Source organism: Esox lucius, chromosome 11 (genome assembly GCF_011004845.1).
Source record: "Esox lucius isolate fEsoLuc1 chromosome 11, fEsoLuc1.pri, whole genome shotgun sequence".
NCBI lineage: Eukaryota > Metazoa > Chordata > Actinopteri > Esociformes > Esocidae > Esox > Esox lucius.
Window position 1 is genome coordinate 27,319,461 of NC_047579.1, and position 576,716 is coordinate 27,896,176.

At 42.7% G+C, this 576,716-nt stretch overlaps 27 protein-coding genes, 1 long non-coding RNA gene, 3 other non-coding genes and 1 pseudogene across 87 annotated transcripts in view; 11 read left to right on the forward strand and 21 right to left on the reverse strand.

The window, feature by feature from the left end:
• The first annotated feature begins 1,712 nt into the window (after positions 1 to 1,712).
• Positions 1,713 to 13,292, forward strand: LOC105012934. Of its 2 annotated transcripts, none has more exons than XM_010874100.4 (2): positions 1,713 to 2,381; positions 10,821 to 13,292. In XM_010874100.4, exon 2 carries the CDS (start codon positions 10,840 to 10,842, stop codon positions 12,142 to 12,144), a length of 1,305 nt encoding a protein of 434 aa, XP_010872402.1. In that variant the 5' UTR covers positions 1,713 to 2,381; positions 10,821 to 10,839; the 3' UTR covers positions 12,145 to 13,292. The 2 variants fall into 2 exon arrangements, with proteins under 2 accessions (XP_010872402.1, XP_010872403.1); XM_010874101.4 differs by lacking the exon at positions 1,713 to 2,381 and adding an exon at positions 8,520 to 9,304.
• A 279-nt stretch (positions 13,293 to 13,571) lies between these two features.
• Positions 13,572 to 51,119, reverse strand: ppfia3 (PTPRF interacting protein alpha 3). 4 transcript variants are annotated; one of them, XM_029123378.2, is made up of 32 exons: positions 50,633 to 51,119; positions 48,313 to 49,343; positions 44,234 to 44,335; positions 41,614 to 41,778; positions 41,418 to 41,492; positions 41,227 to 41,286; positions 40,693 to 40,824; positions 40,014 to 40,106; positions 35,486 to 35,538; positions 34,679 to 34,772; positions 34,428 to 34,562; positions 33,385 to 33,468; positions 31,168 to 31,299; positions 30,894 to 30,956; positions 30,656 to 30,738; positions 30,198 to 30,363; positions 28,350 to 28,546; positions 27,692 to 27,932; positions 27,416 to 27,549; positions 27,087 to 27,238; positions 26,888 to 26,984; positions 25,611 to 25,692; positions 24,569 to 24,769; positions 22,366 to 22,428; positions 20,683 to 20,709; positions 19,565 to 19,740; positions 19,007 to 19,104; positions 18,207 to 18,382; positions 16,866 to 16,934; positions 16,561 to 16,723; positions 15,252 to 15,315; positions 13,572 to 14,929 (listed from the first exon to the last, which is right to left on the reverse strand). In XM_029123378.2, the coding sequence occupies exons 2-31, from the start codon at positions 48,631 to 48,633 to the stop codon at positions 15,263 to 15,265; spliced, it is 3,687 nt and encodes a 1,228-aa protein (XP_028979211.1). In that variant the 5' UTR covers positions 48,634 to 49,343; positions 50,633 to 51,119; the 3' UTR covers positions 13,572 to 14,929; positions 15,252 to 15,262. The 4 variants fall into 4 exon arrangements, with proteins under 4 accessions (XP_028979211.1, XP_034151122.1, XP_028979215.1 ...); XM_034295231.1 differs by lacking the exon at positions 50,633 to 51,119 and having other exon boundaries at positions 15,249 to 15,315; positions 48,313 to 48,633; XM_029123382.2 differs by lacking the exons at positions 13,572 to 14,929; positions 15,252 to 15,315; positions 16,561 to 16,723; ... (2 more) ...; positions 19,007 to 19,104; positions 50,633 to 51,119 and adding an exon at positions 19,846 to 20,201 and having other exon boundaries at positions 19,599 to 19,740; positions 48,313 to 48,475.
• Positions 51,120 to 53,761: 2,642 nt separating this feature from the next.
• nucb1 (nucleobindin 1) lies at positions 53,762 to 60,879 on the reverse strand. 2 transcript variants are annotated; one of them, XM_013135875.3, is made up of 12 exons: positions 60,740 to 60,879; positions 60,090 to 60,219; positions 59,752 to 59,859; positions 58,951 to 59,187; positions 58,548 to 58,733; positions 58,301 to 58,391; positions 58,079 to 58,137; positions 57,049 to 57,141; positions 56,801 to 56,890; positions 56,430 to 56,603; positions 54,165 to 54,279; positions 53,762 to 54,079 (listed from the first exon to the last, which is right to left on the reverse strand). In XM_013135875.3, the coding sequence occupies exons 2-12, from the start codon at positions 60,213 to 60,215 to the stop codon at positions 53,991 to 53,993; spliced, it is 1,368 nt and encodes a 455-aa protein (XP_012991329.1). In that variant the 5' UTR covers positions 60,216 to 60,219; positions 60,740 to 60,879; the 3' UTR covers positions 53,762 to 53,990. The 2 variants fall into 2 exon arrangements, with proteins under 2 accessions (XP_012991329.1, XP_010872404.1); XM_010874102.3 differs by having other exon boundaries at positions 60,087 to 60,219.
• Positions 60,880 to 61,446: 567 nt separating this feature from the next.
• Positions 61,447 to 63,164, reverse strand: ccndx (cyclin Dx). The gene is made up of 4 exons (XM_010874216.3): positions 62,750 to 63,164; positions 62,437 to 62,652; positions 61,920 to 62,240; positions 61,447 to 61,702 (listed from the first exon to the last, which is right to left on the reverse strand). Exons 1-4 carry the CDS (start codon positions 62,984 to 62,986, stop codon positions 61,535 to 61,537), a joined length of 942 nt encoding a protein of 313 aa, XP_010872518.1. The 5' UTR covers positions 62,987 to 63,164; the 3' UTR covers positions 61,447 to 61,534.
• A 3,703-nt stretch (positions 63,165 to 66,867) lies between these two features.
• Positions 66,868 to 72,667, reverse strand: tbc1d17 (TBC1 domain family, member 17). The gene is made up of 17 exons (XM_010874103.3): positions 72,556 to 72,667; positions 71,541 to 71,636; positions 71,270 to 71,347; positions 71,052 to 71,169; positions 70,663 to 70,846; positions 70,412 to 70,523; positions 70,158 to 70,328; positions 69,783 to 69,908; positions 69,584 to 69,687; positions 69,376 to 69,470; positions 69,157 to 69,273; positions 68,954 to 69,054; positions 68,766 to 68,865; positions 68,460 to 68,557; positions 68,195 to 68,311; positions 67,985 to 68,071; positions 66,868 to 67,884 (listed from the first exon to the last, which is right to left on the reverse strand). The coding sequence occupies exons 1-17, from the start codon at positions 72,583 to 72,585 to the stop codon at positions 67,696 to 67,698; spliced, it is 1,923 nt and encodes a 640-aa protein (XP_010872405.2). The 5' UTR covers positions 72,586 to 72,667; the 3' UTR covers positions 66,868 to 67,695.
• A 1,064-nt stretch (positions 72,668 to 73,731) lies between these two features.
• akt1s1 (AKT1 substrate 1 (proline-rich)) lies at positions 73,732 to 80,877 on the forward strand. Of its 2 annotated transcripts, XM_010874104.5 has the most exons (6): positions 73,732 to 73,900; positions 74,696 to 75,488; positions 75,592 to 75,862; positions 79,473 to 79,556; positions 79,642 to 79,814; positions 79,898 to 80,035. In XM_010874104.5, exons 2-6 carry the CDS (start codon positions 75,102 to 75,104, stop codon positions 80,033 to 80,035), a joined length of 1,053 nt encoding a protein of 350 aa, XP_010872406.1. In that variant the 5' UTR covers positions 73,732 to 73,900; positions 74,696 to 75,101. The 2 variants fall into 2 exon arrangements, with proteins under 2 accessions (XP_010872406.1, XP_034151154.1); XM_034295263.1 differs by lacking the exon at positions 73,732 to 73,900 and having other exon boundaries at positions 75,102 to 75,488; positions 79,898 to 80,877.
• Positions 80,878 to 80,960: 83 nt separating this feature from the next.
• Positions 80,961 to 89,515, reverse strand: zgc:195001 (uncharacterized protein LOC567531 homolog). The gene is made up of 5 exons (XM_010874106.3): positions 89,431 to 89,515; positions 82,483 to 82,509; positions 82,255 to 82,317; positions 81,861 to 82,000; positions 80,961 to 81,747 (listed from the first exon to the last, which is right to left on the reverse strand). Exons 1-5 carry the CDS (start codon positions 89,489 to 89,491, stop codon positions 81,346 to 81,348), a joined length of 693 nt encoding a protein of 230 aa, XP_010872408.2. The 5' UTR covers positions 89,492 to 89,515; the 3' UTR covers positions 80,961 to 81,345.
• Positions 89,516 to 98,876: 9,361 nt separating this feature from the next.
• On the reverse strand, positions 98,877 to 104,364 carry emc10 (ER membrane protein complex subunit 10). Of its 2 annotated transcripts, XM_010874109.4 has the most exons (8): positions 104,222 to 104,363; positions 103,255 to 103,321; positions 102,859 to 102,971; positions 102,649 to 102,762; positions 102,369 to 102,553; positions 102,186 to 102,276; positions 100,499 to 100,599; positions 98,877 to 99,162 (listed from the first exon to the last, which is right to left on the reverse strand). In XM_010874109.4, exons 1-7 carry the CDS (start codon positions 104,315 to 104,317, stop codon positions 100,510 to 100,512), a joined length of 756 nt encoding a protein of 251 aa, XP_010872411.1. In that variant the 5' UTR covers positions 104,318 to 104,363; the 3' UTR covers positions 98,877 to 99,162; positions 100,499 to 100,509. The 2 variants fall into 2 exon arrangements, with proteins under 2 accessions (XP_010872411.1, XP_010872410.1); XM_010874108.4 differs by lacking the exon at positions 100,499 to 100,599 and having other exon boundaries at positions 104,222 to 104,364.
• Positions 104,365 to 114,200: 9,836 nt separating this feature from the next.
• Positions 114,201 to 154,709, forward strand: mybpc2a (myosin binding protein Ca). 8 transcript variants are annotated; one of them, XM_029123726.2, is made up of 34 exons: positions 114,201 to 114,380; positions 128,243 to 128,275; positions 129,192 to 129,197; positions 129,361 to 129,381; positions 130,576 to 130,596; positions 132,601 to 132,621; positions 133,006 to 133,020; positions 133,848 to 133,922; positions 134,049 to 134,197; positions 134,604 to 134,721; positions 134,909 to 134,957; positions 136,226 to 136,249; positions 138,462 to 138,518; positions 138,635 to 138,807; positions 138,995 to 139,127; positions 139,680 to 139,804; positions 140,412 to 140,517; positions 141,003 to 141,163; positions 141,359 to 141,524; positions 141,812 to 141,918; positions 142,001 to 142,030; positions 142,156 to 142,295; positions 142,587 to 142,746; positions 142,938 to 143,042; positions 143,239 to 143,427; positions 144,154 to 144,288; positions 144,433 to 144,600; positions 144,780 to 144,868; positions 145,373 to 145,568; positions 147,241 to 147,380; positions 148,999 to 149,158; positions 150,035 to 150,171; positions 150,546 to 150,732; positions 151,668 to 154,709. In XM_029123726.2, the coding sequence occupies exons 1-34, from the start codon at positions 114,359 to 114,361 to the stop codon at positions 151,703 to 151,705; spliced, it is 3,456 nt and encodes a 1,151-aa protein (XP_028979559.2). In that variant the 5' UTR covers positions 114,201 to 114,358; the 3' UTR covers positions 151,706 to 154,709. The 8 variants fall into 8 exon arrangements, with proteins under 8 accessions (XP_028979559.2, XP_028979560.2, XP_028979561.2 ...); XM_029123727.2 differs by lacking the exon at positions 132,601 to 132,621; XM_029123728.2 differs by lacking the exons at positions 132,601 to 132,621; positions 133,006 to 133,020.
• A 20,521-nt stretch (positions 154,710 to 175,230) lies between these two features.
• Positions 175,231 to 207,716, reverse strand: lrrc4ba (leucine rich repeat containing 4Ba). 9 transcript variants are annotated; one of them, XM_010874112.3, is made up of 5 exons: positions 202,342 to 202,469; positions 201,948 to 202,129; positions 192,402 to 192,583; positions 181,084 to 181,586; positions 175,231 to 179,530 (listed from the first exon to the last, which is right to left on the reverse strand). In XM_010874112.3, exons 4-5 carry the CDS (start codon positions 181,327 to 181,329, stop codon positions 177,575 to 177,577), a joined length of 2,202 nt encoding a protein of 733 aa, XP_010872414.2. In that variant the 5' UTR covers positions 181,330 to 181,586; positions 192,402 to 192,583; positions 201,948 to 202,129; positions 202,342 to 202,469; the 3' UTR covers positions 175,231 to 177,574. The 9 variants fall into 9 exon arrangements, with proteins under 9 accessions (XP_010872414.2, XP_034151444.1, XP_010872418.2 ...); XM_034295553.1 differs by lacking the exons at positions 201,948 to 202,129; positions 202,342 to 202,469 and adding an exon at positions 207,699 to 207,716; XM_010874116.3 differs by lacking the exons at positions 201,948 to 202,129; positions 202,342 to 202,469 and adding an exon at positions 205,115 to 205,138.
• Positions 207,717 to 210,315: 2,599 nt separating this feature from the next.
• On the reverse strand, positions 210,316 to 225,565 carry med25 (mediator complex subunit 25). 6 transcript variants are annotated; one of them, XM_013135897.3, is made up of 20 exons: positions 225,365 to 225,565; positions 223,704 to 223,853; positions 223,365 to 223,410; positions 223,106 to 223,230; positions 222,905 to 223,003; positions 222,078 to 222,198; positions 220,896 to 221,052; positions 220,663 to 220,784; positions 220,462 to 220,510; positions 220,055 to 220,326; positions 219,852 to 219,917; positions 219,117 to 219,202; positions 218,938 to 218,995; positions 218,748 to 218,855; positions 217,938 to 218,111; positions 216,757 to 216,870; positions 216,566 to 216,637; positions 215,937 to 216,107; positions 211,935 to 212,055; positions 210,316 to 210,873 (listed from the first exon to the last, which is right to left on the reverse strand). In XM_013135897.3, the coding sequence occupies exons 2-20, from the start codon at positions 223,826 to 223,828 to the stop codon at positions 210,767 to 210,769; spliced, it is 2,193 nt and encodes a 730-aa protein (XP_012991351.1). In that variant the 5' UTR covers positions 223,829 to 223,853; positions 225,365 to 225,565; the 3' UTR covers positions 210,316 to 210,766. The 6 variants fall into 6 exon arrangements, with proteins under 6 accessions (XP_012991351.1, XP_010872425.1, XP_010872424.1 ...); XM_010874123.4 differs by having other exon boundaries at positions 219,117 to 219,199; positions 220,462 to 220,537; XM_010874122.4 differs by having other exon boundaries at positions 211,935 to 212,052; positions 220,462 to 220,537.
• A 3,841-nt stretch (positions 225,566 to 229,406) lies between these two features.
• On the reverse strand, positions 229,407 to 287,178 carry syt3 (synaptotagmin III). 3 transcript variants are annotated; one of them, XM_020051296.2, is made up of 13 exons: positions 287,038 to 287,178; positions 273,866 to 274,141; positions 273,350 to 273,766; positions 259,685 to 260,071; positions 259,351 to 259,465; positions 254,060 to 254,242; positions 247,215 to 247,341; positions 246,432 to 246,650; positions 245,790 to 245,910; positions 244,368 to 244,539; positions 242,931 to 243,060; positions 233,036 to 233,126; positions 229,407 to 232,348 (listed from the first exon to the last, which is right to left on the reverse strand). In XM_020051296.2, exons 3-12 carry the CDS (start codon positions 273,495 to 273,497, stop codon positions 233,040 to 233,042), a joined length of 1,689 nt encoding a protein of 562 aa, XP_019906855.1. In that variant the 5' UTR covers positions 273,498 to 273,766; positions 273,866 to 274,141; positions 287,038 to 287,178; the 3' UTR covers positions 229,407 to 232,348; positions 233,036 to 233,039. The 3 variants fall into 3 exon arrangements, with proteins under 3 accessions (XP_019906855.1, XP_010872426.1, XP_010872427.1); XM_010874124.3 differs by having other exon boundaries at positions 286,981 to 287,178; XM_010874125.3 differs by having other exon boundaries at positions 286,848 to 287,178.
• Positions 287,179 to 310,380: 23,202 nt separating this feature from the next.
• On the reverse strand, positions 310,381 to 320,544 carry si:ch211-51c14.1 (protein kinase C and casein kinase substrate in neurons protein 3). Of its 2 annotated transcripts, none has more exons than XM_010874127.4 (10): positions 320,116 to 320,544; positions 318,446 to 318,513; positions 316,129 to 316,285; positions 315,633 to 315,868; positions 315,323 to 315,478; positions 315,072 to 315,247; positions 314,651 to 314,771; positions 314,358 to 314,437; positions 311,153 to 311,232; positions 310,381 to 311,064 (listed from the first exon to the last, which is right to left on the reverse strand). In XM_010874127.4, exons 2-10 carry the CDS (start codon positions 318,503 to 318,505, stop codon positions 310,955 to 310,957), a joined length of 1,176 nt encoding a protein of 391 aa, XP_010872429.1. In that variant the 5' UTR covers positions 318,506 to 318,513; positions 320,116 to 320,544; the 3' UTR covers positions 310,381 to 310,954. The 2 variants fall into 2 exon arrangements, with proteins under 2 accessions (XP_010872429.1, XP_010872428.1); XM_010874126.4 differs by having other exon boundaries at positions 318,446 to 318,510; positions 320,116 to 320,543.
• Positions 320,545 to 321,559: 1,015 nt separating this feature from the next.
• Positions 321,560 to 323,426, forward strand: LOC105012947. The gene is made up of 4 exons (XR_828209.3): positions 321,560 to 321,626; positions 322,104 to 322,138; positions 322,331 to 322,370; positions 323,254 to 323,426. It is a non-coding gene; the product is annotated as an uncharacterized LOC105012947 (long non-coding RNA).
• On the forward strand, positions 321,945 to 322,035 carry LOC114840455. Its single transcript, XR_003782649.1, has one exon. It is a non-coding gene; the product is annotated as a small nucleolar RNA SNORD88 (small nucleolar RNA).
• On the forward strand, positions 322,179 to 322,267 carry LOC114840456. The gene has a single exon (XR_003782650.1). It is a non-coding gene; the product is annotated as a small nucleolar RNA SNORD88 (small nucleolar RNA).
• On the forward strand, positions 323,076 to 323,164 carry LOC114840454. The gene has a single exon (XR_003782648.1). It is a non-coding gene; the product is annotated as a small nucleolar RNA SNORD88 (small nucleolar RNA).
• Positions 323,427 to 326,012: 2,586 nt separating the features above from the next.
• LOC117595260 lies at positions 326,013 to 335,895 on the reverse strand (annotated as a pseudogene).
• A 1,428-nt stretch (positions 335,896 to 337,323) lies between these two features.
• On the reverse strand, positions 337,324 to 411,156 carry LOC105012999 (SH3 and multiple ankyrin repeat domains protein 1). 4 transcript variants are annotated; one of them, XM_034295298.1, is made up of 26 exons: positions 410,806 to 411,156; positions 392,080 to 392,104; positions 388,979 to 389,503; positions 378,590 to 378,793; positions 377,712 to 377,783; positions 377,359 to 377,467; positions 375,974 to 376,128; positions 375,697 to 375,864; positions 374,773 to 374,889; positions 374,586 to 374,663; positions 367,815 to 367,881; positions 367,421 to 367,593; positions 361,818 to 361,954; positions 360,323 to 360,477; positions 359,745 to 359,858; positions 358,192 to 358,267; positions 349,097 to 349,179; positions 348,744 to 348,868; positions 348,518 to 348,653; positions 348,344 to 348,424; positions 344,354 to 344,362; positions 344,162 to 344,188; positions 343,707 to 343,763; positions 343,198 to 343,316; positions 340,935 to 341,019; positions 337,324 to 339,428 (listed from the first exon to the last, which is right to left on the reverse strand). In XM_034295298.1, the coding sequence occupies exons 3-26, from the start codon at positions 389,450 to 389,452 to the stop codon at positions 337,405 to 337,407; spliced, it is 4,845 nt and encodes a 1,614-aa protein (XP_034151189.1). In that variant the 5' UTR covers positions 389,453 to 389,503; positions 392,080 to 392,104; positions 410,806 to 411,156; the 3' UTR covers positions 337,324 to 337,404. The 4 variants fall into 4 exon arrangements, with proteins under 4 accessions (XP_034151189.1, XP_034151187.1, XP_034151188.1 ...); XM_034295296.1 differs by having other exon boundaries at positions 340,911 to 341,019; XM_034295297.1 differs by lacking the exon at positions 392,080 to 392,104 and having other exon boundaries at positions 340,911 to 341,019.
• Positions 411,157 to 415,734: 4,578 nt separating this feature from the next.
• On the reverse strand, positions 415,735 to 429,269 carry kmt5c (lysine methyltransferase 5C). Of its 7 annotated transcripts, none has more exons than XM_020051174.2 (10): positions 428,930 to 429,269; positions 428,703 to 428,727; positions 428,442 to 428,610; positions 428,070 to 428,235; positions 426,404 to 426,513; positions 424,875 to 425,038; positions 424,355 to 424,374; positions 424,003 to 424,139; positions 423,738 to 423,904; positions 415,735 to 423,535 (listed from the first exon to the last, which is right to left on the reverse strand). In XM_020051174.2, exons 3-10 carry the CDS (start codon positions 428,552 to 428,554, stop codon positions 417,594 to 417,596), a joined length of 6,819 nt encoding a protein of 2,272 aa, XP_019906733.2. In that variant the 5' UTR covers positions 428,555 to 428,610; positions 428,703 to 428,727; positions 428,930 to 429,269; the 3' UTR covers positions 415,735 to 417,593. The 7 variants fall into 7 exon arrangements, with proteins under 7 accessions (XP_019906733.2, XP_010872433.2, XP_019906734.2 ...); XM_010874131.3 differs by having other exon boundaries at positions 428,442 to 428,574; positions 428,669 to 428,727; XM_020051175.2 differs by having other exon boundaries at positions 415,735 to 417,790; positions 422,285 to 423,535; positions 428,442 to 428,727.
• A 13,425-nt stretch (positions 429,270 to 442,694) lies between these two features.
• ppp1caa (protein phosphatase 1, catalytic subunit, alpha isozyme a) lies at positions 442,695 to 456,266 on the reverse strand. 3 transcript variants are annotated; one of them, XM_010874136.5, is made up of 8 exons: positions 456,164 to 456,266; positions 455,743 to 455,857; positions 447,006 to 447,137; positions 446,535 to 446,765; positions 446,326 to 446,430; positions 445,917 to 446,140; positions 443,898 to 444,032; positions 442,695 to 443,490 (listed from the first exon to the last, which is right to left on the reverse strand). In XM_010874136.5, the coding sequence occupies exons 2-8, from the start codon at positions 455,795 to 455,797 to the stop codon at positions 443,374 to 443,376; spliced, it is 999 nt and encodes a 332-aa protein (XP_010872438.1). In that variant the 5' UTR covers positions 455,798 to 455,857; positions 456,164 to 456,266; the 3' UTR covers positions 442,695 to 443,373. The 3 variants fall into 3 exon arrangements, with proteins under 3 accessions (XP_010872438.1, XP_010872437.1, XP_010872436.1); XM_010874135.5 differs by having other exon boundaries at positions 456,118 to 456,258; XM_010874134.5 differs by having other exon boundaries at positions 455,950 to 456,258.
• A 2,933-nt stretch (positions 456,267 to 459,199) lies between these two features.
• Positions 459,200 to 463,891, forward strand: cldni (claudin i). The gene is made up of 4 exons (XM_010874137.4): positions 459,200 to 459,355; positions 459,619 to 459,674; positions 462,950 to 463,082; positions 463,279 to 463,891. Exons 3-4 carry the CDS (start codon positions 462,951 to 462,953, stop codon positions 463,765 to 463,767), a joined length of 621 nt encoding a protein of 206 aa, XP_010872439.1. The 5' UTR covers positions 459,200 to 459,355; positions 459,619 to 459,674; position 462,950; the 3' UTR covers positions 463,768 to 463,891.
• A 508-nt stretch (positions 463,892 to 464,399) lies between these two features.
• On the reverse strand, positions 464,400 to 470,242 carry coro1a (coronin, actin binding protein, 1A). Its single transcript, XM_010874138.4, has 11 exons — positions 470,117 to 470,242; positions 468,360 to 468,563; positions 466,923 to 467,045; positions 466,653 to 466,782; positions 466,345 to 466,526; positions 465,994 to 466,113; positions 465,801 to 465,905; positions 465,572 to 465,717; positions 465,379 to 465,436; positions 464,813 to 465,025; positions 464,400 to 464,599 (listed from the first exon to the last, which is right to left on the reverse strand). The coding sequence occupies exons 2-11, from the start codon at positions 468,555 to 468,557 to the stop codon at positions 464,507 to 464,509; spliced, it is 1,368 nt and encodes a 455-aa protein (XP_010872440.2). The 5' UTR covers positions 468,558 to 468,563; positions 470,117 to 470,242; the 3' UTR covers positions 464,400 to 464,506.
• A 6,186-nt stretch (positions 470,243 to 476,428) lies between these two features.
• Positions 476,429 to 487,076, reverse strand: paqr4a (progestin and adipoQ receptor family member IVa). The gene is made up of 3 exons (XM_010874139.3): positions 485,667 to 487,076; positions 482,340 to 482,558; positions 476,429 to 480,913 (listed from the first exon to the last, which is right to left on the reverse strand). Exons 1-3 carry the CDS (start codon positions 485,938 to 485,940, stop codon positions 480,480 to 480,482), a joined length of 927 nt encoding a protein of 308 aa, XP_010872441.2. The 5' UTR covers positions 485,941 to 487,076; the 3' UTR covers positions 476,429 to 480,479.
• Positions 487,077 to 496,107: 9,031 nt separating this feature from the next.
• Positions 496,108 to 504,664, forward strand: LOC105012955 (perforin-1-like). Of its 2 annotated transcripts, none has more exons than XM_010874140.3 (5): positions 496,108 to 496,263; positions 501,433 to 501,966; positions 502,134 to 502,272; positions 502,743 to 502,960; positions 503,131 to 504,664. In XM_010874140.3, the coding sequence occupies exons 2-5, from the start codon at positions 501,434 to 501,436 to the stop codon at positions 504,008 to 504,010; spliced, it is 1,770 nt and encodes a 589-aa protein (XP_010872442.1). In that variant the 5' UTR covers positions 496,108 to 496,263; position 501,433; the 3' UTR covers positions 504,011 to 504,664. The 2 variants fall into 2 exon arrangements, with proteins under 2 accessions (XP_010872442.1, XP_010872443.1); XM_010874141.4 differs by lacking the exon at positions 496,108 to 496,263 and adding an exon at positions 497,117 to 497,288.
• A 308-nt stretch (positions 504,665 to 504,972) lies between these two features.
• LOC105013000 (glycine-rich cell wall structural protein 1.8) lies at positions 504,973 to 539,572 on the reverse strand. 12 transcript variants are annotated; one of them, XM_020051275.2, is made up of 28 exons: positions 539,400 to 539,572; positions 537,665 to 537,709; positions 536,816 to 536,890; positions 536,644 to 536,682; positions 536,489 to 536,551; positions 536,215 to 536,289; positions 536,106 to 536,138; positions 535,791 to 535,826; positions 534,709 to 534,759; positions 534,365 to 534,421; positions 530,412 to 530,462; positions 527,833 to 527,889; positions 527,630 to 527,680; positions 526,405 to 526,608; positions 526,202 to 526,270; positions 521,080 to 521,142; positions 520,275 to 520,313; positions 520,092 to 520,124; positions 519,901 to 519,972; positions 519,370 to 519,411; positions 518,891 to 519,013; positions 517,882 to 517,941; positions 517,299 to 517,391; positions 516,127 to 516,210; positions 513,759 to 513,791; positions 513,461 to 513,511; positions 505,523 to 505,597; positions 504,973 to 505,354 (listed from the first exon to the last, which is right to left on the reverse strand). In XM_020051275.2, the coding sequence occupies exons 1-28, from the start codon at positions 539,464 to 539,466 to the stop codon at positions 505,350 to 505,352; spliced, it is 1,746 nt and encodes a 581-aa protein (XP_019906834.1). In that variant the 5' UTR covers positions 539,467 to 539,572; the 3' UTR covers positions 504,973 to 505,349. The 12 variants fall into 12 exon arrangements, with proteins under 12 accessions (XP_019906834.1, XP_019906836.1, XP_019906835.1 ...); XM_020051277.2 differs by having other exon boundaries at positions 516,127 to 516,219; positions 526,426 to 526,608; positions 539,400 to 539,570; XM_020051276.2 differs by having other exon boundaries at positions 516,127 to 516,219; positions 517,299 to 517,379; positions 539,400 to 539,570.
• An 11,064-nt stretch (positions 539,573 to 550,636) lies between these two features.
• LOC105012956 (cytochrome c oxidase subunit 6A, mitochondrial) lies at positions 550,637 to 555,531 on the forward strand. The gene is made up of 4 exons (XM_010874142.4): positions 550,637 to 550,742; positions 552,444 to 552,521; positions 553,040 to 553,182; positions 555,286 to 555,531. The coding sequence occupies exons 2-4, from the start codon at positions 552,446 to 552,448 to the stop codon at positions 555,373 to 555,375; spliced, it is 309 nt and encodes a 102-aa protein (XP_010872444.2). The 5' UTR covers positions 550,637 to 550,742; positions 552,444 to 552,445; the 3' UTR covers positions 555,376 to 555,531.
• A 328-nt stretch (positions 555,532 to 555,859) lies between these two features.
• armc5 (armadillo repeat containing 5) lies at positions 555,860 to 562,821 on the reverse strand. 2 transcript variants are annotated; one of them, XM_010874145.3, is made up of 8 exons: positions 562,528 to 562,821; positions 561,315 to 561,798; positions 561,171 to 561,201; positions 560,976 to 561,086; positions 559,973 to 560,867; positions 559,041 to 559,867; positions 558,814 to 558,946; positions 555,860 to 558,732 (listed from the first exon to the last, which is right to left on the reverse strand). In XM_010874145.3, exons 2-8 carry the CDS (start codon positions 561,714 to 561,716, stop codon positions 557,247 to 557,249), a joined length of 3,885 nt encoding a protein of 1,294 aa, XP_010872447.2. In that variant the 5' UTR covers positions 561,717 to 561,798; positions 562,528 to 562,821; the 3' UTR covers positions 555,860 to 557,246. The 2 variants fall into 2 exon arrangements, with proteins under 2 accessions (XP_010872447.2, XP_010872446.2); XM_010874144.3 differs by having other exon boundaries at positions 562,515 to 562,821.
• A 236-nt stretch (positions 562,822 to 563,057) lies between these two features.
• On the forward strand, positions 563,058 to 564,486 carry si:dkey-66i24.7. The gene is made up of 2 exons (XM_010874148.3): positions 563,058 to 563,316; positions 563,548 to 564,486. The coding sequence occupies exons 1-2, from the start codon at positions 563,229 to 563,231 to the stop codon at positions 564,147 to 564,149; spliced, it is 690 nt and encodes a 229-aa protein (XP_010872450.1). The 5' UTR covers positions 563,058 to 563,228; the 3' UTR covers positions 564,150 to 564,486.
• Positions 564,273 to 566,689, reverse strand: LOC105012958 (protein ALP1-like). 2 transcript variants are annotated; one of them, XM_010874147.4, is made up of 3 exons: positions 565,794 to 566,689; positions 565,448 to 565,688; positions 564,273 to 565,333 (listed from the first exon to the last, which is right to left on the reverse strand). In XM_010874147.4, the coding sequence occupies exons 1-3, from the start codon at positions 566,103 to 566,105 to the stop codon at positions 564,606 to 564,608; spliced, it is 1,281 nt and encodes a 426-aa protein (XP_010872449.2). In that variant the 5' UTR covers positions 566,106 to 566,689; the 3' UTR covers positions 564,273 to 564,605. The 2 variants fall into 2 exon arrangements, with proteins under 2 accessions (XP_010872449.2, XP_010872448.2); XM_010874146.4 differs by having other exon boundaries at positions 565,448 to 565,712.
• Positions 566,690 to 566,775: 86 nt separating this feature from the next.
• elob (elongin B) lies at positions 566,776 to 571,695 on the reverse strand. 2 transcript variants are annotated; one of them, XM_010874149.3, is made up of 4 exons: positions 571,578 to 571,695; positions 570,044 to 570,178; positions 569,419 to 569,527; positions 566,776 to 568,065 (listed from the first exon to the last, which is right to left on the reverse strand). In XM_010874149.3, exons 1-4 carry the CDS (start codon positions 571,578 to 571,580, stop codon positions 567,953 to 567,955), a joined length of 360 nt encoding a protein of 119 aa, XP_010872451.1. In that variant the 5' UTR covers positions 571,581 to 571,695; the 3' UTR covers positions 566,776 to 567,952. The 2 variants fall into 2 exon arrangements, with proteins under 2 accessions (XP_010872451.1, XP_019906643.1); XM_020051084.3 differs by lacking the exon at positions 571,578 to 571,695 and adding an exon at positions 570,702 to 570,783.
• A 297-nt stretch (positions 571,696 to 571,992) lies between these two features.
• The window catches only part of LOC105012961, a 6,910-nt gene continuing 2,186 nt past the window's right edge, over positions 571,993 to 576,716 (reverse strand). The window contains exons 8-13 of the mRNA XM_010874151.5: positions 576,457 to 576,690; positions 575,008 to 575,114; positions 574,749 to 574,914; positions 573,948 to 574,026; positions 572,757 to 573,128; positions 571,993 to 572,612 (exon numbers count right to left, since the gene is read on the reverse strand). Of these exons, the coding sequence (XP_010872453.2) occupies positions 572,446 to 572,612; positions 572,757 to 573,128; positions 573,948 to 574,026; positions 574,749 to 574,914; positions 575,008 to 575,114; positions 576,457 to 576,690 (1,125 nt within the window). The 3' untranslated portion in view covers positions 571,993 to 572,445. The remainder of the gene's footprint in view (positions 572,613 to 572,756; positions 573,129 to 573,947; positions 574,027 to 574,748; positions 574,915 to 575,007; positions 575,115 to 576,456; positions 576,691 to 576,716) is intronic.

The window sequence follows — 576,716 nt, forward strand, 5'->3', positions numbered from 1 at the left end:
AGCATACCATAGCTACAAGCGACAAATGAGAAAAATGGATCACGAGAGTTATCAACTTACGACATTTCAAGAGTCTCTGTGAGTTTAAACATCACATTCTGTAAGTGTATTAGCAGATAATGATCAGATGGTGTTAAAATTGCTTAATGGGATGGGGAATAAATGACCAATTCAGCTGTTGCAATGCCTTCTAACTTGGTTCTGGTGGACAGAAAGAGTGATGGAGAGACGGAAAGAGTGTGAGAGTGAGGGGACAAGGGAGGGGGAGGTAAAGAAATGGGGGGAGAAAATGACTTTTGTCCCTACATTTGCGTGTGTTGCTCTTCCTCTCAGGGTCTTTGTTAGTCTGTCATTTCTGATCAGCACCTTGCTAAGTTGTCTCTTTCTCCCACTCTCACTGATGTATGTACCCTAGGGCAGAAATATCTAAGAGCATACAGGGCAAGTTCAGACAAAAAGGCAGAGAGAGAATGGTGGGAGTGTCAATGACTGACATAAATGCACAGAGGGAGGAATGCATAGAAGGAGACACCAGAGGAAGAACAGCAGAAGGAGAAGATATGAGGTGCTAACACCAACATCTAATTTTAGTGCCGCTTCTGTGTGTGTGTGTCTGCTTGTAAATGTTTTGCGAGAGAGTGTATGTAAGAGAGAGTGTGTTTAGAGAGTGTGTGCGCATGTGTGTGAGTGTGTGAAACACTAGCAGTCAGTCACAGGGTGATAGATATCAACATCCTTTAGGGCCCAGTGTATTGACAGCGGTACACTGCATTTCAGCCAGTTCCACTATAAACAACTGACCCGTTTAGCCGTTGGAGTCCAAAAAACCCTTTTCACTCTCCTCCTCTTTCTGTGTCCTCTTCTGTCCCTATCTCTCCCATCCCAAAACTCTTTCATCAGCTCTCTCACATGGGGCAGGGTTGTAACACAAGCCTCCCCTCTTTTGTCTCCATTCTTTTCCTTATCCTTTCATCTTTTTAAACATTCAGGGGGAGAGGGTTTTTTTTTTGGGGAGGGGGGACACCACTACTTGTTAAAGGATAGAAAGAGTGTGTGAGAGACACAGTGGCAAGGGGAAAATACGGCCTTCCTTTGCTCATCCACCAATTTCTGGTTTTCTTTTCATCATGGGTATTTAATGTGAAACAATTCAGTGTACAGCTGTTATTCGAGGTGGAAGAAGTGCACATACTGTAGTAAATAATGTGAAAACCCATGTAAGTTAATTGTCGGTCCCAAATTCATTGTTTTTATTTTACATTAAATTATTTTCCTTTATCTGTTGTCTGACCACTGTAGGTCATACGTCTGTCTCTCACACGCTGGCAACTGCTAAATGATACCGGCTACTATATCTATCACAATTGCGGTGTTAGCATGAGTCAAACACAGAAGATTCCCCCATTTACTTCGGAAGAATAGATGTCAAATTGCCTTGAATTTAATTAGGTGGGTGTATTAACCTATAGTTTATGATGTGTTAATGAACTGGACTGTAGGCCTGGCTCTAGTTAAAAAAACGAACTGGATTTTACTGAAAAAAGAATTGAGTGGAGCAGACACTGGTTGTCTAAATCATCGTTGTCACCCACATTTTGTCCTATCAGGGCTTCTTGATTGATTAGTTTTCAATATTAGTTCAGCAATCTGTAAATAATAACATACGTTACTACCAATGAAATCAGCAGCTTGGCTCACGCTGTTTGGAGATGTACATTATTTCTTGAGAAACTTGGCATTCAATATCTCTCTCACAGATGTTCCTCGTCCTGTTTTTTCTTCTGTGCTCTCCCCCTCTGTCCTTTACCCCTTGGAAGAAAAAAAAAACGTATTCGCCCCGTCTTGTCTTCACTCTCCTCCGCTCCAACAGCTATTTGCATTTAGGCTACAGGCGAAGATTTTGAGAACTCAACAAGAATTTGACAAACTTTTTGATCCCAGCGTAGCTCACGGACCAGCACCGCTGTCAATATTTCGAGAGACTTCGATTAGTTTACTCCGTGTCGACTGCATTTTCGACCAAGTTCCTGCTTTCATGGAATACGAAGAACATCTCAGGATTAGAGATCTTGACAGGATCATGCATGGAATGGTTATTTTTCTTTTTTTACAAGTTTGAAGCGCGGTTTAGGACAGAGCGGTTAAACGCTACGTATGTTTTAATTCCAGTGGTTGTTTATTTGGTTAAATAAAATTTGCTATGGCTATTTGATAGAGCACACAGTTTTGAGACGTGTAAATTCAATGTGAATTGAATTATGAAAACGTAGCTTTCTCTTTTAAAGCAATTTTGTGTTTTACCACATTTGCAACTCTCTTGGACCATAATAATCAATGCGGTATCAACTGGAAGGACGTGTGGTCTGGATCTCAACAAAACGGTACGAATTTACAAACTCTAGTTCAAGTTTATGCCAATTTGGTTTATGTTGATTTACACGAGTAATGGCACTTCGTAGCCTAGAAAGACCGCAATTTACTGTCAGTCGCTGTTTTCTCTTTTCACAATATTATTTAAATACGAGCCCGCCCAATCATAATCTGCAGGTGTAGGCTAGATCCCACACGTTGTCAGGTCATCAGGCCAACTGAGCCATAATCTGCTGAAATAACAAAAATAACGACAGTCTAGAAATGGGCCTACACTATGTATACAATATATATGAATAAATATATATATATATAAAACAGCAACAACAAATGTGTATATATACAGTGGATATAAAAAATCTACACACCCCTGTTAGATGCCAGGTTCTTGTGGTGTAAAAGAATGGGACAAAGATAAATAATGTTAGAACTTTTTCCACCTTCAATGTGACCTATAATGTGAACAATTCAATTGAAAAAAAAACTGAAATCTTTAAGGGGGAAAAATGAAAGATAAAAACAACCTGGTTGCATAGTAATACTTTGTTGAAGCACCTTTTGATTTTATTACAGCACTCAGTCTTTTTGGGTAGGAGTCTATTAGCATGGCACATCTTGACGTGGCAATATTTGCCCACTTTTCTTTGCAAAAGCACTCCAAATCTGTCAGATGGCAAGGACATCTCCTGTCCACAGCCATCTTCATATTACCTCACAGATGTTCAATTGGATTCAGGTCTGGGCTCTGGCTGGGCTATTCCAAAACGTTAATGTTCTTCTGGTGAAGCCATGCTTTTGAGGATTTGGATGTGTCCTTTGGGTCGTTGTCGTGCTGAAAGGTGAACTTCATCTTCAGCTTTCTAACTGACGCCTGAAGGTTTTGTGACAAAATTGCCTGGTATTTGGAAGTGTTCATAATTTTCTCCACCCTGACTAAGGCCCTGGTTCCAGCTGAAGAAAAACAGCCCCAAAGCATGATGCTGCAACCACCATGCTTCACTGTGGGTATGGTGTTTTTTGGGTGATGTGCAGTGTTGTTTTTGCGCTAAACATACCTTTTGGAATTATGGACAAAAAGTTCAACTTTGGTTTCATCAGACCATAACACATTTTCCCACATGCTTTTGGTCGTGCAGTTCTTGGTAATGTCTCTGTTGTGCCATATTTTCTCCACTTGATGATGGCTGTTTTCACTATGTTCCATGGTATATCTAATGCTTTGGAAATTATTAGAAATTACTAGAAGATTTCAGTTTTTTTTTTCAATTGAATTGTTTACATTATAGGTCACATTAAAAGTGGAAACATTTCTGACATGATTTATCTTTGTCTCATTCTTTTATATCTCAAAAACCTGGCATTTTAACAGGGGTGTGTAGACTTTTTATATCCACTGTATATGTATTTATATATATTGGGTTTTTTTTGTTTAGTTTTTTGTTGAAACAATATACATTGTTTACAAAGTCTTGTATAATAACAAAAACATAAACGTTAAAGATCTGGGTCATTCTATGAAAATGGTGGATTTATGACCAGCCAATTTACAAAACGTATATATTGAAATCAGATTAATGTATTTTGATGTTTACTACATTAAAGACCCAAAACGTAATTTTCCTGTTTTCTTAGTGATATTTTGTGACTACTACATTGAAATTCCAATCAGAAAATGAAAGTAATGCTCTTTTTGTGTAATGGCTGGTGAATACTTTGTCTAATGGTTAGTTTCTAGTTAGACAAAATATAACTCAACCTTAGGAGCTGTTTATGAAAAAAAAAATATCCTGGAATATCCGCCTTTTCAGAAGGGATATAAGGTTTGGTCTGATATGTTACAACACAAATGTGATTTGATTGTAATAGACCAAGGGCTGTTCATCTGGAAGAATAACTTACAATTTCCTTCCCTCTACTGAATTTCTTGCCTTCTGCCAACAATAGCATTTTAAGAGGTAAAGGAGGCTCAGGGAAACAAATAAAACTGTTTTTAAATAAACACAGGGATATATTTGACATGCAGTGATGATATATTGTTGCAGGCAGAAGTTTAAATGGTCATTGTACCGTTCCAAGGCTGTGCAAATTGGCTCATTCCCATCTGAGGTGGATGGATAAGATGTTTGACAGGGTTGTCAAGTCTTGATGCGATTAAGCAACTCTTTGAATCAGGGTTGTTGGTTGAAGAATGAGCTCTCCTACAAACGCACAGGTACCAGTGAATACTTCCTGGTTAAGAGCAGTGTGATAAGAAGCAGAATAATTTGTGCAGCTGAGGACAATTCTCAATATTCAACTCTTCCAAACCTGGGTGTTCCTGCATTGAAACAGAGGGGAGGGGAAAAATGGGCTTCAGTTTGTCTTTTGTCACTGGTATTAAGCTGAAGATTGGGACCTGTCCTCTGAGGCACTTTCTTCCAAGCTGATCTAATTCTCAACACACTGCTCGCTCAACCAAGAATTCGCCGACATCATAAAACTTTCAGGAGAATGGTTCTCTGGGCATTGCTGAGCCGAACTGCACCGCCCATTTGTGGCAATCTTTGTTATTTTCAATATGTCAGAAAAGGTAAAGATATGGACAAAATTTTAGATCGCCACGAAATAACCACACAGCAACGCAAAACCTTACACAGCTGCAGTTCTCTGTAGCACTGGACTTACTATATTATTTTAGTAATTTTGGCTTTCCAGAATTGAATTGACCATCAGTATTACATTTGGAATTGTTTTATATCAAGGTAGACAAGGCTGATGTTAATATTAACATCCATGTTTTGTTTATGTTTATTCACAGATTACATTTTTCCTATTGTCAATTATTTAAAGTATTTAGTTATACTTGATATTTAATAACTAGGACACCTAAATACTATCCTTTATCATCATTAAAAAATATATACCCTTGACTAGTTATTCTGTATATTAATCAGCCAATACTATAAAACTGTGTTCTGAAATATGTTAATAAGAGTTTGATTGAAATATAACTGATTTGCCTCATATGTAAGATAACAATGACCGAGGGACGTTAAATGAACAAACCATACAACCCTGTGCAAAGTTATAGGTTTTTACAATTTCTTGTGAAGGTTTGAAGATTAATGTGAAAGGTTCCTATACATTGATTCTAGTTCTAGTGAATGAATGTATAGACTCAAAACTAAACCCCATTCTTCCATATTTTTCACCAGAAATTAACGACTTTAGTTCTTCACAAATGTAAGAATAGAAACTGGTTGAAAAACTTGTCAAACGTATAATTAAGCTTTCAGTTCAACATAGCTTTCATTTGTCACCTAATTCAGTGTGGTCTTAAGAGCCTTACACGCTGATGTCAACATGGTTATCTTTTATGGAATTTCAACAAGACAGCTGTTCTAAAGTCTTGAATAGCTTAATAATAATCATAGGCCTAGTCGTTTAGATTCTGGAAGAATGAATGGCCATATAATTCATTTAAATAACCATTGAACAGCAGGACATTTCCAGATTATGCCTTCAACATGCTGTTCAAGCGTGTCCTGTTGCAAGGACTGTGTGCGCCACCTTTTCAAATGGAAAAGGAAAACATTATGGGTTTTGCACTGATGATTAAGTGGAAACATAGTACCATATGTGGAATGTTGCCTTCATGGAGGCACCTTTCTGGCAGACAGCTTCATTGACACTGCTGCCTTCTCACTATCAGATGGCCGGTCACTTAACCTTAGGGTCAGTGCCTGATTACATTTGACAGGCCAATAGAAATATTATGTTTATATCCTATTGCTGTGTGTACGTTTGAGTGTAGATAGAGTAGAATGAGAGAAATCTGAGTGGAGACGTTTGTCCACACAAAATTCACTTTGTGAGGCTAGTGGTGAAAGTTATGCTTAGTTATTTAAGGTTAGGAGAATGGATTTTAGTTAAGGTTAGAGGTTAGGATTTCTTTTTCATATCACCCAATTAGTTGTCATGAAAAATATAGTAAAATCAAGATGTGTGTGTGTGTGCGCGCATGTGCGTTCACATGCTGTGTGTTTGGTGTTTGTGTGAAAAAGTGAACTGATTGAACTGTATGCAGCCTGAAGGCCAGAGCAGAGAGGGGCTAGATAGTCGGATAAACAATCATAGACCTGGTGTTAATGGTGTGTTTGAACAGTAGGACAGCTACAGTGTTATGTGTACAAGACATGTGACATGAGGCTTTTACCGAGTCTCAGAGCATACTTAAAGAGAGGAAAACAAAGACATTTACCTGCTCCAGGGTTGTCTCTATTGCACACACAACAGGTGTCACAGCAGGAAGTTGACCTCTGTCCCACAATGCACTGACTTATCTGGTCAATATGCACGGATGGTTTTACTGCACACGAACACACACATACAAAGGCCGCTCCACAAAATGAGAGCCTCTTGCATACCATTTTGTTTTAAGTAGAAATGATGCATGCAAAATCCTGTTTTATAAATAAATACTTGCGTAAGTGCTGAATGTCCCTCATTGCATCCTTGTGACTTATAGTAACATTTGAAACATTTCTTTCCAAGATTTCATCATTACCCTAAAGTTCAAGTTACTTCAGATTATTAAGATTTGTCAAATTAAATTGTCAGTTTTGTTACATTACAGTCCATTTCAGTCACCCCGGTTGGTCAGAACTGTTTCCGGTCATCCCTGTTACAGTAAGGTCTGTTAAAGTCAAACCTGTTACAAGTAGGTATGTTAAAGTCAAACCTGTTAATGTCAGGTCTGCTACAGTAAGGTTTGTCACAGTTAAACCTGTTACAGTCGTGTCTGTTAAAGTCAACTCTGTTACAGTCAGATATAATAAAGTCAACCCTGTTACAGTTCATTCTGTTAAAGTCTTTAGTGGCCTTTAGTTAGGTCTGTTACAGTCAGAAATGTTACAGTCAGGTACATTACAGTCAACTCTTTTACAGGCAGGTCTGTTACAGATAACTCTGATAAAGTACCTGATAAAGACATTTCTTTCTTTTAACCTCTTGAGAGGTTGTTTTTAGGTTAAACATATGCTCTTTATGACAAAATGGGAAATGTAGGCAATATCTTTCCTTTTTTTAAATGACAAAGTTACTAGTAAATAGTCACCCAGTTTGTGGAACGCCCCACATATTATGTACACAGGGTTTCATGTCTGTTGACTTCAGAGAGTTGTGATTATCCCAACTGGTCTGGGCCTTGACTGAATTTATTATATTACCTAACACAGACATATAGACATCAGGCCCATTATCCACACATGATGAGTATTAGGTGTTAACAGAATAATTACACAGCAGCCACCGCCAGGTGTGGAGACAGGTTTATATGGGCTTCGCAGGTTTAAATGTCCTTCACATGTAACTAGCTCAGACATATACAGAAGCAGCAATTTGTAATGATCAGCTTTTTCACAGTTAGGCCTGTTATTTTCTGTCTTTATTTCAAAATTAATTTGAAAATCACAATCAAGTTTTTTGGTTTTAGGGCTAACATTGTCTGTTTTGTTAGTGTTTTGGGGGGTTGCTTTGTTTGGTCAATGTTTGGGGATTAGATTGTTTGTTTGGAGGTTTGGATTATTTCTTATTTTAGATGTTTAAAGGTATCATACTTGTTTTCTTCTACTTTCTGAATCTTTGTAGATGGTGTGTGTTTGATTTGGGGTAGGGGGTGGCTGGGTTGTCTGTTATGTTTAGAGAGGGTTTGAAATGTGCCTTCTGGTTGGGAGGGTTTCATACAGAAGGCCAAACAGTTAGGATGATGCTTGTCTGGCCTTGCAGAGAGTGTAAACGGCGCGTGTGATTGCAGCAAATGGACCATGATTATGAAGAGCTCCTGTGCTATGTAGTATGCACCATTTGCTGATACTGTCTCCAATGCTTGTGTCTGCCTGCCTGCCTGTATGTCTGTGGTCGGTCTGCCTGTTTCAGATTGGATCACCAGAAGACCTTACAAGCAGCCCTTCCACTAAACACACATTCAATTTGTCAGAATAATCCATTTCACAAAAATACGGAGCATGATTGAATAGTTGATCATTGTTGACCTTACTCTTTGTCTCTCTGTCTGTCTTTTTCTCTTGCTTACTGTCTCTCTCTGTCCTCGTCTCTTTATTCTCTGTCTCTGTACCTGTCCCTGGCTTTCTCTCTCCCAGTCTCTCTCTCTGTCCCTGTCTTTTTCTTGCTCTCCCTGAACTGTAGTGTATTCTGACATTCTCCACATGGCACAGTATGTGTTAGTCCATAATTGACAGTTTGGTATGCTGTGGCCTGGAACAAACCAGAACCCAGATAGACACTTTAGAACATGAAAACCTTCATTTGCAAACAGCACACCTGTGTTTGCAAGCTTAAAGAGGGCCCCATACCAATAAGAGAAAACAGGAAATGAGTCCATTGATGTGTTTTATCTCTGGGTGAAGACAAATCCCATGCAAACATGAATGAATGGCTGATGTGTCATCTAATGCCCCTCCATCTTTCACAAATTACTACTGTATTGTGTACCAGGCGTGGCCAGATATAGTACATTTCCTGTCATTTCTCTCTCTCCCTCTCTCTCTCTCTCCTTTCTTTCTTTCTTGTTCTTTCTGTCTTCTGGCCCGAGGACAGCTGAAGGGAGCCTCCAGATAGTTTACTTGCATCCCTGACATTCTGAGCATTCCACCTTCTTTTTTACTCTTTCTAAATGTCCTTCTCTCAACATAACAACAGAGAGAGAGAGAGAACTAGGAGTGACACTCAGCATTGGGGAAGTCAGTTAATCTCTGTGTATGTGAACGGCTCAGCCCTTCCCTCCAGGCTATGCTCAAACCCTACATCCCTGCCTAAGCTCTTTGTTCTGCCACCTCTGGTCTCTTGGCTATTCTACCCCTCAGCTCCCCCTCAGCGTGGTCCAAGTTCTTCTCTGTCCTGGCACCCCAATGTTGGACCTGCGCTTCCCCTTGAAGTAACGACAACCCCTTTTTTTTATAAATAATAAACATAATACTTGTGCTTAATTATGTTATTTTCTAGTGACTTTGCTGATTACTATTCACTGAATGTGTTCTTATTATTGCTAGGTTGTGTGCAGGGCCAGCTCTAGGCGAAGAGTCGCTTAGGGCCCCAGACCGCTAGGGGAGAGGGGGCCCCAAATCAAATTCTGCTTAGGGCCCTCAAAAGGCAAGAGCCGGCACTGGTTGTGTGCTTCTCACTCCTAGCTATCTAATGATGAATGGACTGACTGTAAGGAGCTCAGCAAAGGAGTGTCTGATAAATGACTAAAATGTAAGGACACATGCCGTCCCTGAGGAATCCTCAGTCCAACAAACTATTCCAGCATAACGTTTGACACATGATATGCCACAGCTGTATGCAACAGGTGTTGTCAGGAAAGCGGCAACCCAGGGGAAGACATGTGTTGTGGCTGTGCTGATGGTGTGGGCCAGCATTTGCCATTGAGGTACTAGAAGCTAAATCTGTTATCCTTGCTGCTACACACGTAACATCAGACCAATGGGATAGTTGATATTCCAACAAGACACCGTAGCTCAGTCAATAGGTTATTATTCTAAATCCAGGTTGTCCTTAAATGTCATAATACGGTGGTCTGTTTTGCCCTCTGGTGGCAGGTGTGAATGAGAGGAGATTGGAATTTGTCCTCCGTCGTGTCGCTTATCTGTCATTGTCGTAGTGGAGGGAGGTTGTGATGTGAACATTCCCAGAATGTGGCCAAGTGCCTGGATTCACTGGAACCACTGTGACTTGGTCTACTAGTATTTCTGGTTTCACTTTGTTAAAGGTCCCCAGTCTTCATGATTAACCACCAGTCATAATAAACATTCAATGATTAATTCATTTATTACTATGCAATTCCTCATTTTCTGCCACATGGCAAAAAATGTAATGGACCAAAGCATGTATGTTTATTATTTTGCAACATGTGTGCTTTGACAAATTGATATGCACCAAACCAAGTCTGTTTACAGTCTGGACCAAACAGAATACTTATTTATGTAGCTTGCGCAGCGGAACGACTGAAACTACAACCATTAATTGTTTTATGTCCTTAAAAGTTTGACAAAGGTTTGAAACCGCAAGGCCACATCGCGTCTGTGAGTTTTAATTCTTTTCCTTTGGCTGTGGAATTTACAACCTGCTGTCTGCAGACATGAAGACTGTGGAGGCTCCGTCTGAAAGCCAACCAGCCAATAGGTTCCTTTTGCAGCCCGCCCATTGCTACACAGTCTCACATGGATAATTGACATTGTTGCAGTTTTCCAAATTTTCCATGAGTTCTGCCAAGAATATAAAGCTTTACCTCAAGGCAGATTTTTGCACCAGCGATGGGCCGCCTTTTTATGAGTCCGTTTACTGCATTGAACAGTGTTTTAACTGTTTATGTTTTTCTCTTTCTCTCTAATAACTCTCTCTCTTTCTGTCTCCTTCTGTCTCTCGTTCTGTCTCTGTAACTCCACCTCCAGTTGATACGTGTTGGGAGTGATGCACTGGCTTCCCCTGGTTGCCATGGTGATTGCCTCGGCCCTGCCCTTCCCTCACAGCCCTGTGGCCAGTACTGTTGCTGTGGTAACAGAGCCTGGCAGAAGCCTGGACAACCACACAGAGAACCTCGATGACTCCAACGCCACACTTCCTGCATCTCAGGCCCCCATGGACTACAACTCCCACAATAATGCCTCACATAAGGACTACAATATGACTATTCCTGGCAAAGCATACAATACAGAACACCTCAGCACAACAGGTGTGGATAAGAAATTAAATTACCCCTCTAAAATTAAGGAAAGGGCCCAAGCTTTGAAATGGAAGCAAAAACAACAACGGTATCAGTCAAAAAGCAATTTTCATAGAGAAAACATAAACAGTGTGGGACTAAACGTAGATTCTAACACGGAAGTAGAAAGACTCAGGAGCACCAACGGCAGTGAGCGTCAGTACTACTCCTCCCAGGATAATTACGTACTAGAGGACTATAAATCAGAGAGCAGCAGAGCTGGAGATGACATTAGCCCTCGTCACTCTCCAGACACCAGGACTGATAAAGATGATCTCAGACCTCCCAGGCTGTCAGAGAAAAGCCTGGGAGGTTTACAGGAAGAGGAGGAACTGCTGTTTTTAGATGCCCATCCGCGGGTCCTGTTCTCCCCCTCTAATTCTCCTCCAAAGCACCCGCCCCTCCTCCTGATGTTGGAGACGGGTATGCTGCCCGAGGAAGGAGAGGATGAGGAGGATGAGGTGGCAGATGCAGACGGACACACAGAGGGTCACGGGGACAGAGAGACGGAGAGGAGCGTGCCACAGAGCCGGGTAGACGCCCCCGGGGGTTCCCCCCACCCCGCCCCCAGGCTGAAGCGCTCGCACCTCTCTCACACCGAGAAGCCCGTGTGCGACGTGCAGAGTGACTGGGTGATGGACAAGAAGATGGCCATCGACAGTTACGGCCGCACGGTGAGCATCGTGCCCTTCATCAAGACGGCCACGGGCCCCCTCAAGCAGTACTTCTACGAAACCACCTGCCGCAGGCCGGAGCAAAAGACGAACGGGGCGCTGCCGCAAGGGGCCGGGGCGTCCGCGGGGGAGGCGACAAAGGACTTGGGCGTGAACGGGAACAGTTGCCTGGGCGTGGACAAGAAGCAGTGGGTGAGCGAGTGTAAGGCCAAACACACCTACGTCCGAGCCCTGACATCCGACGCCAACGGCCTGCAGGGCTGGAGGTGGATCCGCATCAACACGTCCTGCGTTTGTGTTCTACTGTCCCGAGTCAAAAGGCATCACAGGGGAGGATAGCGACGGGAGGCGCGGCGGACGTTAGCGAGCGTAATGCTCGGGACAGTGGATGCGCGCGTGCGCGCGTGCATGTGTTAGGTGTGTGTTACTCCGGCCCTGGCTCTGTCAGCTCTATGGCTGAGCCTTTCCTGATGGACCACAGTGGCCGTCAGTCTGTGTTTCTTCCCTCCATCCAGTCCTGTCCGCCTCTACCCAGGCCTCACTCGGAATTACAGACCTCTCCATTCATCAGGCATAGTGCAAGTGACTACACGAAAACAAGAAAACCTCAATGATAGAACCTAGGGAAAACTGTTATATGAAATAGGGATTTTGTAAAAGTACTGTTTGTTTCCCAATATTGTTTTTATATCACACGTTATTGCTGATTAATACTGTATGTAAGCATGAATGTTTGATATTAATATATTTCTTTATACATGTACAATATGTGAACAGTTTGCTTTTATCTATGTATGAAAGTATATTTCTATGTATATTTATAGAGAAAGGTACTTATAGATTTTGTTGTTACATGACTTGAGCGATGATTCCCGCCTCCGGCTTCTCTGAACAGGATAGAAAGGTGCCCCCTGGTGACATTTTATTCTAAGCCCTGACCATAACCAGTTCTCCTGTGTGAAGCCATCAAGAGAACATTCTTAGCCCTGACCATAACCAGTTCTCCTGTGTGAAGCCATCAAGAGAACATTCTTAGCCCTGACCATAACCAGTTCTCCTGTGTGAAGCCATCAAGAGAACATTCTTAGCCCTGACCATAACCAGTTCTCCTGTGTGAAGCCATCAAGAGAACATTCTTAGCCCTGACCATAACCAGTTCTGCTGTGTGAAGCCGTCAAGAGAAACATTCTTACGGAGTGCATTAATAGTGACGAGTACAAAACAAGATCCGAGCTCAGTGGCGACTTCGTGACATCCATACTGTTGTCACGACAATAACGCTTCTTCCACAGTGTAGCCAGTCATTATCAGAACAGCTGTGTGACAGGAAAGTATCCAACCTCACAAATGGTTCTCAAATAGTCTCCCTGTTGATCATTAGAACTGAAGAATTCCAATCACCTCTGATTGCAGTTTGAACTCTGCTCTCTAATCACAAAGAAGCTATTGTAAAGGCTTTGTGTTATGCAGTAAAACATATTTATACATCTGTTGTTTTTTTTTTTATAATACATATATGTATATTGTAAAGGACTGTTTCCTATTCCATAAGTAAAATAACTATTATAACTTATATGATTGTGCTTTCTGTGTAATCCGCTTATCTGGCAAGTGTTAATGGAGTGATCTTTCAGTGCACTGACTTCAATGCATCCTGTAGGATATAGATACTGATAAATGCGCAGACTAAGGCCTCTCACGTACTCTTCACTGTGTCTACACATTCTACATTCTCTGCCTCCAGAGACTGACACTGATGAATGAGGTGTTTTAACACAGGACACCACTTTATTTTGGATTTCATCATCACTGTTATTGTTTATTTTGCAGATTTTTTTTATTTTTTATTTCCAATTTGTATTACTGTCATCTTTGTCATTTTCTTCCTCAGTCATAACACAATTAGTTCTCAAAATGTACACATACAGTAGCATATCCTATTAATGTTTAACTTATGAACTAGATCAAATTAAATGAGTCAGAATTAAGTAACGAACATGTACATACAGTTATTCAATACGTAAATAACGAAAATAAATATAGTTATCATAAAAACGTAAAAAGTCAAAATGAAAATACACACAATTTTACAAATTGTTCCCGGGGCTTTCATCCTCGTAGGTTTTATTTATACAGATATATGTTTTTCTCTCCTTCAGCCCCACCATATTTGGCTCCACAGCCATCTTGTTTGACATGCATCATAACACAGAAGCTAAAGGTTTCTTCCTGGACCCGCTGCTCGTCTTCCGTACTTTCTTGATTGTTTACGGCTGGCCTGCGTTAAATGTTATCATCTCCATCCTCTTTTCATCCGCATCACATTTGACTGTCTTATCTCTCTTTCATCATCCCTCTATCGTTCCCTCTTGTTTTTTCAGGAGCGCTCCGATGAACACCCGAGCTGAAGATGAGACCCGAAAGGGGCCGGGCGCGTCTGCAGTGCCATTACCTTGGATGTAACCTAGCCTTAACCACACTCTAATTTAACCGGCTTTACTGGCTGACTACAAACTACTAAATAACATCAGTCATTTAACACAATGCCTCCGTGCGGCCCCACCATACCCCCGCTGCTCTAGCCGGCCCTTTGATCTCCATAATGGACGGCTCGGCTTTCAAGGTGCCAACAGATAAACCGTGAGGAGACGGGCGTCTGGCTGTCCCTCTGATGTGGCTGGGGCCAAGATGGAGGCCTGAATGGGGGGGGACATGGTTTTTACCGCACCACTTAACCAATTGGGGCACATATGGGAACCCTGACGGCACCAGAGAAGCTACCTGATAGAGATCCACAATGGCTGACACCGGACACCAGTCATCCCTCCTCACAGTCGCACACCGAGCCAGAACAAAGAGAGAGAGTGAGAGAGAACTTCAGCCTCCTACCCCATGTACCTATATAGCTCGTCAATATTTCATCCACTCATTCATTCTCCGTTTGCTGTTTCTCCCTCTCCGACCCGACTTTCTTCCTTCCCGTACTTCTGTTATTGCAGAACAGTCAGACCAGTAGGTTTTATAGTAAGTAAATGTATATATTCATTGCTTTTTGTCACCGATTTTTCCCTCCCGTGAAGGAATGAGGAGGGCAACCCCGGTCCTGATCCGGTTAGCGTTCGCCCTGAGGGGAGACACACGGCGTTACTCTCAAACCAGTGCCTTCCTGACCTGGACTCAACCCTCCTTAAACCCCCCCCCCAACCCGCCAGGCAACCACATCCTTAAGACCTCACCCACAAAAAAGAAAACCAACAAAAAAAAAACACATCTCCACAACAAACGCGACAAACAATGTGGTTGAGAACAAGTCCAACCGCTTCAATATGAACATGTGCAAGCTATCTGACGTGCCTGAAGGTTTTGTTCTAAAAACAAACCATGGGACAAAACATTTACTAGCTAACTACCTAGATAGGTAATGAACGTGTTGCTTTTCTCACCACCTTTTATTCTTTCAGCAAGAGTATGTTCTAATTGAAGCTGCCTCCCCCCGAGGGCCCGAGTTCACTGTGGCAGAAGAAGAAAGACAGACCATTATCATAATAACTACTAAATAACCTTGACCTTTTCCATGATGTACAATTAAGTTGTGGGAGGAAGATCATGTGGAATGTAGGGTGCTCTGGATAAGAGAATCTGCGAAATGACTAAAATGCAAATATATATGTTGTGTCCTGTTGGAGCAAGCCACAGCAGGTTTTGTGTGTGACTATCCAGGAAGGATGGCATCAGCAGGGGAACCTACTGCCAGGTGACGCTAGTCTTAAACATGTTTCTCTTATGTAACACGGCAACCGCCTTTAGACAATTTTTTTTCTCTCAATTCATTCATTCATAAATCAGACTGTAAGTGCCAGGTAAAATGTTTCTGTAATGTATCTTCATACTGTTTAACCCCCGCTAATGATAAGCCTTTTATTATGTATAATGGGTATTGCTATGGATACTTGGTCCTGGACTCAAAGTAAATATTTATCAGGGTAGATACTAGACCCAGTAGTAAGTAAATAGGTATCATTATAGATACTACCCCTGGAATCAAAGTAAATATCATTATAGATACTATCCCTGGAATCAAAGTAAATATCATTATAGATACAACCCCTGGAATCAAAGTAAATATTATAGATACTACCCCTGGAATCAAAGTAAATATTATAGATACTACCCCTGGAATCAAAGTAAATATTATAGATACTACCCCTGGAATCAAAGTAAATATTATAGATACTACCCCTGGAATCAAAGTAAATATCATTATAGATACTACCCCTGAAATCTAAGTAAATATCATTATAGATACAACCCCTGAAATCAAAGTAAATATCATTATAGATACTATCCCTGGAATCAAAGTAAATATCATTATAGATACTACCCCTGAAATCAAAGTAAAGATCATTATAGATACTATCCCTGGAATCAAAGTAAATATCATTAAAGATACTACCCCTGAAATCAAAGTAAATATTTATCATTATAGATACAAGCCCTTCACTCATAGTAAAGGATTATTGTTATAGTTGTTCCTGAACCCCCAAAAATGTAATGTAATTATGAATACTAGCCCTGGACTCAAAGCCAATATGTGAGATGTATATTAAGTATTCACAGGACACACACAGTCCACAGTGCCATTTCCTAAATGATTATGAGACCTGCCCTGGAGATCCAACCAATGGCCTAACAAATGGGAATCTGAGAGTGTGGCCAAAGGGGGGAGGGAGAGGTCACGGGGGTCGTCCTACTTACCGTCACTCTGAACCTTTCTCAGGGTCACGGAGGGCGTGGAAATGGCGGAGGCACGGAAGTTGGCAGGCAGGGTCTCAGATGAGTCCGATGTCACCCCCCTCAGGTCCTTCTCCCTGAACATCTTCCTCCAGGATGGGGAGCGTGTGAAGGTCTTATTCCCATCCTAATGATGTGGGGCGAAGGGAAGGGAGAGACTAAACAGTTATGCCTGTCAAAAATATCAAACTATCAAAATAAAAAATACGACAGGTATGAGGTCATTTTTATTCTTGACCTATTTTCTTCCAAGCCCATTGAACACTTACCTCATCAGGCCTTCTCTCCGTTCCCATAGAGATCAAGGAGTTGTATTCCTTTTCTAGAAGTTGTCTTGCCTAGATAAAGGATATTTCAGGTAATCAGCCTAGTCACTCTATTTGATATATTGTACTGTCAATTTTACTAGCATGCCAGGGATACTATTGTCGACCAACAGCCTGTTAGCCTACAAGTTTAGGTTCTTGGGAGGGCAAGCCCAGTTGGCAGAACCTAGGATAGGAGATTTGCTTATCTAAGCAAAAGTAAGCGACATCCTATTGGGCAACATTGTTGTGTTGTAGCATGTTTTAGTTAGGAACAGCTACTCTTTGAAGTGGGTGAACAGTAACTCAATTAGCAGTACAATCCATTACAGTGACATTCTTACAAACTTTGGCATGCTTAAAGACAAAAGAAAACAGAGTGAATTCTCTTTGTAAAATATTCTACTTTAAGGAATAGAAAACGGTATTGAAATAAGATGTTGTCCAGAATGCGGGCCCTGTTTCGTCTCACTCCACAGACATCCTCTCCCTGGCCACTGGGCATTCTCTCCCTGTGGGGAGTTGATACTACCATCTGATGCTTCAAATTCACTGGATAATTCCTCCTGATTACTTGGTTGGAGTTATGATCAGCTTAATCGATGAGTCGGCTGGAGTCGTGATCACATGACTGATGACTCAGCTGTAGTCGTGATCACATGACTGATGACTTGGCTGGAGTCGTGATCACATGATTGATGACTCGGCTGGAGTCGTGATCACATGACTGATGACTCGGCTGGAGTTGTGATCACATTACTGACGACTCCGCTAGGTCAAATCCGGAAGCCAAATCTTGGTTAGACCTGGTGTGTAAACTGACAAAAGGCTTTTTTCCTATGCCGTAATGGGATATATTGTATATATTGATGCTTCTTGACTGGCAATTCCAGACCTGTGTGTTCTGACAGATGTTATGACTTTCTTTGTCAAACTCCACATAAACCATAAAGACACCACTTATCCAAACATTTTTACAAAATGTTTCAACTGTTTTTGATCCATAAACTTTACTTACGAATTCCAAAATGTAGATGACTGCAATGATGTTCCAGTGGGGTTTTTGGTGAGACTGAATGAGTGAGGGCTTATCCTGACTATTTTGATTCATGCACCAACTGAATAGTGAAGTCATAAAGGTAATGAAACTAAATAACGTGCTAAAACGGTCAGAGAAGTACATTTGTGTTCTGATTGGTAAGATGGGTGTATCAGTGTGTTCTGATTGGTTAGATGGTTGTACCTGTGTGTTCTGATTGGTAAGATGATGGTACCTGTGTGCTCTGATTGGTAAGATGGGTGTACCTGTGTGTTCTGATTGGGTATCTGCAGCAGCAGGGCCAAGTCAGTGTAGTCAAAAGTGTCGTCCAGGGCCAGGAGGGCCCCGTGAACCCCACTCTCCACCAGGTTGTCAGCGTACTCCTTCAGCCCCATGGTCTGCACCCAGCATAGCACACGCTCGTTGGACCAGACCATCACATCTACACAGAGAGGGGGAGAGGGGAGGGCATGGGTCAGGGAACAGCACTTCCCCAATCAGAGAACCCTACTGTGTGACTGCATTATCCAGGGGTGGACGACTTCAGCCACTTGATTCTACTAACCGAAATCGTAATAAATGCTTATAGATGGGCAGAAGGATGGACTGTATATTTTGGTTTTTCTACAACACAAATTCTCCCCAACTTCATGATATCTAATTTCTGATGTGATGAGTCGATATCGAAAGTTGATGTCAAGATGTGTTCTCTGATGCCTTTCTGTCTCCTATCACACTGCTCCTCTTAACAATGACGTCTATACCGTAATCCTTCTGTGTCAGAAGAAAAACACTGTTTGGTCTTCTCCCTGATTGAGCTCATCGGTCCCCAGGTTGCCGCAAGGAGTTGCTAGGGCACATCCATATTCAGTTTCTAACCCCCCAAACCCAAACAGTGCTGACCAATTCCACCACCATGGCCAATTGTATACTTTACATTTTCTTTACTGTAATGTGTGTTGAGACTTGGCAAAATGTATTTTGAATAACTGCTTATTAGTGTTGATTTCTTGAGTGAATGATTAGTGAACTGGAGGAATTACTAGGTCAGAGAAGAGGAACTCACCTTTGTTTTGGTGCTGACTGTCTTCTCTTCTCCTCTCCAACTCTTTACGGTCGTAGTTCAAGCGCTTCAGACACATTATACCATAATGCAAACTAACCCTGAGCCAGGACAAAAGATGTCAAAAGGTCAGGGGTCAGTAGGTTAATAGTCAAAGTCAAGTGAAAGTTCAATACAAAAGTATCTCTGAAAAAACTTGAAGAAAACTGCTGAGTGAGTCTGTCACAACAGCAGAAGATCTCTCAACATACCCTTTATGTAATTTTCCCATGTCAAATACAAACACACAAGAGAGCGAAAGAAAGAAGAAATGATGGCCAAAAAAAAGAGGCAGTGAGTGAATCGTAGAAGTGGGAGACAGCTACAGAATAAGACTTCATTGTTCATTTGCAGAAACGGGAATTGGTCTATTTGCTTTGTGCAACCCCCTCAAAAAAGAAAAACCTAACCAGATGCCGATAGTAAGAACCGAAAAGACAAAGAGAGGCAGACATACGGACCGAGGAGACAGACAGATTTAAAGAGAGACCAGGAGCAGAAAATGGAGGGAGTCATACATACCTATGGAAGCTGTCCACCATTTTCAGCTGTCCTCTCAGCTCCTTCTTGGTGAGGTGGTCCAGCATGCGAGCATCTACCAGGGACTCCATGAAGTAGGAGCGGTACTGGGGCAGACCCAGGCTGGGCAGCCAGTCATTACCCACCCACTCATGGTTCATGTCCCCATAGGCCAGGATCTGACCGGCAGAAGAAATGTTTATTAGTGTGGTTCAAATCTAACTATTATTATAATCACAGCTAGATGTTTGTGTCCTTCCTGTTTTTTATCCAGTTTTTCTTACGCTGACATTTTTAAATGTCCAAATTCACAATTAGGGGTGTCTGAGACGATCGGGATAGTGCTGAGACGATCAGGACAGTGCTGAGACGATAGGGACAGTCCTGAGACCATCGGTACAGACCTGAGACCATCGGGACAGTCCTGAGACAATAAATAGGGACAGTCCTGAGGCCATCGGGACAGTCCTGAGACAATAAATAGGGACAGTCCTGAGACCATCGGTACAGACCTGAGACCATCGGGACAGTCCTGAGACAATAAATAGGGACAGTCCTGAGGCCATCGGGACAGTCCTGAGACAATAAATAGGGACAGTCCTGAGACCATCGGTACAGACCTGAGACCATCGGGACAGTCCTGAGACAATAAATAGGGACAGTCCTGAGGCCATCGGGACAGTCCTGAGACAATAAATAGGGACAGTCCTGAGACCATCGGGACAGACCTGAGACCATCGAGACAGACCTGAGGCCATCGGGACAGTCCTGAGACAATAAATAGGGACAGTCCTGAGGCCATCGGGACAGTCCTGAGACAATAAATAGGGACAGTCCTGAGGCCATCGGGACAGTCCAAAGACCATCGGGACAGACCTGAGGCCATCGGGACAGTCCAAAGACCATCGGGACAGACCTGAGGCCATCGGGACAATCCTGAGATGTCCTCCCCTGACCAGGGGGCCCTGCCAAATGCCGAGACCATCGTTTGAACTTCTGATCGAAATATCACAGCAAGGATGTAACTTCTGTAGTTGTTTTCTGCATTGATCATTGGTTTTCAATGGCAAAACCCATAGAGTGAGTGTATGTGCGCGTGTTATGTACATTCCATTCCTTACCTGATCCCAGCTAATCTCTTTCAGCTCCTTAGAGGAAGCAGACACAAAGTAGAAAAACAAGGGGGTGTGAACCAGGGCCAAGCAGGATAGCAGGAGCAGGAAGGACATGTATGGAGGAGAAGCAGAAGGAGGACAAAGAGTGAAGAGGATAAACAGGAAGGAGGAACACTGTGTTAGTGAATGGGTCATTAGTGTGAAGCAGTTTACACTGGATCAGACACAAACACCAGAAGAGAGAGAAGATGCTTAACACTAGTAGTTCAACAAACAGAGAGAGAGAAAAGATGCTTAACACTAGTAGTCCAACAAACAGAGAGAGACAGAGAGACAGAGAGACAGAGAGAAAGAGACAGATGCATCAACATAATGTACAAAAATAAGGCCCTCCAAAATGTAACCATTATATCTGCTGAACACCATATGCCAGCATCAAGAAGAAACCTTTACATACTGTACACACACAGAGACATTATGCCCACTATCCATACCTTTACATGTATACTAACACACTGATATTAGGCCCACTATCCATACCTTTACATGTATACTAACACACTGATATTAGGCCCACTATCCATACCTTTACATGTATACTAACACACCGATATTAGGCCCACTATCCATACCTTTACATGTATATTAACACACTGATATTAGGCCCACTATCCATACCTTTACATGTATATTAACACACTGATATTATGCCCACTGTCCATACCTTTACATGTATACTAACACACCGATATTAGGCCCACTATCCATACCTTTACATGTATACTAACACACCGATATTAGGCCCACTATCCATACCTTTACATGTATACTAACACACCGATATTAGGCCCACTATCCATACCTTTACATGTATACTAACACACCGATATTAGGCCCACTATCCATACCTTTACATGTATACTAACACACCGATATTAGGCCCACTATCCATACCTTTACATGTATACTAACACACTGACATTAGGCCCACTACCCATACCTTTACATGCACAATAACACACTAACATTAGGCCCACTATCCATACCTTTACATGCACAATAACACACTGACATTAGGCGCATTATCCACCCCTGTACATGCATACAAACACACTGACATTAGGCCCATTATCTGTTCATTTACATACACAGTAACACACTGACATTAGGCGCATTATCTGTACCTTTACATGCACAGTAACACACTGACATTATGCGCATTATCTGTACCTTTACATGCTCTAAGTATTGGGACAGTGAAAGATTTTCTCTATACTCTAAAAATAAAACAATTACTATGAGGTTAAAGTGTAGATTCTCAGGTTTAATCTTAATGGTATTTGTGTATTTGGTTTCTTAGTGGCATTTGGTTTCTTTCTACTTCCTTGGCCTACCAAGCCATTTGTGACTGATGTGAAATAGACGGACTAGCATAAACACTTTTGTCATTTTTTCACTGCCCCAATAATGACACATTTAAAGCTGATAGTGCACTAGGCAGAGTATATCATTATAAATGTTAACACCTCACTTTACTTATAGCAAGCTGAGTATAATCATAATTGAAATGTAAGCATGCATCGAATAAAACAGCTATAGTTCCATTGTGCATGTAAGCACTCTCCACTACATCAACATCAGTGTTATGTGTCCAGATGAGATATTATAGTAAAATCACAAAGAACACACCGGTTTGGTGGCTGCGTTCAACGACTCCATCTCAGCATGGGTCATCCACACATTACTGGTTGACTGTGGACAACCACAAAGAAGGAAACATGGTGTTCAGAAGAACAAAGAATCATGCTTAAGAACACAGAGTTATGTCTCAATATGAAGTAATTCTAGATACTATTCAGACACTTTTAACTTTCTCCACATTCTGTTGTGTTATGGATTTAATTTATAATGCTTAAATTATAACGGATTAAAAAGTCGGCATCAATGTACAATAACAAATAATGACAAAACAAAAACATGTTTTTAGAAATGTGAGCCAAGACCCCTGGTCATGACAGTCAATATTGAGCACAGATGCATCCTATGTCTTTTGATTATTCTTGAGATTAACTTGATTGGAGTCCACATGTGGCAAATTAAATTGATTGGACATGATTTTGAAAGGCAAAAGCTTGTTTATATAAGGTCCCACACTTCAAAAACCTAGCCATGAAGTCTCTGGTGATCTCAGAACTGTGTCAAGGCCTAGATCTGAGGAAGGTTATAAAAAACTGTTGAGACAAAGAAAGTTCCCAGGAGGCTCCATCATTGTGAAATGGAAGACGTTTAGAACCATCAAGACTATTCCTAGAACTGGCCATTTGGCCAAACTACGTAACTAGGAAAAAAGGGCCTTTGGTCAGGGAGGTGACTCCATGGCAACTAACAGAACTATCAGATCAGTTTCTTTGCAGATGTGTGTCCTTCTGGAAGGAAAAACCTTCCAGAAAGACAACCATCTTTGCAGAAACTCCATCAATCAGGGCTTTTTGGCACAGTGGTTAGATGGAAGCAACTCTGAGTAAAAGGTGAAAACATGGCACTGCTCAATACTTGGCTAATACCAAGGCCTATAGTGAACAGAGTACCATCCCCACTGTGAAGCATGGTGGTGGCTCACTTATGTTTTGGGTGTGTGTGAGCTCTAAATGCATGGGGAATCTTGTGAAAATGTATGGCAAGATGAATGCAGCATGTCATCAGAAAGTACTGGCAGACAATTTGCATTTTTCCGCACAAAAGCTGTGCATGGGACGCTCTTGGACTTTCCAGCACAACAATGACACAAAGCATAAGGCCAAGTTGACCCTCCAGTGGTTACACCAGAAAAAGGTGAAGGTTCAGGAGTGGCCATCACAGTCTCCTGACCTTAATATCATCAAGCCACTCTGGGGAGATCTCAAATGTGTGGTTTCTTTGTTCCCATTTATTGTCAATTAATTGGCACAAATTTAAAAAAATTGTTTTCACCTTTTCAGTTTGGTGTATTACTGTATGTAGATAGATAGAGAAAAAAAAGTCTATAACACAACAAAATGTGGATAAAGTGAATGGGCTGAATACTGATTGTCTTGTGAGTGTGTTAGATACATTTTGTGGGTTAGTGACATTGGCCCTCATTTATCATTCTTGCGTAGAAACGGGCGTATATGTTGGCGTAAGATTTTGCTTACACCGCCTGATTTTGTTTACACCGCCTGATTTATGAAGCTGTGCCTACCTTTAAAATCCAGGTGTACGCAATACCTGCCCTTGATAAATGCCGCGGCTGAAAACGATCGTCATTAGAATAACACGCCCCTATATATTCAAGTCTCCGCTTCCCCCACGCCCTCATTTTACGCCATGGACACACGGAAGACGGCAAAAAAGAGAAACTTCTCTGACGTGGAGATTGAGACGATCACCAGGGAGGTAGAAAGAAATAAAATTGTTTTATTTGGCAGTTTAAAAAGCGGAATAAAAGATGATGATGTGATGTGGAGTACCATTCATTCACATTAATAATTGCATGACAATTTGTAATACTCGTCTTATTATTTTATGATATTTATTATTAATGACGTTTATTGTTATTTAGAAGAAGGATGTCGTTATTATTATTATTTCTATTATTATTATTATTTAAAAGAAGAATGTCATTTTTATTATTTTGTGAGTCTGAATTATATTGAGAGTGCCGTACGCCAACGTCCATATTGATAAATCTCAAAGTCACCGTGGTTTTGGGTGTACGCAGGAAATTGGGTGTACGCACTTTTGATAAATGAGGGCCATTGTGCGGGTTAGCGTGTTTGTGTGTTAGAGCGTCCTGGGAGTGCGTCTGTGAGAGCATTTTTGCTTCAGTGTGTCAGAGACAGTGTGTGAGTGTGAGTGTGTGCTAGCTACTAACGGAGCGCGTGCTAGCCGGTGCTGAGGGGCTGGTGAGGGAAACCATCTCCTGGATGGCCAGTCTCAGTTTGAGCCGGTGCAGGGGGTTGCTGATACCAATCTCCCTCTGGATCTCTGTGTCCGACAGGTTGGCCATGATGGCACCACTCTTCACGTTGGCACGACAGGCTGCCACGTACCACGCCGGCATGCCCACCCACAGCTAGAACAGAGGAGGGCAGAAGGAAATGTCCTGATTGCTGAGGGAACACTACATTTGAGTTAGGACATAGGTCTTCAACCCTCTCCTGGAGACACCAGTTTAGTTTTAGCCTTGAACTAACTCACCTGATTCAACAGGTAAGGGGCTTCTTAATTAGTTAATAAGTTGATTCAGGTGTGCTAGGTCTGGGATACACCTAATAGATGGAATGGGTGGGGTTTCCCCAGGAGAGGGTTGAAGACCTATGAGTTAGAATCATTCTGGCTGGAATGTTCTGATGGTGAAGGTGTATCTGGATGAAAATGTTCCATCAGGGTGTATATGGGTGAAAATGTTCCATCAGGGTGTATATGGGTGAAAATGTTCCATCAGGGTGTATATGGATGAAAATGTTCCATCAGGGTGTATATGGATGAAAATGTTCCATTCAGGGTGTATATGGATGAAAATGTTCCATCAGGGTGTACATGGATGAACATGTTCCATCAGGGTGTATATGGATGAACATTTTCCATCAGGGTGTATATGGATGAAAATGTTCCGTCAGGGTGTATATGGATGAAAATGTTGCATCAGGGTGTATATGGATGAAAATGTTCCATCAGGGTGTATATGGATGAAAATGTTCCGTCAGGGTGTATATGGATGAAAATGTTCCGTCAGGGTGTATATGGATGAAAATGTTCCGTCAGGGTGTTTATGGATGAAAATGTTCCATCAAGGTGTATTTGGAAGAACATTTTGTGTCAAGGTATATATGAATGAACAGGTTTCCTCTCTATCTGTCCAACTTGGATGAGTACATGGATGAGTAACATGGGTGAGTAATATGGATGAGTACCTCAAGCCAGGACACCACAGTGGGTCCATCCCAGGATGCAAAGGGAAGACCTTGACGACACGCCTCCTCCAGCAGCTCATGTCTGGGAGAGGGAGGGACAGAGGTGAGAGAATGGAAAGATGGGCAGGGAGAGAGTGAGAGTTTGAGTTTTAAAATAAGTTTATTGGTTCCATGAACCCAAAATACTACACACACTAAAATAAGAAAAAAAAAACATTTTCTAATTCAACACCAAATCATCCTCCTTAGTAACTGGGCACAACAGTCCCTGAATGCCCTGTGTACTTACGAACTGACCAACAGTTTGTACCAGGTTATAGTAACCAAACTCAACCCTCAATCTCACTGCCAGCATCCCCTCAAGCATGCCCACCACATCCACAGATCCACAGAGAGGGAGGGATGGGGAGAGAAATGGAGAGAGAGAGGGAGAGAGAGAGGGAGAGAAAGGGAGAGAGAGTAAGGGAAAAAACAGGAGAGAGAGCGAGAGAGGGAGAGAAAGAGATAGAGAGCAGGAGAGAAAGACAGACAGAGAGCGAGAAATGACAATTTAGTTTGTATTCACTGAAAGTAAAACACCAGGTAAAAAACCTAGGAGTGACTTTAGAACCCCATGTTAGCAATGTAACCAAAACTGCATTTTCATCTCACTTACGTTGCTTAGGTGCGTCTTTTTCTCCCTCAAGATGATATGGTGAGGCTCATCCATGCTTTTATTATGAGCAGGCTTGACTGATGTAATACTCTCCTATATACTAACCAAGACCAGGCAGAGAGCTAACATTATGCCTGTTTTAAAATCTCTTCACTGGTGTGCTGGGAGTTTTAGAATTTTAAGATTCTCCTTTTAGTTAATAAGTCAGATTATGATTATTCACCCCTATACATGTGAGATGCTTTTAGATTATGTACCCAGAATGTCCCAAAGATCTTCTGTCACTGGTCTTTTAACTGTCCCAAAGCCAAGGACAAAAGATATGGAGAGGCAGGGTTTAGCTTTTCCTCACATTGGTAGACGTTGGCCCGAAACTGTGTACCTTTTTAAAAAGGATCTTTAAACACAACATTTTTATATAGCTTTTCCTTCTGTTCTTTTAGTATTTTGTGAGATTAATTCTTCTTTTGTTTTAAACCTCCAATATCATATGTTTTTAATTTGTACCGCTTTTATTTTTATTCATTCATAATTTCTTTTGTTATGTGAAGTACTTTGTGTTCCATCTATGTATGAAATATGCTACAAATAAAACTTGATTAATGGATTCTCCGAGACTCACTTCTTTTTGCTGCGACGGTTGTCTACAGTTCCTGTCATGCCTCCCTTGGTCAGTCCCATAGGATCTCCAGTGGCCAGATCCTCAGAGGGCGTAGAGGCTGAGAGCCACAGGGGGTTAAAGGTTACAGAGACAAGGGAGTCAAACTGAGGACGGATATTTTATCTACTAATTCACAGAAATTAGTTAAATTCTCTCTCACCCAGAGAGGCAGACTCTCGCCCAGCTGGGCCCATCCTTCCTTTTTCCTTCTTCCCAAAAAGCCGGCCAATGGAAGACTTGATGCTTTTCTTTTTACTGGCTTTGTGGAGAGAGTCCTGGCTGCTGTTGGAGCTGCTGCCGTCTGCCGACAGACTAAAAGATCAAGGACGGAAGGAATATGAGAAACAGGAACAGAAGTTCAGTTTATGCTAGAAATTCCTGTCTAGCTCAACTATTTGTCTGTGTTCAATAAAAAGGTTTTGAAACCGAAATATGCAACACAAGCAACCATATGAGCCACATAGCTTCCTCTGAGGATCCCGGTCACACCTGCGGAACTCCCTGGGGTCGTCCATCATGGCCCCTGGGTGGGTGAGTGTCATCCGGTCCAGCCGCAGAGCTCGAGGAGTGGGCGGAGGGGTGGAGTCGAGAAGCGCAAGGGACCTATCGTCCTCTTTGTTGTTCTGAAGAGGAGGGTTGAGAGAGGTTCAGCGGCCTTCCACACGGTGCATTGCCACACGCGTGTAAACACACTGACTCTCACGCATTTGCATTATACCCATCCACAGACAGACAGACAGACAGACAGACAGAGCAGCAGAGTACCTGTCTATCTGTCTCGCGGTGGGGGGAGTGAGGCAGGCGGGGGGTGGAGTGTCCAGAGCTGGGGGGAGAGGGGGATGCCAGTGTGGAGGAGGTGAGGGACGGAGGGATGAAGCCGCGTCCCAGACTGTCTCTCCCCAGGGAGGAGGGGGGGATGGGGGAGCCGTCCAGAGCCACGCTGCTGACCCTGGTTTCGATCTCCTCAGCTCGCAACTCTGTGCTCTCCTTCTCTTCCTGGATCAGCCTGACAGGGAAGTGGCAGGAGATGGTGAAACGGGGGGGGGGGGGGGGGGGGGGGGTCGGTGATGAAGGAAAGGGGACCGAGAGAGGAGAAGTGTCAGGGGTGGAAGAGATAAGAACAGAGGAGTCATGCATCTAATGAATACACTACAAAATAATGGAGGATTTATTTTAATGGAAGCCCTCTCCCCTCATCTCCAGTCCCTCACACCTCACCTCACCCCCCCCCTCCCTCTCCCCTCATCCCCCTTCGCTCTCACCTCCCTCACACCTCACCACCCCTCCCTCTAACCTCCCTCACACCCCACCAACCTCCCTCTCACCTCTCCTCCCTCTCCTCTCACCACCCCTCCCTCTCCTCTCACCTCCCCTCCCTCTCCTCTCACCTCTCCTCCCTCTCCTCTCTCCAGTCCTCTCTTACTTGATCTCCTTGTTGATGGCCTCTAACTGCTCCTGAAGCATGATGGCTAGTGTCTGAACGTCAGTCTGTCCACTCGGAGACAGCAGCTCTGAGCCAAACAGTGTCTCTCTGTCATCCTCGTCGTCAGAGCAACCGTGGTCCACGCCCCCCTCGAACCCTGCCCGCAGCAATGTTGATCCACCGTCCCAGTCCCCGTACTGCATCAGTACACACACAGACACACACACACACATAAAGGAAAGGATCTGTTAGCTGGGATGTGATGTTCGCAACATAAAAACGATGGGTTTAATTCCAGCAGGACAATAGTAATTATATTAACAATGCTAATAACAACACATGGAACTTATATAAAGCCTTTTGGTCACGTCTTGGATCAACCACGGCCATGGTCGAAGCACTGGAGGTTGGACTGGAATGGTAAACAAGTCTGCTGTGAAGGTAACGAGGAAGGGAGAGTGGAGGGTGCAGAATACAGCGACATGGAAGTGAGGACCTGACTACAGCAGGATTACGTACAGACAGTCTATCAGGATGAAGTTGTTGAAGGAGAGGGTGGAGGTCAGAATGTGATGGTTGAAGGAGAGGATGGAGTCCAGGATATGATAGCTGAAGTAGTGGATGGAGTCCAGGATGTGATAGCTGAAGTAGTGGATGGAGTCCAGGATGTGATGGTAAAAGTAGAAGATGTAGTCCAGGATGTGATGGTAAAAGTAGAAGATGGAGTCCAGGATGTGATGGTAAAAGTAGAAGATGGAGTCCAGGGTGTGATGGTAAAAGTAGAAGATGGAGTCCAGGGTGTGATGGTAAAAGTAGAAGATGGAGTCCAGGATGTGATGGTAAAAGTAGTGGATGGAGTCCAGGATGTGATGGTAAAAGTAGAAGATGGAGTCCAGGGTGTGATGGTAAAAGTAGAAGATGGAGTCCAGGGTGTGATGGTAAAAGTAGAAGATGGAGTCCAGGATGTGGTGGTAAAAGTAGAAGATGGAGTCCAGGATGTGATGGTAAAAGTAGAAGATGGAGTCCAGGGTGTGATGGTAAAAGTAGAAGATGGAGTCCAGGGTGTGATGGTAAAAGTAGAAGATGGAGTCCAGGATGTGATGGTAAAAGTAGAAGATGGAGTCCAGGGTGTGATGGTAAAAGTAGAAGATGGAGTCCAGGGTGTGATGGTTGAAGGAGAGGGATGAGTCCAGAATGTGTTGGTAAAAGTAGATGATGTGAAGAGAAAATTTTGAATGAGGTTGACCCTTTCACTGAGTTTGGTTTAGGTTCCTATGAGGGGTTTGGTTATGTCGCAGTCGAATATGAAGACAATTTCTTATCCATGTTTTGACTTCAGATAAACAAGAATAATGTGGGTCAACAGTGTGTATCTGGGTGTCGTCAGCAGAGAAGTCCAGGTTGAAGTGACGAAGGATCAAACCAATGGGGACCAATGTGCAGGATCACAGGCCTCAAGCCCAGTTGGGTTCTTCCTTTCAACTGGTGTCCAATTAAGAGCCAGACAATCAGGTGAGGGGAGCGCCAAACTAATAGGTGACCTTGATTAAGCAATCAACTACAAGTTAGGAGCGATAATCTGCAGACAATGGTCTCAAACTGGACACACTGAACGTAAACAGGGTCTAGTGGGAGGTACCAGTCCTTTCAAGGGCTCTGGAGAGCTTTACGAGATGGGTTGATAGTTCCATGAGCCAAGCAGGTTTTGGTGTGAACAGAGGTCTGTTAAGATGTTTGAGGGAGATAGTTGTATGTGTGGTTGTGGTTATAGGCACGTAAATTCTAGGTCAGTTTGACAGTTCTATTATCAGTGCTCAGGTGGGTCGAGGTGACCATGTGAACTCTGACCTTGCTGGGGTCCTCCCGGGCTGTGCTCCAGCGTCCGCGGTGAGTCCGCCTGACTACAGCGACGGTGTTGGCATTACCATAGTGATCCAGGTGAGCAGTGGAACCGGTGGGCAGGGAACTGCCCCCATGGGAGTACCTCAGCTCCAGGGCACTGCCTGGGAGAGACCTGGGAGGGACAGAGGTGAACACACACACAGTGGGACAAAGAGAGAGACCATCGAATGAAAAAAAGCCTCCGTGATCCTCGTGAAATGGCCAGACTCGGGGAGAGTGGCGACTGGAATTGTTTACCATAACGCCATACTTCAGACCACTTACTCCACTTAACATTGACTGCAACACTGCCGTTTATGGGCAGAAGCTGTGGATGTGGTAAACATTTGAAGGAGACAAAGCTCCAGGTGCAGGAGACAAGTCACTCTGGGTCTCAGTAAAGAGGTGTGTTGAGGGAGACGGACCTGGAATAACAGGAGACTCCTGGCCTCAGTCTAAGCTGGTCCAGCTCCAGCTGAATCCTCTCCAGCTCGGCAATCAGTTGGTCCTTCAAAACAGGGACGGAAACGCAGAATATGTATACATATATACATATATATATATATATATATATATATATATATATATATATATGCAAATAAAGAATGAGTAAAGAAAGTTGGTAAAAAAAAACTACATTCAAAAAGATATGAGTGACGATACCTTGTTCGCCAGAAGGTCATCCTGGATCTTCTTCATGTTAGAAAGTTCCTCAGACAGAGCATTCTGGAAGGATCACACCATAAGACCTGATTAGCAATAGGTGTCGCAACATTGTAATAACCTTTCAGCAACGCCACGAGGTCTGAGCTATATTTCAAGGTACATTTCGGGACGTGGAAGTGACAGAAGCATTGAATAAGAACTGAATGGATAGGACCGGCGCTGAATGGATTTAGTTGTGAAGCGGTGTGCGAGGGTTTCAGTGGACCAGTACCTTTTCCTCCAGGGCCGCCATCCTCTCTTTGAGGTGGAGCTGAAGCCTCTCGTTGGACTCAGACAGCAGCTTGTCCACTGTGTCAGACAGACGCTTGTTGTGTTCGTCATTCATCCTCTCCCTCTGCCTCGCCTGGAGGCAGAGAGATAGGTGGAGACAGAGACAGCAATGCATTAAGACACAGCCAAATTATGACATAACTAAAACAGAACTACCTATTTGGCACACAGAAAAAAAAAAATCAACAACAGAGCAAACTGGAATGCTACGTTGCACCAACCTGACCTCTGACCTCTGTGACTGAGATGAAACTGAGAAAAAAACTTGACTATGTACAGACTTAGTGAGCACGTCCTCGCTATTGAGAGGCAGCCATAGGCAGACCAGGCTTCAAACAGAAGACTGTCTATGTACACACTGCCAGATTGATGAGGAAGAACCGGCGCTGCGCTCATTAATCTCCAGCCAAAATTCTGACCACATTCCAGACACATATTTCCTACAGATCGTACAGACCCACAAAGGATTAGAACAAATCAAAACATTGATTAAATCACATATCTGTCTGACAAATTGCACGCGCAAACACACTTATCTAATTATGGTTTTCCCGTATTTATTTTATCAATCTGCCCCAAAATCCCTTTGAGTGTGGACTTTGCAGTTAAGTAGGAAAAAATGCATGACACTCTGAGAAATGCATAACACTCTGAGAAATGCATGACACTATGAGAAATGCATGACACTCTGAGAAATGCATGACACTCGGCAATACTAACAAGACAACCTGGAAAAGGTTCAAGGGTCAACTTTCCATAGGCACTGTATACTAAACAAATTATATTATATACAGGCAAAAAACTAAACTTCTATATTATCATCAGTTCCTCTAAAAATCATTGGAAACAGAAACTTTCATAAGTATTATAAAATATATTATTTGAAACAGCAATATATATTTTGCCACATTTTTATCAACAGGCACCGCCCAGAAAGTGAATATCAGTAAGTCAACATAGACCAAAGAGAATAATTGAACCAAGATGCAATTGCCCTAGAGTAAACAAAGAATTACACCAAACTCTGCCTAAACTATCAACAATACAAAGCCCATATGGTCATGTGGTTTAGGGTCTACTTACCAACCAGGAATTTACAAAATGGCACAAATACCCAATTTAATTTTTGTATTCACTTTATTATTAAGAATATATTCGAAATGTTCCACTTGCTTTGGAAATGTAAACAAATGTTTCCCATGCCAATGAAGACCTTTCAACTGAAATTAAGAGAGAGACAGAGCTGAAAGACAGTGACCCAGAGACAGAGCTGAAAGACAGTGACCCAGAGACAGAGCTGAAAGACAGTGACCCAGAGACAGAGCTGAAAGACAGCGACCCACAGACAGAGCTGAAAGACAGTGACCCAGAGACAGAGCTGAAAGACAGCGACCCACAGACAGAGCTGAAAGACAGTGACCCAGAGACAGAGCTGAAAGACAGCAACCCACAGACAGAGCTGAAAGACAGTGACCCAGAGACAGAGCTGAAAGACAGCGACCCACAGACAGAGCTGAAAGACAGCGACCCACAGACAGAGCTGAAAGACAGTGACCCAGAGACAGAGCTGAAAGACAGTGACCCAGAGACAGAGCTGAAAGACAGCGACCCACAGACAGAGCTGAAAGACAGTGACCCAGAGACAGAGCTGAAAGACAGCGACCCACAGACAGAGCTGAAAGACAGTGACCCAGAGACAGAGCTGAAAGACAGCGACCCACAGACAGAGCTGAAAGACAGTGACCCAGAGACAGAGCTGAAAGACAGCGACCCAGAGACAGAGCTGAAAGACAGCGACACAGAGACAGAAAGACATACAGAGAGTTTCTTAACGCTGGTTATTGTTCATGTGGTTGACCTTGCGGCCACCTTGGATTAGGTCTCTCCAGTTGGGAAAGTCTCCATACGTCCCGTGTCCAACAACATGGACAGAGTCACATGGAGACAAGGAGGGAGAGAGGGAGTGGGGAAGAGGGTGGGCGGGGAGCATTCTGCTTGACTGAGACTGAGAGAGGAGATTGAGATCTGAATGCCAACTGACAAATAGAGGGTTTAGAAAATTAGCATGCCTTTGTGGAGTGTAAAGAGTGATAAAGCAATGGTATGAAAGGGGGAGGAAGGCAGAAACAGACAAAAAGGGAGAGGGAGCATGACTCACCCTCTGTAACTCCTGATTCTTCTCCTCTAGTTGCGCTTCCATCTGTCGCAATCGTTCCTCAAAGTTACCATGACGCTCCTCGGCCTGTGAATGGGAGAAGGGACAAAAGAAGCATCTTGTCAGAATGTCGACAGAACATGAAGGGATTATGAGAAACCTTGGTTTTAGTAAGAGTCAGCCTTTACATCACGTTGAAGCCCTGTCTGTAAAGACAACGGTAAATCAAAGTGTGATGTAGCTGCAGCACACGCATTCATTTCTAAGATGTCAGGATTCTGAACTGAGAGTCCCATTTCAGACATCTTGCCTCAACAGGTACTACATAATTGATGCCTGGGAATTTACACTGATGACTGAAATGTTTACATCTTTTCACCAGTCTTGGCAGTGTCTATGTGTTTGTTATGTTGTTACAGTTGGATAGCACAATTATAAAATTATACAATTACATAATTATAGTGATCATTCTGCAGCTCTTGACTTGTGCTGGACCTGAGGCTAAACTACAATCTTACTTATAGTAAATTGTCTGTTTACCCTTTTATGCCCAGTGTAGTTAAATTACATTTAAAGAGTATGTACATGATCAATACATAAAATGACCACCTTCATGAAGGCATCCAAACAAACACTTCTGGCACCATCCAGTGGCCAATCTTTGAAATTACACCCTTTGATATTGGCAACGAAATGCAACGAAATAAACGTCAGAGTTGTTGTTTCGGTCTTGAAATCTTTTATGGTTTTAGCCATACATGTTGCGGAATTATAAACATTAATCATAAACAGCACACCCGATTATTTCAGAGGAAAACTGTGTCTGGGTATCTAAGGGTAAAATAATATCATGATAAAACTGCCATGCAGTGGTCAGAGCAGTTGTAGATATTGTATTTTTTTTAAATTTAATATTGAATTGAGCTTGCTGGTAATTGGACACCTCCCACCACAAACACACCCACAAACACCACCCTACGCACAAACACACCCACAAACACCACCCTACACACAAACACACCCACACGTGTAGTGGAGGTGTTCACCTTGTTGAGGGCAGCCACCCTCTGGGCGAGCTGGGCCTCTATCTCCGGCAGTGTCTCAGCCCTCTGTAGGGTCTGCTGCAGCTTCCGTTTGGCGTCGTCTAGACGCTCCTGGAGCTGCCTGTTCTTCTCCTCACTCTGCAGAGGACATGGGGGAGGAGGGGGAAGTACACGTTACGGTCGCTAACAAGAGGACCATCGACCATGACCGCCGAAGGGGCACGGGAACATGTAGGAGAAAGCAGAGCTCCCACCTGTCTGTAGAGAGAGTCTTTACTGGCCAGCTCATTCTCCAGCTTGTCTTTAATGTCGTGGAGAGACGTCGCCTCTCTCTGGGCACTCAGGTACCTTAGGACACACAGCATGGAAACGCATCAACACCACATTTTGCTCATTCAACGGATAAACTGATCCAGTGCGACTTAAAATGAGTTCCTTCATCTAAGATGGGTGGGACGGCCACATCATTTATTCAATGACGTAGCTGTCAGCAAAGTCATTCTTGAGGTCAGTGCTGTGTAACCTAACACAACAGACACATTTATGACCCGGTCCTTGAAGCTGGGTTTGAGACGGACCTCTGTACTTTTAAGGAGTGGCAATTTAATTTAATTTATTTGTTTTTATTAAAAATGCATTTCCTTGCATTGAGGCTTTTTGAATATCAGAACATCCATGTGCCTTAATAACAAATGTCTGCCAATCTATAAATATACAAATGTTAAATTACAAGCCGGTTTAAATTACAAAATACACTGAATGTTTTGGAATCCTTGCTAGCCATGACTGGCTGAGATAAGGAAAGCCTTGGACATGCCAAAAGATGAGATCTGATGGGTCTGTCTTACTCTGCTGCGTTGGTCAACACTGTATAGACACGAAACTACCGGAGGTGTTTTTGAAAGATCTATGGAAACTGAAAAACTGGTTCTGATTCAACAATATGGCACTTAGTTGTGATTGTGCCATGCCAAGTAAATGACAAACATGATGAAGAAACCCTGGCCTGAATTTGATAAAAACATTGCTGTCTTCTAATGACAGCAGATCGGGGAATATACCTGCGTTCTAAAGTCGTTATTCTCTCCTCCATGTCCTCTCTCTGACACAGAGCCTGTTAGAGTAGAGAAGGGACAGAGAGACAGAGAGAGAACGTGAAAGAGAAGTTGGGTAGAATTAAAGAGACGTGGTGCTGGCTAAAACGCTATTGGCTAAATAACGACTGATTACACAGAGTTCACAGAGGAGCCATGTCTCTCTGCTATTGCACAAGGCCTGGAGGGGAGGAAGATTGGAGAAGATGGGGAGAATGAGAAGTGAAGGAACAGGAGGGTGTGGAAGAATTCAATCATGGTCCACCAATCAACTGCCACTACTTTGAGTGAGAGACAACACCAGCTTCTTTACAAAGCCATGTAAATGGTTTGGCAAGGTTTTCAAACAGCCACCATGCTAGCGCTTTATCAACAACAAAAAATGGTGATACAATAAACGAGAGGCATGAATACTCCTTACGGAGGAGAAAGTTGCATTCTTGGTTGGCTCTGTATTTCAGGACTTTTCAGGATGTTTTTTTTATTTCAATGACAATGGGTGCAGACATTTCTCCTCCAGGGTTTTGCAGACTATTTATTCCATCCTGCTTTTCAGGCTAATACGTGTTTCTGCACCTTGCAGTCTAGTCTCTGTAGCTCAGCTGGTGAAGTCTCCTGGGAGTACTTACATTGTATAAGACAAAATTATGTAATAACGGTCAATGGAAACCAAAATCACCAAACGATTGAGGACAGGATTCAAACTCCGAAAATCAAAGTAAACTATTGAAATCACAGGCTGATCCAACTTGCCTACATTTCCTCACAGCAACTCATAATGTGACTCTTGTAGTGGGTATGGCCCCCACGTGCCTGTATGCACTCCCGACAACGTCTGGGCATGCTCCTGATGAGAAGATGGATGGTGTCCTGGGGGATCTCCTCCCAGACCTGGATCAGGGTATCAGTGAGCTCCTGGACAGTCTGCTGTGTTACTTGGTGGCGTTGGATGCAGCGATACATAACGTCCAGAGGTTCTCAGTTGGATTCAGGTGTGGGGAACATGTCAATGGCATCAATGCCTTCTTCATCCAGGAACAGCCTACTCACTCTGGCCACATGAGGCCAGGAATTGTCCTAGACCAGGTGGAACCCAGGGCGTTCACCACATTATGGCATCTCCAGACTCTTTCACATCTGTCACGTGCTCATTGTGAACCTGCTCCCATCTGTGAATAAGACGGGGTGCCAATAGTGGACCTGCCAATTCTGGTGTTCTCTGGAGAATGCCAATCGAGCTGCTCAAGCTGTGAGAACAGGTCCCATTAGAGGACATCGGGCCCTCATGCCACCCTCATGGAGTCTATATCTGACCAAACGGTCAGAAACATGCACACCAGCAGCCCGCTGGAGGTTGATTTGCAGAGATCTGGAAGTGCTCCTCCTGTTCCTCCTCACACAAAGGAGCAGATACCGGTCCTACTGCTGGGTTGATGCCCTTCTACGGCCCTGTCCAGCTTTCCTCATGTAACGACCCGTCACCTGGTACCTCCTCCATGCTCTTGGGACTGTACTGGGAGACACAGCAAACCTTCTTGTGATGGCACATATGGATGTGCTATCCTGGAGGAGATGGACTACCTGTGCAAACTGAATGGGCTGCAGGTACCGCCTCATGCTACCAGTAGTGACAAGTACACTAACAAAACTCAAAACTAGAAAATAATCAGTCCAGAAAGATAAGGAGAGAGCAGTTCTCTTTGTCCACCACCTGCAAAACCATTCCCTTTTTGGGGGTTGTCTTGCTGTTGCCTCTCCAGTGAACCTGTTGTCACTTTCATTTGCATCAAAACAGGTGACATTGATTGACAATCGCTTATGCCTCCTAACTGGACAGATTGATATCCCTGAAGTTTAACTGACTTGCTGTTATACTGTGATGATTACGTGTTCCCTTAATATGTTTGAGCAGGGTACATCAAAATGGGGTGCAATTTGCAAAACGTGCCATCATTTCCTGATGGCTCATCCTATATGAATGAAAATACCCTCAAATTCAAGCTGACAGTCTCCAATTTCCCCCAGTCATTTTAAATCTAAAGTGAAACCAAGCCAAAAGGGGAGAAAGAAATGTTCTATGTACATGCCTCTGCTTTTTTCCATGCACCTGCATGTTTACTAGTATAATACTGTCACCATGGCGACATGGCATTTCTCTCACAGATAGCGTAGAGAGGCAGTAAAGAGAAATGTGTGAGAACCTTTTGGAATGACCTGCATACCTGCATGATTGGCACCAAAATGTGTACTTTTCAATGTCTTGAGTAAACACATTGGTTAAACATAAACAGCATAGGCTATAAAAAGTGTGAACAGTGAATTTTACTAACTGGTGAGACCTCCTTTCACAGCAATAACCTCAAGCAAAGTAGCTGTAGTTGCTGATCAAACATTTTGGACCACTGCTCCTTAAAGAACTGTTTCAGTTTCATTGATATTCTTGGGATGCCTTGCATGAACAGCTTACTTCAGGTCATGCCACAGCATTTCAATAGGGTTGAGGTCAGGACTCTGACTCGGCCGTTCCAAGATGCACATTTTATGCTGCAATTCTGTTACTTTTGTGTTTAGGGTCATTGTCATGCTACATGACCCAATGTGTTTGAAGCTTCAGATTACTGACCATTCCCATGATATACTCCGAGAGAATATCCTGATACAGGTGTTTGAATTCATTCTTCCCTCAGTGATTGCAAGCAGCCTAGGCCCTAAGCCAGCCTTCCCAAGCAATGATGCTCCCTCCATCATGCTTGCACTATAGTTTTGCAGTTAGTGTGCAGTGTTTTTCCTTCACCAAACAGAGCTTGGTGCCTTTCTGCCAAAAAGTGTAATTATTGTCCCTTATGTCCAAAGAGCATTGTCCCAGTAGAACTGTGGAACATCCAGGTGTTTTCTGCAAACATGACACAGGCTGCAATGTTTTTCGGAGAGCAATGTGGTATCCTCCCATGAATCTCTTCCTTATTAAGTGCATTTCCGATTGTGGACTCATGGACACTGATGTTTCTCCTTAACTGCCACCTGTGTGCAGTTAAGGAGTTTCACATGATTTCAGGGCAAATACACCTGTCTCTGGGAGGTCCCACATTTTGGTAAGTACAATTTATAACACAAACTACTTCATGAAGACGAAGGAACATTAAAAGCAAATCCAGAAAAAACTGCGTATCAGGGCGAGAAGGATAGTAGTCCAGACCACCAAGAGGCCTACAGCTACTCTAAAAGTGTTACAGTGTTTGTCAGAAGGCACTATGGGAGATTTTGAGACCAAGTGGAAAAATATTATAAGGCCTAAATGCAAAGCGTTATGTTTGGCACAAGCCTAACACAGGACATTATCATATGAACATCATCCCTACAGTATGGTGACAGCATCATGCTACCGGGATACTTCTCAGCGACAGGGACAGATCAGGATTGAGGGAAGGATGAACAGAGCAAAATACAGAGATGTCCTTGAAAATGTTTTGATCCTGAGCGTAAAGGACTTCAGACTGGGGGTGAAGATTAATCTTCAAGCATGGCAATGATCCAAAACACACATCCAAAACAATGCTAAAGCGGCTTTGTGACAAGTCAGTGAATATCTTTTAGTAACCCAGCCAAAGCTGTAAATCTAAATGACAATATATGGAAAGAGTTGAAAATTACTGTTCACCAAAGGACCCATCCAGCAGGAGATTGAGCAATCTTACAAAGAACAATGGACAATAATCGCTGTGTCCAGATGTACAGTACTGTAACGAGGAAGACGCGTGGAAGACGCGTGCCATCTCTCCCGACGTGGTGTCCGGCGTGCGTCATCGCCGGCCTTCTAGTCACGCCGTTCCTCCTCCCACGGCACTGTCATGTCTTGTTATTGCACACACCAGGTGTCCATTCCCTCATTAGGTCGCATATATAAGTTCCTGTGTTTCTGGGCGTCTTTGTGAGGTATTGTTCTATGTCTGGTGTTGTACAAGAAACTTTGCACGCTTGTTGTTGCGCTTGAGTACACAGCTGGTAGAGACTTATCCAGACTCATTGTTGCAAATGTCTCATCTCATCTTCACCCACTTATCCGGTATCGGGTCGCGGGGGCAGCAGCTCCAGTAGGGGACCCCAAATGTCCCTTTCCCCAGCCACATTTGCTAGCTCTGACTAGGGGATCCCGAGGCGTTCCCAGGCCAGTGTCGAAATCTAATCTCTCCATCTAGTCCTGGGCCTACCCCGAGGTTTCCTCGCAAATGTGCTTCTACAAAATATCAACTAAAGGGGGTGAATAATTATGCAATTCATTTTTCATTTTGACGACATTATGGACATTTTTGTGTTAACTAGTGGCAAAAACTCCTAATGAATTCAATTTTGACAATAAAACGTAGAAAAAGCCAGAGAGGGGTGAATACCACAGCTTTTGGAAATTATTACATTTCTCTTAACAAATATCTTTACTCTAGCACAAAGAGATCCTGACATAATATATGCTCAACTAATTGGGGAACCAAGGCCTCACCTCCTTCACATCCCTCTGCAGTTTCTGATTGGCCTCTTCTGACTTGGTCACCTCCCTCCTGGCAGCAGTCAACTGTTCCTCAATGTCCCCAACCTGAAGGGTGACATAACAGATCAGAAGACAATTCCCATCATCTGTGATCCTAGGAAAACACATCTGGGCGACTAACCCATCTTAATTATACTCCAGTTCATTTGGCTTTAAACCGTGTGTGGTGGAGGCTTCAAAATGTCTGCATAAAAAAAAAGAAGAAATAACATTTGGCCTTATCCCTCATCATTTTCCAAGTAGGATTTCTGAAAAACCCAGAGCATTTTGGGAAAGTCACCATTCTTTTCCAACACTAAATGTCCTATAGTCAAGCAATCAGGCACAAGGTGGTTAAGGGCCATTGTTAGGCACAACACCACACAGAGTGCTTGGTGGTAACCCTTAGCCATGCTATACTGGCCATATTCCACAAACTGCCGAAGGGTCTTATTGCGATTATGAACTAGTTACAAACACAGTCACAGTAAAAAGTTATTATTTGTAATATCCATTATATAGTTTCACCACAGCCTTCAGCCAGTCAGCATTCAGGATTCAAACCACCCAGTACACAAAATCTATGTGGAATACAGTGGTATACAGGAAGTACATACTTTTCGATGTCTCTGTATATGCCGTTTTCACTCACCTGTCTGCACATGAGGGCCAGTCTCTCTTTCAGCTGGGCCAGCTCTGCTCTCTGCCGCTCCATCTCAGTTTCTCTCAGTCTCTCTCTGTCCATCTCTCCATCATCCAGGACGGAGGGCCCATTGGGCAGCCGCTGGAACAGAATGAAAGAGGACAAAAAAACAAACATTTTAAAGTTGAAAATATAATTTGAGACTCCTTAAAAATACATATACTTGAAGACTACTATTGGTATGCATAATATTACTTAGGGCCAGTTTCAGGTTTTAAAAGATCTATGGAAATAGAGACTACGCTGTGTCAGGCCCTAGAACACATGCTTAAAGGTAAAGCAGAACAGTTTTTAATCATACTAGTGTTTTTGAGACATAACTGAGTTGGCCATTCAAGAAGTTGGTCTGATGGGGGAACTCTGATGTCATCAGCCACACCCCTTGTTTGTGCTATGCCTTGTTTAGTGTAAATCATTTGAAAAACAAAGCCAAATCGCATCTTCAACAATTTCTTTTTGGCAATACAGCACAAAACCTATTACCTCTTTCCCACTGTCCAAGCCTTGTTGCCGTCTTTTGATTTGGTCCCTTAAAGAATGGCACTAGGTAGAGATGGAGAAAAGAAGGCTTTAGGATCTATGGAGGTGCAGAGTTAGAAAATAATTCAAGTTTAAGTTGGAGGTATAGAGTTTAGTTAGGGTTAGAGGTGGAAGAGTAAATGAAGTTGGCTCACCTCATTTGAGGAGGACTCAAGTTCTTCCTCTAAAACAGATACTCTTTCCAGGGCCACACGTAACCTCTCTCGCACCTAACAACGGCCAGACCATCAAACATAAACACAGAGAAAGTAACCAGCTCACTGACTCAAGTCAAGGGCATTGCAACACACACACACACGCAGACAGACACCCACAAACTCACAGACCAACCTTCTCATCCAGGGCTTTGTGGTGTTCAAATAGGGACTTGAGGGCCTTCAGGACCTCCACCTCGCTGGAGACGCCAGCTGGAGACTGGGCCTGCCTCTTCACCACCGTCATCCTCAAGCTGCGCTCGTGACGAGACACCAGGCACTCCAGGTGCTCCAGGAGGAGCTAGACAGACAGCAGATACATACTCAAAACAAACCCATCTCAACACACAGAGACATATACACAGACATATACACAAACAGACATATACTCAGACTGACATATACACAAACACACAAAGACATATACACAGACATACACAGACATACACAGACATACACAAACACACAGACATATACACAGACATACACAGATATACTCAAACACACAGACATATACACAGACATACGCACAAGCAAACACACAGACATATACACAAACACGCACAGACAAATACACAGACAGGCATATACACAAACACACACACAGACATGTAAACAGACATACACAAACACACAGACATGTACAGACATAAACACACACACACACACACACACACACACATACACACACACAGACATGTACACAAACACGCACAGACAAATACACAAACAGACATATACACACACACAGACATACACACACACACAGACATATACACAGACATATACACATACACACAAAAGTGAGTACACCGCTGACATTTCTGTAAATATTTGATTATATCTTTTCATGTGACAACACTGAAGACACTTTGCTACAATGTAAAGTAGTGAGTGTACAGCTTGATTAACAGTGTACATTTGCTGTCCCCTCAAAATAACACAACACACAGCCATTAATGTCTAAACCGCTGGCAACAAAAGTGAGTACACCCCTAAGTGAAAATGTCCAAATTGGGCCCAAAGTGTCAATATTTTGTGTGGCCACCATTATTTTCCAGCACTGCCTTAACCCTCTTGGGCATGGAGTTCATCAGAGCTTCACATGTTGCCACTGGAGTCCTCTTCCACTCCTCCATGACAACATCACAGAGCTGGTGGATGTTAGAGACCTTGCGCTCCTCCACCTTCCATTTAAGGATGCCCCACAGATGCTCAATTGGGTTTAGGTCTGGAGACATGCTTGTCCAGTCCATCACCTTCACCCTCAGCTTCTTTAGCAAAGCAGTGGTCGTCTTGGAGGTGTGTTTGGGGTCGTTATCATGTTTGAATACTGCCCTGCGTCCCAGTCTCCGAAGGAAGGGGATCATGCTCTGCTTCATGGTTCACTCAATTAACTGTAGCTCCCCAGTGCCGGCAGCACTCATGCAGCCCCAGACCATGACAAATACTGTTCACAAATCTGTGTAAATCTGTGTTAGTGAGCACTTCTCCTTTGCAGAGATATTCCATCCACCTCACAGGTGTGGCATATCAAGATGCTGATTAGACAGCATGATTATTGTACAGGTTTGCCTTAGGCTGGCCACAATAAAAAGCCACTCTAAAATGTCCAGTTTCACTGTATTGGGGGGGGGGGGGTCTGGAAGGGTCCGAAAACCAGTCAGTATCTGGTGTGACCACCATTTGCCTCATGCAGTGCAACACATCCCCTTCGCATAGAGTTGATCAGGTTGTTGATTGTGGCCTGTGGAATGTTGGTCCACTGCTCTTCAATGGCTGTGCGAAGTTGCTGGATATTGGCAGGACCTGGAACACGCTGTCGTATACGCCGATCCAGAGCATCCCAAACATGCTCAATGGGTGACATGTCTGGAGAGTATGCTGGCCATGAAAGAACTGGGATGTTTTCAGCTTCCAGGAATTGTGTACAGATCCTTGCAACATGGGGCCGTGCATTATCATCAAATGTCAGCATCTGCCCACTCAAGTCGGTTACGACGACGAACTGCAGTCAGGTCGAGACCCTGATGAGGACGACAAGCATGCAGTTGAGCTTCCCTGAAACGGTTTCTGCCAGTTTGTGCAGAAATTCTTTGGTTATGCAAACCGATTGTTGCAGCAGCTGTCCAGATGGCTGGTCTCAGACAATCTTGGAGATGAAGATGCTGGATGTGGAGGTCCTGGACTGGTGTGGTTACACGTGGTCTGCGGTTGTGATGCCGGAGATGGCTTATGGAGATGGCTCATGGTAGAGAAATGAACATTAAATTCACGGGCAACAGCTCTGGTGGAAATTCCTGCAGTAAGCATGCCAATTGCACGCTCCCTCAAAACTTGCAACATCTGTGGCATTGTGCTGTGTGATGGAACTGCACATTTTAGAGTGGCCTTTTATTGTGGCCAGCCTAAGGCACGCCAGTGCAATAATCATGCTGTCTAATTAGTATCTTGATATGCCACACCTGTGTGGTGGATGAATTATCTCAGCAAAGGAGAAGTTCTCACTAACACAGATTTAGACAGATTTTTTTAACAATATTTGAGAGAAATAGGCCTTTTGTGTACATAGAGAAAGTCTTAGATCTTTGAGTTTAGCTCATGATAAATGGGGGTAAAAACAAAAGTGTTGCATTTATAATTTTGTTCAGTGTATATACACATGTATATGCAAAGACCCACACACACACAGACACACACACACAGGCAAATACACATAGACACACAGTGATGCAGACTGAAACAGACTGACTAACCCGTGTGTTGTTTCTTTCTGCCTTGAGTTCTGCTATCTCCTCCTCTCTCTCCAGCAGCTGTTCCCGGCAGACGTTTAGCTCTTTGGTCAGCACTGCAAATTCCTACAGACACAAGACGGCCATGTAACTCACAACACAGCTTGAAGACATAATTATATACTGTAACTGAGACACTATTAAGAACCCAAACCTTTTTACAAAGCAAACATATAAATACAAAACAAGGCCATAATTACACATTTGTTACACACACAAACTCTCTCACACACACACACAGCCATGAACAGCTGATTGAAAAAGAGTAATAAACTGAACATCACCAAAATCATGACTTAGCTGACTAGAAAATGAATCAGTTATCATCAGCTGACTGGTAGGAATATTAGATGTGGGCAATCAGTAATCATCAGTGGACTGGTAGGAATATTTGACATAGCCATCGGTTATCATCGGTTCTCTAGTAGGAATATTAGACGTGGGCAATCAGTTAGTATCAGTGGACTGAAATAGTTGGTACTGGACTACCAGTCATCATCAGATTACTAGTAGGAATATTACAAAATGTGCTACCAGTTATCATTAGTTGACTGGTAGGAATATTAGACGTGGGCAATCAGTTAGCATCAGTGGACTGAATTATTTGGTACTGGACTACCAGTTATCATCAGATGACTAGTGGGAATATTACAAAATGTGCTACCAGTTACCATTAGTTGCCTGGTAGCAATAATAGAAACTGGGCTACCTGTTATCATTAATTGACTGGTAGGACTACTAAACCCTGGGCTACCTGTTATCATCAGTTAACTGGAAATAATATTTGACACTGGGTAATCATCAGGGGCCTGGATGGAATATTCAATGTTGAGTTTCAAGTTAACAGACTGACTGATAGACAGTAAGAAGAGACAAATTGAAAGATAGGCAGGCCATCGAGGGTTTCCTCAACTGATGCCCTCTCTCTCACCTCTTGACTCTCTGGCATCCTTCTTAAAAGGTGCAAAGTAATCGAGGAGAAGATTTCTATTAAATTACATTGTCCTTCTTTCCCTAGTCTTTCCCTAGTGTTTTTAAAACACGAGTGTACCGGTAGAGGTTTTTAACTTTTGACAAAACCAATGTGGATTCCGAAGGGCTATGGGATATTTTTAAACTCACACGTGTATTCTTGATCAAAGTTAGCTATCAGGGAGAGGAGAACACTATTCCACTAACGAAATGACATCTCCTCAACCTCTTGGCTACTGATAGGTCACCACCTTTCAGAGAGATGAGTTAAGATATACTTTTACAGAATTAGAAAAATATGGCAGATAGCAGATCCATAAGGCACTTGAAAAAGGTATTGATTCACACAGAAAATGGGTTGAGAAAGCATTCGGCAACAATACCCATGAAAACTCTCTTCAATAAGTTAATTCTGTCTTCCTCCAACTGCATAGTTCAATTGTGAAACTAGCGCTGGATGTCTATTCCACTGTCATCCTCTCTCATCATGTCACTGGGCTTTTTCCACAGTCATCCCCTCTCATCTGGTCACTCTGCCTGGTCCACTGTCATCCTCTCTCATCCTGTCACACAGCCTTTTCTACGGTCATCCTCTTATCCTTTCACTGTGCGTTTTTCACTGTCATCTTCACTTATCCTATCACTCAGCCTTTTCCGCTGTCATCCTCACTCATCCTGTCACTCTGCCTTTTCCACTGTCATCCTCTCTCATCTTGTCACTCTGTTTGGTCCACTGTCATCCTCTCTCATCAAGTCACTTTGCCTATTCCACAGTCATCCTCTCTCATGTTGTTACTCTGCCTTTTCTACTGTCATCCTCTCTCATCCTGTCACTCTTCCTGGTCCCCTATCATCCTCTCTCATCTAGTCACTTTGCCTATTCCACTGTCTTCCTCTCCCATCCTGTCACTCTGTTTGGTCCACTGTCATCCTTTCTCATCCAGTCACTTTGCCTATTCCACAGTCATCCTCTCTCATCCTGTTACTCTGCCTTTTCCACAGTCATCCTCTCTCATCCTGTTACTCTGCCTGGTCCACTATCATCCTCTCTCATCCTGTTACTCTGCCTTTTCTACTGTCATCCTCTCTCATCCTGTTACTCTGCCTTTTCTACTGTCATCCTCTCTCATCCTGTTACTCTGCCTTTTCCACAGTCATCCTCTCTCATCCTGTTACTCTGCCTTTTCTATTGTCATCCTCTCTCATCCTGTTACTCTGCCTTTTCTACTGTCATCCTCTCTCATCCTGTCACTCTGCCTGGTCCACTATCATCCTCTCTCATCTAGTCACTTTGCCTATTCCACAGTCATCCTCTCTCATCCTGTTACTCTGCCTTTTCCACAGTCATCCTCTCTCATCCTGTTACTCTGCCTTTTCTACTGTCATCCTCTCTCATCCTGTTACTCTGCCTTTTCTACTGTCATTCTCTCTCATCCTGTTACTCTGCCTTTTCCATTGTCATCCTCTCTCATCCTGTTACTCTGCCTTTTCTATTTTCATCCTCTCTCATCCTGTCACTCTGCCTGGTCCACTATCATCCTCTCTCATCCTGTCACTTTGCCTATTCCACAGTCATCCTCTCTCATCCTGTTACTCTGCCTTTTCCACAGTCATCCTCTCTCATCCTGTTACTCTGCCTTTTCTACTGTCATCCTCTCTCATCCTGTTACTCTGCCTTTTCTACTGTCATCCTCTCTCATCCTGTTACTCTGCCTTTTCTACTGTCATCCTCTCTCATCCTGTTACTCTGCCTTTTCTACTGTCATCCTCTCTCATCCTGTTACTCTGCCTTTTCTACTGTCATTCTCTCTCATCCTGTTACTCTGCCTTTTCTACTGTCACCCTCTCTTATCCTGTTACTGTGCCTTTTCCACTGTCATCCTCTCTTATCCTGTCACTCTGCCTGGTCCACTGTCAAGCTCACAATGCTTTTTTTTCTACCGATCTCTCTCATCCTTTATTTGACAATCGAAAATACCTAAGAATAGACGGGAGTAGCTCCCTCATTAGTATGCAGCAATATGCAAATTGGCCTAATTTGTTAGTATGTGTTCCATAACACCAGTTCTCTCTGTTCCCAGCTCTCAATCAAGCTGCCTCTCCCTCTCTCTAGCTTCTTCCTTCCCTCTCTCTCCCCCTCTCTCCCCCTCTCTGAGCAGACACACTGTAAGAACCCTGCTAGAGCTCGTGTTCAATCTATCACATCGCTCTGTGCTGCTCACGTCGTGTGGGGCAGAAGTGTGCACCCTATTGATCCCTCTCTCATTAATGTCCAGTCATTGTATGTGACAATACGTTGCCCTATCACATCTCAAATTCCATCCAATAGTTCTGGATTGACAACAAAGAAAATATAGGTCCTCACAAAAGGAAGACCATCACTCAGCTAGGCACTCAGGCAGACCACCGGTCAGAAACCAAAGATAGAGCCTTCCTTACATTTTCACTACAGTCAGTTCGTCTCCTACAGTCACGCCACGTGTCTACTGACATGGGCTAATATTGGCTTGGTTATCATAGGCTCTTGAGAAGTCCAACTAAATCCAATGGAACTGCCAATGTGTAACAGTCCGCCATCACTCCAAGTTATGATTCAGCCCCAAACCTGCTCGGGAGGCAGCACAACTACACACTAACCAGAACAGCTAAGAGCCAAATGAAACCACCAGGTATATAATTGAACAGCTAATTGTCTCACAGAACAGCTATCTGGCTGAGGCAGTCAGTGCCAGGTTAGCCCTGAGGTAACAGGAGCCACATAAAAGCAGAATGTCAGAGTCTGAGTATGAACGTCGATTTAACCACAACTAAACATGACTTGGGGCACACAGCTACTGAAGATGGAGTGAAGTTACACTACAGAGATACACAGACCGTCACCTTCCTCCTACTTTCATACAAAGTGTTTGTAGAGAGGCAACAAGGTGTCTCTACACACAAATCTCACATACACTGCTTCATGTACATGTACACACACACGGCTCACACACAAATAGACAGACACAGGTAGTCACCCAAGCAAGCGCCCACTCACATACCCACCAACACACACACACTCCCCCCATTTTTACCTGTGGCAGGGCGATGGACAGCTGCCTGGAGAGGGAGTCCTTCTCGTGGCTGAGGTCTCTGAGGCGAAGCTGGGCTGCACCCAGACTGTCCTGGGTCTCCCTGAGGCTGTCCAGCAGCCTCTCCCGCTCCGTCAGCATGTTGACCATGAGGGACTCTAGGTTCCCCGTGCTGCCCCCCTCATCCCCCCCGCCCCGGGGCTCCCCCCTGCCCCCGTAGCCACCCCCCATGCCGCCGCCCATTCCCCCGCCACCCCCCGCCGGCGAGGAAGGCCCACCGCCGCGCCCGTCCTCGGAGATGGTGGGCATCACCTCGCACATCATCTCGGGACCGGAGATAGTGTGGGAGTGCGTGAGAGAGAGGAGTGGAGGGGCGGGGTGTTAGCAGAGAGTGTCTGGGCGCCGGGATAATTTGCCTCGAGGGCCTACGGAACGTTTGAAAGTGTGGATGCTTGTGTGAGGTGCTGTGTGGGCAGCCAATAGTCTTCAGCCCCTAAGTTTCTCTGCCTTGCTTTGTCTCCTTTGGAGCTTGGTCTCTGTGTCTCGGTCCGTTTCACCGGTTTCTATGTACGAGAGGTTGGTAAACAAGCAGGCGGAATGCTAGCCCTCCTGCCTCCTCTCTATGAAGAACAGGTCATAGGCAGCGCTAACTGTGTCGGGACAGTTAAAGTCTTGCCTCTCTGTACTTAGCTACTACCTACACTCCACTTCCTGGCTTCACCTGATTGGCTGTTTGGGATGCAGTAATCTCATGGGAAAAGCTCTGCTATGTCTCACAAACACCCTATTGGCTCTCTGTGTGGGCTGAGGACCACTGATTGGTTATGTCAGTGAGTCTGGCTGAGTAGGAGGATTTGAGACAGCCCCGGGTAATAGATGTGTCTGTGTGAGGGGTGCAGTGGTGGGACCAGTTAGGAGGGGTCTGTGGGGGTGACTACGGGTCCCAGGGAGGGTCAGGAGGGGGGAGGGCAGGTGTAGTGGCGGGCCACGAACCCCCCAGGGTGGTCTTCAGATCAGATGGATAAAAGGAGCAGCTGGAAAACAGAGAATAAGATAGACACAGAAGGCAAAATTATGGTTTGTTTTTATTTTGTCTCTCAATTCCATCACAAGGCAAATGAGAGACCCTAGAGCACCTGGAGTAGTTGGCATCACAGATTAAATAAAAGCACCTCAGCCATGAATGTAATGATGTCAACTAACAGGTTATAGAGAATCATTTGTCAGTCATAAAGACAACCCAGGTTAAAAGATGACTTGGAAAGGACCTCTTCTGAGATCTGGATAGACCAGGTGAGATAATATTGGTAGCTGGATGATTGTGATGAAACAAAATCTGTCATAGCCAGTTGTAGGTAGCCGTTAAGGCCATACAGTAAGGACGACCACTGTAGCTTGTACGGCAAGCACACTCACACACACACACACTCGGACTTTCTTGGACTCTCTCATTTCTTACAAACATACACATACTTCACACAATTGGACAGTGCAAATACAAACATATAGATACACAACTATCATTGTTCTAGCGAATAATAAAGAGAATAAATCGTTGGAGCATATTTCAATAATTCTGTCCACAAAAACCACGGCCTTCTTTTCTGCCGCACACGTCTGAACATATGTATCCATCGGTCTGTGCTCTTATCTAGGCTAAATGCTAATAATGGATGCGCATGATACACGGAAACGAGAGTCATGGAGGGTTACACTGTCGCCTGGCCGTCTCTTTCAGTAGCCGGATCATGGGCAAAATAGGCCTGGGCGAGACAGATGTAGAAAACAGGGACTGACAGACATTTACGCCGGGCAGTCTCATTACGTAGCCTATGTGAATAGTCATCATTGTAATTACTGGCTGTGTAGCCTGTAGAAAGGAGTATCAACCTCTGTCTTACGCTGTCACGTTGCCTACAATTTAAAAATCAATTTAACGAGAAACGGTCTTTACGTTAGGACAAATAAATGAAAACCACAACGGAATAAAATAAAACAGAATATTTGATGCAATCAAGCAGGGTAGCCTATAGCCTCCTCCCATTTGCTTTCCATTGACATACGTGCATATTCTGCAATCAAAATAATGTTTCAACGCAACGATTAAATATTGTAAATTAGTGTATTATAAAACGTTCCAATATAACGGGGGATCACCCCGTCATAACCAATTTTAGCCGTTTATTCATTATCAACACCAGACCACCTCGCCCCCACTTCTCTCCACCCCCCTCCTCATAAACAGCTGGCAGATCATATGCACAGATCCATCCCAAAATATTAAATGTCGGATATCAATGCTGTATTTATTATCTTGTCTCACCCTTGACATCGAAAGCAAATAAGACATCATTCCTATTTACTCCATCGCAGCATCTCGCCGTTAGAAGCTGTGTCGCCGTGAAAACCCGTTAGCCAGCCAGCATCCCCCTTCCCTCCCTTCTCACACATGTAGCGACGGCACTGGGCGCGAGCGACGTGCACCTAACCACAACCCCCGTCTTTCTCCTTCTCCTGCTTCTGTCAACCCATCCCTCCCTCTCTCCGTCGAAAAGGTGCTGTCCTTAAAGAAACAATCTCATCGCTCTCACGCGCGAACTCGCGCTTTTGCGGTGATAAAATCAATTGACAGTGCATTGGGCCGAGTGCGGATACTAGAGACCATGGCCTTGATTTCACATCAGATTGACAAACATTAAAATGACACAGACATTTGGTCCAACTAACACCGGAGTAACAAGGAGTAATATCTTCGATAGTCTTATTGTAGGCTACAGCGAAACATTCGCTCCCTCTGCTGACTAGTAAAGTGCACTGCGTCCTTGACAGCTCAAAATTCAGTTAGGCTATTCACATTGGCTCTTTGAACATGTTATTTGAGTGATATTTAAGCTTTAAATTATTTTCACGATCAAAATCGGTGTTTTCACAGATTTCTAAAGTAAACCGGAGATATCCTACATTTAGACGGTAATTCTACAGACATTCAAGTCGTCTATAAATGTCAAAACCAAATTCCCCGCTAGTCATCTCCACCCCTATATTGTCTCTTCACGGTCCGACGCACAGACAAATGCACAGTTGACACCAATCACCACAAGGCCTCGATACCACTTTAACCAACCAAAGGCAAGAGAAGGCAGTCACTGGAACGGCTGAGCCAATAGAAATTATATTCCTCTCAATAGGTTTGGGTGGTAAAAAGGGTCCCTGAAGGGATGACGTAATTTTCTCTTAGAGGATGATGTCATTTTAGGCTAATACTCAGAGAGCGCATTTAAATAGGCAAAGGTGTTTCTTCGGAGTAGACACAGAAAGCTACGCACAAGGCAGATGTGATGTCAAATACAATAACTGACAGGCTACACAGGAGCGATGTCAATTGTGTGCTAGGCCACCCACTGATAGAAACTACGGCCAGGGTCAGACCAGGTGGCTGCAGTCTGATGTTGTCCCAACCCGTGACGCTTGTTCTCTTTCCTTTGGGTACGTTCTTGTCCACTATTCTTTGGCTCAGAATGTAATAAGGCATTAAGCCCATTACCAGCATATAAACCCGTAATCTCGCCCATGCATTTCTCCCAAAATTTCAAATACTGCTATCGTTCGAAATACATTTACGTATGGCTCAAATGGACAAAAAGGACATAGAGGTTTCTGCTACAGTCAGTTTCATGGCGGAGACTGATACTGACGGATCCCCCAGAGACACTTAATCATAAGGAAAGTTAACCAAAAGCTCACCTGCGGATTACAGTGAACAAATGCACAGAACGTACACATGATGCCCAGATATTGCGGAAATGACTGAATTTACAATTCATTTATAAACCTATATGGAAAGCAGCCTAAAGCTATTGATAGACCTGTGTTTTGCTACAACGCTATTTTTAAAGATACATTCTGCAAATTTTGTCAACTGGTCCCTACTGGTTGTAAAAGTGATGTTAAAAAGGGTCCTCGATAAATATTGCACATTCTCAGGTTTGCTGACAAATGCCTCATATTTAAAACCACTCGCATTCAAAATGTGAATTGAATGGCCGAGGATGACAGTTATTCTACTTAAAGATAATGCACATATTAACATTACAGGTCCAGATGAAAATGTAAGTTTTAGTCCCGCAATGCATCTTTAAGTATCTCTGGACAAAAACCAAAATTTCACCCGACTTCATTCAGTTGTGAACAACCATGGAACAGTCTTCCGCAGTTGTTCATGTATGAAACTGTGGGCCTTTTTCCTTTCATGTCTTCTACTCGGTCATCGTTGGGTCAATTTGTCCATCTAGCGGTCAACATGGGTATAGCGACATGGTCATATCACAGGCTGTGACAGTACTCGACTTGGCTAGAGATGTCACGAGTGCCGTATCAACTTGGACGAAACGAGTAGGCTACCTACCTGTCAATCACAGCCCTGACAGTGAGCAGCAGAAAAGGCTGATTAAAGTCAAATGGAGGCAGCAGGGCACGTTGCATACAGCTCAAGATTAGGACACCTAAACTGTGGGATGTTGGGGAAATCTTTCCTTGTATCCCCAGAGTCCAGGGACACAAGTCAGAGTCCGACCCCCCCATCCTACAACAATGCTTTAAGATAATAGGGGAGATGTTGTTGTTCTTCAGAATATAAACAACCACTTCACATGAATATCAGTGTGAACCAATGGTCAAATGTATAAAACAGGATCAGCCTGCGAGTTCTAATTGGCTTAATTCAGTAACACGTCACCACTGAAATCACAGTGATGTTATTTATGTCATAACAAAAGGTCACATCCAGCTCCCTCATTAAGACCTTTTCAGTCTTACAGTATTGTATGACTCAACTGCAACATTTTGAAGAACCATGAGTTTACGTACAGACTTTGCTGAACACAAAGACGTGTCCAATGCCAAGAAGTGACCTAACCCCCAGCCAAGTGATTGACAGCTGACAGCTGCACAGCCAACCGGAGGAGGGGCGGTGAAGTCATTGGTGAGGTCACCGGGGGTCAGGGGGGTGATCGGAATGCAGGGGGAGGAATGTGCTAAGTGCCAGGGGACTCATTCCATAGGACAAGAACAAGAATAAGCACATGCTCCCCAGAGCACTGAGGGCCTGACTACCACAGGATGAATTAGAGCACCAGAACGGTCGAAAAAGCATTCAAAACAACCAGGCATATGACAGGGGACACAACAATACACAGAGACATCCAAGATCCCAGTGACTGAGAGACAAATGACTTATTGGCAGGAGGTCAAAGGTAAACCATAGGAGAGTAAGAGTGCAACAGGGTCTGAGGAATGACAGAAGGGAGGAAGAACTAAATAACAATGTCCCACATCTGGGGAAAACTAGAGGTTACAAATTAGAAATGTGACATGAGAAACAGTGAAGGGGGAACCCAGACAGAATAGTGAGGACATCTGTATCGTCAACAGTGCATTTCATATGATGAACGGCCAGGAAGTCAACACTTTTATTAGGAGAAAATGTAAACCAGAGGAACATAAAAACCGGGACGGACCGTGCCCAGGTACAATACGATTTGGCTGATGACTGACTGACTGGAGTTGTGCGCTTCTGCTGTATGATGTAATCTGCTGAACCCATCTGGATATGTGTGTCACTGAAAAAGATGTATTCCCAGGAGAGGGTTTGTGTGTGTGTGTGTGTGTCTCAGAATGCAGTGTTAGTTGTGTATGGGCAAGTTCTGTGGTGGTTCTGCCGGCAGGTTGTTGTGGGCCTCTTGTACTTCCTGTTCAACAGGAGCTTTAGCACCTGAAGGAGAAACACAACAGACAATCAGACGAGACAACGCAAAAACATCAACCCAACTCACTCTACGCCCAAACAACTTTTGTACCTTGATCTTCCAGTTTCTGAATCTCTTGGTGGAACTGTAGTTCTCCATTAGGACCCGTAGGAGGCTGTCCCTGCACTGCCTGTTTCTCCTTCCTCTGAGACATCTCTAGGACCGCCTGGGAAGATCACAAAACAGTAAATCAGGTTATTCCTTTCCATATTTCTTTGAAGTTACTGTGTAATGCTATGAAGAAAGTGTAGCTCCTTTCACCGTAACTGTACGGCTATTCACAGAGATGTCACCAGAACCTCTGTGCTCAGCCTAACGATCATGGGCAGAACTATTTCCTTTAAACTGTAATTGAGACAATACCTGCTGCGCAAAACACTCCTTGCTGAGCAAAAAACCTATCGACCCAATAAGGTGTGAAAGGCTTGGTGACATCCCTGGCTATGCACAGAATATTGATGGACAAATGGCAATCCCCTATTTCAAAGGGTGGAGCAGCCTTTGGTGAACTGACATGTTAACGTGGTTCACAGTGTCTCACAGTAAATGTGTATTTATTTCATGAAAAACTGGAATTGACTTGGCCAAGTACAGGCAGTTGGCAGACTTCTGTATTTAAACTTGAAATCATAGATTTCTCCAATAACTGATTGTGGCTTTACCACATCCAGTAAGCTACAGAGCGATGTTATTTCAGATGTTTTATTTTGCATTAAGTATTTTCGAATCAGTCGGCAGAAGCCTAAATAGGCCAACATATAATGCCCATAATGATTGTGGAATACTAGCTGTGTAACTGGCTTGATTGGCATTTCAGGTTTTACACTGCTATATTATTGTGCCAGAAGAGGGTCAGTTCTCCCCCAGAAGCATAGAATACAATAACTTACAAACCATAATTAGGCTCTACCTCTAGGGGGGAGTATATACAATGCATGGTATTTCAACTGGGGCTTTTCCACTCAGATTTTTATCTACTCAAATTACTAAATGACAGGTGCACAGCTGTGCTTCCTGACTACACTTCCCATTAATTAGGCCTATGTTTTTAAGGACAAGACAATTATTCTACCTATCAACAACACAAATATAATTTTATTTTAGATTGCAAAAGTCTGAACTGCATGGTGTTTTGAAGGCAGTAGGTGCGTGAGTGAAATCAGTGCAGAATTAAATTCAATATTAAATAGTATTTTGGCCCTATAGCTCATTACAAATGCACAACGCGCTCTGTAAAACCCTAAAAATGTATACATCAAATTACATAATTCATGAACATCAAATATGCGCAAATAAAGTGAGAAATCTGAAGAAGCTGTGGATCATACAGGGAAAAGCATCAACTTGCTGGCCGGGGAGCTCAGAAGATGCTGATCCTCTAACACTGAGTTCCACAATAAAACATTTACAGACATGGTCTGCGGTGCCCATGGAGTCATGCCAAGCAGAGGGTTGAACATGGTTGAAGAACTGACTGGACAAAACCGCACTGAAACAGCACACCAACACCATGATATACGAAAGATATCATGGTGTCTATCTTCATTAATCTGAGGGAAAATCTAGAACAATAACTGAACTCCAGTTCAGAATAAAAACATGTATTTTATATTACCAGCAACCAGGGAGGTAACTGAAAAATGTCACTCCTATGTTTATTTATTATCTATTAAATTATTCTTCATTATTTAGAATATCCATTCATATGAATCACCTATGTACAATATGTAAGATATGAGAGGGTGTGGCTTCAACCAATCAGCATTCAGGATTAAAACCACCCTGTTTATAAGTAAATTGTATATAAACTACAACATGTTTGTGCCTTATACCATGTCATTTTAATAGTATTTGTTGCTGTTGTTCTATTTAAAAACATATCTCTCTGCTTCTGTGTCCTAGAACAAATGTAATGCACTAGTTGTTCAGGTTTGATGGATTATTTAAACAGCCACGACCAGGTAGCACAAAGAAGGCATAGATCAGAACATGTCCACTGATGAAGTAATGAGCTAAGGGGTCGTTAAAATCCCCCTGAATCATAAAACATCCCCTAGATCTTCATTTTGGGTTATAATAGAGAGTTTCTGAAACACTAATTTCTTGCTTTTTTCTTGGCTTCTCTGAATGCCTCTTTGCTCTCGCTCTCAACCTCAAATCTCCTGAGTACTGGTATCTTTGATACCTGTAATGTACTTTTAAACTCTCTTATCTGTTAGATTAATGCATTGACTCTGTGGAATCATCTATAAAACCAAGTCAAAACCCAGTCCCATATGGGAACGTCCACACTGTGGTTGCCTGGTTAATGATTACCTGTTGATACTCTTTTCTCTGAGCCTCCAGGGCCTTGCCCCTCTCCTTTAGCAGATCCTGCTCCTGACGAAGAGACTCCGCCCTCCTACCCAGCTCTTCCTCCTTGGTCCGCAGTTCTGCCTCAAACCGCTGGAGCTCCGCCTCGGTGAACACTGGTTTGGTGTCATCTAATGTCTGGAGGGGGAAGATCAATATGGGTGGAGTCTAACATCACAAACAGACTAACTGAAAAACAAGCCACAGCTCATCCATTTACATTCCATTCATCAGTTCCTCCTTTACATCTCATTACTTAGCTCCTCCCTTACTTAGATGCTTTCTTTAGCTCCACCCCTACAGAGATCCCATGCTTTAGCTCCTCCCTTACTTACATCCCATTCTTTAGGGTTTATGAACTCTTTCTTGTCTGTTGATTTAAGGAACTCTTCCAGGCTGACGAGTCGATCTTGATTGACATCCACCTGTCGAAACAGATAATCGAGCACAGAAAATAGGATAGAGTGGTGAACAAACAGAAAAGGCAAACAGGGAGAAGATGTGAGAGGGGAGGTGAAGAGTGTTAAGAGGTGGACAGATCTAGAGAGGGGAAAACAGAAGTATCAGAGACAACAATACTCACATTCTTCATGACATGCTCCCGCATCCTCAGCCTTTCCTCCTCCATCTCCATCATATCATCCTCCTCGTTCTTTGGATCATAGACCTTCTCCAGCTTGGTGTACAGGGATAAGAGAGACAGCAGTTACTATAACGCACAGACAGACAGACAGACAGACAGGCAGGCAGACTTCTCCTGCTTGGTGTACAGGGACAGGAGAGACAGCAGTTACTATAACGCACAGACAGCCAGACGGGTAAGCAGGCAGACAGACAGACAGACTTTTCCAGCTTGGTATACAGCGACAGCAGAGACAGCAGTTACTATAAAAGACAGACAGGCAGACAGACTTCTCCTGCTTGGTGTACAAGGACAGGAGAGACAGCAGTTACTATAAAAGACAGACAGGCAGACAGACTTCTCCTGCTTGGTGTACAAGGACAGGAGAGACAGCAGTTACTATAACGCGCAGACAGGTAGGCAGGCAGACAGACAGACTTTTCAAGCTTGGTATACAGGGACAGGAGAGACAGCAGTTACTATAACACAGACTTCTCCAGCTTGGTGTACAGGGACAGGAGAGACAGCAGTTACTATAACGCACAGACAGACAGACAGGTAGGCAGGCAGAAAGACAGACAGACTTCTCCTGCTTGGTGTACAGGGACAGGAGAGACAGGCAGACAGGTAGGCAGGCAGACAGACAGACAGACTTTTCCAGCTTGGTATACAGGGACAGCAGAGACAGCAGTTAATATAAAAGACAGACAGGCAGACAGACCTCTCCTGCTTGGTGTACAGGGACAGGAGAGACAGCAGTTACTATAATGAACAGACAGACAGACAGGTAGGCAGGCAGACAGACAGACTTCTCCAGCTTGGTGTACAGGGACAGGAGAGACAGCAGTTACTATAACGCACAGACAGACAGGCAGACAGACTTCTCCAGCTTGGTGTACAGGGACAGGAGAGACAGCAGTTACTAAAACACACAGACAGACACAGACAGGCAGGCAGGCAAACAGGCAGACGTGGGAGGAAGGTACGTTACTTCTTTGGCAAAGAGGGCCTCTAGTTCCTGCTCATCCAGGACACCGTCTCCATTTGTGTCTACAAAGAAGAATCGAAAGATTCATGAATGTGTGTCATCACTATGTGATTTTTTTTTTTCTTTGTAGAAAGTCAAGAAACCTCACAGTATCTTTTAAGGAATCCAATGTCCTGATAAAAGAAGGACGCTGCAAACAAGTTTAACACATGTAGCTTAACTGACCGTGCAGTTTGAAGAAGGTCTTCGGGTTGAACTCTGTTGGGTCCAGCCCGTCTGTCTCCTCCCACACTTCACGCAGCTGAGCCACACTGCCCTGAGGGAGGGAGGAGTAAGGAGGAGAAAGGAGGAGAGGGAAAAGAGAGGGGGATTGAACAGATGATGAAATGTTTCATTCTATTTGTGCCATGTACAGACAGGAACAGAGAATTCACCCCATGTTCATGGCTTTCTGTATTTGTCTGTCCTTTACCGGAGCGTTGACTTTTGGATGCTTCCGGTGTTTCTCCTTCAGCTCCTCCATCCTCCTCTCCTCCTTCTCTCTCTTCTCCTGGTCCAGCCCCTTCAGGTACTCCCGCCTCTCGTGCTCCTTCAGCATTTCGTAGCGTTTGAATTCCTCGTGCCGCTCTGCGTCGTAGTTCTCCAGGTCTTTGGTGGCCTGCCGGGAAGGGATGACCGATGAGGGCAGCTACAGCACAACAGCACCAGCGTTGCGACACAGGCCCCATATTCACCATGCAATCCACAGTAGGAATGCTAATCCACTGTCAATATACGCTGTACTTAATACTCATCATGATAACAAGCTAATGATCCTGGATCAGCACCTACACGAAGACCAACACATGCCCGGGACACCATGTTCAGTGCATTACCGTTGAGATGAGCAGTTCGAGATCTTTGGCCTCAAACGTGTTCTGATTGTGTGGATCCAAGTGTTCGAACTGCTTCAGCAGAGACGCATGGTCCATCTGTAAACTCTGCGTGTTGGTGCTGTCCAGTTTGGCTTTGAGCAACATCCGGAGGCGTGAGACCTCCTGTCTCTTCAGCTCATCCAGACGAGTTCTAACGTGGTGACCAACAAGGTCCAACTCCTTACTGAGACGACCATTCTGAAGGAGAGGGAGACACACAGTCGGGCCAAAAGATTTCTGAATAACCGTTATTCTCTAACAAGATGTGTACAAGGAATTTGAAACGGTGCCCCACAATAAATCAAATATCTATTGTACAGACCAAATAAGGACATTATATAACTTTCTTTTTATTGACATAACCAGTATGAATTGGTAAACTAGAAATGATGTATATGTATGTATGTATGATAAACTTGGAGGTACTTAATGAGTTAATACAACGACAAACGAAGAACTACTGAGGTCCAAAAATATAAGGTGAAAAGAAATGAGAAGAGTATTGGTTAGAAAGAATGTAAGAGAAAGACAGAGAAAAATAAAGACAGAGACACAGAGAGAGAGAGAGAGACACAGAGAGAGAGAGAGAGACACAGAGACACACAGAGAGAGAGACAGAGACACACAGAGAGAGAGACAGAGACACACAGAGAGAGAGACACAGAGACACACAGAGAGAGAGACACAGAGACACACAGAGAGAGAGACAGAGACACACAGAGAGAGAGACACAGAGAGAGAGAGAGAGAAAGCCAGACTGACCTTGATGTCCTCTGTGTTGGCAGTCTGGAGTTTCTCTCTGAAATGCGGATCTGTCTCCAGCACCTCAATCACCTCTCTCAGATACCTGTCATAGTACAGCCCTGTGTCCTACAACACACACATTATGTACAGGAAATTATAGACACACACACACACACACACACACAGTGTACAGTACATTATAGACATGTTATGTACAGCACATTATAGACACAGACGTCATACATACATTACAGACATTATCGACATAAACAAGACAAAGACACGCACGTACACACACACACACGCCACACACAGGAACACGCACAGACAGACACATAAAAAGGAAGGGGTACCACATTATCCTCCTGTTTGTCCTCCTGGGGAGCATGTGTTTCTTGGGGCGCTGCATTGCGGTCAATGGGAACTGCCCAAACCTCCAGACAGATGGACAGGAGCACCAGCCAGCAAGGACCCAGGTTCATCCTCCTGTAAGTGTTGTAGAATTAGATCTTCAGCTGTTCAGTACAGTGACATTTGTTACTGAACATCAACTGAATTATGTTTGATTGTTGACATCTGGCATATAGAAACTCTAACATCACAGGGATTGTATGCAAGTTGCTCTGGCTAAGAGACTCGGGTAAATTACTAAAATGGAAATAGAAAGTATATCAAGTTGCTTGGAGTTGAAATTGGAAATGTCAGACTGACAATCAGCTGACACACCAAGAGCTGAAAACTCGATAAAGGGTATATGGTGTGATATCCCTTTCGGGTGACAAAATGTTTTCCAAGTGCAAACGATTTGCTAGGTAGTTTAACAACAACCGCATCAACACTAGCTATCTACTGTATCTTTTTACCACCCTCTTCAACAACAACAGCAAGCTAAATGTAGCTAGCCAGCGAAGAGACACCTGCCTGGATGACAGGCGTTTACATCATCACAGATTATTTCAGCGTAATATATAATGTATACTCGGTGACATTACAGAGCCCCACTCACCGTTACCGACCGTTACTCGTTGATTTATGGATAAACCGTATCCGTTGTATTAGCAAACTAGCTAGCACACCAATGATTTAACCGAGAGCGTCCAGGAATTAAAAGACAAGTATTTGCGTCGCAGGCAAAAATGACGTCAACAAGAATGGACAGTGTGTGTTCTAGGGGCTCGTTCGAATACGATAGAAATGTATCTTTCCTTTTCCACTTCCTTCCTTTATGAAACTCATCATAGTTAATCGACGTTATTGTTTTAATTTTAAATCATGTCATCAAATAATAAGTGAACATTTATTTAACTTACATTGTTGATGTGTGTACATCACATACCTCATAATATTTTTGGGAATAAAAACATATAATATATATAATATTCACATAATCTCCAGTTCAAACATGTAAAATGTATTTATTTATTTAATTACTATGAAAATAGATATGTATATTATTTCATCAAATAGAATGTCACATCACATACATACTCAAACAATGGTAAATTAAAATAAATTAACATTATGTAATTGCACATAATAAATACATCAATAAATAATACATTAAGGACATACAACCAACAGCACAATAAAAAAGAATCACAGAGCTGAATGATAATAAATATGGCACAAGTAACACACAATGAATAAATAAACAATATTAAATGAACAACAATAAATTAAGTTAAAAATATGATAATACATTGTAGAGCATTTGAGGTCATATTTCATTTATATCAGTCACACTGATAAGCGATGCAGCACTGATTGATTTGCACTTTGAATGCCACACACAATGTTGTGTTTAGAAATCAATCTCTCTCATATCGGTAGGTGTGCTTGCTCTTTCATCCTCCATTTCTCCACCTTTCTCCATTTCTCCGCCCTTCTCCAAGGCGCTGTCTCGGAGTCCCCCTCTCAGCCGCTGTTTGAGGGCAGCTTCTATCAGGTCACTGTAGCACTGCAACACCCTCTGAGATCAAAGAGGGAAGACAAACAGAGACCTGAGCGCCCTTCCATTAACGCTCACCGTGACACAACCAAACGCTTAACGTGGGATCCAACCCCTTTTCACCGAGAACGTTTTCAACATTGGTGTTGAATAAGGTTCAATGCAAACCCCTGATCGTAACACAACAGATATTTTGAGAGATCCTACAGAGTGATCAGAGAAACATCTACACACTCACCAGGTCAGTCTGACACAGCTCTGCCAACGTTGCACTCATATGACCCAGATGACCTGGGCCCTTGTTGCCCAACCCTCGGAGGGCAGAGTTCAGTGCCGCCGCCGCGACCAAAGATGGAGGGGCTCCCAGGAAACGGTAGTCGCAGACGCACATAGCGACCAGAGTGTCACTGTGACGACGCAGTGTGGAGAAGTACTCCTCTGTGTTGGTCTCTCCGTCCTTCTGCTCTCCAACGCGGGGAAGAAAATGTGGTAGGAAGTCCTGAGGGGTTACTGCTGCCATGTCCCATCGAAGAGTGGCGAGGACGAGCCGTTCCATCTCCTTGTAATAAAAGGGAAGGCACATCAACACGCGTACGTATATAAAAACACCAACATTTATCTCACCGAATACAGTGCACGCACAACAACAGGGACTGTTTTTATTCACCTTCAAGTGAGAAACAATCACAGTTGGCCCGTCACATGATCGCACAGAGTTCTCACACACTCTCCTCTGTGTCACCGTGACGACTCACCCGTATGTTGGAGGGCAGGAAGCTGTACTCGGCGGCAGCACAGAGACTGTCAGCTGAGACCGTGTCACATTCGCTTAGTTTGGAAGAAATGAGGATGCAGGCCGCAGCCAGGCAGTATGGTGAGACAGGCAGGGAGAGGCAGGCAGACAGGAAGCGGTCCAGCAATGAGACGGACAGGGGAAACACGGTCTCGTCGCAGCCACACTCACAGCATACCTAGTAAAGAAACCGACAGGACAGAATCAATTAGCACCTCATCAGAATAAATCCATTTCAAGTAGCAAAGGAATCCGACAAATCCGACAGGACATACCTCCATAGCCCACTTGGCAAGCTCCTCTCTTCGCTCTGGCTCACTCTGGATGAGGGCGACATAGAGGGCGGAGGGCAGATATCGCTCCTCCACCTGAAGCAGCCTCTGGATGACCCGCTTCCCAGACACGCTGGGGTCCCAGGGGGCGCGGAGCTGTGGCTGGACCCTGACCTGGTCCCCCTCACCCTGCTGGCCTCGGACCTCCTCCTCACACCACAGAGACACTAACACAGACATCCCTCAGCTCAGCCCACTGTCCACTGCCAGGATGGTTTGGTGTTCGTCTCGCTCCAGAAAGAGAGAAAGAGACCAGTCGATGTTCCTATTTTCGTGTAAAGAAAAAGAGTGTGCGCTGAATAACGCCAACTTATCCAGTACAGTCCAGCTATCTTCAAGTGCTATGTTCGAGGCCTGCTTGTTTCCTGGTTCCTCTTTATCAGTGTGTCGCTTCGTGGTGCTGGTGTAAATCTCAGTCGCAGCCACCACCGGCTGGTTTTATATCCCACGAAGAGAAAGAGTGACAGAGAGGGTGTGGTAAAGAGGCCAAGAAAGAGAAAGAGGGTGAAATAAAAAACGACAACAATGCTGTCTGTTCAACAATGGCATCAACAGGTGGAGAGAAGGGGGGACAGTAGGGAAGGAGAAAGAGGGAGGGGAGGGACGGAGGGCACAGGCAAGAAAGGGAGCGGCCCGCAGGGACAGGGTAACAGCTTGCCCCCGACAGTAAAAAGGAGGAGAGGGAGAGAGAGAAACGAGGAGAGAGAAAAGGTCACCTCCAAACTCAAACACAATAGGAATGGATGACAAAAGGAGAAGGACGTTTGTTGACAATATGAGACAAAATAAGTTCAAAATTCACAATTCAGTATGAGACAGACACAATTAGACGCAGATTTTACATTAAGTATGAGAGAGACAAAATAAGATGCATATTTTACATTCAGTATGAGACTAAATAAGATGCATATTATACATTCAGTATGAGACTAAATAAGATGCATATTATACATTCAGTATGAGACTAAATAAGATGCAGATTTTACATTCAGTATGAGACTAAATAAGATGCATATTTTGCATTCAGTATGAGACAAAATAAGATGAATTTTTTACATATTTTACATTATGAGAGAGACAAAATAAGTTCTAAATTCTCACAAAAATTACAACTGTATAGGAAAATTACAAACTGGAATTGGGCTTACTTTGAACAGCTTTGTTCTTGTTCATCCTGTGTTATACGTTGCCACGGTTACATTTAAAATATTGTTCGAAAACTATTTTCATCATCCTACATGTAGTAAGCCAGTATTTAATGTATTAAAACTTAAATATTTATATTTCAACACATGCATTTATTCCTGCCTCTAAATGTCTTTTAAACTCTGTCTCCAATGCCCAGAACTCTCTGAGGAATCTCATTGTCAAAGCAACCTGTGTCCCGTCACCCTCCTCCCCCTCCTCACCCCTCCTCACCCCTCCCTAGCCTGCGGCAATCTGCTCACCCTGTTTAAAGACCAGTGAATCCACTGAAGAGGACAAGGCTAGGTATGTGCAACAGACAGTGGAGCAGGCAAGTCAATGAGCCGTATTGTCTCCCTTTACAAATCAGTGTCTGACACCAGCCTCTAGCCTTCTGCTGGCTCCACACACACACACACACACACACACACACATTCATTGGAGAGCAGACACACTCCTGCACACTCCTCTGGGACTCCACTGACGGTCACAATGGGGTCACACTTACCAGTGATAAATTAACATTGTATTTGACACAGTGAGTCACCACAGGTGGTTTCTCACACATTGGGGGAACAATAATGGATAATGTTTCACACGGACATTTGGGAAGCACTGCAAGTGGAATAATGACATACCTTTTGAACCATCCTTAAAATATTAGAAGACGAAGTCGTGAATTGTAAGCTCGGCTTGAATAAATCAATCACAGTGATTTAAAAGGTTGTGTTTCTTGGCAATAATTTAAAATGTATATTCTATTTTTCACAGACATTCACTGGTTAAAAAGACCAATACCAGATCTAAACTAGTCACAACCTTCATTCCAGAGCCATTATGTTACCTTAACTAAAAGACCAGAGATGTCATTAGAGATATCCTCCTAACCCCAACTATTGTGATCTAATCATTAGTATCCTGTGTGTGTGTGTGTGAGAGATTTATAGATAAACATTTGCTTGAAACCCTAAGAAAAATGTAAAAAGCATTACGTCTTGAGTAAGAGAACACTTATTTGGTACTAGAGATTTAAACAACACAGACTTCATCTTCTCTGAGGTTTTTCTAAGACCTCAGATGAAACCTTTCCAACCCAATCATAACAGGAGAGATTATCACCCCAACACACTGGGATCATTGTCGAATTAGAGGGGAGAAATGGGGCTTAAAGCCATTGAGAGAGCCATCATCCATAAACAGTGATTGGAGTAGCACTGAAAACAGATTGAGTTTGAATGAGAGCTGAAGTGAGTTGGGTTCTGGGTGTCAGGAAAGGTCAGGTCAGGGGAGAGGGGCAAAGTGGGGCGGGGCAAAGAGATACACAGTGACAGATCGCCCTCCTGTTTAAGTGCCCTGCTAAATTCATACATTGCAGCTGTATTCAAACCAAGACAGAGGAGAGCAACGGAGGGAGGGACAGAGGGAGATGGGGAGCCGCGTGAACAACCCAGGCGCTTGTGAGAGGGGGGCGTTGTTACCCGCCCCTCATTTTCCACCTCATTGGCCGGAACAGTGGAGAACAGAAATCCCTTTTCCCTTCATACAGACACCTGCTGACTGGGGGGGGGGGGGGGTTCCCCTCAGTTAACACACTGCATTAATCATACTACTGATAAACAGGACTGAGTCCAATGTCCTTTTGAAAATTACAGCTCAAAATCTACATTAGTTCACAAATACAATGTAAATAAACAGCATTTTTTTTTCTTTGTACTTCAGAAGTGGGGGTGGAGTAATACACCGATCAGCCATAACATTATGATCACCTGCTACCCATTCTGCCGCCAAAACAGCCCTGACCCATCGAGGCATGGATGCCACTAGACCTTTGAAGGTGTGCTGTGGTATCTGGCACCAAGACATTAGCAGCAGATCCTTTAAGTCCTGTAAGTTGAGTGGTGGGGCCTCCGTGGATCAGACTTGCTCCGACGACCTGCTATGTGCAGCCTCATACGCAACAACCTGCGATGCAGTGTGTGTTCTGACACCTTTCTATCAGAACCAGCATTCACTTTTTCAGCAATTTGAGCTACAGTAGCTTGTCTGTTGAATCGGCCCATACGAGCCAGCCTTCGCTCCCCAAGCGCATCAGTGAGCCTTGGTTACAGAATGCGTGTCTTGTGTGTGAGCGGTCCAGGGTGGTGCAGTTGCCATTCCATCCAGCCTTCGCTCCCCACGTGCATCAGTGAGCCTTGGCCAACCATGACCCTGTCACCGATTCACCACTTTTCCTTCCTCTGACCACTTTTGATAGGTACTGACCATTGCAGACCAGGAACACCCCACAAGGGCTGCAGTTTTGGAGATGCTCTGACGCAGTCGTCTAGCCATTAAAATGTGTCCCTTGTCAAAGTCGCTCAGATCCTTATGCTTGCCTATTTTTCTTGCTTCTAACACAACCCATTTCTTGCTTCTAATCAACTTTGAGGACAGAATGTTCACTTCCTGCCTAATATATACCAACCATTGACAGGTGCCATGATGATAATGAGATTGTCAGTGTTACTCACTTCACCTGCCAGTGGTCATAATGTTATGGCTGATCGGTGTATTTTCTATTAATAAATTCAAAAAAAAAAAAAAATACACAAAATACAGAATGCAATCACTAAACAGTAACACGACCAAACCAGTACCTACATCAACAGCATATGAATAATATTGCTCTGGCAAATGTTTTTGTTTGCTATTATTCCCCCTGCTATTATGTACAGTAATGGTATGTGCCGTTTTTAGATGTCACATTTCTAAATGTTGATATGGGACTAGATAAGGAAGACACATTAACATGACAGTGTTGGGTGGCAGGGGATAACAGGGGGGCAACTGGTCTGGGGTAAACATAAGACTAGTGAACGACACAAAGGAACGCCCAGTAACTTTTAAAACCTTTATTTCACAACATTTCAGGATAGTGAAAATATTGTTATGACATAATACTGATAATTAAAATGGTAAAACATTATAGTACTGCATGTTTCGCCCTCTAAATGGCATGCCATTTCTGCAATGAGCTGGAATATACCATGTTACAGTACATTACAATGTTCTGTCAGTATCAACACCTTTCATTCATTTCCAATCCCTTAGAGTGGGTGTTAAACTCCTTCCAAGGAGTGTCAGCTGGTTTTTGCTTTTTCCTTGCAGCTTGTTGTCAGATTATGACCTAGACAACCAGGTGAGCAGAGCTCATAATTAGTTACCTTTGAGTTTGACACCTGTGAGCAAGAGGGGCTGTGAGGACAGAATACTAACAAAACAATGTGCCTTGTGCAATTAAGAACACAACAATACACAACTAAAAAGGGTCAGACAGGCTGGAAAAGAAACACAGGCTTGAAAGGATTTGTCAGGAAATAGCAGCATTATACATAAAGTAGGATTTGGGATGAAAATAATAAAGACTGTAAGAATATCTCACAAGACAGATGGATGAGTAAAACATAACTGACAGGACTTCAATGGGACTGTTTAAACATTGTGGTTAAATACAGTCATGAAAACAGGCCTTCCATCTCCTTTTGGTCTGTAATGCCCCCTGGCTGTCAGAGATGGTAACAGAGTCCTGTTGGACAGTTCAGTAACATCACACCTGCACTGCTACTACCCATATATTCCCATGTTTCATCCAATATAAGTATAGCTTCCTAAATAAAACACCCCAGATGGGTTCATGCCTTCCTGTCCTCCTGCCAATCACCCGGTCACGGGTAGGTAGTGGGAGGGCGTGCCGCTGTCGCAGCGCCGCTACTCGATTGGCTTGTTGCCGTAGCTGCCGTCTGTGATTGGCTGAGAAGGTGCTGCGTCTCATGTGACTCGGATTCTGGGCTGGTCTCGTCAGAGCTCGGCGGGACGTACAGACCGATGACCTCCTGCACCTTCCCGGGGAGCTCCTGAGAGCAGGGCGAAGGGGGGGGGGCAGTTATATCATATAACATAGCTTTATTACCATCACGTCCATATTAATTCATTATCCTCTATGGTATTCCCTACTTTGCAGCAGGCCAGCTGTAGGTAGATGGCTTCTGCTCCTCGCAGGACAGTCTGCAGGTCCAGCTTCATGGTCAGTTCATTGATGTGCTGAATACAGAGACACAGTCCATACATAGGCAAGGGAGGTAATTACACAATTAGTCCAATTAGTGGAAGAAATACTGGCTGAAAGCAGCCTTACACGCAAACACAAAAACGTGTCTTGCAAACCTTTAGAATTGTGTTAAAGTCGTGGTCAGAGCCAATGAGCTCCCCTCTCTGGGATTCCAGAATTGAAGCGGCCATTAGCAAATGGAAGTTTTCACATGGCAGACGAGTCCAAAGAACCTAGAACAGAGAAAGTATACCATGGATATAAATGTTTCTTAAAAGCTGGATGAGTACTTGACTTGAACTGGTGTTTTCTCAACACTGAGTGTGTAGGTCAAATGGGACTGGATCAGAGGGCTGTGTGTGTTGTACTGCACCATCTCACCTCCCATAGGGACAGGATGTCCTCAAAGGAGAACTCCCTTTTAAACCAGATCAACAACCAACGGAAACAGAAGCACAGAGAGCCACTGTCCTGGGAGTCTGAAAGGGAGACACAAGACATAAGGACTAGAACAAAACGACGTGAAGAACGTATTACTTCAATGGACTGAGTGTCCGGATGACGACAAATCGCACCTCGGGTTCAGGTGAATTATTCTACAACAACTAAATAGAAACAATCATTTGAAGTGACTTCATGATGAACGTCTACACTTCTGGTGGGGGAGGAGCCTAGTGACTGGTTTACCCAGGTAGTCCAGGAGCTCCGGGTCCAGAGCCTTCAGCAGGAGAGTAAGCTGAAGGAGCTGTTGCTTCATGGCCTCCTGGGACTCCTCAAAGTTCTGGTGCTGAGAGACCAAGGGGAGGACATCAGAAAGTTCTCACGTCGCGTTTTGAACAAATGTCCGGAGCGTTACACGAGTGCATGAGGCTTACCACCATCTCCATGAAGCCTGTCAGACACCAGAAGGACTCCACCTCGTTCTGGGTCACAAACAGCAGAGGAGCCAGGAGGTCACTCATGCCTTGGACATAGCCTGCAGGCATAGGAAATGGAAGCAACAAGGCCAGGGGAGTCAGCTAACACGTCTAGAAATATACCATTGAGAACCACCCAAAGGCTAAGCAAAGCAGCATACCCAGGTCAAAGTTGAACATGCAGTATGTCATCAGCACATCATGGAGGAGAGTCAGGCCTGGGTTGTCATTGCCAGAGAAGAATGCGTTGTGTCTGTCCGTCCGACTCACATCTCGTTCTGTCAAGGCCAATCAAAACAACAAAACCAGTGAACAATCCATCCAGGAAATGTTTCAACTAATAAGATGCACAGAAAAGTTAAACAGACAGCCCCACTGACCAATCAGGCTGCGATATCCTCTGAGGAGGGAGTTCCTCATCTCTTGCTCTTCACTGACTGACTTCCACTGAACCTTCATTCTGAAATATTCATCTCTGAACAGGGAAACAGAGAGGGTTTCAGGGGATTAAATAATTACATTTAGACAGTAATCACTCTCTTATTATAATCACTGTCTTGTAATCACTGTATTGTAAGAGACACTAACGTTTTCTTCCTCAGAATATCCTCCCTCTCTTTCACAGTACTATTCCAGGGATAGAATCCCAGAAGAAACTTCCAAACATCTTTCCTTAGGGATGGTGTGATGCCCTATAAGCGGGAGAGGAGGGATGCTGTAAATGACTTTAGGTCCGATTTTTTTTAAGGATAGGGACAATACACTTTAGTGCAGAGGATGCCCCTACCCCTCTGAAGATCAGCTCTTTGATTCGCTGGGGGTCCTTCACACGTCCCTCTGGGTCCAAAAACTCCTCCCACTTGTCCAGAGGCTGTCCCCTCATTACATCTGGTCTAGGACCAAGCTCCGCCCCCTGGTGGCACATGAAACAACATTCTTGCACCTCTTTTTTCAAATATTCTATACATTTACATTAAGGTAAGGTATCACTACTGGGTACCGCAGATGCTCTCTGAAGTTAGTGGGTACATTTTTGAACTGGCCCAGTATGTCATAGCCACCATATGTATACTATAAAGTGAGATCCTCATGTCCATCTGCTCCACTACTGTAAATGTTTAGTATTAGCCCAACAATCACTGCCTACATTCCCCCAACGTACACAGTTAATGAGCTCAAAACCAGGTTCATCGTCAGCTGGCAGGGGCCCATGGTGGTCCTGGTGGCCACGGGGGTGGAGGGGGGACTCTGGGGGTCGTAGGGCCCCTCGGAAGAAATTGGTGACCTTAGAGAATCCCCCAAAGGTGGTGGCATAAGGGTCCTGGATAAACCTCTGCAAACCAAGAGACGGAGATGATTATCAACGAACATTCCCCCACTCACACACTCGCCATGCTGACGACACACACTCCTTACAGAGACAAGGTCAGAACTTCCATCGTCAAAGAGCTGCAGCTCATCGAAGGACTGAGAAAGGGCCCCGGAGTCATGAGGATATGCTAGGAAGAGACGCCCATCTACCGGTGACCTGAAAGCCAAAGACAAACACAGATAAGCAATAGGCGAGAAAGCAAGGTTTAGATAAAGACAAGGGTTTGTGTGCACTTCTAATCCCTCCACTGTTCAGAGTCCAGTTGAGAGCCATTGATCTGTTGGTTGGCACTCACGGGGCCAGGATGATGTAACGCTGCAGCGCTCTCAGCAGCTCCCTTGTGCCCCCCCGGTGAAAGTGCAGAGGCGGTAGGGGGTGACCCCCCCTGCTGGTTAGAACCAGGAAATTACGTCCCAGGGAGAAACGGGACCGTCGAAGAGAGTACAGCTCCGACAGAGGCAGAGAGAATGACCACTGACCTGGGAACAGAGGTAAAGGCGTGGAGACATTAACCCTGTTGGTGCAAACATACTACTATACTGACAGACAACAAACATACTACTATACTAACAGACAACAAACATACTACTATACTAACAGACAACAAATATACTATTATACTGACACATAAACATACTAATATACTAACACATAAAAAACAGCAAATTTTAAAAGTCCACCTACTGGTCTCTTTAACTGGGGGATGCTCTCCGACACGGTCTCTCTTCACTGTGCTAATGACGGCCCAGTCTGGCTCATAGCCAGGGTCAAAGTTAGTGTCTTCCACCCCTCCTTCTCCATCCTAACAAAACGACAGACCACTTATCAAGAATATGAAAAAAAACATAAAGCGGTCTTGTTTGTGTTTTACCATTATATTAAAGAGGATAAAACACCCTCACCTTTTTCGTGTAGAAAACAGCTGGCGCATTTCGACCTTCGTCTTCCAGTGCGCTCCACTCCAAAGCTGGCTCCCCGTTCTGTAAGCACAGACAAATGTCATCTTTCTGTAATCTAGAATCATAATTCTTAAAACAAAGAAAGATAGTGCACCATATAGTGGTATATATTGTAGTGTACATGAGTAAAGAAAGCTAAGCAAAGGAATTCCACCAGAGGGATTGGCACACATTGTGACTTGAGTACCAAACTGGTTGAAAAGGCCCAGCTTACCCGTTCCACTATACGGATGAACCCAGGAAGGGTTGTGTCTTGGTTACTCCTCTTAGCATTGGTGTGGAGGTACACTCCCTCCTTCTCAAACACCAGCTATGTGATAAAACAACAGAAGCCATTAATAGAACATATTGTAGCCATTAGAAACAATAATGCGGTCAGGTCATGGATTCCAGTGCTGTGATTCAGAAAAATGTGTAAGGTGGGGGCTGACAATCACATGACATTCAAAGACGAGCTGACATTACTATAGACTCCTAAGTCACATGAGTTCTGTTAGTCATTCCCTCAGGTACAATGTCTACACACACAATAAAGCATACTGGTATTTTAGATATGAGAAAACTGGAATGCATCGGGATAGCTCCACCTAGCTACTGTATTCATAGGTATGGCTGTTCTAGTATTACCGTAACAGAAATGATGTTGCCAACTGTAACAAAATAGAAAGGGGGGTTCCATCATTATTAGAGTACGGCCTCCTGCACCCACCAACGAATCCAAACGTCAGTTAAAAACAGCATTGCTGGTGGAAAAACGCTAAGCTACGTTTACATTTCGTACAGCTAAGTCAGTGAAAAAAATGAATCTGCCATTATGGAGATAATAACGAAGCCGAGTTATCTTATAGCGTGATCTAGCTTCTAACAGTAGCTATATTTATTTTAATCATTGAACTAGCCGTATTGTAGCTACCTAGCAAAACTGCGTACCCGTCCCAATATCACACGACTTTGTATTGAAGATCTAGCTATATGCTACCAATCAAAATATTTCAGTAATAACATACATTTCTTGAACTTCAATAACTCTTTTCACAGAATTTCAAGTGCTTAAGAGTGGAAAAACAATGAATATATAATCATCACCATCAAACATCATGAAATCTCAGTACAGTACTAGGCCAAGTCTTCGATTGCTGTTTGCCTGAACATGTGAGTCGCATGAGTTTAGTTGGCAATCGAACAGTAAATCTTAATGTATTTTTTTTCTAAAAATAAATTAATCTTACTTTATGAGTAGTATCCGTCTTCGTCTCCATTCTCTTACACTTGCCTATTTTCCAAAACAAATGTCGTCAGAAGACTTCCGCCTTCTTTGACAGAACCACCTACAATACACGTCAATCAGAAACATCAGCCAATCATTGGCGGTGAAACATCATCTACGTTCAAAACAACTGGTGATTTAAACATACTGGTGCAGCGTTCAAAACAGCTTGGAATTGGGAAGCAGGAAATGTCCAACCAATGATGTCAAATATTTCACCTCAAATGGAAACTCTGGAACAAAATAGCTGTGACTGAAAGAGATAATAACACTTGGCTGTCTCACTATGGCTAGTGTTTGTCTGTGCTTGGCAAAATGGGAGCAACTATTTCGTGCAAGGTTGGCCCTGTGGATATAAGGAAAAAGCGTCCAGGTACCAAGCAAATTAAACTTTTATGTATAATTCTTCAAGCAAGTTATCTTTTTAATGAATGGTTCACTCTTGAGATGTTCGTAGTTATTAAACAGGAACCCAAGTTGTCATTGTCCACAGACCACCTGTTTTGTTCTGAACTGGTTTGTGCCTGACATCTCCTGGCTGTTCGCAATCCACCTGAGTCGCTTTTTCTGTTTTGACCTGGAAAGCTAAATAACATTTACTCCTAAATAAATATTTCTGACCCATGTTGATCATGTCATATACTAAAATAATTTCCAACTGTCACAGCCAGAACAGGATTAACCACCACTCTAATCCTGGCTCCTTGATGTCTCTTCCTTGGTTGTTGCCTTTCTGTGTATTGTTTTCTAGCCAGTGTGATTATTACTCGTTAGTTATGCCTGGAACAGGCTACAGTGTCATATTGTTTTTGTAGTTCCACTGAAAAGCAGCATTACAGAAGCAGTTGCAGACGAAGCAGTTGCAAACAATGCGTTCTGGGAGAATTAGTTACAATTTTCACATTGCGCTTGACAGAAATGGTAAGTAACAAACGTTAAACATCGTTAGTTGCACATACATCCAGATGATGCACCAAGGTTGTGCAATTACACTGTTGTGATCGAGACGTTATGCTAGTTATCTATGCAAGAACTTTGTGACAACGGTTGATATAAACCCGGATTAATAAAATTGAAGATTGATGGTCCAAGGGCCCATTCAACGTATGACGAGTACAAATCGTAGGTATAAGCTCGTTTACTGCGCCCAGTCACGTGTGCTAAACGTGCGTCTGATCTAAGCGCCTGAAACAGCTACGTCGGAGTCTAGGGGAGAGAAGTCTTGAGAATAATCACACAAAGAGGGATAACAAAACAAAGTTAGAATCAGAAGAACTCGTGCAACAGACGAAGGAAGGAACTGAAGTGTAAGTCAACTTCTGGTTTTGCTGTTCATTTCTATTTTTATGTAACAATGTCTTTGTAAAGCTACGGTTGAAAATGGTGGTGAATGTGTTCATATTGGGAGCTGGGTGCACAGTACAGTTAGCATGCTAGTTGGCTAACAAGCAAGCAAGCAAGCAAACACGCACAATTTATTTGCAGTCATGCACATTTTCAATTCTGTGCATCTTTATTGAACTGCTTTTGTGTTAGTAATATTCACTGGGGTGACATTTGGGAACGAATGGGACAGGTCTGGAATAGGGGAGCCACCAGTCACCCTAGACGGTTTTGTCATAGCCAGTTGTTATGCTAACGAATGCACGAGATGGTGGGAGGGAGTCGGGTACGAAGCTGGACTGCGACAGTTCGTGAGAGGTGACGACGGGTGAACCACGTCGTCCGTTGTATTTTGGAACCTAATTGTACAGTCAAGCATGCAGAAACGAATTTCATGAAACAATCCAGATTGTCAGACATCAGGAAATAGAAGTAGGCTGGGACTTTATTTACAGTATTCAGATGATGTGATGTTTATAAATTCAGTTTTATATTTGAGTGAATGAAATGTAACTTTTAAGGAACATATAAAAAGTAATACAATTTCCATCATGCATTATTTTATTAAATTAATTATGGTTTATTGATCAGATAAATATAGCATAGCTAGTAGCGTCAGCTAGTATTGCTTATAACACTTACTAACCAATCAATATTTATTTAAAATGAAGTTAAACATTGTTGTATGTGTAAAGCAAACATATTTCTTTCCATTTCAGGTAACACCAGCAACATTTCATTGCTCATCTCTCCCCTAGTTTTCCCAGGCCTAGACACTGACATTTATCATATCAATTACCTTGTGCCTCTGAAACCTGGTTAATGACAACTAAGAATAATTGTATTTGTACATCTTACAAGCATACCAGCAATAGAAAAGCGTGAATATTTACTCTGATTTAGCGAATCAAATAACGGACATAGACACTGCCACCTACACTCCTGTTAGAAATAAGTACAACAGACCTATTGACTGTCAAACAGGTTTCCAACACTAGTCTATAACTTTTTGGCTATTGACTAAATAAAACGGGTTAGAGAGGATCTGAAAATTACCAAAAAGCTACCTACCCCTCGTATATAAAACAAATCTACCTTAGATATTGATTGTCCAGTTCACCCATCATGGCCTCCATTACCCAGTCATCTACCCCAGAGATTCCAGACAACCACAAAGAGAGCTGGCGGGCCCTTCTCGCAACCGCGGAGGCATATTGTCAGAAGTCCGGGTGCGACCTGGCCATTCTTACAGCCTGCAAGAAGTTCCGGCCACCTGGGGTGGAGGGTGACGGGAGGAAAAGGGAGAGTGGCAGCGTGTTGCCCACCTGTGGGCGGACATGGGATTTCGCCTATCACGTGTGGGGTCCGGGGGCATTGGCGGAGTCCTCGCGGCGCTACATGGATGACATCGCTGTGCTGCACTCCACGTCGATGCTGACCGCACACAGACACACACACCTGGGGGCGGGGGACGGAACCAAGCTGGTGGCGGACGTGCCCACTATCAGGGCGGTGAGTAGGCTGCGCTTGACAGTGAACGTTATGTGGCCGTTCCCATCTCTGTCCTCCGTCATGATCGCTATGCTAACGTTTGTGTGTCCCCCCCACCCCGCAGAGCCTAACCAATGAGGGCGGCGTGGGAAGCGTCAGCCCCAGTACCACAATCTACTCACAAAGCTACCCATCCATCTATCACTCGGGCCCTGCCATTGGCCAGGTCGCTGGGCATCATGGGAATGAGGAAAGGGAGCGAGAAACGGGTCTGATAATGGAGGAGCCTGAGCGAGGGAGAGACATGCCTGGAAATGGGGACTTGGAGGAGTGTGAGGATGAGGAAGATGAGGAGGACATGGAGGAGCGGAGCCGCAATCTGAACGAGACTGCAGGTGAATTATTATAAGAGGCTTCCGTTGTTTTTCTGGATAACGAGGTTAACATCCAGTTGGCTGTGGTCCAGCGGTCTAAGCCAAAGGTAGTAAACCCTCTCTTCGGGGATCCGAAAATGGTTCACAATATTGTTGTAGCCCTGAACAGTCACACCTGATTCACTAATCAAGGGCTTTTTGGTTAGCTGAAAAGTTTTGATCAAATATATGGAATGGTTGGTGGAATACATATGGTGTAAACCGCTACTTCCTGTACACATGTACTTCTGCAGCATGTGTTTAAAGCGTTTCTAACTTTCTCTACAAAAAAACTTCATAAAGTAAATGTGAAAATGTTCTCTCAAGTGGTGTGTTTCCACCAAACTGACATTGTGGATAAAATTTTTTAAAAAAGCAGTGTGTGACGTAGCTTAGCGTTGAGTGATTTAGCTTGTTGTTTGAAGGAGAGGTTCACTGTTTTATAACATTATACAATTGAAGTGGGTTATATGCCAGGAGACCTTGTAATCCATGATTTTGTTTCCTTTAAACAACTACTTGGATAACTTTAGCCACAACTAGATAAATCAATGGAAGCTGTGGGGCATTTGACATCCTGTGACCAAAATCACTTGTAATCAACTTTTTGGGGTTGGTGTCACTTGATTCCATGTGCCAGGTTGGTCACTGAGGCTCACGTGTGCCGATGATGTCCCATAGTCATTTTTGTGAAGGTCTTTGTCCATGCAGTTTATGGACAAAGATTTTAGTTTATTAAATAGACAGAATTTGAAGATTACAAATCTGCAGTTTGCAAATTATTGTACCATTTGTCCCCATCTCAATTGTGTGGTTTACAGTAAACAAATCACAGCAATTTACATATTTACAAATCAGATGTCCCTTATGTTTCATTAGTATTGGGAGTTACATCAAACAAAATACAAGAAAACCGCACTATTTTCTTGACCATCGATCGATCTACTGCTTCTCTACTCAAATCGCGTGCCACAATCTTTAAGGCATGCGTCTAATCCCCTCGATCCCTTAAATGACTACCATGTTAGTGTATGTCCCCCCACAATGGTGTTCAATGATGGGTTTTTCAGGTGGCCACCATAAAAGCATCTAAAGTGTTTGTTTATATTTCAATTAAACATAGGGATTCAGAATGGTATGAAAATTCATGCTGAGACACAGAAAGCTACTCAGGAGTATCCCCAACCAGTGCGGGTCTCTAAATAATTGATAAAAAGATAAAGCATGTCGACTTCAGTGAGTGAGCTACTTAAAATATGCCCCAGGTCTTCCGTGCTAGGGAAGAAAGGTGCGTGCCTCCGTCCTTCAGTCTGTCCGTCCGTCCATCCTTATGAAAATAATTTCCCCCCGTCACTCTGAATGGGTACAAATCAAAATGATTGGGTTCAGGTCCACAGCAATGCCTAAAGCATATTACAGCCACATGTTTGCAGTGACCTTTCTGATGCTCACCACAGGTCTGTTGTTTGGTTACTGTGTTTGTGTACTAGGCTCAAATGACTGCAGTGGATGCCAAATAGGCAGATTTATTATTTAAGTTAAACACAAACTACAACACAGGATATCTGAACTGTTGAGCAGATAATTCAATGTCAAGCAAAAATGGGAATACATTTCACTTTCAAAGCTATATCAATTGGTCTCCTCAGTTTCCAAAACGTTTACATTGTTGTTTAAAGAAGAGGTGATGCAACAGTGGTAAACATGCCCCTGTCCCAACTTTTTTGAAACGTGTAGCTGGCATCAAATTCAACATGGGCATGTCTTTTACCATAAACAATACAATTTCTCAGTTTCAACATTTGATATGTCTTTGCACTCTTTTCAATTCAATGTAGGGATAAATTATTTGCACATAGCATTCTGTTTTTATTTGTATTTTACATAGCATCCAAATGTTTTTGGAGATGGGATTGTGTAAAATAATGCATATTTTCTATCTTGTGTAAAAAAAACTGTCTTCATAGCATTTCCTTTCTCCAAACAATAGTAAAGAGTATATTACAAGTCATTTGTTAATGTTCACTTTTGAGGGTTTACAGTTTTAAGCTATTGTCCCTTAAATAAGATCAGCATGTGGACTGATGGGAACTTCTTTTGTCCAGGACACTGTGAATCATCACCTTCTGTAGCGTACTGCTCAGGGGCTCAAGTGTCCGCTGGTCAAGTGTTTGTTGATTCATTGTCTTGGCAGTTCTTTGCAGTTGTGGGACAACTAAGATTAGGAATAGTATGTATATTTATGGGGGATTCTGTCATTTGTTTCCATGAATTCATCACTTGCCGAAGTGAAGGCCAGCTTCACTTAAGTTTGTTTTTGTAATCAATCAGTCAAAAGTATTTTATAAAGCCCTCTTTGCATCAACAGTTCTCACAAAGTGCTTTTACAGATACCCAGCCTGCAATACCGAAGGGGAAGCAACAGCTGATGCAAAGTGGCTAGGAAATGCTCCCTAGTTGGGTTGAAATTTAGGAAGAAACCTAGAGAGGAACTAGACTTTGAGGGGTTGCCTATCCTCTTCTGGCTGTCCTGGGTGAAGATCATAAGGAATACATGTTTTTGTATGTTCAGAGGATGAACAGGTCAATGAATGCGTGTAGGCTATGTCTTTTAATAGAATCCTATTCAACTGCATGACCAGGTGAACAGGGGCAATCAGGTGGGGTTGTGGGCAGTGTAAGCAGTAATCATCAGACAGCAACTTGATCTGCAACACAATGAGGAAGACTTTGGACAAGGACGGCAACGAGTAATTCGGGCCTGGTAGTCCTGAGGAGTGATCCAACGGCTCATGTCCTCCTATAGTTAAACAGCACCAGGAAAGTTAGAGAGCATTCCTTTGTTTCAAAAGGATACCTGCGCATACTTTTCAGCCTGACCATAGTCCCCCAGCACAGTAATACAACAGTGTAATATTAGGGGAGGAGGGTGGGGCTCCAGTGACACTGTGGATGTTATCTGAAGGTGACCCCCAGACAGGGCCAACCAGGCAGGAAGTCAGTCCACCCTCTTTGCCAAGCATCAGACCAAAAGGGACACCAACCAACCGCAACCACACTTAAAGAGGGCTAAGTATCATCCACCGAGTTCGCTCCCATTGTACGAGCCTGCGATTCCACTCCTGAATGGCGTTGGAGAGCAATGATCCCAGTGGGGAAGAGAGTCCGGCAGGCAAAGACAGCAAGGGGTGTAAATCCCGTGCTTTCCGGTTCTTCACACCCTTGGGCCAGACTACATTTAATCATAGACCTTATTGAAAAGACGAGTCTTTCATTTACACTGAGGTTGAACTGATCTTTGTTTCAAGACAGCATTTCAAATGTTTGGATGCTTAAGCTGATTAGAGCCGCAGTTGTTTCAGTTTTCTGTGTGTGGAAATTTTGGTTCCAGTCTAAGTCTAATTTGGTGGAGCAACAACTCTGTTCACATTTCTGAAAGCCTGCTTGACATATTGACTTTAATTGTTAGAGTTTGTTTTAGGGCCGTGTCCACATCTAGGGTAGCAGTGGAGTTCTGGTGATTAGGCCAACTGGCCACCGTGCCGGCCGAGTCAAACTGACGTGTAAGTATGGATCTGTCTCTGTTTTCCAGGAGTGTTTTCTATGGATGAGGACTCGCTGTCTCGAGAATGTGAACCGTTCTGTGAGTCTGATGGCGAGGAGGAGAGCACTGACGGTGAGTGTGTCCCCCCTAATATTACTTTCTAACAATCTGTTGGTATTTTCCTGCCGGACTAAGATGAGGCTCCACTCTGCCCCAGGCTCACTGAGTGAGGATTGTCCTCCTCCAACGCGTAGCTTGGCCATGGTTCAGCCGTTCGCATCCCGCCACCCCAACTCCATGAACATGGCTCGCTCCCTCCCCGTTTCAGTCCCCGTGTGGGGCTTCAGGGGCAACCGACCCCCCCAGGGGGAAGGACACAGCGGGGAACGGGTGAGTAACACTCCGCTGACAAAACACTGCCCATCAGTTCGTCTGACTTGCTAACCTACTGCTCGTGTCTGTCTGGGTCTAAGGCCGGTGTCGCTGACCTGGATTACATTGCTGCCAGCATGAAGGCCCTGTTGGCCCCTGGAGCCAACGATGGAACAGAAATGTTTGGAGGACTACCTCGCCCTCGCCTCAACACGGGAGACTTCTCCCTGAAACACTGAGAGCCAGAGGAAGCGAGGCAGGGGAGGAGTCAGAGAGAGAGTGGATGAAAGTGAGCTGGTTAATTGGCTGGGAGACGGGAAGTATAAGTAACTAACCACAGAGAAGTACTCCAGTCAGTGTATTAGCTTAACACTAACCATAAATTACACAGACAGTGTTTGCAGAGAGGGATTATCTGACACAATGTATGCTGGTATACAGTGTGTACACACACACACACACACACACACACACACGGTCATATTCAGCACATTGCACCTACTCACACTTGAACACTACATACAAGACATTCTTTAAATGCTACTTGGCTTTCAATGTGCTCATAGGCTGCATTAAGAGACAGTCCTATTCAGATTTCAGAAAGATCTGATTGGTCAAATGACCCTTTTTGGGGGGGAAAATATAGAATTGGACTGCCTGTGTAGACCGTTACAACTCATTGTGCTGACTGAAATCAACACTAACATATTTGATACTATTCTGACTGGCACAAGAAATAACCTTGTGCAGGATAACCTTTCTGAACAGAAGGATTGGGTCACCCTTGCAGAAATGCTTTTCAAATTGAGTTGGAAGCACCACGCATTCATGATACAGGCCTATTTGTACTTCTGCTTTGCCAGTGTCTGTCTGTCTGACTGACTGATAGATAGAATGATTGTACATCGCTATTATCCAAGATCTTATGTTGACACTAATAATATGCTCCAAATATCTTGACTGAATGAGTGAGCAAGTGAGTTTGAGCGAGTGAGAGCAGAGGTGAACAGAGATGTATCATTTCATTTCAGAAGCCGATAAAAACCTGTATGTTTTTAAATAAAGGAGCAACATCAGTTTATGCAGTTTTGTGTATCTTGTCTGATCTGGAATGTTATTGGGTTACACTATAGACAATGTCCTACAGGGGGCGGTATCAGATTAAGTAGCTGAAGTCCCATCGTCGTTACAGTTGTTTATTCACTAGTCATACATTAACACGGTTTAATCTGATAGAAAACTATACAAGCTCTAAATTGAACTCTTAAGGCTAACAAATGCTGTAACAGACACCACTGATTGCACTAATAAAAGACATGCCCTTCAACATAATATCAAGTAATTGCACTGTAAATTGCCCTCATGCAACAGGGAGCACTGTAACACTGAACTCATTTTATCTTGTGAGAATTCCATTCGCTGCCGAAATTCTGCTTCCTCAAACCAGCGCTGTTCTGCAAATACGTGAAACGCATCTTCCGTTCAACCTGCCCCCCTAACCCACGTCTCTTCCTCCTTGCACGACCCGTTTCTCCAAACCACTGTCCCGTTACTGTCCCTCTAGTTTTCGGATCCAGCAGTAGGAATTCTGGCCCACCCAGAAACACGGCAGGAGCTTGTCTTTGAAGGTGGTCTTGAACTTGTGTATCAGTCGCACCTCTTTTTCTGCCTCCCCTTCCACGACAAAGAACTTGATGATGCCAGCGGGCTGGTCCAGGTAGATGCTCACGGTGGTGCAGTAGGGCAGCTCCACCTCTGTGTTCTCCCCTTTGTGCCAGACGTGGTAGCAGGAGCCGGCCCAGCCCGCTCCCCAGGACTGCTCGTTCTCCCCCAGCCCACAGGGTCCCTCCTTCCGGGGCATGCTCTCGTAGGCCGCCCCGATCACGACCCATCCCTCGAAGTCCACCTCCCAGTAGCCTCGCTGCCCCAGCAGGCCCTCCTTGCACAGCACCTACGCAGATGGAGGAGGACATGATGAGTGCCGACGGTTGAAGGGACGAGAGGTGGGAACGGTCGGGTTAACGGGGTTGATATGTGCCTGGTGCCTGCGCGTGATAAACCCACCTGTGGTGAATGCTCGTATCTCTCCGGCCTCATGGGGTACGGACACACCTCCTCTGACATGCGAGACACTTTATGGTTGCCCTCAGAGATCCACAGCAGCTTCTGTGCCGTTTTGTCATCCAGGGTGAGGGGGATGCAGTCTGACGGAGAAGAGAAACAAAGGGAGGGATGAGATGAAAGGGTTGGAGGTACCAGGCCCGTGAGTGAAGGGACGCCAGTGAAATACGTAGATGTGGAAGATTTATTTTAATCGTGTGTGAGCCATAAAACAAACCGGAGCCTGGTCACACGTTGCGCGTTTCGACCGTGTACTGTATGTATAGGTTGTGGGGCGGCATCAAATGCATTTGAGTGTGAGGGACCAGAGGTGACGGCGTGAAACACATTGCCGTACATTTCATTAAGTCAGCCCTGGTTGTGGGTTCTGGGATGTTCGGCTCATACACCGGCGCTGCCTCTGTAAACGGGAGAGAGACAGTGTGAAATGCGTTAACGGTATACTGGTGTGATAATCCAGATTGAATTACACCTGTCTAATATAATGACTGGTATGCCGTTGTTAGCCAGGATTTCCAAAGGCTTTTTAGTAGTGTTATGATGCAGCCCGAATCACGAACCATACCTTCAGGAGCCGCTTTGGATTTTCGTCCTGCAGAAAAGGGGTAGAAATGGGTTATATTTAAGACTGTGTAAAACACGTTTGACTTGTGATGGTTGGTTAAAAAATTATGGTGCATTTGCTATCGGATTCTGCAGAAGGGGGAGTTACCGTCCGGGATTCCTTCTCTTTGTCTCCTACCTTCTGTCACTGTCTTTGTCCCCCTACATCACACCACTGCTCCATATGCAGTAGACCACCATAAACTATTAGTGTGATTTATTTTCACTCATGTAGTTAACCCACAGTAGCCCAGTGTTTGGTTTAAATCCTAAAGGCATTCCAGTACTAAATGTATGTATGTTAGGGACACCCATCACAATCCCTGACATTGCGAGTCTGGGTCGTTCTAAGAATACACCTTGCCTTATTCCTGTTAGTTCACGTCACAGATGGCATGTTTGTCTCTGACTGCGGTACTTTGTCTGTTGTTGGGCCACTGGTTCTCCCTCGGGTTCATTGGTTCGTCAACCCGCATTCTCAGAAAACCTGCTGCTATTGCTGTCCTGTCTTCCCCGTGGACTGTCATCGTTCCGGCAGGCTCTCCTCAGTCTATGGGCAACGTTAGCTCAAATGACTGTGTCACTTTTCACAGAATCATCCATCTCCTCTTCATTCTCATCTCACCTGTCAGACTGTCATTTCTCGGCCTCCATTGGACTTATCTTGTTTCAATTGCCTCAAGAAGGTTCTGCTACTATATTTAGTGCAATCTCGAAATGCACCGTAGAACAAATTTTGTTTGGTGTGAATGCACAAAATGAAAACGGTACAAATGTCTAACAAAGCCCAATGTTAAGATTGTCATCTGTCATACAGTACATCCAGTGTCAAGTTGAGATTTCGAGATAATTTGAATAATGATGTGGTACATTTTAGAGGTTTGTTGACAGGGATATATTACTGGGTGGGCTGCCTTTTCTAAACCCAAAACTTTTGAATATATTACGCAACTTGTCATTTTGTTAATTACTGCCTTTTTTGTACATCAGTCTTTAGGCACATGGGGTTACTGTTTTGTTACACAACACCCACCCCCCATGTAGCTCACCCAATTCCCCTAATCATGTGCTGATGATTAGTTGACAAGTTCAATCAGGTGTTCTAGCTCTGGAATAGTTTAAAGGCATGCGATGGCTGGGGGTCCCTGTGGAGGGCTTTAAGAATCACTGACCTAGAATTCGTGCAAATAATGCATGTACGCTGGACTGTGTGTCAGACCTCAAACAATTCGATCTGTAATAATTCATAGTTTAAAGACTGTCTGGATAAAAATACACTGAAATTGTATCAGAGACACACACACACACACACATGCGCACACACCAGAAGTACAGTATTTAAGGTATAAGGTCAAAGTAGTAGCTTGATTTCACATTTGTATGTAGTAAGTACTGTGATTGGTTAAAATTACTAGCCTGCTTTTTGTAATGTGATCATCTTACTGTGACGGGAAACAAACGTGCACTGCACATGTAACTGTACTCAGTGGTCCACCGTGAGCACTGGATAATGTCTACAATCCAGTGTGGCCCAAATGCATGTCCTAGGATTTCACTGCATAGCAAGCTTCCTGTGGCTTTATGGTTCATCATAACCGCCTATACCATTTCAGTGAGACCGGGCCTTAGTTGACAACAGTGGATAGATTTGTAGAGGACAGGTGCTTAACTGGTCATTGATCACGGCGGTTCTGCCAAAACATGGCTGAAAGGATTGGCCTGTCTCTTTGCGCTGGACAGTCAGAGCTGGCACCTGTCTGGAGGAAACCCAACTCTACCAACTTGAGAACATGTCTCCCAGCAGTGAAGAGGGAGCTGACAGGGTGATGACCATGAAGCAAAACGAGAGCTAGTTACGAAATCAGAAGAGTTCCAAGCAGGCCAGAGAGGATGAGTAGACGGCTGAGAACTTCACTGCCTTCCTGGCTTGACTCAAATGTGTGAAAGAGCCAGCAACATTAGTTTCTGTATGGCCATTAACAAGCTGTGATGTCTCTCAACAACTTCCCATTAAAGAAGGCTTGATATCTGACCCACTGGTCGTTCCAGTCGACTTGAGGCACTTAAAAACATAATGGAAGCACAAATGCCATCCTGTGTTGTAGGTTGACATTAGACCAATGTCAAAGCCCATTACATTGCAAATACACTTACTTAACATGTAGTGGTTAAGTAAACAAATAATTCAATTAGATTTATGTGCAGAACAATTTACTGGAAAGTACCGCAGCTACTTTCCAGTGGAGGAGGTTCTACCGTCACAGGCTTGTCTACTTAAACCAGTGGATATGTTGCCCACTAAATCATACATAATGTGCACTGTCTTGAACAACAAAGATAAGTGATGGTCAACAGCAGGTTTGGCAAGAAAAAAAAAATCAGAAGGTCATGCTGGTCTTCTCTAGGCATGTGCAGCAGGGAGGATAGAGGTTGATGACAGGACACTTAATCCATCATCCCTCCACTCATACTCTCCCCAAATTCTCCCTTATAGGGACAGAGGGATGGGAGTAGGACACAGAAAGGACGGCCCCTGCACCAGGGATATTCAAATCTGGACCTCTGAGCTGGTTCCGCTCCATGTTTTAATTGCAACCCTCTAATCAGGGCTTATTTAGACCTAGGACACCAGGTGGTAATGAGGTAGAACAGAAAACCTTGCAGGCTCTGGACCTCATAGGGTCAGAGTTGAAAACTGCTGACCTACACCTTCAGCCCTTTTATGTTTTACACTCAGTGTGACATCTTTAGTGCACTTGCAAATGTACTTAATCTGGACTGATGAGGGAGGGAATTAGCTAGCTAACAAGCGACAGACCTCATAAGGAGGTTTGGATCTGAACAAGGAGGTTTGGATCTGACCCAAAAATATTATGGAGATTATTAAATGTGGTGTGGCCACCAGTGTTAGACACGTCACTACAATTTGCATTTAACAGTGTTCACTCTTGCCTCAAGCTAAATCAAGAGCCGGAGGGGGCCACTTTTGTAAATTGAACTGAGAATATAGATTGAAAGAAAATCTGCATCTGGTTTTGGTAGGTATTTCCCAGAGGAAACTGGTTAGGGGCTGTGAATTTAGCTTTTGGACTGCAGCATAAGAGTTGGGGAATGGGATACCCTGGTTAGTATGAAGTCTAGGGATTGAGGAGAATCATCAAATATGTTCGGAGATGCATTATAAAAAAAACAAACATTTGATAGGATATCTTTCTATTTGCGAGTGTGTGATTCTCATTTTTAGAGAGTAGGATTATTAACTCGGTCGAAACACACATGGTGAGTTTCCTTGAGATATTCACCCCATTGTTTTACCCAATAGGCTCACCTCTACCCGGCAGCAATTTTTTCACAGGACAATGGCTGTGTCAGTCATGACTGAACTTGACTGGGGCCAGGCACAGGCCACTGATTCAATTCATAACACGGGCTGACAGAACTTTGAGCACATTCCTACGAAACAACGGTCTTGTAGATTCTGCCCACCACAAGCCACACGCTCCAGATGCTAACCCGCTAACACTACAGCTTACGTGAGCATTAGATGGCGGTGACTCGCTGGTGAGGGTACACTGTAGGTGGGAAGTGCAGCAGCAGAGTCACCTTCACCCTGGCTAGCTGTTATGAGTGAGTCTGGTGTGGGGCCTGGCAGGGTGAGGGGGAGACAGGGGGGGGTACATGGGTATCTGGCTGAGCTTAACCTTAAGAGCGGAGCCAGAACCCCTGCTGCTCTCAGTGGGATCACTAGCAAAGCCCCAGACAGATTGACAGTTGGATAAACAGATACTCAGAGAGATTGATGAGTTAACACACACACTCACACATATGGCTCAGAGTGGCTCAGATTGTTGAGCATGGCTCTTGCAAACCTTGGGTTGTGAGTTTGATTCCCACAACCCTGTTAGTCGCTGGATAAGATATGGCCAAAACACACCTGGATGAGAAATATGCTAAATGATTGAAATGCTAATGTAATAATGCGAAGATTGGTGGATGTATGTTCAGGCACATTGTGGCAGTAAAAAGCGGAGTTTGCTACTTCAGGTTGAACATGTGTTTGAATGTGTTAGAATTAATTGAACCATTAATCAAAACTGTGAATTGGATTGAATTAGCAGGGGAAGGATTCTTCTGGTGGAGCAACAATATTGGTAACAGCATTTAAATAGATTTCCTCTGATCCTAAAGAAACAAGTAAGCTATCCATTTGCATCAACATTTGTCCATAAGTGTAAATGTTTTCGAAGATGAGCATGATGTTTATTCCCAGCAACAACAACATTCAGGACACATGATCGGTGTGTGCTGCAGTTGGATAGAAGCTAATAAGAGAATGAAATGAAGATCGTCATCTCCTCCCTGGTACTTGGCGGACGGCCAGCCGAGCATCGCTGAGGACATCTGTAGATGCCTTTCACAGGCCAGGACCATGACCCCTCTGATGCTGCAGAAAAGAAGCTGTTTGTGTTGGCCCGGCTTATCGGTGAACGATGCCACCCCCCAGATGAGACTGGGTTCTCTGCCCGGATCGGGTTCGGGGATAGTTTGATCAAAGGAGCCATTGATAGGGATGGCACGGAGGGTCGGAAAAACCCCTCGCTGTGATCCTAGCCGACGATGTGCGTGTCCAAAAAAAATAGAATTGGATGAAAAATACCAGCAAAGAAGGATAATTTACCACATTCTTGATTAAAGAAAGAGGAGAATGTTGAACAAGTTCAAAATGCGAACTACTATTTGAAAATTCGATGGGCTCCTTATTCCTGATCAATGTTGGTCTGTACGTTATCATATAACGCAATGCAAGTGTCTAAATCTGAATCTGTCAGTTTGATGGAATTGAAATTTGAACCAAAGCAAATTCATATCTTGTAGGCCTGAAATTGATTTGTCACAGAATCAAACCTTAAATACAGCTTTGTTTTTCACAGCCAGGGATTTGAATTGCTGTGTAATGCTTCACACTTCATTACCATAGGTGCCAGAGAGTGGCATCTTGATTCCTTACACCACTGTGGCTTGGATGTATGGAGCATATAGAACAGGCTATGGTGGACTGTGGGATTTATGAAGAAGCACGTGTGTAGACTGGAGAAAGCTAAGCAAAATGGTAACACATGTTGAATGGGATCTTCGGCAACATTAGGAGATGCTGTGTGAAAAGTGGCAGACAGAGAAGAGTTATACGATCTACCCTTGCCAAAGAGATTGTATTAGAGCCGACTGATATAAGAATAAATTTCATCCAGTACGAAACCGGTGGTCAGACAAGAGTGAAATCAGTTTGATAAAAGGGTTGATGAGATGAGGGAGAGATTTGGCAACAAGAAGGGAAGAGGTACTTGGCAATGTGAGCTTGTAAAAAAGTATGCGATCAGGATATAGCTTGCAACTAAAGGCCAGGCCAATGAACAACATTTTAGCCACTTCATAAATGTATTATAAAATTAACATATAATTTTCACTCCAACATAGCCCATTTAGCCTTACTGTGCTAAAATGTGCATTCCGTTATGACAATGACTGTTCATGTATTCTGGGAAGAAATATTTATTCTCCTTTTTTTACTGGCCACTGGTTGTAGAAGTGGTGCTGACGACCATCAAAACCTATTGCTTTTTAACTTAGAATCGAATGGCTTACAGGGGATATTATAGTGATTCTTCTGTATACAAAATATTACACTTCCAGCCCAAAATGGGAGGTTTAAAATAATGTTTTTTAATATGCAGTCCGGGACTATTGCAATGACCAAAAGTATTTTTTAAACCTCGCATTTTGGGCTGAATGCATGACATGTTTATGAATTGTTGTGTAATCATCAAGTAGAATCAATATCACAGTTCAAATTAGAAAGGGAGGGGATTTGATGTCAAACTGCTCAAATCAACATACAGACCAGTTTTGGCTGGACAACACCACTTTTTCAACCATTGGTCAGAAATTGTGCAATGCGTCTTTAATCCAGGTGGTTCAGGAGCGAATGGATGCTCTGGCCTTTTGCAACTATGTCATGGGAAGCAACACTGGCATCATTATGCAGCCTTGGACATGGTCCATATTTGGATGTTGTTTTAACTGAGAGGTTTCGAAATACAGTACACCAGCTGCAGTAATCATAGTTTCTCTACTCAACGTCATACAAAGTCACTACAAAAGGCATCCTGAGATATTCCCTATTGGCCATGTTATTTAAGTATATTCTATATATTACTCTCCACATTGATGAATCATTTAATTTTTCCTGTATGTATATTAAAGCAAAATCCTTTAATATAGACCAAACTGTCAAACATGGATGTCAATTTCAATTTAAAAACTTGAGATGACTGCTCACCTGGAATGTTGTCTATAGGCCAAGGAAAACTCTAATCCATGGTTCAGTTTTCTTTCAACAGTCATGATAAACTACCTTCATCCACTGCTAGCAAAAATTATTTGGAAGTAATTGGGGTGTGTCAGCATGATTATTTCATGTATTTTATAGCCAAAGGATGAAACCAAAAATGGACTTGATTTCAGATGATTATGAGACAGTTGTTTAAACATCAATATACTCATTACTTCCATTGATTTTTAAGTTTCCCGCGGTAGCTAAAGTTAGTTGAATTTTGTAGTGGCTTTTAAAAGAAAACTGGATTCGTTTCTCTTCGGCTGTAGATTACTTTCAAGGTGAAGATCCATCAGTGTTCAAATTGTGAAATTCAGTAAATTTTCAGTTAATTTTAAATGTTAATTAAAATAATTTCTTTAATTTTAAGCAAATAACTTAATTTGTATGTTATATGTGAAGACCGGTGATAACATTTACTTTAAAAAAATCTGACAAGGAGAGGGTTTTGGTCCTCTCTCAATGTAATGACATGCAAACTCAAAGGTAGACAGTCCAATGAAGGTTATCAAGTCTTACCTGCTTTCTTTGGCACAGACATGACTCCGTTACTGCCTGGATTGTATTTTGGCAATGGCATGGTAACCTATGGTCTTCAGCGGAGATAGTGGCTGATGTTCCCTACAAGATCACTCTTATTTCCTCAGGGTGAACGGGGGGGGGGAGGGGCCGGACAGGACAGGAGGGGCCCAGGTTGGGAAATAAGGGGTGTGTGGACGAAACTTGGTTGGATGTATAGGGTTAGCGAAGGGTTGGTCCTGTCATCTGAAACTTCTGCAAAAATGGACAAGCAAACATATACTGTACACACATAAAAAACACTTTCAGATGCATACTGTAGAAACAGGTATCAGAATACACAGCGACTCTCAGAATGGGCTGGAGCAGATTGTAGGCACCATATAAGATTCTACAATTCGAACTTGCAGTGGAAAGAAAGAGTTATACAAGTAAACAAGGGATGGGCGCATGAGAGAGGGGACCCCTCCCATTGGGTTGACACCCTAATGGGTGATCATGGTCACATGGCAGACGTGTTGCCAGAAACCTCCTTTCTACAACCCCATATCCTAAAACGTTTGGACGCTCTGTAAAATGTAAATAAATAAATAATTTAAACCCTTTAAATGATGCAAATAATGTAAACCCTTTATTCAATAGAAAATAGTACAAACACAACATATGAAATGTTGAAAAATATATGCGCACATTGAATTTGAATTCAAAAAAAGTTGGGATAGAAGCAACAAAACACTGGAACGGTTGTGTAGTGCTAAAAAAACTAAACCTGGTGGAATATCACACAACTAATTAGGTCAGTTGGCCACAGGTCAATAACATGATTGGGTATTAAAAGATCATGCTGGAGAGGATGGACCTGTCAAAAGGGAGGGTGGGGAGGGATTCACTACTCTGTAAAAGACTGCATGGGCAAATAGTGCAACAATTTAAGAATAATGTTTCTCAACATAAAATTGCAAAAAGTTGGGGGATCTCATCATCTGTTGTATATAATATAATTTAGAGAATCCAGAGAAATCTCTGTATGCAAGGGACTAGGCCGAAAAGCAATATTGGATGGCCATGATCTTTGGGCCCTCAGACGGCACTACGTTAAAAACAGACATGATTCTGTAGTGGACATCACTGCATGGGCTCAGGAACACTTCTGAAAACCATTTTCTGTGAACACAGTACACTGCTGCATCCGCATAGTAAAACTCTACCATGTAAAGAAGAAACCAGATATAAACAAATCCAGAACCGCCATCGCCTTCTCTGGGCCTGAGCTCATTCAAGATGGACTGAGGCAAAGTGGAAAACTTATTTTGTCTGATGAATCAAAATGTGAAATAATTTTTGGGAGTCATGGAAGCTGTGTCCTCCAGACTAAAGAGGAGATGGACCATCTGTCTTCTTATCAGTGCACAGTTCGTGATGGTATGGGGGTGAATTAGTGCACATGGCATGGGTGACTTGCACATTTGTGTTGTCCATAAATGCTGGACAATATATACAGGTTTTAGGGCAACATATGCTGCCAACCAGACAACGTCTATTTCAGGGAAGGCCTTGCTTATTTCAGCAAGTATTAGAATAGCATGGCTCCGTAGTAAAAGGGCTGGTCACCCATTGAAAACATTTGACCTGTACATAGCTTACTATACAGTATATATACCAATAACGTATGCAAAATCTGAATTGCAGATGCTATGTGTCAGTCATTGAGAGGCATTGAGTGGGCTAGCACCATCCTTAGTCTAGGGCTAGTTGGTCCTGCTCCGGAGCAGGGTTAGCACTGACATTTCAGGGATAGCCCCAGAAACATGACGTGACAAAATAACCAGTATGAAACGGGGTCAAGAACAAAACTATAGAATGTTTATTTTATTATTCTGTTTTGGTCCTTTCACTCTGCAAACCATCATTGTATACCGGCTTTATCTTAGTGAAGCAGTTACTGCTGCTTGCTTTTGATGTAAATCTAGAAAATATGTCGAAAGAATAAAGGTTGACTAGTTACATTCTCAGTCTTATGTAAATATTTCACAGCGCCATTTTTCTCTTTGCGTAGGTTCAATTAAGTTGTCAAAGCAAATGCCGACAGGGTGAGCATCTTGATTTACCAATGTCAAAAAGTTGTTTATTGCATCTTGGGAGAGTATCATAGATCGAATGTCAGTGATACTGTAACATCATTCCCATGCCAGAGAGAACGAAACATTTGTAGCTTGTCATAGAATGTAATCGTCTGGTGATGTGTTTGTCCATTAGCCCAGGGCTTCGGAAAACAAGTGTGAAATCTTAGCCCAGGGTTACACCTAGCCCAAACGCTTGTGTGAACACAGGCTAAGCTAACACAGGGCCAGTCTTAGCCTGGGGCTAACATAGCTTGGGGCTAAGAACCATGCAATGTGAAAAAGCCTATAGGGGGAAACAGACAAATATGTGTTCATGAGATTCATACCTTTAATTTCAGTTGTTATTATAGCTGATAACTCAAACCATTCAGTTACAGTCAAGTTTGTATGAGTGAAATGGATAGCACATAGTGAGCTTCAATGCAATCAATGGGACTATTTTATCACAGATAGGCCATAGATTGGGAGGTATTCTTTCACGAACCGACGACAGTCTGACGGCCAGGGATTTCAAAAACATTTGTGTAGAGCCTACCACTTTAACTGGCCTGGTTACCAGTCTTTAGTTTGCATTTCACTCCATATACTGTACTTGTTCAGTATGAAGATGTCCAAAAAGCTCATGAGCAGAAATATACCATTGGGTTGAAAGTTGTGTGACCAGTTTTTCACTTACCCCATTGACTTTCAAAACCCCAAACAATTTTTTTCTCTATTCAACCTTTATTCAAACAGGGAAATCAAGCTGAGACCAAGGTATTTTTTTACAGTTGAGCCCTGTGTTACAGAAATTACAAATATAAAAAACCTAAATAATGAAACACAGGAAAGGAAACACACACATTAAGAAAATCAATCACAGTTCACAGCAGTTAGGTTGAATATCAGACATTTTAACTGCCTTATAGGCACCAATGTTTCTAACTTATGTTCATTCTGGAAGGCTTTCCATAAATATGGGGCTTGATAGTCTTGTGAGCATATCTGATAACTGCTGTTTATCCAATACATTTTTGTGGTGACTTGAGAATTTTCTGCAAAACAGCCCAAAAATACAAACATCCACCAGTGTATGGCCCTTCTAGAAATCAGGAAGTCCCAGCCAAAGAAACTGGATTATAGAAAATCATGTGTTAGAAAGTTTGCACAAGTAATAAAGTGCAGAGCTTCATGATAGATTGAATCCAGATATTTCAGTACTGAAGCAGAAGCATGCATAATATTACATAACCATAATATAAACTGAAAAGTAGCATGCACACATTCATTTTATGTTGAGAAGACAGGAAGGATATGTCTTATTTCACTTCTTAACAAAAGAGTTAACTCTGGTTGAAGAAATCTCTTGCTCCCCACATGTTTAGGCTGATGCATTATTGTCAATTGAAGATGCATTCTGGGATGTTTGGCCACAGATGATGAAAGTAGCACCGCTGAGCCAAAATGGTGGACTATGTCATTCATGTGCTGAAATGTATCCAATTTCATCAAAACCACTCAGTCTCAAAATTTGAATTTCATGGCTAACTGAGGTATATTGAATCTACTCAGATTAATATATGTTAAAACCAATGAATTTCTGCCATATACTATTGACAAGTGAACCATGGTGATTCAGTGAATCAGCCTTTATTTGTACCCTCAAAAAGGCGCCAATGCTATTTTTCTCTGTGGCGGAGCACCACGATTGCTGTGCAGTGGCTTAAATAAAGTGTGCACTATAAGTAATTTAGTGCAGTGGTTTCAAAACCTTTTCTGTTAAAACATGCTGCTCTACCCGAAGTACTGCCCCTTGTATTTTACCAGTAAGCCTTTGGTCTCATGAGTCTTCTCAAAAAAACCCAGGGTACCTTGTACCCCTAGCTAGGAACCATGGATCTTGTGTGTTTAAATATAGCCTCTTTTGACTTTGACAGCTAACCAATAAAACACTTTGACCTGAGAAGCCACCGATGCCAAAATTACTTGGAGTTATTTCTTCTGACCTCATGCCAAAATCGTCAGCAGTGTGAGTTTGTTCATGTACTGTATAGCGTACGAATAGAGTAAGTGCGGAGATATTAATATGACCACTGCCTTGACTTTGCCCTTGCCGAAGCAGTATGATGATTGGGCTGGTCTGGGATTTTGTCCAGGATGCCATTCCGTTAACATCTTCAGAGACAACTGGGAATGTGCACCTGAGCTACCTTCGATATCCAGATCATTTCAAACAGGAGGATTTCCCTTTGCATCACATGACTCTTTTTGCATCATAATAGGAAATGGCTTCCGGGGACAACGCAACATTTTACTGGGCCACTGTGTTTGGGGACATCAAGCTATTAGAAAAGGCATTTTAATGTTTCTGCTTGGGGCAAGCCTCCAGGAGACCAGATATGTTCAGCGTGCGATGTGCTATCAAACATCATCACCCAGAGCTTAATGTTGTCATTGTGTGGTATTCAAGCACATTACACAGCAACACTTCAGCACTACCAGGGATAGTATGTCATGGTTATATGGCCTAATGCCAGATTGGTATTCTACATGCTAGGAAATGTCCATCGAATGAGTTATCTTATTGTGTGTGTCAGCATTCAGTGTTCTCATTCGAGTGTATGAAAATGACTAAGATAATGGCATACTATGCATACTATATCAAGTCGATTTTAAAACATAATTGCTCTTGCAGTTCCTTCCCTTAGTCAACTGTCACCATCTGATGGAAAAGCCAGGTGCCTTTCTCTTCTCACATTTCTCATGGTGGCTGTTTTTCTCTGTGTACTTTTGGGTTATCATTGAACTTGGAAGGTGACTCTGCTATCCCTGGCTACCTAGGAACATCAAATGAAGCTCTTATAACTATGGTACATAAATTATGAATTTAGGTCATAGCCTTATACTAGTTTGCTACACACTGTTTTAATAGATGTACTGTTTAAAACTAGAGTTTACTTTTTATTCCAGGAATAGGGTTGATTTGTATCTGGGGCAAACCTCCCCCATGGGCTCCGGGAATCCAATCACAAACAGTTTGCTAAGTAGGCTTTCAAAAGAATGGGACAACATTGTACTTCCAGAGGAGGGGTACAGGCAAGGTAATCATAACCAGCTTTAAAGGTATGCCACAATCATGGTTAATCCTCAAGGATAATTGTCTTCCAAATCTACATTCTGTTGGGAGTATACTGTGCGAAAACAACCCTCCTAAACCTGTTTGCCCTATAGCTGCCACAGAATAACACAAATCCTGTTCTACTACTAAATCACAGGACATCCCAAGCTAGGCGTCCCTGCCTACACATCGTGTCATTGTTGGTTTCTTAGCGACAGGGAGCTCAGAGATTTATGTGGCGGCCACTGGTATGTACTGTAGGCGGCAGCCGTTTGTTCTGTAGGATTTATTGTACCCTCTTCAGCCCCTTCACCCCTACCATCTACCTCAGCCACATATCGAAGGACTTCGGTGTAGTAATCCCATGTAGCTTAGTTGGTAGAGCATGGCGAGTGCAGCACCAGGGTTAGGGGTTTGATTTACAGTCTGAAGAAAGTAGTCAAATGTTTGCACTCGCTACTATTAGTTACTATTAGTTACTATTAGTAGCTACGAGAATAGCTACAACTTGTTTTACAGTTGTAATACATTCAAACCTGGTAGAGCTGACCAAAGATGATCAAATATGTCTTTAAGAACCCAGGGGTAACGTCAAGGGATCTAAAGGCCTCTATTTCCACAATCAAATTTTTGCAGGTTTTCCTACTTACAAAGCATGTAGAGGTCTGTAATTTTTATCATAGGTACACTTCAACTGTGAGAGACGGAATCTAAAACAAAAATCCAAAAAATCACATGACCTGAAGAGAGCTGTGAACACAGTCTCAAAGAAAACCATTAGTAACACACTAAGCCGTCATGGATTAAAATCCTGCAGTGCACGCAAGGTCCCCCTGCTCAAGCCAGCGCATGTCTAGGCCCGTCTGAAGTTTTCCAATGACCATCTGGATGATCCAGAGGAGGAATGGGAGAAGGTCATGTGGTCTGATTAAACAAAAATAGAGCTTTTTGGTCTAAACTCCACTCACCGTGTTTGGAGGAAGAAGGATGAGTACAACCCCAAGAACACCATCCCAACCGTGAAGCATGGAGGTGGAAACATCATTCTTTGGGGATGCTTTTCTGCAAAGGGGACAGGACGACTGCACCATATTGAGGGGAGGATGGATGGGGCCATGTATCGCAAGATCTTGGCCATCAACCCCCTTCCCTCAGTAAGAGCATTGAAGATGGGTCGTGGCTGGGTCTTCCAGCATGACAACGACCCGAAACACACAGCCAGGGCAACTAAGGAGTGGCTCCGTAAGAAGCATCTCAAGATCCTGGAGTGGCCTAGCCAGTCTCCAGACCTGAACCCAATAGAAAATCTTTGGAGGGAGCTGAAAGTCCATATTGCCCAGTGACATCCCCGAAACCTGAAGGATCTGGAGAAGGTCTGTATGGAGGAGTGGACCAAAAACCCTGCTGCAGTGTGTGCAAACCTGGTCAAGAACTACAGGAAACGTATGATCTCTGTAATTGCAAACAAAGGTTTCTGTACCAAATATTAAGTTCTGCTTTTCTGATGTATCAAATACTTATGACATGCAATAAAACACAAATTAATTACTTAAAAATCATAGAATGTGATTTTCTGGATATAAATTCAGGCACTCACAGCTGAAGTGTACCTATGATAAAAAGTACAGACTTCTACATGCTTTGTAAGTGGGAAAACCTGCAAAATCTGCAGTGTATCAAATACTTGTTCTCCCCACTGTATATGCTGTTGTTTGTCAGCAATGCCAGATACCATGTTTTGTGATAACGAAACACTGTCTTTGCACGGAAGAGCCTCATACAACTGATAAGAATATAGGTGAAGGCATTATGGTTTGGGGCTGCTTTGCTACCTCAGGGTCGGGGCCAACTTGCCATTATTGAGTCAACCATGAATTTCCTAAAATACCAAATAATTCTTGATGACAATATAAGGCATTGTATCAAAAAGCTGAAGCTGAACCCAAAATGGATGTTGCAACATAACAATGATTAAAAGCCAGAAGCAAAGCTAAACTAGAATGGTTCAATGAATGAAGGAATGGAGAGTTATGGAATGGTGGAGTCAAAGCCAAGCTCTAAATCTTTAATTATATGCTGTGGGGGGACTTTTAGTTGGCTGTGCATGGAAGAAAGCCCTCAAACATGACAGTTCAATCAGAAATGTAAAAAAGTGGGCAAAAAAATATTCTGAGTAGATGTCAGACATTTATAAACAGTTACAAGAAACAGCTACCTGGAGTTATGTCAGCCAAAGGGGGCAACATAAGCTATTGAAGCTAGGAATATAGAACATTTTCCAGGGGCGTATACATTTTCACATGACCATGTACTGTTTACTTTTATTGGTAAGAACATGGAAAACTTGATTACTTTGATCACATATCAAAAGACATTAATTAAGAAACTACCATATGAACTTTAGGAATTTGCCTACACACTTTCTAAATCCTCAGCAACAAATACGTACGTTTCCATTTCTGAAGCCCCCAACTGTCGTGTCTCTGAGTGTCATCTTCCCCAAGCTTCCTGGTAGATGGGCATTCATCAAGCCTGGCGTTGATTGACTCCTCTGGCTAATTGCTTTTTGTGGTGACAGTTAAAAGTTGCATAATGCTGATGAACTACAGTTTTGTGATAACAGTGTTTATGAATACGAAAGACGAGTGTCAGTGTTTAATTGAAGTTCGGCTGTAAATACTTGACTTTCCCCACAAGGCCAGAAGGTTTTCTGCATGTGGATATCATGAACAATGTACCTGTTCTGCTCAACTGACACACCGGCATATCTTTTTACTAACAAATGACTTTGTTACTCTCTCTCCCTCCTTGCATTTTTATCCCTCCTCTTTCCCTCAGCTGTCCATGCCGCCTCAACTTGTTTTTTCTCAAGTTAACAGTTAGAGATGGGAGGAACATAGAATACTGGGAAAATGAGCATAAGGATAGGGTAGTGTGGAAAGGCAGAGTCTGTCCGTATTTGTGGGACTGATGGGGTATTCTGGGAAAGCTGATAATGGAGAGGGGCAGAGCTCAACACTAAGCCTTCAAAAAGAAGGGGCTATTCCTCAGAGCTGGACACATAGACTAAAAACAGACAAATGGACATAGAGACTGAACGACTGACGAGGGGCGGACATGTTGACACAGGGTCCCAGAGAATTCAGTTTTGAAGTCATACAGCGGGGTTTCTGTAATCCCCTGGCCTGGTTCATATATGAGGGAGATAAGAAGCGTAGTTGGAAGGACAGTTGAGAGATGGAAGGCATAGAGGGAGAGGGCATGGCAGTAGATGGCAGCATCGGACAGAATTATTTCAATATCGAAGAGGGGGGACAGAGTGGCAGTTCCCAGAAAAAATGACAAGGATGGGAAAAATATACTCTGGTGTGACTAAAGACAGTCCTTGCAACACAAATGTCACTTTACAATAGGAATGTGTGGTGTGAATGCTTGGATGTGGCTGTCTGTGCTTGCTTGAATATGCTTGTCAGTTAAGCCATGTAATGAAATCTGGAGTGGCACGACAGGGCCTGTGGTCGAAATCACAGATCTTTTACTCTGTAACACCAGACAAATAACAAACGTTATTATATTGGACGGTTTTTAGGTATTTCAAAATGTCCTTTTGACAATTTCCATAGTGACATGTAAAATTGACAATTTCCCTTCTGCATCCCTTATCGAACTACATTGATGTTGACATCTTCAATGAGGTATCATTCTGGAGTTATTAAATGATGGGAATTTGAAGGAACAAAACCCAGTTCTTAGTCTGTATAATGTATTTAATGAACAAAGTTCATGCCACACCCACTGTGATGAAGTAAATATCATGCAATCTTAAACTGCAATAACCGCAACCAAAAGCTTCCTGTCACCTTTATCTGTCTCCCACAAAGCATTTTGGACAACTTTTCTATGCACAACTGGTTTAACTCAGCAACATGTTTTTTTTTTAACATGAAGTACTTGCTTCAGGTCCTGCCGAGTGAAGGCAGTTCTGCATGGAAGACTGATCCAAAACTCCACAACTACAGTGTGCTAAAGGTGTGACGCAGTGACTTTGGGTGTACATTTTGTTCAGTTAATAAATTATACTTTATACAAATGTTATGTTATTTGTCCACTTGATCAAGTTAAAATGCAAGCAAAACAAATATCAGAAAGTGGGCAAATTATATTCCCAACAATGAATCCTCTGGATTCATACTTGCTGTCACTACAATGGTCAGACAGAAACAGTGTCAGGTAGTAATAAATACTTTATTTCTCCCATCACATCAATATTAAAAACTGCAGCCCTGACAAACATTTGAAGTTAGATCACCTGTCCATAGTAGTCTGTGTTACAGTGTGCTGAGTGCATTTCTCTACATAACTATGTACAACTAAAGAAACTGCTCCACATAAATCATGTTGTCATGGCGATCATCGACCTCCATTGGCCCCTCCTCCACCGGCTCCGCCCCCGGACTGATCCTGTGCTCCTGACATCATCAAGAAGAGAACGAGGGGAACAATGTACATCCACTGGAGAGAAATAGAGAGGAAAACACGTTATCGTTACTAACGGATTATACACCTGAGGTCGTCTAACGAATGAATACGTTTCATTATCATCTCGCCAGATAACAAGCTGTGATTGGGGAGACTTTTCCTGTGCATCTGTCGCACAGTTTCATCTTCTCCTCCTGTTCAACGTCCACCTCACCCAAGTGAATGAAAGGAGGATGGAGAGTGAGGCAAACAGTGCAGTGAAACGTCTCAGGGTCAATGCCAAGAATTAGCCAGGAAAAAAGGAGACACCAAATGGCTTAGCTGGCAATTGTAAATCTTCAGCGAGTTGCACAAGTATTTACCCTTTTGGATTACTTTTTTCTAAATGTGTTGCATTTAAGTGTGGTTGAAGTGTAATTACTTTTGCTTTTTGGATTACTTTTTGCTTATTGTATTAGACAATATTCAACAAAGAGCCAGTCATCTTCTAGAACTGCTTCAGGATAGAAAGGAAACTGCTGAGGGATGTCCACCCAAGGCCACTGTTGATCTTAAAACTGATGGGAGAAATCTGCTGATGATTCAACCACTTTCTAGTGACTTAAATAATTACATAAACAAAGTGAAACATTTAAATATACAGAATATGGGTGTGCATAAAATCGGCAGATGTTCCCAATTGTTTTCCCTGGTTTTACACCACCAAACAGGTGGGTTTCTTAGCTAATGAGTTGGAAAGGTAGAAAACGCACAGTTAAGTTTTATATTCTTAATTAGCCATCTCTATTGTTAGCTAGCAAGCTTAACGCTCTTCTTGATTTGATGAAGTAACAACAACTACTAGCTATGTAGAACAAATAAAAAGCAAGTTCATTAGGCATATGCAACATACCTAGAAAAATTTAATGTCTGAGTAGCCAGATTTAAGGATTTGACTTTAAAATCTATGGTAAGGCTTAAAAGTTGCTGGTCTACGATGTGCAAATGGAGCCTTACCCAATACCGACAGATTTAGTAGCGATTGACTCAGGAGGGTAAATACTTATCTAATCAAAGTATATTAGCGTTACTTATTTTTTTAGGGATTGTTAAATCCCCAAATTATCGCTGGAGTTTAACATGAAGGGTTTATACGTTTTTTTTTTACAATAAATCCTTAGCATTGACCCTAAATGGCATATATAGGACAAGATGGACAAACAGGAAAAACTTGTGGTGAAAAACATGAAATAATCAATTCTGTGAGTAGTATTAACACAAATACATTAGGCTAGCTGGAAGCAGAATACAGACATGGAGCGTAGCACAGACATACAGTAGGCAGAAGGCCCAGAGTGAGTTGCTGAATGAGCCGAAGTGAGAACAGTACTTGAGTTGGAATCAGCTCTGCTGCTCTTCGGCTCCCCCTGCTGGGGCTTGTGCCGAACTGCTGGCCATGAGGAAGATTGCGCCTCCAAGAATCAAATACCACTGGAACACAGCACAGCACCAAGTCAACGCACAGCACGGCACAGACTCAACACACGGCACAGCACTGAGTCAACACTTAACACTGAGTCTGCAAATGATAATTACAATCATTACCAGCTACACAGACAACAGCATCCAATAAATAAAATACTGGAAAGAAATAGGACTGAACATAATGGAACCACACTGGCAAATATTAGCAAAAATGTGTTAAGAAGACTAATCCATCCATAATATCTACAACAACCAATAGCAGTCATTGCATGTGACACAATAGTGCATATTAAGTTCTCTAATCGGGTAACCTGTCAAACATAGCCCAACACTGAAAAATGCAGATGAGACAAATTACTTGGACAAATCCAGCATCTATAAATTACAAATGTTGAGGGTAGGTTACTTGGTTACTTCATTAACCAATTTCTCATCAAAGCTCATCAAAGCTTCCTCAACAGAAGCAATCAGTCAACAGGGACAGCTAGTGTCAGTTGACAAATGCAATTACAGATGAATTATATGATCGAATATGTCATTTTGGACTTTTGTGACTTCAGCATTTTCTGCCATTGTCATTAACATTCTAAAGATGCCACATCCGTAGAAAAAACAGAACTGTATAAATCAATTGAAAAATATAACTAATATACTTTGATTGGATTACATTTATCATGACCTATCGTCCAATTAAAACCGCAGTGTGCATTGTGATTTACACTTGTAAATGTTAACAATCCCATTTGAATTTAAACGCTTCAAAGGTTCATCTGGTTAATTCCTAGACTGTCTCCCCATCTCTAGGCCTTAAAACACCTAACTGTCACCTATACCTCCTCAGTGCTGTCTGTCACCATGTTGTTAGTAGCCATTTTAGGGAGGAATTGTCAGTATTGGCCCCCTACATTTATTACAGACCCACACAAGCAGAACAAAAGTAAACTGACAAATTATAACGTTTTTAATTATGCCAGGTTAAGTGGTAGGGCGGGACAATAATTCAATAAATATCATTATTTGGTTATTTAAATAATTCAGTTATGAAAATAATTGTTAATGTCAATATAAAATATTTTGCTAATAATCTATTCAGAATAAGAAATTATATTTCATTTGGGATGTATTTATAATGCTGCAAACATGTTTTCTTTTTTGAACTGTTGCATTCAACTTTAAGCTTAAATAGTATGTAAAAACAAAAGGATGTTTTTATAAATATATTTTCAGATTATAATGACGACATAGATATACGAATAAATACATTTTCATTAATATTGTATCAACGAAAAATCTTTTAGGCCAGCGCTATAACCATGTGGCCGCAGCATAGCATTGTGTCGTGAACTTATGTCTCAATGTGAATTTTCTGGGTTGATGAAGATTTTACGACAGATTAGACATCCTAACATTCAAGTTTTGCAAATATGGCCCCATTACGATTGGCAGACGAGAAACAAGCAGAAGAAAAACCAAAAAGGAGATAAAACAGCAGTGCAGAGAACGTAGGCTTGCTCTGGGAGCGAACATCAACAGCCACAATGACACGGCGACAGTGCATGACATAAACCGTACATAACTAACTATGCACTCACATATTTGGCAAAGAAGGATTTCTGCTCCTGTGGCTTCCCTCTCTTTTCGTTTTCCATGTCCATGCGCTCAATAAACAGAGCGGTCTCTGGCCTGAGGGACGATGGCAGACATGGTCAGACGGAGAAGCTAAAAGCAAAACATCTGGCAGAACAGAAGCAGAGAATCCACCACGAAAGACTCACTGGGGCGCATTCGTAGGAGCTATGACGTTCAGAGTGGTGTTAAAAGCCTCCAGGTCGACCTCGTCCTCAACCTCTGTCCCTCGACAAGCGCCTGGAATGGTCACAATGGAGACGCCGATGAGAAAGCCAGAGACATCGGTGTGGAGGGTGATGACGTCGCTGAGATGGGACTCAACCAGAGAGCACTGCGGGGGAAACAGGGCAGACAGTCATGGTTCACAAAGAGCCTGTGAAGTGCGTTGTCACTATCCTTTCAGCCGCAACTGCAAGTCTGACTTACTGCTCTGACAAAGGCTGTCAGGAAGCCGTCCATCGGCCGATCGCTCTGTCGATCTGCCGACAAAGACACTCTGGGCACTCGGATTCTGTAGAGACCATCTACCGCAGCCACTTCCTGTGTTAGAAGGACAGAAGGATATAGACTTATAACAAAGTCCTGATTGGAAAAATGGTTGTAAACCCTTCATCTTCCTCTACCATCAACACCCACCTTTAGTGTGCTCCTGTCCTCCTCTGATAGTTGATTCTGAGAGAGGGACACGCTTGTCTCCCTCCCCCCCCTCAACTGGAGGGCTCCACGCACACGGAACTGAGACACGTCATCTGAGTAGCACATGAGATCACAACACAGGTTGAGCACCAAGAGGAAGTAAAATAACTCGGTAGCCCCCTTCCACGGTACTACGCCTTCCATGTTTCTATGCGTAAACGAATGATGTTTCCTTCTTCTAGAACTGACTTCTGACAGTTACTTCATTTAATAATGTGTACTGCTGTGTTGTGTGGTCGTCACGACAAACTATTAAGTAATGGATGCACTAACCGTAATGCAATATAGATAAGAGTGTGATGAGTGTATCATGACATACAGCAATAAGATACATACCAACTTCAAAGGAATGTTCAAGAGGCACAGAGAATCCAGTGAAATCTGTGTCCAGCCCATCACTAGTCTGTGGAGGAAGAAAATAAAGTTGAATTTCCTACATACACAGTTACCAAAATAGGTGTGAGGTGCCACAATTTTGTCAACTTAAGTTCTGAAGCATGGAAATCCTTTGTGGTAATCTCGGAAGGTGTGCCAAAAAAACTTCCCAAAAAACTAAGTCTGGTGATGTGCCTGGAACACTTGTCAAGTACATGGTTGGCTACCAGAGAACAATGTAAGATATACATAGTTCGCTAATTATTTGGGCATTTAGTCAAACATCAACCATGCAACATCAACCATCTCCTCACCTTAAGTCAACAAATGAGGGAGCAGCTTTTGTGAATTTACCCAACTCTAAAAAGGACAATAAAAATGCATCCGGTTTCAACTGGGATTTCCCCAAGGTTAAGTGGCTAGGATGATGGCTTAGGAGGTAAATAGAAGGTAATCACTCTATGTTCACTGAAACCCATGGCACTTTCTGTAACAGGAAAGCCTGGAAATAAAATTTTCACAAACACAGTGGAATTGCTGAAACAAATTCCATAATGTATTAACCGCTCATTGTGCTGTATATGTAATATGAATGATTACAAATCAAATGACAGCCCCATGGGTTGACAGCCATCATCACCAACACCACCACCACCAGGCTGTCAATGGTGAAATCTGAGTTCTTATCAGTGTAGCTTATGCCCTGGTAAGTCACGTGTTTTACCAATGGTGAAAGTAACTATACTTTGCTGCATAAGATAACTGTGTAGGCATGCCATTCTTAAATATTTAATTAATGAAGCTAACTAGCTTGCTTAGGACGGTTAGCTGAAGCTAACACAGCAGGCACGAGTTAATTGTTTTCACACGGTCAGAGTTCACTGAAATAATTAGATGAAGAAAACAAAGAACAGTGGTTTTGACATACCCTTCTGCCAGTGTTGCAACACGCAAAATCAATACATAATAGCAATATTGTTGGAACCATTGACAGTAACAAAAACGACGGTCCTCCTGAAGCCATTTTGTCGGTCTGTGCGTCTTTAGCGTCGACGTGAACGTGGAACTACAATGTAGCGCAATGACGTGGTAGGCTCGTAACAGCGCTGTTCGTCCCTACCATAGACTGTATATAAAAGGTCCCTACCCGTCCCCGCTCGAATCTCAGTAGATTTCTCAACTGTAACCCCTGATGGCACCTTGTTTGTAATTTTGGAAATTAATTGTTTGATGGTATTCCTGGCTTTTTTGGTTTCTTTGTTTATTGTTATTTATTTTTTCCACATGATTTCTAAATTGAAATCCATGCCTCATTATCTCGGTCCCATATTTTCTATATTATGTATGTTCCATGTCTTTCTGAATAAGTATATATATTTTTTTAAATCTCAGTTCTTCGAAATATACGTCATAAATGTGTTAATCCGACTGGCAAACCCGTACTCAAATGTGTTAATCCGACCGGCAAACCCGTACTCAAGGAGGCGATAGAGTAGCGTGGAAGATGAACTTCAAACAAGACTGCCGAAATGTCTGGGAGATAGGCTAAATCACACACATCGAACCAGCTTGATCGACAAATCTAATGTTTTTTAATAATTTCATTCAGTTACCAGATGACATCTGGATGCATTTTTGTAAATATTTTTGGTTAGTATAAATATTTGACCTTATTGTGTGCTGATCAGCGTTGTAAAAAGTTTATTAAAAGTGCTCTGCGGGGTTTTGCTCTGTTCAAAATGTTTGTACATTCTTGGTAAATGGAGTATATAACTAATAAAATAATTTTATAAAATAAAAAAGGAATAAAAAGAGTGAAAATGTCTAATTTAAGTCATACTTAACCTGGTAACTTTAACTCGTAATTAGGAACTTAACAAAACTGGTGACTACAGCCGAGTATTTTTACTTTATATGCTACTTTTTTAAAGTTTTAAGCAAGTTGCACCAATTTCAGTTTGTCATCTATTGGGTTTGACACTTATGTGCATCCTTTGTGAAGCGGACTTATTTGATGTATTTTATTTTGCATTGAATTATGCACAAAAACGGAGACAGAACAATGACCACGAGGATTACCTCATTTTAATGTGTATCTCAATGGATGTTTTTTATTTATATCGGGATGGTTACAGAAGTTTCCATCACTGTCAGGGTAAAGGACTATTAATTTGCTTACACAAGTAAACGCAACATTTGCTCAAAAACGCTTCAGAAAATGACGTAAAGGGAACTTAAGAATACAATTGACCACTCGCCTTGGGCTGCTAGAAACAGTGATCTTGCAGATAACTGAGAATCTTATCAGAGGTAGTGTTCCTACCACATGTACAGTACAGCTCCGGAAAAAATTTCCTTTTCAAAAAAGTCGAAAAGGAAGGTTTTGAGTGAGGAACGGAAGGGTTAAAATTAAGACACCACTGCAAATTGAACAGCAGTGAAGCATTCTTGAACTTCGCCCGCATAACAAAGGTGCCCTGAAATACCCCTGGGAGGTACAGCTACCTCACAGATTGTTGCCTAAGCAACTCTGCCCATCACTTCAAGTATCAAACAGGTAAGCTCACTTAAAATAACCATAACCCTGAGCCTTAACCTTAACTCTACATAGGCAGCTAAAACGCAGATAGCTATTCAACATTGGCTAATTTGCTTATTTTACATTTAGCAGTCTGTCTCATCCATAGTGACTTCCAGTGGCGGACTCAGGCTGTCTGAGGGGCATGGGCGAAAACAATTAAACAGGCACCAACTGCATGTTCAAGTTTAAAAGGTTTCTTTGTCATTTGCAATAACAAGTTATGGTAATGAAATGCTTGGTTTTCCTAAAAGTAACAGTAATTATAATATATAAATAAGAAGATAACAAGATAAACACAAACCATCAATAATAACACTATACAAAAAAAAAACACGCATCAATAATAATAACTATACAACTGTACAACCGTAGTGCAATGTAAAAGTGACAAGTGTGCATGATATGATTGGCAGATGAGCATGATACAAAGTGACAGGTGTGCATGGGACTATGGATGGAAAGGAGGAGGGGTTCCTGAATTGAGCAGCCTTACGGCCTGAGGAAAGAAACTGTTCCCGTAGCCTGTTACTTTTGGACGGAATACTCCTGTACCTTCAGCCTGATTGCAGCTTGGTAAACAGTCCATGGCATGGGTTGCTGGGATCTGTAATGATTTGTTTGCTCCTCCTATACCTCTCTGTGTAGAGATCCTGCAGAGATGGCAGATCAGACCTAGTGATGCACTTTGCTGTTTTAATCACCCTCTGAAGTGCTTTACGTTCGAAGGTGGTGACACAGCCGGACAGGATACTCTCGATAGTGCATCTGTAGAAGTTGGAGAGTATCCTAGAATCCATGCCAAATCTCCTTAATCGGTGTAGGAAGAAGAGCCGTTTCCTGGCCTCCTTCACCAAGATGTTAGAGTGATGAGACCAGGTTAAGTCATCACAGATGTTGACAACAAGGAACTGCATATTGTGAACTCTACTGCAGACCCATTGATGTATATTGGGGCACCAACACGCAGAAATGTTTTATGCATTCATGGTGAAACAGTTCCAAACCTTTTTTAAGATTAATATTGTTTTATTATGTGACCCTGATTTTCACACACACACACGCACACACACACACACACACACACACATGATGTCACAGAGAATAAGCTGTACAGTTGAAGTTGGAAGTTCACATACACTTAGGTTTAAGTCATTCAAACTCTAGTTTTGGCAAATCTGTTAGAAAATCTACTTTGTGCATGACAGAGATTATTTCACTTGTAATTTACTATACAATTCCAGTGGGTCAGAAGTTTACATACAATATGTTGACTGTGTCGTAGGCAAATACCTTCGGATGTATTTCAAGGCCTACCTTCAAACTCAGTTCCTCTTTGCTTGAAAATCTAAAGAAATCAGCCAAGAAAAAATTCTATACCTCCGAGTCTTTTGGTTTATCCTTGGGAGCAATTTCCAAATGCCTAAAGATACCACGTTCATCTGTACAAACAATAGTATGCAAGTATAAACGCCATATGGGACCACACAGCCGTCATCCCGCTCGGGAAGGAGTGAAAAGTGCAAATCAATCCCAGAAGAACAGCAAAGGACCTTGTGAAGATGCTGGAGGAAACAGGTACAAAATTATCTATATCCACAGTAAAACGTGTCCTATATCGACATAACCTGAAAGGCCGCTCAGCAAGGATGAAGCCACTGCTACAAAACCACCATAAAAAAGTTGCAACTTTCGATCATACCTTTTCGAGAAATATCCTCTGGTCTGATGTAACACTAATTGAACTGTTTGGCCATAATGACCATTGGTATGTTTGTAGGAAAAAGGATGAGGCTTGCAAGCCTAAGATCACCATCCAAACCATGAAGCACAGGGATGGCAGCATCAAGTTGTGGGGGTGCTTTGTGGCAGGAGGTATTGGTTCACTTAAAAAAATAGATGGCATCCCGAGTAAGGAAAATTATGTTGATATTTTGAAGCAACATCTCAAGATCATTCAGGAAGTTGAAACTTGGTCACAAATGGGTCTTCCAAATGGACAATGACCCTAAGCATACTTCCAAAGTTGTGGCAAAATGGCTTAAGGACAACAAAGTCAAGGTATTGGAGTGACCATCACAAAGCCCTGACCTCAATCCTATAGAACATTTTTGGGCAGAACTGAAAAAGCGTGTGCGAGCTAGGAGGCCTAAAACCTGACTCGTTTACACCAATTCTGCCAAGAGGAATAAGCCAAATATTACCCAACTTATTGTGGGAAGCTTGTAAAAGGATACCTGAAAAGTATGACCCAAGTTAAACAATTTAAAGGCAATGCCACCAAATACTAATTGAGTGAATGTAGACTTGTGACCCACTGGGAATGGGATGAAATAAAATATAGGCTGAAATAAATCATTCTCTCTACTGTTATTCTGACATTTCACATTCTAAAAATGAAGTGGTAATCCTAATTGACCTAAGATCGGGACTTTTTACTATGATTAGATTTCAGGAATTGTGAACAACTGAGTTTGCAATGTATTTGGCTAAGGTTTATACACTGAACAAAATTATAAACGCAACACTTTAGTTTTTGCCCCCATTTATCATGAGCTGAACTCAAAGATCTAAGACTTTCTCTATGTACACAAAAGGCCTATTTCTCTCAAATATTGTTCACAAATCTGTCTAAATATGTGTTAGTGAGCACTTCTCCTTTGCCAAGATAATCTATCCACCTCACAGGTGTGGCATATCAAGATGCTGATTAGACAGCACGATTATTGCACAGGTGTGCCTTCGGCTGGCCACAATAAAAGGCTCTAAAATGTGCAGTTCCATCACACAGGTTTAACTTTATTAATTTTTTACTTGTTAAACTAAAAGTTTATTTCCCCAAAAAGAGGGTGTTGTAATGTATTTGTTTTGACAGCTGTGGGCATCCTTAATGTGTGACATCATTACTTCAAGAGTGATACACGATCTCAGACAAAAGACAAACTTTGCTCCTTGTGCTTCAGACTGAACGCTTGTCCATCCAGTAGTGGGAGGAGATTATATGATTAAGGATGTACAGCATCATTACATACATTTTGATGTCTACAGGCAACTAGGAATGGGGCTGCCCTTTTTTCAATTTTCCCTCTATTAGTGTATTACTTTTCTTAAACTAAATAATATATAATCTCAGGCCTAGTGTTATCCATGAGACTAATGAGGTGTATAATGGACTTGAAATATACTATTTATTATATGAGAGAGACGGAGATGAAAAAGAAAGAGAGCTTAAGCTACCGTAGCTGATATACTACAGATACTCTCACTGCCATACATAAACATTTGTTTGAAAGCAACAGTGTTTTCACGTACAATCCAGTCACTATAAACACTTGTATCTTTCACCTTCCCGGCTTTCCTGTGCTGTCAGAATGTATGAACATTCCTGTACAGGGTTTGACAGCCACCCTGTCGTTCCTTCAAATTCTTCATTTGAAATCCATCCATTCCCTCTCCCCGGGATGCCCATTACTCAGTGTCACCACTCGTAGACAATGGTAGTGCGTTAAAGTGCACCGCTCAATACTATTATTAGGACAATCAGACCCATAGGCTCACGGCAAGTCTCTTCATGTGAAACCGTGGGATAACCTTAATTCAGAACAAACTATCCATATCTAATGACCCACCACTAAGAGGGTGAGAAGTGTAACACCTGTTCCCCCGAAAGAGCGAATGAGGCATGATGGGTGCTGTGATTATGTCCCTCATCGCATCGCATGCTGAACACACACTGCAATACCGCTCCAGCCTGCCAGAAGCCCCGCCTCCCGAAAGACCCACCTCCCCAGGTGACATAATCCCTGCTCAGCTGCCCAACTAATCGCAGCACAAATACCTGCCAGTGTCGACCCTTTCAACAGTTGCCAAGGCGCCGCCTCAGGGGTCTAAGAATGCACTCTGTATAGGCCTCTGCTGCCCCATAGTGTCATATGCCAGGCAGCACCTTCAGTCCAGTGAGATAGCTGATGCTTACACAGAACTCTTTCCCGGAGCTAGTTTAGCAAAGCAGACAACGATCTTGTGGCATAACTGGGAAACCCTGAGTCACCTCCGTGTGTGTGTAATGCACGCACACACATGGGCAGGTGACATGTGAGTTGAGGCCTGAAGACACGTCCCTGGCTTTGTGGCGTCAAGAAATCAGGCTGAACTTACAAGCAGATGATAAGTGGAGAATTCAACGGGAACAGTTTCTTTGTTTTGCATTGTTAGGTTCCAAAGTCCAGAAATAGATAACACACTGAGTCCTGTTAAGTTACAAGGGAAGCATAATATAATATGTAAGTTGTCCCAAAGATTGCATCATGATAAGAGTGAAATAATTTCCCAATTATCCATGTATATGTTCTAGTCACATCCCACACACACCATCACAGTAATGTCCAATCATTAGACGTGTAAGTGTTGGCTTGGTTCTTTTATACCACCAGTCCCTTCTGTGTTTTGTAGAGTCCAAACCACTCAACTGGCCAGGCTTGGTATACATAGTGGATAAAAGGCATTCTCTGTCTTGCTTCTTATCAGACGCTATAGTCTCCATACCAGGGCCTTTGACCCAGAGAATACATATGATAATGTTTCACACTTGAACAATTACGACGACTTGCAGCATGCTTGATTTATAACAGATTACTTTACTTCTGCAAAAACAAAAATACAGGAGCACATGAGTTCGGCGCTCTCTCGCCTCATAGCTCATCATGGTCTAATTATTGGTCATGCGTATTGCGCACCTATAAAACTAGTTTTCTTGTAACACGAAATCGCTTCTTAACATATACACAATACACAATTCCACACAGTAAAAAAAGTCACCCATCGTATTCAATGTAATTATGGAAATAGCTAATGTGCTTACATATAGTCTCGGCCATTATCTCGCTTTATAGTTACAACGAATTAATTATACATATCGGATCACCGTTTTTATATAATTTATAAGCTACATTTCATTACATTGACACACAAACTCCTTGTTGCTCACCTGCAAATACAAAAATACAGGTGCACATGAGCTCGACGCTCTCCCGCCTCATAGCTAGCTCATCATGGTCTAATTACTGGTCATGAGTATTGCACACCTGACCTAAGACCCCAGGGCCACCTGTACATTGCCTGACCATATCCTTCTTAGTACACGTGAATACCTCTGCATTACAGTATGTGTCCCATATCTCTCTTAGTACACGTGAATACCTCTGCATTACAGTATGTGTCCCATATCTCTCTTAGTACACGTGAATACCTCTGCATTACAGTATGTGTCCCATATCCCTCTTAGTACACGTGAATACCTCTACATTACAGAATGTGTCCCATATCCCACTTATGCCGAAAAACATATTACACACTATTAATCATTAGAACTATAAAATAAAATAACAAATAATTCAAGGGGGGGATGGTCAAATTTCCAACAGGGTCTCACAATAACTTAGGCCACCTGAGGATACTGATACCACATACGTGATTAATCAGTATGTATATTATACATAGTTTATTAATCAGAATGTATATTATGCATAGTTTATTAATCAGAATGTATATTATGCATAGTTTATTAATCAGAATGTATATTATGCATAGTTTATTCTTGCCATGGTGATGTAAGGAGGTTCTGCAGGCGCGTTACTGTCCTTCATGTCATCCTGTCATCCTGTCATTCAGACCCCTCGAAGGTCTGGACACGAATCATTGCTGAAAATCCTAAATACATGTGTCGAATGCCTTCCACCTGCAAGTTGTAGGTGCAAACGTTGGCCATAGAGATAAAACACGTCCGCGACTCCACCTCTGTCCGCTCTTCATGCCCCACAGTACCAGCAACATGGGACCCGACAGGAGGGAGACCGCCATGGCAATGTGGGTGCAGATCGAGGCCACCAGCTTGTTTGCACTCACGAGGGTGACCAAACACGGCCAGCCTTAACCCAAGTCTTGAAAAGACCCCCCTCCCGGGTCTAACACAGGAGGCAGAAACCTGACCCAAGCTGTCACGCACCAAGGAAATGTCATGACAATAGGTGGAATCTTGAAACCAAAGTAGATGATATAGGACACAAAACTGCTTGGAAGAATTCTGCTCTTGCAGGCTTCCTACACTTAACCATTACGTTACGCTAAACAGGCCAAAGGGAATCGGAGACTATCACAAACCTTGAACTTGAACATGGCTAGGAAGACTCTTGATCTGTTCTTCCTGGGTTTATTGCCAGCTTTGCTCTGGTGATTCCTTGTGGTGGGTTGGGCACCAGCAAATTCAGTGTTCTATGTGGGTAAATGGTGTGTTTTCAATTACATGCATCAGTGAATACCTCAGCATTAGCAAGGGTTGTGAATTCCACAGGTATTTTGATAGTGGCAGTATGTTTTTGGGCTCTGTATTCCAGCACTTTGGATTTGAAATCAATGATATAACAATGCTGGGCATCTACCCTGGTAATGTTCTGTGAGGTCTGTTCTACAGTCAGTTCCTGCTTGTTTCTGGGCATTTTCCCCTTGTGTCTTGTCTTCAGCATTTGGTAGGCATGATCAGTTGGTTTTAGACCTTTTTGGTCCTTAATACCTTGGGACCTATGGCTGTGTGTTTGTTTTAGAGGCATGTGGTTCTATCTGAGCAGACAATTTGTTTCTATATACTTTAAAATGTATCCTGCTGCAGTCATGCATTCCCAAAACATAACACCAGTGCATTCTTTCTTCATCTTTATGCACTAAACAGTTGATTTTGGAAGGGCTATGTTGTTAATAAATGGTTTAGGCTAAGTTGCTAATAAATTGCCACCTCACGAAGCCAGCTTGACTTGTGGACACTTCTTTGGTTCTCATGCTGTCAGATAGAAGCAACATTCTCCGAAGCAGTCACAAAGCCGAGAATGAAAACTAGCCATTGACAGGTCTCTTGAGAATGCACTAACGATGCAAACAAACACCCCTGTTTATTAATGAGAAACAGCTGTGAAGCCAACCGTCCAAACTCTTTTGGCACCCTAAAATGTGGACATATGTACTGTGCTGTAATTTCAGGATGTTTCCTCTTCTACAGATGAAAATTCACCATAAATGAAGGCTGACAGTCTGGGCTCTAACACTGTAGTCCGTGTGTAATTTCAAATCCCCATTTTTCTCCGTTTGGAATTCACTATGAGTAGATATGCATCAGAAGACAGATGTCTCAAACTTCGACTTCTCCGACCTTCCTGTGGGGCCGTTTATTACAGTGGAACTTATTGTTGCTATGGTGCTAAGAAGAGTGAAGAAACATTGTGTGCTATCAGATGAAGAACTCATTAGAAACCAATACATAACCCAGATAAAGACCTTTTTTTTCCCTTCCTCTCTTTCTCACTCAACTCTATTCTCCATGGACATTGACATCTCAAGTTGCGCACACTAAAATAGCTAGTCATCAATCATGTCCAGCCTGACTTACGGTCAATTTCCCAAATTAAAGTTCTTAAGTGTGTTTATTTGTATTGCACGTTCATGGCCAGATGGGCGAGTTGGAGCGAGTGCAAATAGTTGATAGAAAACTGGCAAGCCACCATGCTGAGTATCTTAATATGGACGCATGGAATCACTATCCCCGCCCTATGGGTAGCTATAAGCTTCAGAATTCATTAAGTAGCAGGGCCTTGATACATTTTTTGTGACACATTTGTAGCTTTTTCTGGCCTCAATGAATAAGGGCACCTGGGCTGTTCCTGAGGGTTCTTGATAATAAAAAAAAGTTCATGTGTTTATGTGTGTGCATGGGCATGTGTGTGTGTGTACTTGAGTGTTTTTCTAGGTATGGAACTACGATTGCATGTGTGTGTGTGTGTGTGTGTTATTGGAGGTCATCTTCACGATCTTCTTTGACCTTGTCCCATTCACCCCAACACGAGCCAACCTCATAAACCCTAATGCGTTGACAGTCAAACTTGCAGTAGGGTGTAATGGCTTGTAATATCCTGAGAACAAAATGTGTTGACTCAAACTCAACCAAAAGTAAATGTTTGTTTAAGTGAATAAACTTTCCAGAAGATGCTCAGATTAGCAAGTTCCCAATGTGTCATCTGTTTGACAGTAATAAGTGACAAATACACAGGACAAATGCACAGGTCTCAATCAACCAGTCTAATCCTAATTGATATGTCAATCAGTTAGCTAACGGACTGGCTCCCGCACTTACGACTTAACCAATGAACCGTTTTCAACAGGGTTGTCCTCTTTGCAACCTCATAAAATCAATTTCACCTCTCTGGTGTATTCCCTCCCGCTCTTCACCTCACCCCTTCTTTCTTTCCTCAGGGCTCTTGTGTTCCCTCAAGGTCTCATGTGACAGCTCTTTTTCACCCTCCCTCCCTCGTTCTTGGGGAGGGGGACTGAAGTGGCGAAGGAGGGGGAATAAAAAGGGATGAAGAAGGAAAAGCAGACCGAGCCACAGACAAGGAGGGAGGGAGACGCAATCAGAGGAAGAGAAAGAAACTGACAATCGCAGTTATGCCCGAAGCCAAGAAGACAGGTAAGCAAGTGAAGCACATGGTACGCTTTGACATTGTACTGTCCGCAGTCAGATAATGTCCTCTTTGAACTTCTGTGTGTCCGTTTCTGGGAGTGTTCTTCCTCGTATTTACTGAGGCAGACCGTCTGCTTCGCTTATTCCCTACCTGTTATTGGATGTTGTTGGGACTGTTGACTTAATGTGGGAAAAAATACGGTAAGCATAACAAAGTGATTATGGTCTAGAAATTAAATTGTGTGGCATTCATAATGCAGAGTGTGATAAACAGAAAAATGAATGTCAGGTATAATTGTAGACTTTGGGTTTTGGTGAAGAAGAATGCAGGCAGGAGCCTATAAGAAGAGGCCTATCATCTGGGCCCAGTTTATCTAAATTGGATACCCATGATTTCCATTACCAAGTAAACCACGATCTGAATTTGTGTCAGATTTTTGGCCAGGATTTTCCTGATTGATACGATCTGGGATTGCATAGTGGGGTTTACATAATCCGGATCAGTGTTATCCAGTTTTGAAAAACTGGGCCCGGAATAGTTCCTTTTGAACTTTCGTTAACAATGTATGGATGTGTCTGGTAAGTGGGGAGAGGTCAGTATTCTTAGCAATTCACCACGGAGGGCAAGGTTAGAAATGAATGATCCCAATGACTTGACCCCTGCAGATGGGATGTTTGAAGAGTTAAGCTTGAATCCTAGGGTTTCACTAGCCAATTCAGTCTTGCTTTTATAGTTGATATATGTATATTTATAGTCGATATATGACATATTAGAGCAATTTTTCCGAAAGTCGATCAACTGAACATCTACAAACCATCTAAATGAGGTTAGCACAGATATGTACGTATTTCTATCTTTAGTTGCATAAATCTGTGCTCTTTTGCACCACTAAGTCTTACTATGAATGTAATACTCTAACTGTTGATGTGGAGGGCAAGTGTTTCTATGTGTGGACTAGCACATCGTAGGCCTGTACAATAGAATGTACTTTATGAACGTGTGGAATAAGATTTCTTCACCTTGACATTGCAACCTTAGCACCTGTTGACAAAACATTGCTATTAGTGTCAATGGTATTTATTCCCTGTATGTAGTAATGTTAGTCTGATCTGACTGAGGTCTAAAATATGTCCTGGTCTCTTTTCAACAGTAACCATAACGCACTGTAAATCACATGGCAACATGACATTTGAGAGATTGGAATGAAGGAGGGAACGGAGGGAGGGAAGCAGTAGATATTGTGAGGGGATAGCTATGCTACTGTAGTGTAGCAATAAGAGGAAGATGGACGAGCTGACGTGTTGGAGGGGGTTATGCCAAGTCAGGTGTGACCACCTCGCATCACCTGTCTGCACCTCACTGGCTCTATCTGTCTGACTCTGATTGCATGTCTGGCTGGTTCACATACAGCCCCTCTGCTAAAGACTTTCATGTGGCTAACCCATTGAAGTGGCTTGTTTAGATCCTTGCCATGGGCTATGATTTGTAAACACGCCCCTGGAGGAGAATGTCTTTGACAGTTTTTGCTATATTTAGGCCAAACCAACTTCAATTGTTCAACAGATTTCATGTTGGTATGAGATGAGCAACTAGAACAAAACACCTAAAGTGTTATAGCAGCCTTAATTCAACACCTAGTGTCCTTGCTAAGACCCTTAAGACCCCATTTGGTGTCAAAAGTGTCTTAGGATCTTTGAAAGTTTTTCCCGTCTGGGTCTGAGTTCTGTTTCCATAATCCAACAGGAAGTTATGTGTCTTGTCTTGTTGCTTGAAGACATACATTTCTTTAGCTTTTACAGTATTATTTTGTTTTATTTATTCATGGGAAGTGTGGCATCTGTTTAACAGTAAATACACTTTGTATGGCATTACCATTTTTGATAATGTACTGGGTCATCGTCCCCACCCTTACTCACCACCGTTATTTCGTTATTTTCTGCTTGGCTGGGATGCTCAGAGTATTACCGCCCAGATGTCTTTACGTCCCAGCCATGTGTGGTTAGCCCAGCATCATGACATCATGTAGATCACGTTCCTGTCACCATATTACTTACATCTTTAAGACTGCTATCCCTTACTTTTCACAAATCCTTGATCCCCCCCACACACCCCCCCCCTCTCCTTTTAACGTCAGCTTCGCTCTGGAGACTCCTTCCTTCAGTTGGTCACATAGCTCATATGACCCCCCCCCCCCCCCATTGTGAATTTCTCCCCATGATGTAAGACTGTCTGGGACCTAAGAAGGCCAAGGGGTATGTGGAGAAAGCAAGCCTCCCAATAAACAGCATTAAGAATAGTTCTCAGCCTTCTTACCTTCGCCTTGATATGGGGTGTTATTGTGCCAAGTGAGAGTGTTGGAGGAACACTCTCTAGCCTCTAACAGAACAGTGTATATTCCTTGTATATTTGAAATGTAAAATTACACTAGAAATTCAGATTTATTTTAAAACACTGATAATGCAGATACCTCTGCCTCTTTACTGTGGTACAAATCCAAAAGCTATATCTTAAAGGCAGTATTATATCATTCTTGACTGAGGGAAACAAAGCTGTAGAATCTGCGGAATTAGACATACCTATATACCAGGATGTTATAACTAGGAGGCTTTTGACCAACCCTAGTGGCTTCACCTACCTGCCTGCAGTGCTACAGAAATTGAAAATCAAAAACAAGTTCATAAAATGGATCACAAAGCCCTGCGCAAGAAGACACAACCGGTCAGCATCGCCTCAATTCAACCTCATTGTGTTGGGCCGAGTTAAGACGGTTTTCCTCCCCCCATTGGATTATCTGTCAGAGTGTATCCCCACATCCTTTTAGTAAAAAATTGAAACCTGTTGTTAGTACATTTATCTGGGACTATGCAACACAAATGATTGGTAAAAGCACCTTATTGAAAACTTATTGGAGGGAGGATGGGCTCTCCCAAACATTCATTACACTTTGACTTGATCACACCCTGGCGTTGCTAGCTGGCCTGGAATGGTGCATGAGGATTGCCACCTCTATTTTCTCAGCGCTGTGTTTTTGTGCCCTATTCAACCTGACTTTATACTCATAATTCCATCATACATAGCACAATCTGTGTCCTATTCACCCTGACTTTATACTCATAATTCCATCATACATAGCACAATCTGTGTCCTATTCACCCTGACTTTATACTCATAATTCCATCATACATAGCACAATCTGTGTCCTATTCACCCTGACTTTATACTCATAATTCCATCATACATAGCACAATCTGTGTCCTATTCACCCTGACTTTATACTCATAATTCCATCATACATAGCACAATCTGTGTCCTATTCACCCTGACTTTATACTCATAATTCCATCATACATAGCACAATCTGTGTCCTATTCACCCTGACTTTATACTCATAATTCCATCATACATAGCACAATCTGTGTCCTATTCACCCTGACTTTATACTCATAATTCCATCATACATAGCACAATCTGTGTCCTATTCACCCTGACTTTATACTCATAATTCCATCATACATAGCACAATCTGTGTCCTATTCACCCTGACTTTATACTCATAATTCCATCATACATAGCACGATCTGTGTCTGGATGGACATTTAGGAGCACGCTGACCTTAGACTACTGTCATCCGTGCTCCTGATTCCAAGGAATCCCCCCTCGCACCTTCCAAACCAGATAATGCTTTTGATTGTTGGAGATCTACACCATGTGGGCACTAATGTATACAAAGAAAGGGCTTTTGCCTTTCTTTGTATACACTGAGGGGAAAACTATGACCTACCTATAAATAATTGGGGGTGGTTGGGTCCTTTTGGTGCCTTGTCTGGACATTCAGACAAGGCACCAAAAGGAGCCTTCAGGAGGAGCTGTTAGAGGGAATTCCTTTCCTTTTCCCTTTCAGGCGTTTTCTCCCTTTTTAAGATTGTGTGTCTGTTTAAAGTTGTGTTGTCTTTAGTTTAATAAAAAATATATACATATTTTATGCAATTTTGTGATGAAACAGGAATTAAGAAGAGGAAGTACTTTCTTTCTGAAAGAGCAGTGGGTAGGGTTCAAGCCTCGGCAGCACTAATGCCCTGGAGGCAGCAGCTTAGACGGATGGACCACCCTAGACCACAGGGCAGATAGTTTTTATTATTAAAGCTTAATGTTTTTATTATGCACTGAAATAACTGTAACTGGAGCAGTGAAATGCTCCAATCAGAGTGTTCTGAGATCCTACCAACGTGCTTTTCAGTGCGTCCATTTGATTAGTGAAAGGTTAGGGTCTTATGACCGCTCTCCCAGACTGCTGCCTGGGCAAAGTGACACGGAAAGACTGGCGTCTTCTGCGCCTCCTCCTTCGTCTTGCCCACTCCGCCATCACACAACGGAGGCTGTGAGTGTAGCATTACCTCATACCACGCCCGTCATCATGCCTTCTCAGGTATGCAGCTCTGGCTTGATGGATTACCGACAGGTGCAGAGTCAACAGACAGAGCCTGGGGAGTTTACAATGGGAGTGTGAACTAAGCTCAAATATGTCATTAACTAATGCTGGGATTCATTCAAACCTGCCAATTGCACTGTTTACACAGTCTTTATTTACAATGGTCATGTCGCGGCCACACACGTCTGATACCTCTGAGGCAAAACGTATCTCTGAGGGACGGCGTCTTGGTAATTGTTGTAGGTTTTTATCCAGAACCCAAAACCAGTGGGTTTTGTTCAATTTCCATTTGACCAATGGATTTCTGGGAAGTGCACTAATAACATAGAGGGGTTTTGATTCAAATGAAGATTTAGGCTTTATTAAATACCCCATAAGCATTTAATACAGACAGGAGTACTTGGTAATGTCCTCTGAAGTTGAGGGCATTGGAGGTGAGATGACAAGGGGACATGAATGGAAACAACAAGACATACATTATCTTCTTTATTCCATTCTGCAGATTCCATTTCCCTAAGGTGATATCATTTTCCTCTCTGACGTAGGTTTTTGGGGTTGCTAAAAGCTATTTTTTACGAGACATACCGTGATGCCAAATTTACGACAATACCGTTAACACAGCCTCTCATGCACTCTTCCTTTACCTGTCCGCAAGGATTCTTACTATTCAGGTTGCTTTTCCTCTACTGTTTCAAAAATAAATATTCACCCCACACGTGTGTTACTGTAGAAGGGGCACAGGGTGGCGGAGAGAGACATCACTGTAGGAATGCATACAGACTATAATTCTTATCATCATTGCTGTCTAATAATATACATGAAATTATATACTGCCTTCCCTAGAGTTCCTCCCCTCCCTTCCTATGGTCAATGACAGTCTTACCTCAGTATTTTAGGGTACCCCAATCACCCAGGCCCCCCCCCCTTTGCCATTTTGGGAAATATGTGTTTTTTTTGGGTAGGTGATGATATAATTACCAGCAACTTCTATACCTCACACATGCTTAATTGAAAGACAGCTGCAGTGAATACACAGTTCAGCTGCCGCACAGTGGAAACAAACACACCTAGGATCCAATACAGCCTTGGGATTAATGTTTGGACTCCAGGACCCCGGGAGTAGCCGTCGCTTTGGCTGTGGCTAATGTGGATCTTAATAAAATATCAACACCAAAAGCTCTGCTAAGTTACAGCAACAAAACAAGTCAGCAGTACTATTAATATCACAGTACTATTAATAACACAGTACTATTAATTCTATTTGTAGGAAGACCGGATGCAATACACGCCCACTATAGATCTTCACTTGTACCTCCAACACAAATGCTGGAGCGACGTCCAGTTACAGATTCCACATCAGTAATATTAATGATATGGTATTCATAACACAATTTACTCTTACGACTCTTCCTCTCCCCGGCACACCGCCTTCACGGCTCCCCTGCTAATACACTACACGGTCAAATGAATAAGGGAAAGAGAGCGCAGGGGCTTAAGTGTCCTCCCGGGCTGCCAGAAGCATCCCTCCCCATCCTCATCATAAAACGGTGAAACTTCATCGGTCACACTCTGCCCCCCCCCCAGCGTGGATGGCTGCCAAAGGCCAGTGATACCACTGATTCTCCAGCACGCGCTTAGCGCTGCAAATAGACCCCCTGAATATTCATCGGCCCTTTGAGTCCTTCCAATAAATGCTTCGGCTTGGTTCCATAGTTGAACGTGTATGCGACGTTTATGATGTGAAAATAGGCAGAGTCGCGTTCTGATGAGTTCAGATAAAGCGGTATTGCTGCATATGCACTTTTGTATCGCACGCCATGTGTGATTTACGGTTAGTTGTGCACACAGATCACCACGTGTGATTTACGGTTAGTTGCGCACACAGATATTTAATTACACTTTTATTTGCTCTACGTTTACGTTTAAGTCACTTAACACACACTCGTATACAGAGCAACGTAGTCTGAAGTAAGGGCCCACATTTCTGTTTTGGATGCTCATCAAAATTGCTTTTAGCAAGTGGGCTGCACAGGTCCAATACTAGAAGATAAAATGACGAGTTTTTAGGGGCTGAAATTACTATTAAGACATGTATGTCATATAAATATAACAGCTGGTTTGGCCGTACAGCCAGCTCTAACAAGGTGGTTCCAAACTTTATCCATTTCTCAAAGATTAACACCCATGGTGCTTGTGGGGAATGTAGCATTTTTTCCTAACCTTCCCTACATCCAGGCCTTGACACAAATCTGTATCTGAGGTCTATGGAGAGTTTCTTGGACTTTGTGGTTTGTTTTCTGCTCTGATGTGGACTGTGACGTGTGGGACCTTATATAGACGTGAGCATTTCTAAATCACGTCCAATCAACATAATTTGCCAGAGGCTCACGACCCAAGTTCTAGAGACATTTCAAGGACGATCAAAGTATACATGGTGATTAAAGGGTCTGAATGCTTACACTACTGTTCAAAATGTTGGGATCACTTAGAAATGTCCTTGTTTTCCATGAAAAAATACATGACATTTGTTTGAATAGGAAATTATAGCAAAATGAGTAGGAAATATAGTCATTGACAAGGTTAGAAATAATGATTTTTAATCTAATCCTCCATTTACAGCAATTATAGCCTTGCAGACCTTTGGCATTCTAGTTGTCATTATACTGAGGTAATCTGAACAGATTTCACCCCATGCTTACTGAAGCACTTCCCACAAGTTGGATTGGCTTGATGGGCACTTACGTATTTTACGGTCAAACTGCTCCCACAACAGCTCAATAGGGTGACTCTGCTGGCCACTCCATTATAGACCGAATACCAGCTGACTGCTTCTTTCTTAAATAGTCCTTGCATGGAGCTGTGCTTTGGGTCATTGTCCTGTTGTAGGAAGAAATTGGCTCCAATCAAGTGCCGTCCACAGGGTATGGCATGGCATTGCAAAACGGAGTGAATGCCTTCCTTCTTCAAGGTCCCTTTTACCCTGCACCCCCAGACCATCACATTGCCTCCACCATGCTTGCCAACATGCTCATCTAGCATCTTTTCATTTGGTCTGTGAATGTTCTTCTTTGTGATCTGAACACCTCAAACTTAGATTTGTCTGTCAATTTTTTCCAATCTTCATCTCTTCAGTGTCTGTGTTCTTTTGCCCATCTTATTATTAAATTTGTATTGGCCAGTCAGATGTATAGCTTTTTATTTGCAACTCTGCCTACAAGGCCAACATCCCGAAGTCACCTCTTCACGGTTGACGTTGAGACTGGTATTTTGTGCAATTCTGTAATGTAACCCATAATTGCTGATGGTTCAAATACTCAACTAGTCTTATCAGCACAACAGTTTTCAGCTATTCTAACATAATAGGAAAAGGGTTTTCTAATGATCAATTTGCCTTTTAAAAATATAAACTTGGATTATCAAACACAATGTGTCATCGCAACACAGGACTGATAGTTGCTGATAATGGTCGTTAATGATGGTCGCTTCCAGCTACAATAGTCATTTACAACATTATCAATGTATACACTGCATTTCTGATCAATATGATGTTATTTTAATGAACATAAAATGTGCTTTTATTTAGAAAATATGGACATTTCTAAGTGACCTCAAACTTTTGAACAGTAGTGTATGTGTATGAGATATTTCAGTATTTGATTCACTTTAAAATGGCACAAATTTGTTAAAACAGTTTTCAGTCCTTCACAACAATTGAAAAAACAGTTTCCATTCTATCCTTTCAGCCAGCCGTCGTTTCAGGCTCAGTTCTGAAAGACGGCTGTTCTCTTTGATGTGGGTTGTTCAATACATCATCCACAGCATTATTTTTAACTACCAAACTCAGAGATACTACATTTTTGATTTGTTTCAGTAACACACTGTGATATTGTGTATTCAGGAACTCACTTGTCTTCAAGGTAGGGGCTCGGCAGGTAGAAGATCTATCCAAGTTCGGGCCTTGCACACAATTAAAATCCTCACTACTGCTCAGCTTAACAGTAATATGGGCAGGACTTTTTCAAGCGACTGTAGTTTTGTGCTGAAAGGAAATACCCCTTTGTATCAGAATTACCAAACCTCTTGCCTTAGTGGATAATGTTTTGTGTTATACATGTAAACCTAAGTCTACAGTGGTAATCACTAATCAGGTAGGTGTCTTTTTGATTTTAATCAAGTTATTCTCCACTGCCTATTTTGGATATTGATGCCTACAACCCGATTATAGGCTTGCCTCGTTTCGGCAACTTTACAGTAGGTGCGGGGTGGTCAAAGACCAAGATATGCGTACCGTAAGCATATCTCACCACACCAGTTTGATTCTAATCACACTGCTTGCCTTCCCCAACTATACGCCCATGGCTGTGCAGACACTCATCCTTAAGACAAGGTGTCCTCAAATATCCACCCGTCAATCCCTCGGCACCGCTGTGTGAATTTGACTCTCCCGATGCAGGACCCCTGGGCACGGGTGGTGTGCAGGAAACAGGATGTGAGCCCCCTGGCCACAGTGATGCAGTTGTACAGCAAAGCAGCAACTGAGACCATTCTGTCATGCAAGGGCCCAGGTATGTGTTTTGTGGGAAGACAATATCAAAGTAAACCTTCCTTCCAGATGGGCCATGAAGCCCCTCCAGCCACTTGTTTGCAGTCCTTAAGGTATATTTACATAACAGCCGTTTAGGTAATGGCTTCAACGACCGAGCAACATCCCCCAGCATCTGCCCAAACTGTCCTCCTACCCTTTCCCACCCCTCCCCAGCTCCATCCTATGTCATAACTGCTACATCCCACCCCTCCCCAGCTCCATCCCATGTCATAACTGCTACATCCCACCCCTCCCCAGCTCCATCCCATGTCATAACTGCTACATCCCACCCCTCCCCAGCTCCATCCCATGTCATAACTGCTACATCCCACCCCTCCCCAGCTCCATCCCATGTCATAACTGCTACATCCGACCCCTCCCCAGCTCCATCCCATGTCATAACTGCTACATTCCACCCCTCCCCAGCTCCATCCTATGTCATAACTGCTACATCCGACCCCTCCCCAGCTCCATCCCATGTCATAACTGCTACATCCGACCCCTCCCCAGCTCCATCCCATGTCATAACTGCTACATCCCACCCCTCCCCAGCTACATCCATTCCGAATTATTATAATTAAAGATAAATAATTTACGCACCAACAGATATACATGCTCTAAAATGTATTTATATTTAAATAAACATACAAATAGTATAAAAATAAATATATATATAGACATACACATACTATATGATACAAAAATTGTGTTCACACACATACATACAATATTTGCACAAACACACTGCACTTACAAAAGACTACGCATGCAGAGACAGCAATTTTAGACAAGCAACTATACGCATAAATGTCAATAAACATGTGTGCATACACTCACAGAAACTTGGTGCAGGCTGAGCTGCCAAAGCACATTGATATCTTCAAAATCATAACTAGCCTTTAAGATATATGTTAACTAATCCTATCAAAGGCTGGTTATGATTATAAAGATATATTCTATAGTCTTACCTGAAAAGTAGTCGCCAAAACATGTTAATGTGATAGTCAAATGATGAGAGGGCAGGTACAGTGCACAGCTCCACAGAGAGACAGTGTTTGTGGAAGAGGGAATCAACCCAGTGTGGATGAACTCACCATGTCAGAAAGCTAGCCATAGCAGGAATCAGCCACCACACCAATCATCCCTCCTGTCCCATCCCCAACTGTTCAGATGATGCTCGAGTACACCCGGTACAGTGAACTAGTCTCACGTTTAAGGGGTAGGATAGCCGAAATTAGCCCTGTAAAGTCACCTCCGCTGGGGTTTGACACATGAAGACCTTGGCCTTGTACTCCACCCTCAGATGAGCAGGACACAGCAGAGGAAATCTATAACATCCTACTCCCAGAAGAGGGACTTGACCTTTTGCAGTGGTAGTTTAAACAAATCACAGAACTATCACAGAACAAATCTAGCTTGTAGCAAAAGTATTCACCTCAAACACATTCGCTTAAAACACTGAAGAAAACCTGAAGTTATACAGTATATCTCAATGCAACGGTAGAATCAGCAAAATGATGTTGTCACAAACGACACCAGAAATTGTATTTAAAAATCCTGAAAAAAAACTAAAACAAGTCAAGCTTTGTTGGGAATGGTATTGGACATAGTAAAGCTTTGTGGGGGAAGGTAGTGGACACAGTAAAGCTTTGTGGGGAAAGGTAGTGGACATAGATCTTGTTCAAAGAGCAGTGATTCAAATTCAACCCATATTGCCTCAGTACATGTGCACTGGACCAACCTAGGCCACACATTGTTAAATCTCAAATTATATTAAATGAATATGATGAATTGTTCCCAAATATTGTAGTGTGTCTCTGAAGCACAGATCAGTCATTTTCAGAGCACTGTTGCTGAGATACGACTACAGAGTGAAGACTCTCCTCTATACTAAGTCTATAATTAGACATGAATATGAGGATGGAGCATTATATATATTTAGAGGAAGGCTTGACAGTGATGGGGCAGCAGGGTCAGAGAAATGGAGGAAATCAAACCCTGGTTCATCAACTATCTCACACTATCTTAAGCCCTCAACTGAAGACTTGTCAACATAGCTGACCTCTGATGGTCTATCTCTTTTACTTCTCCCTTTAACTCTCACTCTTTCTCCTCTCTCTCTCCCTCTCTCTCTCTCTCTCTCTCTCTGTCCCTTTCCTCTTTTCTTTTTCCTCTCTCACCAATACCTCAAGACAATGGACAAGTCCCGAATGAATATGGAGGTTTAAACAACATCTTACGGAAATGAAAAAAAATGCTAATTAATCAAACCACGCATTAATCAAAGAAAATTAAAATATTGGAGAAAAATAAAGAGAATTAGGGATGTTTGAAAAAAGGTGGGAGACAAAAGAAAAGAGGGAATTACAGAGAAAGTACAGTAAATAGGATTAGGGTTGATGCATTACATATGTAACTATACATTAGCATTGAGGTTCCAGCATCGGGGTTTCTCTTGCTCTGTCTTAACGCTGTACTTAGAGGTTATGCTATGGGGTTGAACAACCAGACAGACACTGATCCGACCGGCGATCGAGAGAGTGCTGACAGGTTGTAACCAGAGTGGATCCTTGGCCTGAAGGAGAGAGCAGTTGCAGTCTGACCATGGACAACCACTTGACAAATTCCGGATTGTTTTTATAGTATCCAAAATCTGTCTCATTTAGCAATGGAATCTAGAGACTGTTTCATCTCTTATTTCTTCTTCATACATCACCACAGGGATCCAGCTCCTGGAACAGAGCACGGGGAGAGGTTTCGAAATTGTGATTGCTGGCAAATTCACTGCTGTCAAAGAGAGGACTGGGCAGAAATAGCTAACCTGTGTTTCATGTTTCCCATGTGCTCTACAACAGCCACTCATCCTGGCTGTGTCCTATATCAATGTCACAATGGGTCGTCTATCTATCTTTGTGCCAGCTTTGGACAGAAGGCCAGGCCAGAAGTCTCATGTTACAGTGTTGCTCCCATCCCAGTCACCAACCGTGGACTAAATAGTGAGCCCCTGAAACTTCATCGACCAACTTACCTTTATTCCAGGATTGGGCCTGGTTCCAAGGGATAGAAACGGGCCTAAATAAGGCATTTACTGCCAAGTGCGTCACTTGCCCCTGCTACCTAAGACAGTGGAAGATGCTTATCAGAAATAGACGTGTCGGCCCATCAGTATGCCAGCCCGAGCACACAGCCTGGGTCATACAACACAACGAGTGTGCCAAGGCTGAAATGTTAGGATCCCAGCTGAGTATACTCATGGGACCATGGTTCTACACCGTCAGTGAACTGATGGGGATGGTTCCTGGTGGATGTTCTATATTATGGCGTTGGGTCATTTAATAGACTTTGCTGACTACAGATCCCAAGGCACTGAATAGGTGCTCTGAACGAGGACACTTCACCTGAATCCATCCTCGGCTGAAATGAAGTGCTTTAAAACAACCCAACTGTGCTGCCACCAGCAACAATGTACTCAACCATTAGTTATCCTATATTAGTACATATGTCAGTGGGTTTGGAAGTGTTCCTAATGCAACATGACATTCCCTATAGCAAGTAAACATTACTTAATATATAGGCTATTGTATTGGGCTGAATACTGCAACGAATTGCTAACTTTACCTAGGTTTTGATTTTGACCATTCAGGCATACTGCATAGAAAAGTAGGAAGTCCGAATTCAAGACAAAAGGTTTGCTACAGTAACTAAAAAATAAATCCTAAATGTTTAGCTTTTTTGAAGTGCCTTTTACACAAAATGTTGCTAGGCAACAAACAATGTGGGTCAATGAAGCTGACTTGCTAATTTTATCAGAACACAGCTAGACAACTAGCTGGATGCAAATATATTCTGTGTTTGAAAGACAATTGTTGGCAACATAGTTATGTTAGTAAATTGACACGTTCAAAATGATGTGCACAATAGTGACGCTGCAATCGCCTTTTGTGTGGTTTGGTAGAAAAACATTTTAGATCATAATAATGTTTTTCCAAAATGTTTGTATTTATTAACCCCATATGTAAGGTGGACATCCACCAAACATATTTTCAATTTGTGTAAAAGCAACATATATTAGTTTATGTTCATTACTTTTCATGGTTTCATCACACAATCATATTATTTGTCCTTTCTAATATCAGTGTGTCTTTCTAAAGGACGGAACCTTTGAGTCAGTATTGTAGATCGTGTGTATAGTTTGATTGTCTTAAACTTGATCAAAAGCATAGTCTAAAGGCTGTCTTTCTAATATCTTTTAGTCACATTATTCTTTAGAATTCTCTCTCTTTTGAACAATACATATTGATGAAATATAGGACTACTTATAGCAGTCACTGTTTCAACAGTATGTGTAGTATACATATTTGAATTGAATTCCAATACTCTTACTTTGCCAAAGGCAGAGCCTGAAGATATTGGTAAAAATTGCACAAAAGAAGTGAACGTGCAACTCCTCTGTGGTTACATCAAAATGTGTTTGTTTATTGTATGAACGTATGTGTGTTTAAACATAAGCACTAGTATAATATTTGATGTATAATTCATGCATTTATGAACATTCAGAACTTAAAGTGCAGTGTGCCAGAATGGATTATACATAATTGGACTTCTACATAATATATGTGCATTTGTAAATATTTGCGCAAATGTTTGTACAGTTCAAGTCACATATTTATTCACAGTGGTAATATAAAAACAAGCTGTATTAAGTATATTATGTGTTTAATGGTCCACGATGTTATTGAGATGGCATGTTTGAAATCTAACCCATGTAACAGATTGATACCGATGAGGAAAGCTTTGGTCGCTGAGGAGGTAACAGTTAATTAATCTGTTTGTTTGTCTTGTTCCTATAACAGCCAAGACAGAAAAGGCTGCAGCAGCACCTGCTGGTGAGTCGAGTCATGACAGACGGACAACACATGTTGACTTAGTGTGTTAGGGCTTAGCAGTCTAATGGATCAGACAGACAACACACGTTGACATAGTGTGTTAGGGCTAAGCAGTCTAATGGATCAGACAGACAACACACGTTGACATAGTGTGTTAGGGCTAAGCAGTCTAATGGATCAGACGGACAACACACGTTGACATAGTGTGTTAGGGCTAAGCAGTCTAATGGATCAGACGGACAACACACGTTGACATAGTGTGTTAGGGCTAAGCAGTCTAATGGATCAGACAGACAACACACGTTGACATAGTGTGTTAGGGCTAAGCAGTCTAATGGATCAGACAGACAACACACGTTGACATAGTGTGTTAGGGCTTAGCAGTCTAATGGATCAGACAGACAACACACGTTGACATAGTGTGTTAGGGCTAAGCAGTCTAATGGATCAGACAGACAACACACGTTGACATAGTGTGTTAGGGCTAAGCAGTCTAATGGATCAGACAGACAACACACGTTGACATAGTGTGTTAGGGCTAAGCAGTCTAATGGATCAGACGGACAACACACGTTGACATAGTGTGTTAGGGCTTAGCAGTCTAATGGATCAGACAGACAACACACGTTGACATAGTGTGTTAGGGCTTAGCAGTCTAATGGATCAGACAGACAACACACGTTGACATAGTGTGTTAGGGCTAAGCAGTCTAATGGATCAGACAGACAACACACGTTGACATAGTGTGTTAGGGCTAAGCAGTCTAATGGATCAGACAGACAACACACGTTGACATAGTGTGTTAGGGCTAAGCAGTCTAATGGATCAGACGGACAACACACGTTGACATAGTGTGTTATTGCTAAGCAGTCTAATGGATGAGTCTAATTTCCCTTTTCCTCTGTTTCCTTTCCAGATAAGGGTGGGTGAGAAGAGTGAAGCTTGCGGGTGCTTTCGCGTATGGGTTTGTTTGTTTGTGAGCTTTAATCGTTGTTCTTTTTTTGTGTTACCTGTGGTAGAGATGGTAGAGCATAATCGTCACTGGCCATTTCAATAACACATGTTAACTGTTTTTCATAATTCAGAACAACCAGTGGAGGAGCCGGGTAAGGCATCTTAAAGACCAATCACAGAAGTAGCTTTCTGTGGGGATGGGACTGAGAGTGGTCGTGCATGTTCCTCACCGCATACCACGACAGTTTAATAACGTCATAACATACCAATACACCAATTACAGCTCTCTACTGTTTTGTCCATGTACATTAGCCAAGATTTATATGATTCTTACAGTTCTATTTTATTTCCAGTGATAATTGTTGAATCAGTTGGTAAGGGGTACCTTACAGCTTTGGTTATATTTGTTGGCTTATTTTGTCGAACACTGCAGCGTGTGTGTATGTGTTTTGAGAGTGTGTGTGTTTTTCAATATCATGTGTGTATGTCTGTGTGAAAGGGTTTTTATTATGTTTTTCGCGTGTGTATGAATACAACATCAAGTGGAAGTTTGTGCGTTATCTGCTGTGTTTTAGGTAAGGATTGTGTTTGTGAGAGTGTGTATGCATGCCACACTGATGGTAGATTTGCTACAGACTTAAACATTTGCCACAGATTTTGTCCATTTTATACAGACTTAGTCCATTTGATACAGACTTAACCATTTGATGCAGACTTAACCATTTGATACAGACTTGCCCCATTTGATACAGACTTAGTCCATTTAATACAGACTTAGTCCATTTGACACAGACTTGCCCCATTTGATACAGACTTAGTCCTTTTGACACAGACTTAGTCCTTTTGGTACAGTCCACCTCATGGCATTGTATCTCAGTCATTATATCGATGGACCAGTTAAAGAGGGTTAGAGCTGTTCTGGCTTAATGTGGTACTTGTGTACTGTATGTTCATCTGTATGTATGTCTTTGTGTCTGAATGTGTGTCTGTCCTCCATGTATATAATGTAATATAGCTATAGCTAGTGTTCACACATGCAGTCCAGGACATTTTCAAATAAGAAACGTTTCTTTTAAACCTCCTATTTTTGGCTGGATTTGTAATATGTTGTTTATTAATGCGCATAACCTGTAAGAAGAATCCCTATCATACCTCAGTCATCACTTACATACATCTTTTTTTATGATAGAGTATTTGTCATATTCACATATGCCTCATCACATCAAGCCGGCTAAATATTTTGCCCAGTCACAGACTTCATACACCGACAGTATATTTGGTGGTTGTTTAACCCATCACTGTCTGCAGTACTAATGTCTCTATACTCATTGTTTCTTTTCATTCAGCGGAAAATGAGGGAGGAGACGGTAAGGAAAAGAAACAATAAACCCCCCCTGGGTTGTAGTGGGCTTGTGTCCCCCCCCCTGCTTCCCGCCAGTCACCTGTTGAACGTGCATGTCTGTCCAACTCTGTCTGTCAGTGTGTCGTGACCTGAATGTCTGTCACCTGACAAATGGAGACTCCTGGGATTGCTCTGGCGAAGGCCTCCATGGTCCGACTGTATACATCATTGTAAAAGTCAGAAAGTAATTAATAGGATGCTGTGCTATTTGATGCTGTCCCCGGAGGGTTGAAACACAGTTTTTATTATTTATTACTAATAAGAAACTGATTCAAACCTGGGGCATCAAGTGATTGCAATTACATACTAGGTAAAAGCAACCAAAAAAACAGCAGTGTTTTGGCCCCCCAGGACCAGAGTTGAATTGCCCTGCTGTACATCTACTTTGTGAATGAATGGATACTATTATTTATGTAGAGATCTTTAAGGAATCATCTCCTGAAGAATCAGACCTATAACATAAGTCTTACAGAGGGTCAAACCTCATCAACATTGCAGGAATACATGGAAGAGTAAAAAGAAGTGAAGTAGGAAAAATTATAAGTCAACAGTAGAATAAAAAGAACAATAGTACAATGGTGGAGCCCAGAAAACAGCAACCATCCTCTACAGTGCCCTCTGAAATAACATCTAAGATGTTAGCCGTTGAGATATCAGACCTATCGAATCAGTATGACAGATGTTAGCCGTTGAGATATCAGACCTATAGAATCAGTCTGACAGATGTTAGCCGTTGAGATATCAGACCTATAGAATCAGTATGACAGATGTTAGCCGTTGAGATATCAGACCTATTGAATCAGTATGACAGATGTTAGCCGTTGAGATATCAGACCTATAGAATCAGTCTGACAGATGTTAGCCGTTGAGATATCAGACCTATAGAATCAGTATTACAGATGTTAGCCGTTGAGATATCAGACCTATAGGATCAGTCTGACAGATGTTAGCCGTTGAGATATCAGACCTATAGAATCAGTCTGACAGATGTTAGCTGTTGAGATATCAGACCTATAGAATCAGTCTGACAGATGTTAGCCATTGAGATATCTGAGCAATACTAGTTAATTGACTTCAGGTGTTTCTCATATTCATAAAGTTCATATTTAATCTTAAGATAATTGTATTCCAGTTGCTCATGGTCTTAAAAAAATTAGTGCTGAAATGTTTCTCTGTTTTTTAGAAACTCAACTCTGTTGAGATTAGCCAAACATTACGTGATAATTGTGGTTTCGCCAAAGCATCCGAACGAAGGAATTACGGAATATTAAGCATTAAATGACCCTAACTTGAAATTGATGCATAATGAGAGTAAATGACAAACTGATATATACTGTACATTTTCCTCTGGGTATATATCGTTACCAGTGTGTATGAGTGCTCCTACTACGGTAATGGTTAAATTGAAGTATAAATGGATGACACACGTTGCGGTTTTGTTGGGTCAGTTCAAATATTGTTCCTTGTTCCTGAGGTGTTACAGTAATAATGAATGAAGTGATAAAACCTAATAATACACATTATTTTCACAATGTGAAAATTGACCTTTTGGATGGTTTTCAGTGGTTGTTGGTTCAGCCCTGGGCGTCCCAGCGTGTTAAGGGTTCACAGCACAGAGAGTGAAATAGGGAAAGTGTTCCTTGGGTGCTGGTCCAGGATTAGGTGGACCTACTTGCATTCTAACTGAAAAAATATATACTGTAGCTCACCATACCGGAACTGAACCTGGATCAGTGCACAGGGGTCACTTGATTCCAAAATATATTAACCGAGTCCATAAAGTCAGAGAGGAGGTGAGCGTGGGACTCTCTGAGTTTATGGAGGTGCATGACCTCACTTGACCCGGGTTCTATTCTCACAACATTTTCTCCCAATGGATCCTCCCCTGGGGTACTCACTCCACTCGACTGGTCAATCGATTTTGCTGTAAATCTGCTTCTCTATGCTTATGAACTTTCTTTTTCCATAGAGCTCTTGTCAGATTCAGAAGGTGAGAGAACAAATGGTTTTTCATTTGCATCGCTAATAATCCCCCCAAATTCTCAGTAAAAGTAACAATTATTACAATGTCACGGCAATCTGGTTTGAGGTTTGAATTTGACCACAAATAATAACTGATTAACATTTTCGTGTTTTACCTAAATTTTGAGAAGAAAGGAAATGTTCACCCAAGAAAGAATGGGAAGATAGAGATTTTTTGTGTGTGTGAAAGAGAGAGAGAGAGCAAGCGAATGTAAGAGTGAGTGGTCTTCATCTGCAGGCCAGGTTTTCATAGCCACTCGGTAAAGCCCTCATCTTTCAGTTTCCACTAAAGGTCCTCTATCTAATGTGTTCCCTTGCTGTGTTTCTCTCCCTCTATTTTTTCCTGATCCAGAATTGCCTGATGATGGTAAGACAAACAAATACTTTAGCTTGTATTTGTCTATCTGCTGACACATGCGAAGCAATCCTTTTATAAAAAGGAGGGAGCACGCTAAGGAACAGGAGTGAGAGGTCATGTTTTAATAAAATTCCATCATCAAAAAGCTAGATTTACTGTTGTCAAAAGTGGGAGATAAACACCTGTCTTCATATGGGTTTTTAGTTCCCCTTTCGTTCCCTGGTGGGCTTACATTACTGCTGTGATCGGCCCTCTTCTGGTGTCGTCTAGACGCTTAAATACTGACCCTCAGTTAAAAACAAGACGGATGATACTTGATACGGTTTCTTCTGATCATCCGTCATAATAGCAGAGACATTTCAAGGAGCGGAAACACATGATGCAGCACTCTTCTGCCTTTGAGAAAAGCTGTTGCTAAATATGGCCCATCTCAATAAGTCACTGACTGAACAAAAGCATCCTTTACCTCTGAAATTCACTTAACCAGTTGACAAAATATTCTAAAATAAACAGATAAAAGAACAACAAGATAGAGGTACTGTATTTATTTAAAAAAATACATTGCCCTGTGTATTGGGACTTCAGACGTTCTTTCTTTTGTGGGCTCTACACAGACGTTTGTATTTAAAATAAAATAACTATGAGGTTAAAGTACAGTGGACACGTTATCATGTCTAAATGGTGGAACAAACAAGATATTGAATAACCTTTTTCATCCCAACCCACCATGGAGTGTAGAGTCAACAAAAGATACAAGGCCTGACTGCTCCTGTCTGGTCAGTGAACAGTCTTCCTTTTTCTAACCCCTGACCTCTGTGACCTCTCACGGATTTTAGAGACACTACCAGGAGGGCAGTCTGAGCTGACCGGGCTATTCATAGAGAAGCCAGAGAGCACAACAGTTACCAAAGGTGAGATTGCGGCACTTTTCCCCGCTTTAGTACTCTGAGTTTTTATCCACCCTCACATAAGGATCTTGCATAAGAGCCACAATATTTAGAGGTTCACTGGTTATTGATTTCACTTGCATGTGGCAGGAAAGAACGTCACCTTTGTGGCTAAAGTGGACTCGTCTGACCTGCTGAGGAAGCCCAACATCAAATGGCTGAAAGGGAAGTGGCTGGACCTGGCCAGTAAAGCCGGCAAACATGTCCAGTTTAAAGAGGCCTATGACAGGAACACCAAGGTACGTGCGTGTGCACACCTGCGTGTGTGTGTTAACAACTGTTAAGTGTTGAAATCCATCTCACTTTCAACAAAATCTTTCTCGTCTTGTCTTCCCAAACCTTCCCTGTCAAGTAAAGCATTCATGTGTCAGACACAAAAATGTAAAGTTTAAAACAAGAATCTGCACATGTGAAAGTCTAATGCACATCTGTATGCTACTGTTTCGGTGCTTAAGTGCGTATTGTACGCCGTAAGGAAATGACGGATTAAAACAACTGTGCCGTCATGAGAACGACAACACTCCAACTGCACCGGCTAGTTTGGCAACTTCTACAACAACTAGCCCAGCCTCAAACATACTACCCTCTGGACTGCCAGGCTATCTTCATTCCCCTCCCTGGTTGTGTGGGTGTCTTCTCCACCAGGTTTACACCTACCAGATGAGCATCATCAAAGTGGTGGAAGCGGACGCCGGGGGCTACCGCTGTGAGGTCACCTCCAAAGACAAGTGTGACAGCTGTACATTTGAGGTCACTGTGGAAGGTGGGTCCGAGGTCCGGGCCTCCGTTGTGTCTGTTAACCTGCCCCGTGAGCCGCTCAGCGTTTGATACGGCGCGACGGCGCTGTGCCGGGTGTCAGTGATCAGTCTGTTGTTCTTCCCGAAGTTCACCCTTTCCGTTAAGCTGTCTGTCGGTTCACCCCTCTGTCCCCTCCCTCTGTCCTGTCCTAGCCGTACAAGAGGAGCAGCCCGCCAACATCTTGGAGGCCTTCAAGCGTTCGTAAGTGTCCCTGTCAGGGCAGTTCCTTTCAGCGTGTCATCTGTCACGAACACCCAGCTCACTAGTGGATGTTAGTTACTCTGTCCTCCTGTGCCTCAGGCTATCTGTCTCACTCTAAGAGGATGTGTCTTTCCCTGTCTGCATGTCTGTCTGTCTGTCTGCCTGCCTGTCTGTGGTACACGTGTGTCCGTCAGGTTGTAATGTGGTTTGCCTGCCATTGTACAATCCTTCTGCCTTTTTTTATGACTAGATCTGTGCGTTCACGTTTTTCTCTGTCTCTGTGACTAACCTGTAGGATGGCGTGTTTGTTTTTATGTCACTTGTACAGAATGTTCTCTAAGTATGTCAGTATCTCTGTATTTTCTGTCCCGTCTCCACAAACGTGTGTGTCGGTATTGGTACAGCAGCTCTGCCCCGCCCCCCCGGCTTTGTTGCCATGGTGCTGTAGCCTAGCCGTGCTGCCACCAGTTTACTGTAGTCACTCTATGAAAAATGATTTCCTCCTCTAATCACATAAAACCCCAAACGCCAGGGGAAGAAAGGAAACAAAGCCTGAAAAGGAACATTTCATATTGCGTTTGCATGTTTATGTTGGTATAAGAAATACATTTAAAAAAGAGTGTGAATTGATGTGAAAACCAAAGGTTGCTGAATGGATTAGTGTTGACTTTGACACAGTGTGGTTTTCTGTGATTTCCATCTTTCACTGTCAGTAAGCGTGGAGAATCCTGTTGTTGTGATTCATTCTGAATCCATGTCTAGTCCTGCTGCCTCTGTTTCAAAGCAGTCTTGTCGTAACCTTCTTCCAGAACCTGGATCCGTTGCGTGGGTTCAGAAACTCTTCTCCTCTCTTCCCCTATTCCCTCCTGAGGAACTCATTGTCTGTTACCTGGGTGTTCACATCGCAAATAGTCTGTTCTTCCCTCGTGTGTTCTTTGAAAAGCTCTTAAAACACTGTTTGTACCAGCAGTACCTGTTTGTTATGGGCATAAACACACAATTTGCTAAGCAGGGGATGTGTCAGTGTACAGTATTTACCATGTACATATGCATGTATGCACTCTATGTATGTGTCAGTGTACCGTATTTTTGTTGGTAGAGTATTGACATCAACATATATGTGTGAATGTATGTCCAGCCAGCTTGCAATATGCCTATGTACACTAGAATGCTCGTTTGTTGTTCAAGCGGGCGAAGTGTCACGTTTGCGCTTATTAATCCCACTGTGTGTATATGTTCTTCATTCCTGTCATGCTTTGTTTTATCAGAGGCAAAAAAGGCGACCAAAGCGGGTAAGGTGTGGCTACAGACACTGTGATTTCTTGGTGTACTATCTGTATGGGTGTGTGTAGTCATTGTTTCTTGGTTGTTCTAAAAGTTATGTAAGTACTGTATGTTTTGTTTTCGAATGTCTTTATGTCAGGTGGATTTGTGTGAGTGTGTATTCGTCTTAGAACAGTACAATGTAAAACTTGGACCATTCCTCCTCTTCCCTGTCATCTTACGTATCCTTTTGTGAATGGATGATTGTTCACCACTACAGCATTGAATAGAATAGATATTCATGAGATTTGAATCTTGAGTAAAACCATAAAAAATATACAACATGTATATTTTTTCATTCTTTTTCTATTATACATTTGGTCGTTAGAGCCCTGAATGCTAATGGGCTTTCAGCCATGATATATCGTGTCATATAACATGGTGTTCTGTCTCTGCCTTTATGGTTAATTAGAATTAATTAATGATGTCACATAAAATAAGACACAGCCGCATGAATGCATGAATGCCCACTGTTCACCTGGGTACACATTGTGCCTCTTTCCCATAGTCCTTCCATACCACCCTTCATTTTGTGAAACAGTCACTCATTATCGACGGCCACAAGTGTCAAACCCAAAGCCCAGAACATGATTATGACAATAAATAAATGTTACCGTTCATTTGGGAACCGGTGTATAATTGCAGTAAGGTGCTGGGTTTGTGGTACACTACATGGCCAAAAGTATCTGGACAAAGCTGTAAATGAGCGGATTTGGCTATTTCAGCCACACCCACTTGCTGACGTGTGTCACTCCGAGTTAGTTGAGTTAGTCTACACCGAATTTCAAACTGCCTCTGGGAGCACTGTCAGCACAGCAGTTGTTGGATAGGCCCCTTATTTCCAGTGAAGGGAAATCCTATGCTACAGCATACTGCACAAGGACATTGTCACACTGAAACTATCACAATCCTGTGCTTCCATCTTTCTGGCGATAGTTTGGGGAAGGCTAATTTCCATGTCAACATGACAATGTCCCTGTGCACAGAACAATGTTCATAATGGTTGGTCACTATCAGCGTAGAACTAGAAAGAAAACCTAGGCAAACCACGAGTTGAAGTCACCGCGCTGAACAAGGGAGTGGGTTTGAAGAGCAGCTATTCACGGGCCAATTCCATCTCTATTGTGTGAAGTGACCAGTCTCACAACAAACTATTCTCTGTTCCTGTGCTAATTCGAAACCTAATGTATGGAACTCCATTTACTTTACTTTAATTAGAACCCAATTTCTGTATATGGCTAGCTACAGTAGCCTACCTTTAATTATTTTCGTAATTATTTGGTTTCAGTATTCACTTGTTCTATTAAAACAGCTGAACTTAAAAACAGACAGAAGAGGAACAGAAATTAAAAGGAAAGTTCTCTTTAGAACATTGTTGGTGGGAAAATATCTATACTACTTTCACATAGTTAACTTATTTCTTCACAAAGTTCTATCAAGTGGGTAAGTTGAGAGAGAGAAATATGTTTCTTTGCCCTCACTCTATAATGCTCTTCCTGGGTGAGATAGCAGCGTTGTTTCAAGACAAAGAGACAACACTTCAAGTGATTTATGTTTGACGTGTGGCATCATAACCATAAACTGTTTTACTTTTGGCATACTATATGTAGCTACTGAAGCTTGTAACCAATAAAGTTTTAGTTTATCCTCAACAAATCTAGCTGGATTCAATACCCAGTGTCCTGTGTGGCAGACTGCATCTCTAGCCACTACGTTATGTAACAATGGGTAGTCAGTCAGTCAGTCAGAGACATTCAGTGTTCTTGGCTGGCTCCGCTTACGCGGTCCGGTAAAAACTTGCCCAACCTCCCTAATGCCCTTGTGGCTGAATGGAAGAAAATCCCTGCAGCAAAGTTCCAACATCTAGTGGAAAGTCTTCCCAGGGGAGTGGAGTGTTGTAGCAGCAAGGCGGAACCAACTCCCTATAGATCCACCTGATTTTGGAGGGTGATGTTTGATCAGGTGTCAATATACTTTCTGGCATGTAGTAATGTACTGCATTGTATCAGGTCTAAGAATAGCTCTAAGACATGATATGTTGGCCATATACCACACCCCCTGAAGCCTTACTGCTGGAGTAAATATCATGTTTTAAATGACTGACTCCTCTAACCTACGTTGATCAAACCCAGTAGGAAGCCTCATCCTCTCACTCTCACTCATCCTCTTCCTTGTCCCCAGGGGAGATGCTGGAGAGGATGCAGGTGACCTGGACTTCAGTGCCCTCCTCAAGAAAAGGTTGGACATGAGTTCAACTTCATCAAGTGCCATCTCCCGTCCTTACACACACACACTGACACGCACACACACACACTGACACGCACACACACACTGACACACTCTCACTCTTTTAGGGAGAAGAAGGCGAGGGATGAGCCTAAAGAAGACGTGGATGTGTGGGAAATCCTGAAGAATGCCAAGCCATGTGACTATGAGAAGATCGCCTTTGACTATGGCATCACAGACCTCAGGGGCCTGCTCAAAAGACTGAAGAAGATGAAGAAGGTGGAACCCAAGAAGAGTGACGGTAGGCAGGGAGGGTTTGGAGTCATAATTGTTGTGCCTGGTTGCTGCGTTTCATTGTCGTGTCTGGTTCTTGTCCAGTTGTCACCTTGTGAATGTCTGGTTGTTTTTTCTGGAGGTTGGTTGTGTTGTTGTTGTTGCGTCTGGTTCGCTAATGTTTGGAGACATAACAGTGGGTCTTCCTCCCTCAGCCTTTCTGAAGAAGCTGGAGGAGTGCTATTCTGTGGACAAGGGCAAGAGGGTCCAGATGCATGTGGAGCTCCATGACCCTGATGTTCATGTCAAATGGCTGAAGAACGGTGTGGAGATCAAACCCTCTGCCAAGTGAGAACATTTGCTTTGTGTGTGTGTGTGTGTGTGTGTGCATGCATGTAATTGTTCCTGTTTTACTATCTGAGTGAGGGTGGAAGGTCCTCACTATGATGGTAAAACAAGAAAGACATACAAAGTGAGGACAGTTGGACAGTGCTCACTTTAACAAGAAGCTTTATCTGACTTTGGGTTAGAATTAGGAGTTAGGGTTAGGAGTTAGGGTTAGGAGTTAGGGTTAGGAGTTAGGGTCAGGAGTTAGGGTTAGGAGTTAGGGTTAGGAGTTAGGGTTAGGAGTAAGGGTTAGGTTAAGGCATAAACGTTACGCTGAGTTAGTCTAAGTGTGTCTGGGTTAGGGTTAGGGTTAGGTTAGGGTTAGGGTTAGGGTTAGGTTAAGGCATAAACGTTACGCTGAGTTAGTCTAAGTGTGTCTGGGTGTGTGTGGGGGCATGCATACATGCGAGAGGGTTTCAGACATTCTCTTCTGTTTGTACTCTGCAAGTATCTTATTCTTTCTCACTCTGTTCTTCTCTGTCTGTCTATCTGTCTTCCCACCCGTCATGTCAGGTATGTGTTTGAAAGCGTGGGCAACAAACGGACACTTACCATCAACAAGTGCAACCTGTCTGACGATGCTGCCTATGAGTGTGTGGTGGGGGAGGAGAAATGCTTCACAGAAGTCTTTGTGAAAGGTAGAACACTCAACACCTGCAGTCACTTAGTGGGGAGGAAGCTGTTCCCTGCTTAATGTCTGAGTGTTTGGTGTGTCGACATTTACTGCAGTATGCCTATGCAGTATGTCAATGTACATGTCCACTAATGTCTATGCATTTTTGTAAATTACTGTATTTGTAGCTCAGTTTGTAGTGCGTCTCGTGTGTTAAGTGTGTGTCCCATTGACCTTGAGGAGCAGGTTCTTAATAATACCAGGCTTTTCAGTCATTACAGTGGTCCTGTCAGTCATTACAGTGGTCCTGTCAGTCATTACAGTGGTCCTGTCAGTCATTACAGTCATCCTGTCAGTCATTACAGTCATCCTGTCAGTCATTACAGTGGTCCTGTCAGTCATTACAGTGGTCCTGTCAGTCACTACACTGGTCCTGTCAGTCACTACACTGGTCCTGTCACTCATTACAGTGGCCCTGATAGTCATTACAGTCATGTTGTCAGTCATTACAGTCATCCTGTCAGTCATTTCAGTGGTCCTGTCAGTCATTACAGTCATCCTGTCAGTCATTACAGTCATCCTGTCTGTCAATCCAGTGGTCGTGTCAGTCATTAATGTCTGTCTCTCCACAGAGCCGCCGGTCACCATCACCAAGCTGCTGGACGATGTGCATGTGGTGGTGGGAGACAGGGTGGAGTTTGAGTGTGAGGTGTCAGAGGAAGGAGCCAATGTCAAATGGTGAGAGAATCCTACTATAACCCGATTATAGTCAAATGACTAATACATCAATGAATCTAAGCTGTTATTAGCTGTACGGTGTGTGTGTCTTACCACCAAGGTGTAACATTGCACCGTACTGATATTTCTCATGGCCAGTACCAGCCAATATCAACACTGGAAAAAGGAGAGGTTGAATTTATTTTCAACAGTCATCTTCCAATATTTTTTCTTTCAACCGTTTTGTTAGTCTACAAAATAACAATTATAAATGTACCGAGTGGATGCTTCTTTTTTCTTATTCTTTTTTTACATATAAATAAACTATAAAAAAAAAAAACTAGGAAATTGAAGATCTTAAATTCACACTTTTTTGACCACAGAACATAAACCACTATCTTCACATTTTAACATTGGTGCTAGAGATGATACATCTTAGATTTGAAAAGGTATGAAATGTCCTTTTAAATGTTATTTCCAACCATCTGTGTCTCACTCCTGCTCAGGATGAAAGACGGAGTTGAGCTGACTAAGGATGGAAGGTACAGGATGAAGAAGGACGGGAAGAAACACACTCTAATCATCAATGAAGCCGAAATTGAGGACATTGGAATGTATTACGTTTGCACCAATGGGGGGGAATCCAAAGGAGAACTGGAAGTAGAAGGTATTTCTACCACACAGAGTGTCATACTGTATGCAAGCAAAGCTTTGTGACATAATTATGCAAATTACGCAACATAAAATATATATGAAGGTTGTATTTTTATTATGCTCCTTTTCCGAGTGATCCAGAATTCAGTCTGTCTTTCCCTTTGTCTTTTCCTCTGTTCTTCCATCCATATCTGTGCCTGATGATCAGCCAAGGAGTTGGAGGTTCTGCAGAGCATAGCTGACCTCTCGGTGAAGGCATCTGAGCAGGCCGTGTTCAAGTGTGAGGTGTCTGATGAGAAGGTGGTGGGAAAGTGGTTCAAAGATGGTGTGGAGGTCCAAGCCAGCAAACGCATCAAGATGTCACACATTGGAAGGTGCGGAGCCGAATGGCTGGGGCCTTGTGGGGGGCAGGCGACCTCTTCTCCTTCCTCATGGGACCATGCCAGGACACTATAGAGATTTGTTTGGCTCCATCCACCCGGGGCTGGTGTTTCACTATGGCAACCGGTCATGTAGAGAGAACCTTCCAGTGGGTTCTGTTAACTTGATAATAACGCATTATAGAGCATGTTGCCAGGGTAACAGTGCTTTGCATAATTGTGGGTCGCAGACGAGTGTGTGTTGTCTCCTTGGTAATGTCGGGTTGCCGTTGCTTCATCAGGATCCACAAGCTGACAATTGACGATGTGAAGCCGCAGGATGAAGGGAACTACACCTTTGTTCCCGAGGGATACGCACTCAACCTTTCAGCTAAACTCAACTTCATTGGTGAGAGACTCCCCTCCTAAGTTGTACACAGTCCAATTAATTTGAACAGCGCCGATTCATGGCTTTCTTCTGTTTCCTTTAGAAATCAAGATTGACTACGTTCCGCGTCAAGGTGGGTAGAGCTGCTGTTTAACGTTGGTGTGTGCACGTGGCTATAATAACAGTGTAGGACAGTGCTAGTCATCTAGGACCAACCGGCCTTCTCTCACATACCCCTCCCCGTTCCGCCCCTGACAGACCCTCCCAAAATCCACCTGGACACCAGCGGTACAGGCAACAAGAACACCATTATTGTGGTGGCTGGCAACAAGCTCCGCCTTGATGTGGAAGTGACGGGAGAGCCCGCCCCGTCTGTGTGCTGGAAGAAAGGAGACACTGTGAGGACCGACTTTTTCTGTCCAACATGCTCGACACACACCCACACACACACCCACACACACACCACACACAAACCCCTACCCTGGCATGCCGCTTTGAGGAAGGGGAGACATCAAATGTGCGTCAAAGCTGTCGCTCAATAGCCATGCAAGACTCTCTGACAGAAAGCTGAGGTGCACACAGTGTCCTCCCTGCTCCCAACTCCCGGTGTACCTCCCTGGGTGTGGGCATGGGCCGAGGGTTGCAGCAGACACGTCCTGTGCGGGCTAATGAAGTGTATCTTCTGTCAGGTGATTTCAGAGGCAGAGGGCCGAGTCAGGGTGGAGACGAGGAACCTTTTGAGCAGCTTCGTGATTGAGGGGGCGGAGAGAGCTGACGAGGGCCGGTACACCATCACAGTGACCAACCCAGCGGGAGAGGACCGGGTGGAGCTCACCGTCCAGATTGTTGGTCAGCGGTGCTTTCCGTTCTGTCTCTCCTCTCTCCACCAGATAACCCTCCCCCTTCCCTTCCTTTAATCCTGGTTCTTTCCCTTAGTGAAATAAGCTTTCAACCCGATTCAGGAGTGAACCTTAACCGTCTTCTGACCTGGTGGTACTCCACCATCACGTCCTGACTGTTTCTTCTGACTGATCTTCCAGATGTACCCAACCCTCCGGAAAATGTCAAGTGCATGGGAGTTGGCGAGGACACAGCCACCATAATGTGGGATCCTCCCAATTTTGACGGGGGTTCACCTGTCAGAGGTATCCCTTGTTCTCTATCAATCCATTTATCTATTCACCATAATTACCTATCATCTATCCATATCTGTTGGTCTGTTTATTCAACTATCATGCTAACCATCTTTCTCTGAACTCGTCAACGCTGTCCTTGCGTAGGCAAGAGCTAGTGATGTCACTTATGATGTCACTTATGATGTCACTGCGACTTCACTGGCAGGTTACCTGATGGAGAGGAAGAAGAAGGGTTCCAGCCGATGGACCAAGCTGAACTTTGAGGTGTTTGAGTCGACCACGTACGAGGCGAAGAAGATGATTGAGGGGGTCCTGTATGAGATGAGGGTGTTCGCCGTCAACGGGATTGGCATGTCCCAGCCCAGCGCCATCTCCAAACCCTTCATGCCCATTGGTGGGTCGAGACACCTTTCCATGAGGACGGTGGAGGCAGGAGTCTTTCACTTCGTGATACCATGCATATTCATGAACCGTCTGTCCGTCTCTGTCCTGCTGCCTCTCTCTTAATCCTGTCTGTCTCTGTCCTGCTGCCTCTCTCTCTTAATCCTGTCTGTCTCTGTCCTGCTGCCTCTCTCTTAACCCTGTCTGTCTCTGTCCTGCTGCCTCTCTCTCTTAATCCTGTCTGTCTCTGTCCTGCTGCCTCTCTCTCTTAATCCTGTCTGTCTCTGTCCTGCTGCCTCTCTCTTAATCCTGTCTGTCTCTGTCCTGCTGCCTCTCTCTTAATCCTGTCTGTCTCTGTCCTGCTGCCTCTCTCTCTTAATCCTGTCTGTCTCTGTCCTGCTGCCTCTCTCTTAATCCTGTCTGTCTCTGTCCTGCTGCCTCTCTCTTAATCCTGTCTGTCTCTGTCCTGCTGCCTCTCTCTCTTAATCCTGTCTGTCTCTGTCCTGCTGCCTCTCTCTTAATCCTGTCTGTCTCTGTCCTGCTGCCTCTCTCTTAATCCTGTCTGTCTCTGTCCTGCTGCCTCTCTCTCTTAATCCTGTCTGTCTCTGTCCTGCTGCCTCTCTCTTAATCCTGTCTGTCTCTGTCCTGCTGCCTCTCTCTTAATCCTGTCTGTCTCTGTCCTGCTGCCTCTCTCTCTTAATCCTGTCTGTCTCTCCCTCTCTTTCTCCCTCCCTCCTAGCTCCGACCAGTGAGCCCATCCGTCTGACTGTGGAGGACGTGACAGACACCACCTGTGCCCTGAAGTGGCTCCCCCCTGAGAGGGTGGGGGCTGGGGGCATCGACGGGTACATCATTGAGTGGTGCAAAGAAGGAGGTGAAGGACATTTCTGGAGTAGCTCAATACGATTCCCATTCATGTGACTCACTGCTATGTCCTGTGGAATTCACACCAAACTCTCTGAAGCACGTTTCGAATGGATGAAAATGAATGCCCCTCTGCCACTGGTCTGTTCCTCAGAGGATAACTGGGTGGCGGCCAATGAGGAGCCAGTGGAGAGGAACCTGTACCGTGTGAAGGGCCTGCCAACAGGAGAGAAGGTCCTGTTCAGAGTGGTGGCTGTTAACATGGCTGGACGCAGCCCCCCCTGTGTCATGAACCAGTCCGTCAACATCAGAGAGATCATGGGTAAGACTGGCGCACACACACATGGGTACACAGACACACACACACAGGCATGTTACACACACGCACACAAACACATTTTCCATAGACCTCTGACACACGCAGTACACCCACTCCTATGTCTTCTCCGCTTCTCTTCTTCCATCTTTTCCTCAATGTTTCTCTCTGCCTCCGTATCTCAGAACACCCCAAGATCCGCCTACCTCGCCAGTTGAGAACCAAGTTCATAAGGAAAGTGGGCGAGAAGGTCAACCTGGTCATCCCCTTCCAGGTTTGAGAACAGTCTCCCCCTCCCAGCTGGGTCTTACTCTATAAGCAGAGAACAGTCTCCCCCTCCCAGCTGGGTCTTACTGTATAAACAGAGAACAGTCTCCCCCTCCCAGCTGGGTCTTACTCTATAAGCAGAGAACAGTCTCCCCCTCCCAGCTGGGTCTTACTGTATAAACAGAGAACAGTCTCCCCCTCCCAGCTGGGTCTTACTCTATAAGCAGAGAACAGTCTCCCCCTCCAAGCTGGGTCTTACTGTATAAACAGAGAACAGTCTCTCCGTCCCAGCTGGGTCTTACTCTATAAGCAGAGAACAGTCTCCCCCTCCCAGCTGGGTCTTACTGTATAAGCAGAGAACAGTCTCCCCCTCCCTGCTGGGTCTTCCTGTACAAACAAAGTAGCTAACATTGTACTGTAATACCAACACTAAAGAATCAGAGAATCCTCCTGTTGCAGTGTCTCCCCGTATAATTCATTCACTAACCTCCCCTCCCCCCTCTGTCGCCAGGGGAAGCCTCGTCCTGTGGTCACCTGGTTCAAGGATGGTGAGCCGCTGGAGAATAAGTCGGTTGGCATTCGCACCAGTGACTTCGACACCATCCTGTTCATCCGCACGGCAGAGAGAGACCACTCTGGAACATACACCCTGTCCGTCCAGATAGAGAACATGCAGGACAAGGCTGATATACACATCCAGATCGTAGGTCTGTCACTGCCACTGAGATCACAGAGCCCTGCTCAAAGTACTGCACTTACAAAGAATTTGGGGGACTTGAGATGTAGGCCATATTTAATCCATAAGTCATGAGGGAGTGTATCATATGTCCAATATACCACTGCTATTGGCAGTTATTGAGTGTATGGGCAGTTATTGAGTGTATGGGCAGTTATTGAGTGTATGGGCAGTTCTTGGGTGTATGGGCAGTTCTTGGGTGTATGGGCAGTTATTGGGTGTATGGGCAGTTCTTGAGTGTATGGGCAGTTATTGGGTGTATGGGCAGTTCTTGGGTGTATGGGCAGTTCTTGAGTGTATGGGCAGTTCTTGGGTGTATGGGCAGTTCTTGGGTGTATGGGCAGTTCTTGGGTGTATGGTCAGTTCTTGGGTGTATGGGCAGTTCTTGGGTGTATGGGCAGTTCTTGGGTATATGGGCAGTTCTTGAGTGTATGGGCAGTTATTGGGTATATGGGCAGTTCTTGGGTATATGGGCAGTTCTTGAGTGTATGGGCAGTTCTTGGGTGTATGGGCAGTTCTTGGGTGTGGGGGCAGTTCTTGAGTGTATGGGCAGTTCTTGAGTGTATAGGCATTTTTTGGGTGTATAGGCAGTTCTGAATACATTGCTTAGCCACAATATATTGGCCAAGTGCCCAGAGCCGCTGAGGTACGTCAGTGCCTATATCACGCCAATATGGACCATGATGCAATGACTTCCAACTAGAATGACGGTTCATTTGATGGTAATTCCGTATTTCATCCTCTGAGGGGATCCAAGACTCCAAAGTAGTGAGTGAATCATCAAAGAGCCTGCTTCCTCTCCTACATTTACATTTTAGTCCTTTGGTATATGACACAAACATGCATCCCTACCAGCAGTGAGTTGCGGTAGTCCGCATATGAGATGACAAGTGCCTGGATTGGATCCGGTGCCGGTTCTTGTGTGAGATGCGGTCGTACTGGACCCTCATCCTGATGGTTGTCAGTAACAACAGGGGTGTTATCCAGGGTTATGTTTTTCGTGCTCTAAAATGGGGAAACTGTGGAGTTGTCCGACATGATGGAAAGGCATTGGAGTGGACTACATTTCCCTTGGAGGATCTCCTCACTGTCCTCTCCCGTTCCTCTTGGTACCGTGGCAGGGTTGGTGTGTTGATGCCTGCCTCTGAGGATTATGTGGTGGGTCTCTGCTGGGATTATTGTTGTGTAAACTGGGATTAGTGTGTGATTAAGGGTCTTGGACTCTTTTTCCCTGCTTGGAGGTGATCTAATGAGAGGGCCCGGCCTCTTCTGATCAGCCCTTACACACGTTTAGTCACAGCAGCTGCACAGCACAGATCAGGATTCATCACAAAACATGCTGGACTGTACCAGAGACTCCACTTTCTCTGTCTCTATCTGTTTCATTCTGTCTCTCTCTGTTTGTCTGTCTCTGTCTTTTTCCCTGTGTCTGTCTCTCTGACCTTTTCTCTCTGTCTCTGTGCTTGTCTCTCTGTCTGTTTTCTTCTGTCTGTCTCTCTGACTTTTTCTCCCTGTCTGTTTCCCTCTCTCCGACACAAAGATATGCTTCTTTTCTCACCATATTCTCGTGTGTCTATATGCCATCATCTCTGAACTCGCTCCCGTTTGGTCTCACACCCTCTCCCTCCCTCTCTGCCACACAGACAAGCCTGGTCCTCCTGTAAATGTGATGGTGACAGATGTGTGGGGCTTCAATGCTGCTCTGGAGTGGAAGCCCCCCAAAGACACGGGCAACACTGACATCACTGGTTACACCATCCAGAAGGCTGACAAGAAGACACAGGTCCCCATCTGTCGCCTCTGACTGTCTGTCTATCCTCTCTCCATGGGTCTGTCTGTCTATCCTCTCTCTTTGTCGGTCTGTCTGTCTATCCTCTCTCTCTGTCAGTCTGTCTGTCTATCCTCTCTCTCTATCGGTCTGTCTATCCTCTCTCTCTATCGGTCTGTCTGTCTATCCTCTCTCTCTATCGGTCTGTCTGTCTATCCTCTCTATCGGTCAGTCTGTCTATCCTCTCTCTCTATCGGTCTGTCTGTCTATCCTCTCTATCGGTCTGTCTGTCTATCCTCTCTATCGGTCTGTCTGTCTATCCTCTCTCTCTATCGGTCTGTCTGTCTATCCTCTCTATCGGTCTGTCTGTCTATCCTCTCTCCATGGGTCTGTCTGTCTATCCTCTCTCTCTATTGGTCTGTCTGTCTATCCTCTCTCTCTATTGGTCTGTCTGTCTATCCTCTCTCTCTATTGGTCTGTCTGTCTATCCTCTCTCTCTATCGGTCAGTCTGTCTATCCTCTCTCTCTATCGGTCTGTCTGTCTATCCTCTCTCCATGGGTCTGTCTGTCTATCCTCTCTCTCTATCGGTCTGTCTGTCTATCCTCTCTCTCTATTGGTCTGTCTGTCTATCCTCTCTCTCTATCGGTCTGTCTGTCTATCCTCTCTATCGGTCTGTCTGTCTATCCTCTCTCCATGGGTCTGTCTGTCTATCCTCTCTCTCTATTGGTCTGTCTGTCTATCCTCTCTCTCTATGGGTCTGTCTGTCTATCCTCTCTCTCTATCGGTCAGTCTGTCTATCCTCTCTCTTTGTTGGTCTGTCTGTCTATCCTCTCTATGGGTCTGTCTGTCTATCCTCTCTCCATGGGTCTGTCTGTCTATCCTCTCTCTCTATTGGTCTGTCTGTCTATCCTCTCTCTCTATGGGTCTGTCTGTCTATCCTCTCTCTCTATCGGTCTGTCTGTCTATCCTCTCTATCGGTCTGTCTGTCTATCCTCTCTCCATGGGTCTGTCTGTCTATCCTCTCTCTCTATTGGTCTGTCTGTCTATCCTCTCTCTCTATGGGTCTGTCTGTCTATCCTCTCTCTCTATCGGTCAGTCTGTCTATCCTCTCTCTTTGTTGGTCTGTCTGTCTATCCTCTCTATGGGTCTGTCTGTCTATCCTCTCTCCATGGGTCTGTCTGTCTATCCTCTCTCCATGGGTCTGTCTGTCTATCCTCTCTCTCTATTGGTCTGTCTGTCTATCCTCTCTCTCTATGGGTCTGTCTGTCTATCCTCTCTCTCTATCGGTCAGTCTGTCTATCCTCTCTCTTTGTTGGTCTGTCTGTCTATCCTCTCTATGGGTCTGTCTGTCAATCCTCTCTCTCTATCGGCCTGTCTGTCAATCCTCTCTCTCTATCGGTCTGTCTGTCTATCCTCTCTCTCCATGGGTCTGTCTGTCTATCATCTCTCTCTATCGGTCTGTCTGTCTATCCTCTCTCTCTATTGGTCTTTCTGTCTTTCCTCCTCATCTGGTTGTTTATCTCCATCTCTCTTCCCTAATCTGTCTCTCTCTACCCCCCCCTCTCCCCCCCCCCCCTCTCTCTCTCTCTCTCTCTCTCTATGTCTCTCACTCTTACTCCTTTCTCTGGTCAGGAGTGGTTTACGGTTTATGAGCACAACCGCCGGCCCAGCTGCACAGTGTCTGACCTGGTCATGGGGAATGAGTACACCTTCCGTGTGTTCGCTGAGAATATCTGTGGGCTTAGTGACGAGGTGGCGATCAGCAAGAACACGGCTGTGATAGGAAAATCAGGTACTCAACCACACTCATCCCCATTAGCGCCAGCACCGGAAGTAGTACACTGCAACACTGCAACCAGTGTTGGGGTTAGTTTGGTTACATAAAACTTTACATTACATAAAACTCATTACCTACTCCAAATGTAACTAATTACTTTACATATGATTTCCTGGGAGATGTAATTTGTTGCTTTACTCTGATTTCCTGGGAGATGTAATTTGTTGCTTTACTCTGACATTACTTTTGAGTTACACCCCAAACCTCACATTCAATATGCTATACGTGGACCTAGTGTCTCACCACAGGGGGGCAATGTTTAAATAATATATGTTAAGTGTAATAGCTGGTATGATAAATGAATACACTTTTGAATGGTCTCAGTCATTATTAGGCATCCCCTTCACCCACCTGGATTAGCTTACTGCAGTCTTTACAGCACAAACAGCCTTGTCTCTTACACCCACATCTTTTTAATAGGACATTTCTTTAGGTATCATCATTAGGCTAAGACTGTTTAGACACAAAATAATGATAGCACCAGAGGAGATGCAAGGCTAAATATTACATTTGCATGCATTACTACTTTTAGATTTTCCATTGAGCTTACTGTGTCTGCAAAGACGGGCCTTAGATTTATCTGTGTCTGCAAAGACGGGCCTTAGAGTTAAATAGTTGTGTTAAATGTTGTGGTCAAGGAAGGTGGAAAGCTGGAAACACCCCAGACCTTCACTCCAATAGTCGCAATTTCTAATCAATGGAGAGTTGATTTTTTTTTTTTTTTTTTTTTCTAAACCAAACATTTGCAATCTTAACCTAGAGACGCTGTACCATATAATACAACCAGCACAACACCATCTTTATTTAGTCCCCATCTTTCCACCGTGCCAGAGCTGCAGTACAACAGACCGCCCTTTAAAGAGAAGGACATGAGCAGCTCCCCGAAGTTTACGGCTCCCTTAGTGGACAAGTGTGTCCCTGCAGGCTACAGTACTGCCATCAGCTGTGCTGTCCGGGCCTACCCTAAGGTCTGTGTGTGTGTGTGTACGAATTAGTCTGTGAATGTCAGAAACACGAGATCAGAGAATGATTTTCTGTGTTGACCTATTTGTGTGTGCAAATGAGTACATCATATCCGTGTGTGCCGAGAAAGGAAGAACAAAAAGCTGTTTGAATTTGCATTTGTGTGTCATTGAGAGGCTGATTACGTTTCAAGGAGAAATGTTGCCCCAATTAAACTCCATCCCCCTTTTCTAATCCCCTTCTCTCTCGCGCGCGCTTTCTCTCACTCTCTTCCTCTCCCGTTCTCTCACTCTCTTCCTCTCCCGTTCTCTCCCTCTCCACCTCCCTTTACTCCCGCCCCCCCCCCCCCCCCAACCCCCCACCCCAACCTGAACCTCAGGCTAAGATTGTGTGGATGAAGAATAAGATGATCATTGGGGAAGATCCTAAGTTCCTTATGCAGAACAACCAGGGTGTGTTGACCCTGAACATCCGGAAGCCCAGCCAGTTTGACGGGGGCAAGTATTCCTGCAAGGCCATCAACGCCCTGGGGGAGGACGAGGTGGAGTGCAGGCTGGAGGTCCGAGGTACTGGGGGGGGGGGACACACAGTCAAATCGTTTACCCAATATTCACGATGTGTTTAAATAAAATGTTCCTTCAGGTATAATGGTATACTTACAAGGTTTGTTAACGGGTGTTGAACTTTTTTCCCCTAAATCGTCTTATTTAATTAAATATTATTAAATAAATAAAACAGAATAAGGAAAAATAATAGGAATTAACACATGGAATAGCTAACATTCCCATTGGTAGCTTACAAAAACTGCCCATAGTGAACTGAAGTTCAAAAAGCTTGTTTGTGTAAAATCATAAATACATACTGGCTGGCTTAAAACCAATCTAAAGAACGATCATCATTTTCTTATTTGCCAAAGTGCTCTATTAATCGTTTTAATTGTTTGTTTTAATACTTGTAATTATTTATGTACATTGATTGGTTGATTATTCATGTTACCCAAACATACAGTACATTAGAACATATATTTTTCTTTACAAATTCCCTCTGTTAGTAGAAGGACTGCAAGCAGTCTTTACTGAGATGACATTCCAGTTCATATGATTTCGGTATTCTCAATAATGAATCTCCCTTTTCCCAGTAGTGATTCTCTATGCATCTTGCAGCAGGTGATTAAAAGTTTCAATTGTTGGATGCCCTCGCTCTGGCTGAAATTCAATAGGAATTACACATTGCTGCAATTTGGCATTGAGGTTAATTCAATGTACAATTTCATGCCAACCAGCTGTGATAATGATTGGGAGAAAACATTTGATCAACGAAAAACAGAGCAAATTCACAATCCTATTGCAGCTGTTTGCCTTATAATTGTATGTTATTCCAGTGAAAAGAATACCAGTGATAATTTAAGGTGTGTCAGTTAGGATTCCAGAAACACAGACAGTGATGTCTCTCTCTGAATTACATGGGACTCATGGCGAGTTTCTCTCTCTGCTCTAATCAGTCTTACAGGAGAAGAAAGGAGACGAGGAGAAGAAATGAGCGACCAAGGAAACAGCGGAGGACACAGTTCTTCCCAGTCATAACGGATTATGTAGAACAGGATAGACATGAATGAATATCATTAGAATAAAATACTGGTGAGGTTTTAAACATGCTATCTATCTACCTCTTCCTCTACAAACCTATTTCTATATTTCTCTAGCTTTCTCTCTGCCCTATATATCTATCCATCTATAATCTATCTACAGTAACTATTTCTCTCTCTCTCTACATCTTCTCCTCTCTCACATTCTCACCAGTGGCCTGAGAAATGGAGTACCATCTGCGTGTTAACTGAATGAATTAGAACAGACCGCTTGATTGAGAGTAGTAATAGAAGACCTTAATAATAGCTGAGTATTACAGCACAGAGATGGATTCCTCTTATCTGTGACGACGTGAATCTTGTCAGTGCAACACACATAAAACAGTCATTCACCAAAGCATTGTCAGTGTTGTGTGTGACATTCTAGACGGGTTTATCGCTCCTGCTGGGATTTATGACGGTAACGCTGCTAGTGAAAGCATTGCGGCGTGACTGACTACGTGTGTTTTGTGTGCGCACCATCTTATCACCGTGTTGGTCGCATTAAATATGTGGAGTAGGCTAGAGCGCTGGGCGTCCTGAGTTACCGGCACACCCATCAGCCACAGTTTGTTCCCGATGTGAAACAGCCAGAGCGCGTTGACCCTGGACACCAGGAGGCCCAGCCAGTTGGATGGAGGCAAGTGCCCCTTTCGAGTGAAGGGTAGGTGGTAGGTATGAGGTGCAACGAGTGAAGGGCGGACGCTGTCAGACCGTTGCCTCGGCACTGACCTGAACACAGCAGCAGGGCCAGTGGAGGAGATCACTGTTCAGCCGTGCACGTCCAGCATGTATCTTAAGGATTACTTCTTAGCTACGACCTTACTGTCACACACACACACACACACACCAGACAAGCACACGAATTAGGGCCTCATTAGCATAACACACTGGAGACTAATTAACGCACCCATCAACACTGCCCTAATTAGCTCTCCCACGTCATTACTGAGCAAACGAATTACGCTAATTTACACACCCGCAAAACAAACACAACACCCTCTCTGTTGGGAAAGAGCGCCACACGCGCCTCGCCTTGCAAACAAAATGAAAGCCCAAACAGACGAGTTGTAGCCCCAACCAGCCAGACCCATGGCAGAACCCGCTCCTCAACCCTGTTACGACAGATTTCAAAAAGATAAGAGCGTAGAGAATGTTGACAGAATTTTATTAAGCGGGCTGAGTTGAGATTACTTGGTCCATCTGTGTTTAATATGTTACTGCTGCTGATATTCTGTAATGGATTTAAATATATATCTGAGAATATGTGTTTAAATGTATATCTGACTATTCCAGAATAAAGCGTGGGTTACTTACGGACACTTTCAGGGCTGTTGGCTATTCAACTGACACTGATTACGGCCTGTAGTACTATGTTATACCACTAGAGGGAGTAAGAGTATAGTGACTGAACCCCTGATCAGCCCATTCATGATCCTTAACTGACATCTCATTAACTACTTTATTATCCATAGCATCAGGCTTTCATGGACTCCTTATAGCAATGATAGAAGATACAGTTAATTAGTCATGGCATAGTCTACGCTACTACTCCTTACTACTTTATTGACCACTGTAGGCTGTTGACCTACATAAGGCTCCGCAATTCAGTGCAAGAACTATAATGTTTTGCTGTTACTTTCATGTAGGAAGTAAAATTAAGTGAAAGTAATGAAGAAAACCCTGTGACATTTAGGGCATGGTTGTTTTGTTAGTTGTGTGGCTTACAGTACAGGAAATTGCATTTTACTTTAAAATGAATGCTCTGTAAAATCCATGTGTGATTTCAAGTAGGTGTCTTCATAGAAAATAAGGATTTCAATTGTAATACCCATTTTATAGCATCAGAGCAGCCATATAATTATATACACAGTTTAGTGAAACACAACTAAAATGTAATATAGAATTCTTTGTCATTCATACTTTCAGAAATTACTTTCAGTTGCTAAGCAATCAAATTATCCCTGCTTGGATGATATTCATATGCTTTCACCTACTGTATTTTCATATGTGTGTATATATATATATGTGTGTGTGTGTGTGTCCTCCAGAATTATTGGCACCCTAGGTAAACATTAACAAGCATAAGCTGTGAAAGAAAATCTATATTTATCTGCTTACCCTCAAAAAGTAAGATTAATGTAACCTATAATTGAGTGAAAATTGTTTTAAAGAAAAAATTATTGTCATTAAGAATATTTATTTTAATCAAAAAACATGCATGGCAAAATTATTGGCACACAGAAAATCTTATGAACAAAACAAATGTATATTCTGATGAAAATTGTACTTTTTAGAGTTCATCTGAGTCTCTGGAAACTCTTAAGTGGTCATCGATGACATCCTGCTAGACTGAGTTACAAACATGAGGTGAAACATGGGCTAAACTCCCACAGTCATCAGTCAACATGGGAAAGCCACAACCTGTCTTGAGGATGTTTGGAGGCTAAAACTGGGTCATCACCCAGTGGACAACCATCCAAAGCATACCTCCAAATCCACACAGAAATGGTTCCCTGACAGAATGAAGTCTGCTGACCAAAATTCCATTGAAAACCTGTGAGGTGAACAGATGACGAGTCCAAAGGCAAGCGCCAGAAAACGGAAGGATCTGGAGGGTTTCTGTGTGAAGGAATGGTTTAAAATCCCTTCCTGTGTGTTCCCTCACCTCATATAACATTACATGAGGGAACGCAGAGCTGTTATCTTGGCAAAAGGTACCGAATGCAAGGGTGCCAATATATGTCATGCATGTTTTTGAATAAAGTAATTATTTCTATGACACTTTTTCTTTGAACAGTTTTCACTCAGGTAAAGGTTTGAGTAATGTGATTCAAATGCAGAAATGTAACCTACACATACTTAACCTTTCTATTTTTGTCACACACACACACACACACACACACACAATGACACTGTGTTTTCAGGAACTTAAAAAATTGTCTCTGAAGAGAAATAAAGCATTTTGTTTTGCTTCTCCTAGCGACACACCTCAAGGCTTCTTAAGTTGGTGATTCCTTAATGAATAATTAAAGATGAATCTCATTCCCACACAGCTAGGGACAGACAGATTTACAGGCAGACAGAATGACGAGCAGACCATCCTGGGGAGAGATAGATGGAAGACAAGGAGATATAGGAGGGCAGGGTGATACTCAGGAGAGACACAGACAGAGCTTCTGAAACAGTGGGATGGAGAGAATTATAATTATGCAAGTAATTATACATGAAATCACAGAGTTGGAAAGAGTGAGAGAGACGGGGAGGAGGGGGGACATCTCATCCATGTAATTACTGTATAAGAACCAAATGAGACGCAGAGCAGGAGACACAGGAACATTATACAGTACAGATCCTCTACCTAGTCCACTCTCTAAAACCAACACACACAGCCTATATGTCTCGTTAGAGCATGGAGATTAACGCTACCTTATGTTTGCTAGCTAAAACACGCACGCGTGCACGTGTTCGTTTTTCCACGAGCGTACATTCATTTGTAACCGGCAGCTCTAAACAAGATGCGCAAAATAAAATAAATAAGAAAGATTAAATAAAATGTCAAACACTTATCCACCCACGCACAGTCCTGGGGTTTCTGTGTTTTGTAGCTCTGGTGTGCTCTATTGCGTATCAGTGTGACTTATTCCGTGTGTCATCGTGTTCATTGATTAAAGAATCCAAACTCCCTGAGCTCACGACCCGTGTAATGAGCTCAATGTATCGGGGGGGGGGGGGGGGGAGGCAGAGAGACAATGTATCTGTGAGTGCGAGAGAGAGTGGGAGAGAGACTATGTAAGGTTGCGAGATAGAGAGAGGTGGACTCTCTGGCCTGCTACAAGACAAGAAGCTGCCCTCCTTCTGCAGGTTCACGTGTGTGTGTGTACATCTGTCCGCGTCTGACCGTTGATCACGATATCCCCGTTCGCCTTCCCGAACAGCTTCTCCTCCTCAAGTCCCTGTCTGACTTCCAGATCCTTGGCTGTAAAACTGTCTTCTTACGACCATGGTTGCGCTCAGCCTTTATCAGTCATCTCTCTCATTACTGCGGCCCAGCCCACCCACTCCCTCCCCAGAGTCCAGGGAGCTACACTGACTCCTAATCTCTACACTTTGGGAGATAGGGTCTGTTCTCAAGGGCCACACAGCACTGGGAGAACCCTGCGCGCTCAATTCCATTTGCTTCTTCTCTGCCCATCTTCAAAGGCCTAGATAACTGAACATACCTTTTATTCATTCCACGGCTTTGGAATTGTTTTTTTTTCTCCCCTCTTGCTGTGTAAATCCTGCAGGGCTTCGGGGAATTGACTAGAGAATCCTGTGCTTTCATCTGCTGTATGTTTATTACTGTGCTGTGTTTTTATATGTGCTATTACTAATGATTCATATTCTCACTCTATTTGTATTTATGTTAATTGGTAAACAGCTAAAACGGTTTTGCTTTTTTATTCTGTATCGAATTGGGAGTTTTTTTCCTCTCTTCTAGTTTGGGGACACTTCGCATTTCGCGAAGGTGAGAGGCCTCGTCTGCTATCACAGACTGGCGGAAGGAAAATGCCCGGAGGCCTTTTCATTAAAACAATTACGCTAATTACCCTTTACTGGCTGCGGAAAAATACAAAATGCTTTTATTTTAAGACACAGACGGGGAGAGAAAAGTACAAACGTCAGAAAGATGAGCAATGAAAAGGTGGGCATGAAGGCATATCAAGCCTCTGGTCTCCCCCTCTCACATTTCTGAATCTGGATATTTACACTGTGAGTACAACCACAGCGGTGTTGTTGCCGGGGTGATTAGGTTATCTACGTGTGTGACCAGCCCGCTAATTCCACTTCAGTAGCACCATATACACGATCTGCAACGCACCTTAAGTACGACAGATTCCACTTGCACTTTTGACAACTCGTCTTTCAGGGATTATGAAGTCAAGTCACAGACCGCATTTTCTGTATTTGCGCATTTGCCTTCCCTGAGAGACATCGCTAGCCTCACCGTCACAATCGAAGCCATAGTAGGAAGAAAGAGAACTCTTCTTACGCTCACCTTCGGGAAGGAGCCCTTTGATGGTAGCAAGACGCTTTACGCCAATTCGACTGCAGTAGTATTCATTGTATCAGGTCAAGCATAGACTTACTCAGGATTGTTCCGGAAAGCCAGAACGTTCCCATTTTCAAAGCCTCCTAGAGGCAATTAGCCACCGGTATCCATTATCGGTAGCCTGGCTCTGACCATCCATCCATGCAACACTATCACACCTCCCATCTATTAGGCCCAATAAATGAGGCCCTAAATATATTTGACCGGATGGAGCCTCTGGTGAGAGTCGTTTGGCCTAAAATGTCTGTCTACTTTATGTGCTTGTTTATCTGACATTACTAAGTGAGCAGCACTCAGCTGTGACATAAACCATCAGGTCTCTAACAAAAACTGTTTGTAATGAATTACGGTGGTTATTTCTTTATCTCTCTCTCGCTCTGTCTTTCTGCCCTGTCCCGTTCTCTCTGCTATGTCTCTGTCCCTCTGCCCTGTCTCTCTGTGTGCGTGCGTGTCTCTCTCTGGTCACTGGTCCGTGGTCTGGTTGTGTCCTCTGTGACAGTCCCAGGTGTAGCCAGAAGAGGGCTGCTCAGTGACAGGTCTGGATGGACGTCAGTTGATCAGCACCTCACAGGGAGTTCAGCGGCGGCAGCTCACTGTTCACATCATCCATACTGAGACGATTTTCTGTAGGCCGGGGTCTCAGGCTGGAGCTCATCGAGGTGGAGTTAGACTTTGACAGGGGGTGGAGTCAGAGTTTGGCCAGGGGTGGACTTAGAATTTTGTCCGGCAGCTCGGTGTGTTTTTTGTAACATCAGAAGAATTGAGGAGGAATGCAGTGAGGCTGGACAGCACATGTAATCATGTTTAGCTCACAGGCAGATTGACAGTAGACTTTACCTGACCGGCTGGCAGGCTCATTCACACACTCTAAGAGACACATTCTCACAAACACAACTGTTGCTTGCCAGTGTACCATATGCTTACACACATATTGACTGAATTCAACAGCAACACAGTTCTGATTTGGATGGAGACAAGGAGGGAGGGATGGAGAGAGGGAGAAAAGAAGGTAAAGAGAGGGGGATGAATGCAGCAGTTTTGAAAGAGCGTTTGGCTCAGTAAAATAGTTGCCATGGTTTCAAGATGTTTCCATGGAAACGCAAGCTGCCAATAAAATGAATTTGAACTGAATCTTTGGAGAAGACAGGACAGTAAGAGAGACAGAGGAGAACAGTGAGGATGGGAGAGAGTGGTACATAGACTATGACCCCAGGAATACAACAGTCACTTTAAGGGTTGGGTAGAGGGCCAAGGCGGGAAGGGAAACGAGGGAATTTCGGGCAACGAGAAGAGGGAGAGTGAGAAAGAAATCTGAAACACAGCACATTATGGAAGCAAATGGGGTTAGAGTGGACTATTTTAGGCCGCAGGTTGTCATAGTAACACTGGCCTCACAGCACAGCTAAGGCGAGGTGGCGACAGACCAGGGGGGAGATAAACATATAGAAGCCAGGCTGGTGAACATGTGTCCACTATGTCATTCCACTAACTCAGCCTGCTTTCACAGAAGTAGAGCCTGGGGGAGAAGGAATACATTAGTGTGGCTGATGCTGACGCACACTGTTTCTAAGTGTGTGTGTGTGTGTAACAGGTGGCTGGTAGAACCTCAATACTGGAGAACAGGCTGAAAATAATGAGTGGAATGGAATAAACGGAGTGGTATCAAACATACACTTTCCATTCGAGCCATCATTATGAGTCGTCCTCTACTCGCCAGCTTCCTGTATATGTGTGTGTGTGTGCATGATCATGATGTTTCAGGCTTTAACTGCTCCTCTAAGTACAAAACAAGGGCTTTAATGTCTACTGAGTCAGTCAGCATGTCTGCTTTCGTTCCCAACGCTCCTTGCATCTTCCTGCCTCCCTCCCTCTCTCACCATCTCTCTCTCTCCCTCTATTTCTCCCTCTCTTCCTCTCTCTGAAGGACAGAGGTATTCCCACATTTCTCGGTCGCCATGGTAACGCTGCAGCAAGAAAGAAAGAGAGGCTGCACGAGGAAGGGGGAGGAACACGAGGCTAGGGTTGTGGGAACAAAGCTAATGCTACTTCACTGATCATCCATTGTGTATTTACCCTCTGCCTCTCTCTCCTTCTCTCCCTCTTTCCATCTCTTTCACCTCATCTCCCTGTGTCCTTCTCCCTGCAGTTTTGAATGCCAACCTTTAAATAGTTTTGTCATTATTATCATTGTTGTTATTGGGTCATTCTGCAGACGTCGGTATCCGGGGCAACGTGAAGAAGTGACATTGGTTTCTCTGTGAATACAAATATAGACAGATATACATCGATATCCCTAGAAGTGATTATCAGTCTTCCTGTCTCATCCCACTAATAATTGCATCTCATTAGACACCAACAGTCCAGAAAACAGGCGCGTGAGTGCACGTGCACACGTTTGCTCGTGTGGGTCCGCGCGGGACGTGGACTCCGCCGCTAATGCGCTAAACCTAGCAGGGCTAGCCTAACGTAATCGCATGCTATGGAGCAGCCGACGCACCTGGGCCTGGGGGAGAAGTCAGCCATTCATCCAGGCAGTCATCCAGCCAGCCAGGCAGGTATACAGGCAGGCAGCTGCAGCAGAGCCTGTCTAGAGGGCTGAGGCTGACTCAGTACACCAGCTAGTGGGGGTGTTAGTCCCATGGCTGCTTCACACAGGTGTCCCATAGTTAGCCAGTCTACCTGCTGTTCTCTCATACACACACACACACACACACACACACGTGAAAGCACATTAAGAATAATTGACACAAAAGACACAAACACGCGCACACGTGCAGCCGGCCAGGACCGCAGTGTCTACTGTCCGTCAATATACTTCTCCGCAGCTAAGCGATGAATTGGAAGTAGACTATTGATTACAAAGACAGTCACCTCTCGTCCTCACCTCGGCATCACAGCCCCATGTCACTCACTGCTCACACTACTTCCATCAGTCGAAAACTGCAGATCTGGAACGTTTTTTACCGCTGCGTGCGGCTTGCCTACTCACAGTACATAATGCAGTCTAGTCACAATGAATGGCGTATTTGCATGTCAATCACCACAGTAAACAGTTCTGTTTGCGTCATCCTCTCACTGTCAGTTTACCGTTTGTTGGTTTGCGTGTACGTGAGTGTGTGTGCATGTGTGTACTACATTGATCTAGCCAATAAATCGTTGCATCCATGTCAATCATTAGTAATGTATAGGAAATCTGTGCCTATCGCTTCTATCATTCCGCAGGGTGTGCGACAAGCCGCAGTTTGTTGATTGCCTGTCTAGCGTGGGCCAGATATTAATGTATTCATAGCCGGGTGTTTGTACAGATTGTGTCCCAGTTGTTCTCTGTTCTGGTCTGGAATGCTGAATGTGAGAGATAATTATCCTATCACAGAGATAGCAACAGTCTCCAGTCCCGGCTGCGGCGCTCATCCCTTGCCTGTCACGCAGCGTCAGGATTTGGGGAGCCATGGAAACAGACGTGCGGTTGAGTAGCTGTCAGTTTCACCGGGGCCTGTGCAGAAGCTGTCATACCGTACCGCGAGTCAACAAGCCAAACCACTGTTCCTACCAACATGTTTCAAGGGCTCTTCACCGGGTAGTCCCAGCCACGCAGAAATAGGCTGTTAGGCCAGCGTGGCGCGGTACGGTGATGGCTCCGACTCCGTGGTCTGCGTTCACATAAGATGCGTCCATGAAATATGGCCACTTGATGAATTTCCGTAGAATTTCGTGAGTTCCCTTTTATACCCGATGTTGCAACCGTTCTGTGCGGTCAAAAGATTTCTACAACGTAAGAACCTGCCGGTGTTGCATATGAGTAGTAATGTGTCTTGCACATGTATCTGTGTGTTTGGATTTTTTGTGTGTGTAATGTATAGACTGTATGGAAGGTCATCAGATATACAGTCCACTTACAGCATGTGTCATCTTGTCCTCCGTCCATCCATCCATCCCTCCCATCACTCATTCATTTAGTCACTCACTCACTCACTCTCCTCTCACATTCACTTCTTCTCCCTCCTTGCTAATCAATAACTCATCTCTAGATGTCGATTCCCCTCTTTCCCCACAGGAAAACAAACGTCCTTCCACAGGACAAACAAAGAAAAGAGAAAAGAGAGGAAGAGGAGGGATGGAGATAGATCATTTAGAAAAAAAGATACTGTAACCCTGATGAAATACCTAAACAGCTGTTAGTGCCACCCAAGAGGAGGAGAATCTCAGGAGGAGGACATGGGGGGGGGGGGGGGGGTTGTGAGAGAAAGGGGGAGATTGAAAGGGTAGCTATGGAATGGATGATTAGCCCCTTTCTCCAAGGTTACACTTTACAACTGTATCACCGCAGACCGAGAGGAGCAAGGGGGAGTGTAAGGATGAGGAGGAGGGAGAGGAGCTGACATAAACAGTCCATCACGGAGGACTGAATTAAAGATGACAGAGCCACCTTCCTCTGGCTTTGACCTTCACACTGAGGATTAATGCTGGTCATGACCTCCACAATAAAACACCATGATACCGCTCCACGCTCAGGACGCTAACTTAGACCAGGAGAGCATAAAGGAAGAAAGGGATGAGGAGAACAGAGAAATTACAAAAAAAATGAGTGTCATGTCACAGATCTCAATAAGAGCAAATGAGAGAAAACGCTTAGTTTCCAGCCAACTGCAAGAATTGACCTTTTCAGAAAAAGAAAAAAAAAGGAAACTTGTTTGCTTCTCCCCATCATTCTGAGTCCTCTCCTCCCTCCCAAATCACTAACCATCGTTGTCCACTCCATCTCTCTCCTTATCGCTTCATCAGTTACTGGTTTTGCAATCTGCTCTGTTACATCCCAAACCTGAGCATATTCTCACAACAGAAATAAAGATAATGTCTGGAAGAAGTCAGATATGTATTACAATGGTCAGAGTCAAAACCTGTTTTGTTACATATTGTTTTGTTACATATTGTCAGTTTATACTTGAAGTATTCGCTGTCATACCTTTGAGTCAAAAGGTATTCAAATTACTAAGAGTTATTGGGACAACATTTCAATTTAAATAACATTGAAATAATATGGAGACACAATTTTCTATTCACATTTATCAGAAGTTGTCTCAAACTTAAAAAAATAAATCACAGCAAGCGTGCTTTGAAAAGAAAGTAATATTGTACCATTTTCGCTTACTTTTGTGGACCAGTGTTCAGAATTTCTGAAGTTTGACAGACATGAAAATCAACATACCAGGGTGTGCCCAACATTAGGTAGCTAGCTAAAGTCAGCTTAATTCACTAGCCGAGCAAGCCAGTCAAACCTTATAGGAAACAAAAGATAATATAGGGTTATGGATGATGCTAACTGTGTACCACACACTGCTAAATAAATAAAGATATATTACAAAAAAATACACATTTAAAATGTACCTTGAATATATAGCACTAAAAGCTGGCTTTGAGTTGTGGTTGAAGGCCCATGCAGTAATTTTTCACAACAGTTATTCAACTCTGCCCAAGGCTGGAATTAGCATTATTAGCATTCATGAATTGAAACAGTGCGTCCCAAATTCATTAATTGAAATGGTACGTCCTGAGCAATAAAAGCTGCATTATAAGTGGATTCCTATTCCAAAACACTTCCAACTAAGACTAGTGTTGTTGTTTATATCAAAGTACCTGTCAATGTTGTATTCCTCTAAATAATGTTTTCATTTTCTCTACATAAATAGCATTTTGAACGTAGCTTTATTGACCACCCAGCTAACATCATTACCAAATAATAAAGTTTGTATAGTGCCAATTTGAAGTCACCAAATTTCTCCTGCTCTTTTGTCAGTATGCAGTCCAAAAAAGGCTATGCTGGAGTTTTTAGTTTAGTTTCTGCTTGCAATGCAGCTTTTGTTGCTTGGGATGAACAGTTACACTTACTGAATTTGGACAACGCTAATAATGCTAATTCTAGTCTGGGACGGAGTTGAATAATGGCTTGTTGTGAAAAAATGATTGAAGAACAACTCAGGGTAATTGTTATTTCACCCAAATGTGAATCTAGGTCGAACTACCACTTCTGTAACTAACTAGCCAACATGAGTTTTAACATGTAAGCTAGCTAGTAGTCAAGACAGCTGCCTGCCTTGACTCCAGCTTTCTGTGATCTAAAAGAGATATTGCTAGGAAAACATTCTGACAGGCAGTGTATTCCAGTACAACGACTCTTACTAGGCAGTATGCTTACAACTTTGTGAAACCTACCTACTTTTTCATAAATATGCAGGGAGCATCTCTTGACGTCCAAAAAACCTAAACCTCTTCAGTCACTGCAAATGTGACAACAACACCCATGGAATTCTCAGTGTATTCAGATTGCAGTGATTGGTGGGAAATATGTTTAGGTCAGAAGGTAGTGGTCAATTGAGATTTTCACATTTTGACACAAATCTTGAAAGTCTTATCAATCTCAGTCAAACTGTGGTAGTGTGAATAGATCCTAAGTTCCCACATCAGGGCTATACGGGAGTATTGTTAGGAATGTTTTTCATAATCTATTAGTGTGGACATGTACTGCACTACAGGGAAGGTGTATGCTACAGAGGGGTTTAAGGACACAAACATGGTAATCAGGCCATTGGTTTTCTGCAATATACTTCACACACACACACACACACACACACCACACACACATACATACCCTTGGGTTAGCCAATAATTGTAACCCTGAGTCAGTAGCATTCAGAAGCTGACCCCTTGGCTAACCCCTATCCAGCGCGAAAGCAGTGTATACTGCAGGCTGAAAGCTGTGGAACAAACACACACACACACAGAGGCTCATACACACACACACAGAGCCTGGCGGACGAGCTGGCGCAGGCGGAGGTCAGCCATCAGGGTCATAATCCACACCCCATAGCGAGCCAGCCAGTCCACAGCCATACTGTAGTGTCAAATCAGCTTTAACACCCTGGCAGAATGCCTCGCCTTCCGAACACACACATGCGCACTGACACACACACACACACACACAGGCACACACACGTTCTATTCTATAAACACTTCAACACAGAGTTTTACACACACAAAAACAACCATACAAACAATAGAAAAAAATACATTTAACATTTTCATTGAAGGACTCCTTAGTTCATACGAGAAGCCTACTCATACATTTCTACATACACCCTCAAAAGAATGACCAGCATCTCAATGGGGATTTTGTGAAAAAAAATGACATTTTTATTCCATACATTTCTCAATGTGGCACATGAACAGAGAATGAATGGTCTGAAAAAGACTTGTCAAGGAACCTTTAAGCAGAACAAATCTACACATGACATGTTCCCAGTGTTAACACACAGCCATGATTAGAATGGGTTATAACAGAGTCAGAAGAAACCATCACAAGAACAACCTTAGTCAGGACTGCAAAAGAAAAACTGAAGCAAACCAAAGGAGCAGATGGGGACTGTGTTTAATTAAACAGAGGGAAGGAAATATCTCAACTAGCTTGTTATAGTGTTTGTTTTCCCTTTTTTCCTGAGAGGGTTAGGGTTGATGCAACGTTGAGTGTGTGCGCGAGCACGTGCGTGTGTGTGTAATTTCGAGGTTAGTCGAGAGTCATGGCTCTCGTCATCTATCAAGAGGGGGTGGGAATGGTGGAAATGATGAAAAAAGAGCCAGAATGAGAATGAGAGGGGTGGAGGAAAACCAGAGATAAAAGAACGAAAAGAGGGAGACGGGGTGTGTGTGTGTGTGTCTCTCAGATGTAGCCTGTAACAGGCTATGGCTGATGTTTTATCTAAATGTCTGAGGGGAGAGGCTCAGAAAAGGAAGAGAAGGTGAAAAGTCAGCTCTGCTCCTCCGCTTCCCCTGGGTTAGGGGTGGTGAAGTCACTGGGCCTGCGCCTCCACTTCCCCTGGGTTAGGGGTGGTGAAGTCACTGGGCCTGCGCCTCCACTTCCCCTGGGTTAGGGGTGGTGAAATCACTGGGCCTGCGCCTCCACTTCCCCTGGGTTAGGGGGATTGAAGTCATCGGCCTGCGCCTCCAGCATGAGGTGACGTATTGGAGCATTCCTTTCTGTCTTCCCACCTCTTTGTCTCTTTCTTACACACACACATATACACACACACACACACTCTTACATATGTGCTTACCACACACACACATAAACAGTCACACACGGAAAAACACAAATATACTGTCTATACCAACAGATAGTGAAGCCTACCCAGCACGGTACCCAGACAGGATTGAGAGTGACAGGCGTCTCCCTGTGTCCTCTGACAGTCAAACTCATCGCTAATCTCTCCTGTCTTCTTCCTGCTCTCTCTCTCTCTCTCCCCTTGTCCTGATCTCTGATTCCTTGTCTTCCCTGGGGGCTGAGGTAGTGGACCTCTGACGGGAGCACGGTTGTTCTTGGGTCACTGGGATAGCATGTTAGATGTATGTTGTAAGTACAGTATATAAGGGTGATAAATGTCTGGTAAATGCTTGGTAAACATTTGGTTCATGTTGTAAGGGTTGCGGTAAAGGCAAGTCAAGTCACACCAGAGTCTGAAAGCATCAGAAGTACCACTCAGTTAGTTGCTGATGGTGGGGAGAGTGGTAAAAATGAAGTCCCGGTGGTGGTGGCGGTGGTGGTGGCGGGCGGGGGGGGGGGGGGGGGGGGGGGGGTCGCGGGGTGTAAGAGATGCACCGCAGGGAGAGAGCATAACAGACAATTTATGAGGAGGATGTAGGAGACCAGCCTGGATAGATCAATGGGCTCCAATGAGGAGCGCAGCACGCCTCCCAAACTAACAGAGGGGAGCTGAAGAGAAGGAGAAGAAAACTCCAAACGTAACTCTGAATCAATATATCCAGTTAAAGGGGCAATCTGCAGTTTCTGCATTCATGTTCGGAGTTAGGGAGTAATTATATTTACCCAGTGATTCTTGAGGAATATAAGTTTTAAATGACTCACAAACTTAGTACAGCAGTTGTGCCAATCAATAGCCAAAATATAAGCTTGTTTTACTACAGTGTATGTAAACAAAGTAAACGTAAAGAAACACTGTACAAACCCAAAACGAGGTCAAAACTATTATTAAGATGGGGGGTGGTCATTCCTTGTATCCATATGAAGGGTTATTCTCTCCAGCCTCAGCCCTCAGCATTTTTAAACTGGATTTTATATTGATGAACTTTTACTGCTACTCCTTTTCAAGTTGTTTTACTGCACTGAAGCTGGAGGTTTGATGTACTTACAGAAGTCTTGGATAACAATATGTTTGCCTTGTAAAACTTGAAGTACAAGACAGACAGGATGGACAAACAGAACATGACAGACAAGACATGACAGATAGGACAGACAGGACAGACACAAAAAGACAGACAGGACAGACACGATAAGACAGACAGGACAGACACGATAAGACAGACATGAGAGACGGGACAGACAGACAAGACATGACAGATGGGACATGACAGACAAACCAGGCTGGATATAGATTGTACAGAGGAGACAGATAGACAGACTGGGTATGTATTGTATTGAGGAGACAGACAGATAGACTGGGTATGTATTGTATTGAGGAGACAGACAGACAGACTGGGTATGTATTGTATTGAGGAGACAGACAGACAGACTGGGTATGTATTCTATTGAGGAGACAGACGGACAGACAGACTGGGTATGTATTGTATTGAGGAGACAGACAGACAAGCCAGACTGGGTATGTATTGTATTGAGGAGACAGACAGACAGACTGGGTATGTATTGTATAGAGGAGACAGACAGACTGGGTATGTATTGTATAGAGGAGACAGACAGACAGACAGACTGGGTATGTATTATATAGAGGAGACAGACAGGCAGACAGACAGACTGGGTATGTATTGTATAGAGGAGGCAGACACAGACAGAATGGGTATGTATTGTATAGAGGATACAGACAGACAGACAGAATGGGTATGTATTGTATTGAGGAGACAGACAGACAGACTGGGTATGTATTGTATATAGGAGACAGACAGACAGGGTATGTATTCTATTGAGGAGACAGACAGACAGACTGGGTATGTATTCTATTGAGGAGACAGACGGACAGACAGACTGGGTATGTATTGTATTGAGGAGACAGACAGACAAGCCAGACTGGGTATGTATTGTATTGAGGAGACAGACAGACAGACTGGGTATGTATTGTATAGAGGAGACAGACAGACTGGGTATGTATTGTATAGAGGAGACAGACAGACAGACAGACTGGGTATGTATTATATAGAGGAGACAGACAGGCAGACAGACAGACTGGGTATGTATTGTATAGAGGAGGCAGACACAGACAGAATGGGTATGTATTGTATAGAGGATACAGACAGACAGACAGAATGGGTATGTATTGTATTGAGGAGACAGACAGACAGACTGGGTATGTATTGTATATAGGAGACAGACAGACAGGGTATGTATTCTATTGAGGAGACAGACAGACAGGGTATGTATTCTATTGAGGAGACAGACAGACAGACAGACAGACTGGGTATGTATTGTATAGAGGAGACAGACAGACAGGGTATGTATTCTATTGAGGAGACAGACGGACAGACAGACTGGGTATGTATTGTATTGAGGAGACAGACGGACAGACAGACTGGGTATGTATTGTATTGAGGACGGAGACGCTCAGGTGCTGGTAGCATAGGGAGCTTAAACTGGGTCAGCCCTCAGAGCCCTGACTCCTCCCCCAGCTCTGCTGCACGGCCCACTGGGACGGATCTAACCCCCAGTGTGAACGCCTGGTTTGGTCTTGACCCCATGTCACCCCGTGTGACCCCGGGGTCAGGGCCAACGCTCTAAGAGACATGATCGGCATAGGACCCAGCAGAGCGGCCGGACGTTTGCCCTTCAAGGCTCAGTAACCTTACACCATGGCTGCTGCCTAGCCTCAAACAAGCGCCAGAAACAGCAGAGTGCTGTTATGATGCTGAGCTCCCGTAAACTGTCGATCCGTGCACCCGTGTTGCTGTGGAGGAGTGCAGAGGAAAGAGAAGGGCGGGGAGTGGCGGGTGTTTTTGGGGGGGGGGGGGGGGGGGCTTTACCACAAGCTCGTCCTCTGAGAGGAGAGAACAGCTGCTGGCTCAGTGCATCCTTTAATAGTCGCCCCATTGGTTCAGGACATTCCCATACAATTCAACAACTGCACGGCACATCCCTGAACAGGGAAGGTTCCACATTCCAGGGGACATCAGGGTGTTGTAGAACATCTGTCGAAGCCTTTCCAAATCTCTAGACTAGACCACTTTGGATTAGAGAAGTCAAGTGCTCTAATCTGAAATTTCCAATAATGGGGATTCTAATGTTCTAGAACATTCAGACCGAAGTGTTCCCGGATGCTCCGTCTGGGTGCGGAGTGTCCCTGCAGAGGAGCGCGGTTTACACTGTGATCGGGAGGACCCAGCCTCATGATGTGCTCCGTTATGCTGTACTCCGCCATTAGAGGCTTTAGAGCACGTCCCATTAGATTGTTGGAGTAACACTGATGGCTGCTTCTTGTTAACCCTCATCTGAGTCATCCACAGGAGGTGGAGTCATCCAGGATGAGACACCGCTCATCTCCCCCGCTTCACGGCCCGCTAACGCTCACATGTCCCCTCAGTTCTACATCTCCCTAGTCGACCAAAACAGTTATCTTGTGACAGAGGACATGGTTTCCAAGGAAACAATGAAACAAGCCAAGAGTTAATGTCTCTCCTTTCTCAGATGAAGGACATCTTCACAGAACATAAAGCCTCGACCTCTGAACAGCAGAGCTGCTGGAAGTTGCCGATAGGTTTGTGTTAAGCTCACAGCACACAGACACACATCATTAAGAAAACCCCTTTCAATCAGTCAATCAGCCAGTCAATCCACAACTGTGTGTGTGCGCGCGCGTGACAGAAAGGCATGTTTGATAAGTTGCTGTAAGCACATCTGATGCAGACTGAGGTCCATGAGAGTCTCATTTCAACCTCCATGAATCCTCTAAAGATGGACAGGAAGTACCCCCAGAGCTAGTCCCACAGAGCAGCCCAGACATCATCTTAAAACCACACCGCACAGAAGCTGAATAACTTAAAACCCATCAAAGACCCACCGGCATCACGGTAATAAAATTGTCCACAGGGTCAAAAATCCTTTTAGTCTGACAATGACCAGGGAGTGTCTGTAAATGTAAAGTTGGATGAGAGTTTAGAGGACATTCTAACAAAACCCACATAAAAACTGAAACGTAATCGACAGAATGAGACTTTGAAGGAAATATTGTTGACATACCCTCACCTAAAGGATTATTAGGAACACCTGTTCAATTTCTCATTAATGCAATTATCTAATCCACCAATCACATGGCAGTTGCTTCAATGCATTTAGGGGTGTGGTCCTGGTCAAGACAATCTCCTGAACTCCAAACTGAATGTCAGAATGGGAAAGAAAGGTGATTTAACCTTTTCACACGTGAGTTTCAAATATTCCCCAGCGTGAGTTTTTTTTGCACGTGACTTCAGTACTCTCCAGCATTTGAACTCACGCCAGCATTTGAACAGTCACCTTGCTAGGTAAGGAACACTACATGCATTGCATTGCAAGCTTCTCTCGTTGACTCGAATTCTAAGAGCTGCAAAAGTTGGTTGATTTATAACTGTAGCTAGCTAGAAAACGTCAGCTAACCGCTAGCAAACGTCAGCTGCCCGCTAGCTAACAAATCGTGACCAGTTATTCAGTGCAGTGAAAATGAATAAACTATATAAAATGCATACAACGGTAACGTAAATTCTAGAAAGTTTTTGCAATGGTTTACATCGGTAGTAGTCGCTAATATAATTCGTTTTTGTGTACTAGTGTTGGCTGTCTGTTGGTACATAAGTAACACTTCCTGTCCTGATTTGAATGCTTTCTACCTGGTTAATATCATAGTGTGGTCTTGAAACAATTACAATCAGGAAATAAAGTTATACACACTGTTTGAGCTAAATGTGAGTAAATAACAGCACGGTCTGACCAGCCATTGTTACGTTACTTGTAGCTAGGCATGCTAATGGTGCCTTCTAAACATCCATCCATCCATCTTCTTCCGCTTATCCGGGGCCGGGTCGCGGGGGCAGCAGTCTAAGCAGGGATGCCCAGACTTCCCTCTCCCCAGACACTTCCTCTAGCTCTTCCGGGGGGACACCGAGGCGTTTCCAGGCCAGCCGGGAGACATAGTGCCTCCAGCGTGTCCTAGGTCTTCCCCGGGGTCTCCTCCCGGTGGGACGGGACCGGAACACCTTCCCAGGAAGGCGTTCCGGAGGCATCCGAAAAAGATGCCCAAGCCACCTCAGCTGACCCCTCTCGATGTGGAGGAGCAGCGGCTCTACTCTGAGCTCCTCCCGGGTGACCGAGCTTCTCACCCTATCTCTAAGGGATCGCCCGGCCACCCTGCGGAGAAAGCTCATTTCGGACGCCTGTATCCGGGATCTTGTCCTTTTCAGTCATGACCCAAAGCTCATGACCATAGGTGAGAGTAGGAACGTAGATTGACTGGTAAATCAAGAGCTTCGCCTTGCGGCTCAGCTCTTTCTTCACCACGACAGACCGATACATCGACTGCATTACTGCAGAAGCTGCACCGATCCGTCTGTCAATCTCCCGTTCCATCCTTCCCTCACTCATGAACAAGACCCCTAGATACTTAAACTCCTCCACTTGAAGCAGGCACTCTCCACCAACCTGAAGTGGGCAAGCCACCCTTTTCCGACTGAGGACCATGGCCTCGGATTTGGGGGTACTGATTTTCATCCCCACCGCTTCACACTCGGCTGCAAACCGTCCCAGTGCATGCTGAAGGTCCTGGTTAGAAGGGGCCAACACAACAACATAATCTGCAAAGAGCAGAGACGAAATTGTGTGGTCCCCAAACCTGACACCCTCCGGCACCTGGCTGCACCTAGAAATTCTGTCCATAAAAATTACGAACAGAATCAGTGACAAAGGGCAGCCCTGCCGGAGTACAACATACACTGGGAACAAGTCTGACTTACTGCCGGCAATGCGGACCAAGCTCCTGCTTCGGTTGTACAGGGACCTGACAGCCCTTAGCAAAGGACCCAGGACCCCATATTCCCCAAGCACCCTCCACAAGATGCCGCGAGGGACACAGTTGAATGCCTTCTCCAAATCCACAAAACACATGTGGATTGGTTGGGCAAACTCCCATGAACCCTCCAACAACCCGTAGAGGGTATAGAGCTGGTCCAGTGTTCCACGGCCCGGACGAAAACCACACTGTTCCTCCTGAATCCGAGGTTCTACTATCGGCCGTAGAACCTCGGATTCAGCGTTCTAAACATGACGTTCTAATCACACCGGTGTGACCATACGCTTCAGGGACCACTCTAGACTGATCACACTGGTGTGATCGTATGCGTCAAACGGTTAAGCAATTTTGAGCGTGGTATGGTTGTTGGTGCCAGACAGGCCGGTCTGAGTATTTCACAATCTGCTCAGTTACTGGAATTTTCACGCACAACAATTTCTAGGGTTTACAAAGAATGGTGTGAAAAGGGAAAAACATCCAGTATGCGGCAGTCCTGTGGGCAAAAATGCCTTGTTGATGCTAGAGGTCAGAGGAGAATGGGCCGACTGATTCAAGCTGATAGAAGAGCAACTTTGACTGAAATAACCACTCGTTACAACCGAGGTATGCAGCAAAGCATTTGTGAAGCCACAACACGCACAACCTTGAGGCAGATGGGCTACAACAGCAGACCCCACCGGGTACCACTCATCTCCACTACACATAGGAAAAAGAGGCTACAATTTGCACGAGCTCACCAAAATTGGACAGTTGAAGACTGAAAGAATGTTGCCTGGTCTGATGAGTCTCGATTTCTGTTGAGACATTCAGATGGTAGAGTTAGAATTTGGTGTAAACAGAATGAGAACATGGATCCATCATGCCTTGTTACCACTGTGCAGGCTGGTGGTGGTGGTGTAATGGTGTGGGGGATGTTTTCTTGGCACACTTTAGGCCCCTTAGTGCCTATTGGGCATCGTTTAAATGCCACAGCCTACCTGAGCATTGTTTCTGACCATGTACATCCCTTTATGAACCCCATGTACCCATCCTCTGATGGCTACTTCCAGCAGGATAATGCACCATGTCACAAAGCTCGAATCATTTCAAATTGGTTTCTTGAACATGACAATGAGTTCACTGTACTGAAATGGCCCCCACAGTCACCAGATCTCAACCCAATAGAGCATCTTTTGGATGTGGTGGAACGGGAGCTTCGTGCCCTGGATGTGCATCCCACAAATCTCTATCAACTGCAAGATGCTATCCTATCAATATGGGCCAACATTTCTAAAGAATGCTTTCAGCACCTTGTTGAATCAATGCCACGTAGAATTAAGGCAGTTCTGAAGGCGAAAGGGGGTCAAACACAGTATTAGTATGGTGTTCCTAATTATCCTTTAGGTGAGTGTATGTTTTGATGTCTTCATCAAAAAGCATAATTGAGAAATCATCAAAGTTGTAATATTTATTGTTTTTTGTCTTTGCCAGGATTCCATAATGATTTATGTTTAGGTGATAGTTTGATGTCATTACAACATACAATATAGAAACATCTGGCAAATTACATTTTTTATATTTTCTATATTTGGTTTTATATTTTTCAATATTCCTGAATTTACATAAATAAAATATTATCGTTAGTTATAACAGAGAGGGTCTAAAGCTTCATATGACATCAAGTTTTGCTTTTTAGCTCCTACAAATATAGCTCCTCTATATTACAGAGCATGAAATGAAATCTGAGTAAGGCTAATACATATGATCTGTTAATGATCAATTATGCTTTTAGATTGAAACAACAAATTATTGTCAACAATTCTACCTCCTAAACATGAAATATGAATGGCATGTAATTCTTTCCTGTCTGGTTTTCATGATGACTCACTCAGTGAGTGAAACAGTCTCCAACTGAGCCACCACCTTAGTGGTCATCCTTCTCGTCACCATGATGTGAACAAACAGCTATCGGCCATGTTTCTCTGGGTCTATATTCACTGGCCATCTGATGGCCGTAAAAAAATATGATAGCAATAATAATGCTAATAAATTACAGAGGCTTGAAGCTTTTGGCCTTGACAACGGGGAGAGAAATTAGCATTGGCGCTGGAGCACATGAAACTGCTTTTCAATAACGTAGGGGCCATACTGTTGTTTCTTCTCTGTTGTTTTGCTGTAGGTTGAAATAATTAAATGTAACTGCAGGGGTGATGACAGCAATGACAGAAATACTCCGGCTTACATCCGGCTGGTCCTCTAAAAAACCTGGCTGGTTGTCTGGTGGTGTTGCCTCAACAAAGCTGTTTTCACCTCAAGATCAAATAAGACTGTGAACCACGACTACCTAAAAACGTAACATTTGTTTCACAACTTTTTAGCTGTGCTCATAACACAATTAAATCACATCCAAAATTCTGTATATCAAATCCTTGACTAATACAATTTCTCTAGACCAGAGTCTGAGCTAGAACAAGCACACGTGAAGACAACCGAGTACATCGACTGCTGTCCTGTACAGGAAACACTACAGTCTTAATTGGCTGGTTCAACAGTGAGGATAACTAGGGCACTGTGACAAGTGACTTGACCCAAAGCTTGTAACCTGAGACTGACTACAGGTTGAGAGAAGCAGAGGCTAGCGGAATGCTAAAGAGACTGGTCACGATTGAGCAGAACTTTGATCTCTTGGGCTTATCCAAATAGGCAAAAGGGAGAGGAAAAAAAATCCTGCTTAAGCAAAGAAAAATCCAGTTTTTACTTAAAGTGTCAGTGAGAGGATCATAGAACAGCCTGGAGCAGAAGGAAACAGACAGAAAGCTGCTTTAAACTGGGGATTTAAAATGGAGGTCTGACTGGCCCCCTCCCTCACTCCCGCTCTCTCTCTCCCGCTCTCTCTCTCTCTTTCTCTCTCTCTCTGCATCTTTCATACACAACCCACACAGTACATACTCACCTAGCAGGCACATGCTCACACACACACACACACACACACACACACACACACATAGACACTAGTGTTATTTACATATTCCATCAATTGCTTAGCGGGCTGGTCTGCTCCTGCACAGTAAACACAGCATATCCATTAGTGTTGAGTGTGTGTTTAGTGTGTGTTGAGTGTGTGTTGAGTGCTATATGACTCAGTCACTGCAGTGCTGTTACTGGGACCGGGACTGTATGGCTCTGGACAAACCGCCTGTTTCCGCCACTAAGCCTCTATACATGGCCTGCACTCTTTAACACGTCATAAGAGCTTAATAGGAACTTCATAAGGCTTCACATGACTTTATGAGGTGACGAGCCAGGGTGTCACATCCAGTGGAATATCACTTGTTAGAGCCCATGCTTAGACTTCACTTCTGAACATGAACACACACACACACACACATAATATGTAAATAACTACAGAGGGGAATAAAGATCTTTGGTGTTGAAAAATATAAATATGTTAATAACTGGTGCAGGGGATATGAGTGTTAATCAGAAGTGTAGGGTACATGAACACCTTCAACACTAGGGGATGTCCTACTGACATGTATAAGTGATATGTAAATCACTGCAGGAAAGCATAAATCAATAGTGTGCTGAGGATATACAGTGGATATGAAAGTCACGGGAATAAGCCAATGGAATACTATGTTAATGAAGTGCGTAAGCAACATGAATGTCTAAATCACTTGCAAAAGCACAGCGAAATGAAATGTACTGTATACTGTGAGGACCATGTTAATAGCCTTCTATAGTGTCTGTTCCCTCTTATTTACATCAGAATCCCTAATCAAGATGCTATGATAAGGACTATCGCAGCGGCAACAGTTGCCAGGGAAACGTGGCGGTAGGAGCCTTTAGGGTTATTGTGTTGCGATATGGGCACACTGTGAAAGGTGATTTGCTACTGTTGGAAGAACACTGGCCGGCTTGTAGAGATATGGTGTCTGAAAGGAACATGATTGACAGGGGGCATCGGGCACCATACGAAGTGCCAGCTGTGACACTGTTTGGCGCATTAGTCTGAGGGTAGGTAGTCAGGGAAATGAGGTGTTGACTTAGTGCAATCGCACTCGGAGCACTGATAGTGGTGATATTCTGTAAAGCACAAAGCAAGAGAGAGAGGAAGCAAGAGAGAGAGTGTGAGGAAGCTTGTAAATCAAAGCAGGGCCTCTCCTGTCCCCGTGTGCTGGAAAAGACTACACCCACATCTCATACTCTCCGTGTCTTATCTGAAGCACAGCTGTATTAGCCAAAGAGATACAGACAAACAGTGATTTTTTTTTTTCTTCTAGAAAATGGAAAAGAACACAAGAAATCAAATGCCAGCAAGTGTCACGAAGTTCAACCGCCATTTTGTGTGCCAGGTTTTTTAATTTTTCAAGTGACTTCTGCTAACAGAACATCTCTCATAATTATAACCAGTGTAATTAGCTAATTATAATAACAATAACAATATTACAATTAAGATAACACTTGATTTAAAAAGGAGAAGAAAATAATCAAACTAGATAAAAAATGGAAATGAAAAAACACATCATAATATTTTTTGTTTTTAAAAAGAGATCTATACGTTTCTATATTTTTCTTAGAATTGTCCGTTTTCTTAAAAAAAAACCTCACCCATCGTTATATAATTAATCTTGGCGTTTCTCTTACCTTCCAAATGATGTCCTCCTTCAGCTCCCTGCTGCCATGAATCCCATTCACACATGAGAACACTGAGTTTAAGATCTGATATAATCCTCTGCAAATGAGAAGTCTTCGTCAGGTTCATGTCCTGTCTTTAACGCAACAGAATAAAATGAGAGGTCCTGATCAGCTGAGACAAAAGAGAGGAGTTTCTGAAGAAGCATGGACTGTGAGGATGCCATGTGGACGCTGCCATTTTTAAGAGCTATTTATTTCCTGTTGCTGCAGGTTTGGTGGAACCAAGTTCATTATTTCCTGTTGCTGCAGGTTTGGTGGAACCCGTTGTTGAACTCATTGTGGTAGGTCTAGTGATCCTCATTGTTCCATGGGAAAGGAAGTTCATTTCCTGAAGAGAAAATTACCCTCCACAGATTCAACAATAAACAATAAATGTAATAGATGATTCTGCCACTAGTGTATGATGATGATAATAATCATAATTTGCGTTTTCAATATCATAATATTGTACATACATATATACTGGATGTATGATGTTGAAACCAATGGTCTTGCAATTTGAGAATACTTACTTGGAAATCAGGTAGCATTCTAAACGTATAGCTGCTTTTTAGAGATACATGTATCTACAGCATTTGTTGTTTACTATTATTATAATTCAAATTAATTATAATTATTATTATCGTCATAATTATTATCATCATTACAACACCCATATTGTTTGTATCAGAGGGCAAAGTTTTGTAATCATATGTTCTCATTTAATGGAGCATAAAGATCACCCAGATTCAATGACCCTGTTTATGGAAATGCGTCAGAAGAGGGAACATTTGTGAGGCAACAAAAAGCCAAAATAAATTCAATAAAACACCCTTTGCCAGGTTTCTCATTTTAGTTCTTGCTTATCCAAAGCTGTTCCACTACAGCATGTCCCTTTCCAGCACAGTAGTATGCAAGGGAAATGTCAGCCATCTTGTTTCTATCCAAACAAAGTTATCGTAGTGATGACCGCTCTATGACAGCAGTTCATATATTCTTCAGAAGCTCTGGCTATTCAGTCAGAAAGCTGTTTAAGATTCTTCATAATTTATTTCTTCGAATGAAAATATATTTATATATAATATGTACTTTCACAGTTTATTTGTATCTTTCATTGTCCTTTTTGCCATTATTTCTCTTCTCACACCGATTCACTCCATTTCTCTTCCAGTCCTTTAAAGAAAGTATCCAGTCAGGTGTGAAAGAGGGGAGAAAGTGAGAGTGAGCCCACTTAGTAAAACACAATGGCTGTTGTTGTTGTTGTTGTTTTGTCTTCCCACACAGCGCTTGGTGCCTGGCACTAAACTGCATTTTGCTCATTCTGTGGGCAGCCCTATACTGCTCTGACTGAGTCCCAAACACTAATCGGCATACTTCAACAAAGTGACTCAGATCTTATCTCTATATATACATGGTGACTAGAATTGTATCTGTTAATATACAAGGTGATCGGTATATAGATATAAACATAGTGATTCTCATCATCGTGTCTGAATATTGAAACCGGTCACCTGATTCAGTCGGTGAACGCTGCTGATGGATATATAGATTGCGGGGGCTTTGGCACATAGTTGTCAATCTCATAATGCACTGTGATATGTGTTAGCTGACTGAGTGTTCCTGTCGCTGTGTGTCAAGCCGTGTGTGTGTGTGTGTGTGCACGTGTGTCTTGAAGTGTCTCAGAAGATGTTAATGCTGGGACGGGTGTCGAGCAGACAAAGTAGAGGTGTGAGAACAATGCCTCCCCTTGACTCCCTTTTCTCCTTTTTCCTCTCTCTTTCTCTCTCTCTCACTGCTTCCCTCTCTTTCTCTCTCAATGCACTAACCATACAAAGCAGCATCTGTAACATTTCATATTCTGCCTGCCTCGTCCACAACCTACAACTTCTATCAAAGTCTGGCCATGGGGATAGTACAATCAGGCTCCGTTCTCTCTCTCCATCTCCCTGTCTTCTGTCTCTTTTCTTTCTCCATCTGTCTCTCTCTTTTCAGATCTGAGTCTCTTGCACATTTTCCTTAGAGCCATTCTTGAAGAGCAGTGGCTCTATCTGAGTGTTCTGGCCTTTTCCCATGAGCCCCTTCAGTGAGCCATGGATCCCCAGCTGGGGCAGGGTTACAGGGGAGGGCAGGGAGCTGACTGCAGCGGTGCCACTGCTGGTGGAGGTGGGACCCTGTGCACAGGACACGGGGGTGCTCTGGTTCTGGGGGCAGGAGGAAAGGGAGGGGTTGTTGTTGTTATTGAGGCCTGTGGTCAAGCCCATCATGTTGTTGTTGAAGTGGTGGGCCTTGTAGTAGTGGTTGAGGTGCTCCTGTCTGGCCAGGTTGGGCAGGTTAACCATCTCTGGGTGATGCATCCTCAGGCTCTGCCCACCTCCCACCCCACCCCCGCCACCTCCGCCATCACGAGGAACGGTGCCCCCGCCCGAGATGCCGCTCCCACGTCCCCCGGGCCCGGCTCCGATCTCGTCCTCCACGTTGATGATCTCGATGGCGCGGGCGGGGCCGTGGTGCTTGTGCAGCTGGTGCTGCTTCCTCAGCTTGTAGAAGACGACCAGCATCACGGCCGCCATGAAGGTAATGGCCACGAAGCAGCCGATGATGATCTTGGTGGTTTTCATCACGTCGTCCACGCCGGAGTAGCCTGTCTCGGCAGTGATGGGCACAGTAAAGGTGGGCCGGGTGGACCGGGGCGAGGACAAGGACCAGGACGAAAGAGACGAGGCGGTGGTGGCACCGTCTCCCCACGCCGGACCAGAAGAGGTAATGACGTACGACTCATTGTGGATGTTCATGGCGCCGGCGTAAACGGTCGGACCCTCGATGGGCTCCAACGTCTCCACGGTGACAGTGGTGAAGTAGCTGACGCTGGGGTCGGCGGCGGTGACGTTGAGGACCGCCGTCGCCGTGGTGTTGCCGGCCGAGTTGGTCACCATGCAGGTGTACTGGCCCGTGTCCCTCAGCGTGACATTGGTGAAGTTTAGCGTGCCGTCATGCAGGACCGAGATCCGAACCCTGTAGGAGCCGTGGGTCATCAGGGTGCCGTTGGGCGTGATCCAGTTGACCGAGGTCATGGTGGTGCCCGTGCGACACTTCAGCTCCGCCGCCATGCCCTCGGTGACGTTGAGGTCAGTCGGCGGCTCCACGATGACCGGGGCGTAGCAGGTGAAGTGGCTCTGGTCCAACTCCCCGATGTACCTGCCCTTCAGGCCGGGTGGCGCATGGCAGCGGGCGCAGCACGTGGTGTTGCTGGGCACAGTCTCCTTTAACCACCAACTGAGCCACAGGACATCGCAATTGCACACCCAGGGGTTGTGGTTGAGGTGGACCCTCTCCAGCTGGTGCAGCGGGGTGAAGAGGTCGTGTGGCAGCGAGTGCAAGGAGTTGTGGGACAGGTTGAGCTCCTCCAGGTTCTTCAGGTCATCAAAGGCGTTGCGCTCGATGACCTTGACCTGTGAGTGCATCAGCCAGAGCTTACGGAGGGACACCAGGCCCTGAAAGGAGCCGGGCCGGATGATCTCCAGGCGGTTTCCGGACAGCTCCAGCTCTTCCAGGCGCACCAGGGCTGTCAGGTTGGGGATGTCCTTCAGACCGCACATGCCCAGGTTCAGATAGCGTAGGTTGACCAAGCCGACGAAGGCTGCGTCCGAGATGTAGTCCAGCCTCTTGAGCTCGCCCAGGTCCAGGCGGCGCAGCGAGGGCACCCGGTGGAAGGCGTAGCCTGGCAGGGTCTCGATGGGGTTGTTTCGTAGCCACAGCTCCCGCAGCTTGCTGAGGTACTCGAAGGCTTGTGAGGGGACCAGGGTAAGTCGGTTGTCGAACAGCTCCAGCGTGTTGAGGTTGGGCAGGCCATTGAACGCTCCCACCTCAATCTGGCTGATTTTGTTCTTAGACAGCTGCAGGATCTCAAGGTGCCTCAAGTGTTTGAAGGTGTCCGACTTGATAACCTGATGGGGGAGAGAAAGACATGTATAACGTTCGTATCTATGAGGAGTGACTGGACTGGTAAAAAAGGGGGCAGCTGGACAGAGTTTGAAAGCTTAAGCACAGGTGTGAATTCTGCAATGCAGCCAAAGCCGGAACACTTTCAGGACATCACCATTATTTTTGAAGCAGTAACGAAACTAAAATCTTACTATCAGTACAATCTCTGCATACAACAAAAATACAAAATTGGTGATATATATATATATATATGTATATATACAGACCCAGACAGACAAGAACAAACAACCGACAGGGACAGACAGATGACAGACAAGAACAAACAACCGACAGGGACAGACAGACAGATGACAGACAAGAACAAACAACCGACAGGGACAGACGACAGACACACATATCAAGTGAGAGGGACTCAAATCCCTTGGAGTCTGTGTGTGTGATATCTGTGTCCAAAGCCTTCGGTGAGGGAGGAGGTAAGAGAAGCTCCTGGCAGCCAGGACACTGCATCCTGCATATGTAGAGCGGGGGTGGAGGGGGGCGGTGATAGAGAGGGTTGGGGGTGTCTCAGGGAGGGGTGGGAGCTGTCAAAGCTTTACTCTCAGGGTACTTTGGGGGTGGGGGGGGGGGGGTAGAAAAAAAATAAGCCTGAGAATCTAGGATGCCTCCAGGTGTTAAAACATTTTTAGATTTTTAATCATTTCAAGTGTGGCTTCAGGGTACAGCCAACCCAATCAGAATCCGTTAGCTGAGAGGGAGACATAATGAATAGTGTTATTATTTCAGCATTTTTATATTAACAAGCTGCATTACTTTAACTCAAAAATACCAAACTACAAAGAGGTTGATATCCCCCTTTCCTTCTTTTGAATTATGCAGTTCAATCAGTTGCTTCTCTGACAGATGGTGTCTATTTTTCTTTTCCGCAGTTTTCTCCAATTCCTCCAACTACCACTGCTTTGCCACACGCGTTTGCCAGATAAGCATTAGCCTTTCAAAACCCCTCTAAATCCAGCTATTGTGCGTTCACTGTCATTTACACTGGTAAGGCTGGACAAAGATCTACAGTGCAGCACATTTCCTTAACTTCAGAAGTGTATAACATGAAAATAGTGGGAATATGAGATGTGTTTTTTTTCTGTTACACGGTTGACATACTAAGAAGCTGAGGTTAAATGGAGAGTCCCAGTGCAGCTGTAAAGCCTCAATAACTACCTTGGGGCTCTGACATACAATCTGCTAACACATTGTGCTCTTGTTTTTTTGGGCTGTTTGCTGAGTAAGTGTTTGATTTCCATACTAATCTGACCTTCCATTTGAATTGCAAAATGGTTAGGGAACAACTTTTAGAGTTATAGGCATTTTTGCAGGGTAATCGCGGAATGACAGGTAATTGCATTGTAATTGCATTGAAACAAGTTTGTAAGAACAGGCATTTTGATAATGCCTACAAACTCACATGCAGAGGCACATGCTCATACATGGATGAACACACACACAAATAACCAAACAATACAAAGTACCATAGCGGATTATGCTTAGTAGAGTGAATTTTTACCTCAATTGAATTCTCTTGCAGGTTGAGGTATCTTGTGTTGACTGATATGCTCTCAGGAACTCCATCAAGACTCTGTCTTGTGCAGATGACTCGACTCGCTTGATTGGAGCAGCTGCAGTGGGTGGGGCAGGGAGAGGCGGCCCCTACAGATTCTGGCCCAGGGACGAGGAGCCGCAGAAGCAGCTGGGCCAATAGGAGGAGGAGGGGGGAGGGGCAGGGAAGGCAGGTCACCGTGGTGATGCGCATGGCAACTGGGACATGACCCTGCCCTTTCTCCAAAGATGTTGATAAATTGATCCTGATGTGATGGATTCCTCAGCACGGTTGACTTTGTTAAATCTCTCGGGTGGCGATTTGTTGTTTTTAAGGTTTCATTTTTAAAGGTGTTTTATGTTCTATCGCTGTATTTTTAGTATTCTTTTTATACAGAAGTATGTATGTTTTGACTGATGTAACTTTTGACATTGAGGTATTTGGGACCTTAGAGAGGAATCCTTGAGTTACTGTGAAAGAGAGAGAGACAAAGAGCGAGAGATAAAAAGAGAGAGAGACAGATATTAGAAATAGTAAAACAGTATATCATGCACCACCAACTGTTTCTAAACATTTACAATAAGCAACACTGATAAATAATGATAAATATATTCCTTGCATCAGCAATTTCGAAGTGACTGTGAATCCAGTTCATAATTTGAGAAGCTTTAAAAGGTATGTCATTGCTCACTGGTAAAGGTCAAGTCTCAAGGGAACAGCAGTTTCATCAAACAACAGAAATTGTTGCAATAAAGCAACCCTGGATCATGAATTTCAGATTACTGTCTGGAATGAATAGTAATGTGATATTAAAACACATGACATGTTCTCCATTCAGTTGCATGTTCAAGACATACATTCACTGGAACACAGTACTACAACAATAAGATTTGGGAAAAGTCAAAATTGAGTTGTGACTTCAACCCCAATCCTCACTTGACTAGCATTGCAATGATATTGGGTTGACAGTGCTAATTCAATTTCCATACTAGCTCTGAATTACATGCTCTAGGGGCCACAGAATGGTGGCGAATGGTGCAGTCTGCCCTAACACTGATAGATGGATAACTCTACCCAGGCTTCTAGAGCCAGCGAAGGAGAGTTGTTCTCCTTCAGCAGGTTATTCAGACCTGAATAACCTTAAATAAGGGCATCCAGCAATTCAGCCACTATTATTAATGATGATGGCTGTAATGATGGGACTCTGACACGCAAACTAATTTGATATACGCTGAGCATTCATACTCGGCTCAGGGCTAAAAGAAGAGGAGAGAGCGAGAGAAAGAGAAAGGAAGAGATAGGGATTATTAATCTGATAGATGACTGTACAGCTGCAGGAAGAGAAGGGAATTATCAACACTATAGTAATAGATGAATACTGAACAGCTGCAGAGGCAATGTGAAAAATAGAGGGAGAGAGAGGAAGGAGAGAGAGAAAGGAGAGAGAGAAGAAGAAGGAAGAGAAAGAGAGAGGAGATGAATGGATGGGAGTGAAAGTGGTAAAAAAGAAAGAAGGTGGGGGACAGTCAGGCAAGTGAAAGAGAACGGTCATAGACAGAAAGAAAAGAAAAAGTAGTAGAGGAAAATATGGAGGCAGGAGAAGAGACAGAGGCATTAATATTAATAGTTTCTCAGAAAAATAAAGAAAAAAGAGAGAGGTACAGAGAGAGGTACAGAGAAAGGAAAAGGGAAAAAGAAAGAGAGAGTGAAGGAGGGAGACAGAGAAAGGTATAGAGGAATGGGGAGAGACAGCCAGAGATAGATGGAGAGAGACAGAGGGGAAAGCCTCAGTAGAGAGATGAATATAAAGCTGACAAAAAGACAGAGGTAGATGGTCAACAACACAGAGGTGCATATAAAACAGAGCAATGGAGAGATGGATGAGAAAGACAAAACAGAGGAATGACTATAAAACAGATGGGGATGGGGGTACAGTAGACATGTATCCCATTGAACCATAGATGAGGAGTGAGAGAGAAACAGGGAGCAAAAGAGGGCTGAGATCAATAATTATATATATGTATGTATACAGTGGGGAGAACAAGTATTTGATACACTGGCGATTTTGAAGGTTTTCCCACTTACAAAGCATGCAGAAGTCCGTAATTTTTATCATAGGTACTCTTCAACTGTGAGTGACGGAATCTAAAATCCAGAAAATCACATTTTATGATTTTTAAGTGAATAATTTGCATTTTATTGCATGACATAAGTATTTGATAAATCAGAAAAGCATAACTTAATATTTGGTACAGAAACCTTTCAATTTGCAATTACAGAGATCATACGTTTCCTGTAGTTCTTGACCAGGTTTGCACACACTGCAGCAGGGTTTTGGCCCACTCCTCCATACAGACCTTCTCCAGATCCTTCAGGTTTCTGGGCTGTCGCAGGGCAATACGGACTTTCACCTCCCTCCAAAGATGGCTAGGCCACTCCAGGACCTTGAGATGCTTCTTACGGAGCCACTCCTTAGTTGCCCTAGCTGTGTTTTTTTTTCTTTCAGTAATAGCATCTTCAACGCTCTTACTGAGGGAAGGAGGTTGTCCTGTCCCCTATGCAGAAAAGAATCCCCAAAGAATGATGTTTCCACCTCCATGCTTCATGGTTGGGATGGTGTTCTTGGGGCTTTACTCATCCTTCTTCTTCCTCCAAACACAGCGAATGGAGTTTAGACCAAAAAGCTCTTTTTTTGTTTCATCAGACTGCATAACTTCTTCCATTTTCGAATAATTGCGCCAACAATTGTTGCCTTCTCACCAAGCTGCTTGCCTATTGTCCTGTAGCCCATCCCAGCCTTGTGCAGGTCTACAATTTTATCCCTGAGGTCCTTACACAGCTCTCTGGTCTTGGCCGTTGTGGAGAGGTAGGAGTCTGATGTGTGTGGACAGATGTCATTTATACAGGTAATGAGTTCAAACAGGTGCAGTTGATACAGGTAATGAGCGGTGAACAGGAGGGCTTCTTAAAGAAAAACTAGCAGGTCTTTGAGAGCCGGAATTCTTACTGGTTGGTAGGTGATCAAATACTTATGTCATGCAATAAAATGCAAATTAATTATTTAAAAATCATACAATGTGATTTTCTGGATTTTTGTCGACTCATAAAAAATGGGGGCAAAAACAAAAGTGTTGCGTTTATAATTTTGTTCAGTGTATATACATACACACACACACACACACAGACAAGGACAATGATTAATTTGAACCATGTAGTACAACTGGGACAGTCTAAGTACTTGACCAGATCCACACAGTACTACTGGGACAGCCTCAGTACTAGACCAGAACAACTGACACTGGACTTAACCCTGGGCCTATTTACAGAACAGTTACTCTCATAACACCTTCCTATTTGTGTTAAATGATGTGGTTGGTTGCGCTGACGTCCTTCTTGGATCTGAAGAACCTCTGTGTTTGTCTCCCCTATGACAACCCCACGCGTCTCAGCGTCTGTACCAATGGAAACATACTGCAGGCACCCGTGAAATGACTGCCATCTCTAGATTTAATTTTAGTCACCATTAGGACTGATGTGCAACTGCAGCAGTTATTTTGGGCAGATGACATCTGATCCAAATCAAAGCGAGCCAGGGGAGATGGGACGAGATGGGAGGCTGACAGGGAGAGGCGAGCATGGATGGGGCGGCCGGTTAGTGGAGTGGAGTCCATTGAGGGACTGAAAGTAGTTGGAGTTGGCGTCTCCTTCACTGTTGTCTGCACCGCTGTCACCATCCACATGTTTTAGTGGCTTCTGCCCTCTCTCTCTTCCTTGCTCTCTCATTTGATCTCTCTCGCTCTACCTCTGCTTTTCATCGTCTCCCTCCATCTCTCTCACGTTCACCACCACATCTCTCCCTCGCTCTCTCTCATCCCTACCTTTCTTTATCCAGTGTCTGGACCCCCTCCCGAGCCTTTCGTCCTCCCCTCCTAATCTCCTCTCCTCTGTCCCTCCCAGTGTTGCTGCAGTGTCCAGTGGTTGTGTAAATACTGCATTGACCTCTCAGTTTGATGAAAGATTAACCTGCTTCACTGACACATATTAACCCTTTACCCTCAGTTCTCTCTGTCTTGCAGGAGAACACTGCTGCTTCATTCCTCACCCGGTTTCCTCTCCCTCTCTTGCTTTCTTTCTCCTCGTCTCTCTCTCTCACTCTCTCTCTCTCTGTCTCTCCCAATTCACATCTTAGCCAAGGGAGTAACCATGGTTACCTATTCACCACACTCTTCCTCTTTCTCTCCAGCTGTATCCCACCCTCTCCACAAGCCCCTCCCCTCTGCCACTCATTAACACGCAAACACACACAAACAACAAGTACCACACAAACACACACTTCATAAAAATAGATGCCCCCACAAACACTTAGAAGGGAGCCCAATATTTACAGGGAACCGTCACATAGACACAGGGTGAAATCAATATGGGGATGAACAGCAGATTTTTACAGCATACACAGTCACATTAAATAATCAGTATTCTAAAGACACGAATCCGGCAACATTTTAAAAGAACAGAACGTATTTCATGATGGCTGGGTACTTGTTGCAGAATATATAATTCTTCAAGCACAAGCGTTTTCTTGCAATCTACAGCCATAGTCAGTCTACATATTTCTGTCAGAATATGTCCCTTTCTCACCATATCGACGCTTGTCTTTTTCACTGTCTGTTTCAATTTTTTTTCTTAAGTAACCAAGGGCTCAATTCAATCAAACCCTCAATGCAGTATTTATGCAGTAGTGCTTTTTCCCATGGCCCAGAGAACTCACAGACCAGTCTTGGATACTGTATTAAACCATACAATTACAGCCAGGCAGTTAGCTGAGACATTGCGAGACCCAGACATGGCCGCGGGAAGATGCTTTGATCAGGGGGTGCTGAGAGAGTGTGGTGGTATTGAACAGATATACAGATGGGCGATGCTTGCTGGTCAGGCGTAATGACGCGCAGCAATGTCACGCGCGGACAGAATATCCGTGTCTAGACAAACAGAATACATGTGTCTAGACAAATGCAATACGCATCCACATTGCTTTTACTCAGAAAAGTGAATTTCCAAATGTCGCCTGGGGGCTGCAGTGGCTATGCTCACGGAGGCTGGTGCAATTGGCCAGCACTGCCCAGGTTTGGGGGGGTTAGTAAGTGAATATGGTCGCTTTGCCTGGTCACGCTCTAGTGACTCTTTCTGGTGGCTTGGGCATCTGTGAGATCAACCGAGGTGGAACGCTTATTAGCGCCTTTCATCCTGCGCATAAGGATTCCATAGATAGACTTCAGGTTAAAGAGAGCAGCATTATAAGAATGGGGCATCGGATGAGCTTTGGAAGACACATACAGCTCCGGAAGAAATTGAGACTACTGCACATTTTTCTTTCCTTTCCAAAAGAGTCGAAAAGGGTTTTGAGTGAGGAACACAAGGGTTAAAATTAAGAGACCACTGCAAATTTAATGCTTCTGTTCCTCACTCAAAACTTTCTTTTTCAGCTTTTTTGGAAAGGAAAGAAAAAGGTGCAGTGGTCTCTAAATTTCTTCTGGAGCTGTATCTCAACATCAACTGTCCCCAGTTTGATGGGAGTTTCTACGATAAAGCAGGGCCTTTATCCCAATTTGGATATCATGAAATTGGGCGGGAAAAGTCAAACAAAATCCCTAACCCTCACAGGCATCCTTTGACTTTTCTGAATAACTGTGTGTGGGTACAAGAAGCAGTTGTGTAGGGCCAGACCGTTTAAGAGCACTGGGGCCCATCACCAGTGGGCACCTGCATGGACGCTAAGATATTTGCAAACGGTCCTGCAGTCCATTGCACACCAGTCTTGTCTACAACTGTTAACACAATAGCGTCTCTGCATTGTAAGCCCTTGGCTCTTCTGTCTGAATGTGGGGTCCAATGAACATTTTGGTTTGTTGTTCAGTGGCATAGGGTTCAATGACGCTGTAATTATGCCACTGACGGTATGAATAAAATGAATACAGAAAGACAAGTCATAAATTATACTGATGAATACTAGTACAAGCCCCCAGCCTAAAAATACATCTCTGTTAGTTTCTTCTGGGAGTATGAGTCTCATTGAGGACATTCTAGTAGCTGGTAGGAGTATGAGGCCTATTGAGGACATTCTAGTAACTGGTGGGAGTATGAGGACATTCTAGTAACTGGTGGGAGTATGAGGACATTCTAGTAACTGGTGGGGGTATGAGTCTTATTGAGGACATTCTAGTAACTGGTGGGAGTTTGAGGACATTCTAATAACTGGAGCCAGTATGAAGACATTCTAGGAACTGGTGGGAGTATGAGGACATTCTAGGAACTGGTGGGAGTATGAGGACATTCTAGTAACTGGTGGGAGTTTGAGGACATTCTAATAACTGGAGCCAGTATGAAGACATTCTAGGAACTGGTGGCAGTATGAGTCTCGTTGATGACATTCTAGTAACTGGTGGATTTTGTTGTCCAGCAACCTTGCCAGCATAAATGCTAGGTAAGATAGCAACTATCATTTTATAGCCTGATATGGCTTCTTGCTGGCCTGTTATGCGTTTGGAGGATTGGAAACCAATCTTGGTAAGAGACAAATTAATTAATAAATTAATGATAATTAATTAATAATGAATAAATGCGTAACATTACGAGCTCGATCAAATGCCTTTACAAACATATCCTCAGCAAGTCCTGTCCATCACCAACAGCTACAGTGTGTATGTCATTATATACCGGATGGAGTGGATACTCTGGGAAGATCCCACTCAGGCCGTTTATCATTGAAAAATATTGACCATGTAAAGCAGGGCTGCTCAGTCCTGTTCCTGGAGAGTTACCCTCCTGTAGGGTTTCTCTCCATCCCTAATTTTGCCCACCTGATTCTTTTAATGAGCTGGATAAAAAGCTAAGTCAGGTTAGCCACAACTGGGTTGGAGTGAAAACCTACCAGATGGCAGATCTTCAGGACCAGGATTGAGCAGCCCTGGTTTATAGGGAGTTGCTCTCCAATACACACCAAGGTTACTTAGTGGATTGACTACAAGTTTAACAGAAACAAACGAAGGGCCTTCCCCTTCCATCTCTCCTTCTCTGATTGGACGCTTGGAAGGAACAGGGGGTAGACCTGAGGGGGCATCTTCCACCTGGGTTCCTAAGAGCATGACACATCCGCTGACAATATGGCTCTCAAGACTGAGGCAAACAGACAGACAGATGAACAGACAGACAGATACCAAGACAGACAGACAGATGGCTAGACAAACAGGAGGAAAGACAGACAGACTGACAGGTAGACCGAGACAGATAAACAAAAAAGACGGACAGCCAGACAAACAGGTGGAAAGGCAGACAGACTGACAGGCATATGGAGACAGACAAACAAAAAGACAAACAGCCAGACAAACAGCGAGACAAACAGGTGGAAAGACAGACAGACTGACAGACTGACAGGCAGACGGAGACAGATAAACAAAAAGACAGACAGACAGCCAGACAGACAAACCAATAACCGGACAGACAAAAATCTCCCGTGGTGCCCGGCCAACCTAACAGTGTGGGACTGGGAGACGGCCATCAATAATGCCTGTACAGACACCAAGATGGCAGCTTAGTAGAGAGAGCTTGGGCACCCAGCAGAGAGACAGAGCTCCTGTCAGTATGCGGAGGGAGGAGAGACTGGACCTTCCTTATCAGAGTGACACACTGCCAGGGTTACAGCCCACAACACCCCAGTGAGACGAATCCCTAGCCTACTTCTCAACAGGCTTCCCCTTTAAGCTCATTCACATTCAAATCCTGTTTAATGACCTCTCCTGTTAACAACGCGTTGATAAATAATGTTTACAAATGGATATCATTGAACTCCGCAATTCACCTCACGGTGTAATCGTTTCGTAGCTGTAACATCTTGTCTGTTTGTGGTCGTTGTACTCGTACACCAGGAAGACGGTGTTACAAAGAATTTGTAACTGTTCGAAGTTACTGCAATGAGCTGTGTCATTTTCCCGTCCTCCTCTGTTATCTTATGGGGATCAGAACAGAAGAGGACTGTGAGATATGGTAAAAAGCATTGATATCATTACTGTGTGAGACTGCCAGTTAACATAAACTATCGTCTGTGTTTAAATCTCTACTGTACTGGAGCAATCCCCAGCCCACAGTCTCTCTCTGTTTATCCCTTCAAGTGGAAAAGCAGCTCATGCAGAATAATACCCAGAGGCCAACCCAATATTAAGCCGTGCCACCTAAGCAAAACAACATTTTATTTGAAACCACTGTGTACAGAACTTATTTCAAATAAGTCTTTCTGTTGTGGCTCTACAGTAATTCTCAGTCATAAAGGTGTTTAGTTCACATTACTCTAACTATTAAACCTCAGTGTAATCCAATATAATGACAACACACAATCTAGCCTAAAATGTTAGCCTATCCTACTTATTTTAGTCTCACAGACAACTCAAGCCCCTCTCACTTCCTGGTTAGTTGACTTTACCAGACTCCAAGCGTACGCTGATTGAATTTCTGCCTGTATAGGGCAGATCTGGCTTTGCAAATATTTTATCCCACAGTTAAAATGATTGTAAAAAATTGTTATAGACTGGTCATCTAGCTTAGGGGGGGGGGGGTCCTTGGTCATCTTATTGGAAAATAAGGTATGTATATGAAAATATATTTGAATGTGTTTCCTAACGCCCACATAATGATTTACGTTTCAGTCATTTAGCAGACACTCTTAAACAAACATTTCAACGGCCAATGAAGGCTCAGGTAAATAAATTATTACAAATACATGTTGGAGTTTTTCCCATATAAAATAAGCCCACAGTGATTAATTAGACACACAGTGATGATTTAAAAATAAAATGACAAAGACTGCACAGGGCTTTAAAGCATTTGAATAACAGCCAAGCGAAATTGACTCCAGGGTTTTTTACATAAATAAAAAGGAGAATTCCACATCATTACACAAAGCCCCCTGGTTTAATGGGACACAAAAAAAACTGTCACAGGCTAGTGGAGGGACACCAACAAGAAACACACCCACCCACTGTTTGTGTGACTGAACACCTTTCAGCGGACAACACTCAGCTACGTCACACCGCGTTCCCGCCCAAGGCAAGGGTCTGTGAGGAAGCCTCCACCACATCCACCATGGCTGGCACGAACAGACAGAGAGCCGGGCGAGCACTGGCCTTGTTGTTGAATGAGATCTGACGTCACACACACACACACACACACACACACAATAACATACACACACCGACGCAGACAAAGCAGGGTGCGCGTTAAGCAGTGTGACTAATAGCGTGCTAACTTCCTCCATTGTGTTGGCTCAGTAATACCTGATTTATGTGGATCTCAGAGGAGGGAGCCCCGAGGTTATTGAAATATTCTGTGTGGGGTTCGAGCAGGGATGTTGCTACAGGTAAATCAATGGTGTCAGTCAATACCCTCCCCACTCCAGGCACAGGAACACAGAGGAAGACTGGACCGGCAAGCTACCAGCTTCAGGTAAAAACGTTAAGATTGTGCCTTATTTGGTCCCTCATTCTGTCACATACAGGGTTAAATGAAACATTTTTGGAAGTCGGGGACGAGAGTAACAGTATGCAGCATAATAAATAAATCTGGATTCTATTAAATAATGAGACAAACGATAACGTCTTCATTAAAGTTGGGGTAAGTTGTTCAGCGAGACTCACTGAGACATAACTGTAGCGCTCGCACACACTCACACACACACACACACACACACTTTCTCACACGTACACACACCCTCACTCACACACACAGACGCAAACACACACTTAAACGTGCCCACATTTAGGCTATGCCCAGACACATCAAGCATTCTCTTTCTTTAATGCACGTTCCATTTCCTTTCACTTGTACACATGTGCCTGTACACACGCGCACAGACAGACACACACACACACACACAGACACACACACACACACACACAAACAGTCCGTGGGCTTCATTAGAATTCAGGATGCAGAGTGAAGGCCTGATCTATTCAGAATTGCTCATGCAGGATGAGAGAGAGAGATAAAGAGAGAGGGAGTGAGAGAGACCTCCTCCCCTTCAGAAAGGGCCAACAGCAGCAGATTAAAAGTCACTGTGTTCATCACCCTACTAAAGCACTCCCATTAACACACATTCCATTACCTTCCCCACATGCTCAAATCCCTCACTGCTAGCTTCATACCACTCCTCATTACATGCTGGGATGAAAGACCTTTCAACATGAACATCTTAATTGTAACATTCACCGTTCCTCTTCAAGTTATTACTGGTCGCTGCGTTCCACAGCCTTATTGGCAAGATGCTGATTTCGGGAACAATTAATCCGCATTTAAGTGTGTTAAACGTGTTGATACACTCAATTCCTGTGCGCTGAGGGGGAAGTCGAAGTCAGCAGTTAGGAGCCACAGAAACGGGCACCATTTCAGCGGCTCCCTCCGAAGCCCATCCGCGCAGATCAGCACCGCTTGTTGCTCCAAGCTATTGTTATGAGAAACTCGCTCGCATTGTTTCACTCAGACCTTGTGTTTCAGGTGGCTGTTTCCACTGCAGGCAGAGAGGCGAGCGAGTGTGCGTGTGGGATTGGTTTTGGAGGGGTCAAAACACGACGTCCGTTACAGAACACACAGGCCGTGCCTGTGTGCGTGTGTGATAAGTAACACTCTTGTCCCACATCCATCCAGGCCTTGTCCAAGCGGGCTCTGTTGACTGACAAACGGAGTAACACCCGAACAGTTAAACAGACTTACTGACAAACATGATAAGGATTCGCCTTGGAAACCCTGACACACACTGACGGATGGACATCTCCATGGAGACCGGTCACCAAGACCGTCTCAGAGTCGGGCTCTCTAGCAAATCATGGCGAGATGAAACATACATGGAAAGAGAGGGAGATGCATGACAGACATAGACATACATGGAGTGAGGACAGGTTTTGGATAAGAATATGGAGATATGAAGAGGAGAAAATACAAGCTTCTGTACCTGACAACAAGGCCCCTCTTTATCACAGGACCCCTCCCTGCTGTCCCTCCCTTCTGCTTCAACGTTCTCTCAAGCCTGTTTGGGCTCAGCTGGTTACATCTCTATCCCTGGTCTGACTCTATCCATCCCTCTGTGATCTGTCTATCCCCTCGTCTGTCCTCAGCCCTTTCAGTCTGACTGTTCTTTCCACACCTCTCCTCTCTGCGGTCTCTCTCCACCTCTCTCTCCCACGCTGAGCGAAATGGAACGCTCGGGCAGAGACCTGAGTTGCCATAGCAACCTGCTCACTCACCATCTTGCGTGTCTCCATCACATCAGCAGCAGGGGCTCGGGGCGTCCGTCGCCTGGCTCTGCAGCTCCCAAAACTGGGCAGCTCCATCACTCCACACTGGGGACTAGGGCCTGGCCTGGGGGCTGGGGCCTTGGACTGGGAATGGCCTCTCATTCAATGGAGATGCTGCATCCAGTCAAAAACTTGGAGAAGGAAAAAAAATGTGAGTCTGACATATAAAAAATGAACTACTACTGCCGAGTTCATACTCTCTGTAAAATCCCGGGCAGAAGATCTTGAGAAGAGTGAAATCAACAAAAACAAAAAGCCAAGGACACACTTTTTCTACATGACGGCATGTAGACTGATTGTACTAAACATGTGGCATTTATGGCAATACTAATGTGACCTCACTAACTGCTGTCTGCTCCTCTCTGGCCTCCAGGAAACACTGACTGCCACCATCCTCTTCATGTGACATCACCAGGCTGGACATAACCCATCTTTACCACCAGGACCCACAAAGACCTCAGACTGCAGGACCTTCTCAGTCCCAATCAGGGAATCCTCATCCCCAGGCTATTGTGCACATATGAGCCTGGCACAGCAACCATTCCAAGTTGACCTTAATGTGACCATAATATGAGTCGAGTAAAGTATTCTTCATTTTGTAAATTTTAGCGTGTGAATACTGCAAAGCATATGTTCAATATTATAATAATAAACTTAAGAATTATATTTCTTTAGAATAACTTTGATAATGTAAATGAACATTTACTTATATTATATACATATATTATTGCGTTAGACAGCCACTTCATATTACGACAGTGAAGCAAACCAGCTAATACAATACAAAACGAAATGAAACGTTATTTCAATAAGCTAGCTACCTACTGTAGCAATAAACATTCATCACAAGAAGGGCCTTGTTCTGCCAGTGTAGTATGAGACAGCTCTGCTACGCTGTACCCTCAGTTGTCCCACAACAACTTCACAAAGTAGTGATTGTAGCTTGCACAAGATATCTTGGGAGAAGGAGTTGTGGGAGATGATTGGTTGGCAGAGCTGATTGAACCAATGGCTATCGTGTCAAAAATGTCTCACAACTTTCTCATTGACCAATGATGGCCAGGTTTGACGCACTGTTGCCACCATAACAAATGATTGTCACCAGCTTCAGCGAACCGTCGAACAAAAACGCCACTTGATAATTGTTGTCATCAACAGCATCTGACGTAACACTGTAGTAAACATCGTCAGCAACAGGAGGCAGGATGGCAGGCATGCGCTAACTGCGGTGCCCTCAAAACACACACAGCCAGTGAAGCATTCAGAGGAAAAGGCCCCCCAGCTTCAGCCAGCCTGTCTCTGCGTGGCTATATTGAGTTCTTATGCTGCCACTGACCCGAGACAATCTCAAGACTGGATGTGGCCAAGGCTCCGTGGTTTCAAAGCAAAGAGAGGTCACTGCAGCTTGACCGCATTCGTTAACCCGCTGCATGTATCACCACATGATATAGCCAAAGTCACCCACCAGATCACCCCCCCCCCCCCCGCACCTCCACGCCACCCAGCTTAGCCAACATACCTCGGGAACCGCGTTAAAACAGTCCACCGTCATTAGCCAAGCGGTTTATTATTACATGGTCCAACCGTAACCTGACCACTCCGAGTCACCCGAGTGACTTGGCTGACACACCAGTGAGCAACAGCAGGGTCACGTTCCATTATGCCTGCGTGGCACGGCCGACCGTTGGTCCTCCTAGGCCGAATTTCCTTGACAAACCTACGACCTCCAGTCGGCTCCGACTCCCAGGTCGAGGACACATAGACCCCAGGAGCACATCTCTCCCTGGGGAAATTCCACACAGTTTCTAATGATGTCAATTCAATGGATTACGGGATTCATTTAATATGATTAACCATTGCCGTTCTCCCAAATATTATTCAATAATGAATGCCCAGACAGTCATCATGGCCCCCACAGGGCCAACACCCTGGACTGGGCTGGGGACTCAATCAAACCAATCACAGCTAATTTTAATCTACTCAGCCATCGCTAGCAGACGGCTTAGCAGCTCCTCTGAGGACGGGTCAGCGCCCATGCAATATCCAGCCCCTGGTTATTAAGACTGAAATAATTCCAGGATCTCCATCTCTCCCTTCCTGGTTTAGGATAATGTGTAGGCGCACATAGTGAGAAACATTGATATGTGTGTATGACATGATCACAGAGGCCGTGATGCAACTGCGTTTTATCACACTGCATTATGCAGGAACAGCCTCAGGTCGCTCCCGCAAATTCAGCATATGATAGCTGATCAGCACATCTCTCAAGCATGCAAGCAGTCAACTTCAACCTCCATTCTGATGACATCTGCAAGTTGGGTTGCTATCAATCAATGACATCCCCCAGCCTATATAAAGATCAGCTCAAATCTTGTCCTATTTAGAATAATGTCTCATCATCGTATATTCCTTCTCTTCATGTCTTTCTCTTTTCCTTTCGCTCCCCTTCTCTTCCTCTCCCCTTCTATATCCCTCTCTGGTGTTTTTGATAAATGAGGGTGTCTCATTAAAGTAAGACAAAAAAATGCTAAATTGTCTCACTCATGCACACACACATACATACATACGCGCACATGCTCTCGCGGGCGAGCGCGCGTTGTTATACAACAGAACAAATGTAGACAATTGGTTTTATTATGGGCTTTTGTAACTTACCTCTCCAAAATAGGGAACAGGTAAATGTGTAGATTTACAGTGCTCCAATCTGAAAGCACTTGATTCCAGTTCAGAGTGCCCTGAGATGGTCAGGCAGCCCCAGCCAGAGACAGCTGTGCTCATACCTACAGTAAGTGTACAGGAGAAATCTGCTCCGTTCACCTGTTCACTTGTTTTCTATCATCCTATTCAGTTATGCACAAGTGATGTGACTTTGAAATGAAAGTGCAGGTTGGTCTAATTCCTCAAATGACGGAAATTGTTCAACACATATATTTTTTTTTACATAAACAAAAGAATTGGCTTGGTTATGTAGGGTATATAGCCAAATGTGTTAAAATGAATGGTTTGACAGTTCAAACTGGGCAGTGTACCTGCCTGATCTTTTCTTTGTAATCAAACAAACAGCCAGTGGTCTGTTTGGATTCTGCTGTTTTGTACCACCACACTGTGTGATTAAATGCTAGCTAACTGAAACAGTGCAGAACGATAGTAAATTCTGTGCAGTTCTCCTTAATAACTGCTCAATTTGCCTGAATGGGGAAAAAAGTTCAGACTTATGTGATACGCTACAGCAGGCCAATAATGGCTTTAAGAAAAGATTCCCCTTGTATGCTATTAAGTAATTGGAGTTAACCTTTCCTGGAGAATCATGACTTTGTTTAATTTTTATAACATGCATATTAGGTCAAGAGGTGCTATGGCTGTGCAAAGTTAACACTGAAAAGGAGTCTGGGGTTGCGTGGACCATACTACACAACAGATCTCTAACACTTTCATACTACACAACAGATCTGTAACACTTTCATACTACACAACAGATCTCTAACACTTTCATACTACACAACAGATCTCTTACACTTTCATACTACACAACAGATCTCTTACACTTTCATACTACACAACAGATCTCTTACACTTTCATACTACACAACAGATCTCTAACAGTTTCATACTACACAACAGATGTCTAACTGTTTCATATTACACAACAGATCTCTTAGACGTTCATACTACACAACAGATCTCTTAGAATTTCATACTACACAACAGATCTCTAACACTTTCATACTACACAACAGATGTCTAACTGTTTCATATTACACAACAGATCTCTTAGAATTTCATACTACACAACAGATCTCTTAGACTTTCATACTACACAACAGATCTCTAACACTTTCATACTACTCAACAGATCTCTTACACTTTCATACTACACAACAGATCTCTTACACTTTCATCCTATACAACAGATCTAACGGTTTCATATTACACAACAGATCTCCAACAGTTTCATAGTACACAACAGATTTCTTACATTTTCATACTACACAACAGATCTCTAAAGCTTTCATACTACACAACAGATCTCTAATGCTTTCATACAAAACAACAGATCACTTACACATTCATATTACACAACAGATCTCTAACGCTTTCATAAAACACAACAGACCTCTTAAATTTTCAAACTACACTACAGATCTCTAACGCTTTCATTCAACACAACAGATCTCTAACACTTTCATACTACACAACAGATCTCTAACACTTTCATACTACACAACAGATCTCTAACACTTTCATACCACACAACAGATCTCTAACACTTTCATTCAACACAACAGATCTCTAACATTTTCATACTACACAACAGATCTCTTACACGTTCATACCACACAACAGATCTTTAACACTTTCATACTTCACAACAGATCTTTAACACATATACTACACAACAGATCTCTAACACTTTCATACTTCACAACAGATCTCTAACACTTTCATACTTCACAACAGATCTTTAACACATATACTACACAACAGATCTCTAACACTTTCATACTACAAAACAGATCTCTTACACTTTCATACCACACAACAGATCTTTAACACATATACTACACAACAGATCTCTAACACTTTCATAATACACAACAGATCTCTAACACTTTCATACTACACAACAGATCTCTAACACTTTCATACTTCACAACAGATCTTTAACACATATACTACACAACAGATCTCTAACACTTTCATAATACACAACAGATCTCTAACACTTTCCTGGTCTTTACTAATTCATTGTGTAGCAGGTTTCAGGATGTGCTATTAAGCTTCTTGCACAGATCACCAGATACACCTTGGAGTGTGAGGCAGAGGGAAATGACATCTCTCCGTCTCAGCTCCCTTAAGACAACGCTTAATAAATCATTTTCTTGTTTTCCTCTGACAGTTTTCCTCTTGCTATTGGTCACCCTTTGACCTGGTCTAGTTAAAAAATGTTTCAATTAATCTCAAGGACATTTTCAGGAAATATCTGGGTTGGGGGGAAGGCAGCCAACAGAAGAAGGAAGAGAAATAACCAATTGTGTGTATTTCAAGAGCAAGATGTATCCTTGTCTTTTCAGCTACGAGATGTCTTGATCTTTTTAAAACACTGCCCTTGGCTAAAAGGCCTCATCTCTAATGTGATACGATGTGACATTCTGGTTCTGCGTCTCTCTGGTTCTACGAGTGGAGAGTTGTGCTCTTTGATTACCCACTCACACAGTTCTACCTCACATGCACTAGCAGGCACAGTTTGACCTGCTCACTTTAAACAGACGCTTTAGGGGAATCATAAAGAACCTAGAGTCATCTTAAATGTTTACATCTGTAGGTCTAAGGGGAATGGTTAAGAATAAGCATAGGAGTTTTATAGTTATAAATGGACTTCGTCACATTTGTTTACTGACCAACCGAGAGTGAAGCAGTGGTGTACTGTAGTTCTTAACAAGCATTCCATCTGACATGTGGCCAAGGTTTAAAAAATACAACTTCTACTGCCTCCGCCATGTAACTGGAACTAGAAAGGACATTTACAAAAGTATAGATGTAAATGGCGTGCTTGCTAGCTTATATTTACAGTTTATAGTACTGTAGAGTAGGTATTACAGAATTAATTGTAGTGGCTGGAAATGGTTAAAAAGAAGGTAGATTGGAGAAGGGACCAAGACAAATGGTTTATTGACTTTAACATTATGTCTCCAGCTGTTAGTGGGTCATTTATGTAAAGATGTCGTTATCATTCATAATGTTTTAAAATTTTTAGAGTTATTTTAATGTTTGCTGATGAAATGGCTAAAAAGCAAAACCATTTCAAATGTCTATTACCGTAATCTCATGGTTGACACTGAATCCCATGTAGTGGAACAGAAAGGGTCTAAACATATTTAGCTAAGAGAGTTCAGAAGGTGAACCTGATGCATCAGCAGTGCTGGCACCAATCAAACGATGAAACAACTTCATATGGTGGTCTATGTAAGCGGACCGGATCTGCTCAGTCATCCTGCTACTGATTGCTGATACGGTTAGCATGCTCTTTCTGCTCCCACCACCACCACCCCATCCTCTGTTAGGTTCTGTTTGCTGCAGGGCATCTGATATAGCTTACTGTGCTCACTACCTCGAGGTCATTTTATATTGAATACTTGCTTGGGCAGTGAACTGCCCAGAAGTAGCATCTTGGCCAATCGCCAAGATTTACGTATTCATTTTCTCAATAAATGGTAAAAGTGTGGTGTTTCCTGAACTACGTGATTTAAAGGTTGAGTGATATCCTGTACATGTGGACGTTGGTTTGGTGTCTGTAACGTAAACGTTATTTTGACAATTATTTTACCATGAATGTATGACCACATTCTCATCATATCAAAGACCTCGGACGGATTAGGGATAACTGACTTGCTCAAGGACAGTACAATAGATTATTCACCTGGCGAGCTCAGGATTAGATCTAGCAACCTTTTGGTAACTGGTCAGATGCTCGAATCGTTTGGTTACCCTGTCACCCTGAGTTACTGTTGGTGAGTATATTAACAGGCAAAGCAATGCAACTGTATTTACTGTATTTAGTTATAGTTGATGAAATGCATTAAGAGTAGAAGAGATTGGAATAGTCTGAATGTGAAAGAAAGTTAGTTTGGTGTGTCTAGCTTGAATGGTTCAAGAGATATTTTTAGTGGGTTAATTTATGCAAATAATTTCAAAGATATAGTTGTAGTTGATTAAGCTATTCTAATGTATGCAAATTTATGTTTACAGTTTACAAAGACAAGTTAGGATAGCCTGTTAGTGTTCATTTATGCAAATGTTTATAAATGCATAGTTATACTTGATTAAGTTATGCTAAGTCATGCAAATTTATGTTTACAGTTCATAAAGGTATGTGTGAATGTTTCTTTAACAATTTTTTTGTCACTAGCTTATTTTCTCTAGCGTTTAACGTTACAAAAACATCATAGTTTTAGGTAAATGCAAAAAAAAATTTATAGTTAAAAAGGGTTTTAGAGAAGTTAGGATAAGTATTGATGTCAAAGGCTAAAATTGTATTCACTAAAAAAAATGTATTAGCGATGTTGATTAAACAGTATGAATTTGGCTCCCTTTTGGTTTCATGGGGAAAATATGTGAGGAATATAATAACAAGATTTCATCATAAAAAAGTAAATTCTCATAGAGTATTATAATAAATAGAGCAAGATAGACTTGCAGATGTTAAACAGAGTAAAACAGAATACATTTTTTATCCTGGAGTAAACAAATGTCCATTCCTAGCTACCTCTCCTCTCCTCACTAATAAACAGCATGAATCCAGTGAGTCAAAAGTGCAACATCAGTTCTGGTGTGAAAAAATGTACACTCCATCTGTGTTGATAATAGAAACATCTTGTTTATTTTGTAATTGTTTTTTCCACAGTGACCACCAATATCTAAAAAAGTCTGCTGGTATAAAGCATGTGCACATTGCCTTGAATTGCAATATTTTAGTGAGAAGTTCCATCGAAAATTATTTATCAAATGAAAGATATGGGTTTTTTTGCTTGTGACTTTCACTTGCCTTTTGAGATCAGATTTCCTCACAGGATGTCTGTGACTAACCTCCCAAATTTGTCAAGACATGTTTTTTTTTGCTTGTGACTTTCACTTGCCTTTTGAGATCAGATTTCCTCACAGGATGTCTGTGACTAACCTCCCAAATGTGTCTTCCTACAAAACCTACTGTCACAACTAAACTATTTGGGCTACAAACTAATACCCCAGTAACACTCTGTGGATACTTAGATACACAGAGGTATTGACATCTTTTCTGTGACACCCACAAGCTTCAGAGGAGTTGTTTGAAAGTAAACATGTTTGTTACTTTTGAAGGGTTCAATTAGTTATAAAACCAAAAATTGGAACATGGTCAAATTTGGTCTAGAAAAGTCATTTTAATGTATTTTATATAACTATAGGAAAGACACTTCAACACCTTCATAATTAATATAAATGCATTTATATATATGTTGCATGTAAAAATGCTTTATAACTTGTTTTTATAATGAAAAGCATTAAAGATCTCATTGATCCTACAAGGTCTTAAAACTCCCAATCAAATTGTTTATGCTCTGTCTAATGCAATTGTATAATTTAAACGAATTGATAATAGAGAGAAAATAGTCTTTATCCCTTATTTTAACATTTTATATGGGCCAGTTCTGCTGAGAAAGAGAACTGGACAGAAGGTGCTTGAGGGGGCTCTTTTAAAGGATTCTCCTTCCTCTCATTCTAGTGCAATTAGCCATCACACAACACACTTCACCCTCAATCTTGCCCCAGTGCCCTACTTCGCCCTCCAACACCCCATTAATAACTTAGTCTCTATCATAAACTCATGCAATCATCCGGTGCCCAAAGACAGCCCTGCCATGCAATCTCATTCTGCCAGTATTCCCAACCGAAATACACTGCTGCACATTAGCATTTCAATCCTCTCATAACCTTATCATTGTTTTGCAGATAGAGGCGGTAAATCTTCATTCATCAGCCCTAATCTATCTGCTACTTGTTCTCAGCCAGAGGGGCTCGTCTGTGGGCCACAGTTACAGCATCTTAACCCGCGTGCCTCAGTCATGGTTAGGCCGCTTCTGCATTATACAGACTTTTTAGGGACACTAATCGTTCTCCAGAGAGAACATCCAAAAGAAATAGACGACCACAAATAAGGTGTGTTGAAAGTGGGACCACAAATAAGGTGGTTTGAAAGTAGCCTAATAACTTTTTATCTGAACTACTAAATTGGAAGTATTTAATAAGCGATGTCTTTCTAACTGGGACTTAAAATACAAGCCATAATACAATGATTATATACGAGAATTATTAGTCATACTTTTATTCAGGCTTTTGCCGAATGTGTTAATTAATTTGTATCCTTGACATTTGCCAGACACGACACCAATGTTACAAATAGGCAACTAACGAGACGCGCACGTCCTCTCATGAATTAAGTATTAAGTACACGAATCACTTGACTTTCCTGTTTCATTCGCATGCCCTCAACAAATTAAATGTGGGGTATTGTCTCGCCATTCCTGGATATGGCGCTTAAAATCATCTGATTTCAAGACGACAGCCTATAGTATATAGATTCACAATTTACTTCCATGAACTGATATGCTTTCATATTAATTTCTAAACGCTGTCCGTATTAACCCAATAGCTTAAACATTTATCAGTTTCTAATGCACGTTGCTGCATGCACGCAAAAACGCACGCGCGGGCACACACACAAACAAACATACACACAGTCAACGCCGCATTAATTCGTTAAAGACAGCCAGAACCGACAACTGCACATTAAAGATCTAGTAAAAGCAAAAACTATGCAGTAGAGGTACGCTACATACCTCAAAGCTGCTTTATAAAAATCTAAGAATCCAAAGTCAAATATCTGGATTTGTTTAACATGCGCCACATGAATAATTTAGCATAATGTTATCGTATCCTTTGATACCATCTAATTTATCTTACCTTTTTCTTTAATATAGGCCCATTCCTTAAACTGCAGATACGTAGCCTATTCGGTGTCTTCTCACCCCTCACTATCTCTTCAACCCGCCCTCTCTCTCGTCTCTTGCGCTTTCTCTCTCTCTCCCTCTCAAATTGATTCACCCTTTTGCAGCGCCTGGACCATAATGCCGTGTTGTCCTAACCTAGCAAAGCCCGATCATGATTACCAGATTAGTAAAAAAAAACAAGGTGTGAGGGTAATGGCAAAAGCACAACGAAACATAGCCTGTTCCGTTTAAATAAGAATATTTTAGCATATAGAGTTAGAACTGGCATATATCCGCTCAACCCAATCTGATCATTACAACGCACGCACGCTGCAAAGGATGAGAATGAAACGGCAACAAGAATGCACCTTTTCCATTTGAATAGGAATACGTGTCCTTGTCCCAAATCCATGCTAAGCAACGCGAATACTAAACTAAATAACTTAATTCTAAACATAGACTACAGTCTGTCGTATTATATTATGTAGCCACATCACGATAGCCTACCTCCCTCCTATAGCTAGATATTTATTGTTTTTCTCTATCCCAAACGCAGTTCTTGACTGTTGTCCTACTGCTTTTCCATGATGCACGTCCTTAAATGTGTCCACTTCTCATAGCGACTGCACGAAGGTAGGCTAATCGATATTAGGCAACTAGATCCATTGGATCTACATATAGTAGCAAAAGCACAGTAAACACATTATACTATAGACTATACTTTGTTTCTAAAACTTGGCGCAACAACACCAATAATTGCAATTCAGGGTATCACAAACAAATTTTTGCAACGCATACAAAAATACTACAAAATGTGGACTAAATTATCCAAGCTGCGCAGGTCTGGGAAGTCAAGGTGAACAAAACACGCCACATGTCACAATTGCAGATAATACAAGAAAGCATGTCAATCGATTCTCTGTGCTTTACAGCGTATAATCCCACCTGACTTGATGTTGTTCGAAATAAAATCATTACAAGATAACCCTTTAGTTGTTATTCCCAACCAACTCTACACAATACATTTAGGCTAACTATTTGATCGGCTCCTAGCTCCCTCCCACCTCGCGGGCAAATTATTTTAGTCCTCACGGCAGTGGATACTATTTTTTGCAGTCTTTAAGTTTTAAACATATTGCCACCGGATGTAAAGAACGTGTTTAAGTTCAAAATGTTACCCTATTGTTTTCCAAATGTCACTGTATCCAATCGTTTATCATGCCTTTTACTTATCACTGGAACTCTCACAAATGCGAACACACCCAATAGCGTTGCTGACATCTCAAATGCCCGTTTTCCCTATCTGGTCTATTTCAATCAATTTGTGTCATATGGTCTCATTGCAAAAATGAAGCAGGCTCTGATATTTTGAAGTTCCCATGCATCCTGCCAAGTCCTGCCAGGCCATGCTGTTATTTGACACACGTCTTTGCTCAACCAAAACGTTATCCAGAGCTAACACACTTGGAGGAGACAGTGTTGCCAGATATCATTGACTGTAAACAGAAATATCACCTGCAGACTCCACAATAAAGCTGCCTGAACGCATTTTTTTCTATACAACCCTATCTGTGAATCGACCCGCCCAAGCCCATTTTAAAAATAGCCCAATTCTGCAGGAAACCTCTCCATCTGGCAACACAGGGAGGAGAACAATACCAGAATACCAGCACCTGGCCTGCAACAGGAGTCGCTAAAGCAAAAAGTGACAAGGCAGCCCTCATTTACCTTCCCTCCAACCCTGGAAGTTGCTGGGCCAATTGCACCTTCCTATCTAGGACTCCCAGCCATTGTACATTTGGATTGCACTGAATTGTGTTGCATTGGTTTAGAGAATTGCACCTCCTAAAACGCCCAGCAGTTTGCAGTTGTAAACCAAATGTTCTGCAATTTAAAAAATATTGCGATTAATTATCCCATATGTTCATATGATACAGTATCTGTGTAACCTCCTAAAAATGTAAATAATATATTTTTGTTACGTTTCAGTCAGAGGCCCCCTAACGGTTGTTGGTCCCTAAACGCATTATGCATGTATTGAAAGAGGCAGCTCTAATTCTACAGGTTTTTATACTGTATACCCAGCATTTCAAGAGGAGAGACGAGAGCAAATAGAGACAGTGTGTATATATATATACATGTGTGTGTGTGTGTGTGTTAGAAAGGAGGATAGGTGAAGTACTTTAAAGAGAGGTATCGAGAGTGAGAATAAGAGAGGAAGAGAATGGGGGGGAAATGAGGGTATGCTTTTATTGAGGAACATTCTCTGCTGTTTGGCCGAATGGTTCCCTTGGCAACACTCAAGCAGTATACAGTACAGACAGCCCCGCCCCCTGAGGATGCACACTCACTAATTGGTATGAATGTTTCCATGCAGGTTTCTGTCCTTTCCATTTAGTATGATGTCTCCCAAAGATGAGATCAATATTGTGATTTTCAGGGATGGGGTGGGAGGGGGTTTGTCACCAGGAAACAGCGATTGCGGGATTGGGAGGGAGAGGTCATTGCAATGGGTGACTGCTTCTGTGCAAGACAGGGAGTGAATGAGAGAAGTAAAAGGGGTGGTGGGGGTGGTGTAATCAGACAGGCAATTAGTGGTGAATTGATAACATTCTATATTCGGACTCGGTGAATCCGTCTTTCACAACCCAGTCTCTCCCAGTCTGTCACTCTCGATTTCTCTCTCTCTCTCTCTCTCTCACTCTCTCTCTCTCTCTCTCACACACACACACACACACACACACACGCCCTCAGTCAGAACATCTGTTTGTGAAAAGGCTGCCTGCATTGCTGGCATTCAGGTGTCCTGTCTAAGTCTCTAATATCCTTTTCCCCTCTCCCATCCATTACATTCCACATGGGTAATGTAATGTAAAAGTTCAGGATACTCCATAGCATGTTGCAGTGATCGGAGCTCCCTCTTAGGTCTGTGATTGGACCGGCGCCCACTCAATGCCTCCGTTATGTATGTGGCCGTAGCCCCCCCACCACCCCCCCTTCCCCCCCACCCTCCCCCCCGCGCGCCTCTCTCCCGTTTACCAGTCGCACTCGCTGCGGTACACAATAGAGCACTCACTCCACTGACATCACATCTATACGATTAGCCATCGTTCTCCCTCTTCCTCTCCGCTGGTCTCTCACCCCATCCATCTCTCTATGCAGCAGCGGTGTGCTGCTGTTCACAGCCCTGACAGCGGTCCCCTGGAGTTCCATACCAGTGGCTGTGCTAACTTCCAGTGCCTTAGCATGGCATAGAGCTCGCCAGTTCTCCTCTGCCTGTCTCGCTCTCTCTATTAAATTTCCAGTCACACAACAGTGCAGTGGATATCCCTCCCTCTCCCTAACTCTCTCACACACCACATCCCTCCCTCCTTCTCCTCCTCTCTCAAACATACATCTCAGTGCTGTTGTCTTTCTCCCTGGATCTCTTTCTATCGCTGCCTCTTGATATTGACTGCTCTCTCCACTTTGAACCTCTCAATCTCTCTCTCTCTCTCTCTCTCTCTCGATATGGACTGCTTTCTTTTCACCTCCAATCTCTTGATATAGACCACTCTCCTATCATCTCAATTCTCTTCATCGCTCCAGCATCATTATTTAAGTGCCACACGTCCGCCCCTCCCCTCCCCCCGCCCTCCCTCTCTCTCTCTCTCTCTCCCTGTCTCTCCCCAGTTTGTGTCCCTACCGCAGTGTCTGCTCAGGCTGTGTGATCTGGAGTGACCCCTCCCTGGGGGCCGGCTGCTGTACTGGCCGTCAGGGCAGCCTCTAAGTGACTGATGGAGTGGACACTGTAGGCAGTTAAATGAATAGAGATGGTGGCTGCTGGAAGGAATAATTCAGTTCGTATGAAGACATAGTACCAACAGTACTGTATCTGTGGCTCTGTGTTTTGCTGTGCTGCTACAGTGACTTCATGTTGCTCTGTGTCGTGCTGTTTGCACACTGGGATGCGCTAGGCTGCTTGATACCGGTGCCCTAGGTTAAGATTCAGATGTAGTGGCAGCTGTGGCGTGGATGTTGCTGTGTTTTTGAGTGAAGCCTCTGGATGGTGTTAGTGGTTAGCCCTGGGAGCTGTACTACCACAGCACTCCACTGGGTCAAAGCTGCATGGGAAACACAGATTACATCTCAAGACCATGTTGGATTTTTGATCTCTATCTAATAGCAGTGCAGATCCCAGCCCTAGTCAACCTATCACCTGTTATCAAAGGGAACATTCCGCTGTGGTGCCTAGCCTAACCAGAAGTGTCAGAGGTTCTAAAGCATAGCTTTACACTGACTACAGTGTTGACTGACTACACAGTGTTGACTGACCTCACAGTGTTGACTGACTACACACTGTTGACTGACCTCACAGTGCTGACTGACTACACACTGTTGACTGACCTCACAGTGCTGACTGACTAAACAGTGTTGACTGACCTCACAGTGTTGACTGACTACACACTGTTGACTGATGACAGTGTTGACTGACTACACAGTGTTGAGTGACTACACACTGTTGACTGATGACAGTGTTGAGTGACTACACAGTGTTGACTGATGACAGTGTTGAGTGACTACACAGTGTTGACTGATGACAGTGTTGAGTGACTAGACAGTGTTGAGTGACTACACAGTGTTGACTGATGACAATGTTGAGTGACTACACAGTGTTGAGTGACTACCCAGTGTTGACTGATGACAGTGTTGACTGATGACAGTGTTGAGTGACTACACAGTGTTGACTGATGACAGTGTTGAGTGACTACACAGTGTTGAGTGACTACACAGTGTTGACTGACTACACAGTGTTGCACATGGCAGAGAATGAAAAGCTGCACTCTGATATAGTGACAACACCTCCATCATAAACAGATCCATCTGGCACCACACATTCATTAGGCTGCATTTGCCCAGTGTAGCTCCACCAACAGCAACCCCAGCCCCATCAGGAAGATTGTAGCTTCACCCCCAGCACCACCAGGCCCAGTGTACTTTACCACCAGCACCACCAGGCCCAGTCTAGCTCCACCACCAGGCCCAATGTAGTTCCACCACCAGCCCCACCAGGCCCACTGTACTTTATCACCAGCACAACCAGGCCCAGTACAGCTCCACCATAAGGCCCATTGAACTAAGCCCAGAAGACAAATCCAATTTCAGGCATGATAGGCTTCTTCACCTCGTAGCTCAATGTAGCAGTACCAGCATGCTCCACAACACATCCACTCACGACTAGTCCTGATAATACTCCTCTTCTTGTCCAACAGCAGGCCTTGTCAACATCCCCTTCAGCAGGCCATAAAACAAACTCTTAGCCCCAGGGCCATAAACCCCATCAGGCCCAACAACACTACTGCCACCAGGCTAATAAACTCCCAAGGCTCATACAACGGCCCACTGTCCCCTTCACGCACAGGGGTTGGACCGAAAGACAGGAACCAGTGCAGACTTCACCAAACACAGACCATGGCTAAAGGAGTGTCAGCTGTCCCATTCAACAGCAGACACAAGAGGCACGTCACAACATCCACATTTCAATAGATTTCACGCCAAATCGACATTCTATAAACGACCAGCGTCATGCAAAATATTGCGCAACCTCCCAGCTCATGTGGTTAAGAGCATCAATCCAAAGACATGTCTTAGCTGTCAATGACGAAGTGAGGTTGATAGGGGGGGGGAACGGAAAAGACACAGAGGAAAAAGGGGAGGGAGGGAGAGAACGTGAATGTCAGCTCACAGAGTCGCCCGCCGATGGAAGAAGGGATCCGGGGGAGAGATGAGCACCGGCCACCGGGGGACCAACCAGTGTCTCTGTCTGTCTGAGCGTGAGGGAGAGGTGGGAGAAAAAAAGCTTCGAAACAAGAACCCAGTGTCATGGTAACTTAGCAACCATCTCTGTCTCCCTGGTGACAGGGACTGATATCACTTCCTGTCTCTATGTGTGCAAGAAAAACGCGCGTGTGTGTGTGTGTGTAACAATTACGTTTCCAGGGGAGGGATACAAATGTGTTGGTATGTGTGCTGGTAAGGGGCGAGTATACATCCTTATGTTTGTGTTGTAGCGTCTGTGTATGAAGCTCACTGGACTGTGCACAGGTGTCTGTGTATTAATGAACACTGCAGGGTTTGGTGCCAACAATATGTGTTGGTGTGTGTCTGCGCGTGGACGCACGGGTTTGCATGGCGTTTAGCAGTGTGAATCTCTGGGTATGTATGTGAGCACTGTGCCATGTGCGCATGCGGCCAGCCTGATTGTGCGTTATGCCAAGGAAAACATGGCCAAGCGCTGCCATCTGGTAGAACTACTTGGCCCAGGGGGCCTCTGTATGGTTCCACGACATATTGGAGTAGATAAAATTAACACTGTGACACCATTTGGCAGAAACATACTTTGAACAATCTTTTGGTCTATTTTAAAACCACACACACACCCACACACACACAGGACACTGTGTAAAGGGCAACCTGCTGGAAATTAAAATCTAGAGATACTACTGGTCAAGAGTTAAACCTCGATATACTACTGTTAGAAAGTTAACCTAGAGATATTACTATTGGAGAGTCAAACCCAGAGATACTATTGTAGAGTTAAACAGAGATACAGTTGTGCTCAAAAGTTTGCATACCCTTGGAGAATTGGTAATATATGTGCCATTTGTAAAGGAAATATGAGTGAGCAGGCAACACGTCTTTTATTTCTAATGGGATTCACAATCAACTGTAGGTTATAACAGAATGGCACAACAAAACATGGCAACAAAGAAAAACATTAACTGATCCCTGTTCAAAAGTCTGCATACCCTTAGTTCTTAATACTGTGTATTGCCCCCTTTAGCGTCAGTGACAGTATGCAGTCTTTTGTAATAGTTGTCTATGAGGCCCCGGATTCTGGCAGGTGGTATAGCTGCCCATTCGTCTTGGCAAAATGCCTCCAGGTCATGCAAAGTCTTCGGTCGTCTTGCATGAACCGCACATTTGAGATCTCCCCAGAGTGGCTCAATGATATTAAGGTCAGGAGACTGTGGTGGCCACTCCAGAACCTTCACCTTTTTCTGCTGTAATCACTAGAGGGTCAACTTGGCCTTGTGCTTAGGGTCATTGTCATGCTGGAAAGTCCAAGAGTGTCCCATGCTTTCATTGAAGAATGCAAATTGCCTGCCAGTATTTTCTGATAACATGCTGCATTCATTTTGCCATCAGTTTCCACAAGATTCCCTGTGCCTTTAGAGCTCACACACCCCCAAAACATCAGTGAGCCATCACCATGCTTTACAGTGGGGATGGTATTCTGTTCACTATAGGCCTTGTTGACCCCTCTCCAAACATCATGCTTATGGTTGTGACCATTAAGCTCTATTTTGGTCTTGTCGCTTTTTTGTTGCATCGGCGCAGTAAAGGCTTCTTTTTATGCAACTGGACCATGCAGCTCATTTTTGTTCAAGTATTGTTGTATTGTGCTCCTTGAAACAATCATACCGTCTTTTTCCAGAGCAGCCTGTATTTCTCCTGAAGTTACCTGTGGGTTTTTCTTTGTATCCCGAACAATTTTTCTGGCAGTGTTGGCTGAAATCTTTCTTGGTCTACCTGACCTTGACTTGGTATCGAGATCCCTGAATTTTCCACTTCTTAATAAGTGATTGAACAGTACTGACTGGCATTTACAAGGCTTTGGGTATCTTTTTATATCCTTTTCCATCTTTATAAAGTTCCATTACCTTGTTACGCAGGTCTTTTGACAGCTTTTTTTCTGCTCCCATGGCTCAGTATGGCGCAGAACTTCCACATGAGAGTTAAACTCATTGACTATAAACAATTGTGATGATAAATGGCTTCATATGATCACTATCCTTAAATTAAAGACCGTTTTTTTTACATGATCAGTCATATTTTCAAAATCAAAGCCAAAATGTCAATTTCTGCCAGGGTATGCAAACTTATGAGGACAACTGTACTAATGTTGGAGTTAAACCTACAGATACTACTATTGGTGAGTTAACCTAGAGATACTACTATTGGTGGGTTAACCTAGAGATACTACTATTGGTGAGTTAACCTAAAGATACTACTATTGGTGAGTTAACCTAGAGATACTACTATTGGTGAGTTAACCTAGAGATACTACTATTGGTGAGTTAACCTAGAGATACTACTATTGGTGAGTTAACCTAGAGATACTACTATTGGTGAGTTAACCAAGAGAACTTGACTGTTGGAATTAAACATATTACTGCTGGAGTGTTAAACCCAGAAATACCACTGTTGCTGTTGTAGAGTTGATCCTACAGATCTGTTGGAGATGGCTGGCTAACAGCCAGTCATGCTTACTTTATAAAGGACTACACATATCCGCTAGCTCCTTGACAAAATTAATCTTTATTTCAACCTCAATAAAACAATGTCATCCATCTATTGCAGAAAAACATCGGAAAAAGTAAAACCTCAATAAAAAATGACATTTCATATTAACAATTAAATGAATGTGAAGCAGGTTTGCAGACCAACATACAACAGTGTAGATAACATTATCCTCCCACTGGGTTGGCTTCGTTAGGCATGTGTGACGGTCTGTGTGTATATGAGAGCATGTGCTTGCATGGCTGCCCCTCATCCTATCCAATAGCTCTGCAGTACAAACTCCTTTACCCTGCTTTTATCTGCTCATTTGATATAAAACAAGGAAAAACACAGAAAACAAAGCCAGAGTAGAAACGAGGCAAAGAAAAAAAAACATCCCCCTGTCGAGCCAGCTGTGTTGAAGGTGAAAGCGCTTGTTGCTGGGGGATGTAGTGTCTTTTGGATCCAAAATCAAATAAGGTCCATGAGAATTTCATCTTCCATGACGGAGGATACCTGAGGCATCCCAGGGGGCTGTGCGCCAGGACCCCTCTGACCAGCAGCCATCAACATCTGACCTGAGACACAGAGATTATCATGGTATGTAGTATTTGTTTTTTCACCCAGTGTATTAATCAGTGTAATCAGTGAAACCACAAACATGTTAATTAGAGCAAAGAAACTTGCTTAGAGTTGTAAATGTGCTTAGACCATACAAAGCTGACTTACTGAAAAAAAAAAAATCCCTTAGGTGGAAAAGTAGTAAAAAATAATCAAACATGAAGTAAATAGACAACATCCTGTTGGATTATGTAAACAGAACTGTGCCCTAGACCTGGCAAGGACTAGCTTGTAATTATGCCTGCCACCCTTTGGCACCAATAGGGGCTTATTAGTGGTGAACTGAGGTTGCTAAGATTTTTTCAAGCCTATACACTTTCTCATATCATTCATTTGCTCACTACATTTACAAAAAAACGAAATCTTAAACAGTTTAAACTTTCTAAGGCTTCCAGTAAACTATCATTTGGTGGTTGATGAATTGCATCAGATTATTTGTATTGTTGGGTCATTTAGGTTTTCACAGGTATCTGTAATAATCTCCTGCCTTTGGTATAACCTCATTACATTTAAAATAACAGTATAAAACTTATATTCAAATAAGATGTTGGTTTTTTCCCTAAACAAACTGTCAACTTAATGAATACAACTGGTGTTTAAATGATATAAAAATATATATATATTTTTTTTTAAATATTTCTTTGTTTAGGAGGGAGACTGGAAGCAGTTTTACAATAAGCCAACAGTTTTATATATGCAACTAATTAAATTATGATTATGAGACACTTTTCAAATACATTTTCCCCTTAACCAATATGCTCCATCCACTAGATATCTCTGGAGCAGTCATTTCTCCCTCTCATTTGAATTTAGCCCCTAACACAAAAACAGTCCCATTTTTCTTTATTAAGGACTGGCCCCACTCTTTGAATATCAAAAACACTTCTTCATTTCACACAGATAGTGGAATCATTTGAAACCTCCCAAGGTAGAAGACTGACGCTAGCGTCGAAGGCCAGGTCAGAGCAGGTTTCCACAGGGTGTAATGTGAGTGAAAGGGTACACAGGGGACGCTAACCTGCCAGGGGCTGCCTCCACTGGCCCTGCATTTGGGCACCCCCTCCTGGGGTGGGATGGACGAGCTGCCCCCCCATTCCCGGATGAGGCATCATGCCCTGCATGTGACCAACACCGCCCTGCTGACAGACAGAAACACGTAGATGACGGTCAATCATAGAGTAGCTGGGACCTGCATTCCCCTAAACACTTCAAATGGCAGTCTGGAGATGTTATGTTTATAGAACTTAGAAATTCATCAGAATAATCCACTGATGCTTAAAAAAAACTGTCCTTGTAAATGCATCATTAGCGTAGACAAACTTACTTCAATGCAATGTTTATATATAGAAAATACTTGAGTGACAGATTACGTATTCTTATCATCGCCTTAAAAATCTGTACTTTGATAGCCACAATAATGACCACTATTATCATAAATGTGCAATTCCATTTTGATAAATGTTACTCCAAGCATTTACCTCCTTTTCAACATTGGGCATTTTCTATGCGGGATCAAAACAAGTACCTATCCACACAGATCGGCTTTGCTCACCAATTAAAATGTTTTGCTCATTAAATTCTCCCCCCAATGCATATTATCTCCTCGTGCATCTTGCCGCAAATTCAGTTGACATCCATCTTACCGGAGTTGTCTCCTTTGGCATAGAATCTATACCAATGCATCTTTATTCAGCTTTCCAGAAAACTAAGGTATCAGGCAAAAATGGATTCGGTTTACAGAGAGCCATGACAAGGGTGCAAGAAAACATCCCAGCGAGGAGCCAGGTGGCCAGCAACTATTTCTATCAAGACAGTTTTACACATTCCCATCAGATAGCCAATTGAGTCAAGCTGAAATGTAGCATTTCCGTCTAACTAAGCGGGGAACTGGATCCACCGGTCAGTAGAGCCAGTTAGTAAATGTAAGCAGGTTGTGCTAATCTCGAAGCTAGTTGCGTATGTTTATTTGTGTTTCAGCATAGCTGAATATCTAGTCAAGTGCACTGAAGCTGGTAAGTGCTAGCTAGTTAGTGCTATAACCAGTTACGGAAGCAGGTAACATTAGCTTGCATTAGATACAAAAGAAGCTACCTGTATAATCATGCACTACATTGGCATCATGAATATAAATTTGCTAGTACTTCTCTGATCTGGGCAAGAGGCTACTTTGTCATGGGTTCAGTGCATGTGGATTCACTGCTGTTGGTAATGTCTGTGACAATGTTTCTTGACAGTTGCCATGTGCGATTGTGTGTGTGACAAGGAAGTGTTAGACATATTAATGAGTATGAAGTTCACGCTTGTGGCATCAGCTGAACTGTCTGAAGAGGCAATAAAGTGAAAATAGAATTGCCATTTTCCTGTAGTTACAGTCAGATATTGGGATGTATCTCTTGGTGGGTAACTAGAAAACATTATGTAACCATGAAGACTTGATGTATAGTTTACAGGCACTCTCCCTAATCAAAACATGGTTCAAACTATAATGTTGATATGGTCAGTCTGTGCACCCATAGCTCCATGACTTTCAGAGTGGTTATATTTCTCCAGCTCAATCGCTCAGCTTTTTTACAGTTACGTGTCAGAATGTCTTGGGGGGGTGGGTTCTGATCATTCCCATTATAACTCCTTACATTGGGGAGAACAAGTATTTGATACACTGCCGATTTTGCAGATTTTCCCACTTACAAAGCACGTAGAAGTCTGTTATTTTATAATAGGTACCCTTCAACAATGAGTGACGGAATCCAAAACAAAAATCCAGAAAATCACATTGTATGATTTTTAAGTAATTAATTAGCATTTTATTGCATGACATAAGTATTTGATACATCAGAAAAGCAGAACTTAATATTTGGTTTGCAATTACAGAGATCATACGTTTCCTGTAGTTCTTGACCAGGTTTGCACACACTGCAGCAGGGATTTTGGTCCACTCCTCCAGACAGACCTTCTCCAGATCCTTCAGGTTACCGGGCTGTCACTGGGCAATATGGACTTTCAGCTCCCTCCAAAGATTTTCTATTGGGTTCAGGTCTGGAGACTGGCTAGGCCACTCCAGGACCTTGAGATGCTTCTTATGGAGCCACTCCTTAGTTGCCCTGGCTGTGTGTTTTGGGTCGTTGTCATGCTGGAAGACTCAGCCACAACCCATCTTCAATGCTCTTACTGAGGGAAGGAGGTTGTTGGCCAAGATCTTGCGATACATGGCCCCATCCATCCTCCCCTCAATACGGTGCAGTCGTCCTGTCCCCTTTGCTGAAAAGCCTCCCCAAAGAATGTTTCCAACTCCATGCTTCACGGTTGAGATGGTGTTCTTGGGGTTGTACTCATCCTTCTTCTTCCTCCAAACACGGCGAGTGTAGTTTAAACCAAAAAGCTCTATTTTTCGTCTCATCAGACCACATGACCTTCACCCATTCCTCCTCTGGATCACCCAGATGGTCATTGGAAAACTTTAGACGGGCCTGGACATGCGCTGGCTTGAGCAGGGGGGACCTTGCGTGAGCTGCAGGATTTTAATCTTCCATTTTCTAATAATTGCACCAACAGTTGTTGCCTTCTCACCAAGCTGATTGCCTATTGTCCTGTAGCCCATCCCAGCCTTGTGCAGGTCTACAATTTTACCTTACACAGCTCTCTGGTCTTGGCCATTGTGGAGAGGGTGGAGTCTGTTTGATTGAGTGTGTGGACAGGTGTCTTTTATACAGGTAATGAGTTCAAACAGGTGCAGTTAATACAGGTTATGAGTGGAGAACAGGAGAGCTTAAAGAAATACTAACAGGTCTGTGAGAGCTGGAATTCTTACTGGTTGGTAGGTAATCAAATACCTATGTCATGCAATAAAATGCAAATGAATTATTAAAAAAAACCTACAATGTGATTTTTCTGGATTTATGTTTTAGATTCTGTCTCTTACAGTTAGTGTACTTACGATAAAAATTACAGACTTCTACATGCTTTGTAAGTAGGAAAACCTGCAAAATCGGCAGTATATCAAATACTTGTTCTCCCCACTGTAAATCTTCTAGTGATTCTTAAATTGGAATTGCAGATGTATACTACTATACATGTCATCAGAACTCTGGCTCTGCTCTTCCCAATGCCGTGTGAGTTTTCAATGACAGTCCTTATGAAGTTGTGCATCGCGCACAGCAAGGTGTCTGCGATCCTTCAGACTAATTGGACAACTTTTGCCGAATGTTTTTTCTGAGTGAGGAATATGCTAAACATTAAATGGGAATAATGCCAAATACCTACAATTTCTCCACAAGTTCATAAATCCCTTGAAAAATGTGTTGGATTGGCTATCTATGCACAGAACTCTCTCACCTGGTTATATTGCCATCTCCTCTCTAATGTCATTCGATAGAACTTGGTGAAATAATCATCTACCTGAAAAACGAACATTCTGTCACAGTGAAAAAACACAACACTGTGCAACCTTAATCGATTGTGGTAGATGCCACATACGTTTTACGTGATAAATGTCACATCTCCTCCATAAACAGCTACGGGGTCTAACTGCTCTAGCCAAAGAGATGGTTATGGAAGAGGATTCATCAAAAGTCACACTTTAAAACCTGCGACTGACATTTACCCAACGATTACTTCAAGCGATTTATAAACTCTGACAAATTGTAGACAATCATCGTCATTCCCCTTTAAGAGTAATTCATTCATTTTTAAAGTGGAGATGTTGGGGTTTATAATAAACATTGGATGACAATTTCATGCCCTTTCCGATTTTTATATAACAGTAAGGTCATACACACCGTGTATACAGTGACATCCCTGATGACCACTATGTTGGATGTAAAGTTCCAACAGGACATGGGGTCTACAGCATTCACACCTGTGAATCGTTTTCACGCACACTAAAATGATCAGTCTCTCTGAATTGCTGTGAGAAAGCCTAACACTGTGAGATCCTATTTAATTGCTCCTTATAATAGGTGGTTTTTAGTATTGGGTAAACACCACCAAAAGTGTACGGGAAAGTCAACTGCCGTGTTCTTACTGGCTGCTGCTGGCTGAGGAGGAGACTGCGCAGCTGCGGATTGGCTCCTGGGTTTGGAAGGCGTAGCATGGCACCCTGGGGCGGGGCTTGTCCACCCTGAGCGACCTGGTTGGGTGGAGCGCCAGTGACCGGCGGCTGCTGATTGGCTGCGCCGGCGGCTCTCATTGTCATCTGCGTGACAAGCAGAGAGCAAAGGGTCAAGAAGAGGGCAGAACAGTAGAACACTCAGCAGTTAGAATGGGACCTTATAAAACTGCTCTACAATTCATGACATCATATGAAATGGAGGAAACATCCATCTGGATGACGTAGTGCAACGCAAAACAGAGACCCGTTTAGGCTCATCAGTTTCACCACTACTGGCTGAAATTGACCCAAAACCCCAGCGTGGACCTTTAAGTAAACTGGATTCATTGGAACAGTACACCAACTTCCATTTAAAGAGTTCTACATTTTACAAGGTAACCCGCTGAACCCAGAACATGCCGGTCAGGCGATAATGCGAGCGTTCAGAGACAACACGTGCACCGCGGTGAGGAGCGCTGAAACGAGGAGGCCGCCCAAAACAAGTGGCCGGAGAGTGGATTCAGCGCGGGGGTGGGGGGGGAGCTTGTGTATGCAAGTCTCACCAGGTTGGCCTGTCTCTGCTGCTCCTCCATCAGAGACACCTGGCTACCAGGAGGCATGCCCACCACCACAGACTGAACGGAGACAGAGGAGGTGCAGAAGGAGAGGAGGAGGGGTTAATAGGGCATGCGGTTGTGTCGGGGAGGACGGGCTCAGTGGGCGGGCCACTCCGCCACCGGGTCAGTCACAGTACCTGTTGCTGCACGTTGCCGTGGGAGACCGGGATGGGCCCCTGCGGCCGGTTGAGGAAGTTCTGATTGGGTTGAACCTGGCCGGGCTGCCCTGGCATCGGCCCTCCGGAACCCAACTGGAGAGGAGGATCAACGATGTTACTTCTCTAGTGTGATCCGACCACACTAAAGACCGACAGCAGGCTGCCTACAGTGTGCCGTCAGGCCCCCAACCCTCCTATCCCCTCCATGTCAACCCGCGTTAAATGTGGAGCCTGTTGGAAAACACCTAGAGCGCGCATTAATGTAGCCACCTTTACGCTTCAGGGAATGTATTCAATTGGGTCTTTTGTCAGCACAGTAGCACGTGCAAAAGAAATAGTCCAAACAACAATCTAATAATTGGCACGCATTCAGACTGCCATAGCAATTCTACTGTAGCGATGTCACTTTGAATATATGAAGGTAAGAAAACAAAAAAAAACACATCTTCATTATAATTTCATGTTTTCTGCCTCCTCTAAATAGCCGACATACACAAAATTTGCAGCATGAGTAGACACACAGCCTCATCTAGAAAAGTAGAAGAAAAGACTGAGGATATAATATAATTGATCTTATGTAATTCATGTAGACTACAGAGAGGTGGTGTCTGTAATGGAGGCATTTTGTTCCTTTGTCACTAAATCAGCATTCTAAGTGTTTACCTGAAGGGAAATAATGTTTCATTTCAAACAGACAGAGTCTGTCCTAAGGGTGCCTGTTCATAGTGAGTGAGAACCAATGAGACATGCACCTGATATTTCACTTCCAACTAATTGACTCATAGCCACCAGAACATGGTTGACCTGATTGACTCAGGACTGTTCCCGGCCTCCAGTCACTACTGTACATCCCATCCCTCTATCCAGGTTCCCTCAGTCTGTCTGTCTCAGTGAGCAGGGCTGTGGTCAGTGATGACCTGTGTGTCTGTCTGTCTCAGAGAGCAGGGCTGTGGTCAGTGATGACCTGTGTGTCTGTCTCAGTGAGCAGGGCTGTGGTCGGTGATGACCTGTCTGTCTGTTGTCTCAGTGAGCAGGGCTGTGGTCGGTGATGACCTGTCTGTCTGTTGTCTCAGTGAGCAGGGCTGTGGTCGGTGATGACCTGTCTGTCTGTTGTCTCAGTGAGCAGGACTGTGGTCGGTGATGACCTGGGTCTGACTCACCGAGCGGTGCTGCTGGACCTGCTTGTGGTTGGTGATGACCTGTCGGATGCCGTTGACGAAGCCACTCTGGTCATTGGGGATGAGCCCCATGAAAATCCTCTTCTTGGAAGAGTAGAGTAGCATGAGGACCCGCACCTCACAGGGGGCGCTGTGGGGAAAGTGGACACAGCCGGCCTGCAGGAGACAGGGGTGGGGCAGGGGTCAAACGTCAGCACTGCCCTCTTCCGCAACGCTCATTATAGTTTGGCAATATAGTTCATTCACGTGGTACAGTACCAGAAAACCAGGCGAGCTGACATGAATTCAATTGGACCACGGAAAAGCTCAAAGGCTGAAATAAGTGTTCCTGTGACGTCTGAGGCTGTTGACAGTCCCTGTGGGGCCTAAACGGGGATCAGCTGCCATGCTGCCATGCCCTCTACTGGCCGAAAGATTTTTACTGCAGCCTGGTTCTAACTGCCTTGTCCATCTAGTGGACAATGGAGGGAACTGTTGCTGTTTTCCCAAATCTATCGTTTAGACTAGTGTTTCTCAACCCTGCTCCGGGACGCCCCCCTGCCCTGCATGTTTTAGATCTCTCCCTGCCCTAACATACCTGATGTAGCTCATGAATGACTTGACAATGAGCTGATCATTTGAATCAGGCGTGACAGAGCAAGGAGAGAGCTAGAACATGCAGGGCAGGGGGGCACCCCAGAGCAGGGTTGAGGAACACTGGTTAAGACTCAATGTGATGGATAGTGACGTGGAACAGGACAAGGACAGAGAGCAGAAAAAGTATAGAATGTGAAGCAGAAGAGTGCTACTTACAAATCCATTGGCCATGATACGATAAAGACCCTTTAGAGACTCCAAATCCTTGTTGGTGAAGAGAAACTGAACCATTCGAGAGTTTCTGAAGAGTGGACCAAGTGTTGTCTGGACAGGGACAAATACCTCATTTAGATGACTTTATCCTCATTGTCATCTTAAAACGCATGCACACATGCACACCTCTCACCAGTAGCTGTTGTGGGATCAATTGCATGATGAGCTTCTGTGGCCACTGGTCAGCATTTCTATCACAAAGAACAGGGAATAAACCAATAGGAACTCTCCATACATACTGCAATACAACCAATGACCAATCAGTGCGGCCGACACTGGCAGGATAACAGACCGCTGTAGCAGGACACTCACAGGTTCTCCCCTTGGTTGACTTGCACCTGGCAGGGCAGGGAGCGCGTGAGTTTGGTATTGGAATCCATAGACGAGGCTTTGGGCTTCTGAAGTGATGGATGGAGAGGGTGGGGGAGGGAGGAGAGGATGGGGGGGATGTTGTGGAGAAACAGACGGAGAGGTTTGGAAGTTAGCATACAGAGTGGCGAGGCGGCGGGGGGGTTGGGGGTTCCACAGTTCACACCAGGGGCACACGCGAACCGTTTGACCCCCAAAACAATACAACCCCCAGGTTAGAAATGGCCTAACACGAGGAACGGTGCGGACCGTCGCCCCGGGGAACAGCTGTCTCACAGGGGACAAGAGCCGGCGCGTTCATCTTGAGGGGATCCATAGCTTATCAATAGTGAGTCAATCCCAGGTTGGTCAGTGCTGCTGGAGGCCCTGTTATGACCATAACTACTGCCCCGTTTTGGCTGTAAGACAAGACGCATGGGCTGTTTGTGGGTGTGCGGTAAAGCCTCTGGGACGGCCCCCGCTGGGTTAGGACACAGATATAGATCCAGACCTGATCACAACAAGGATGGATTTAAATCTGCTCCACACGCAGTCCAGGAAGAATACCTCCAAACAGCAGACGCATTCTTCATCAGGTGAGGGATTTTAAAAAGGCGTTCGTTTTCCCGTGACATAGAAACACATACGTATACCAAACCCCTCGGGAACATGTTCACACCAGATTCTAGTTTCCCTCACCTCTTGCCACTCCAGCACTCCACTCCACGCGATAATCTTATTGGCCTGTGCTGCGGACACGCCAGGCTATCCAGACGGAGAGAAACAGAGGGTCAGGCTAAACAAACATCGCCACACACCTGTAGGAAAAGCCACATAGGGTGCAACCAAAAGAAAGGAATATTTGGGGACGTCGACGCACGATCACGTGGACCCAGGCTCACCATGCTCGGCTGTGAGGGTGGAGGCGTCTGCTGATTGGCTGGGGGCGGCTGTTGAGGGGGCAACGGCTGCTGCTGATTGGGCGGCGGCGGTCCTTGCGGCTGCACTTGTTGCTGGTGCTGAGGAGGGGCTTGTTGCTGGGTCAACAGGGGCGTGGAAACCGTGGTGACGGTGGACAGGCTAGGCTGGCTGGAGGGAGCCAACTTCCCTCCCCCTACTGACGAGATTGTTGACTGGCCACCGAACTGAGGACCAGGATTGACCATCCCAGGGACTGGAAAGGGGGATTCAATGAATCACACAGAGAGACAACGCCCCAGACATAACAGGCTAACAGTCAAACGAGGCTGACGAGAGCCACCGTTTAGATGAGAGAGGGCGATGGGATAATGGCTAACCCGGTACTCACAACGACTCTTCTGGTTGTTTGCGGCATCTACGGCCATCTGTGCAGCTGCCTGTGCCGCGTTAAGGGAAGGTGGAGGCTGACGAGGCAGCAATGAAAGGGACAGAAAACACTGAATCAGCTAAGAGCCTGTCCATTCAATGGTACACATGGCGGAAAGAGGAGATAAGCTGCCAGGCCAAACATTCAGTATATCTTCACTACCTGATACGGATGGGCCGTGCTTATTGGCGGAGGAGCTTGCGAGACGGGACCAATGGGAGCCTGACTGACAGGCAGGGGTTGGGGTGCGGGTTTGAGAGGACCTGGTCCTCCTCCTGACGACACTGTACAAACATACATTTTAGGATGACACCATTACCGACGTGTGTCGAACTTTGCTCTGTCATTCCTGATGTAAATGAATCTGCGGAGAAGGTTTTCCTGCTGCTCCTCACCAGGAAGGGAGATGCCCCTGACCAGGACCATGTGGAAGGGGTCCTGGCTGTAGTCCGGGTGCGTGTCGACTGGTCCCCCGACCGGCGACGCCCTGTCGAACAGCGAGCGTAACGCCGGCAGTTTCCGTGGCGCCACCACTGAAAAATGAATCCCTCTCTGAAGAATAAGACAAGGAAAAGAGATGTTTTTCATTGGGTATCAGCTTTACACAATAAAAAGGTTACAAATGACCAACAAATTTGCTGGGAACATTTGATTATATTAAACTTTATTGTCATTGAACAGTCCAACAAAATGCAGTTTGTGTCTAACCAGAAGTGAAAATAGAGGAGTGCAGGAAAATGTACAAGTACTAGAATATGTATATACAAGTGGAATAAATAGGTGTGAAAATGTATGCAAATGTATTACATATGGCAATTCTAAATGTGCAGTGGAAAATTCACAAATTTACAGAAAATCTACAGGTATTAAGTATAATGTATGTACAAAAATGTATCTCGTAACAAGACATTAAATTCTAAAAAGAAAATGGGGCTTGTTCACTCTTCTAACAGCCAAAATGTCCTCACCACATAATTTTGCGACAGCTTTTTTCTTTGCAGTATAACACTGCAAGTCTAAAAGCACACCATCTGGTAGAGCTACTTGTCTAGAGTCTAAAAGCACACCCTCTGGTAGAGCTACTTGTCTAGAGTCTAAAAGCACACCCTCTGGTAGAGCTACTTGTCTAGAGTCTAAAAGCACACCCTCTGGTAGAGCTACTTGTCTAGCGTCTAAAAGCACACCCTCTGGTAGAGCTACTTGTCTAGCGTCTAAAAGCACACCATCTGGTAGAGCTACTTGTCTAGCGTCTAAAAGCACACCATCTGGTAGAGCTACTTGTCTAGCGTCTAAAAGCACACCATCTGGTAGAGCTACTTGTCTAGCGTCTAAAAGCACACCATCTGGTAGAGCTACTTGTCTAGAGTCTAAAAGCACACCATCTGGTAGAGCTACTTGTCTAGAGTCTAAAAGCACACCATCTGGTAGAGCTACTTGTCTAGCGTCTAAAAGCACACCATCTGGTAGAGCTACTTGTCTAGAGTCTAAAAGCACACCATCTGGTAGAGCTACTTGTCTAGAGTCTAAAAGCACACCATCTGGTAGAACTACTTGTCTAAATCTGCCTGGTTACTCACGTCTCTGATGATCTTGACCAGGCCATCTGCGGTGCAGCCTGTGTAGCTCACACTCTCAACGGCAGGGAGCAAGTATGGCGGAGAGTTACACAGCAATACACACACCTTGTGTGTCTGACCTCTGTCAGGGAATGAGAAGAGAGACACGTTATTGTATGTGTGCGGGCTATGGAATATTTTATTAGCACAATCGGATGTTAAGTAGACAGAACCTCTGTGTATAACTCATGCATTCACTTGTATAACCAACTGGGTGTTAATTGATAAAACATTTAACCAGGTTACTTGAGCCTAAGGGCTCATATCGTCTCTTAAGAAACTGTCATTGTCACACTTGTATATACAAATGTACTGCTCTTTTTTTTAACCTCATTTTTCAAAACAGTTTGTCTTTGATTCTTTCACATTTGGTTACTAATGGATTAAGAAGAGAGGCTCATAAACAACAATGTAGAAAGTTTGTATTTCTATGCGTGTGTGTGAAGGACAACAGGTGTGTCCTGTTATTCTCTTATCTGTACTCCTACTCCTATGGTCTGTATAGGGACTGAACGGTGTTGTCTCTTAGGAGGTAGGAAATTCCAGTAAGGTCGCATTACGCTACAAAGCGCAGATCTTTTTCTCTGAGCTCAGAAAACCAAGAATCATTTACTTCAAAAAGTGTATTGTGTAAGAATGGAACCGTATAAAGGGATATCTCTGAGTCTGAGACAGGCAGTTACTCCGCGGGCAAGCTCGGCTAGGTACTTTGTAATAAAGTCTATTTTGCACTCACAAGCTATCTTTGAGGGACATCAGCGCAAGCTTGTGTGCCAGTAAGAACTCACATTTGCTCTCTCATCTTCTTGAAGTCATCAAATAGCTGCAAAGCCACCGACAATCCCTCTGCAATGAGGCTACAGCTCTCCGCCCCTCCTCCCATGAACCTGACGGAGACAGACACACGACCGCGCCATGGGCAAGGCGGAACACTACCAGCAAGTCGAAGCGTTTGTATAAGACCTTAAAAAGCTCCCTGTCGTTCTTACTGGATGCCGTCGATCCATGAGACAAACTCAAAGGCAGAGCTGGTTGGGGCGTGACACTGTACATAAGACTCAGGAGCACAGTCCACCGTGTTGAAGACCACCAGACCATACTGGGTGCCTCCATACTGGAAGACCGGGGCAGGAACAGAGACAAAAGAGATTAACGGCAGGCATTGATGGCTTGTCAGGCTTTAGATGTAAGGTAAATAGGCACCTAAAAGCACACTAAAAGGAGAGAACAAAGTTGAAAAAGACTCACATCTCCTCCAAAGTCTGTCTCTGCCGGGGGACCTCCGTTGAAATACCTGTGAGGAGAGGACGGGGAACAATTCAGGACTGCAGAGAGTGGTACCAGTAAAAATGGACAGAATGCTGTTGTTTCCAATGGGAGGTTAGCGAGGTGGATCAGGCAGAACAAGCAAGAAGTTGAGCAGAGTCGAGCACAAGTAGAATCCTAGGAGGATCCTAATGATGCGTTCTATCATGTATTCGCATATTTCTGTTAAAGTGCCTGCTTTTTTTTTTTTAATTGTCGGTGCAGTAACAACATTCACCATTGAACTTAGTTTCTAAACAACAGCATTCTTGGTACACTTACTCTATTGCAGGCAGTATATAATTTTTCCTGAGGGATTCAAAATAGGGGCCGAGGTTCGCAGTTCCTTCGATGACAAACACCACGTCTGCCACTTGATTGGCTCCGGGTTTAGTGGGCGGGTCCATGAGGATAGAACCCGCAACCAAGGAGCTAGTGAGAAAGAAGTTGGTGGTGAGAGGTACGCACAATTATCAAAATATAAATACAAATAGAACAGGCTTCCCAATTCAAGGCATGACCGCATAACGAACTGACTGGTGGCATTGGTAGTGCACTCCTAGAGGTAAACCAAGAAGTAAAACCTAGCTTCAACATTTTAGACAAGAGGGTTACAATATCTCATAACACTTATGTTCCAGCTCCATGTTAAAATAGTCCATTTTGCTATAACTTGTTGGATGACTCCTCCTGAGGATCGAGTTGCAGATGCCTGATGACCTGGTTTGAGTTGTGAGGGCATGACAAACCGGGTCATCAGGACCGATCTTACAATTAGGTTGAAGAGTCTACATTTGAGGCTGATGCCTTCTTTGGTGATGTCCATTCTAGAATCCGTTTGAGCGTAACTATATCCCCCAACCACCTTTATGGGAACAGTAAAAGGAGAATGTTTATATCAACCTGTGTTGTTATTTATTGAGTCACCTGAACTCATATTACCAAAAATACATTCATTTGCACTACCCACATTAGTAAGCAATAACATTTACTAGAAGGAAGATTCGACTTTACAATGGAATTACCAATTCCATGCAGCTAGTTAGCCTCTATACAGCCAATAATATTGACGCTTTTTACGTAACTATATTTTAAAGGACAGATATACAGCCCCCAATAATGGCATTAATGGCTAGTGTGTACAAACACCAGTCTAAATATTGCCACGGAGATGCTTGGATTAGTTGCAGAAGCAGCCAACTTCTTCACTACAGATATACTCACTACAGATATGAAATAAATAAGAAACAAACAAAAAAAACAGCTAGACAACCTAAAATACATGACCTAAAATCCTTCATTGTTGAAGATGAATTCTAGAATCTTAAGCAAGCAAAACTTATGAGATGTCGGATTCGTAACATATATGAATTGAAAATGTACAGGTCGTAACATACCATACGAAATTGGTGATAACAGCTAGTAGTAGTACAGTACTCAGTTGGATGACAAGGAACAAAACGAGAATGGGTTTTGGCTCATGAGCAGTACTTTCACAACTGTACTGGCAGTAATAAATGCATCTTTAACTGGATAAAATACAAATAATCAAAAAGGCGTTCTAAAAAGTATGACCAGTTGATAGTTAGGTACAGTTGTGTTGTGCTTAGCTAATAGCAAGCTAGTTCTTACTGCTAACATTTGTACTTAACCAACTGGAAAGCATCCCCTTCCTACTACTGCACGTTTGAGAATAACAACTTACCGAACTACAGTAGTTAATTGAAAATATCACATATTGCAATAGAGAGTACTTGACAGCTAACATGACAGCTTTGGCGTTTGTAGAACGAATTTCCTTCGTAGGCATGTATAAATAAGCATTAGCTAGCTAATGTACCTAGCTAACATTAGCCACAAGCCAGGCATTTTAGCTACCTAATGATTTCCATTAGAAAATCATCAATTGCATTTAGCTAGCTGGCTAGATACTTGCTACTCACCAGGCGGTCGGCAGCCGTCAGCCAAAGAATTGTGTTTTTGGCTAACCCTAACACTTCGAAATTAAAGAAAATTATTCAGTAAATAAAACGAAACCATTCTCATTAGATACACACTGACGTAAGGCCGTGCCGAAAACAAATCATCGATCATACGTTCTGTTATCGACATATCAGACTTGGTCGGGAAGTGATGTTCAATCAACAACCGAGCAACTGAGGATGGGCTTATTGTCTTCTTGTGGTTTGCACAAGGAGATCTCAGACACCGGAGTTAACACTGATCTATGATCATATTGATCACATGAACACAGTGCTCTGATGACTTTCTATGCACATTCAATGTACATTAGCGTATTTTAATGTACCATTCATAGGCAATATTACGCGTATATTTATATTTATAATATTTAAAATGTCTTTCATATTGTCCATATACACTTTTTATACACTCTTTGGAATTGCTGCTATTTTACATTGTTGTTTTTTTCCTATTTTTTCCTTTTTATTTTACGTAGTGCTTTGGCGTAAATGTCGCGTGACATGTCAAAAGAATTTCATTGCTCAGAACAACACTGTTATTTTGTGGATTTGACAATAGCAAGAATTTGACTTCAAATAGACTTGATAACCAAATATCAAGCTGAGTTAGTCCGTGGAGTACCTGCCCGTCTCAGACTCAGAGATCTCTCTTTATACGGTTCTATTCTTACACAACATAGGCCGGCCTCTCTGAAGTCAATGATCCTAAATGAGTTTAGAAAAGAAAATCCCAGTTACACAGCATAATGCAACCTTACTGAGATTCCCAGAAACCGAATCCCAGAGAAGCAGTAACACAAATTGCTACCCAGTATATTGCTGTACATGAGAAGTTGTTCTCAGTCAACCTGGTAAAATAACTGTAAACATTTTATTATTTAGTTGCAATACCATCTCTTTACACCAGAGGTCGGCACAGTCTGCCAGTCTGAAAATAAATGGCCTAGGGTGTGTAGAATGATATAAATAATTTGAGAGCCAACAGGTAGGGAATGGATACATGGATAATTGATTATAGGACCCTTGTCCATGCATCCAGTACAACATCAAACTATAAGCCCCTTTCTATCGGTTGTTAAATAGGCCCAGATTTGCCTAACACCCTGTCACCGTAACCTTTATACAGCCGCCACGTAGCTCTCCCATTCGATCTACTACTGAAACGAGAACCTAATTACTGGGGCGGCCTTCAGCAAGCTTACCTGCTGTCAAATCAGCACACGTTGCCGCAAGCCAACCTGTGGTTTGAGCACAATGACATCCTGTGTTTCTCTGGGTCCAACAATAGAATATATTCCCCTGTGGCACTGGGAGCCAGTCAGCACAGCCCAGCAAACAGCAAATGGCTTCAGAGCTCATCAAACTCAAAACCTCCCACAGAAACAATGTTGAGAATCAATTTACCGGTAAGCCAATTAGATTTTACTTAGGCTAGGGGCCAGCAGGGCAGTGAGGGCCAGATAATGGGCGATGGCTCCTAGTGACCTTAGCAGGATTTATGTAGAGCCAGGAGCATGCTGAAGGCTCCCTTGCTCCCTTTCTCCCGAACACATTGAACCCCAGTAGACCGCATTTAATTCTGACAGTGGTAAAATGTATTTCAGAAAAAAGGGACTAGGTTTTCAAACCTTTCTAGCTGTGAGTTATGTGCAGTTTGCACGGTTTGAAGTTCAGTTGGCAGAAACCGGCAGTACTCTTAGGTTATTGCTTTAGGGTCTATGTTGTGGGGTTTCATCGCTTTTCACTATTTAGCTTTTGTGATCGTCCTATCTGGTTGATCCAGGTGGTGTGGACATTTACATGACATTTTTGTAATTTAGTAGACAAGCCCTCTGTTGACCGGCACTACCACCTGGAGAGGGGACCATCTGGTCCTCTCACATCAGGTAACCATCACAAACACACGGATACACTGACATACACAACTGGGTTACCACAAATAACACACTGATTCTGGAATAAAAAAACAAAAAACAAAACAGTCTTTCACACAAGCATGCTCAATCACCTCTTGGTATGTAAACTTTGCACAACCACTTTGAGTGATTTCTGCCAATAATCTTTGTCAGATTTTCTCCAGTTTTGTTAGACAATACTTGTTGACTGCAATTGTCAAATAGTGCCACAGATTCACCATTGGATTGAGGTGAGGACAAGACTTTGATCGGTGCACCATTATTCTACTCCCTGTGACTGAACTCTTTATCTCCTTCAATGGGATTGTCAGCCACTATGGCTTCTCTCAAAAGTGTCCTTGTTTGGGCACTGTGTTTTGAGGGAGAGCCTTTTCTTGGTAGTGTCTGGGTGGTGATACAGCTTCCACTGCCTGGTAATTCATCCAACAGTGCTCACTGGGATATCCAAACACTTGGATATCATTTTGTGCCCTTTTCTAAATCTCTGCTTTCAATTTATTTTATCTATAACTTCTGTAGCATGGTCTAAGGTCTTCATTTTCTTTCAGATGCACAGCTTAACCAGTGATCCTTCAACTGTGGGTTTTTTAACACGAAAATGTGACAGCAACTTTAACGGTTCATGGATGGAGGCCAATGGTTAATTTTGTCCTCATTAGGCCAGTTTTATTTATGTAAACTTAGAGCTTCCACTTCATCTGAGTAGAGTACTATTTAAAGCAAATGTCAAGTATTTCCCAACATAAAATCAATGTCACCATACAATAATTGATGTTCAGTGTTTTAAAACATAGATATAAACGGATATAAAAATGTAAATGTAAAATTGGTCAGTGGTTTGAATACTTTTGCAAGGTGCTGTAGGTTGTTTTCCATGCTGGGATGAACATTTATGGAGGCATAGAATCACAACATAGAAAATGAGAAACTTTCATTTTCAATGTATTATAGTCTTTCAGAGAATATACATTTTTTGCCAGACAGATATAGAATATTCATTTTCTGCCAGACAGATATAGAATATTTATTACTGTGCCACACGGATATTCCGTTTAAAATCATTTAATCTATATCGAGTAGTTTCTTTCTTGCCTTGCTAAATTCCAAAATGCCAAAGGCTCACCCACAGCAATGACATCTATTTAATGAGATTACAGAAAACATTACCAGTATGAATAGTAATCAGTAATATAACAGCAAAAACATTCAACTTAAACCCCTCCCCTGTGCTAGAAAAAGCTCTATATATTGCTCACACCTCCCCCAGTCTCTAACTCTTACCCCCCACTCCCTCTCTGCCTCTTTCAGCTCACTGAACTGACTGAAATGTCTTTCCAACTACATTTTTTTTTTTTGCATGGTGGGAACGTTGCCATGGAGACAGCAGTTCCCCGGCCCCTCCTCCGACCTCCCTTCCCTCTCAGCGGTCCGTGGCGTTGTAGCGGTGCTAACTGGCATGTCGGCACTTCTGTGTGTCTGTCTTGGTCTGAGCTGTTCTCACGCTGCTCGCGCTGTCAGTGTGCTGCAGGTGCCCCATTCGCCCCTCAGCGAGTGTGTCTATATACAGACCTGTCCTCCTCCACCTCTCCTTACACACACACACACACACATGCACTTTTTCATTCCTGTCTATTTAATACCTCCCCTCCCTGTCTCATCCACCCCCTGGCTTCCCCTCTCTGATATCCCCCTCACGCTCTTAATCCTGTCCTCCTCCTCGCTCTTTTTGACGCACACGCTTCCCTTTAGGTTGGTGTTCAGTAGACTAATGCTCAGTTTAAAAGGGGAAAATCACCACATGGCTATCCTCTCATTTATGTTACTGCTACAAGCAGAAGTAGGAGGCTGACCAGAGGAATACACACACAGGGCAGACTGCAGAAACACTTTTACATAACCTAGGTAAAGTGCGGCCACAATAAAGAATTCATGATAAAGTGATTAAATAATTACACATGACTTAATGCACAGCTAAAAAGGGAGACAGAGGTCCTACAGCTTCATGGAAGATTCTATTAAAGACCATTCTGGTATGTGTATTGTACACACACACACACACCACAGTAATTAAACAGACACACGCAGAATGAGGCTGGATGATGCATATCCTTTATTTCCATTATCATTGCTTCAGCCACACCATCTCCTACACATTTACCTACATAATCTTGTCCTTCACCCTCCTCCCAGTTCTCTGGCTAAAACAATCGTCCTAACTGAATGTCTCACTCTGATTCAAATTTCTCAGTTAAACCCATAAAAAAGTAAACTTCTAAAGAAATTATAAATAAAAAAGGGAAACCATAAACTAAAAACAGAAATACTGTACCAATTTAAGGAAGATATACAGCATAAACAATGTTATTTATCATCATTGTTTTGATCACAGAGATAACAATTGCTAGGTCTCCATTTTTCTCATTAGTAGTATTAGTATCAAGTTCATTGTTAGGTTTTGCTTTAAGCATCACTTGTTTAATTTTCATTGCATCAAGTTGACATCATTCATGTTAATATAAGCATGCAAACACGTTTCCCCATGTCCATCAGAACTGCACTAACATAGAAAGACAGACTTCCAGAGGAGTCATACACGGAGAGAGAGACAGGCAGAGAGTGAGAGAGAGACAGAGAGAGACACAAAGAGAGAGAGGGCAAGATGGAGGAAAGCTGGAGTACTAACAGAGTGGGTGAATAGCTGAGTGGAGCCAGAGAAAGCATGAGACATGGAGAAGGACGGGTTGTTTAAAGAAATGGAACGCCACAACCAACAATCAATGAGAGAGACAAAGGGTAAAGAAGAATAAAGTAGGGTATTTTTAGAGAGATTTAAAGAGAAGTAGAGGAGCACTCATACCACCACAATATTATGGGGCAGAGAATCAGATGGTCTATGAGGGATGGAGACAGAGCCTGGAGAATGGCCAATGGATAATAATATAGTATCTAATTATACAGGCAGATCAATGACCTCCCAGAACAACCTGAGCTGACATACATTACCAGATAAAATACTTCTGGCTATGATATGGGATATATACGGCTTCAGTCCGTGTACATACCAGTAAACCTCCCTGCACTTCCTTGGCCTAAAGTTGGACTATTAACTGAATCAACCTGAATGTGTTTAAGGAGAAATGGCAACCAGAGCAGTATTAGCGCTAACTTGTTTGAGGTCATAGTAGTGGTAGTGGTGGTATTGGTGATGGTTCTCTCATGGCAGTAGCCACATGGTGAAAAAAGAAAGTGCAGAAAGTAAACAGGGAATCATAGTATTTCACTTGAGATCAAGGACACGGTTAACCCCTCTCTGTCTCCCTGTTTGGAGGGACCGCTAAGGGACATGGACAAGTAGTCATTACTATTTTTTTTTTTACCTCAGCTGTTTTTGTATCTATTAAAGTAATCAAAACATATCCAACATTTGTATCTTTCAATCACTGTGCCAACTGGTTTCCCCTCAGACATACAGCACACATTTACTGAAAGAAGTACACAACCGACACAGATACTTACACCAGGCAAAAAGGGGCACTGATTTGGGAAACAACATAGACAATACACTAATGTCTATGACAGACAGACTGCTCATACGGGGTGATAACAACCCCACTCCCCACAGAGTGCAATGGGTCCTACACAAAAAGGGCTCCTCTAAGACACAAAGGACAAAAGACACAATTTGTTCCAAGACAAGGGTTTCAGTCTGTGGATGCTAGGAATGGTGTGGGGGCGCAAGGACAGGTAGGAGATAGGGACACACAAGGTCACAGTGACACACACACACACACACACACACACACACACACACACACACACACAGGCATACGCACACAGACGCACACAAATACAAAACACACACATACACACAAACACAGAAATACACACAACTCAAAGCAACACAAATGTGTGTCCTAATGTTGTCGTCCAATTGGAAACATGATGGACTGCAGACAATTTTTCTCTTTTGAAAATAAATAATGTCTTCTCAAAAAAAAAAAGAAAAAAAAAATCCTGGGATGATAGAAAAATAAAATATAATGGTGAAATCCTTCCCGGTAGGATGCCTTTCCAGTAAGTGCACTCCAAGCCGAGCAGGTCCGACCTAATCACAGTTCCCCTGTAGAGTCCTCTGGGGTAAAGTCTGCCAGTATATCCAAACAGGGGGACTCTATTCTCGTAACACCCCGGGGCCCTCATATAGTTCAGGTCTCCAAGTACTCACTGTCACATCCTTAGTGGGTCGTAAAAAACTGGTATGGATTAATTACCTTCCCGGATGATTATATATTACACAAACACCCGAAACAATATCAACAAAACAAAGATAATTGATATTAATGAGCACCATGAAGGAGGTGACAAAATAATGAGACAAAGGGACACATTTCAAGGTTGAGTAACATGCTTCCGATGGGTTCCGATGGGTTCCGATGGGTCTGCCCACATCTCTCCCTCTCCTGACATCAATAATAACGACCAGCAAAGGATCCTTCCCCCAGCAAAAAAATTAAAATAAAAGCAAGAAAAGTCCAGATCCAGAGGGAAGGCCCAAGCCAGGCGTTCAGAAGAGTCTAGAGTCTCCGCAACTGATGTTTGTCCTAGTGAAAACACTACATGAACCGTTCAGAAATACTACACTAATGGTCCAAAGTAAAGTGTTTATATGGTTGGTCTTTTCAAGTCTATACAAACAGTGCAGAAACCTTAGGACCGGATTTGGAGGGAGAAATGTGTATCACACTCCTGGATAAATTACTGAATTACTGGTACTAACAGATGTTCTCTACACTGTGTGTGTGTGTCTGTGTGTCTCATAGTTCTACAATATTTTTCTGTAAGTGTTGCTTGTGTAGAAGAATTTTTTTCCCTTGCTTTGCTGCGATAGGACAGGAGTTGGAAGATTCATTAGTAGCAGTAGAACAGCAGTAGCAGTTGATGTGTCTCCTTATCTCTCTTTCTTTGATGGAGAGAATTATTCACAGATGAGAGGAAAGAAAAAAACTGGAACTAGAAAGATGATAATGACCTGGGGAGAAAAGGAAGAAGGAAAAAAGAGAAAGAGATAAAGCAAGAGTGTGAGCGCTGGTGAGAAGCTATAAACAGAGCCACAGCAGTAGACTACAGTATGGGGAGGGGTATTTTACATACAGTGGATATAAAAAGTCTACAGACCCCTGTTAAAACGCCAGGTTGTTGTGATGTAAAAGACTGAGACAAAGATAAATCATGTCACATTATAGGTCACATTAAAGGTGGAAAAAGTTCTGACATGATTTATCTCTGTCTCATTCTTTTACATCACAACAACCTGGCATTTTAACAGGGGTGTGTAGACTTTTTATATCCACTGTAATCCATAACATCTCCATGGTACAGATGTTCTTGTATCACAGCTCTAAGAGCACTGAAGCGTCGGATGGATCCCATTCACTGAGGTCATAATCATAAAGCTGTGAATATGAGTCCCTCGACATAAACTATGGAATATTGGAAAATTGTGTTAGGCTGGGGTCCGTTACACTTCAATAAAGGCAATGTGAGAATTCAATACAATCCCTAAATGAGAAGTTCCACAGAATTCAATTCAATCCAATTCCTAAATGAGAAACTGCCCATTCTTTGTTCTGAATCATAAAATGTATTGGTCTGACTTCAAATGGAAAGGACTTCAACACAGTCTTGCATGAGAGAGCATTGAAACAATTTTACTCACAGTTCTACTCAGAGTGAGGACTGTCCACCACGATATGTGGCTTGGGGGAGGCTGCAGGACTCTTTGACACAAACGAGGCCACAAGTTTCTCCTGCAGACAGACATCAACACAAAGTTGGTAGCGTAACACAAAGACACCAGTGAACAGGCCAGGTAAAGAATTGCACTGATGAAAGAAGGCACTGCATTTAATCATTTAGTTTTTTCTTTTGTAAAACTATATGACTATGTCAGGAAGGATACATATTCAAATATATTGGCATCCTTTGGCTCTCAAAGGCATTCAAGTTGGCATTAAAAAAGGGGGGCACATTTAAGTTTGTTCCAGCTGAGCGAGCCTGACCACAACGACACACCAAATGTGTTTGCTGGATCCTTTTTCTAATGTCATCTTTCCTTGTATTATGAAAATACCTACTAAATGAATCTACCCAACTCTGTGGATGGATCTAGGAGAAACCAACATTAACTGGGTTCATGTGTGGTTACTAACATTGCGTTTGAAATGGATTTGCAGTATTTGATTGAATGTTTATGGGGTCGCCTTTAATACAAATGTTTATTTAATTATTGTCAACACATTTTATATATACCTTGCTATAGATTACCATTCTGAGAGATGTGAGGGGTTTACCACAGTCTATATACACTGTTAAGGGAACTTAAATGAAGGGAACACATAAATTACACATTGGGTTTCGATGAACAAAATATATTAAAGATCTAAATCTTTACTGTACATTGTGTAATTCATTGAGAACAAAATGACGTAACAACGCACCAACCGATTGAGGGCTGGATTCAAACTCACACCGATATTCTGTGTAAACAACTGAAATCACAGGCTGTTCCAACTTGTGCAAATTTCATCACGGCAACTCATAATGTGACTCTTGTTGTGTGTATGGCCCCCACATGCCTGTATGCAGTCCCGACAACGTCTGGGCATGCTCCTGATGAGACAGCGGATGGTGTCTTGGGGGATCTCCTCCCCGACCTGGATCAGGGAATCAGTGTGCTCCTGGACAGTCTCAGGTTCTCAGTTGGATTCAGGTCTGGGGAACGTGAGGGCCATTCAATGGCATCAATGCCTTCATCGTCCAGGAACTGCCTACACACTCTGGCCTCATGAGGCTGGCCGTTGTCCTGCACCAGGAGGAACCCAGGGCCCACTGCACCAGCGTAAGGTCTGATGATGGGTCTGAGGATTTCATCCTGGTATCGTTGGCTATCATGTGGAGGTCTGTGCAACCCTCCAAGGATATGCCTCCCCAGACCATCACTGACCCACCGCCTAACCGGTCATGCTAGATGGTGTTGCAGGCAGCATAACGTTTACCATGGCATCTCCAGACTCTTTCACATCGGTTAGATGTGCTCAGTGTGGACCTGCTCTCATCTGTGAAGAGAACGGGGTGAGAACGGATGCAGACCTGCCAATTCTGGTGTTCTCTGGCAAATGCCAATCAAGCTGCACGGTGCTGGGTTGTGAGAACAGGTCCCACTAGAGGACGTCGGCCCTCATGCCACTCTCATGGAATCTGCTACTGACAGGTCAGAAACATACACACCAGTAGCCCGCTGGAGGTCATTTTGTAGGACTCTGATAGGGCTCTTCCTGTTCCTTGCACAAAGGAGCAGATACCGGTCCTGCTGCTGGGTTGATGCCCTTCTACGGCCCTGTCCAGCTCTCCTCGTGTAACAGTCCGTCTCCTGGTATCTCCTCCATTCTCTTGAGTCTGTACTCGGAGACACAGCAAGCCCATTCAGGTTGCACGGGAGCTGGACTACCTGTGCAACCTGAATGGGCTGCAGGTGCCGCCTCATGCTACCAGTAGTGCTAAGGATACTAGCAAAATGTAAAACTAGAGAAGAATCAGGCAGGAAGGATTAGGACAGAGCAGTTGTCTGTGGCCACCACCTGCAAAACCATTCCCTTTTTGGGGGGTTGTCTTGCTGTTGCCTCTCCAGTGCCCCTGTTGTCACTTTCATTTGCGCCAAAACATGGGAAATTTATCCACAATCACTTATGCTTCCTATCGGGACAGATTCATATCCCTGAAGTTTAGCTGACTTGGTGTTATTCTGTGATGATTACATGTTCCCTTAATTTTTCGAACAGTGTATTTTATGTAACAAGTCATCTTGACTGCAATGTCCATTCATGCATGCATTATGAAAGAGCAGTGCAGCTCTTTTAGTGAGTTGACAATAAACTTTTGGAGCTTGTTTGCTAGCAATGCTTTTTGGAAGCAAGCATGGTGAATAATATATGATATTGTCATTGACTTAATTGCATGAGCAATCAGCTAACAGCAACAACCTCTCTCTTTCCGTAAGCCCCATTTTGGTTAAGCACTCCCCTCAACATTTACACATTCATGTACTCACACCTCATAGGTGATGTTTCTTTAGTTGTTGTATACTATGTTAGTTGTTTAATAAACTATTTTTTAACTCCTTAAACATCAATGTATGGACACCCTTGTTGGTCGGAGTCCATGAACACTGTTGTGACAAATTGGGGCTAGTCCGGGATATCACTGTAATCCCTGGTATGTATGTAACATGCTAATTGGTTAGCATTTTTTTGTAACTCATTGTTGACTCTGGTGGATTTTGTGGTATGCTTCGTTCTGATGGAGAAAAGACCACAAAGTCTCTTTGCCTGACCTGTCTACAGACACTTTGTTCTGCTCCCTGTTGGGTCATCGGATCATGGAGGTGAGTTGTTTTTGACAGTGAGAGATTGTGGGGCCAAACATAAGCTATTCCCCTGAGCTGTTGTTTTCTCACCTGTTAGGTATAGTGGCGTATTCCTATTTGGGGTCTGTTGGGTGTTGTTTATTATTTTTGTGTGGTGTTAGCGGTCAGAGGAGTTGTCTTGGGAGTTCATTTGTGGTTCGGATTTGGTTCCAGCAAGCTGGTTTCACCTTCGCGCCAGTGAGATTTAGTGCATCAACATCAAAGCCACTGTAGACTAGGTTTGAGTTTAGCTTTAGGATTTTGGGACTCTATTGTTTTGCACTATTTAGTCAGCTATGTTACAAGATTGCTTGAACCTGGTCCAACCGTATTGTTCCCACCAGTTGTCTAGTACTGGTTTGACATTTAAGCAGCAAAATTAATCTGACTGGGAAAGCAGGATACAGAATAAGCTAACCCGCGGTTACAACATCAGCGTTTAGAACTTGTCAGAGAAGGTAAGCTTTCAGGTGAATACTCTTTTGAGGATGACTATTCAGGCTCCCCAAAGGGACTGTTCCCACTTGGTCGTTCTCTGCCTTTTGATGTTGTTGGTAATCTCAGATTGTAGCCTAAATTAGGGTTTTACTGAAAGGATCCTGATTTATTGTTCATGCTGTTTGAACGTGTAGCAGACTCTCGGGCTCAGCCCAATGCAGACCGCACATTGATGCTACTGTGTGTTCTGACTGGTAAGGCTCAGGAGGCTTATTCATTTCTCTGCTACTGATAGCAAGGATTATTTAAAGGTTAAAATTGCTGTTTTACACGCTTATGAGTTTGTTACTGAAGCCTAGAACATGAAGAATAGGTGAAAAACAATCCCACATTGAATTTCTGAAGATTTGTGCCACTTGGTTGTGCTTGAACGATTCAAGGAATCTGTCATTGACTGTCTTGCAACCTATATACTGAACATAAAGTACAGACCGCATCTGAAGCGGCTGTTGGCAGCATAATCCTCTTGTTCTGTAAATAACTCATTTCCATTTAGATCTGAAAACGGTTCATGTGGACAAAGTGATGCAAGTAAAACTCTGTAATTTATGTCAAAGGAAAGGCCACAGAAAAAAAATGAATGTCATGTCCTTGGTAAAAAGGTCAGCAGATGTCCAGTACGAACTTAAAACTGATGCGCTAGCTGGCCTGTTCCTCATGTTAATCCTGTTGCACAAGCTCAAGTACTATCCAAACCCCTCATTGGTACTGATTATTTGCCATTTATCACAGAGTGTAATGTGTCACTTGTGGGAAATTATGTGAAAGTGCCAGTGAAAATTCAATGAGACTCTGGTGCCTCTGAATCATTTGCTTTGGAGTATGTGCTGCCTTTTTCTCTGGAGAGAAGTTTTCTGATTCACGGGATGGGTTTGAATACATTGTCTGTACCTCCGCACAAAGTTGAAGTACAAGGTGAGGTTTCCCTTGGGGTGCATCCCCTGCTGCCCATTGATGGCGTTTTGGGTAACAACTTAGCAGGTAGTTGCATCTGGCTTGACATATCTCTTGGTGGTTTCTACAGCCCTGGTGGTTTCTCATACTCCATCTTGTGTAGGGAATAACGCTGAAAACATACAGAGAATCCCTGAGGTATTATCTGCATGCGCTGTGACTCGTGCTAGCCCTGATGAATCTGCTGAATCTGTGGTCCAAGCTGAAGCTACACAACATACAGCTGAACAGTTTGATAAACAATTAAATTATCTACCTTTGGCTATATCCCTGTGATCTTGTGATGGAGCAATCTGCTTATCAAACATTCAAAGGTTTATTTAATCAGGTACTCTGCTTGAGGAGGGAAAGTTTACAACAATTTGTACTTTTAATATGTTCACCCGGCACAGCCAGAAGAGGACTGGTCACCACTCTGAGCCTGGTTCCTCTCTAGGTTTCTTCCTAAATTTCGGCCTTCTTAGGGAGTTTTTTCTAGCCACTGAAATTCAACAGTACTGTTGTTTGCTCCTTTGGGTTTAAGGCCGGATGTTCTGTAAAAGCACTTTGTGACAACTGCTGATGTAAAAAGGGCTTTATAAATAAATTTGATTGATTGATACCTGTATAATCAGTTGTAGGTGAGGAAATGGATGCCTCACAGAAATAGTTCTCTGGGTGATGCAATTGGTCAGATCATGGTTCCTTCTAAGCTTTGAGGTCTAGTTTTGAAAACCTTTCATGATGTTGCTGGACACTTAGGGGTTAGTAAAACGTAGGATCGTGTTTGGCAACATTTTTATTGGCTTCATTCAAATAAATATATTCCCGCTTAGATCAAAACGTGCCATGTTCAATAGCTGACTGTGGCGCCTATTCAGACTTCAAGGCTTGTCCCGGTATATCCGGCTCCAGCCATTTGAGCATTTGATTGTGATGGAACATAACCTCATTCTTAATCCGGTAGCACCTACGTGTTAACCATGATGTGTCAGGCTCCTAGATATACTGCAGCCTATTCACTTTGCAACATTACCACAAAGCCTGCTGTGAAGGCTTGTCACAATTCATCATCATTTTTGGAATACCTAAGGTGATTCAGAGCGATGAGGGTTCCAACTTCACTTTGCACATATATGCACAGTTCTTTCAACGACAGCACTGGGTTCAGTCCCATTGAACTTTTTACACATACTGTGTGTTGTCCGTTGCTGTATTACAGGAGGATAGGAGGTGGCTGAGCCTCCCTGAAACATTGGGTAATATGTTAGTGATTTCAGACACAGGTTGTATGCAGCTTGTGAAATGCATGAAGAAAAGCTATCACCATCTTAGGCGAGGACAAAAAGGTTGTGAATTCCAGGGGACCAGTTTATGGCCCTGTTGCCCATTGTTGGTTCTACTTTTCAGGCCAAATTCACTGTCCCATACCCTGGTTCATAAAGTGTTCCAATCTGACCTATCTAATTGCTACCGCTGGGCGCAGGAAAGGGCATCAACTCTGCCATGTAAATTTGTAAAAGCCTTACTATGCTTATTTGTCTTCTGAATCGGCTAAACCAGAACTACATGTTGAAATTGATGTGGTTAAATCTTTTCTTTTGGTGAAATCCGTAGATCAAAGGTCATCTCATCTACACGTTGTGTTTTTTTACTGTGAAACTTGGGAGCAACATCTGGATACAGGCTCTATTTAAGCGTTTGGCTGAGGCTTGTCTCTGTAAGTTTGGCCAAGTTTGGGTTTGCCCAAATGACAATAACTTAGCTTGGGCAGGGTTGTGTCCTCCCAGTGTGGGCTGAAGTGTCCTCTGTTGACTTGTTTTCACCTCCCACCTCCATGATGGAGCTGCAACGCTTCCTAGGTATGGTTGGGTTTAATTTCTTCACTGTAATAGCACCCCTAAGTGATCTGTTAAAGAAGAGGTCCGATATCATCTGAGCTTCCTGCTGTCAGAGTGCTTTTGAAAACTTCTTAGCCCTGACCTCGTGTTGGCTGCTTGTCTCTGTATGTCACCACAATGGATTTGAAATGAAACAGCCAAGATGCAATTGAAGTGCAGACTTTCAGCTTTAATTCGAAGGGGTTGAACAGAAATATCGTATGAAACGTTTAGGAATTGCAATCATTTTCATATGCAGTCCCCTTATTTCAGGGGCTCAAATGTAATTGGACAAATGAACACAATCATAAATAAAATGTTCATTTTTAATACTATGTTGAGAATCCTTTGCAATGACTGCTTGAAGTATGGAACGCATGGACATCACCAAATGCTGGGTTTCCCCCTTTGTGTTGCTTTGCCAGGCCTTTACTGCAGCTGTCTTCAGTTGTTGTTTGTTTGTGGGTCTTTCTGCCATATGTTTTGTCTTCAGGAAGTGAAATGCATGCTAAATTGGGTTGAGATCGGGTGATTGACTCAGCTATTGCAGAATATTCCACTTCTTGTCCTTAAAAAACTTCTGGATTGCTTTTGCAGTATGTTTTGGGGCACTGTCCTTCTATAAAGTGAAGCACGGTGCAATCAACCTAGCTGAATTTGGCTGAATCTGAGCAGACAATATATCCCTATACACTTCAGAATTAATCCGGCTGCTTCTGTCTTCTGTCACATCATCAATAATCACTAGTGACCCAGTGCCATTGGAAGCCATGCATGCCCATGCCATCACACTGCCTTCACCGTGTTTTACAGATGATGTGGTATGCTTTGAATCATGAGCAGTTCCAAGCCTTCTTCATACTTTTTTCTTCCCATCCTTCTAGTACAGGTTGATCTTAGTTTCATCTGTCCAAAGAATGCTGTTCCAGAACTGGGCTGGCTTTATTTGTGTTTTTTTTGGCAAAGTCTAATCTGGCCTTTCTATTCTTGAGGCTTTTGAGTGATTTTGAGTGAACCCTCTGTATTTGTTCTCGTGAAGTCTTCTCTTTATAGTAAACTAGGATAATGATATGCCAACCTCCTGGAGAGTGTTCTTCACTTGGCTGGATGTTGTGAAAGGGTTTTTCTTTAACAAAGTAAACATCCTCCATTCATCCACCACTGTTGTCTTCGATGAACGTCCAGGTCTTTTTGTGTTGCAGAGCTCACCAGTGCGTTCTTTTTTTCTCAGAATGTACCAAACTATTGATTTGGCCACTCCTAATGTTCCTGCTTTCTCTCTGTTGGATTTTATTACAGCCTAAGGATGGCCTGTTTCACTTGCATTGAGAGCTCCTTTGATCTCATATTGTGGGTTCACAGCAACAGCTTCCAAATGTGAATGCCACACCTGGAATCAACTACAGACATTTCACCTGCTTAACTGATGAAGAAATAAAAAAGGAACAGCACACACCTGTCCATGAAACCGCTTTTGAGTCAACTGTCCAATAACTTTTGGTTTCTTGAAAAGAGGGGGCTGCATATTAAAGAGCTGTAATTCCTAAACATGTCCTCCAATTTGGATGTGAACACCCTCATATTAAAACTGAGAGACTGCACTTTAAGCCCATATGCATTATTTAACTGTAACTTGAATATATTTAGGTAAAAAACTAAAATAACAAAACTTGTGTCAGTGTCCAATTATTTCTGGACCTAACTGTATGTGGATGCCAGTAACATAGGGGCAGGTGCCGTGTTGTTACAAGCAGATGATGGAGGTGGTGAACATCCTGTTGGCTACTTCTCTCAAAAGTTTAAAGGTTATCAGTAAAATTGTTCAGTTGGGGAGAAGGTGGCCCGGACACTAATCTAGGTGTTGTAGCATTTCGAGGTATATGTGGGGTCTGTTGAGGTCCCTATTGGGGTTTACATGGACGACAACCCTTTACTTCACTGCACACCATGTTTTGCCCAAATGGCAGTGTTATGCATTGGTTTTAGGTCCTACCGTGTCCCCCTGGATGTAAAAGGTCTGGATGATAGGGTGTGTGATGCATTGGTTTTAGGTCCTACCGTGTCCCCCTGGATGTAAAAGGTCTGGATGATAGGGTGTGTGATGCACTTTCCCTTTCGCAGATTTAGTTGCACTTTAGACGTCTTGCTGTTTTTAGTTTTTGTCTGTTACATTTCTTTTGTCCTTCCAATTGCTCTGGCATCCGCTCTCCTGTCGCTCAAGAACGGTTGCTGAGGTGGGATGAAGTCAGGCCATTTGGTTGCTGTGGACCTCAATTACCTTATGGTCTGTACAGTAATTTGTGTTGAAACACATTTTTCAGCTACAGCTTTTGATTAGCTGTATTCAGTTGTGTATTTGCATTGCTTGTGGGTTTTGTTTTGGGTGCTTATTGGTCCCCGATTTTCATGGGAGGTGTTAAGGCGCGCTTGTCCTGTCTGCCTATTTCTTTGTATTTGTCTTTGTTATGGCAGATGGAGCTGATTGGGTCGTCAAGGTGAAAAGTCACACCTGAGGTTGGGATTGACTAGAAGATAAAAGTTCCAGGAGCCCATTCCTGGCTCGCTCCAAGAGCACCACTGGGTTTTTGATCTGCTCAATTACGTTTTTTTGGTTAAGCACACTCCTCAACACAACATATTTTAGACTCATCCATGCACCTCTATCACACTCCTCAACACAAAATATTTTAGACTCATCCAGGCACCTCTATCACACTCCTCAACACAACATATTTTAGACTCATCCATGCACCTCTATCACACTCCTCTTATGCCTACTTTCACACCTCACTGTGCTTCTTAATTAGCTTGTTACTCCTTAAATGTTGACATGGGGACCTCGTTTGTCGCAGTCTAACAGCCGGTTTGTGACACTTGACATGGCAGTCCGGTGTGAATTTACACCAGTCCACCCCGAATGGCACTGATCCAAGTTGTGCGGTCCTCTACTGGCATCTTCGGTATGCCTAACCAGGAGTCAAACATCTGGCCACAGTGAAGCAGTTGCACTGCAAGGTAGTGTCGTGCTGTCTTTCAAAATCATTGAACTAGCTATGCGAGCATGAAGAAAATTGAGTAGTACCAGTGCAATCTGTCCATAGACATATCTTCTAATGTTCCCGTATGTTACAGCCTTGTTGGTTCGTAGGTTAAATAAAGACTCTAGATAGCTACTGGCTGACATTAGACGGCTAGCTAATGGGTGTGGTAGTTGTGGGCTTTTACATTACATTGTTTAGTGTTAAGTATTAACTAAACAAGCTTTTCGGAATCAACTATGAGGAAAATGTTGGCTAAATCTGAGCTCTGCTGCTGTACGATTCATAAAGCCAATGGTGCCATTAAGAAGCCAGATCTGTTTCGTTTCTGTGAAACCAAGTGATTGGATCACTGAGACAGTTGTACGTCAGAACCTAAAAGTGAAAGGACATAAGACCTTTTGAAGAGCTTTCAGATAGAACAAAAAACTAAAAACAGAATGGTCAAATTGGCAGGTTTCAGGCTTACTTTTGAAGGGGTTTAATAAGATTAACAGTTAGATATGAACTGATGTCTGTTTAACAGAACTAAAAGATAGACGCAAAGTGGTATATTGTTGCTAAAACTGAAAGGTAGACATTAACTGGTATGCGTTAACTAAGACCAAGTCATTAACTAGTATGTGGTTACCTAGACTAACAGATGAGATGAACTGGTATGTGTGGGGCCTCGGTTCCAATTGAACAGACTAGATGCAACAGGAGAATAGAAGGCCAAACAAGGACAATTTCACAGCTGAAAAAGTGAATGGGAGCACAGGAGACTAACACACACACACACACACACACACAAACAATTACCTCAACAAGCTGGTGCCAGTGGTCTATGGGCTTGCGGGGGTTGGCCAGCATGGCTGCCCAGTGCTCTCTCCCGGGACCTTCGGCATCACTGCCTACACGACACATCCCTATGACCTCATTATGACCAATGCTGACCGACACAGCCAGGGACAGACAGGAAAACAGAGAGAGAGGGAGAGGCTGTTAGGGACCGGGAGAATATGCCTCATTTATCAGGCCCGAGTGTACAGAGAAGAATGCAGCAGCCGAGGTTGGATATTCAATAGCAAGCGCTCAATAAACAGAGGCTATACAAAGGTTCTAATACTGATGGAGAGTTATAGCACACACACACACGCACACACACGCAGACACACGCACACGCACACACACAATGAGCGAGAGATTCTATAACCTGGGCTTTAAATGTATAACAGATAGAACTAACATACACACACACACACACACAAGCATAGAGATATCTACAGCCTACAAACACACACTCAAATACTAACACACACACACACACACACTGAACAGTAGAGAATCTATAACAGGGGCTTTAAAAGAATAATAGATAGAACACACACACACACACAGCTATAGAGAAGCTATAACCTACAACCTGAGTTTAATAATAGATAAAGAATGTACACGCATAAACAAACATATATATACACACACACACATTCATAGACAAACAGATACAGAAAACAGAAGATCCACAGCAGCCAGGAGATAGTGTGACTATCGAGGGTGTGTGTGCCAGACAGAGAAACACCTGCAGGGTTACACGGTGTCTAACCACCAGACGCTATTTCTATTAGTATTAGCATAAGCTATGTTTATTCATAGGGCCCCCATCAATATGTAAAACAGGATACATCCACCAGTGAGTGTGACTCACAGGGACACAAAGCAATATATTTAACAGAACATTGGTTTTTTATACCAACCAAAAAACAATGTCTATTAATTCACAGATCAACGTTGTATTAACTACCTACCAACCAATTCTAATAATGTTACAAACACAGTAACAAACTTCCAACCAAATAACATTTGTCAGAGTAAGAGATTACCACAATGCTAACTCCCGACCAACCAAGTAACAATGTTAAAGACTAACACAGTATAGACTGTATACCAATCCAATAATTATTTTTATCAATGTTACACCCACACTGTATTAACTACATACCAACCAAGTAGCAATATCTGTCAATGTTATAGACCAACGCAGTACAAACTACATACCAACGCATATCAAAGTCAGCGATCAACACAGAGCAGCCTAAATACTTGACTACATAACACACATCAACTGCACAGACAGGTCGCAAGCTATTACATGCCAACCAACAAATAACTACCAGCAAATAATGATCAGTTAACAACAGCAACCACCCAACCCACCAGACCCATGATCAGCAGTGTATTGTACAGGCCAGGTCTCACCAGTCGTAGTCCATGACAGCAATGACGATGGACACCCTGTCAATGTCTTCATGGGGGATGTCAAAGACCAGAGCCTCATTGTAGGTGGGGTTCAATGTATTCTTCTTAATGGACGTCTTCCTCTTCTTTAGCCTGCGGCCATCACATATCAGTGAAGCCTTCACGTACGGGTCTGAGACCGGGAGGGGAGACAAAAGGAAACGAGGGAGAGTGAAATAGAGAGTGAGAGACGGGGGGGGGGAAGAAAGGGATAAAGATAAGGGACAATGAGTGATGCTCCCAGGTATCTGTCTGTAACACGTAAAGGCCATGCAAATCAATGAGTGATGCTCCCAGGTATCTGTCTGTAACACGTAAAGGCCATGCAAATCAATGAGTGATGCTCCCAGGTATCTGTCTGTAACACGTAAAGGCCATGCAAATCAATGAGTGATGCTCCCAGGTATCTGTCTGTAACACGTAAAGGCCATGCAAATCAATGAGTGATGCTCCCAGGTATCTGTCTGTAACACGTAAAGGCCATGCAAATCAAGACACCTTGGACAAGGTGGATTAAGGCAAAAGTAAAACAGGTGGATTCACTTCAATTACCACATAATGCAAACTCCTGCAGAACATGGACAGCTACCTTTTGATTTTATGGTGGATTTCGAAGCAGCTTTGTTAGGCATTCTAATGATCTCATATTCATAAAAGCTACATTAACGTTGTGGCTTCGTTATAATTTAGCATGTAATTTCCTCAGTATGACAGCGTTGGTGTGATAATGCAGGATCGTCGCATCCTCACCGGCAAATATATATCTATAACTCAATCACTTTAGGTTAGGCGTCCGTTAATTAAATCGTCATCAGCTGCCTGAGTCCCAGCCATCAATCAGGCCAGGATATGATTGGGTTTTAGCATTGATTATGCAACTGACTAACAAGTTTGGATGTTTGTTTGCTGGAGGTTTTTAGCACTACGACATTTAGGATGTTTGGCATTTGCTTGCATTTACTGCATTGTCACAAAACGGGTTTAGGGACCCAGTTGTGTTAGAAACATGAATGCACATTTCCAATTGCGGTCACCGTTTTGTGTTCCTCGTGATGTGGTCTCCACAGTGTAGTCAGTATGAGATGGTCAGTATGATGAGGTCATTCTGCTGTGGTCAGTATGAGGTGGTCAATATGGTGTGGTCAGTATGATGCGGTCAATATGGTGTGGTCAGTATGATGAGGTAATTCTGCTGTGGTCAGTGTGCTATGGTCAGTATGATGAGGTCATTCTGTTGTGGTCAGGGTGCTGTGGTCAGTATGATGAGGTCAGTCTGTTGTGGTCAGTGTGCTGTGGACAGTACAGGGTGGTCAGTATGAGGAGGTCAGTATGATTTGGTCAGTGTGATGTGGTCAGTGTTCCTCAGTCATTCAGGTCGGTCACCTGAGAAGCCGGTGAGGTCCATGGCTTTGAGGTTGGTGGCCTTGATGATGGTGGCAGTGAGTCGGCCTGCCGTGGGCAGGTAACACAGTGAGAAGTTCAGCTCTCCCAGATCTGCCTTCTCCTGTACAACACACCAATTCAGGCACAAATGTCAGAGGTTGAACAAGACATAATGGTAAATAATACCCAAAGACCCACAGGCCAGTGTCTGGACCAGAGGAACCATCAAGTAGAACGGACATATTTGATAAGCGACACAGAAAGATGACAGGTGTCAATCTAAACAGGCAGCATATTCAAACTGAAGGCAACCGCCATCACATTAAATTAATTGCATGTCAATCTAACAATATGCCCAAGCGGTTTAACGGGTTATACAGCGATACATCTAAAGGCTATTCAAATGATCTCCCTCTTGGTTCCTCCAGTTCATCACTGCCAGTGACAATGGTAACACTGCGATGTTATAGCGGTTTAAACACAGTAACATAGCGTTGCTTTGGCAACGTAGAGGTGCTGTAGTAACTTAGAGGTTTTATCTATAGTGGTTAAAACATTTTGCTGTTATAGTGGTTACATCAGGTTAACGCAGTCGTGGCTTGGCGATAGCATTATGGTAACCAACAGGGCTCTCTCTCTCACCGCGGTGCCTTCCACAATGTCCCTCCAAACAGGCTTCTCCCCAGTACCCTCGCTGAAGTCCAGCAGGTTGTCCACCACCACCTGGCCAATCAGGTCGTGTCTGGAAAAACGGTCGAAATCGTAGACAGAGAAGTGCAGCTTCCTGGAGTGCAACTCAGCCAGGGGCACGCCGAACTGGAACGTCTCATTGAAAATCGGGTTCAGTGTCTTTCTGTGGACCTGGATAGAGGAGCGGAAACGAGGGACAGAGGGAGAGAGAGGGACATACAAAAAGCAAGGAAAGGAGAGAGCTAGTGAGAGACAGTAAACAAGAGAGTAGACGCTAGACAGCCTAACTGTGTTTGTTCAGATTAGGCAGAAAAAAATAACCGCTTATGTCAATGTGTAAAGGAGGAAACCATGCATTTACAAATGATAATAATATAAAGTCTGGTTTCACTGACAGTAATTGAGAATAAAATCCCAACTTGAGACCCGGCAATGAAACTCGAACATCCACACAAATCTCTTGTAGTAATGCTCACACAAATCTCCGGTTGACATGATTCACACAGAACTCGAAGGATGCACAAATCTCTCAACTGGCATCAGAGCAAAACAACAGTTTCTCAGGTTAGTATTTTACCCGGTCTTTGCACTTGGCTGAACCATCGCCTAATCTGTGTGAATAGCGCAATCAAGCACAGCTTTGTCACATATCTGTGGTCTCCCATTGTCGTTATGGTAATTGGCACAACATAAATTGATAAACAGAATAGGAATCAGGCTGGATGAATATGTTACCTTGGTCTGGAACTTCTTCTTCCTGTCTGGCAGTAGGTAGATCTTGACGTAGGGGTCAGAGAAACCGTTGGCATCCTTGGCTGCCAGGTCTACAGCCTTAAGTATCTTCACCACTAGCTGCTCCGTGCTACAGAGGGGGGAACATGTACGAGCTTTAGACTCATTTCCTGGGACACACCACATAAGCTATTTGACAAACTCACTCAGACATATAGGTCAGCTAACAAAACAGCGATGGGCAATAAAACCAACCAGTTTGGGTTCCTTTTTAAATCCGGCACAGGTTAAATAATGACAAAACACATTCTGTGTTATTTTGACCCAGCAAGTTAGGTTGCCTGAGTAAATCAACATCTTGTTTTTTGGGATTATAATATAAAAATTATTTAACCGTCAGTCCGGTATTTTTAACTGGGTTGACCTAACAATGTTTTTTTGAAGTAATCATTCAATATATTTACACAATAAATATATGACATTTGTAACACGTTTTATCGCCTGTCAGACAGCTGTTCAATTCTGTACTGTCCAATACCCATCTCACCCATCACCAGCACCCGCTGATCAAAACATCTGCTCGTCGCTATGGACCTCTCATGCACTCTGAAATGTATTTTAATGCGCCACAGACATTTATACATTTGGAACAAACTTTGAAATCACGTGTAGTTGACATTTTTGCCGGACCACTTAAGCAGAGCCGGCTAAGAAGAGCGAATGTCTCTCACTGAGTGAGTGAGTGACTGACATTTGCTGGCTTAACATAGAGTAGTTACGTTATAGTAAGCCTTAAAGGAAACTGTATATGGTTATATTGCGACTGTTTTGGTATGGAAAAGTTCATCTTCAGTCTCACTAGCTATTGCTCAATTCATATGATTATTCCCATGAAGTTAGTAGATACTAGTAAGCCTATTACTGGCTAATACGCTTTTAAAAGGGACAGTGGCAAAAGCAATATAGTTCATGGTCGCTATGGTGGAGGTAAACTTAATAAGAAACATAAGTCAGTTTAACACAATCCTTAATGGATTTTTGCGACTGCTGAAACGTGTAATGCCGTGGCGTAGTGGTTTAAGACAGTGCTTCTCAAGTGGAGACCTATGTTCGAATCTATTGAGAGCAAAATTATTTCTGGTAGATTCCACGATTCTCTTGTCTATTCACTTGATTAAAAAGTTTGTTATCGTCACCTTTATTGATAGTTACTATATAAATGTAATTCACAAATTAAAGAAAAAAGTTTGTTGTTTTGCCATGAAAGAAAAAAATATGTTCTTATGCCATGAAATGAAATAGCTTTGACAGACTCGCTAGCAATTTCTCAATTCATATGAATATTCCTTGTAAGTTAGTAGATACTGGTAAAGCTTATTACTGGCTAATACGCTGTTAAAACTGCCAGTGGTATACAGCATACATAGACGCTATTTGTGGTGAAGGTAAACTTAGTAAGAAACGTTAGTCAGTTTAACTGTATCAATGTCATTCAATGTCATGTTCAGAATAGAGACAAGAGACTATACTGACAGCCATTAGACGCACAGCTCTGTGGTGTGGTGGTTAACGACACAGCTTTTAACGTGGCGACCTGGGTTCGAATCTCGAGATGGCAACACTTTCTTATTGCGGGCAGGTGAACTAGGTTTGCCTGGTTTCTTGTTCACATATATTTGCTTCCGTACAGGAAGAAATGTGCCCTGCATTTCAGCAGTAATTCAAAGAAACCAACTGAGTCCAGAGGTACTAAGGAGTGGCTTTGTGAGCTTGTTGTATCCATGGAGGAGGCCCACCACGACCCATTGGGGAGATGCATGAAGCAGCCCCCCACACAGATAAAAAGTTTTTCCGTACTAATGGGCGATTTGGGGAATGTGAATGAAACCAACATCTATCAGTAGGCTACATAATCCATTGTTAAAAAACAACTGAATGGCAGCTTTATCAGCGTGCGATGTAAGCACCAGAAAGAAGCGACTAATGGCATAATCCTCATAGTAGACTGCTGTCGTGGTCCGTCACACACAGCCGGGATATCTCTCAGAGTTGCACACATACCATGGGCTTTGCGAGCAGCAGCAGCACATAACTCCAGACACCAACGTCAACTCGCTCGCTCCGCAGGGCGCGCACACACGCTGAAATCTACACCCACGTCTGCCCGCACTCGCACGCAGTTAAAACACGATCGCAGGCACGCGCGCGCGCGACACACGGGCACATCTGTCTATCTGATCCGCCAACGTCCAGCGATCTGTCTACAGAAATACTTATGAAGGATTTAATTAAGAGAGGGAAAATGGCTGGCAGGCCTTTAATCAGACTTCGTTAGATCCTGTCTCTGCGTAATGAGTGTGTCACCACTTTATTAGGGGCTTTAGGAGTAGGCGTAAGCCCTAGGGAAGGGAGCACCACCATGCCATAACCAATAGTGTCTTAGGCAAACACGCCATTTAATCATCTGGTCCAATCAGGATTGAGATAAACCCGTTGACCACAGAATCACATCCAATCTGGTTATGATGTTAATCCTGCAATCACAGGCAATTAAGGACATCAGATACGTGGAAATAAAGAGGTTACGTTTAAATTGGATGAAGACATTGATCAGGGAAACGCATCCAATTAGGATTGCCTGAGTCTGTTTTATTACTTCAAGTCCATAATCACATTTGTATGTTTTTATTAAATGTCAGTATTGTGGGAACTGTAGTTCTTATAAGCCCGTTTTCAAAGAAGTTGGGATGCTGCATAAAATGTAAATTAAAAACAGAATGCATTATGTGCAAATCATTTAAACAATATAATCAACAGAAACAAGTACAAAGGCAGCATATCAAATGTTGAAACTGAGACATTTTATTGTTTCTAGAAACATTTTATTGTTTCTAGAAAAATGCCCACTTTGAATTTGATGCCAGCTTAAAAAAAGTTGGGACAGAGGCAACAAAAGACTGAAAAAGTTGTGTAATGCTAAAAAACTAAATTTGGTGGAATATCACACAACTAATTAGGTCAGTTGGCAACAGGTCAGTTACATGATTGGGTATTAAAAGATAATTCCAGAGAGGATGGGTCTGTCAGAAGTGAGGATGGGGAGGGGTTCACCACTCTGTCAAAGACTATGCGGGCAAATAGTGCAACAATTTAAGAATAACGTTTCTCTATGTAAAATTGCGAAGAGGATCTCATCATCTACGGTAGATGATATCATTAAAATGATTCATAGAATCTGGAGAAATCTTTGTATGCAAGGGACAAGGCCAAAAACCTATACTGGATGGTGGTGATATTTGGGCCCTCAGGTGAGCACTACATTAAAAACAGACACAATTCTGTAGTGGAACCTCTGCCACCTTCTCTGGGCCCAAGCTCATTTAACATGGACTGAGGTGAAGTGGAAAACTGTCCTGCGGTCTGACAAATCAATATTTGAAATAATCTTTGGGAATCATGGAAGCTGCATCCTCTGGACTTAACAGGAGAGGGACCATCCAGCTCATTAAAAGCACACAGTTCAAAAGCCAGCATCTGTGATGGTATGGGGGTGCATTAATGCAAATGGCATGGGTGACTTGCACATCTGTGAAAGCACCATTAATGCTGAACAATATACACAGTTTTTGTAGCAACATATGGTGCCAATCCATTTTTCAAACCACATTCTGCACGTATCAACAACAGCATGGCTGATGCTATTAGACAGATACAAAACTGATCTGTCTGCAGTCCAGACCTGTCACCCATTCAAAACATTTTGTGCCTTTTGAAATGAAAAATACGACAAAGGAGACCCCGAACTGTTGAGCAGCTGAAATCCTATATCAAGCATGAATGGGAATACATTTCACTTTCAAAATTACAACGCTTGGTCTCCTCAGGTCCCAAATGCGTACAGTGTTGTTAAGAGAAGACATGATGCAACACAGTGGTGAAAATGCTCCTGTCCCAAATTTTTTTAAATGTGTTGCTGTCATCAGATTAAAATTGGGCGTGTATTTTTCCCAAAACAATAACATTTCTCAGTTTCAACATTTGATATGTTGTCTTTGTGCTATTTTCAATTAAATACGGAGATAAATGATTTGCACATCACCACATTCTTTTTTTATTAGCATTTTACACAGCATCCCAACTTCTTGGGGGTAATGGGGTTGGGCATGTGAGTAGTGTCCTAAAGCGGTACTGATTGTAGTTCTTAATATTTTGTGCAGTGTCAGTGCTGTGTGAACTGTAGTTCTAATGAGTAAGATCAGTTATAGTACTGTGGGAACTGTAGTTCTTATGCTTTCTAAAGCATTATTGAAAAAGACAGGTGAGTCATGTTTAAAAGGTGGCCTTGATCACGTGTCTAACAAATTTAACAACATTACCTCATTACAAGAATAAACAAGGTAGCTTTCCTACTCTCACATGTCCTTTAGAGAACAACAAAGAACAAGAAAACAAAGAGCAGGAATAAAAGACAAGCTTTTTAACAAGGTCCCCAAGCACTCTGCAGGAAATACACCCATTACGGATCGGGCAGACGGATATACACCTATTACTGATCTAGGAGAGAAACTTTCACAACACTATTCCTCAGACAAAAGGCTGCAAATACCGTCTGGTATTCCCACGTCAAAAATGTGTCACTTTTAAATGCAGTGTCAGTGAAAACTCTATTTCCCTTTGGACTGAGGAGAGATTGACACTGTTGTCAGTGACTTCTTTTCTGTAAATGTGCTGAGGTCTGGCACGTTAACACTGATGTACGGAGAATAAATGACAACAATCCCACACAGCGCTAACACTGTGAACAGAGGGTTACACAAATATTACCTCTCTTTTCCCTTTTCCCTCCCCCCTCTATCTCTACATCTTCTCTCTCTCTCCCTCTATCGCTCTTTCTCTAGCTCTCCTTACAAAGATTTACACGCCAGCGTGTCAGAAAGGAGTGCAGAACAAAGTGTATTGTGATGTGACAAACAGGTATTTGCAAGCAGTTACATCGACCTGAATCTTGCTTTCTCTCGCTCTTCTTTTCTCCCCCCCTAATTCTCTGTCTGTAATTGGTGCAGTAACAGTCCGGCAGTATAATGTGTTGACAGGGTCTGCTGTTTACAGTGGCTCAACATATATAATTCATGACTCCACCTGCTTCTCACTCCCTTGTATTCCAACCATCAGCATTTCTCTCTCCGTTGTAATGTTTCTCTGTGAGAAGCACAACGAAAAGGACCCCATTAGGCAGCCACAGAGACACAGCTAGCTCAGTGTACTACACTGCTGTCTCCCTCCTCTCCTCCCTCCTCCTCACTACACTGCTGTCTCCCTCCTCTCCTCCCTCCTTCTCACTACACTGCTGTCTCCCTCCTCTCCTCCCTCCCCCTCACTACACTGCTGTCTCCCTCCTCTCCTCCCTCCCCCTCACTACACTGCTGTCTCTCTCCTCTCCTCCCTCCCCCCTCCACCCTCACTACACTGCTGTCTCCCTCCTCTCCTCCCTCCCCCCTCACTACACTGCTGTCTCCCTCCTCTCCTCCCTCCCCCCTCCACCCTCACTACACTGCTGTCTCCATCCTCTCCCCCCTCCACCCTCACTACACTGCTGTCTCCCTCCTCTCCTCCCTCCCCCCTCCACCCTCACTACACTGCTGTCTCCCTCCTCTACTCCCTCCCCCCTCCCCCCTCACTACACTGCTGTCTCCCTCCCCTCCCCCCTCCCCCCTCCCCCCTCACTACACTGCTGTCTCCCTCCTCTCCTCCCTCCCCCCTCCACCCTCACTACACTGCTGTCTCCCTCCTATACTCCCTCCCCCCTCCACCCTCACTATACTGCTGTCTCCCTCCCCTCCCCCCTCCCCCCTCACTACACTGCTGTCTCCCTCCTCTCCTCCCTCCCCCCTCACTCCACTGCTGTCTCCCTCCTCTCCTCCCTCCTCCCTCCCCCCTCACTACACTGCTGTCTCCATCCTCTCCCCCCTCCACCCTCACTACACTGCTGTCTCCCTCCTCTCCTCCCTCCCCCCTCCACCCTCACTACACTGCTGTCTCCCTCCTCTCCTCCCTCCCCCCTCACTACACTGCTGTCTCCCTCCTCTCCTCCCTCCCCCCTCCACCCTCACTACACTGCTGTCTCCCTCCTCTACTCCCTCCCCCCTCCCCCCTCACTACACTGCTGTCTCCCTCCCCTCCCCCCTCCCCCCTCACTACACTGCTGTCTCCCTCCTATACTCCCTCCCCCCTCCACCCTCACTACACTGCTGTCTCCCTCCTCTCCTCCCTCCCCCCTCCCCCCTCACTACACTACTGTCTCCCTCCTCTCCTCCCTCCCCCCTCACTACACTGCTGTCTCCCTCCTCTACTCCCTCCCCCCTCCACCCTCACTACACTGCTGTCTCCCTCCTCTACTCCTCTCCCCCCTCCCCCCTCACTACACTGCTGTCTCCCTCCTCTACTCCCTCCCCCCTCCATCCTCACATCTTCACATGCCTGAAGCAGCCCCCCCCCCCCCATCTACATGAACAGAACCAGCGCTGTGAAAGACCGTTCCATTAACATTGACTATGTTGTGTGCCCTACACAGTCCATAATGTGAAGATAAGCTCGCTGTGTGATACTGAACACTGCTTCATAGAACATCTAGAGAACATCTAGGGCACAGCTGTGATGGCAGAGCAGCTGTCGAACCTTCTCATTATGTATATTTGATGTAGTGCCCTCAGATGGAGGTGTGAAGAGGACTATATAAAAGTTGCAATTCAGAGTTTCGGCAAAATTTCAACAAGTTGTTGTGAAAGTGGTGCAGTTCCTATGACATTGTGTGTTACGGAAGTCCTCTTTGAGTGGAACGTCTGACTCACTTGAAAGCGTAACGCAGGAGGAAGCTGATCTTGCCGCAGTTATCCCCCGTTTTCCCCTCTCCCTGGTCACCCCCGCGCAGTCTGTAGAGTTCCGGTTTGATCTGGCCGATGCTGGTCACCTGCTCACTTTTCTCCTCGCCGTGAAAATCAGGGCTGGACAGCTGGTGAGTCATGGGCTTGGGGCTGGGGAAACAGACAGGGTTAATAAACAGAATGACACATCTGGGGAAAGACAGGTTTAATAAACAGATTGACATTAAACGGAGACAGACGGTTATTATACATAATGACTCTAACTGATTACACAAACCGGGTTAATATACGGAATTACACTAAGTGGAGAGACAGAAAGGGTTAACATACAGAATGACATTACCTTTTAAACAGACAGGGTTAATAAACAGAATAACAGTACCTTTTAAACAGACAGGGTTAATAAAAAGAATAACAGTACCTTTTAAACAGACAGGGTTAATAAACAGAATAACAGTACCTTTTAAACAGACAGGGTTAATAAACAGAATAACAGTACCTTTTAAACAGACAGGGTTAATAAACAGAATAACAGTAACTTGTGAAACACACAGGGTTAATAAACAGAATAACAGTAACATGTGAAACAGGCAGGGTTAATATCCAGAATAACAGTAACATGTGAAACACACAGGGTTAATAAACAGAATAACAGTAACATGTGAAACAGGCAGGGTTAATAAACAGAATAACAGTAACATGTGAAACAGGCAGGGTTAATAAGCAGAATAACAGTAAATGTTGAGACAGACAGGGTTACTATACAAAATGACACTAACTACTGACAGGCAGGGTTACTATACAGAATGACACTTAACTACTGACAGGCAGGGTTACTATACAAAATGACACTAACTACTGACAGGCAGGGTTACTATACAAAATGACACTTAACTACTGACAGGCAGGGTTACTATACAAACTGACACTAACTACAGACAGGTAGGGTTACTATACAAAATACCAAAACTATACAGTAACTACAATCTACAATCCCGGTCCCCTGAGGTGGAGGGGGGCAAGGTAGGACAGGCAGGGAGCTGTGAAACCCTCAATTACCTCAACAGAGGTATGACGTTACGCCCGGCTTACCGCAACACAAACCTCCCAAACCATCCACCCTTTGAACAGTGCATAAGATGCTCCCACTCCTGTAGTGGGTGAGTACTCCACTAGTCAATACCTAGTCTTCTTAGGACTCACCTCCAAATCTCATCACGACTCCTCACAGGTCTGGAAACTTTCCAAAAAGGTCTGAATGGAAATCTGGCATCCACGTTTCTGTTCAACGTTCAGGGAACCACCCACTGACGGCATCCTTAAATGTGGTGTTCGCTGACTCTCCCTACGAGATTTCCATTTCTTTTATAGTCTATTTAAGTGGAAGACTGCAACAACAGCCATAGTGCTGTAGGAAACCAATTACCCAGGTTTACAGGTCTTGTTATGTTGTGTAAAGCAGTGTGTAATCCGGTCGCACTAATGACAATTTACCTTGCAAAAGGTTCTGTTTGTTCTTGACATAAGCGTGCGGTTCACCACAAACACGGCACACATCAATGTTTTCATGGGTTTTTAATCAGCGACATCCTGGCCATTCTCATGAAATGTGACAACTAATGATGCAGGTGAAGTTACGTCTCGCTTACTGGGAAAAAAGGTAACTAGTAGATAGGTGCAAGTGATATTCTCCCCTCATGCCCTCATGTATAGGACAACTTTCATCTTGTTTGGACCCGGTTCGTTTAAACAACAGCTTGTAGCAGGTTAGAACAAGTCTGTTATGGACATTTCACTGCCTTTTTCCTCCTCTCATTTTGTCTCGAGCAAAAACGGGACAGCAAGATGCAAAACGTGTCCTCTCTCCATCTTAGATTGACAGAGGTGTCTTTTATTCTTAAAACTACATTATTGTTGAATACTTGTTGCTGATTGGCTAGAATGAGCTGTAGAATGTTTATTTATTCATTTATTCCTGATATACGGGACAGTTGCATGTCGGCAGAGACTCATCCTGTTGCGTCATCCATTATTTCCGGGTAATGTACAGGACGTTGGTGAGTACTCCTTAAGTATGTTTAATCATCTAAAATGAACGCATTGATAATGAGTGTAAGAAAAGATCAGAGAAATCTGACCTTTAATTTAGGTGACATTTTCCAAAGAAAAAACAAATTCTAAATAAAGCATAAAAATAAAAACATAGAATACCGGTCAAAGGTTTGAACATACCCATTCACTTGAAAGTCTGGACATACTTGAATGGGTAATTGTGTCCATATTCAGTGTTTTTGTTCATCTGAGTCATTAGGAACTCTTACAAGGTCATCCATGACTTTCTGTTTCACTGGGGTATAAACATGAGGTAACATACATGCCAAACACATGCTTAAGACCTCTATTCACATGGAAAAGGTAACAGAATATTCAAATGAAATGAGCTAAATGGTTGATGTTCATTAATTATATAATGGCTATAGAACATTTACACATCTCCACAGTTAGAGCAATAGGCAAGAAGTTTATATCAAATGGAGCTCTGATCAGGGATGGTTTTAGGATGACAAGACACTTGGGGGTTAGTCCAGGCCGGCACGACCGCAGCACAACTGTGGATTTGCCGCAATGAAAGGGCGTATGACACGTGTGACTGTCGTCGTTAGATCCAAAACAGTGATAAAGAACTGTCTTTAGGAGTCACGGAATAACTCTTTCACAAGATTTCAGGTTAAATACCATCTGTTCTGGGAGGTCCCCCAGTTGGTTAGTAGCATTCCTAAAAAAAACTACACCATGAAGATGGAGGAACATTCAAAGCAAATCTGGAATAATGTTATTCAACTCAGCGGTAGGATATGAGAACATTTGCAAGACACTGATCCCCAGGAGCACAGCAAAGTCTATTTTTAAGAAATCGAGAGAATATGGGAAAACAGTGAATCTGTCTAGCACAGACTGTCCTCTAAAAGTGAGTATCCGGTCGAGAAGTGGCCCAGTCAGGAGGCCAACAAGAAGTAACTATAAAGGAGTTAGTCTTTCACGGCTGAACTGGGAGACACTGCATACTGAAACCATACCCTGGGTGCTGCACAAAAGGGGCTTTTACGGGAGAGTGGAAAACTCACATCAATTCTCATCTCGAAGTTGTCAGGAAGCATGTGGGAGACTCTGAGACCAAGTGGAAGAAGATGATATGGTCTGATGAGACTGAAAAATAGTTCGGTGCAAGCCTAATTACGTGCATCATCCTGAAAAAGACATCCCTACCGTGAAGCATGGCAGTTGTAGCATCATACTCTGGGGGTTCTTTTCTGGTCAGGGCCTGGAATGCTTATGCAGAAGGCAAAATGGGTGCAGCAAAATGTGCAGAGAAATCCTGGAATAAAATCTGCTAAAATCTTCAAGACACCTGGGAACTAATCTTCTAGCAAGACACTGACCCCAAACACTCCTTGAGTGGCCTCAAAACCCCGATCTCAATGCAACTGAGTATATGTGGAAAGAGTTGATCATTGCTGTTCAGCAAAGGTCACCATCTAACATAACGGAGCTTGAGCAATTTGCAATGAAGAAAGGTGTCCAAAATTGCTGTGTCCAAATATACAAAGCTGGTAGAGATCACAAATTGACTTAATATATACTGTATATATATGTAAGAGAACAAGTATTTGATACACGGCCGATTTTGCAGGTTTTCCTATTTACAAACAGAATCTAAAAAAAAAATCCAGAAAATCACATTGTATGATTTTGAAATTATTAATTTGCATTTTATTGCATGACATAAGTGTTTGATCACCTACCAACCAGTAAGAATTCCAGCTCTCACAGACCTGTTCGTTTTTCTTTAAGAAGCCTTCCTGTTCTCCAATCATTACCTGTATTAACTGCACATGGTTGAACTCGTTACCTGTATAAAAGACACCTGTCCACATATTCAATCAAACAGACTCCAACCTCTCCACAATGGCCAAGACCAGAGAGCTGTGTAAGGACATCAGGGATACAATTGTAGAACTGCACAAGGCTGGGATGGGCTACAGGACAACAGACAAGCAGCTTGGTGAGAAGGCAACAACTGTTGGCGCAATTATTAGAAAATGGAAGAAGTTCAAGATGACGGTCAATCTCCCTCGCTCTGGGGCTCCATGCAAGATCTCACCACGTGAGGCATCAATAATCATGAGGAAGGTGAGGGATCAGCCCAGAACTACACGGCAGGACCTGGTCAATGACCTGAAGAGAGCTGGGACCACAGTCTCAAAGAAAACCAATAGTAACACACTACGCCGTCATGGATTAAAATCCTGCAGCGCACGCAAGGTCCCCCTGCTCAAGCCAGTTCCGTCTAAAGTTTGCCAATGACCATCTGGATGATCTAGAGGAGGAATGGGAGAAGGTCGTGTGGTCTAATGAGACATAAATAGAGCTTTTTGGTCTAAACTCCACTCCCTGTGTTTGGAGGAAGAACAAGGATGAGTAAAACCCCAAGAACACCATCCCAACCGTGAAGCATGTTGGTGGAAACATCATTCTTTTGGGATGCTTTTCTGCAAAGGGGACAGGACGACTGAACCATATTGAGGGGAGGATGGATGGGGCCATGTATCGATAGATCTCAGTAAGAGCACTGAAGATGGGTCGTAGCTATGTCTTCGAGCATGACAATGACCTGAAACACACAGCCAAGGCAACTAAGGAGTGGCTCCGTAAGAAGCATCTCAAAGTCCTGGTGTGGCCTAGCCAGTCTCCAGACCTGAACCCAATAGAAAATCTTTGGAGGGAGCTGAAAGTCTGTAGAGGAGTCATTAAGAGTGGGCCAAAATCCCTGCTGCAGTGTGTGCAAACCTGGTCAAGAACTACAGGAAACCTATGATCTCTGTAATTGCAAACAAAGGTTTCTGTACCAAATATTAAGTTCTGCTTTTCTGATGTATCAAATACTTATGTCATGCAATATAATGAAAATTAATTACTTAAAAATCATACAATGTGACAGACTTGTACAGACTTCTACATGCTTTGTAAGTAGGAAAACCTTCAAAATCGGCAGTGTATCAAATACTTGTTCTCCCCACTGTATATATTCAGGCATTTTATGCTTTATTGGAGAGAAAATTGTGAAACACAGGAGAGAGACTTTTTGCTGAACATATATTAAAACACAAATTGTCATACCTGTTTGCAGTCACCATCAACAGCCTATAGAACACACACACACACACAGACAGAAACACCAATTCCAGTGCAGAACTGACCGTGCAGTGACCTGTTGCTGGGAGTGGGCGTTGGGCATGTCTTTGTGGGGCAGGGAGGCCCCCCCCTCACTGGCTGGGGGCAACTCTGGAGATGTCTGGCTCAACTTCAAAGTACCTATAAAAGAAAATGAATCTAGCAATGTCCTGCTATTATCAACTTCAATGTGAGGTCCAATTTAATAGTATAACATACAGGGCAAAGTAAATGTATACTTTTCTCTAAATACATGATGTTATGTACACTTCAAAACATCCACCAATGCTTTGATCTCACATATGCACATTGATAGAGGCCATTCATTCTCAGCGGGGTGAGATCAGAGTTCTGTCTCACCAGCGTTGTTTGGGTAGGAGTCCATGTCCAGGTAGGAGTGTTCCTGGGTCTGTTCGGGCCCTCCCACCACCCCTCCTACCCCCTGGCCACTCTCCACCCCCAGCAGGTCGGAGAAGTGGGGGTGATGCTGCTGAGGCTGGGCCAGGGAGGGGTACAGCGAGGAGTGGGACGCCTTCCGCTGCATGAGAGGCGGTAAGAGGGAGGCCCCACCACTGCTGCCCATCGAACCTACGCCCCCGGGCATCAGCCCCGAGGTCAAGCTCAGACCCCCGCCCTCCTTGTCTCGCCATGGCAACCAGCAGAGCTTCCAGGAGACGAAGAGAGAGACGGACAGAAGGACTATCCCACAAAACGTCACGATCACCGAAAGGAGACTGACAGAGATCTCTGGAGGGACAACAAAGATGGAGAGGGGAAGAAAAAGAGAGGGAAAGAAGGAGAACCACAGTGACCGAGGGTGAGTTTGAGCAAGGTATTGCAGGATGAGTACTCAATACAACCTAATCATCCACACAACCAAAAAGTCTCACGTCACATTAATCAGTATCTTTCACATGGTCCCCTCAACTAAGCCAGTCCTCATACCAAATAGCCTTTATCAGCACAAAAGCTCCAAAACCCACTTCATCAAAGCAGAGGGGACAACATGTAGCGTGTCCCAACGTTTCAAAAGCTAGCATCCATTTTTTAAAACCGCACATTAAAAAATGAACAAACTGGAAGCGCCACAATAAAATCACTAACACTCACACAAGGTTTTTTCCTGCAATATGAATAGACATGTGTTGGTGGTTATGAGCTTTTAATCACTGATGGCTGAGGGTTTGTGTGAGGGGGGCAGGGGGATGACTCATCCTGATGGGTAAACGGAGTCTGTGAAAAGAGCCATTTCAGCACCAGTCTGGTGGACTGCTCCTCCGGCTCTGACCAACAGAGACCAGACGTCTGCCAATCAGCCGTGCCCATGGTCTGTGCAGAGAGCCGTTGTTGTTTTCTGAAGTAAGTGTAGAATCTAGACAACGTATCTCTTTATCTACCTCTTCCTGGTTCACCATCTCTGTTATTTCCTTTTTCTTTCTATCAGTCTTGCTGTATCTCTTCGTATCGCTTTTAGTCTTCCTGTCTCTCACTGTCCTTCCACCACCACCCCCCCCCTTTCTCGCTTGATATTTGGCTCTCTTTTCTGAGTCTCTGTCTCTCTATCTTATCTTCCTCAATCCCTCACTGTCTCTCCCTCCCCCTGCCTCTGTCTTTTCTTGATTCCATCCAAATGTCTTTGTGGGCTCGACAAAGACGTAAACACCGTTAAATCATTCAAATGACAATGACATTGTATATGTAACACACTGGCAACGAGAACAGGAGCAAAGGAGTAAATGAGAAAAACAGCAGCCAGTGTGAAACAATCCTCTAGCCTTAGGGGGCATTGCATGAAATTCTCTACGCCTTCTCGCTTTCCCCTCTCCCCCTGTTTCTTTCTCCCCTTCTTCCCCTCTCTTCCCCCCTCTCCCTTGACTCTCTCCTCCCTCTCTCCTCCTTCCCCTCTGCCTCCACCCTCTGTCTCCTCTACATTCCTCCCTCCCCTCCTCCTGTTTCTCCTCCCTCTCTTGTAACGTTGTCTATTGCTCTCCTTTCCCAGGCTGTCGGTCTCTGCCGGTCTCTCCCGTCTTCTTTATTCACCTCCTCTCTTCTTTTTCTCCTCTCCCCTCTCTCCTCTATCCACCTCCCCTACCGTCTCTCCCCCCCTCTCCTCTCGCTGTCTGTTGTGAATTATTCATCAGTCTGTGTATGTCATTAATCAGCACTTGTTAAAAAGATATGATCAGAGACAGGGAGAGAGCGGTATGGGGGAGTGGAAAGAGAGGCATTGATCTGTCACTATAGAGAACAAGACAGATGGAGAGGAGAGCGTGGAGGAGGAGTAAGAGAAGGTGGAGAAGGAGAAGTAAGGGCAGGAATGAGTGTAAAGCACGATAAGAGACGAGAGGAGGAGAGAGGAGGAGAGAGGTGATCAGTGAAGAGGAGTGGAGAGGAGCCACAGGGGCCAGGCAGACAGAGCAGAGGAAACAGATTGGTGACCATGTTGAAACAGACATATGGGCTGACTGGTCACATTCAGCTTCTCCCTGTACACCTCCAGTCAACGTGGATACCCAGCCAGATTAATGGAGTCACCAACAACCACAAAAAGAGACAATGATGGAGAGACAAAGAACGACAGAGAAATGGAGAGATGGAGGGAAAGGAGAGACGAGGAGAGACGAGGATAAACAAGGCGACAATGATTTAGAGACAGAACTAAAGAGGAGGAGGGTTTAGATCGCAAAGGTTAATGTATTGATCTGCCCAAGACAAACAGAGAGTAACAAAGAGAGAATAACAGTGTGTGTTAAAGTGTGAGTATGTCAGCTCAGCAGCATATAGTAGAAAAGTCCTGTTTAATACAGTATAAGACAGGACTGTGCGTGTGTGTGTGTGTGTCTGTGTGTGTGTGTGTCTGTGTGTGTGTGTGGTGGGTGCGGGTCAATGTCAGCGCCAAACAGTGTTTATCCTTTAGTCTTTTAGAAGTTCAGGTGCTTTACGTTACTCAAACCTGAGCACTATAGATCTATGGTTCTAATCTGTGTCGGTGTGTGTGTGTGTGTGTGTGTGTGTGTGAGTGTGCGAAGAGAGGGGGGGATGGCGGAGAGGCGGAACTGAAACCGCCTGTCAATCAGTGAGTGATGTATCCCAGTGGGAGTTGTTTAGGCGGAACATCAAACAGATCACGCTGCTTACACAAGCCATTGATTGACAGGCAGGCCCTGGATGGCGGATCCCACATTGCCCTGAGGCCTGCCACAGTTTATCACACCATTACCGAGAGCAACGCTGCTAGAACCTCACCCCAAACCCGCTGCCTGATGACACTGTGCACGGTCCAAATCTCATGGGGCCCCATCCAGACGATCCTGGCTAATCTATACCATAGCATGCTGATCCGCACACATCCCGTCTAATCTCGACCACAGCACATTGCTTCCGCTCCTCCAAAACTGCTCCATGAGAGTCCGTGCAGAATGTTAGCTCAGAAATGCTCCCCGGGCTGCTTGCTAGCTCCAGCCCTCATCCACTCTGCTGTGTGGAATTTATTCGAGGGATCCAGGATGCAGCTCTGTAATAACAATTAGCTGGGTTTAGATTGCACTTGGACTCCTGGGGTTGCCCCATCAACAGAAGGCTGGACCTTCGTTCTCTATCCATTTGGAAATCCCACATGAATATTTCAGAGTGTTCTGGAGGTGTCCTGATTAGTTGTGGGAGTGGCTGCAAGCTCCTCATGGCTGTCATCTGGACCCTGGTAATAACTCATCTTAAGGACATTCAGCTCTGTCCAACTATAAATAGTACTAGGGCAGGGAGATTTTCCTGGGATTGTTTTCTGCTCAGGTCTCTGTTACTTTGTACTAACTGGGTTAGTTATCTAATGATTCCTGTTCTGTTTATTACTCCGTTGTTACCTAGTGATCTCCCCCCATGATAACATTTTAACCGCTGCTGCCCCAATCTTTAGGAAACTTGATCAAATGATGCATCTTGACAGAGAGAGGGAACATTTAAATAACATGACTCTGCTTGGGCAGTGGGTGGCGCTGTAACAACCAATTGAAAAATGTTAATGTTGCAAGGTCACGTCTCTACCCCGATTTGAATGAGTCATGAAATTCCGCCACCTTCCTCAAAAGGGACACAGTTACATCAATAACACATATCATTTTATAAATAGGACTAATCACTAAATGTTAATCGAACGACAGATCCGCTCGAAAAATGACTTGATATAAAATGCATATATCTATGAGCACATTAACAATATATCTATCAACACAATGTTTTTCAGATCAGACACCTAAAACAAGTAGCAATTGGCCAACAAATATTCATATGGGTGTGGCCTGGCAAAATGCATAGAAATCATGAGAGGATATTCATATTATAGGCCAATGTGGTGCACATTTGGTCAGACCCTTGAAAAATATCTACCCAAAATGTTGGGTGTTTATGCTGATTCTAAATTAATTATAAATGAATGAAAATATTAATCATATATGTCCTCTGTGTGCTTTCTCCTGTTCCATATTTTATGCATTTACTCTTTGGACAGCACTGCAAACATATCCTCTACCTATCAATTCATGATCTCAACTGCAAGGAGCTCTGTTTAAACAAAACGAGGTCCACATGTTGCAAACCGTGTTAAGACTCAACACACGCAACACACAGTGGTGCTGGAACATCCACATCATTATTTCACTGGATCTGTTTGATTCAGGAGAGATCAAATGTGGCACACATGCTCAGGGACGTGGTTTTGAAATCCCTGCAATGTCTCATACACCACTGGCACAATGTTGTCTAAGCTTGGTTGAATAATGTGTTTTGTCAAAGAGATGCAGCATGTTTTAAATGATCCCTTTGGGGGTGAAGTGCCTCATTCAACAACATATTTACTTTGGTGTTCCTACGTGTTAGTGTTCCTACGTGTTACTGTATCACGTCCTAATGACTCCTGTATCACGTCCTAATGACTCCTGTATGTTACAGTATCACGTCCTAATAACTCCGGTATGTTACTGTATCACGTCCTAATAACTCCTGTATGTTACTGTATCACGTCCTAATGACTCCTGTATGTTACTGTATCACGTCCTAATGACTCCTGTATGTTACTGTATCACGTCCTAATGACTCCTGTATGTTACAGTATCACGTCCTAATGACTCCTGTATGTTACTGTATCACGTCCTAATAACTCCTGTATGTTACTGTATCACGTCCTAATGACTCCTGTATGTTACTGTATCACGTCCTAATAACTCCTGTATGTTACTGTATCACGTCCTAATAACTCCTGTATGTTACTGTATCACGTCCTAATGACTCCTGTATGTTACTGTATCACGTCCTAATAACTCCTGTATGTTACAGTATCACATCCTAATGACTCCTGTATGTTACTGTATCACGTCCTAATAACTCCTGTATGTTACTGTATCACGTCCTAATGACTCCTGTATGTTACTGTATCACGTCCTAATAACTCCTGTATGTTACTGTATCACGTCCTAATAACTCCTGTATGTTACAGTATCACGTCCTAATAACTCCTGTATGTTACAGTATCACGTCCTAATAACTCTTGTATGTTACTGTATCACGTCCTAATGACTCCTGTATGTTACTGTATCACGTCCTAATGACTCCTGTATGTTACAGTATCACGTCCTAATAACTCCTGTATGTAACAGTATCACGTCCTAATAACTCCTGTATGTTACTGTATCACGTCCTAATGACTCCTGTATGTTACTGTATCACGTCCTAATAACTCCTGTATGTTACTGTATCACGTCCTAATGACTCCTGTATGTTACTGTATCACGTCCAAATATAAATTCTCGGACTACAAATAAATTCCTTGATATTCTTACAAGTTCGCTTATTAAGGACAGAGTAAATATATCTGTAAACGATCAAATCGAGGATCTAAACTCAATATTGGGAAATACATTAGACACAGTTGCACCACTAAAAACAAAAGAAATATGCAAGAAGAAACTTGCTCCCTGGTACACAGACAATACTAGAGCACTTAAGCAAGCCTCCAGAAAATTGGAGCGAAAGTGGCGCTCCACCAAGTTGGAAGTATTTAGACTAGCCTGGATAGACAGTACACTACAATACCGAAAATCACTCACGTCTGCTCGATTAGCTTATTTCTCCAACCTGATTGAGGTGAACAAAAACAATCCAAAATTTCTCTTTGATACAGTTGCAAAGTTAACAAAAAAGAAAAGCTTAGCAAGTGCAGTGGGTCTTCACTTTAGTTGTAATGAATACATGAGCAACTTTGATGAAAAGATCATCACCATTAGGAAACAAATAACTGACTCCTCCTTAAATAGTTATGGTGCTCAAAATCTCAGTTGTCCTAAAAATGTCCTGAACCTGCCTGACCAGGTGTCAATGGGGACACTTGAATCTTATTTATCTGAAAGATATGTTTGTAAGTGTGGATGGCATATCCTCTGACAAGTCAAAGGTATGCTTTGGTGTTCCTCAAGGCTTGGTTATGGGCCAATTATTGATCTCACTATATATGTTCCCTCTGGGTGATCCGAAGTAATCCGAAATCACAATGTAAACTTTCATTGTTATGCTGATGACGCACAGTTATATATTTCAATGAAGCATGGAGAAGCCCCTAAATTAGCTACTTTGGAAGCATGCATTTCAGATATTAGGAAGTGGTGACAGAGAATCTCTTGCTCTTAAACTCAAGGAAAACAGAAATGCTTGTTTTAGGACCCAAAAAACAAAGAGTGTTGCTAGCAGATCTCACTGTGAACCTCGATGGCTGCATGGTCGTATCCCAAAAAACTGTAAAAAACCTTGGCGTTACCCTTGACCCTTACCTCCTTTGAAGAACATATAAAATATGTCTCAAGAGTTGCTTATTATCATCCTCGAAACATTGCAAAAATTTGAAACTTTCTATCAAAAACTGATGCAAGAAAATTAATCCATGCTTTCGTTACTTCTAGACTAGATTACTGCAATGCTCTTCTCTCTGGTTATCCAGAAAAAGTAATAAATACACTTCAATTAGTGCTGCACACGGCTGCTAGAATCCTAACTAGAACAAATAAATTTGAACACATTACTCCTGTCCTGGCGTCCTTACACTGGCTGCCTGTTAGGGTTAGGGCTGATTTTAAGGTTTTACTCTTAACCTATAAATCAATACATGGACTTGCTCCTACTTACCTTGCTGAAATGATCCAGCCATACATACATTACACGTAACCTACGATTGCAAGATGCAGGCCTTTTAATTGTACCTAGAATTTCTAAACAAACAGATGGCAGCAGGGCCTTTTCTCATAGAGCTCCACTACTGTGGAATGATCTGCTAATTAAGGTTAGAAATGCAAACTCAGTGCAAACTTTCAAGTGTCTATTAAAAACTCATCTCTACAGCACGGTTTATAATTAGGTGTAGCCTGGCCCGGGGGCGTGAAGGTGACCAGAAGGCTTGATACTGTCCACCCTTGCTGTCTTGCCAGGTGGGCTCTCGTTGCCACTTGGATGCCCTCCCTCCAATTCCTTTCGGGGGAAGAGTCACTGGCTTGTTGTTGTCTCTCTGTTGCGCACTTGTGCAATTGGGCTGTACGCTGCTGGCAATACTCGGCCCTCATTCAGGGGGGTTGCGGTTGGTGGGTGTCCCTTTGGTTGATGCCTGGCAATGTGGGTGGATTGATTTCCTGCCTGTTGGGCCCTGTCCGGGTGCCTCCCCCGGGTAGGGCCAAAGTGTCGCCGGACCCCCCCCCCCCCCGTTTCAGTTCCAAGGTGTTACGCTGCTATATTATTGTGCTGGGGGATATGAGGAATGCACTTCAAACTTTTCTCAGTCTCCTCCGGTTTAAAATTTTAGGAGGAGATGAGGTCCTGGTCCACACCTGCGGATTACCTGTTCTGGGGGGCCTGTTGCTGTCCCTGTCCTTTTCCACCTGGTCATACTTCTGACCTATTCTAAAATCAAATAGCCTCTGGATTTAGCCCAGAGAAATGTATTGATTATTCCAATTGGACTCTTAATATCTCACCCGGCACAGCCAGAAGAGGACTGGTCACCCCTCTGAGCCTTCCTAAAATTCTGCCTTCTTTGGGAGTTTTTTCTAGCCACTGAAATTCAACACTACTGTTGTTTGCTCCTTGGGGTTTAATGCCGTGTGTCTCTGTAAAGCACTTTGTGACAACTGCTGTTGTAAAAAAGGCTTTATAAATACATTTGATTGACACTGTTGGGGATTTATTCAAAATTGAAGGCATACTGAACAAGCATGGCTACCACAGAATCCTGTAGCGACATGCCATCCCATCCGGTTTGCGTTTAGTTGGACCATCATTTATTTTTCAACAGGACAATGACCCCAAACACACCTCCAGGCTATGTAAGGGCTATTTGACCAAGAAGGAGAGTGATGGAGTGCTGCGCCAGATGACCTGGCCTCCACAGTCACCAGACCTGAACCCAATCGAGATGGTTTGGGGTGAGCTGGACCGCAGAGTGAAGGCAAAAGGGCCAACAAGTGCTAAGCATCTCTGGGAACTCCTTCAAGACTGTTGGAAAACCATTTCAGGTGACTACCTCTTGAAGCCCATCAAGAGAATGACAATAGTGTGCAAAGCAGTAATCAGAGCAAAGGGTGGCTACTTTGAAGAAACCTTCAGTAATTTCACACTTTCCATACGTGTTCATTCATAGTTTTGATGCCTTCAGTGAGAATCTACAATGTAAATAGTCATGAAAATAAAGGAAACGCATTGAATGAGAAGGTGTGTCCAAACTTTTGGCCTGTACTCTATGTTACAGTATCACATCCTAATGATTCCTTTATGTTACTGTGTCCTTTCCTAATGATTCCTGTATGTTACTGTATCCTTTCCAAATGATTCCTATATGTTACTGTATCCTTTCCTAATGATTCCTGAACATTACTTTGTAGTTGCCTAATTATTCCTGCATATTACTGTGTTGTTACATAATACTTTCAACATGTTACCACTACCTAGTAACTACAGAATGTTACTGTGTCCTTACTTACTAAATCTTTTACATTCACGTTTTGTTACCTAAAGATTCCTTTATAATGATGTGTTGTTTCCTAATGATTCCTTTATAATAATTTGTTGTTTCCTAATGATTCTTTTATAATAATGTGTTGTTACCTAATGATTCCTTTATAATAATGTGTTGTTACCCAATGATTCCTTTATAATAATGTGTTGTTACCTAATGATTCCAAACTGCCAAACTGATGATTCAAATGTACACCTGAGCAGCTATTATGTACTATACCATTTGGCCATAAGATTTGCCACCATTTCTTCTTAAAAAAAACCTATCAATGTACTCTACATTTCTTTACGACATCTTATATACAAGATGCAAAATCACTGGTTGGCGATCATCAACTAAACCCTCTTAGGCCTTACTCCCTGCTGTCTGAGACACTAACAACAATCCCCATCCTCCACAAAAAGCACCCATTCTGCCAGTCACATTCTGTACAAATTCCCCAATAACAAACATCCTTTTCAGTTAGCTGCAGGGAGCAACTGGAACGATCTCAGAAAGTCCCTTAAGCTGGAACGCTTTGTCTCTGTCACAACTTTTTGCCTTTGTCTTGGACATTTTCACTGACAGTTGAAGCTGCTACGTGAGCGAATAGCTTAACTGTTGCTTGTATTGTGGTCGGTAAAGCTTTTGCATGGTTGCCATGTGATGTCCCTTCTATTTGTGAGATCTTCCTACTTTTGCCTTGTGTAATTGCCCTTATTAATGCTGGTGCTATTTTGAGATGTCGTCATGTAGATGCGGAGTCTCTCATGTTTGTAAAAGCTTTGTTTCACTGTCTTTCCACGGTGGAATCTGCGTGTTGCCAAGTGTGTTCTGTCTGTTGTGTCTGCCTTGTCTTACACATACTCTTCATTTCTACCCCGCAGACGGCCTTCCAGACACATTGTAAATAAGAATGTTCTTAAATGACATGCCTGGTAAAATAAAGGGAAATAAACAGCGAGGCATGGAGTCAGCATTCATGGAAATCCATTGATTTCCCAGATGGTGATGCTATAACAAGCATTCCACCCTTGCAAGGTCATGAAATTCAGGTCACTGGTACCTCTCCTCACAAGGAATCATTAGGGCCAAGCCGCCATGATTGATTATTCTGGCATTCTGAATTTTGTGAAACACTTAAAAAGCTATTTGTCTGACATCGAATGATAAATCTCCACAAAATGTAATATGCCGCATCCATGGTAAAACGGCGCTCAATGCAATCGTATTTACATTAGTATCGTATCTAATGCAAGAACACTTCAACATTCATTTCAACCCCACAGTGGTGTAAAAATGAGCACATATTCATATGTACCTCTTGATTGTTTATTGATATTTGGTACACTCGCTTCGGATGTGTCTTGCTAAACCATGTGATACATCCAGTTCAGGCTCTATGGGTGAGGGGGAATTGGTTTTGGCCAGGAAAGAGAAAGGAATCAGGAACCTGTAATACGGTTCAACACAGGGTGAATGAGAAGGCTGCAGCTATTCAAGAAAAAAACTCCAACCTCTATACCGTTACTTATCTTCCTGACAGAGTTTTAAACTCCTTTGTTTTCCATCATGTACGAATGCCTACTGACTGTTTAGATGCATTCTTAGTTCCATCGCTTGCTTTTACAGATGAAAACGCTATTATCATATCAGGCCTCTCCAGGATTAAAAACACCTTAACCATCCAAGATACAACCTTCTTTGACCAATAATAATAAAAAAAAAAACATGTATTTTAATATATTATTTGGATATATTCAAATATATGTATGTTTCAAAGTGCATTGATCCCGTGGACCTAGGGTGGTCCCTAGGGTGGTCCCATGGCCTAGAGTGGTCCCATGGTCTATGGTGGTTCCTAGGGTGGTCCCATGGTCTAGGGTGGTCCCATGGCCTAGAGTGGTCCCTAGGGTGGTCCCATGATCTAGGGTGGTCCTATGGCCTAGAGTCGTCCCATGGTCTAGGGTGGTCCCTAGGGTGGTCCCATGGCCTAGAGTGGTCCCATGGCCTAGGGTGGTCCCGTGGTCTAGGATGGTCCCATGGCCTAGAGTGGTCCCTAGGGTGGTCCCATGGTCTAGGGTGATCCTGTAGAATAGGGTGATCCCATGGTCTAGGGTAGTCCCATGGTCGAGGGTGGTCCCATGGTCTAGGGTGGTCCCATGGTCTAGGGTGGTCCCATGGCCCAGGATGCTGCATCCAGTGCACATGTTTTGCAGCAGTGTGAGTTTGAATCCAGCCCACAGGGTTTTCAGTAAAGAATCTCTCCTCTATCTTTCCTGCTGTCTCTATCAATAAACCATGCATTCCAACAAAATATAAAACAAGATATCAAGACCCTTTCACAGACTCTGCGGGTTCGCTTCTCAAGTTACCATTCATGTCACAAACACACACGTAAACACACACACATACACACAAACAAACACAATCGCTCAAATGTAGCGTGTGATTAGGCTGCCATAAACTCTGAAATATTTTTAAGACCTGCATTTTCAACTGAAACTCAGTCACGTTATGCAGCCAATATTATTCAGGGACATCTTATCACTTCTCTGGAGTCCAGAAACAGAAGAATCTTACAGCCTTGATCTGTAAGCAGCAGTAGCTTTAGGATGGGATGGAAGCATTTCTACACTCTGGCAGGCCCCAGAAATCTAACAACCCATAGCCTAATATTGAAGACAATGTGTTTTTTCCATAGACACAGCGAGTATGAAAAGGATCCATAGCCTATTACTGTTCTGGAAAAGATAAGTCATTAATAGGTTGCTAAACTGTATATTATATCAAATGAACGTAAGTCTAATCTGTTTTTGCTAAGCCAATATGAGGAAAATGAATGAGCGTTCAGGTTACTAATATGCCTATGTGTTTGCAATGCCAATGAAGATAAAAAGTAAAGACGCGCATCTTTGATTATGAACAAGCATACAGACAATATATATGTTTATAGGTAAGCTATTAAATCTAGAGGTAGCCTATTAAATTATGTATTACATTATATAAAAAGCTTAATTCAGTGTGGTACTCATGAATGACTGCCAAAAACTGTATGCAACCCTCCATTTTGAGACCCACTGGCCTGGGGTGATAGACAATAAATAAATCTACTGATACAGGGGGGAATCACAAAGGTTTTTTGGAGGAAAATAAATAAGTTTGACTGCTTCACTATACAAATATCAGTTAACCAAGAGCCTATCCGTCTCAGACAAGTCCATGCGTGACAGGTTTATAGGTATGATCTCTCTAGTCTAACTACATAAGACCAACCAAGAGCTTCCTTACCAAACAACAGACTGGTGGACTAAATGAGGTCACCCCTAATGTTGCTATATAGCTTTATAGACAGCTACAGTGGGGAGAACAAGTATTTGATACACTGCTGATTTTACAGGTTTTCCTACTTACAAAGCATGTAGAGATCTGTACATTTTTATCATAGGTACACTTCAACTGTGAGAGACAGAATCTAAAACAAAAATCCAAACAAAAAAATAATGAATTTGCATTTTATTGCATGACATAAGTACCAACCAGTAAGAATTCCGTCTCTCACAGACCTGTTAGTTTTTCTTTAAGAAGCCCTCCTGTTCTCCACTCATTACCTGTATTAACTGCACCTGTTTGAACTCGTTACCTGTATAAAAGACACCTGTCCACACACTCAATCAAACAAACTCCAACCTCTCCACAATGGCCAAGACCAGAGAACTGTGTAAGGACATCAGGGATACAATTGTAGACCTGCAAAAGGCTGGGATGGGCTACAGGACAATAGGCAAGCAGCTTGGTGAGAAGGCAACAACTGTTGGCGCAATTATTAGAAAATGGAAGAAGTTCAAGATGACAGTCAATCTCCCTCGGTCTGGGGCTCCATGCAAGATCTCACCTCATGGGGCCTTCAAAGATCATGAGGAAGGTGAGGGATCAGCCCAGAACTACACGGCAGGACCTGTTCAATGAACTGAAGAGAGCTGGGACCACAGTCTCAAAGAACCATTAGTAACACTCTACGCCGTCATGGATTAAAATCCTGCAGTGCACGCAAGGTCCCCCTGCTCAAGCCAGCGCATGTCCAGGCCCGTCTGATGATCCAGAGGAGGAATGGGAGAAGGTCATGTGGTCTGATGAGACAAAAATTGAGCTTTTTGGTCTAAACTCCACTCGCTGTATTTGGAGGAAGAATAAGGATGAGTATCTCAAGAACACCATCTCAACCGTGAAGCATGGAGGTGGAAACATCATTCTTTGGGGATGCTTTTCTGCAAAGGGGACAGGACAACTGCACCGTATTGAGGGGAGGATGGATGGGGCCATGTATCGCAAGATCTTGTCCAACAACCTCCTTCACTCAGTAAGAGCATTGAAGATGGGTCGTGGCTGGGTCTTCCAGCATGACAACGACCCGAAACACACAGCCAGGGCAACTAAGGAGTGGCTCCGTAAGAAGCTTCTCAAAGTCCTGGAGTGGCCTAGCCACTCACAGCGTTTCCGCACCAGCAGGCTCAGGAACAGCTTCTTCCCATCTACTGTAACCCTGCTGAATTCTGTGACCCATCACTTACCACACCCCCCCCCCCCCCGCCTCTCAGGGACCTTGTTGCACTACTCCCTTTGTACTACTCTGACACTGCCTTGCAAAGTCTGATAAATGGAAGTTTTCATTTGTTACAGGTACATGTCTACCTCAGGAACCTCACCACTGCCATCCCTGCATTTCAATTGCACATGCATCTTGCACATTATATATTCCTCTTTGTACATTTAGAATTGCCATCGTACTGGGATTTTTACAATTGTTACATACGCATGTAATGATTCCTGTATGTTACTGTGTCATTACCTAATGATTTCTGTATGTTACTGTGTCGTTACATAATGATTTCTGTATGTTACTGTGTTGTTACATAATGATTCCTGTATGTTCCTAGTTTGTTACCTAATGGTTCCTGCATGTTACTTGTGTCTTTGGCTAACGGTTGCTGTTCTGTGGTTACCTGTTTCATGCTGCTGTCCCCTCATCATGTAGATAAAGTCTCGGCAGCTGTCTTCATGGCTGACCCTAGCTGCAGAGTGGAAGCACAACTCCTCCACCAGGGTGAGCGCCTTCTTACACAGGTGGTCTTCATCCCAGTCCCCCGACATCCTCCAATCCGCATCGCACTCCCACCCGCAGTCAACCTATCACAGCGCAGCCCTCGCCGCCCTCACCAATCGGACGGCCCCTGAGTAAGAAGAGGTTCGGTCCAGCCACCTTCCTTAGAGGGTCTGAAGAGAAGGGAGTGGCCGGTGGAGATTGGACCAATGATTGAAAGGGTTGTAGGGCACTGTCAACTTGAATAGGGTCTAGCACTGACCCTCCCTGAATGACAAGCCCATTAATGTATGATCCACAACTGCCCCTTTGTTTTAATCTGAAGTGAAAGAGAGGGAAAAATTAAGAAAAGAGAATGTGATATATAATGTCTGAATATTTAGGGTTTTCATTGTGAGTAATGTACATTGCTACATACCTTGTTTGTAAAGCCTAGGAGTTACAGTCATTTTCACCAAGCTACAGCCTAACAATACTTCGTTATCCTTCCAACAAATTCATAACTTTTTGCTTGCTGCTGTTTTTTTATTAATGTCATCCGAGATTTGAAGGAAACCGTCCTTTCACGACAAAAAGTCTTGAGCAAAGTTCAGCTTTGAGTTGTGTAGTTCCAAGCGGATTCAATGGAATGCAGTAGTTTTCCTGGATTTCTTCCTAGATTTATGGAATGTCTTATATATGCCTCCAACATCACCTGAAAGACAATGAGAATATGTCACAAAATACACATAAAAGGGACGGTATTACAATGGTTGCTCAAGGGTATTACGTAGAATATGCTTTGTGTTTATTCCGCTTAGTAGTATGAAATGCAAAAATCAAGTACTATTAGCATTTTAAGTGTTCATGCCGATAGACAGTGTCCTTGTTTTCCTTCTCTCCAGAAGTCTTTTACAGTCCCACTGTGTTTTAAACTCATTCTGTCTCCAGAAGCTATTGCCCCAACTCTATTTGTCTATGGTGCTCTCCTTCTCCAGGTCTTTGGGTCCACAGGGATTCAGTGTTCTGAAAAAGTATTTGCCCCCTTTCTGAAATTCAAGCTTTTTGCATATCTATCACACTGCTGTTGATAAAACTTAAACCAAAAACGAATTTTGTATAAAGGGAATCTGAATTAACAAATTATACAACAGAGAATCTACACTTGTTTCATTTAATTAACAAACAATATTATGCAACATCCAATACCCGTGAAAAATATAATTACTTCAACTGGTTGTGCCACCTTCAATGACTACTAAGACAAGCTTGTTGATTTGCCTGCCAAAAAACACCTGAAAGCGTGTAAATCGTAAATAACGTTTGTATCTGGTTTTGTATCTGTGTATACTGTAGTCCTCATTTTCAGTCAAGCAGACTCTCATGATGACCCGGAGTGCAGCTCCACCTTCGCTCCACCTGCTCTGCACCGGGCGCCAGCCTTCTGGTTACCAGCCTTCTGGTTACCAGCCTTCTGGTTACCAGCCTTCTGGTTACCAGCCTTCTGGTTACCATCGTTCCCCAACAGCACACCTTTTGAACGTACCCGGACTGTCTTTGGTTCATGTATTTAAGTCCCTCTGTTCCCCCCCGTCCTTGTTAATTGTGGCCGTCGCGCTGCCACCGAGCAACGGGTCTACGTAGTGATGGGCAGAATGGGGCTTTTGGAAACACACTAAAATCACATGTGTGATTTAAGCGTTCTCTTAATTTTTTTGACCAGTGTATTTTGCTGAAAACCTGGTAGCCAGAAGGCTAAAACTTGTCCACATAACAACATTTTGCCAGAGCCACCTGAGTCTCCTGACTTAGTGGTTTGAAATGCAAAAGAAGCGCTGTCTAAAGTGTCTTAGTGATCTGGAAAGATTCTCTGTGGTAGAACGGTGTAAGAACCCTTCCAGTGTGTTCTCCAATCTCCTAGGACATTCTAGGAGAAGGCTTAGTGCTGTTACCTGACACTCAGGGGAGGAGACTCAAGTACTGAAAACAAGGGTGCCAGTCATTTTACATAAAATGCTTTGGTGAATACATTTATCATGTGAGAAATGTGTTATCATTAATAAAGTACATTATATTCCACATGTTGGGCACTTACAGAAATGCTGATTACTATTTATGTTGTACATTTTTATACAGCATTTTTATCAAGGGTGCCAATATTTTTGAAGGTGACTGTATGTCTACCAACACATACATTAATGCATGACTAACTGAATGGTAATCATTCTGAAACTTCAACGAAATACAGTATCATCAGAAATCACAATAACAACATCCCACAAGTAAGTGAGGGGCCAGCTGCCAGAATGTCCAATAAGGTAGACTCATTTGTCAAAAGAGAAACCTGTTTAGCCGAAGGACTCTCTATTGATCATTTGATGTACTATGTGGTTCTGTGAAATGTCAGCATTAGTCTTTGTATGGTGACTGGCACCTTCCCTAGCAGTGCTACCTCAGTATGTCCATCCATCTCCCTGGTTGTCCATCCATCCACCAATCAATCAATCCCAGCTTTAAGGAGAGACATACTGTAATTCACTCAAGAAACGGCTCAGGACGGGACACACTGGGGATCTTAAACCTCCCTAGTCTCACACGCACACACAGACACACACACTCCTCATCAGCATATTAAGCCAGTCAATTAATCTGGAAAAAGAAAGGAAATTCAGACAAAGTTCCATTTATCTGTCAATTTCAGCTAACTCTATTGTAAAGGGGGAAAAAGTAAGTCTGTACACACACTCCCCTCACTCCAGACTGACATAGTAAATCTGTCTCAATGTGACTTTAAAACCATGCATATTTCCATCTGAGAAATGGAAATGGCTGTCTGGCACCAAGCTGGTCCTCTCAAATCCCAGTAAGAACACCAAGGGGGGTGGGGGGGGGGCAGTTGAGGGGGGCAGTATGTTGCCATGAGTGAGAAAGACAGCATGGCTGGGTGGGGTGGGGAGGAGGGGAAAAAAGTCTGTCTAGGGGAGGGATAGAAAGACAGTCTATTTGGGGGAGGGATAGAAAGACAGTCTGTCTGGCGGAGGGATCGAAAGACAGTGTGTCTGGGGGAGGGATAGAAAGACTGTCTGTCTGGGGGAGGGATAGAAAGACAGTCTATCTGGGGGAGGGATAGAAAGACAGTCTATTTGGGGGAGGGATAGAAAGACAGTCTGTCTGGCGGAGGGATCGAAAGACAGTGTGTCTGGGGGAGGGATAGAAAGACAGTCTGTCTGGGGGAGGGATAGAAAGACAGTCTATCTGGGGGAGGGATAGAAAGACAGTCTGTCTGGCGGAGGGATCGAAAAGACAGTGTGTCTGGGGGAGGGATAGAAAGACAGTGTGTCTGGGGGAGGGATAGAAAGACAGTATGTCTGGGGGAGGGATCGAGAGACAGTCTGTCTGGGGGAAGTATAGAGAGACAGTCTGTCTGGGGGAGGGATAGAGAGACAGTCTGTCTGGGGGAGGTATAGAAAGACAGTCTGTCTGGGGAAGGTATAGAGAGACACTCTGTCTGGGGGAGGTATTGAAAGACAGTCTGTCTGGGGGAGGGAGTGAAAGTCAGTCTGTCTGGGGGAGGGAGTAAAAGACAGTGTGAGAGGGGGGAGAACAAGGAGGTAGAGAAGAAAAAGGGTAAGAAAACAAGAGAGATATGGACATTAGAATGAAGGAGAGATGGAAAGAAAAGATAGAGGAGAGAGAAGGGAAGCCGTAAGTCAAAAAGAGCAGGAGGCAGTGGTGACATAGCAACAACAGTAATCAAGGCCTGGCTGTGCAATTTACCAGAAGCTAAATATTTACTAAGTCTCATTATTTACTGATGCCTAAAGAAACGTGCAGACTAATATCTCCCTCCACAAAACACTACTGAGACATACACAGCCACAAAGGAACACAAACCTCCCACAGATATTCCATTGACTGCTGCCCTGTTTAAATCAATGAGCTACGGCAACCAATACACCACAACAGAGACCAGTCAACCAGTAAGGTCACTGTCCCATCGCACTACAGCAAGTGCACAGCAGGGAGGGTCTTCGTCTAATCAGACCACAGAGAATGGCAAACAAAAGGCATGCCCTGTCCACTCCCATAAAAAGACAAAGCAACCAGGAAGGTCACTGTCCAACCAAATGGAAGCGAATGGGTGAGCAGTGTAAGATCACTGTTAAATCACAAAACGATGACTGCATTGTCCAAACACATGTTGCTGGGTCGCAAGCAAATGTTCGTGGGAATTGGAAAGAGAAAGACTGTGACGTGACTTCTGCTCAGGGACATTAACAAAATGACATAATTTACTCAATTGGAACGCCTCTTCCACAATTTCTGTATTAGTTGAACAGTGCAGAAGAGAATCTCTCAGTTATTTTCTTCCCCTCAAGACTAGTGTATGGGGATCTATTTTCAGACATTTCTTTGAACACTTGCTACGTTGTTTTACTGTCCAAAAACCCTAATGGGCAGAATTACAACTGTCTTCTTCACTCACTTTACAGACTGTAACATCCAATTGTACTTAGCGCCACTGTGTCGTCATAGCAACTCCCAACAGGCTTGGGAGAGTTGAAGATCCAGACAAGCCTTCATTTTGCATCTTCACCAAGCTTTAATCAACCCTTCAAACAGGAAGTCAGTCAGGAAAATTGGCCAACGTCCATACATGGAGCTTATTTTATATTATATATACAGTTATATACACTATATTTTTAAAATATGCTCTTATCCAGAGCAATTTACAGTAGTGATTGTATACATTTTCATATTTTCTCATACTGGCTCTGACAGGAATCAAACACACAGCCTTGGTGTTGCAAGCCGAATGCTCTTACCAAGTTAGCTACACAGGACCCAGTCAAGGCTAGAGACTGATTAAACCACCATTGGATTAAACTATCATCAAGACTAGAGACTGATTAAACCACCATCTGATTAAACTACCATCTGATTCAACTACCATCAAGGCTAGAGACAGGAATCAAAGGAATCAAACCACCATCTGATTAAACTACCATCTGATTAAACCACCATCTGATTAAACTACCATCTGATTCAACTACCATCTGATTCAACTACCATCAAGGCTAGAGACTGATTAAACCCCTATCTGATTAAACTACCATCAAGGCTAGAGACTGATTAAACCAAAATCTGATTAAAATACCATGAAGGCTAGAGACTGATTAAACCACTATCTGATTAAATTACCATAAAGGCTAGAGACTGATTAAACCACCATCTGATTCAACTACCATTAAGGCTAGAGACTGATTAAACCACCATCTGATTAAACTACCATCTGATTCAACTACCATCTGATTCAACTACCATCAAGGCTAGAGACTGATTAAACCACCATCTGATTAAACTACCATCTGATTCAACTACCATCTGATTCAACTACCATCAAGGCTAGAGACTGATTAAACCACCATCTGATTAAAATACCATGAAGGCTAGAGACTGATTAAACCACCATCTGATTAAACTACCATAAAGGCTAGAGACTGATTAAACCACCATCTGATTAAAATACCATGAAGGCTAGAGACTGATTAAAACACCATCTGATTAAACTACCATAAAGGCTAGAGACTGATTAAACCACCATCTGATTCAACTACCATAAAGGCTAGAGACTGATTAAACCACCATCTGATTAAACTACCATCTGATTCAACTACCATCAAGGCTAGAGACTGATTAAACCACCATCTGATTAAACTACCATCTGATTCAACTACCATCTGATTCAACTACCATCAAGGCTAGAGACTGATTAAACCACCATCTGATTAAAATACCATGAAGGCTAGAGACTGATTAAACCACCATCTGATTAAACTACCATAAAGGCTAGAGACTGATTAAACCACCATCTGATTAAAATACCATGAAGGCTAGAGACTGATTAAAACACCATCTGATTAAACTACCATAAAGGCTAGAGACTGATTAAACCACCATCTGATTCAACTACCATAAAGGCTAGAGACTGATTAAACCACCATCTGATTAAACTACCATCTGATTAAACTACCATCAAGGCTAGTGACTGAATAAACCACCATTGGATTAAACTACCATCAAGGCCAGAGACTGATTAAACCGCCATTTTAATTTTGCATGAAAGTATATGGAGCATACCCTTTTTTTCAGCATGATTGGTGATCAGTTTACTATTTAAATATTTTGAGTTTATCATTGCCGTACTACTGGGTGATGACCGTCCTATGCCAATCCATGTGAACACCTGATCTAAGAAATGGAACTGACCTGACACAATCCCTCAGGTTGTTATTCTCACTCAAAATTTGCCATGGCAACGGCAGTGCTCCTGAGAGATTGTGGTCAAGTCAAGCTTGATGAATTTACATCCATTTAATCTCGCTGCATGTGGAGTTATCTGCGAGCGTGGAGGGCATGGCCAGACAAACTTCACCTTTCATCGATCAACAAATGGAATATATTTGCCCTCATCCTGGCTTTCTTGGGATTCCCCCGAGTGAATTTTCATGTGAATTTAGCTTCACTTGATGCTGAAGAACAGACTATGGTATGCGTTCAGTTTGCGTTCACCTGGATGCGTTCAGTTTGCTCAGATGTTGGCATGTTGCAGAACGATTTCTGCTGAGCTATACGTTTCCCAGAAAGGTTAGTGAATGCTCTTGAACTCACTTTAGAAAGATCATGGTCCAATGTCAAAACATCAAAGTAAGGTCACTGTCCAAGGCAGCAGTGAGCAGCCAGGCCTCTACTAACATCAGAGTTGGACAACACAGGCTACTGGCCAATGTTATGTCAGGATGGTTACTAATGTCACTGTCCAATCAACTAAATCCCTTTTAATGTACAGATTTATGTAGATAGAAAGTGCCCCAAAGCACTGGTCTTAGGCCAGGTGGTATGTTTTTTAACCTCCAATGGAAGAGGCTTGTGTTTTGTTGAGGACACATTCTGGACCTGTGCTGTAATGGATAAGGAATTTATTATTTTATGTGCGGGGGAGTAGCATCAGTCTTTGCTGTCTCAGTCCTCATTATATGCACTATTGTTTAAACGTTTGGGGTCACTTAGAAATGTCCTTGTTTTCGAAAGAAAAGCAACTTTTTTGTCCATTAAAATAACATTAATTAGATCAAAAAGTGTAGACATTGTTAATGTTGTAAATTACTATTGTAGCTGGAAATGATTTCTAATGGAGTATCGACATAGCCATACCGAGGTCCATTATCAGCAACTCTCTGTCCTGTGTTCGAATGGCACGTTGTGTATGTTTATCATTTTAAAAGGCTAATTGATCGTTACAAAACCCTTTTGCAATTATGTTAGTGCCGCTGAAAACTGTTGTGCTAATTATAGAAGCAATAAAATGGCCTTCTTTAGATTTGAGTTGAGTATCTGGAGCATCAGCAATTGGGGTTCGATAACAGGCTCCAAATGTCCAGAAACAAAGGACTTTCTTATGAAATTCATCAGTTTATTCTTGTTCTGTGAAATGAAGGCTATTTCATACAAGAAATTGCCAAAAGACTGAAGATCTCGTACAAGACTGTGAAATGTGCCTTTCACAGAGGAGCATATACTGGCTCTGACCAGAATAGAAAGAGGAGTGGGAGGCCCCAGTGCACAATTGAGAATGAGGACAAGTACATTAGAGTGTCTAGAAACAGAAGCCTCACAGGTTCTCAACTGGTAGCTTCATTAAATAGTACCCGCAAAACACCAGTCTCAACATCAACAGTGAAGATGCTGGCCTTCTAGGCAGAATTGCAAAGAAAAAGCCGGGCCAATAAAAAGAAAAGATTGAGATGGGCAAAAGAACACATCCACTGGTATTCTGTCAATAATGGAGTGGCCAGCACAGTCACCGGATCTCAACCCTATTTAACTGTTGTGGGAGCAGCTTGACCGTATGGTACGTAAGAAGTGCCCATCAACCCAATCCAACTTGTGTGTGGTGCTTCAGGAAGCATGGGGTGAAATCTCTTCAGATTACCTCAACAAATTGACAACTTGAACGGTAGTGTTTTAATTATTATTATTTTCTTTTTCACATTTGTTTGTGTGATCGGGGACTAGGTTCCTTATGAATTACAGTAGCTTCAGAAAGTATTAATTAACTTCTTCCTCATTCTGTGCTAACTGATAATTTTTGCCATCAGTCTAGACAAAATACCCGATAAGGACAAAGCAAAATAATCTTCATAATATATTGAAAATTAAAAAACAAAAATGTCTCTAGAACATTTTGGAGTACCGCTGTCTGTATAAGGTATCATACTTCTAATAAGGTCCAATACTTCCAAATAACTCTCCGATAGACCTCCGAGATTAAATTCTGTCAAGGCAGAGGTCCAGGTAAGGAAATAATATTTTTTTTTCCAGGAACACAGACTCTTCCTAGAGCTGGCCACTGAGTCAAATTAAGTAAATGAGCAAGACGTGCCTGGTCAAAGAAGGACAACCATCTCTGCAGAGTTCCATCAATCAGGCCTTTATGGTAGAGTGGCTAGATGGAAGCAAAAAAGAGTAAAAGGCATATGACATGCTTTCTGAAGGACTCAGAGAGCATGAGGAAAAAGATTCACTTTTCTGATGAGACCAAAATCACCTAATAGACCTGAAGTGATACATTTGACAAAAGCCAGGTACAACTTATCACTTGGCAAATACCATCCCTAACATGAAGCATGGTGGTGAGATAATCATTCTTTGGGGATGCTTCTCAGTGGCAGGGACTGGGTGATTGGTCAAGATTGAGGGATGGATAAGTGGAGCTAAATACAGAGAGGTCCTTGAAAAAAACATCATTCAGAGGTCACAGTTCCTCAAACTGGGGCAGAGATTTATCTTTTAGCACAACAACCAACCAAAGCACACAGCCAATACAATTCTGGAGTGCTTTAGGACAAGTCTGTGAATTTCTTTAAGTGGCTCCGCCGAAGCCCAAACTTGAACCGAATTGAACATCTGTAGGGAGACCTAAACATCACAGTTCACAGAGGCTCCCCATCCAATCTGACAGAGCTTGAGAAAAACTACAAGAAAGAATGAGAGAAAATGCCCAAATGCAGGTATGCAAAGCTGGTAGAGGCATACGCCTAGAAGACTCCAAACTGTGAATGTTGCCAACCACATCCACTGTTTGAATGTAAACCAATTAAACATGTCACATGAAAATGTTTACTTTGAAACCATTTAAGCATTTAAAATAAACTGAAATGCAATTTGCTTATGTGGAAAAGGTTAGTACATCCCTATCTTTACAATGACTTGAAACAGCTAAAATTAGAATCAGTTGCCCTAAAACAGGTCGAAATGATTAGAAAATCAATACAGTAACTTGGGAAGGCCAAGTATTCCATTCAAATTAGAAACTTGGTCTGGTTTGGTCTTAACCATATGGATGCGTTGTAAAAAATCATGCCAAGATAAAAAAAAAAAGCCCTCAGAAGAACGATTATTGGGTACAGACCAAAACTACTGGAACAATATGCTCTGGACAGGTGAAAACTAAAAACTGCCTTCAGACCTCATACCAACCATAATCTACTGGATGTGCTAGCATTGTGGGTTTGTGCTGCTTTGCTTCCTCAGTGCGTGGCCAACTTACCATTACTGAGTCAGTTTTGAATTCTATATATTCTATGTATTGTACTAGAGTTCTTGAGGAAAATGTGAGGCCAACTGTCAAAAAGCTCAACCGAACATGGTACTTGAAACAGGACAAAGATCAAAACACACAAGCAAAGTCAAAGAATGGCTCAAAAAGAAGAATTTGAGGGCAACACCAGGGATTGAATCTAGGTGTGTACTCATTTTTTCCGAACTATGAAATTGCATTTCTGTTCATCCAAAGTACCATCTTTGAGTGTCATTTTTTAAATTAAGCTGCCATTATCTGTCAATAGTGTTGGTGTGAAAAGTAAATATCCAATAATTTCGGTTTTTAAAGACAACTTTCTTGGGGGTTTTCACATGACTGTATATGCTCCCTCTAACATCTTTGGAGTACTTTTAGATCTTATGAAGACCTGTGCCCTTGGATCACACCTCAGGACACCTGACCGCACATTGTTGTCCGTCTGAAATACACCTGGTTGTTTTGCAGATCTAGTTTCTTTCTGATGACTTCTGCTGTCACTGCCCACAGTCCACCCGATCGTCCCTCTCCTTTCTCACCCTGGTTTTGTAGCTGAATTCTGCACTTGTTCTGGGCCCATAAAAGATGAGGCTTGTATTTATTATGAGGGTTTATTCTGGACCCATGCTATAACAGATGAGGCTTGTATTTATTATGAGGGTTTATTCTGGAATCATGTTATAACAGATGAGGCATGTATTTATTATGAGGGTTTGTTCTGGACCCATGCTATAACAGATGATGCTTGTATTTATAATGAGTGTTTATTCTGGAATCATGCTATAATAGGTGCGGTTTGTACTTATAATGCAGATTTATTCTGCACCTGTGATATAATGGCTCAAGATTGTGTATGTTATGAAGGCTTTTTCTAGACTATTATAATGAGTGGGGCTTGTTTTTTTATGAGGGCTTATGTACCTGTTCTTTAGTCATCAGGTTTGAATTTTATATGATGGCTTAATCTGGACCTGTGCAATAAGATGCTCTTTACCCAGAGTGTAATGAATCTCGGAGGGTGTGCAAGTTTGACTGGGAAAACCGAAAAGCCTAAGAGCAGAGGACTGAATGTAGGACCTATGAATTGCCTGCGCACACAGGCAAACCAAAAAGCACAAACGTCACTCACACTGGAAAATACAAGAGGATTTCATATATATACGGTTTTTCACTGGATTTTCTCACCTGAGCCTGACAAAGTATGTCTCAACAGAATACCGTCAAGTTCACAGCTTAGCATTATGTCCAACCTAGCGTTATGCCACATTGTCAACTGTATAGAGACTATTATACTGAGATTATGGTAACGTCAGCATCTCTTTGGTAATATACAACATCACATCATTTTAGACACCAACTTTTCTTGCAGGACTTAAATATTCCTTTCACCGCCACAGAAGCAGTGAATTTGATGAAAGATCTAAGAACTTAGGATTCATTTCAGAATCCAGTCAAACATTTGGATGGGTTTAAAAGATTTCATCAACTCATATGCCTGACTGACTTTTAAATCACTGAATCTCTTCTGTTTCCCTCTACAGGTTTAGCTGTTAACTTTTAACAGAATTCCTTTGCAAATCTAACAAAGTAACTCCTTGTCTAAAAAATGACCATCTATTTATGTGGGAAACAACATGTAAATTAGCAATAAAGGTTTGTTTTTAGGTGGGTAAACACTGTAAATTCTGCAAGAAGACTACAGGAGTTAATCCATTAGGTAAAGGTAATTGGATGTTTCAGACACATTTCCTTGAAGTAGCTGGGAGTTTTGAACCCGATCTTCACCTCTTTTTGTTTACTTTTATCTGAGGAGTCATCTCAACTTGGTTTTAACCTGAGGAAAGATTGACTTTTGAGATGTTACCATTAAGTATCTTAAAAAGCAATAGAATAGTCTGCTGTATGCGAAGGGTTAGATTTCACACCGAATCTTAGAACAAATCATGTTATCTATTTCACTATCTAACTTCAAGAAGCATAGCCTTTTTATCTATTGTGCTCTTTAGTATCCTACCCTCCTCTAACCTCCTCTCCTCATTCCCCTCCTCTCCTCTCCTCCTCCTCTGTCCACTCCTCTCCCATTCTGTCCTGTCCTCCCTTCACGCCAACACTTCTCCTCCTCTATTTTGTGCTCTGTTTGGATGCATTCTGTGGACTTGTATCATAAGTGCACTATCACTTCAGAGCTCCTTACTCATCCTTTCAGACATGCAGTCACCGAGCACAGGGCCACCAATGACTCACACAGAGGTCATGACCTCTGCTGGCCAGCACTGGGACAGACCTCTGCTTTACCTCTTTCCTGTGGTGGCCAGTGCATCACAGCACTATGTCTCTCTGAACCATATGATCTCTGTTCTATGCTCATCCCACTGTGTGTAACGGATGCACATGGGTAAATAGATACTATCAAATACCTTTACCGCTACAAAGAAGATTGCCTCTTGTGTTTGGCTGTGAGTGAGATGGGGAAAATCTACTAGGCCAAGATTGAATACCTCATATTAATGCCTATTGACTAAAGGTAATAGCCTCTGCCTGATACTCAGCCTTTAGTTCACTCTAGGCTGGCCTATATTAGCCCATGGCAAGGTTTTAGTGGAGTTTTAATAGACTATTTATGTTCAAACATCATGACATAAAAACACAGATATGTACGCACACACACACACACGCACGCAGACACACAGAAACATAACATGCGCTGAAGCCTGCTGTGCTGCCTGAGCTGCCTGCTGCTCCAGGCCTGCTCCTGCGAGTGTCTAAATTATCTATAGCATCACACAGGAAACACAGAGCGAGGCGCCAGTGAGGAACCCTGGGATACTGGTGCCCCTCTCTTCCTGAGGAGGGGCGGTAGAAGAAGCAGCACATCCATAAAGGGCGAGCAGAACAGCTCACTGTCACCACAGACGGACAGTGTGGATAGTCCTCCCTTCATATTTCACTTCCATTTACATCAAAGTCAGTCAGCCTACCTAACTACTCTTGTAACTTTGGTAACATATGAGCGTATTCATTTTTGCATAATCACAGACAGTCTGTCTCATAAAGCCATAGCCTGTGCCTTTGATGGGGTAGAGGAGTGAGGAGAGAGGAGTGAGGGGAGGAGTGAGGGGAGGAGTGAGGGGAGAGGAGTGAGGGGAGAGGAGTGAGGGGAGAGGAGTGAGGGGAGGAGTAAGGAGAAAGGAGTGAGGGGAGAGGAGTGAGGCAAGGAGTGGTGGGGTGAAGGGGGTGTGGGTGGAGGAGAAATAGGATGTTTCAGCTTCTGTTTCCACTGCCTTAGACTGTGTGTGTGTGTGTGTATGTGTGTGTGTGTGTATATATATAAATGTGTGTGTGTGTGTGTGTGTCTGTGTGTGCGTCGGTGTGTTTCTTGCCTACAGCCCATTGCAATGCATTTAAAAGTTAGATTCATCAGAGAGCAATGGCGCTTCATCCCGACAGACATATAAACCTATATACATCCTATGCACACTGCACAGAGCTAACCCAGAGCGTAGCCTACAGTCTTGGTTCCCATATGCTCTACGCTATGGGCTACAGGCTCGACCCTATGGTATGAACGCTCGACCCTATGGTCAATACCTAGAATAGAATTTTGCATTTGCAAAACACTACAGAAAATATGTACAAAATGTAAGCTATCTCTGAACCGGACGGACAGTTAGGTGGCACAGCTACATACGTGACACAAGAACACACTGGATATTATGGTGAGTTGTAACCTAGTTAACGGCACACAATAATCTTGTATTAGTATAAGAATTAAATGTCATACCTTTATGTTGCATCCGAGACTACTCTCCTACAAGCCTCTTTCATCCTAACACTAGCCTATTTTTCAGATGCGACGCGTCTTGAACATTCCGCCCTCTCGCTATAAGAAAGGAAAACGAGCTCAAATACTGCACCTGGGAATGAAGAATGAGGCGTTGGGGTAGACTGAGAGGGAGAAATGGAAAATATACCTCTCCGCTCCCCTCTCCCTCTTTTCTTGGAATGTATTTCTCAGTCTTCTTACCCTCGTTTTTTCTATGTCACTCTCCCCTCCCTCTCTTTTCCCTGTGCTCAGAATACTAAGCGGGCTACGTCTCTGCTTGCTGACTATGTAGCGCTACCAGTGCTAAATACATACTGATGTAGGCTGTATGTGGGGTAGAGAGGGGAGAGTAGAGCAGAGCGCGGGGAGGGGAAGGTAGATGGTGTGAGAAGAGGGTGTTGCTAGAGGCGAGGAAACGGATGGTGCGATGGGGACCACTGTTTTCTCGGCCCACCGCCAAAGGGACACGGCTTATGTGCCATGGAGACCGGACGAGTGCCCCCAGTGATAACGCGCAGCACCTCGTTAGGATGAAATCATGGTGTCGTGATTATTTCCCTTTTGTGTGTCTACCTTTCCAACGGTGAGACACGATGTAGCCTCAGGCATTCCACTGTATATGGTTGAAAAGCGTATAACTTTCCCCAAATACTTTTTTCTTCTGAAATCCATCTAGAATAGAAAATAATCCATAATCCTCCAAAGATTTTGGCGAAGTCTGCGGAATGTTGCCACCATAAGAGTCTAAATTTCTAGGGTTGCACAGCTACGCCGGAGACAACCTATGAGACCGTAAGCTACTTGAGAGAGCTAATTGAAGCTGTGTCTAGGCGTTGCAGGCTAGCGTCTAAAGTTATATAAGCCTTTCCTCTCATATTCCAAGTTAGTAATGGTATTCTAGTTATGGTTTATATAGGGGTATTACCTACCGTGCTAATTAGGGCTACACTTCCTTTAGGATTAAACGTTCTGTTTTGTTCCTGTTCCAGTTCCAAATGTCTTTGAAGTAGTAAAATGTCTTGTTCTTTGGTCGGAAATGTACACTATCTACAACATTTTAAAACTGTTAGTTGAATGTTTGTCCATAGCAGGACAGATATCCTCTATGCTGACCTTGCCCACTGTGTAAATAGCACTGCTCAGCATTTCAAGCATAAGGTAAAATTATCAGAATAGCATACCCATCTAGGGCCTGTGCTTTAACTGGAGGAATCTGTGAGCACCCGAACACACAGAGGATGGTACAGTAATGCTTGCTCTTTGGGGTTTCAGGCTGGGTGTCTGTAAAGGCACTATTGACAACTGCTGATGTAAAAAGGACTTCATAAAATAAATGTGACTGATTGAATTTGAGTAGGAATTGAGTTGACTGTTGGATCCAGAACAATGGATTGAAAAAGCTAAGTAATATGCTGTACAGCATCCTACTGAGTAATAGCAAAATACAGTACAATATTATATTGAGTAACAAGTGAACAATATTAAAGTACAGCATCCAACTGAGTAATAGCAATATACAGTACAACATTATATTGAGTAACAGGTGAACAGTATTAAAGCAGTATACAGTGCACTACAAAAAAGGATTAATGATTACACAGGACTACATATAAAACTACATATAATTAAAAATGCAATGTTTTGATTAAGATGTTTGGTAATTTCATGTGTATTAACAAAGATCATTTTTAAATGTAAAAGTAGACACAATAACTTGCCATATTTTTTAGAGATCAGTTTTGATAATGTTACACAATGTTGCATACATGAAGAAAGAAAATTACATTTGAATGAATGTATAACGCAGCTTGTTGTGCCAGTGATGTATAATGGATAACGATCAACGGATATACAAAACTATCAAAACACAACGATGAGACCCCCCACTTTCCTTCATTTGTCCTTTTATGTCAGAGGCAAATGGAGCACAATGTGAAGCTTGCAATTATACACACACCTAAAGGATTATTAGGAACACCTGTTCAATTTCTCCTTAATGCAATTATCTAATCAACCAATCACATGGCAGTTGGTTCAATGCATTTAGGGGTGTGGTCCTGGTCAAGACAATCTCCTGAACTCCAAACTGAATGTCAGAATGGGAAAGAAAGGTGATTTAAGCAATTTTGAGCGTGGCATGGTTGTTGGTGCCAGACGGGCCGGTCTGAGTATTTCACAATCTGCTCAGTTACTGGGATTTTCACGCACAACCATTTCTAGGGTTTACAAAGAATGGTGTGAAAAGGGAAAACATCCAGTATGCGGCAGTCCTGTGGGCGAAAATGCCTTGTTGATGCTAGAGGTCAGAGGAGAATGGGCCGACTGATTCAAGCTGATAGAAGAGCAACTTTGACTGAAATAACCACTCGTTACAACCGAGGTATGCAGCAAAGCATTTGTGAAGCCACAACACGCACAACCTTGAGGCGGATGGGCTACAACAGCAGAAGACCTCACCTGGTACAAATAGGAAAAAGAGGCTACAATTTGCACAAGCTCACCAAAATTGGACAGTTGAAGACTGGAAGAATGTTGCCTGGTCTGATGAGTCTCGATTTCTGTTGAGACATTCAGATGATAGAGTCAGAATTTGGCGTAAACAGAATGAGAACATGGATCCATCATGCCTTGTTACCACTGTGCAGGCTGGTGGTTGTGGTGTAATGGTGTGGGGGATGTTTTCTTGGCACACTTTAGGCCCCTTAGTGCCAATTGGGCATCGTTTAAATGCCATGGCCTACCTGAGCATTGTTTCTGACCATGTCCATTCCTTTATGACCACCATGTACCCATCCTCTGATGGCTACTTCCAGCAGAATAATGCACCATGTCACAAAGCTCGAATCATTTCAAATTGGTTTCTTGAACATGACAATGAGTTCACTGTACTGAAATGGCCCCCACAGTCACCAGATCTCAACTCAATAGAGCATCTTTGGGATGTGGTGGAACGGGAGCTTCGTGCCCTGGATGTGCATCCCACAAATCTCCATCAACTGCAAGAAGCTATCCTATCAATATGGGCCAACATTTCTAAAGAATGCTTTCAGCACCTTGTTGAATCAATGCCATGTAGAATTAAGGCAGTTCTGAAGGCGAAAGGGGGTCAAACACAGTACTAGTATGGTGTTCCTAATAATCCTTTAAGTGAGTGTATATACTCATTAAAAGAGTGCAATATACAGTACAGCATCCAATTAAGTAATGGCTTTAGTATACAGTACTGCATCCTATTAAGTAATGGCTACAATATGCAGTAAAGCATCTACAGTACAGAGTAATATGAACACACCGACGAGGGAGTGGATCCAATCGCAGAGTGCTATGATGTTTAATAACAACCCAATCCAAAATCCAAAGACCAGAAACACAGGGCAACCAAGAGGTCGGTACACAAGAAGGTCAGACTAGGCAGAGGCAAAGGTACAAAAGGACTAAGGCATATCGTGGTCAAAACACTAATCGAAAAGCAATGGTCTGGTACACTAGTAAACACTAGAACTGACAAGACTAACAAAGAAGATACAAACAGAACAGAACTATATGGGAACTGGTTGAGAGCAGGTGAACAGAAACCCAGGTGAAACTCATTAGGACTAACACAGGGAAGAAGGCCATGTTCAAAACAACACTGAAACAATATTACAAAACCAAAAACACAAGAAAAGACAGGCAAAATCGGCCCTCACAGCTTGTTAAATAATACAGATTTTCAGTACAGTAAACATTAGTATAGTATAGATTAATAGGACTGAAGTATCTACCATCATTATGTATAGAATGCATGCTAAACAATCAAAGACATTCATAATAAATAAAGCATGAGACCCCAGAGGATACAAGGGTGATGGTGGACAGAGAGAGAGGCAGAGTGGACAACCCTGGAGCAAGGGATGATTGACGTATAAATGAGTGTAAACAGCTGCCTCTGTTAACTGTCACTGCAGAGCACAGAGAGGGAGAGAGACAGAGAGAGAGAGAGACTGAGACGGGATGCAAGAGGACAGGGATGATATAGGGAGAGGGAGGGGCGGGGGAATATGAAAAGACAGGTCAGAAAAAGATAGAGTGAATGGACAAAGTAGGTAGGAAGAAATGAAGAAGAGTAGAAGGGAAAAGGTTGGAGGCAGCTGTGACTGAGAAGAGCGAAACTAAAAGCTTGTCCAAACTGAGACCTTGTTGCTATGAGAACAAGCACCGGGATGACACGTCTCTGCCTCTTTAACACTAGAAAGGTCAGTCTAAGTGGGACCCCCTTTTCTGGCAAGGAAGGGTCCTTTTGACTCAAATGTTTTACTTGTCTAATAAATCACTGTCATTCATGCTATTGAAAAAAATATATTTTGATTGTCTTTGTGAAAGTCTTGGATATCGTTAGAATACAACAACGCTATTGTTTTAAAAAAAAGTAATATATTTTTATGTTTCTGTAGATTGCCGGGATTTTCTGGACCCACTCCAATATGTCTACTGCCCTTTTTCCATTCCCTTTCAAACAGCCACAACACGCCAGAGGAACACCTCTGTGAGAATGCTGTTCATCAACTACAGTTCGGCATTCAGCACAATTTTTCCCATCCAAACTCAGGGCACTGGGTCTGGACAGCACACTGTGCAATTGGATTATGGAATTTCTGTCGGGTAGACTTGAGGCTGTGAGGATTGGCAATAACACCTCCTCTTGACTCTTTAACAACAATGCTGCAGGCTTTCATCAGGCACTGCCTTGGATAGATGTCCTGGATGGTTGGGCGCTTGGCCTCGGTGATGTACTGGGCCATCTTAACAACCTGCTGTAGCGCCTTGCCGTCATGGACAAAGTAGCTTCCCTAACAGGCTGCAATGCAGCTGGTCTGGATGCTCTTAGTATTTGTAGAGGACCCAGGCCCCTCCATTTAGTCACCTTAGGGAGTAGCTGCTGTCCTGCCCTGTTGACAGCATTTGCTACAAAACACTTTACTCACAGTGGCCAATGCACTTCCTGAAGAGCTGGATAATGTATATATATATATTTTGCCATCCCAGTTTGGGGTTTCACTGTTGTCAAACCAAAGTGGGATCCAAACTTAATCTTAGGCTGTTTCCTGCCCCTCATCAGTGTGTACTATTTGCTGGGTGTGAATACATAATTGTTTTTTCCATACATTTTTCCACAAGCGTTTGTATGCACAGAGGGTGGAAGGGTAGATTTGGGGGCGGAGGTATTAGGTGATTGTGTTTGGGTGGTGTAACAATATGCTTGGCCCTTGAAATGTTCAATATCTCCTTACTAATATGTAAGTGTTTTTCAGGCAAGATATCTTAAAAACTGCCAAGGACAGTAGGGCAGGGCCTTCATTCACTTTCTGGAATGTGAATAGCTTGAACCAGTCAATTTAATTTCAACACAAAGCGTCTTGATAGAGAGAGTTTGAAAGGATTGTTTGAACAATCCCTGAATATCCCCAGATATCTCTCAGGCTGATCTGGTCATCAGAGGGGATCTTAATTGCACGCTGGACTAGTACTTGGATATTAATACACTAATAAACTCCATGCACTTTCCACTAAGTCAGCTGTTTATAATCATCCTTGAGATTGGAGGATATTGTACTCAGTGAACAGGGCATGGAAGCTCAATTCTCAGCTCCTCACAGAACAAGCTTTCTGTGAATATTTGGAAGCTGTAATCACTCTTTTCTTTGAAACCGTTGACAAAGGAGATACTTCTGTGGAACAGTCTTAAGTAGAGAGAAGGGCTGTATCATTTTATACCAGGCATCCAGAAAGAAATACCACAAGGCAAAATTGGCAGAAACAGGATACAATTGTCTGAGACAAATTCTCTTAGAGAAACACAACCAAGTAATTGTCTTAAAAACCAACCAGTAAAACCACAGAGTAGCCACACATCATGGCCGGACACATTGCCCTGTGAATACTTTTTTAAATTTTGTTTTCTCACCTTACCAGCAGAATATGTTTGCCTAGACTGAGTAGCATTTATTAATAGTTTATTATCATTTCTCAAATGTTATTAACCAAGTAATTCACTCATTTATAAAAAGACAACAACTATAAAGTAGGATATTTAATCATGATAGGTATATACATATACAGTATGTCACAAAAGTGAGTACACCCCTCACATTTTTGCAAATATTTGATTATATCTTGTCATGTGAAAACTGAGGAAATGACACTTTGCTACAATGTAAAGTAGTGAGTGTACAGATTGTATTACAGTGTAAATTTGCTGTCCCCTTTAAAATAACTCAACACACAGCCATTAATGTCTAAACCGCTGACAACTAAAGTGAGTACACCCCTACGTGAAAATGTCCAAATTGGGCCCAAAGTGTCAATATTATGTGTGGCCACCATTATATAAAAATGTGAGGGTTGTACTCACTTTTGTGAAATACTGTATGTATGATATATGTGCACAGTGCCATCCATTATTATTGGGACGGTAAAGTAAAAAAAGTTTTTTTGCTGTACACTCAAGGCATATGCAAATACAATTAAAAGATGAATATGAGGCAAAAGTAAAGACTGCAACCTTATATTGCTGTCTGTTTTAACACATACATGTTTGACCAATGAAGAATAACATCCCATTCAGAGTTCCTCCCTCCAGTTCATGCAAGTATATATTTGTATAATTCAACTTAAAGCAAATGTAAAAAGTGTAAAAGCTAGTATTTAGTCACAAATCCCTTGCATGCAATAATCCACTGGTAGCCATGCATGCCCATGCCATAACACTGCCTCCAGATTGCTTCACAGATGAGGTGGCGTGCTTTGAATAATCTGCAGTTAATTTTCCCCCCAGACCTTTTCCTTCCCATTACTGATCTGTCCGTAAAGCTGTTCCAAATCTGTACTGGCTGGTCTCTGTACCTTTTAACAAATTCTAATCTGGCCTTTCTGTTTTTTTTGCTGATCAGAGGTTTGCATCTTGCAGGGTAGGCTTTGAAATTCTGCTGCCATTATCTTCTTCAAACAGCAGGTTGTGACACTTTAACTGACACTTATTTGACACTTACTTTGGATTGTTTTTCACAGCTCTGGTCATTTTTCTGTCATCAGCTGCTGTTGTTTTCCTTGGCCAACCTGGTTGTTGCACATTGCTGAAGACAACAGCTTTTTGATTTGGCTATGCCAAACTTTTGTGCTTTGGTTTTAATTTAGTTCACATTTTCTTTTAACATCCAAATTGCTTACTTCTCTTTCATAGACAGCTCCCTACAGTACTCTTGATGTTGGATTATGCCTACAGACACCAGACACAGACTCCAAAGGCAAAAGCCAAGGATAGAACTGAAACTACACATTCACACCTCTTTTATGTGTGAATAATGAATGTAACAGGAAACACCTGATCAATTAGAAAACATTTCCTGTGAGCAGAATGTCCCAATACGTATGTTCACATAATATGGGGTGGGGGGGGGGGGGGGCGGTGGAACTCTGACTGTCCTGTTATTCTTAGTAGGTAAAACATATTGAAGTGTACATAATTTTTTTTTTTAAATGACTTTATTGTCCAAATACTTGTGGAGGGCACTGTAGGGCACAGGTCAATTGAGTACAAAATCTCCTTTTAGCGACAACCTGGCCATTCAACATGCAAGTTCACAAGACAACACAGAAAAACTTTAAATAATGTTAAGAAACAAATAAACACTATAGTCCAGGGAACAGTAAGTAAACATCAAATAGCATTAAATACAACAGGGCATACACCAATGGGTTTGACAGATTCAGAAGGTGCATTGATCAGATAGGTGCTCGTTTACTTATTTGTAAGTATATGTCAGATGCAATGAAGGTGTCGCGCTTAAGGGTCTTCTGCCATCTGTCCCAGCCATAGGCAGTGGGGAACTGAAATATTAGATGGCTAGAGGAAGTGTATGCTTTAGGCCAGACCAGAGTGACATATCGGTAGGGATCTACTTTTGGAGGAGCAGATGTTAAGGAGTGAGCAAAAGTTAGGGACAGAGGCGTTGCTAGGATCACACGTAATTGTTTATGAATAGATATTTTTTGGGGGGGGTACATTTGAGATCCGGGGCTATTCATAAAAGATCTGGCCAGGCCTAATGACGCCACTGGTGGGGGGCATTTAAGGGGCTTGTACAGTAGTCAGTACCAGTGAGTCTGGTGTTGTTTGTACTGAGGATAAGTGAAGCAAGGAGTAATGGTCACAGGGATAAGTGTCGAAGGGAGTGCGGATGACAATACAGATGGCAGTGTTGGAAATTACTTCTAATTTATTGAGGAGCATTTTAATGGCAAGCCTATTTACTATGTCACCATAATGGAATTGAATTGGCAGGATGGTCATTTTTACAAAGGCATACCTGGCAGCGAACTGGATTTAACTTCAGACTGTAGGATGCCGCCATGCGTACTGAATGAGATGGAGCAGGCAAGATATATAACATAATATTCGTAGGTTTCAACTTACTCTGACATTAATACAACAATGTATGTCCTTATAAACCATTCACTAAGTGTGGTTTTGTGGCCTCATAATAGTCTGGGGTATTTATATTTTCTTTGCAAATGTTGATGTCAAATATTTGCAGCAAAAAACTATTTGGACATTAGGTTCAAAAGGCATGTACTCGTGTAAGATCAAACCTGCACTCACAGATAGATTTAGTGAATTTTTGGCAGCTGTAAAACATAAACTCTTCTGACACATCCACTCATATTTGTAGAACATTAGCTAAGAACTTACATTACAACGCATCCTCAAGTCACCACGGAAAGGACTGACTCATGGCTCTTTCTCAACTCAACAGTATTTGGACATTTTTGTGTACCGAATGTTTCATAAAAAAATAAAAAATTATACAAGCCCAACTTGTCAAATCCTCTCATCGCTCTGCTTGGTAGCTGGGACGTTAACGCCAAAATGAACATGCTGCTGTCTGTCCCTCACCAAGGAGTTGCAGGAGCGTGAGACCACCCTGGCCAAAATCTGTAGCACCCACCTTGGATGGCGATGAGCTGGTTTCACACCACGCTCTATTCCCAGGCACTGTCAGTTTGCCGTCAGCATATCAACCTGGATCTCACTGCTGGTTCGCCTCTGAAGCTATGTAGATTTAGTGTTGGTCCGTCCCAGGATGGGAGGCCAGACGCTACTGGAAGTTGTGGAGGTTCAGTAGTGGGCACACTTCCCTCCTGTCTAAATACCAAATCCTGATGCCCAAGGGATTTTCTCTTTGTAGGGTGCTATCTATTGGATTGGATGTTGAATGTGTGTCCTGATGGTCTGTGGTATCTAATGACACTGATTGTAACGGTTTAGGTGCTAACCCTGATGTCATGGTAGAATGTCTAATCTGGCCATCATACCACCACTATCTTGCGAATGGCTCATTCATCCCATCCTTGCCCAGTATTCCCCAGGTCATGGCTGTAAATGAAAATGTGTTCTCAGTCAGCTTTCCTGTGAAAATAAGGGCGAATAAATAAATGTCACAATTAAGGTTCAAACTCCTAACTGCAATAGTTGTTGTGCAGGTCAGTTTCTTACAGCCATTTGGGACCCACTGAAATATTTCAATTTGAAATCAAGTTTGAGTCAAAATGACTAACATGGCCTTTCTAGTGTGAATACAGACACACCACGACTTACTGGCTTCATTGATCGCATTCCCACACTCACACATTCTTCTAGAACGATCTATAGTCTGTTCATTATTTTTCATTATTATGTTCAAGGTTTGGGAGGGGTGTGTCATTTTGGTCCCTGAACCAGTTCCCTTGGTGCTGAGTGATCCCAGCTGTGTGATGGTCAAACACACTACCATATTAAGAGAGTTTGTTGAGAAAAAAAAACAATTATGGAGTGGTAAAAATACTTTCAATCTAAGGTGTCTGAAGTGTAATAGTTCTCTTGACTCTGGTAATTGAAAATCCTAATTATATTCAACATTCTAGCTACAACATCAGATGTTGGATAGTGGTATATTCTAGGCATACAAATTTGAGCGTATTTTTAAATGTTTACGCTTAAATTAATATTAAGTTAAGCATAAAATCATATGTGGACCTTTCAGCACTGCCGAAGGACTTGTAACTCATATTCAGACTAGAACACTAAGGACTTGGGACTCAGATTGGGACTAGAACACTAAGAATTTGGGACTCAGATTGGGACTAGAACAATAACACCTTGGAATTTAGGTCTATGTTTAGTGAACTGACCACACTCCTGCCATATAGCAGCTGCTTTTGTATTTACTTTGTGTGTGATCTAATTAGCCTGCTATATTTTTATGTCAAGTCTTTCTATTCATCCCTCATTCTTTCATTTTCATGTTACCATGACTACCATCTCTCAGGGCTAGTCGCCTACACCTCTCTTTCTACTTCCCTAGCTTTTAATTTCCTTAGTGTGAGGCCCCTCTCTCACTCCTACACTCGTTCTTTGGTTTTGGTTGTCACCCATTTACTCTCTCACTACCTTTTCTGCTTCCCGCTCCCCGTGCTTCTTCCATCATTTTATTCTGTCCATCTCTGTGGTCTTTACGTACCCTTTTGTTAATGTCATTAGAAGCAGGCTTTCTAATGCATAGCTGTCAAATTCCAAAGGAAGGTCTTAGTTCAGAATAATCATGAATTACTCTGATTTATTATGTATGGGGTATGTGTCATGTTTCTTGACTTGCGAGAGATACCAGTGAATTAACTGCTGTATCCAGTCCTCCAACTCAGGACAGAACAGGCAGTTCACATGTTTGGCTTCCCGCCATCTGATGAGCATGTCAGGAAGGGTAGCAGTTGATAGAGTTTTGGCGTTGGATGGTGGTTGGGCAGCCAGTGCCTGGTTATGGGTTGTATTGCTAACTGGCCTGAAAACAGGGTCAGCCTGCATTCATGAACTGTGGTTGTAGGACAGGATTGTGCTGGCTCTTTTGCTTGAGCTGGACCAGGACTGAGCTGGTCTGCTATTGCCTTGGAAGGTGACTTAGCCAATAACCTGTTCAGCTCCTGGCTGTATTATTGTCCAGAAAAATGCAACAAAAATCAGTTTTCCATTAAATATGTTTTGCATAACAAGTGTTTCCAGCAAAAGCAATTAATTTTGAATATGAAAACAGGCCTACTCATTACGACAAATGCTTTAATTAACAATTTTACCCTACTTCGCAGCCTGGTTCTAAAACAAATGCAATCAATGTTCACCTGGTGCCAAACAAACCTATCTGTGGTCCTGGGTCAGATAACAGAACTCCCTCAGAGGGTGACATATTTAAAGGACATATTTGAATAGTAATAGCATTCCCCTAACTCCACAACAATCAAACTCCACCCCGCTTTGAACTGGTTTCTCAGTACAGCACCTTCAATTCCTTTTAATTAAACGTTCCAGAGTGTTTCAAAAACAAACTGAACTTAACCAAAAGATTCTGCTCCTGGCCATATTCCAACAGAAAGTCTGTGCCCATTTACTGTATGGAGTTGCTGCACTAAGGCTGCATTCCAATACGGAAGTCAGCGCTCGCACACAGAACGGCGATCCTTCTGGGTTTCGATATGTCACCCGAACCTCAAAGCTTTCCTCCTGGATCTGCATAATAAACAACACCCAACTCTTCTGCAGTTCAGCACATTTCAAACCAATACCCAAACCTCACAATCCCAAAATCACTTCCAATTCCCAAACTCTTTGTTTATCATAATGTTTATGTGGCTTAAATGTATATACACTCACCTAAAGGATTATTAGGAACACCATACTAATACTGTGTTTGACCCCCTTACGCCTTCAGAACTGCCTTAATTCTACGTGGCATTGATTCAACAAGGTGCTGAAAGCATTCTTTAGAAATGTTGGCCCATATTGATAGGATAGCATCTTGCAGTTGATGGAGATTTGTGGGATGCACATCCAGGACACCAAGCTCCCGTTCCACCACATCCCAAAGATGCTCTATTGGGTTGAGATCTGGTGACTGTGGGGGCCATTTCAGTACAGTGAACTCATTGTCATGTTCAAGAAACCAATTTGAAATTATTCGAGCTTTGTGACATGGTGCATTATCCAGCTGGATGTAGCCATCAGAGGATGGGTACATGGGGTTCATAAAGGAATGGACATGGTCAGAAACAATGCTCAGGTAGGCCGTGGCATTTAAACGATGCCCAATTGGCACTAAGGGGCCTAAAGTGTGCCAAGAAAACATCCCCCACACTATTACACCACCACCACCAGCCTGCACAGTGGTAACAAGGCATGATGGATCCATGTTCTCATTCTGTTTATGCCAAATTCTGACTCTATCATCTGAATGTCTCAGCAGAAATCGAGACTCATCAGACCAGGCAACATTCTTTCAGTCTTCAACTGTCCAATTTTGGTGAGCTCGTGCAAATTGTAGCCTCTTTTTCCTATTTGTAGTGGAGATGAGTGGTACCCGGTGGGATCTTCTGCTGTTGTAGCCCATCAGCCTCAAGGTTGTGCGTGTTGTGGCTTCACAAATGCTTTGCTGCATACCTCGGTTGTAACGAGTGGTTATTTCAGTCAAAGTTGCTCTTCTATCAGCTTGAATCAGTCGGCCCATTCTCCTCTGACCTCTAGCATCAACAAGGCATTTTTGCCCACAGGACTGCCGCATACTGGATGTTTTCCCTTTTCACACCATTCTTTGTAAACCTTAGAAATGGTTGTGCGTGAAAATCCCAGTAACTGAGCAGATTGTGAAATACTCAGACCGGCCCGTCTGGCACCAACAATCATGCCACGCTCAAAATTGCTTAAATCACCTTTCTTTCCCATTCTGACATTCAGTTAGGAGTTCAGGAGATTGTCTTGACCAGGACCACACCCCTAAATGCATTGAAGCAACTGCCATGTGATTGGTTGATTAGATAATTGCATTAATGAGAAATTGAACAGGTGTTCCTAATAATCCTTTAGGTGAGTTTATGTATGTGTGTGTGTGTGTGTGTGAAATCATATCTCCCATGTTTTGCTACAGAAAGGCCATTTCTCATGCCCTGGGGACATACGCAGTATCAATGGCAGAAGCAGACCCAGTCTTTCCGTTGATATAGGCCTGTTTTCCCCAGCGCTTCATATATCACGTCACTTCGGCCAGACTGGCTTGGCGTTCAGATGTCCATTTTAAAGCTTGATGCACTCTTTCTGTATGGATCTGGCTACCATGCCAGTAAAGCACTTCACTCTGAGAAAGGAATTACACTCCAGAGGTTTTTCTAAGACTGATTGAAAAGGGAGTGGGTGTCAGCTGGTGGTGGGGGGGGGGGGGGGGGGGGGGGTTAAGGCTACTGGACAGGGCCAACGTAAACAAACTGACCCTTGCCAAAATGCCAACATGCAGGGTGGGGGGAGGTTAGGGAAGGGGGGGCATTAGGTTTTTCTGTTAGTGAGGGGTGAGGCCGAAACACGGTGGGATCAACAGATAAATAGAGCCCGTGTGGAGGAAGACGTGTGGAGGGGGAAATGAGGGACTGGGAATAGCTCGGGAAGATGGAGAGAAAGAGAGAGGAGGATTTGTTGCTGTTTTCCATGTTTGGTTACTCAAGCTAATGAACAGTAATTAGACAGCAGACAATTAACTCTGACCATCAGACTAAAACGAGGAGCGCAGGGACACGAGGAGAGACAAAACAGAAAGGAGGAGAGGGATGACTAATGACAGCAGAGATGACCAGGAGGCTGTGGAAAGAAGACTGTAGTAAATGTACTAGTGCATGTGTGTAATGTTAATGAGCGTGTGTGTGTCTGCCTCTGTCTGAAGCTGTGTGTGTTCGTCTGTATGTGTGCGCTTGTGTCCGTGCTCAATCGTCGTGCATCTGTGAGCACGCGTGTGTCTGTGTGTGTGTAAGTGCCCGTGGGTATAAGCATGTCTGTGTGTGTGTGTGTGTGTGTGTGTGGTAGCTCCAGCAGAGGGAGCTGTGTAAGCTCATGTGTTGTACATGGCCATCTGGCTCTTGCGGTCAGAGCAGAGGAGATGCCGAAGTTCCAGTTAACTCTCTCCCTGCCGGTCCCTCCTGTACCGATGCCAGGCCGGCCTTAGTGGGGTTCAGTCTGGAGCTCAGTGATACCGTCAACTAATTATTCTTGGATCAGAACCGATTAAGGTAGATAGTGTCTGTTAAACTGGAGTAAATGCAGACTCTTTTCTGGGATCTGTTGTTGGCTTGTAGAAAGCCAGAGGGTTGATTTCCTAATCTGACTGTTGATGCACAAAGTGCCTTTCAAACACATATATACGCACTGATGCACAGATGCGCACAGATGTGTGTGCGCACACACAAGCGCGGGCACACACACACACACATATGCAAGCACACACACCACTCTTAACATTTGCATCATATACTCACACACACACACACACAGATGCGCACACACACGCAGACACAGACAGACGTTTGCACAGATGCACACACACACTCACACACACGTGCACACACACGCAGACACAGACAGACGTTTGCACAGATGCACACACACACTCACACACACGTGCACACACAGAGCCCCGTTAGCCGATCACCTCGGTGGCTTGCTGTCCTTCCTTTAATTAAGGTAATTGAAACGCTAGAATAAATGTCTTCCTGAATGCTCATTATTTTTGGGAATTTTGAAATGAAAGAAATGCGCTTATTCACACGGCAGCGAAGAGTCAGAGAGGCCGCCCTCCCTTTGTCCTTGGCTGACCCTGTCACCGGTCAAGCCGTCTCCCCCAGCCTATGGTCCTCCCCCTGGGGCTGGCTTGCTCATCGCTGGCCTCTACTGACCTGTAGCTACCAGCAGATCCTGCAGACATCCTGAACACTGCTACTTATTTAGAGCTGTCATTTCCCCCCCGCTTTCCCTTCCTGTCGCCACTCCATCAACCAGCCTGGGGTGTTGCGTCAGCTTTCGGCTAAAGGGGGTTCTAGCTAAGCAAAGGTTATACAGGCTTTCTGAGGTAGAGAGCATACAGAAATCGGCGACGGGCATATGAGCTGTGTAGGATGACGTGTTGCTGGACCAGCTGCACCCAGTGTGCTCTCTGTTTAACCCAGGGCTGCGTTCAGTACACAGTCACCTTCCACGTTCTGCTATGTGGAACAAACGTGCCTCTCTGACACTTAGAATCAGTATTCAGCACCGGCGCGTTCTTGTTCATTTCCATCCGCAACTGTCGAAGAACCCTTCGCAGCAGAACGTTGCGGCGCTGGTATTAGTCTGTAGCTGGGAGTTGTGGTCCCCACAGAGGGTGGTGTTGGGGACGTGATAGCCCATCTGTGACGACAGCGTGACTGACAGGCTGAGAGCGCACGTCTGCTAATTTGCTCATCTGCTCCATGTCTTTTTAGCAGGGACGGTGAGTCATTCTTTACACACACCGGTTTGTGTTTATATCACAGAGGGGATACCCACAGGCACGCACCTGCTGCACACACACACACACACACACAGACACACACAGACAAACCCAAATACGCAGATGTACTCACACACAGACGAACACACACCTTCAGCTACACTGAATCGTATTATTGATTACAGTATGAATAAACATATTCCATCTCCCTATAGCACACAGTCAGCAACATATACAGTAGTTACATGCGTACACATAATATAAAAGCATGCCTTTGATTTGCCTTCAAGGAAACATCTTGCATTCTCATTCATCTTCAGACAGACATGCAATGAGTCAGACTAACACCGTTTCTGGGGCTTTTAATTATGTATTTTTTTTTCTAGCTCCATGGCAACCCAAAGTTCTGCTTGTCACAGCATGAAAGATGAGGGAATAAAGACATTTTCTCATTATGCTGCTCCCCCAGTGAGCATATTTCTCCTGGAGACAGGACTAGCCTTGAATCTGATCCCATAGCGCCCCCTTCTGGCTGAGATACAGAGGTGTGGGGATAGAGATGAAAAGACAGGGTGTACAGTACAAACACAGTAGACATCTTCGGCTGGTCTAAGGCTAGGCAATAAATAGATTTTCATTGTCCCAACCGCATGTCCAAACCCTTATTATCGTGGGGGGCTGGACTCCAGGTTAGGGGCGTTAGAGTTGTGTGCAAGCAGTGGTAAATTGGCAGAAATAATATGTTGATAGAAATTAGTTCACTTTTTGATTAAAAAAAAAGTGTTCGGTATACACATATTCAGAACTGACAAAATGATATAGCCTATTCTTTATATAAACCATGTTTGAAACTAATAATTAAACAGGAGTAAGCCTTATTTCAAACCTTGCACAACATAATGATTTTGATACCTTAGGCCGGGCATTGCATTCTCTTGTAGACTATATGAACATAAATAAGACATACATTATGGAAGCTTACATTTTAAACATGAATACTGCCAGTGTTCAAATGGAAGTGCAAACTATTTGGGACATTGTTTTCTCTTCTGGCCTTCCGACCGTTTCACTTGTCATAGGCCTGACTGCTTTACACTAAATCATGAGCGAGAGAGAACTATGGTTATGTTAATCTTTCCTTCGGCAAGGAGTGATTTCCAGTAGTTATTCGATAAGTCTATGTTGCAAATGCTTTTCAATTGTCTCTCTCATTATTATACTAAAAAAATATGAAATCGAACTCCTTTAGTAGGCTGCAGTGAATTCATGAATTTGATGGTTGATCATTAAGGGGAGAATGAAAAAGAATGTCCATCTCAATTAAACATTTTGTGCTACCTGCTACTCTAGCTCTTTCTACAGTATTTATTGTTCTCTTGCATTAGACTAATAATCTAACTAGCTCGTACTGTATTTTTTTAAATCAAAATCATCTTGACTGTTTACATGGTTGAGTTTGATCTGTGAATGATGGGAGATGTGATGTATGGTAGTCCACGAGCCATTGTCCAGAAGTCCAAAAACTTTAGGTTTCAGTTTGGCCCCTCCATATGGCCAGTGAATAGCCCTGTCTAAGACAATGTACTGAAGGCGGTTGGTTCCATGTTTACCTGAAGATAAATGGAAGACACATTTGACCAGTTTGCCTTTGAGAGCTCCCTTGCATCAGACAGAAATGGATGTCAGGGGACCATTAGCATGTAAATGACTTGTTTCCAATCTGTGGTAATTGTTATGTGTTGGCATGGCACCTACTGAACGTAAGAGATGAGCTTGCTTAATGAAAATAAATCCCTGCGTTTTCTCTCAGTGGAATTAGAGGGATGTGCTGTGCTCCCACATTGATAATAAGCTTTGCTTGAATGGGCCAAGTGAACGCCCAGATGTAAGGTTATTGGGTAAGAAAAACTACAGAGACTTACAAGGTAATATTAACCTGTAGATCAGTTGACAACATTTTGCACCCGGGAGATGAGTTGTGAGAAGGTCCAATAAGGTGAATTCATCCTTTGGATGAACTATCCCTTTAAGCATAATTTCACCCCCAGTGCCTCTCACACTCCATATGTGTGAGTCTAAACCACCACACCAGCAATAAATTTTTTGTCGCCTTCCCAGTAAAAAAGAGAGGGAGCGTACAGAGGTTCCGTATGACTTGATTGGTAGAGGATAGTGCCTTCAGCACCAGTGTTATGGGTTAGATTACCCTAGTGGGGGCGCTATAGAAATGTGTACACATTTCACTGCTGTTTGTCCCTCAGCTAAATGACTACAATATAAATGTGATGTAGAATATTTAGCTCCTGTCTGTCAGTCAGATGTCCTTGAATAGTAATTTCTACAATCCAAAAATGCAATGGTCACAAAACCAAAGTGAGACCAATTGCACAGAAACAATGTTTATTATCCAGCAGTCTGTGAATCCCAAACCAGCCCCTCTGCCAAACACACTTGATTGGACAGCACTCCGTTGTCACGTATTTCTTAGGAAAGTCAGACTTCCAGAGTGTGGGGACGGGATTGATAAACGCTTTAACTTTAGGACGCACTCGTGACTTGAATGATACAATTCATGTTCCTCTTTTAATTAAAAAAACAAGCACGAAATTCACATCAACAAATCCCTCCTGTCGTTTTAGAAGGAATTAACCTAATTTACAATAATACATTTAACTGAGAAGATATTTTGCCTTTGACACTTGTCAAGTCTCAAAATTAGACATAAATGCCTGTGTCATATAATTAATTACGCCTATTCATTATTTTGTGTGAAATTGCACATAAAAAGTAATGTGGTGCCTTATGGGACCCTGCTTGGCTCAGGAAGCCTGCTTGGTAGCACAGACACATGGAATACGCTTGGCTCATGAAACCTGCTTGGTAGCACAGGCACATGGAATACGCTTGGCTCATGAAACCTGCTTGGTAGCACAGGCACATGGAAGACGCTTGGCTCATGAAGCCGGCTTGGTAGCACAGGCACATGGAAGACGTTTGTCTCATGACGCCTGCTTGGTAGCACAGACACATGGAAGACGTTTGTCTCATGACGCCTGCTTGGTAGCACAGTCACATGGAAGACGTTTGTCTCATGACGCCTGCTTGGTAGCACAGTCACATGGAAGACGTTTGTCTCATGACGCCTGCTTGGTAGCACAGACACATGGAAGACGTTTGTCTCAGGAAGCCTGCTTGGTAGCACAGACACATGGAAGACGTTTGTCTCATGACGCCTGCTTGGTAGCACAGACACATGGAAGACGTTTGTCTCATGACGCCTGCTTGGTAGCACAGTCACATGGAAGACGTCACTGGAGGACCTAATTAGCCTCTAAATTCTTGATCATTTTCATTCCCCTCAATTTGGGGACACTGATGTGTGCAAATGTGGAGGCACGCATCAGTGCACAAATGGAAGACCCAGAACAGAGAAGAGATCCATTAGGGATTCAGCCTGAATTGGTCAGATTCACTGACCACTGCTTGGGGAGGAGAATAGGTCTTTAATTGCTCTACTACTTTCACCGTTTTAATATAAACATTTTATTCATTGTCTCTCAAACCAGGACTTTTCAGCCCCATGCTTCCTATTCACATATTTCTATACGTACCCTGCACTGATAACGTGCATGAAAGGACCATTCAAATATAAAAAACCAGTTTAATGCATTCAAATGCTTTGAACGTGTAGAGAAACATGTTGTATCATAAATGAATCTAAGCAAAGGCATTCATATTAATATGCTTTGTTTTACATGTGCCTTTGTTGTACATAACCTTTATTGAAGTGTTATTTAATTTAAGTGGACACATTACAATCATACCACCTGTTTGTGGGAACATTGTGGAGTTCCTGTCTCGGACGCAGATCAGCCCTGAAGTCAGGAACGAGTGTGAACTGTTTACTCAGTGGAGAGCGTGGAGCTTACAGCTCTGAAATAACTCCGCTGAAGTTAAATTCTGAATTGGTTAGGCTAAGGAGTAAGGTTATAAGTGTTTGAGTTTTGGAGTAAAAGTCAAAAGTCCCACTGCCGAGCAACTCACTATCTCCTTTGAATCCTCCAGACAAACCTGTCTACAGGATTCCTGAGACATGAGTGTGGAGTGTAGAGTGTGAATTCTGTCCATATGTTAATGTCACTTCCTGTCTGACTGAGAGATAGGTGACATCACTGGCAGATCAAGAGAAGTGATTGACCTGAATGTACCCAGACTGCTCTTCTCTGTGTGTGTGACACTACGGAGCCAGATATGACAGACTGACAGCTCCACTGATGTAACACCATCAACACACACCCCCCCCCCCCCCCCCCCCCCCCCCCCCCCCCCCCCACACACACACACACTGCAGGCTGGCCTCAGGGCATCAGGCAAAACCCAGGGAGGCCATAGGATGGCTGATAAACACACACATATGTCTGTACAGATACAGTATGCACACACAGACACACAAATACAAACGGACACACACATAGACTACTCATACACACAGACACACAAATACAAACGGACACACACATAGACACACACATACAAACCAACACACACATGCACATAGACACACACAGACACAAAGACACACAGACAGACACACTCACACACACACACTATGTGATGAGGTGTTTCACTGTGGCCTTCTGATGGTTGCGTTCTCAGACATCCAGTAGATGTTGTAGATGCTATATGTACCATACAACAACACCAATACAGTCATAAACATCACCCTAAACATGTCCTCACACTTCGTCTTCTGTCCCAAGAACATTGTGACAGAAATTAGCATCCTCTGTTTCCTTTCACTTTATTCTTTAGAAAGATACCTAGGAAAGGTTCAATTATACATCTCCACCAGACACTGAGGGCCAGGGCACATAGTCACAAAACACTTTATCTTACCACTAAGAGGCCTCCCAAATAGCAGTACATTTTCGAGCTAAGAGTTTCCTCTTGAAACCTATTCACAAAGCTGCTGAGACCAACTTGCCCTGGTTGACCCTGTTGCTATGGATGATGTTGTGTTCCACGAACGAGCTTACTCACTATGTGCACAGTGATTGGCTGATAGGGGAGGGGTCTCTGTCAATGATTTCATCATAGCAATACTCTAGAGGAATGTGTCATGTTGCCATATTGAAATAAAGATATTAAAATAGAAGTGTAAGCTAAGTGTCACTGATAAAACATGAAACCAAGAATGGTATACTGACTAGTCAAGATATGTCCAGTTAATTGTCTGCGTCTTACATGTCTGGCAGCTCGTAAACAATTAGCAGATTTGCATATAAGCAGCCTTTTAATTACCACACTAGAAGCACCATGGCAGTTAGTAAGACGTGATGCTACATCATGCAAACCAAAAATCGAACCAACCTGGACACATGAACGGTTTTTACATCTTAGCCAACTTGTGGATGAAAGGAAGGACATTATTAAAGGGAAATTTGGACTTGGGATAACTTCTAAAACCAAAAATGAAGCGTGGGAAAATACATGTTTGAAAATAAATGTGGCTTTCCCACTTCTGTCCAGAACCACCGATGAGTGTGAAAAGGCAAGGGGAGAGATTGAAGAATTCAAGCAACAAACTGCCACAGCTAATAGGACATTAGGCCAATCATTTTTTAACTTCACTACACCACAATGTTTTGTTCTCTATCAATGTATTTATCATATACAAAAATGACCATAAATGTATTTATACATAAATGAACCTCACTACAGATTATATTGACATGAAATCTATAATTCAAAACATTTATTGCATTTATTAGGAGGCTCAGCACCCAAGGCTCTATCTCCTATTGTCTCAGTGGTGGACAGGGTCCTTGGGCACTCAGACACCAGCATAACCTGGCTCATTACCCGACGGATTGTCTCAGCGGTGGACAGGGTCCTTGGGCACTCAGACACCAGCATAACCGGACTGATTACCAGGCAGATTGCCAGCAGCAGCCCTTTTAGGATTGTTTATGACTTGGTGTAAGTGACTTAGGAGTCCTCTTGATTACTTTTCACAGACTTAGGAGCTGGTTTTAGCGCTAAAACACTTTGTGAAATACTCCAAAAATGTAGGAGTCCGAAACTTAAGACTGACTCAGCAAGTTGGGAGCTACTTTTAGCCTTAAGATATTTTGTGAATACGGCCCCAGATCTTACAGTTTACAGCCATGCAGGTAGACTTCCTCTTCACAGACGATATACAGGAGACACATTTAAAAACGGAAGAGAAAAGACAGAACGGAACATTCAATTCAATCCTTAACTTTGGCAAATCTTTTTGTTAAGGGAAGGACATCTGTTAACGTGAGTCCATTTTCCCCACATCATATTCTCATAACACACAGGCTACAGGACAAATTGATTCTCAAACTATTATTGGTAGGGTTAAATATACTTTTGAATTGTGTGAAGTTACTGGTGAACTGTCTAAAGTAACTGGTGAATAAACTAATCGGGGGAAACGCTCACAGTCATTGTTTCAGTCCCTTCATAATAATTACTGACTAAAGCCTATCTAAGCACTGTGATGAGCCCTTCAGTTTGCATATATATATATATATATATATATGTATATATATATATATATATATATATATATATATACATATATATATATATATATATATATATATATGTATATATATATAGTGGGGAGAACAAGTATTTGATACACTGCCGATTTTGCAGGTTTTCCTACTTACAAAGCATGTAGAGGTCTGTAATTCTTATCATAGGTACACTTTAACTGACGGAATCTAAAACAAAAATCCAGAAAATCTCATTGTATGATTTTTTAATAATTAATTAGCATTTTATTGCATGACATAAATATTGGATCACCTACCAACCAGTAGGAATTCCAGCTCTCACAGACCTGTTAGTTTTTCTTTAAGAAGCTCTCCTGTTCTCCACTCATTACCTGTATAAACATAACCTGTTTGAACTCGTCACCTGTATAAAAGACACCTGTCCACACACTCAATCAAAAAGACTCCAACCTCTCCACAATGGCCAAGACCAGAGAGCTGTGTAAGGACATCAGGGATAAAATTGTAGACCTGCACAAGGCTGGGATGGGCTACAGGACAATAGGCAAGATGCTTGTTGAGAAGGCAACAACTGTTGGCGCAATTATTAGAAAATGGAAGAAGTTCAAGATGACGATCAATCTCCCTCGGTCTGGGGCTCCATGCAAGATCTCAACTCGTGGGGCATCAATGATCATGAGGAAAGTGAGGGATCAGCCCAGAACTACACGGCAGGACCTGGTCAATGACTTGAAGAGAGCTGGGACCACAGTCTCAAAGAACCATTAGTAACACACTACGCCGTCATGGATTAAAATCCTGCAGTGCACGCAAGGTCCCCCTGCTCAAGCCAGCGCATGTCCAGGCCCGTCTGATGATCCAGAGGAGGAATGGGAGAAGGTCATGTGGACTGATGAGACAAAAATAGAGCTTTTTGGTCTAAACTCCACTTGCCATGTTTGGAGGAAGAAGAAGGATGAGTACAACCCAAAGAACACCATCACAACCGTGAAGCATGGAGGTGGAAACATCATTCTTTGGGGATGCTTTTCTGCAAAGGGGACAGGACGACTACACCGTATTGAGGGGAGGATGGATGGGGCCATGTATCGTGAGATCTTGGCCAACAACCTCCTTCCCTCAGTAAGAGCATTGAAGATGGGTCATGGCTGGGTCTTCCAGCATGACAACGACCCAAAACACACAGCCAGGGCAACTAAGGAGTGGCTCCGTAAGAAGCACCTCAAGGTCCTGGAGTGGCCTAGCCAGTCTCCAGACCTGAACCCAATAGAAAATCTTTGGAGGGATCTAAAAGTCTGCATTGCCCAGCGACAGCCCCGAAACCTGAAGGATCTGGAGAAGGTCTGTATGGAGGAGTGGGCCAAAATCCCTGCTGCAGTGTGTGCAAACCTGGTCAAGAACTACAGGAAACGTATGATCTCTGTAATTGCAAACAAAGGTTTCTGTACAAAATATTAAGTTCTGCTTTTCTGATGTATCAAATACTTATGTCATGCAATAAAATGGTAATTAATTACTTAAAAATCATACAATGTGATTTTCTGGATTTTAGTTTGAGATTTTTTTTTGATAAAAATTACAGACTTCTACATGCTTTGTAAGTGGGAAAACCTGCTAAATCGGCAGTGTATCAAATACTTGTTCTCCCCACTGTTTATACACGTGTACATACACATGATACTGTCTTTCACTGAAGCTAAAGCAGGAGAATTGCAGTTCCACTACAAAACAATAGCCAACATATGATGAGGATATATACCGTGAATGTAGCAAACACATAGAAACAAGCATTGCATCACTCAAATTGTACATAAAGGCATCATGCATCATATAGCTGTCATTCAGCTGTTTCATGTAAATATATTAGACATTTTCCAAAATCTTTACACGATTAAAAAACCTGGATATTTGAAGTGTTCTGTTCGGTCTGCTAAATTACAATTTCGAGGAATCAGATCCTTATACCTCCTAATTCTAAGTCATATCTTTGGACAAAAGCTACACTGTGTTTCAATTCTGTTACACGGCTACTCGGACTGTCAAGTAGGCCACGGTGCCAACGTGTTTTACCAAGGAACGGGCCACGCTAAACATCAGCTTATCACCATTTCAGCTCTTAATGACGAAAACAAGCGACTTTCATTTGACTTCTCTTGTGTTTCTAATGGTGTGACTACAGCGCCTGCACATAGTTGGCTGGGTAGAGTCCCTCCCTCCCTCCATCCTTCATCCCTCGGCACCAACCCTGATCGTCCTCATCCTCAATCTTCAGGAATTCCTCACCTGGGGAGAACAGGGTAATCATAATCATATTATGAAAACAAATGAGCATGTTGCAATAGACATGCACACACGCAATGCAATGACCCACCTGCTTTAAATGAGAGCTCATCTGTCTCCTGTCCGTCATAGTCATAGAGAGCTCTGACCCGAACACCTCCAATCATTACACTGACAGACAGAGACAGACAGGGAAACAGACAGACAGGGAAACAGACAGACAGGGAAACAGACAGACAGGGAAACAGACAGACAGGGAAACAGACAGTGTCATCTTAAATGTTCAACCTATTATTGTCCCTATTATTTGTTTTCTATTGCCTTTTACTGTAATCCTTCTGTTGATGTTGTTTTATAGTCAGCCGTTTATTTGGCTATAATCTAATATTGTATTGTTAATTACAATTAATGTGTACTGTATGGCAATATTCAGATTGTTTCTCAAGCCTATAAACTATTTGAAAGAAAGAGAAACAAAGACAGAGAAAGTGGGAGCATATTACTCTAAATAAACCATACAGTAACTCTAACTAATAAAAACTGATTTGAAACATGACCTTGTCAGTATCACCCTGATGTACTGTGTATTCTACTACATGATGCTGTCAGTATCACCCTGATGTACTGTGTATTCTACTACATGCCCCTGTCAGTATCACCCTGATGTACTGTGTATTCTACTACATGACCATGTCAGTATCACACTGATGTACTGTGTATTCTACTACATGACCCTGTCAGTATCACCCTGATGTACTGTGTATTCTACTACATGTCCCTGTCAGTATCACCCTGATGTACTGTGTATTCTACTACATGACCCTGACAGTATCACCCTGATGTGCTTTGTATTCTACTACATGACCATGTCAGTATCACCCTGATGTACTGTGTATTCTACTACATGTCCCTGTCAGTATCACACTGATGTACTGTGTATTCTACTACATGACCTTGTCAGTATCACCCTGATGTACTGTGTATTCTACTACATGACCCTGTCAGTATCACCCTGATGTACTGTGTATTCTACTACATGTTCCTGTCAGTATTACACTGATGTACTGTGTATTCTTCTACATGTCTCTGTCAGTATCACATTGATGTACTGTGTATTCTACTACATGTCCCTGTCAGTATCACCCTGATGTACTGTGTATTCTACTACATGACCTTGTCAGTATCACCCTGATGTACTGTGTATTCTACTACATGTCCCAATTAGTATCACCCTGATGTGCTTTGTATTCTACTACATGACCGTGTCAGTATCACCCTGATGTACTGTGTATTCTACTACATGACCCTGTGATTATCACACTGATGTACTGTGTATTCTACTACATGACCCTGACAGTATCACCCTGATGTGCTTTGTATTCTACTACATGACCCTGTCAGTATCACATTGATGTACTGTGTATTCTACTACATGTCCCTGTCAGTATCACCCTGATGTACTGTGTATTCTACTACATGACCCTGTCAGTATCACACTGATGTACTGTGTATTCTACTACATGACCCTGACAGTATCACCCTGATGTGCTTTGTATTCTACTACATGACCTTGTCAGTATCACCCTGATGTACTGTGTATTCTACTACATGACCCTGTCAGTATCACCCTGATGTACTGTGTATTCTACTACATGTTCCTGTCAGTATTACACTGATGTACTGTGTATTCTTCTACATGTCTCTGTCAGTATCACATTGATGTACTGTGTATTCTACTACATGTCCCTGTCAGTATCACCCTGATGTACTGTGTATTCTACTACATGTCCCAATTAGTATCACCCTGATGTGCTTTGTATTCTACTACATGACCGTGTCAGTATCACCCTGATGTACTGTGTATTCTACTACATGACCCTGACAGTATCACCCTGATGTGCTTTGTATTCTACTACATGTCCCAATTAGTATCACCCTGATGTGCTTTGTATTCTACTACATGACCGTGTCAGTATCACCCTGATGTACTGTGTATTCTACTACATGACCCTGTGATTATCACACTGATGTACTGTGTATTCTACTACATGACCCTGACAGTATCACCCTGATGTGCTTTGTATTCTACTACATGACCCTGTCAGTATCACATTGATGTACTGTGTATTCTACTACATGTCCCTGTCAGTATCACCCTGATGTACTGTGTATTCTACTACATGTCCCTGTCAGTATCACCCTGATGTACTGTGTATTCTACTACATGACCCTGTCAGTATCACACTGATGTACTGTGTATTCTACTACATGTTCCTGTCAGTATTACACTGATGTACTGTGTATTCTTCTACATGTCTCTGTCAGTATCACATTGATGTACTGTGTATTCTACTACATGTCCCTGTCAGTATCACCCTGATGTACTGTGTATTCTACTACATGTCCCAATTAGTATCACCCTGATGTGCTTTGTATTCTACTACATGTTCCTGTCAGTATTACACTGATGTACTGTGTATTCTTCTACATGTCTCTGTCAGTATCACATTGATGTACTGTGTATTCTACTACATGTCCCTGTCAGTATCACCCTGATGTACTGTGTATTCTACTACATGTCCCAATTAGTATCACCCTGATGTGCTTTGTATTCTACTACATGACCGTGTCAGTATCACCCTGATGTACTGTGTATTCTACTACATGTCCCTGTCAGTATCACACTGATGTACTGTGTATTCTACTACATGACCCTGTCAGTATCACCCTGATGTACTGTGTATTCTACTACATGACCCTGTGATTATCACACTGATGTACTGTGTATTCTACTACATGACCCTGACAGTATCACCCTGATGTGCTTTGTATTCTACTACATGACCCTGTCAGTATCACATTGATGTACTGTGTATTCTACTACATGTCCCTGTCAGTATCACCCTGATGTACTGTGTATTCTACTACATGACCCTGTCAGTATCACACTGATGTACTGTGTATTCTACTACATGTCCCAATCAGTATCACCCTGATGTGCTTTGTATTCTACTACATGACCGTGTCAGTATCACACTGATGTACTGTGTATTCTACTACATGTCCCTGTCAGTATCACACTGATGTACTGTGTATTCTACTACATGACCCTGTCAGTATCACCCTGATGTACTGTGTATTCTACTACATGACCCTGTCAGTATCACACTGATGTACTGTGTATTCTACTACATGACCCTGACAGTATCACTCTGATGTGCTTTGTATTCTACTACATGACCCTGTCAGTATCACCCTGATGTACTGTGTATTCTGATAAATGGAGACACTCTTACCTTCTCTCTATTGTGCTTTGTAGTGCCTCTACCTCTTTATGTTTCTTCACCTTTTTGCTTTTCTTTTCTGGTGTCCAATCCTGATAGAGAGGATTCATTAGAGTCCATGGAGGCGGAAGGCAGGCGGTTCAATATATAACACTCAGTATGCTGGCCCACAGTCATGCCATGCAGTCTGCAACCTCAGCTTGTAACACTGTTCATGAAGGCTACCGCATTACAGATGACAGATGGCATTCCAGTCCATTAAGCTCTGTGTATTTCCACCAGCCCACCCAGTGTGTGTGTTTCACCTGGAACTGAGGCCAGTCAGTGGGCATGCCTGGTCCGTGGGTGTTCTTCCACCAGCGCAGGTCGTCCTGTTCATTAATGGCCATGAGTGTATTGTGGAGCTCATTATACACAGCTTTCACACTGCAGAAGAGCAAGAGAACATGGGGAGTGGTTAAATACATAGACAGATAGATAGATAGATAGATACAGTAGATAAAGATAGATACCACAAAGAAAAATATAAAGTGTAGGTCCGATGTTTTTTAAGCTGAAATAAATGATCCCAGGAAGAGAAGAAGCTTATTAAATTGCATAATCATTACACAGTTCAACCTTCTGCTGAGGAGAATAAAAGGTGACTCAAATGCAAGTGAGAGAATGGGTCTGGAGACACACACAATACCCCTATAACAGTCTGACTGCTGGTTTAGCCTACATTACCTCTCATTGTTGGTGACATCCAGGTGTCTGTGGATGGACAGAAAAGCCTGTTTCAGGAAGCTGATCCTCTTCCTCTCCTCCTCTTGTGATTGGTCAAAAATAGACTCCATCTCCTCCATGTAGCGGGGTGCATAGCGGGTCACCTCTTCCAGAACCTTCTCATAGCGGGCTCGGACCTGGGTGAGCACAAATACACCCATTTTATCGAAATGTCTGTCTTCCTCTTTAGCATCTTACTGTCTGTCACTCACTTTCTCTGTCTCCTGCTGAGCAAGTTCTCTCTCCTCCTGGATCTTCTTCTGTTTCTCAATAGAAATGTCAGGGTTTCCCTTGGCGTGGGTCTCCCGGTCCCGGATTATCTGCTCCTTACGCTGCATTTTATGGAACGCACTCCTGGCTTTGTCCAGCTGAGGACGGCCACAGGACGACAGTGGCATTGGTGAGTCAATGTACAATCCCATTCAAATACATACAATTTCATATGAACACAAATTACTTCTCTGACCTATATTTCTCAGTGCAGAGTGCCTTTAAATTCTTTCCTTTTCAACCTATTCTAACCTTCTTCAGACGTTTGGCCCAAGGCTTCTGAGCACGTGAGAAGCCTGTGTCGAAGTCCTGGGACTCCTTAAAACCTCCAAAGAGCTTTTTATGGAAGGTCTCCTTCTGCCAGGTCCTGACCCGGTCGCCGTCCTCTGAAACCAGGGAACGGCACACGGACGAGTGAAGGGCAGAGAGGCGATCGGCTGAGGAGAGGAAACACTGCCACGCCTGTAGAAGGGATCCGTACAGCGGGCCTGTAGAGGGGGGAGAGTGGGAGTGAGGGATGAAGAGTGAACAACAGAGAAAAAAAGAGAGCGGAACGGCTCTTTGACTGCGGTTAAGGCAGCGCTAGTGGCATTGCTGACCTGTTAAATGCAGCATTCTACTATTTTCAGTTGTTGAGCAACAACTGATAATTTAATTGTCTCATTTCAGGTATTTTACTTGTACAAAAATCAACAGGAAACGTAATGGGCAAACGGCAATAGTGAGCCTATTCAAGTGTAGTACTCACTGGAGTCCACCAGGGGCTTCCACTTGTTGCTCCACTCGCTCAGCTGCTGAGCGTATAGCCTCTCCACGCGAGCCCTCTCCTGGAAGCATGCCACAATGTCGTTGCACGCCTGGAAGGCATCCTCTGTGCGCTTTACTGTTCTGTGGTAGTTCCCAGGCTAGGGGGAGGGCGAAAAGGATGAGGGGAGAGAGTGAAAAGATTTCAATTGGGCCATACAAGACTATAGCAATGGATTTGTTGACATGGATAGTCCAGTACTCTCAGTCATGTAACAATTTAGCATGTATCCACTGTAACCTCTATGTACCTGTGAACTGCAACGTGTTCTCATCCTAATCTGGATCTGTTTTTCATTAGTTGTGTCATTTGAATAGTTTGAGGTTGCTATAAGTCACGTAGAAGCCTAATGAAGGCACCTCAGGGTCTGGCTGGTGAAGAAGGAGCCATAGACAGGCCAGTAAAAAGGGGCTGAAGAAAAGGGGGATGAAGAGCATTGCATTTTGGGTAATGGCATTACCAGAACCAGAGCTGTGTTTGTGGATGTGGAGTTTTGAAAAGGCTCCACTATTCCTCTGGCAGTTGTTACCCTTCCCTTTGATCAGTTGCAGTATGTTATTTAAAATCCTTTTTGTTTTCTATCTCGCTGAAACACACACTCTTTCACACACTCTTTGTCACACACATGTAAACACCTTTACACACACATTTCAAACAGTTTATATGCGCAACTGTCTCTCTTTCAGATCAACTTCCATCTGCCTCTCTCCCTGTGTCTGTTGTGGTTTATTTCGACTCTCTTCCCTTGTCTGAGAATTAAGTGAAAACAGCTGAGGAATCTTCCCCCGAGCCAACAGCACAGCACAGCCAACCAATCATAAGGGCTGAGACTACAACGGAGCTGGCACAACTAGCCAATCATTGCATGAAACACTAGTCTTTCACAGGAAAAAAGGGTTGTCATGACATGGTACTCTATAGCAAATCACATTTCATGTACGTACAAATACAGTAGCATAATTACAATGATGTCCTCTGTTTACATAACATGCAGCACTAGAAACTGGAATGCATCAGAAAAAAACATGCTGATCACAGTCAATCTGACAGGAGTGGAGGGCCACTCTGTTCTACTCACACCACATCACTTCACTAGTAGTTGAGACAACACAAACACCATCATAGACTGAGTTACAGCACAACACTCACAACACATTCAAATGACTGTAGCCAGAAGGGGAGGGACAGAGAACAACACAAACAGGATGGGCTGGAAACACATCCAACATTACAGAGAGAGACAGATAGACAGAGAGAGAGAGAGAGAGAGAGAGAGAGAGAAATGAAAGTAGGACAATGACTCTCAGGGCCAATTGGCAAGAAGGGAAGGAGCAGAAACTAGTTAGTCTGATCAAGCTTCAATAGTTGGGTAATAGAGACAAAACCCAGCAATCCGACAGTCGCAAAACATGTATCAACCTATTAAGAAACATGCATTATGGAGTATCATTAAAAACGCCAAGACTTCCAATTGATAGACATACTGTCCATTTGGAGCTAAAGCACCAAATCTCAGAGGTGTTGATTATCAGGGAATAATATGACATGTATATATATATATAGCACATACAAACATGTGAAGTATATACATATATACATTGTATGAATGTAACGTATGTTCTGTAACACGTTACACCCATTAGAAATTGTGTTTCTCCCAACCTCTAACCCTAATCCTAACCCTAAAAACGGTATGCCTAAACCGAACTCTGTTGTGTCCTTAATTCAGTCTTATTGTCTTTCTGTAGGCCCATCACAACAACACTTCCAACTTTGCATTGTACACTACATACACGACTGAAATATTTAAACAAAAAGTTAAATCTGTGAGAATGGACACCTTATACAATTGATTTATGAATGGCTTTGCATGATTTCTTCAGTTGACTCAATGTGCCAATTCACTTCTATGTAAATGTTTATATGTAATAGCATTGCTTGCTTGTCAGTGACTGGTAAAATGCTCTTTGGTGGATTCAGGAAAAAATGCAAATTATATTTAAAACTGATGTCAAAGATTAAAAGTATCTGTTGTACCTGACACACGTTGTCTTCTAAATTATATTCATTCACACACTGAAGAAGGCATAATGCTGAAGTGTTTTATCTCCGCGTGTCTGATGCATTCATGAACAGTAAATTAAAAAAAATACTAAAGTGGAAAACCAACTGAATTAAGAAATAGGAACGTCACGACTCGTGTTCTACTGCGAACCCACTCAATTTTTTACATTTCGAATAAAAACACACCCACACATACCATCCAGAAGCTCTGCTTGTTGACATCTTCAGGGGTGTCCTCAAGAGGAAGTGTGGTCATGGTGGCTGCTGAAACAGAGGTGTATATGTTATCTACTTCAACACTGAGGGCACCTCAACTTACAACTTCAATACCCTCCTATAGGTGGGTAGTGGGATACAATGATGGAAAAAAAACATTGACAGCAGTTGGATTTTTACAGCAAAGTTTTATCTGAAATTATAAAATCAATGTAGACAGCAAAATATGATTTCTAAAGTGTCCAGTGTAGATTGATGACCACCAATATGTTAGACTGAGTTAATCAAGTATGGTACAGTATCAATATTATAACACAGACATGCAGCATTCTGGCATTCAAGTCACTGAGTCTAATACCCAGGATGGAATGGCCTCTCCCACAACTCTCAGCTATGAAACTTGAGCCATCCCAGAATAAACAGGGGGTAAAGGTCACCCACATATCCTCATCTCCCCCCTTTCTCACTCGCTGCTAATCTGCTGGTGGGCGTGTCTCACCATCTTTCCCTCAGAAAATACATAAAGATGGAGACCCATACCATTAACACACCACACATGCACACAAACTCACATGCTTAAAATCAACAGACCTGTGCTCAGATACACAAAATATCAATCACAGAGACATACTGCTCACAACAGAAATCTCTCTGTAGGCCTACAACGGGGAATGTAAAAAAAACCCAGTCTGTCACAAGACTAATCTTTTTCTGTCTGTTTTCCAGATCTCCCCATCTTCTCCTGCCTTAGTCACAGCCACTATCAGATCCAACCATTCTTCTGTATGGGACGCTATTCATGCATTATCACATGATACTTTAGTGAGAGCATGTGTTGAAGTGTGGATCCTCTCTTTCTCCAGACTGCCCTGCTGTCTGCCGGAATATTACACAAACCACAGGGTTTTTGGCTCCCTCTCACTACAGGAGGCCACAGATATAAAAAATAATTTCCTTCTTAACCTTTCACCCCTCTTCCTGTCCCCAGACTAGACCCTTTGCCTCTGGGCAGGGCTAGTCTGTGCCAGAACCACGAGGATGACCATTCAGTGGTTGTCTCTCTGTTATCCCATGATGACCACATTAAATGTTGTAGTCACAAAACCAGTCCTGTGCATACAGTATGTTGTGATACAGCAGGACAAATATAGATTTTTAAATAAGATCCCAACTAACTTCCACATACATAGACTAGCATTCAGATGCCCTCTGGTCTTGCAAAAATAGTTGATCTTCCCTCTCAGACAAAACTGTCTGTATCCTGTTCTGTTCATACCAGTGCAAAATCTCTGGAGGCGCCCTAAACTTTTGGAAGATCCAAGACATTTTTCAATCTACAAAAAAAGGGCAAACTTAAGGGTAAACGGCCAAGGCTGGCGCTGCCAACTCTCCCTGCCCCTATATATCCCCTCTCTCTTCTACCACCCGAGTACCCCTCACCGCCGTGCCACACATTCCCTCTCCTCCCCCCGTCCCCGTTTCGGCTGTCACACATAACGCAGCACATACGCCCGCACCTAGAGGAAATATATAGCAACATATGAAAGCCCCTGTGCAGAAATAGACTTACGGTAAGCAGTACGTGTCTTCGTGTGGTTTGTATCACTCAGATAATAAAGTTTGAATGAACATACATGGAAAGCTTCTTACCTCTCACTTGTCCTCTGTTACTGGTGTCCTCAGTGACTTAAGGCTCTTATTTTTCTGGGTTATGTTTCTTTACAACCTGGTTCACTGCCTTTCTGTCTCTTCTTTATCACTCCACCCCTGTGTCACTTCTTAGCCTGCTCAGTTTGTTTCGTAGTCCTCTCTTTTCTTTTCCACTCCCTTTGCCAGGGCTTTTGCTCCGTCTTTTCCCCTTTCTTTGGCTTACTGTCAGTCAGAGTTGACTGTCTTTTTCCCTCTCTCCTCCCTCACCCACTTTCTCTGTTCCCTGTTTCTTTGAAACAGCTGCAGGAAACTTACAGTATTCTCTGTCTCTCTGTATCTCACCACTGGACACCAACCTCCCACTAATGCTCTCTGTACCTCTCTCTCTCTACCCTGCTATCTCTACCACTTTTTCTCTTTACCTCCCCCTATCTTTCTTCAACTCTGTCTCAAATTGTTTTTTTTTTTGCCTGTGGTCAACAGTAGCAGCCTTTGACTTGGGCAGTTGGAAAGTACTGTGTGTGTTATATTTTGTAATTAACTGTTGTTAATTACTACACAATGCACATGAATGCTCTATGAGCCACTGAAACACAAAGAATAGATCATTAAACATGATCAAAGAAAAAATGGAAAACATACACCCCCAACAAGACCCTCATGTCTCTCCCCTATATTCCCTCTGGCTGATTGGGGGTCTGCCACAGCTGGAGAACATCCGGTGTGTGTTAGGGAGAAAGAGAGAGAGAGAGAAAGAGAGAAAGAGTGAGGGTGAGATAGAGTGAGATCTCTGAGAATGAACAGGAAGACAAACAACAGCACTCCCTTAAATACCTTATGACCACACGTCTAATACTATGCTATACCAGTGTTCTTGGTCTTGCCAGGACTTGTAAAAAAATAACCCAGAGGGAGTCGCTGACATGGTGACTCTGCAATGAAAACATTTATATGGCATATTTGAACTCATGTTTTTATGTTGGCAGAATAGACTCAAGGTTGTAATTATATTATAAACATATTGCACATCTAAAAATTCTGAAAAGGATATAGCTGCGATTCAGGGACGATGCAGTATGTCTACCGGTATCATCCACATTGTTAAGATATATAGGGGAGGCTGTTCACAAAAAGTAGATTTTCTTTTTAAATGAACACTGACTGTCAGTAGCCACGTTATAAAGTAGTCACTATCACACAGAATGGTCTCATCCATGGAAAAGTTGCAACTGAATAAATGGAAACTAATTAAATATGCATGCATATAGTAAACTTCAAATATATATATATATATATATATATATATATATATATATATATATATATATATTTCACATTTCGACTTCCATTTTTTAAATAACAAAGCGATTGTTTTTATTACGGCGCCTGTGGTGGACAGCCAATAAATTGGGTCCTAGTCTATATAAATCCTGGAATATAAAAGCGGCCATGTTGGTGCGAGAGCTTTCTTCTTGGGTTTGATGGTCTAGGGTTCCACGTGGTTGATGAGGGTGAGTGAGACGTCGCACGTGCTTAACTTTTTCCTCACTGGAATTGAACAAGACCTCTGCTTTTCTCTGCGCTCTGTTTTTGTGAGTCGGTTCGCAAGCTGTACATTACATTCAAGTTTTTCATATGTTATTAGCCAGCTAACGTTAGCTAGAGAAACTAATTTAATATCGACCTATTTGTTAACCTGCATACATCTTTCATTATATGTTTAGCAGATATAGGTCGTCTGATATAGCCTTTACAAAGTTAGTGACTTTTCCTCTTAACAAAGCTCCCGGTAGTTCGCTTAGCAGTGTCCGTGTGACGCGAATGTTGGACGTCTCCTGTGATGTTTAGCACTGGGCTCTGAGTGTAACTATGGCGATGAAAGTGCTCTCTGGCTTTGACAGGCCAGAGTCTGAGGAGATTCATTAAGTGTTTGTGTGACTGTCTGTGTAAAACTGCATTGTTCTTACTGTGGTCTTTATCTCCCTAAGATGAGAACTTCTCTAGAAGAGCCGGACTAAATCGAGTGAGTTGTTTTAACAGTATTTTAAGCTTCGGTAGTGTAACAAGTTCTGTGATGTTTTGCACTGGGCTCTGAGTAACTATGGCGATGAATGTGCACTCTGGCTTTGACAGGCCAGAGTCTGAGAATAATGTCCACGACCCATGAAACTGTTTATTTGCTATTTGTCCTAGTTAATATTCTGTTTCCTGTAAGGTATGAAGTTTACCCTGTATCAAACTGGACCTGGCTCAAGGTGAGTTTGTGTATGAATGACATGTAATGTCTTTGATATAGCCCTACACATGTAGTCTCACTCATGAGTTTTTATAACATTCTGTCATTTGGTTTAAAAACTGGGAAGTGACTGGGCCAGAGAAGTTTCTAATTTGTTCCGTGATGCTTGAAACATGCCTACCTTACCCAGAAATGACCTTACCCTAATTTTAGTAAGTGAAAGTAAATTGCATCATTCTAGTCATCAGCGTTTTCCAGCATCACATGACTGAGGGCCTGTTGATGGGGGTAAGGGGCTAGTTTGGATTCATGGGGCCCTTTTCTCCCGCATGTGAAGTTGCCAAAACTGCTGCAGCTGTTCTGACACGGAAATGATCAGCTCCTTAATTCAGTATGAGATTAATTCTAAATGGCTGCACTGTTCTTTAACCTTACATTCCGTTAAAGGCAGGGTTGTGCTTTGGTTAAATCTTTATGTACCAGTCGGAATACTGGTAGAAAATGCAGCATGTCGTCTTACTGAACTAAGGAATGTTTTCATAGATATATGCTGTGTTGGCCCTATGCTTAAGCATTTGGGAATGGAATGAAATTACCGTCTTGTAGGGTTTTCAAACATCACTTAGTGGGCACTTCTATGTGCATTTCAACTTCTAGCTCTAGTGCAAAAACTTATTTTAGTCTGTGATCTGGTCTAGTGGTTTTGCAACCACTAGCCCAGCTAATTCTCCTGTGATGTTTAGCACTGGGCTCTGAGTAACTTTGGTGATAAAAGTGCTCTCTGGCTTTGACAGGCCAGAGTCTGAGGAGAGATCCAGTATTTAATCCAATTTGGATTTTGACTGGGTTGATACTTTTCAGAATTACTTTGTCCTAATATGTACATTTTTTTCCCCATACAGATCTTGGATCTCTGGAAGATGCCCATTTGTGGTTGGGTAACCTAATGTAAAATGTTTTGTTAAATTGACCGTAACTTAATTGAATGGTGATTTGCATTGTTTCGGAGACACTCATCCAGAGTTATTTGCATACCTATTGTATTTGCATATGACAAATAAAACATTCAGCTTGATCTGGAAGTCTGACTTTTTTGCTCCACATGAGGCACTGTTTGCATGTTTCCAGGGATTTCCTGTTCAAATGAAGTAATATATATTCCCTTCCTGCTGTGTTACTTATGTACCCATTAATCAATTTAAAGTAACTTAAGATTTTAATGTTGGTTCACCATGGTTCAAGTACTACCAACAATTGTGAAATAAGTTAACTTTCTTCCCCTATATTTAAAGGGAACATCTGAACCCTATAAACGAAGTCTTAACCAAGCTGCATTTGTATTGGTGTTTGGCTGTTTTTGAGCCATCCTATGAACCCTGAAAAATCTGAGTCCCACTTAATTGGTGAACAGATCCAGTAAGTGAGATTTTGTAACATGGGTCATCTGGTCTTTCCACATTTGGTGGGCAACCTCATCAGTTCATCTGAGTGGCAGGTTGTGCCGAGTGGACTAGCGTTTGTGGTGACAGCAGTTAGCCACCTGCTTGAGTGTACTGAGGGCAGCATGAGCAGAAGGTCCTTGGTCAGGGTGTTTAAAAATATTCTTGAGGCATCCTGTCAGTTAAAGCCTACACTGACGCTTGCACGCTAGAGTACAAAGGTTTGACTGCTGTTTTCCTCCTTGAAACTGGCTGTAGTTCATGTATGAGGCCTGTGTGAAATGTTGCAATACAATGTTCAGGTTCGCTTTGGGTTTCAGTGTGTGTACAGATGCTGACAAATGTACTCTAATGATTAGGCCTGTTTTATTGATAAGGCAGTTCTGTGAGTGTCAGTGTTTAGGTACAAAACTCTGTAATAAAGTGGTGAAAATGGAGTAACTGCAAGCTGTGTTTATAATTGCATTGGTTGCTCTATGAACTAGGAATCATTATGGTCTCCAAGCTTGTAGGCCTTTAGCCTATCATACAGAATTGGGGTTTACAGGCAGTATTTTTTGATAGTGGTAAACATGTACATTAACATACATTGAGCTAGATTTGGCAGAAAAAAATAGTTTTACAGAACACTGACCTCATAGTTTGAAATTCTCTATGCAAACAAAATGAACAGTGTAGACATTACTGTACATCCCTATCAGTGAAATTTCTGGTGGTCCGGGGTTCTGGGCAACCCATGTGTTCTGGCCGCGTAGGTGCTTTCAAACCTATAGTACTTTCAAAATAAACTATTTGGTGACTTTCTAGTCCAGTAAAGCATAAGAACTGATACATTAGTTCTTTTCACGGTGTTTCTTCACTTAAGTTTGCATTTAAGTGTTAAGAACACCCACATCCAAATATGCAGAAAGCATATCTACTTCCATTGTTGTAAAAAGTTTTCTGTGAAATTGTATGTTTCCTGAATGTTTTAAGGATAGAGGTTCAAACGTTTTCATCAGATACTCTGGGTCATGTTGGTTCCAACTTTACTGGTGTTACTGATGGTTTCCCCACTCAGTAGAGACAGACTAGTGTTTTGAATGCAAGTGGTCAGAATGCTAGATTAAACCAATGTTCACATTAGTGGAGGTAATAAATGAGGAAACACTCAATGCTATTTCTTCATCTTTATAATTCTAGTAACGTATTATTAATCTCTTAAAACATTTCAAATTCATATATGTTAATATGAATGTATGCGTTTCACATATATATTCTGTAAATTCTTTCATCTGTTCATAGTTATCACTTATAAAGACTCTTAAAGGAAACAAGACGGTGCTTTCTATACAGCCAGATCCCTCTGTTCCGACAGAGTAATTATACACTTTTCAATCATAGGCTTTGAGATGGTGGCGCAAAAACATACTCTGCAAAACAAGTTTGTCTCGCTGTTACATTTTTGCCTGACAAATCACTGCAATGACACACTGAAGTCAGGAGGCTTTGTGTTAAGCTAGACTAGCTCAAATTGTAGCAGATGGAATAGTTGTCACCACTAGCTTGCTGATTCTAAGATTGTGATGCAGTGAGGGAGGGTAAATCAGATGAACACTACTGAGTACTGGTTTACTTTGTAAATCTGCATACAACCATTAAAAATGAAAAAGCTGCAAGGAGGTGATGACTGATGAGCATACGTAACAGAAGCCTTCCATGGACTGAGCTGTATAGCAAGCACCTCAGTTAAAGAAAGAAAATACCTTTTTCATGTTAAACATTTGGAAGACAGAGATTCTTTAGAACTTTAGAGTTTTAAAATCCTAAATCATAATTAGAATGAGCATTATTTTCATCGTCCTTATTGCTATACCACCTGCATCTTAACCATGATCCCTGTGATCATCTGAGTCACAGCACAGCCACAGAAACATTACATATCCTCTTCAGATCAGTGATGGAAAACACTATATCTGACCAGTGCTGTAAGTGGTATGAAAAGATATGGGTTTTAGGACTCAAACATGGCAAGACAAGGTGAAATGTAGTAAACTGAGTTAATGGAAGAGCCCTTCAGTATACTTGATTTGAGTAAGTGTAAAATGTTTTTGTCAGACTGATCACACATTTGGCTAAAAGCGCAAGTCCAACTGTAAATGCAGTGTGAACATAGATCAATACTCGTATGACCTGTAGAAATGATACATTTATATTTAAATGAGCAGATAAACAATGGAATATAAATGGACACTACTTTAATTATCCAATATGATTTGAAATAAAATAACAATAGAAAATTAATAAATGATAATTTGCATCCTTTTCATGATAACATTTGTTTCAAGGGCATTTCTAAAGCACAATAGATACAGTACAGGTTTATCATTTGAATGAAATAATGTGAACAATGGCAATGTAGTGAATTTAACTTTGACTGGCACACAGTGAGGTTTAAAGAGAATTCACAGCTTTAAAAACAGAGGCCGCTCTCCCTTGGATGGCAGAAGAATTCTTGCATAAAAATATATTTGGTGTCGATCTGAATCCCCAAACAAATATTTTTTTCTTAACTTCCTGGGAATGAAGCATACATCAGTCAAGTCTATTATTTCAAATACTTCACCAAAAACAAGAGGGCAAAATAAATGTGGTTTCATGACTAGACAGAAGCCTTTATATAAAAGCATTTTAAATGTCAGATCAGTGATATTTTTCCAGTATTTATTTAAATATTTGTATAATATCTGTATGTTTTGGTGATAGTATTTATGTTAAAATACTGATCTGTTGTCAAGAATGTCTTAACATCTGGGATTATATTGACTTACTGCAAAATGATGGAATTACAATGTTGCCCAAAACCGTAAGAGCGCTGTCTCAGTTATCACAGGCATAACAGGGAAGTGCAGCTTATAACAGTAAGGACGATGATAGTGATGAGAATATAGTAATAATTCTCTTCATATCAACAGCAGTATTCCAGACCCATTTAAGTTTAAAAACTGTTGTAAGAACAATCATAGTATTAAAACAGATGTAAGCATATCTCTCCTCCCCGTTTTGGGCTTCAGCTCCGTATATTCTCCTGTGGTTCCGTAGAAAGAGTGCCATTTTTGGAAGGAGTGGGGGGATTGGGTGGGAAAGAGAAAGATCTGGCAGTTTGTCGCTCTTTCCCTCCCCTCTCCTAATTGGTCTCTCTCCATTGGTCCCTCTGACAGAGAACTTTAGGTTGGCTGTTCGCACTTCCTTCGATGCTTCAGAAATCTTTTTTGTATAAATGGAGTCAATCTTCAATGAGATTTTGTTTTCAATGTCACATATTCTCTCGACCTCTGAAAGCACAGTCCCTTTTAGTATATTACATCTTGAATCCAAACGTATTTTTAAGGTGTCCCATTAATTCTAACACAAACACAAGGTTTGTGTGCGTGTTTGCATGTTCGTGTGAGAGTGCCTGTGAATGTCTGTGAGCATTTTTAAGTATGCATTTCTGCATGTCAGTATAGTGACGTTTGTTTATTTCTATGCGGTTGGTCTGGGCACTTATTTTGCTACAGATTTGTAATACAGTGACCAGTCTGTATATAATGTCATTATGAGACTTAACGTGATAAAGAAGCTATAGAGAAATACAATGTGTTATCAGGTCTTTATCAAAGGACCTTCAGTGAGCACAGAGCCCTCCCACTGGCGAGGTAAAAACAGATGACCAATCACCCAGTCGTTTAGACAGGTCTCTGACTCCAGACACAGTTAAGTGAGGATTCCCCCCAACCTAACAGGGGACCAGACCTACAGTTCAGTCCAACAGGTAGAACCTGGCTCCCCCTGCTACACTTCCCAGGACATGCATGTAGGCTGACACCTTCTCTAACATCTAGTTCCCGCCCACTGTCCCAACTTGATCAACCAGATAAAATAACCCTTTACATTCACCCAGACAATGAACACAGAAGTGTACAGCCAATGGTCAAGAGAGGAACTAGACAACTCCCTAACCCTTGAAGAGAGTGGAACTGGACTACTACCCCACCCTTGGACTGAGAGGAACTAGACAACTCCCTAACCCTAGAACCGAGAGGAACTAGACAACTCCCTAACCCTAGGACAAAGGAACTAGTGAACTCCCTAACCCTAGGACAGAGGAACTAGACAACTCCCTAACCTTAGGACAGAGGAACTAGACAACTCTCTGACCCTATGACAGAGAGGAACTATGCCACTCCCTAACCCTAGAACAGAGAGGAAATAAACAATGCCCAAACCCTAGAACAGGAATTAGACAACTCCCTAACCCTAGGACAGAGAGAAAGTAGACAATGTCCTAACTCTAGGACAGAGAGGAACTAGACCACTCGCTAATCCTAGAACAGAGAGGAAATAAAAAATGCCCAAACCCTAGAACAGGAATTAGACAACTCCCTAACCCTAGGACAGAGAGGAACTAGACCACTCGCTAATCCTAGAACAGAGAGGAAATAAAAAATGCCCAAACCCTAGAACAGGAATTAGACAACTCGCTAACCCTAGGACAGAGAGGAACTAGACAATGTCCTAACCCTAGGACAGAGAGGAACTAGACCACTCGCTAATCCTAGAACAGAGAGGAAATAAAAAATGCCCAAACCCTAGAACAGGAATTAGACAACTCCCTAACCCAAGGACAGAGAGGAACTAGACAATGTCCTAACCCTAGGACAGAGAGGAACTAAACAATGCCCTAACCCTAAGACAGAGAGGAACTAGACAACTCCCTAACCCTAGAACAAGAACTAGACATCTCCCTAACCTTTGGACAGAGAGGAACCAGACTACTCCCTAAGACAGAGAAGAACTAGACAACTCCCTAACCCTAGGACAGAGTGGAACTAGACAACTCCCTAACCCAAGGACAGAGTGGAACTAGACAACTCCCTAAACCAAGGACAGAGTGGAACTAGACAACTCCCTAACCCAAGGACAGAGTGGAACTAGACAACTCCCTAACCCAAGGACAGAGAGGAACTAGACAACTCCCTAAACCAAGGACAGAGTGGAACTAGACAACTCCCTAACCCAAGGACAGAGTGGAACTAGACAACTCCCTAACCCAAGGACAGAGTGGAACTAGACAACTCCCTAACCCAAGGACAGAGTGGAACTAGACAACTCCCTAACCCAAGGACAGAGTGGAACTAGACAACTCCCTAACCCAAGGACAGAGTGGAACTAGACAACTCCCTAACCCTAAGACAGAATGGAACTAGACAACTCCCTAAACCAAGGACAGAGTGGAACTAGACAACTCCCTAACCCTAGGACAGAGTGGAACTAGACAACTCCCTAACCCAAGGACAGAGAGGAACTAGACAACTCCCTAACCCAAGGACAGAGTGGAACTAGACAACTCCTTAACCCAAGGACAGAGAGGAACTAGACTGCTACAGATGCCACGTTTACATTGGATCTAACACAGGGATCATACTGCATGTCCTGATCTTGTTCACATTGTAATTGGGTCAGTTCTTTCAGATGGTATTAATACATTGTATTCAAATGTATTTTATCCATCTACGTTGTGACCAGATTTCCCGGTCCCTCTCAGTATGAATTTTTTTTAACAGCTTTAAAAAAAATATTGTCGGACACATTGCTGGTATAAGTCAATGTTTCCATCTGTAAATTATTTTAAATAGTCTCACTGTTCAGATTGGTCTACATTTAAGATACCCATGCATGCCTGATAAAACATTTTGGCCCAATCAGAATGTGGACACTAAAAGGACAAAAAACACATCTTAGGGCCTCCCAGGTAGTGCAGTGATCATAATCGCTATTCTGTAGCACAAAGCTGTGTGTATTAAAGAATGGACAGGCATGGATGCCCAGGAGTAAGGCATGCCATGATCTTCAACTCTCCTAAATCCATTGGGAGTTGTTGAGACTGGACAGCCCCAGATACATTTTGGTATGATGAAATTTGGTCAGAAAAGACCTGCTATAAATGGGGCTCAGGAGGAGATTTATATTGGTAAGAGGACAGGAGGAGACATCTATTGGTAAGAGGACTGGAGGAGAAATCTATCGGTAATAATATAGAGAGTCATCGTCTGCCCCTTAATACCAACTCAGATAAAAGAGCTAAACAACTTTTAATTGCTTCTCTCAATATTGTCTCACTTTTGTCATACTAAATGTTTTCTCACTCTCTACTTGTGTGTGTATGGGGTACTGTGTGGTACTGTGTGGTACTGCATGTACATGACTATCTGTGAGTAAGCCAGCCGGTGGTGAGTACAAGGCGATCTTCAGCCCTTCTTCATCTCTCCTTTTATCCTCTTTATTTCCTGATTGGTTCTCCATCTGGGTGAAATGGGGTCCTCTGCATTTGTTGTTTGAATCCAACATGAAGAGCAGCAGTCGTGTCCTCGCACTCTCCTCTTCCCTCACTGACTCCAGCCCCCCTCCTTTCTCTGTTTTCTCAGCTCCGACTCCCATCATCTCTTCTTCCTCGTGGTGACAGAGCAGAAATGGGAAAAGGAGAGCTAGAAAGCCTTGGGAAAGAGCAGAGAAACAATTAATTCATTGTGAATTTGACATTATATTTTCAGTTTGAGTTGTCTGTGGAGGCTTCAACAACCACATTCCCCAGGGCCATTCTAGATGGATTCCACATTGATTATTGTCAACACTATATTATTATAATTCACATTATATATAATTATTATTATATGGTTATTATCAACACTATATTTTTATGAATCACATTATATATAATTATTATTATATGGTTATTATCAACACTATATTATTATAAATCACATTATATATAATTATTATATTGTTATTATCAACACTCTTATTATAAATCACATTATATATAATTATTATTATATGGTTATTATCAACACTATATTATAATTCACATTATATATAATTATTATTATATGGTTATTATCAACATGACATTATTATCATTCACATTATATATAATTTTTATGTGGTTATTATCAACATGACATTATTATCATTCACATTATATATAATTATTATATGGTTATTATCAACATGACATTATCATTCACATTATATATTATTTTGTTATTATCAACATTATATTATTATTATTCAGATTATATATTATGTTATTATCAACTGTATATTGTTACTATTCACATTATATATTATTACATGGTTATCATCAACATTATATTATTATTATTCGCGTTATATACAATATTGTGCAAGAGTCAAACTAAAGCCATCATTTATTTTTTTTACAAAAAAATTCTACCCAAAAAAATGATTTGACTTTTGCACAGTACTGTATTATCATTATTCACATTATATATTGTTATTATTTGTGTTATGGTCATTATTACATGTTTAATATTATTATTCATTTTTATCCTGATTTCAATTGGAGAGGCAAAATTGAAACAGGGGAAACGGGAGAGTGAGACAGGAGTGAAAGAGATGGGAAAGAGAAAGGACAGGTCCACATAAGGAAAATAGAGTTCTTATACCAGCAGATTCTTAAGAGAGACAGTCAGTAATTATTCTCCTCCCACCCCTAACAGACCCGGTAGTGGACAACCTCAGACATGCTTTTTCAACAGCTAAAGTTCTGGATAAGCATCAGTGTGCCCACCCCTCTTCCAGGGTCGTCACATACACCAAAGCCCAGGAACACATCAGCCCTACACTGAACCACCTCCACTGGCTGGTCCTGTAAGAACCGATGGTCTATACCACACCACTGGAATCCTTCCATTATGTGCAGTGGCAGATAACATTCTGTTGTACACTGCAGGATATTAAACTGGCTGGTCTAAAGTGGTCCAGCGTTCTAAGCTGCTACATCTGGTGGACATGTACAGCTGCAGCATGGGTTTCAATCAGTCCCACTGCTCTTTTGGCAAAAGTGATTTTTTCACACTTTCTTATCAAATATAGCACTACATAATATACACTGATCAGCATATATAAGCATCTGCCAAATATGATGTTGGTCCTCCCTGTGCCGCCAAAACACGGCTGACCCACCAAGGCATGGACCCTACAAGACCCCTGAAGGTGTCCTGTGGTATCTGGCACCGAGACATTAGCTGCAGATCTTTCCAGTCCTCTATGTTGCCAGGTGGAGCTGCCGCGGATCAGGTTGAGATCTGGGGAATTTGGAGGCCAGGGCAACACCTTCAACTCTTCATCGTGATCCTCAAATCATTCCTGAACAACGTGTGCGCAGGTCTGACTGGGAGATGTTTATTTAATTTAGCTGCAGCAACTTGTACCTCAGCTGAATTGGAATGATTTGGCTGACTAACAGCCATAACCTCAGTCACAAGGGTGACTGAGGTTATCCATCAACTCTACAGGTTTGTCTTTTGTAAGTTCTAGGTTAGTTTTACTGCACCCGTAGAGTAAGTTGAGAAAGCACAAATCGAAGGGTCTAACATGCTCATCGGCCTTCCTTTCAGATTCAATGATTAGATTAGGTTAAACTTCATTGTCATTGAACAGTACAAGTACAGTACAACAAAATGCAGTTTGCATCTAACCAGAAGTGCAAATAGAGGAGTGCAGGAAAATGTATATGTACATACAAGTGGAACATGTTGCATGCCTGTGTTGCACCCTGTTGGACAAAATCTATCAAAAAATCAAGCCAAAGAGGTTCGTTTGGGAGAACATGTAGTATTTCTAGGATGTGAAATTCTATATACACTGTCCTGGCATAGGTTTATGGGTTGTGGAGATGGTAGACACTCTAGTGGAGGAGCAGAACTGGTTTGGTTTGTTCAGCAGTATGTGGTCTACTGCAGATAGTTTTCTTTTGTCTGATGATCTGCTGTGTGATACAAATTATTTTGATTGGATGCACATACACATCACATTCACTGACAGATTATTGTCCATGATGACAGTTTGGACTCGTTTAAAGTTTTCACGCTATCTGAAAGGCTTTGCAGAGTTTCTGTACGCAGGACTGAAATAAAGCTTGTTTGTGTACTTAACAACGTCCTGTTTTGCATGGTTAAAATCCCCCGATGATGGTCAGTGTAGAATCTGGGTATTTTCTACCTCAGTGATCTTATCAGTGGGTCCGTGTTGCACTGTGAATGCAGAGTAGCTTGATTTAATTGTCCAACTCCAGCCAAAATCACAAAGTGGCTCGCCCAATCCCAAACCCATAGCAAAGGCTTGAGATTTGACTTGTTGTCAGGGTGACCTTTGCCGTACATCATTGGATGATGACCCTTTGGAACAGAAACAGCTAATAATATTCCCTAATTATTTTCTCCATGTAAAAGAAACCTGCATTTCAGACATGTTCCAAAATGTGACAAACCAGTAAACAAAAGCAGCATCCTAAACACTGTGGCTGCCACGCGGAGCGCCAACCCATATTCCAGTTTTTGCAGCTCTTGAAAGACGAACCTACATGGCAAGTACAGATCGGTGATTCTCAGCCTCTTCCCTGGGACCCCCAACAGGTCAATGTAGTTAAACTATTCCAGAGCTGGCACACCTGACTTTACTACTAACATGAAACCCAGTGATTAGGTTTAATTAGGTGTAATACTACAGAGAAGTGATGGGCAACCACAGCTTTTGGAGTCCTTTGAAGCTTGAGACGAAAACAGGTCATTATTCAAAGCTTTTAACACAGTGCACAGTAGTGACATCTGCTGGCTAGAAATACATATTGCTTGTTTAATGTTTTTATAGACATCTTTCGCACTAATATTTTATGGTGCGGTGGTAAGGTGTGCCATTGACAGGGGAAATTCCTCTTGCCTTTTCTATTAGTTTAAAAAAAAACTTTGCATCCGTTTTGTTTTGAATAGTAAACACAAGAGTGTCGTGGAACAATACCTATTTAAGTGTTTGTCCAGTAGCTTCCCTCAAGGAGAAAGCCCCCACTTCTATATCAAAGATCTCTGGGCTATCCTAAACATTGTAAGCACTACCTTATATACGACAGTACTCTTTTACCTGTAAAAAAACGAATAACTGTTTAATACAATAGCATGCTAAAGTAATATCAGGGGGGAAATACACTTCAGCAATTTCTGCTAAAACACAGTAGAAAAACTATAATAGCCAATTTTTTCACGTGGGGGGAGAGAAGAAAAAGACAGAGGACAGTAACATGGAGAGAAACAGATAAGAGACAAGAAACGGGGGATAAGCCCAGATTTAAAACCTGGCACAGGATTTCTTTTATCCCCATTTTACAAGACGGGCCTATCTCTGCTCTGATTCTGTCAGCGTCTAAATTCATCCCTGCATCCACCCACCCAGCCGCATTTACCTGTCCGTCACCCTCTTCAGGGCACGTTCGATGTTCATGCGGTGCCCCACGCGCGTCACCCCCAGATCTAGATAGTCCTCCTTGGTGAGTGAGGGCAGGTGAGTGCCATCAATCTCATTGTCCAGGAAATGCTCCCTGTGCTCGCCCAGGTTCAGGTAGCCCAGCCAATCAGCCACGTCGTACTTGGTCCAGTAGGGCAGTGGCTTGGAGGCAAATGGCTTTGAAGGGGATGGCGGGGGGAGGTGGGGGTAGCTCAGGCAGGGGGGAGGGGGGAGAGGGTGCAGGGGAGGTGACGAGGTACCAGATAGAAAGTGGGTGGGGGAGAGGGAGCGCGACACCAACAGGGAAGCATTCGGGGCAGGAGGTGCGCCCGAAGGGGCAAAGAGAGGAGGGGATGGGGAGAAGTAGGGGTCCCCCATCGGGTTAGCCGGCGAGGGAGGGGTGATAGAGCCACGGAGCTCGTAGAGGCTGCTGTAGAAGGCGTGGGTGGGGAGGAGGGGGAGGGAGGATGGGCGGGGGTGGTCCTAGTTTGGGCCTTTCAGAGGGCGAGATGAGGGGACTGGGGGCACGCCTCCTCTGCAGGTGGTGGGACTCCGCCTTCCTAGACTCTCGACTGGGGATGAACTGGAACTCCAGGGCTTTGGTGCGGTACACAGGACGGCGTTTGGGAGACGTCGGATAAGGGGAGTAGGTGGGGGAAGACAGGGGAGAATGGGAGCGGGGAGGTGGCTGTATGGCTGCCACAGGGGGCTGAGGGGACGTGGAACGGGCCCAGCTGGCGTACTGGGAGGACGGGGTGGGGGACGGGGACAGGGACGGCTGAGAGTGGTGGATAGGAGAGGGAGACAGGGAGCGAGCAGAGGGGGGACTCAGAGCAGAGGCAGAGTCTTCTGAAAACCTGAAGATGGAAATGAAACAAAGGGACGATCAAGAGAAAGGGGACAGAGAGAATAGTCAGATGTTATACACAGGGTTATTTATAACATGTGACTCCACCTCGACATCATTCACCTCTAGCGGACAAAAAATAACATGTGACCCTTCCTGACCATATTTTCCACTATTAGACACATTATATTTATAATGTGATTCTTCCTCACCATTATTTACCACTAGCAGACTAAACCTAGCCACTGTTGGATGCTGTTTCAATTTGCTCAGGGTGTTAACAGCAACTAAAAGCCAGTTGTGTTGAGCAGACTCTACTGTTCAAACATAGGCAGTACATCATAGAAGGACATAATAACATCTCATCAGACAGACAGTGCGAGAAGAGAGAGAGAGAGAGTAATTACCTGTTTCTGGTGGTGAACAGACATGAGACAGACAGAGACAAAAGCAGGGGACATAAAAGTGGGGAAGCTTTTACACAATAAACACACGCACACACCAACAAAATGTAGCGTAGAACCAGGACAGGAGGTTGCCGTGACAATGCCACGCTGTACAAGTAGAACAGTTCATATGTTTACATGAAAATATATGGCCCACAGCTGTTTTGGCCCTATCCACCGGCGCAGGCCCTCAGAATAGCCCTACCAGTGGTTGAATTCTGTGGGAGTCCTACATTCAAATGTCCGGCTGTATGTAAAGTATGAAAGTGGCACACAGGAGCTCCTTGCACCGTTTTTTTTCAACCCAGTTAAAAGTGTACCTGTTTCTGCTCAGCGACCTCTGGCTCCCTCTCTGTTGCAGTTTGCTGCTGAGCTCGTTCATGATGCTGGCCTTCATACTGGACACGGGAGGGTAGAGCTTCCTGCCCTCCCATGTAGGGCCCTGGTCCCCGATTAACTGACTGTCGGACCCCCACAGAGGCTTTGTCTCAGGGTCCGCGGTCCCGGTCAAAGTATGGCGACGTGGACGCCCCCAAATTCTGTGTCATCCCGTAACCATCCCTTCCTCCGTCGTCCTCCCCGTCTCCCGCCTCACCTTCCTCCTCCTCTTCCTCCTCTCTCCTTCTGTGGGAGTGGAAGGAGGGTGGGGCGGTGCTGGTCTCCCTGCGTAGTTCGGCGGCGCGGCCCCCCTCCCTGAACCTGCCTGATTTGGGGTAGGTGGAGGCGGTGGCGTTGTGCATGTCAAAGGTCTGTCCGTCCAGGTAGTTCATATACGACTCCAGGAGGTCTGCTCCTCCCGCCCTGTCTCCCTCCGCTCCCCCTCCTTCCCTCCCTCTCTCCAGCCTCTCCCCCAGTCTCTCCCTGGCCCCTCCGCTCATGGCCAGGATGCTGTCCAGGTGGTGGTCACTGCTGCTGCGGCTGTCCAGCTCCTCTATCCCGGAGTCCACCACCGTCTCCTGGGACTCTCCGGCCTTGGCTGAGGGGTGGGGGTGGTGCTCCCCTGCCCGGCGGCTGGCAGCCGCTGGGCCCGAGGGGGCCGGGTGTGTCCTGTCCTGGTGAGGCTGGGCTGAGGTCCTGGTGGCGGTGGAAGCTGTGGTGGTGGTGGGGGCACAGGTAGCAGTGGAGGTCAGGGCGGCAGAGCCCCGGAAGGGACCAGACGAGGCCGCGGTTGAAGTGATGGGAGGTGGGCCGTGGTAGGCTGGGGGCCCGGGAATGGAGTGGGGAGGAGGGGTGGGGGAGGAACGACTGTGGATGGGTGAGGAGCGACCTTGGATGGGTGAAGAGCGTCCATGGACAGGGGAGGAGCGCCCATGGCTCGGGGAAGAACGACCTTGAATGGGGGAGGAGCGACCTTGGATGGGGGAGGAGCGACCTTGGATGGGGGAGGAGCGTCCATGGATGGGGGAGGAGCGTCCGTGGATGGGGGAGGAGCGTCCTTGACTTGGGGAAGAACGTCCTTGGATGGGGGAGGAACGACCCTTGGTGGGGGAGAAGTGTCCGTGAGGGGGAGGAGTGGGGGAGGAGTGTCCGGTATGCATGCTGTTGTAGAGGTGGTGAGAATGGGTCATGGCAAGAGTTGGTCGGTGGAAAGAGGAGGGAGGAGGTGGGGGGGAGACAGAAGGGGGAGGCGGGGGTCCTGTGGGCTGGAGGCCAGAGGGTGAGGGGGGAGGAAGGGGGTTGGGGGACGTCTGAGACGGGGAGTTTCCGGACTGTGTCAGGTTGGCCACCTCGCTGTCGTAGGAGGTGAGGCTAGAGGTTGTGGAGTCCCCCGTCTGTGGCGAGGGAAGCGGGGTGTGGGCCTGGAACCCGCTGATGAACATGTCTTTTGGAGGTGGGGGTGGGGGTGGCGGAGGAGGCGGGGGAGGCGGGGGTTGCGCCTGCCGGGAGGCCCGGCTATTGATCATGGCGTGATGCGTGTACCCGGACATTCCGCCCATGCCCCGGTCAAAGCTGTTGGCGAACTCCAGGGGGGGAGGAAGTGGGTCTGCGAAGACAAACTCGTCATCCGCATCCACCGAGGGGGCAGGGGGTGGCAGAACCATGAGGCCACTGCCTCCAGAACCCCCTCCCCCCGGAGGATGAGACGGGGCGGCTGTGGCGGGGGGGAGACGGAGGAGTCAGGGACAGGATGTAGGCACCCGCCTCACTCTCCATCCTCAGGAAGGACGGCCTGCGGGGGGGCTGGTGCGAGGGCTGAGGGGGCTGCTGGGTAGCTTGCTGCTCGATGTAGCTCTCTCTATCTCTGTCTCTCTCCCTCGACCTCTCCCTCGACCTCTCCCGCGACCTCTCCCTCTCCCTTTCCCTCTCCTCCTTGTAGGTAGGTTGGTAGGGTTGGGACTGGTAGTGGTGGGTGTGAATCGTTTTGTCCTCAGAGAAGCGAACCCTCAGCCCCTCCCTGGCACCGCCTCCCTCCCTCTCCCGCTCTGCTCCTCCCCCCTCCTCACCCCAGCCTGCACTCCTGAGGATCCTCGGGGAGGGGGGTCGGCCGATGGAATGGGTGGTGGCCGCCAGGGAGGAGGACGTGACCAGGTAGGAGGAGCTGGAGGGCTGAGATGCAGAGGAAGCCGGACCTGGGGCGGTTGCCTGGCTGGGGAACGCCCCCGCAGTCGACATCTGTCGCCCGAACTGGTGCTCGGCGCCCCTCTCCCTCCTCAGTCTGCCGTCGTCCTTCAGGGCCCGCTCCCTGGCTGCCAGAGCCAGGCCCAGGGGGGACGAGGGATCCAGAACCTTCCCCGTCAGGGGGTGGATGAAGGTGGTGCCAGAGTGGATCTGCTGCTGTTGCTGCTGCTGCTGCTGTCGACCAGATGCCCCGTAGAAGTCGGCTGGGACAGACTTGGGCTGGTAGTCCGGTGCCGGGGAGGAGTACTCCGGCAGGCCAAAGGCCGGGGGCATGCTGCGGGTGTGTTGGATGAAGGTGTCCCCGGAGAACATTCCCTCATCGATAGACTTGGAGGGTCGCAGGCGCGGGGCGGGGACACCGGGCTGGGAGCTGAGCTGCTCGTGCTGAGCGGCCTGAGTCCTGCCCGCCCCCCCTCCCCCCGGCCCCAACTCCTCCTCGGCGGACATGAAGATGGAGGCGCTCTTTCTGCGGGCCTCGTGGAAGCGCTCCCTGTCCCGGCGGGCCGCGCCGACAATCGCCGCCCCGAACTGGCTGGTGAAGTCACTGTCCTGGCCTCGGAGGGTGGGGGGCGGCGGAGCCGGGATGGAAGGGGGAGCCGGGGGCTGCGGGGCTGGGGTGGACGGGGGCCGATGGGGGGTCGTGTCGGGCTCTCCCGGTGGGGGTTGCTCTGCCTCCACGCTGCTGCCCTGGCTGCTCCGCCCACTGCTGCTGGTGGAAGGGGCCTTCACGATGATGGTTGGAATGGGGATGGAGCTCTTCTCCACTGAGGTGCCCTGCCCAGCCCGTAGGTCCTCTACTTTAGACTGCTTCACCAGGGGGCCCTTCCCTCTCCGTGCCCCCACTCCTTTGGGGGCCCCACCTCCGGTGCTGCGCTCCACCCGCTGGGCCTGGCTCTGGGCGGCCTGTTGCTGCAGGGGCATCACCGTGGCGATGCTGGAAGGAGGGACAGCGTTGCTGTAACCCCTCCTTAGACCTGTAGCCTTGGCTCCCACCCCTGCGCCTCCGGGTCCAACAGGCTCCCCCTGATAGCCCCCTTTCCTGGAGGCCGTCCGGCTCTGGGCTGAGTGGGCAGGGGCGTTGGAGTACTGGTGCGCATGGTCCACCCCCCCTCCCCCCGGGCCGGTGCTGGGGGCCCCTGACCTCTCACGGCCCCCGTGGGTGAAGTGAACCGACTGGGAGTAGAGCTGGTAGTGGGCCGCCGTGGACGTGGACTGGGACACGGACACAGATGGCTGCTGAGAAGACTTGGCCCCCCTCCAGCCCAGGGGCGGGGCAGAGGAGAAGGGGGGGTCTGGCGGGGCGGTGGTGGGGGGCGGGGGGATGTCGTCTGGGCTGGGCACTGACAGACTGCGGGAGAGCTTCATGGCTGGAGGATTGAGATAGGACTTGTCCTCTTCAGGCACGCCTGCAGTACGCCACAGAAAGAGATAAATAAGATGGAAGTGAATGAAGAAATGAATGAGTAATGAAAGAGAGTGAAAGGGAGGAGGAAGTGAGGGAAACGGATGAAGGAGAACGACAGAAGAACAGGAAGAGAGCATAGGGATCTGATGGGTGAGGAATGGTGGAGTACTGCTAGCGAATGGTACAACAAAAGACCAGGTGATTCATCTTAGAGGATGTCTGTCTGTCTGTGCAACTGCCTGTCTGTCTGTATTTAAAGATATCATCCAGCTATATTGCTCAGTCTGTCATGGTAAAAGGCCAGAAACAGTCCAGAACTTTCTGCTACAAGAAAGAAAACTGACTGTGTTTACTTTGGCGAGTCAAAACTGTGTCACATTACAAAAATATTCAGAGCCGCAGTTCCAGCTCAGCCTCTGCAGAGAACCTCTCATAGCTACAGTGTGTCCACATATAAGCCCATAAACCTAGAACATTTTACATTTAAGTAATTTCGCAGACGCTCTTGCCCAGAGCAAGTTGGATTAAGCATGTTCAAGGGCACAACAACTGACTTTCACCTTGTCACCTTAGGGATTTGAACCAGTGACCTTGCTATCACTGATCTAACGCTCTAACTAGGCTTCCTGCACCCATGTACAGGAACAATGGAAAGCCGATGGTACAGTAGAACCCTACTCCAACATGTACCAGTCACAAATGTCAGCTGCAGGAGAGTTGTTCCACCAGCTGCGTGCCTTTTGAGTAGTATAATGTTACAATACAGGATTGACAAAAACAGCGTTGACAATTGTATGTTAAATCAGAGGGAATGCAGGTTGTTGTGTCCAAAGAGGAGCTTTAAATTAAGTTTAAAATTACGCTTAATTTAAAGACGATTTTAAAACATTTTAGCTTAAGTAACAAGGTTTGAAATGGTATGTTCAACTCATTTACATTTTAACCTCATAAGACCAGAATATGACCGTTATTTTTGATTAAAACCTATTTAAAAGATATAGTAAAAGGAATACTTTCACCACATTAATATAGTGTGTTAAATTAGCGACAGTAAATTAGTATCTAAGTGAATTAATCACTAGTTTTTATAAAATGATTAATATTATTCAGAAAAGTGGTTTGTACTGTATAAGACACAAGGGTGCTTGGATGTCCAAATGTTGAATTTTGGCCTTTTCGGAAGTCTTTATAGATATTAGGAAACATATTTATTGAATTTGTCATGTGGTCTATACATCAAAAATGTATTCTATTAACATAACAGACATTTTACATTAGTGTACAATTTCTACTTAAAATATAAAAGGCACATTTTGTGTAACGGCTCAGGACAGAGACAGACCAGAATAAGTAGATTGGAACATACGGTATGCTACACAGTAATGGACAAACAATTCACCACAGCAAACACCTTTGCTAGTCTACAGTACAGACGGACAGACAGGCCTGCCACAGGGCCAGACAGACACACAGACAGCCTCACCGATGGATTTCTGTCGCAGCATACCGTGAGGAGGGGCATGACCTGACACAAACTGGGCGCGGTCATAACCCAGGCCAGTCATTGTCATTCCTGATTGGTCGTAATTTGGCTGCACAGTAAGAGGAAAGGGAAGAGGGAACAAATGACAATGTTCAGAAAATATACAACTTAAATGAGAGAATTAACACATCCCTGTGGTAACGTATTGTATATTAAAACATTAGCTTGACTATCTAAGAAAGCATTTGTACTAACTTTGGTTATGATATCAATATTATTGAGTGATTTATATGACCACGTAAATTTCCGTTGGTTAATAGCTATTTTGTTTTACAGTGGATATAAAAAGTCTACACACCCCTGTTAAAATGCCAGGTTCTTGTGATGTAAAAGAATGAGACAAAGATAAATCATGTCAGAACTTTTTCCACTTTTAATGTGACCTATAATGTGAACAATTCAATTGAAAAACAAACTGAAATCTTTGAGGGGGAAAAAAGTTAAATAAAAACCTTACAATAACCTGGTTGCATAAGTGTTCATACCCTGCCATCATACACACCTGCCATCACTTAAAGTGACTCTGATTAATCACAAATAAAGTTCAGCTGTTCAAGTAGGATTTTCCTGGCATTTTCTTAGTTGCATCGCAGAGAGCTTCCAAAGCATCAGAGGGATCTAATTGTTGAACGATATCAGTCAGGAGAAGGGTACAAAAGAATTTCCAAAGATTAAATACCATGGAACACAGTGAAGACAGTCATCATCAAGTGGAGAAAATATGGCACAACAGAGACATTACCAAGTACTGGACGTCCCTCCAAAATGTATGAAAAAGACGAGAAGAAACTGGTCAGGGAGGCTTCCAAGAGGCCTACAGCAACATTAAAGGAACTGATGGAATTTCTGGCAAGTACTGGCTGTGTGCTACATGTGACAACAATCTCCCGTATTCTTCATATGAATCGCCTATGGGGTAGGCTGGCAAGACGGAAGCATTTTCTTACAAAGAAAAACATCCAAGCCCAGCTGAAGTTTGCAAAAACAAACATCAAGTCCCCCAAAAGCACGTGGGGAAATGTGTTATGGTCTAATGAAACCAAGGTTGAACTTTTTGGCCATAATTCCAAAAGGTATGTTTGGCGCAAAAACAACATTGCACATCACCCAAAGAACACCATACCCACAGAGAAGCATGGTGGTGGCTGCATCATGCTTTAGAGCTGTTTTTCTTCAGCTGGAACCAGGGCCTTAGTCAGGGTGGAGGGAATTATGAACAGTTCCAAATACCAGGCAATTTTGGTACAAAACCTTCAGGCGTCCTTTAGAAAGCTGAAGATAATGAGGAAGTTCACCTTTCAGCATGACAACAACCAAAAGCACACATCCAAATCCACAAAAGCATGGCTTCACCAGACGAAGATTAACGTTTTGGAATGGCCCAGCCAGAGCCCAGACCTGAATCCAAATTGAACATCTGTGGGGTGATCTGAAGAGGGGTGTGCACAGGAGATGTCCTCGGAATCTGACAGATTTGGAGCACTTTTGCAAAGAAAAGTGGTCAAATATTGCCACGTAAAGATGTGCCATGCTTATAGACTCCTACCCAAAAAGACTGAGTGCTGTAATAAAATCAAAAGGTGCTTCAACAAAGTATTAGTTTAAGGGTGTGTAAACGTATGCAACCAGGTTATTGTGAGTTAGTTTAAAAAAAAATTACATTCTCAAAGATTTCAGTTTGTTTTTCAATTGATTTGTTCACGTTATAGGTCACATTAAAGGTGGAAAAAGTTTTGACATGATTTATCTGTGTCTCATTCTTTTACATCAAAAGAACCTGGTATTTTAAAAGGGGTGTGTAGACTTTTTATATCCACTGTGCATACTAATCAGAAATATGCCTATACAAAAATAAGTAAAAAAAAAAATGTTATGACAAAAATGTTTTGCCAATGGGGTGAGATTTTGCAATTGACAGTAAATTCTGAAGAAAAAAAATTCTGACACAAACGCCTGAGACTTCAAAATTGTATCGTGTTATTCTAAGAATCAAGTTGCCTGAATTAGATTATTTTGCTTGTTTTTCTTTCAAGTAACATTTTCCTAACCCATTGGCAGATTTTGTTTACTTGGTTCAAGCATGTTTTTTCTTATTTTTGAAGGACTGCTGATTTTGTCATAGGAGAAAAGGAGTTCCAGGGGCTGTAAACAGAGCAACACCACTGGACTATCAACCTGTCATGACATCGCACCAGTGAACACAATACATACACAACCTGACACATACCTCGTTGGCGTAAAAGGATCCCCGGCCCCTGTCTCTCTTTGTGCCCTGAACCCGTGCCCCCTGCCCCTCATTGGTGCTGATTGTCTGCTGAGCTGCTGCAAGAATCTCATCTAGTTTATCTGAGCAACAGAGAGAGAGCCAGAAACAGTGAGACATCGAGAGAGACAGATAGAGTGACCGACAGTGAGACGTAAGCCACGAAGAACATACAGAGACATGGAAAGAAACAGACAAGAGACAGACAGTGAGACATAGACAGAGAGACAGAAAAAGAGAGAGAGACAGGCAGAGAGAGACACAGAGCAGGAAAGAAAGTGAGAGAAAAAATACAGAGAAAAATGGCATAGAGGTTATAGCAGAATAACAAGAAGAGAATGTACAGGAGAGATAGTGGGTGATGGAGGGGGATGCAGGGTCAAATCAGACAGAAAGGGCTAAACCCTTTATATGCAAACAAAATTCAAGCCTGGCATTTCCGTGACACCGTTCATGGATATTACGTTTCTTACTCAAAGCCATTTGATAGACTGTTCTCTTCTTCTCTGTAACTTGGGAAGACTCCAGTTCTGAAAAGAAAAGCCCAACAAGTTGACTTAATGCTAACCAGAGTCGGGGCTGGGGGCGTTCCTATAGCGAACTAAATGGGGTCGGATGCCAAGACAAAGTTATTTTATTTCTGGACATTAACGTTCACTACCACAGAAATAGCTTCTGGGTGATCACAGCTTCATCGAGACTAACCCTGCCTGACGCTGATGTGTTAAAGTGCTTTCTATGCATTGGGCTTTCTTATGCTCTCAGGTTTGGTCCCCATCCAACACAGACACCAGCTACTACCTCTCAAGCTGCACTGATAGTCTCACATAGAGATCTTACCTAACAGCAATTACATATTGTAACTTCAGTGGCAACAGGGCATGCTGGATAAATGCTGTGGTTGACCAACTCAGTAAGTGAATCCTACCTGTTTTTTTTTTCCAGGGGGTAGCAGCTGAGGACAAGGAAAGGGAGAAGTTAATTTATGTAATGAAATCACTGTGAGACTCATTCTTCTGCAGCAGTCAGAATGCACACATGTGCGTGCAGACGTGCAGTGAGACAACCGCGTACACACACACACAGAGGCACATGCGTACAGACCAGGGACATTTCTCACCTCTCTCTACTGTGAAGTGTCCAGACAACAGGGAAGGTCAGCAGGACCAGAGGAAAGACAGGGTTAGTGGTTAACACTGAACAAGACCGTGACTAGACCACACGGTCCTACGGAGGGTTTTACAGAAGTGTGTGGGTTTGTGGTTCGTGGGGATAATGTTTTCATAGATGAGGTCAGGTAGGACAGTGTGTCGTTAATACAAATTGAATATTAGCTGACTTCCATTCAGGCTCATTTAATGAAACACACCAAAGCATTCATACTGCCACTATTCTTCTAATCAATGCCTAATAAGCTCCGGCTCTACAATAGAAAAGTGCTGCAAGAACAACGCTGAAGGATTCAGGCAAGCCTGTGATGTTGTTTCCATGTCGATGCCAGTGCTGTCTTGCAGTGTGACTTCCAGATGAACTGGGACACTGCACCAAACATAGAGGTGAGACAGTTCCAGGGCCGTCGTCAGAGGGAGCTATATTAATTCATGGCATTAGAATAAGCATATGGCAGAGGCTGACATGGTTCCATCACACATCCTGTAACCTTGCTTTAGGGAAGACGCAGACGGAATGACGAGCGCATGTTGATCCATAAAGAAAAGTTGCGGTACTGACTTCACTGTGTCGTTATGAATTAAAGCTCCAGTGCCACTTTTTAAATCTCACTATCAAGTGATTTCTGGATAACATTGATGTACATTATTTATAGTGTTTTTTAATTTAATTTAAAATGGCTAAAACGTAACAGAAATTGCTTCTAAGCAAAAGACTGATCTCAAACAAGAAGGCAGTGTCTGGCAGTGGGGAGGGGAAAGATAAAACTAGCTAATGGTTTTGAACTGTCTCATTGGTCTGTTGACTTATCAAACCACCAGGAGATGCCCCCACCAAAAGAGGCTGAAGATTCAGGTATTTCAAACAACTCTTGTTCCAGCCTCTCAGTTTGGAGCTATACAGCTCCGGAAAAAATTAAGAGACCACTGCACCTTTTTCTTTCCTTTTCCAAAAAAGTCGAAAAGGAAGGTTTTGAGTGAGGAACAGAAGGGTTAAAATTAAGGGACCACTGCAAATTGAACACTTCTGTTCCTCACTCAAAACCGTCCTTTTTGACTTTTTTGGAAAAGGAAAGAAAAAGGTGCAGTGGTCTCTTAATTCTTTCCGGAGCTGTAGGACAAACAAAGGAAAATCCCTTTGTTGACCACAGTGGGCCGTTGAACAGGGAGTGTGTTTGACATGGAGTGTGTTGAACATGGAGTGTGTTGGACATTGAGTGTGTTGAAAATGGAGTGTATTGGACATTGAGTGTGTTGGACATGGGGTGTGATGAACATGGAGTGTGTTGAACATGCAGTGTGTTGAACATGGAGTGTGTTGGACATGGGGTGTGTTGGACATGGAGTGTGTTGGACATGGAGTGTGATGAACATGGAGTGTGTTGGACATGGAGTGTGTTGAACATGGAGTGTATTGAACATGGAGTGTGATGAACATGGAGTGTGTTGGACATGGAGTGTGTTGAACATGGAGTGTGTTGGACATGGAGTGTGATGAACATGGAGTGTGTTGGACATGGAGTGTGATGAACATGGAGTGTGATGGACATGGAGTGTGTTGGACATGGAGTGTGTTGAACATGGAGTGTGTTGGACATGGAGTGTGTTGGACATGGAGTGTGATGAACATGGAGTGTGATGGACATGGAGTGTGTTGGACATGGAGTGTGTTGGACATGGCTGTGTTGTCTGACTGGACAAGGACGATGTATGCTTGGTGTATTCTGCAGGGTCACGTTTTGCATAGTAGTGTGGCCAGGGGGTCACAAAGTTAGTGTGGTGTAGGTTTGGGGTGTTACATACATAAGGATAGTGACCATTGGTTTCCACGGGGAGGAGAACAGGACTAGGTTTATGGGGGGGGTCATGCCACATCATCAGGAATTAGAACAGTCGAATGGGAAAGAACCCTTTTTATGATGGGATTAAAGGGCAGCCATTTTGGTCAGGGGTGAACCATAGTCTTCACATTACATTTGAAGAGTTTATCAACACTGTTGTTTGTTTATTAGCTAGCCGGCCATCCTGTTTTGGAGAAATTATTGCTTTCACATGTGAATTAACTAGAAATATGCCAACAAACCATTAAAATGTCCCTTTCAACACTTTGGATACACTGGCTGAAACCAGTTAATGGTACTATTACATGTAAGCAGGACTTTCCATCTGAGACTCTAGGTCTAACAGGCCCCTGTCACTCTTTCCTCAGTTATTTTGAGCATTTAGACCACACAGTTGACAATTGTGCATACAGACAATGAACAGAAATCTCAATTGTAAAACATTCATTCAAAAGACTAGATACAGCTTGTTTTAATCGATATTTGGAGAGGCTTAAGACATGAACTAACTTTTTTCCTCACCATGAAAGTATTTCATAGGCAAAGATGACGGGTAATGAATGGCTCAGTTTTGTTTAAACAGTCCTCACAAACTTCAGCTAACACCACTAGCTAACAAACTAGTAAGTATTCAGGACATAGAAGCATGTTTATTTTTGTACGGCCAGATCTCTATTAAGCAACATCAAACCAAATACAGTATGTGGTGGATATACTGGGTCGGCCTACTTCCGGTGATTTTGAGATTATTCCTCACATGCAGAAATATATATGCTGAAATGTGTATGCTGAAATGTGTATGCTGAAAATGAGTGGCCGTGCGAACCCAAATTTGGGAGCCCTATTTCCATGGTAAAACCAGTTTGAATTGTTTATCTGACATTTTACTCTGAAAATAATTCAGATTCACAATGTTTGTGAATGAATCAATCACATGCCTTTCACCTTCCTACTGTACTAGGTAGAACATGGGAATGTGTATCTACTGTTCTAAGTAGACTGGTTTGGATTTCTCGCCGACCAGTATGGCTGCCATTCCGTCCCATTCTGGAACTTGGGGGACAGTGACTTAGCCCATACAGTAATTGCGTAGGATCTCTATGGGTCATGCTGTGCATCAAGTCAGTCGGTCAGCAAAGGAGGTTGAACCACAGATAAGAGTTACAAGGGGAGAGTAAAGGGGTACAGTGACAATTGTAGCTGTACAACCATCGGAATCCTAACTCGTCTCTCCGCTACAAGAGATACTTATCTGTGTGTACTGGGTTGCTGGAATAATGTCCCCATAGACAGATTTTAAGGGAGAGTGACACACGGGAGTCTGTTGGAATAGGCTGGAATCTGACCTAGGATCAGACAGGGATTCCTCAGAGGATCTGTCTGCCCTTATATCATCTGGTGCCATTAATCATCATCTGGGCCCAGTGAGCATGCTCAATTGAGGCTTTAGCATCAGTCCCAGTCTCCCTCCAAATGATTATCGCACTCTTGGGTGTAACCCTGGCAACAACACATTCAGACACTATAGATGTGTTTGTGGAGATGTGGGACTGGTCTGGAGGGACTGGTGGTACAGGGCCGGAGGCCGGAGAGGTGCAGGGGTAAGAGAGGAGGGGGGCTGTGAGATAGACCGGGGAAGGGGAGGGGGGGGGTTTGAGGGGTTACCTGTAGTGGGGGTGCTGGAAGTGACAGTGTGGAACCTCTGAAAGAACAGTGAAATGGATTGAGACTCTCATCCATGTCGGTACCTGAAAAATGCTGTGCTGTCCCTCTTCAGGTTCTAAAAGGTTCCCCTGGAACCCGTGGTGGCAGTGCATGGCACCTGCCCGACTGCTGCTGCCTTCCCCTATCTTCCCTTGTCTCTCTTTCACCACTTCCTCTCCTCTTTCCTCTCTATCTCTCCCTTTAATAGTCCTTTTTAATTCCCAAACATTTCCCAGCTACTGTTTATTACTTTCACGTGTTGACTCTTTCCTCTGCTGGTCAGTCCTTCCATTTGTGTTAACACTCCCTGTCCTCTACACCCTGTTCATTCCTCCCTATCTTCCTCTCTCTCCTGCCTCCCTCCCTCTCACACAAAATCCCCTCCCCATGTCTTACCCATCTCTTCCAGTTCGGAGGTCATGGATTTGGATCGCAGAGCAATGGCGGGGGTGGTTAGTCTCTTACTCTGCTGGGGTACTGCGGAGAGAAGAAACACAGGCATCATCATCATCATCAGCGACGTCATGCTCGTCTCCGTCGTCACACTTCCAGACTTGGCCGAGTCCTAACTTTTCTTTCTTTGGCCTTCCTCCATGTCCGGGTTGCGGGTTACCATGACGACCTTGACCATGAGAGCGTTGCCGCCTTGCCTGATCATGTTGACCACCTGCCTGTGCCCCACCTTCACCACATTCTGACCGTTCACCTGGCGGGAGAAGAAGAAGGTCATTTAAGAGCGTGATCTTTTTCCGTCAGCAAGTCATCGTCAAGAAATGGAATTACAGCTCCCACAGACCTCGATCAGGAAGTCTCCCATCCTCAGACCAGCTCTCCAGGCTACACCTCCCTCGTCGACCGACTCCAGGTACTGCAGTGCTGGAAAGGCCGGGGTGGGAGTGAACTCCTCGATGGGAGTCTGAGCTGTAGACGGAGGTGAGGTTTAGGGTTAGGGTTAGGGTTCACGACCAATGCACCCTGACCTGATCGGCTCCATAATGTTAATAAGTGTTAACATTATGGAGCAGACACAGCAGCGTGTCCATCTGTGAGACTCTTCATGTTCTGCTGATGTGTAAAAGAGTCAGGTGTGAGTTTGATGAAGGCCTGTCTGTCTGTCTGTATGCCAGCTAAAATCATTCGTTTCCTTACCCTTGGCCCCTCGCAGCACAAAGCCGAAACCCTCGCTGTCCTTTTTTTGCAGGAGTACAGTCTTCTCCTTGATTATGTAGTCACTAAGACAAAAGGAGGGAGACGGAGTTAGAGACACGGCAATCAGACCCAATGAAAAGGGGGAGGAAGCAGAACGAGGACAGCAGGACCGAGACAGAGGGAGGGAGGGAGGGAGGGAGGCGAGTGGATGCCCACTGCAGCAGGAAGGAGACTTAATCCTAGGAAAGGGAGTTAGACGGGAGGGGTCTTGCTGAGATTCACACAAATGAATCCATTTAATTGGCTCTGACTCGGCTCCCGGAGTGGGGCAATGAGTTTACTTCCTGTACACCTCTACGGGGTCACCTGATGACACCACGCACCCTCCCAGGGGCTTGGCGGGGCAGCCTTGGGTAGGCCACTGGGTCAGCTACGGTAGGATGTGGCTGGGGCCGGATCGGTTCGAAGCAAGACCAGAGATGTTCTTTTAGAACCTTACTTCCACACGGGGGCTATGATGTGGTGGTTGCCTGAGCAACAAGCTGGAACTGGACATAGGAGCTCGCCGGTGTAGTATAGAGAGATTGAGTATTGGAAGAGAGCAACGCATACCTAGCTAGGTGCTCTAATGGCAAATCATTTCATATCCCCAAAAGAATTACTCATGTGGAGCCAAGAGCCAAAATGGCAGTTAGGTTATGTTTGTCAGACTCACTAAAATAGCCTCATGAATAAACAGGAAATAATGAGTATGGGTGATAATCATCATTTTCTGTTTCCAGTTGCTAACAGATTATAATACGCGGGGCAGACGATGGAAAGACCAAATAATAACCGAAAATTCCTAGCATCATCTGCATGTTAGCTGTTTGATCCCCTTTTGGAATATTTAGCTAGTTCTTCCAGTGATTCAACCAGCTAGTGTGTCATTCAGTCAGTGAACCAGTCATCTATTGATTTAATCAGCTAGTGTGTCATTCAGTCAGTGAACCAGTCATCTATTGATTTAATCAGCTAGTGTGTCATTCAGTCAGTGAACCAGTCATCTATTGATTTAATCAGCTAGTGTGTCATTCAGTCAGTGAACCAGTCATCTATTGATTTAATCAGCTAGTGTGTCATTTAGCCAGTGAACCAGTCATCTATTGATTTAATCAGCTAGTGTGTCATTCAGTCAGTGAACCAGTCATCTAATGATTCAACCAGTTAGTGTATCACTTAGCAATGAGCAAGTCAACTAATGCATTATGCATTCAAGATGTCCTGCTCCCACTAACCGATTCAGTTTCCCCGTTCGATCAACAAATGAGTCAGCCGAGGACTGATGCGTGTGGGTCCAACAGTCATCAGGCGGTGTGTTGAACGGAAATATTCAGTCAGTCAGTCAGTCAGTCACTCAGTCAGTCAGTGAGGTATAGATACTGCCTGTATCATACCATACTGTACCTATTACCACACGCTGATAATCTTACTGTACACAGAAATAGTCCCAGCCCACTCCATCTGGTCATCTCTCTCTCTCCTACCATTCCCATCTTCTCTTTCTTTTTTCCGTTTCCCCCCCCTCACAGTTGCTGGCCGCCTCTTCACCTTTCCTCTGTCTTTGAATAAGTGGATTCTACATCTTGTCATACAGTATACTTCTTATGGCCAATCTCTATCTTTGCAACTGTTTGTCTTCATCCATGCATTCCCCTCCAGTGGCATAGCAACTCACATAGCAACTCACTTAAATACAGTCATTTGCCAGCATGAACCAGTGAAGCACCACACAATCATGGCCGGCATCCATCTGTAACGACAACTCCTTCCTCATAATATAGCCTAGGGGCTCAATACAATCAAACCCGCATTGCAGTACTCACGCAGTCGCTCTTTTTACAATGGTCAGATTAACTCACAGACTGGTCCTGCACTGTATACAAACCTACACCTTGCCCCCCGACACACACACACACACAGGTATGCATTCGCCTCTCAGATCTAGCAGTGAGGGAACGGGATGAATTGTCAATAAAGACACAGCTTAAAACCTTTCTGTGGCGTGTTACAATGGATCCCAGCAAAAGGGCACTCCTGTTGACCAGGGATACGTGGGTATGCGTGCCCATTGGGACAGACCTTAACACACAGTCTACGACGGTCGCTGGTCCGCAGCCCTGTGGCATTTCTACCACTCCACTGTCTCCAGGTCAGTCCCAGCCCGGTGCACCGGCGTCCCGGCACAACCCAATCCTTGTCTCCGACCCGGCTGATACGTTTCACACAGCCTGCAAGCACGTAGCCAGGCGAGCCGCGACGCCGGGAGACGTGGCATGCGCTCATTCTCTTACGCTGTGTCAGTGCGGTGACATGCACACACACACACACACACACGTGCAAAAATCCCCAACACACACACACACACACTCCGACAAGCACAAACGCACCGCATGCAGACACAGTTTCGAAGCAGTGCAACTAGAGCCCGCACATTTGACGGACTGGGCTCCTCCGCCTTGTTCTCAGTCAACAACACACATCACCCACAGTCACGGAGCCTATTCTGCGGACGAGAGAAGCAGCAGCGGTCAGACGGATGTGTCGCTGGGGCTGCCGGCGAGGGGAGACGCACGGGTAACGACGTGAGGAGGAGGGAAGGGATTGGCTCATGTGCCCACGGAGACACGTCTAGGCTGGAACATCAGCGCTGAGCGTGCATGTCTCCTTCATCAACACTCACCGACACGCAAGCTCACAGACACGCAAGCTCACAGACCCACGCGCTCACACACACACACACACACACACACACACATGCGCGCGTGCGCTCACGGACGCACAAACAAGAGGGTGCATTGCAACACACATCCCGTCTATCAGCCCGGGCTACCATCCATGTCCACATGCGTGCTCCGCGCTCTCTCCCTCTCTGACTGGCTGCCTCCCTCGCCCTCTCCCTCGCCGCCCCTCAAACCTCCAGCCCTGCTACCCAGTGAGAAATCAAAAACAGCCAGTACCTGTAAATGAACCAGACGCTCCTATTCATGGGGCCTAGCGACGGCCAGGAAGAAGAGAGGGAGAGGGAGAGGGAGAGATCCTCCTCGCTGTATCCCCCCATCGCCATTTCCCCCCCCCCTCCTCCTCCTCTTTCTCGTCTTCCAGCGAGAGAGCAGCGAGCACGAGCCGAGAGAGGGGAGGAGAGGAGGACAGAGCGGTGAAAAGAGAGAGAGGAAGGGCCTAGCTCTCCCAGCCCCTTCATACTTAAGACAGAGAGAGAGAGCAGGAGAGAGATGGAGATGGCTCACTGTGACTGCGACACAGAGAGAGAGAGAGAGGGAGAGAGAGAGAAAGTAAAGAGAGAGACAGAGGGAGTGTGAGGGAGGGAGGTGGTTTAGCATAAAAAAGGGGCGAGAAATTAGGTAATTTTGTGAGGGGAGTGAGAGGGGCAAGAGGTGATGTGGTTGGTTTGCTTAGTATCTGACTGTTTCATACAGCACAGTGTACTGGGAACACCAACAGAATATAAAGAGAAAACAGACGCAGAGATGCACACACACACACACACACTCGAACATTCACGTACACACAAAACACATTCTCTCACTCTCAATGTTCTCTCTCTCTCGCTCTCAGAGTGCTGTTCCCTGGGCCTGTCTATCAGTTTTTCCAACCTCTGTTATGATTCTCCATTCATAAAACCGGATGCATTTTAGATGAGTAAAGGCCATGTTCTGTTTGACTCCTCTCTCTTGCCATAACTCACTCCAGATAGGGATGTGCTGCATAATGACTGCTGTTCAGAGCTGTTGCCCTCGCGTCCTATCATCACAACCACAGTGTTCCTCACAACTCACAGTGTGCACATACAGACTAGTCATTTATAATCACTGTAATATATGTATTTAAATATCTATCAACAAATGATTCCCAGATATTTAGCAAATAAATTATACACCTGTATTCTGCATTTCCTTTCCCATCTCCTACCTCTTTTGAACACCTGTCCACTGGTATTCCTCCATCTTACTCCACGACTCAATCTCACTATTCTAACACGACTCCATCTCACTATTCTAACACGACTCCATCTCACTATTCTAACATGACTCCATCTCACTATTCTAACACGACTCCATCTCACTATTCTAACATGACTCCATCTCACTATTCTAACATGACTCCATCTCACTAGTCTAACATGAATCCATCTCACTAATCTAACATGACTCCATCTCACTATTCTAACATGACTCCATCTCACTATTCTAACATGACTCCATCTCACTATTCTAACATGACTCCATCTCACTATTCTAACACGACTCCATCTCACTATTCTAACATGACTCCATCTCACTATTCTAACATGACTCCATCTCACTATTCTAACACGACTCCATCTCACTATTCTAACATGACTCCATCTCACTATTCTAACACGACTCCATCTCACTATTCTAACATTAATCCATCTCACTATTCTAACATGACTCCATCTCACTATTCTAACACGACTCCATCTCACTATTCTAACATGACTCCATCTCACTAGTCTAACATGACTCCATCTCACTTCTCTAACATGACTCCATCTCACTATTCTAACATGACTCCATCTCACTTCTCTAACATGACTCCATCTCACTATTCTAACATAACTCCATCTCACTTCTCTAACATGACTCCATCTCACTATTCTAACATGACTCCTTCTCACTTCTCTAACATGACTCCATCTCACTATTCTAACATGACTCCATCTCACTTCTCTAACATGACTCCATCTCACTATTCTAACATGACTCCATCTCACTTCTCTAACATGACTCCATCTCACTTCTCTAACATGACTCCATCTCACTATTCTAACATGACTCCATCTCACTTCTCTAACATGACTCCATCTCACTTATCTAACATGACTCCATCTCACTATTCTAACATGACTCCATCTCACTTCTCTTATTTCTCTAGAATGTTAACACATTATTTCTCTAAAATGTCTCCATCTCACATCTCTAGAATGTCTCCATTTCAAATCTCTAGAATGTCTCCATCTTTAGAATGTTGTCATCTCACTTCTTTAACACAATTCAATCTTAGTTTTCTAAAATGTCTCCATCTTAATTCTCAAGAATATAAACATTTACTTTTCTAAAATGCATCCATCTTCCTTCGCTAAAATATCTCTATCTCAATTCTACCAAATATCGTTATCTAACTTGACTCCAACAGTCTTTTTCGTCAGCGCACTTGTTTTGTCATCTTCAGTGTCATCTTTCTTTTCTAGAATTTCTCCATCTCACTTCCCTAGAATGTCTCCATCTCACTTCTGTAAAATGTCTCCATCTCACTTCTCTGGAATGTCTCCATCTCACTTCTCTAGAATGTCTGCATCTCACTTCTCTAGAATGTCTCCATCTCATTTCTCTAGCATGTCTCTGTCTCACTTCTCTAGAATGTCTCCATCTCACTTCTCTAGAATGTCTCCATCTCATTTCTCTAGCATGTCTCTGTCTCACTTCTCTAGAATGTCTCCATCTCACTTCTCTAGAATGTCTCCATCTCACTTCTCTAGAATGTCTCCATCTGATTTCTCTAGCATGTCTCCGTCTCACTTCTCTAGAATGTCTCCATCTCACTTCTCTAGAATGTCTCCATCTCATTTCTCTAGCATGTCTCCGTCTCACTTCTCTAGAATGTCTCCGTCTCACTTCTCTAGAATGTCTCCGTCTCACTTCTCTAGAATGTTTCCGTCTCACTTCTCCAGAATGTCTCCGTCTCACTTCTGCAGACTGTCATTTCACTTGACTCCAACACTCTTTTCCAGTCAGCACACTAGTTTTGTCATCTTCAATGACCCTACATGGCATTTTATCTATCCTTGTCCTACTTCCTCCATGGCCTTTAGAAACACACACACACATGCACAGACACACACATGCACGCACACACACAGACCCCTCCCCTGTCCCCCTCTATTCTTTCACATTGTCTATAAACAAAGCAGAGGAATGACAAGAGGAGCAGGAGGAAGGGAATGGGAGGTAGGAGACAGGAAGAGGCAAACAGCTGGGGAAAATAAGGAAGAGAGAGAATATGAGAGAGAGATTCTCTTTGAATAGACACTCACATCATCTTTGTCAATTCTTCGTTCGATGTATGTCGATGTTGTCTTCAGCAGCCTTTCCCTCCCTCCCTCCCCTCTCTCCCTCCCTCTCTGCCTGCCTCCCTCCCTCCCTCTCTTCCTTCTTCCCTCCCTCCCTCTCTGTCTCCCGTTCAGTCTTCCCCTCTCTCTGCCCCTAGCTCTCTCTGGTGTCTTTCTGCCTTCGCTGTCCTCCCTCTCCTTAACCTCCCTCTCTTTTGGTTTCTCTCGCTGCATGTTAAGATACACCGCGGTGAATTTACTGTATATGTGTGTGTGTGTGTGTGTGTATATGTGTGTGTGCTGTGTGTATGTTTGTGAGGGAAACGGAGAGAGATGGGGCAATAGAGCAAATGTTGGCAGAAGGTATGTGGTCATATGTGTTTATGTAAGTGTGAGTGACTCATGTTCGTATGAACATATGTGTGGGTTAACATGTGCATGAGTGTACACACCCTGGGGAACATGACCTATGTGCAGTAATGGGATTTGAATGCACGTCTTGTGATAGAGGGTAACATTCCACCCTTCTCTAGAATGCGCGCTTCCTTATCCTTATTTCACAGACCACTACCCCAGAAAAGTTGTCATGTGTGCTACTAAGGGAGTTCACTGCCAAAGGCTCTGAGACACAGGGACAGAAGGGCATGGAGGAGCAAGGTTGATCTTTATGGAATCAGAGAAGGGAGGTGAAATGAAGAAGTAAAGGAGACAGGCTGTGATGGAGGAATAGTGACACTTAAGGTATACGGATACTTGAGGAATAGTCTTCATGGAGTAGTGGTGATATATGAGGAATATTATGAATGAAAGAACAGTGATGAAGGAGGTACAGTGACAAAGGAGGGATAGTGATAAAAGAGGAATAGTGATAAAGGAGTGATAGTTAGAAAAGAGGAATAGTGATAAGGTAGGAAAAGTGATAAATATCAAATAGTGATATTTATCACTATATTAAGAAATAGTGACAAGGACTCGTGATGAAGGACGGATCATGATAAAGGTGAAATAGTGATGAAGGGAGAATAGTAATAATGAAGAAGTAGTGATAAGTGGGGAATAGTGCTATAGCAGGAATAGTAACAAAGGGAGAATTGTGATAATGGAGGAAATATTGATAAATTGGAATAGAAATACAAGAGGAAAAGTGGTCCTGGGGTTTGATTCCCACAGGGTCAGTATGAAAGTGTACTGTAAGCCCTCACTTATACCGCACAAGAGTGTCTGTTGAACTAAGTCAATGTAGAGATTAACGGGGGAAGAGTCATTAAGGAACCCATAAAGATTAATAATTGAGAAATTGTGTTTTAGGAGGAATGTTAATAATGAAGAAATAGTGATAACCGACTAATATTGACAACGGTGGACACTACAGGTGGATGGCTACAGAGGGACAACATCTCTCTGATCATCTCTCTTCTTCATCGACTCATTTTTAATATAATCACTGTGCGAACAATATCAATTTAAACCATTCATTTAGCTGCCTGCCAGCTCAAACAAGCCTTGTTAAAGTACCACAGCTAGGCACTGTTGGACCACAAAGCCTGCTTCATCAGACAGATCAAGGGGTGTACAATATAAAAACACCCTCTGAAAGTGGAGGGAAAGCTGATGATGACAAAGTGACAGGAAGATAAGGGAACGTTCATTTAGGAGAAATAGAAGGAACAGACACGCTGGCTCGCTTTATCCCTCTCTCCCTCTAGAGTGCCCTTCAATGTCTGCCCTCCAGATGGACACACCACAGGGAAGAGAGGCTGATAGAGAGAAAATTAAAAAGTACAAGGGGGCGATGAATGAAAGGGAGCGAAAGGGAGACAGAAGGGGTGATAATCAAAATACAGAGGGGTAGAAAAAGCAGCAGAGGAAAAGGTGAGATGTATACACACTGAGAGCCAAGACAGAACAGACTTGTATGAAAGCTGGCCTGGGTTAGCAGTGAGTAACCACCCATCCACAGAATACCAGGGTTTAAATATCCATGATGTGTGTGCGTAAACGTGTGTGAGTTTACATGTGGTGTCAGCTGCTTGGTTGAACACGTCCATGTAAATGGCATTATGAAATAATTAATGCGTTTTGTGGTGTACATGTGTGTGTGTGTGTGTGTGTGTGTGTGCGTGTCAGAGAGAGAAAGAAAGAGAGAGAGAGAGAGAGAGAGAGAGAGAGAGAGTGCACACATGTATCGTGTGTACTGGCAGTGGGAGTAAGCAAGAAAGCAAGCAAGCAGGAGAACAGGATTGTCTTTAAATAATACATTTGATTTATAATGTGTTTATTTTTGTGTAAATAATTCTCTTTATAGAGTCCAAGTCCCGGACCCAGACATTGGTTTGTCTTATATCTGAGCCTCTTGGAACCACCATGCAAATACATGACATTAAGCAGAATGACATTATTACTGAGGGTTAATGAGAGAAGTTACAAAATTCCAAAGAATCTCCAAAGTGTCATTTTAGCAATCTGGATATAAACAACAACAACAACAACTGAGTCAAAAAGCAGAAAGGTCAGAGACAACCCAGATAAGTCCTGATATCCTGATATCACAAACACAAGATCAACCAGTCAAAAACATAAGATCCCCAATCACAAACACTAGATCACCCAGTCACAAACACTAGATCACTTGATCACAAACACTAAATCATCCAATCCCAAACAATATATCACCCAATTACAAGTACTAGATCAACCAATCACAAATACTACATCCCCCAATCACAAACACTAGATCACCCAATCACAAGCGCTCGATCATTCAATCACAAACACTAGATCACTCAACCACAAACAATAAATCGTCCAATCGTTACCAGTGGATCTGATAACACATCCCAAAGTTGATCCAACCGACCCAGCAGATAAAAGATCTGGTCATAGATTCCCAGTTATTCCAGTGATTTTCAGGTAGACGTGGGAGTATGATAGTGGGTAGGGAAAGTGAAAGCAGCCTCATCCTTACCTGGGAGCATCAAAGCTGTCATAGGAGCCCACTGTGTAATGGCGGAACAGTCTTTTGGCTTTGTCACTGCGGCTCTCTGAAACACAGGAGCACTGTTCAATCAGCAGGATGGCTGCCTGCCACACTGGCCAACATCATCACCCAACCTTTACTGTAGGCTTCTCCCTGTTGAGTGTCAAGCTACAGTCAATGGAGCTGTGGACTAACCGACAGTCGATAATAGCTCCGTTGATCAGTTCAGTCTAAGGCCTAAAGGTGGGTGGACATCCCCACTACTACTGATTCAGCTTCACTCCTGTCAAGCCACCCCAGCTTTAACTATCCTGACAGTCAACTAGCCAGCTGGTCTGTCTTTGTGTTAACAGTGTACACATACAGTATTACTGTACTTGCGAGGAACTAAAGCCCTCAAAACTATAGTAATCCATGGAAAATCTGGTGAGGTGAGGAAATTTATTTAGTCCTCACTTATCAAAATGGTTAGGCTATTTGACATTTTGGATTATTAAGGTTCAAATTAAAATGAGTTTTTAGGGTTAGCAGTTAAGGTTAGGATAGGATATAGAATTTGAGTACGTTTTGGGGCTACGCTTAGGAGTTCAGGAAAATAGGATTGTGAACAGGAATACATTTCTGTCCCTAAAATCTTCTCACAAGTATAGCAAAACAACCACTACTTGGACAAAAGTACGCAGAGACCTGCTCATCGAACATCTCTTTCCAAAATAATGGGCATTGGTTCCGCCTTGCTGCTACAACACTCCACTCCTCTGGGAAGACTTTCCACTAGATGTTGGAACTTTGCTGCAGGGATTTTCTTCCATTCAGCCACAAGGGCATTAGGGAGGTTGTGCACTGATGTTGGGCGATTAGGTCAGGCTTGCACTTGCTGTTCCACTTTATCCCAAAGATGTTCGATGGGGTTGAGATCAGGGCTTCTGGGCAGGCTGGTCAAATTCTTCCACGCCAACCGTGACAAACCATTTCTGTATGAACCTAAATTTGTGTACTGAGCATGGCTGAAACAGGAAAGATCCTTCCCTATACTATTGCCACAAAGTTGGAACTTGGGAGCATATAATCATCAAGCATGTCATTGTATTCTGTAGTGTTTGAAGTTCCCTTCACTGAAAAAAGGGGGCCTTGAACCATGAAAAGCTGCCCAGACCAATATTCCTCTGCCACAAAACTTTACAGTTGGCCCTATGCATTCGAACAGGTAGAGGTCTCCTGGAATCCAACAAACCCAGTTCCGTCCGTCAGGCTTACAGATGATGAAGTGTGATTCACCACTCCAGAAAACGCATTTCCACTGCTCCGGAGTCCAATGGCGGCAATCTTACCACATCTCCAGCCGACGCTTGGCATTGCGCATGGTGGTCATATTCTTATGTTTGCTGCTCGACCATGATAACCCATTAAACAAAGCTCTACATACTTTTGGCCTCATATTGTACGTGTGTGTTTCTGACCAATCAGGGAGGGGGCACAGTAAAACAGAGAGAGACAATGGCATGATGTTTGTATCTGCAGGTGTGTGGGCAGGGCCTCACCTGAACGGTTGTCCTGGCTACGGACTGCCACCTCCTCTACACAGTCTGAGGGGAACCAGCCGGTCCGTCCCTTAACCGTGCCCTCCCAGAACCCCCCCTCGCCCACACTCAGCACTGCATTGGGGGACAGGAAAGAGCATTGGGCGTCAGACCCATTACCTCACAGAGCCAGTATACACCAAATGACATCTATGCACAACCGAGGACCAGGAAACACGACAACATGTAGACACACATAGAGACAGACATGCAAACCTCTCTGCATACTCACCAAGACATACATACCTGGAAACACCTTAGACTCACTCACAAACACACACATATTCATACCTGGAGACATTGAAGACAAAACAAACACAAAGACCTTACACTCACATTATTAAGACCAGTAGGCTACATACAGTGGGCAGACTCAGACATACTCACTGTAGCAGACACAGACCTAGCACAGGCACCAGCTTAAAAATGTCATCTCCTGAGCAAATGTATCAGGATTGCACCCAGACAAACTATTTTGATTTCACGGCCAGACACCTCACACCCCCATCCCCCAACATAGACACACTAAACACACACACCTTTTACTTTGTCTCCCTTGCTGAAGCTGATCTCTCGGTCTCCCTGGGCAGAGTGGGAACGAGTGGCCACAAACACCCGTCCTGGGACGGCGCTGTAGAGACGCCTCCGCTGGCCCCCTGCTGCTATACCAGCACCACTGCTGACAGACCCCACCCTGGAAACACAGTACATTACAGTACAGTACATTGCAGCACATTACAGTACAGTACATACAGTGCATTACAGTCAATAATAGTACATTGCAGCACATTGCAGCACATTGCAGTACATTACAGTCAATCCATCAATCAATTGATTGATTGATTGATTGAGTACATTACAGCACATTAGAAACGCATCACAATACATACAGTCAATGTAACTTTACATAACACACAACCGTGTTTCCAAAAAAGATGGGAAGCTGAATAAAATGCAAATAAAAACAGAATGCTATGAAGTGCAAATAATGTATTATATTATATAATACATTATATTTAATTGAAAATAAAACAAATCAAATGTTGAAACTCAGAAATATTATTGTCTTCAGAAAAAGTCATGCCCATTTTAAATTTGATGCCAGCAACGTGTCAAACCCAATGCTAGCAACGGGTTTAAACAATTTGCACATCATTGCATTCTGTTTTTATTTACATTGGGACAGCTTCCCATCTTTTTTGGAAATGGGGTTGTATTTGTTTTGCTAATTCCAATGTAACGGCATGTAACTTAACATTTCAAATTAAATGTTTGCTCCTTATTGTTGAAACTCTGTTTCCTAATCTGTCAGACAACTGTTTCTATTGGCAGTGATTACAGCCTAGGGCCTATTTGGGTATGACACAACATGCTTGGCACACCTCTATTTGGGGAGTTTCTCTGCTTTTTTCAGGTCTCTCAGGAGATTTTTTATTGTTTTTCAGTCTTGGCTCTAGCTGGGCCACAGACTTGTCCCAAAGCCACCCCTGCATTGTTTTAGCTGTGTTTTTAGGGTTGTTGTCTTGTTGGAAGTTGAACCTTTACCCCAGTGTGAGGTCCTATGCTCTCTGGAGCAGGTTTTCATCAAGAATCTGTCTGTACTTTTCTCTGTTCATCTTTCCCTCAATGCTAACTAGTCTCTCAGTCCCTGCCACTGAAAAGCATCCCCACAGCATTATGCTGCCACCACCATGTTTCACCATAGGGATGATATTGGCCAGTTGATGAGAGGTGCCTTGTTTCCTCCAGACGTGATACGTGGCTTTCAGACCAAAGACTTCAATCTTGGTTTCATTAGACCAGATAATCTTGTTTCTTATGTTCTGGGAGTCCTCTAAGTGCTTTTTGGCAATGTCCAAGCACCGTTTATAGCTGAGTGGCTTATGTCTGTCAAGGCAACTCTACCATTAAGATCTGATTGGTGGACTACTTCAGAAAACATTTTGGACACAGTTTGGTCTGGACACAGTGTTATATTCCCAGCAGAGAGGTTCAGACAGAGTAACGACTGATACGGCTGTATAGAAGTCTTACCCTCCTACTCCTCCACCCTGTCTCCGACTCTGCCGGCTCCTATCATCCTTATCCCCTATTCTGCCTCGGGACGGGGAGCGAGTCCGCGCCCCGCGGGGACTACTGGAGCTTCGCAGGGTACCTGAATGCTTATAACCCTGACAGAGAGAGAGAGAGAGACAGCTTTAATGTACATATACTACATCATGATACTGCTGGTGGTGGACAACAAAGTCCTCAATACAGGATCACCATAGAAAATTATGTGGTTGCATCACCCAGCGCAATACAGGATCACCATAGAAAATAATGTGACTGCATCACCAAGCGCAATACAGGATCACCATAGAAAATAATGTGACTGCATCACCCAGCGCAATACAGGATCACCATAGAAAATAATGTGACTGCATCACCCAGCGCAATACAGGATCACCATAGAAAATAATGTGGCTGCATCACCAAGCGCAATACAGGATCACCATAGAAAATAATGTGACTGCATCACCCAGCGTAATACAGGATCACCATAGAAAATAATGTGACCTTCAACACCCAGCGCAATACAGGATCACCATAGAAAATAATGTGGCTGCATCACCCAGCGCAATACAGGATCACTATGCAAAATAATGTGGCTGCATCACCCAGCGCAATACAGGATCACCATAGAAAATAATGTGGCTGCATCACCAAGAGCAATACAGGATCACCATAGAAAATAATGTGACTGCATCACCCAGCGCAATACAGGATCACCATAGAAAATAATGTGACCTTCAACACCCAGCGCAATACAGGATCACCATAGAAAATAATGTGGCTGCATCACCCAGCGCAATACAGGATCACTATGCAAAATAATGTGGCTGCATCACCCAGCGCAATACAGGATCACCATAGAAAATAATGTGACTGCATCACCAAGAGCAATACAGGATCACCATAGAAAATAATGTGGCTGTATCACCCAGCGCAATACAGGATCACCATAGAAAATAATGTGGCTGCATCACCCAGCGCAATACAGGATCACCATAGAAAATAATGTGACTGCATCACCAAGCGCAATACAGGATCACCATAGAAAATAATGTGACTGCATCACCCAGCGCAATACAGGATCACCATAGAAAATAATGTGGCTGCATCACCAAGCGCAATACAGGATCACCATAGAAAATAATGTGACTGCATCACCCAGCGCAATACAGGATCACCATAGAAAATAATGTGGCTGTATCACCCAGCGCAATACAGGATCACTATGCAAAATAATGTGGCTGCATCACCCAGCGCAATACAGGATCACCATAGAAAATAATGTGGCTGCATCACCAAGCGCAATACAGGATCACCATAGAAAATAATGTGGCTGCATCACCCAGCGCAATACAGGATCACCATAGAAAATAATGTGGCTGCATCACCCAGCGCAATACAGGATCACCATAGAAAATAATGTGGCTGCATTACCAAGCGCAATACAGGATCACCATAGAAAATAATGTGGCTGCATCACCCAGAGCAATACAGGATCACCATAGAAAATAATGTGGCTGCATCACCCAGCGCCATAAGCATATCATGTAGTAAGACATTCTACTAGTCGCACTGTGTCACAAACAGCACATAGCAGCCCACTCAATGACTGTTAACCATAGGCAAAATAAGGTGTTAAAACACTGTATTGTAAACAAATGTATTGTGTGTGTATGGTTAATGGTAACATCCGATAGCATTTCTCTTGTTTAATTAGTTTTTGTCTGTTATTTTTTCACTAGGCATTCTAAATACCTGTTTCCTGTGTCAATACAATACATCTTAATTGAACTGTGAGAGACAGACAGAGATGGACAGAGAGAGACTTGCCTTGTTTTAATGAAACATCCTTTAAACACTGTGGATGAAATGCAAAGAGCGTGACACTGAGGAGTCCATAAACTCAAAACAACTTTCAGCTAAAACCTACACCAACTCAAACAAGAGAAATTAGCGGTACAAAATTGTGCAATATGGACAACCCATTATAAAACACAACAACAATGTTCAAATGGATGCAAATGCAGAATAATGACAAATGTAGGAAAAGTGTATAGAATAATGAAAATCCTTTGGACAGCCCATTTACTTACATTAGCTCAATTATCTTAATTACAAATTACTATATTAAAAGTGTCTAACTTTATCCTAATTTGAGTTTATTTCCTTTAAAAATTGCCACTTCATGGCATCAACCTCCAGCGAACCCAGGGCAGTAGATATCGATAAATGTGTTCTCTTAAGCACATCCGATCCACCTTTGGTCCATAACACTCTGTCCACTCAACTGGCAAGTTTAGATTGGAATCCTTACATCCCGTAAGGATTCACTCTCTGGGCTTCCACCTTGATTGAGCTCACAGTTCTCACAAGCCACCACAATGAGTTGCTATGAGTGCAACCATATTTGAAGGTAAGGCAACCATATTATATTCTTAATCCCCAAAACCCAGACAGTACTTGTCAATTGCAGCGCCTCTGCTGGGAGGTTCTGAGAAAGTATTTCTATAGCGTTGTAGACTGAAGAGTTCTAAGCCTTGTAAAAGACAAATTGCATTCATACCAAAACATAGCAAGTCCACCATAATAACACCAAAAATGATTAAAGGATTTAATTGTATTTGGCATTCAACTGTTCTGCAGAGGTACTGACATTGGTGTCTGGAGTAAAACAATGACATGATTAAATAAATGTATATTGGCAATATATACAGTATCAAAACAGACTAGAAATTTATGATTTTATTTTCTGGCAAGTAATGGTTTACTAGACAGAATCGTAGGGAAGGTTAGAGTAGTGTTGCGTAATAAGCAGTATGCCAAATTCAAAACCATGCTACAGCAGTACACATGGACCAGAGGCAGAGCCTTGGACAGCTGGACTGCCTAGTCCACAAAACTGGCAAGAAATCCACCTAATAATTTAATCAAGGTTCACCACAGATGCAGTCTCAGCCCAGTGCTCTTTTATATTTACATAAACAAATTGGCTTGGATTTTAAAATAAAATCCTCAGCCCCTCGCTTTAGTCCCTAAAATGCAGATGTTAAAAAGCTTTTCACCGATGACCTGTGCCAAATGGCAGAGCTTGCCAGAGAAGACCAGCTGTAAACCACAAAGAATACCAAGATAATGATTTTCCAGACAAGTTCTCAACTGGTACAAAACATAAAAGGAAAAATGCCTAAATGAACAGCTGAAGAGAGAAAGCATGCAGGGAATTGGGCTGGAACTTTGTCAAGGAGGGTGGTCGTGTGTTGACAAGCAGAGGATTGCGAGTTGGCACCCAGTGTGAGGCCAAGCAAACTGTCACTAGAGGAAGCTAAACTGTTAACAACAGCACATTTCAGATCGGCCTCACTGGCACTGTGTGGTCTGGGTTGTAAGTTGATCTCAGCTCAACGGCAGGGGAGCTGTGTAGTAAATTTAGGAGGGATGAATGCAACAGAGTTGGAAATTTGACTGCTTCTTTATTTATTTACAATGAACAAAATTATAAACGCAACACTTTTGTTTTTGCCCCCATTTATCATGAGCGTGAGGCAAATGGTGGTCACACCAGATACTGACTGGTTTTCAGACCCCCCCGCGGACCCCCATTTTATTGTGGCCAGCCTAAGGCACATGTGTGCAATAGTCAAGCTGTCTAATCAGCATCTTGATATGCCACACCTGTGAGGTGGATGGATTATCTCGGCAAAGGAGAAGTGCTCACTAACCCAGATTTAGAAAGATTTGTGAACAATATTTGAGAGAAATAGGGCTTTTGTGTACATAGAGAAAGTCTTAGATCTTTGAGTTCAGCTCATGATAAATGGGGGCAAAAACAAAAGTGTTGCGTTTATAATTTTGTTCAGTGTAAATACAGTATATTCATAAATATGGTATTAAAATATCATATGTTCCATCAAAATGTATAATTGTGATGTGACCTGGTAAAAATGGGCTATCTACAATTCCTAGATGTAAGCAAACCACAATATCCAGAATTCATAGCAATGTCCAACTGTTCTCGTAATGTAATGAGTAATCATGTAATGTAATGAAACACTCATTGCTTCTCAGTCACAAAAGGACTAGCTGAGGTAGTTAGTGAGCTCCCTGGAATTTGTAATAACAATCACATCCCATGTTTTGAAAAGCCCATCTTTGAGGGTGCAAACAGTGCTCTTGTCAGGCTGTAGTCTTTACAAAGCCAGAGAAAATGTGTCAACCTGGCTATCCTGCAATGTTAGGGCCAACAAGAACATGAGTTTGACAAGTCCAGTGGCTCAATTGAACAAGGACCATCATGTCTACCCTACACCAGTGTGGTCCAGCAGTCTGCAAAAAACAAAGGCCACAAGGATTGCTACATAGGCTCACTCCATTCATGTTTAGATCCGCTTTATCAACGTCCTTGGATGAACCTTTTGCTAAATTACAAAAATAAATCTAGAGAATATAAAACATGTTTTTTTTAGATTTCTGTGCCAAACAAGCTATTCATCATTCTTGTTGGGGAGAAAACCGACAGCTGTGAATTTATTGACAGCAGAATGACAGCGAGGGACAGTGTTTGACAGACCAACAATCATTTCTGATCCCTTGTTGTTTTTACTGTATATTCTATTTTTTCCTTGATAATTGTTCTACTAATTATTCTGCTGACAACATTCATAGTTATTATTAATTCAGTGAAGATTGTAAGTGAATAATTACATACAAAGTACACTTTGGCAATAAGGACAGTGTTGCGTCATGCCAATGAAGCAATTCAAATGTAATTTAATTAAAGAGAAAGAGTGAGAGAGACAGAGAGAGAGAGGAGACAAATAAGAACAGAGAGAGAGAGACGCACCTAAAGAGAGACAGACACAGAGATGATCTTGCTGCTTCACTATGAGAAATATTCTTCACCAAGAAACTCTATTTTTGAAGAAATTACCAAATATATTCAAAAAAAATTATCAATACACACACAGGAAAAACAAAAATTATTATTTGACAAAGGAGCAACAGCTCATCTTGCAGCCAAATGTGTATTTTCCTGCCAGCGCCGGACTACACCTGTATCCATAACAAATAACCTCAGAGGGTAATTGTTTTAGTAGGTAGATATATAGATTTTAGATATGATAGTGGTAGTAATGGAAGTAGAAACAATAGTTGTTGTATTGTACTAATGTAGACTGATGAATTTATAATAATAACATGGCATGCATTATTTTTCATTTACTTTTCATATTTTTACTATAACAATTGTTTTACTATTATGACATTAATATGTATTTCATTACTTTATAACAATATATATTGTATACATTGATGCTTTGGCAATATCTTCTGAATGTTTTCCTGCCAATAAAGCAATTTACATTAGAATTTTATAGAGGGAGAAAGCAGGAGGTAGACCAAGAGAGAAAGGAGAGAGTGAAACAGAAACAGAGGGAGAGGAAAATAGGGTATGAGAAACAGTGAGAGAGAAACATAGAGAAAGGAGAGAGGGGGAATGAGTGAGAGACAGGGAGCAGAGCCACAGAGAGAGGGAGGGGCAACACCACTACTGAATAAAGTGAAGCAGTGTTCCCAGGTTCCTGTACCTGTACTGAGACGATGTTGGAGCCTGTGGTATTGGGCAGGGCCATCCAATCAGGCAGGTTCATGCTGTTATCACTGTTGGCCCGCAGGAAGGGGTGCGGATGGGGTGGGGCCAGGGTCCGTGGAGCACTCTCTCGCCTCTGAGGAGCGTATTTGGGCGATTCAAGAAAAGGTACTGAGACAGTGTGAGGAGACAGAGAGAAAAGAGAGGGATTGTTGTAGACTAGTAAGTGATGATTTAACTGGCTGTTTTCAATTGTGGTCTAACTTCCTTTTGTGCACTAACGCAGACGGCAGCGATAGGAACATTTACTTACACAGTGCACTGTTAGAAATGTAATGAATCATGCATATTAGCTGAGTAACTCCTGGACACAAGCACAGATCAGAACATACCTACATCTGTGTCCCGGTGGTTTTTGATGATCTCTCCTAGCTCAAAATGACCGGACATGACAGCCACCTGAAACACACCCACTAGCTGTGTAAGGGGCAGTTATGATGGATTACACACAACTACCTCTAAACAACCATCACACACCACCTTTACACACACACACACGTGCACACACGCACACACACACACACAGTGTATGTAAAGCCAGTTATGGGTTAAGACAGAATCACACAACGGTTTCAGTAATTTTCACCACTGGCCTTCATCAAGCATGCGTACGAACACATCTGTCCCTAAACCACGCGTACCATCATTTCTATGCATGTTTATAAGTTGTAAGTTAACGCACAACCTTGAACAAATGCATACACACAGTCTCAAGTGGTGGAATAAGGGAACTGCTTCTGAAACCTAGAGTAGTTAATGTGGATATTATAATTTTTTATGTTGAAAACATAATTCAATAATATCCAGTGTGAATTCTTCCAATGTTCCTCAACAGGTTACGGTATTTCATGTGAATTTAAGTACAGTGACCTATTCAATTAAAGACACGTGTAAAGCCATTGTTCAATTATTACAACACACTGAGATAATACCAGGATGATCCTTTGATTTGTCATTGGCTGCATTCCATTTCAGAGACAGATGGGAGCTTTTTGCCTAATGTACAGTGGCTCAGCAGAACTTTTTCTGGTGTTTAGAAGAAATCTATTTGAGAGGCAAAAAACACAATAAAGTGCCACCACCCTCGGGTTCCAGTCTGTCTGCATCTCAAACAGTTTCACACACTACTACACTTAACACATTGGAGTCAAGACAAGTTTATTTATTTTACCTTTATGGGTTCCTAAAAACGATTGGGGGAACAGACGGCACCAAGATCCATCTCAAAACAAGTATTTGAACAGGACAGCCTTCCACTCACTTCATTTTCAGGTGATATGTGATGTATAATAGATGCTGTTGCACCTATACCTCTGACTATGGAACCTATACCTCTGACTATGGCCCCTACAACATCTGACTATGGAACCTATACCTCTGACTATGGCCCCTACAACCTCTGACTATGGAACCTATACCTCTGACTGTAGCACCTATACCTTGTACTATGACACCTATACCTCTGACAATGGAACCTACACCTCTGACTATGGAACCTATACCTCTGACTATGGCCCCTACAACCTCTGACTATGGAACTTATACCTCGGACTACGGAACCTACACCTCAGACTATGGAACCTATACCTCTGACTATGGCCCCTACAACCTCTGACTATGGAACTTATACCTCGGACTACGGAACCTACACCTCAGACTATGGCACCTATACCTCGGACTATGGCACCTATACCTCTGACAATGGAACCTACACCTCTGACTATGGAACCTATACCTCTGACTATAGCACCTATACCTCTGACTATGGAACCTATACCTCTGACTATGGCCCCTACAACCTCTGACTATGGAACCTATACCTCTGACTATGGCCCCTACAACCTCTGACTATGGAACTTATACCTCGGACTACGGAACCTACACCTCAGACTATGGCACCTATACCTCGGACTATGGCACCTATACCTCTGACAATGGAACCTATACCTCTGACTATAGCACCTATACCTCGGACTATGGAACCTATACCTCTGAATATGGCACCTATACCTCTGACTATAGCACCTATACCTTGGACTATGGCACCTATACCTTGGACTATGGCACCTATACCTCTGACAATGGAACCTACACCTCTGACTATGGAACCTATACCTCTGACTATGGAACCTATACCTCTGACTATGGCACCTATACCTCGGACTATGGAACCTACACCTCTGACTATGGAACCTATACCTCTGACTATGGAACCTATACCTCTGACTATGGCACCTATACCTCGGACTATGGAACCTACACCTCTGACTATGGAACCTATACCTCTGACTATGGAACCTATACCTCTGACTATAGCACCTATACCTCTGACTATGGAACCTATACCTCTGACTATGGCACCTATACCTCGGACTATGGAACCTACACCTCTGACTATGGAACCTATACCTCTGACTATGGAACCTATACCTCGGACTATGGAACCTACACCTCTGACTATGGAACCTATACCTCTGACTATGGAACCTATACCTCTGACTATGGAACCTATACCTCTGAAATTTTCAGAAAGACAATCGATTTTTGTGTTGCCACATTGCATGTGCAGCAGTGTATGTATCCCACAGGCTTAAAGATGACTTTGATCATATTTGGGTAATTAGGGGCATGCTGAAATGCAAATAGCCAAGGTCGTGCACAAGCTCTGACACTGAGTATAAGTGGTATTCATCACTGGTGATCTCCTACGGTGGGCATAAAACGGTCATGGGATCATTTGTGAAATAACACATCTTCTACGTGTGCAAGTATTATAAATTGTGTTCGTAAGTACACATTTAGGATAGTTTCTACCCAAAATGGATAAAGGAGGCCCCTGGAGTTTGCCTTGTGTATTCTGCGCTCATTAAAACTCAAATGTTTAACTAACACTGGGACATCTCACAAAAAAATATCAGTAACACTGGCTCATCACATCTAGGGCTGCAACTAACAACTATTTTGATAATCGATTAATCAGTTGATGACTATTAGGGGCAGTAGGTATAAAACAAATAAAATCTTGCTAAAACTAAAGGGTTATCATAATATAATTTTCAAGACTATTGGAAAAGCAATCCAGGGAATCATGAAGTTGGTTGAGAGACTTTTGACCGATACCGTACATTTTTATTGAAATGGTAATGAATTTAAATGTCTCAATGTTTCTGCTGTGGAGAAATTTTGAACTTACCAAATTTGATGCTAATGGTTAATTCATCAGTAACATTGTGAATGAGGAGGGTATATCTGCAGACCGCAAGTCAGGGGCATAACTTAATATGGGGGTTCCTTAATATTAAGTTACGCCCATTGATGGTTTCCATTGGTGTGGTGTTTTTGATTACATGCATGCGTTTATGAAGGAAGAATTACAGGGTCAATGACGAAGATTTCGGTAAGTGCTTCCATATTACAACCTAGCTATATATTTAGGGATAGTTCCTTTTATTGATCACTGGTTAGTTTTGAACTCCCTTTACCTGGTTACTTAGATCTTAATTAGATACTTCCCTAAAGTGGTGAACACAGCCAAACCCAGTTGAGTACTTTTACTTTGTACTTTGTACACCTCTACTTCTATGTGATTGTTGTAATCTTTCATTAGAGTTGCCAAGATGCGTTGTTGACCTGGGGGATGCTGTTGCCTGGGTAAATGCCAACACAGGCCTCTTCTGAGACCGGGTACAAGTCCTCACCCCTGAATAATGAGGAAATACAGGGTGCTGTACAGATTCTCAGAGAGGCCTCAACTCTAGAGGAAGAACAAAAAGCTCCCTCCCCATTAATGTTTTTGTTTAATAATTTTGAAGACACTGAAACATTCATGGGTGAAATAGACAAAAAAGGACTTATTATATATAATTTTGAGCTTCTCTGTTAATTATGTTTGTTGATGAGGATACCTATTAGCTGTCTTTAAACCATCAACTAATGCTGGTTTCCACATAACAAAAATTACAAAATCCAGAAAACACAATATAGTTTGACGAGGCAAAGAGACAAGAAACATCAATTGTTTAGCAAGAGTAAACTGGACAGTGTTTTGGAAGCGTTCATCTGGGCATACAACATGATAGGATGAAACTAAAGCCTGCATAATCTGGGCAAAGCTGAATACACAGTACATAAAGAAACAGTTTAGTTTTGTCAGTGTTGGAATGTAATATTTTGAATATTTGATCGGGTGATTAAATGTTTAATTGTCTAACTGGCATATCATTTAATTTAGTATTTTTAGGTAATGCCATAGACTTTAAGATTTTGGAATAGATTAATTGACTTTTAATAATGTCTGTTGTGCTTTTTTGGACCTGTTATAATTGTAATTTATGCTATTGAATAAAGAATAAGGGTTCAAATATACTTAAGATAATCAATTCCAAGACATGTAACACTTATATTTCTCCCAACAATGTTTTATGTCCATAACAATGTCATTACTCTAGAATTAAAAATGTGCTTGTTCCAGGCACCCCCGGAAAAATATATATTTCTGCATCTACGTGATGCAAATTGAAACTTGCCACCTTTCTGCAACAGGCTATAGAAAATTCAATACTTCCAGTTACCAATTTCAACTTTCTAGAACATTGCTGTTAAACTGAACAGTGCAAGCCAAAGGAAGGAGAAACCGTTACAATGATTTGACATTCTTGACTGTAACCAAAACATTTAACTCTTTTAAGAGGCACTTCAGTCTTCAAATTAATATATTTCAGTTGTATGTTACCAAACATATTTAATCTTGAAACAAAATACAATTAAAAAGCATTGGAAAATACCATTTAATTTTACAGAATTGGTACAAGAACAATCAGACTAGAGCGCTTTTTCAACATAGTTTTTTATATCAATGTTTGAACTGCTTGAACCTAGTGTTATATCTTGACAAAATATATTGAATGAAATCACATGGACTCTGAGATAAAGATGTAACGTTAGTTAACTCTTCTTCCTCCATTAGCACACTCAACGTAATGACGTCATACCCATACATGATACCGTCGAACCGTGTGTCAAACCCCCAAAAAATACAAAATAAAACGTGTGTCAAACCAGGATGTCCCCAAACTGACCAATGGCGAACATTAGTGGGCGTAACTTAATATTCAGGAACCCCCCATTAAAACTGACCAATGGCGAACTTCAGTGGGCGTTACTTAATATTCAGTGGGCATAACTTAATATTCAGGAACCCTCTTATTAAGTAACGCCCCCGTTATATACCGTATTGGAGTGAATGCTGAGCTAGCTGGAGCTGCTTAACTATACCAAAGCTCAACGTGCTCAAGTAGATCACCGGTTTGTTGGTGAAAAACTTGACTTAACTCTGTCATGCATTCAAGATGAACTATTTCTCAATTAAAACGTAACCCTATGAATACAAATGATAGCCTAATGCTGAATTTGTTTTATATTAACTTGTCGTGGTGAGCACTACTCCTCTTCTGTCATCACGGTTATGTCATTTTCTCTTTAAATGCTCATGCATTACAGTCGTGCTCCCGTACCATGACAGTTTTGGTTTGCACATTTTGCAACCAACAGTTTTCGTTGAATTCTTAAACGTAAAGTGATCCCATACAGTGGGCTACTTGGGAAGTGTTTAGTCGTACGCGACTTCCCTCCGGTGTAGCCTGCGCCATCCTTCAAAATGTATTTTTTCCTGTGTCTCATGTAGACCCATCTAATAAGATAATGACATTCATTGCCACTTCTGTGACTTAAAATAGCACACAACCAAGGCAAATAATGTACAACCCTGTTTCCAAAAATGTTGGGACACTGCTTAAAATGCAAATACAAACAGAATGCAATTAAGTGCAAATCATTTATCCCTGTATTTAATTGAAAATAGTACAAAGACAACATTTCAAATGTTGAAACTGAGAAATGTCACTGTTTTTGAAAATAAATACATGCTCATTTTGAATGTGATACCAGCAACCTGAATCAAAAAAGTTGGGACAGGGGCATCTTAACCATTGTGTTGCATTACCACTTCTTTTAACCACACTCTGTAAGCGTTTGGGAACTGAGGAGACCAATTGCTGTAGTTTTGAAAGTGGAATGTATTCCCATTCTTGCTTAATATAGGATTGCAGCTGCTCAACAGTTCGGGGTCTCCTTTGCTATATTTGTAATTTGATAATGCACCAAATGTTTTCAATGGAGCACAGGTCTGGACTGCAGGCAGGCCAGTTTAGCACCAGGACTCTTACTACAGAGCCTTGCTGTCATGATATGTGCAGAATGTGGTTTGGTATTGTTCTTCTGAGATAACCAAGGCCTTTCCTGAAAAAGACGTCATCTAGATAGCTGCATATGCTGCTCCAAAACCTGTATATAGTGTTCAGCATTTATCGTGCCTTCAGAGATGTGCAAGTCACCCATGCCATGTGCATTAATGCACCTCCATACCATCACGGATGCTGGTCCCTCTCCTCTTTAGCCCGGAGGACACAGTGTCCATGATTCTGTTTTTTGTTTACGATTCCTTCTTTGCGTAGTACAGTTTTAACTTGCACTTGTGGATGCAGCGACCTACTGTGTTCACAGACAGTGGTTTTCAGAAGTGTTCCTGAGCCCATGCAGTGACTTCCACTATAGAATTGTGTCTGTTTTTAATGCAGTGCCGCCTGAGGTCCCAATGATCACGAACATCTAATATTGTTTTTCGGCCTTGCCCCTTGCATACACCGATTTCTCTGGATTCTCTGAATATTTTAATGATGTTATGTACCGTATACGATGAGATCCCCAAACTCTTTGCAATTTTACGTTGTGATACATTATTCTTGAATTGTGGCACTATTTTCTCACACAGTCTTTCAGAGAGTGGTGAACCCCTCCACATCCTCACTTCCCATCCTCTTTGAAATGTTCATTTAATACCCAATCATGTTACTGACCTGTTCCCAATTGATCTAATTAGTTGTGTGATATTCCACTAGGTTTAGCTTTTTAGCATTACTCTTTTGGTGCCCCTGTCCCAGCTTTTTAGTTGCTGGCAACAAATTCCAATGGAGCATGTACCTATTTCCAAGAATAGGTACATACAAATAGGTCATACCACTAGCCCTGCCATATACAGTAGTTACCTGAAATGGGGTCTGCCCACTGTTATTCTTTGTGTCTTTATTTGCCCCCCTGTACAACAGAATTCGTGCACAGCTTTCCTGTATGGACCAAAAACATGTCAGTCGCATATTCAGAACTACAGACATCTATTTGTAAGTCGCTCTGGATAAGAGCATCTGCAAAATGATTATGACTAGACACTGCTACCTTGTTGTATAAAGCACAAATGTGCAAGGCAGTGTTTCCTGAGGCATTCTGGGATGTGGAGTCTGCCCCATAGAAAAGAAGGTGCTCCAGATGCTGGGAGTTGCCATTCTGACAGGCCTGGGATCAGAGCAGAGGACCAGAGGGGGAGAGGAACAGAGAGACAGGTGGGAGAGGGGGATGACGAAATAAGTGGCAAAGAAGAGAGAGGTGAATAAAGAAGGAGATGGTGAAAGATTAATGTCAAGGAAGTAAGGAGAGGAAGCAGTGAAGAGTGTAGAAAAAAGGGGCACAGGGAGGTGAGAGAGGTGGAGAAAGAGAAGGGAGTTTTACATCGTCAAAAAGACACCTCAGTTAATTAACACCGCCTCCAACGTGGGAGAAAGAAAGGAAAGGGCACCACACACACATCAGAAAACACACTCACAGAGCTGCCCACACACACAGACACACACGCGCACGGTAAACACACACACGTACGCCCAGAGCGCACAAGACGAGAGCAGCAATCCAGACAGAACACTCACAAACACGGATGTGATGAGGAAAGGATGGAGAGAATGTTGAAATGGAGGGGAAGAGAAGTTAGTACCTGTGTCTCCAGCCAGGGTTATAGCTGCTGTCCTCTTCGTCCCTGAGCTATGGGGTGAGACGGGGTGAGACGGGGTGAGACGGGGCTTATCATGGGTTAGAGGGCCACAGCGGGATGACAACACTCTTTAGGGTGAGGGGAGCGTACCATGACATGAATGGCTAACACAGAAACACAGAGATACATTAACGCACAACCTCACACACACACACATGTGCACACACGCGCACATTAAAACGTACACGCGCACACAGACCCAGTCCAACACAAAACGCTGACGGACGTAGAGACACTTGAACCGACTAAAACGCGCGCGCGCACAAACGTCCACCTACCTGGTGTGTCTCATCCCAGCCGTTCTCATCCCTGACAGCCAGCTTGGCGTGGTGGTAGAGCAGCGTCTCACAGCAGGAAGTGTCGCCCCCTGTCAGCACAGTGTGGTAGAGCGGGGTCAGCCCTCGCCGGTCCTTATAGTCCGGAGACGCCCCCAGAGACAACAGGGTCTAGGGGAAGACAAGCACACAAAGGCACAAAGAGCACGCTCTCACAAACACATCATCCACGGTCTTGCAGTCCACCGACACCCCGGGAGACAGGCAGGCTGGTGTTTACCAGTAGGGCCGTGTGGCCGTGGCTGCGGACAGCCTTGTGTAAAGGTGTGAGTCCGTCTTTTGCCCTGAAGTCCAGGTGAGCCCCTCCCAGCACCAGCACCCTTATGGCCTCCCCTCCGCCCGGCTCACACTGCACGGCTAAGGTCAGAGGGGTCTCTACGGATGGATGGAGGGACGTCACATGTAGGAGGAAACAGGCAATATTGGGGTCATCGGGTGATTAAATACATATATTTCACATTACTGCATGTCATATCATTCCGGCCTCCCTGTGGTATTTGTTATCTGATTTCTGGCAGATGTAGAGCTTTCTGACGCCGTCTGCTGTTGGAAGGCGGAAGTGCAGCTCGCACTCCACGTAACAGAAGGTTCTGTTGTGTGAAAGCACTGTTATGACACATGGCTTTCTGACAGGCTGGACTGAAACAGCTGCACACCCAGAACTGCAAACAGCAGCTGTCTCCCACTTTGTCATCCTTTCTGGCTCTTAAATGAAAGTAACTGTCTACTTTTTTCATATTAGAAACAAATTTAAAGAGATAGTTTACTCTAATTACCCTGTTACCAGTTTATTTCATTAGCACTATTTCTAAATCTAACATTTTTGCATTTGAGTCAGAAATTACACCGAAGTCCTGATGTTAACTTTTTTCATTTCCAAATAATCTAATAGTATGTACTATTTGTTCTAAAGCTCAACAAAGGAACTATTAATTATTTGAATGCAATATGTAAATATTTATAAAAATTACACCATGACATTATTATAAATGCTTAAATCCTCCAAATGTGATTAAATCCTCCATAAGTGACATTTGAAGCTCCCAATTTAAGATACTTTCAGAGATTTGGTGCACAAAAATCTAAAATATTGTTACCAGGACATGCATGGGATTTGTGCAACAAATGCTAGAATCTTTAAAATGTTGAAACAGTGCAAGGAAAACTAAGACAAATCATAGATTGCTGTTAAACCTTATCCCAAGACTGCATACATGCTAAGAAAACAAATGTGATTTGGTTAAACAATCCCTAAGAATTATAGAGATTTGGCTTAGTGAGAGGTAGAGTTGGAGAGAGTTATTATTCAGGTCTAGGTTACAAAGGACAGCCAAAAGCCTTAGCTCCCACAGTTTGCTTGGCTGTTTGTCACACAGTGCTAATTGAACCTGCACATGGACGCTGTTACCATGCTAGCTAGTTACCAGTAATTTAGCTAAAGGGTTTGGACAGCTATAAACCCAGAGCCCATATCCTCACAAATAAATAGTTCTCTCTGGAGGTCACGTTGTCAGGATAGATAGATAGATATGGATGATAGCTAAATAGATAAACAGAAAATGATGGATAGATTAATAGATTGATAAATACATGAGGGTATCTTACCTCCCGTGTCAGGGTCCTGGTAGTTGGGGTCAAGTCCTTTATCCAAGAACTTGGCCATCTTGTCCACAGAGCCACTTTGAATGTAATCCATAAACTTCTTCAGACTGGCCTGTGAGATGTACAGTATAGGGATTAGAGAGATGCTGGTTGTGCGTTACACAGAGAGTCAGTACACTCACCAAGGCCCACACAGTACAGCTAACAACAGAGCCCTGCCCTAAGGGCCGCTTACTGCAGACAGACTCAGTGCGCAATGCCAAACTCAAACATATTCACATACACACACACACATTTATACAAAAACCACTCACAATTTACAATTTGTCACACCCTTTGAAAGAGACAGCCAGTACCTTAGTGTGCAGTTTAGCCAACTGTTTCTCATCTAGGTTGGTCTGTTTGTAGACTCTCGTCTTATAGCGAAACTAGTGAAGAGAGAGAGAGAGAGAGTGAGAGTGAGAGAGAGGAAGATAGAGTTAATCCTGACTGGAAGTTCCTTTGTCCTCAACTCTTTCATCTTTTGACCTAGATCCACATTTTTGGTATTGCACACTGATGCTTTCTCCAGTTTACCCACCCTCTCCTCCTCATGTTTACTCCTGTCTCAGGTATTCACTACAGTCTTTTACCACAGTCTAACCTTTAGATTAACCCACAGTCAAACCTTCAGATTAACATACACTCTAACCTTCAGGTTAACACACCGTCTGAACTTCATATTAACACACAGTCTAACCTTTAGATTAACCCACAGTCTAACCTTTAGATTAACCCACAGTCTAACCTTCAGATTAACACAGTCTAACCTTCAGATTAACACACAGCGTAACTTTCAGATTAACACAGTCTAACCATCAGATAAACACACAGTCTAACCTTCAGATTAACACAGACTCTAACCTTTAGATTAACCCACAGTCTAACCTTCAGATTAACACACAATCTATTCTTTATGTTAACACAGTCTAACCTTCTGATTAACACACAGTCTAACCTTCAGACTAAACCACAGTCTAACCTTCAGATCAACACACAGTCTATTCTTTATGTTAACACAGTCTAACCTTTTGATTAACACTCAGTCTAACCTTCAGATTAACACACAGTCTATCCTTCAGATTAACACAAAGACAAACCTTCATCTTAAACCACAGACTAGCGTTCCGATTAACCCCCAGAGAATCCACAAGGATTAATGTACAGAGTAACCATTTAATGGGGTTGCATATACCTCCAAATATGGTACCCCTTTCTCAAAGGATTGTGGGTACTCTCGCAGCAACCTCTCCTCCTCCAGGAACTTGGCGTCATGGCCATCGGTGGCCGGTTGGAACAGGCCATAGTTCAACACGTCACGCAGCGACTCTGTTAGAGAACACAATACTTGCTGCTTGGCTTTCCACACAGTTGCATCCGGGTTGAACCGCAAACACTTCTGTAGAAAAGACACAGATGGGGGTTCAATGACAAGGCATGTAAAGAATAGATAAAGGGGATGGGAAAAACAGGGAGAAAGGCAGTGGAGGAGAAAGGTTAGCTTCAAACTTTTCCGAGGAGATGCCGGGAGGGGGGCTTAGGGAACGGAACGGGTTGAACCATTAATAGAAAAATGGGCATCAATTCTACAGTCCAGTTTATGTGACGGGAATAAGTCTGTGCAGTATGAGTGTGTCTGTCGTAAGAAAACCCTTGCATACTGCAGTGTAACACTGTTGTTCTCCATATGAACCACTAGGGGGAGACATTCCGAGTCTACCACACGGGATCAATGCTGTTGATGGTTATATGAATGGTGGTCTGTTCTGATCAGCGAGCTCCAGTACGCAGAAATGAATGGAATGCAAGAATGTATTGTAACTGACGGGAACAACACTGGTGCGTCAATGTCGTCAATGCCCTTAGATGAACAGATCTGCATCCCTTTTCTTCAAGATGATTAATCAATCTCCCTCCCTCCCCTCTCTCCCTCCCTCTCTCTCTCCCTCTGTGGTGTGAGTAGGCACTGAGGCTGAGGGTAGAGCAGGCCGTTTTTCTGACCTTGAAAAAGCTCTGTGATTGGTTGTGCAGTAACGCAGCCGGATGTCTGAATGTAGTCAGTACATCTCATCAGCACTGTAAACTCCACCTCCCTGTCTTCATCTTTTCCCAGTTGGAGTTTCTAGCACTGTCTCTCTGCTTCCCCATATCTCTGTGTGTCTGTGAGAGAGATATAAAGGAGGGGAGTGAGAGTAAAGTGCAGAGGTGTAGAATGTCTCCCCCCCTCTCTTTATTCAGTCTTTAGGTTTGTGCACAGCCAACCGAATCACTATGGTAACCAGTTCATTAGTGGAGCAAGCTCCTTGTTGCCATAGAGACATCCCTGTGTTCCCTTGGAGACGGAGAACTATGGCATAGAGAGAGTGCCTATGCATCTGTGTGTATGTGTGTGTTTGTGTCTGTGTGTTTTACAGTACGTTGAAAAATGACGAGAGGTGGAGTCGGAGGGTGGAGAGAGTTAATGTACGAAGGGGGGAGAAACGGGGGAGAGAGAGTATGAGTGGGTGTGTCTGCATTCATTAGATTATATTTTACACACGCTGACACTGCATCAACACATACAGTCAGCCACGCACAACAGAAAAGACACAGAATGCAGTTAACACTCAGACACTCTCTTACTCTCTCCCTCCATGTCATAGTCCCACTCACACACACCAACACTAACACACACACACCAACACGCACACACACACTAACACACACACACTAACACTAACACACACACACCAACACGCACACACACCAACACGCACACACACTAACACTAACACACACCAACACACACACACCAACACTAACACACACCTGATCACACTAAACAGAATCTTAGATCATGAAGGAAGAACGCGCATGATTAAAGTACAATGCAAGGAGAATATTCAAAGAATCACCAACATTTTAGATAAAATGATCCATTAAGCATATTATAAAATTATAAGGAATTGTCGGACAACTGAACAAGCAACGTGATTGGTCCATTTGAGTACGTATTCTAATTGGTCGATTTAACTCTCCAATGGGCCCTCCAATTCAGCATAGACAAATCCTCTGCACAGGTGTTGCTGATGACTGGTAGATCATATAGCGCCTGGATAAGTGTTTTAGGAATTATCCAACTATGTCATATGTTGTGGATATCTGTCAGTTATGTATTATGCAACATTTTTGCAGGGGAATGCAACCCCTCTACTGAGTCTGATGGGCGGGTTATAAACCAATCTGTAATAACAGTCCATAATGGCTGACACTTTCTTCTGCACATATAATGCAATAACTGGCATTCTCCTCACAAAAAGGGTTTCAATGATTAAAAATTATTCACAAGAATGCCGGGAAGGATTTTCTTTCTACAACTCCCTCATATTCCCATGATCCATGATCCAAATGACTACTGTCTCTCCCTTCTGTTCTGCCCTAATTCTTTGACTAACTCACTCACTGTCTATCATTGTCTTTATGTTATGGCAGCTCTTACTCTGTCTCCATCTCCTACATCCGTGCTTGATTTCATTTGAAATAGCTGCATAAGATAGTGTTGGCCTTCTTCTCCCTCTCTCTCTCCTCCTCCCTCTGTTTCAGCCCCACTCTGGACCTTTTCTGCATGGCAAGTGCAGGGGGATTAGCAGCCTCTAATGAGATCTATAGGGAGGTAACCTCCCCCTCTCTTCCTCTGTTTAAGCCCCCCCTCCCACTCTCAATGGACATCTTCTAACTCACAGGCGTACTGTCCTCCTCAGTCCCTGTTCACCTTTTGATCCCTGTTCACCTCTTTGTTCCTGTTCACCCCATGGTCTCTCTTCACCTCTTTGTTCCTGTTCACCCCATGGTCTCTCTTCACCTCTTTGTTCCTGTTCACCCCATGGTCTCTCTTCACCTCTTTGTTCCTGTTCACCCCATGGTCTCTCTTCACCTCTTTGTTCCTGTTCACCCCATGGTCTCTCTTCACCTCTTTGTTCCTGTTCACCTTTTTGTTCCTGTTCACCCCATGGTCTCTATTCACCTCTTTGTTTCCTGTTCACCTCTTGGTCCCTGGTCACCTCTTTTTCCATGTCCACCGTCAGTCCATAGAGGCATAGTTGTTTGTCTACTCAAAATGGATGTTAATAGCTTGGCCTGTTTACTGTAGCTATGGCTCCAGTAGAGTGTGTATAGGTGTCCTACATCAGTGTAGATATATAATATATATGGTGGAGTGGGAGTTATTTAGCCAGCATTAGACATCCTCCATCCTCAATTCATAACATTTGTGTTGCTACACATCTATGCCTGATCTCATTAAAATACAATTAACCAGCAATTAGGGGTTATTAAGGCTGAATAAGCTGACGTAGAATAGGCCTAATGTACTGGGATTATACAGCCACGTTACCTGCACAGGATAACAGGGAGAGGAAATTAGGATATCAGGGGATGAGAGGGAAGGAAACTAAGGCTTGTCTTTGCTTCCATATTATCATCATGGTTATAATTATTTACAGGGAAATTGGATGGTAAATAAAAGGCAGTGGAAACTGAAATGCCATAAACCAGATATCAATGATGTAGATAAGATAGTGGCGCTATATACAATTATTGTTAAATCACAGCATCAATCCCTATATATATGTTATTATAATGTTTGATTCACAAAGAAAGCATGAGATCATGGCATTAGTTATGGCTAAATGTAAATAAATAGAAAATATGAAAGGAATCCTCAGCCCCATGACAAAATCAGTACAAATACACAGAACATATTGTCAAGGAAAAATGCCAGGAAATGTGTTTTAAAACAACAAATGTTGCCTCTGCAGCCAATAGGAGGGCCTCTGAAATCAACAACCATGTCTCCCCTAAGCTAACTTTGACACTACACTGCACACAGACCAACAGAACATCTCTCAGTGGAAAGGAGGAAACAGGGAACAGCAGGCCCCTTCAATACACATTGTAAACCAGGTGGTTTAAACCTTGAAAGCTGATTGGCTGAAAACTGTGGTTCATGTAAGTAATAAGGCAATATGGGGTGTGGCCGGGACACAGCGCTTAGTCATGGTATATTGGCAATATATCATAAATGTCCAAGATGCCTTATTGCTTTTATTGACTGGTTGATTTGGTATATGGCCAACAAACCACGGCTAAGAGCTGGTTTTAGGCATGACGCATCATGGTTTATTTTTGCTATGATTCACTTTAGGGGTTTATCGTATATGGTCAATGTACCATAGTTAAGGACTGTATCCAGGCACTGTGTTGTTTCATACATAAGAACTGCCTTTAGCCATTGGCCATATACCTTACCCCTTTGTGACTTATTGCTTATGCAATACACACTCATATTCATCATTGCATGTTGCAATTTAGACGCACAGTATATTTCCACACATGCCAAAAACGTGTGGGAAAATATGACCCTTGTCAAGCATGCACATTTGCCATATGTTGTAAGCATACACTAACTGATATGTATTGAGTTTGTAGTTATGTGAAAAAAGCACCCGCTCCCATGTAGCAACCAGACTCTATTTCTCACACACACACACACATCAACTTCAATCTCGCTGTGCTGGGTAATTCTATTAATGGCACAATCAAATTATTCATGATCAAATAATTCCTGACATGCATCTGGAAGGGAAAGACAGAGAGAAAGAGAGAAGTCTGCAGACTTATCCTCAAAAGTTCAACGCAAATCCTGGATAATGCATGCAGAGCAGAATTAACTACACACAGAAAAGAAATATACAATTTCACACCCACTTAAACAAAAGCAATTCTCAAAACTCCCATAACAAAGCCCTCATCTACAGAGAGATGAACCTATATAAGAGCTTCATAAACCGGTTGGTTTTGGGGGCTTTTCAAAACAATAACACACCCCATAGAGCTCCAGGATTGCAACAGATATACCTAACCCAATCATGAAAAAACAAAAAGAGAACTACCTAACCCACTGGAAAACACAAAATGATGCACCCTTAAATTTAACAGAGAGCACACAGTTGTAGAACATCTCACCCCTGTGACTGACCCAAACACAAGAAAAACCATGACTTTTCCGAATCAAGGTGAAGGATAGGCTATGTGCACACTGCCCTAAACATTTGGTGGGAATAGAATTATAATTCCTTATAAGTTGCTAAATGAAGGACCACATTAGTGACATAAATTATCCTACAGCTCATTAAAAAAAATCGAACATAGATCGACTGCCATATCTAAAAGGGAAAATACCACAATGTGCAATTACAGCCAAAAGATGTGTAACCTGTTGCCATGAGAAAAGTACATTCAAAACATTTATCTTTTTATTTATCTCTGTACATAACTAATTACAGTATATAATAGTTTGTTATTGTTATTAAATAATATTGTTATTGAGTACACCCCTCACATTTTTGTAAATATTTGTTTATACATTTTCATGTGACAACACTGAAGAAATGACACTTCACTACAATGTAAAGTAGTGAATGTACATGTTGTATAACAGAATACATTTGCTGTCTCCTCAACATAAGACAACACACAGCCATTAATGTCTAAACCGCAGGCAACAAAAGTGAGTACACCCCTAAGTGAAAATATCCAAATTGGGCCCAAAGTCAACATTTTGTGTGGCCACCATTATTTTCTAGCACTGCCTTAACCCTCTTGGGAATGGAGTTCACCAGAGCTTCACAGGTTGACACTGGAGTACTCTTCCACTCCTCCATGATGACATCATGGAGCTGGTGGATGTTAGAGACCTTGCGCTCCACCAACCTTCCGTTTGAGGATGCCCCACAGATGCTCAATAGGGTTTAGGTCTGGAGACATGCTTGGCCAGTCCATCACCTTTACCCACAGATTCTTTAGCAAGGCAGGGGTCGTCTTGGAGGTGTGTTTGGGGTCATTATCATGTTTGAATACTGCCCTGCGGCCCAGTCTCCGAAGGGAGGGGATCATGCTCTGCTTTAGTATGTCACAGTACATGTCGGCATTCATGCTTCCCTCAATGAACTGCAGCCCCAGACCAGGACACTCCCACCACCATGCTTGACTGTAGGCAAGACACACTTGTCTTTATACTCCTCACCTGGTTGCCGCCACACACGCTTGACACCATCTGAACCAAATACATTTATCTTGGTCTCATCAGACCACACGACATGGTTCCAGTAATCCATGTCCTTAGTCTTTTTTTCAGATTCTCAGAGAGTTCTTTGCCATGAGGTGCCATGTTGAACTTCCAGTGACCAGTATGAGGGAGTGTGAGAGCGATGACAGCAAATTTAACACACCTGCACCCCATTTACACCTGAGACCTTGTAACACGAGTCACATGACACCTGGGGCCCAATTTGGACATTTTCACTCGGGGGTATACTCACTTTTGTTGCAAGCGGTTTAGACATTAATGGCTGTGTGTTGAGTTATTTTGAGGGGACAGCACATTTACACTGTTATACAAGCTGTACATTCACTACTTTACATTGTAGCAAAGTGTAATTTCTTCAGTGTTGTCACATGAAAGGATATAATCAAATATTTACAAAATTTGGAGGGGTTTACTCACTTTTGTGAGATCCTGTATATTTCATATATACTGGGATAGAGGGAGATACAGCCGAAAATAAAGATCTACAGGTTATTTATGCTTGTCTGTCAGTGAGCTGAAACAAAGGGCAAGAAAAGTTAAGTTAAGAGTGGATTCCTCTAACCAGTCAAAAATGGGAGAAACATCAAAATTGAAATCCTGTGTGCAGAATTTTGCAAAGGTTTCTTAGAATACCGATAACAGCCTAAAATAATAATGCAGACATGGCAGAATTAGGCCAATATCCATTATTCATATCCAAACACAAGCCATCAAATGTTATTTCTATCTTAAAACAAGAAAGTCATCACATTATAAAAATGGCACAAAAAAGAAACCACTACTAACCCAACACCAACAATCAAAACCAAACAAATTATAATCCAACAAATTTGAACTTAACGTAAACTTTTAGAAAACATGACTACATTTCAGAATAAAAATATATGCAAATTGTCTCTAACCAGACAGTACAGAGCAGCAGACTGACTAACGTGACAAAGAAAAGCTTTCTTTTGTAAAAAGATCAGTCACTACAAAAATGTGAAAGCATAAAAGAAGAACAGAACATGAAATATGTAAATGTATGGATGTGAAGTTTTGCCGAACAAATATGTAACCTCCTGACACTACCTGAGGGATAGACAGTGAAATCACAAGCATAGACAGACCTATGCTCCATTTAAAGAAGAGTAATGTCTTTTTATTATCATTACTGTTGTAACTAATGTTCATATAAATGCTGATCCCACAATTAGTATAATTTTTATTGTTGCCTTATTGTCAACAATAAAAATGACATTGTAAGTAAATGGCCTGGCCTTTGTTACCATATCTATACTTCCATGTCTATAATAAGTCTATAAAACTGAATTTAACTGACAAAAACATTGACAGACAGAGACATAGAAAGAAAGACATACAGTTCTCAGTTCATACAAAGTGTATGGAGGACTGAACTATGTTTACCATAAAAATAAGATCAACAGGACACCTAGATAAGGCAGTGAATGAGGCACCTAGAGAGACAGAAAAGCATGCATGAATAAATTCATTCAGTTATTACAGTTTGGGAACAATTCAATCTCTTTGTGTGATCTGAAACAATTGCACTACGTGGCAGGAAGGTGTGGGGTTCACCTTCAAAACAAGATCTCAGTTAATAGGCTCCACTGAAAGCCTGTCTTCACTCAGATTCTCTTACAGGGCAGAATTACAAAAAAATTGCATTTATGTTTTGGAAATACCTAAAATACAGTGACCTTGTAATACAGTCACATTATTAATACCAGACCCAACATAACCAAGAGTCAAGCAAACATAAGGGGCCGAGTTCAAAACAAAAATTCATTACCTATACATTACCTAACTATTGGGAAACAAAAATAAAAAAGCTAAATGCTGCACTAGCTGGTCCTAAATCTCCAAAATACCTTGGCAAAACCTTAGAAAAACCTTGTCAAAGTACGGGCTCAATGAGCACTGCCTTGCCATTCAGAAGGGTAGACAGAGGAAAACCTGACTCCCTGTAGAGGACAGGCTGTGCAATCACTGCACCACAGGAGAACCTGACACAGAACTGCTTTTCCTGACAGAATGTTCCAAATACAAATAATTACTGGATGCAATTTCCCCCAAATGTCAGACCATTATTCAAGGTTTCTTAGACATTTCTGATGAAAATGGTCTCCCATCTTTTGATGCTGTGGATCGACAGCACACTACATAAGACACAAAGACGAACAGCGTCTGACGGACACAGAGACAGAGACATACAGAGAGAGAGAGACACACAGAGAGAGAGACACACAGAGATAGAGACATACAGAGATAGAGACATACAGAGTGAGAGACACACAGAGATAGAGACATACAGAGTGAGAGACACACAGAGATAGAGACATACAGAGATAGAGACATACAGAGTGAGAGACACACAGAGATAGAGACATACAGAGTGAGAGACACACAGAGATAGAGACATACAGAGAGAGACACACAGAGATAGAGACATACAGAGTGAGAGACACACAGAGATAGAGACATACAGAGTGAGAGACACACAGAGATAGAGACATACAGAGTGAGAGACACACAGAGATAGAGACATACAGAGAGAGAGACACAGAGAGATAGAGACATACAGAGAGAGACACACAGAGATAGAGACATACAGAGTGAGAGACACACAGAGATAGAGACATACAGAGATAGAGACATACAGAGTGAGAGACACACAGAGATAGAGACATACAGAGAGAGACACAGAGAGATAGAGACATACAGAGTGAGAGACACAGAGTGAGAGACACACAGAGATAGAGACATACAGAGATAGAGAAATACAGAGTGAGAGACACACAGAGATAGAGACATACAGAGTGAGAGACACACAGAGATAGAGACATACAGAGAGAGACACACAGAGATAGAGACATACAGAGAGAGACACACACAGAGATAGAGACATACAGAGAGAGACACACAGAGATAGAGACATACAGAGAGAGACACACACAGAGATAGAGACATACAGAGAGAGACACACACAGAGATAGAGACATACAGAGAGAGACACACACAGAGACAGAGACATACAGAGAGAGACACACACAGACACAGAGACATACAGAGAGAGAGACACACAGAGAGATAGAGACATACAGAGAGAGAGACACACAGAGATAGATGATTCACTATACTCTTTCAGTTGGGAGAGATGTCCCAGCATTTACAAGAACATCTGGCATTGTACTGGACTCCTAATGGTCTAACACGCCAGTCTCTGTGACCGGAGGAACTGAGAATATCGTTCCTCACACAAGCCCTATCTCCTCTTTGTTTCTTGTTTTGGTTTCTGCCTGCTGTTAATCAGCGGTTGCTTTGTTGCATCTGTGTGTTTCTGTGTAGTTTCCACAACTGTGATGTGACTTTGGGTCACTGAAACAAGCTATAAGGTTCCCCTTGAACACAGTCCCTGTCCTTTATTCCAACCCTACCTTTTTGAAGAGGATCTAAAATTACCCATAAACTAATGCTTAGAATATTTCTTTTTTCCTCTTCCTTCATGACAGCTGACCACAACTTCACTCTACTTGTTACTACTTGTAGTGGTCCCACCAAAGTTGTGATATGAGTACACTAACTGTAAGTCACTCTGGATAACAGTGTCTGCTGATTAACATGATTTGAAAATGAAAAATTATAATTTTGACTATTATTAGTGGACATAGTATAAAGTCAGAGGCTGTGCTTCTCTGTCTGTCTCTCTTCCTCTGTGCATTACTACTCTGTGTAGAACAGCCGGGTCACCTTGAAACCCGCTGTCCACTCAGTCACTTGGCCAACAGAATCAGACCATGTGTGTCTGGTTGGCTGGGTGTTTGTCTGTGTGGAAACACACTTCATCTTTAGTTCTTACTGATCTGAGTGGATGAAGCACATTCCTGACTATCATTGCACAGTTAAACATCTGTTAAATATCAGTAGTTATATAGGGGATTAGTGGACATAATGTCAGAATGAGAGGGGTGGTTCTGACCATTAGTGGACATAATGTTAGAATGAGAGGGGTGGTCCTGACCATTAGTGGTCATTATGTTAGAATGAGAGGGGTGGTCCTGACCATTAATGGTCATTATGTTAGAATGAGAGGGGTGGTCCTGACCATTAGTGGTCATTATGTTAGAATGAGAGGGGTAGTCCTGACCGTTAATGGTCATAATGTTAGATTGAGTAGGGTGGTTCTGACCATTAGTGGTCATTATGTTAAAATGAGAGGGGTGGTTCTGACCATTAGTGGTCATTATGTTAGAATGAGAGGGGTGGTCCTGACCATTAGTGGTCATTATGTTAGAATGAGAGGGGTGGTCCTAACCATTAGTGGTCATTATGTTAGAATGAGAAGGGTGGTTCTGACCATTTGCGGTTTTAAAGTTAGAATGAGAGGGGTGGTTCTGACCAGTAATGGTCATTTCGTTCCTATAGGGGCGGTATAGGAGTAGATGCGAAACCACTGACCGTCTGTTTGATGTCGGGGATGCCAATGCGGAACACCATCATGGCAATGTGGGCATCCTCCGGCGGTGCTGTGCTAGAGCTACGTTCCCTCAGCCTCTTCTGCTGCTGATTGGCTGGCTGTTGGTGGTTTGGTCCAGGGTTGGACGAATAAGGGTTGGCCGCGTGGCCAGTGTTGCCGGGCCGTATCTGCCTGTCTCCTGGGGGTCGTCCAGCCATTTTGACTGATTGCCTGTACCCCTCATCCCTTCCTCCTCGTCTGACTTCCTCCACTTCCTCTTCCTCGTCTTCCTCTTCTCCCTCCAGCTCACCGTTCTCCACATCCTCTCCTTCGTCATCGCGGTCATCGTCGTCACCTTCCTCCTCTTCCTCTTCCTCCTCTTCCTCTTCCTCTGCCCCTGGATATAGATGTCGAGGGTTTCCCAGCATCCTGTGGCGGTCCTCGTCACTGGAGAGGGGGCTGAGCGGCATTGTCATGGCGACAGGGAGGGTGGCACCAGTGTCAGCGGCATCATTCCAGGAGACGCACTGAGGAGCAGAAGACCGAAGACAGACATAAAAAAAGAGACAGACAGCAATGCCTTCATCCTTTTCAAAATGGTGTGTGTAATGTTTACCTCGATTTTCTGTTTTCTATTTTAGTTGAATTTTCTTTAGTATTTCTTGCCTATATTTCCCACTTGCTTTCACAGTGTAAACCAATGAATCCTTGAAAATCCTTGAAAAGGCAGAGAGAGAAATAAATAGTTCCAAGGACAGTCCCAGTATGTCAGAAGCCCCAGCGTCTCTGCAAGGCCAGGGTTCCTACACCTTTTCATGTCCTCATTCTTTTGCATTCTTTTCAGTGTCACCACACGTTGCCAGTTCATTCATCTGTTTCTTCAAGCGCTCAGATATAAATATCATCGCCATAGATCTTTCTGTCCCCCGTCTCTCTCTGTTCTCTAACGTAGACCTATATTACATAACACAGCCGGGCTCCCTGGAACTTTATCACAAGTGCTGTAATGACACGCTGTCAACTGCGACACTCCGACACGATTCATAAAGCAGCAGGGAATGTTGCACTAAGGACACTCCACGACCGCTGCACAGAAGACTACACACTCTGTAGACTAGGCTGCCTCTGCACAAACCCTCTTCAGACTAGACGATAGCACTTCATAGTACCGTGAGAAACGCGCTTCAGTATCACCTCTCAGAGAGAGCAACTTCAGGGGAGTGTGTTTCCCAGCAGACAACACTACACGCTGTGGTGTTCCACACAGTCCTTCGTGGATACCACACAGCCATCACCCATCAGCCACAAGGCAACGCTCTCGGCGATGACCGCCGAGCCACAGCATCCCTGGCGGCTCCTATCAAACAGTCACCCAGGACAGATTGGTGCTTCACACAGTGTTGAGTTCGGCTAGGAAACAAACATTATCAGAAGCGAATTCCAATACAGCCATTGGTAGCCGTGCTTGGATTGTGATGTTTATCTAAAAAAAATAAAGAGGTTTTATTTCTGGGAGCTGATTTCAACCCTTGTTTTATAATAGCCAATGTCCTGTTGTAGGTTGTGTTACTTCACTTCAATTGTACCCAAGCAAAGGAGAGCAATGTGTCCGTGTGTGTGTGTGTGTGTGATTGTGTGTTTCGGTGAAAGGGCCTATATGCGTGTTCCTAAGATGGTTAAAAGACACCTGTGTGAGAAAGTATGCATTTGTCACCAGCCACCAGGGCTATTCCCAGAGGAAAGTGAGTTACAGCACAAACCAATCTGTCATCGTATGGAATGACAGGAGAGGAAAACAATATATGAACCCAGGGGGAGAGAGAGAGAAGACCTCCAAATGAAAGACAGGGAGACAGTGCCAACACAAAGCCTTGGAGTGCCTGGGAGTACATGTCACATAGGGACAAAGGATCTGACAAACACAGATGTAGTGTCACGTCTCACGGTTCTTTAAACCGGTGTCATACTCATGCACAACAGACTCCTCCTTAATGAAGAAAGCGCAGCGCGGTGCAGCTGAACTGACAGCCCACGGTGGGGTTATAGGAGGCCTGGCCTGGACGCACTGACAGCTAGCATTGGAGAGCGACTTGGGAGAGAGAGAAACAAAGTGACCTGGAGAGAACAAACATAGGTGAGAGTGGAAGACAGACAAGAGAGAGGGAGGAATACAGGAGTATGAATGAACATGTTTTCGGGAGAGATATCATCAAGACGAGAAGACTGAAAGGCAGAGAGAGAGACAGAGAGAGAGAGAGAGAGACAGGTCAGGGGAGAAAGAGAGAGAGGAGAGAATGTGAGGACAACGTGAGGACAGAAAGAGAAAAGACAGACAGAGGACACAAAGGGAGAGACAGACAGAGGACACAGAGGGAGAGGGTGAGAGACAGACAGAGGACACAAAGGGAGAGGGTGAGAGACAGACAGAGGACACAAAGGGAGAGACAGACAGAGGACACAGAGGGAGAGGGTGAGAGACAGACAGAGGGATAGATTAGGGGGCTGGAGGAAGGACACAGAGAGGGCAGGTTGGCAGCCTGTCAGAAACCTGACTAACAGGGAAAGGGAGAAAAAAAAATCTAACATGATAGAAAATGAAAGATATTTTGCATAGTGCTGAGTAATGAAAGATACGGACAAGAAAGGGGAGCAGATAACGAAGAGGCAAGCAGAAGTTTGGGAGTACAGGAAACGAAGGGAGAGAGAGAAAGAGAGATTCGGGGGGTAGGGAAATACAGAGGATCAGTTTCAGCAACACAGAGGATTTGGAACAAGGAGACAAGGAGTGGGAGCAGGCAGGGAGAGAGTGAGATATCAACGTAGAGAAAGGACAGGAACACGGCCAATGTGATTAGAGATGTAGAGGTGAAATAAGAGATAAGAGACATAGAGAGAAGGCGGGGTTGTTGAAGAAAAGAGACGGAGGGGAAACAGAGAAGGGTTGCGGACGTGGAGTAGACAGTGGGAGCAGTGAAGGCTGAGAAGCCATGGTGATCCGGCGAACTGGGCTGGACATGAAAGGAGGACAAGTGAGCGGTTATCTGAAGAAAAGGCGAGGGAAATATGCGAATATAGCTTAAAGAGAGAAGTCGTGACGACTCACCCATAAAATACCTCGATGAGCGTGCCTGGCCAGCGTGGATGAGGAGAGATGGAAGAGAAAGAGATATGGATTAGATTAGATATTGCCTACTAGCGATAAAGATCTCCCTCGCTGCTTATCTCCTCTCAACACAGACCTCAAAGCATTCCCCTTGGAACGCTGCAATTTAGTTCAGGGTCAATATGTAACTGTACTAAAGGGCAGCAGTGGAAAAATAGTAAGTCATATTAATGACTTAAGTTCTTTAATATTCATATTTTTGACATATTTTACTTTTATCTTACTACATTTCGAAAGACTATGATCAAGTATTTACATTTGGAATACTTAAAGAGACATTTATAGAAAAACTTATTCCTGGTAAAGGGAGACCCCGCGAAATGCCTGTACCATGAGCTGAACAGCAGATATTGATAGGAGCTTGATGCAAGACTTGTCTCACAGACAGTCAAACACACTGTTTGCACATGTGCACGGGTTTGCTTCATGCTGTTCCAGCATGTTGGTCATGGGTGAAAAAAAAACAGCCGAGAAGTGGAGCGTTACGCTTCAGCACTGCAGGATGTTGCAGAAATTGACCCACTATGCTGTTTCCTATTTGCATATCTATGTCATTTGGCAGAGTCTTCCTTTAACCATGCCTCTGAGCTGATGTTCAAAACAATCTCCTTTTAGAGTAGTAGCAGTAAGTGCTAATTTACTGTCTGACATAAATTTTAATTGAATATTCTATGAAGGTATTTTTACTTAAGTCTGACAATGGTCACCACTGTGCAGTTGACTGAGCCACTCTTTTTGTCCGATAATCCTATTGAGCGGTAATGTCAGAGAAATGCATGAGGCATGGCTCTGTGTAGTCCACACATATATTAATGGTTTTGTAATGATCCAAAGTCACGCTTTCCTTAGTAGATTGGACTGATAAGGTGGTTCCTAATGCAATCAAAGCGCTTTACATCCACATCCAATGAGGAGGCCAGTGGGTTCTGTGATATCATCTGCTTTACAGTCCCACCAACCCCGTCTGTGCCATGTGACATCACCCTCCCCAATAAGCTTCTTCTACTCTATCTTTCTCCCTCTCCAGCTCTCTCTGTTCTCCTTCTCCCTTCCTTTCTTTCAGCCTCTCTTTTACTGTATGTAGGACAAAGCATGTATATAGAAGGATATTTTCAGTGTCTTGGTCCCCAGAAAGTTTGCCTGGGAAACTTCCAAGGAACAGACCGCTCCACTTTCATGCGACTAAATTGGAGCGGCCAATTTCTCTCTGACTCTCCTCCTCTCTAGCCAGCCTCTCTCCAGCATATAAACACACACACACACATACACACACACACACACACATACACACACACACACACATACACACACACACACAAACCCACAGGCCCACTCCTTAACTGCAGTTGTGGAGATCTGAACTGAATTTACTGGCAGACGTAGTATGCTCAATCTTCCACCCACAGTCCATCCATGGAACAGCCATTACCGAATGACTCCCACCCGTTAAACCGTTACAGACCAAGACAAGTGAGCAGGTGCGGTAGGAACATGGCCGCACGCTCTTGCACGGCCAAAACATAACTGTACCCTCTGACCTTTCCCATACAACTCCAGTGTAGGTGAGGGGTGTCATCTTTACAGTTATGTAATCCTTCAGCTATATACGTCTGAGAACATGTCAATCAAACTGTTACCGAGGAGACCCTGGGCCCAGGAGACTTCAAGGTTAGCTACTGCTGCTATTAAACACGCTTGGATCCAAAGTTTTTATGCAAGTCATGTCGTATAAAACAAAGCAGGTCTGATGGCAACAAGACATAATTAATATCCCATAATAAATACATAGATATTATTGTCCACCAAAAGGATGGTTAGAGGAGATATCTGGGGGGAAACACAGTTACACTTTATATTGAGAGTCCTAATTTCCATCCGTAGATGTTCTATAGATAGTTTGGTGAATCTTTGTTGATAGCATTACTATCTGTAGATTAGCTACTGCTTGCAAGGGTTAGGGTTGGGTTTAGGTTTTGAATAAGGTTTAGGGTAAGGGTTAAAGTTCATGGTTAATAATAGATAGCTAAATCTATTATTAACATGACCGTTGAAGGCATCTGCCATTTTCATGTAGTCAACTTGGTTGGACTGCCAACTTCATTTTCAACAAATAATTTGTTTGTTAAATGGTGGGACCGTTTTGTTTCTGTCAAATTAATAATGCAAGATATGGCAGTGGAAATACATGGAAATGTTAATTGCATAACCATTGCATAAAAATAAACAGTTCTGCTCAGTGCTCCTCCCACTAGGACCTGGGAAATCATGCAGTTCACCAGAGACAGATGAAATGAGCGACGATGAACTCCACAGAATGGTGAAGGTTCATGGCGATTAAAATGATGAGATGATCAAATAATCAACCAATCCAGGAGAAATTGACTAATCCAAGCAGAACTGACTCTTCCAGGAGGAACTGACTATTCCAGGAGGAGTTGACTATTCCAGGAGGAGTTGACTAATCCAAGAGGAACTGACTAATCCAGGAGGAACTGACTTATTGCATCTTCACCTACACTTCTCTCTGGTGATCCAGTTCCAGAGTGATGACATCACATCCTGTCCACCCACTGCCCATGCCCCCACCCGCTCACTACCCGCCCACCTCGCCTCCTCCTGATCCACCTCCCGATCCATCTCTACCTCTACTTGTATCTCCCTCTTCACCTCCCCCGTCCTCCTCTTCCTCCCACCTCTTTATGCCTCTTTCTCTGCCTCCCCCTCTACCTTCCTACCTCACTCCCTCCCTGCCTCCCGTTCTGCCACCCTCTTCCCGGCCCCCCAGACTAGCAGGCAGCATAAGTAGGGGCCATTATCTGGCAGTGGAGGGGCTCATAAATAAATTAGGGCTAGTGGGAGTAGCTGTGGGGCGGGGGGGGGGGGGGGGACTGAGGAGCATACGAGGGATGTGAAATATTAAAAGGAGACGCTGCTCTGCTCCAGGGCTGCATGCAGGGGAACAGGAGGCCAAATGACAACCCCCAACAACAACACAGTTTAGGCTGTCTGATTCTTATCCCAAAACTCTGGCCTGGCCTGGTCACACTTCTACATGTGCTTTAGCTAACCCCTCCAGATACCCTTGGCAGGCCATGCAGCACAGGTTAGCAGGTTGTGGTAATAGATCTGAAACCAGACTAGTAGGACATCGTCTGTCACATTTGACTCGGTGATTCCTCGTTAAACTAGAACAAGGAAGGACCATGATGTTTGAGAATGTGTGGCAACATGTGCCAGTCAAAGGACGTCATGCATATTGGTGTCATATGAAGCTTTACTGCATGCTCTGTGATATGAGTAGCATTTTTATATTCATTTAAATAAAATCTTACATTTATAAATACTGAATAATATAAACAAAAACAAAAAAAATTACCCATATTCATTTGATATTTAATACATTTATTCTTCAACGTAATATTCTTCACTAAGAGCATATCAGAGCTACTTTTAGAGTTATGTTTCAAAAAGCATTACCAACAGAATTAATGTGAGGATGGATTTAAAATGGTTCCTCTCTCAAAAGATTTGTAGGATATGGAATGATTCAATTAAAAAGACATCAGTGATTGGTTACATTGCATACTATGCCAATTTCCCTGTATAACAGGCCATAACTCTATGGGTAGCAGAGATCCCAGCCCCCAACTTGAATATGCCCATAAAGTATATTACATATGTTTCACAAAAATAGAAAATGTGCCAAAATGTAAATTTTCAATATTCATGAACTTTGTATTTTTCGACATTCAGGAACAAATTTGAAGTACTAGCACAGAGTAAAGGAGTAAAGCGTTACAGTATATATCTTTGCCTTGTGTTACCTACAGATGAGACATTATGGATTCTTAAAGAAAGTACAAGCTATTTCATCTTTGATTAATAATATCTGTTATTCTTAAAGCAACACATGTTAATGTCTCCTCTAAAAGGACCCCTTGGTGGAAAACATGAAAATCCAAATCATCATGGCCCAGGTTTGTTCTAGTTCTATTAGGAATCCCCTTGTCTCTCATCTTTGTCAGCATGATAGCTTTTGAAGTCATGTCCAAGAACAACTCCCTCAAATAACTAAGAGAGAACCTGCTGGGACTGGACCAAAGCTGCTGGGACTGGTCCAAAGCTGCTGGGACTGGACCAAAGTTGCATGTGATGAGCAGGTCGGTTTTAGCCGGTCTAACTAGCCAGGTATGTGTGCTGGCTGTAATAAACACTGTGCAACTAGGGAGCAGAGATTACACTACAGATTTACAGTCAGTGACAGAAATAGAGAGACCGTAAAAGACCCAAGCTGAGTCTTGAATGGGATCATCTCCAAAGTAGAACACTGCTTAAAGTATATGGGTTGGTTTGGGAAACACCATTGGAGAGCAGAGAGCTGGACCTGAACTGTCCTAGAGTAGGTTAGGACCGGGTTAAGGTGCAATGGGTCGGACAGCTCCCTATTGTACAACAGTTGCTGAGTTGGTGGTTTGCAAAAGGAGAGTTGGTGGTTGTTATTTGTATTTATTTTTGAACTCTCAGAGAGACTTCATTTGATTTCATGAACTCTACCACATAGGAAACCAGCATAATGTAGTGTTTAACTATTTTAAGTTGGCCAATCAATATCCTTTCAAACAGTCTTGGATATCTCCTTTAGTTCTCTCTGTCTTTTCCTCTCCTTTCGATCTCCACTTTTAATCCAACCCCTCGTTCCTCTTTCTCTCTACTATGGGACACAACTCATATTCTCTCCATTCTCTCTCTCCCTCCTCTCCTGTTTTTCCCTTCTAGACTCTACTCTCCTCATGTCTCTTTTCATCTATCTTTCAATTCTCTCTTCTACTGTCTTCTCCTTCTCTGTTCCTACAAATCCCTTCAAAAGATCCCACATGATAAGGTCCACTCTCCTCTCAGAGTCCCACTTTTCCTTATAGTCTTTCCTCCTCTTTTCTAGCCTCTGATCTCTCCACTACTAGTCTCTCCTCTTCCAGTCTCTCCAAGTATCTTCTCTCCTAATCTCTCTTCTCCTAGTCTCCCCTTCCCTCTCTTAGTTTATCTTCTCCTATTCTCTCCTCTCATATCCTCCCCTTCTAATCTCTCCTCTCCCAGTCTCTCCTCTCCTAGTCTCTCCTCTCATATCCTCCCCTTCTAATCTCTCCTCTCCCAGTCTCTCCTCTCCTAGTCTCTCCTCTCATATCCTCCCCTTCTAATCTCTCCTCTCCCAGTCTCTCCTCTCCTAGTCTCTCCTCTCTCCCCATCGAATTTCTTTCACACATCTATTTCACCTCTTAATTGTGTTTGTGTTTTAAATAATAATATGCTGGAGAAGAATTTCACTGCATTTTTTGCTTTGTGGCGCTACGACTTCAAACTGTTCCAGACTGCAGAGGGGATATGAATGTAGAAGGGTGGCAATTGTTATTTTCCGAAGAAAACGTTCTAACCAGGAAGACTTTAGCGTCGACAGGAGAGAAAAGAGAAGGGCAAATCAATAATTCTTGCATCCTGACACATATGAGTGTCTGTCTCTTAGGAGCCTTCTGCCAGGCAGCTTTTCTGCAGCTGTTAGTTCTGGTGCTGAAGACGACCACTCCAGTTGCCCTAAACCCTGCATGCGTAGGATATCTGGAACATCAACACCCATTCATACTGCCACAGCACAGCCCCACTGTTACTATTAATACTGCCAGCAGCGCCTCTATTATTAATGCACAAAGCCGCCCCACCAATCCAGCCAGCACATAGCATTGCTGTAAAAACTTCATAACCCTCCACTGCCATGACTGGTGCTTAACCCAGAGCCACACACAGTGACACGGGCAGCCCTGGTCAAGGACAAAAGTTCACTGATTACGAGGCAGCAGGGAAGCAATGGGATTTACAGTAACGGCCAAATGAACTACACGATAATGTCACATGCTTATCTGAATGTACGGTCTGGTGGAATCACAGTGGTCCCGCAGGGGAACGGCACCATTATAAGGTGGGACAATGGAGAGGCAGACGCTGCTTGTAGGGCCACAAGCTGTGCTGACACTTAAGTTCACTGCTATAAAACGCTGACAACACACAGTGTCCCAACTAGGTCCACCAAAATCACAGGACCGTATTGCTGTATGAAACAGGATCAATCAAGTTGCCCTCATTCAAATGAAATCACAGACTTTCAACACATCTCATGATTACAACCAAAAATTAAACCCTTAAACAGAAAACTAAAGCAACATGATGGCTGGGGGTAGTACCAAGGCCACATCCAATCACATGTTCTGATCCACGGGGGCCGCCGGTCCTGTGATCAACGTCCGGGCTGGGCCGGCTCCTTACCAAGCATCTGATTCTATAAATAGATCCACTTTGATGATGCAGTTGTGACTGCTGGGAAAACTCCCATCCTGCTCTTCACCCCTTCTCCGCTCAATGGCACAATTAGCACTAATAAACTCCCAGCCAATCCCTGCTGCATGGTGACTGTTGCCAACACCTCCCTCTAATTGCTATGAATGGGATCATTGTAATGCACCAGACGTGGGTCTGCGAAAGGGTGGGGTGAAGACTTCAGACAGACAGACAGAGACAGACAGGCAGACAGACAGGAGGTGAGACAGACAGGGACAGACAAACACAGAGAGAGAGAGACAGAGACAGAGAGACAGACAGACAGAGACAGACAGGCAGACAGACAGGAGGTGAGACAGACGGGGACAGAGAGAGAGACAGAGAGAGAGACAGACAGAGACAGACAGACAGAGAGAGACAGACAGACAGAGATACAGACAGACACAGACAGTGAGAGACTGACAGACAGACGGAGACAGACATACAGACAGACATACAGAGAGAAAGAGACAGACAGAGACAGACAGAGAGATAGAGACAGCGAGACAGAAAGCAACACAACGACAGAGAGACAGACAGAGAGTGAAAGACAGAGAGAGGGAAAGCGACAGACAGAGAGAGAACGAGAGAAGTGGCTGGTTTATCTGGCCCCTGTCCTACAAGAGCACAAAGCAACAACACAACACTGCACATCCACCCCAGGTCACCTCACACTGTGGCATGAGACAGACAGCAATGGGTTATTTCTGAACCCTTATCACTAACCAGCCAGTAGTACTGGTTCATTTACGTTTATGTCCTCCTATCTTGCAAATCCAAGATTCAATGTTCTCTCTGAACATGCAGCCATTGTCTGACAGTAAATCCAGCTCCAGTATGTCCTACTCCCCGTGTGTCAGTGATGACAGCTTGAAGCATCCAGCCCTCCAGCCATCAGACATTTTCACACCAGGGCAACGCCACTGTGTCTCTTAATGACTTCTCAAATGGAAGTATCGTAAACACCCCATTGGACCAGAGAAAAAGACATGACAGAAGCAACAGATGGAAAGAGGTATTAGCACAGACAGAGAAGAGATAGGAATCAGGAGGAAAGAGAGAAAAAGGACGAGAAAAAGAAAGGACGATACTAAAGTAGGACAGAACGCAAGGGATGCGTATGTCCCAGATCAGTCGTTTACCGCGGGCAGGAGAAAAAGATAGGAAGCGAGAGAGAAAGAGAGAGTAAACGAGTGGGCTAAATCTGGAGTCATGAACTATCCCCCCAGAGCAACATAGCAAATATTGAAGAGGAAGTAATCCTCCACTCACTCTCTGAACTTAAACACACCAGGAAAGAGAGGCAGGAGGGCAACACACCCCAGTCTCTTACCGTGTGTGAGAAGGTGAGAGGGCACAAAAGAACACAGATGAAGGAAAGGTAGCAAATATTTGTAATTGAACAGATAATACTGAAAACAGACAGAATCATATAGAAGTTAGATTTTGTGTTTTTTTTTTATTATAAATACAATGTAGAAAAGAAAGGAACAGAAAATAATGACAAAATACAATATCTTCTTAAAAGTTCCCTAACCAGTAATTTGTGTTAATAGTCGCCAAACTCAAAGTATTTCTGTTTTGTGTAAAGCGGCTTACATATTTTTCTGAGATAATCTGGTTGTATGTTCATTTTAAGGCAGTTCATTGCATTGTATTGAATCGCTGTAATGATATGATACAGCCTCAAACAATTTCCCACAGAAAAGACAGGAAGTATCTGAAATATCATTGGTTTTAAATAGAAAAAAATTTATCTTAGAAAAATTCACAGAACTTCTGTATAAAGGACATCCTACACACTCCCTAACTCTGCACAATGTCACCTGATCTCACAAAGAAGGTAAGAGAGCTTTGCTGAAAAATTCACATTATTGGTAAGGGAGACATTTAGCATTGACCAGGAAGTCAATTCATGTATAAACATTGTGAACTTCTAAGGGCTGTGTTGCTCAGAAGAAATGCCAGCCTGCTCAGACATGCACAACTTCACTGTGTTCTCCCTATTAGTTCACACTGAGCAGTCTATCAATTATTTCCCCAAATGTGATTGAATCAGACCATTTTCAGTGCAACAAACTCAAAAATACAATTCAAGATTGAGTCTGTGATTTTGTTGTACTGTAGCAACAGCCAGCCAATCGGAATAGAATTCATCTGACAAACGGTCTGTCCTTCCAGTGGGTTAATGCTCTTTTCAGATCCAAGCTACAGTATGACCAGAGCAAAGATGTGCGTGCAGCACATTGATATTCTTTGATTGTTAGCGGTTAATTAGTCCAGCAACGGGGGAGTTACAGTGCCCGACGTCATCACAACACGTGCACCCTACATTTCAAGATGCCTTTGAAACAAGAGATAAATACCTTGTTCTTGACGTAAAGTGCCTTTTTTAGAGACACACTCCTGGACTAAACCTCCCATTTTGGGCCTGGTGTGTAATACGTTGTTTCTATGTGCATAACTTATTTATTTAAAATCACTATCCTATCTACCTTGCCACCTTAACGTGGGAGGGAGTGACCCTAGGAGCTATGTTGTCTGGGGCTATAAGCCCCTGGTAGGGTCTCCCAAGGCAAACAGGTCCTAGGCGACTGGTCAGACTAAGAGTGGTTCAAAACCCTTTTAATGATGAGAAAAATGTTGAGGTCCGTGACGTCGCCCGGTATGGCACAGCCTGGGCCCCACCCTGGAGCCAGGCCTGGGGTTGGGGCTCGTACGCGAGCGCCTGGTGGCCGGGCCTTTCCCCATGGGGCCCGGCCGGGCTCAGCCCGAAGGAGCAACGTGGGGCCACCTTCCCGTGGGCTCACCACCCACAGGAGGGATCATAAGGGGTTGGTGCAGAGAGGATAGGGCGGCAGTCGAAGGCGGGGGCCTAGACAACCCGATCCCTGGACACGGAAACTAGCTCTAGGGACGTGGAACGTCACCTAACTGGCGGGGAAGGAGCCTGAGATTGTGCGTGAGGTTGAGAGGTTCCGATTAGAGGTAGTCGGGATCACCTCTACGCACGGCTTGGGCTCTGGAACCACACTCCTTGAGAGAGGATGGACTCTTCACCACTCTGGAGTTGCCCATGGTGAGAGGCGGCGGGATGGTGTGGGTTGGCTTATAGCTCCCCAGCTCTGCCGCCATGTGTTGGAGTTTACCCCGGTGAACGAGAGGGTTGTTTCCCTGCGCTTACGGGTCGGGGATAGGTCTCTCACTGTTGTTTGTGCCTACGGGCCAAACGGCAGTGCAGAGTACCCGACCTTCTTGGAGTCTCTGGGAGGGGTGCTGGAAAGTGCTCCGACTGGGGACTCTATCGTTCTACTGGGGGACTTCAACGACTGGATCCCGAGGGAGGCTGGAGATATTGAGTCCAAGTGGACCATGTTCTCCACCGCCATTGTCGAAGTGGCCGCTTGGAGCTGTGGCCGAAAGGTCTCCGGTGCCTGTTGAGGTGGCAATCCCCGAACCTGGTGGTGGACACCGGATGTAAGGGATGCCGTCAAGCTGAAGAAGGAGTCCTATCAGGCCTGGTTGGCTTGTGGGACTCCTGAGGCAGCTGACAGGTAACGGCAGGCCAAGCGGACTGCAGCCCGGGTGGTTGTGGAGGCAAAAACTTGGGCCTGGGAGGAGTTCGGTGAGGCCATGGAAAAGGACTATTGGCTGGCCTCGAAGAGATTCTGGAAAAACCGTCGAGGGAAACAGTGCCCTACCAACGCTGTTTACAGTAGAGGTGGGCAGCTGTTGACCTCAACTGGGGATGTCGTCGGACGGTGGAAGGAGAACTTCAAGGATCTCCTCAATCCCGCCGTCACGTCTTCCATTGAGGAAGCAGAGGATGAGGGCTCAGAGGTGGACTCGTCCATCACCCGGGCTGAAGTCACAGAGGTAGTCAAGAAACTCCTCGGTGGCAAGGCACCGGGGGTGGATGAGATCTGCCCTGAGTACCTCAAGTCTCTGGATGTTGTGGGGCTGTCTTGGTTGACACACCTTTGCAACATCGCGTGGCGGTCAGGGACAGTGCCTCTGGGATGGCAGACCTGGGTGGTGGTCCCTCTTTTTAAGAAGGGGGACCAGAGGGTGTGTTCCAACTATAGGGGGATCACACTTCTCAGCCTCCCCAGGAAAGTCTATGCCAGGGTTCTGGAGAGGAGAATACGGCCGATAGTAGATCTTCGGATTCAGGAGGAACAGTGTGGTTTTCGTCCGGGCTGTAAAACACTGGACCAGCTCTATACCCTCTACAGGGTGTTGGAGGGTTCATGGGAGTTTGCCCAACCAATGTGTTTTGTGGATTTGGAGAAGGCATTCGACTGTGTCCCTCGCGGCATCCTGTGGAGAGTGCTTCGGGAATATGGGGTCCTGGGTCCTTTGCTAAAGGCTGTCAGGTCCCTGTACGACCGAAGCAGGAGCTTGGTCCGCATTGCCGGCAGTAAGTCAGACTTGTTCCCAGTGCATGTTGGACTCTGGCAGGGCTGCCCTTTGTCGCCGGTTCTGTTTGTAATTTATATGGACAGAATTTCTAGGCGCAGCCAGGGGCCGGAGGGTGTCAGGTTTGGGGACCACACGATTTCGTCTCTGCTCGATGTTGTCGTGTTGGCCCCTTCAAACCAGGACCTTCAGCATGCACTGGGACGGTTTGCAGCCAAGTGTGAAGCAGTGGGGATGAGAATAAGTACCTCCAATCGGAAAAGGGTGGCTTGCCCAATTCAGGTTGGTGGGGAGTGCCTGCCTCAAGTGGAGGAGTTTAAGTATCTAGGGGTCTTGTTCACGAGTGAGGGAAGGATGGAACGGGAGATTGACAGACGGATCGGTGCAACTTCTGCAGTAATTCAGTCGATGTATCGGTCTGTCATGGTGAAGAAAGAGCTGAGCCGCAAGGGGAAGCTCTCGATTTACCGGTCAATCTACGTTCCTACTCTCACCTATGGTCATGAGCTTTGGGTCATGACCGAAAGGACAAGATCCTGGATACAGGCGCCCGAAATGAGCTTTCCCCGCAGGGTGGCTGGGCGATCCCTTAGAGATAGGGTGAGAAGCTCGGTCACCCGGGAGGAGCTCAGAGTAGAGCCGCTGCTCATCCACATCGAGAGGGGTCAGCTGAGGTGGCTTGGGCATCTGTTTCGGATGCCTCAGGAACGCCTTCCTGGGAAGGTGTTCCGGGCCCGTCCCACCAGGAGGAGACCCTGGGGAAGACCTAGGACACGCTGGAGGGACTATGTCTCCCGGCTGGCCTGGAAACGCCTCGGTGTCCCCCCAGAAGAGCTGGAGGAAGTGTCTAGGGAGAAGGAAGTCTGGGCATCTCTGCTTAGACTGCTGCCCCCGCGACCCGGCCCCGGATAAGCGGAAGATGATGATGATGATCCTATCTCAGTTTTGCTCAGAATTTCGAAAGCGATGACATCACATCGTAACATAAATGACATAGCACACAATTTTAGGAGACCCATTTTGGCTCAAAATTCCCACGTTTACAACCAGCTGGAATGGCCTGTTTTCAAGGGAAAATCAATAGATAAATATCCGCACACAGCTGGAAAGGTACTATGCAGGTGCAATGATCATATTTGTTTTTGAACGAAGTAAGTGGAAATTGACTAGTTTGAAGGTTTTTGGATATGATGCAGTTAGTCATATAAAATTAGAAAGAAGTATGAGACGAAAGTATGTTCGCAATGACAAGCATGTACATCAAACATGTTTTTATTATAATGCCAAATAAAATGCATCAGTTGTCTGATTATGAGTGAATAACAAAATGTAACAGTGACAGGACTGCACTCCAAGGCCTGTACGCTACATCATTTATATATTTGCACAGAAAATAGTGCTATTAGAAGAACAAAATAATTTTTTCACCATTCAATGTTAGATGATCTCTCACTGAGGGACTTAGTCAGTGGGCCAAGATAAGCTGTAATACATAAATCTGTTTCATTAAAGAGCCATTACAATATACACTATATATGAATACAGAGAATAGGTAGGAAACAGTTTTAGGGTAACTAGGAACCCTAGCTCAATCAGTCAATTAGAAAACCAAAGATACCTTATTACAAACAAAAATGTCTGTCTTTGGCTTTAACCCCTTAAATGGTCTGGGACACTATGAAGTCCATGGAAAATTAAATACCAAGTCTCAGCTGCCTAAAGCACAAAAGGTGATAACATTCTGACAAAGCCAACATAATGGAGAGCTTGAATGTCTGACAAACCAACTAAAACATTTGTCAGCCCCACTGTAAGCTCTCTCTGGTGCAGTCAGGCTTCAGAGCTGGCCATCAGGACACTGCAGGTCCTAAAGGACATGATGCATGATGCTGTCCACAAGAAGCAGTAACGTGAGGCTGGTTTTATTGCCCTGGCTACATTGTATTACTCATTTTTCACCTCTTTCTTTCCTCAGCTTTCCACTTTTGATCTCACCATTTCCCAGTCCCAACCCCCCCCACATGGCAGGCAATGTTCTTGACCTTATCTTCGCTATGTACCCTTTGTTTACTCATCTCACTACAATCCCCCTCCAAGTCTCTGATCACCACTCTGTCTCCTCTCTTTCTGTCTTCTTCAACCCTACCCCTTTAGCCTCTAATCAGATGGTCATGTCAAGTTGCAATTTGAATTCTCCCCTGTTACTCTTTCCTCCTCCATTCTGTCATCTCACCCCTCTCTTAAATCCTTCTGCCTTTCCAACCTCACTCTCCTCCCTCTACGCATCTCATGACTTGACGTCCCCTCTCTTCCTGGTCAGCTCGGCCCTCCCATCCTGCTCCATGGCTAAGTGATTTACTGACAGCTTACAGAAGAGGACTGAGGGCAAGAGGATATGGATAAAAGCAAACATCTGAATGACCTATCATCCTTCTACTCTCAAGCTTCTTTCTCAAACCCCAGGAAACCCATTGCCATAATATCCTCTATTCTTAATCCACCTCCTCCAGCTCCATCTTTCCTCTCTGAGAACCACTTCGAAAACAAACTGTATGAATTCCACACCTCATAAACACAGCCTACTCAGTCCACTAGTCCCTCACATACAGACCTTGTCTACACATTCATCTATTTTTTCCTGCTCTCTCCGGGTGTAATCCTACAACTCGTCATATCTGGTCATTCGTCAAACTGCCCCCTCAACCCCATCTCCAACGCAAAATGACATCATTACATTTTGTGTTGGAGATGTCTTTCCTTTCCAAAAAAAACATGCTCACTCTCCAAGTCTCCCATTAACCCTCAGAGGAACGGTTTACTAGACCCTTACCAATCTGGATTCTGCTCGGGTTACTCATCCAAGACCACTGTCATTGTGTCACGGTGGCTCTCCACCCTACTAAGACTGTCCCTCTCACTGCTGAAATAATCCGCCTAGATCTACATGCTGCCTTCTACACTGTTAACCATCAGATCCTACTCTTGATCCACTCAGGACTGGGCATCTTGGGCTCTGCACATTAGTCTGGGTCCCCAGACTTGGAGTTGAGAACCCCTGCTTTAAATGGATCTTTGAGGAACTACTTAAAAAGGTGTTCTTTGAATAAAGTTCTCTCTCTTCAACTACGTTTGTCTGCTCCACTAGAATGTTGATGGTGTTTTTTTGAAATGCTCATTCAATCCCTTGATTCCTAACATTAACTAGACCAATCGTAAGCCATGGTTCACAATTGCCCTAACCCTGCCCCACTCTCTCTTCCTCTTGGCTCCCGCTCCTGCCAATCACAACTCTTCTCTGACTTGGCACTGCAGTGGTGCCCCCATCTTCCACTTGAAACTAAGACAGCAGAGTCCTGGCCATTGTGCTGTTGTCCTTCCCAGCTACCAGAAGATGAATGCAGCCACTGCATGACGCTCTGACTCAAATATAAAAACAATGTTGTTAGTTTGACGGTCAATGAGTCGTTGCCAGTCATGATGTGAAATTGCAATCTGTTTGCCTGCCTATCAACGTGAGTGGTTGATGCTGTGTTTCTGATCCATCGAGCACTAAGTGGTGGTGTGGTGCGTAGGTGGTGAGCACAATCCTGCATGATAAGAGTATTTCAGCTTAGCGTATTGACATGAGAGGGCCACTTGAGGTACAAAGACATTGTCATGACAGGATGCCCACGCGCTGACACAATCATCAGGACAAGGCGCGAATACCGGTCTCAGTACCAAAATACAGCCTTGCAGTGGTGGAGGAGTGGGGAGGAAGACGTGCAGTGGAGGGGTTTCTCCATGCTGGGCAAAGGAGGAAGAAGGACAGTGGAGGGGTTTCTTCATGCTGGGAAAAGGAGGATGAAGGGCAGTGGAGGGGTTTCTTCATGCTGGGCAAAGGAGGAAGAAAGGCAGTGGAGGGGTTTCTTCATGCTGGGAAAAGGAGGATGAAGAGCAGTGGAGGGGTTTCTTCATGCAGGGCAAAGGAGGATGAAGGGCAGTGGAGGGGTTTCTTCATGCAGGACACAGGAGGATGAAGAGTAGTGGAGGGGTTCTTCATGCAGGGCAAAGGAGGATGAAGGGCAGTGGAGGGGTTTCTTCATGCAGGACACAGGAGGATGAAGAGTAGTGGAGGGGTTCTTCAAGCAGGGCAAAGGAGGATGAAGGGCAGTGGAGGGGTTTCTTCATGTTGGGCAAAGGAATGTCTGTTTCTGTTCCAGTTTTGCGATTGGTCAATCTTTTCTGCCACTACGGCTAATTTTAGATACTCCCTTGTGTGCCTCTGTCTTACTAGCCACCCTGTCGTCCTCTCATCCCTCCCTCTCATTCCTCCCTCTCGTCCCTCCCTCTCACCACCCACATATTCACAGCTAATGTATGCGTGTGTGTGTGTGCACTATGATTCATCAATAGTTTCATCAATAGTATAACTTTCTCTTCTGCTTTGTTAATTACACCCCTCCTTTCTCCACCCCCCACCCTCCCCACACACACATCCACCCACCCAGCCTCCCTGTGCGTCATCAAGTCCCACCACCTATCAATTCCATCTCTGTGGGCAGTGACCAGCGTTCAGCCCAATGGCTGATATGAGCAAGGACAGCGATAAAGACATACTCACCACTCAGTGCATCACCTTGTTCTGATCTAAAACCTATTCTCACATGGACAAGCTAAACCACCTGTTAGTGTGTGTGTGTGTGTGTGTGTGTGTGTGTGGGTGGGTGGGTGTTTGTGTGATCCACGCCTACAGTATATTTACATGTGGGGACCTGATGTTCCCAGAACGATAGTAAAACCTAAATAATTATTCCACACAAGGTTTTTTGGCAGGTACCTACTACAGAAAATTGGATTAACAGGTTAGATTTAGGGTAAAACATATAGTTGTGCACAAGGTTAGAATTCAGGTTACTTTAGGATTCAGGCATAATTGGTTAAGGGTCAAGCTTGACCATAGGGTGATGTTAGAACTGGGCTTTCTTATGTTTAGGCATTGTGGGTAAGGTTAGGACTATGTTTAAAGAACATGGACTTCTTGTTTTCTAGTCCACACCAGGGTAGAAATACAAGGCTCTGAGTGTGTGTGTGTGTGTGTGTGTTAGTATGTGTGTTTGTAGAGTAGGTTGCTATGGGTACATGCAGGCATGTGTGGAAATGTATTTAAATGAAACTATATTTGAAATAATGTAAGCTTGTTAGTTCACTTGTGTACTTATGTGTATCTAAATGTATGATTACATGAAGAACTGGAGATTCAGTGGTATAGTGTTGGGTACATACGCATATAGGCTTTATTCTATATAACATACACTTGTGTTTTTTCTTACAGCACTGAGTTTGTTAAAAGTTACTTTATTAAGTAATGTGTACTTAGTGTTACGGTTGTGAGGTTGTCTCAGGTAGTTATCTTGGACAGTATTCTAAATGACTAAAATGTGACATCAAGGTAGTGTAGGGTGTGGAGGAATATACCTTGTCAGTTAATGAAGCTGATGGAGGAATATACCTTGTCAGTTAATGAAGCTGATGGAGGAATATACCTTGTCAGTTAATGAAGCTGATGGAGGCATATACCTTGTCAGTTAATAAGGCTGATGGAGGCATATAACTTGTCAGTTAATAAAGCGGATGGAGGAATATACCTTGTCAGTTAATAAAGCTGATGGAGGAATATACCTTGTCAGTTAATAAGGCTGATGGAGGCATATAACTTGTCAGTTAATAAAGCGGATGGAGGAATATACCTTGTCAGTTAATAAAGCTGATGGAGGAATATACCTTGTCAGTTAATAAAGCTGATGGAGGCATATACCTTGTCAGTTAATAAATCTGATGGAACAGATCCCCAGATTCTAGCCCATTTTACTCCAATTGGAAACAATGGCCTTTCCTCTTTAACTCCACAGCAGGTTCCAGAGAACTGAAGATCGAGACATGTCCTACCAAAAAGGAGTCATAGAGTGCATTGAGACAAAACAGCTCTGTTCGCCATTCACCCTGGCCGTTATGGTGTCAACTGGTGAGGAGGAAACACTGTGCTCTGTTGGTAAGCTGCAGCCAGGACTTGGACATAGTATTGTAAGGTAATTTGACTTGGAAAACTATCAGTTTAGAGAAAAAATCATTCTTCACATTTCAAACAAAGGAATTGTGAATAATCACAAGCCAGTTTCACGCATTAAAAATATATGTCCTTCTGTCCCTGAGTAAGCACATTATACCTAATATCTCCCCAGATTGTGTTCTCAGTCATACTTAATTTCAATGTTCCGATTTTGGCTTGGCTACAGTACTTAAAAAGAAGCTAAGATGTACCTCATAATCTGAAGTAAAAACAGGAGAAATACAGTATAACAATAATAAAAGTCTTAGCCTGACAGAATGTCATGTTTTTGCATCAATCCATTGGCCACTTCTGTTTGACAATAGCCCCTGCAATCTCCATTGAAATGAAAGAGTAACTAGGGTTACGGTTATTATATGCTGGTGCAAATTGGCTCAGTGGTCCCTAGGGAGGACAGGTGGATGTCTGACAGGGTTGCCTTATCTCGTTGCACTGTAGCATCTCATTGATGCTCCTTCAGGCAACTGTGAGCTCAATGGTGTTGGTTGGGGATGTGTTTGTGTGTGTGTGTGTGTGTGTGTGTGTGTGTGTGTGTTTGTGTGTGTGTGTGTGTGTGTATGTACTGGCCAAGTGATCGGTGTGACAATGACTTCTAAAGATTTTTTCCTCAGATCCCAAAAGTGGCCCTCTGTTTTGGTAATAAATGTCACATCTTGTTGCTTTCAGTTTAAAAGGTGCAACTTTGAGAGAGAGAGAACCTAATACTGTTTTCCCAAATGTAAAATCAGTGATCTTTTTCTTTTGTATTGCTAAACGTATTTTCTGCGCTTCTTCCTAGGCACCTAGCAATTCCTGTTCCACGCACACTTTTCACTCCAACCAGGATATCATGCAGATCAGTGGGGACGCGCTCGCGAGACTGACCACCTCAGCTGTTTTGCAAGTGCCCGACCCTCCTGAGGGAGGCGCCAGTGTGACATGAGTCAAGGAAATCCCTGCCGATGATGTTTAACCCCCCACCAGCCGCAACTCCAGGCAGCGCTACGGCGCTGTGTAGGTGTCCGTCTTTGTGCCAGGTCATGCGTGGTGATTCCACCCAGGTAGAGATAGACTGTGTGCTTCCTTTCAAACGGTAGTTAGCCTTCCCGTGTGAGCACTGATCACGTCCATGAGCTGCCCTGACTGTTCACAAGTCCATCACCATCCCTGCAACAGCCCTCAGTAGGCGGCATGCCAACGTATGTGGGTGGGTGTGTATCAGACTGTGGCAGAATGTTATAGGCACTACCCTTAAAATAATGCATCCTTTATGCCTTGTATTGAACACCACTTCCAGTAGGATTCTCTACCGAAAATCGGCTATCGCACAGCAATGAATGACCTTTCGCTAATTCAGTAGTTCTCTGCTGCTCTGTGATCTTAGTGTATTCAGTCCCACTTTCTTATTCTATCTCTTTTTCTTGTCTAGGGTACTGCCATCAGAGAGTAATCTGCTGCAAAAATGTAAACGCTGACCCAACTCTCGCTCCTATGTATTCTGGCCGTTCACCAGCTCTTGATTGCTTTCTTACTTCATTTTGCTGTCAGTTTTATCCCCGCGGTCCTCCTCTACAGTCACGGTATTTATATTACTCTCCTTCCGTCCACCTGACAAGGAATTAGACCCATTGCACACAATGTAACAACTTGAACGCACAACCCTCCCCCATCGAGTCGCTCTGTTAGATTACATAGCTGCCTCCCGGAGACGCTCCTCATCTGCTTGCCTGGCAATAAGCCCCCCCATGCACCTAACCCCCTCTCTGGCTCGGGTGCAGAGAAACCACATCACTTACTGTTCTTCTTCTGACAGACGGCTTATAGATCCCTCCTCAGGAGACGGAGAGTGACACGAGGGATGCAGCGAGGGCAGGGGTGTCCCAGCCGCTGACAGGAGTGCACGCCGAAAAGCAAAAACCAAGAGAGTGGGCAGCTAAAAAAAGAAAGAAGGAAAAAAAAGAACTGATGAAAAGGGAGAGATCACCGCTGATGCCGAGGCCTTTGGAAATCACATTTGACGTGTTGTCCGGTGTGTCTGTGCGCTGGAGGGCGATGCATATTCTCCACGGCCAGTGGGTTTTCTAGCGCCAGGCAGCGCAGCAAACTGGTAACACTTGTGTTTCCTCCGTCCTGACAGTCTCGCTCTCCTTCTCTCTTCCCCTGTAGCACGTTCAAACAGCCCTGATCTCTCTCTCTTTCAGCTGGTTGGTTGGTTTCTTTTCCTTTATCCCCCTCCCATACCTGCGTGACTCTTTCTCAATCTCTAGCGCTCTTGCCCCTCCCCCTTCTCTTTTCCTGTTCTTGCTCTCTCTATCTCTCTCTCTCTCTCTCACTCTCTCTCTCGCCTCCATCAGCGCCGAGATACAGGGCATACCACTCTCCTCCTCTCTTCCCTCATCTCATATCCTCTGTCTCTCACTCTCCTTCCCTCTCTTTGATGTTTTGAGGAGTTCTGGAGTATTAGCTGGGAGAAGATTTCCCCTACAGAGCTGAAGACACTACAGTACCCAGACAGAGGAACCACCCAACACCAGACTTCACAGGGATAGATATCCATTACACTGTCACATGAACGTGCCACGCAGTATCGCGGTGACACAAATGAAATAAATAGATTGAACTAAATGATCCAATCGTTTTCATCAAGTCCACCATTATTTTCATAATCAAATTATCCCCCTGAACAAACAGACTGGGCTGATGCCATGCAACACACACACACACGCACACGCTACATATTGAAATATGAATAAAGAATGAAAGGGATGTGTATAAGAGGATGAAGGGAACCAATGCAGCAATGCTGATTATCATACAGAGAGACTGTGGGGGAAAGAGAGACTGTGAGTGTGTGTGTGTGTGTGTGTGCGTGTGCGTGTGTGCATGTGTGTGTGTAGAAGGGGGAGCATTCTAACTGACAAGTTGAAATGAACGGCAAGTAGAATTGGCTTCCATTGTGCCAATCATGGTTGAGTGAGGCATGCCAAAGTTACTAGGGGGCTGTGATAGCTGACACACCACCTCCATGGCTCAGCCACGGCAGCCTTCAGGGGAATTTGTCAGCACTTCAATAAATATCAATGATTAAGCATGAACATTAGGTCCTACCTAATCCTCCTGGTTCCCGGGAAGATGAGCTGCTGCCTAGCTAGACAGGAGCTAATTGGAATCCAAATAAACAAATCAATTCCAAGGCAATCCCCTGCCTAGCCGTGATGTGAGTGCCCGTCAATCCCCTCTACACAGACCATCTACGCAGACCATCTACGCAGACCATCTACGCAGACCATCTCATTGCATCTACCTGGCTGAAATATAATACGAGAAATGTATTAACATGGTATATTAACATGTTACTAAACTGTAGTGATCCTGTGAAAACAATAAGGGCCAAGAAAAATGTAATCCCCCAAAGTGTGATCCTTCAGGTCAGGTGATCTAACTACCCTTGTAAATGTAAATGTCATTTTTAATTGTTTAATTGTATAATTGTTATACTGATATTGCGTAGATGTGTCTTTATGTGGTACTAACGTTGAATTATTAGCTTCTCCCGAGTGTGACTGGGTGACTGCATTTGTCTATCCTTGAGAGACCTTGTGTGGTAAGCTGAATTGAGAGCAAGCAGACTGGCTTAAAACTACTTGCAGGAGGAAGAAGCCGTAATAATGATAGTCGCGGAGTTGACATACGTATTCGGTCTTTTCTCTCCTACATGTTTGCTTTAGCCCCTGCCATAATTCACACTAATGCACTGACACCCCCAGCAACGGACAGTCATTTAGAGCTTCAGCCTCTTGTCACCTGGGAAATAATGTCTAGCGGCACTACATCCTTCTAAGCCTCTCCACACCCATCTGCTTCCCCTCTCTCCGGCCCCAGTCTCTCATCTCCTCCATCTTTCCCTGGCTCTCTAAATCCATCTCTTTTCTCGGTCTGCCCTGCTCTCTCCGGCTGAACACGTTTCTCAGAGTTACAAATGGGGTGTTCTCTTCTTTCCGCTTCAACGGCAGGCTGGTTGAACTGTGCTCCGTACAGTCCTCTACTCAAAAACCCAGTCCAGTCAGTCAGTCAGCCATCCCTAACGCCGCGCCCACACTACGCCCCGGGTCTGCGCTAGCCTACTCCGTGACCCCCCGGCAGCCTGGAGTCACCAGAGGAAGTTCCACACGAAGAGCAACAACTTGCATGTACTTAAATGGAATTGTGATGTTCAGAAGAGTAAGAGAAAGAGTGGGTGAGGAGGGTAGGTGTTTCTGAATAACTGACACAGAGGTAGGTCACCACGGTTAAGGACGGCTGACGCATTTCGCGCCGACAGCTGCGATTTCGTCAGGCTGTGTTCAGGCGGAGCGGATGAAGGGCGGCGGATTACAGTGATCGAACCCCCCCCCCGCTACCTTGGTGCCATTTAATAGCAATCCACATCACCTTTTGTGCCCGTATGATCTACGTGTGGTTGTCAGTGCGTACGAGCACTGACGCCAAGCGTTGTAGGACCATTCAGAAGTTGGTGCAACACCTCAAGGGATCCAGTCTTTCTCAGCACAGTTTGCCTCTCCCCCGCTCTCTGCTCTGCCTGTCCTCATTATGGAAAGGCTGTTCCACTTGGCATCAAGTTAACCCCTCACTTTCCACAGAGAAAAACCAAGTGGGTCACAGGCTGTGAATGAGAGACGGATTGGGAGAAAATAATTAAGGTGGAGAAAGGGAAGACAGAGGCTGAAATATGGGAGGTTACAAAATAAGAGAGGAGTACAGGAGGGGGAGACCAGGAAACAAGGTCAGAAACGAGCGGGAGAAGAAAAAAAAAAGCATAAACGTGCAACTCTGGTGGGTGTGGTAATGGAGACGATGACATGGAAAATGGATAAAGGTATACCGTGACAGGACAACGGTCACACGCTCCAAGGCCAGTTTATTAGGCGGAAAAGCCCGTTGGTGAGAACTCCCTCCTACACTGTGGGTCATGGTGGTTATTGCTGGTTCCACAGGTCATGAAGACAGCCACCGAGGGATTCAGTGCCTGTTCGATTGATCGAACGAGTAACCGAGATAACTGAGCGCGGCATAAATGTCGGTGCCAGGCAGGCTCCTCACGCACAACAGTGTCTAGGGCTCACAGAGAATCTCGTGACAGACCAAAAACACCCGGCCAGCACGTCCTGTGGGTGAATACAGCTTGTTGAAGAGAAGTAGGAGTCTGACAAGAATCATGCAGGTTAACAGGCCACAGACAGGCAGTTCTGATAATAATGGTTCATTACAACAGTGCTGTGCAGAACGGCATCTCAGAACGCGCAACGCTCTTTGTCACGAACGGGTTACTGCAGCAGAACACCACAGGATCCACCCCTATCAGCTACAAACAAGCGTCTCCTGTGGGCACAATCACCCAACGCTGGACAATTAAGGATAATAAAACCTACCCTGGTCCAACGAGTCGCAGCTCGGCTGTTATCACACTGACGGCAGGCAGGGTTTGGGCGTTACACGCTGGCAGAGGTGGTGTAATGGCATGGGGAATGTTTCCCTGGCACACATTAGGTCCCCTGATACAAATTACACAACACTGAAATGCCGCAGATTGTCTGTACACTGCTGCTAGTGCACCCCTTCATATCCAGTTAACACTTAGTTACATAACCCAACAAGATGTGTCGTCAGTGACAGACCTCCTATAGGCTGAAGTGACTACAGCCTCAGGCCTTATTTACCACCAGAGGCCTCGAATTGGGCATCTTTAAAACGACTACTAATAACAGTGACTTACACCCACATATACAACGCTTGAGGCTTCAAATGTTAGCAGGTTCTTTGAGGCTCAGTGCTCTATGTTTTCTGTTAAAGTGTGTTCTAGACATCTTCCTGGTCAAAAAACCCATACTGATCATATCAGTGTTAATATACACTCAAAGGGGGTAAATACTTTTGAGAACCACTGTATGCTGATCAGAAGCCAGTTGTACAGTTTCTAAAAGGACAGACATGTTTCTGGAAGCACTCTGGGACTAGATGATTTGTAATGGTGCAGACCTTAGTGAATTAAAGGTCTAAGGCTTTTCCACAATGTATTGCATTACAATTTGAAATCAAAATTGATTAAATTAGGTTTTTCCCACTGATCAACTGAAAAAGGACAACAACGTCAAAGCGAAATAAAAATCTGCAAATCCCTCTAAATTAATTACAACCATAAAACAAAAAATAATTGTATGCATGAGTATTTAACATCATGGATTTCTGGTGTTGATGAGCAGCAAAAATCCAGAGGAAATCTATTTTGATCTCAAATGGCAAAATGATCCTTTTCATGTACCATTTTCCTTTATCAATGTTATATAAGGTTAACTAACATGTGCAACTGCTGTTAAACTATTATTAAACCGATTAAATCCCCATGCACAGATAACTCCCAAGTCCACGACATGAAACTGAACCGAGAAACTTAACGTCCCTTTTCCAGTGCGAAAAGCAAATGCAACAGCTAGGCTGAACAGGTCACATCCACCTTTAGTGTGCAGCACGAACGCACAAACACAAACAACATGGCCGTTCCCTGCAAGATGTAAATTCAGTCTAAATAATTGCTTTACTGTATTTCATTCTTCTCCGGCAGGTAGACTGGCGTTTCATAACACACATTCCAGTAGAACTACAGAAGTGTATGTCACAGTACTGAATACATTACACCAAGAACACAAAAAGATGCATCTGCCACATGATTCAAAAAAAGAATGTCTTTAATGATTTACATTGTTCAGCAGACCATTAGAAAGACGTTACCTCTTCAAAAAGGTTGATATACAACACCACCAGAAACAACTCTAAATGTTGATCCAGGGGAGAAGTCGGGAAGGATAAATGAAATGTGTTTAAAACAGTAAATAAACAATATTTTCTATAGTCTATTATAAATCAACCTTTTATATTTTAAACAATCAATATTATGTGTAAAATATTAAATTACAATAAAGCACCATTTTTAATAAGGATATTGAAATAAATAGTTAATTGGCCATTATGTGCACAGTATGCACATATACACATACAGACAGACAGACATTACTTCATGGTATTTATGTAAGGCTATGTAGTCCTATTGAGTACCTCTGTTAAATTGCTACTGAAATGATGTCTAGATCAGGAAAATGGAATGCTCAAATGACATTAGAAATGTGAAAGGAAGAGCAACAGCCATATCAAAAAATCCCCTGTGAATCTCATTCTGGGATGTAAAAAGAACACATGCAACCACATGGCTGACTACACATTTCTCTGATAACATTTCATTGTGATCACCATCTACAACTAGCCTAACCAGTGCGATCCAATCAAGTAATGAGCTAGACAAGACTAAAAGATCCAGGTAACAAGTCATTGTCTATAATTCTAATTCACTACAGATGCTTTGATGCTGCTTCATAATAAATAATGCCATAAGCACCAAATATTCTTAGTGTGGATTGAGGGTAAAGGGTGGAAACACAAAATGCGTCCACATAGTCCAAGTCACCCCAATAGCATGGTATCACCTACCCCTTGACCTACACAACACCAAAGAAAACCTCATTCTGCAGAAAACACTGCAGTCGGTCTCCTAGCCACCCCGTCTCCCTCACTGGAAACTGTGAGTTCTCTAGACATCAGCTGTGGAGAGCTGCAGTTCATGTCACGCATGCCCCCCCTCCAGAGGAGCTGTCCGGGAACAAGCAAGTCATTCTACAGGGCACGCATTGTTGTTGCACGGTGCATTTGTTAACACATCACTGAGAGCTTATCCTTTCTCAATTTGGCAAGGCAGTGCAAAAACATACGTGTACAAAAAGCACATTGTACCTAAAATAGCTCCACACTCCTGGAACCACTTGCATGTATATGTACTTTGTGAAACAGAATGAAGACCCAATAAAACTTTACATTTTACAGAGAGTAGACAGTACTTAAACCAACATGAATCAAAGCCCTGCCGTTCAAAATCACAGGAACATGTTGGAAGAGGCACATCTTGCTTGTTTTAGAAGTTTAAAACAAATGTTTGAAGTACAAGTAGTCAAGTAACCATGTTTTAAAATGCACAAAAGGTTTGTGTATCTCACATCTCGTATTTAAAGAACAATCCATTGAACTATGTTACAGTATAATAAGGTGGCCTCCACATACTACCAGAGGGACCAGTGTGCACACCTCCAGGCTGACCTTTGCTATAACAGACTCTGAAAAGTCACATCAGAAAAGGATTGTGAAGTGACTGACCTATTCATCACATGTTTTCCTCAGTCACTGAATTTAACACAAAATATGGTTGTATTCACAAAATAAATAGAAGTAAAAATGTTAAGCCTTACTCAAACCCCACAGATGTCAGTAAATTCTTGTCTAAGACATTCATATCATAACAGTATCCAAAAGAACAGACAACAGTAACAATAAATCAACATGAGGACAGGTAGACTGTGTAAATTGTTGTTTAAAAAAAAAACACTGGGGGAGATGTATGCTCTCCTTGAACAATTCTGTACAATAATGATATATTGATATTTTACAAACTGAATCAAAGTCAGATGAGACAGACCAGTATAAATTAGTCTGCGTACTGAAGGTCCAGATCCACTAGGCCATCAGTCACCACCAGCCTTAGTCTCTTGGGCTTACGGTCTGAGACGGGGGCATTCAAAGAGTGGGAGGAAGAGGGACCATGGTGGGACGTTGGTTGGTGGTCTCCAGGCTGGCACTGCTCCTGTGAGTCCCTCTTGCAGAGATCATCCGGGTCTTTAAGCCCTGAAAAGCCCCCCACAGAGAGAGAGGGTGAGTGAGGGAGCTGGGGTCCACAGGGCTCCAGAACAAGCCTCCCCTGGGTGCCCGAAGGCTCCATGAGGCACCGGTAAGTATAGTTGGTGGGAGCTGACCCTGGGTAATCTCCCAGGCCCATAGTCACGGAGTGGTCACCAGTAAAGTTGACCACATAAGGTGGGCCTTGGTGACCATAAGAGTAGGAAGAGGAGGGGGGCAGATGTTTGTTTGCTGGTGCCTGTGGTCCAGAGGGAGAGCTGTGGGCTACTTGGGGGCTATTGTGCTGAGATATAGAGGGAGAGAGCGTGGTGGAAAAGGAAAAGTCTGAAGAATCAAAACACAGTTTGTCGGGCGACACGGACGAGACGTAGGAAGAGTGCGGATTCTGGGTGTGCACAGCAGAGCAGGGCTTGTCCTGGTTCACACTTCTGCAGTGAGGGGACCCATAGCTTGGAGGAGCTTGGCTAGGGAAAAAGAAAGGCCTTGGGAGATTGGAGAAGTTCTTGCTGTTAAAGCATGTTTCAGTGTATTGGGGTTTGTCGGAGGGGGGCTTCTCAAACGTTGTCGGCGTACTTTTACTCGATGCCTGAAAATAATCTGGATGGACTTTGTCATTGTGCTGATTTGACTTGACGGGGTAGTTGGATGAATTGGGATGAAAAGCATCTTTTTCTGAAGGGATACTATAACTGGACATGCGGCCTTTTTGACCACCAGGACTAGAAGCTGAACATTTGTTACTCGGATGAACCTTTTCAGTTTCACCGTATCTAGATTTTGCACTTTGAGGTTTTGATATTTTAGGGCTTCCGGTGGAAATATTAACTTTAGTAGGAGCACTGTTTAAATTCTGACTTGGTTTCCCTCCTTGAAACTTAAGAACGCTCTGAATTACACTGGAACTTTTGTCATAGTTGTTGCGGAAATCATCTCCCACATTAGGATTTCCCACAGAGAATAATTGTGAGCCAAACTTGCTAGCCATTTGATCTGAATGGACGGACTTGGCTATGTAATTCTGTGGCCCAGTTTTGAAGGAACTTTGAACCGGTTGAGAGGTGGAAAAAGATTGAGATTTGTTGGACGAGCCCATCTGATGGAAGGGACCTGGAGCTTTGACTTGGGTCTGCACCTTAAAATGTGAATGGACAGAACTAACCTTTGTCACATTAGTGCTCTGACTGAGAACATTTTGGGGATGGGAGCCGACGGATGGAGTATTGGTATTTGTCATGAATGATTCTTTGACAGAGTACTGGGTTTTGGCTGCTGAAGATAAGGATTGTGTCTTCGAATCCTCTTTTGAAATTTTCATTCCAGGATTTTTCATCAGAAAACGATCCATAAATGTCCCCTCGGAGCTGTTAAGGGATGGACAACTAAAATTTGGATTCAGCAGCCCTTTGTCTTTGGATGCATCTTTAACTCCACAATCCAAAGGGAGAGACTCATTTTTGGAGCACATGAGGCCATTAAAAAATTGCTGATCCTCTGTATTGAAGATACTTCCAGGGCTTGGAGGGCCAAGGTAAGGAGTTTCTGGATTCCAAGCGTCCGAGGGGCTATGAGAGAGGGGACTACTAAACGGCCCACTGGGGGGATCCATTGGACAGAGGTCTATCGGAGAGGTTTGAAGGATGTTCTGTTGATGATAGTACCCTTCAAGATTGAGACACTGAAAGTCAAGGAGATCTTCACAGCAAGTAGCAAAATTGGATTCTGTAGAAAGCATCCTTTCTGGAAAACTGAATGGGGGAGACTGAGATAGAACTTTTGTGGTAGAAGGAGGGCAATAAGGTGTGTTTTTTTCTAAGGACTGTGACTGGCATAACCCTTCAGAGAGTCTAGAAAGACTGTTATCTATCTGTAGCAGGTTATGACTAAGACAAGAACTTCCAGTCTCACCAGTTGCACCCTTCCGCGGAGTCTCAGTTTTTTGTCTCTCTTTTCTTCCTCGTCCTCGTCCCCTTCCCCTGCCTACTCTATAATTGGTTTCTGGCATGGCTTTCCTGTTTACGGTTTCTGGAGCAGAAACAATCACATCAGAACCTACGGGTTGGGGTGAGTTAAGGGTCAAGGGTGACAGAGATAAAGTAAGGGGGGGCGGTTCGGAAGGTTGACCACTGGAGGAGTCTCTAAAAATGTTGCATTTGGTTGCACTGTTGAGTTTCTGGCAGGCAGATGGCTGGGAAGGGCACTCTTCTTTTGGCTTAACGCATGTCATTTCTTTTTTATCTTTTTTATACTCTGCTTCTCTCTGCTCTAATTCCTGGCTGTCTACCTCCCATAAACCCTGGATTTTTCGCCGCAACTTTATCCTCGGTAAGGGTTGGTCTTCTTCCTTTACTTTGGGTTCATGCAGTGTTCCACTGTCAACAAAAATACGATTTACTCCAATACAAATATTCTTTACATTTTCTAGGTCTTCTTTGAAGGATGGTATCTCTTTTTCACAGGTCCCATCAGGAATTGGTGTCTCTTCGCAAATCATTCCCTCTACAGTGTGAGACATACTCTCGCCAAAAATGGGATGACCATTTTCTCTTGGCAGTTGTTTAACACCCTCAAAAACCTCATTTAGCACATCATTCATCCCTCGCTCATTGAGCCCACCCTGTACTTTTTTTCTTTGTTTGGTGTCCATGGGCGCAACCTTCGGGTCCACGGGCGCAACCTCCGGATTCACGGGCGCAACCTTCGGGTCCACGGGCGCAACCTCCGGGTCCACGGGCGCAACCTCCGGGTCCACGGGCGCAACCTCCGGGTCCACGGGCGCAACCTCCGGGTCCACGGGCGCAACCTCCTTCTGCCTTTTCATCAACCGCAGACTACCATCTTTCAAACTCCCCAATCTGCTACGTCTAACTTTACGCCTCTTCCAAAATCGTACATCATGAGTCTCCTTCTCATCTGCCTGGGCACCCTTCTCCATTTCTAGGTTAAAGATTGATACAGAATCTAAAATGGCCCTATAAGGCTCCAATTGTTGTGAATCAATACTCTTCTCTGTTTTACTAATCAATTCCTCTCCTCCAACAGGTCTGTCCAACTCCCACACTTTGCCCCTCTTTCTCTTAAAACGGATTTTAAAGTTGAGGCTTTGCCCTTCTCTTATTTCCTCTTTACAGGTTTGTGATGTCAGTGAATTTATTAACTCAGAATTTAATAACTCAGAATTATTTCCCCCCTCATTTGGATGTTCTTTTGTAGAATCTGGTGGGCTTTCACCATGCCCTGGACCATATTTGTCCTCCTCAGATACATGTTCCAGTACCACTTGGTTTCCTTTTTTATCCGTTCCTGCATTATTCAGTGGTTGGTCTTCTACTGAAGTGACTGTTGGATGCAGTATTCTGGGCGTTGCATTTTGTTTTGCTGTCTTCTTGATGGCCGGTGTCCGAGATCTGACTCCAAGCCCTGAAATAGTCAATTTAGGGTCACTATTAGACCGCAGCCCAGCTCTACCTCTGTCCTCCTTCAGCACTTTGGTAGCTTTGGTTTCTCTTCCTGAACAGAGCGTAAGGTCCCGCCTCAGCTCTGTGGAGGGTTCGACATCCTTGCGGGATGGCTCCGACACAGGAGAGCTGATGCTCTGCTCAGAGTCTATCTCTACAGAATTCCGGAACATACGTTTCTTCAGAGGAATGTTTGCCTGGGTATGTGTCTGAATATATTCTGAACAAGGAGGAGACTGGGGAAGCCTATATTCTGTTGGAACTAATTCATTACTTTTACTCTGTGGTGAGGGAACCTTTAAGTCTTCACCATGATCATGAGGTTTCATCTTTTTAGGTCTCCCCCTCCCCCTTCTGAGATTTTCCCCACTTGGCGTTGTTGCTTCAGACAAACTATTTATCTGTGCTTCTGAAATGTGCTGTCTAACCCCTTTCTCTTCATCCTTATTTGCCTCCCTGACATCTTCCATTTCCTTATGCTTGGCGGATATCTCAATTTTTTCTGTGTTCCCACTCTCTGTGCTGCAAGCCTTCTGATTCCTCTCTTTAATTAAAATATCAGAAAGTAGAACCCTCACCTGTTTAATGACAATACCCTCCTTCACCCTAGTTATGGGCATGCTACCCTTCTTTATTATCATTTCAGACATTCTGTCATTCTTACCTTTATCTTTTCCAATAATGTGGTTACAACTTTTGCCATTTTGTCCTCCTGGTGCTTTTCCATTACTCAGTTTTTCTGCCTCATTTTGCCCTCTAAGCACCCTCTTATCACAGGCAACTGTAGTTTGTACACTTTTACAATTTTCATTTCTCCCTATGTCAGTGTCACTTACACTCTCGCTGTGCCCTTTTCCAGCAACACTACCCTGTTCCAGCCCACAAGCAGCTTGTATTTCAATGACCTTATTACCTCCCTCCTTTTCATCATGTAATAAAGCACCCTTTACCACAGTCGTCTGCTCCGACCCTACACCAACTTTGTTAATCTTAGCTTTGAAAAACATTTCCCTCACCCCTTTCTTACCTTCAGCTTCTGACAACTTCCTGCCTCGTCCTTTCCTTGTGTTTTGCTGGGACCTGGACACTCTGGTTTCTGCCTCTCCTCCTTGAGTAGCTGATCTACCCATCTGTTCTGCTTGAACTGGTATGCTGCTCTGTATTCTCACAATGTCTTTTTCCTCCACTCCTGGACAGGCCCTTTCTTCTACACTTCCTGGCATTGACACTCTTATCAAGCTAACTGTGACTTGCTTAAGTCCTGACAATACTGGAAGTGAGGGGGGACACACAGAATCGGTGGTAAGATCATTAGTGTCAAGGGCAGTTCTAACTGGTTTTTGAAGATTCCCAGGTTTCTTGTCTTTATCCAAAGCACTTTGGCAAAGTTCTACTTTTTTACCAGTGGGTTTGCTCTCCACAAGGGTCCCATTACTTTCCACTTCTCTAACAGTTTCTACTGCCACATCCAGTGGTTCCTCATCTGCACCCTGAGCCTTGCTGCCTTTGAGTCTGCTTCCTCCAGTATATGTTCTGTTGCTGATGTATGACACATCATTATTGAGGCTAGGGTTATTTCCGATGGTTATGCAATTGGTTCCAGAAATATCTTTTAAGTCATTCTGTGTAGCATCTTTTACACAACAGCTATCTATGTGTTTCTGAAGACTTCCACTGCTGCCTTTTCCACAAACGGGTTTGGATAAGTCAGTGCGCTTGCTAATGATTTTGTTGTTCTTATTGGCTCTGGAAATGGACTGCGGTGTGTTTCTGATCATACTTCTTGTTCTGGAAGAGATCCTTGTCTGGACAGATACTTTATCCAACACTCGTACAGGTTTGCCACCCAGGATCTGCCCACAAACGGCTGGTTCTGCCGTCTCTTGAGAAGACAAGGAAGAGTGAAGAGTAAAAGGCTTTAGATTCAACTCAAAAGCACTGCTGCTCTTCTCCTTTCCATCATTCTCTTTGTTTGTACAGTGGAGATCAGACTGTTCTTTCTTCCACTCGTTCGTCTGCACATGTTCAAGCTGGTGCAGCAAGGCCCTCTCTTTGCTGGTGGGGTCCTTGCAGCTCAAGAGGAAGTTGACCGTGTGGCGACGCACTCGAACCATTAGATCCCTTAACACCACCTCTGACAGGGATGGCATTATGAGCCGTTGCTGCTTCATTACCGATCGCCGCTTTTTCCCGTCTTGTTTCCACCTTTTAGTCTTTCTGCTCATCATCAACGCATTTCTTTTCATCCGCTGGGTAAAGGAATTCCTTGAAGGGATAGCTAAAGCAGAAAGAAAAATAACTATGAATTACCCCAAAATTAAAAAAAGTGCCTTTTGCACTTAACGTTACATTCTAGTTTCTTGCTGTTGCTAACTGCTCAACACTGTAAAACACTTGGGCAAAAGCCTAGAAATAGTACCTCTTGTATAGTCAGTTTTGTCAAAACAAGGCATTGCTAAGAGAGAAAAACACAAACTTGCCTGAATTAGTAAATAGAAATGTAGGCCGAAACGTAGGAGGGAGGTGTGCTTTTCCTCTGTTAAGACGAAGGTCTGTGTCTCTGAGCCGGTACTTCTGGCCAACCAAGTCATTTGAATCATCACACCCAGGCTGTCTCTCTCTGTGTCGGAAGTGACCCTCTCCCTTCCTAAATAAAAACACAGCCAGTATACAGGTACAGTTCTTAGTGCATATTACCAGGACAGGTCATTGAGACAATGAGCAGAAATGTCTGAATCCTCTCACCTCTCACATGTACAACATTCACACATTTCATTGTCTTCTCCAAAAAAGCTGTCGCCATAGTAACAGGTGATCTCCTCCCCAGGTGCAATGGGCCTCACCACTTTTACACAGGCTCCATTCTTATCGCCAGGAACAAACTGGGGGAGGTGAGAAGAAATACTGTGACATTGCTAGCTCTGGGAAAGTAACATTTCTAACACACAAAATTTATAAAAACATAAACCACACCATTGAAGAGGCTAATAACACCAAAGATGTTAATAACACGATATTGAAGACTACATAGGAACACACCGATATAAGCATAGCGACAAGAACAACATCACTAAAAAGGTAGATGATTGAAGATTACCTTACAGTTTGGTCTGCAGTCTTCATCCCAAAAAAAGAAAGAAACATGTGGTTAGAATATAAATAACAGCTTCTAAATACTGAACCATGTGCCATGGCTGTGTAGAATTGACCAGAAGCAAACTAAAAAGTTCAGCACCCGGTAAGCGCAATAGATAACAGCATCAGAAGAGCATTGGATCCCGCTAGACCAAAATAAAAAAATATTTTAGAAAATAAAAAAAATCATTGTAATAAGATATGCTTAGCTATACTAATTATATATGTGTGTGTATATATATATATATATATATATGAAAAAAGGACTTAGCTTACGTGCAGCCATCACTCATCTCTAAGAAAATGATCTAATAACATGATACCTCACCTCTCCTGCTCTATCGGGAGTACATGTCTGTAGCTAAATCCCAGAAGCAGATGGTCTGTCTGTTCTGAGTGTGCGCACAGTGGGTTTCTGTGTTAGTGCGTGTACAGTGCATGTAGAGTGTGACAGACAGTAGTCGGGGTTGAAAGACTCCCACCGTGGTTGATGAAAGCAGCAGGCCCAAGCCAGAGTTGTGCACAGCGCTTACGAGTGGAGTACATCACACTGAAGTCGTTCACACCTGCTCTCAGAACCGCACTGTCTGCTGGACTTAGCTCAGCTATACATCCCAGCAGAACCTCCACCCGTTCACCAACAAACCTGCCGGATGCAGCATGGCAGTCAAACACGCAGTCAGAAACACTAAACCACAGACAATATTTATCTAATCTGCAGAGTTCATCCAAAGCATTAGGGTCATTAAAAAAAAATATTACTTGCTAAATCGCACTACAACAGTCATTAACATACATATAAATGGCTATATACTTTTATAGATCTTTAGCATTTCTAATCAATTAAGCCAAAATGTGTAAGAATTTTATTTAATCTAGATACCTTTGAGATTTAGTTGATGGAAATACCTAACTCAATTTGGATAACGCAGGGCTACAGACTAAGATTTTCCACCAAGTCTTTTAGCTGGCAGCAACCAGATATGATTTATTCCCACCCTGAAAAATATATGATGCATTCGAGTATGGCACATCCATACAAACATAATGATTAATTCAGTAATTTCAATAGGTTTAAAGTTTAGAGTGCTGTCCATTACATCTATGATTAGGCTACAAGCATTGGGACGTAGGTCTCCATGTTTGTGTTAAGAACGGTATCATGACTTGATCTAATAGAGCAGTTGTAGAAAACATTAGATCTTTTTAATTGGGTTGATTTATCAATTAAAATGTTAGATTTTTTTGTAAATGCCTGGCGCAGTGGCTTGCTTTATTAAAACATGGCCAATAAGGTCTAGTGATGGAACGTACAACTCTTTGTATTGACTCAGATCTTAGAGGTGCTCAGTGATTAGTGTGTCAGTAGTTATGTACATTGTCCAATATGATGATATGAGGGATTAAAAAGAGGGAGTGCGTGGCTCAAACATGCAGCCTCACACGCAACTCGCCAAACAGAAATAAAGACTTTGATATCAGGAATAAAATGATTCACAATACCGTTCAACCAGATAATGAAACATGGGGGCAAATCGTAGTATTTGTTTTTCGAAGATTGTGCTGATGTGACCCACGAATGTGATAGAGACCACTGATATCATCTGAAGGATTGGTGGTTTGGATCAGGCATGCTTCCCATCTCTACATTACAGTTTAATTCACCCATATCTAATATCATCTGGGCAAACACACAGTTCCTACCTACACAAATGACATAACCTAAAAGAAATTGGCAAGACTACACACCTAACTACATGGCTCCATCTGTCCTAGTGTTCAAGGAACTAAATATCATGAACATCTAGAATATAATTTTTTTATTTTAATTATTTTCCATTCTGTTTAGGGATGCCTGGTTTTTGTCCAGGAAAGCCTCTTAGGTGTCCAACCGCATCTTGTTTTTATCTGCACTGTTTTGTCTTTTACTTCTCTTTATACAAAGACACACATAAAAATATATAATTACATGACTACTAAACGCAAACGCTAAAATAAAATGTATTCTTACCAGTGCTTAGTTGAGGTTATCTTTGCTCCATTCGTTTCTGAAGAGTATCGGTCACATGACTCAATCTGGACACCGCTATCCAACAGGAAGGCACAGAGGTAGCGATACACCTGAAGAAAAAAAATTTAAATCAGTCCAACTCCATGCATGTTCAAACACACATTCAAGATACAAAGTGTCTGGTTCCGCTTTTCTCTGATCGTTCCTTCTGCAGACTACAGATCCGGGAGGATTCTTCAAAGATGATGGGACGTCTTCGTCCAATCTGTGTAGTACTCTACGCACTTCAGTGTCCTGTACAAAACTCTCTGCGGTAATTTGTAACAGTAGTCTACATCAAACATAAGCACACACTAAAAGGTAGTATATAGGCAAATTATTTACCCATTTACCGGCAAAGAAATGCAAGACACAAGCAGGCAGTCTAAACAGTAATGTAATGTCTTAGTTTTTCCAATCCGCAGTGCAAAGATTGGCTAGGGTGGCAGACTAGGTCATGCAAAACAATCTTACTTGCAGTCAACCTTTAGTCAAAGGTGACTAGGGCGTGACTGGGGGGATGTGGGACTCCGTGGGGAAAAATCTATAATGCGCTGTACACCAAAGTGAGTGTTAGGCTACTTCCATGATCACCACAAACCTCCAAAATGCAGACAAGCAGACAAAAGCTGGCTAAGATATCGCAGCATAACTATAAGGATACCACAAATGCAGCCACATATGGTAATAAACAACTAGCTATGCCCCCATGAAATGTGTGAAAACTGTACAAATAGTATTACAGAACCACACACTCCCTGGTCGGTATACAAATAAGTGGTGGAAGATAAGAATTGTGTTGCTTGTGTCAAGGCACCATATAAGGCAGAGATATAGTCTGCATTGATCATATCATGTGTGAAGAGAGAAGTGTGAAGGGCGGGGGGGCTTACCAGTAAATATGTAAGAACTATAAAGGGAGGGGGAGGGCAAGCAGCACATAAAGCATGAAAAGAAAAACCTGCGCAGAAGCTTCTGGATCTTTAGTGACGGAATTAAAGTCAACTTTCTTAGGGTCCTTTAGTATTAATGGATTACACTCCTTTTAGTCAGCCATTGGACATAAGGTCCCACCAAAAACATGACTTCAGAGTCTCCAAGTTTGGAGAGGTGCAGTGGGCGGGATTCAGGGTAAATTGCTTTGCTTAACCACAAACCTTTCACCTTGCTGGCTCAGGAAGTCAGTGTAGAAACCATTTGTTTACTGGTCACACGCTGTAACCGCAAGGCTACCTGAGGTGGTACACAGATGATACACTGGGCCAAATGTTGGAGAACCACTGCCCTAGCCCAGTGGACTAACACACCATGATTGCGGTGATCTCGCAGAGACATTCATTCAGATTTGAGATAACTTTATTAAGCAGATGTGGTGCATGGAGAATAACTTCACAGCATCCATCCACACAGGCGGAGAAGCTTCAGGAAACTCTACATTTCTTGCAGCTGACTAAAGATCCAGAAAATGTTAGATACGCAGCCATCATGACAACCCAAAGAGGTAAAAGAGACGCTCTTAACGACTCAAACAAATACACCCACCAAAAGCAAATAAACAAATGAGGAGTCACAGAGGACACTCCAATGCATAATTCCCATGGATACGATCATGCAAACACACACTTACATGCTGTTTCAGCAGCTCCAGGCGGTGGGTGCCCAGCCCAGTGAAGTAGTCACTCGCCCAATCTCCCACTGTGAGGGCTTCGAAAGTGGCCTGCAGGTCATGTGTGCGTTGGAAGCGTAGCAGAGTCTCCTTGAGGTATCCCCAACGACGGACCTCTGGGGGTGGACTGCAGGACGACAAGGGTAAACAATCAGCATTTGCAATTGTGGAGTAACACCTGAACTGTTTTTGAGTAACACGTGTCCCTTACACTGGTTGATGGTGTCTGATGACGAGAGGCAGAGTAGCCATTGATAACAAGCACAACAAAAATGTATTTTGGAAACAATGTAGCAAATGTCATGTGAAGGGAGGGAGGTTTAAAAAGCTTACCTGACGTTCATTTTATGGGTGCTGAATCCCAGCAAGGGGTCCAGCACCAAGCTGGTGGCCAGGTCATCCGTCTCACACAGCTCTGTGACACTCATTTTAGTGCATCCGTCCATTGTCTCCCACCATCAGCATGCTGAAGACAGGGGTCAGGGTCAAAGGACAGGGAGATCTGACAACAACCACCGGCACCCACAATTGAGTCAAGTTGTCCTCGTAGTCGTACTCACATACAAAAGAAAGCCTTTATGTATGTGCAACTACCTGCCAGCTAGACCTCTCATTGTGCCTAAAACAAACATTGAAGTAAAGTAGATCAGAAATACAGCTCGTTAAGCTGATATTCAAGCTACTGACTAGCTAGCTACCTTGCTAGTTACCGTCTCGACTCCGTTATGAGCGAACATTAGCAAGATAGCCATCTAGCTAGCCAGATTGCTAAAACAGAAACTGATGGTCTGCGAAGCTATCGTCCATAACATTAACGTTACCTGGGAGTCTTTGGTAATGAAAGTCGATATCTAACGTTAGATTGTATCCGTAGTAGCTAGCAATTCGCGCTAGCTCGCTATAATGTCAGATGATGTCCAGTCAGCTAACTGGTACGTTAGCTGGTCCGCCAAAACACAGTAGGACAATTTATTGGTGTTGACTCGTTGATTCAACGCCACAAAGGTAGATGTTATCGGATAAAATAGCCAGTTAGTTTCCACACCAATAGGACCAACCTGAGGGAATAAATTGATTGTTATGTTTCTTTGCTATTTTCGTATCAGAAGTTGGACGAGCTATACTGCTGCAGTGAAACCAAACTTGAGCTGTATCCGTTGTTGTTCATTGGCTAGTGCCAAGGTCAATTTTACCCCAGCTACGAAATGTCTCAGAGCGTATTGGTCAGTAGGGCTAGGATGTATTTTCTTTTCAGTACTGTGGTTGGTTACAGCCAATACTGTGTTTTTGGAGCTGGTCGTAGGTCGTGGTAGATTCTGTTACTGGAATGGAAAACACCGGCAATGGGTTTATAATTGTAAAATTACAGTACCACATTACTCATGTGTTGCTGAATGAATTGCAATTTAAACGTTTGAAATTTGAATGTGTTAACGGAACATCATTGACGGAATTCATAAGGCCCCTCATTCTTACCTCTGCTACATTGGTGAAGTGTGTATTGGATAATTTCGGTGGTGCAGGATTGTTGGGTGGGGGAAATAATGCATATGGCATGGGAGTTATGTAAATCTACCCGGTTGCCAATGCTTTTGCAGGTAAAAGCAGACATCCCGTTCACCCCTCTCCAATTATACATTTGGCCTACTTGGCCAGTTGTACAATTACCCCTACCTATGTGCCCTTAGTATATTGAAACCAGTTTGTCACTGTCATAGCACCCGTTTAGCATGAGTAGAACCACTGAGGCGAAATAAAATTGGTTGATCCATGAAGGTCGAATTGGAATGGTGATCACATGACTGACAACAGGTCATGGAGATAAGATTCCTTGAAATGTAAGGTGACCAGATTTCTGAAATGAAAACAGATGTTATTTTAGGTTTGGTACCACAGTTACATTTGTAATCGTTATTTCAGTGACATTTTATTTACAACCCCGTTTCTAAAAAAGTTGGGACGCTGTGTAAAATACAAATAAAAACAATGCAAAGATGTGCAAATCATTTATCCCTATATTTTATGGAGAATAAAACAAAAACGGCATGTCAAATGTTGAAACTGAGAATTGATTTAGTTTTTTTGAAAAACGCCCATTTTGGATATTATGCCAAAACATTTCAAAAAGGTTGGGAAAGGGGTAGGTTTACCACTGTGGTACATCACCTCTTAACAATACTCTGTGTTACTTTGGAAACTGAGGAGACCAAATGCTGCAGTTTTGAAAGTTAAATGTTTTCCCATTCTTGCTTGTTATAGCATTTCAGCTGCTCAACAGTTTGTGGTCTCCTTGACTGCAGGCAGGCCAGTTTAGCACTCTTTTGCAATGGAGTCATGCTGTTGTAATATGTGCAGAATGTGGTTTGGAGTGGCCTTCCCTGAAAAAGATGTAATCTGGATGGCAGTATATGTTGCTCAAAAAACTGTATATATTGTTCAGCATTAATGGTGCATTCACATATGTACCCATGTCATGTGCACTAATACACCCCCATACCATCACAGATGCTGGCTTTTTCAACTGTACACTAATAAAAACCAGTTATCAGCACACAGACCGGACCTCTTTAGTTCGGAGGATGCGGCATCCATGATTCCCAAAAATAATTTCTAATTTTGATTTGTCAGCCCACAGGACAGTTTCTTACTTCACCTTAGTCCATCTTAAATTAGCTTGGGTCCAGAGAGGGTGGCAGTGTTTCTGGATCTTTTTTTTATAGTTTCTTTGCATGGTTTTAACTTGTATTTGTGGATGCTGCGAACTACTAGGTTCACAGACAATGGTTTTTGGAAGTGTTCCAGATCCCATGCAGTCATTTCCACGCATAGGTCTTCAACCCTCTCCTGGGGACCCCCCAGCCATCTCACAGTTTAGTTTTTGCCCTGAACAATCTCAACTGATTCAACAGGTAAGGGGCTTGTTGATTAGTTAAAAAGTTGATTCAGGTGTGCTAGGTCTGGGATACACCTAATAGATGGAATGGCTGGGGGGTCCCCAGAAGAAGGTTGAAGACCTATGCACTACAGAATCATGTCTGTTTTTAATGCACTCCCACCTGAGGGCCCGAAGATCATGCCCATCCACTATTGGGTTTCGGCCTTCTCCCTTGCTTACGGAGATTTCTCTGGGTTATCTGACTCTTTCAATTATATTATGTTCCATAGATGAGATCCCCAAACTCTTTGCAATTTTACATTGAGAAATTGTTGCACTACTTGCCTGCGCCATCTTTCACAGAGTGGTGAACCCCTCCCCATCTTTACTACTCGTCCTCTTTAGGATGCTTTTGTACACTCAATGTTACTAACCTGCTGCCAGTTTCCTGTATTTCTCTGCTCTCTCCCTCTATTAGGTACCTCTCCATACTCTTCACTCCTGCCTGACCTATTTGTCTTTCCTCTTCATCTTACTTCCTTGCCCACTTACTCTCCTTCCTCTTTTCTTCTGTGCTTGTCTTTTAACTACAATGACATGAAAACTTGAATTGTAGATGTGCTGTGACAAAACACTAATATCAAGCAACATAAACAAAAAATAAATTCCAATTTGGATTAGGCATATGAATTAAAATTCAAAATTATATTGTTGCTTCTCAATATAATACACCTTTGGGTCACTCAAGTAAATTTACAAATTATATACATATTTAAAACAAAGCCAGTTAAAGACATGCGTTAATATTTAATTTCACAAATACATTTGATCATTCAGTCTTCCCCCTTTCTTCATGAAAGACAGTCCCATGTTACTGTGCCAGCTGCTTGACTGACACTTGCGTCAGCTGAGGGAGCTACTGTGATTAATTGTTAGCAGACTTTAAAACAAACTGTGGAAGTGAACCACAAATACGATGCTTCGCTTTACTTTGTTTCATGACATGTTCCTCTACGCATTTATCTACTTCAACATCGTTAGCTTTTGTTCCACTCTAAACAAGCGCTCGAAGTAGTAGGCCTACCTACACAGTAGTGATTGGTCGCTCGCGAACGGCTTTTTTTGGTGAACGTCAGGAAACGAATCGCATTGGGGAAAAACGTTAATTTTACCCCGTAATTTTATTTACATTATTATATGCAGATATAAAGTTGACTGAGCTTACTAAAAATAAAGGAGACATTTTCTGTGGCTGAAACATCCTAGCTTCAATTTATTTGCGCACACACAATAGCACATACAACCAGGACAATTGTGCCTGAGAAGACAATGCGCCATCTCATTGACAGCAGCTTGTATCACACAGCTTTCCCTCTTTGCACACACAGCCAGAAGCACATTTAAGACAGCCGGATGGGCAGCAGGAACAACAACCTGAAAGAATGATAAACAAAAACATGGGATTTATCACTAGACCATTGCACTTGCTTAAATTTGGGAAATAACATTCAAGGCCTTTGCTCACTGGCAGGGAGAAATTAGAACATAGAATCTTTGGATTTTTAAACTATTCTTTGGTAGAAGTTAAATGGCCTATTTGTTGCTACCAAATTTTTTTAAAACATGTATTACAAGCACCTTGAAGTATAAATGCTTTAAGTTCTCAACTGTCACCCCACCAACACCAAAATATTTGTTTAAATGTAATTTTTAAGTTAAAGCCTTAGCATTGATAATATTGTTGACAGTATCCTCATCACTTGCAGCCACTTCTCGATAAATATTAGTGGTCACATTTCTTTGCCATTCTTATTTTTTCCAAAATAGCAGTAGGGTTAAAGTAACTTCAAACACACTGTCCCCTTAGCCCAGGGGTGTCAAACCGGTTCCACGAAGGGCCGAGTATCAGCAGGTTTTTCCTATACATTGGTGACCAGTTCAGACCTAACCAACCAGGTGAGGGTAGAAACTACCCAATTAATGACCTAATTATTCAATCAGGTACAAGGTGAGAGCGAAAACCCGCAGGCAAATCCGTGGAACCAGTTTGACACCTCTGCCTTAGCCATTCACATACTTTTCATGGTGCATCCGCAATTTGCACACTTGCAGGGTCCACTGCAACTGCAACTTCCAGCTATAAACAGAACACTTAAATTAACATGGATAAGGATACCGTGCCATGAAAATGCTTGGAAATTAAATGTTTGCTATGTCCGAATTTACACATCAATTCAACATTTACCGGCATAAACTTACTTTTTGCGCAATCACAAGGATCCATCTGAAACTCAATTAAACACACTTCTAACAGTTGAAGAGACAAGTCATGTGCCACTAACTTGAAAATACAATTAGCGCACCGGCTTTATATCGTCCCAATCAGCGTGCGGTGTGCAAAATCTGTATATAATTTATCCTTCCCTGGAGGAGAAAAGTGGAAGCCACATGCTGCGCGCGTATTAGTGGTTAGAGTTAATAGATTGTTGGATAGCAGGGCACGTACAGAAAAGTAAGATTTTTTTCCCTATTTACTGGAAAAATGCTAGCTAAAGCATTTATGAGAAAATCAGTGTGCAGATGTTCGCTGGCACAGCGGTAGGTGGAGCTTCAGGCTGCAGGATCTTATTTGGCATGGTTTTATTAGTTAGCCTATTATTATTTTGCATGTGCGATGTCTTCCCCGAGTAACCGCATTTAAGTGAGTACAAATGAGGTTAAAAAAAGATGCGTATTTAAGCTCTGCCAGTTTCTCCCTGTTATATAGTTTATTCATTATTTTCTAGGATTACATGAAATGCATCGCTTTTAGTTATGTACACTAGATGGCAGTGGCGTTGTTAGGCCTGGACTTCTTTTTGGTGTAGCCCTTTTAATAGTCAATTGTTATTTAATTTCGAGTTTGCATAATTACTCGCACAATTTGCGCCATTATATTCAGAAATATATAAAAAAGCTTTACTAAAATTATCACACAAATCGATTATAGATTTTTTTAACAATGCATCTTGACAACGCATTGAACCGTTGCTGATGCTCATTGTCATTGTGAATTTTTTTCTCCTCAATCCATGTACAGTTCCTTCAGAAAGTATTCAGACCCCTTCACCTTTTCCAATTTTTTTTGTTGTTATAAACTTAATTTATTATTTTAATGGTGAAGCACTGAAAGTTCCCAGGGACGTATGGGCTCCATCACTGTGTCTCAGAAGACGTTTGATGCCCAAGACTCTTCCTGGTGCTACAGTGGCTCTTTAAATTCTCCAAATTTTTTTATTAATTTTTTTACCACTGATCAACACAAAGTGGAAAATAACATCTGCAAATTGTTCTACATTATTTACAAATAAATAACAGGAAACTATTAAGTGTATAAGTATTCACCCCTTTTGCTATTACACACGAGAATGAGCTGTGGTGTAACCAAATGTCTCTAGAAGTAATGTAATTAGTTGAATGGAGTCCATCTTTGTGCACTTAAGATATTTCACATGCTTTCTGTTTAAATACACCTGTCTCAGGGGGATCCCACAGTTGATTAGTACATTTTTAAACAAAAACAATAAAATGAAGATGAAGGAACATTCAAAGTAATTTCAGAATAATGTTGTTCAAAAGCACTAATCAGGGGTAGGATGTAAGAACATTCCCAAGGTATTGAATATTCCCAGGAGCACCATAAAGCCTATTATCAAGAAATCAGGAGAATATGACACAACTGTGAATTGGGTGAAAAGGTCAGTCAGGGAGGCCACCAAGAGGCATTTGGCAACTCTAAAGTAGTAACAGTCTTCCACGGCTAAGGTGGTAGACCATTCAGTTCTGCCATAATAGCCTAGGTGCTTCACAAAAGTGACAAGCCTTCATGGGAGAGTGGCAAAAAACACATATCTCGGTTAGAATTTTCCAGAAGGCATTTTGGAGATTCTGAGGCTAGGTGGAAGTATATTCTTTAGTCTGATTAAACCAAAATATAGCTTTTTAACAGCTATTTTTTGGTACAAGCCTAACACTGCACTTTATCCTGAGAACACCATCCCTACCATGAAGTGTAGTGGTGGCAGCATCATGCTATCAAGTTGCTTCTCAGTGGCATGGACTGGGAGACTGGTCAGGACTGAAGGAAGGATGAACAAGCAAAATACAGACAACTTGATCCAGAGTGCACAGGACATCCGACAGAGATGACGATTGATCTTTCAGCATGACAATGCCAACGTGGCTTTGGGACAAGTCTGGGAATGTCCTTGACTGCAGTCAGGGAAGGCCAAACTTGAACCCGATTGAAGATCTACTGTAAGAGATGAAGAACGTGGTTCACCAACACTCCCCATTCAATTTGACAGATCTTGAGAGGCTCTACAAAGAGAAAAACACCCAAATGTAGGTTTGTAAGGCTAGTTGAGGTATAGATAAAAAGATTCAAAGCTATAATCACTGTCAAAAGCATTCTACTACTGTAAGTATTGAATAACGTTTCTGAATACTAATGTACATGCAATTTTTCAGTTCTAAATTTCTATAAATTGGCAAACATCTCTAAACATTTTTGTTTTTCATTATGGGGTTAGTGTGTATAGATTCAATTAGAAATGTAGTCTTTATCAAAACAAAATATGGAGAAAGTGAGGGCAGATGAGTCAGGATGAGGGCAGATGAGTCAGGATGAGGGCAAATGAGAATAGCAGGGCAAGGGCAAGTGGTAGGAAATAGGATGACTTGGGTATCTCTTGTCTTGGTCACCTATTTCTATTCTCATTTTATATACAGTGGATATAAAAAATGTACACACACCTGTTAAAATGCCAGGTTCTTGTGATGTAAAAGAATGAGACAAAGATAAATCATGTCAGAACTTTTTCCACCTTTAATGTCACCTATAACGTGAACAATTCAATTGAAAAACAAACTGAAATCTTTGAGGGGGGAAAATAAAAAATACAAAACTCACAATAAAACTGGTATTTGGAAGTGTTCATAATTCCCTCCACCCTGACTATTGCCCCGGTTCCAGCTGAAGAAAAACAGCCCCAAAGCGTGATGCTGCCACCACCACGCTTCACTCTGGGTATGGTGTTCTTTGGGTGATGTGCAGTGTTGTTTTTGCGCCAAACATACTTTTTGGAATTATGGCCAAAAAGTTCAACCTTAGTTTCATCAGACCATAACACATTTTCCCACATGCTTTTTGGGGGACTTGATGTTTGTTTTTGCAAACTTCAGCTGGGCTTGGATGTTTTTCTTTGTAAGAAAAGTCTTCCGTCTTGCCATCCTACCCCATAACCCATTCATATGAAGAATACGGGAGATTGTTGTCACATGTAGGACACAGCCAGTACTTGTCAGAAATTCCTGCAGTTCCTTACATTTTGCTGTAGGCCTCTTGGAAGCCTCCCTGACCAGTTTTCTACTCGTCTTTTCATACATTTTGGAGGGACATCCAGTTCTTGTTAATGTCTCTTTTGTGCCATATTTTCTCCACTTGATGATGACTGTCTTCACTGTGTTCCATGGTATATCTAATGCTTAGGAAATTATTTTGTACCCTTCTCCTGACCGATTTCTTTCAAGAATGAGATCCCTCTGATGCTTTGGAAGCTCTCTGCAAACCATGGCTTTTGCTCTGAGATACAACTAAGAAAATGTCAGGAAAATCCTACTAGAACCGCTGCATTTTATTTGTGATTAATCAGTCACTTTAAATGATGGCAGGTGTGTAGTGACTTCTATTTAACATGAGTTTGAATGTGATAGGTTAATTCTGAACACAGCCACATCCCCAGTTATAAGAGGGTGCGCACACTTATGCAACCAGGTTATTGTAAGGTTTTTATTTTTCATTTTCCCCCCTCAAAGATTTATGTTGGTTTTTCAATTGAATTGTTCACATTATAGATCCCATTTAAAAGTGGACAAAGTTCTGACATGATTTATCTCTGTCTCATTCTTTCACATCACAAAAACCTGGCATTTTCACAGGGGTGTGTAGACTTTTTATATCCACTGTAATTATTGAAGCTATTCATTTCTATTTGTCCCTTAGCTTTGGATATATTCCCTCGTTTTCTTTTTTAGAAAACCAGCTAAATTTTACATATCTGGTTAACTGGTAAAACACATTAAGATTAAGATGATTTCTTGAAAGTAATAACTTTATCAATTTGCCCAACACAATGGCTTTGCTGCACCACTCCATGCAATGGCTGATCCTCCTGAAACTGGAGTCTCAGCATCCCCCAGCAATACTTGACAACCAGTAATACACAAGCATGAAGGCTGAGATATCTAAATGTTTTATTTTCCTGTTGACATTTGTTTTACTTCTTTGAGGGGGAGGGGCTTGTGGGCAGTCCCCAATATCTTTAAATCCTAGAAATGGCTCTGCTTGATGATGTCCATTTTCAAAGTTTAACAGTATTTCCATCCCATCCGTTGTATGTAATATTTCTCCAAAGATTTATTTCAAACCTGGAAGCTCAACATAGCAATAATTTCAGATTAATCGGTGCATCTCCAAAAATGTGAATATCCTGGAAAAGTTCCTTTTTTTCATAATTCAAATCAAAATTTGAATTATGAAAATCAAAATCATATATATATCAAAATCAAATCATATATTCTAGATTTATTACACATAAAGTGAAACATTTCAAGCCTTTTTTGTTTCAATCTTGATGATTACGGCGTACAGCTCATGGAAATCAAAAATCCATAATCTCAAAATATTACAATAAAAATGTTACAATACAGAGATGTTGACCTGAGAAGAACTCTAAAAAGCTAATTAACTCCCTGAGACTTCAGTACACACCACCACAATCATGGGGAAGACTGCTGACTTGACAGCTGTCTCGAAGACACTAATTGACACCCTCCAAAAGAAGGGTAAGCCACAGAAGGTCATTGCACTGTCAGAAGACAGTACATTTTGCATTTAATTTGGAAATCAAGGTCCCAGAGTCTGGAGGAAGAGTGGAGAGGCACTGTGTGAAGTCCAGTGTGAAGTTTCCACAGTCAGTGATGATTTGGGGTTCCATGTCATCAGCTGGTGATGGTCCACTGTGTTTTATTAAGTCCAGAGTCAATGCAGCCTTCTACCAAGAGATTTTAAAGTACTTCATGCTTCCACCTGCTGACAAGCTTCATGGAGATGCTGATTTCCTTTTCCAGCAGGACATGGCACCTGCCCACAGTGCCAAAATGACTGGTAACGGGTTTGCTGCCCATGGTATTACTGTACTTGATTTTCTATTCAACTCACCTGACCTGAACCCCATAGAGAATCCATGGGGTATTTTCAAGAGGAAAATGAGATACGCCACACCCAACAACACAGACGAGCTGAAGGCCACTATTAAAGCAACCTGGGCTTCCATAACACCTCAGCAGTGCCACAGGCTGATTGCCTCCATGCCACGCTGCATTGATGCAGCAATTTGTGCAAAAGGAGCCCCGACCAAGTATTGAGTGCATAAATTAGCATACTTAGGAAAACTTTGCAGATCATTTTTGTTAATTAGCTGATTAGAGCTCTTCTCAGGTCGGCATTTCTGTATTATAGATTTTTTACTGCAATATTTTGAGACACTGGATTTTTGATTTCCATGAGCTGTAAGCTGTTATCACCAAGAAAGAAACAAAAAAGTATTGGAATGTTTCACTTTGTGTAATGAATCTAGAATATATGTTTATAAGGTGTCACTTTTTTTATTTGAATTACGGGGGAAAAAATACTTTTTCACAGTATTCTGTTTTTTTTAGATGCACCTGTAAGGTCAGGGTCAGACATGAAGTTAACACAAAGATATGTTTGGGTCTAATAAGACACCCTTTGTAAATAAGCAGGGTTTAGAATTTTGGCTCCAGTGACAAAGGGTGGTCTTGTACATTCTGAATGTAACCACGCCAGATCCATGCAGTTCTACAAGGCTAGTAGTATGAGATCCATGAGGACCCATAAAGACCTCTACTTGCAATGCTAGGTGTTGGGGGTTCAAATTGCCATATGAAAAAGTATGAAAAGCTCTGTATGAGAGCGCCTGCTAAATCGCAATCAAAAATCAATCAGTTGCTAAGCCCTCCAATTACCTTTCAACCCCAGCTCTTGTTTCATGTTTGTCATTACAACCTATTTCTATATTTCTTGCACATTTTTTTTCCAAAATGTTAATAATAAATCTCTGAGTTAATTGTAATTTATTTAGTATGTATTTATTTTTGTAATTATAATTATCAGCTAATATGCATTCCACAAGAAACAATAACTGATTCAAGATAATGAATGCAAAATGAAGGTACCGAGGTGACATCATTAGAACATCGGCTCCTGCAGAAAGTACTCATTGTACTATGGTGGCTTCCCCCCTACGAATCCTCTTTAGGCAGTAGAGGGACAACTCATACTTGATAAAGTACCAGTCCACCAGGTCTGTGATCGGTGGAACCCCCTAAATTCTAACATCTGCCTTGTCCCAGTCACAGATATACACAGAGAGACAGCCCATGAAGGTAGGCTGCAGAAGATGGTCACCAGTGGGGCACCCTGCTGCTAGCTGCTGACCCCTGGCCTGTAGCTTCCTTTCAATCTCTCCCACACACCAGCAACAGTCCACATAACGCAGCAATAGTATTTGTTGGCCATTCGTGGAATACATGGAAACCAGTGACTTAGCATGTATGGCTGGAAGTAAAGTATAGTTGCAGTAGACTTAAGTTCTCGACATACTCCAGTTTTGGAGAGGTACATATGTGTATGCGAATGCTACGAAAGCGGCATTGCTAACATACTCCACTGATTATGTCTAAATGGATATTTAAAAGCTATGTCCACAAGGAGGTAGTCCGCGACAAAACATTTTCCATCTGACCGGAAATATGTTGACAATTGCCGACTTTGTACAATCACAATAAACATGGCGACAGAGGAGGTACTATTATTAATGTATGTATAGAAAACGAAAAAAAATATATATAAAAGAGCTGCAGCGACGATAATGCGTTAGACCATTAAGCTTATTCATTATGTACTACTACTTTGATGTTTCAGTCTCACAGAACCTCAGAGGATCTTAGTTATACTGCCCCACATTTTCTGTTGGTATTGCACCTGCGTATGCATACACTCAAGGCCTCGGGAAACGTGCACAAAGTACGGACCAAAAGTATGCAGGATACGTGTGGCAGCCATCCTGCGTATGCGTGCCCGTACTTAGCTTGTAGTATATTTCAGCCTTTAGGAGAACATGCAATGGATGTGGTCTGCCACTCATGTTAGTTTATATTTTGTGTTGGCGACAGCAAGTTTTTGGACAGCAACAGATGGTTATGAAATTATAATTTACACATTGTCCACAAGTTCATTGTGATTGCATTAGCATTGCTATAATATATTCTTACTCCTGGTCCATACTATGAATGTTGCAGTACAGCAGGAGCTTTCTGGAACAAAACCCCACCAATGTAGAGTATAACGACCTATGAAATAGTTCACACCTTAGAGCTTTTTCTCTTTCAACCCTGCTCATAAACCATAAGCACATCTACAAATATTTTCGATCTGGTACATCTACGTGCGCAAAACTGAAATGCATTCAGATGCCATTATTCAGTTACAAAATGTTTGAATGCAATTTTTTTTACATTTTAGAAAACCTACTACGAGCTTGCAAACTGGGCTTATAACCCAAAGTCTACCCAAGCACCAATCTTTATCATATTGCTTTTAAACCACAAAAAGTAAGTTAGCTGGAAACATCTCTGCCACTAATAAGCATATATAATTTTTGGATTTTAGAATACTAGGAGATCAGCAAATTGAATGGCAATTAATGGCATTGCTTTAAATAATGAAGATTTGATAGGCTAAAAACAATGGTTGCCTATTATGAATAGAAATGTCCAGAAATAACTTTGGAAAGAAGTGTTCCCCTTACCAGCCATGAACACAATAATATTGCTTCTTTTTTTTTTTATCACATAACAAAGGAGTCCACTGTATGAGCCAGCACTCAAGACAAAATGTCATACATAAAAACAGGACAAAGAGTACAAATTCACTATTCTTTATTTTCTATCCGGTAACAGAGACAAGATTTGTGATTGGTTGGAAAACAAATTACATAAAAATAAAAAATAGCATTATTTTTTTTATTTATTTAACGTTTTGTTTCAGTCGTCAGCTTAAATCTGTATTCTACCCAGCGACAGTGCATCGAGGAAAACGTCCCTGATTGGTTGAAAGAAAAACATTTTACATTGTCTATATTGCCCTAGTTCTCTCAACAACAAAAAAAAATTCAACGTCAAAAGAAATAAGATCGATAGTTACAGTAGATTGTTGGTGATGTATTAATAGTAATAAGTTTACCTAGGCCTATATGACCAACATTGCAAGCAGAAAGTTTACACCGCTATGAGCAGGGATAGGGTAGGATGAAACTGTACGTTTTAGAAGTATTCATTCAGGACAGCACCAGCACTCTTGCGGTGGTTTAACTTGATTACTGTACTGTCTAAAGCATTTAAGTAAAGCTTGGTTACAAAACGCATTTTCCACAATATTTCAGATTGTCGAAATTATAGGTTTGAATCATTAGTGAAAAGAACTGTCATAACACAAGACATTTTATATTGGCCTGAAAGCCACTGACTTACCAATTTTCAAGACTTGGAAATCCAGCTGTTAATTTTCCGAAAAAAACAAAACAAAAACGTTTTCCAAACCAAAATGTCTTCTCTAATATTACACAGTTCTTTTACAAACAAGTATATTACCTTCTCCATGGAGTATATCGTATATCAAGCATTCAAAATCCTTATAACAGCAAATAAGACTTCTGGGCAATGTATCATGACATGACATTAAAACCAACGCTCATTGGTCTCACAATATTTTTTTCTTCCATAAACTGAAAAGCCAAGGAAAAACAGCTTTAAAAATAATACTACTAACGCCGCCCCCCCCCCCCCGCCCCCCAGCTATTCAGTGCAGGGGCGCATTTAATGTACAGTACTCCTGAAACCCACTGTCCCATTGAGCATGATGATGCAATGGTGAGTCAGTTGTATGAAAAGAGCCACCAACTCGAAAGGAGAGCACACTAAAAGCCTATAAGCAAACTACTACAGGGTGAGGAGGAACCCTCATCACAGGATAGAACCACTGATGCTGTCTGGCAAGTTGTTACCCATTCTTTCAATATAACAAGAAAAAAAAAAAGAACAGACCAGCAAGGAGCAGAGGTAAAGTGTGGCGAAAAAATGGAAGAATGAAAATTCAATGAATCGCCTCGTCTCAAAAATACTGGTTTGTGGTGGATTTCAATAAAACCAGAGAATGTATCAGGAGTTCAAATTTTTTGCTACCCTATGTATAAACTTCTTAGACTACTCAGAAGACGAAGAGATACTTCTGACCAAAATGAAAGAACATGGAAGGAGAAAAAGTTTAAATTGAAAACTGCAGTGCTTAGGGGAAAGGCGCAAGGGAAACAGACAAAAAGTAGTTTAAAGGATGATAGAAAAAAAACACTAAGACCCCAAAATGCAGCACAGGAAATGGGTATATCTTGGAGCCAGCAATGAACCCCAATCTCCCATCCTAAACAAAGTTTTTATTCTATCAAGAGTAAGCAAAAATGGCATAGGGGATAGAGAAACTGAATATAAACATCACAATGGTGAGGCGAACATACAGAAGAGTATGATGGACATTTTTAAATAAATGTTTCTTTATTAATGATCAACTTCCAAATAACTAAAATGCAACAGATCTTTTGAACTAAAAAAAAAAATGAAAGAAAAAGAGCAAAACTCATATCCATAATTACGTTTCAAAATCATAGGTTTTTGAAATAGAAAAAAGGAAAACTGCCTCCGGCTCTTTGTGAATCCATAAACTAAAGGGTCTGTCTGCACATATCCACCCGTGCTCTCGGTTGTGTGTTGTGTGTCACTGATACCATCTCACCATGCAACTGGACTCCATTCTACACACACCTCTCAAACAGGATGTACAAAAGCTTGTTTTCATTAAAACAGTGCAGGGCCCTAACAAACAGTAAAGGCTCCTTTGCTCTCCCCAACCCCCCCACCCTCCCCCCCCACCCCGAGGTGTGCATTTATATCACTGAAAGTAGGACCCATTTCATCTAAAAAGTTACAGGAGAAGCAGAGGGAAGACATACAAACAGAATGACAAAATCCTCTTTCAGACACACGCACACACACTCAAACAGTTTAAAACAGTACCAGAGAACAAAACCCAAGGTACTGTTGGCTTTGTTGCTGTTTGGTGAGGGACATGGTGGGGAGGTAGAGAGAAAGAGGGGGGGGGGGGGGGGGGGGGGGGCGACAGTGGGGCTTGGTTCAGGGGGAGGGGTCAAGTGGGTGTTATTTCTTGGCCTTTCCACCCTTGGCTGAATTTCGTGGTGGTGTAACAGGGCGTCCAGATCCCATTCCTCCGCCGCCGCCGTAAGAATACAGCTTCTTATCTGCAGGCTTGAGAATCTGAGGGACAAAACAGAGGCTTTCTTTAGACCGCTATAAATATACATACACCTACTGACTAAACACTACAGAATACCACACAAAAATAAGACTGGGACCAGCAGGAAATCAACAATGACAGACAGGAACTGATGGATTTCAGAAAAAAAATTCAATTGATGTAATGTTTTCCCTTGTGTTTCTTTATACATTTCATTAACATGTATACATTTCACGTGACTTCCCCATGTACTTTATTTTAAAATGTCTTTTGAACAACTAGGTCTTTTTTAACTGAAACAAAGAAATTAAAATGTTTGTTACATTAGGTTATGTCAAAGTAATGGTGAACAAACATTACTGTTCTTTGAGCCACAAATAAGAAAGGCAAAAGGGAAAGTCAGTGTGAACAGAAGATTAGGACATACCTGGAACGAGCACATGAGGGTCTCATCCACACTCATCATGGCACCAGCATTGTCAAACTCCCCACAGTAGTTAGGGGCTGAGAATAGAGTAACAAGCTGTCTCTTTGCAAAGAACTCGTAACCGTCTTCTACCACCTGAGGAGAGGAACAAACAGGGTAAAAACAATTAAATAAAGAGTCAAAACCAAACAACTGCAGGCTACAGCAGGGCACCTATGCACTTGCTCAGAAAACTAAATTGCACAACCAGTCATCAGCACTGGCATGCAAACTCAGACGCTCATATTCAGATCAGTGACCAGAAAAGACCTGTTTAATTGAAAGCACTTGTTTAATTGTTCCCAGTTCAGACAGGCAGTTTTGCTGCTCTGTCTATTTTACAAAACAAAATCAGTGTTCGGTGGAATTAGCACAGATTGAATGTTTATTCCATTTCATGTACAGTGTAGAATGGAGATTGTCATCTATTAAGATTTTCTTAGGATATGCCCCAAGTTTAGTCTCTATTGTAGAGGAATGCATGTCAACTCTCAAACAGGGCTAATCACAGGTTTTTGATTTTTTGGCACGGTACCTAATAAACACAAAGCAAAATAATTTTGAAAACATCAAAACAAATGATCGCATGGACACAGACGGCAAACTAACTACGCAAAGCTTTGTAGGCTACCGCAAAGGGAATCCAAACGTTCGCTAGAAGAGTCCAATGTTCCCGCCTATGTAAAGGTGCCTATTGCACCTTTAAAAAAAATTCAAATCTAGTCCAAAGGCCTTTTCGAAGCATTGCCTCTATAGCTAATACCGGACACTCATTCATTCTTCAAGCAGTCTTCTAAACTCCTGACCCCATTTAATGCCAAGACGTTTATATTTATTTTGGATTATACTTTTGTAACGCTTTTAGTGACATGGATCAAAATTAGTTACACTCGATCTGCTTGCAAAAATAATGCGACTAGTTATTTTTCGTATTTGCAATTCATTTCTTCAACGAGCAAATGAGAGTGCACTGCTGGCATTTAAGAGCCCACTGAAGGTCCATCTTATGTCTGCTAAGACAATTACCCAACCTATGGCCAACAAGCAGACGAAAACAATTAGCTCATGTGTCAGCCAGAAATACACAACGTTAACAAATGCTTTAAGCACATGCAAACTTCTCACACACACGGAGTTGAAAGGGGATTTGTCCATGTGTTTACCTACAGCCAACAGGAAAACTCAGCCACACAACAAACAGGAGGGGCAGACGTAGCTACGTCGAATAATGATGCATTAATCTCCATGTCCGTTGACACAAACTCCGTACATGTCTGTGTTGCATATTGAGAATCGGGATGTTAGATTTAGTCAAAGGATTTTATTAAAATGTAAAAACAATTACAATAATTAGGCCATATTCATTTTTGCATACCTTTAACTTGGATCTCATACCTGCATACATGGACAGAGAATTGCATAGTTGGTACGCAAAATGCGTGCACGTAGGCAGGTCTGTAATCATTTGGCGATTCAAGAGTGTAATGGCAGAATCCGGGATGTGTCAGGTTTTAACTGTCTCCTAAAATAATTTCTCCTCGAGTCATTTAATCATTTAGTTCACTTTAAAAGCATCAGACAAGCCCGATACATTTAGTTGATGTAATTAAAACATACTAAGCTGTTTTGAGGAATAATACCCCATTTTAAAATAAATCGATTAATTGGTCAGAACAACTTCACTAACCGTTGACAAAGATTTATTTTTGGTCAAGTGCAGCCCTAATCAATAAAAAATGGAGGGCTTTCTCTGCTGTGCTAGGCTTGTTTAATTGGCAATTGTCGTTTATATCGTCACATCAATGTACAGACGCTCTTGCATTATCAAATTGGGCTAAACTCTAAACACATGCCTCTGGGTGCAACGGCCGCATCAGATCTGCCTTAAAACATTCTTCCATATTCTTCCCAAACCAATCTGTGACCCCCCCATGATCCCCCCCCAGCCTCATGAAAAACCCCAGTGAGCTCACCCCTTACCTGATGTGCCCTGCATATAAGGTCCATGTCGTGTTTGTGCAAAAATTTGGCCACCACGTCCGCCCCGAATGTGAAGGAGACCCCGCGGTCATTCTCCCCCCAGCCCAGGACGTCCTTGTCTGGGTCGGCCCATAGCAGGTCACAGAGCAGGCCCTGGTCGGGGACGTCTGTGGGCCGCATCACTCTGCGCACCTGCTCCATGGACTGGAGGTCGGGTGAGAGGCCTGGACAGACAACCGGCACAACACACCGTTAGCCATGACTACCACTTTCTCAGTTCCAATACGGAAACGGGAGCACGGCAGAAGCCAAAATGTTTATTGTTGTGGCCCACGAGACAGCAGTGACCAACGGACCCCTAATATTTCCACACACAGACACAAAGACAATGGAAGCATTCAGGACCCACCTCCGTGGCAGCAGAAGATCTTCTCGTCTACGATGGCAGCTACGGGTAAACAGTTGAAGCAGTCTGTGAAGGTCTTCCACAGCTTGATGTTATACCGTCTTTTACCTAAACCAAAAAAGCCACAGGCCATTACTCAACGGCCAATACTGCGGAGTGAGTGTACCAGCCTCGTGAAGCCGGACGTATTCAAGCCCTGCCTCTGCACTTACACTCATCATAAAAGCCATAGATACGGTTTATAGATGCACATTCATGGTTGCCGCGCAGCAGGAAGAAGTTCTCGGGGTATTTGACCTTGTAGGCCAGCAGCAGGCAGATGGTCTCCAGGGACTGCTTCCCCCGGTCCACATAGTCACCCAGGAACAGGTAGTTGCTCTCTGGGGGGAATCCTCCGTACTCAAACAGCCGCAGTAGGTCATAGTATTGACCATGGACGTCACCTGCAGGGGGCAGCAAAGAGGTGGAAAGTGAGTCCACAACCTCCCTGACGACATTACATACAGGACGTCACGGTACAGAGGTGGGTGACCTGACAGAGACAGCACAGGCAATTAGAGATAATTCCACCGTGTCATACAATGAGAAAAGCTGTATTGTGAAACATTCAGTCGCTTCACACAATTAACAGGAAACTCATTCCAGCCACTGAGTCGTGACTGGACTTATCCAATAGGACTCACCACAGATCTTGAGCGGTGCTTCAAGCTCGAGCAGGATTGGCTGGCTGAGGAAGATTTCGCGGGACTTTAGGCATAGGCCACGGATTTCGTTCTCTGTCAGCTGAACATTTTTCCCTGGCCGAGAGCCCTTAACTAGAGGAGAGAGACAGCAGAATGAGGACTGGTATTACGCCTACTGGAACAAACATGCTCTGCCAACACCAAAGTAACACACAAATAGCAGACATAACACCCAGCTCACAAGGACATGGCAAACTGATCAATATCTCCAGCTCCTCTGAGAGCACAACCCTGACTCTACTGCAGAGCCAAGATGAATCTGTACACAGCACAGGCAAGCAGGACGGACAATTACTCTGTACAATACTCTTCAGAACATGTAAAACCGTCATAAGAACTAGCAGGGACAGTCTTGGTTTTGGAGCACCCCGGACTAGACTGTCGGGGTGGGTTTAAGCAGAGCGGCAGGGGAAGACCATGCTATGCGTCGGCACCAAACCACTGCAGGTCAGTCGGCAGCTGTAACCAGGATAGGGGAGCAGTTACTGAAATAGGCACCCAGCCAAATCTCACACTGGAAACGATGGTGGACAGTGCAACATGGACCCAAGGCTCTACCACGGTCCAACCATAACCTTTTCCCTCATTGTGCCAGCTAGGCCTGTTGTCCATAAGACTACTGACTCTGAATCAAAAACGTATCGGCCCGGTAAATAGGTTGGCATGCTTTATTTTAGGACTGGGGATTTCAAGGGACATCGCAATAGAATATTATCAGAATACTTACATTCCGACACAGTGTATTCAAAAATGCACTGCAATTCAATATTGCGATTAACTGCTTATTATGTTTTATTGGAGCTAGCTAAAAGTCAAATATTTACTTTGTTCACTATTGAAGGTTTACTGTCAGAAAACAACTAACACTTAACTTCAGCAACAAGACTAAGCAGTGGTTATTTTTGCATAGCACCTCACTTGTGCTGTGTGAATGTATGAACTTCAGTAGCTTGCAGCTCAGGCACTTCAGAAGTGGGGACCGCTAACTCACAGGGGTGACATTGTACATTCTATCCACGGTTTTTGGAAATGCAGAAATGCGGCCCTGTCAAGCTAGTTACTGAAGTGATCAACCAGTCTGACGTGTTTTTACTGGTCCTGTGCCAGTGTAATAGTTGGACAGGGTTATGCCCTTTAAATGATAATTAAATGAACTTGGTTGACAACATCACCAGGTAACCAAGTGAACTGGCAATGGGAAATGTACACTCAGCAGCAGGCTAGTCAGAGATGTGGTCAAGTCACGAAACAAACATGCACTGCTGAGGTGAGCATCTTGAGGCGCAGAGGCTGTCACCTAGCAACACCCACAGTATGTCAACAGTGTTACAGCTATGTAAGAGCTTTACAAAATGGTGTTAATAATTGATTGTACTTATATAGCACTTCAGATAAGGTGGGGGGGGGGGTATCAAACACCAGTATGTAGCATCTACCTTGCCAGAATGCTCACCAGACATCAGCTGAGTTAGGGATGTAGGGGAGGGATAGATTCAAATTAGGAGTTATCCACACCCCTGGCATTGCTAGAGCCATGCTCTTACCAACTCAGGTACACCGGTTTCCTGGGGCATTATGCATTGAAGTTAAGAGGACAGTGTGCACACCACAATGGCCTTCAAGCAACACTTCCACGTGTTGCATGGTGGAATGCTGCCTGCGAAGCAAATTACGATTTGTACTTAAATGTGTCCAATCACAAGTCTTCAAACAGCCACTTGCCTAAATTAATGCTACAGCCTTTGTCTGGCAAATAATTAGGTGATCTGGCCAATCTAACCCTGCTCCTGGAGACGTACAGCCCTACAGGTGCTTTCCAACCCTAATCAAGCACATCTGATTAAAATAAATTGCCACATTAGGTTATTCACAACCGGGGTTAGAGAGAAAACCAACAGAATGCCAACTCTCCAGGGAAAGGGTTTGGTAGCCTAGGACTAATCAATGGAAGAAGAAATAAAAAATGACAGAAGTTAAAATTAATTAATAGAACAGACTACAGCACCAAAAAAGAAGGCTTGCAATTTAGCTAATAATCTAAAAGAGCAGCATTAATGATGTAGTCTCAATTATCCCAGCTAATGTTAGCTAACAAACACAATTAACTTCTCTATACGATCCAGTCAAGACAGCTCCTGTGTATTCAGAAGAGGTAATAAAAAGCAAAAAGGTTAACCAGGCCAGTGGGAGTTGACTTGGTTGCCACCTCTCCGGTTCACCTCATAAGTCAGACACACACCTTATGGCCCCTCACACGTTTCCTGTTGGAGCTGATGCTATGCTTCTCCTGTAATGCAGCACCAGCTAATTAAAGTGGCTGCGAAAACCTCTCTTCCCAATGTCACGTTATAGCACTGGGGATACTTTTAGAACCATTGTGAACAGTTAATGAAAGCTGTTATGTTGTGCTTTTTAGTAACGTTTTAATGTAAAAATTCACACTATACATCAATTAAAGGCTTTCAACAAGGAGCGGTGAAGATAACTAATGCATTATACTTTAAATATATATTTCCAAGACCAACAGAGGCAGCCAGTAAGCTGTACCGGATCCATACGTTGGTATGGAACATCTTTAATCTAGTTTATATACCACTGTAGCTTTGAGCCACTGTAGATTTGGTTAAGGAGCTGGATGACGTGCACACTTCAGTATCAACCCTCATCTGAGAGACAGAAACAGTCACTGTAGCCGAAAGGGCAAAACATCCCAGTCAGGCATGAAATATTTAGAAATGTTTGCATGACAAGATCCAGGCAATAGAGATAATGGTGCATGTAGCAAGTTTATTCCAGTGACTCATGATGCAGGCTACTAGGGAATTATGCCTGATGCAGTCGGGATGATTGTATCATCACTGGCACTGAATACAATCCACCCTCCTTCCTGCACACACTGCTGTCTGCCATCGATACAGGTGATGTTCCCAATGCCAGTTCTCCACACCTCAATCAATCATTACAGGAGAACTAAGCAACGAGAAAAACAAACAAAAGCCGCTCGTGGACAATATTGAACCATAAAGCATGACAAATGTGTCCAACGACAATTTTGTACTGTACTTGTTTAAGTCAATTGGGTACATACGCACTTAATAGCAGAACAATTTGCAGTGGAGAAGGGGTAAGCTAAAACCTGCGGTAGAGAAGGGGCTAGCTAAAACCTGCGGTAGAGAAGGGGCTAGCTAAAACCTGCGGTAGAGAAGGGGCTAGCTAAAACCTGCGGTAGAGAAGGGGCTAGCTAAAACCAGCGGTAGAGAAGGGGCTAGCTAAAACCAGCGGTAGAGAAGGGGCTAGCTAAAACCAGCGGTAGAGAAGGGGCTAGCTAAAACCAGCGGTAGAGAAGGGGCTAGCTAAAACCAGCGGTAGAGAAGGGGCTAGCTAAAACCAGCGGTAGAGAAGGGGCTAGCTAAAACCAGCGGTAGAGAAGGGGCTAGCTAAAACCAGCGGTAGAGAAGGGGCTAACCTCATTTGTCCTGAAACTGGGGTGCACTGGACTTCCAGGTAGGACCTCAGGCCAAATCTAGATTGGTAGTGTCATGTTTAGGCAGAAACACATGCCTTGAAAAGTGGGTATAAATAGGGTAGTGCAGCTTGTCATTTTAAACCTGGATTAGGGGCAGCTAAGCTCTGACACAGCTTACTCCAAAGTTAGCCACATGGCCAATGGACAAAAGTGGGGGATGGGAGGGGGTTCAGACAAAGGGCTTTCCACTTGGCCAGCCACGGGGCAGAAAATAAAAAGTTGGGCAAGCACAATAGAAAAGCCATTGGGGTTAAGAGAGGAAATCAACAGTTGGCTAGCTACAGATTGCCCTCCTGATACGTCCACAGCTGATATGGACATTCTCTTAGATGGTGACAGGAGTAGAATAGTATCAGTCCAGAATGACTGTTCAGACATACATGTCAGGAGGCTAATGGTAAGTAAGGTAAAAGGAGTCACCATTCACTATACTCAAAATGTTTGATCGGTCAACATTACAAACAGGTTGGCTTGTTTCATACTGTCGATGGGTGTGTTTTAGGCTGACTTTTTAAATGAACTTTGAGACTAAATATGTAGTTACATGTCGTCAACCATCTATTAAAAGTAGACAGTTGTATCCCGAAGTTGCACAAGGGTTGGTTTTCTTGCTAAAAAAATTCACCTCTGTAGAAATAAACAAGGGTTACACTCTTCAAGTCATCTAAACTAGAAGGGGTCAACGATAAAATGTCTTCTGTTAAATGATTGGTTTGATGATTTGTCTTATATGTACCTCATGCCAAAATAACATCAAGTAGGCTACATTGGAAGAATGCCACATAAAAATGTTAAGTGCCTGTAAACTTCATATCAAATCTTAATGTTCTCAAGAACTGTGTAAGTCTCATCTTAACCACCTACCTATAACGCAAATTCTCGCAAAACACTTCACCTGAGGCCCCACAAAGGTGCTTTATCCTCACTGATATACATAACATTTACCATTACATACGATCATATTCTTATTAAGTGACTTAATGTGAAGCACATACATTTTAATAAAGCTAGATGAAACAACAGCTTAGTTGGAGGTATTTTAATCAGTGAATTAGACAATTGGCAAAAGTCTGTGCTGGAAAGAAGCCTGTGCAAATAAAACATAATAAGCAAAGTCTACTAAAGAGTTGGTGGGAGCTTATAAATTTAATTTAAAACATTTTTAAATTAAATTTATGAGAGGTGCATATTTGGAACATCCATGGGCATAAAGGGTACAACTTTATAAAATATCAACAGAAAATAGTTCCTTTTCACTTTGACAAAAAAATAAAAAAAATTCAAAAAAGAAGAATCTAATGAAAAATTACCTAAACTGAAGCACTTCCACCCTCCAAGATCCAAGTAAAATAAACCTGCACTACAACATAGGGCGGCAGACAGCTTAGTGGTTTGAGCATCTGACACAATTGCTAGATTGAATTATGTGCCAAGGCGTAATATCTGTTGCTCTATCCTTGAGTAAAACAGTTAACCTTAATTGTTCCTGTAAATCGCTATGGATTAGAGCATCAGGTAAAAAACAAAAAAAACAAAGAATGAGCTCTACAACATGAAAACCACTATTGCCATGAAGTAGGACAGGCTAGGTATAAAGAATAACTCCAACGTCATCTCAGTCAAAGTTTTGCAGAACAAAGCAGCAATCACATAAGACGCAGTACAAAAGGGGGCAGAAAAGAAACCGCAACACCAATGGTGGGGTTCAAACCGATCAGACCAGTGTTTGAGAGAAACAATTTCCTATTCGAACCTGACAGTATAAACCTCTTCCTGTTTTTTGGTAGTTGAACTGACTGTTCACAAGCCAGCAGAAAGCAGTACATATCTGACTCGGCCACTGTGCTGACAACAGCAAAAGTCCTTACGGAGTGAGTGCTGGAGGGATTTATGTTCGTTTTACAACCTCAGGGCACACATTACACAACCTACCAACGTTTATCATACGGATCAGAAGTTTGATTGCCTTTTCTACACCCCCCCCACCTCATCATCACCAAGGCCCATATGTTACCATAAAAGCCATCATAAATCTAAGGAGTGGCAAGGACTGAAACAAATTTGTGTTAAAGGGATAGTTTAACACATTCATGTATGAGTGGAGCCCTGTATTACATTGGGAGGTAGTTCCACAAGCCAACTACCAACAAATTGTGCTGGCGCTAGTTAGCGAATTCCTTTGAATTTAGCAGAAAATACAAAAAAAACACCTCTAGACACTATGTGGAGTATTTTACTTAAGCAGTTAAGTTACCCCTCCCCCTCCATTACCACAGCTATACACACCCACGGCTAGTATAATTTATTTAGCACAACTGGACTGATGCTAAAGGCTGCTTAAACACATTGGGAAGACAACGTCTTCGGTTTTGCGTTTCCGTGTTGCTTCCTTCCATGCCCACTGGTCACTCACACCTAACTTGACCACGCATTGACCGCTTTTACTAGATGATATCCTGCAGCTAGTGATGGCTGGCCTTGCAACATCATGCCCTCTTGACTATATACCCTCCCCTCTCCAGACAATTTCAGGATGTCTCCCATTCCACATAGCCCTCATCAACTATGCTGAGCTCTGTCACCTAGACAACTTCAAGATGGCCAGATTAGTTCCCCTCTTAGAGAAACCACAATTTAATCCCTTTGATGTCAAACTACTCGCCCCTCAAGTTCAAGCTTGACAAGACCAAGCAGCACGCCTAGTGGGAAGGGTTGTCCACTCCAGGACATGACCATCATGGTTGACGTGCCAGAGTGCAAAGAACCTTGGCCTGACTCAACGACACGCTGAGGTTCTTTGTGTACATCAAGGCAGTGACTGGCTTCAGCAGATGCATGGTCTACAACATTCATAGAGTATAACCTTAACTCAGGAAGCAGTACAGGTATTTGTCCTAGCACTTGTCTTATGTCTGGATTACAGTAACTCATTCTTGCTGGGTCTCCCGGCGTATTTAACCCAACTCCTGCCACTCATTCAGAAAGCTACAGCCCATCTGGTGTCCAACTTCTCCCATGTCTCTGTGTTTCTTCACATTCCTCACTGACTTCCAGTTAAAGCTTGCATCCGCTTCAAGGCTATGGTTCTTGCATATGGAGAAAAAGGAGGTTCTCCTTCCTACCTTCAGGCAATGCTCAATCGCCACATCCCTACCCAGGCACTTTGAACAGCCACCTCTGGACTCTAGGCAGTCGCACCCCTTCTGGGCAGTTCTCAGGGTAAAATGTAAACCTAACAGATGAGTCGACATGTTTGAGATGTTAGCAGCTCCATAGGCTCTTTTTGTCAAGCAGTGGTCACACTGTTTTATCAACAACTATCTGTCAATCACAGTGGTGGTTTAATGGAATGCCAAAATGCAGCCAAGTTGCAGATTTAACATGTGGGTTTATCATTACCACCACCCGCCATTGTAGAACTAGCGCTTCCTCCAGTTATAAAACAGTGGGAAAAGTGCCAACTACTGATATAATTTCAAACGACATCAGCAAAGGCTGCACTTTAATCAGAATAGGCTCAAATACATTATGCAGTATGCCCATACACCATTTATGGATGAGAAAATGTCAACTCTAAAGTCAGTTTCAGACATTTATTATATGTATCACAATTGACTGTGGTTCCCCAAAGTAGTTGTGACAGTACACTCATACTTCACAGACAAACATTTAAGAAAGTTTTATGAAATTCGCTTTAGTACAAAACTTCCAAGCGATTTATGAACTTAGACAGGTCTTAAATATTGTTATTCCCCTTTAAGACGCATTCAACAAAGAATGGCTGGCTATTCATTTAGACTGTTTTAAATGTATTCATTTTCAGATACACAATGCATAACGTCAAAAGCACCCCGTACTGTGCGATTATGAATCGGTGTATCCGTACAGCACCACGAATATGATACACAGAAACAATACTTACAGATATTATTGAAATGTTTTTATTTTATTTACTTGGATATGTGATCAAGAAATAGAATGCACACAGTATTTTGAAGGCATAAGCTTGAAAAGTCACCTAACTCATCTTTACACCTATAAAACCTGCGGCTTTGTCTTTTGACCAACATGCCATCACTGTTTTTGATGGGGAAAGAATCATATGCAGACCCACGTGCGTCGCCAGTTTACCCAGAGTGGGGGTTCCAGGAACCATTAGAGCTAAATGCCTCGCTCAAAAGCGCAATGGCAGATGTCACATTGGATTCAAACATGCAACCCATTGGGGATGGCCCAACACACAAACCTTTAGTTCCAGATTTTGTTAAATACATTTGTCTCTCTTTACAATAAGCCAACCAACACTATTGTACAGAAATCTAACACACCACCCACTAAGGCTAATATTATTCAATATAATTCCTCTTTGCAATAGTACAGAAACATGTTTACCCCATCAGTAAATTCATGAATTGCCCCAGGGAAAGCCACGCATTCAGAAAAGAATTGAACAATTTATCATCAACTGCACACAAAGACACTACAAACAAAATTATACTACAGATTTTAACATGCTACTTGCAAAAGTGCATCCTCACATTACCCAAGTATGTCATCTCAAAATCTTTGTAACCACTTCAAACATCAACCTTATGCTAAATATTCAGCCCTACTATAGGCTACCCTAGAAAGCGTTGCTGGTATTACTGACAGTAACTATAGGGATTTTATATACAAATCAGGATCCCCTTTTGATGTATGCAATTTGTTGGGGGGGGGGGGGGTTGTCTCAGCCCTACGGACTAAACTCTTACACGGATGACAGTTAAAATAAACCATATCTAAAACGCACTAGTTTCGACAGGACAAGCATAACCGTAAGCCGGTGGTAGACTTGTTTGACAATAATAATATAAGGTAATTAAATTGGCATCTCAGATCGAGAGGTATACTGAAGCATTAAGCAACATCCACGCACTCCTGGTAACTCTACTAACGCGTTACCTTGTAGTATAGGCACCCAGAACAAACCGTTTTAGAACACCGGCTAGCTAACATTAACCAGTGGTTAAACAAGCCAACTACTGCCGCCAACGATACTTACATTAACATATAAAGGATGAACAACTACACATGGATAAGTAGCATAAATGTAACAAGTTACTTATGTAATTGAAATAGTTTCCTAGGTAGCTAGGTGCAAATCCTCACCTTCCAGAAGACGCTGTATTATGGAGTCGATGTTTAGTTTGTCCGGCTCCGCCATTTTACTTGTTTTTTGTGGATATGCAGGCAGTCAAGACCTTGGCTTCGTTTCGAGTTGATTCTTCGATGAGACAAAAAACAATCATCGATCAAGTTAAACAAATAACAAGGCAGGTTACATTTTCTGCTGTAGCAGGTTGAGAAAAAAACTACCTATTTGGCTTTATCGTTCCTTCCGTGTTGGTAGCTTGTTAGCAGGCTAAATGGGTTAGCTAGCTAGCTGTTAGCCAATGTTAGCTAGCAATGGCTAACCAAGATACTCGCTTCAGTGATAGCTAGCCAACCCTTAACGATGCAAACATAACATTTTAATGTATAAACCTTTGATTTGACAATAATCTTCCAGTGTAAAAGACCGGACTCTTGCCTCTCAGTCTTCGGTCCTTTGCTCGTATTTCAGCGTCCCCCTTTCTCTTCCCCCACCGAACTTAAAAAGGGCCGTGTTTTTCAGAAACGAGAAACAGAGGGGCAGATACTAAGTGCGTTCTTTAACATGTACTGAATGGTGATTGGGCCACAGATCAAGTTTGAACTCACTCTGTGATTTCCAATTGGATACATCATCTCTCCGTCTCACACTGGTGCCCCACCTCCAGCTGATGTCAGTACAACGGGTGACATCAACTGGGTTGGTTTAAGGGGTGCCAGCATAGAATATAGAACACGCTTTATATCAATGGGTGCCACCGAGTGTTAGAAGTTAAAATTACAACTCAGATTTTAGAGTCGGTTACAGTGTCTATAAAGTTAATCTTCTTTAACTAAAAAGTTACATTTCCAGAAACGTTGCACTAAGTTTTCTTTTACAACAAACGAATTTATGGGTAATAAAACAAACGTCTGTTTGGTTGTTTGTTAATGTTGAAATCTATCCGCTCAACGATATGCATAAGCTCCTCCGACCTCCACACACAACATCGTGGTTTCCCGGGTCTTTTCTCAATGTATTATTTTCCTTGGTACCTCTAACCTCACACCCTGCCTGGTTTCGTCATCAAGCAACCGGTCAGATGCTTTTACTGCTCTAACAAATGCTAACTGATACCACTAGGTCTTTTTTACTGTTATCTGATAAACACTGTACTATATGATACATAGCCGATGGAACTCCAGATAGGCTGTTGTCTTAGCCCTGTACCTCAAAATGGAGCAATTTCACAGCCATCTTACCTGGGATCTATTGGGAAACTTTAAGTCCAATCTATACTTTCATATCTCTGGTATGGTATTTCCTATTGATGGATTGCACGTTATGTCACAGTGGTGTTTTGAATGTTCTTTTTGGAGCTGATGTCTAACCAGGTCTAGAAAAAATCTGTGCCCCCCTTGTTTTCCCATAAACACAGCAAATGGTATATGAATTAGATATATCCCTTCATTTATAAAAAAATAAATAAATGTTATTGGAGCCGGACCTGTGTCTAACTGAGAATTCTACAATGTTTCCCCAATGGGAGCAGATAAAGATTAGGACTGAAGAGCATTATTGTCATCTCTAACAAAGACAAATAATTAGTAGCTAAACTTTTTTATCATCATTATGAAGTCATAAAATGTGTGTTAGATGCAGTACAAGTATAAGTAGCTATATAATCTGGGGTGGTTACCAAATTTTGGTACTGCCGAAATGCTTTTAAAAAAAGTGGTTCCAAATTACGGTTCCAAGGTGAACAGATTACATTAAATATTGAACAAAATGTGTGTGCTTTGTGATAACCCATATCTTGAGCTCTTAATTTGATGGGGTGTAAATGTACAAGCATGAGACAATTACTGGACGGGCCACTCAATCCGCAACCAGTAAAAATGAAAATATTATTTAGAGGAATACAAAATTGACAGGTTCTTTGAGGCAAACAACACACAAGTGTTTTGAAGTAGGTTTCCACTTGCAATGCTGGTTTTTGGCTATGGGCGCACAGTTTCAATTCATACATTTGGATAACACTAATAATGCTAATTCCAGGCTGGGAGGTGTATAATGGCTTGTTGTGAAAAACAACTCCATGGGCCTTCAAGAAGAACTCAGGTTAAGCAGAATTTCCCTCAAAATATGAATCTCGGTCAAACTATTCCTTTAATGGTAATAAACACCAGTTTAAAGTCCAATTTAACTTCAGGTCATTCATATGGCTGCAAGGATAGTGCTGTGGGAATGTTTTTCAGCAGCAGGGAATGGGACACTACAGGATTGAGAGAAGGAGGAACGGAGCAGACAGATCCTTCAGAAATATCTGCTCTAGAGCGCTTAGGACCTTAGACTGGGGTGAAGGTTCACCTACCAACAGGACAACGACCCTAGGAACACAGCCAAGAAAACAAGGAGTGGCTTTGGGACTAGTCTGTTAATGTTCCCCATCCAAACTTACAGAGCTTGATAGGATCTGCAGAGAAGAATGGGAGAAACTCACCAAATACAGATTTGCCAAGATTTGTAGTGTCATACCCAAAACGACTAGAGACTGTAACCGCTGCTTGAGGTCCTTCAACAAAGTTCTGAGTGAAGGGGTCTGAATACTTATGTAAATGTATTATTTCTGTATTATTAATGTATTATAGAGTAATGTATATCATATCAAACCCCCACACCCCAACCTATGCTTTCACATAGTAACATTTTGGTTGCTTAACGTGTTCATATGATAACTGGGATGAAATCTGACAAAAGTATTTTTGTTTAGCAACTGTGGTCCGTATGGATCAGTTGCGTTTTGAATATAATGGGGTGTAGTGTTGTCCAAAGCAAAGTGACCTAACACAATTCTCTCCCAACATTTTTTATCACTTCCCTCATTCTCCTCAAACCCACATTTCTCCTGTAGTTGTGTGAACATTTCTCAACCTTTCACCTTAGTCTCTACCTGATTTTCCAACTCCACCCCATTTACCTCATGTTTCTATTCGTGAGACAGTTTCGGCGGAGGTGTGGGGCTTTGGGCAAGATGTTGTGAGAGTATTTTTGATACTGGTAGGGAGGGTGACTTCAAGAAAGAATCCACTGAGAGTGAATCATGTTTCCTATGAATCAGAGCCTTAAAGCTTCTCTGCTGTTATTGTTTTTTCATTTCTTTCATCTATATATATGTTTTTCTTTTACTCAGTTGTTATGTGTTTTTTAGTCTACTTAACTAAGTTGTCTAAATTGAGATGGCATATTCATTAGCCATTACTCAATGATATGAAGGTTTCACTGCACACTGATCTAAAACATTCTGCAAAATGTTGCAAACATGATTAAATCCTGACAATTACAATATTGGAAACAAAAATCCAACCTGGAAAAAGAGAGGGAAAAACAGGCATGTGACAAGTCCAGACTGGTCGTGAGGTACATCTATCCCACTTTCTTGTGTTTTTCCCAGCCCCACCCTACACCTAACATTCCACTACAAAACCCCTTCCCATCACACACCAGGAACAACACAGACCGTTACTATATATAAGGATCAACAACCAACACCTGAATTAAGAGTGTTTTACTTTTGAAAAGAAGGAAAACCATTCACACAACTTTATTTTTCACATTTCCAAACACAACAGAAGGAGGACACATCATAAGGTATTTGTTAAACATTTTTTACACGACTCTCAGGTATTATGCTTTAAAAAAAATATAAAACACACCAGAGCCATAGTAAATCACACATGTAACTGAATTATTATTTGTTGTCTAAATGGAGAAACCTATCTAGTCAAGTTCAATAACAATATTGATTGTGTCTGTAGGGAATGGACAAATGTGTGGAACTTTTCAAACTGTAAGAAGCTTCATTTAATTCTAACAGACAATATGTGTCTTTGTTTATTTTGATCCTTTATTAGCTCCTGCTGAAGCAAAAGATACTTTTCCTGGGGACCAAAGAAACAACTCAAAAAAGGTATGATTTTGTCATATGCAAATTATTCAGCACCCTTTTCCCCTTCAATTACCCTAACATAATGAGTTTGTGTTACAGTTCACTGCAGTAAAGCAGTCTATCTGACTTTTAAAATTTGTTATAAGACATGTTTTCAAAAATGTTCTGTGACAAACCAAACATAATGCCTTGGTGCTATGCTGAGGTTTTCAGTAATTTATTATGACAATTAGCAAAATAATATTAGTTGCTTTCCCATTTCCTCTCTACAATTCCTGGTGAGAAGATAATATATTTGTGAATAACAAAAAAAAATGTACCTCCCATTTTGGGTTGAACGTGTAACATGTTGTTTAAAAACGAATGTTCAAAAGTTTGGGGACACTTGGAAATGTCCTTGTTTTTCATGAAAACATGCCTTCAATTTGTTTGATTAGGAAATATAACAAAATGAATAGGAAAGATAGTCAATGACAAGGTTAGATATAATGATTTTTTATTGAAATAATAATTGTGTCCTTCAAACTTAATCAAAGAATCCTCCATTTACAGCAATTACAGCCTTGCAGACCTTTGGCATTCTAGTTATCGATTTGTTGAGGTAATCTGGAATTTAACCCCATGCTTCCTGAAGCACCTTCCTCAAGTTCGATAGGCTTGATGGGCCCTTCTTACGTTGTTATGGTCAAGCTGATCCCACAACAGCTCAATAGGGTTGAGATCCAGTGACTGTGCTGGCCACTGCATTATCGATAGAATGCCAGCTAATTCCTTCTTCCTTAAATTGTTCTTGCATAGCTTGATGCTATGCTTTGGGTCATTATCCTGTTGAAGGAGCAAAGTGGCTCCAGTCAAACAACATCCTCGGGTTAGGCATTGCATAGCAATATGGAGTGACAGCCTTCCTTCTTCAAGATCCCTTTTACCCTGTACAAATCTCACACTGTACCACAACCAAAGCACCTCCAGACCCTCACATTGCATCCACCATGCTTTACAGATGGCGTCAAGCACTCCTCCAGCATATTTTCTTTTGGTCTGCTTCTGACAAATATTCTTTGTGATTCAAACACCTGAAACTTAGATTAGTCTGTCCATAGCACTCCTTTCCAATCTTTCTCTGTCCAGTGTCTGGGTTCTTTTGCCCATCTTCATTTTTTAAATGTTTTGCGCAGTCTGAGATATGTCTGAGATATGCCCTAAAAGGCCAGCATCCTGGAGTCACCTCTTCTCTGTTTAAGTTGAAACGGGTATTTTGCGAATACTATTTAAAGAAGCTACCCGTTGAGGACCTGTTTCTCAAACTGGACACACATATTTGTCCTCTTGCTCAGTTGTGCACCTGGGCCTCCCACTCCTCTTTAATTTTGATTAGTGTCAGTTTGTACTGTCCTATGAATGGCGTAGTACACAGCATTGTACAACATTTTCAATTTCTTGGCCGTTTCTCACATGGAATAGCCTTCATTTCTCAGAACAAGAATTGACTGATGAGTTTCAGAAGAACGTTCTTTGTTTCTGGCCATTTTAAGCATTTAATCGAACCCACAATTGCTGATGCTCCAGATACACAATAAGTCTAAAGGACAGTTTTATTACTTCTTTAATCAGTACAACAATTTTTAACTCTGCCAACATTATTGCAAAAGGGTTTTGTAATGATCAGTTAGCCTTTAAACTGATTAACTTGGATTAGGGAAACACAGCGTGACATTGGAACACCGGATTGATGGTTGCTGATAATGGGCCCCTGTACTCCTATGTAGATGTTCCATTAAAAATCTACTCTATCTATTCTATTAATTCAATTTCTAAACATTTAACTATATCCAATAGGAAAAATCCTGGGACATAACTTTTGAGATTGAGGACTCAGTGAGTTTAGGAGTGGTGACATACCAGTGAGCTGCAGAGAAAGAGGCTGAGGTACACAGGGCCTGTCACAGCATGACTGACTCAGGGCTATGTTTCTGAAGCAATGTTTGTAATGCACTTCTATGCTACACAATCCTGTACAGACATGCCAGAGTTTGCTATGTTTTTTTGTGAAAACATTTTGTTTTCTTTTGTCCTTCCTGTTATCGCTTTTGTCACTAAGATCTGCATTGCTGTAGTGGCTCCTACGTGTTTTGTTGATGGGTAATAATGCACAGACTGGAAAATAATTTCCCCAAACTTACAAGTAAAACATTTGCATTAACCCTGCGTTAATCCAGAAAAATACATATTAAAATGTAGATACTCACTCTGGATAGGAGTTTCTGGCTAAAGGATTTATAAAATGGATTGCCTGTATTTGGTTTGATTGGCCTGCTGTTTGTAGTAACAGTGTGAGAATATTGTATAAATTTAAGTTTTGTTATAAGCTAAATGTGTTTAAATAACAACAGAACACTGTTTTGTATCTGTACGTTTATACTGCTGTATTCCTACGACAGTGATTAAACGTGAAATTACGATGTCAAATGCGAGAATGAGAATATTGGCCTGATTTTGTAAACATTTGGGGGAATGATGTGTCTTCACAAAGAGAGCAGGCATTTATTAAATGTATGCTTTATTAACAAGCATTTGAAAATGCAATCTTTTTGTGAACTTAATAACCACAACATATTCAATGAATTCATGTGTATTGTTGTATTCATTTGGGTATCACAACTCTCTGAGGTCAAGGATTCACTTTTGTAAAGGTTAAATTAACTCAATTGTAACTTTCTAATTTTTAAATGAACCTTTTGTATAAACATCACACTCCTACCAGCAGAACAACGCCCTCACAGGTCTACAAGGGATGAATATGGTAAAAAATACAGTGTTAACAAAGCTGTATATGAATCTCTGAGAAAATGAATTTGGTTACTTAAAATCTTTCAAAGAGGCAAAGATGCTGGCAGTTTACTTAACGGCCTTGAGACCTGGTTTCACAGACAGAGAATACATTCTCCATTAAGCTTTTTGTCTAGGACTAGGCTTAATATGTGTCCTCGAAACCCTCCCTTAAAGTTTCCAATAATATTGTAACTATGTGTTGTGATGATCACGGAAAATACCATGTAATTCTGTCACTAAAGTACATTGTCATTCTGTCACTAAAGAACGTTGTCATTCTGTCACTAAAGAACGTTGTCATTCTGTCACTAAAGAACGTTGTCATTCTGTCACTAAAGAACGTTGTCATTCTGTCACTAAAGAACGTTGTCATTCTGTCACTAAAGATCGTTGTCATTCTGTCGCTAAAATACAATGTCTTTCTATACACTTTTGCATGAAATCCATTTTCCTTTTCTTTCTTCCAGGATGGGATCTTCTGGTGTACAAATGGTATGTGTGGCCCTTGGGGTGCTGGGCCTGATTGGGACGATTGTTTGCTGTGCCATCCCTCAGTGGAAAGTATCAGCATTCGTTGGGCAGAACATAGTAACGGCACAGGTACTGTGCACATCAAGTGTTTTATTATACCAATGTGCTTTACCTTGTACTTAACACCCACTTAAGTTCTAACATCATACTGAGTTAAATTACTCCAATCACCCTAATAAAGTAGAATGGATGTGACAAACTCCTACATCCAATTGACCGACTCAATTAATTGCCAAGTTAAAACTGTTGCTTTTTCCGTGTCCAGACACATGAAGAGGGCCTGTGGATGTCCTGTGTGGTGCAGAGCACGGGCCAGCAGCAGTGTAAGGTCTACGACTCCATTATGAACCTGTCCACTGGGCTGCAGGCGGCCCGCGCCATGACCATCATCAGCTGCATGGTCACCTCCCTGGCCATCCTCATCCTGTTCGCCGGCTCGGACTTCACCACCTGCGTGGAGAACGAGGACGCCAAGCCCAAGATAAGCTTGGCGGCGGGGATCTCTCTGCTGGTGGGTGGCCTCCTCCTCCTCATCCCTGTCAGCTGGGACGCCAACACCACCATCAGTAACTTCTACAACACCTTGGTGCCCCAGAAGATGGAGCTGGGAGCCTGTATCTTCGTGGGCTGGGCTGCTAGTGCGGTGCTGATTCTGGCTGGGGGCCTGCTCATGTGCTTCAGCAAACGTGGCAGCTCAGGGGGAGTGGCCAAGTACCGTAGCAACGCCCCTCCCACCAACAAGAACTACGTCTAGGAGATGTATGTAATTACGGAATATCTGTGTTGTGTTGAGAGGTAATTTGATGGGAAGGAAAAAGAATTGGTAAGAAAATAAAGGGTTATGGTCTTAAGAATATAGAAGGGATTTTATCACTGGAAATAACGGTTGTAAATATTTCTTATTAAAAAGGTAAGATTAGCTGTAATTAATATTCGTACACTAATGTCATTTTGTTTTATCCCATTTTGTTGACTTACTGTATATTTGCTGGTGATGGGTCTCTATACTGCCATAAATCAGAAACAGAGCATTGTGGGGCAATGACTCACTTGCAAAGTTTCATTTACTTCCTTGAATATTACAACTTTGTTACTGCCAGTCTTTTACTCATGTTTATCAAACAATAAATAACATTTATATATAAATCCTTGTCATATCCACCATGTTTGTATTTCTTTACATGGCCTTTGTAAAACTAAAATGGACCAAAGCAAAACATATGTAAAAATCATGGAAAATATTGAGGACTTTATTTTAAAATGATTTAAAAGCATAATATAAAAACATGTTTTTAAAAATTTGATATTTCACAATAAAAATAACATTCAAGTTTCTGGCAAAAAAGGGAAAAGCTGCTGAAACGGAGGCAACTGTCTCCAAATCTCCATCTTTCCTTTAAACATTTCCAACTAATTAATTCCTTGTTAATGCGCTCTTCTCTTTTAACATCTGCATTTTTCTTTCATCTCTCTTTCTAACCTTTCGCCCCAATTCACATTTTGCTCTCCAGTTCACAAACACGCTTGGTCAACTCCTCTACAGCCTCCTTCAGAGTATTCACCTCCTCCTGCAAGGCGTGCACCTCCTGATACAGAGAGAGGGAGAAAGGGAGATAGAGGTACAGAGACAGAGTGAGGAAATAGAGGCAGAGAGGTAGATAGATGGACAGATAGGGGGGAGCAAGATAGATGGAGGTGATTTACTTACTGTGAAAAATAGGAAGCCATAACTCAAACCCAGTATATCTGCACAGGGATACTGAAGTCAACAGCTCAGTTCAATTCAGTCATGTCCTTACCCCACTATTATTATGATGCCCTGAGGAAGCTGCCGTTGTCTTCAGAAGACTTTTATGAACTTTGAACTCTTTGGATTTGGTGGTGGTCACAAAGCCATCCTTCAAGGAGATCAAGACAGGTTTGCCCTCTTTGCCTTCAAACCACTCGGCAGCCTCCACAGACGGCTCCGGACCCATGGTGTCGGGGTATAAGTCCTCCTGAAACAGGTCAGACTGCAGGGAGAAAAAGAGAGGCAGGCACACAGACAGCATGAGTGTCAAACAGAAAGACCAGAAAGAGTCAGGACAGAAAGACAGAGAGAGAAAATAAAAGTGGTATATTTAATCAATAAAGCACAAGGGGGTGTTATGTAGATAATATACCATGGCTTAAGGCTGATCTTGGGCACGACACAATGTGGAGTGCCTGGTAAGTCCTTAACCATGGTATATTCGCAATATATCATTAACCCCAGAGTGGCCTTATTATTAGAAGTGATTACATTTAAAACAAATGTTTTTGTCATACCCAAAATGTCCCACGCAACCATGCTTTGCTTGAAGCCACGGTTCGAGAGTGTGTTTACCTTGCGGGGCACCGTCATGACAATGGGCTCACACTTCCTCTCATGGAGCTTGTAAAACCTAACGGTGGGGTAACAAAATCACATGTTTTGATTTCACAAGCAATGCTGGTATTTATGTGTATATCCGAGAGAAATACAGTAGTTATTTGTCATTCGTTGGCCTGTTAAAATGTACGCGAGCCTCCGCGGTTACCTGGCGATTTCACACTTGTTGACCTCCAGACCCCTCTTGGGCATGTAGCCCATCCCCTTTTGGCTCTCCTTACTGCTGTACATGGACAAATAGTGAACGTAGGGAGCCTCATCCGTCACCTCAAAGTACCGGATACTGCTGTCCCCCTGAAATGAAGGATTTCGTCACGGCGTGCGCGTGTGTTTGGGTGTTTTGCAGTTCCGTGTGTCACTGCGGATTTCCCTCTAACCTTGCCGCAGAGGTAGACGATGCCGGTGTCTGGGTCGAAGAAGGGCAGAAGAACGCCGCTACTGGTGTCCAACTCCTGCAGGGTGAGAGGCTCCCCAAAGCTCTTCTGTCAACACACAGGCCGCGTTGTTTTTTAAGTTCCTAAGTCTTTCTGAGGACTTCCAAGAACTTCATAACCGTCTCATAACACTCACCGGGTCCCACAGTGCCACTTGTCTTTCACTCATACGACTGAAGCCTGTGCTCAGGATCTTCCCATCAGACACAAACACGGCCTTAACAGGCCTGGAGCCCTCATGGGTCTTCTCCCTCTCCTGAGACGAGCAGAGGCAGAGAGATAGAGAGGTGTAAATTGCAGACTTGCAAAAGACGTGAACTGGAAGAAATGGGTTAATTTACCGAAGACACAAAAAGGAATGATATATAGATCAATGACTGCAGTTGTATTTAGAGCTATAATCCGTTCAACACTTCAGTTCATCAGACTATGGTTGAAGTGGCGGGCCCAGTGTCATAGTGGAGGGGTCAGAGAGGAGGCCACTCACATAGAGGACAGTGCCTTTGCGAGGGTCCAGCACTCGCAGGGTCTTGTCCTTGCAGGACGTGAGGATCTGGGAACCGTCCCTGTTCCAGCAGGCACTATAGATGAGGTCCGGGTGGACCGAGTCGATCCTCACCACGGCCTCGCCACACGCCACATTCCACAGGATCACCACGTTGTCACAGCCTGGCCACCAGGGGAGAGACAGACGGGGGAACATGCAGTCAGGCCGAGCACACGCAGAGCCACTTCCACTTATGCCCCGGGCTCCAGGAGGCACTCCTGAGGCCATGTATCAGAGCAGTGATATACCTGCACTCATTAGCACGTTGTGGGCAGTGGGGTGCCAGCTAAGGATGCCCACACGTTTGGAGTGCCCCTCCAGCTTCACCACAGGGTCCTTCAGGGGCGAGACCAGGCCACCGTCAGGGATCTCCCAAATCTGAATGAGAGAAGCAGTGAAAGAGTGAGTTACCACAGTACATACAGAATACAGATCGACTGGATAACACCGAGACAGAAAGCAGTGTCCTTGTGAATGCCCATAACTGTGGCCAGTAAGAGGTTGGGTCTTCTACTTACCATGACACTGCAGTCCTCTGAGCCACTGGCAATGATGTTGTCATTATGGGGACAGAATTCAATATCAAGCACTGGGCCTGTATGTCCACAGACTGTGGGCTGGGACATGTCAATACGACCCGTCTAAAGGGAGACAAAAAAGACCAGAGATGAGATACTATAAGAGACAGACAGACACACACACACACACACACAAGCATTTAAGCTGTTCCCATAAACTGATAAGTACACTAATACTACAGTATTTATGCTATAAAAGCACATGTCTGTAACAGAGAGGTAGAGGGACAAAGTTTAGACTAGAGGAACTCTGTCAGCTGATGCCAATTTTATGGCTGTGCCTCCAATTAGTCTTAATGCCATGTTGACCGTGCTAGAGAGTTCAGCGCTCTGTCGGGAGAGCACTAGAGAGCTGCAACACACACGGAGAAACACCCACACATGCATGTGAACTGCACAGCTGGCCCTCTATGCAGCGTTGAACCACGACCCCACTTAAGCTAACAAAAGATTAAATAATGTACAATGAAAAGTATTGCCTTACTTTGAAATTGTAGAGTGGCATAATGTTTTTTCAAGCATTTTCTTTAACGCTCCTGTCCATTGTACATGTATGTCATCTGCCGTTTAAAAGCCCACTCTCTATAATACAGTTATCGAATACAAATTAAAATATTACTGTATAAACTATACAATAGCTTTCCAGAGTACTTAAGTGACAAAAAACAAACTGCTCCTTAAATGCTTTGTATATCTGATTGGACCACTGTTCTTCCCTATTATAGCCCAAATGGCAGAGACACAGATAATTGCTGATACATGATCTGTCTTTCAAGTATGCCCTTATCTGCAAATATTAGATCATGAACCATTCAAAATGTACGAGAATAGTAAAAATGTATGTGTTTCAGTAGACATTGTAGTGAACGCATCCCATGTAAATACTATTAACTCCCGAGACTAACATAGCTTAACATGTCTGAAATACGCCGAAATGTTTAGGATAATGCGCTAATGTACCTAAACACACAGTATATGCAACTGCACTACACTGCGCCCTAGCCACATCCTGTCAAGTTCATTTTACTGAAGCTCTCCAAATATGGTGAAGAACTAGCGACACCACAGAGACAGAATGACGAGTAAAAGCGAAACTCTAGCCCAAACTTCCTTATTTAGCTTAATGTGTGATGCCGCCCTGCAATGTTAAAAGAAAAACCAAAAAAACAGGCTTCTCAGAAGGTTGAAACGATTATGCACCAATGAGCACTTATCAAAATGTTACCATAGTAACTAGAATGGTGGCATGGTAATATTTTCCATTTTTAAGAATTGAGACTGGGGCATGAGGATGTATCCACTACATAACAGACATTTGAAGCCTGACAACCATTAACGTATTTCTTTTGACCTCGGCGTGTCCCTGATCAGGCCCACCTTGCTCAGGGGCAGCACTAGAAAGGCACCTCCCCCACTGGCATCCACAATCATGGCCACGAACTTGGGGTTGACGGAGCAGAAGTTGCTGTCCCAGGTCATCTGAGAGATACGGATGTCATCGTAGCACTGGTCAGCCTTCACCGCCTGGCCGTAGACGTGACGGAACTTACTGGCCCTGACTACCTTCCTGGACATGGTGACCTGAGAGGGCAGAGAGGACATGGGGAGACACAGGGACGCAGAATGAGAAGGGGAGGAGGGTCACAAGAGGAAGGGGACAGAAGAAGAGGAAGATGCAGAGTACTGAGTGCACTGCTGTGGTAATCAAATGGTTAGTGTGTTTAAACATAAACGGAATGCCATGTACAGTGCTTTCTCTGGGATGGAATAGTTCTCATGCAACCTACACATGGAGGCAGAAGGCAGAGATAGACAGACAAAGAACACAAGCACTAAGCTTTGGAATAAATGGAATCTTCCTAATGTTCTAATGTTCTCATCATTATGAGCATCGTTGACATGATGCACTCCCCAGTTAGCTACATGACAGATGCACAGTGAAGACACAAATGGGCACAAAGCAACAGGAAGGAAAGACTGAAAAAACGGGAAGAAACGATTTGCACAATATTCCGGTTCCTTTTTGTCTTTATATCTGATGTAAACCTATGGTTCTGTGAAACAGTAACTCACTTACAGTCATGATAATGAATCGTGATTCATTATTAAAAAGCATTAATTTGACAAGAACTTAATAATAGCATATGGTCCTATGGAAACGGAAAGGCCTACTCGAACACTGTGTTAAAAGCATATGAATCAGGCAGCACAACACCTACAGCTCAGCGGCAGTTACACCACATCCTCCATGAAAAAAACTAAACCACAAAAGCATTTTGTCTTTTAATTCATACACAATAATTCTTCCTTCCTCTCACATTCACTACTTAGAGCACAGGCAGATATGTACCGTTGGGTTGGAAGGTTGGTTTACTGTTGATATGAATTATTTCAAGGATCTGTATATAAGAAAGGATTCTTCATATAAAAAAGGATTCGGTATATAAGATCCCCTTCCAGTGTATTGGCCAACTCATTGAAACTACCTTTAATGAAACTCTCTTTCTATCACTTTAGTAACAAATCATTTCATTTCACATTACCTTTTTGCAAAAATTAAGCACATAGTGTTTTTCTGTAATCATTAACGGTGTACCAACTAAGTCCTCACAATGATTTTATGTATTTTCAAGTGGAAATGAGAGGGTTTCTAATATTTTCATTAAATTTAGGTTGTCATGCATAACTAGGATAGGCTTCATGTCACATGTTTAAGATTTATGAATTATAATATCAGTGTGTCCCTGGCCTTTAACCCATACATTTATGGAACTAAAAATAAAAGTGAGCATAGAATTTACCTCCATTTGCAAACTGTACTTCCTCAAATCTGACGCCGTGCCTTAGCACTGACTTTTAATCAACTGGCTGAAGACCACATCACTCTTGTTGCATTGGTGCATCACAAGACCACTTTGGAAGACCTTCATCTAATTTAGTAATCCTTTGCTGAGTGCTTCATAATGTTATAAAGGACCCAGGCCTATGTACATGTCAGTAATGTAATAATGTTTGCATGTGTCTGTAGGCCAACAATTAGGCTGCTGTGCAGAATCATTTAAAAGAAGCAATCGTGGACTAAATAACATGGTGAACTATATTTAGTGTAAGAACAACATTGAAAGTAAGCTTACCTGATTTTAGTGATGGAATATCGCTCTGCTCAGTCAAGGTCCCTGGTTCTGCTGTGTAGTCAGAAAGAGGAGTAAGTGCTAGTAGTTGGGTAGACCTCTTTACGTGATGGAGGAAGTGAGAGTTTGAGATGAAGGTGGAAATGGGAGGTGTCTATGCTGTCTTTTTACTTGCTATGTCACTTTGAACCATTTGAACGATAGATGTCAAGATTACATTAGGTGGTTGAAATCAATTTACCCTGATGGATTAGGCCTAATCAACTAATCAAAAACATGCAAGTGTAATAATTAATTAATTTGATTTCATTGTAGATATAAATCATAAGATGAACATTAGCATGCTGGTACAGTTTAGTCCATTATATGGGATACAAATGCATTGAAATGCAAATTTTTCTGCACTAGTATGAGTGTTGTTTGTAGCAGTGACAGCAGCTGACACTCATGGCACCATTCATTTTCATTTTGACTCCTCTTCTAAATTTCCTTCAGAATACAGGGAAGACCCTGAAAGGGATGACTAGAAATACATAGGAAGGTTACTGCCTCAATATGCATTTTCAGAAACATCCTGTTTTTGTTTTTGTTATGTTATTTTAACTGGGAAAACAGACTGAGACCTGGATTTCTTTTGATACTGTGCCCTGTGAAGACATGATTACATGAACAGTTAACACACAACAGTTAGGCACACAAACAAAATTAAAACATACAAAACAGAGACATACAATTCAACAAAACCAATCACAGACAACATCATATTGATCCTCCATTCGATTATTAAAATGGGCAAGGGACACCAGAGTGTTTATTTGTTAGTATACACTGCGTGCACAGTTATTATTTCTATGCATATTTTCCAATCCATATAAACTTGAATGCTCATTGGATTGAATCATTTTCAGGTTATATGTATTTGTGTAATGAGGGAGGGTGTGGAAACAGTGAATAAAACCTTATTCAAAGGTGTGCATAATAATTAGGCAGCTTCATGACCACAGGTAAAATGGGCCAACAAATTGATTTAAATGACACTGAAAAGTCATAAATTGTAAAATGTCTTTCAGACGGATGCAACACTCTTGAAATAGTTATTGAGGCGTGACCACCAGACACTCAAATGTTTTGTTTGCAAATAGTCAACTGTAGAGCAAAGAATGCATGGAGAATTGACGCAAATTAACTGCAAAAGACTTGAGAATAATTAAACGTGAGGCTACCAGGAACCCATTATCCCCCAGTGCCACCATATTCCAGAACTGCAACCTACCTGGAGTGTCCAGAAGTAAAAGGTGTCAAGTGCTCAGAGACATGGCCAAGGTCAAGGAGGGTGAAAGAAGACCACAGCTGAATAAGATTCACATGTTAAAGTGTATAGATTGGGCAAAGAAATACCTGAAGACAGATTTTTCAAAGGTTTTATGGTCAGATGAAATGAGAGTGACTCTTGATGGACCAGATGGATGGTCCTGTGGCAGGATAACTAATGGACACAGGACACCATTTTGAGTCAGGCGCCAACAAGGTGGAGGAGGGGTACTGGTATGGGCTGTAGTTGGACCCTTTTGGGTTGAAAATGGACTGAAACTCAACTCCCAAACCTACTGCCAGTTTTTGGAAGATACTTTCTTCCAGCAGTGGTACAGGAAGAAGTCCTCAGCATTCAAGAAGGCCATGTTCTTTATGCAGGACAATGCTCCATCACATGCATCCAAGTACTCCACTGCTTGGCTAGCAAGCAAGGGCCTCAAAGATGCCCGAATAATGACCTGGGCCCCTTCCTTACCTGACTTAAATCCTATTGAGAACTTGTGGACCCTCCTCAAACGTGAGATTTACAGTCAGGGAAGACAATACACCTCTTTGAACAGCATTTGGGATGCGGGTCGTTGATGCTTTAGCAAAAGTTGATCATGAACAGATCAAGAAATGGACAGACTGCATTGATGGAAGGCTCATGGCAGTTATTGAAAGGAAGGGTGGCTATATCACTATGTAATTTAATTTTAATATAGTTTTAATTTTGTGTTACTTATTTGTTGCACTTGAGAATAACATTTTGAATAAACAAGTGAGTTGGAGAAATAATTTTTGAAATTTAAATGCCTAATAATTGTGCACACATGTATTCCCCTGAGAAAAATCTAAACCCATTCTTCCTTTGTTGAACATTCAGGTTTGAGGTTTAGTAATATTTTGGATTGACTGAGAGCACTGTGTTTGTTCAACAATAAAATAAATCTTGAGGAATACAATTTGACTAATAATTGTGCACGCAGTGTAGTGGAAATTAAAGATGATATACATGGTGGTAATTTTTAAATAAGTGCTTTGTAAATAATCAAGAGAGCTAATCACACCTCACATGAAGAGAGGCCCAAACCAGATGTTGAAATAGAATACATTGATGTGTTCTGTAACTGTTATCAGAGATAAACCTGAGTGCACAAAGGTAAATAGCATCCAGGGGTTTTAATGTGGTTGCCGAAGCATGCATATACAGGTGCTGGTCATAAATTTGAATATCATCAAAAAGTTGATTTATTTCAGTAATTCCATTCAAAAAGGGAAACTTCTATATTATATTAATTCATTACACACAGACTGATATTTTTCAAATGTTTATTTCTTTTAATTGTGATGATTATAACTGACAACTAATGAAAATCCCAAATTCAGTATCTCAGAAAATTTGAATATTACTTAAGACCAATACAAAAAAAAGATTTTTAGAAATGTTGGCCAACTAAAAATTATGAACATGAAAAGTATGAGCATGTACAGCACTCATTACTTAGTTGGGGCTCCTTTTGCCTGAATTACTGCAGCAATGCAGCGTGACATGGAGTCAATCAGTCTGTGGCACTGCTCAGGTGTTATGAGAGCCCAGGTTGCTCTGATAGTGGCCTTCAGCTCTTCTGCATTGTTGGGTCTGGCGTATCACTTCTTCCTATTCACAATACCCCATAGATTTTCTACAGGGTTAAGGTCAGGCGAGTTTTTTGGCCAATTAAGAACAGGGATACCATGGTCCTCAAACCAGGTACTGGTTAGCTTTGGCACTGTGTGCAGGTGCCAAGTCCTGTTGGAAAATGAAATCTGCATCTCCATAAAGTTGGTCAGCAGCAGGAAGCATGAAGTGCTCTAAAACTTCCTGGAAGATGGCTGCGTTGACTTTGGACCTCAGAAAACAAAGTGGACCAACACCAGCAGATGACTGTGGAAACTTTACACTGGACTTCAAGCAACATGGATTCTGTGCCAATCCTCTCTTCCTCCAGACTCTTGGACCTTGATTTCCAAAGGAAATGCTAAATTTACTTTAATCAGACAACATAACTCAGCAGCAGACCAGTCTTTTTTGTCTTTAGCCCAGACGAGATGCTTCTGACGCTGTGTCTTGTTCAAGAAACCCATGTCTTGCATACATCTGTGCGTGGTGGTTCTTGAAGCACTGACTCCAGCTGCAGTCCACTCTTTGTGAATCTCCCCCACATTTTTGAATGGGTTTTGTTTCACAATCCTCTCCAGGGTGCGGTTATCCCTATTGGGTGTACACTTTTTTCTACCACATCTTTTCCTTCCCTTCGCCTCTCTATTAATGCGCTTGGACACAGAGCTCTGTGAACAGCCAGCCTCTTTAGCAATGACCTTTTGTGTCTTGCCCTCCTTGTGCAAGGTGTCAATGGTCGTCTATTGGACAGCTGTCAAGTCAGCAGTCTTCCCCATGATTGTGTTGCCTACAGAACTAGTCTGAGAGACCATTTAAAGGCCTTTGCAGGTGTTTTGGGTTAATAAGCTGATTAGAGTGTGGCACCAGGTGTCTACAAAATTGAACCTTTTCACAAAATTCAAATTTTCTGAGATACTGAATTTGGGTTTTTCATTAGTTGTCAGTTATAATCACCAAAATTAAAAGAAATTAACACTTGAAATATATCAGTCTGTGTGGAATGAATGTATACATTATACAAGTTTAACTTTTTTTCCCAGTTCAGTAACATGTTTTTAGAAGACTACATGATTTGCGATACCACCACCACTACCACCTCACACAGCCATGATTTAGATGCAATAAGCATGTCAACATTTGACTGAAAGACCAACATTTCAGTAAGGTCAACATTTTTGATCAGGCATCTAACATTTAAATGAATTATTCATAAGCCACAGCTACGGGAACACATATCCGATATTACAGGAACTCATATCCGATATTACGGGAACTCATATCAGATATTACGAGAGCTCATATCCGATATTATGAGAGCTCATATCCGATATTACGGGAGCTCATATCCGATATTACGGGGGCTCTTATCCGATATTACGGGAGATAATGTCCGATATTACGGGAGCTCATATCCGATATTACGGGAGCTCATATCCGATATTACGGGAGCTCATATCCTATCTGTGTCAGGATGGGGCAACAGTAGTTACACAAAGCGGGAAGGACAAGGGCAGCAGAAGAATGATCCAAGCCGACACACCAGGCAAATCTACTTAGGGATCAGTGGAAGTGATGATGAAAAAAGATGAGTGAGGGCATGGTCTGGAATGCAACATGGTCCAAATCATTTGTCATTATTTTCTGTAAGTTATTTTTGTCGGACAGGTTGGCCTTCTCTCTTGCTCTAAAGATTAATTGTGGCAGGTTGGAAGCCTGAATGCTCGATCATGGTTGTTGGCCCGATGAGCTCCCCTCCTAGCACATAGGTTCCAGCAAATACTTCCTGTGTAAGCAAGTGTGTGAGTGTGATAAGAGACGTGTCTCAACAGTACGTAAAGGTTGAGTAAAAAAAAGAAGAAGCTGAGCGGCTTGGCAAGATGTGCTTCACAGGACACATTTATCTCTATGTCTCCTGAACCTGCTAGAAGGATGAGACAAGGCAATTGTGAATTAGACATCATGAAATTGGGAAGAAAAACAGGCTGTTTTCACTCCTTTTCACCTCACTTGTCAATTGTACCCAACTACATAACAGCTGCAAATAGACTATTGATTTGGCTTATTACTGAATAATAATGCACCAAATCAAGGTTAGGTACACTACTGCCCACATGTTCTCACAAAAAAACACAATGAAGAAAAATGATCTGCACAGACTTACAACTTCATTGATTTCAGTATAACTGAACGCTTCAATTGCGGCTTATGTTTAGGCCTATGTTGCCAAATCTTTAATGCAGTTATCTCCGTTTTAATTTGAAACATTGTTTAGACTTTCACTTGTTTGTAACAAATGCAAATGCGTTGTCAAATGCTGGAAATAAAGTGACAGAGAATGTAAACAAAGTATCTAATAACGCACTTTAGGTCTGCAATGCTCTTACTGGTCTGGATTACATACAATAATGGATTGATCAGGAAAAACACCTCAGCAGTTAAAATACTGTACAATGTAATATGGTTCAAACAAGGACGCAAATGAGGGAAAAGACAAAATGGAAGGCCATAGGCTGGTTTAAAAAATATAGACTTCAGTTTATTGCACAATCGTGGCTGGAGACTAATGAGTGGGAGGGCCTGTCTGTATATTCCAACACACTACAGATGGACACGTGGACAGACTAGACACTGGGAGATGGCAATACATGAACCGAGGTGTTGGTGAGAACACATGCTGGTCAGTGAGGCACAGAAGGGTGTCACTTGCACCCATACATGGAGCAGGACAGACAGAACAAAACATTTAAAGACATATGACAAAGTGTGAGATCTTAAAAACTGCTAATAAACACAAAACATACAGGGTCCATAGGATACACTGGTTTGTGCAACCCTGAACATGCAGAGTTGGGTCAGTCTCAGGATGTAATTAAGGGTAAGTAGTATGTGAGTAGTATGTGAGTAGGGGCCTGCCAGTTAATCACAGTCTCCTGTTGCCGGATAAAGAATGGTTGGCGGGAAGCCAACAACCAATGGACTGACAATAATAAGTTATGCCCACCAGATGGGGACAAATGAACAGCCTTTCATTTCATTAAGACAAACCAACACAGACCCAAGACAAGGACTAACAGAGAAACAGACAGACCCTCCAGAAAGCTCCCTTCATCCAAAAAGACTCATTATCTGTATACAAGTTAGATAGTATCATAATTTGTACCAATCTTCCACAGAATAATATTAATATTAAGTATCATTGTTATCATATAACAATATTTTAGACAGTAAGTCCTTTATAAATAATAATGAACAGGCTAGCCGGCACCTGTGTATATATATATATATATATATATATATATATATATATATATATATATATATATATATATATATGTATATATTAAAAGAAAGTGGTATACCAATCATGTTCCATTTCTTAATGTTTTCATACATCATGTAATTGTTATAATCATAGAACAGTAGAACATACAGACAAGCACAATGACAGTTGGCTGATCTGGTTCCACCTAAAATGGTTTTCAGCTCATTTTCCCTTTTTATCCAGTTTCCACAGTACTAGTTTTTAAAATCTCTTTCACATTCTTTTATCAGAGACCACCCAAACAATCAGTTCTGGGGTCATTCTCACAAAACAGAATTTTTTTGTTTTAGGTAGGTTTTTCCAAAGTACAGTTTTATAAAATAACAAGGGAATTCAAATTAGGACACATTTCATAAATGACAAATTGGGGGAAAAAATTAATGATAATAACAAAAACGATCGCCAGACAGCTACACCAAAACCATTAAGCATCAGTTGTTTCCATCAGCCGTTAAGGAATGCCTCCTTCTAGATAAATGACAGCTGATATACCACTCAAGACACATCATCTCCAACAGCAGTGTCCATGATTCACAAACGGGCGAGGTTCAATTCCCAATAACTGAAGCTTGCGCTTATGTGTCTACATGTTGATTTGGGTGGATTTCAGGTGTAGAAGGGGGAATGTCTCATTGAGACAACACTGACGGCGAGACAATGCGATGCGTGTAGTGTATCTGTGCCGGTAGACCTCAGAATGATAACAGATTTTTGCAGCATACATGTTAAAACTAGTTTTGTGAGAATTACCCACTTATACTAGGTCTACTAGTATTACTGTGCCCTAGACCTTAAGAGCACTATAATCACCGTATTCAGGAGTCCTTCGCCATGGCACCTGTGGTTTGTGGCTCTAAAAGCCATCTTTCACAGAGGAACCCCTGACCTCCATGTAACAGCTACGGCTATGGCACCCTGAGAAGTGGAGGACCCAGGATGGTTGCGTGGTGGCATTATGTAGAGAGCCAGCTGGCCCCTTTTGTTCTTTGTGACAGTTGAGAAACATACCAGTTGAAGAAACATTCACTTCAGACAGAGTGAATGTGTTTGTATCTGATAATGCATAGATATCCAGTTGTAATCGGCGATATTCACATGCCCCCCCCCATATCTCCCGGCTTTTCTGGCCATTAAAAAAAGCGTTCCCAAACCCTGATCTCCCCAAAACCACCGGGTCACCCTTCTCTCAAACAGCACTGAAAATACTCAGTTGGATCCATGTTCACGTACATTTAGTAAATAGTTAAACAAAGAGATGTGGTCGATATTAAATACACAGTAGTACCCGCCCTCAGTCGATTTCCCATTTCACTAGAGCATTTACTGATACATATTTAATTCCTGGTCCATATTATCTTTCCCTTACATTATGTATAAAAAAAACCTCAGCGTTAGATATGGTTTGCACTGTATGTATATATAATCTACATACATACATGTATTTACATTATTTATATGGACTTTAAATAAGTTTAATTATTGTTATTCACTTTGATCCAAAGCCCTTTTGAAATAAAGAAATAAACAGTGCAGTTTATTTGATATGGTTGTATTGCCTCTGTTCTAGTCCCTCACATTCCTATACTAGTATATACTGTAGAATGTTCCCCTCTAATCACATACGAGCCACTGCCTTGACAGCATGTGAAGCTCTTAGCTGGAGTGACTGACAAATAATGTGTCATATGTTACAATGCACAAGCATTTAGCTAATACTATGTTAAAGTCCTTTTGTGAGACAATTCATTTTTGTTTGAGACCTACAAACATGCATTAATAATCAATTTCATTCAATGCACCTTAATACAATTTCAGCTCATGGCAATACAAGGGGCCAGAGTAATAATGGAGTCACCACGAGGGGTGATTTTTGAGGGGGCTGGTAAACTGGGTATACCACTAACAAAGGTCAGGTTGAGGTCTGTGTAGGAGTGGCTGGGAAATTCTCCCTCGCCTTTGACTCAATGTGAGCAAAGTATGTGCTACAACAGAGGCCCATAAAACTTCATTTGGCAATTTGTGAGCGAAGTGGCATTTCGAGTGAGTGTTTGCACCAGGCTACAATTGTTAAACAGAAACATGGATTAACCTTTAACCAACATTACCTAGTTCCCCCATGGACTAGTCAAAAGCAAAGCAGACTTAAAAAGAAAAACATTCGGTGTAAACCTTCCAAATACATCAATACAATACCATAAAGTACTCCAAAAGTAAACATTGTACTATTCCTCAGAGCATGAACTAAAATGAATCCAGTGGCCACAAATGACAGTTTTCCTTTGAAGATGTATAACCAGTTAATGTTTGCTACGGGTTATTCTTGTTCCAAAAGTGGTGGTAGGATCAGGGGTTCATTTGTGCAGGCTTGCTGTTGCTTTATAAAATAACACTGTATTTGAAAGGTCAGCTTTTTACTGCTGCACCTTGAAGGGAAGTGCAGAGAGTCAAGCTGGGCTGTGTTAAGTAGTACTAAACGTCCAGCTTTGGCGCTCCAAATTATCATCTCAACTCCAACAGTCATGCAGTTAAATGAACTAGCCTAATCGTCAGCTGTTTCCACTCTTTCAGGGGCGAGACAGGAGCCAACCCCACTAGGCTATAGAAGCTGAGATAAACATTATAACAGTGCATTCCAAATGTTAAATCTATCTCAGAAAGTGTCGATCCAACACTAAACATATTCAACATTTGGAGTCTGTTTGGCGGCAGAACTACCCGCCTGCACGGACATTAGAAAAGAGACGTATACAGAGTTTTACACACCTCAACTGTCAGCGTAGTTTAGGACATAATGCGTTTTCACTGAACGAGTGTGCGCTTTGATTTACTCACCATATGAAATGTGCAAAACATTATTATAATTACAATCAACAAGAATAAAACACATTAAAAAAAAAAAATAGTTATTAACAGAGTCTAATTGACGATTCTAGTTAATTTAAATAAATTATGAATAAATAAATAAAATGTACTGTCTCAACAGATTAAAATCAACCAGTAATAAATAGTACTGTAAGTGAACAAGAGCTAAAATAAACCTGTGCATAAACTGACATGATACCCTATTCAAAATGGCTGTGTTTTCACTGGCACAATAAACCTTTGTTCAGTCTAGGATTTACAGTAGCCCATGTGGACTGCAGGGCAGTAACAGGTTGGTACCAAATAAAAACAGCACTAACAAGCCAAGGAATGAACCCCTTCCCCCATACCCAGTTACTCCCGATATAACCACAGAGACAGAGAGACTCGAGACAAACAAAAGGAGGGAAGAGAAAATGACAAAAATGGACGAACTGAAGAGAGGGAGAATAGCCTCATACACTGTGTAGTTCCATAGGACTGTTTGACAGGTCTGGGAGAGCTGTGTGCATTACCTGTGAATTATGGGCATGTATGTGACACAGTGTGTGTGTCGCTGAGTGTGTGGGTTCCAGAGTTGATATGCTATGCTGCATAGGTTGCAATAGAATGACATCAGAAAAATACTTCAGAAAGAGTTTTTCTGCTCAGTGCATATGATATCATTTCTTTAAATACGTGGTCAATCTTGAGGATAACTCAAGTGTCACCGACAAATCGACTACCAACAAGAGCCATAGGTTGAAATAGTTACTGACAGTCAAAAGTAAATCAACCAAGTCAGCTATTGCTCAAGTGTAAATTCACGTGCACCTGATCATGTTTTTAATAAAGACATTTGTGTGCACCTCAAATCTCCCTTTGTGTGTAACCTTCCCAGCTCCGCTATCGTGTTTGCGTTCTGAGTTTGCGTATGAATGGCAATTCGCGATGGCCCGTGAGCCAACATCCAACCCGTGTGTGTCGTCTAACCCAAATAGCCATGCGTGTGTAATGGAAAGGTGGACACACACATGAACATCCTTGCTAGGCGCAGATATGGACATGCATAGTGTGTGCACGTGCCAGAGCCTACACAGTTCCTATTAAGAAAAACCCTTCATCTCGCTTCCCATGCACCCCTTCAAAAACACTGCACATCCCATGTTCCATTCGCAACCCTCGCCTCCCTCCCCAGAGGTCCTAAACCCGGGTTACCCGCTGGTCCTCCTCCAGACAGGTCGGGCTCAGTCCGGGGGACAGTGGTGGCTGTTGATCCAGAGCAGGTCGTCCAGCACGCCCCAGTGCAGGTAGAGGATGGAGCCCACCACCAGCACGTGCATGATCTGGTGGCTGTTGCACCAGTAGTCAAAGAGGCCCGGGCGGAAGCGCTCCGGGATGCGCGAGATGTTGATGATCCCGCCCAGCACGGCCAGCGCGTCCATGGTGAGGAAGTGTTGCAGCGACGTGGGGCTGCCGCCTCCCACGCCCACCCAGCGCAGCAGGAAGAAGGAGAAGCGGAACAGGGCCTGCCAGGCGAAGGAGCGCAGGCGGCGCACGCTGCTCCGCGCCGTGATGGCTGAGTAGATGGCGTAGCTGGAAAGCAGGATGTAGACGAGCAGAGCCACGGTGCGGGTGAACGGGTAACACAGTAGCGTGCTGTAGACGATGGGCACGGCTCCTGGGGCAAGCACGCAAAGAGTCAGAGACAGTCCACCGTTAAAACACACCCAGGTAATTACACTGCTGTGAAACTAGGTGGGATTGGCCCGGTTACCTTGAATGGTTTGAGACCTACTGTTTTAAGGTAAATGAATGCTAATTATAGAAATAACACAAATGTATATAGGTCATAGTTGATACATGTTTAAGAATTTTAAGGTGGTTTGGTCTCTCTAGCTTGAAGGTGTAAAAGGTCTTGTCTCCATTGAAATGCATAGGGAGATCATTTAAATATTGGTCATACTTAGAAAGTCAAATAATTATAAAACCATCATCAAACATCTCTAGCAACCAGAGTTTGGGGTATCTGGACATTTCATGGGGTGTATCACAGAGCATTTAGGTCTTACAAACGCAACACCAATGACCTGACAAATCACTCTGCTACAGTAGAAAACCTTCTAGTAGAGACTTGAGCAATCTGTTTGCATACATGGCTTTGCTCGGGCTACTCCCTAAATAAACAAAACTAAGAATGACTTCCCAGTCCTACAGCCACCGATCTTATTCAGTGCTCTGCCTCAATATCCCAAGGGCTAGGGCAAACATGGGGAAATAATCTACAGTGATGAAAGTAGGCAACTTTGTTTTGCATTTACCAGGTTTGTCTACCCCCTTAAATATGAATGCAATGATGATGAAAAAAGAACATTCAATCAGTTTCTTGACTGCCAAATAAGCGGTGCTTGCATGCGTTTGATACAGTGTTCATTGCCCTGTGGTCCAGAGAGAAGGAACCAGCAGCAGCAGAGTGAGCCTTCCAGGATCCATCCAAAAACTCCTTTCAAAATGTTCAGCTCCATTATCTTCTCTAAATACATTTTATTTGGTTTCTGTAATTTAAGGATGAATAACAAGCAATTATTCTGGGATTGCTTTGTAATATGTTGTTTATAGGTACAAAAAAGTTGAATTACCATAATATCACAGTCAGCTATGAAATTTCAAGTGGTTTTGGACTGATAATGGCCACAACAAGTGGGCCCATTACACCATGAAAGTGGAGCATTTACAAACAGTGAGAAACATCCAGGAATGAATATTTTAGATCCAAGTTTAAAACATTTTATATGATCTTTTTTTTGAGTGGCAATGGGAATATGTCGCAGCTATGTTAATAAATGGGAACTACTAATGGAGCCTTTCCCTTGTGAAACACTGAACCCTCTTACTTTGACTCCATCATTACTATACACCCTATGCATTATTGCTAATCGCATACTCAAGATAATTAGAATAAATGTGAATGGAAAAAGGATTACACAATAAGCCAGAGTTCACAGAAAACTAAAAGGTGGCAAGAGAAAGAGAGGAGAGAGATGAAGATGGTGGGGGTTGTAAGAAGGAACGGCAGAGTGGTACATAGTTGCTACCCCCCCACTTACCCAGCGTGTTTATCATGCAGATGCCGCACATGTCGAGGGTGAGGAGGGTGTGGTAAACAGGCTCTCCTCCTTCGTGGTTCATGAAGAGGTGGTAGAGCACAGAGCCCAGCTGTGGGGCCAGGCAGGCCAGGAAGTGGACCACGCCTAGCCATGTGACACTGATCTGGGACCAGGGAAAGTTGAGTGGGATGAGGAACAGGAAGCAGAGCAGAGGGATTCCTGTTGGGAGGAGGTGACAGAGTTAAGAAGGGCTCATTCACAATGAAGTCACTTACACTACAAGAATGTTGGTTTTCAAATATTGTTATGTACCAATACAATTGCTAAAACGGTCAGATGATTGCTGCAACGGACATTGCTTTTTTTCCACATAACACGCTTATCTGTAAGAAAGTGGTAAATAAGGGCTGTTTGAAAAGAGGGTCATGAACATTGCCATAGATTTTGTATAGGTACAATAGCAAAATCTTTACTCTCATTATGGGTACTTGTTTTGCATTAACAGCAATTGTTGCTGCACTGAACCAGATTTTGAGATGTGCTGAAATTTGTTTAATTTATGCCTCATTTCCATGGGTGCCAAACACCAGTGTAACCCCCCCCCCCCCCCACACACACACACACACACACAAAAAAGGCAGAAAATGGCAGAACAAGGGAGTCCTCTGCATCCTGGGACAACTGGTAGACATCCATGCCATGTCCACACCTGATTCGTCTGGTCCAAGACATGAACCTAAAGAAGGCAGCACAGGCTGATACAGTAGCAAAGGCATGGAGGCAAAGTTCCCCATTGCATTGCTCAGTGCCTTCATGTCCTTATCAATGAGAATAATGTTTCTAAGAGTTTTCCCAGTTCTTAATTTTTTTCTACTTGTACATTCTTTAGGACTTGGCAAGGTTGGATTTGCATCAAAGTATGCACATGGCACACTTGGGTTCAAATCCATTTTGTTCTTTTTAGAGTGCATACCATACATTTGTATGAAAGATTACTCATTAGATTTTACGTTAACATACAATTTGAGCAAATGGGTCATTTCGGCCCAATTAAAAATAGTAATTAGTGACATTCTGAAAATCTCTTATTTCATTAACATATACAGTACATACTGATTCTTCAGGAGTAGGCCTAGGGAACGTTATGCGACACATTTGTGGTGAAAACATATTGCTCTATTTCAAACAGATCCATACAAATCCTGAGCACACTTCAATAACATCTCCGGCCAGGCTTTGAGGTCTGTACACCGCAATAAGAAAGCAGTCACACAACTATAATATATTCTTTAAGAATTAAGTTATACATTTTTTATACAGTACCAGTTAAAAGTTTAGACACACCTACTCATTCAAGGGTATTTCTTAATTTTTTTGTATTTTTCACATTGTAAAATAATATAGAAGTCATGAACATTATGAAATAACACTGATATATGAATCATGCAGGGAAAAAAGTGTTAGACAGATCAAAACACATTTCATATTGTAGATTCCTCAAAGCAGCCACCATTTGCCTTGATGACAGCTTGGCACAACTTGCATTCTCTCAACCAGCTTCATGAGGTAGTCACCTGGAATTTAAATGTAATTAACAGGTGTGCCTAGTTAAAAGTTAATATGTGAAATGTATTTCCTTCTTAATGTGTTTGGGACAATCAGTTGTGTTGTAACAAGGTAGGGTTGGTACACAGAAGACCATCATCATGTCTGTACTGTAGTAGTCCATATTATGGCAAGAACAGTTGAAATAAACAAAGTGAAACAACAGCCCATCATTCCTTCAGGACATGAAGGTCAGTCAATCCTGAAAATGTCAAGAACTTAGAAAGTTTCTCCAAGTGTAGTCACAAAAACCCATCAAGCTCTATGATGAAACTGGCTCTCATGAGGACAGCTACAGGAATGGAACTCCCAGAGTTACCTCTGCTGCAGAGGATAACTTAATTAGAGTTACCAGCCTCAGAAATCAACAATGAACTGCATCTCAGATTGCAGCCCAAATAAATGCTTCAAAGAGTTCAAGTAACAGACACACTTCAAAATCAACTGTTCAGATGAGGCAGTGTGAGTCAGACCTTCATTGTCCAACCGCTGCAAAGAAACCACTGAAGGACAACAATAAGAACAGACTTGCTTGGGACAAGAAACATGAGCAATGGACTTTAGACAGTATCACAATGGAGAATTAAATAACATCTTGCAGAATGAATGTCACATTGGCCAACTATCCAGGTGGCCTAAACTGCGTAGTCTCTGGCTGCCATTTCTGTGTGTGTATTTAATTAAGGGATTAAATACTTCCCAAACCGCTAACACAATCTTTTGGTCTTCTATATATAACGAGAAATGACCACCACTGGCATACCGCAAATTTGATGTAGCACACAAATGAAAAATGTATCACGGACAAACAACTTCATCGTTCACATTTTTTGGAATCTAAAATCGTAGCAATGATTTTACGTTTTTGGAAAATAATTTGATTCATCGTGCAGCCCTGACGCTAAGACAAGTATTCTACACCCGCAGATGAAATTGAGCAACATGCCACGTTACTTCTTACTGGGAATATATATATTTTTTTTAAGAAACTAAACACAGCATACTAAAATAGTTTATATATAAACAGCTTAAAATAATCTTGGAAGGTAGATTATTTTAATTTTCCACGGTGCTGAACCAAAATATTACTGATATATCAATACTGTCCAGCTCCACCCTCAAAGAGGTGTGAAGTGTGATCACTAGGCTACTCTAAACAAGGTGTATATATCGATTCAAAAGTATAAAATAGCCCGGTGCTATTTAATCTTCGTCAATTACACATACTTTTGTGTAGTCTATTTTTCTGCACGAACATTTTTGCAAGTAAATTTTTTTCTCTGAATGTATTTCTTAAGGCATAATTAAGGTATGTTCTCCCATGCAATCAAAAACCATGAAGACGTTTTTTTAGACAGCGGTGCTTTTGTTCTCGACCCAATGTACTGAAAGTATAGCGTACGCGTAACTGGTCCAATTAATGTCCATTGCGAATAATTATAACATACCTGGAGTACCTCACAGATGCCCACGTGCTACCAAAACCTTAAATTGAGCAAATAATGTTTGTCATTAGTAAAACTGTTATTTCTGCTGTTGCATTTTATTATGAAACAACTTGATTTGCCAGCGGCAAGCTACCTGATAAAATGAGTACACTGCTAGGGGCAGCAGCCCTATTGCAAATGAAGATCTGTGTTGCGGGCAAACCTTAATATATTCATCATTCTAGTGTGAGCCAACGTTAGCCAGTAATCTTCATCCTAAAAAAAGAACACTCACCATGGGTGTATATGTTTCCCAATTCGTTGTGCAGGTAAAAAAGGCTTCTGATACAGTCTTGGACTGACGATATTGGTCGGTATCCAGTCAGGACGTACTTGTTAAATTGAAGATGAGGAGGTGAATTTGCCCAGTCTAATAGCCTGGGTCCGTTTAAAAATGCCATAGCAACCAAAATAGTTAAAACGACGCCTCCAAAAAAGTAAAATAATGACTGTACACCTATATACACATATAACAGAATTATTGCGAATAAAAATTTATTAGACACCATTGATAAAATCTGGGGGGTTAGCTAGCTATATTGTGCTGCTAGCTACAAAGCTAGCTAGTCCCATACTAGCTAGCGACACAATCAGTTCTTTCTGTTCAGCACCACTACCCGGTGACAGCGCTTCTACCCCGCTGTTTGCTTTTAAAAACCGTTACTTGTGTCAACCACAGGGGTTGACAAAGACAAGGCCACCCACATACATGGTGTAAGCCCGTGGTACACATTACATATGCATAACACTCATCATTTCTAGGACTCGGAGGTTAGTTATTAACAAATCATTCATGGTAGCTAACGTTAACTACAGTAGTAGTTACTCAATACAGCTAGCTAGCTAGCGTACATTCCACGACACAAAGCTTTAGCCATAGTTAGCTATCTCCGCACTGGTTTACAGTCCAGTGGCTAGCTAGCGTGAGCTGGTTCACAAGTCCAGTGGCTAGCTAGCGTTAGCTTACTTCCATCCGTCACCTTGATACTGCTGACTAAAGATGAATGGGTTTAGCGGTCAGATGTTCAATGCAAGACTAAGGTTAACAGATCATAACAAACAAGCAACAAAACGCTTGCACACAGGTTTCTACCGTATTTATAAAAATATCCATATTATGGTTGCTTAGGTAGCTATAGTCACCGACCAAGAACTGCAGATATCTGTGGAGCCAGGCAGTGCGATGGAACGTAGCGTACTGCTTCTGCGATTTGTATCGGGGGATTTCAAACAAATACAGATGTGCCTCCGACACCCTAACAAACAAATGTCCGTAGCCAAATCTCCTCTCGTATTCGTCGTTTCATTTACAGATTCCGCGCAAACCTGATAAATGTGGCACGTTCGTTTACCGGCCTCGAGTCCTTCAGCATCGGATGATGCCCAGTGACGCTCTAATCCAACGTGGGTACAGAGTTGTACTGAAGAGAATAGACAGTTGAGTGAGCGCGGGGACTGGAGCGCGGGGACTGACAAGGGACAACACTTCCTTTCGGAATCCTTTAGGTGGGTATTATGTGGAACAATAAAATGTAGGTAAGTATTTCTTTATCAAAAAAAGTGATTCGGACAATAAACCCACATCTCCAACGTCAATTTTCAATTACTTCCACATGACTGGCTTGGCAGTCTACTTGAGTCAAGTTCCTTGAGTGGGTAAAGCATTGAGGTTGGCTGTAGTGTCAACAAGGGTGGGGTAGCCGGTGTCATGTCAATCAACCATTCATGAGTCCTCACAGTTCGCTCTACGTTCACCAATAGGAAAGCCTATAACATGAACACGCCATTACTAAACCAATTAGAGTGCAGAATTGTGTTCATGGGTGTGTTTATAAGTATCATTATGATGGGCAAGCATAACAGAGAAAAGCGCATCTGAGATGCTGCATCTTCGGTTATATACACATATTTCATTATTTAACAAAAAGTTGTTCACGTTTAATTTTCTTTATCCAACAAGAAAAGTAATATCAACAGCAAAATATGCCAACCCTCATTGTATGATAGTGAACTATTCCATGTAAAATACCCAAATTCTGTTGAAGTGCTTTAAAAAACCAACAGGTAGGGAAAAATATGTGCACGGTGCACACGATGAGGAGTTAGTATGAAGATAGACAGAAATTGCTTAACCATTAGAAATCCTCGATAACGCCGAAAAAGCCATGACGCTATTACCCAGTGGCGGTTCTAGGTTGTATGACTCCCTGGACAAACCCCCGTTCAGCGCCCCATCCCTCCCCATATAAATTTAAATATAGACCAAAATAAGACCAATACATATCATAAAGAAGTAACAAATACAAATAGAAACAAATTGTAATATATGTAAAATACTAATAAAAGAAAGAATTACACTATTACCCTATTGTTAACATATAACACATAAATAAAACAAAAATGCACAAAGCCTAGATGGCTCCTCATCCTGGACAGTGCCAGAGGGTGCTCTGAAATCTTTCAGAAGTGCCCCTGAATTTGCATTGAAATACAGTATGGGAGTCTGACAAACTAAATATATTTGTTGCACAATTATTATTGTGCACAATCTATCAAACTTTCAGAATAGGAACCATATGAACCATACAACTTCCTTGGCTAATTCTAAGAATGACAAAACTTACAAAAATATCAGCATAACATAGACATATTTTATGATAGCCTACAGCATTAGAAATTCCTCTTACTGAGCACAGGACCTACTCATTACCGTCACAGAAAACCTTTGTGATGTCACCTAAATGAAAGTTAACCAAGTCAATAATGTGTTAGTTAGTTAGTTAGGTTATAATCGTTTTGCTGCAAGCTACACACATTGTCATGATAAAACTAAAAATGTAATGTTATGTAAGCTAATTGGACAAGAAACAGAGTATGGAATGGAATATGGCCCTATGTGTAATAGCGTAGCAAGCAACATAGGCTAACAAACATTAGTGTTATACTAGCCTATTTCATTACATGCATAACATTATACTCATGACAAGATGACATGGCTGCACACCTTTATCGTTTGCGAGTTTCTCCTTTCCTATTTTTTCCAAAACTGGGCACCTGATAGGCTTAAACCTTTTCTTATCCATTTATGTTGATTTAGCACTCGAGCCTCAATGCATTACCCATCCCCCAGCACTGTCAACCAAGAGTCACAAACCAGAAAAAAATGCAGCAATATGTCTGTGAAACTATGTATTTACAGTATTATGAATGAATTGTTGTTCATTTGGTAGCATTTTGTAGTGTGACTGATTTTACTAATTGCATTAGTACAAAGTACAAAGTTAGAGGTACGCTATTTGATCGATTCCCCTGCTCCTCTAGCTCAGGTTTCCAGTGGGGAGACATTCCCATCTCTTACTTCTGAGTGGGAGACCTTCCCAGGTAGTAATCTGCCTAGCTCACAAACTAGAATCATGGCACCTACAAAGTCAAATGACCCACAGTCCCACACAGTGACATGATATCAGCGGTTGTCAAGTTGTGTATGTTATAATGGGCGGGCCAGCTAAAGGTGCTTCTTTAAAATGAAATTGTTTTTGACAAAAATGAAAACATCTTAGTTTGTCATTTTCAAGTGCAGTAATCACAGTTTCCTTTCATTCATCACTGGGTGCAACACGTTCCTTCCCTCAGCAAGTTAATATTATACAGTATAAGTATGCAATAAGGCACAGAGGAGGGGTTGTGGTATATGGCCAAAATACCAAGGCTAAGAGCTTTCTTAGGCATGATGCATTGCAAATTGATATATGACATCACGTAACTTTTTACTGCTCTAACTGCCTGGTTTATAAACGCAATAAGACAAGGCATTGGCTGTTGTACATTGGCAATTTACCACAATGCCTCGTGCCTTATTTCTTACATATAGCATGGCTATCAGCCAAATAAGGATTAAGGATTAAAACTGCCCAGTTTATTATCTTTTACTGATTGGCTGATAGCTGTGGTACATGAGAATGTATACCACAGGTATGACATCAGATAACATTACTAATTTATAATAGGTAAAAGACATCTTTGGGGTTTGTTCATATGCACAGTGCATTCAGTAGTGCCTAGACACAGCACACAGCTTAGCGCTTATTTGTGGTATATTACCAATATATTATGCATTGTGTTGCACTTATCTGTTCTAAGATTTGCGGTATAAGCCAGTCTATTTGCTTTTGCCAACCATGGGACTAACTGGAAGGATTCACTGAAAATGCATAATATAGATGGGTTTTTACACATCACATTTCTGTGCAGGCAAATGTCACAAACAATGTCTTATGAGTAATTGCTACTCTTGTAGTTTTCCCTATTTTGTTGCATTACAACCTAGAATTTAAATAGATTTTTATTTGGATTTCATGTAATGGACATACACAAAATAGTCAAAATCAATGAAGTGGAAGGAAAAATAGAAAAGTGGTGCATGTTTATGTATTCACCACCTTTGCTATGAAGCCACTAAATAAGATTTGGTGCAACCCATTACCTTCCGACGTCACATAATTAGTAAAGTCCACCTGTGTGCAATCTAAGCGTCACATGATCTGTCACATGATCTCAGTCCCCTGAGCAATCCACTTGATCTTATCCTCACAAGATGTTGTAACCCAGCTGATTTTACTGCAACACCACTCCAAGTCTCTGATCATTGCATTGTCTCATTCCCTCTCCCTCTGTCTTCTAACACTGCTAACTCAACTCCTTCCCAGATAGTAATGCTCTTTCCTCTTCTATTTTATAATCTGTCCCTTCTACCAACTCCTTTTCCCTCCTGTCTCCTGAGTCTGCCTCCTCAACCATACTCTCCTCTCTTTCCACCTCCTTCAACTACCTCTGTCCTCTTAGCCAGCCCGGCTTTCCCCTCCCGTTCCATGGCTGACTGACTCACTCGGAGCTAACAGAACAGGGCTGTGGGCTGCCGAGCGTAATCGGAAGAAAACTAAACTTACAGAAGACTTGTCATCCTTTCATTCACTTCACTCTACCTTCTCTTCCTCTGTTTCTGCTCCTAAAGCCAATTTCTATCACTCTAAATTTCAAGCATCTCCCTCTCACCCAAGGAAACTCTTTGCCACCTTTTCCTCTCTCCTAAATCTTCCCCCTCGTCCACCTCCTTCCCTATCAGTAGACGCTCTTGCCAACCATTTCAAAATTAAGTTTGACAAGATTCGCTCCTCTTTCACTCAACCTGCTCAGGCTTCTGTCCCCCCTGTCAGTGAACTACCGTATCCCTTGAACTCTTTCTCTCCCCCCGCTTCAGATGAAGTCCTGTGTCTAGTCCAACAACCTGTCCTCTTGACCCTATCCCTTCCCCTCTTCTCCAGACCATTTCTATAGACCTTTTACCTTACCTTACTTTCCTCATCAACTCCTCCCTGTCCACTGTGTTCCCTCTGACCGCAAGTCAGCTCATGTCACCCCCTCCTCAAGCAACAAACTCTTTATCCCTCTGATGTCCAAAACTACCGACCATTCTTCCTTTTATTTCTATAACGATTGAGCATGCTGTTTCTAACCAACTCTCTTCTTAGCTGTCCCAGAACAATCTTCTGGACCCTCACTAATCATATGTAACTATTCTTCTCATTTCCCCCTTCTGATTTCTAGGTTGCAACACGCATATCTGCATGCCTGGCAGACATCTCAGCTTGGATGTCAGCACACCACCTCAAGCTTAACCTTGATAAGATGGAGCTGTGAAGGAGCTATAAGATGGAGCCGCTCGCTCCAAGGTCTATGTATCACAGTTGACAACTCCACGGTGGTCCCCTCACAGAGCGCAAAGAACATTGGCATGAAACTCAACAAGAACCTGTCATCCTCTGCAAACATCAAAACAGTGATTCACTCTTGTAGATGAATGCTGTACAATATCCACAAAATACGACTTTCTTACACAGAAAGCGGCTTAGGTTCTGATCCAGTCACTTGTCATCTCTTCTCTGGACTATTGCAACACACTGTTGGCTGGGCTCCCCGCTTGTGCCATCAAGCTCCTGCAACTTATCCAGAACCCTGCAGCCCGTCTTGTGTTTAACCTTCCCAAATTCACCCATGGCACTCCTTTCCTCCACAAGCTCTATTGGCCTCCAGCAGCAGCTTGCATCCACAAGAGGACCATGGTGCTTGCCTATGGTACAGCAAATGGAACTGCCCCTCCATACCTGCAGACTATGCTTAAACCATACAACCCTTCCTGTGCACTCTCATCTACCAGTTCATGTCTTTTGGCCACTTAACCCTTGCAGGTGGGCATGTCCCACTCAGCCAAGGCAAAACTCACTTCCCCTTGAAGCCAGGACAGCAGAGTCCCTGCCAATCTTCTAAAAACCTCTTGTATGAGTATCTTAATTAACATGTGTATCCCCCCACCCCCACCACCCGAATTTACTTAACTTTCATTTCTCTGGCACTGACTTTGCCAACTAATGGCTTGATGAAGGAAAGTATTTATTATGATTGTCAGATGTTGGTTTTCCAAGACACCTTAAGAGGAATGCACTTATTGTAAGTCGCTCTGGATAAGCGTCTGCTAAATGACTAAAATGTAAATATAAATCTCAGTATAAATAAACCTGTTCTGAAAGCAGTCTGTAACACCACTAAGTAAGGGGAACCACCAAGCAAGCGGCACCATGAAGACCAAGGAACTCAACAAACAGGTCAAGGACAATGTTGCAGAGAAGTAGAGTTGGGTTGGTTTATAGAAAATATTAGAAATTTTGAACATTCCAAAGAGCACCAGTAAATCCATTATTAAAAAATAGAAAGAATATGGCATCACAATAAAAGTACCAAGAGAGGGCAGCACACTAAAACTCACAGACCAGGCAAGGAGGGCATTAATCAAAGAGGCAACAAAGAGACTAAAGAAAACCCTAAAGGAGCTGCAAAGCTCCAGTGCGGAGATTGGAGTATCTGTCCATAGGACCACTTTAAGCTGTACACTCCACAGATTTGGGCTATACCGAAGAGTGCTCAGAAAAAAGCAATTGCTTAAAGAAAAAAAATAAGCAAACACATTTGATGTATGCCAAAAGGCATGTGAGGCTCCCCAAACATATGGGGACATCTCTGGTCAGATGAGACAAAAATGTAGCTTTTTGGCCATCAAATAAAACTGTATTTCTGGCGCAAACCCAACACCTCTCTTCACCCAGAGAACACCACCCCCACAGTGAAGCATGGTGGTGGCAGCATCATGCTGTTTTTCATTGGCAGGGACTGGGACACTGGTCAAAATTGAAGGAATAATGGTAAACCTGTTTCAGTCTTCCAGAGATTGAATACTGGCACTGAGCTTCACCTTCCATCATGACACCTTCCATCATGACCCTAAGCACGCTACTAGAGCAACACTCGAGGGGTTTAAGGGGAAACATTTAAATGCCCTGGTCAAAGCCCAGACATCAAACCAATTAAAAATCTGTGGTATGACAAAGATTGCTGTACACCAGCGGAACCCATACAAATTGATGGAGCCGGAGCAGTTTTGCCTTGAAGAGTGGGCAAAAATCCCTGCGGCCAGATGTGTCAAGCTTTTAGAGACATACCCCAAGGGATTTGCAGCTGTAGTTGCAGTAAAAGGTGGTTCTACGAAGTTTTGACTCTGGGGGGGTGAATGGCTGGACATGCTCAAGTTTTCTGGTTTTCTTTCTTGTTAAAAAAAATCTTTTGCATTTTCAAAGTGGTAGGCATGTTGTGTAAATCAAATGATACAAACCCCTAAAAAACTATTTTAACTCTGGGTTGTAAAGTAACAAAATAGGAAAAATAAACCTCAGCTAAATTGTCTTACTGAATTGTTAAGTTACTTCCTCTCTTATTTGGAGACTTTTACACCTTTATTAATTTATAAATAACACCCAATACATACTCATCCATTGTGGTGACTTTGTTGCGTGTTCGACGTATACATACAGACGGAAAAAAAATACATAAATTGTCTCAGTAAGGTGTTGGGCAATGACAAGCCACCCAAACAGCTTCAATGTGCCTTGGCATAGATTCAACAAGTCTCTGGAACTCTGTTGGAGGGATAGAACACCATTGTTCCAGATAGAAGATACTCCCTTCATTTGATGTTTTGCTGATGGTGGTGGAGAGGACTGTCTAACAGCTCGATCCAAAATCTACCATATATGTTCAATTGGGTTGAAATCTGGAGACTTTGAAGGCCATACCATATGATTCACGTAATTATCATATACATCAAACCATTCGGTGAACCCCTTGAGCCCTGGGAATGGGGTTCTTGTCATCCTGGAAGAAACCCAACAATAAATTATATTTTGAAGTCACTTCGATCCTTTCCTCTGGTCATCTTGATCCAAAATCAAGGTCAACTGGACCTGCTAAACATTTATACATGGACATTATTGCTTATTGTATCATACAGTACCCCCGTTTGGAAGCATCTGCATTTGTTATGTTCCTCCACTCGTTTATTCATGTTTTTCCTTTAACTTGTTACCCATACATTATATCAAATGTCATTTTTTTAAGTCTGTACTCTGTTTTTGGATGCACTTATTCTTTGTATATGATTGTTAAAAGGGCACACCCCCAAATAATGTATTTTCTGTTTTTATTTGTGTTTTAATTAACAATATTTAGAACAACAAATAAAAAATACTCAAGGTCTCTACAACTCATGAGTGTTAATTAATGTATGAGCACTACAATATACACTCACCTAAAGGATTATTAGGAACACCATACTAATACTGTGTTTGACCCCCTTTCGCCTTCAGAACTGCCTTAATTCTACGTGGCATTGATTCAACAAGGTGCTGAAAGCATTCTTTAGAAATGTTGGCCCATATTGATAGGATAGCATCTTGCAGTTGATGGAGATTTGTGGGATGCACATCCAGGGCACAAAGCTCCCGTTCCACCACATCCCAAAGATGCTCTATTGGGTTGAGATCTGGTGACTGTGGGGGCCATTTCAGTACAGTGAACTCATTGTCATGTTCAAGAAACCAATTTGAATGATGATTCGAGCTTTGTGACGTGGTGCATTATCCTGCTGGAAGTAGCCATCAGAGGATGGGTACATGGTGGTCATAAAGGAATGGACATGGTCAGAAACAATGCTCAGGTAGGCCGTGGCATTTAAACGATGCCCAATTGGCACTAAAGGGCCTAAAGTGTGCCAAGAAAACATCCCCCACACCATTACACCACCACCACCAGCCTGCACAGTGGTAACAAGGCATGATGGATCCATGTTCTCATTCTGTTCACACCTAATTCTGACATTACCATCTGAATGTCTCAACAGAAATTGAGACTCATCAGACCAGGTAACATTCTTCCAGTCTTCAACTGTCCAATTTTGGTGAGCTTGTGCAAATTGTAGCCTCTTTTTCCAATTTGTAGTCGAGATGAGTGGTACCAGGTGAGGTCTTCTGCTGTTGTAGCCCATCCGCCTCAAGGTTGTGCGTGTTGTGGCTTCACAAATGCTTTGCTGCATACCTCGGTTGTAACGAGTGGTTATTTCAGTCAAAGTTGCTCTTCTATCAGCTTGAATCAGTCGGCCCATTCTCAGTAACTGAGCAGATGAAATACTCAGACTGGCCCGTCTGGCACCAACAACCATGCCACGCTCAAAATTGCTTAAATCACCTTTCTTTCCCCTTCTGACATTCAGTTTGGAGTTCAGGAGATTGTCTTGACCAGGACCCCTAAATGCATTGAAGCAACTGCCATGTGATTGGTTGATTAGATAATTGCATTAATGAGAAATTGAACAGGTGTTCCTAATAATCCTTTAGGTGAGTGTAATTCGTAAGCAACAATGATCATTTTCAGATTTTTCTTTTTGTAATCTACCTAATGATTAGCAAAAGTGATTTGCAGGTGGGAAACCATACTGCTTCTATCTATTTATTATTTGCCACTATGAAGTCTAATTTTGTCTACAGGTGATAATGCTTTTTGCTAAAATGCACATTTGTCTGATAACATAGACAATTGCATTATTTCTGGAAGAGAAAATTATATTAAATGAAGTGGAAGCTTAAGGCCTAAAATAAACATACCAACAATGGATGTTTATATTAATCCAATATCTGGTTTCCACCTTTCTTTGTATTTCATACTGTACAGTATTTCGTATGGTATCTAGACTTGAATAACAGAATTAGTCTCCCAGGCTCAACATTTCAGATGTTGACAACAATAAGATGGCTGTAACATGGCTGTGAAATCTCTGTCACACAAGCTTTACATTTGACTACATTTGGAAATTAGCAACTTACATAGTAAGGAAGTGCCTTTATTTAGGTCCATAGACAGACCACCATGTTTCTGGTGCAACTGAGTGTACTTAACACTGTTTCTCAGCCAAATATCCCATGCAAGCTAATCACAATATGACTTTTACAGTGACAACATTTTAGTTTTTTGTTATTTCAGCACATACAAGTAGCTTGTTTAATAAAATTTTAAGGGATATAATTGAACATAAAATCTTTTTTTTTTTTATTACCCAGGGTTTTCTGCATCACGTTCTCAAGCCACACAATTTCAGAGAAATGACAAAGAAATTGGTTAGACAGCTACGTTAGTCATTTGATTGGGAGAATGCTGTTGTATTTTTCCACTGAACAGTAAAACAGACCCCAACCCCTATGTTCTCGCTCTCTGAAACCACAACATTTCAGTTCCTCAGTTATTAAATCAGCTACACAAAGACCACGATCACCTCCACTCTCGAATTAGTCACTGGCTTATTCAGTATGAATACACCCTTTTCTACATCACAAACTACTGTAACGTAAATTGCCCAAGCCTCTCACTCTCACATCAAGTGGACACAGCAGTCAAAGGTGAGTTTTAATGCTAAACATTTTAACTAGCTATATATACAAATCCTTTGATTATTTTGACAGACAGTTCCAGTCACACATTACTTTTTGTCACCAAATGACAGAGATTGGACGAAACAAAAATGTGCAAACAAAACTGTACAGTCAATAAGAGAGTTGCATTTGAGATGGGTAAATGGCATGTGGGAAGAGACATAACAACATTGAATAGATTTACATGTTTTAATTATACCATATAATTTATTTCCTTGTTGAGGGGCATGAGTCCTTTCCATTGCAGATGTAATTCAGGGACTTCTTATGAGACCTGTTTTTAGCCCTGGGCAAGCTTAGCTTGTGGGCACATAAGTGTTTGTTAACACTGTTATAGGATTAAACCAGAGGCTAAGGTTAAACACTTGTATTCCTTAACCCTGGGTTAACGCACAAATACAACAAAAGAAAATATTACATTGTATCTCTGACAAGCTACAAATGGTATGTAATCTCCGGCATGTATACACAATCAAAGTAAAACTCCTATAATTAAATTAATTACATTCTGACATTGTTTAATCAAAATGTCCACCCTGACAGCATTTCCTTAGACAACTTTGTTAAAACTACACAAAGAAACCTTTATGTTTCCTTGATTTTCTTCAAATGCTAGATTTACATCTAAAGCTATAGTGCAGCTTTTGACATTGGACAACAAAATATTTTGTTCTTGACCCTGTTTCACACTAGTTATTTTGTCACCGTATTTCTGGGGTTTGCTAACCCTGATCCGGGGCGGGGTCAGCTAGCCCTGGTCTACGAGTGGGTGTAGCCCACTTAAAAATTTGCAAGTGTGAACATTTATTTAACCCGGGGCAAAAATCTCCCTTAGCCCAGGGCTAAGATGCAGGGTGAAGATGCTGATGGAGATTTAACCAGAACTGCATTATAACCAAATCAATTAGGAATATTTTTCTTCATGGGAACATTGTTAGCTTTATATTTACACCTTCTATTAGTTAAAGGGTTCTTGAAGGAACGTTTAAAAGGTAACTGCATCTATATGAATGCCATCTATATGAATAATAAATATGTCAAAATTGTGTAAATAAGTTAATTCAGTTATACATTGAGTGTTGTATTTGTGTTTTGTGTCAGCGTTTTGTGAGACATGTGGTTGAATCTCTCACAACCATGTAGATTAGAGTATGGTGACCCCACAGGCACGTACATAGATCTGGGGAATGTGATTGAGTCTTCCTGTACCCAATCACATGCCCCAGCAACCAACTGCCCAATTAGGTTGTGATACAATTGTTTCCATTTTTTAGAAATGTTCTATCTGATGTCAGTCTGTCACATTGTATGATTCTTAAGTAATTCATTTGCATTTTATTGCATGACATAAGTATTTGATACATCAGAAAAGCAGAACTTAATATTTGGTACAGAAACCTTTGTTTGCAATTACAGAGATCATACGTTTCCTGTAGTTCTTGACCAGGTTTGCACACACTGCAGCAGGGATTTTGGCCCACTCCTCCATACAGGCCAACTCCAGATCCTTCAGGTTTCAGGGCTGTCGCTGGGCAATACGGACTTTCAGCTCCCTCCAAAGATTTTCTATAGGGTTCAGGTCTGGAGACTGGCTAGGCCACTCCAGGACCTTGAGGTGCTTCTTATGGAGCCACTCCTTAGTTGCCCTGGCTGTGTGTTTTGGGTCGTTGTCATGCTGGAAGACCCAGCCACGACCCATCTTCAATGCTCTTACTGAGGGAAGGAGGTTGTTCAGTTCTGGAGATTGGGCTGGCCATGACAGGGTCTTAATATGGTAGTCCTCCATCCACACCTTGATTGACCTGGCTGTGTGGCATGGAACTCTGTCCTGCTAGAAAAAACTATTCTAAGAGTTGGGGAACATTGTCAGAGCAGAAGGAAGCAGGTATTCTTCCAGGATTAACCATGCATGTAGAGATGCTGACTTAAGAAAAATTAGGAGTGATCTCTTCATTTTTTTCAAGAGCTGTAGTTTAGGCCAATTTGTAATGATGAGCGAGGGTTGTTGTGGCACAAATTAATTGGCTTTTTGGTCTGCTGTTCTAAGTTGGCAGAGCATGGAGCATGCAACACCGTGATTATAAGTTTGATTCCCATCGGGGCCAGTATGCAAAAGTGTGAATATTTATGCAGTCGCTCTGAATGCAAGCATGGAGTAGAGAAGCCTTGTCACGTTTCTGACTGTGGAAAAAGCTTCTCTCAACTTAGTACTCTGAAATGTCAGCACGCAAAAATACAAACTCTAGAGAAACAATAATTGTCGTCTGAATATGTGAAGTGTCATGTTAACTTAGTACTCTAAAATGTCATCAGCAAGTATACACTGGTGTTAGGCCTTCCTCCGGCTCAGATTGTGGTACATTCTTTACAACATCAAGTCATTTATTAGTCCTTAGAGTGCACACGGGAGAGAAATCTGTTCTGATTGCGAAAAGTTGTACATTTCATTATCTGATCATGGTATTTATGACATGTGAATCATTGTTGTAAATCAGTTTAATCAGTAATCACGCAATCAATGTTCTTGTTGTGGGGGTAGTTATATCACATCGGTAACCTCAACCATTACCATCAAACACATACTGGTGATTTAATCTCTCTGACTGAATTGGTGCAAATATCTCCACAGAATATTATTTACACATGCTCTGTTGTTAATTCTGTACAACATCAAACAATATAAAATCAGAGACCGCACAGAAATCAGAGGAGAGAAGCGTAAGTATTGATTACAAATGTAGCAGCTGTCACTTTAAAAAAACACCTGATGGATTTATGTGTATTTATTGCAGATTTATTTTCACCTTTTTTGATTTTACAGACAAGACACACATGGAATAACACAGACATTAGGGTTCATTTGTGTTTTTTTACAAATGAAAACACTATTTAAAGGTAATTTTTAAGTCACCCAACACAATTTTTAAGTCACCTAACTGATTGCAATGAAGGAGATTCAGTATGTAGGCAACAGCAGTATAGCTGAATATTTTATCTGAGTTTTGCTCTTTGCCCACTAACACAGGATAAAAATCTACAGACTATCTATTTAGGTTTTTCATTAATATACCCAAATTAGTTGTAGAATTGTACAAATAAAACCTCAGCAAAGATGTCAATTCATTACAGATTTTATGAGTTGAGTTTTTAGATTTATTTTATTTTTTCTGGAAGGGATACTGACTTCCTGTATACTGTTGTGTTTCACAGGGAACAAATATGAGTAACAACCACTTCAAACCATGTACAAAGATGGTAAACTTTGGTTCACAGTTGAGCGGATAGAAGGTCAGACAGCGCTGTTTTATTTCATTGGTGGTTGGTCACTTGTGGTGCTTGTGGTTGTTAGCAGAGAAGTGCCCTAACCTCCAAATTGTATGTGTAAGTGAATAATTCCTGGTTCTGTGAGCAGCGTGATATGAAGCCGAACAGCTTAACAAGTTGTGCAGGGCAAACCTCCAGGTCTTTCAGATTTGTTCTAAATTCGAGGAAGATCAGTTTTCTTCAAAAGAGACAATCCATTGCAAAATGTGGGTTTCCCTGATAGGTCTGGAGTGCAATCATAGCCTGAACACTCAAAGTGTGTCCAGAAATGTTCCCCCCACTGACTTTGATCTAAATCTGTTAAGGCCATGGTTCACCGAGTTCCTTCATTAGTTTGGGAACCCCTGTGGCCCCTTACAACATGTCAGACCTCTTTTCCCAAGTTGAAGGACTGATTTGGCACCCCAACTCAGTCTTAATTGTGGCTATGGCCTCTGACTGGTCCATATCTGCTTTATACAAAAAGCAGGTTTTGTAGCGTTTTATTGATCTGTCAAAGGCCTTCGATTCAATTAACAATTTTATCCAGATTTACAGACTCAGTAATATAGGAATTTCAGAGGACTGTCTAGTCTTATTTGAAAATGGTCCCTCCAATCGGGTACAATGTGTCAAATCTGAAGGCTTACACTCTAACTCTATGCAACAATCTGTTCAGGTGTGATTGCTACACTAATCTCATTGTCTGTACTGTTTTCAACAATAGTCCATTCATTAGTTAGGTTTATAACTCCAATTATGTGTGCCAAATATATATCACACTGAATGACCAGATATGTAGCCACTATGGTGCCATTGTGTGGTCAAATTTAATTTACTTGCATATATCACATCGTAATACTGTGGTGGACGGTACATACTACTGTGTTGTTTATGTACATCAAATGATTTTATCATATGATTAAACATGTCTAATTTATATGCATATGTACACCAGTGAACTGCTGAAACAATAAAAAAAAAATCTTTTTGTTTTACCTTTTCGAAAAGTATTGTCAGCTTTCAGTGAAGAACAGGTGCTGCAGAATCTGATATAAACACATGAAACCTACTCTAACAAGCTTAAACATCCATCTCTTTTTGTCAAAGAAGTTGTGTTTAGTTAAATTAATACCTAAAAATACACTTTCAAATTTGAGTATAACTCCTAAAATCACTATTAGAACCCAATACTCATAAATGTTTTGATGTATGGATGATGTAAACATTCCTTAAATTAAAAGGTATATACAAAAAGTGTCATCAATGATATCCACCAAATGGAACAGCGTCAATCAACAAAATCAGGCTAATTTCCAAATACCTGAACAAAAGTAAAATGTCATATAAACCCAAAAAGTACTGGACCAAACTAACAGTAAAACAAAGAACAGAGAACAACAAAACACACAGATAGAGGGACTACACACCAGGGTCAACATAAATATATTGAACAATGAGGTTTAGCTTATGCTGCAAATGACATTTGCATGCTGACTTGCATTAAAGAAGAGGGATGGGCCTGGAGAATTATAATACATGTTTCATACTTTTAACAGGCTGTACAGTGTTGGATTAGCGTCCACTAACAACTTGAACAACTATATTTTGGGTCAGATATACAGCTCTGGAATAAATCAAGAGACCACTCCTAATTTTACTTAAATCAACATCTCTCCATGCAAGGTTAAATCTCACCAGCAAGATTTATTTATTATCTAAAGGTTTTTTGTTTTATTACAACAATTACTTTTTAATGTACTAAATGTTTTTATGCAGTATGAAACAACAACTTCCAGCTGCCCGTTCTAAACAACTTCTCACCCCATCTAGGATGTCCCTATTGATCGTGTACCTCTGGGCAGGACTCATGTTCTCTCGTCCTCCTCCCAGCTGCCAATCATGCACTATTGGCACCGCAAGTGAGTGCAAACAGGCAGAATTTGCTCCTGGAACCAACCTAGCAGGCGAAGGTTTTGATATCACCAAAATGAGAAGAAAAGGAGCCTTTGTCATTGACATGAACATATGGAAACATAAAGACAAAACATGCACCCTCTGTAAAAATCCCTATCTGGAAGGGAAAAAACAGAGGCTTCCATTGACCGTAGTAGATTGGAGATCAAATCACAAGTGTAGTATGAAAGTGTCAAGTAAACTCCATCGCTCCAGTGAGTCTCTGGTCAGTGCCAGCAGCTCTTCTGTGGAGAATAATTGGCAGGTTAATCTAGAGTTAGAAAAACAATCTATAGCTGGGAAGACTATGCTTGCTGGAACCAACTCCAAATTGTCTGAATACTCCATGGAAAAAACCAAGAGTGACAAGTTCAGTTTCACAAGCCACAGTGTGTCCTGCACATATTACAGGTAAACATCAGATGGCCAACACAGCAGATACTAATATTTCCCTTATATCTTTGTTAATGATTGAGAAATACTGTCTTTTTGAATGTTCATATCTGTGATCCTTTTTGTGATGAGCAATTGTTTCGCTAAGGCATTAACTTCCTTCTCTGTTCTTCTTCAACAAATAGCTATAGAGTATCCAACCAGCCAAGGTTACACAGAGAATTCAGGACAGCAGTGAAGAATCTCCCCAAGACATATGCACAAGAAAACAAACAACGTTTTTACAAGCTAATTGATAACTTTGGTACCCATTACATTACCAAGGTGAGAGAGATAGGTGATCAACATCAATGTGGTGATTGGTGTAATTTAGCAAAAACTGAGACAAGATGCATCAGTCTATGACAAGATGCATCAGTCAACCACATTGAATACATATTTTGCCAGTGCATTCATAATGATGGACCAAATAGGTCATTGAGGCAAATGTGCAGACAACCAATGTACTGCATTTCATAATTGTAGATATAACTGGGTGAGTGCCGTGACCTTGCAAAGTTATCATTTTCAATTGGTTGTTTAGCTCCACCATCAATTTGTGTAATTTTCTAAACACCAGTTCTTTATGGCAAGACAAACATATTAACAAGTTTAAACTGATCCATAGTTTCATTATGGCAAGCAATAAAGAAGATAATAGAAAGGTGCTACATACTTTAGGTAAAGATGTTCAGTTTGCTGGCATGGTATCCCTCTGGAAACAATTTCTACCCTCTCATCCTGTGTGGTTGTAGGTGACCCTTGGTGGAACGGTTCAGTCTGTGACCAGTATCAGGCAGTGCCAAGCCAGCCTGCAGGGTCTCAGTGCAGAGGAGGTGAAGATGTGTCTGGATGTGGAGGCATCTGCCAGCGTGGGTGACAAAAGCAGCTTAAAGACTGAGTTCAAGCACTGCCAGGAAGACAAGTCCAAGACAGAAAACAAGGCCAGCTTCTCTGATGTCTTCAATGATCGGTGGGTAATTAGGCTGCTACTCACTCACACATAACAAGCACCGGGTTCTCCCCAAGAGGGCTACAAGGGGCACAGCGGCATACCATCCATTTACTTCTTTCTTTTCTTCGCACTTCCCTAATCCATAAATACACTCCCTCAATGTGTATCGACCCTCTGTCATCCCACAGGTTCACCGAGGTGAAGGGTGGCCACACCACAGAGCCCGAGCTCCTCTTCTCAGCTGATAAAGATCCCTCCTCCTACAAGGAATGGCTGACGTCCCTACCGCTCTACCCAGATATCGTCTCCTATTCCCTGGAATCTCTCCATGAGCTATTGCCTACCACCAACCCTAGCCGCAAGACACTGCGCAAGGCCATCAGTGACTACATCCTGGAGAAGGCTTTGTGGAAGAACTGCTCCCAACCCTGCCAGACAGGCGTCAAAAGTGACCAGAGAGACTCCTGCATCTGCAGCTGCCACAACAACCCTGGGGTGACCGCCGACTGTTGCCCCACTCGCAAGGGCATCGCCCGTGTGGTTATCACCATTCAGAGGGGCGCCAACCTGTGGGGTGACCACACCACCGCCACCGACGGCTACGTGAAGGTGTCTTTCGCAGGTCAGATGATCGGACGCACACCAGTTATCAGCAACAACAACGACCCTCACTGGGCAATGACCTATGATTTGGGCCCGGTGAATCTGTCAACCAACAAGAGGCTGAGATTGGAAGTATGGGATGAGGACGACAAGTGGAACGACGACCTGTTAGGGGAATGTGAAAAGGAGCTGACGGCTGGAGTTAATGAGGATGTCTGCAACCTCCAGCATGGCCAGTTGTTCTACAAGTGGGAGGTTGTGTGTGCCCCTAGCCTGGGTGGCTCTTCCTGTATGGAGTATATGCCGTCCCCCATGAACTCCCAACTGGCAAAAGTATACGTGTCTCGCCACTCACGCCCCATTCCAAGGGACATGCTGGTGAGTATGGGAGTTTTGGTGGACGGACACAGTCTCCCGGCCAACAAGAGCCTTGACATGAGGAAAAGCGAATGTACTGGATATTAAAATGACCCACAGTGCCCATGTCACGAGCTCGGAATATTTTCATAATTTTATCTCTGACTTTTAATTTAAATGATGAAATAAATGTTTTGGTTTTAGTGTCTTCTATATATGCCTACTGTATCTTTTACTATTATCTGCTTGTTTTGTTATTCACATGTATATTATTCTTTGTCCCCCACTTCCCAATGGTATGCCATTTCCATGATACATCATTGGACTCTTTCAGTGATTTACTGGATAGCTAGCGAGCTAAACATTTTTAATTTGACTTTTGTCTGTTCCTATGTTTGTTTGGTTTATGAAAAGAAGCACAAATTATTTGTATTTTGTTGTACAAAAAATAAAGTAAAATTATTTTATTAAATAAAAATTATTAACACAGACTGATGAGTCTTGGCTTTTGAGCTATCAAATAACCCTCTGTGAGATATGAGACAATGCTCTTGCTCATATTGACCAGACAATGTTTTCTATTACCAGACATCACAAATGAAGACAACGCTGCCAATTTGGGTGATGCAATAGAGATTCAATGTTTACACAATTACACTGATTGGCCCAATGTGGGCTCTATAGTAATCTAAATCTAAATTCTTTAATCATTGTTTAATCTTGTCCTTTATGTTTCAAATGCAAAATAAACAGTCAGATTTACATATTGATGTTCTTTGATGTATTTGGCATTTGGTTTTGTTATTTAATAGTTCATAAAAGTAAGGCACTCTTGTCCTACTTAAGAAAGAGCTACGGTTTCCTGTGCACGGATGAGGTTAAGGTGATGACATGCAAAAGAGGAACAATTTGCAGACGTGTTGAAATGAAAACCAAACAATTTCTGATGTGGAACTTGATGTGTTAAAAAGAAAAACTAAAACTAATCAGAATCTAGATATCTCTATCTAATATCCATTTCAATAACACAGAATATCAACTGTTGTAAAGACCTCATGAGAATTCAGGAGTCAGGTTTGGGAACATCTTTATTTGTTATTGATTTATTTGTTGTTGATTAAAACTCATAGAGCTTCATTCTTAAAACATATCCACCACATTACATGTACAGAACATTAAGCATCCTTTCACCAAGTTTAAAGAGAAGACTGACAGATTTGTACAGATTCTATCTGAACTTAAACTCCAATCACAGGCAGAGGGCACAGAGGAAGGAAGGGAACAGATACACAACAATACAAAAAACCGGGACCAAACACAACAGACAAATAAAAAAAAATAATAATAAAAAAAAAAAAGTAACAACAGACCAAACAGAAAACATCAAAATGAAAAAGGATGATGGAATTTAACAAATATTCACTTCAAGAAAACTCAGCTGGTTGACTTAACCTAAGGAGAGGGAGATTAAAATAGATATGTGATTGTTTTTACAAATGATTAGATAAAGAGAACAAAAAAACATGGCAGGCCACGTATCTCTGACCTAAATGACGGATAAGGTCACTTTATGTGCTGTCATGAAGTATCTATAAACTGTTAACAAGGATTTCCCCTCACCTTTGTAGCCACCATTTCCAAAGAATCCATTGAGTCCACCACCACCGTATTTGCTTTCTTTTCCTCCTGCTCCTCCTGAATTATACACATACAGCCAGACACAAAGGAGCACAGAGGAGGTTCAGTATATAAGCCAACAAATTAATTCACAATGTTTCATATCCCCGTCTCCATATTTAAAGGGATTTCTTTATAAAAAAAAGTACATATGTTAGTATTTTCTTGATGAGTCCACAGATAAGTGTATCCCTAAAAATGTGCAAGTCGGGTCTCTGATTGGCCCAGTGCTCTGAGTCACTGTCTCTCAGGACAGCTGTGTCATTGTGACTAGGAGTTTGGAACCTGGTTGCAGCCGGCACTTGACTTGGTATAAAGTAAGTGCAGGAACGGACAAATCGTACATTGGACCATGTTTACGAAAATGTATGTGTTAATAGTGGTCCCACAGGCAGTGGCATTATTTTGGCTCAGCACTACCTAGGGGGGGTCACTCAGCTGGTTCCTTGCAGTAGGTTGAGATTGGAGGTTTGTGGTTGTTGGCCGGGGAAATGTGTCAAAAGTTTTAGAACACACCATTTTTCCAGTTTTTATTGAAATTCAAGCAGTTTAAGTCCAGTGAATTACATGGAATGGTACAAAGTTAAATGGTAAACTGCCAGAGGTTGTAAAAGAAAAAAATGTAGGCTACCAAAAACTGAAAGATAATGTATATTTATGTTATAAAAATAGGCTTTTTTCAGGGGAAAAGATAAGGTTAACATCTTACAGCTGATCTGCAGCAATGAAAGTAAATTTATCCTTGAAAGTTGATGCTACACATATACAAACTTTTGTGGATTTCTTACAAACCTGTTTTCTATATAAAAGCTGTGTTGGAACAGACTGTGACAGGAAGTGGTCTTGCATACCCACAGTCACAACAGAATCATTAGACACGCTGCTAAGAGTCTGTTTGCCTTATAGGCGGCTCACAGGACCTCTTCAACCACAGCTTTACACTGGTCGAAGTAAGCAAGTCTCATTTTAAACTGTGAAGAGAAGATTTCAAACTGCATATTTGACAGGACCAAGGGACCGTAATAAGGCAAAATAAGAAAAAGAGGCTTGTCTGTTCCATGATGACCTGTGGACTACTGAAGATTGGAAGAAGGTCTTAAGGACCGATGAATCAAAATGTGAAATCTTCAGTTCATCATGTAGGGTTTTTGTTCACCATTGAGTAGACAAAAGGATGATTCCTCAAACATGGAGTAGGAAGCGTGATGGTCTGGGGACCTTTTACTGTATCCAGAATCAGCAACTTGCACAGAGTGGCACCCTACACAGCATTTTGCCGCATCATACAATACCCTCTGGTGTATGCCTAGTTGGTCAAGGGTTCATCGTATAGCAAGATAATGACCCAAAACATAACATGTCACATAGGCTATGTCAGAGCTGTCTTAGATGAAAAGAAGAGGGCTTCAAATCATGGGAAGAAGGGAGAAAGCAAAGCAACCTACAAGTGCAACACATTTGTGGAAACTTCTGCAACAGTGTTGAGAAGAACTTTTGGCTAAATATTTAATTTACATTGTAGAAAGAATGCCACAAGTGTGTTGCCACAGCTGTTATATCTCCAAAAGGTGGACACTTGGATGAATCAAAAATGTTGAATATATTTTGTTAAACAAAATGACTCAATGATTTCTGTTTTGTCTCCAATAGTTTATGTGTGCTATGCTTTCATTTCAGGGTACATTAAGATAATAAACTGTGTAAATTTCAGAAGAAACTAGAGAAATTAAGGTGTTCTAAAAAAAGATTACCAGTAGGGGGTGCTAGTGAATACTTCCTGGTTCAATGAGCAGTCAATCAATCAAATTTATTTATAAAGCCTGTTTCACAACAGTAGTTGTCACAAAGTGCTTTTACAGAAACACCCGGCCTTAAACACCAAGGAGCAAACAACAGTAGTGTTGAATTTCAGGGCTTGGAAAATTTTAGGAAGAAACCTAGAGGACCCAGGCTCAGAGGGGTGACCAGTCATCTTCTGGCAGTGCCAGGTGAGATATTAAGAGTCCATTTGGAACAATTAATAAATGCATGTGGGCTAAATCCTGAGTCTATTTAAATTTAGACTAGGTCAGACGTATGACCAGATGGACAAGGACAGCAATGGGCCTCCCAAACCTGGTACTTTCTGGTCACCTTCAAGCCCCCGGGCCAGGCTACACCTAATCAAAAACTGTGCTGTAGAGATTAGTTTTTAGTAGACACTTGAAAGTTTGCACTGAGTTTGCATTTCTAACCTTTATTGGCAGATCATTCCACAGTATTGGAGCTCTATGAGAAAAGGTCCTGCCACTGGCTGTTTTTTTTTCGAAATTCTAGGTACAATTAAAAGGCCTACATCTTGCGATCGTAGGTTACGTGTAAGTATGTATAGCTGGTATCATTTCAGCAAGGTAAGTAGGAGCAACTCCATGTATTGATTTATAGGTTAACAGTAAAACCTTAAAATCAGCCCTAACCCTAACAGGCAGCCAGTGTAAGGACGCTAGTACAGGAGTAATGTGTTCAAATTTTTTTGTTCTAGTTAGGATTCTAGCAGCCGCGTGCAGCACTAATTGAAGGCATTCAGTTGTTGGGAAAAAAATTGTTCTAAGATTTTTGAGAGGAATGGGAGGTTCAATGTTGGCCTATAATTGTTTTATATGTCGGGATCCAAATTGGATTTTTTTTAGAAGAGGCTTAATTTCCGCAATTTTTAGTGGGTTTGGTACACATCCAGAGGAAAGGGAGCAATTTATTATGTTCAACAATGGCTGACCTAGCACAGGAAATAGCTCCTTAAGTAATTTTGTTGGAATCGGTTCTAGCTGACTAGACTGGTCTAGTTTGTGGGTTTAGAACTCATTACAAATTTAGTGAATGTGTCGACGGTATCAAAAAATGCAAGTGTCCCCATTGACACCTGGTCAGAGAGGTTCAGGAAATGTTTAGGACAACTGAGATTTTGAGGACCATAAAGGAGGAGTCAGTTATTTGTTTTCTAATGGTGATGGTCTTTTCATCAAAGTAGTTCATGTATTCATTACACCTAAACTGAAGACCCACTTCACTTGTTGAGCTTTGCTTTTTTGTTAACTTTGCAACTGTATCGAAGAAATATTTTGGATTGTTTTGTTCACCTCAATCAGGTTGGAGAAATAAGCTGATCAAGCAGACGTGAGTGATTTGTATTGTACTGTACTGTCTATCCAGGCTAGTCTGAATACTTCCAACTTGGTGGAGCGCCACTTTAGCTCCAATTTTCTGGAAGCTTGCTTAAGTGCTTTAGTATTGTCTGTGTACCAGGGAGCAAGTTTCTTGTGGCGTATTTCTTTTGTTTTTAGTGGTGCAACCGTGTCTAATGTATTTCGCAGTGTTGAGTTTAGATCCTCGATTTGATCGTATACAGATTTATTTACTCTGTCGTTAATGAGCAAACTTGTAAGAATATCAATTATTTGTAGTCCGAGAATTTACAGAACGGCTTTTGAAACTCATTGTTTGCCGAGCAAGTGGATTTCTGGATTTAACGGTAAATGTAATAAAACAGTGATCCGATAATCCAGGATTTTGGGGGGAAATTATTAAATCTACAATATCTATTTCTTGTGACAGGACCAAATCTAAGGTGTGATTGTGGTAATGTGTTGGACCTGAGACATGTTGGATAAAACCCATTGAGTCAATTATGGCTTCAAAGGCTTTTTGAAGAGGATATTTGGACTTTTCAATATGAATATTGAAATCGCCAAAAATTTGAATACTATCTGCCATGACTACAAGGTTAGACAAGAATTCTGGAAACTCATTGAGCCTATAAATAGTAGCTATGTAAAACGATTTATCAGCCTGGTTAACTTTCATGAGTAAAACTTCAAAAGAATGAAAATCAGTGATGTGTTTGAGAGAACATTTATATTTACTGTCATAAATAGTAGCAACACCCCTTCCTTTTTGGGATGCACGAGGGATATGATCAATAGTATAGCCAGGAGGAGAGGCCTCATTTAAGGCAATTAATTCACCAGGCTTTAGCTACGTTTCACATAAACCAATAACATCTAGTTTATGATCAGAGATTAATTAATTTACAGCAACTACTTTTGTAGCAAGGGATCTAATATTTAGGAGTCCCATTTTGAGATTCGAGGTGATGCAGTCATTTTTTAAATTATTTGTGACCGAGGTGTGACCGGCTTTATCTTAATATGGTTGTTTTTGTTAGCACTACCTTGTTTAACTTTTCTCAGCCTGGAACGAGTCACAGTGGCAATAGGTAAAGCTGTACCAACTACTCTGGCTATGCTATTGACAGACTCCACTATGCTAGCAGGCTGGCTAACATGCACCCTATCTCATGGTGAGGCTATAGGAGTGAGACTCCTGTCAATGTTCCTAGATAAAAAAGAGCACCACTCCAGCTAGGATGGAGTCCGTCGCTCCTCAGCAGATCAGGCCTGGCCCTATTTCTGGGAGAGTCCCAAAAAGAGAGCCAGTTATCTACAAACTCTACCTCCTGCGATGGGCAGAACTCTGTTTTCAGTCAGCGATTGAGTTGCGCAAGTCTGCTGTAGAGCTCGTCACCACCCCTAGCTGGGAGGGGGCCAGAGACAATTACTCGATGCCGACACATCTTTCTAGCTAGTTTACACGCTGATGCTATGTTCTGCTTCGTAACCTCTGACTGTTTCATCCTAACGTCGTTGGTGCCAACGTGAATAACAATATGTCTGTACTCCTTACACTTCCCAGTTTTAGACTTCGCCGCAAATCTGGGGCTGGTGCTAGAGATGTCGGTGGCTCTGCCCCCCGGTAAACAGTGTACGATCGCCGTCTGATTATTTAGTCTATAGGCTCTGTGCACCAGCGTAGTGACGAACTTCCGCTTTTGTCTACAAGTCGGTATTGCAGTTTCCGGTTTACTTCCTGTCCTCATCCACATTAGTAAACACCTAAACTCATTACAAGATGAGTGATGCTGTTGTACGCAGAAAAAAATAAAATTAATTTAATTTAAGTTTCAAGGTACTGTGGGAGGGTCTAAAGAGTACTGTTGTGTGCCACTTTGCTGGGCTTCAGGACATGCTGGTGTAGAGGCAATTATCTCAAATGTATATATTTCAATTTCGTCAAGCGGGGCATCATTTTAATCCTCTTTTTAAAAAAATATGGTTTGCTCCATTCAATGACTTCAAACGCTAAACTAGAAATAGTCAGAAAAAGCGTTTTTTTTTTTATATACTTCTACGTAACGCAGGTTTAAGCGCAATTAATACCATATAGGACCAGATGTTTACTTCATATGCCAGTTGTTGTTTTTCAGTTTTGTTGTGAAATGAGGTTACAGTAGTAAAATAAAAGAGGAGACCTGTTTTGGTGTTTTTTTGAGGCTATGGAATTTTAAGCTTCATTCAGGTTAGAAGAGGCTGAACGAAGGTTAGTTTCAATTCACTTGCTATGGGGACGCGCTAGCATTCCAGCTCAGGCAGCGTTCTTTTGCCATTTTTGAGGCTAGGGTGAATTTTTATGTGTTTTATTGTCCTGCTTAATACTACACTAAAAAGGAACACGTCGCTAACTAGCTTAGCCGATTGCTGGCCGGCACACCACAGTAAACTACTTACCCTTGTAGTTGTGCAGATAACTTGATGCGTAGAGTTTGAATCCCTTGTTCTGCTTGCTTGTTGGAGCAGGGGACCAGGCATCAACAATTCGATGGACATCACTAATGCTTATTTTAGGCAGGTCTTGGAGACATCTACTAAAAACAGAAATTTTGGGCGACGCCGGTGATCGCCTTAAGTAAACCGGAAACTGATATGTCGACTTCTGACTAAAGCGGAAGTTCGTCCATTCGCTTGTGCACAGAGCCTATTACTGCAGGTAATGGAATCGCTGATGACTAAAGTTTTTAGTTTTTCAAGGCCACCGGTTGAAAATGCCTGCCGATCATTCCATTCCAAAGACGGCTCAGGCCTTGACTCCGACTCCAGTGGGGAAAACCTGTTGAAAGTCTCAGTTGGATTTAGCAACGATTCAGGTTTAACTGGTCGACAGCATTTCTTCCCAGTGACCAGGAGAAAGTTCTTGCCCAGCTGCAGGAGCTGTGCCGGGGGGCTAACAAGACTATCCTTTCTTCCTGGTGGCACAGACGCAGTTCTTTCTATTTCTACACTAACATAATCCTTGCCTGACATTTGCGTCAGAAGCCGAGCCCCTAACTGTGCTATCTTTACCTGAAGACGATAATTCTCCTCCGTGTTGTAGCTACAACAGTTAGAGTGATAAGGCATTGTAATGATACTTAGCGTGGGGTGTTCAGGGGTGAGTAGTTCTGTTAATTATGTCCAAAAAGAGTCCTGGTGTATTCAAGTTGGGTAAGAGGTCAACAGATGAAAAATATGGCGTTGGTAAACTCTTAAGTAGAATTTGACCAATTAGTTTATATAGAGTAAATTCGAAAAAAGTTTGGCAGGTAGCCACATAGACATAATAAAGAGTAGACGCCGCATTGGCTGCTGGTCACGAGAAATACGGCCGTCATCTTGGACCTGTCATACTCTTAGTTGATTAGTAGCAGAAGCATCGATGCCAGAGCACTGTGCAGCATATTCCTGCTCAAATCGAAAAGCAGGGCTCGGGGGATTACTTTATACAAGTAAGATTTAACATTACCGGTGTTCACCCAGCTATGAACTGAGATTTGATAAATCATATTCCATAACACTGACTTAGATTACAACTGACACAAGAATGCTATTGTAGAAATAAAACAAATATTACTGGTATAACATTGGCCAGCTAATTTTACACAAGTGGCACAGACTGTGGTATTATATAAAAGACGGTATTATCCTTGTTGGGCAGTACTAGCTTAGCTAGTAACTTAGTATTTTGGTGGTAGCTTCACTATTTCCAGAATCAATTTACTTTTCAGTAGTAGTAACTCCTTTATTTACCAAGTAGTTTGGCCACACAAGCTACACTTTTCCTGTCATGTGAAATTAGCACAACTTAAAGTAGCTTCCTATCTAGTGAACTAGCCAACTGCTTACTTTACTGCCACTATTTACACATTAGGTGTTTCAATCAGAATTATAGTCAAACTGGAAATGTCCCTGTTTTTCTCCCTTTTTGGGGATTATGTTCCCAGTTTTGATCTCGGACGTCTGGTCACTTTATATCATATATCAGATTATTTTATTACTGTTAAGCCCACTATGAATATTAAAATACGCCGAACCATGTGTCCTGTATTATAGCTACATGTATGACCTTTGCAGCAAAAAAACCCAGCGTGAAAATCAGTAAGGTATTCACTGAGGTATGATCAATTAAATGCGCTGACAGCTCATTTCACCTGCCAAAACAGATTACATTGAGTGGAGTGGCTGACCGGTCCAAGATGGCGGCCCCACGGCTCATCAGCGCCAGTAGGCAGTAGCGGTCGATGTGGCGTCTACTCTTTATTATGTCTATGGGTAGCCAGGTAGGTAACAGCAGGCAGCATACAGCACGTCAACGATACCACAATGCAGTTGGTCAGCTGAGCTGAATCAAATCATCAGTGTGATTTAAAAGCCAGACAGTTTCACATATGTGCACTGGAGAACACGTCTCTATATTCAACACTTGCTGTGGAGTTGTTGCAACGAGTCACAATTATTTGTGTGTGTAAGTTATTTCAGATAAGGCAATAACAATTCCCATTACCAACTTGTGCAGGATTATTTTCCTTCTGCACCAAACTGTCTTAAGATTCTACATCTGTTTCAAGACCCTTGCTTTAGGGTGTGTTAATTCAGGAAACAACATAACAAATACAAATGCTAAGTGTTAATGGACATCCATAGTTAGTTGACGGGCCTAATATGGTGAGTCTGGCAGTTAAGGAAAGTAACTTACCGTTACCATAGGGTGCACTCTGAGCTGCACCCAGCTGTCTTTGACCATAACCTGATCAGTTACATGCGAAGATAAGAGTCATAACAACTAGTTATCACACAGAACAAAGACAAAAGGGACAATTACAAGATATATGAAGAACATGCACCACAGACTAACAATGAACAATTTCTATTCTTCATCACTGACAATCATTCACACCATGAATAGTAACAAGATGTACTTTCCACTGAATGAATTGTAGATGGGCTTGTGGTTGTGTGTGTGTGTGCATGTGTTCGTAGGAGAGTTGAATTACCTGCTGGCTGAACTCCATAGCCCCCTCCGTTTCCTTGATAAGAGACAAGCACAGACATTAAAAGAGAAGAAACAAATACACTAAAACATACAAGAAAAATATAATACATAGCACATGGACAGACCAACGAAGTGGCACAAAACATATACATATAGCTCTGCGATTCCTTAACATTGGTAAATCTTTGTTCAGCTTGAATTAAATTAAATTCTAATTAAATTCACATATTCAAGCTGGGTTGGGGGTTACCCAAGCCCACTTTCACAATGTTAGCTAGCTCATTGAACTAGGAAAGCAGATAACCATTTAGCTAGCTATCTAGAAAGCTAAACACATGGCTCATACATTTCTGTTCCGATTGTCAAAACAAGTTTTTTGTTCCAGATTTTATGTGAAATTTAAAGTCTGCTGCAAGAGTTTTTCTATATGCTATTTAGATGACAAAATTTATCATATTTTTGCAAATTGTATTTTCATTTTTATCCCAAAAACATTTGTCATCCATTGCATTTGTTTTTACTAGAAGGAAGTATTATCGCAGTTTGAACTGCAGCCGTGGCTTCCCAGTTGTGACAGGCTACAAATTGGGATGAGGTCATGTTAGCAAGGACAAAAACTGGGAAGGGTAGCTAGACAAAGGAGTATTTGTAACTAGACAAATGAGTAAATTCATTATTTATTCATGTTGTATTTTGTGCTCTGTCATCTATTGAATTTCAATACAGTATGCGTTATGCCTAGTCGTGTTTGTATATTGGCATTGTGATTTTACAGCATTAATAATAATTATAATAATAGAAACATTAGGACACATTTGCAGTGTCATTCATGTCTGTTGGAATGGCAGTTGAAGCGGTCCACATCGTGGTTAAATGGTATGTCCATGTATCGTTTTGGCAAAGTTGATTAAAATGGCAAAGATTACTAAAATGGTTTATGCAGAAGGACATTTTGGAAGAAAGAAATTGGAGTACAGCTATGTTTGGAGAAAGGGATGTGAACACAGTTGCAGTTCTGTGGGGTATGTTGTGTGTAGCTAGCTATGTATATTAGTATTTAATATGCTGTGGGTAGCCAGAAGGAGATGAATAATCAGTAAGTTACTCAATCTGAGAACTTGGAGTGGTTGTTAACCAAGAGCTGTGGCTTTTTGTGGGTGACTGTGTTTAGTGTGTTCAGATGAATGCTCGTTCATGCACCTCAAAGTGGACAGTTTCAGTTGGAGCTCTGCCCAATCAAGGCATTTGTGAGACATTACTCATTATAAGTCTGATGTCATATTTATGTCATGGTCTCTTTATCTGGGAAAGTGTCAGTACAACATTTGTCTCATGTGGCCATACATCTAAAAGGCTAGTACACCATCAATACAAGAAAACCACTGTTTTGGCACCAAAATAAACACCTTTGGCACTATCTTCTGGTCAATGGTTGTAACTGCACTACATGAAGTCACTACATGACGTCAAAATGGCTGATCTCCCCAACCATTAAAAACTGAAGAGATGGTTCAGTGTGAAGATTAGCAAGAACATCTTGTCTGCAGAAAGTAGGTCCCAAGTTTGTTTAACTTGTTGAAACCGAAACTCTGGTCTGATCTGAGGAGTCTGTTTTGAAAGTTCACTCAGGAATTCTTGCAATGTTGCCCCTCTGGGTTCAAAAACTCTGTGGCCAAAAGGTCAATTTAGTGTGTGCTTCGCCTTTGAACGCAGCCACAATTTTAATTTAGTCAAGTGGATGGTAACTTCTTTATGAAGTCAGAAGTACCTTGCACTTGAAAACATTTAAATGGCAGATGGCTTCAATGGTGTGTTCCATCACCGACATAATATAAAATATATAAAAATGCGTCCTCTAAAACATTTTTTTGAATCTGCTCCTCCGAAATGAGTCTTGTACAAAAAGCAAAATGAAAAGGGTGTATCTACACATACTGTTTACATTTTAACCACACGCCTTACTCAAACGCGCCTCTCTGGAAAACTGTTTATCACAGCTAAGGATCTGTAATTTTTCTACACTTATTGTCTGCACACATACAATTTAAAGTATATCTCTTTACCTCACCCACTTCTGAACAACCAACCAATTTGATCAACATCTGATGTCCAGTGGACATCAACTGGTGGGTCACGAGTTTTACTTGATTCATGTCCCACCTGTTGAGAATCACATGTGATCTGGGGGTTTTGAATGGGATATGATTTTTCATTGATAAAATACTCTAGTCTAAATTTAATTAATACCAGATATAAACTGGTAGAAATTATGAACAAGATGAATGAATAATGAATATACACTAGTTCCCATCTTCAAGAATCCCTGAGCTAAATTATCTCACATAGGACAAGTAGACAAACATTAGTACCCTTTTTGCAAGGTTGTTTGCCAGCTACTCCAACAGCCTCAGGCCCATAAGATAGCGCTCCGAGTTGCGCACCTTGTGGCAACCCTGCATTACCTTGGAGAAAACAGGCCCAGGGAGAAGGCAAAGTAAGACATGTTCAGAGAGTTTAACATCAAACAAGCACATACACATAAAAAGATTACACACAGTCCAGTTAGAATACCCATGTGCAAATAATAAGTTTGTTACATTCAGAAAATGTAGCATGCTTTAAATGTTAATATGCCATACTGCATTTCAATTTTTTTACCTCACTCTCTTCTGAATCAGTGCAGTATGGAGTCAGCTCAGAGTGGTGTGCAACAAGGGTACAACAAAGTGATTGGTGCACAAGAAATGTGGGGGGTGGTGTTGGTGGGAGAGGGTGTTGGTGGGGATAGGTGTTGGTGGGGATAGGTGTAGTTGGGAGAAGGTGTTGGTGGGAGAAGGTGTTGGGAATAGGTGTTGGTGGAGGATGGTATTGGTGGGTGAAGGTGTTGTTGGGAATAGGTGTTGGTGGGATGTGTTGGTGGGGATAGGTGTTGGTGGGACGTGTTGGTGGGGATAGGTGTTGGTGGGATGTGTTGGTGGGGATAGGTGTTGGTGGGATGTGTTGGTGGGGATAGGTGTTGGTGGGACGTGTTGGTGGGGATAGGTGTTGGTGGGACGTGTTGGTGGGGATAGGTGTTGGTGGGACGTGTTGGTGGGGATAGGTGTTGGTGGTGGAAGGTGTTGGTTGGAGGTGTTGGTTGGAGAAGGAGTTGGCGCGGGGCAGTGTTGCTGGCGGAAGGTGTAGGTAGGAGAAGGTGTTGGTGGGAGCTGTTATGAGAGAATTTGTTTATAGATTAAGAATATTAAGTCAGTGCCTACCATTTCAGGAGTTTTCCAACAAAGGCTCAGTTGGATGTATTGTAGTGCCATATCTACTTGTTTGAGCGTAAGTGTCTCAGAACAGAGTTATGTGTAAGGGACCAAAAAATTAAGGTAATCATAAGATGAAGCTGTTGTCGAACAACAAAGCTGTTATGGTGTGCGCATGGCATGGAAAAGCTTGTGCTCAATTGCTTATCATGGGTTGTTATCAAAGCTCCCAAGAGACCCCCCCCCCACACACACACACACACACACACACACACACACACAACCAGTCTCACCATATTTGCTAGCAGATTTGCCTCCATCACCACCACCACCCAGGCCAAGTTGCTGAGCTGCATAAGGGTAGCCACTATCACCTGCTGGGAGGACTTTATTATAGGTTTTAAAAATGGTGTCTGATCCCAGTATGACAACACTTCACACCAACATTCACAACTCCAAGATCCAGTGCACAGTGATTGTCCCATTAAACATATCTTTCCATGATATAAGGTTTAAATACTGCTTACAAATCTAAAAAATTAAGGAAATATTTTGCAAAAGCAAGGTTGAAAACCCCTGGCAATGTCAGCCTGGACAGTTACATGTGTTGTAGAACCTGGTTTATATTTTAGTGTTTTTTTGGTCAATCAAATGTATTATTATAGAGCAATAACTGTTGATCTGGATAAGGGGTGGGCTATCAACCAGTTAATTAAGTCTGTATATATAAATGTCTTCAAATTTGTTTCCTAACCCCCGCACTCACGCATTTCAGCCAAACAAGGATAGGTGAAATAAACTATGAAATTTATATAGGGATGATTAAATTATAAAGACTACACAGAATGAATAAAGCCTTGGTCACAGAGCTCTTACCATCGAGTCCGGCAGTATTAACTGGCACTCCATTGTAAGGAAGCTGACCAACTCCAGCTCCTGGAATATCACAAAAAGAACTGGTAAATTCTATTGTTAAAAAGATAAAAAATAAAGGAGTTAATGCAATATTTAGAGAATGAATGAAAAGTATAGAAAACCCACTGGAAATTGATTTCTAGTAAATTCAACATTTTGCTGGCATGAACAAATACAAATGCATGGGTTTTGGTGGGAATTCAGGTAAAATAGTTTGTCAATTTTCACACCTTTGTTCATAGAAAACACTTATTTCTTCTTTGTGTATCAGGAATTTCTTTGTATTTTTTGTCTCTTGTGATGCAAATGTTGAGACAGTGTGGTGAACCTATGACTAAGACACATTGTTATAGATGCAATGGAAAAACGTTGTATTCTACTGAGCCATTACAACGTTAGAACATAGCAGTTGGGGCTCAAGTGTAAAAAGCGCGAGGGGTTTGGCTGTGACTCATTGTTCCACCAGACCGTCCACACATTTTGGCAGATGTGTCTGAGAAGGAGAATGGGGTATGTTTGACTGGTCACTACAACAGTTTCCATGGTGGGTAGTTTGACAGGAAAAACATGAATTTGATCATCAATTGTACTATAGTAAAATGACAGCAATCAATCAAGCAAGATTTAAGTGACAAGTGGATTTCTTCACCCCTCAATCTCAGGAAATATTTACTGAAAAGGAAAGGTCCTCAGTTGGGCAGGGCTTGCAAGTTTCCTACCGAAATGTTTTTTAACACATTTAGTCTCTCCTCCCACGCATCACACAGCATCAATGCACATTCCAACCTATGACCACGAAAGAGCACAAATCCTCTGGACTAAATGATTATACAAGTATAGAGTCATCTGTTACTCACCAACATATTTTCATTAAAGACTCTCATCTTATCATTCTCTTCTCCCCTATGAACCCTTTTTTGTCATTTTCATCACCTCTATTTCCACCCTCCTCTCTCGAATGTGTATTTACCCAGGCCAGTATCAGGACCCATTCCCAGAAGGCCTGACTTCACACCATCAGGCCCCAGCCCGGCCGGGACCACGGGCAGGCCACCATAGGGCATAGCACCACCAGGACCAGAGCCACCTCCCCCTACAAAACACACACGGGTACCATGTCAGCCAGGCTACACCTATTCTGGAGCTCTAGTTGCTTTAGATAAGAACGTCTGCTAAATCACAACATGTGATGAGAGTAAGAAGTACAACACGGAATTAATGTTTTATCCAAAACACATACATCTTTTTTTATTGTCTGTTTTTCCTGAAACATCTGTTTTCTAACGTAACTATTTGGATAAAGGGTTCCCAAATATGTTTGTAGATTATGACATGATTATGGATTCTTTGGTTGGCGATTTCCAGGTATGTTTTGTCTTAAATTATCTTTTCAAAAGAGGACATTTTATGGAAGATGTCCACTTCCTGGTCTCCAGTTGACCATCTCACCGTACTTCCCCCGTCCCTGTGGATACCCTCCGGTGCCAAGACCTACAATGGGAGAGGAATCAAGAAAACATCAATCCCGAGGCAATGACCTCTGTGGTTAGACAGCGGCCCGCAAAAAGTGATTAACAGAGTTCCTTATGATAACAAAACTGTTAAGAGATTGTGACAAGACATGGTCAGCTACACATTTGCATCAGTTGTCTTATTAACCAACAGGAAAGAATTACTACACCTAGTGTCCAAGCTGGTATATTGCACATTAAATGTAAAATGGTCATGACAGGCTTCAAGAGATTAGTACACTATTAGTTTTTAGAGATCAGTACATTATTTATTTTGGGGCAGCCCCAAGTGACATCCTAAGTAAAGATGTTATAACTTGTCAAGTCGTTATGAGAGATTATAGCATATAATGCATTATGGGTATATTCGTCTTATAGCCGTTACTGACCTTATCTTTCTTAGAGTGTTTGGGTTGGTTAGAGTTACCTGCTTCAGTTATTAAAGTTTGTCAGTGGTTAAAACAGTTACCTCCTGCACCCTTTCCTGCCTTGCCTCCCAGCCCAGCACCACCATCCGCTAACACTGTTGGGTAACCAAACCCTGAAACATAATTAGAACCTCCAATCAGTTATAGTTATGCATGTTTCTGTGCGGGTCAATTAGTTGGTCAGTTGGTCAGCCACCTACAGAGGTTAGGCGGTTGGCTAGATGAAACTTACCGGCACCACCAGCCCCGTAGCCATTGGCAAAGCCTGGCAAATAGGGGAGACGTGTTAGAAATCTTCACATGTTTGGTCAAAACAACCATCTTTTAATAAACAGATTAAATGGTGGAATGTAAATCCACTGTACAGGGGATGGAAAGAAATTAGACAAACAGACACATGCTGCCAACGAAATACCTGCAGACATAGTCTTGGCCCCCGCACCTGGACCTCCTCCTGCATGAGAATACGGGAAGTCAATATTGGTTATTCCTGCTCTAATTTAAGATCCCTTCTCTCTATTGGCGGACTTACACATTTATGCCTCGTTTCCACTGGTGCCAAACACTGGTGTTTTACCCCAAAGTCCAGACTTATGGACAAAGACCGGTGCCAGTCGGCCGGTAGGCTAAAATATTTTCAACAGTACAGGGAAGCAAAGACTAAGAAAGTGTTGGAACGACCGAAGGTGGTACGATGCCCATTGACTCAATAGAAATACTGAGCGCTGAGACTGAGACGTAGCCTGCAGAACCTATAACAACACGAATTCTCCCAAAACCTTATAATAAAGGTTGATAGTTTTGACAAACTACTTCAAATAATGAGTCCACCTGACTGGCTTACATTTGCTTTGTTACGAGTATAGGTGGAGAAGGAGCCTAGTATTTCTAGGAAGAAATTCGTTTTTAAGTTCAAATGACGTATTGTAAACAAACTGAGCATGGCGTTATTGTTTATTTTATTTTACTACCATAAAAATATCAACTTTTATTTTTCGTAACCGGAAAACCAAATCGCGTTCATAGTTTACTCCTCCATCCCCATCTGAGCCCCTCCTTAAGCCCCTACCAAACTTGAGTAAGGAAACAAAGTCGGCAGCCAACATTAGCATAAATCACCAGTGTGACCCTAGTACCGGGGTAAAGCACCAGTGGAAATGCGGCATTTGTGATTCAGAGCACCGGGCAGAAGCCAGTCTGACCTTAGCATACTAACTCACCATTCCCATAGATGTTGCCTGCTCCAGCCCCAGGGTAAGTTCCCCCCATTTGATCCCCATAACCTGTGGTGACAAAGAAAACCTTAGCACACAGTAATGTTGGGAGAGCTACTTTGAAATATTATATTAATTAATATTATATGAAATCATTTTGTGGTGATACCTTTCAAGTAAGAATAAGTCACACAAGAAATTTGACATTTTAGTGTTACCTATGTATTGTTGATTTAAGTCTTAAATTAACCATGGAAGATTGAAATTAAACCTAAGGGGTGTAATATAACCGCTCCAAAGTTAGCATTTATAACATGCAATTTGAAAACAAATTAAATCAGTTCAAAATACAACAATCCCTGTCAGTGACACCGACAGGGGGGGACAATTGTGAACGTTGTCCCGGGCCCAAGCCGAAGAAGACTTAGACCAACTCTCTATAGCTAGCTATCAGGAAGCTAACAAACAAGTTAGCAAACAAGGCTAAGAATTACTTCAAACTCTGAGTTAGTGCTTTTTTTTGCTTTTCATATTTTATTGGGCATTGGTGTGGTACGGCTTTCTGACTGGTGAGTAATTGCAAAATGCTGTAATTGTTCTTTTACTAAAGAAACAAACATAAATTTGTCTAACTAGAGTTGCTAACTCGCTAAAACATTGCCACCTTGCAACCAAAACAAGGAGCACAGAAATGGAAGGACAAATGTCAAAGAGAATGTGAAAATATGTGTAACAGTTAAGTAATGGCTGGTTGTGACTAGGTATTATGAATTGAAAAGATGTGACCTAGCCTAATAAATTACCTGTGTTGAAAACAAAGTGATTTGAATGTGGCCTAGTTATGAATTAGAACATTAAACATTAAAAAGTTTATGATCTCTTTTTTGGGCAGTAATATCATTACTATCCTTTTGTTTTTTGGCCTGTGGTTTGGTCCTAAACGTTAAATTCTGTCCCTGACCCTTGGATTCCTGTCGGCTTCCCTGATATAAAGTGATATGTAATTGGAATCCAGCCAAAGTTAGGATATCCGCAAGAACAGTATTTACCCACAACCAATATTCCTGTTGAAAGTAAGACAACCTAAACTGTTTAATGCCATCACCCTCGAAATTTAGCTCCCGCCCTCCAGCACACGAAAATATTCAAGGCATGGGAAGAAGCAGGCTCGGCACTAGAACAAATGTGTTGGACGGGCATTCGGTTTCCATGGGCAGGCAACTCTATTCACTTACAGTTATTGATGGCTTACTAAAGCTATATAACAGCAAAATACACAGCTGTCAATCAAATTCAAAAGCTTTTACTAACTACATTTGTTTCACATTTTTTGTAGCTTGGTGCTCACATCATTTAATAAAGCATATCTTGGATAGTATTTGCAGATCAAGGCAAGATAGCCACATTCCCAACAGTAAGTAGTACACTATTGGGAAGCATTGAAAATGCAATTTGTCTCTATTAAACCAGAACATGTCGGCCTATATGCCTGCCATGCCATACTGTGTTTGCACCAATGATAATTTGAGACGTTTACCCTACTGTTTCTTTTCAAAACAGCCCTAGTAGAACCCGCTATAACAGCATAGCCAACAGCACTGTCAGTAGTTTTGAAATAAGTCCTGAGTAATCATTTGATCAAATCATGAATGTTTTGTGATTATTAGCGACATACATTTTTTATCTAGCAAGTCATGAATTACCATTTCTGTGGAATATCACAATTTGCAACATGTATTGTACTACTCCAATTCAAATCTGCACAGATGCAGCATGTTTTAGTATTTGATCGGTCTAAAAACCTGTCAGATAAAAATAGTTTATAGATATAGGGTTGAAATTAAGAGACCACTGCAAATTGAGCGCTTCTGTTCCTCACTCAAAACTTTCCTTGTCAACTTTTCTGGAAAGGAAATTCTTTACGGAGAACAAGTATTTGAAACACTGCCGATTTTGCAGGTTTTCCTACTTACAAAGCATGTAGAGGTCAAATTTTATATCATAGGTACACTTCAACTGTGAAAGAAAAATCACATTGTATGATTGTATTGCATGACATAAGTATTTGATCACCTACCAACCAGTAAGAATTCCGGCTCTCACAGACCTCCTCCTAAGAAGCCCTCCTGTTCTCCACTCATTACCTGTATTAACTGCACCTGTTTGAACTTGTTACCTGCATAAAAGACACCTGTCCACACACTCAATCAAACAGACTCCAACCTCTCCACAATGGCCAAGACCAGAGAGCTGTGTAAGGACATCAGGGATAAAAGTGTAGACCTGCACAAGGCTGGGATGGGCTACAGGACAATAGGCAAACAGCTTGGTGAGAAGGCAACAACTATTGGCACAATTATTAGAAAATGGAAGAAGTTCAAGATGACGATCAATCTCCCTCGATCTGGGGGTCCATGCAAGATCTCACCTTGTGGAGCATCAATGATCATGAGGAAAGTGAGGGATCAGCCCGGAACTACACGGCAGGACCTGGTCAATGACCTGAAGAGAGCTGGGACCACAGTCTCAAAGAAAACCATTAGTAACACACTACGCCATCATGGATTAAAATCCTGCAGCACACGCAATGTCCCCCTGCTCAAGCCAGCACATGTCCAGGCACGTCTGAAGTTTGCCAATGACCATCTGGATGATCCAGAGGAGGAATGGGAGAAGGTAATGTGGTCTGATGAGACAAAAATAGAGCTTTTTGGTCTAAACTCCACTTGCCGTGTTTAGAGGAAGAAGAAGGATGAGTACAAGCCCAAGAACACTATCCCAACCATGAAGCATGGAGGTGGAAACATAATTATTTGGGGATGCTTTTCTGCAAAGGGGACAGGACAACTGCACCGTATTGAGGGGAGGATGGATGGGGCCATGTATCGCAAGATCTTGGCCAACAACCTCCTTCCCTCAGTAAGAGCATTGAAGATGGGTCGTGGCTGGGTGTTCCAGCATGACAACGACCCGAAACACACAGCCAAGGCAACTAAGGAATGGCTCCGTAAGAAGCATCTCAAGGTCCTGGAGTGGCCTAGCCAGTCTCCAGACCTGAACCCAATAGAAAATCTTTGGAGGGAGCTAAAAGTCCGTATTGCCCAGTGACAGCCCTGAAACCTGAAGGATCTGGAGAAGGTCTGTCTGGAGGAGTGGGCCAAAATCCCTGCTGCAGTGTGTGCAAACCTGGTCAAGAACTACAGGAAACGTAATTGCAAACAAAGGTTTCTGTACCAAATATTAAGTTCTGCTTTTCTGATGTATCAAATACTTATGTCATGCAATAAAATGCAAATGAATTACATAAAAATCACACAATGTGATTTTCTGGATTTTTGTTTTAGATTTCGTCACTCACAGTTGAAGAGTACCTATGATCAAAATTACAGACTTCTACATGCTTTGTAAGTGGGAAAACCTGCAAAATGGGCAGTGTATCAAATACTTGTTCTCCCCACTGTATATATGTATGCATTTGCATGTATAAATAGTCGAGCAAGATGTTAAACCCCATGTTAGCTGATAGAGTGAGAGAATTGTAGCCTACTAAATTCAATAGGATTATTGCTATAGATTTAATGTTATTAATGCTGTGTTAGTGACACTTTCCCTCTACTGTTTTGCTTAAAGAACCACAAACACATACAGCTAAATATTTACATAACATCAGGCCGAGAAAACTGCCCCTTGTGCTAATTCACTATTTGCAAAAAAATATCAAAATGACTTGTTATTCAACTATACATCGATCACCCATAACGTTATGACTACTGACAGGTGAAGTGAATAACACTGATAATCTCGTTATCATGTCACCTGTCAGTGGGTGGGATACATTAGGCAGCAAGTGACAATTCTGTCCTCAAAGTTGATGTGTTAGGAGCAGGAAAAATGGGCAAGTGTAAGAATCCGAGCGACTTTGACAAGGGATGGCTAGACGACTGGGTCAGAGCATCTCCAAATCTGCAGCCCTTAGGGGTGTTCCCAGTCTGCAGTGGTCAGTACTTATCAATGGTGGTCCAAGGACGGAAAAGCGGTGAACTGGCAACAGGGTCATGGGCGGCCAAGGCTCATTGATGCACATGGGGAGTAAAGGCTGACCCGTTCCAACTGACAAGCTACTGTAGCTCAAATTGCTGAAAAAGTTAATACTGATACTGATAGAAAGGTGTCAGAACACAGTGCATTGCAGTTTGTTGCATATGGGGCTGTGTAGCCACAGACCAGTCAGAGTGCCCATGCAGACCCCTGTCCTGGACCACGGAGCAATGGAAGAAGGCTGCCTGGTCTGATGAATCACGTTTCCTTCTACATCACATGGATGTCTGGGTGCATTTGCGTCGCTTACTTGGAGAACACATGGCAACAGGATGCACTATGAGAAGGAGGCAAGCCGGCAGAGGCAGTGTGATGCTTTGGGCAATGTTCTGCTGGGAGACCTTGGGTCTTGCCGTTCATGTGGATGTTACTTTGACACGTCCCACCTACCTGAGCATTGTTGCAGATCATGTGCACCCTTTCATGGCAACAGTATTCCCTGATGGCACTGGCCTCTTTCAGTAGGATAAGCACTGGCCTCTTTCAGCACCATGCCACAAAACAAAAATGGTTCAGGAATGATTTGAGGAACACAACAACGAGTTCAAGGTATTGACTTGGCCTCCAAATTCCCCAGATCTCAATCCAATCGAGCATCTGTGGTAATGGCTAGACAAACAAGTCCGATCCATGGAGACCTCACCTCGCAACTTACAGGATTGATAGAATCTGCTTGCTGCTAACATCTTGGTGCCAGATATCACAGCACACCTTCAGAGGTCTAGTGGAATCCATGTCTCGACGGATCAGGGCAGTTTTGGCGGCAAAAGGGGGACCTACACAATATTAGGCAAGTGGTCATAATGTTATGGCTGATCGGTGTATGTAGCAGCTACTCCCCAACACTGTAGTAAAGGACATCATTAATGACATACTACAAGTTATTTGTAAAGAAACAAAAGAGGAGGAGAGATTAAGGAGAAGCAAGTGACAAAACTCGCTAGAAGACAGGTGGGAGAAATGCTAAACTAGCAAGAGAACCAAAGAAAGAGCGAGAGAGAGCAAAAGTGTGAAAATGAACAGGACTTGCCAGCTGATTTGCCGGCTCCACCCTGTGGGTATCCTCCCTGTGGGTATCCTCCCTGTCCCAGATTAGCACCTAAAATAGAGACAGAGAGTGAGGAACAGGTAAAAGGGTAAAAGATAGGCGAGACAGAGATAGAGAGACAAAGGGGGTGCAAGGGCAGGAGAGAGATAATTAAAGTCACAGTGACAAAGTAAAAGCTCCATCACCAGCAACGTTGTCTGTTTTACCCGCTCCTCCCTGTGGGTATCCTCCTGCTCCTCCCTGTGGGTATCCTCCTGCTCCTCCCTGTGGGTATCCTCCTGCTCCTCCCTGTGGGTATCCTCCTGCTCCTCCCTGTGGGTATCCTGTTCCAGCCTGTGGGTATCCTGCTCCTGCCTGTGGGTATCCTCCCTGTCCCAAACTGGCACTAACTGAAAATGTGAGTGAAAAGATATAAGTGTATATATTTATATAAATATACACTGTGTGTAGAGTACCAGTCAACAGTTTGGACACACCTACTCATTCAAAGGAATTTCTTTATTTTTCATGTGTAACTATAAAATAACACATATGGAGTCATGTTATGATATAAAAGTGTTTAAAAATCTAAATACATTTATATATACAATTTTTCAAAGTAGCCAACCTTTGCCTTGATGACAGCTATGCACACTCTTGGGCATTCTCTCAAACACCTTCATAAGGTGGTCATCTGGAATGCTTTTCCAACAGTCTTGAAACAGTTCCCATATGAGGAGCAAATGAAAAGCAGCTTGTTGGCAGCTTTTCCTTCACTCTGTGGTCCAACTCATCCCAAACCATCTCAACTGAGCTAAGTTCTTCAAGTTTTCTGGATTGACAGACTGTCATGTCTTGAAGTAATGATGGACTGACATTTCTCTGAGCTTATTTTGAGCTGTTCTTGACATAATATGGACTACTACAGTACAGACATGATGATGGTCTTCTGTATACCCAACTAAGCCATTATGAAGGAAAGAAATTCCACAAATGGACTTTTAACAAGACACACAATGCCTTCCAGGTGACTACCTCATTAAGCTGGTTGAGAGAATGCATAGATTGTGCAAAGCAGTCATCAAGGCAAAGGGTGGCAACTTAGAAAAATCTACAATATGAAATGAATTCTGATCTTTTTAACACTTTCTTGGTTGCAACATGATTCCATGTGTTATTTTATAGTCTTCACATCAGAACTATAAAATGCTATTCTAAAATGCGGACACTAGTCAAAATAACAAAATACCCTTGAATGAGTAGGTGTCCAAATGTTTTGAATTGTACAATATGTAAACACATAGTGTATATATACAATGCATTCAGTAAGGATTTAGACCTTTTCACTTTTTCATGTATTTTGTAAAATTCCTATTCTTAAATGTGATATTTCTGGGTTTTTTAAACTGAAAACATGAAAATAAGATTTACCGCCTGGAGCTTTGCCTGCTCCACCTTCAGGATACCCTCCTTGTCCAAGACCTATAGCACAGTTCCATTCATTACCAACGCAATCATCTACTGGATGATCTGTAGCAGGACAGGTCATCCATTTTTAAATATCTCATGAAGGCACACTGAGAGGAAGTGAAGGTGGTTCTAATGTTCCTGTCTGTCAATGTGAGTTATATTACCTGCTCCATAGCCATTGGTTCCTGCTCCGAGATAGTTGCCTGCTCCAGCACCGTATCCTGTGGAATAAGGCAACAAAACTGAGCACAAAACCCTGTCATTCACCGGAATCTGTGGAACAATTTCCCTGAACTCAGCTGTAGTCCATGAAACCTTTGAAGGCAACATATAGTAAGCACTCATCATGCTGTTGGCTCCTAGTCTGTGGTGCACAACAACCATGAACATCACATTTGGCCGTAGCCTGGGATACCTAGGATCCATGTTTACCACACAACTGTGAAAAATCCTACACAAATCAAGCCACCGTGAAAATATGACAAACCGCCACTCGCGTCCCATTTCAAGTCGATCATCCCTACAGTGATTCCAGTGGCCTTGTCACATCACAGAGAGTCAACCAGACAGATGCTTCATTCATATGGTATTACTACTGTCAACATGCAGGGTCACTTGCAATCACAACAACAGTGATTTGGCACATGCAGATAGATCTAACACACAATAACTGTGTTGTGTGGGGAAAACAGTTACCGGTAAGCCAGCTAACTTTCCCGCGTACCAAACAAATAATGTCTTGCCAGTGTATCACCACATACTTACACTTTGCCTCCTGGTCATATTCCAAGGGCAGTGGGTCTCAATCCTCTCAGACCTCCAGCATTGTCATGTGTTATTAGATATATTCCAAAGATGGCACACCTGAATTAACTAGTCTACTAATTATCAAGCCTTGGGTTTCTTGAGGTTATAAAGAAATTGTGAGGCTTCTGGGGGACGGCAGGGGAGGTTTCAGAACCTTGAGTGTCATCACATATTATATTGAATCTTGCACTGAGTGGCCCTGAAGTACTCCCATATGTGCATTTTACCAGTAAGCCTATGGTCTCATGAGTTTTCTCAAGTACCCCCTGTGTTCAGGCCAAGTGCCCTTAGGGGCCAAAGTAGCCCTGGTTGGGAACCAATCACTGATTATTCTAAATTATTTGTAGTCCTACACCCCATGTTGCCCATCACCTTTGCATTTGAGGGCAAATATTTAAAAAACTACTACATAAAAAGAGGCTGTGACAGTCTTTGACACACAATATAACAGGGCATCCTCAACTTCAGGGCGTAATCCTAACTACCACAACAGCCGTTTCTCTAAGATATCTGTTGTAAACTGACTTTTGGATGGACATTTTTCCTTTCAGTTACAGGCGTTCTATTTTCTGTCAGGTTACAGCAAAATGTATGTTCTTAACAGGAAAGCTGACATAATTATCGTTGTGCGAGTTCCAGACATCAGGCTTTGAGTGTGCAGATCACCACTGATGACAGACAGGGAACTACCACAGGGTTACAGATGTCTGCAGAATTCAGCAAATAGGACCAATATGCCCACTCCTGCTCCTGGACCAACATATGTTTCTCAATGTTTATACATTTAGCATGAACTGTATCCTGGAACCAACAACCACCCTTTAATCAATACGATTCTACAACAGACCAGACCATGTTCAGAATGTAACGGTCTTCACATTTGTAAGCAGAGTAAATCAGTTAAAGACGTTAATATTCTAATTCAAGAAATTCTACTGCGATTAGAGGTATGCCGCTACAGACACAAAGGGCTTGGGTTACCGTTGGGATTGGCTTGCTGATCACTGGCAACTCCAGCTCCTGAACCATATCCTTTACCCAATAATAATTATCACTTAACACTAGTTCATAAGACCGGACCACAGAGCATTCACAGATCTGTCAAATGAACTGGTAGCTGGCATGTATAAAACATACAGCATGCATCATTTAGCTCAACTTTGACCAACATTGTAGACAGACAGAGATACAAACAGGGGGTTTTAAACCCTGAAAATGGGGAAGGCCAGTTCCTGGACCACAACCTGGATATCACAACTGGTATTCAACACAAGTTACTTAGCAAAAGTTATCTCTATAAGTTATCTCTATATGTTATTATCAGAAGTGCTATAGATTGTTTTTTATCTTAACAGACCTATGGTATCCCGCTATGATAGCATGCCATTTTGTCCTATTTATTTGGACTAATGGAAAGATAATGATCTACAAGTCTGGGCTCAAAGGAAACGTGTTACACAGTGATGAGTGGACTCCTGCTAGTTCACAATTAAAGTGACATAGAAGTGGAGACAGATGAGGACGAAGAAGTGGCAGTGCACAGATCACTACACGTCCTAGTCAACATTACAAAGTCTCACAACCTTCGTAGCACAGATCATGCAATATATAGTTAAAGAAGATCCACTTTTATTCAAAAACACTCAGACTGGACACAAATAATGCAGCACGGTTTACCATTTGGTTTCACACCCTAACCGCTGGGAATGGCAGCTCCTGGAACATGAAGACTCCAACAAAGTTATGATACATTTTTAACCATTGGTTATTACCTCAATTAGGAACTCTGGGGGCCTCATTTAACAGACACTAATCTAGAGGAGCTGACAGTAGTGAGTGCATGCATTTTCATATTTGTAATATCGCATGATGCAATATTTAATGCAGCAAATAGACACAATAACGGGAGAGAGAACAGAAAATAGTAAATGTTTACCATTGGGTTTAACACCCTGTCCATTGGGAACTCCAGCTCCTGCACCATATCCTGAAGACCACAACAGTTATTCATTACACACACAAAAAACTTTGAAGCCAAAATATTGGAGGGCCTTTAATCTGTACGTTGTATACCTTGGTCAAGGCCGTGCTTTGTCAGAGACGGAGGTAATATACTTTAGCATCCAAATAAGACGTTATATTCAATACCATGGCATGACACAAACACTGTTCACTATTAAAACTGTGACCCACACTAATAATAAGCTAAACTAAAGATTTAGAAGAGACTATATAATAAGTCAGAATAATGTGTGAGTCAGAGTTTGGAGTTAACCAAACTATCTTCATGCACAGCACAGACACCTACACAGCAACACAAACAGGAACGTACAAACAGAGCTTCAGACGGGACCACAGGCAAACAAACCCACACTATATAGACTTTAGGTTTAGATAGCGGAAACAGATAAACACTGACATCAGAGACAGGGCATGGACACAGAGAGAAGCACAGAGACGAAGAACAATGAACATGTTTCCCTTTGTTTGCAGATTGGCTAGATTTCCCATTCTGCACCAGGGAAACTATCGTTTGATGTGACCAAGGAAACAGACTTTTAGCAGACTGTCCTCCTTCGAGGCCAATATGTTACGGACCCTGTCAAGTCTCCTTATCCAACAGGGACATTGCACTTGGATGCCTGTCATTGTGGTTCAACAAGGCATTTAAATGCTTGTTTTTCTGGTGGAACAGGGTAGAGGCTTTTTGCTTCCTTTTGATTTGGTATAATAGTTAGTCAATTTCTGTCTCCCTGTATTACAGAACCAAGGTACAAGATATTTAGCGTCTTCCAATCCTGGGAATACATTCACCCTGTTGACTTTTGCACCCATCTGTCACTGCAGAACATCCAACGCTATAGTTTCCCTGTTTTTGTGGAGTTGCTGGGATTAGTATTTTTGTCTCTTTTCCAACAGATGCTGAGTTCCTAGGCTTGAAACCTCCTGAGCCTTTGGCACGACAGTACCAGAAGTCTAGACCCTTTTCTCTTTTTGTGGCTGCTAGTCTAAAACCATTGGCTTCCAGGTGCAGCTGAGCTATGAGACCAGATATTCAGGCCTCCATTCCCTGGGAAGCTGCAGTACCTTAACTTTAAGCTCTCTGCACTTGACTACCCATAGGACATGGGCTCCCTACAAATCCCTACAAATCTGACAATGCAGCAGTCCTTTGTTATTTGGCCCTGTTAAATCATGTGCCAAAGCACCTTTGACTATATTACTATTTCATACCAAACCTCTATGTACCTGGTTGATAACAGATTGTCACCACACATCACAGGGTTACAGTGAGTATTTGATCCCCTGCTGATTTTGTATGTTTGCCCATTGGAAAAGAAATGAACAGTCTATAATTGTAATAGTAGGTTTATTTGAACAGTGAGTGACAGAATGACAACAGAAAAATCCATAAAGATGCATGTCAAAAATGTTATGAATTGATTTGCATTTTAATGAGTGAAATAAGTATTTGATCCCCTCTCAATCAGAAAGATTTCTGGCTCCCAGGTGTCTTTTATACAGGTAATGAGCTGAGATTAGGAGCACACTCTATCTCAGCTTGTGCTCGTGCTCCTTATCTCAGCTTGTTACCTATATAAAAGACACCTGTCCACAGAAGCAATCAATCAATCAGATTCCAAACTCTCCACCATGGCCAAGACCAAAGAGCTGTCCAAGGATGTCAGGGACAAGATTGTAGACCTACACAAAGCTGCAATGGGCTACAAGACCATCACCAAGCAGCTTGGTGAGAAGGTGACAACAGTTGTTGCGATTATTCTCAAACGGAAGAAACACAAAAGAACTGTCAATCTCCCTCGGTCTGGGGCTCCATGCAAGATCTCACTTCGTGGAGTTGCAATGATCATGAGAATGGTGAGGAATCAGCCCAGAACTACACGGGAGGATCTTGTCAATGATCTCAAGGTAGCTGGGACCATAGTCACCAAGAAAACAATTGTTAACACACTAAGCCGTGAAGGACTGAAATCCTGCAACGCCCGCAAGGTCACCCTGCTCAAGAAAGCACATGTACAGGCACGATTGAAGTTTGCAAATGAACATCTGAATGATTCAGAGGAGAACTGGGTGAAAGTGTTCTGGTCAGATTAGACCAAAACCGAGCTCTTTGGCATCAACTCAACTCGCCATGTTTGGAGGAGGAGGAATGCTGCCTATGACCCCAAGAACACCATCCCCACCGTCAAACATGGAGGTGGAAACATTATGCTTTGGGGGTGTTTTTCTGCTAAGGGGACAGGACAACTTCACCGCATCAAAGGGATGATGGACGGGGCCATGTACCGTCAAATCTTGGGTGAGAACCTCCTTCCCTCAGCCAGGGCATTGAAAATGGGTCGTGGATGGGTATTCCAGCATGACTATGACCCAATACACACAGCCAAGGCAACAAAGGAGTGGCTCAAGAAGAAGCACATTAAGGTCCTGGAGTGGCCTAGCCAGTCTGCAGACCTTAATCCCATAGTAAATCTGTGGAGGGAGCTGAAGGTTGGAGTTGCCGAACGTCAGCTTCGAAACCTTAATGATTTGGAGAAGATCTGCAAAGAGGAGTGGGACAAAATCCCTGCTGAGATGTGTGCAAACCTGGTGGCCAACTACAAGAAACATCTGACCTCTGTGATTGCCAACAAGGGTTTTGCCACCAAGTACTAAATCATGTTTTGCAGAGGGATCGAATACCTATTTCACTCATTAAAATGCAAATCAATTTATAACATTTTTGACATGGATTTTTCTGGATTTTTTTGTTGTTATTCTGTCTCTCACTGTTCAAATAAACCTATCATCAAAATTATAGACAGATATTTTTTTGTCAGTGGGAAAGAACTTACAAAATCAACAGGGGATCAAATACTTCACTGTATATGGGACCTGGAGAGGACTGAAATGTTATGCATATCACAATAGCACACTAGTCTTTCCAATTTTTGACTTGTGTCGCATAAAGATTTGTTTGTTGTTGTTGATATTGAAACAAGAAACTGGCTTGGAGGTTTTATCTCCTGCTCTGTTGGTTAATGTATGTGGAACATTTCTAAAATACTGGCTTTAAAACCTCCCATTCTGTTTTTATTACTAGAAATGTATGCACTCAATAACAAAGGATAGCAAAGACAAGCTCTGTGAGACAGATCATTGTAGGAGCACCCACTTTAAACACAATGTAGAACATTGGTACAAATTGCATTCTACTGTCCTTTTTCTACAGGTACCTAAGCACTCAAAATAAAATAATCCTCCAACTGACAATAAACAGAACCACCTGACACAGACATACAACACTATCACAATGATAGTCATTTGTCGCAGATTAACAGAGACCCTGGGTTAAAGGGGACAGAATCAGCCATATTAAAACATAGGCTAAGAGAAACAACAAAATAAATCAAAGAAAGCCATAAAGATTAAAATAACACTGACATGAACATACTGTCAGAGGACATCCAGTGCCAACATGGAAATAACACTGAAGCATTGCCATCAAGAACTCAGGAACTTAAGTGGCAAATATCAAGACTGGTCTGTGTGACAGTTGAGGTGAAATACACAAAATGTAAATAATCAACATCAGTGGGGAGCAAATCCACCTAATGGACAGTGACAACTAAAGACACACAAGAGCACCAACTTAACACCTGACCAGATTTATTTTACAACGACAATGACGCCATACTCAGAGTGAGACATCCACAGACCAACCATACATCCAACCATATGACCAACGAGCATGAGTGGCTTAACAAGCATGGAGCAGGGACTGTGTGTTATCAGACCTGTGAACAGGCAAAAGGCCACCAGTTGGACTTATATTATAGATGAGTCATTACACATAGATTACAGAAAAACAAGGAAATCGCAGTTTACCCTGTTTGGATGGTTTAACACCTTGTCCAAGAGGAAGTCCTGTTCCTCCTCCATTCCCTGGAGACCATAACACTGGTTATTCAACACATTTAACCAGAAACCCACCAACAGAGAATGGAGTCTGAACCCACTGATCACTATTTTATGATTGGTGAAGACCCACAACAAACACACGCTGACACGGGCTGAGAACCACATAAGGCAACGGACATGCTATGCAAAAATTATGAAAATATATGAAATGAACATTATGGTAATGTGGCACAGTATCACTGCTTGCAGCATGCACCTTGATATGCAGACACACATAGACAGGCCAGAGACAACGGATAGCAGATGTTTACCATTGGCTTTAGCACCCTGTCCATTGGTCTCCCCAGCACGTGCCCCATATCCTGGAGACCACAGTGATGATTACTCAGTAATGCCAACTAAACTGATTAATCCACATGAAAAGGTTTATAGGACAGACTCATGCAGACACAATACTCTGATCCACAAACGTTAACACACTCACACATACATACCTCACTGCTTACAATCACACCACAATAAAATATATATTTCAAATAATTTGGCAACCAAACAAGACAACTATTAAACGCAAGGAGACACCTCATGCACGTGCCCCACGTCTGACGGACCTCAAAGAAAGGTGTAGAAGTATTGATAACACAGAACGATTGAAATGGTCAAGAAGGAACACCAAGTCAACAAGAGAAAAATTTAGGTAAAGACAAACAAAAATGAATGTGGACACAATGTAAAAACACAGCAGAATTGGAAAGTTTTACCTTTAGCGCCTAAGAACCCCAACTAATGAAGGAATCTGACTATGTGCAGGGTATGGGGTACGGAGACTTTGCTTGTACAGTGAATTCAAGTATTCACCCTCCTTGGTCTTATGTTGTATTATAAAGTGGAAATTAAATAAATGTGCTACATGTTTTATTTTATTTTCAAACGTAAATCTGAAGATAAAATTAACTTCACTTTATTTTTAAATGTCCCAATACATGCAGCATATGTTTACGATCCTCAGTTAGATATTCATTTTCACACACAGATTAAGTAGGTATGGACTCGGATAACTTATCTAATCAAGTTATATCACTGTTGTATTTTATAAGGGTATAAGAAAATAAAGAATTCTTTCACTTTTTGTGAACAATACAAATCACAAGTAAATTGATTTCAATCACCCTAATTAATGAAACTATATTTGAAGTCCACTATATTTGGACCACTAATTGATTGGTCAATTGATTGAATAATGGATAGATTGACTGGGACTGACAGTTTATTTGATGAAACAAGTGCTTGTTGTGTGAGCTGTAACAGATATGAACCTTGCTTTGGAAATAGTTTGCTATATATTATCATCTTCGGCTTAGATGCTTCAGCCCATCTGGGATTGTCTGCTTACCTGGTCGTGGATAGCCTCCATTTCCAGCTCTGTAACCTAGCAACAAGACAAGTAGCAAGGTCAAAAGACATACAACACACATACACATCATTAAATCATGACAGAGACCTCCAATCATAGAACCATAAAAAGAAATCTGAAATCCCCACTGCTTGGATTTTTATTTTATTTTCATCTTTTTCCAAGGTAACACTAAATTAGGTGAGAACTAGTAAACACTGATAGACAATGATACAAGTAACTTAGATTACTAAGATTAAATCTGACAAACAATTGTGTATTCTATAAATACCAGATAAGAAAAATAAAACCTACCTGGCTGTGTGCCATAGCCATTACCAGCGTATCCTGGCAACACAAAACAAGAGCATTGTTAGGAATCATTTTGGATTGAAATATGTCTTGACCTGACTGTCTTACTGACCTCCACGTGGTTTCCAGGCCTGTGAGCCTAGTCTGGACCCCAGTCCCTGGCCCATCCCTACTCCCTGACCAGTACCTAGAATCAGACAAATCAAGTCAGAGTATGTTGAAGTTAACATAGAATATTCAATCAAGCAGGACAGTTGTTGCGGTTTAGAAATGTCTGGTATTCCCACTTTGGATTTCATATAAACCCAACGTTATTATGGGGTTTTCATTTTAACAAGCCTTCAGAAGTGAAGTTACATTGGCATTGTCCGTCTGGACTACATTACCATATACTCCTCCCGGAGTCATGCCTCCCCGACCCCCAACCCCACCTGGACCTCTGTATCCGCCTTTGGGAAAGACAATGGAGATATGTCACAAACTGATACACACAAATATTGGTAACAAACCAAAAAATTCTTAGTACCTCTAAGTAACTCACCTCCTCCAAGCTGCTGAGCCCCCAATGGATAAAGACCAACTAGAATAAATTGAATAAAACACACCAACTAGAATACTACACAGGTCAAGACTGAACATAACCTGATAGATAGACAGTATTGAAAACATTAACATGGCTTTGATGACAGCATCATCTGCCCTTTTTCACTTACCTCCATTTCCTCCTGTCTTGGCAGGCTTGGCTCCATTGCCTCCACGGCCTCCCAGCATCCCAAGAGAACCAGCTCCTGGAACATCCCAACATCACACCATAAAGAGATATCAGACATCAGTTATCACTGATCACCATAAAGAGATATCAGTTATCACTGATCACCATAAAGAGATATCAGACATCAGTTATCACTGATCACCATAAAGAGATAGCAGACATTAGTTATCACTGATCACCATAAAGAGATAGCAGACATCAGTGATCCTTGACCACCATAACAAGATATCTGACAACAGTTATCATTGGTCACCATAACGAGATATTAGTAATCTGTGATCAGCAATGACCATAACGAGACATTAGTTATCACTATAGAGGACCCTTTATAGTGCGGAGAACTCCAAATATTTTATCATGTTAGTCTATATTGAACTATGAACTAAAGGCATGAGCATTGCAGGTCAGAATCTAAACTGTACTTTTGATTATTGGAACACTTTTAAGTTTTAATTAATGTAAATATTGCCAGACCAACGTCACTGACAAACTAATTTGACCTAATAGCCATGTTCATGAAAGTAGTTTCATGATTGTAATAGGGTCATTCTCGGGGGGGGGGTGGGTTCAAATGAGGGCAGTCCAAAACTAAGACTGAGTCCGTTAAGGCCTGAGATATGTTGGTGGAATTGACCTCCAGCTTTTCAACCTCCCATTTCCTCACCTGAACCCTAACCCAATCCAGCCTTTGAGGAACCAGAAGAAACAACGTGGGGAATGGAAGAGATGGAGAGAAAAAGGACAGAGAGTGGATTAAGGCAGACTGACACCGATTAATAATTGCCCTTACCCCTGGGTAACATTCTCCCATTGCCGCCATTTTGAGGTTTCACCCCTAATAGAGATGAAAAACACAAATTGACCACGTGGCTTGAACAGAGGTGAAGGTCTTCCTCGTCTTGTATGCAACCGTTTGAAACTTTACAGCTGCTTAAATATGACACTACGTTATCAGTGGAGCAGCAGCGTACATCTCACTCCCGTCTCATTCAAACGCAACGCCAACTGTGAGCTGGACGAGAACGGAACAGACGTCTCCATTGATGGAACAGAGACAGAGACAAAAAGGAGGAACTGTGTGCTGGTTGTAAAGGCTCCTCTCGCGACGGGTCGTCAAATCTGGACAGCCGATGCCACCTTACCGCTCCTACATTGATTCTAAGCAATTGGACATTAAAAAACCTGATCTGACACAATCATTGGAAATATGACACCTACATGTCATTTTGGGGGGTTGGCAGAGAAGATATCCAAGTAGATTTTTGCCAGCTGTACATGTTGCTTAACTATCTGGTAGGCAGCTGTGTGCAGATAGATTAAACTTACGTCTGGCATTTATTATATTTGTTGTTAATCTTACTTTTAATATTGAACTTACATCATATGTATTATGTATATTTACAATGTACTAAATGTGTCAAAGAAAATTCATAAACAGGGAATTATGGATGTATTATGAATATTGTTGTATTATTAACATTAATAACAATGATTACATTTTCATTTGAACAATTCAAAATGAGTCAAAAGGAACTTCATGAATGAAATACATTAATAAATCCTCACTTGTTGCTGTTGTTTATGTTAACGCATGCACTACATGAAGTACCTCAAAAACCAACTAAATGTAGACCTCCACATACAACGAAAATGTGTGACATGTTTTACAATATGGATATTATAAGTGAGTACATGTTATCCAGTTACCACTGTGAAACATTCTGTAAATAAATCTGTAAAAATAAATCTGTAAAAAAAAGTTTCAATTAATCATTTAAAGATCAATACAATATCTTTGAAAACGACTATATACAAAGTATATAGTCCACATTTGTTGGATGGACACAGAACTGTTCTTCTGGTGTCTGCAAACCAAATGTGTCTATTGTACGCTTCTCTGCTCTAAGCAAAAATATTTGAGGTGGTCCCCCACGGTCCTGTGCTGACATCTACAGTACAGTGTTTCAAAACCAAAAGGTATGTCTGTGAAGGCTACTACAATGTTCTCCAAACACAGCCTTGACACGACTCAGACATTAAGACCTAGTGTTTATTTAAAATCACATTTCTCTTTCTCTTCTCTCTTTCTAATGAGCCATCTGTACAATAGCTATTATAAATACAGTCACATATTGCATATTATACTGAAATATTGACTCAAATGAGAATTATGTGAGCACTTTAGCAGTTTCCAGCATACAATTTGAGCTTATTTCTCTTTCTATCTATTCCAAGCCTTAGCAGATTTTCTTATTCAGAAGGACTTAGAGGAACAATTTGGAATAGATGCCTTACTCAAGGACACAACAACTGCTTTTTTTCTGCTCAGGGGTTAGAGCTTGCAAAATGTTTCTATGACCCAATGCTATTGACCACTAAGTCCCCTGATGTGGGCTTTAGCTGCTGTTCCCTCAACTGAAATACATCCAGGCAATTTTCTCACTTTCATATTTCCTAACATCCCTGTCCTACAGTCCTGTCAGCTGTCATCCACACAGATATTTTTATGTCTGTCTGTCTCTTACCTCCCTGTAGGGTTTGCTGTGCCAGCCATAGGACCAGCGACATCTGAAGGAGCGCATTTACCAGCATGGTGGTGGAGACCTGGTTTAGGACAGAGAAAAACAGACTGACAGGGACAGAGAGAGAAACTGTCCGGTTGGACAGGGGCACAGCACAAGTAGACAGTTCCAGTGTTTGACCACCGCTTAAATATTGTTCTGGTTTTGATACCCTCCCACTGACCAGCCCTGTCTGGTCCTGCCCTCTACCCTGCAGATGAGCGGAACGGCACTTCAGCCCTCCTCTCTCAGGGCTAGGCCGAGCAGGCAGCCCCACCACTACCCAATCAAATCCAGTCCATTCATATCAGCCTGCTGACCACTGGAGGCCAGCCAGAAGGTATATTATCACAGCACTGTGTCTGTGTGTGTGTGTGTTTGAGATCCAGGTATATGTGTACATGTAGTGACCCAGAGTACAGGCAAAGATAGAGAATCTGACAAATCAGTCCATAGAAGGTTATATGGAAGATCTCCGCTAGAAGAAATGCAAGGTCTTAGGTTTAAGGAATTTGTCATATTGTTAAAATTGGTATTGCTTTTAGGTTTAGGCATTACGGGTTAGGGTTCGGGGTTAGGCATTTGGGATAGGGTTGAGCTTAGGCATAATTGTTATGTAACTGAGGTTAGCGTTAGGTTAGGGTCATGGTGGTCTTGGTTTCAGATCCACACAAGGATAGAAAAACAAACATGTGAGTGTGTCAAGAGCGGGAAAAGGCAGTGCTTCAAAGACGTAATGGTGTGAGATCCTGCTATATGTGATAAGAAGATAAGGTGAGGGAGGTGCAGTGGGACAGAAGGGCATTGTGGGCTTGAGACAGTGGTTCATACATTTATAAACGTTGAATATGGCTAGCCAGAGTAAACCCACAAAACTGAACTGGCTCGATGGTGTCATTACATAATACTTCATTACGTAGTAACACATATTTTAAAACAGGACTAAAGAAGAAGAATATTATTTGTATTTGATGATATCAAAAGACATATACTGAAACTACAGAGATAATTGATTGAGAGACAGAAACACAGTCACACATCTGAACGCAATATACTTTAACCGCTTAGATTCCTCCTCTGAGAGAACATACACATTGCCTTGGTTGCTCTGAATAATTTCTACTCTGTGACCCCTCCCCCTTTTAATTACATCCTGACCATTAGAAAGAAACTATAAGTGGCAGCTGCCTCGTTATGTCCTCCTCAGACCCCCCCACCTCCATCTCTCTTCTCGTTTTATCCAGAATCTCCCAGACAGCTCAGCATGAGCTCACAGGGGCAATTTACTTTGACAAAATAGCGCATGAATCACAAGTCTGGCTGAAGGCACCAATCAATCAAAATCAATAACTAAACAACCAAGGTTGCTTGTTTCTCAAAAAACAAAATGTCTGAGTCCTTGCTGGCAAGTTCATTTTGTTTGAATTTTCCTTTTCCATGCGCTTGAAACATTTTTTATTGATACTGTATGTTCCTGCCACGTAAATGGAAAAGGGAAAGGCTGTTTCAGTGCAAGCATGCCTCTGGTTGGGGAAGACATCGATGAACACGGTTAGCCAAACAGATTGAGAGAAAAAGAAGACTGAGAAGACTGGAAGAGACCGAGAGCTTGAAAGGACATTCTTGACCTTGAGAAAAGCAATGAAGATGCTGCCTTGAGCAAGCATAGACAGTGTGTTCAATTGTCTAACATCATCACTTGCTGCTCTATTTGCAGAGAGGAAAAGGAAAAAGGTTTAAGTACACACACACAGACACATGCAAGCATACACAAACATACACTTGTAGAACAGACATTCAAATGCATGCGCATTTAGAACGTATACAGATAAAGGGGACTCTTGGTCACCGTTAGTAAACCATTTTAGAAACATTGCAGCATTGTTGGCCACTGACTCTAGAAGTGGCACGGTTGAGCCAATACAGGCCACCAAAAAGTGTGCCCCATGTAATAAAAACAATTTGCTATCAAACTTTGAATGTTCTGTCTAACTGAGGCATATTCATTTGATTTAGCTGTATGCTTTAGATTGTTGTTGTGTTGAAAGTAGAAATCTACTTTTTTAACATCAGTTCAACTTTCGTATTAGACTTATCACATCTATCCTGCATGGTTTTGAAACACTGAATGTGTCATCTTGCAAAATGTGGACAGGCTTTGATATTCCTGCACCTCCTTTAAGGTTGCTGTGAGTTTTCACTGTCCTAAATTTTGGAGGGATGTCCTGATTTTTTATTTCTTAAAGATGGTCCTCAAAGTGTTTAGTCAGCCACCAATTGTGCAAGTTCTCCCACTTAAAAAGATGAGAGAGGCCTGTAATTATCATCATAGGTACACTTCAACTATGAAAGACAAAATGAAGAAAAATAATCCAGAAAATCACATTGTAGGATTTTTTATGAATTTATTGGTAAATTCCTCAGTAAAATAAGTATTTGGTCACCTACAAACAAGCAAGATTTCTGGCTCTCACAGACCTGTAACTTCGTCTTTAAGAGGCTCCTCTGTCCTCCACTCGTTACCTGTATTAATGGCACCTGTTTGAACTTGTTATCAGTATAAAAGACACCTGTCCACAACCTCAAACAGTCACACTCCAAACTCCCCTATGGCCAAGACCAAAAAGCTGTCAAAGGACACCAGAAACAATTTTTTTCATTTTGTCTCTCATAGTTGAAGTGTACCTATGATGAAAATTATAGGCTTCTCTCATCTTTTTTAAGTGGGAGAACTTGCACAATTGATGGCTGACTAAATACTTTTTTGCCCCACTGTATATAATGTCTATTTTATATCCCTCTCATGATCTGTAGCCTATTGTTAAACAATATCATCCCATAGATATTTTGGTATCTCCTGGTGGACAATAGCTATATCTGCAGTATGCAACCAAGAAATCTTTAAGGAAATCCTATCGGAACAGTTGACTTTATTAAGGGCTAATCAACGTCTCTTCTGTTAAGGTCAGATGATGGCAAATTACCTTTCTACATAATTTGGAATGTGTTTGGTTAAATATAAATACAGGGAAAACCCCATTATAAAGTATGTGTACACTTCCACAAATAAGTCAATGATAGTCTTTAATTTTGGGGTATTTTCCAACAAATTATCAATTTGTTTTTTACTTAAATACTGCTGTTTACAAGATCTTGTTAAAGGTGAAAAAAGGTCTTACATGATATTAGATTTCACATAAACATAAGGTTGTAGATACTTTTAAAATCCACTGGATGACAGCTATAAAGGCAAAAACATTACACCACATTGCATACAGTCAGACTGAATAAAAAGCCTATCCAGAGGACTATGAAAAATCCTAGGAATATCCATACGATACAAAAAACTGTATTGACCAAAAATACAATTCACTGACAAATACACAAGCTATAAAAAAAGAATGCTCTGTGTTCCAAACGAACCCACTGGGTTCATTTATGCCCGTCTTATTCTTGCTAACAGGCGTGACTTTACACATCCGAAAAGAATGAGAACAAGCAAGCATAATGTCTGAAATTTACACCAACAGCCCATGGGAGAAAACACCAGTAAATTGCTGGATAAATATGACATCATTTTAAGACTGGTTTGTTTCTGCCAGGCACTGTAAGACTAAGTGAAAAACATGTTGATATAAATGTTTAAGCTTGAAATATTTCTCAAAGCCACTTCCTCCCTTAAAACATGGAAACATATTTTCCCATCTTATTTCTATAGTGGTTCATTGTAATAACGTTCCTTCTAAATAAGTTGGTTAAATCTGTTATGACACTCTTTGTGCTGAACATCTCTGTTGGGAAAGTTCATAAACGAGGCTTTGGCATAGCACTGTGGTCTCTCGATGACTCACACATGATCTGCTGTCTTTTACAGTTCCTCTCTCTGCTGTCTGTGCGGGCTGCCCGCCTACACCACCATAACTGCTGCATACCACACTATTATGATATAAAAATAGTATATCTTGCTCTGTGTCAATATCCAAAACAATTAACAACAATGTTACTAGGGGAAACATACAAAGAACTGGTTATTTTCCTGATTATATAGAACTGAAAACGCACCTGCGTATTGTTTCCCACTGAGGTGATGCAAACAGAAATACTTACTTCTTTGTCATAAAGAAAATAACAAAATGAAAATATCCACCGTGTTAGTAGTGATGGCCATTCGAGGCTTCAATAGCGTTATTTTAGCAGCAGGATATTATGCTGGCAGCACTCAGATTTCCTTTATCACAATAAAAGCCATCATTGCAATGCATAAGGCAATATAGTTAACAATCTAGTCTGTGAAAAAGAACAGACAAGAATAACATTGGAATGGACATTAAACATAAAATGTACAGACTAGGTTGTTCACTATATTACCTTATATATTTCAACTTTAGCTTTTATTTCGATAATGAAAATCTGAGTTAGCACTGCTAGCATAATATCCTGCTGCTAGAAGAACGGTAATGAAGCCTCGAATGGCCATCACTACGTTAGACCTGTGGACCGTATGGACATGTGTGAATTCTGCTCCTCAGCTTCAAATGTCCCTGTCTGCTTTTATTATTAGTAGGCTTTTGGGTGATTCTAAAGTTAGGATGCTTGAGGAATTTTGGTCACCTGTGTTGCAAAGTAGTGGACGACTGGTTGAACAGGGAATGCAAAGGGCACTCGCAAAGCAGTGTGAAGTCCTTTTTGCATTTTTCAAGAAAATATCCAAAACCACACTTTGTGTGTGCTGACTGCTTTGCACCACTATTGTCAACACCATGCTGTACATTCAAAGAAGATTCGATATTTTCCAAGAAAATATAGGAAAAAGAGAGAAAAAACAGGGGTATTAAACAGTGTTGGCTCATTCAGTCAGAGGAACTGAGAAGATCAGGGTTGCAATGTGTGGATAGACATCTGGAGAGGGATTTCTGTGTGGTCTGTCAAGGTAACAACATTATACCTCATTGAACACAGAAGTGAGAAAAACAGAAAGAGGAGAAACACCCTACTGTAACACAGAGGCAGGAGAAACACCATACTCTAACACAGAGACAGGAGAAACACCATACTGTAACACAGAGACAGGAGAAACACCCTACTGTAACACAGAGGCAGGAGAAACACCATACTCTAACACAGAGACAGGAGAAACACCATACTGTAACACAGAGACAGGAGAAACACCATACTTAACACAGAGACAGGAGAAACACCATACTGTAACACAGAGACAGGAGAAACAACATACTATAACACAGAGACAGGAGAAACACCATACTGTAACACAGAGACAGGAGAAACACCATACTGTAACACAGAGACAGGAGAAACACCATACTGTAACACAGAGACAGGAGAAACACCATACTGTAACACAGAGGCAGGAGAAACACCATACTGTAACACAGAGGGAGGAGAAACATCATACTGTAACACAGAGGGAGGAGAAACACCATACTTAACACAGTGACAGGAGAAACACCATACTTAACACAGAGACAGGAGAAACACCATACTGTAACACAGAGGGAGGAGAAACACCATACTTAACACAGAGACAGGAGAAACACCATACTGTAACACAGAGGGAGGAGAAACACCATACTGTAACACAGAGGGAGGAGAAACACCATACTGTAACACAGAGGGAGGAGAAACACCATACTTAACACAGAGACAACAGCAAACGGGTGGCTGAACAGTAGTTCCTCCTTTGGTTATTGATTAATTCATTACTTGTATACTCATGCACATGAACAAGCACACACACACACACCCACACACACACCAGTTCCAAGGGCCTCCTCTCTGCTCTTTTGGTAAAAAGAAAACAAAAAAACTGATGATTTCGGTTTCTAACATTTTCACTCAGGCGTTCATTTTCCACTACATACTTGCCATTACTTACCGCAGTCTGGCTCTGAGATTGCAGAGAGGTAGGCCTGTATGGCTTCATGCATTATGCTGCTTCAGTCTTACACGTTGCTGTGGACGCAGGGGGGGGTCTCAACATTAGTGTTTAGCTCGGTGTAGCATAACCAAACAAAGGGTTGGAGAGCACAAAGAACCTCAGAAAGGCCTGGAACACATGCTCACCTCCCTAGCAGTGCAAGTGCAACTGACATGCCAGGGGATGCGGCTGAGCTAACAGGTGGGGGTTGTGTCTGATTACAAATCTGTTTGAAAGTCAAACATTCCATTGCCAGGCAGCAAAGAATTCTAAGGTGCTCTTTCGTAGCACCTCAGACAAGGTTTGAGTCCTGGCTGTGCTGCTAGCTGAAGACGTAGGTGGTGGGTTGGGCTAAAGACCACCCATTTACATTGATTGACATATCCCTTGTGATCATGAAATACGCAATGAAATACGGCATTAAATGTTAAAACACAGAATTAAATGATTAAATATGACATCAAATGATAAAATACACCATTCAATTATGAACTGAATCATGAAATTATGAAATACACCATTGAAATTATGAAATAGGTTACGATATTATGAAAAGGCCATGATTTTATGAAATACATCTTGTGATGATAAAAACATTGGGAAATACAATTTATTATTATAAAGTACCATACCATTATTTTAAAAAGTGGCATTATAAATACATTTCATAATAATGTGCCACTTAAAATAATATATTTAATTAATGTATTATTTCTTTATTTATATATTTTATTTTGACTCCTTTGGTTCTCCCTAATTGTCATGAGGCATTTAAAACTTAATTTCCTTCAGATTTATATATTGAATATAAAAAGATTAAGGAGCTCAAATGTTTAATGTTTGGAAATGGTTTAAAAAAGAAACACTTATAGAAAGTTCAACATATAGTTGAACTTTCAAACCTCTGGGGTTTATTACCACCCCGTAATCACCCCAACCACAAGGCCTTAGCAAACCAGCAGTCTTTTTGGTGCTTGTACCAAACGCACCATAATACCAGTTTAAGTGTCCTAGAATACATAGAGAGGGTAGACAAAATGACAGAAACACCTAACAATATTTTGCTCTCTACCATCAGAACAGCTCCAATGCTTCTTGGAATGCTGTCATACAAGTCCTAAATTGTGTGTGGCGGGATATGGTAGCATTCTTCACGAAGAAAATCTTCTACTCTAGAACTTCTTATAAAGGTTGAATGATGTTCGGATCTGGTGATTGGGGTGGCCATGGAAGGCATTTGATTTCATCCTGGTGTTAAAAAAACACTTTGAATTAGTTTAGCAGTGTGTATGGGGGCATTATCATCCTGGAGTATGGGAACATCATGAGGAACAGTGCCTGCACCACAGAGTACACCTGATCCAGTAAAATGGCATTGAATCCAATTGTTTATGTTAAAATCTTATTGTGATCTAATATAGCCTGGTCGTCCTGAAAATGCCATTTAAAAAATCTATATGAGACAAGATGTTAGGGCAGATCAAGCAGATTGATCAAACTGTAGGTCTCTGGGATTCATTCATCACCTTTCCATCAATAGGTGCCTTTGCTTCCCTGTGACCTATTGACTGTGCGGGAGTATATGGAAGATTCCATTTTAAAGAAACGTCCACCCTTGCTTTGCTCGGCCACCCCTTTAAATCCCCTGCTGACTGAGTCAGACAGTGACAATATTGTTGGTAGACTTTCAGTATTGAAGGTTTGTTCAAGCGTCTACAGCTTACCCTGTCAAAATCAGACAGGCCAGACACTTGGAAAACACAGAGGGAGAGACACATACCCATAAAACGCTGCTTATATTAGCTTGTTGTGTCCTATTGCATTAACTCGTAATGCACTGTCCTCATCATGTCTGTTGAACTATAACACAGCAATATTGGATGCTTGTGCTTGCATTTTGCTCCATGAAAGCTATATAATAAAGGTTGTGGAACAAAATAATATAGAACTTCTTTCATACTTTGAGAAAAAATATCCTGGTGTAAATCGGCCCATGGAGAGAGAGAACGACCATCCCCATAGAATCAGAACCCTGATGTCTTTGCATTGTGAGACTCTCTCCTTTATCACAGTTCTGTGCATCCTCACTCTAACCCCATTGCTCCCTTATCTCCACACCTCTACTGGCCGTCCCCCTGATGGGTGGATCTACCTGTCCTCCACCTCTCAGTATTCACACTCTCCTGCAACTCTAACTCTCCACATCCAAGGCATAGATCCACCCTGTCTTTGATTTTGGCCATTTCACATTGAGGTAGGTCCACTGTATCTTCCTTGTGAATGACAGGCAAAAACCTCAAAGGGAAACATGCCAAACCTTCAAAACATTGAATTGCTAAAAATAACAGAAGCCTTCATTACAATCAACAGAGTTAAATAGCTTTCAAATATGTAATAGATTCAAATTTTGAACCTCTATAATCTGATCTTGTTTTGATTAGTTCCATCTTCAATCACTACCCATCAGTAATTCAAATGAATCCTCGTAATCTACTCTCCAAGAAAGGGATGTAAAACAAGATTTGAATTTAGTTCAGTGCTGTAAAACAATTAGACATGGATTTATAGATTTGAGGCACCTTTATCGAACGACAAGTCTAGCATATTTTAAGATGGATGTTGTAATGTACTCCTTTTCACATCAGGAGTTGTCACAAAGTGCTTACGCATACCCAGCATAAAAGATACAAAGCTGTTTCTGTCTGGTAAAAAATTTAAGTGTGACTTCACTGGGGTAGGAGTCTATAACAGCCACAAGAGGAACAGGCATGGCCTGATTTGATCCTTGTCCTAGAAGGCCATTTATTCTCAACACTATGCCAACGCTGTGCTAACGCTATGCCAGCACGGCACTACCTGGTCAAGCCAAGTCAGTCTTTGTCTTGGCATTTTGAAGCCATGCAGTCAGAAGTGTGTGAGCTTTGCATGTGTGTATGTGTGTGTTTGTACACTTGAACAGTGTTGAGTCTAGCTGTCTCTCAAGGAAGCAGGGCTGGTGCCAGGTTTACAGAAACAGGTGTACACGGAAAGAGGAAACTGGGGAAATGTGTGAGAATGATTGTGTGCTCGAGTGAACAATTCTAACAAGTGTGTGTACACATGTGTGAGTGAGCGTGTTTGTTTCAATGAGTGGCTACGCACAAATACAGTCACACAGCCTGTGCCCACAATAACACAGGGCCAGACGGCCAGACTGCTTGCCTGCATGACTGGCTGACCCTCACCCCGAACAGGGTGACTTCAAGTCTGGCACTCGCCCCTGTTTGGATTGGAGCTGGAAGCCGCTCAGACGGATGGTAAACGCTCAATAAATCAAGGTGTGAAAATCAAGGTTCAATCTTATAGAGGACAGGTTGGTTCACACAAAGACACAGATGAAACTCATAAGGTACACGGACTTCATTGTCCTACAAAGTCAGATAAACACACAAAAAGACTGTCTAGTGGGCTGAACCATTAGATACACACACAGAGAAAGACTGTCTAGTGGTCTGAACCATTAGATACACACACAGAGAAAGACTGTCTAGTGGTCTGAACCATTAGATACACACACAGAGAAAGACTGTCTAGTAGTCTGAACCATTATATACACACACAGAGAAAGACTGTCTAGTGGTCTGAACCATTAGATACACACACAGAGAAAGACTGTCTAGTGGGCTGAACCATTAGATACACACACAGAGAAAGACTGTCTAGTGGTCTGAACCATTAGATACACACACAGAGAAAGACTGTCTAGTGGTCTGAACCATTAGATACACACACAGAGAAAGACTGTCTAGTGGGCTGAATCATAGCCTATGGTAACAGTACAATAAGTATTTCCAAAAAAAAGAGTGAAGTGCAGTCATGGAAGTTAAAGAAATATTAAATGACAGGATGAAAATATGTGCTGTTTTTAGCTCAAGGGCATTAAACAAAGAACAAGCCCAACATTGATAATGTTCAAACCAAGTAAGTTCAGGCAACAGACTGTAGAGACATGGCACGGCACTGTGACCCCATAGTTGTGGGGTCTGTTTCTGAACTGAACCACTTCCAGCTGGATCAAATTCAAGTCATATTTCAAGAGGCACCATTCATTATGTTCCTGTCTTCATGTTCAGAAGTCGTTGCATGTATCGACCAATGGTTGTGTAGCACATCATAAAACTGATTTCTATAACACATGATGTGCTTAGCTTATCTTTAAAATAGCTATCTAAGCGTTGTAAGTTCTGTCAGACATCAGCATTGTCTAAAGCCCAACTCATAGGCCATAGTCACATAGACTTCACAGATTTGTAATGTTTTTAAAGGATTTTTTTTTTTAACTATGCATCATGGATACATTTTCACTCACTGACAGATCTACAAATAATACTGGGATGTTATTTAAGATGCCAAGTAATTCGTAGAGCATTCAGTAGTCACCTGCAGTTGTTTTTATCCTCTTGGACATAGCCAATGTGATATACTGTCGCTATACCGCTCAGCAACCACCCTTCAGGTCCCAGGCCACCCTTCAGGTCCCAGGCCACCCTTCAGGTCCCAGGCCACCCTTCAGGTCCCAGGCCACCCTTCAGGTCCCAGGCCACCCCTCAGGTCCCAGGCCACCCTTCAGGTCCCAGGCCACCCTTCAGGTCCCAGGCCACCCTTCAGGTCCCAGGCCACCCTTCAGGTCCCAGGCCACCCCTCAGGTCCCAGGCCACCCTTCAGGTCCCAGGCCACCCTTCAGGTCCCAGGCCACCCTTCAGGTCCCAGGCCACCCTTCAGGTCCCAGGCCACCCCTCAGGTCCCAGGCCACCCTTCAGGTCCCAGGCCACCCTTCAGGTCCCAGGCCACCCCTCAGGTCCCAGGCCACCCTTCAGGTCCCAGGCCACCCTTCAGGTCCCAGGCCACCCCTCACATTCCCTTTAACGCTTAACAGCACTGGTGAATCCAAACATTTTCCATTTGAGTTTATGGAGTATTTAGGCACATTTAAAAGGGGTTTAAATGGTTTTATTAAAAAAAAATTTAAGCCCTATGCAGAGGGTCTGTCTGCACATTTTAAAGTATTGGTCTTAGCATTTATGATTTTGCCCCTAGAAGTGGCAGCGGAAGGAGAATACGTTTGAAGAATTTCTTAAGTTGTGCTTTGTTTTAGCAAGCACAACAGAATGTCATGCAACCATGAAATTTATTCTCTCTTCGTCTCTGAGCAGAGGGCCGCCTACTGCCTTTTCCACTTGACCAAATATAAACTTGATAGGCATTGGCAGATTTACAGGTTGCATTGGGGAGGAGTCTCACAGTTGAGTCCAGAAGAGGCTGGAGGACAAACAAATATTAAGGTGCAGAAAGAGAAAGTTAGAGAGGCAAAGGACAGAACAACAAAATTAAAGGTGAGACCTTAGATAAACGTTAGTAAGATTGGTCATTGTATCTTATGTGTAAATGGCTGCTTCCCAAATACCTCCTATTTCAATATAAACATGCTTATTGCATGGTTTCTTTCTGTAACTGTTTATTTTATTGAAATCCCACCATAGGTACGTAAGAAACGTGTGACTTTATTTGAGAAGGACTACTGTACACGAACAATAAAAAGATATCGTTAATACGCTGGAAAGTCGAATGTTGGGTGAGCGTCCTCACGACGTCCTCCTGACATTATAGTTAGTAAATACGTTTTGTGGGTATGCGAGGTAGTAACTGTATGACAACTGTCAAGGGCAAATGTGTTGATCACCCCGACGCAATGGCCAAGCGCTTTAGTTTACTATAGCGATTGGATTTTAAGTTTCCTTAAAACATTTATTTTTATAATTACATGTATACCATTAATATGTAATATGAACAAACAACTGATTATTGATTTGTTATCAAGTTGCCACCGACGTGACCAGTTGGATTGCGTAGTTGCTATTTACAATACATTCTTGCCGACTGATTAGTCTATTCTTGCAGTTCTGTTACTTGCGAGCTGGCCAACAATAGCTAATTTACACGTCAAATAAATAAATAACTAGGTGCATAATGTATGGTTCTTCTTTTCGTCTCATGGCATTTACATTGATGTATCCATGATAATAATATCGTTTATGCCTGATTTCTCATTCCTCAGATAAAGGTTGTCATGTCTCTTCCGTGCACAATGCGCAACATTAAACTGTACGCTACAGGCAAAGGCAAAAAATAATTGATATTTGACAAGCCTACAGCTAGGTTTAAATAACCCCCACATAAACAAAGAAAATGGTACGCTAGGAACAAGAGGAAACAATGTTTAAAAAGGCAATCGATAAATCAGACAGCTACGTGCGCGTGAATAGACATTGTAATGGAGGCGCAGCGTTCCTTTTCAGATCAAACACTTGTCAGCAGGCAGAGGTGTGACTGTAACAGCCAATACACACAAACTGAAATGCGGCTCGTCCAATCAACATCCATGATCTAAAGTAAACAGTTAAAAATGGGCTTTTGCTGGGTTTTGTTGTTGAGGTAATGGGGGTATGGGTCTGCAGGGCGTCCTTTGTACCTCAGGGGTCTTTGCAACGATCTCCCAAAAATATTTATTTAAATAAAAAATGTAAAAAAAAAATAATAAATAAATATATATATATATATATATATATATATATATATATATATATATATATATATATATTAAAAAAAACTGAACAAAAATACATTTAATCACGTGCATCCTACAATGTTAAAAACATTGCACTTCTGAAGGTGCCCTGTGATGACACTCCACAGGCTCACTGCAGAGCAAAGGATAATAATAAGGGAATGATGTGCACTGTAATAAGGGAATGATGTCAGAGACGGGTGGAGCCTAAGAAAAGTTTTCTTTGGCGGAAATAAGACATTAAGAGTAGTATAGAGGATAATGTGAAATTGTTATTTTTATATTATGTGTTACATGACATCTTAAGCAACAATGTACTGGAAGATGTGAAATAAATGCCAGTTATATGAATTTAAAATTTTTAAAAACATATTCACATAGCATGATGTCTCTCTGTTTAACAAACATTGAAAGGATGTGCGAATTCTCTGTTTAATTGTCTGAAAGTTACCTTTCTGTTACTCCACAGAAATGGCGTCTCCTGCTTCGATGGTGGCTCGCAGGGCATTGGCTGCTGCATCACATGCAGGCCATGATGGAGGATCCGGTCAGGGACTTAATTATTCATCCTGTGTTAATGTTTCTCTCTCTGCCTTACAACTTTAGTGGGGTTTCTGGGTACAATATTAACGAATGTTTGCGGAAATATGGAGTTTACCGGTACATTATGGAAATACTAATGCTCTGCTATATTTAGACCTGCCAGTCAACTTACAGTGGGGCAAAAAAGTATTTAGTCAGCCACCAATTGTGCAAGTTCTCCCACTTAAAAAGATGAGAGAGGCCTGTAATTTTCATCATAGGTACACTTCCAACTATGAGAGACAAAATGAGAAAAAATCCAGAAAATCACATTGTAGGATTTGGACATACAGCTTATAGTTTATAGTATTAACAGACAACATTTGTAATGTTTTCCTGCCTTGCTGTTTTGAAACAAGGACCCATGGTTCAGCCACTGATATTGGGAGGTTCTCTGTTACAGGATTATGCTGATGTCCAGATGGAACGCTAAAACTATTTCTATATCTGTCTGATCTACTGTAACTGGTTTGAACTCCACAGTTAGGACCTGGAAGATTCTAACATTCGTGTTGGCTCTACCTGGTGTGGGTGTCTGCATGGCCAACGCCTATCTGAAGATGCAACACCATCCCCATGAAAACCCTGAGTTTGTGCCCTACCCACACCTGCGTATCCGCACCAAGGTGAGGCAGAAGACACTGTTGTTAAGTATGGACTATATTATAGACACACACAAGACTAACTTCTCACATTGTTATTTATCTGTTGAGGAAAAAAGCCAGACCCTTTTTTGTATTTTCATTTTAGTTATATTTGGCATGTTTTATATTTAATGTTGTTTTTTTTCCAGTTTTAATTTTGTTAAGTGACTGATTTTTTACACTGTTACCATTTACTTCACACTAGATGTTGAGACACTATAACTAGCCTTTCCCATAGTATCAAAGCACACCTTTTAAATTTGTTTTTAGTCATCCATGGATTTTGTGCAAAAATAGGGGTTTACATGATTATTATATTTATCTATTTTTTTTAATCTTAATTAGGTAGAGACAGTTGGGAAATATATTTTTTTGCTGAAAGGGCAGTGGGACAGATTTGAACCAGAGATTCAGATTTTGCACCAGAGGCCCATTGGAACACTAGGCCAGGTTAACTTTGAATGACCCCACACATGTTCAACCACAAAGACCAGGGAGGTTTTACGAAGCCTCAAAAATAAGAAAACAGAAATAAAGTAAAAACAGGGATTAGAAGTTATTCAAGTGGCCTAGGGTGGTCCAGCGGTCTAAGCTGGTGCCTTGTACTGACTGACATGTACTGACTGACATGTGCTGACCGACATGTACTGACTGACATGTGCTGACTGACTGACGGACATATACTGACATGTACTGAGTCAGTGATTTAACTTTCCCTTTTTCCCTGTCAAATAGACAGTAAAATCCCTTACAAACAAGAAACCAGGCAAGCCTAGTTAAGCCGGACCACAATAGAAAGTATTAACCTCTTGAGATTGGAACCCAAGTCACCCACGTGAAAGGCAGCGTTGCTAACCACTACATCAAAGAGCTCTATGTTTGACTTGTACAGCCTCTTGTGTCTATGAACAAATCCTCTTTTGCCACTGGCGGTTTTAACAGCTAATTGGCCATTCGTGAATGATATTGATACAGTTAAACTGACTAACATTTCTTACTAAGTTTACCTCCACCACAAACAGCGTCTATGAACTGTTAGCTTTTGCCACAGGACGTTTGAAAGGTTTATTAGTCAGTAATAAGCTTTACTAGTATCTACTAACTTACTGGAATAGTCATAGCAATTGAGCAATTGCTAGCGAGTCTGCCAAAGCTATTTAATTTCATGGCATAAGAACGTGTTTTTTTCTTTCATGGCGTAACATTGTACTTTTTTCTCTCATTCGTGAACGACATTAATACAATAACTATCAAGAAAGATGACGATAAAAAACTGAGAGAATCGTGGAAATAAAATAGATAAATGTTGTTGTTCACAATAGATTCAAACTTGAGCCTTCCACGTTAGAGGCACTGTCTTTAACCATAACGCCACAGCATTACGCATTTCACCAGTCGCTGAACATTGAGCATTGTGTTAAACTGACTAACGTTTCTTATTAAGTTTACCTCCACCACAAATAGCTCCTATGAACTGTTAGCTTTTGCCACTGGCCGTTTGAACTGTTTATTAGCCAGTAAAAGGCTTATTGGTATCTACTAATTGCTTAGGAATAATCATAAGAATTTAGCAATTGCTAGCGAGACTGAAGATGAACTTTTCCATGCCAGAATAGTTGCAATATAACCGTATAGTTTTAGTTAAGGCTCACTGTAACATAACTACTGTAGCCTATGTTGTAGCCAACAAATGTGTTTGTCTATCCTGACCCAAAACGCATGCACAAATACGTACTTCGAAAATCCCACAGAAACAGTCGCACTTTAACCGTAAACTGTTTCATTTCAGGCTTACTATAATGTAGTCGCTGGCGGTTTTAGCCAGTGAAGTTTTTGTCTATCCGGAATCATTCATAATGCTTACTTCGCTTTGCCATGCGAGGAGATAAGGACTCGGGACATATAGTTCGCAGGTCCGCTTCTCTAACCACTACGCTATTTAACAAGGAGTAGTCAGTCAGCAAGTAAGAAAGAGACATTCGCTTTTTTTACTTGGCAAAAACATGTTAATCTTTTAACACTTTCCAAAGGCAAGATCAAATGCATCCTGAATGATAAATACAACTGATGCCCTGTATCTTTCAGAAATGGCCTTGGGGCGATGGAAACCACTCTCTCTTCCACAACCCTCACACCAATCCTCTTCCTGATGGTTATGAGGGCCCCCACCACTAAGACCTCCTGAGTTTTTATGAAGATCTTCAACCTTTCCACTGACAGCTTCATACTCTAATTTGTAATGAGCCTGGCATATCGCTACTGACCCAGGGGCCAATTAGTAACACCACTGTGGTGCACCCTGTCAGGAATAAATGTACCACTTCTACTGTACCACAGACTGTCTTGTCATTTGTTCCCCCTTAACGGTCCAATTTTACGCTGTTTAAGAGGAAGAATGGAAGTTGTGTTGAATATGGAAGTTTATCCCAGTTCTGAACACCAAATAACTTAAGGACAAGACGGACCTCATCCAGTCACAACATCTGTCTGTCTAATGAACATAGGCTGCAATTTTCGGTTTTTTCTGAATGCTATATGTTGAATTGTTGGCATCATTACACATGGCCAACATTCATGTGGTTCAGTCATGTCATTTAGATTAAGTTTGACGCAAGTGCACTGGAACTGGAAGCAGATCAAAGTCGACAAAAAGACAAAAGGAAGTCTAAAAGATTTATTGAGGAGTATGGATTCACATGAGGCGAGTGAAAGCTAATCGGTTATTTTCTCCTTGGCTCTAGTCCTAAAGTTCTCTGTATTTACAGCATTTACAACATGGCATGGCACCCAGTCCAACCCTGATTATTCCAGTCATTGATACAGGACATTTACTCAACTGCTTTTCCATTCAAACTGAAAATATAACATGTTGACGTGAAAAAAAAAAAACATGTATATAATACATGAAGCTAATATGAATAAATTATAATACAATGTAATTTAGAGAGCCATGAGCTACTTTTTTCCCCAAGGCTATGACTGAGCACCCAACCTTAAAATATTGGCATGGCTCCTTTAAATATAAACGTAGGCTATTCCGAATAATGAAAACAAACAAAAGCTTAAATCTGTGACTTTGTAAAGACCAATGTTGGAATATTTGAGATTAAGATAGAGATTCACATAAAATGAAGGCTAACGTTCAAAATACATGTTTGACCATTCTGAAACGAAGACACGTAAAAAATAAAAGAAACAACACTGGCAAATGTTCATAACTTCAACCTAACGAAGGCTTCCATTCAACGGCGACAAATTTAAATGCCAGTATTCTAAGCTCAGTTCAAAGAAAATACGCGCATTTTCAGACCAGTACTTTCTCCATGTAGAAATCTCAAGATGGATGCTTCCATTGTATTTTTAACTCCACTGAAAGTTTTGTTACAAAAGAAACTGTCACTTTAAACAGCAAATGTACTCTAGCAAAAAGCTTGAAATACAGCGTGGGTGGTCTAACGTAGGATAAATTATGACATTGTAATGCTTCAAAGAGATCTTTTGTGTTGGTTAAATAGCAGCCATGCATCAATCATGTCACCACTGTACAACCTTCCATGGCCTAATTATTCTAAGGCACATCAAGCTGTTTTCTGTGCACTTTCACCACCTTGTGAAGACCCGATATGTCTTAATCTTCCGCTGAATAAACTGAATCCCAAATGGCGGTGGAAGGACGACCACAGCATAATCATCACTTGACTCCACTTTCACTTGAATATATTATTCTCTCAATATCTACCCAGGAAGGAATATCCGCCATTTCTCACAAAATGCATTTTAACAACAAAAAAGATCCCACCCGGTCAAACGATAAAAATTTGTTCTGTTAATGCTATATCGATACGTACGGTTTCATCAAACGCTGAGTTTTGCGTTTTATATACAACATGACTTCACTTGCACAGAAACTGAATTTAATGGCGGTTAGTGACAGACAAATCACATAGCATAATCTCATCCCGTAATCATCCCTGTATCCCGCACACATCCTCGGTTTCTCCTCAGTTTACATCCCCACACCAAGCTCCCGCTTTGCTCTTCCTCTCTCAGGTCAGAGCCCTGGTGGCCAGACTCACTAGGTCGCGTTTCAGAGTCTCTGTACAGTCTGCCTCTCGGGCCAGTCTCCGCAGGCAGTCTGCCGCTAGGGAGGAAGGGCGGGGCTGTGAGGACCCCTGAGAGCCCAGCAGCAGGGACAGGCAGGCCTTGCCTAGACCAGGGTAGCTGTACCGCTGGGAGAACCAGTACACCTGGGGTAGGAGGGCCCATCGATCCCTGACAACTTTTGAGTCTTGGGCACAGTCCTCCAACGGTTTCTGTGCGTTTGAAACACGCCGCAGCTTAGAAGAACGTCTCTTGAAGCATTTTGAGGCGGACCTTGACTTCAGAGGACTGACGCATGGTCGTGGCCCTGAGGTCTTTGGCACAGTATCATCGTTCTGGCCAGCAGCAGTGGCTGGGGGCTGCCTGGTCTCGTTCTGCTGAGAGGGCTGGAGTCCAGAACTATGTAGTGGCTCAGTCTGGCCTGCGGGGGCCAAGGAGTCCATCTGGGCTTCAGAACCACTCAGCTCCAGTCCAGACGTACGGTTGGCCAAGCTCTCATCAGCGGACTCCCCCTCCGACCCGTACTGGTCAGTGTTAGATGGAGGCTTCTTCCCACTGTCCGCAGTTCGACAGGCGGACTTGGCGGAGCAGTTCAGCAGAGACACGCACAGATCCTCCACATCCCTCTGCAACTCTGTCACCAGAAACCTACAGGCCCCCATCATGGTTTCAGCCAGTGGGGTCTTCTGGAAGCTCTGGGCCTCTGGTGACGTTTCCTCTGGGCTGTCCTTACAGACAACCAGTCCTTCAGAAGCCAGGCTTCCTAGAACCTGACACTGCAGCCGGCCCTCCCTCCCGGTGTCTTCGCCCTGGTCCTCGGCCGTCTCTCCATCCTGGTTCAGGCGACAGCCATGCAGATAGTGCAGCACTGGCAGCAGCATGCCTTGGGTCACGTCCCTGATGGGGATGGCCTCCCCTGTCCCTCCCTGGGCCTCTCCGAAGCCCCCCCTCAACAGGGCCCGGAAGTACTCGGACCCCACCACCTCAGTGCCCTCCGCCCCTGCCACGGCTTCCCTATTGGCTGACACCTGACTCCCGTCATCCAGCAGGAAGAGGAGGTCATAGGTTGATTCGTTGTAAGGACAAAGGCAGGCCAGACGAGGCATTTTTAAGGGAGGGGGTGAATATTTACTGGTCTCAGCGACCGACGACGGTTTGATGGGACTGAGTATCCTCGACCTTCGTTTGTCCAGTACAGTTTTGGGGAAACCCATCAGGCTGGAGAGGCAACCAATCAGCAGGGAAAAATATAAAGAGTGGACCTGGGGGGCAGAGACATGCTGAGGGAAGTTGAGACAGTCTGAGAGGAGTAGTCGGCATTCACTGCTGTGATGCTCTTCCTCTTCGTCATCCTCATTACATCCCAGAGGCTCCAGAGCCAAAAGAAGTCCACCGTTGTCCAGAAGAAGTTTCTTCAACAGAACCTTGTTCCTGTTAGGAAGACACAAACATGTCAGTGTACATCTCATAATGCTGTGTGAAATGACACCGTCACAATGTGCTACTACTCACCCATTAATAAGTGGCAGAGACAGGGCACAGTTCAGTTTGTCTGACTCTGTGCCGGACAGCATCACATGGCTCAGGACTCCAGAACCAAATCCAGACTCACACTGGACGCGCAGATTACTGAGCAGAGCTAGACCTAAAGACATTGGTGTATTGAGCGACAACATCAAAGCAGCGTAATGCAAGCTGAAAACACAACATCCTGTCACAACACGACCGCTGAAACTTACCCAGCTGCTTCACTTTGGCTTTGACTCTATCAGTTTGCCTCTCGCCAGCTCCCCAACTCTCCGGATTACTCCCTCTCTGGACGAGGTGGTGGCGGATCAGAGCCACTGAGCCGGTCCGGACCAGCGCCTGCAGACAATTGGGGTTGCAGCTCAGCCTGCATAGCATGCGGAAGCACCTGCCGCTGGGGTCCTGGTGCTGGCTGAGGTAAAACAGTAAGCCGGAGATGATGCCCGAGTTGACCAGGGCAGCACTGGGGTCGGTGGCGTGAGAGAAGCGCGAGAGGAGGAGAAGGATGGGCGACTCCGGGGCCCAGGGCTCAGGGTGGTAGGGATGGTTGTACGCCTGAGGTCGGGACACCGAGGGAGGGGTGTCGATGGGCACCACACTGGAGCGGCTGCTTGAAGTCACACGTGGCCTTTTCCTCTGAGGGGAGAACTTGGATGGGGAGGTGGGAGTGAGCGGGGGCTTCGCGGGGATAGGAAGAGAAGAGTTACAGGTGCCAGGCTGGGCTTGGGGGGTGGAGGTAGAGGAGGGTAGAGGGACGAACGCAGACAGGTCAGCGGCTTTTGAGGAAGACGGAATGTGGACCTGAGCCGGATCGCATGTTGATGTAGAGGGAGTGGAAAGAGTCCCAGATTCGGGTGGGGCTAAGGGAGTTGAGGAAGGTGGTGATCTTGTAGGAGATGAGCATTTTAAAGGAGAATGACAGCCAGAGGATGAAGTTTGAGGAGACGAAGAGGGGATAACCCAATCTGCCTCAGTGCCCCCAGAAGAGTCGAGAAGATCCCCCTCAGATGAGATCAATCCCTCGGACACCAACCAAGACCTGAAGGGGCAGCAGAATGACCGGTCAGATGAATATTTTTAAACATTAGAATAAATCACAGGTGTACAAACCCAGATGGGAGCAAAGGTGAGTCGGGTCACTCACCTCAGGCTTAGAAAGCTTGATGACCCAAGGACATGCTCTTTCCCCATTTCCTCTTTCCTGTTTCCCTCAGGGGGTGGGAAGTCAAATGAGTCAAAACATGTTGTAGAAAGCAGCTCAGAGGCAGAGATGGCGGAGGCGGCACTCACATCGGTCTTTCCAGCAGACGCCTCCTCACCTTTAGCCAGCTCCACTAACCGAGCGACTAGCAGGGGAACTAGTCCCAGATCTTGTAACTGTTCCAGGGCAGCTTCATCATAAACAAAGTCAACACAAGCCAGAATGACCAATCGGGCAAGGGGGTGGCTCCGATGGACACCCAGGAAGCCAATCAATACCTCCAACCCGCCACTCTCTTTCACCTTGGCCCGGTTCACTGCCTCTTTGCAGCATAAGCAGAGAGCCTTAAGGAATACTCCAGACTTGAGGCTGTCCTTCTTTACCTCCTCCGTAAACTTCTGGATGACACCCAAGGATCCCACTAGAGGACGTAAGCAGCCTTGAGTGCACATGTTGGCAAGCGTTTTCAAAGCCAGTTCCTCAAAGGGTTTTCCTGCCTCCCCCAAAGCCATGACACCTAGTTGAGCTAGAACCCCAGATCGGGACACCTCTCTGGCACACTCCACACCACAGCCCCTGGTGAGCTCATGGAGGGTCCGGAGAGCTGCCCTCTTCAGACCCAGAGGGTACTCAGGAGCAATAAGCGGGGCTAGGGCTGTCATAGTACCCTGGGTGAGCAGCAAGAGTCGGTTTGATGGGGTGTCTGCAAGGTAGAGGAGGGCACGGGCAGCGGACTGAGCACATTCTATTTTAGGGGTGGGGGCTTCCAGAGGGTCATCAGAAGGAGAGGATGGGGAAGATGACATAGAGACACAGAGGAGCAGGAGTGGAATGCCACCTGTGCAGAAGATAAAACACAGTCACATTTTTGCCCTTGACAACCATCAGAAAACCATCAACCATCAGAAAGTGACATGAGGACACCGGTAGAGAAGGTGAGACATACCGGCAGAGTGGATGAGCGTTGAACTCTCTGGGTCCATGGCCAAGTTACCCAACGCCCTGGCTGCTCTGTTCTGGATTGTCACCATGGCTACATTCTTCCTCAGAATATCCACTGAGAAAGATAGCAACAGTTTCAGAAATGTAAATATGCTCTATGTGAAATGAATCATTTGAAAGTCTTGTGATAGATACTTACCTACAGTAGATATTCCATCAAGCTTCCTAACCTTTGAGGGGAGATAAGATATTCCATGTCATAATGTAAGTGATCACTTTTCATTCTAAACATGCATTTTCAATTAATTGAAAGCCTGATTGATCCTACAACCTTCCGTCTCACCTCAACTCGTGTCTGTCTTTCAGTGCAGCAGTTGGCCAGGATGCTGAGGGCTAGGTCCAGAGTTTTCCTGGAACATTCAGGATGCTTGAGCAGGTCCAGGAGGAGGCGTAGTCCACCCTGGCCTCGAAATCTGGAAATCCCACTGCTTCCTGCTTTAATGTGCTGCGTGCGGATGGCCACCAGTGCTCGCCACTGCCCAACTTTGACCCTCTTTTCTAGCTCTTTGGGTGCATTGGAGACCGGTCCTGCTGTCCCTGGCTCTTGGCGCTCAGCTGTGGCTCTCCCAGATTTTGAGAGTTGAGACAGGCACCAGGTCAGAGAGGACTCTGGGGAAGCTGAAGACACTTCTTTGGCATTGCCTGTCCCACTTTTCCGGTTCCCTGGCACAGGTTTTGAGGCCATGATAACCTGAATGGCTTCCAACCCACAAGCACTTCTGCTTATCCTAACCAGTCACTTCAGACAGAAAGTGATGACATGAATGCTGATAGGGGTAGAGGGACAGAAATGAGGTATAGTTATTTTAGTTCATTTTACTTCAAAGCATTCTCTACATTATATAAAGATTACAGTAAAAAAAAAAAGAAGCTAAATCAAATGTTTTGTCATTTTTAATTTTTCCAAAGTAAAAAAGTCTGGAAATAACCAAAAGATTTACAAATATATGAGCTAAACTGATTAATAAAACTCCACCCAAATAATGTTAATGTCATGGAAACTGAAAGATGCTGTCGTTGGACCTTTGTCTCAGACAGATTGGCCCATATTTATACTATGATTTGTGGGTGACTTTCACACGATATTGAGGTAAAATGAGTGTGATATTTGTTATAAATTTCGACGTTTTTCATGTCATCGTCACCAATCGATAGCACTTAAACTAAAAAAAGATTTCACAACAATCACCAATCTGTATGCTAACTATGCTACCAGCTTATACGAACGGAGTGTAGCCGTTAGCATTAACAACTTGTTAACCCAAAAAGGAACATTTCTAAATGTTAAGCAGCGTAAACAACAAAATACATAAAAACTTGAGTAACTACATTGTGGGTTTGTTAAAATAAATTTGTCAAATTATTTGACAAAAATTTAATTTAAAACAGTTTGACTTCTAATAAAAACATCGTTCTGCGTTCCATTTAACCCTTCACCGCATTACTACGCATTTATACCAGCATGACAACTTAAATAATTTACCCTTTAACCCCACCTCTCAGCAATGCTGGTAGTTGGAGTTTGTAAACCTCTCGTCCACTCCCTAAAAAAAGGCTTCTTTACGTGAGAAGGCCCAACCAACAATTACGATGACTTATGGAGAAAATGCAAGTAATGCAAAGCTATGATTTCACTACCAATCTCAAGAGTAATAAAGTATTTGCAATTATCAATTATTCCCACCGACCTAATTAATTCAATAAAACGAAAAATAATCGTCTTAGCTAGCCGCTATCGCCATGTTTTAGCTGGACGATAAACAAGACGCGGCCAGGAAAAGGAGGAGGGATGTGTAAAGGGGTGGGACGCTCCATTTCACCATGGGCTTTGTAGTCGTAACTGCTTTCCAATTACCACAATTAAGCCATAATTAGTTATGGAGAAAATATTAATGAACACAATAATATATACATTCTCGTTAGAATATAAATATATAGAAACCAGGGTATATGGTTTGATTAGCACACAACAAATCTCGTTTCAGCAGAACTGTGAAAACTACATATTCCATATTGCTATATGATGTAATGGCTACAATCCGTGCGAGTTGGTGGAAAGAATTGTGGAGTTGTTATATTCATCGTTTTAGTTGATGCGAGAAAAATCATCGCTGTTTTAGTAGAGTTGTTAAATTATTCAATAGAATCGATTGTCATATGCAATCTCAAACAACTTGCTTTTTTATTAGTTAACAATATGGACATTGAGACAATTGTAACAGAGAGTGTTGAAGTAGATGAAACTCCAGCGGTGTCCAGTTTGGATCCCGATAAATCGAAAGCAGGTCAGTGCATCTCGTCAGCAGATTGCATTCATTCATCGTTTTATGCGAGGAGCACGATGAGTTTGTGGTTGCAATCACCGGTATTAATCAGAAACAATTGGTGTGTTCAAAGTTTCTCAATAGGTCGTTGCTTAAAACAGGTTATAAGAAAAATACATGATAACGTAAAACAAATTTACCAAAAATATATTTTTAATAATATATATATATAATTTTTTATTTTAACTACAGAGTTTGTGTGGACTTTACAAGCGACATGGCAACTTGTCCAAACCCGCCTAGAAATGGACCAGGACTTTGACCAGCCAGTGTGCAAGAAAAAGAAGTTATGGGAGACAGTGGCTGAGAGGGTTACAGCCAAGCTAAGGGCAGCTGGGAGCCCAGATGTTACAGTCAAGGCATATGAGTGCGACCTGAAGTGGCGGAATATGCTGGCCACATACAGGAAGAATGCTGAGCGGGCCAAGAGACTCGGGGTGCAAAGTGTTCACTGGGAGTTTTTCAAGGCAATGCATGAGGTTCTGGGAAAGAGCCGGGAGGAGATAGACACACAGCGCAGGAACAAACTCAATGGTACCAAGCTGGGCAAATCTATTGCCAGCAAGCGATTTACCCCGATCCTACCGACACCCTCCCTGACACCTGCCCCCTTCACCTCCAGGCCCCCTCAGGATGTTCTGCAGCTGTACATGGAACTGCAGGAGAGGAAGATGAACATGTGGGCCCAGCAGAAGGCCCTGGAGGAAAGGAAAATAGAAGCTATCAATAACCTAGCTCGTGCCATTTCCAGCTTGTCGCAGAGTCAAAATAGTGCCCAGCTGACAAAGGAGTAGCACACCGGAGCAAAGGGGTTGTCACTGAACAAGGACCCTTTTAGATTTAGTGTGATGAACGGAAGGTTGTCCATGGAACAAAAGACTGAATCTTGAAAATGTTTCGAAAGTGTTTCAACCATGTCATTGTATACTTTTTATTACACTGTACTAAGTTAACAAGCACCCATTATTAAACAACATTTAACAAAGGGAAAACTCCCTGTAAATAAGCCTACAATGGACATATTGTACATACAGTAGTTCTGCCATAGGACACAAATAATCCTACATATGGAAAAAATACAAAATATTGCTCTGATACTCTTCAAAATAAAACAAATGCTGTTTATCTCCATTCAAAGAAAGAAATTCTAGTCTTTGTCCATCCAATAACAATACATGGGTTTATACAGCTCTGAATCTTGCTTAGCATTGAATGTATTGTTTATTAACCTTAAACCATCCAACGCTGCTTTACGTAGTTCCCGATTCCAATTCTTTATAGAGCAAATCTGCAATGGCTTCTCTTCTTCTCACACCCTCTTCATCACAATCTCCTTCTTCCTCATCCTCTTGTGGCCCAGCCTCCCTCTCAACCTGTCCCTTTCTCACATCTCCCATATCAATAAATACATTGTGGAGTATGCAGGCAGTCAGGACGACTGCTTTGGCTCTCTCATAGTTACCCATGTCTAAATACCTGAGCCTTTGGAATCTGGCTTTTAGGTCAGCCACAGCCTGGTCCAAGACTTCAAAATGGGCCTCTAGGGACCTGTTGTAAAGATTTTCCCTGGAGCCTCGACCCACTACATACGGTGTCAAAATCTGGGCAGAGGCTGGGTATCCAACTCTAGCCACTAGGCAGGTACCTGGAGGCACCATTTCAGGGTGCTGCTTGAGTTTGTCCCTCAGATTACTGGCTCTATCCAGGTCAGATCCTTTGCTGATTCTGCAGTGCATCAACCTGCCTTTATGGTTACACACCAGCTCCAGGTTCAGCCAGGAGTCAGGATGGGCCTCCCTTTTCATCCGCTTTAACTCTGGAACCATGCTTTCTACATCCTGTTTGCCAATGGGTAGGCGAATAGGGATGCGTGTGTGCCCCAAGACTCCCAGGACCCTGGGAACCCCCTTCTCTTCCAGGCCCCTGGCTTTCCTCAGCAGACTGGAGAGGGGAGGAAGGTTTTCTACAGCATTTATCCCTGGAGGTAAAAGGGCCAGAAACAAACATGGGTGCTGGAGGAAATGGTGTGTAAAATGTTTAAGGGTGCACATTTCAGGACATTAATTGATCTACAATTAAGCAATGTACATACCAGTTGGCCATGTAATTTTTTGGTCCTGAAGAATGTTCACACGCTCACAAAAAGAAAAGAATATTCTATGGATGTTTCCCTTCTCCAGGCGGAAAGTGGTAGAGACAGACCGATAGCTAAGGCGCTTGGAAAGAAGGGTGAGTGACAGGAGTACGGTGTGGGATAGGGATAACCGGGCACGTCCTGCCATGCGGCTCTGGTTGTATTTTGAGTTTGAATTCTGGAGTAGATTCATAATGTACTGAGGAATAAAAACAAATAAGATCTGTGGATAGGAATGTGGAAAATAGATGCCATCTTAAAGTGAGAATGGAAAAAAGTGAGAACTTGAATACGGGCATACTACCTGAACGGTGGAGTTTTCCGGACAACCAGATGGTTGAGCTTCAGATTCCTGTTCTACGGGCGGAACGGTTATACCGATAACTTCTGTTTGAATTTGGTTTTGCATTTGGGGATCTTCTTGCACCTTCTGAGACAGCTGCATGTTGATTGGTGCAGCATCTCCCTGAATCTTGGACAGGAGATTAGCTTCCAGAATGTCCTCCACGGCTTGGTCCAGGCGTTGGTCCAATTCGCCTTGAGAAAGAGGCTCCCATTCACGCTGCATCATTTCGAGTACGGCTCGACCAGCTGATTCGGCGTAGGAGTTATCCATGATATAAGATTTTGTGTGGCGCTAGGAACAATAACCGTTTAATGGTCACAAACACGGTATAAATAACGTATATTTTGATCTACTACTTTAACGTAGTTCAGCCAACACTAAATTACTAGCGAGCTAGCGAAAATATCTGGAACGTAGCATTAGCTTTTTAATCAGAAATAAACAAATGGTAGTTAGCTAGAGTTCGGTGTGCAGTCATGTTTTAATCTTAACAGCCACTAATGTAGTTTGCTAAGTCACCAATGATTCTCGGAGTAAACTGTTCGGTTAGCCATTTGCTAAAAATATAACGACCCGATATAAACCTGCTTGGGTATATTCATTATACCTCGAAATGTATTGTGTTAACGGAAACAACTCATAACGGGACGGTGAAGGGATCACCCGAATTGTCCAATAGAAAATCTAGCTTTGAATAATTTGCAATAAAGTGTGCGAAATAAATTGTGTGATAAGAATGGCATAGACGTTGCCTCCTTTTGGTAGTAGAACGCAACACGTTGTCGTACAAACCACGAAACCCATCCAAATTTACTGTTGAAAATACCTATAGATTTGATCAAATGAATGCCAAACGATTATGTTACGTAAATAACAGGACAACAAATTTCACAGAATAAAGTGCATTAACAAAAGCAATAACAATCTAACACACAGGAAGTGAAAAACAAAAGTTTTAAATGTCAACTCAAGACAATTACAGCTGTTGGTTGTATCATAAAGTACTGTTTTTATGAATTTGTTGGGAAACAATTTCCATTATATCGAAAGGGGCATGATGTTAACCCAGACACCCCAATTCTGGGGTTCTTCGACAGCCCGTTTTACACCCATTTCAATTAAAACACCAGTTGTTTGAACCTTTGTTTGTTTATCATCCAAGTTGAAGATCTCTAAACGAAACAATAGTTCCAATTTCCTTTTCCCCTTTGGTTTTGTAGAAAAAGTGGGTTCGGGTGAGTGTTGGTCAAATGAACAATTAGTAAACAACATTTTTACAGACAGAATCAGGAAAACACACACAGGAAGTCAAGTGCAAGGTAAAAAGTTAAACAAGCAAAACAAATAAAAAATAAATTAAAAAAAGTGGGCAACAGAATACCTTTTGATGACATTTTGAACGATTGTACATCTTCACATTATCCTGTGTGTTTGTCTCTGTGTGCGAGTACTCGTATTCCGTTATACATTAAGTCCTGGCATCAACATTTATTTCAGATCCATTTCATGCACATGTTCTCTAGATATGCTACTACCATACAAACTCACAAACCCTTGCTGTTGCTCAACCAACCCAAGGAGTAATTAAAAATGCTAAATTATAATATTAATATTGAATAAAGAAACACAAATGAAACCAGCAAGAGGGCATTCAAAAAGAATAAAAGCCACTCCCATCAAATCCCAACCAAGCCCAAAAATACAAATCACATAAGGCTATACCCTCTCCAAAACATCCAAAACAAGGCTTGTATGAATTAAATTAGAAGTTTGATTAACACGTGGTCTTGTTTAAACCAACCCCTTTACTGAGTAACAGTTGCACGACAAATCAGAAATGTTGAAGGATCTTATGAGTGAATCTAAACATGCGTGAGTCTAGTTCAGGAAAAATGTGACAACATGTGAGTTTGAAAATACACCCCCCCCCGCCATCTGAAAGAAGGAGTTCATGTTCTTCCTGTAGAGTGAAAGATATGACAGGTACTCATATGTTACCCTACTGCAGTCTGTAAAGCCTGTCCATCTAACCAAAAGCACCACTTCCCAGATTTCACCCCTCCCCTTGCCCATGTCCTCCCTCCCTCCCTGCTTCCTTCCTTCCTTCCTTCCTTCCTTCACTGTACAGCCTGCTCATTGGCTGTGCTGCCTGAGTCCTGAGGCTTCATGACGTCAGGGAGCTCTGGGGGGCTGGAGAAGGGCTCAACTCTCAGCTGCTCAAATGCATCATCTGTTGGAGACAGAGATTCAGGTGATAAGGAGGGGGTGAAGAGTATCAACAGAAAGCAAATAATGGGCGTAGGAAGGAATGTACTTGAGTTAGATTTCCACAGCAAACTATTTTACAAGCATTCTGACAGAGATGCCTTTCAGCTAAAGTTCAAAAACAGGCGAAATACTAATTGAAACAAACATGAATGCATTCCTGAATGTTCAACAACAATATTTTTTGAGAACTATATAAAAAAAAGAATAAAAGAAAACAAGTCCAGGTTTAGTCCAGGTCACAGCACTTACTGCAAGCTCAAAAATGATTTCAATTGTGTTAACTTGCCTTGTTTATAAAACTATCCAAGGCCTTTGATACAGTTATTCATAAACATTTACTAAACCAAGCTGACCTTTTTAGGTTTGAGAAGAGTCAGCAGCTTGTGGTTTCAAAACTATTTCAATGTCAAAACTCAGGCTATTGGAAAAGAGGTTACAGCTGAATTTCTGGAAGTGGACAAAGGGGTATTCCAAGGAAACATTGAGTCCACCATTGTTTACACAATAAATATTAATAATTGGAAATCCTGACCATTTTTACTCTTTTTTTTAAAATACTTTATAATTTTGTTATCCACTACACATTCTATATACCAATATATTTCTTAGGATTATCAAGCTGTAGTCACTCAGTAATCCTACATGAGTAACTCATAAATGCACATGCTATTCTGTAGTATCAATAACTCCCATGGCCTTGCAATTACAACCTTCAACATATTTAACAAGCTTATTCATATTAGTATATCGGTATTTAGTTTGCTGAAAATGTAAAACATTAGTAAAGAAGTTGTCTGTCTGAAAATAAATTACAGTTAACTTACGTCTGTTTTATATTATAGGGATATCATATTGCATTAACTAAGTAAAACCCTGACTGTTAGGAATGCACTAACCCTGACTGTTAGGAATGCACTAACCCTGACTGTTAGGAATGCACTAACCCTGACTGTTAGGAATGCACTAACCCTGACTGTTAGGAATGCACTAACCCTGACTGTTAGGAATGCACTAACCCTGACTGTTAGGAATGCACTAACCCTGACTGTTAGGAATGCACTAACCCTGACTGTTAGGAATGCTCAGTATGAAATGCTTCGTGACCTTGAACAAATTTAAATCACTGCTGGAAATGTCACTTTAGGACAAACGTGCCATCTTTTGATGTATGATTATGTGGTTGCTTGTAGAAATGTTTGTGTGCTTTTTATCAATTGTAGGCAAAATAATTATTATATAAACAGAACACGCTTGCAAAAGAGTATACATTCTCAATGTTTTCCCCCTAATTAAATAAAGGTATATAAACACTCACCACCAAGACGGAAAGCTAATCCAACAGTGGCCGGGGCCTGAGGTCTGGCTGTCTGGTTTGTAAAGCCACAGTCTCCAAGTGTCTTACTATCCTCCAGCAACATATCATCCTAAGAGATGTCAGAGCAAGGGTAAATATTTTACAACACTGCCAAGAAAGCAAAAACATTTCACTTAATCCAGCCAAATAGAAGACTGCAACTAGTCAGTAGAAAGGAACGAACCACAGGGCCAGATTATTTTTAAGAACTTAGACCTTGGCCCAACATCAATAGGCCACCAACATGACATATGGTAACCAATTGGGGTTGCATGAGTTGCAAGGTGAGGGCTGTTATTATGCCGATAAAATACTAGCCATTCAGACATTTCTCACCTAGTAAATGTGTAAACGGACCTTCCCAAGCACTTTGTGAGTACAGCTGATTTAGCCTATGCCCACAACTGCTTATACAGGACAGAAACTAGACTTTTTGGGATTGTTTTAGTTAATGAAATTCTCTTCCTCCTAGACCAAAGAAATTCTATGTTCAGGAAAAACAGTAATTTCCATTGGCCTGGCCATTAAGATTTTTTCTCTCTCACTTAGGAGCAGTCCCAAACAAGGGGTATACATGCACTTATACCTTATACAGCCTCTGTTCCTCTGGTGCTCTCTTTAGAATACCCTCCACTATGCGCTTCAGCTCATAGACAGTAGTGGACTCTTTGGCATCAGTGAAGATGGTCGTCTTATGACGCCGGATCATCAGAAACACATCCTAAAAAAAATACAGCAAATAAGGAAGATAAGGCATTTGGTCAAAATACACTTGTTCCCCAAATGTTTTCAGACCATGGTCCACTGCTCTCTACTTTCTATCTAGCTAACAGACCAGGAAACGCCAAGAAACCAGGAATAGGACTGATAAACATGTGCTACCTTTGACATTTCACGTAGTCTAGTACTTAATGCCCTAGAGTGTATGAGGAAGCCCATCTTAAAACCAGTGTAACATCTTAGAGGTTTTATATATAAGGAAAAACTGAGCAGCAAGACCTGCCACCTGAATGGTTTTAAGTGCTGGAGATACGACCATACCTGTCTAATTAAAGGCCTGAGCGGCCAAGGGATAGTGGGGAAAGTGTACCCCATTCATTAAAGTTTAATGAATGGGGTACATGAGAAGGAAAAACAACTATCATGTGAAGACAAGTTGTTCAGCCACCAAGCCTGGGTCCACCAACAACTTGACAGAGAGGAGTCTATGGACTAGTAGGTTTAAACTCTCAGAACTATCTTACCGTGGAGAGGAAAATGCAAATATTTCTGATGACTGACAAACAAAAATACAAACAGCTTCGACAATGCTGAACAGATGCACTGATTTTACCTAACCTTGATACCAGTTACTTAGGCTGCTAGCCATTTCATTAACACTGATTACATGATTAGTTACGCCTTCTGGGTAGCAGGTTCCTACCCAAATTCCAATGCACTTGGGTCAGCTAGTCAGAAACCAAACATATAAGCTAACTACCAATTAATGACTTCAGCTAACTACGCTTGCGTAGTCTATAGGCGTTAAGCACTGTAGCTATCCTTGACAGAGTTGTTGTTGGCTACTATGTTGATCTTTTTAGACAATGTTAGGTAAATCTCCGATAAACTACCTCACCCGATGCGTCAAACCTGATAAATTGTTAACTTGTTAAGTAACTGCAGCTTCTCAGCGAACGGTATCTAGTAATTAGCCGTATTAATAGTAGTTGTCAATAGTTAATATACGCTAGCTAGTTAGCGTACCTACAGTACAGTAACGTTGGTTTTCATGGACAATTAGGTTCGAGTGTCACCGAGGGCAATATGTTGGCTAAATGACAAAGAGAGTTAACCAACGTCAACTAGCAAGTTCCTGCTAGTAAACGTTTAGCTAGTATTATGCATTTTCTCGTTAGCTAGCCTTACCATAACAAAAAGCTTATTGCAGCTGATCTGCTAGCTAGCGTTAACCAGCGAAACAAAGGGATCCATGTCTATCGTTAACCAACTATAGGTTTTAATGGAGTGAATTCCAACGGTTTCTATAAGTCCATATTTAGTTAAAGAAAGTGGCAGTTAAGCACACAGATGTCAAGTTACTGCTAGTTTTAAAAATAGATTATTTATCTCTTCCTCACCATTTCTCTCGGTCGGTTACACCGTCGCCTCCGCTATCCCACGCTGCACTGCGAGAATAATCACAAAACGCTCTCATCAAACCGCTCGACCAAGCGCAACGTAATATTTGCCAGGAGGGGTCATATGCAGTGATATGAAGTAACAACCACAACACCCCAATGTCTTTAGTGTTGTGGTTGTTACCACAACATATTACAAAATATTTGTGTGTTTGTATATATATATATATATATATATATATTTATGAAGATACAGTATATTATATAAAGTATGATTGTTTCAGTCTGCTCAAGAACATTTAATTCATTTAAAATTCCTTAAATTAGACAAAATAATCTATAAAATCTTAGCTCCACAAATGTGGGACTATACAAGCTATTCTCACACTAGCACCAAACACAGGACTACAAGTACTTAAAGTTATTCTATTTCCAACCTTTATTTGACAATACTGGCATACCGAATACTGTCAATTGTAACCATGGTTTCTATACATGTGATGAAAATAGCTAGACATTAATAACAAATCTTCATATCCGCCGTAGTCAAGATTACAGAAAGTGTAAATCTAAATACAGCTAGAATGCATACATTTCTCTCAACAAAACAATGTTTACAATGTAAAACAGAAATACTTTTAACAGAAAGCTGTGTCAGTGTCACTAATCCATCTAATTCAGTATGTTTTGGCTGTTACTGAATAGATCCAGTTAGTGAAACTCCTGACTTGTGTTCTCCTCCAATGTCAAACAAACATTGAATCGAAAGTGTTTCTCATAAAAAATATCACAGTCTGAAAAACATGTCATTTATTCTCAAAAATGTCAACTGGACTGTGCACAACTGAGCGCTCATCCAATTCATTCTTCAGTCTTCCATTGCATGGTGATCTTCAGACAATGGTTCACTGTCACTGTTAATTTCAGTGCTACTGTTGGTGTTGGGGTGACTGTCAGGACCACCGTTTGGGTTAATGTAACTATCAGCGTTACTCCTAAGTAAGGAGATCCTTACAGTTTCAATGCCAACCATGGCTGAAATAAAAGATGAGAAAGAAAACATGTTGAACAAATTACATCAATTATGTACTAACCACACACCTGATATATAATCTACATCAGTTAACACAGTAAAGTGTCATTTACACCAGCAATTTGTTACAACAATTTTATTCCTACCATCCGTGCCACCGTCTGGGCCAACATCCGCGTGAAAGTGCGGACCATCCTCCGGGGGAAAGTGTGGGCCGGCCTCAGCCTGACACTCCGGGCCGGCCTCAGCCTGACACTCCGGGCCGGCCTCAGCCTGACACTCCGGGCCGGCCTCAGCCTGACACTCCGGGCCGGCCTCAGCCTGACACTCCGGGCCGGCCTCAGCCTGACACTCCGGGCCGGCCTCAGCCTGACACTCCGGGCCGGCCTCAGCCTGAAAGTCAGCGTCGGTTTGATCATCTGGGCCAGCATTACAGTCAGTGTTTTTCCGAAGGAAGGAGATCCTTGTTATTGTGCTTTTTCCTGAAATTCCCTTTCCAGATTCAATGCCAACCATTTCTGGGGAAAAAAGATACATCGGAAAACAACATGGTCAAAAACATGAACAAATTGCAACAATTATGATAAATAAATGCTAAATGTGGTAACACTTTATTTGGATAATCAATCAGTTGAGCCTTTACAGACCATCAATAACATTTAAATCAACTAATGCAACCTGAAATCTCATCTCCAACCTAACCATTCTAAACCTAACCCTAATCTTAATCGTAGTGAGCATTTACTTTGTTTTTAATAGTTTATTAACAGTATAAGTATCTGTAGCACATCTACAGATCGTCATTTTGACTATCCAAATAAAGTCTAACCATATACGTAAAAGTCACAGGTAAAAGCCACATGGAATAGAAGGTTTGTCTAGTCAGTAGCATGACTTGTCATTAGCTAGCAACTGTACATTGTTGCAAATTTGATAAGAACATCTGGTACCCATTTTGTTTATGGTTTTAAAACAAATAAGTGAGTTGTGGGTAGCCAAAAAGGATTCATTTTTAAAAGTAAGACATTAACACTTTAGAGCAGCTGGGGCTAATTTGGAGCAACACTAAAAAATTCAAGACATTTTGAGTCCTGACAGTATTACCTATTTAACGCGTTTCTCACATGCACCAGGCAAATGTGTGAACAAGATCACATTTTAATGTAATTTGCGTTGAATCATTTAATTCAGTAAAAACTGAGAATCTGCAGTTCTGGGTGCAGCGTCCATCAGCCATACACCTGGTCTACACTAGAACCATTCAGAGCGCTGTTGTCTGTGGAGGAACGGCTCCATTCAGAGTGTGGTAGATCTTACAGCAGACAGGTTGCCCTCACCTTGCGTGTCATTGTTGTTCCCAGCCTCTTCGTTTGACTGGACTGCAAAGGAAGTCTCTCTGAGCTCTGCAGGACTGAACTGTACGACACATGCAGTACCACGACAATCATGAGTATTCACTTCACTTGTTAGGTTACGAACTGGTCGTTATGAGCAAATAAACACTTACTGTCCAGATTAATATACATGGGCATCTCGGAAAATTTGAATGCCGTGGAATAGGCCGGCCGGCATGAGGATGTCAACATTCCTGTATTGTACTTTTTTTTATTCTAATAGATACTGGATTTTTGATTTCCATGAGCTGTAAACCATAATCATCAAAATTGAATCAAAAAAGGCTTGAAATATTTCACTTTATGTGTAATGAATCAAAAATAAATGAAGGTGTCAGTCTTTCATTTGATCTACAAGAAAAAAAAAGAAAAAACTTTTCCACGATATTCCAATTTTCTGAGATGCACCTACATACACAACTCCGGAAGAAATGAAGAGACCACCGGACCTTTTTCTTTCCTTTCCAAAAAAGTCGAAAAGAAAGGTTTTGAGTGAGGAACAGAACGGTTAAAATGAAGAGACCACTGCAAATTGAACGCTTCTGTTCCGAACTCAAAACCTTTCCTGGGAAGGAAAGAAAAAGGTGCAGTGGTCTCTTAAATAAAAACATACAGCTCCGGGAAAAGATTCAGGTGATGTAAGAGTTCTGCACAGTACCGTACAACACCTCTAAAGTCACTCAGCCAAGTATTGAAAGTTTGAAGAAACCCAACGAATAGTCATCAACAACAAAGTCCACTTACAGACAGATCCCTAGGGGTGGGGACCGGCTGTGGTCCTCTGCAACACAGCAGAGAGAAAGGCCTCTGCTTCGTCTTTGGATGCTCATTGAAGCACAGGCTAAACACCTTAGCAGGAAGGCAGACGTCCCAGTTCTCTGGTTGGTCTTTCAGAAGATCAGAAACCATCCTGTTGTAGTAAAGGCCCCCCATTGTCAAAGTACAGTTATAAACTAAACATTACTATGTCTAAAACACACCTTAAAGCATCTAAAACACAAACCTGCTGAGTAAGGTCTGTGTGGCCAGATCCAGTGATCCAACTTGTCGATGACGATATAAGAGAGAGAACCCTTTCAGCTTCAACTGACTGTTCAAGGCAAGGTTTATCTAAAACATAAATATTATTGTACAATTTGGCATTGATTTTTAAAATATGACTGATCATGCAAAGAAATTATTTTATTTAAGGATAGTGATCATATGAAGACATTTATTATCACATAGTTGTTTGGCTCCTTTTTAAATCATAATGATAACAGAAATCACCCAAATGGCCCTGATCAAAAGTTTACATACCCTTGAATGTTTGGCCTTGTTACAGACACACAAGCTGACACACACAGGGGAAAATGGCAATTAAAGATGAATTTCCCACACCTGTGGCTTTTTAAATTGCAATTAGTGTCTGTGTATAAATAGTCAATGAGTTTGTTAGCTCTCACACGGATGCATTGAGCAGGCTAGATACTGAGCCATGGCAAGCAGAAGAGAACTGTCAAAAGACCTGTGTTACAAGGTAATGGAACTTTATAAAGATGGAAAAGGATATAAAAAGATATCCAAAGCCTTGCAAATGCAAAGAAAGATTTCAGCCAAAACTACCAAAAGATTTGTTTGGGATAAAAAAACCGACAGGTAACCTCAGGAGAACTACAGGCTGTTCTGGAAAAAGACGGCATGGTTGTTTCAAGGAGCACAATATCACGATACTTGAACAAAAATGAGCGGCATGGTTGAGTTGCCAGAAAGAAGCCTTTACTGCACTAAAGCCACAAAAAAGCCTGGTTACAATATACCTGTAATTTAGAGTGACCAGACCAAAATAGAGCTTTATCGTCACAATCATAAGCACTGTTTGGAGAGGGGTCAACAAAGCCTATAGTGAATAGAATACCATCCCCACTGTGAAGTATGGTGGTGGCTCACTGAGGTTTTGGGGGTGTGGGAGCTCTAAAGTCAATCTTGTGAAAATGGATGGCAAGAAGAATGCAGCATGTTATCATAAAATATGTGGTTCATGCAAGATGACCAAAGACTTTGCATGACCTGGAGGCATTTTGCCAAGGCGAATGGGCAGCTATACCACCTGCAAGAATTTGGGGCCTCATAGACAACTTTTACAAAAGACTGCATACTGTCATTGATGCTAAAGGGGGCAATACACAGTATCAAGAACTAAGGGTATGCAGACTTTTGAACAGGGGTCAGTTCATTTTCTTTGTTGCCATGTTTTGTTTTATGATTGTGCCATTCTGTTATGACCTACAGTTGAATGTGAATGCCATAAGAAATAAAATACATGTGTTTTGCATGCTCACTCATGCTTTCTTTACAAATGGTACATATATAACCAATTCTCCAAGGTTATGCAAACTTTTGTGCACAACTGTATATTAACCAACCTTGATAGAATAAGTACAACACCATTTAATAACCTGTTTTGCCTCACCTTACTGGTAAACTTCCTCTTCAATCGAACAAGGATTCCAAAGGGGAAGCCAAAGTGGGAGATGACTTCAGCCACATGCTGTGCCACATCCACGGAGCTACAACTCCTCAGGGGGAAGGCCTCAACCCATTTGGAGTAGAAGTCTGTCAAGGTCAGGATGTACTGGTGCCCGTTAGGTGTCAAGGGCAGAGGCCCTCTAATGTCCATACCCAGCCACTCCCAAGCTTCTGTGATCTGGGTAAGAACGGGAGACAGTGTAT

What these genes read in the sequence shown, in the direction of transcription:
- LOC105012934 (XM_010874100.4), top strand. Translation starts at nt 10,840, where the DNA reads ATGCACTGGCTTCCCCTGGTTGCCATGGTGATTGCCTCGGCCCTGCCC.
- ppfia3 (XM_029123378.2), bottom strand. Translation starts at nt 48,633, where the DNA reads ATGATGTGCGAGGTGATGCCCACCATCTCCGAGGACGGGCGCGGCGGT. An exon ending in AAGAGATTAGCTGGGATCAG is followed by an intron (nt 19,741 to 20,682) that starts GTAAGGAATGGA and finishes TCTGCCGGTCAG; the next exon opens with ATCCTGGCCTATGGGGACAT. An exon ending in CGGAGAGAAGGCCTGATGAG is followed by an intron (nt 16,724 to 16,865) that starts GTAAGTGTTCAA and finishes CCACATCATTAG; the next exon opens with GATGGGAATAAGACCTTCAC.
- nucb1 (XM_010874102.3), bottom strand. Translation starts at nt 60,215, where the DNA reads ATGAACCTGGGTCCTTGCTGGCTGGTGCTCCTGTCCATCTGTCTGGAG. An exon ending in TCGAACTGCTCATCTCAACG is followed by an intron (nt 58,734 to 58,950) that starts GTAATGCACTGA and finishes CCTTCCCGGCAG; the next exon opens with GCCACCAAAGACCTGGAGAA. An exon ending in GACCTTCTTCAAACTGCACG is followed by an intron (nt 58,138 to 58,300) that starts GTCAGTTAAGCT and finishes TCTTCTTTGTAG; the next exon opens with ACACAAATGGAGACGGTGTC.
- ccndx (XM_010874216.3), bottom strand. Translation starts at nt 62,986, where the DNA reads ATGTCTGTGTTAGTGTCTCTGTGGTGTGAGGAGGAGGTCCGAGGCCAG. An exon ending in TCCTGCCCTCCAACATACGG is followed by an intron (nt 62,241 to 62,436) that starts GTGAGTCGTCAC and finishes TTTTATTACAAG; the next exon opens with GAGATGGAACGGCTCGTCCT. An exon ending in AGCTGTGTCAGACTGACCTG is followed by an intron (nt 61,703 to 61,919) that starts GTGAGTGTGTAG and finishes CTTTGATCTCAG; the next exon opens with AGGGTGTTGCAGTGCTACAG.
- tbc1d17 (XM_010874103.3), bottom strand. Translation starts at nt 72,585, where the DNA reads ATGGAGACGAAGACGGATACTACTCATAAA. An exon ending in GTTTTGAGCTCATTAACTGT is followed by an intron (nt 69,909 to 70,157) that starts GTACGTTGGGGG and finishes ATGTGCCACCAG; the next exon opens with GGGGCGGAGCTTGGTCCTAG. An exon ending in ACATCCTGTCCCTATGGGAG is followed by an intron (nt 68,312 to 68,459) that starts GTGAGATGGTGC and finishes TCTCTGTTCTAG; the next exon opens with GTTCTTTGGACTCGTCTGCC.
- akt1s1 (XM_010874104.5), top strand. Translation starts at nt 75,102, where the DNA reads ATGGCCTCCATTACCCAGTCATCTACCCCAGAGATTCCAGACAACCAC. An exon ending in ACGTGCCCACTATCAGGGCG is followed by an intron (nt 75,489 to 75,591) that starts GTGAGTAGGCTG and finishes CCCACCCCGCAG; the next exon opens with AGCCTAACCAATGAGGGCGG. An exon ending in CGAGGAGGAGAGCACTGACG is followed by an intron (nt 79,557 to 79,641) that starts GTGAGTGTGTCC and finishes ACTCTGCCCCAG; the next exon opens with GCTCACTGAGTGAGGATTGT.
- zgc:195001 (XM_010874106.3), bottom strand. Translation starts at nt 89,491, where the DNA reads ATGCCATTGCCAAAATACAATCCAGGCAGTAACGGAGTCATGTCTGTG. An exon ending in GTCTGTGCCAAAGAAAGCAG is followed by an intron (nt 82,510 to 89,430) that starts GTAAGACTTGAT and finishes CCTTTTCTGCAG; the next exon opens with GACGAAAATCCAAAGCGGCT. An exon ending in CAGGGCTGACTTAATGAAAT is followed by an intron (nt 82,001 to 82,254) that starts GTACGGCAATGT and finishes CTTCTCCGTCAG; the next exon opens with ACTGCATCCCCCTCACCCTG.
- emc10 (XM_010874108.4), bottom strand. Translation starts at nt 104,317, where the DNA reads ATGGCTTCAGGAGGACCGTCGTTTTTGTTACTGTCAATGGTTCCAACA. An exon ending in TGAACATTCCTTTGAAGTTG is followed by an intron (nt 102,972 to 103,254) that starts GTATGTATCTTA and finishes TGTGCTACTCAG; the next exon opens with ATGACGTGTCTCAGTTCCGT. An exon ending in AATCCTTCTTTGCCAAATAT is followed by an intron (nt 99,163 to 102,185) that starts GTGAGTGCATAG and finishes ATTTCTCTCCAG; the next exon opens with TGGATGTACATTGTTCCCCT.
- mybpc2a (XM_029123724.2), top strand. Translation starts at nt 132,459, where the DNA reads ATGACCTCACTTGACCCGGGTTCTATTCTCACAACATTTTCTCCCAAT. An exon ending in GAAGGAGCCAATGTCAAATG is followed by an intron (nt 140,518 to 141,002) that starts GTGAGAGAATCC and finishes ACTCCTGCTCAG; the next exon opens with GATGAAAGACGGAGTTGAGC. An exon ending in CAACATCAGAGAGATCATGG is followed by an intron (nt 144,601 to 144,779) that starts GTAAGACTGGCG and finishes TCCGTATCTCAG; the next exon opens with AACACCCCAAGATCCGCCTA.
- lrrc4ba (XM_034295553.1), bottom strand. Translation starts at nt 181,329, where the DNA reads ATGCGCATCACCACGGTGACCTGCCTTCCCTGCCCCTCCCCCCTCCTC. An exon ending in TGCAAGAGAATTCAATTGAG is followed by an intron (nt 179,531 to 181,083) that starts GTAAAAATTCAC and finishes CTCCCCCATCAG; the next exon opens with GTTATCAAGTCGGACACCTT.
- med25 (XM_010874120.4), bottom strand. Translation starts at nt 223,828, where the DNA reads ATGGACCCGCCCACTAAACCCGGAGCCAATCAAGTGGCAGACGTGGTG. An exon ending in GCACGGCCCATCCGTATCAG is followed by an intron (nt 220,538 to 220,662) that starts GTAGTGAAGATA and finishes CTGCCTCGTCAG; the next exon opens with CCTCCACCTTCCCTTAACGC. An exon ending in GAGTGCTGGAGTGGCAAGAG is followed by an intron (nt 219,203 to 219,851) that starts GTGAGGGAAACT and finishes CCATCACTTCAG; the next exon opens with AAGCCCAAAGCCTCGTCTAT.
- syt3 (XM_020051296.2), bottom strand. Translation starts at nt 273,497, where the DNA reads ATGTCGGGGGACTGGGATGAAGACCACCTGTGTAAGAAGGCGCTCACC. An exon ending in CTCCTACCCAAACAACGCTG is followed by an intron (nt 259,466 to 259,684) that starts GTGAGACAGAAC and finishes TTTCTTTTATAG; the next exon opens with GTACTTTGAAGTTGAGCCAG. An exon ending in CAGCAACAGGTCACTGCACG is followed by an intron (nt 254,243 to 259,350) that starts GTCAGTTCTGCA and finishes CTGTTTCCCCAG; the next exon opens with CCCCAAGCCCATGACTCACC.
- si:ch211-51c14.1 (XM_010874127.4), bottom strand. Translation starts at nt 318,505, where the DNA reads ATGACCACACTTCCTCTTGAGGACACCCCTGAAGATGTCAACAAGCAG. An exon ending in GATGTCACCAACAATGAGAG is followed by an intron (nt 314,772 to 315,071) that starts GTAATGTAGGCT and finishes GCTCTTCTGCAG; the next exon opens with TGTGAAAGCTGTGTATAATG. An exon ending in CAAAGCACAATAGAGAGAAG is followed by an intron (nt 311,233 to 314,357) that starts GTAAGAGTGTCT and finishes TCTGTCTGTCAG; the next exon opens with TGTAATGATTGGAGGTGTTC.
- LOC105012999 (XM_034295297.1), bottom strand. Translation starts at nt 389,452, where the DNA reads ATGACAATGCCGCTCAGCCCCCTCTCCAGTGACGAGGACCGCCACAGG. An exon ending in CCAGGACCCTGACACGGGAG is followed by an intron (nt 376,129 to 377,358) that starts GTAAGATACCCT and finishes ATCCATCCGTAG; the next exon opens with AGACCCCTCTGACCTTAGCC. An exon ending in CCCCTGGAAAAAAAAAACAG is followed by an intron (nt 343,764 to 344,161) that starts GTAGGATTCACT and finishes TTTTCTTTTCAG; the next exon opens with AACTGGAGTCTTCCCAAGTT.
- kmt5c (XM_010874129.3), bottom strand. Translation starts at nt 428,554, where the DNA reads ATGGACGGATGCACTAAAATGAGTGTCACAGAGCTGTGTGAGACGGAT. An exon ending in GAATGTTGTACATGTGAGAG is followed by an intron (nt 423,905 to 424,002) that starts GTGAGAGGATTC and finishes GTTTTTATTTAG; the next exon opens with GAAGGGAGAGGGTCACTTCC. An exon ending in ATTTCTATTTACTAATTCAG is followed by an intron (nt 423,536 to 423,737) that starts GCAAGTTTGTGT and finishes TTTCTGCTTTAG; the next exon opens with CTATCCCTTCAAGGAATTCC.
- ppp1caa (XM_010874136.5), bottom strand. Translation starts at nt 455,797, where the DNA reads ATGGCGGAGCCGGACAAACTAAACATCGACTCCATAATACAGCGTCTT. An exon ending in AATACAGCGTCTTCTGGAAG is followed by an intron (nt 447,138 to 455,742) that starts GTGAGGATTTGC and finishes TCTCTCCTCTAG; the next exon opens with TTAAGGGCTCTCGGCCAGGG. An exon ending in CCCTCATGTGCTCGTTCCAG is followed by an intron (nt 443,491 to 443,897) that starts GTATGTCCTAAT and finishes TTTGTCCCTCAG; the next exon opens with ATTCTCAAGCCTGCAGATAA.
- cldni (XM_010874137.4), top strand. Translation starts at nt 462,951, where the DNA reads ATGGGATCTTCTGGTGTACAAATGGTATGTGTGGCCCTTGGGGTGCTG. An exon ending in AGAACATAGTAACGGCACAG is followed by an intron (nt 463,083 to 463,278) that starts GTACTGTGCACA and finishes TTCCGTGTCCAG; the next exon opens with ACACATGAAGAGGGCCTGTG.
- coro1a (XM_010874138.4), bottom strand. Translation starts at nt 468,557, where the DNA reads ATGTCCAGGAAGGTAGTCAGGGCCAGTAAGTTCCGTCACGTCTACGGC. An exon ending in TCGTCTACCTCTGCGGCAAG is followed by an intron (nt 465,718 to 465,800) that starts GTTAGAGGGAAA and finishes CCTTCATTTCAG; the next exon opens with GGGGACAGCAGTATCCGGTA. An exon ending in AACAAGTGTGAAATCGCCAG is followed by an intron (nt 465,437 to 465,571) that starts GTAACCGCGGAG and finishes CCCCACCGTTAG; the next exon opens with GTTTTACAAGCTCCATGAGA.
- paqr4a (XM_010874139.3), bottom strand. Translation starts at nt 485,940, where the DNA reads ATGGTGTCTAATAAATTTTTATTCGCAATAATTCTGTTATATGTGTAT. An exon ending in GGGAAACATATACACCCATG is followed by an intron (nt 482,559 to 485,666) that starts GTGAGTGTTCTT and finishes TCCTCCCAACAG; the next exon opens with GAATCCCTCTGCTCTGCTTC. An exon ending in CTGCATGATAAACACGCTGG is followed by an intron (nt 480,914 to 482,339) that starts GTAAGTGGGGGG and finishes TGCTTGCCCCAG; the next exon opens with GAGCCGTGCCCATCGTCTAC.
- LOC105012955 (XM_010874140.3), top strand. Translation starts at nt 501,434, where the DNA reads ATGTCCCTATTGATCGTGTACCTCTGGGCAGGACTCATGTTCTCTCGT. An exon ending in GTGTCCTGCACATATTACAG is followed by an intron (nt 501,967 to 502,133) that starts GTAAACATCAGA and finishes TTCAACAAATAG; the next exon opens with CTATAGAGTATCCAACCAGC. An exon ending in TCTGATGTCTTCAATGATCG is followed by an intron (nt 502,961 to 503,130) that starts GTGGGTAATTAG and finishes GTCATCCCACAG; the next exon opens with GTTCACCGAGGTGAAGGGTG.
- LOC105013000 (XM_020051273.2), bottom strand. Translation starts at nt 539,466, where the DNA reads ATGCTGGTAAATGCGCTCCTTCAGATGTCGCTGGTCCTATGGCTGGCA. An exon ending in TGGGAGAATGTTACCCAGGG is followed by an intron (nt 536,891 to 537,664) that starts GTAAGGGCAATT and finishes GGGATGTTCCAG; the next exon opens with GAGCTGGTTCTCTTGGGATG. An exon ending in ACAGGGACGGGGGAAGTACG is followed by an intron (nt 519,014 to 519,369) that starts GTGAGATGGTCA and finishes TGTGTTTTGTAG; the next exon opens with GGGGAGGTGGCTCTGGTCCT.
- LOC105012956 (XM_010874142.4), top strand. Translation starts at nt 552,446, where the DNA reads ATGGCGTCTCCTGCTTCGATGGTGGCTCGCAGGGCATTGGCTGCTGCA. An exon ending in AGGCCATGATGGAGGATCCG is followed by an intron (nt 552,522 to 553,039) that starts GTCAGGGACTTA and finishes TGAACTCCACAG; the next exon opens with TTAGGACCTGGAAGATTCTA. An exon ending in ACCTGCGTATCCGCACCAAG is followed by an intron (nt 553,183 to 555,285) that starts GTGAGGCAGAAG and finishes TGTATCTTTCAG; the next exon opens with AAATGGCCTTGGGGCGATGG.
- armc5 (XM_010874145.3), bottom strand. Translation starts at nt 561,716, where the DNA reads ATGGCCTCAAAACCTGTGCCAGGGAACCGGAAAAGTGGGACAGGCAAT. An exon ending in AACGCTCATCCACTCTGCCG is followed by an intron (nt 560,868 to 560,975) that starts GTATGTCTCACC and finishes TCTTCTGCACAG; the next exon opens with GTGGCATTCCACTCCTGCTC. An exon ending in TCTCTGCCACTTATTAATGG is followed by an intron (nt 558,733 to 558,813) that starts GTGAGTAGTAGC and finishes TCTTCCTAACAG; the next exon opens with GAACAAGGTTCTGTTGAAGA.
- si:dkey-66i24.7 (XM_010874148.3), top strand. Translation starts at nt 563,229, where the DNA reads ATGGACATTGAGACAATTGTAACAGAGAGTGTTGAAGTAGATGAAACT. An exon ending in TCCCGATAAATCGAAAGCAG is followed by an intron (nt 563,317 to 563,547) that starts GTCAGTGCATCT and finishes TTTTAACTACAG; the next exon opens with AGTTTGTGTGGACTTTACAA.
- LOC105012958 (XM_010874146.4), bottom strand. Translation starts at nt 566,105, where the DNA reads ATGGATAACTCCTACGCCGAATCAGCTGGTCGAGCCGTACTCGAAATG. An exon ending in CGGAAAACTCCACCGTTCAG is followed by an intron (nt 565,713 to 565,793) that starts GTAGTATGCCCG and finishes TCCTATCCACAG; the next exon opens with ATCTTATTTGTTTTTATTCC. An exon ending in AAAAATTACATGGCCAACTG is followed by an intron (nt 565,334 to 565,447) that starts GTATGTACATTG and finishes TTTTACCTCCAG; the next exon opens with GGATAAATGCTGTAGAAAAC.
- elob (XM_010874149.3), bottom strand. An exon ending in AGGAACAGAGGCTGTATAAG is followed by an intron (nt 569,528 to 570,043) that starts GTATAAGTGCAT and finishes GACATCTCTTAG; the next exon opens with GATGATATGTTGCTGGAGGA. An exon ending in ATTAGCTTTCCGTCTTGGTG is followed by an intron (nt 568,066 to 569,418) that starts GTGAGTGTTTAT and finishes TGTCTCCAACAG; the next exon opens with ATGATGCATTTGAGCAGCTG.